At 38.0% G+C, this 440,000-nt stretch overlaps 24 protein-coding genes, 1 long non-coding RNA gene and 1 other non-coding gene across 37 annotated transcripts in view; 10 read left to right on the top strand and 16 right to left on the bottom strand.

The window, feature by feature from the left end:
- Window positions 1–3,101: 3,101 nt before the first annotated feature.
- trmt10a (tRNA methyltransferase 10A) lies at window positions 3,102–8,543 on the bottom strand. Of its 2 annotated transcripts, none has more exons than XM_060873445.1 (8): window positions 8,396–8,543; window positions 7,979–8,126; window positions 6,678–6,840; window positions 5,812–5,883; window positions 5,647–5,721; window positions 4,254–4,403; window positions 3,792–3,897; window positions 3,102–3,682 (listed from the first exon to the last, which is right to left on the bottom strand). In XM_060873445.1, the coding sequence occupies exons 2-8, from the start codon at window positions 8,119–8,121 to the stop codon at window positions 3,420–3,422; spliced, it is 972 nt and encodes a 323-aa protein (XP_060729428.1). In that variant the 5' UTR covers window positions 8,122–8,126; window positions 8,396–8,543; the 3' UTR covers window positions 3,102–3,419. The 2 variants fall into 2 exon arrangements, with proteins under 2 accessions (XP_060729428.1, XP_060729429.1); XM_060873446.1 differs by having other exon boundaries at window positions 8,376–8,449.
- Window positions 8,544–16,670: 8,127 nt separating this feature from the next.
- Window positions 16,671–27,078, bottom strand: c7h4orf54 (chromosome 7 C4orf54 homolog). Of its 2 annotated transcripts, none has more exons than XM_060874297.1 (2): window positions 22,509–27,078; window positions 16,671–20,298 (listed from the first exon to the last, which is right to left on the bottom strand). In XM_060874297.1, the coding sequence occupies exon 1, from the start codon at window positions 26,908–26,910 to the stop codon at window positions 22,528–22,530; it is 4,383 nt and encodes a 1,460-aa protein (XP_060730280.1). In that variant the 5' UTR covers window positions 26,911–27,078; the 3' UTR covers window positions 16,671–20,298; window positions 22,509–22,527. The 2 variants fall into 2 exon arrangements, with proteins under 2 accessions (XP_060730280.1, XP_060730281.1); XM_060874298.1 differs by having other exon boundaries at window positions 16,671–20,302.
- Window positions 27,079–46,748: 19,670 nt separating this feature from the next.
- mllt3 (MLLT3 super elongation complex subunit) lies at window positions 46,749–99,870 on the bottom strand. 3 transcript variants are annotated; one of them, XM_060874303.1, is made up of 13 exons: window positions 99,754–99,870; window positions 94,508–94,688; window positions 72,125–72,207; window positions 71,886–72,029; window positions 70,607–70,645; window positions 70,321–70,467; window positions 67,946–68,536; window positions 53,857–53,923; window positions 51,863–52,001; window positions 51,419–51,518; window positions 50,679–50,747; window positions 49,906–49,977; window positions 46,749–48,441 (listed from the first exon to the last, which is right to left on the bottom strand). In XM_060874303.1, the coding sequence occupies exons 2-13, from the start codon at window positions 94,602–94,604 to the stop codon at window positions 48,310–48,312; spliced, it is 1,680 nt and encodes a 559-aa protein (XP_060730286.1). In that variant the 5' UTR covers window positions 94,605–94,688; window positions 99,754–99,870; the 3' UTR covers window positions 46,749–48,309. The 3 variants fall into 3 exon arrangements, with proteins under 3 accessions (XP_060730286.1, XP_060730283.1, XP_060730285.1); XM_060874300.1 differs by lacking the exon at window positions 99,754–99,870 and adding an exon at window positions 95,095–95,281; XM_060874302.1 differs by lacking the exon at window positions 99,754–99,870 and adding an exon at window positions 95,095–95,281 and having other exon boundaries at window positions 46,750–48,441; window positions 70,321–70,449.
- Window positions 98,539–153,327, top strand: focad (focadhesin). The gene is made up of 44 exons (XM_060874299.1): window positions 98,539–98,583; window positions 101,013–101,097; window positions 102,197–102,271; window positions 102,613–102,767; window positions 109,407–109,505; window positions 113,170–113,271; window positions 113,625–113,835; window positions 114,584–114,790; window positions 116,474–116,561; window positions 117,267–117,457; window positions 117,610–117,870; window positions 122,503–122,607; window positions 123,376–123,477; window positions 125,301–125,431; window positions 127,827–127,953; window positions 129,771–129,905; window positions 130,024–130,074; window positions 130,200–130,283; window positions 130,376–130,508; window positions 135,032–135,220; window positions 135,459–135,580; window positions 137,106–137,198; window positions 138,009–138,097; window positions 139,058–139,099; window positions 139,434–139,542; window positions 139,764–139,880; window positions 141,372–141,610; window positions 142,293–142,382; window positions 142,847–142,994; window positions 143,108–143,227; window positions 143,372–143,494; window positions 144,362–144,439; window positions 145,780–145,851; window positions 145,984–146,086; window positions 147,129–147,209; window positions 147,303–147,431; window positions 147,732–147,847; window positions 148,025–148,285; window positions 148,408–148,497; window positions 148,758–148,935; window positions 150,627–150,724; window positions 151,107–151,358; window positions 152,511–152,574; window positions 152,772–153,327. Exons 2-44 carry the CDS (start codon window positions 101,038–101,040, stop codon window positions 152,843–152,845), a joined length of 5,394 nt encoding a protein of 1,797 aa, XP_060730282.1. The 5' UTR covers window positions 98,539–98,583; window positions 101,013–101,037; the 3' UTR covers window positions 152,846–153,327.
- Window positions 152,685–159,213, bottom strand: hacd4 (3-hydroxyacyl-CoA dehydratase 4). The gene is made up of 7 exons (XM_060874304.1): window positions 158,925–159,213; window positions 158,562–158,668; window positions 155,702–155,829; window positions 155,423–155,532; window positions 154,648–154,754; window positions 153,475–153,606; window positions 152,685–153,388 (listed from the first exon to the last, which is right to left on the bottom strand). The coding sequence occupies exons 1-7, from the start codon at window positions 158,927–158,929 to the stop codon at window positions 153,306–153,308; spliced, it is 672 nt and encodes a 223-aa protein (XP_060730287.1). The 5' UTR covers window positions 158,930–159,213; the 3' UTR covers window positions 152,685–153,305.
- A 3,616-nt stretch (window positions 159,214–162,829) lies between these two features.
- fcer1g (Fc epsilon receptor IgFc epsilon receptor Ig) lies at window positions 162,830–168,781 on the bottom strand. Its single transcript, XM_060874305.1, has 5 exons — window positions 168,620–168,781; window positions 165,344–165,435; window positions 165,114–165,152; window positions 164,287–164,313; window positions 162,830–164,133 (listed from the first exon to the last, which is right to left on the bottom strand). Exons 1-5 carry the CDS (start codon window positions 168,636–168,638, stop codon window positions 164,071–164,073), a joined length of 240 nt encoding a protein of 79 aa, XP_060730288.1. The 5' UTR covers window positions 168,639–168,781; the 3' UTR covers window positions 162,830–164,070.
- Window positions 168,782–172,235: 3,454 nt separating this feature from the next.
- ndufs2 (NADH:ubiquinone oxidoreductase core subunit S2) lies at window positions 172,236–180,305 on the top strand. Its single transcript, XM_060874306.1, has 14 exons — window positions 172,236–172,386; window positions 174,799–174,902; window positions 175,110–175,300; window positions 175,439–175,559; window positions 175,792–175,904; window positions 176,541–176,615; window positions 176,715–176,792; window positions 176,952–177,037; window positions 177,138–177,257; window positions 177,431–177,560; window positions 177,932–178,027; window positions 178,809–178,892; window positions 179,091–179,148; window positions 180,141–180,305. Exons 1-14 carry the CDS (start codon window positions 172,283–172,285, stop codon window positions 180,176–180,178), a joined length of 1,398 nt encoding a protein of 465 aa, XP_060730289.1. The 5' UTR covers window positions 172,236–172,282; the 3' UTR covers window positions 180,179–180,305.
- A 997-nt stretch (window positions 180,306–181,302) lies between these two features.
- On the bottom strand, window positions 181,303–210,438 carry kirrel1a (kirre like nephrin family adhesion molecule 1a). Of its 2 annotated transcripts, none has more exons than XM_060874307.1 (15): window positions 210,104–210,438; window positions 196,679–196,828; window positions 195,718–195,867; window positions 194,350–194,507; window positions 194,015–194,165; window positions 193,707–193,812; window positions 192,903–193,051; window positions 192,193–192,320; window positions 191,305–191,431; window positions 190,857–190,957; window positions 188,655–188,871; window positions 187,040–187,147; window positions 186,738–186,865; window positions 185,878–185,991; window positions 181,303–185,602 (listed from the first exon to the last, which is right to left on the bottom strand). In XM_060874307.1, exons 1-15 carry the CDS (start codon window positions 210,153–210,155, stop codon window positions 185,000–185,002), a joined length of 2,442 nt encoding a protein of 813 aa, XP_060730290.1. In that variant the 5' UTR covers window positions 210,156–210,438; the 3' UTR covers window positions 181,303–184,999. The 2 variants fall into 2 exon arrangements, with proteins under 2 accessions (XP_060730290.1, XP_060730291.1); XM_060874308.1 differs by having other exon boundaries at window positions 185,878–185,955; window positions 210,104–210,437.
- A 1,114-nt stretch (window positions 210,439–211,552) lies between these two features.
- trnar-ucu (transfer RNA arginine (anticodon UCU)) lies at window positions 211,553–211,626 on the bottom strand. Its single transcript has one exon. It is a non-coding gene; the product is annotated as a tRNA-Arg (tRNA).
- Window positions 211,627–212,168: 542 nt separating this feature from the next.
- On the bottom strand, window positions 212,169–218,237 carry LOC132848519 (uncharacterized). Of its 2 annotated transcripts, none has more exons than XM_060874310.1 (7): window positions 217,981–218,237; window positions 214,903–215,027; window positions 214,576–214,735; window positions 214,349–214,448; window positions 214,091–214,169; window positions 213,740–213,848; window positions 212,169–213,522 (listed from the first exon to the last, which is right to left on the bottom strand). In XM_060874310.1, exons 1-6 carry the CDS (start codon window positions 218,060–218,062, stop codon window positions 213,753–213,755), a joined length of 642 nt encoding a protein of 213 aa, XP_060730293.1. In that variant the 5' UTR covers window positions 218,063–218,237; the 3' UTR covers window positions 212,169–213,522; window positions 213,740–213,752. The 2 variants fall into 2 exon arrangements, with proteins under 2 accessions (XP_060730293.1, XP_060730292.1); XM_060874309.1 differs by having other exon boundaries at window positions 213,731–213,848; window positions 217,981–218,236.
- Window positions 218,238–224,961: 6,724 nt separating this feature from the next.
- Window positions 224,962–230,534, bottom strand: LOC132848522 (interleukin-13 receptor subunit alpha-1-like). Of its 2 annotated transcripts, none has more exons than XM_060874315.1 (10): window positions 230,214–230,534; window positions 229,075–229,208; window positions 228,778–228,949; window positions 228,463–228,562; window positions 228,121–228,302; window positions 227,783–227,916; window positions 226,269–226,416; window positions 226,016–226,115; window positions 225,695–225,782; window positions 224,962–225,609 (listed from the first exon to the last, which is right to left on the bottom strand). In XM_060874315.1, the coding sequence occupies exons 1-10, from the start codon at window positions 230,290–230,292 to the stop codon at window positions 225,502–225,504; spliced, it is 1,245 nt and encodes a 414-aa protein (XP_060730298.1). In that variant the 5' UTR covers window positions 230,293–230,534; the 3' UTR covers window positions 224,962–225,501. The 2 variants fall into 2 exon arrangements, with proteins under 2 accessions (XP_060730298.1, XP_060730296.1); XM_060874313.1 differs by having other exon boundaries at window positions 228,778–228,952.
- Window positions 230,535–232,753: 2,219 nt separating this feature from the next.
- dock11 (dedicator of cytokinesis 11) lies at window positions 232,754–299,866 on the bottom strand. 2 transcript variants are annotated; one of them, XM_060874311.1, is made up of 54 exons: window positions 299,643–299,866; window positions 295,414–295,530; window positions 294,888–294,977; window positions 294,644–294,726; window positions 292,350–292,410; window positions 287,776–287,871; window positions 287,540–287,674; window positions 287,158–287,332; window positions 283,144–283,223; window positions 282,839–282,922; window positions 282,580–282,720; window positions 279,987–280,214; window positions 278,110–278,232; window positions 276,224–276,306; window positions 275,759–275,881; window positions 275,492–275,568; window positions 274,852–275,036; window positions 274,643–274,708; window positions 274,213–274,305; window positions 273,491–273,614; window positions 273,303–273,412; window positions 271,761–271,841; window positions 271,542–271,631; window positions 270,388–270,509; window positions 270,208–270,277; window positions 269,858–269,983; window positions 268,643–268,714; window positions 267,692–267,838; window positions 266,439–266,522; window positions 262,846–262,957; window positions 262,172–262,210; window positions 260,252–260,433; window positions 258,072–258,185; window positions 257,351–257,420; window positions 257,128–257,216; window positions 255,801–255,915; window positions 255,499–255,565; window positions 253,039–253,086; window positions 252,803–252,945; window positions 252,405–252,520; window positions 252,177–252,314; window positions 251,826–252,008; window positions 251,171–251,284; window positions 250,273–250,488; window positions 247,347–247,404; window positions 246,916–247,022; window positions 246,598–246,720; window positions 241,134–241,247; window positions 238,739–238,885; window positions 238,136–238,346; window positions 236,999–237,189; window positions 236,501–236,598; window positions 236,037–236,175; window positions 232,754–233,238 (listed from the first exon to the last, which is right to left on the bottom strand). In XM_060874311.1, the coding sequence occupies exons 1-54, from the start codon at window positions 299,742–299,744 to the stop codon at window positions 233,149–233,151; spliced, it is 6,192 nt and encodes a 2,063-aa protein (XP_060730294.1). In that variant the 5' UTR covers window positions 299,745–299,866; the 3' UTR covers window positions 232,754–233,148. The 2 variants fall into 2 exon arrangements, with proteins under 2 accessions (XP_060730294.1, XP_060730295.1); XM_060874312.1 differs by lacking the exon at window positions 262,172–262,210.
- Window positions 299,867–305,468: 5,602 nt separating this feature from the next.
- ntn4 (netrin 4) lies at window positions 305,469–316,437 on the bottom strand. 2 transcript variants are annotated; one of them, XM_060874317.1, is made up of 10 exons: window positions 316,315–316,437; window positions 312,466–312,929; window positions 310,820–311,089; window positions 308,959–309,085; window positions 308,640–308,825; window positions 306,863–307,052; window positions 306,680–306,747; window positions 306,446–306,514; window positions 306,106–306,279; window positions 305,469–305,972 (listed from the first exon to the last, which is right to left on the bottom strand). In XM_060874317.1, exons 2-10 carry the CDS (start codon window positions 312,898–312,900, stop codon window positions 305,836–305,838), a joined length of 1,656 nt encoding a protein of 551 aa, XP_060730300.1. In that variant the 5' UTR covers window positions 312,901–312,929; window positions 316,315–316,437; the 3' UTR covers window positions 305,469–305,835. The 2 variants fall into 2 exon arrangements, with proteins under 2 accessions (XP_060730300.1, XP_060730299.1); XM_060874316.1 differs by lacking the exon at window positions 316,315–316,437 and adding an exon at window positions 314,705–315,146.
- A 4,160-nt stretch (window positions 316,438–320,597) lies between these two features.
- snrpf (small nuclear ribonucleoprotein polypeptide F) lies at window positions 320,598–324,395 on the top strand. Its single transcript, XM_060873447.1, has 4 exons — window positions 320,598–320,756; window positions 321,209–321,334; window positions 323,299–323,363; window positions 324,158–324,395. The coding sequence occupies exons 1-4, from the start codon at window positions 320,754–320,756 to the stop codon at window positions 324,222–324,224; spliced, it is 261 nt and encodes an 86-aa protein (XP_060729430.1). The 5' UTR covers window positions 320,598–320,753; the 3' UTR covers window positions 324,225–324,395.
- A 3,605-nt stretch (window positions 324,396–328,000) lies between these two features.
- On the top strand, window positions 328,001–331,988 carry amdhd1 (amidohydrolase domain containing 1). Its single transcript, XM_060874319.1, has 9 exons — window positions 328,001–328,580; window positions 328,717–328,823; window positions 329,176–329,240; window positions 329,371–329,648; window positions 329,908–330,133; window positions 331,006–331,130; window positions 331,232–331,325; window positions 331,411–331,571; window positions 331,850–331,988. The coding sequence occupies exons 1-9, from the start codon at window positions 328,444–328,446 to the stop codon at window positions 331,953–331,955; spliced, it is 1,299 nt and encodes a 432-aa protein (XP_060730302.1). The 5' UTR covers window positions 328,001–328,443; the 3' UTR covers window positions 331,956–331,988.
- On the bottom strand, window positions 331,957–343,099 carry si:ch73-71d17.2 (RPA-related protein RADX). The gene is made up of 15 exons (XM_060874318.1): window positions 342,471–343,099; window positions 340,195–340,346; window positions 339,931–340,102; window positions 339,567–339,675; window positions 338,851–338,942; window positions 338,616–338,741; window positions 338,430–338,537; window positions 338,112–338,285; window positions 335,669–335,790; window positions 335,498–335,571; window positions 335,345–335,422; window positions 334,965–335,014; window positions 334,153–334,449; window positions 333,886–334,038; window positions 331,957–332,784 (listed from the first exon to the last, which is right to left on the bottom strand). The coding sequence occupies exons 1-15, from the start codon at window positions 343,069–343,071 to the stop codon at window positions 332,660–332,662; spliced, it is 2,433 nt and encodes an 810-aa protein (XP_060730301.1). The 5' UTR covers window positions 343,072–343,099; the 3' UTR covers window positions 331,957–332,659.
- A 1,626-nt stretch (window positions 343,100–344,725) lies between these two features.
- Window positions 344,726–363,638, top strand: LOC132847944 (NACHT domain- and WD repeat-containing protein 1). The gene is made up of 30 exons (XM_060873448.1): window positions 344,726–344,846; window positions 345,089–345,148; window positions 345,619–345,696; window positions 345,806–345,913; window positions 345,991–346,291; window positions 346,904–347,103; window positions 347,211–347,608; window positions 349,496–349,650; window positions 349,741–349,949; window positions 350,495–350,634; window positions 350,717–350,827; window positions 350,957–351,121; window positions 351,231–351,354; window positions 352,491–352,697; window positions 352,884–353,755; window positions 353,875–354,014; window positions 354,105–354,233; window positions 354,571–354,914; window positions 355,038–355,171; window positions 355,890–356,018; window positions 356,236–356,483; window positions 356,851–357,016; window positions 357,731–357,932; window positions 358,325–358,455; window positions 359,802–359,938; window positions 360,181–360,335; window positions 360,472–360,678; window positions 361,107–361,201; window positions 361,824–361,948; window positions 362,865–363,638. Exons 1-30 carry the CDS (start codon window positions 344,811–344,813, stop codon window positions 363,104–363,106), a joined length of 5,748 nt encoding a protein of 1,915 aa, XP_060729431.1. The 5' UTR covers window positions 344,726–344,810; the 3' UTR covers window positions 363,107–363,638.
- Window positions 350,842–376,626, bottom strand: LOC132847946 (uncharacterized). Its single transcript, XR_009648681.1, has 3 exons — window positions 376,506–376,626; window positions 351,191–351,329; window positions 350,842–351,117 (listed from the first exon to the last, which is right to left on the bottom strand). It is a non-coding gene; the product is annotated as an uncharacterized LOC132847946 (long non-coding RNA).
- On the top strand, window positions 364,984–371,773 carry cd68 (CD68 molecule). Its single transcript, XM_060874320.1, has 6 exons — window positions 364,984–365,163; window positions 366,096–366,562; window positions 366,748–366,864; window positions 368,010–368,079; window positions 369,446–369,616; window positions 370,782–371,773. Exons 1-6 carry the CDS (start codon window positions 365,112–365,114, stop codon window positions 370,919–370,921), a joined length of 1,017 nt encoding a protein of 338 aa, XP_060730303.1. The 5' UTR covers window positions 364,984–365,111; the 3' UTR covers window positions 370,922–371,773.
- A 1,201-nt stretch (window positions 376,627–377,827) lies between the features above and the next one.
- On the bottom strand, window positions 377,828–382,440 carry LOC132848527 (uncharacterized). The gene is made up of 7 exons (XM_060874321.1): window positions 382,282–382,440; window positions 380,836–380,972; window positions 380,629–380,736; window positions 380,493–380,546; window positions 380,241–380,387; window positions 378,754–378,876; window positions 377,828–378,657 (listed from the first exon to the last, which is right to left on the bottom strand). The coding sequence occupies exons 1-7, from the start codon at window positions 382,286–382,288 to the stop codon at window positions 378,619–378,621; spliced, it is 615 nt and encodes a 204-aa protein (XP_060730304.1). The 5' UTR covers window positions 382,289–382,440; the 3' UTR covers window positions 377,828–378,618.
- Window positions 382,441–385,451: 3,011 nt separating this feature from the next.
- Window positions 385,452–389,120, top strand: LOC132848529 (uncharacterized). Its single transcript, XM_060874322.1, has 7 exons — window positions 385,452–385,909; window positions 387,656–387,792; window positions 387,868–387,966; window positions 388,048–388,101; window positions 388,208–388,390; window positions 388,710–388,832; window positions 388,929–389,120. Exons 1-7 carry the CDS (start codon window positions 385,903–385,905, stop codon window positions 388,989–388,991), a joined length of 666 nt encoding a protein of 221 aa, XP_060730305.1. The 5' UTR covers window positions 385,452–385,902; the 3' UTR covers window positions 388,992–389,120.
- A 2,438-nt stretch (window positions 389,121–391,558) lies between these two features.
- slx1b (SLX1 homolog B, structure-specific endonuclease subunit) lies at window positions 391,559–394,994 on the bottom strand. The gene is made up of 5 exons (XM_060874323.1): window positions 394,591–394,994; window positions 393,457–393,508; window positions 392,470–392,790; window positions 391,942–392,157; window positions 391,559–391,824 (listed from the first exon to the last, which is right to left on the bottom strand). The coding sequence occupies exons 1-5, from the start codon at window positions 394,761–394,763 to the stop codon at window positions 391,795–391,797; spliced, it is 792 nt and encodes a 263-aa protein (XP_060730306.1). The 5' UTR covers window positions 394,764–394,994; the 3' UTR covers window positions 391,559–391,794.
- Window positions 394,995–395,451: 457 nt separating this feature from the next.
- Window positions 395,452–396,916, top strand: zgc:112271 (uncharacterized protein LOC553698 homolog). The gene is made up of 3 exons (XM_060873450.1): window positions 395,452–395,628; window positions 395,765–395,862; window positions 396,640–396,916. Exons 1-3 carry the CDS (start codon window positions 395,566–395,568, stop codon window positions 396,737–396,739), a joined length of 261 nt encoding a protein of 86 aa, XP_060729433.1. The 5' UTR covers window positions 395,452–395,565; the 3' UTR covers window positions 396,740–396,916.
- A 7,183-nt stretch (window positions 396,917–404,099) lies between these two features.
- LOC132848531 (zinc finger protein 16-like) lies at window positions 404,100–408,611 on the bottom strand. Its single transcript, XM_060874324.1, has 3 exons — window positions 407,921–408,611; window positions 406,804–407,193; window positions 404,100–405,574 (listed from the first exon to the last, which is right to left on the bottom strand). Exons 1-3 carry the CDS (start codon window positions 408,420–408,422, stop codon window positions 404,991–404,993), a joined length of 1,476 nt encoding a protein of 491 aa, XP_060730307.1. The 5' UTR covers window positions 408,423–408,611; the 3' UTR covers window positions 404,100–404,990.
- A 2,014-nt stretch (window positions 408,612–410,625) lies between these two features.
- Window positions 410,626–425,340, top strand: zdhhc21 (zinc finger DHHC-type palmitoyltransferase 21). Of its 3 annotated transcripts, none has more exons than XM_060874328.1 (9): window positions 410,626–410,687; window positions 411,339–411,401; window positions 411,806–412,013; window positions 414,435–414,533; window positions 416,836–416,947; window positions 418,239–418,377; window positions 420,673–420,789; window positions 423,118–423,161; window positions 423,361–425,340. In XM_060874328.1, exons 3-9 carry the CDS (start codon window positions 411,860–411,862, stop codon window positions 423,485–423,487), a joined length of 792 nt encoding a protein of 263 aa, XP_060730311.1. In that variant the 5' UTR covers window positions 410,626–410,687; window positions 411,339–411,401; window positions 411,806–411,859; the 3' UTR covers window positions 423,488–425,340. The 3 variants fall into 3 exon arrangements, with proteins under 3 accessions (XP_060730311.1, XP_060730309.1, XP_060730310.1); XM_060874326.1 differs by having other exon boundaries at window positions 410,629–410,687; window positions 423,358–425,340; XM_060874327.1 differs by lacking the exon at window positions 411,339–411,401 and having other exon boundaries at window positions 410,667–410,687; window positions 423,358–425,340.
- An 11,735-nt stretch (window positions 425,341–437,075) lies between these two features.
- LOC132848533 (nuclear factor 1 B-type) overlaps window positions 437,076–440,000 on the top strand; it is a 90,602-nt gene continuing 87,677 nt past the window's right edge. Inside the window, exon 1 of the mRNA XM_060874334.1 lies at window positions 437,076–437,229. Within this exon, the coding sequence (XP_060730317.1) occupies window positions 437,134–437,229 (96 nt within the window). The 5' untranslated portion in view covers window positions 437,076–437,133. The remainder of the gene's footprint in view (window positions 437,230–440,000) is intronic.

The following is a 440,000-nucleotide window of genomic DNA, read 5'->3' on the forward strand; positions in this document are numbered from 1 at the left end:
TTCACCACTTTTGATGTCAATCGCATGAATGTCCTAGGAGGAGTATTTAAAAGTTCACCACAGGCACTTATAAAACAATCCAAAATGACAGACTTCCTGTTGGGCGGAGCTCATAGGTTTGATTGTGAAATTAGTTCGGGTCGATGAGATCTATATACTAGGGTGACCAGATTTGGGTGTGTGAAAAAGAGGACACTTCAGCGCGCGTGGGTGGGGCCTAACCCGAAAGTAGGCGGGGATTGTTTTGAAATGGGCGGGGCTTTAACCGGTATGTTAAATATAATTTAACCGGTCTGTCCTCCTCACGTGGGGCATATTTTTCAGAGGACTGAATCTTTCCCAACAGTCTACGATTACTCATTAAGTAAGAATTTTTGTTTTAATTCGTCAGTGAACTTACACTTGCGTTTCGGCATGGCTGAGGATGCCGGGTAGCCATGCGCTTTGCCAGCGGTAAACAAGGCGCTTGAGGTGACTGACCAATTAAATGTGTACAGAGAATACTATTGACCAATGACGGTAGCTCTACACCCTACACTTCCACTCAATGCAAAGCGAACTGTAGGGGGAGGGCGTGACTAGTATGTGAATGAAAGAGAGAGCAATGCAAATTCGCCGTAAACACGTTTGAGGCTAGAATAACAAAATCCCGGACGATTTAGAAATTCCGCCCGGACACATTTTTAGGTTTCAAAAAGAGGACATGTCCGGGCAAAAGAGGACGTCTGGTCACCCTACTATATACATACCAATTCTCGTACATGTGCGTACATGTTTGGCCGATCTGTGCACCAATATTTATTTTTCCAATTCAGGGGGCGCTACAGAGCCCTACTGCCACGCCTATGTTCCAGCCTTTGACCGGTCCTAATGGCAGACAACTTTGACGTCTGTGCCAAATTTCCAGTGTTTTTGAGCATTTTAAGGCACCCAAAGTGCATGCCAAGAGCTTAAATATGCCTGAAAAAGAAAGTAAAGTTTGACGCGTTGCCATGGGAACAGCGTTCGAGATCAAAAATCCCTTCGCAATTTAGCAAGTGCAATGTCTCGGCATCATGTTCACCACGTTTCATGTCAATCGCATGAATTCCCGAGTATTTAAAAGTTCACCGCATGCACTTATAAAACAATCCAAAATCGCCGACTTCCTGTTGGGCGGAGCTCATAGTTTAGAGGGCGAAAGTTGTTCGGGTCGATGAGATCTATATGCGTACCAACTCTCGTACATGTGCGTACATAATTGCCCGATCTGTGCACCAATGTTTGTTTTTGCATTACAGGGGGCGCTACAGAGCCCTACTGCCACGCCCGTATTCCAGCCTTTGCCCGAGCCTAGTGTCACATGACTCTGACGTGTGTGCCAAATTTCAAGAGTTTTCGAGCATGTTAAGGGACCCCAATTGGCCAATGTGTGCAAAAAAAATAAATAAAATAAAATACCGAGCAAAAACAATAGGGCTTCGCACCTTTCGGTGCTCAGGCCCTAATTAAAAAGATCCTGTGTGATTGGCATGCTAAGGGGTTAAAAAGGAGAATCTACATTAGGGGAAGGATAATTACTTATAGGGAGGATGTAAATTCAAATCCCAGGACCACCAAACTGCCGGATTGTATAAATGAGATAAATGTAAGTCACTCTGGATAAGGGTGTTTATCAAACTCCATAAATGTCTCTCTCTCTCTCTCTCTCTCTCTCTCTCTCTCTCTCGCACATTTAAGAATATTGGTTATATGGTAGGGTTTAGCAGGAAATCTGACCAAAAGAGTATGACTCATTCATTTGTTCATTAGAACACATCATCAACCACAAGATTTTCTGCAATGTCTGACTTCATACATTACTGAATTGACAAATGCTGACTTGAAATCAATGGCTCATACTTGTACTTTCAAGTTACAGGTCTGTTTTTTCTGTTTTGAACAATTTGCCTTCAGAGGAAGAGACGCAATAACTTTAAAACTTGTTCTTTACCAAAAGCAGTTATTGCCTGAGGCATGACTACAGCAGACAGCACCTGTACCATCCAGAAAGGATGAAAAACCTGTTGTGTCATGAGAATGGTTTGTCAGAGCAACGTGATGATGCCACCTGGTGTTAAAGTTAAGCAAATGTCAGGTATACAAACATACAGTATTCCCAGTCTCAACCCGAATACCCGACGTGGCTAAACCTTTACTTGAAGGATCTGACAGTACATTGGCGGCTGTGGCAATTTATTGACTCAAAGAAATATACCTCAAACATTTCGTACTAGGTTTAGTTGTATAACCAAACGGTTTTCTGAAATATCCTGTCAAGATAGCTTTGTGTTAGCCATTCACTTTGCATTAGCAGTCAACATTAAGAACATTTACCAACCAAATAGCTCTGTGATCATGTCATGTTAAGTTATGCTACATAACTGGCTAATTTTAGGTGACACATGCGCTCAGGAACCCTGCCACGTTCACCCATATTAGCTAGCAGACAACAGTGAAGATTATGAACATTTATGAATAGAACAAATTCTTTTTAGAAACCATTTTTCAGTAGTACATAGTAGCTAGTGGACCAACAACTAACAAGAATTATTCCCACAGGAATACACTGGCTATGGATTTGACTAAAATATTTGAATAATACTAAGATTATATTTACAACTTGAAGCACTGTCAAACACTATACTAACAACTAAAACCCTTACTTGTTTGTTGAACATAGCAGTTCTAGTTTTAGTTCCCCTTTACTCTTATTATAACCTCCTATGATTAGGGAAGGCTTTTCATTAAACCCTGGAGTGTGGCTGTGGAGATTTGCCCTTCCTGTGGCACTGATACATCGGTTATTTGAGGCCTGACACAGTTGGTTCTCAGTGTGGTGGAAGTCAGGGCTCTGTGTAGGACACTTAAGCTGTCCACAGCAAACTCAGCAAATCTTGTCTTGATGGAGCTCGCTTTGTAAACAGGGGCACAGTCATGCTGAAGCATATTTGCTACAATATACAAAGACATTTTAGACAATTGTGTCCCACCTTTGTTGTAACAGAAGGCCCACATATGAGTATGAGTGTCAGGTGTCCACAAACATTTCAGCCATACAGTACATAAACCCACTGTTTTATTAAATTGGAATTATTTGGTGCCAATGTTAAACTATGAACATATGAAGCCGTTTTTTTAATGCATTTTCTGATGTCAAATGAAAATAAGACAAACAAAGCAATGACATTCCTGGAAATAAACAGTACATTTGGCAGGAGATTAGATCTAAACTTTACTGGCAGATAAACATTCAGAATTTCAGGAGTATTGAAAAAAAAAACTATTATTAATAACTTAAAAATATTCTAAATAAAATCTGCCAACACAACACATTTCAGGTCTAGGCACAAAAAAGGGTTTGTTAAAATAAAAAAAAAAAAGTCACTTCTCCTTATACATCAGTCATCAGTCCGTTCACATGAATCTGACTGGTTTTGCTGAGTTTCATGTTCATCCTGTTTGCCATTTGTTTGGTCCTTTGTATTTTTGCTATTTTGTGTTCCTGTCTCACATGTATCTGAGTCCTCCTCATCCTGCTCCTCATCCTGATCCTGTTTGTTCTCTTGGCCCACAGGTACAGCTCCTTTCCGCTGGGGCAGGACGGTGAAGAAAGCCTCCTTCCAATCATGTTTGTCCAGATATGCTAACATAATCTCAAACACTAAGGCAGAATAAAACATGTCAGCATGTTTATAATGAGTTGTAATCAGTTTCAGCTTAATTTAACCTAAATTAACCTAAATTGTTTGTGTGTGTGTCTCCATCCTAACCGTGGTTGACGGCGAGCACTTTGCGGCTATTCATCTTGACGAAGCTGCCAAGTGGAAGTTGAGCGTGAGTGATTCCAAGCTCGTTAGCCCGTTTAAAAGATATTCCCTGAATCACATGACACAAGATGTTAAACATGCTGAGAAAAAAAAAGCCTGCATGAAATATATTAGAATGTCCTTCTGCTTGACATTAATGTGTGGAAATATTGCAAAAATATAGTAGAAACCCACATACAAGGTTTTGGTCCTTATTGATCCTGACATCAAAGTGAGTAATCTACCTGATTGAGTATTACCTGATCATGAGATTTCCATATTTTTATCTGGCTGACTTAAATGGTCAAATTCTTTCATCATTCAAATAATTTAAACCTGCCTCCAGTTTCCGTTGTCCCCCCAACCACATCCCTAATATACCTATATCTGTATATTACTGTTAATGCATAAACACTGGAACCTTACTTTATGGTGATTGTGATCCACCAGTCCTCCAATGACATAGGCTTTGGCCTCATCAAGCTCCTGGAGAACGTTGGGCGAATCTGAGGTGAGATACACCAGATCTTCTTTGCTTAAGATTTCCTGAAAAGGCTCTGACTTGATATGGATATCCTGTGAGTGTTTAAGAGAAGATGTGTATTCTCATTAGGACTGTCACAATCATTTTTGGCATGCGATTTAATTGTCAAACATAGCCGCAAGAAACTAAATATTTAAATAGATCACATTAAATATTTAAGAATTACAAATCAGCCTTAGGCTTTGTGGCTTGTGTTGTGACAATCTTTTCAAGACAAACTGCACAGGTTTCACATGCATGCTTCGACATAAACAATAATAATAGCCACGTGTCAATGTTCCACTTTAAAAGTGTCGATTTGTTGATGGGTTTTTTTGTGCTTTATCAGATATGGTCATTGGTTGTGGGAGCCACTTTAACATAGTGTAATATGTGGTGTGTGCTGTGACTACATTCTGTACACTAATGTTGTATAGAGTGCTGCTGGGATTACATAATTTAGTAGCCTAACACGAGAGTTAGTATCAGTTCCCTCAGTAAAAATCAAAAGGATTTTTCCATTATAAGCTTCAAATAAGCTCTGTGACCAGCATGGGGTTTTTTTTCCATCAAGAAAAACAACTTTTATGATTATTGAAGCCTAAATACAATCATCAGAAGCAAAAAAAAAAAAAAAAAAAAAAACCTCTGACGGTTCTTTCAGTCGTTATGTATAAAACATATTCCCTGATCTTCTCTACTGTGTGCTTTTTGTGGATGAATCTGAATGAATTAAGGGTTTGATTTTGAACAGTGTGCAAGACCATAAGTATAAATACATCAAGACTATAGTCATTTTCTGTAGTAGTAGTTTTGTGTGTTTTTCCTGTTCGGTGTGATGACATTTAATTCCCCAGACAACCTTCTGTAGTCCCGTTCAGCAGCACTCTGTGTGGATGTGAATAACTTTGTAGTGGTCTGTTAGCTTACATGACTCGTCATTTTCTTTTGACCTTCTTGTTTTTGTATTTCTGTACACGGGATTGCAGACTAAGAGTAGCTTTTTCTTTTCACAGTAAACCCTTAAAATGGTCAGGCTTTAAAAGCCCCGTACTGTGACTCAAAATGTGGTCACTAAGATCCCACATTTTGCTAGTTCCAAAACTCAACTGATCACTAAATAATGCTAAAAATGCTGCTTTGTCTTATTTATACCACACATACTACTGTACAGTCAAATATGTTTTGTTGATGTTTTATTTACAAGGTGTGGCATGAGTGTGGTGTGAGTTAATAAATTCACATTCACTGTGTTAGAAAGAAGTAAAATGATTATTGTAGCTATCAAGTCCTTACCTTCCAGTTGACCCAGCCTTTGTTAATTTCATCCATATTTTGTTTTAACTGCCCACCATGGCTTGTTATATAAAACTGTACAAGAAACAATTTAAAAGTCAAAACAACACACTTCTAATTACAATAAAGATATTTTAGAATTAATATTATGAGACAACCATTTACCTGGACTGGGTGTGCTGCTCGTCTGTTCTCTGCATAGCATCTCTGGATCTGCTTGTGAAGCTTCTTTACATCCTGAATATTAAATAGCTTTATTCAAATCATGGACTCATACATTTACAGTCCCAATTGAAGCTATTAAGGCAGCAAGGTCAAGTCATTTATTTGTGCTATACACCAAAGACATTTAAAACAAAAGATGGAGATGAGACAAAAGTCAAGGATTTACATCTAAATATGTTAAACAGCAGAAAAAATGTAACCTTTTGTACTATCCATTTTTTTCTGCGATGGCTCTGATTTCTCCGAGATATTTTCTCAATTTTCTCTCTTATGTCAGCTTCAAAATGGTTTTCTTTTCTCCCACAGATAGCTCCTGGTCTTCACTTTGGCTCTTCTTCTTTTTAACAAAAAATGTAGTCTTCACAGTTGAAAATCTAGGCTAATCCCATGAGTAGATGTTCAGAGCCATTTACTTTTTAAACAGTCAATCGAACAGGACACAGGTAACAAGAAACTCCTGACAGTCATGTTCTAAACGATTTGCTCACCTAACAACTGGAAAGAAAATGTGCTATGTTCTATGTGACTTAACACATCTACACATTTAAATAGGCAGGTAATAAAAGCTGAAATTCAAAACACTCTTCTCATATTGATTTTCTGATGTCAAACCCAAATGCCTTCATTCTACAGAATATAAAATGAACTGAAATGCTCTGGCCATTCCAGTTTTGGAAGGGATGTAATTTCAACACTGTTAAATATGACATGAGCCACTGCTGTTCCTTGACTAAAATTTACTTCAGAAATACTGGAATAACTGGAGCATGGATTAATGTTTGCTCTGTGAGTGGACCAGGTCCCACCTTGAGCATCATGAGGCTGTCAAAGCTGCAATCTATGACCAGACGGAGAGGGCTGGGCTCTGCCTCTTTACGAATGCGCTTCCTGTCAGGGCAGTCTGTTCTGTCCTCCACATGCGTCTGTCTTTCCAACTTCCTCTGCTGTTTCCGCTCCTTGCGCTTCTGCCTGTACAACCAAGGATGAGACACATAAGTAGAAGGTCAAAGTAGAAACACGACAGTTTATTAACTTCAAATCCTTGACCATTGTCCACTTCTGTAACCAAAGGTACATGAAAATCACAGATCCCTTGACTATGTTTCATGGACCTCATCTTGAGAACCAATGACCTAAATCATTTTGAGTAAGACAAAATAGCTGGATGTAGAATTATAACATTGTCCAATGTTATTCGCTTAAACAAGTGCAAAATGACAAAGAGAGATATAACAGACACAATGGCTCAAGTGTGTCCAACAGTGGAGTATGCTTTCAGAATTCCCATAGCTCAAGCTGTGTTTTTGTTCTAATTTACATTTTTGTTTGGCAGATGCTTCTATCCACATTGATGCATATTTATCTACATTTTAATACAACTAAGCGGTTGAGGGTTAGGGTCCTTGTTTAAGTGCCCAGCAACAGCAGCTTTCAACTCATACCATTCTGATCAGAGGTGAACTGTCTTCTCTGCTAAGATATCATTGCCCCACACTCAGAGTCTCCAAGAATATAGTGCCCCAAAATTCTTCAAGAACATTCTGAACATGTTAGTTTTTTCTGTCCGGAAAGATAAGGTTTAGATTTTACTGCACATCACGTTCATCACAGAATTTGTAAATAACTAGAAGCTTTGGAGAATGATTCAGAGGACACTGCCCTAATGATTGAGCAAATTCAAATAATGTCAAAGTCTCCTGAAAACATTTATCTAGTGTTCTGAAGACCATTGAAGTGTTTTATCTGTAGCTTAATTCATCAAAAGGCGAAAATTGGGTTTTCAAGCACAGCACTGATTTTTTTTTGTCCTCCAAAACAGAAAGAGGAAAGGGAAAGGGGACGTGGTAGCCTAATGGTTAAGGTGTTGGACTACTGACCAGAAGGTCATGGGTTCTAATCCCAGGTGCCACTGCTGGGGTCCCTGAGCAAGGACCTTAACCCTCAATTGTTCAGGGGCCCCAGCAGTGGCACCTGGGATTAGAACCCCTGACCAGAAGGTCAGCAAGGACTTTAACCCTCAATTGCTGAGGTGTACAAACTGAAATAAATTATTAGTCACTCTGGATAAGGGTGTCTTCTGCTAAATACCAGAAATATGAATGCTTACTTGCGTAAGTCTCTCTGTTCCTCCCATTGCTGTTGTTTAAGAAGTTTCTTTCTCTGTCTCTTTGACAATATTTCAGATCCTCCACCTTGGACCTCCTGCTCATTTCCTTCTGCTCTGGAATCACTGACCGCATCAGAAGACATGATGCCTAGTGAGAGAAAAGAACCTGAGTGCAAAAACACGACACAGCTTTTTACTGATCACTCATTAAACTGATGAATTGTTTATCAACATTCGGTGTTTCAGCCATTTTAAAAAAACACTGTTTCATGTTGTTCCCAACCAAAATAGAGACATAATCAAATTATAAATATTAGAAATACCACAAAATGTAACATAAATGAGAAACTACGATTCAACATTAAAAATAAATAAATAAATAAATAAAACTTCACACCAAACTCTAGCTAGCTTTACCTTATTACCAAGCAGGCTGCACGCTTCATGACCACGTCATTTAAAAACGCCGGCGGTTTTGAAAGAGCGTCATCAGCTCTCCGCCATGTTTGTGAGGGACTAGACCTCATTGTTTGATGCGCATGCGCTGTGGAGAAACATTAGTGCCACTACACTACACAACTGACTGCTTACCATTTAATGATCCAAATTATACTTAGTATTGGCCATACAGTGTATTTTACACCTTCCCAGAAGGTGTAATAGTAATAGTAATACTGTTACATACTGAAAACCATCAGTTGTCAATCAAATGTCATTTTTATAGAAATAATATTGACATATTAGCGTGACCCTAATGTGTCCCAAAGTCAATTTAATTGCTTTTCATGTTATTTTTTGATATTTTGTGAGTTTATAGCACACTTTAAGTCTAATGCTGTTATAAACTCAAAATAAAATCAGCTATAAACAAAATACTAATAATTAGGATATACTGCCCTGATTCCTCAGTGGCTGTTTACATGCAAATATATATTTTTTCAATCTGAATTAAATCATTTTTTAAATTTCGGACTGTGTGTATCCTAAACTGACAATGCTGAGGCAACTTGAGTGAGGTGATTTTGCAACCCATCCCATTACCCATCTAATCTCGCAATAATAATCTGTAACATAAGCTGATTTGTTTCTGTTTTTTTTTTTTAAGGAATCGATTGTGAAAGACATATCCAGAATGTACTCAGTTTCAGACAGTGAAAGTAATTATGCCTCTTTATTTTCAAATGAGATTATTAAAAATGTTTCCCAGCACATTTATTTGAATGAATAATCATTTAGTTCAGTGTACGTTCTTCCAGATGAGGTGTTCACATTTTTTTTTTACTTTTCGATTGAGCTATCAGTAAGATTATTATTTCAGTTATTTATTATTCATTATTTATTTATTATTCCATCCATCCATCCATCTTCTACCGCTTATCTGGGGCCGGGTCGCGGGGGCAGCAGTCTGAGCAGGGACACCCAGACTTCCTTCTCCCCAGACACTTCCTCCTCCGGGGGAATACCGAGGCGTTCCCAGGCCAGCCGAGAGACATAGTCCCTCCAGCGTGTCCTAGGTCTTCCCCGGGGCCGAGCCACCTCAGCTGACTCCTCTTGATGTGGAGGAGCAGCGGCTCTACTCTGAGCTCCTCCCGAGTGACCGAGCTCCTCACCCCATCTCTAAGGGAGCGCCCAGCCACCCTGCGGAGGAAACTCATTTCGGCCGCCTGTATCCGGGATCTTGTCCTTTCGGTCATGACCCAAAGCTCATGACCATAGGTGAGGGTAGGAACGTAGATCGACTGGTAAATAGAGAGCTTCGCCTTGCGGCTCAGCTCTTTCTTTACCACAACAGACCGGTATATCGACCGCATCACTGCAGAAGATACACCGAACCGCCTGTCGATTTCCCACTCCATCCTTCCCTCACTCGTGAACAAGACCCCAAGATATTTCCTCCACTTGAGGCAGGAGCTTTCCACCAACCTGAAGGGGGTAAGACACCCTTTTCCGGCTGAGAACCATGGCCTCGGACTTGGAGGTGCTGATTCTCATCCCCGCCGCTTCACACTCGGCTGCAAACCGCCCAAGTGCACGCTGAAGGTCTTGATTTGAAGAAGCCAACAGGACAACATCATCTGCAAAAAGCAGAGACGAAATCCCGTGGTCCCCAAACTGGACTCCCTCCGGCCCCCGACTGCGCCTAGAAATCCTGTCCATATAAATAATGAACAGGACCGGTGACAAAGGGCAGCCCTGCTGGAGTCCAACCTGCACCGGGAACAAGTCTGACTTACTGCCGGCAATGTGAACCAAACTCCTGCTCCGGTCATATAGGTCAGCCCGGTCAGCCCTTAGCAGAGGGCCCCAGACCCCATACTCCCAGAGCACCCCCCACAGATCACAATGAGGGACACAGTCGAATGCCTTCTCCAGATCCACAAAGCACATGTGGACTGGTTGGGCAAACTCCCATGAACCCTCCAGCAACCTGGTGAGGGTATAGAGATGGTCCAGTGTTCCATGACCAGGACGAAACCCGCATTGTTCCTCCTGAATCCGAGGTTCGACTATCGGCAGAATTCTCCTCTCCAGTACCCTGGCATAGACTTTTCCGGGGAGGCTGAGAAGTGTGATCCCCCTGTAGTTGGAACACACCCTCCGGTCCCCCTTCTTAAACAGAGGGACCACCACCCCAGTCTGCCAGTCCAGAGGCACTGTCCCCAGCCGCCATGCGATGTTGCAGAGGCGTGTCAACCAAGCCTCACAACATCCAGAGACTTGAGGTACTCAGGGCGGATCTCATCTACCCCCGGTGCCTTGCCACTGAGGAGCTTCTCAACCACCTCAGTGACCTCAGCTTGGGGGATCGACGAGTCCTCAACTGAGCCCTCTGCCTCTGCTTCCTCAGTGGAAGACATGTCGGTGGGGTTGAGGAGATCCTCGAAGTACTCCTTCCACCGTCCAAGAATGTCCCCAGTCGAAGTCAGCAGATTCCCACTCCCACTGTAAACAGTGTGAGCAGGGCACTGCTTCCCCCTCCTGAGGCGCCGGACGGTTTGCCAGAATTTCTTCGAGGCCAACCGATAGTCCTTCTCCATGGCCTCACTGAACTCCTCCCAGACCCGAGTTTTTGCCTCCGCAACCACCCGGGCTGAGGCTTACTTGGCCCTCCGGTACATATCAGCTGCCTCCGGAGTCCCCCGAGCCAACCAGGCTCGATAGGACTCCTTCTTCAGCTTGACGGCATCCCTTACTTCCGGGGTCCACCACCGGGTTCGGGGATTGCCGCCACGACAGGCACCGGAGACCTTACGGCCACAGCTCCGCGCGGCCGCGTGCCAGACGGTGGGGGTAGAGGTGGAGAACATGGTCCACTCAGACTCAATGTCTACAACCTCCCTCGGGATCTGGTTGAAGCTCTGCCGGAGGTGGGAGTTGAAGATCTCTCTGACCGGAGACTCTGCCAAACGTTCCCAGCGGACCCTCACAGTACGTTTGGGTCTGCCAAGTCTGTCCAACTTCCTCCCTGGCCATCGGATCCAACTCACCACAAGGTGGTGATCAGTTGACAGCTCTGCCCTTCTCTTTACCCGAGTGTCCAAGACATACGGCCGGAAGTCAGATGAAACAACCACAAAGTCGATCATCGACTTCCGACCTAGGGTGTCCTGATGCCATGTGTACTGATGGACACCCTTATGCTTGAACATGGTGTTCGTTATGGACAAACTGTGACTAGCACAGAAGTCCAATAACAGATCACCACTCGGGTTCAGGTCGGGGGGGCCGTTCCTCCCAATAACGCCCCTCCAGGTGTCACTGTCGCTGCCCACGTGGGCGTTGAAGTCCCCCAGTAGAACGACTGAGTCCCCAGTCGGAGCACTTTCCAGCACCCCTCCCGGAGACGCCAAGAAGGTCGGGTACTCTACACTGTCATTTGGCCCGTAAGCACAAATAACAGTGAGAGACCTCTCCCCGACCCAAAGGCGCAGGGAAACGACCCTCTCGTTCACCGGGGTAAACTCCAACACATGGCTGCTGAACTGGGGGGCTATGAGCAAGCCCACACCAGCCTGCCGCCTCTCATCGCGGGCAACTCCAGAGTAGTAGAGAGCCCAGCCTCTCTCGAGGAGTTGGGTTCCAGAGCCCAGGCTGTGCGTGGAGGCGAGCCCAACTATATCTAGTCGGTATCTCTCAACCTCCCGCACCAGCTCAGGTTCCTTCCCCCCCAGCCAGGTGACATTCCATGTCCCTAGAGCCAGATTCCATGTCCAGGGATTGGGTCGCCTAGGCTCCCGCCCTTGACTGCCACCCAATCCACATTGCACCAGCCCCTTACGGTTTCTCCTGCAGGTGGTGGGCCCACAGGAGATCGGCTCCACGTCGCTCCTTCGGGCTGAGCCCGGCCAGGCCCCGTGGGGTAAGACCCGGCCACCAAGCACTCGCATGCGATTGCGCCATACCGGTTGCGCCATACCGGGCAACGTCACGGACCTTGCTGTATCTTTCTTCATAAGGGGTACTGAACCGCTCTTTGTCTGGCCCGTCACCCAGGACCTGTTTGCCTTGGGAGACCCTACCAGGGGCAGAAAGCCCCAGACAACATAGCTCCTAGGATCATTCAGGCACGCAAACCCCTCCACCACAATAAGGTGGCGGTTCAAGGAGGGGTTATTTATTATTTAAATTAGTTATTTATTTATTATTTATTATTATTCACAGAATGAATGTGAATGTATAGTTTACAATATGTAATAAGCCAATTGCCTTGATTATGTGAGGATATATGTTTTAATCATTTAAGACCAATTTGGTGTGATTACTGCATTTACAGTCATATGCAAAAGTTTAGGAACCCCTGACATTTTCCATGATTTTCATTTATAAATATTTGGGTGTTTGAAACAGCAATTTCATTTTGATCTATCAAATAACTGAAGGTTACAGTAACATTTCAGTAGTGAAATGAGATTTATTGGATTAACAGAAAATGCTCAATATGCATCAAAACAAAATTAGACAGGTGCATAAATTTGGGCACCCCAACAGAAAAATCACATCAATATTTAGTAGAGCCTCCTTTAGCAGAAATAACAGCCTCTAGATGCTTCCTATAAACTTTAATGAGTGATGAGTGTCTTGATTCTGGATGAATGTATTTTGGACCATTCCTCCTTACAAAACATCTCCAGTTCAGTTAGGTTTGATGGTTTCTGAGCATGGACAGCCCGCTTCAAATCACTCCACAGATGTTCAATGATATTCAGGTCTAGGGACTTGGATGTCCATTCCAGAACATTGTACTTGTTCCTCTGCATACATGCCTGAGTAGATTTTGAGCAGTGTTTTGGGTTGTTGACTTGTTGAAATATCCAGCCCCGGCGTAACTTCAACGTTGTGACTGATTCCTTAACATTATTCTCAAGAATCTGCTGATATTGAGTGGAATCCATGCGACCCTCAACTTTAACGAGATTCCCAGTACCGGCACTGGCCACACAGCACAGCATGAAGGAACCCTCACCAAATTTTACTGTAGGTAGCAAGTGTTTTTCTTGGAATGCTGTGTTCTTTTGCCACCATGCGCAATGCCCCTTGTTATGACCAAATAACTCAATCTTTGTTTCATCACTCCACAGCACCTTATTCCAAAATGAAGCTGGCTTGTCCAAATGTGTGTTTGCATACCTCAAGTGACTCCGTATGTGGCATGTGTGCAGAAAAGGCTTCTTTCACATCACTCTCCCGTACAGCTTCACCTTGTGCAAAGTGTGCTGAATTGTTGAACAATGCACAGTGACACAATCTGCAGCAAGTTGATGTTGTAGGACTTTGGAGGTGGTCTGTGGGCTGTTTTTGACCTCTCACCATCCTTCGTCTCTCCAATATTTTACGTGGACTGCCACTTCTGGCCTTAACAAGAACTGTGCCTGTGGTCTTCCATTTCCTCACTATGTTCCTCACAGTGGACACTGACAGCTTATATCTCTGTGATAACTTTTAGGGGAAGGCTACAAAAAGTTATATGAAGTTCAAGGCTTAATGAGCTCACCAAACTAATTGTGTGTTCCAATTAATCAGTGCTAAGTAGTTACAGGTATTCAAATCAACAAAATGGCAAGGGTGCCCAAATTTATGCACCTATCTAATTTTGTTTTGATGCCAATTTTCTGTTTTCTGTTAATCCAATAAACTTCATTTCACTACTGAAATATTACTGTGTACTTCAGTTATTTGATAGATCAAAATGAAATTGCTGACCCAAATATTTATAAAAGAAAATCAAGGAAAATCATGGAAATTGTTCCTAAACGTTTGCATACGACTGTATATGTACATGTATCTATTTTAGTGGGTTACAATGATGTTGCCCTTGCTCTTTTTCCTTTATCTTAACCTCTGGGTTTATCTATATTGTGTTAAGTGTGTCCTTTGTGTAAAAAAACATCCATTTCTAACTTATGTTTAGATTAAACTGTGCACAGGATGTCTTTGTGCACACAAAAACTTTCATTATACATAGTCTTTGACTATTCCATGTCTCTTAAACTCTGATTCGTCAGTTGTCTAAAGTCGGGTAAAACTGCAGTGTTTCTGATTATCAAGAAAGATTTACAGCAGATTAATCAGCACTGTTCAGAAGTGTGCACCAGAGGTCTTCTACAAGTAGCTTGTTTTTTTATCCAGACTGAGTGAAATCCAGGAAAGTAAATCCAGGAATGCTTCCAGGAGCTTTATGTTTTGCAGGCAGAATCTGAACTCCTTTACACAAACCAAATAGCATCGACTGGCCCTTTGTTTTTATAGCATAATACAAAAATTCAAATCAGTCAAACCTTTGCGGCAGTTAAGATTATTTATTGACGCTATATTTTCCGATCGCTATATAAATCACCTGTGTGGTAAAAGAGGAAAGGAAGAGTTGTCTATTTGGACTGTTGGGAATGCACTAAGAATATTTTAGGGATTAGGTGGGTGCTGTCTGAATCAATTTGATCCCTCTTAAATCTTGTCACAACCTTCTGACCTGATTTGTGTGCTAAACACTTGTGCTTTACTTCTTCTTTTCTGCTCTCCCCTCTGTGTGTTACAGGATCCAGCTACACTCTGGGCAATCAGCCAGAAGTGACAATAATATATGGGTTGAGACAGCATAACATAGTTTATGATCAGCTGTACTGAGAGATATACACAAAAATGTCATCAATAATACATATTGAATTTGAGTTTATGTGAGAAATGTGCTTTTCTTTGGATAGAGACACTCATACAGTAGGAGATTACACATAAAAACCATGTACAATAGCATCTGCATTAGTTATCTATATGGGTTGTTCATACATTTACATATGCCTCGCATAACCCTAACCCTTATTTTTCAATTAGCTCAGCCATGAAAGAGTTATTCATTGTTTGTCCTGAGCAGTTAAACTGTCCACAGTTCTTTCCAAAATCCTCCAGGTCCTACACATTATTTGCTTTTTCAGCTTCTTCTGCTGTCTTCTGGGAAACATGTAAATATCTCATGTAGCTTCTGAAGAGCCGTACTAAAAAAAAAGAAAAAAAAAAAAAAAAAAAAAAGAACTTTAAACAAAATAACTAAATAACAATTTACTTACACCAATCATCCTGTTCAAATGTTTACAGCATAATTCCCTTAATGAATTGTGTTTCCTTCTTGGTCATCAGTGAATGTTTGCACCTTGTGTAATAGTAACATTTTTGTTTGTATCTTGTGGACTATATGTAAACATCTGTTATGTGAAATTGGTTATTCAAGGCAGAACTAACAAAAAAATGATTATGATTTGAATTTTTCAACATTTTGTTACCCTTTTGCAGATTCTACAGGGTGTAAAGCATAACCTAAACTTCTCAAATCTGTCTAAATGTAAAACTCTGTTGTGTTTTGGGTTGTTTTTATACTTAAGCCTTTAATGCATATTATTATACAGCATATCAATATTTTTAATTTATAATTTTCTATGTAAATATGGCATGCAAAGTGATATTTGTTAGATCTTTTTATGCATTAAATGTAGTTCAACATGTACATGTGTCCATCATTGTCTGTCATGATAAACTGGGAGGAACACTTAATGCAGTAAACCAAATCTTGCATTTCTTATACATCTTTAAATTAAGGGTCACCAAACATGAAAGGGTTAAGTGAATAAACTGAGATTAAGTTGCATGGAGCATATGAATACCAAAACATAAATAATTTGATTCAAGATATATTTCTACAGATATCTGAGGTTTGATGCAGGAGTGTCAAGTCCATTAATTATTCTTGTCTGCTATTGATACTCTGGATCACCGCCTGGACTTGAGTGGCACAGGCAGATGGTGAGATGAACAGCATTCTGTGCATTCTCAATTACAGAGCAGCCTGCAGAGTGAAAAGGCCACAGCTGAATATTCTACTACATTTGTTTGTTTTGGACACTGTATTGTTCCTCTCTTTGTTTTAGACTAGAAATGTCTGCCTATATGACACATGAATGGTAGGAAAGGTATGCTGATTTCAACTTTCATTTTCTGTTATCTTTGCATGATATTGAGGAGATGACTCATGATGAAAATATACACTATACATAAAATATACAGCAATACATGGGGCTGAGTAACAAACGTGTGTGTTTATTTCAAATTAGCACTTTATTACAAATTTGAATTCTGGCTCTCACATTTCTGCAGGCTTTAGTCTTCCTGAACACATGAGACCGTCTATCAGGAAATGAATGTTGGTTAAGGTCATACATTCTTGGGAAGGTGTAAAATACACTGTATGGCCAATAGTATGCGAACGCCTTCCCTAACATGTGCCATTAAGTTGTAAGCACACAATTGTCTAGAACATATTTGTAGGCTCTTCTTACAAGTTCCCTTCACTGGAAATGCACAAAGATCCCAATGATAAAATGGTTTACCAAAGTTTGTGTGTCCTGCACAGAGCCCCGACCTCATCCTCACTGAACATCTTTGGGATGAAAAGTCATCTAAAAAAAGTCATCATCTCTTCAAAAGTGACTAATCTTAATATTGCTCTTGTAGAATATATTGCTGCAATATTCCTGAATTGGAAATCCCCACAGCTATGCTCCAACATCTAGATGAAAGCTGTTTAGCAGGCACAGATGGGAATGATGGTCCACTGTCAACCGTCCACATACGTTTGGCTATAGAGTGTAGTTCATTACAATTTTTTTGTAGTTGCAGAATCACTTAATTAATGTGCAAAATAAATTGTAATTAATTTATTGACTGAGACAAATTTTGGAAAATTGCATTATTTTATTGAACAATTTACAGTATGTTCTTAAAAACAAGCAAATACTCCAAGGACAATTTAATATTTTTGCAACAATATAGACTTTTCTTGGAGCTTCCCTCCTTTTGCTTTCATTTCACTTGTAACACATTCATTATTGCCTTCTGATTACATTATTCATTAATCTATTTATCTGTTTCCCCACCTAACACGATTCCTCTTACCCTCTCAACATAACTTCACATTCAGTCTAACGTTCACTTGAAAAGAAATTGTGGCTCTAACTATTGATGAAAAACTCCCTATTGGATAGTGGTGTACTGAATTAGCAGCAGGTGCGTCATTTAAAAAATCTATTCTACGTGCTACTTTAAGGCTATTACTAAATTGAAACTAAAATAAAAGCTAAATTATAAACTAAATCCAAATATTCAGAGATATTTCAAACAAACGTTATTACAACACAGCGGACTGACCAGCAGCTCCGTGCAGATTTTAAAGAACTTTGTGTAATAATATGTGAATAAACTAGTTATAAATTTACTACAGCATCACAGGAAAGCAGATGGCCCAAGTATTTAATAAATACAAATTCTAAATTGGAATTTTGTTACCTGATAATTTAATCTATATTATATTACTAAAAGTAGCCTCACTAACAGTTGGGATTTTTGGGTCAGTACACTTTTTATGTATGAATATATGAATATTAAACTGTACCTCTTAATATTAATCACAGTGCATAAAATCATGGTAGGGTTGAAGAGTTTCAGTTAATGTTCTCAATAAACATCAGAATGAGAGGAATGTGATCTCAATAACGTCATGGCTAGGTTTTTGGTGCCAGAGGAGCTCGAACCAGCCCATTTGGTAAGAATAACTATGCCACAGTCACTCACAAGTTACTGAGCTCAATATGATTTTTTCCTCATTATGTTGTTTGATGTGAACATTGACTGAGTCTCTTGACCTGTATCTGTATGGTTTTATGCATTGGGCTGCTGCTACATATTTAGCTGAATGGATATTTGCATGAATGTGCAGGTGTACAGGTGCTCCTAATAAAGTGCCATTCAGTGTATTTGCTAATGTTGCTGATTTCTGTATTTGTCTATTTCTAATAGGGTCAGTTGAAAAACAAAATTCAATTTTCAAATATTTAAAATACTAACAAAAATGTAGTCGAGAGAAAACCGTACATATCTCCCTGTGAATTCTGGCATTTAGCAGGTTAGATAATAAACAATAAACTACCCTATGTCTCATTTCCTCATTAAAACCTATTTTATTGTTGTGCTTTTATCACCCTTTCCAGAGAGGCTGAGGCTAAAATGCTCAAGTTCACATAATTACCTACACTTACACAAACCACTTAATTGCATTGGCACAGTGATTAAGATCTATAGAGGAGGGATGTCCCCTAAAACATCTCATTCTCCACCATATAAATCAACACAAACCTCTGTATGTGTTTTGTGATGGAGCTCGCAGTACACTGAGCACCAGAACACAACATAACATACAGTGCCACATGGTACTGTAATCCAAAGGTCACTAAAAACTTACTAAAAACTCACTAAAAGCACCACTTAGAAAAGAGGAATAAAAGCCAAGCCATAAAACAGTTTAAGTCAAAGAATATGAGATATAAGGGGCAATTATTTTCCTTCCATTGTTTTTCCAGTCAACGTGTTCACAATACTGTGAGCTGTGAGCTGCCAGCTCATGACCCCAGTAATAATAACAATCTAATCACATAACATATAATATAAACATGTTTATACAACACTTAGTTTCAGTCCACTAATTTGATTGGTCGAACTGTGTTCCAAGACCAAGTGCCTTTATTTTTTTTCACTGTGTGTATCTTTCTGCCTGCTTATGTTTGCCATGTAAAATTCCAACACCAACTACAACAGCACTGGTAACAATCGTCAACAGACATGACATAAGTGCTTTTCAGAAATATAACTTTCAAATATGACAACCATTATAAAGAAAGGAAGATGGTGCCTGGTGCGCTATAGAGTTAGTGTGGCTTCTTCAGGATCGCTTTCTGTTAAGGGGCGAAAATCACCATTTGGTCAATATTGTGTACGAAATCTTTATGTCACTAATACTCAATATTAATTTCTTGTTTATAGAGCTGTTATAAAAGCAATATTACACTTACATTTGTTTATAATCGGTTATACTGAGTATTGGGGCTCATTCTGTGGGCTTGTGCCTGCATCGAATCACAGCCAAAAAAAAAAAAAATTCATTATAAACACATCCAAAGAAACATATTAAAGAAAACATACGAATTGTCAGCATTTACCTTTTTGTTTTCACAAGGTATGTAATTAATGACTGTTCATTTAAATATTCTTATTACATTTTATGTGACATGTGCAATATTTTTTTCATTCATGGATTTATCAGGAAGACCTGCACATCAGCCAGTTACGATTAATTATTTAACTATTCAAAAATTTGTAACAGCATCTTGCTTGAAGTAATGATCTAATGATTATTACTTCAAAACTACAACTCATTTATAAAACTACTACAAATGACACAGTTCAAAACCTCATATTGTCCTTTTACATATCCCACATACGTACTTGATTCTTACCATTAATTACCCGCAGTAAGCAATTACGATTTTTTGTGGTTCTTTTTATTGAAGCACTGTTATGCTTTATGAATTACTCTTAAACAGGGAAAAGTTTTTATATTAGACTAGTTTATATTAAATTGGTCATAAAGAAGAAAGGCCTTTCTATGTGATGCCGTAATCCTTATGACTTGACAATATTTATTATGTGACCCAATTCATTAGTTTTGCTTTAGCCTGAGATGATATAGCATTAAACCATCACTCTCATTTACATAAGCATATTTAACAGGTTTCTCAAAGGTGCAAAAGAGCTATACAGAGAAAAGGACATTGCATTGTTGCACTGCAAACAGGAGAGGAAAAAAGAATTACATTACATGATGAAGCAAGTGGTGAAAGATAGTGGTAGGGGTCTTCCTGTTAAAGGAAGCTATAGACAAACAATAAAATAAAATAGAGACATCAGATCTTGGAAGTGCTGACTGGATGTATTATAGGCAGCTCCTGTCTGAAACAAAATACAATATTAGATAGTGTGAAATATGACTTCATTCAATCCAGTCCATGCAGACGTTGTAATATATACCACAGACATGTAATATATATCACAGTAATCCATATAACACCTTGTGATTTAGTTGGTGCCAATGTTTAAACTAAACTTGAAACTTAAACTGGAAATCATAGTCTAGCAATCCATTTCTCACGATTAGCTCGGGTGATTATAGGACATTTAACATTTCAACTCTTATCACTTTACAGTTTCAAGTGACTGGATGTTTTTTTAAATCTAATTTCCCTGAGGCAGATGTGTTGTCTGGCCTGCCTTTCGGTTCTTTCCCTTTAGCATAAGGGTATCCTATAAAAAGTCTGTCCCCTCTTTCCCCCCTCCCAACCTTGATATCCTGTAGCAGCTGGTCCAGCTCTGTATCAGCATAAATTCTGACCTTTCACTGTCTATGCATACCACAACACTGTATAAAAACGATGGGTGTTTTAATATTTGTTTAAAAGTTTGCTTCATTGCTGGTTTCTCTGGAAGGCTATATGCACAAAAAATAATCATTTAAGCAGTTTTATTAATTTGCTCCTGACCTGCAAACACTATGTCAGTAAATAGGCAATAATCATCTTGGACCCACACTGCTGTTCCAAATAGTGGAGTAATGCAGTAATGTTAACAACCATGTTTTGATATTTGCTATGAACAGAGGTTAAAAGACAGCCTCAAAATAACAAGGGCTACATAAGCCATGGTTGAGTTACTCCACTATGAATAGGCACCTATTACAATTTGCAGCAGTGAATATAAACAGGCGCATAAGCATGGCACACTGTCCCAAACAATTTAACTTGAAAAAAGACTATATAATTATTCCATTATTATTAAATCTTAACATCATGGTTAACCAATCAATATTGTTTACAATGATTTTCTAGAATGATACTTTCATAAAAATGATTTGGAGAACCTGTAAAAAAAAACTGTATCTTTTCTCATAAATAAGGTGATACCCTCAAGGATTCACCTTTACATTTAAGTAGACATATATGACCTAAAATGTTACACTAGATCCACGTTTCAAATTTGAAGATACCAAAGTTACAAAAGATAATGGTATCACACCAAACCCAGGAAAATGATTAGTTTTGTACCCTATTTATTCTGAGAGTGCATCATTTATAACCACTCCATAGCTTTTTAAATTTTATTCTCTTACTGTAAACAGTGAGCTTTAAGAGTCAGTCCATTAAAGTGTCGATTTAAATTGAAATCGATATTTATAGTGTGGTATAACATTTTATGGAAAGTTTGTATCACAACACATTCACATTTCTGTGAAGAACAATCCCAGTGATTGCGCTCTGAACCTATTGGCCAAATTCTGTTTGTCTAAGTATTGTATATATTCCATTAACTCCCATGACATGTTTGTGGGTCAAGAATGGATTCATCTCTCTCTCTGTTAAGTCTATATATCTTTATACCTTTTATGTTCAGCTTCAGTGTAGTTTCTGTGGACAAATTGTAACATATTATTCAATTCAATGCTGATATTAATATTTAGCTTAGAATTATATTCAAACACCTTGTAGTGAAAAAATCATCAATACACTTGCCTTCGTATTTTTACAACGCAAAACACAAAACTGATCAGTGTTTTAATCAGTTATATTTTCCTTGTTAGTTGGCTCAGGCTTCAGAAGCTCAATTGGTCATGAAGCCATAAGGTTTATGTTCTATAAGGATCTCATATGAACTTATGGCAAGTAATATTTTAAAGTGCATTACAATATTTTTTTTTCCTTTAGATCAGGCAGAAAAATACAGGTGCATGTGTTTCATCAGATTTTTGAAAGTTAATACTGAATTATGTTTTTAACACTGGGACCATGTAATGACTAGTGAATGTAATTATTTACTTATTTCATTACAACTCACATACGTTGGTTTGGCCATCAGAATTGGGAAAAACAAAACTCTACCATACTCTTCAGTTTAGAAATGTTAAATATATTTTTCGTTTTCAGTTTTAGATCTCTCAATCTGCCATATTGAATGGTTATTGTATATAGTGAAGTGGGCACAAAGTAACACGGTTTTACACTCAGCACAAAGCAGAGGCCTTATACAAAGGAATAAAAAAACTCCTCAAAGAAAGTGCTAATGTAATACTATCTTACAGAAGATTAAATGTAATAATAACACTTACGTTGTAAGCATTCAGGCAGTCATCTGTGCTCCACCACAAAACTCATGGTGGTTCCATCAAAGGAGGGAGGTGCGATGATCCTGGGCCCCTGCTGGGAGGTGATGCTAATGACAGGTATCTTGCTGGTGGCCACCCTGCCAGTGGGTACATGATGAGCACCTGGAGTTAACTGCAGAGATTTCCCAGAAGGCATATAATAAGGACTTTCCATGTATGCCTCATCTCCCTGCTGCCCTGCATGGGATTTGTCTCCTGCTTCCTCCTCTGATTGTACAGAAAGCTGAGGCTGAATGGTCCGGGCAGGAATCACAGTGGAGGCCATGTATCCTGGGTAGAACATGTAGGTATGACCATAACCTCCAGGGCTAAGGGCAAGTGGGGAAACAGGCACAGGTACAGGGGTCATGGGAGGAGGTTGTGGCATTGGGACATCAACATACTGCCCTGTTTCTGGGTCATAAAGTCGTCTTGTGGCTGGTTGGACAGGAGTGTCAACCAAATAGTAGTTTCCAGTAGTGGGATCTAGGAGCATTTTTTTCTGTGTAGACTGAAAGTGGTCTGTGGGCACGGGAGATGGCTGCACTGTAGGAGAAAAACAAATTACCTGTGGCTGTGCTGCGTGCATCGTAATGGGCAGAGGGTGATGGTAGATCGTAGCAGTAGGGGTATCTGGGGAACGTGTCTCCATAACGGTACTTGAGTGTTTGTGGGGCTGATAACTGTCTCCTTGGCTTTTGGTGTTGCTACTGTGTTCCCTGTGAGACTGTTGGGCATTGGTAGCATACGGTTTTACAGGTATAGTTATGTAATTCTCAGAATCAACTGAAGACCTGAACTGAACTGGCACAAATCCTGCCTTATTGGATTTGCTTGCATTGCTACTTAGTTTTTCTCTCTTCTCTGTGACAGGCTGTGACTGGCTAATATTTAAAGACACTGGTTGCTTTGGTGACTTAAGGTTCTTCACAGCTATAGAACTAATAGATGCTGCAGATGAGCCATGCACCTGTGGGGCTTTTACTGAACTTGTTGTGACAGGGACAAAAGATTTCTGACTGTGGCTTAGGCTAGAAATGTTCTTATTAGGAGTTCCATCAAGGTGCATCAGAGTTTTGGTGTCCTTTTGTTTGTCATTGATAACGGGTGTCTGTGAAATTTTAAACGGTTCCTTTTCTTCTTTTCGTGTTGATTGCTGTCCAGCTGTTACCAGTTTATCTGGGTTTGAGACTGAGTCTTCCCTCATTGTGACAGATAAAGAACTAGTGTTCCCCTGGTCTTGCTCATTACATCCGTGATGCTCAGTACTCAGGAATGAAAGCACATGGCTGTCAGTTATTGGTTGTGGCTTAGATTTTCTCTTCCACTCATTTTTGTCAAATACATAAAGCTGTTCCATTGTCTTAACAGCAGCCTGAAGCTTCTCCAGAGCAATTATCTTGGGATCAGCCTTTTTCTCACCTGTGTCACACATTGTCTCTTGCCTCCTTGTGCTGTTTTTTGTCTCAGTTCTTAATTCAGGGATTCCCTCCTGCTTTATGTTTGTTAACTGCACTTGATCAGTTGGGTTACCTGTTTGTTCAGACCCCGTTGTGATACCATCTACAGACTCCTGAGAATGTGTCCCTTCAGCCTCTTGGATATCATCAACCAGTTTATGATTCGAGGAATCTGAGATTCTTTCTGATTCCTTTGCAATGCTATTTGTATTCACTGAATGACACTTAATCACGATAGGGGGAAGACTTGTCGGATTCTGATATCCCTTCTGTGAGGAGGTTTTGTGCTCCATGTCCGCGCTGTTGTTGTCCATAGATACAAAGTGATACGAGCTCTTAACCAGCTTGCGCACGTCTCTAACTTGGTGTATTGGCGCTTGCAACTTTGTCTTGTCTCGAACGTCTCTAACTGTGAAGTGTGGGATTCTATCAGACGAGTCACTCTTCACTGCAGCAGCGAGCGCTTGATATTTGGGCTCATCGTTTGTTTTTGTCAACCCGCCTGAACTGCAGCCTGTACTGGGAGCAAGGAGTTTAGCGATGCTGAACGGGTCGCTCCGGTCGTCTCTTAGGCTCCGTAAACTTATTTTAATTTCCGGCGACTTCGACGTTCCTGGTTTTTGTGCGACGCCTGATACATACAGAGTATTCATACTTCTCACTTCACGGTTATTATTCGCAATCGGCTTAGTCTTCTCGAGCTCCCTCTCAGCGGACACGAGTTGGATGCTTGGCACAAATAAGCGCGACATTTTTGTAAGCTTGCTGTTCGTCGAGTCTGTTTGCTTGCTTTTGCGCTCAGTTTGAGCCTCTAGCTCTTCGTCCCTCCAGCTTCTAAAAGCGCTATTTTGGCTCCGAATCAGTGCGCCTCTGGACGCGTCCGAAGCTCCTTTTATAGCGTCGAATGCCGCGCAGTTTTGCGACTCTAAATTGGTTTCTGATGCGAGAGCGATATGTTCTTCGAGGCGTTCGTTGTCCTTGGCGTCGCTGGACCCGCTGTCCACGAAGTCTCCAAGTTCATCCAGGCAAACGATACTGAAGTCGGATCCTGTCTCAGAGAGTTTGGAGCTTTGTCTGTGAAGTCCTGTGAGCGCAGTTTTGTCTCGGTGCGCTTCATGCTCGTGACTGCCCGGCTCGATGATCTCTCCCCGCTCCATCTTGCGCTCCTGCTCGAACTGCATTTTCTTCGAAATTACATTTTTTAGTATGCTCGAAGCAAATATGGATTTCTTGTGCACGTCCTCCATTGCTTCTTCTGAATTACACGGTGGATTGCTGTGCGCCTTTTGCCTAGGGTTTGTAACCTCATCTGCGGAACGTGATCCTCCCGTGGTTCGGGCTGATTTCACGCGCTGTTCGTTTGCAGGCGGACTCGCTTTAACATTGCAGCGAAAATTCAGCGTTTCACTGAGCCGTATTACACCACTCTGACCCTGTCCAATTGTGCCCATGAGCTCATTTCCTCTGGTTAACGATGCGTTTTTGGGGTTCACTAGATTGCCGTTCAGAGCAAATACCTCAACTGGGGGCGCTCTTCTACTGGTCAAAGTTAATCCCGTTATCCCATTACTCTCCCTCCTTTTTGCCAACGAAAAATTAGACGAGACATTTTGATGGGCCACTGCATTGTGACCGCCTCCTTTGGACACGTTCACTTTGCCATACTTTAGATCAACAAGTGCTGACCACCTGTTCAGCCCTTTGCTGCGCTCTGAAGCCGAGGACTCGCTGGAAGTGCTGAAATTGATGGCATCAAGATACGGATAGGCCAGACTTTTGAAAGCTCTGGCCGTGAGGTTGCGCACTTCCTTGTCGGCATCATCCAACTCGCTTACAGCGCTGGATGTGCCGCTGGAATACCCTGTGACATCTTTGCCTTTGAATTTGTTGCCAAAGTGCAAACGCCCGGGCAGAGCAATCAAACATTTTGCGCCATCGCATACGTTTACCCCCTTTGTGTCCTTTAAAACACAACGGCTCATGTCTTCAGTGTAAATGGCATAATGATGATGGCCTCCATCCTTTTCTTGGACGTTGCTAGGCTTGTTTATAGCTCTGGAAGTGGCTTTGATTGACAGGTGAATGTGGCCGGTGCGTTTGCTTTGGCACTCGGGCGCTTTCTCTTCTGAGGTGGCGCTCCTGTCGCCCGGATCACTTTCTGCTTGACTGCATGCCACTGCAGTGATCGTATGAGCCTCGTCCTCGATGTTTTCCACTTGTACTTCTTTCGGTTCATTGTTGTCGGCAGATGCGTAATCCACGAACGAATAGACCTGGTGGTCGTCATCGATATCCCAAGTGGACACTGTTTCCAAGTCACCGTCCACGTCGTGGTCAAGTTCGGAAAGCTGAATTTCGTGCGTAGTGATGTAGTGAGCTTCATCACCGGCCATTTCGTGCACGCAGTAATCCGCGATCACCGTACTCACTTCGTCGTCCGACTCGCTTTTCTCGCTGAAATACTCCATGCGCCGTAAATCACCATCGTCGAGTTCTTTGGTCTCTTTTTCCAAAATTTCCAGTGTTCTTTCCGATTCGCGCATTTCGAGCAACTCGGGACAGTCCATGAGGCTTTCATGACTAAGCTGTGGTCCTTCAGAAGAGCCAGCTGTTTTTGTTTCTGTTGCTCCTTTTGTTTTGCCATTCTCCCAGCATTCTAGATTAACACATTTACGCGTGAGTCTGGGCAGATGTTCCGCCGAAGGAAGCCGGACGCACTGGAGTGTGTCCTTCTGGCCGGTAAAACTTACTTGCACTGCTTTCGTCTCGCTCAGTTTCAGGTCTAGCAATTCGTTTAGATCTACATAATTCGAGTCCTTTGGAGCCGCCACGACGTGTAAAACTTTGCTGGACAGCGCGCAGTGTGTGTCCCCGTCGTAAATTAGTGCCTTCCCTAATGCTGCCATTACTTTGTGCTAAAGGACTTTCTTGATTAAAAGATTTTTGGTTTATGTGGGTAAATATTAAGAGACACTATTCCCCAGGAAACCCTACTGCTCGCCCCTGGTGCACAGTCCTAGCGGAGTTGTCACTATGCATAGATTTTTCTTCCCCACAGTTGTCAGCGTGGCGCTACAGACTCTCATTTCAGATGGTGACACGAGCAGAACAGACATTCCAGAGCCCAGCCTAAACTATACAAGTATGTTTTTACATTATGCTGGATATAATGTCATACACTAACTTAAAACCTTTATGTAAGCTGCCCTGGCGCTTCACTTCCATTACGTATTCTCTGCGCGCCCACCTGCCTTTAATACACATATCTACAAATATAGAGACGGTGACGAAATGTGAAAACAGCTATTTTAAACTACGATGTTGTGTTCGACGTGTTTGCTACATCCTGTGGACAAATCCGCATCCTCGACACAACAACAACAATATAATAATAATAATAATAATAATAATAATAATAATAATAATAACCAAAAAGTAAAACGCCTATAAAAAAAAAAACTGTAATCTGATGGAGAAATTAGTGACACTCTAAAGGGAGTGCATGGCAACATGTGAATATTTTTATTTAGTCAAACGTGCGTAGGATTTTTTTTAATGCATGTCTAGGAAACAGATCAGGATACCAAACTTGCGTGAATGCTTAAGTGATCTGCTGAAAATTATAAACTCAAACACAACTGAGCAATTGAGCGAATGTGTGTTACTTTTGTGAGATTAGTATAAATGTAAGTATACTGCACAGGCAAAAACACAATGGTTTCAAGTGAAACCCAACGATTTTTACCAGGAATTTCAGCACCACAAGCGTGAACAGCTCCTCAAACACATCTTATACCTAGAAATGTGCACAATTCCTTTGGTTCTTGACCTGTGAGTCTTATTATAGTCCTTGACGTTGTTGTTGTTAATAATAAATTATTTTTGAATGTGCACCAGAATAATGCAGCTGCAAATTTCTGTGACAGTTCATCTCCACTTCTCTTTGTTAAATTTAAAATCTTGCAACTGGATACATTTCATATACTGCTCAAATATGTTTACACATTTTATATATTAGTGAATATTGTTTAAGAAGTGAAAAATGCGAAGTGAAATTCTGGCTTCATGCAAATTGGTGCCTATGTCAAGCATACTTTTATTCATGTTATAAACTCTTGAACAGCAAAAAAAATTTAGGAGCTGTATATAATAAAGACCTTGGTCCTCAAAGCAATATAAATAAAGGCCAAGCATTTTAAAAGAGAATGTAGCCCAATTGTTCTTTTTGCCATCAGGTAAGCTTTGCAGTAGATTAGTGGGGTGCACAAAAGGCTGACAGTTCACAGTTTACATCCATTGCCACATTATTAACACTGCTCAATATTAAGCCAGTAATGTACAGTAACACAGTACGTCATCTTACATTACCAGTCACCATAAGTAGCAGCTGCTTTGTATTTACCATGGGATTAACAGTGTCACACAGACCTCTTCACTCAACCCTGGCTCTGTTTTATGAGAGAAATGATTTAGCTGTCTATCCCTTTATTGAAATATGAAAATATTAAATTGATCACATCAACAGAAAAATACAATACTTACAGAAAGATAGCCAACACATACACTAAATATCTGTCACTGCACTGTTCTAAAGCCTATATGTGTGTGTGTGTGTGTATATATATATATATATATATATATATAAAAAAATATATATATATATATATATATATATATATATATATATATATATACTGTATATATATATTTTAATCTTCATAACTACCAGGTTTTTAAGGTTCACTGTTTACTGGTTAACTGAGCGTATTACACAGTGCGTAATACAGTCTCTTTTTGTTTTAGCAAAGCAGTAGCTTAGCTACCGGATAATTGTATGTGACTGCTGTAACAGCGAAACAACAGGCCTGAGCAAACAGATGGTACTGTGAGTACTGTGGTACTGTAATTAGCAAGTAATATATTTACTGTAAAATGAGTTTAGGTTAAAGTTGGTTTAAAGTTTAGGTTCATAAACAATACTAGCCTGTGAAGTTTTGATTATTCCAGTTTGTTGTTATTGCTTTGTATATTGTATGTTAGGTTTGTATTTCAGAATTTGGAGCAGTTGGCCTACTGGAGACTTAAAATATGCAAGTGCTATTAGACTCTCATATCCCAACAGCAACAGCTGCAGATTTTTATAAATGTGAGATGCCCACTGGCAAGATTTGCTGGGTCTGAATTTTGGCTTGTATCCCCTTGTAATACCATAGAAATTCTACACTAGTGTTGGTATAATGCCATTTCTCAATTAGACTTAGACTAGTTATTTTTCCTTACAATTTCCCAACTGTTGTTTTTTCTCTCTGCATAATTATTGTTGTTGTTATTCTTTATTTTGCTTCCACATTTTAGGTTATTCATTTAAAGCATATTATTCAATACTTAACATGAATGATTCACTAACTATATTACAACCAATAGGAAATGTACAGTATGTTGTTTGTTAGCTATCATGATATTTTAAATACTGTAGATAACCGAAATGACTTGGTTGTTTCTTGGTGGTATTCGGGATTAGGGTTAATTGTGCCACTGCTATACTCATTGCTAATTGTAGCAGTTTTCAAATTGTGTAAGCTCTTGTTATTTCATTTTGTAATTTGAATTAGAATTTGTAATTTATTCCGGTTGTGTAATTTCATGTTTTTTCTTGGTGCATTCAAAAATGGTTGCTTCAGTAAGCACAATTCTATTCTTGAGTTCAATTTTAGGTGTATATTTAGCAATAAAAGAGTTAAAATTTATTAATTTATTCATTCATTCATTCATTTCTTCACCTGGTTAGGGTCACAGTGAATTAGCAACACTAGGTGCAAGATGGAAATACAAGAGTGTATCTAAAAATACATTTGCTGTTCTTACAGTAACATTGCTTCTAATAATTCATCATATACAATACTTTTTTGCACTTTTTTTATGAAATTGTGTACAGTGCGCTAACACAAATCCCCTGCTGCCTGTAAGTCACTGTAAATTTACACTGTTGTTTTTTACAATGTGTTAAAATCACCTAGTAAACCTGTCACCTGGTGAGCAGAGACATCTCTATAACATTTGCTGCACATTCACATTCTTCTTGATTGGTATTCAGCTTACTGAACATTTCCACTTTTCATTTAATTTTAATTTCTTTTACTTTATTCATTGGTTTATATTGATTATATTGACATCCTTTTATACCACCTACATTTTCTACAATATACTCATAAGGATATGAGACTTTCTTTACCATTTTCCTAAACATTAGCTGTTGGACTGAGATTGAGCCATGACAGGGGCTTTCCAGGCCTGAAAGGTGAGCCGAGCTCTGGTGTCAGTGAGGGGAGCTTAGCACAGGCGGACTGTCTGTGTGGATTCAGTTCAACCAAGTTCAAGCCAAGTGAGTTCAGATAATTCATTCACAGCATGTTTGGAGCTCTAAATCAGGTCATGTAAATGTAACGAATTTGATTGTTTGAATAACATTAAAAAACATTATTTCATATTGCCGTGTTATGTGTAGTCTTGAGACACAATACATTTAATTACATATGAAACACAAAAACATTTTTTGGAAAGGAGCTTTGACAGTTAGTATCAAATCATACCCACAATGTGCTCTATCTAATTTCTAACAATTTTGCTTTTCAATATCAACAGCAAAATTTTGACATCACTAACCAGATATGCTCTCTAAACAAGCTTAGTATTGCCAAAAAAAGAGACACTCGAGGGCTCTTTAATGGAACTTGTTCTCACAGTGTCATGATGGGGCCAAAATCCTGACTAATAGACCCATTAATCAGAGAGAATCTACCCTGGCAATATGTCAAGGCCGGAATGTACCAATAATTTGAGGAACTTAATTAAAACTGTTTTCGCAGAATCACAGCTCATGGTATACTGCATCTATATTAAGTGCATAGCTTTTTCTCCACCTGACATGCGTCATGTGTCTGGTATTTGATGGTAAAACAGAAATACAAGACAGGCAAGTAGTGTCAAGTTTAATAGCTGTATAGCAACTGTTAGACATAGTGTCTACTGTATCAGGAAGGCTTTGCAACAAATTTATAACACTATTAGGTTTATACGGTTAACAAGATTGTTAACAACAGTGATGCGGCCTATAAAATCACATGTTTAAGCATCATTACATTAATTCAGAAATGGATTGTGAAGTGAAATGATAATCTATGAAGACGTGATACATCACATGTAAAATTGACAATTAAAATTTCATGTTTTCACATGTTTTTTATGTTTCACTTGAAACAGTTAAAGTGTAAAAGTTTGTTGGTTCTTTTCATGAAATGAAGGTCTAACTCAGGGAGCACTACGTTTTCTGGGCCTCTCCGTTCAGTCATGGCTCAGGGTGCTCAGGGTAACTGGCATGGAACTCATGGCCTAGGTTAAGGAAGTCATGTGCAACACTGTTCCTAGAACCCAACCCATCCTACTGAAGGAGGCACTCTAACAGTCAATTGCTGAGTTTTGATTTTACTAGGTATGCAGTCTGTGGATGGGCAGGAGGGATGGCAGGCAGGATGTTAGTGGCAAAGGATCCTTGGATGACTGGTTTCAGCCAGGAGATGTGGATAAAGAGACTATGCAGCAATCACACAAAGTGAACTATGCATGTCTGAAGAGGAGATCAGTTGTGTTATAGGTGGCAGGAAGACCAGGCAGTGGGATGAGAAGCAGTGGCTTTGAGAGCTCATTGTCGATGATGGTGGTGTGCCCACAGAATTTCAGCAAGTCAGTGATGAAACTGACCATGATTTTGGACCAGGGTCACTGTGTTGTGTGCACCAGCAGGAGCTTGAATTGGAAACATTCAATTCAATTTCAGTTCAATTCAATTCAATTCAAGTTCATTTGTATAGCGCTTTTTACAATTGACATTGTCTCAAAGCAGCTTTACAGAACATAAACATAGAACAAAAGGTTAATATAAAGAATAATATAAAGATTAATAGAATACAAAATTCAAGATTAATATTAGATATATTTAAATGTGTATGTATTTATCCCCAATGAGCAAGTCTGAGGTAACTCAGGCAGCAGTGACAAGGAAAAACTCCCTTAGATGGTAAAGGAAGAAACCTTGAGAGGAACCAGACTCAATGGGGAACCCATCCTCATATGGTTGACACTGGAGGGTGTGATTATAAATATACAGTCTGACAAATGTTGTATTGATGCAAATGTTCACATGAAACATGCTGTTCGGGAAGAGACTGCATTTAGTACACCTACATGTCTGTTTGGTCCGCCGTATTTGTCCACAGAGGATGGTAGGTTTTTTGTGTACCTGGGCAGCCCATTTCCAATGAGCTTTGTTCCCAAGTTTGGCCCATAGCTTAGCCGAAACAAACAGTTATTTTCAGGTGGCATGAACAGAAAATTTTGTTACTGAGGTATGCAAGTGATAACCTGGTCTATTTCCCAAGCCTCGTCAGCCATAAAGCAGGAGGCAAGAAGGAGCTCCACACTGTCTTCTCCTAGACTGATGCACATGTAAAATAAAGAGTCCACTTTGGTGTTCTTGGAGGCAGGCTTAAAGAAAAAGGTGAACTGAAACCATAAAAAGAGTAGACACTAACAGTCTGAATAAGGTGCTGAATAAGGGTTAAGGTGCAGTCCTAATGCATTTAATGTTTTTTTGATCTGTTTGATCTGTTTTTTTGAACAGTTTAGTGCCTACCTCCAGCCAGTGGCACCTGATTCTATTTGAATTCTCAGATAGATAACTTCCTAGAGAAGAAAGGGTATGTAGCTTGGGCTTGTCCCTGAGATATGATGGCTCCAAATTTTGTCTCAGAAGCATCTACCTTAATGACAAAGGCCCTCGATGGATTGCGGATTAGGGAATTTTTTTGCAAATGGAACTCACACTACTTACCCTTGATGTATAACTGGTGCTACATAATGGGTTAGAGAAGCGAATGTTGTTTCACACACCCATAAAACATGGCTTTAAAGGCTTGGTTGCTCCATCAGCTGCTGGGTGTGTTTTCTTCAGTGTTGTCATAAGAGCCTGGATCACCTCAGTCAAAACATCCCAATCAAAACATCCAAATAGTGATAATAGCAAAGAGCAGGCTTGTTAATGTTAGATGCAAAAGACAAACTGAGCGTTACTTTGCAAATCGTCTAAAAAGATCTAAGAATCCTTTTTATATCATGCACGCATATGTGTGATTGAGAAGGGAGAAGCTGTTTGATGACTGGGAAGATGTTTGATGATTGGGAATGGGATCAGGTGACTTGAGAACTTGATCAGGTGACTAACTATTTAGAGTCAGTATTTCGTTACACCCTGGATATTGTAGCTCCACTTAAAAGAAAAGTAATTAAAGAAAAAATCTAGAACTAGGAATAAAAACACTGTTGAAAAGCACACACCATCTATTTGTAGCAGTAATGACTTCATGAATTATTTCAGTGGAACAATTGATAACATCAGGCAGAAAATTCAGACCATAATTTAATACCAAACAATTTGATTTAGAATGCTGTAGATAATATTTCTGTTCCAGATCAGAACTTAGACTGTTTTACTCCCCTTTGATAGTGCGACTTAATTTCACTGATTTCTTCTTCAATATGATGAACCTGCATACTGGATCCCTTACGCACATGTTTCCTTAGACAGATAGTACCAGTAGCTTCCCAATTCATTCTAAAGATAATAAATTCTTCCCTTAGCACTGACTATGTGCCGAAATCTTTTAAGCTAGCGGTTATCAAAAAACCTGACACTTCGACCAAAGCCAGCTGTCTAATTACAGGCTAATATCAAACCTCCCCTTTATCTACAATATCCAAAAAAAGATTGAAGCACAGCAATTATTCTCATACCTACATAGGAATAACATTCAAGAAATTTATCACATTTATCATTAAAGTTGTACTGTAAATGACCTGTTACTGCCTCTGATCAGGGTTGTGTCTCTTTGCTGAAACATGGCATTAGCTTTCACTGTTATGCTGATGAAACGCAGCTATATGTTTCAGATAAGTCAGATATGAGTCACCAGCTTAATAAGACTGAAGATTGTGTGAAGGACATCAGACAGTGGATGCTTACTAACTTCCTCCTGCTTAACTCTGACAAGACAGAAGTGCTTTTACTAGAACCACAGTAAGCATGTACAGTAAGTAAGTACATGACGTCACTACATAATGCAGAAACAGTAGTTCATGCATTTGTTACCACTAGGTTGGATTATTGTAATGCTTTACTGTCTGGATGTTCCAGTAGGAGCATAAACAAGCTCCAGTTAGTCCAGAACGCAACAGGTAGAGTCTTAACTAGAACCAGAAGATATGAACACATCACCCCATCTTATCCACACTGCATTGGCTCCCAGTCAAATTTCGCATTGATTCTAAAATACTATTACTAACCTATAAAGCACTTAATGGACTCTCGCTACAGTACCTGGTTGATCTTTTGTTTTTTTTTATGATCCGTCACACCTACATCGATCAAAAGGTACAAAAGGCTACTGCAGGGGGCAGATCTTTTTCTCACAGAGCCCCACAGTTATGGAACAGCCTTCCAATTTGTGTTTGGGACTCAGACACAGTCTCAGTGTTTAGGTCCAGGCTAAAAACACATTTGTTTAGTCTAGTTTTTTATGAATAGATTTTCTTAGGTAAAGGAGCACAACTGGAGGGTTTATGGGCTAGAGTGTTTTGGCGACTTTGGCAGGAAGGAATTAGAGTTGGGTCTGTGGTGAACTCAGTTTTATAACACAATTATAAACGGAGTTTAGAAAGGACAGTATTTACATTTACATTATTTAAAGTCCAGTGTCACCCAAATCAGGATGGGTTCCCTTCTGAGTCTGGTTCCTCTCAAGGTTTTTTCCTCATATCACCTCAGGGAGTTTTTCCTTGCCACCATCGCCTCCGGCTTGCTCATTACGGACAGGGATAGATGTAAGATATATAGTAAATGAATTTTAACTAACTTTATTTATTTATTTATTTATTTATTTATTTATTTATTTATTTATTTATTTATTTATTTATTTATTTATTATTTTTCTGTTTCTGTACTATGTATTCTGTAGAGCTGCTTTGAGACAATTGTTAAAAGTTCTATAAAAAAAACAGTTGAATTGAATTTAATTGAATAGTGAGAGTGGATTCTGGGGAGCGTAGTCCAGAGTTTCCATGTTTGTAGGTGGCAGTGAGTTCATGGTCTCCTAACAGCTGACCTGACAGCTCTTGCTGTTCTCACAATGGGTCTGCAAAGTTCGGCCTTTGAGAAGACCAGACTATGTCTGTAATAATAGCTAAATAGGTGTGTGCTTCTGTCTGAACAGAGGATATAGTGAACTGTCATCAAAATAGGCAGAAATGCCAGGCATGTCACTGTCATCCATTGTGAAGTTACAGTATTAACCCTTTACAGGGCATTTTGAATGGAACACACCCATGGCAGCCTTTCTTTTCCAACATTTACTTCCAGCATTTTCTTTAATGGGACACAGTGTCTCACATATAAACACACTTAATCATATTAAATTGGAACCAATATAAATAAAACGGCTGCAAGGAGTTTATCAGCACCTCTAGTAGATTGTGCATTTGTATTCATTTGGTTATGCAAATGGGAGCAAACAGCAACTTCTAAATCAAGCTGGTTGCAGCATGGGGAAGGTTGCACTCCTTGGTCCATAAATCACCCACTTTAGCTTTTTTTGGCTGTTCTTGTCATTTTTGTTGCTTGATTATTTGCATGTCCGTGCAAAGCCTAATAGAAAATCTGATTCAGAGTCATTTCTTATATTTTTGAATATACTTCTGAAAGACAATCACCACTGTTACTCTGTCACACTAAATTATTAGCTCATCTCATTTATTTATCTTAATACTAGTTTAAAAACAAACTCTGCTTAATTCTTCTGTGTCTAATTCATTATATAATATTATGTGAAACAATGTAATGATCCCTTGGCTTTCTATGAATGAAGAACTCTTTTTCTGAATTTGCCCAATGCTGCAACCTGCCATGGATATTTAGTAAGTAAGTAAGTTTATTTCTAAAGCACACTTAATTTCAGCTCTAGCTGACCAAAGTGCTGTACAGAATATATATATATATATATATATATATATATATATATATATATATATATATATATATATATATATTGATTGTTATATATATATTCTGTACAGCACTTTGGTCAGCTAGAGCAAATATATATATATATTTGTACTTGTATTGTTCAGGAAAAAGACTCAATCAGCAGATTCTTGTGCTTAAGTTCGCTATTATTTTTCAACTCCATATTGTTTATTACTGCCTTCTGAATCAGAACTGACTTCTGATTTATAGAACTGAGAGATAAAGGTCGACTTGGCCACTAGAGGGTAGACAAGTACCAATAGGTGTAAGAAACCTTACTTGTCAGCTAATGCCAACCAAAATGACTAAGCATCTTACAAATAGAAGACAAAAGGAAGTGTGGCTCTTGTATAGCACCATATTAAAACCTCTAAGCCTGATATTAAATGAAATTTGGAATTAAAATGAAAAATGATACATATGTTTGTATTTGTTAGAATAAAATCTAATTTGCCTTCAAATTGTTTTGTCTTCTGCCTCATAGGCTGATCTGTCAGGTATAAATGTACAGAATTCTCATACCCCCCACCCCCACCCCACCCCACCCCAGGATCACCTGCTTTTGAGAACTTCCACAGAGCCGTCTTCTGAATGGTCTTATTTTACACTGAGCTCTTTGAGGATTCTCTGAACTCCATCTGCACAGCCACCCAAGTAGACAAAACAGCTGTGTGTGCTGTGTTAACAAGAATCAGCGGAATTCACAGGGGGAAAACAGGCAAATCTCCTGGCTGACCTGTTCTCTCTGTGTGAGTGATGAGGGACAGATTGCCTCAGCACAGGTTGAGACAGTACTGGCACTGAATGAGTTGTCAGACCAGGTGTAGAGGACAGAGTCTGCAGGTCTTAGCTTGTTGACTTGTAATTTTAATGGTCTTCTTTCCAAGCTACCGGTTCTCTGTTCATGTGGCAGATGCCTTTATCAGGAAGTAATGCAGGAAAAAAAATACTCATTTGTAGCTCAACTATGCCCACCCTGAACCATCTTTAAAATTAAAATGCAACATTTGGTGGTGTCCAAAAATTATTTTACAGTAATATTTTTCAGACCTATAATCAGATAAAGGTTGGTTGTGGAGTCAGTGGGAATTGGCAATTGCTTCAGAGACTGATTTGTTTACTCTCTCCAGCCCTCCCAAGACCTTTTCTGTACACACTGCTCCAAAGTTTCATTCTAATACCACTGTTAGTGTCATTGTTTGTTTAATCTTGTAGGTTACTAACTATTAGTATAGTATTGCAAATAGTATCTCATTCTGGAAACTTGAGTTTAGTATTTGCTGTATCCAATACTTTGGCATTTATAAGAATTTCTTCTTAATACCTGGTTAAATATTTCTGGAAAATGGCAAATGAGAATTTGCTTTTGTTTTTTTCTTTTGTTTTTAGGAGCTAGCAGCAAAACCTGACCATTTCATTTCTTCTCATATCATTATAACCTCTCTAGCAGTGTCTCCCTGTAATGTCAGCATGGCAAACAATCATCAAGTCAACCTTAAGACAAATAACAAAAATACAGAACTAACCAGCATATTAGAACCAGACTCACTAAGCACATCACAAATAGTTATACTGTATATATTCATATAATATTCTAAAATGATATTCAAAATATTTATATTATATAAGTATGAGTATGCAATGTTTTATACTCAAAGATGCTTCAAAAGTCTGTGATCAGCACTTTGCCCTCCCTGAAGCACTTCCCATATGTACTTGCTACCAGTGCTGCCAAGCTGTCACACAAACACATGTAGCAGCCAGATCCACCTACATGAGAGCCATTATAGTTAGAGCCCTATATAACTCAAGAAAATGTCAAAGTCACAATTCACACACACACACACACACACACACGCACACACACACACACACACACACACACACACACACAAGTGATGAAATATTGGCACAGTGTGACAAGTGACATTTCCCGCAATGTGACTCAGCACTCTGTTGAGCTTAGAGCACTTAGAGAAAAGGAGGAGAAGGCAGATCAGTGAGCAGCAGGATCAAACGGCTGTCCAGTGAGCGGTGAGATCCGAACCAGTTTGGAATATAGTTATATTCAGACTGTTTAATTATTTTTTTTTAATCAAAAAGCCTTGTTTTTAAAAAAAATTTGTTTTTTTAAATCAAAAAGCTTTCTCAAATGCTGCTAAGCACCATAAATGCCAGCTTTCAAGCAAAATATACTCTGTAAAAAATAAATACCATTTTACATTTAGTAATTTATCAAATTCTAAACAGCTGAAAACATGCAAACAGCTGAAGATGCATTGATATAAAGCACTTGTTGAATCCTCAAGGATGCATAGCTGGGAACACAAAAGACAAATTCTGGTTTGTACAAGTGTTGGAGTAAACTAAATGGTACCTACCTAAATGGTACCTTCAATTTCAAACTTAAATACATAAACACTACAAAAGACTACCAAGAAATATAAGACACCATTTTAAACATAAGAATATAAAACCCAAGAGGTATTACAAAAAGCAAATGTTCTTTTTTCTAAATGTGTCGACTCAAAAGTTATATACTCTGAAAGCTGAAAAATACACATGGATTTAAACTGGAAGCTTTTATGTAATGGTAATACATAAAACCTCACTTACAGGATTTTTCCTGAAATTTCCTGTCCTGTTATAATTCCTATCACTTACAGTATCCTTGACTGAGTGAAATGGAGCCTGGAGACTAGCTCAGGGAACAAGAGGTGAGGTGCCAACTCATCACAGGATGCACACACACACACACACACACACACACACACACACACACACACACACACACACACACACACTATAAATAATTAAAAAATGCCAATCAGCTTATCACACATGTCTTTGGAAGGGGAAAGAAACTAGGGTACCCAGATATAACCAAAACACAGGGAGAACATGCAAACTCCACACACAGGCAGAGGTGAGATTGAATCCCTAACCACAGGCAAGGCAAACATGCTAAACACTAAGCCACTACATCCCTCAGCATTGTTATTCTTGTTAATAATAATAATAATGTTGTTAATAATACTAATAATGAAGGTGAATGAATGAGCAACAATCAAGTTTGAAACCATGATTTACTTGATTTACGATGTTAATGTAAGACGTTAAAATGTATCTGTATTTTTTTTTACGGTGTCAGCTCTCCACAGGTTTGCTCATTTATTTTTAAAAAGCAGTTTGCACTGTACATAAACAAGCTGACTCATGACTTGCCTTAATATAACATTATATTGATCTTCTGTGCACTTTCAAAAAAAAAAAGAAAAAGATCTGAATAGCCCGTTTCTATAGTGATCGGTTACTGAATTTTTCACAGTGGACCAAGCTTCTTCCCTTCTCTCCATTGTCCACACCTATAATTATTGGAATGCAGTTGCTTGAATTTACTGAATGCCCCATGAAAATCAAGTATGGCAACTCGTCTCAAATGGGAAAAAAATTACCAGCCCCTGATGGGTAATAACCTGAGTCTTGTGAGACAGTTGCTGTGAAAGGAGCTACAGACAGCGTGTCCAAACATATAAAGAGTGATGTGCACAGGCACTTAACTGGATAAATTAGTGTTGGAGTTTGCTTATTGATCAAAAGAAGCCCTTTCAGGATCCCAGCAGGGGAGAACAGATTGGCTAATTTTTGGCAGAGCTGCTAGACTTGGCAGAAATTGTAGCATTTGTCAACGATCTTGGGGCACAATGGATAATTATCTTTTTGTGCCAAGTCAGGGCGTATTCTCTGAACAAGGGTGCAGAAGAATTCCAGACAAGGGAGGCACTTCCTGCACTAGCTAGCAGATATAGTGGCATAGTGGAGCAGTGACCTCCAATCACATAGTCCAAATACAGTATTTACCAAGGTTCTGGTTGGCAGTTAAACCAAAATCCATAAAATTAAAGTAAAGCGTACACACTTTTTTTTACTGTTGAGCTATAGTCAAACATGTTGACCCTCAGAGTTCAAATAATTTCTTTAATCGAGTCCTGCTTCACTTTGTAAAATAAAACGAAACAATAAGGGGGGAGCTGGACACTTGTAGTAAAGAATGAATGAATAGAGTACAGTGATGTTTGCTGTGACTTATGGTCAGTGTCAAGTGAGCTTAACTGAAACATCTTCAGTCAGTTTTGCTCTAGTCAGGATTTCAAGCTTCCAGCAGCAGACAAAGAACATCACACATGTACACTATTGTACCTTCCAGCAAATTCCATGAAAAATGATTGCTCCACTTCTGCGGTGAGCCTTGGACTTTCATCTGATGCATCACCAGCTTGAGGCTCCAGATGTCCTCAATTCATTATGAGGCAAAGCGTCCCAGTTGTTGCCTGGCAGCAGTGAGCTTTTCCACATCAGCTCTTTTGCTGTGTGAAGGAGCAGATCAGACAAGGAAGTGAGCTGGAGGTCTGCTGTTTGTCATCCGGGGGTAAGGTGGGGGCAGCACTGGCTTTGATCCAAGTTGGCAAGAATGCCCTAATGCCCTTTTATCGTTTGCTGTTTTTCACCATATGTTTTTTAGACTTTATGTCTTGTCATATACTGTAAAATGTATATTCACTCATGTTCTGTGGATTTACTCATGTTCTCCATTTAGAATGATTTGCCATGAGCTGCTTGTGATTCTCACTGAACTCTAACCAATGTTTGAAACGGTTGCAGTGTTTTATTTACCAGCAGTGAATAATTGTGCATTGCTCAAACATATAAGTAATGAGATTTCTTTCAAGATTAGGCCAAACTACTGTTTAATATAGACCATGAAGGCCAGCACAGTCAGCTACAGCCCATTACACATAGTAACACACCATAGTAAGTCTATTTTCATTTGTTTTCAATTAGCTCAGAGGAAATCACACTGAGGCTCTAATAGTTACTGCCAACTGCTGAAGCAAAGCTTTACTGGCTTTTAAATTTACTCTAGATTTCACTTGCCTTCCCATTCATATGGTCTGTCACTAAGTTAAAACTGAAATAGAAAAATACACTACTCTTGAAATGAGTCAGCATTTCTTACTCTGGTATGAATTTTTATTTTTATTTATTCTCAAACTACATAAAAAGTACTTCTATCCCTCCGCTAGAAGTGACAAACCATTTAAGAAATCTCAGGCATTCAAATGTAACAAATAAGTGCCCTTATGTGGTTAATAAAGTTCTATTGTTTTGTTTGTTTTTAAAGGGTTTGATTTTGAAAGACTGGGCCATGCAGCTTCACCCAGCCTGTCTGTCTGAATGTGTTCTCTCTCTCTCTCTCTCTCTCTCTCTCTCTCTCTCTCTCTCTCTCTCTCTCTCTCACAGGCCCCCACCCTCCCTCCTTTGAGAAGGATTTAGCGACTGAAGCATTGTATGTGTGTGAGGGAGAGTGTCTGGGCACTCACACACTAACACAGACTGGTGGGTTGGTTGGGGGGTCACGGGTCACTGACCTGCCCAGCTCCGTGAGAGAGAACAAAGCTTCAGTCAGGCCAATCAAAGAGCAGGTTGGCTCCGGGCTTCACTCCAAGAGTCCCGGCCCACATTGAAGGTACCAGGGGTCCGGGCCCAAACATGTGAATAAGGCGGGCGCTCATAAGAAATAATCAAATCCCCAGCCGTCTGGAGAGCCAGTTATGTCAAAACCGTCTATCCTCCTCCATTCTGTTCTCTCCATGAAGCTGGAACGAAGATCTCCCTCCTTTTCGCCAACATCCCTCCCTTCAGCTTTGCTCATCACTTTGAAGTCTGCTTTCTTTTGTTCTATACATAACTCAAGCTGATGTTTTTGAAAAAGCTAATTTGTATGCATTTCCAGTGACATGGCTGCCACCCAGAATTCTTCACAAAGGTCTGGCAGAGAGGTGAACGTCTGAAGAATGGGCCCACAGACAACTCAGCAAAAACATGACGACGGACCTTTGAATTATTGTCACTGTGCAAATCGGAGAATAACAGATTAGGGATTTGAAGATGAAATCACTCAGAGAATAGGAAGTTTGGGGAGGATTTTCTAGCTTTCTCTGTCAATTACTTTCTCTTCTGAACCACTTATTCTCAAACATGATGCCCACATTTGAGGGAGATTAAAGGTGGACAAATATTTGAACTAGTTTTGTTAAAATTTAAATGAGGGGCTTTCAGTAAAGGAAAGTGATATTAGGGCCCTGTTGTTACATTCTTTTCAGCAGACTTGTTCATGCTATTCAGTGTGAAATACTTACCATTAAATGTTAAAATTGTTCTCAATTGTCAAATATTCTACAATTTAAAAAAATAATAAATAAATAAACATTCAGAATATATATATATATATATATATATATATATATATATATATATATATATATATATATATATATATATATTATTTTATAATTTTTTTTTTTTTATTATTATTTTTTTTTAAATGTTCAGAAATACAACTTTATGTTATGGGTCTTTTGAAATATATATTTTTTTCCTGAATAAATGCCATTCATGCACCTCAAAGCTACATTAATAAGAAGGAATAAAAAGAGCTCTCTTTTTGAAGGTAGCATTTTAAGCTTTTGTAGTCAGCACACTGTGACAGACTTTTTGAAAAGACTGCTGAGGACTTTTCACCAACCTTCAGCTTTAATGACATACTTTAGGTGCATTTTTTTCTGACTACCTCCCAAAGGCTCTCACAGACTCTTTCTCTTGGGCCTTGGCCTTGGGCCAGAATGATGATCAATGTCCTTGCTTCTCTTCTGTGTGAGCCCAGAGAGAAGGTCTCTCCTTTTTTTTGTATTAGAGGAAATGGCACTTGGAGGCTCAAACAGGATGTCCTGCTGTTGGCCCTGACTGTGAACCAGCAGTCCCCCACCCCCTTCTCTCCACCAGCACCCCAGCAATGTGAGCTGGCTTAAGTTAATCCAGGATCCCAAAACTAGTGGAGCCTTCTTTTTTTTCGTTCCTCTTGTTCTCGCTCATTTGAAGACCAGTGTGAAAGAAGTCTGGGACACAATGGCTTTGATATGGTGTGTCTCTCAGCACAGATAGACTGTCTCAGGGTTGAGCTGTCTGATGTTTTGACCATGAATTTGGGCTACTGTGTCTGTCTCTGCTCCATTAAGTATCTTCTCACAATGTTTTTGATTTTAAATATAAAATACACTGAGAAAGACAGATTAGAGGTTGTGTGTGTCAATAGATTCTTCGAGAACTTAATAACAAAATCCTTCATTGAGTATGTTTCCACAAAAACTCAAGCAGTTCAGTGAGGTTTGGCTTAGGAACATTTCAGTCCTTCCTTTTTCCGTTGTGTGAAAGTGTTTTTGGCTTTACTCCCTTCAACAAAAAAGCAGGGGTTTAACTTTCTGTGCCTCTCATAATTGGCTCTCAGTGCAGATTTATGATGTAATGAACAGGTGTTGGGTGGGTGGGACAGTGTGACAGGCACTATAAAGAACCAGACTCTCTCTCTCACACACACACACACACACACACACACACACACAGTGAGGACCTTCAATTGACAGAATTATTCTTGAAGGTATTTAATATTAAACCTAAACTAAACTTCAATCTTCAATAATATTTTATACATTACTTTTTTTCCCATATAAAAACCTGATTTTTTTTTTGCAAAGACAGTTTTGTGAGGACATGGTGACTGTGAGGTTATTTAGCATGATTTTACCACTCTGAGTATATTTATTAAATTTATTATTTAATAAAAATTGCTAAAAACATGATCACGTGTCTTATTGTCTTTGTGAGGATCTTCCTTTGACATAATTATGAAGGCAGCTACCTATATAAGTTATTCATACACTGAAATTTAATCCAAACATAAAATCTGTATGAAAAAGAAATCTATTTAATAAAAGCTGCAATTTTTTCTGTTTAAAAAGGAGGGTGTCCTTATGAGGTCAAAACTGTCCGATATTCCTGTTTGTGGGGACGTTCAGTTCCTGTCAAGATATAAAATATCACACACACACACACACACACACACACACACACACACACACACAGTATAGTCTCATGGTTAGTTTCACACTTGATATTTGTAGATAGGCTTAATAATCCAATTTGTCATGCAAGATTACAGCATTATATGTTTCACTAGTAAATGATATGTTTCACAGTTCTAGAATTCTGAACAGCATAAATCCCTAAAATGACCACTTTACTGCTTAATACAATTCGCAAGTGAAGAAATGTACAAAAGGTTGAAAGAATGACAGACCGATTTCAGAGCTTAAATATATAGTTACTATAACAAAGAAAAGAAAAAAGGGATTCTTAAAAGAGAAAATGGAAAGTCACACTTGATTCAGGGGTTAAATATATACTGCAAATAAGCAGTGAAAAAAGGTCTGGAACAGTTTGTTTTAACCCAAATGTTTTTCAGAAGCTGTAACTACACTTGGGAAACAGTTTCAGTGATAATCACAGCTCGTGAAAGGACTTCCTGAGTAGATTCAGTTTTTCATATCAATTACTGTTTTGTAATCAAGAACTGAGATACTAATCTGACTAGATTTGTTGGTGTTCTTTGTGTTTAGCATTGTTATCACATGCCAGTTGTCTGACATGATCTGAGTGTGAAAGTTCATGTGGCTACAGATGGGCAGCAGTCAGACACATGGCTCTGTGTTGACGTTCAGCTGCTCGTGGTCTTTATGGAATGGTGTTAAGCAAAAGGCTTAGAGAGACTGTTACAGATGCTCTCACGCTTCCTAACTGCCATTTGAAGGTTGTTATTAGACAAAAGACACTGAAGGAAAGCAAGAAACAAGGACCTAACTATTTAGTTTTGTGAAACAATGTGAGAAAATGAAAAAAACAATGACAACAGAAATACATAAAAAAAATCAACTTGCTCTCAAACATGCATCTCTAAAATAAAAATATCTGTTTTCTGATAACCATAGCCAGTGTATTACAGGAAAATAAATCTAACACCCTTAAGTACCATTATGTTGTGTTTAGTTTCAACCGAAGCCAAAGACGAAAGGTGTGGAATCCTCTAGGACTAATGAGCTGCCTGTATTGCATTATGACTGCTACCATCATCCCAGCTCCCAAGCCCTCGTCTGACTCTGTAATTTTATTTTAGTGTGTGTGTGTGTGTACAAACATTTATATGCCTAAAGAATTTGATCTCTTTCCACAAATAGCTTCAGATGACACCATGAACTGAGCATCTTAGAGAAAGACCTCAGAGCTCTATAGTTAGACCACCCACGCTGTAGCATAAAAAACACGTCCTGCAATTTCATGGAGAGTAGGAAGGTTGAGTGATTTAATAAACTGTGTTCATGAACTTTCACCTTTTCAGGGTTTCTTTTTATATAAGCACTCAGATTTAAAACAAGTAAAGTATGTCAGCATTTGAAATACTCTTAAGTGAGACATAAGTGATGCTTTCCATTAGAACAATGCTGCTAATGGACTGTTTAAGCTCCAATAACGACTTGAAAAAGACATGCGGGAGTCATACTTACAGAGTATGGAGCTTTGATCTTAGTGTTGACAAGATGAAAGACTCCATCAGCAGAAACCAGACTTTTTTTTAAAATTCAGATTGCTATTATATTAATTTTCAGGTTTCTCTATTTCCAGCAGATAGTTAGGGACCCAATCACCAATGATGTAGGGGCCCAATAGCGATTGTAGATTTTATCATTATACTACATGATATCGGAGTTTACGGCAACCCACAGAACCATCTGCAAGATTTTTTTACAAATTTGCCACTGATTCAGCATGGTCTTAAATGTCTTCTCATCAAATTTTATGGTTATGTCCTTTAATCCATTTACTGCCACTAATACAGCAAATATGGACACACATTTCCATCCCTAGTTTTAGATTGATATCCCTAACTCCAATTGCCTAAGATTATAACACACTAACTAAAGTCAGCCATATTCTTAACAGCCATTTAGTCAGATGATCCAAAGTGAACTGGTCACCAGTAATGCTATAACAAAGATCCCAGTAGATCACCAAACAGGAAGTTTGGATGGGTGTGGATTTTGGTTTGGATTTGATTATTATCTAAACACATGTTATTTTGATCCTGTTAATCCTGAGAGCAGCACGTATTATGATTTAAACATCAACTATACATTAAGTTGCAGAACTTGAATTTAAATAAAAATGGTTTTGTGACCCCTAGACACTTTTATCGACAAACTTGAGAATGGGATGAAGAAAGTCAAATAATTTGTAAAATATTTAGAACTGTTTGTCTTAAAAATGCCCAACAGGAAGTCAGCGTGCATCTCCAACAAACCTTTGTTTTACTGACACCCAACATGGTAGGCATGTTTTGACCACACCCTAAAGATCACCTGTGCTCCATCACATTATCACTAGGTGGCACTATAATAAAAAGCTGAACATTAGGATATATAAATTCATGAAATCATCTCCTTTACAAAGTTTGAATTTCAGTCAAGTTCTTCAAAAACAACCAAATCTGTTGGATCAAATCACCAAAAGGCCTCACAGAGTGCCTGGACCCCTTAATTGCTGCTTGCAGCTACATTTTATCACTCACCTCTCATTCAAGTTAATTTACATGCATGCTAAACTTGGTTCTTAAAGTCAAAATAATCATTCTGATCATACACACTTTCTAGTCAATAACCAGACACTGATGCAGACTGTTTGGATTTTATATAAGGATAAAAAAAAATGTTGAAATCAGGTCAGTACCTTCCAAGAAAGGAAAGATATTCAGATTTTTTTTGATCACATATAAAGTTTATACACACATATAAACATTATATAATGATAGCTAAACTAAAGGTTCTTTGGGTTGAGAAACTCAAATCAGGGAAATCCAGACAGAAAAAGTATACAAGGTTTGATTTCATTCAAAAACAAACACAATACAAAAATGCAGTTATGTAAAAATTCGTACACATTTAAGTTTTTTTTTTTTGTTTCTTTCTTTTTTTTTTTTTTTTTTTTTCTTTTTACACACAGTGCCAATAATTCAGTCCCCTCCCTGTCAGGTCATCGAAGTAATCTGTAGTTCATACACGTATTCATTAGATTTAAAATAACCCATCTAAACATACTGGTCTTGCCTTAAGGCACAACTCAACCATCAAAGCCTACAGCTCAACTGTACAACCAGCCCACACTGACATCTAGCAATCGATCAAGCTGTCTATAAAAGAACAGTTCAGAGGACCTGAAGAGTAAACTTTGAGGAAGAAAAAAAAAAAAAAACTTTGAAAAACTAAAAATTCCAAAAGACCCATAACCAGTTCCCACTGGGTTAGAGACAGCCAAGACAGAAGCAACGCGATTGTGGTCCCTATGAAATAAATAACAGCAACAGATTCAATAAGACAGCTTTCAACTGAGACATATTCTTACTATGTAAGCATATTTGGCCATAAAATCAATCATTTCAGCTCAGTACTGACCAGTACAAAAGGTGATGTTCCTCAGTCATTCCAATGTTGGTACTGCCTTCATGTGTAATCGCTTAAAAATAGTTTTTGACCCTCACTATGAATGTTTTGTCTCATGGCATTACTTTTTGTTGGAAACAGCAGTAAGACCTAGAATGGTCCTTTTCTTCTAAAACCACAATTTCTACAGTGCCTTTAAATGTCCAGTCTTGTAAATATGTCATGGATACGTTGTTCTTCCTTTTATGCTGGATGTAACTGTTAGATTGAGTGAGAAAATCCAACACTTCACCACCTTAAAACACCAATGACATGACTGTGCCCAAGTGCTTGCACGAGTTTAATATCATTTGCTCTTACACACATGCGCGCACACACACACACACACACACACCACACTCACGCACGCACAAGGACACGTGCACACACACTTGAAAATCATACTCAATAAATAGACAATGGTGTAAGGCAGTGTTGAGACATGCATTCATCACAAAGAACAGAACCAAACATCATTCGTACATCGTAACAATATGCACATTGTTTTTTTGGCGCATGAACTTATTATTCCCTTTTTGGCAATGTTGGACTTTTCAAGGCTTTTCAGGTGAAGTCCTGGTGGACAGGAAGAATCTCACATCCATCTCTGAGGCACACAGAGAGAAGAAAGAGCACCAGGAACTCTTGATGAAGCTGATTCCATAACATTGCCACAAGTTAATTGAGACAAAATCAGGAGGACAATCAGGAGGTCTGGTGTTCCTGCTCATGGCAGCCAGCTGCACACATTTTCAAGATGTTCCAGAAGTTTCCAGGTAGCTCTGCAGCTTTCGGACCGTAGTTTTGTCCAAGGAGCAAAGGTCAAAGTCAAAGGTTGTGTTTGTGATGTGAAAATGTCCAGTTTCTTCAATGAGGTTTACAATCTGGAAGCAAAAAGGACACCACATGATAGTCATCAATTCTGTAATGATGGTAATCAACACTAATATTAACTCACATTTTTATATTGTGGCTAAATAAAACCAGGTTTAAGGAAAGCTAGGCTTAACAAGTCTCTTTGCCTGAACAAGTCACTGAAAATGAGAAGCACTCAAAGTCCACATGATGTTGTGTATCTGAATGTAATTGGAGAGATGCTTGTCTAACACAAACTTATTGGTACCAGTCCTCTCTCTAGTTGGAGGGATCACGCTAGCAAATTAAGGGGACGGGAAAGGGACGGGGGTTACGGGGAAGGAGTTCAGCACAAATGAAATTGTTCAGTAATGGGACCCAAACCTGAACCTTTTCACACTACAAAGTCGGATTCTCATATGGAACGAATTTATTATCTCTATGCTGAACCAAGGCCAGGAACAGAGAGACTCAGGGGTCTGTTATTGACAACAGTAAAGAAAGACGTCAGCTGCTCGTGTGATCAAACTGCTGTCTAGATGGAGGATTTAGGCTGTTTCATTGCTAAAAGGTTTTATTTGACAGACCTGTGACTTTCAGATTTCAAGCCCTCATTAATTAAATTAATATATATTTCAAGCAATAACTAATTTTTGCGGGGGGCACGGTGGCTTAGTGGTTAGCACGTTCGCCTCACACCTCCACGGTTGGGGGTTCGATTCCCGCCTCTGCCTTGTGTGTGTGGAGTTTGCATGTTCTCCCCGTGCCTCGGGGGTTTCCTCCGGGTACTCCGGTTTCCTCCCCCGGTCCAAAGACATGCATGGTAGGTTGATTGGCATCTCTGGAAAATTGTCCGTAGTGTGTGATTGCGTGAGTGAATGAGAGTGTGTGTGTGTGTGCCCTGCGATGGGTTGGCACTCCGTCCAGGGTGTAACCTGCCTTGATGCCCGATGACGCCTGAGATAGGCACAGGCTCCCCGTGACCCGAGGTAGTTCGGATAAGCGGTAGAAAATGAGTGAGTGAGCAAAAAGTAAAGACAGTCAATTATTATTCTTTTTTTTAATCAGACAAAAAGTACAGTAGATTACTGCTATATTTTTTATGGCTAAGGAGGAAGAATAATTATTAAGGTTCCAAACAACTGGCTTGACTTTGCCATATGTTTCTGCTTCTAATATTTGTTTGGAAATCTCACAAGCATTTTCTATATTCCAGCAGAACCTGGTTGTCCACTGAGTCCTAACTACTAAGCCTGCCAACCTCAGGGAAAAGAAAACATTTACATAATATTATGTTTACATTAAACATAATAAAGCATTTTATTTTAAATGTTTTGGGGTAAATGTTTCGGTGCCCATTATCTGCTTTAAGGATGTTCCCTATATTTGAGATTCATTTCATCCTTATTGCACAATGAGCTTAGAAATTGAAACTGTTTTTGGAGATTTCTCTCCTTAGAAAATGTTTCTCTCTCATGATGTAAACACAGTACCTGCTGTAATATGTGTCTCTCTCTCAGTGCCATTAGTCTTCTATGGAGCTCCACCAGCTCATCCAAGTATGCCTAAAACAACACAACAGATGCCTTACAACTGAAAGGTATACTATCCAGACCCAGTAAACACATTAATAGTCTGACTTTTCAACTCCCACCTAACAACATACTAGAATCTTCTTCTTGTACAGAGGATACTTGATAAAGAATACGGTTAAGCCATCCTTAAGAATATTTTGGTTTGCCGTAACAGTAAAAAAAAAAAAAAAAAAAAAAAAAAAAAAAAAAAAAAGGGTCGGTAGGTAGGTCTATATATTTTTTTTTTCAAGTTTCAATGTAAAAAAAAAGTAAAATTTTGGTGACGGTGATTACGTAGGTATGACTTTAAACAAATTAGCAAATCGTGACGTCACTGACTCGGTCTTCAACCCGTGCCTTCGGGCGCATCATTGCAAACCTTATTTTGATGCTGGGCACAGTTTTTCCAGAACTTCGTGCCAAGTTAAAGCGGTGTTTTAATGAATTTTTTAGATGCATTATGGTGAACGAACCCGTTAATATTATTTTATTGCTTTTGTTTTAGTTGTTTGAAGAGTAAAAAAAAAATTTGTCGGTCTTAACGCAAATTTACAACCGGCAAGTCGGTCGGACTTAAAGCAAAAAAAATAAAAAATTGAGTCGGTCCTAAATTGACAGGGTCGGTCGGGTTACGGCAAACAAGAATATTTTTAAGGATGGCACTTATTGTTTTTTTTTTAATCAATAATCACCTTGTCACAGTCAATATTCTTGTTTTTATCCCCTTTTGTCTGCTTCATTGGACTCTTCATGTCTAGAATCTGTAAGACAACAGAATTATTCAATTTTTAACTCTCGCATGGGCTGGATTTATGCAGTACCAAATCATTTTACTAAAGCACAGGAAGGTTCAGGGATATAAATATAAAGGAACAGCAGTAGCGCAGTTAAGATTCTGAGCTAAATTCACTGTTGAGCTATTCTGTATTTGGACTGAATACATCAACTACTGCCAATGAATCAACCCATCCATGCAGTCCTCTAGATCCTCAGTCTTTACTAACTTGCTACACAAAAAAATACAGTAAATATGTTTTTGGCAGCAAAACTAATAATCCTAGATTTTTAGTATGTTAAAAAAATATATTTTCTAAATATTTTGTCTTCATTTTCTATTATTTCTGAAATCAATTTTATTAATTATCAATCTACTTACTTATATATATATATATATATATATATATATATATATATATATATATATATACATATAATATATAAACAAGTATCTGTCATGAATTAAATATAAATATAATATTTATAAATATTAATATTAATATATATAAATATTTTTTTTTTATAGAAAAACCGTTGTTATAAATTTTAAAAACAGTTCTGCAAAAAGCAAAAACTCTTTCATTATTATCCAGTTTAGATGAATTAATAGCAAAGCCATGAACTGTTGTCTAAACGCTAAATGTTCTGTTCTTACCTGATTATTGCTGGCCTTCAGAAGGGGTGGGGCCTCATTGTGTGGGAGTGGCGAGGAGGCGGAGCTATTCTCACTATCACTGCCGTCACTCAAACTCACCCTGTGACCAGAGCAGAGAAATTCACTGCAACAACGCGACAGCAGTGTGCAGGCTTTTGTAATTCTAGACATTTAACCTGGATTTAATTAGACTAACAAGGATTTTAGCACAACTGTTCATACTGCTAATAAAACTAATAAATGCTACTAGGAGACAATACGATACAAATCTGAACTGTGGCCAATGGGTAAACCAGCAGTAATAATATTTCATGCATTTATAATGAGTTGTCTTAAAGTAACCATGAAATTCAAATAAAATAGTGTTAGGCTACATTCTTGGGTAACAAAGCCACTCTATACCCCAAGACACTGAAACTAGTAGCAAATCTAAGAAATTTTCACCTGCGATGGCGATGCGTCATGTGTGTGTGTAAAGGACGCTCCATGTCCGAGTCCATGTCGTTGTCCTCTTCTTCCTCTGACTCATCTTCATTGTCATCTGAGTGCAAATCTGGAATTATCGTCTGTAACGGACCCAGCACTAAATGTGCACGACACAGAAAACACAACAACTAATGGACAAACTGAGATTGAAATCAAGATGTTACATAGTCAGCTCCAGAATTATTGGCAACCTTGAAAAAGGTAAATAAAATAGGATATGGCACATTTATTACTTACGCAATTTACAAACTAGCCTTTGATTAGAAAATTATTAGATTTCTTTCATTTTCTAAAATGTAACTGAACATGCTGCTGTATATCTTAACTTCTGTTACCCGTGCTTATCAAGGATGCCGAGAATTCTGGAGCTGACTGACTGGCAAAAAAAAGGAAGAATTCTACATAAATTGATCAGCCATAATAATAAAACCACCTGACTACTATCAGACCTAGTACGTTTCCATTGTGCCACCAAAACAGCTCTGATACATCAAGGCATAGTCTCCACAAGACCTCTAAAGGTGTGCTGTGGTATCTGGTGCCAAGCTTTTGGCAACAGCTTCTTCAGGATGCAAGGTGTAGTTCCATGGACCAGATAGGTCTGTCCAGTACATCCCACAGATGCTCATTCAGATTAAGATCTGGGGAATTTCGAGGCCAAATAAAACACCCTGACCTCTTTATCATGTTCCTGAACATCTGTCATCATTCCTGACCTGTTTTTGCACTGTGGCAGGATGCATTATCCTGTTAAAAGAAGCCACTGCCGTTAGAGAACACTGCTGGCATGAAGAGTTGTACTTGTCAAAGTAACAGCCACATGAACACCAGGACCCAAGTTTTCCATCAGAACATTACGCAGCGCATCACACTCCCTGCACATGGCTTGCCTTATTTTCATTGTGCATTCTGGTGCCATCTCTTCCCCAGGAAATCACTGAACATTCACATGATGTAAAAGAAAATATCCATCATCACCAAAAAGGAGTTTTTGGTGGTGGATAGGTATCAACATGGGCACTCTGACCACATGACTATGACCATTTGTGTACACTGCATGTTCTTCTTTCATAGCCAGAATTAACCTCGTCAGCAATTTGTGTTACAGTAGCTCTTCTGAGGAATCGGACTTTCGCTCCCAATGCACATCAGTGAGTCTTGGATGCTCATGACTCTGTTGCCAGTTCACCAGCTGTACTTGCGTGGGCTAGTCTGGTAGGTACTAACCTCTGCATACTGGTAACTCTTCACAAGAACAAGACCTTTGCACAGCCATCTAGCCGGTAGAACGTGGCCCTTGTCAAAGTCACTCGGATCCTTACACTTGCTCATTTTTCCTGCTTCCAACACATCAACTTCGAGAACTGACTGGTTTACTTGCTGTCCACTCCTTTAGAGCGGTCATTGTAAACAGGATAATTAATGCTATTCACTTCACCTGTCAGTGGTTTTTATGTTACGGCTGATATATACTCCCGAAACCCAAATGTAATTTATTCCAAAAAGTAAATGCAGATTTACAGGAAGTAGGATCCTAATTCACATTAAAATTTTGATATCCTGTCCCGTGTTTATGGGATAGACTTTGGAATCATGAAGCAAAGATCATAGCTGTGATAGATGGCTCAGAATTCCTACGTCCCTGTTATTCACAATATAAATGCACAGTACAGTAACTGCACTAAGACTGCTATACACGCCCCATGTAGTGCTAAACAAATCAAGCTCATCTGTTGGCCAATTGTTTCAAAGTTTCATCAGTATTTAAAAAAAGTTGTATTACAACAGTAGTAAAACTATTATAATGAGAATTTAAATGTCAGGAGTCTTAATAAAAGGGGTCTGGGTGTGTTAAGCATTAAAAACAACAAAAAAAACAATAAAATAACTATTCACTTTAAAGTGTGTTAAAAGCATGCTGAAAGAAACAAGGCAGGACAAGATGATGTTACCTTGTCGCTTGTGTGTAGGTCTGTATCCTGAACTCGAGCTGGAGCTGGAAGGACTGGGTTGTTCTGACTGCAGTATAGAGTAAGAAAATATAAAAGGTTAAGAGATTTTATACACACACTATATATATATATATATATATATATATATATATATATATATATATATATATATATATATATATATATATATATATATACACACACACACACACACACACACACACACATACATACATACACATACACATACACACACATAAAAACAGGGTTTCCTTCAAAGAAGAAAGAAGTACAGTCATCATTACAGACATCACATCGCCTCGCATCTTGCAAGAGGGCTTTAACAGCGCAAACCACCGTATAAGCTTCATTTTCCTCCCCACAGCGGAGGCTTTAATGAGTTCTAGTGGCACGTCCAGAGTAAATCAAGAACGTGCATTAAACCCTTCTTAACGAAAGCTGATTTACGAGTTCCCTCAAGCAGTGTATGCACCAGGCATTTACAGACACGTGCACACACACACACACACACGTTTGTCTTACTTACCACTGTCACAATTATTAATGCATGTAATTAATACTATGCAACTCCCAAATCCAAACCAGCCTTAACCTTAGAAACACAAAGGAAGTGTTTTTTTTTTAAATAAAGCTACAGTTTACCTCATGGGAACCAACCAAATCTTCCCACAGTCAAAACTGTCTATATTCTTATCCTCGAGTGAGACACTTCGCCAAGATAATTTTAGATATAGATAAATATGCAAGCACTCATACTCCACCACTGCAACCTTAACTTGCTAAATACATATTACAGGAACGCTTTAAATATATTTGTTTATATCAGTTCAACAGCTTGTTTATTTGCAAATTTGACAAGAACGCCTCAAGCACATTTAAGCTCTCCAGGTTTTCATAACCTGTGATCAAAGCAGTCAAAGGAACACGACCAGACCTGATCACACCGGGATGCAACAACAGAACTGAAGTACGAGAATTCAAATCCAACTAGGTACATGTTATAAAGGTCTGAATCGCTACTGCAGGGATCTGTATACAATAATTTATAAAGTAAGATGCAGAGATGTGTTTAAGACTTTGGACTGTGTGTGTGTGTGTGTGTGTATAACAAACTTCCCAATGTGGTCAAGATTAAAGACTCTGCATGCTGCTAAAGGGAGAAATGTGACAGTTTTACTGGACAGGCTCCCATGGATGGGTATTTATAACTCACACACACACACACACACACACACACACACACACACACACACACACACACACACACACACACCTCTATTTCTAACTGAGTGGAAGTGCTCATAAACAATTTCCCACTAACAAGGGACACAAAGTAAGACACATCTTTATTTGAAACACCCTTCTTGTGCTCATATTCCACAATTTCCAACAAATCAGGGTATAAAATAAAATAATTAACACCACACCAGCATTCAATGATTAACCTAGTACACTAGTTTCTTGCTTTTGAGCAATTCTCCGCAAAAGGTCAGCCAGAGTAATTTACGGAACAGGGAGGACTTCACCACATTTAAACCCAAGCTCTCTGATGTGTTTTTGTGCTGAAGCACTGAGGGCTTTGTGGAGAAAAATATTAAAGCAAGCTGCAGAGAACACTGACGCAAACGAGATACATAAACAGCAGTCCACAGAGCTTCTGCTATGAAACCACGCTATGCTGATGGCCAAGGCTTACTGTAACAAATCAACCACACATTAAAAGGAAGAAGCCCCCCAGGAGGGCTGGCCACACTTGTGGTCCAAACTCTCCACTTGGCCCGGTTTTGAGGGTTTTAAGTTTCACATTAAGTCCATCCTGCATTTCTTTGTGGCTTGTAACCCTCTGCTGAAAGGCCCCTCACAAAGCTCTGCTCTCATCCTGGAGCAGGAGGAGGAGGAGGAACATGCTTTTAATGGGGGCAGAAAGAGGGAGAGCCTGAAAGTTCAGTGCAATACTATTAACTTAATTCCTGTTGGAGAACAGCCCAAGAGGAACTCTAAAGACGCCATTAAAGTTAATCTCAATTAATTTGTTTACATTCTTTTCTGATGAGCCCTCTGTGAAACAAAATAGGGACTCTTGTCGAAAATGCAGTGCAGAATTCACTAGGCCCCTAAGCAGCAAACGAGTAACTGTCGAAAAGAAGCTTAACTCCTACAGCTCCAAAATCCTCAGGACAAAGCAGCAGGGTAAACCGCAATTAACACATCCTAATAGGGAGAAAATTATTAGACTTTAAAGAAGGATCACTTCCATACGAATACTTAAAATCTTTACGTTGTGCTTAGCGTCAGTAAATGGAACACGATCCTGTTTACCAAGATGCTTAACACTGCTTTTATAAGCATAAGTTTCTATGGGGATAGTTAAGGCACTGGGTTACTGATCACTGTGGGGTTCAAGCCTACAAGCTGCTAAGCTATCAACCTTGGATCCTTGAGCAAGGCCCTTAACCCCACCTGCTCCAGGGGCGCCGCACCATGGCTGACCCTGCGCTCTGACCCCTGCTTGATAATAAGCTGGGATGCACAAAAACCCAAGTTTGACAGTGGTGGCTCAAGGGGTTAAGGCTCTGGGTGGTTGATAGGAGGATCAGGGTTCAAGCCAAAACACTGCCAAGCTGCCACTGTTGGGCCCTTGAGCAAGGCCCTTAATATAGCTGCCCCTGCGCTCCAACCTCAGTTGGCAAAGAAAAGAATTCCTTTGAGATCCCTCGAGTTCCCTTTATCAATTGGGACGTTCTACCCCGGTTGGAGTCTCATCACCTGGTGGTCACCCAGCATTGAACCACAATGTTGCATCAGTCATCTGAATGGTCTGATCTTTATCAGCAATCATTTGAAGACTTTGAAAGGAAGGAATTAGTGTTAGTGTTTTACATTTACAGCACTTGGCAGACGCCCTTATCCAAAGCGACTTAAATTATCTCTTTCTTTGTACAACTGAGCAATTGAGGATTAAGGGCCTTGCTCAGGGGCCCAACAGTGGCAGCTTGGTGGACCTGGGATCGAACTCACATGCCCCAGGTCCATGGTGAACTCAGTTTGAGATGACCCATTAGTTCCTTGGGAGCTCTCGGTTGCATTATTATAAACTCTTGTAGAAATGACATTATTTACATTGGCATTATTTACTGTCCAGTGTCACCCAAATGAGGATGGGTTCCCTTCTGAGCCTGGTTCCTCTATAGGGTTTCGTCCTCATATCATCTCAGGGAGTTTTTCCTTGCCACCGTCGCCTCCGGCTTGCTCATTAGGGATAGGGATAGACAAAGTATTTTCAATTTTAAATAAATATTTTTAAATTAATTTTAAACTTTAAATAGTTGTATTCATTGAGTTTTTTAGGGCCTGAGCACCGAATGGTGCGAAGCCCTATTGTTTTTCCTCGGGAGTATTATTTATTTATTTATTTATTTTTCCCCCACACATTGGCCAATTGGGGTCCCTTAACATGCTCGAAAACTCTTGAAATTTGGCACACACACACGACACTAGGATTGGACAAAGGTTGGAATACGGGCGTGGCAGTAGGGCTCTGTAGCGCCCCCTGTAATGCAAAAACAAACATTGGTGCACAGATCGGGCAATTATGTACGCACATGTACGAGAGTTGGTACGCATATAGATCTCATCGACCCGAACAACTTTCGCGCTCTAAACTATGAGCTCAGCCCAACAGGAAGTCGGCCATTTTGGATTGTTTTATAAGTGCATGCGCTGAACTTTTAAATACTCCTCCTAGGGAATTCATGCGATTGACATCAAAACGTTGTGAACATGATGCCGAGACATTGCACTTGCTAAATTGCGAAGGGATTTTTGATATCTCGAACGGTGCTGTCATGGCGAGGCGACAAAGTTATGGCGAATTCAGAGAAACAGAAAGTGTCTAATATCTAAAGCAAAAAATGTCTTATTGTGATGACACGCGGTGTGTATGTTCGGCCAAGGATTCCGATCGCATCTATGTGCTTATTGTGAGTCCCGGGTATAGCGCCACCAACAGGCCCCAGGAAGTGTGTCAGTCACAAAGGTGGATTTTTTGACAGCTGCATGCAGTAAACTTTTAAATACTCCTCCTAGGGGATTCATGCAATTGAGACCAGACTTGGCCACCATGACGTAGAGATACTGGAGATGCGAAATTGTGAACGGATTTTTGATATCTCAAACACTGTTGCCATGGCATCGTGTCAAAGTTTACTTTTATTTCAGGCATATTTAAGGCTTTTGGCGTGCTTAGATTAACTTGAAATTTGACACATATCACATTTGTCGGCTGTTAAGTGTGGACAAAAAGGTCAGACAAAGGTGTGTCTCTTAAGTGGCTCACTAGCGCCCCCATTTGTCTAAAAATGGGGTTTCATTTACCTACAGTCCCCAAATGGGTCAGTAACAACATAAAATAGTCCACTGATATTTACCCACTTGATGCACTTGCCCACCGTGCATTGTTTTCTGGAAGGCACCGTATAGTGATGAACAAACGTGCGAAGGCCTGTCATCGCTGCTTGCAGCTGTATTTTTACTCTTATTTTTTCTTATTATTAAATATATTTGTTTCTTTTTTCTTTTTTTCCTTTTCCGTTTCTATACTTCCGTAAAGTTGCTTTGAGACAATGTGAATTGTTAAAAGCGCTATGCAAATAAATTGAATTTGAATCCCACTGTGATGTAATGTATACATGGTGATAATAAAGCCATCCATACCCCCCATTCGTTCATACAAATTGACAATATGCGCTGAGAATAGCAGTATAGTAAGAACCACAACTGGAATAGAGCCACAAGAGACAGAAATATCTTGAATATTGCACGATCCTTTGTGATGGATTAACCCCCAAATGTCTGAGCACATTTAGTTTGGATGATGCAATATCAGTACATTTACTCAGTGTATTTGATATTGCATTATATTTCCAGACCTTCCAAACTTCATATGAATTTGTCTAGGAGCTCCATAAACTAACATTTGAGACGTTTTTCTCCTCAAATAAAAACAGGAGATGAGCCAATCTACATAAATCTAAAATCTGTACAGGTGTTTTGAAATGTTCAATATTAACAGATACCACCTGAAGCCCTGCCTCCCCTCCCCTCCTCCCCTCCCTACTTCGTTCCTTTCTGTTAATGTTAATGTTAATTCATTCCTCGGAAATAAAAGGGACTTTTTGTTAATGTTTGACTGAGCCAACATTAGACATGTATATAGTTCATACAAGTTTAATATATTTATTAAATATAGCTCTGATATATATCAGAAAATGGTCCAAGAAAAGTGCTTATATTTTCTTCTTTTATATTCTCTTAAAGTGGAAAAGTCATAATTTGCCAAAAAATATTTCACTCTCCTCTAACACCACAAACACTTATAATGGTGTTAATGGCACTTATAATGAGAATGTGATTAAATAAGCTTTTTGATGAATCCTTTTACAGATTGTCTAATGTCCTTATGTCCCTATTTTTTAAATATATATAATAATTACTGCAGAATCACCTAAAAATTCAGTGCCTAGCTCTTGACTTAGAGCTGAAATAGTGAAAAAAAATGTTCTCATCTTTTTTAGGTTATTGGTTCATTTATTGCAACTTTTTTAAACAGAGAATTTAAACAAAATTCAGTATCAGACAAGCCTAGATCGGATGGTTATTCCTCTTAAAGGGACAACTGAAGGTTTCACATAGAAGCCTACAACAAATCAAGGGGTCACCTACCTGAACAAAAAAAATGAATGGGGTCTATTTCGCTATCCAAAGAGCCCTTGAGGGAGTTTTCTTAAGAGCTTATGGCCCCACTCACAGCTCCATAAAGCAAAAATCTTGCCACAATTCAGAGGGATTTCCCCAGTCATCTAAAAACAAACCTCTAGTAAACTACATTTTCGTCTGGAAGAAAAGAGTACAACATGAACACTGAATTCTTTTAAAGGCTGAATTCCCAAAACAACACTAAACCTGAGCTTTCATCGCCTCTAGTAGAGGTTCTGGCTCATGATTCACACTAAATCCAAAAAGATTTGAATGGGTTGGTAGGGGGGGATTGAAAGTGGCACTACTCAAAGCAAGCAGGGTGGTAAAGACACGTTTATACCCCTTGCAGAGCTGGAGGGACAGCAAAGCAGTTCTTTGAAGTATCTTTACTATCTTTCTCTTTGTTATCCCCCCACCCTTCCTTTCTCTCTTACCACCTCTTTGCATTTTACTGCCTGTTTGTCTGTCTAGAAGCCTCACTGACATCAAACGCATGGTCAGAGCACCAGACTGTAAATCACTGAGCCCTCGAGACCAACGGCCCCAATCTAGACACTAGTAAAAGCGCAGCCCCACACCCCTCCACCACTATAACCAACACCATTACTCATGTGGAAACTCTGGAAAATCTTGAAGGACCAGCATGGTTGAGAACGGAAGCTAGGGCATACGAGAACTCAAGCTGATACGACTCTACCCCATGATTCTCGCCTAGCCGTCACCCAAGCTTGAGTAACGGCTAAGCAGTCACTGAACTATAAAATGCTACATTACTTTTTTACAGCTAATGAAAAAGCAACTTCCATCAAAAGAAGCATACCCTGTGGCCTCATGTGAGCCACAGAAATAAAGTCCCGAACCAGTGAAGAGCTAAATAAATTGAACCCATTTGCTAAAGAGCTGTTGCGCTTCATTCCTTTGGTTGTGTGTTAAAATATTTTTTTTTTTTTTACTGGTAATAATGTGACTGCAGTTTTATGAGAGTATGAGTTTTCCTATGCCTACAACTTGTAAACGCCACCAAAAAAAAAAAACCAGCCCCTCTGGTCCAAAATACAAAACCACTAGTCAATTAAATACAGTTTGATTTGTATAGTGCTTTTAAAAATGTACATTGTCACAAAGCAGCTTTATAGGAACAGGAAAAAAAAAAATCAGTGTGAAAATGACAAATTTAAATTGATCACTAATGATTAAACCAGAGATAACAGTGGCCAAATAAATAAATAAATAAATAGGTAGGTAGATAAATAAATAGATAAATAAAATTGATATGAGGAAGAAATCTTGAAAGCAACCAGATACAAAAGGGAACACATCCTCATCTAGGGGACACCGAACAGAACAATTATAACTTAGTTCCCTTCTATGATTGCATTTGTGTAATCAGGAGATTTTGAGCAATTTATTATGGAGTATTCTTCTCATCTACAAGCTCCTTCCCTGATTACGGTATGATGTCAAATCAACATGGCGGCAAACACCGTGAATGAAATGACTCCTTCTATCTTTAGATTAGTCTAAAGCAGTATTGCCTATAGCTCACTTAATATACAGATACAGTACTTGATTAAAACTAAAACTCTTACCATACTAAACCTTAATCTTTGAGCTACTATGATTACTTGGATAGTTATTCACTATTGTCCACTGCACAGCAATTTCAGGGAGGATGTGGTAGCCTATTGGTTAAAGTTTTGGACTACAGAGCAAAAGGCTACAAGTTTGAATCCCAGTTCCACAGAGTTGCCAATGCTGGCCCCTGAGCAAGGACGTTAACCCTCAAATGCTCAGTTGTATGAAATGAGATAAAATGTAAGTCTCTCTGGATAAGGGCATGTGCCAAATAACAAACCTAAATGTAAGTTCATTATAGGAGAAAAGTATCAAGCCTGTAACTATAAAAGAACACCTAATGTAGCTTTTTATGAGCTGTACGTGCTCTGAAAGAGCACTTAAAAGACAGCTTTTGTGTAGGCGTCCATTTTGTTTTGTTTTTTATTTCCACTTAGCATGTACATACCAAGGCGGCAAATTATGTATTGCAACTTGAAAATTACCACTTACAAAGCACCAGGAATGCAACAGTATTTTGTTCTAGCTGTTCAGATATCAATATAGGCAAAATTACCTATTTTTTGTTTACACACACACACACACACACACACTTTCAGCTGAGCCCCTTTAATGACTGCTGATTGAAAACAACATGCCTTGACACTTTTCACTAGGCCACATACTACGACAGCTTGATTTGATCCATGGATTAACCCGATGAATAGAAATACACTATAGTATTATGGTAAATATCTGATTTGTACCAAAAATCTAGTGCACTCAAAGTTCGCCCATGAATAATAACCATGAACGAATTCAGTAACTGCCCAACATTTTCCAGTAAAATGGCCCTTTCCCAGCCAACTTTGGAAGTAACAGTTCTAATCCAAAAGAACATGGTGGCGTCAGCTTACTTCACACCAGCTGACAACAGGCAAGCTAGAGAAACTGTGAACAAAAGGTTCAATAACCATCACACTGCACAGACAACCAGAACCATGCAGCTGTGCTGGGGCTTTACGAGCATCGCCTCAACTGTGGTGCCATAAATCTGAAATTGCTTTAAAACTGATGACTGGACTGGTGCAGGGCCTTTGTCCCATTCACTTCCCAGCCACCAAAGAGACCCTATATAGGAACGTCATAAACAGATTTAAGGGTACGGTTAAAGCCTGGACCCCCCCCAAAATCAGCCTCTAATCACCATCCATCTGAGGATCTGACACAGCAGTCAGGCCAACGACTGGGCGCTTAACACAGAATAAATTTAAAGAGCAGGGTAAGAAACCTGTAGTGTCAAAGGGTGAAAAAATTTCTGCCATCATGAGCCAATAATTAATATATAGCAAAACGGTAAGGTTCATTCATTTGCATGAAGTGAACAGAAAAGGGGGAATTCATGATATTTAGACCAGCTGTTACATTTAGAAAGACGCATCTAATCTAGACAGTTAAGCTAAATAAAGCCTCAGTTTTCTTAGGCAGTGACAGACACATTTTCACTATGCAGAAAAAAAAAAGTGTTGACTCTTGAACATTTTACATATTGCTTAGTAATTTCCAAATAATTTCCATGACAATAAGATCCATGTTCTTTAAGGGGGAAAAAGATCAATCACAATTAAAAAAAAATAAAATAAAACAAGTGTTATTAATTTGTTACTTATTATTTATTTGTTTAATTGCAAAGCAAGTTAGTTGTCCTATAAACTGCAAGCCCACACCTTTTGACCAATAATATGTTTTGTTATTTTTTTTAGTCCCTACACCAGTTATATATCCGTTCATAAAGCAAAAGTTTTGTCTTGTCTTGTCCTTTGATGGTTAAATAACTAATGTATTTCTCTGCTAAACACTTTTAAAAACACTGACAGTTTTAACCAACACTAGGATAAGAAAAAAATCCTTATCTTTTCTGAGGATTTGACCCCCACAGCAGTCAGACACTTACAGAGTTAAGTTGGTATATGCATAGATAAAGATCCAGGCTTCCAGACCCACAGACATGGCAATATGGACAGACACCTGGGATTTGTTAATCGTCATAAACACAGCCATGTCTTTCTTCCTTTCACTCGTTTTTAAGGAGCGGGATTAAAGAACCTTAGCTATTCATTGCACCCTCCCTCTGTGCTCCATAGGTGCCATAAAACCATAAATTTCATCTCACCACTTGCTGTAAGGCTAATAAAACAGGCCTCCCTTTGAGAACCTTTTTCTTAAACAAGGTGCGAGGATATGGCACTTGTATGGCAGCTCCAGTGGTTTAGTAATCCCACTTCCTACACTGGAGAATTACTCAGATGTTTTAGGATGCAGATACAGGCCTTTGTTGGTCAGTGTAGAATTAGAAATTCTGTATTCTGTAGGTCAACTAGACAAGCTCTCTGGAGAGAGATCTGTGACTGTGGAATAAACGTAAGTTGATTTGCTGCCAAAAATGCTATTAACGCCCAACAATGTTTTTTGAAGATTATCATTTTTATGAAACAGTTAACTTGAAGTCCCTAATCAAACCCTGCTCTTTATCGCATTATTTTGGTGCCTCTAGCATAGTTTGACTTGACACTACATCCCTACAGGACGTTATGCATTAAGACTCTTCTCTGTGGAATCAAATGTCCTAGCTCTCTGAACTGCTGAATCACTAAAACAAAAACTGAAGACCTCAGGAAGACCAAAAAAAATGCACAAACAAATTACAAATGCTTAAACTAGACATGAGACAGAATTTCACGGTCTCTGGTATTGTGATACAAAATACTGGCAAGAGAAATATATTGCTTATAAAGTGCATTATGATTGTGTTTAATATTCATTAGAGATTCTACCGTACATCATCTTACACACAAGAGCACGGCACCACAGACCACTACAAGACCGTAGCTTTCAGAGCGAGTGACTCACAGCATGCTTAATTAAGAGTCCACAAAGTTAAGCTAATCAGAAAGATGCATTACAGCTCAAAATCTGCTCAAATACAAGCCCCACAGCCTCAATTGTTTGTCCCACTTGAGCTCAAAAACAATAAAATGAAACAGCTACTGCTCAACTGTTTCATACAATCCACACCACTCTGGCATGACCATCTGAAGGTAGTTGGTGTAAAATGCTCTCCAGTTTCTACAGTGACTAGCATGACCGAGGTTTGAATTGCGTCTTTAAATCACACACGTAGGAGGAGGTTCTGGCAGTGGGGTAAACAGTAATCAAATTAATTTTAGGGGCAAAAAGAAACATGAGAATTCAAATCATTATTGCTTTCCTAATTAGCAAAATGAAATCGGTTATTTAATAACGTAATAAATAAACTACCATCACAGAATCTCTACATATTAATGACATTGCCATTAAATACCTTTATGACTGTTACAATGAAGAGGGTTAAAATAATGTTCAGGGAAAACGGCACCTTATAAACCTTTTCAGATCCAGCAACTTCATCATCTCTCTCCCTCATATCTCTGTGAATACGGTATAGCTATCTGGCTAGCAGCTTTTAAACAGAAACAGGAAAAACACATCATCCCTCTTGGCTAATCCTGTTCCTTATTGCAGCAGCTGGTATTCAATAAAATGTGATTAAACCAAAGAACAAAACAATACATTCATTAAAAAAAAAAAAAACTTGGTATAATCAGTATTGTAGATGGTATTACATAATAGTACATACACGAATAGTTTCTGTTAGCTGTTCCCTTTTCCTAGAAACATCCTAGTCTATTTTTAGAGACTGTAAATTGCTATTGTTGGTCAATAAAATATGCAAAACATATGTCTCTTCATGCTCTTATTTATACATACATCATCTAATGCTTTGCTTTAAAATGTTCTCTTCAGGAGTCTAGAACTACACTACATGGCCAAATGTATGTGGACACCAAACACCAAACTGCTGCCACACATTTAGAAGCACACAATAATTTTTGTGGAAGAACTTTGTCCTGCATAAAGCCCTGACCCATTGAACACCTCTGGGATGAACTAGAATGCTGACTGTGTGTCTAGTCTTTTTCCACCTATCAAATGCCCTTTCTCACTTCCTAATGCCCTTGTGCCTGATTGGAGATCTTCCCAGAGCTAAATTTCCAAAAGCAAGTGGAAAGCCTTAACAGAATAATAGAAGCTGTTATAGCAGTGAAATGGGGAAACAACACATGGAAATATGATGGTTAAATGTCCACATAATTCTGCCCATATTGTGTTAAATGTTATGAAAATTTCTGTCCCAGTGGTCCGTCTTCATTAGGAGTGGATTGGACGCTAGTACATAAAATGTCAATGTGCCAAAATACAAAAGGGGAAAACAAAACACAACAGTAGAATATGAATATTTTACAGGCACTGCGACTTTTAGGAAGGAGGGACGAATTAAGTCCCATTGTTCAAAAGAACATCGGTCTAAAACAACAAGAATGACAACAACAAAAAGAGTAATAAGGAGTTGGAGAGTATGAGTATGTACATCCACCATAGACCTCAAAAGGAAGAAGATCCTACTCCAAGACAAGCATTAAAATGTCTAATGCACGTGATTACCAGGACAAATATCTTGCCTTTTGGAAGAAAACACTCTGGTCAAATGAAACAATGTATGGAGGAAAAAGGATCAGGCTCTTAAAACAAACATTATCCCAGCTGTGAAGCATGGAGGTGGTAGCATCATGCTATGGAGGTGTTTTGTTGGAAAAGGGACTGGTGCACTGAAAACTCAGAAAATAGATAGTACTGTATCATGAGCAAGAACGATTATCTAGAAATAACAAAGCAACACCTTATGTCAGAAAGCAGGCAAGACAACAGATAGAAAGTTAATACTTATACAATGATCCTAAGCACATCTCTAAGTTAGAACAATATTGTTTAAAGCTAAAGTAAAAAGTTTTGGAGCAACCATTACAACCAAAAATTCCTCATGAATCCCCAAACTGAAAAGCATGTCCGAGCAAGGAGGTGAGAAGCTTCTCAGAAGCTTGTAGGTGGTTACTGCAAGAGTTTGACTCAAAGAAAATGGCATCTAAATACTATCAAAGTGCCTGTAAACTTGTCACCCACCCAAAATCTGATAGAGTAAAGAAAAGCTGAAGTAAATCTCTCTTAGCTATTCATTTCAAACGGCCACATGTGGGAATAAAGTAGATGCCCTAACTGATGTTACACGGCTTGTATGTGAAGATGAACTGTGTTGGAAAAATTTCATTTGAATGTCTTGTATGTAAACATTCAGCTTCAACTGTACCACGTCATCTTTTTCCCCTGCAGCAACATGGACACGTTTTATGTATTATTGAAGTATTTAACACAACATTGATTTGCAGCGACAGAATCATGTGTCCATATAAATGTCAAACAAGAGTAAATCAATCCCTGCAAAACAAAAAACAAAGGCCCATTATAAAAGAGCTCATTAAAATCATCAAATGACTCTGTGCCATCATATTTTAATAGTTATTCTCAGTGAAGAGCTTTAAACAGGGTTTACTACTCAAGTACACACGTTTCTTTCTAGGCACGTGCTTGGTACAGTCAACACAAATATCCAAACACAGTGAAGACTGCATGGCTATCAGACACCAAAGGCAGAGCACAATTATATCCATCATTTCCTATCATATACAAGAAAATGTCAAATAAATACCTTCAATTTTTACTTCATTTATCGTATCGCTTTTTGTAAACACGTGTCTGAAGTGAATGTGGTTTAAGATGGCAGTAGAAATAGCTAGTGAAAACAACGTAGCGCACAATTTTTACAGTCGCAGCTACAAATTTTATAGTCTTTCTCGAATTTATGCTGCACTATCAAAGATTTTCATTTGACTCCTTTTGAATCCATACCATGTCGTCTGACAAGGACACATCCAATGTCCTGAGACCTTTCTAAGCACAGCCACATTAACTAAATCAGAATAATTTCACAGTTTCTTTTGTCTGGAACAGAATTCAAAGTACTAATAGTGACAAATAGTGACGTGACGTGACATACAGCTAAGTATGTTGACCCATACTCAGAATTCGTTCTCTGCATTTAACCCATCCAAAGTGCACACACAGACCGTGAACACACACCCGGAGCAGTGGGCAGCCATTTATGCTGCGGTGCCCTGGGGAAAACTAATAGTATTAAAGATATTAATAATAATATGGATTTGAGATAAAACGGACAAATTATAGCTTAAATAATATCTGATATTTTCCTACTGTGGTATGGTTGCAGTAGCAGTATTGTAGTAACTAATAAGTAAAAATTTGTATTTTGACACCATCTGTCTGGCATCTAACATCCGGCACTGATTCCCTTAAACCCACCCAGAACAACAAGGCCTCAGGGTGAGAACTCCCAGCAAGTTTATTAGCCCTCTTGACTGACCAGACCTGTGTTACTGGAATTCTCTTATTGCTTGTCATGACCTGTTCGTTTGGTCATTACACAGTTCCCGCATACTCAGGGAAAACTGTGTGTAAACAAGACATCCTAGCAATCAGGTGTCTGCTCACCACACACACACACACACACACACACACACACACACACACACACACACACACACACACACACACACACACACAAAACGTGTGTGTCTAAAAATGTTCAAAACACCAAACAAAGCGTGCAGCTATGTTTAGTAGACAATGCCAGGGGGTCATAAGATAAGAACTCATGGCAGAGTTATAGCTATAGCAAAAATCAGCAGAATAAATAACTAAACATCAAAAAAAAAAAACTGAAGCAGAAACACTACAATGCACTTACGTCGTATTTAGCAGAAATGTTGTCATCCATATCAGAGTCATTTGGGTCCACCACATCCTGAAAAGGAGGCAATGTAGACACTTTTCTTCTCTCAGACAGCTCATTATCCCTTAACTTGGCATGCCGGACCTGCGATTTTTCCTTTAGAGCCTTTTTATCCGAGTGGTGAAGCTGAACCAAGCTGGAACTGGACTGGAGTTTCTGTGATGAGTCTGAAAAACTTCCTTTCCGTTTTTTGGTAATGTGGGCTTCGTCGTCCATCGAGGGCCTTCGTTTATTTTGGCCCAAGCTCGAGAAGCTAACCTCAGTTGCTCGGTGTTCCTTAGAAATGGCCTTGGGCTCTTTAAATCCCATCTTAGGAATGGGTTGCTCATCACGCAGGGGTTGGTTCTCTTTGGGTTTCTTCAAGGAGTCTTTGGAGACTTTGCCTGAATCCCTGCTGAAGTCTCTGAAGGCACTTTTGGACTCTTTTGAGTCTTTGGAAGGCTTGTCCTTGTGCTCCTTGGATGGCTTGTGGAGCTTGAGTGAGCTGCTGCTGATGCTGTTATTGGTGGTGGTGATTGTGAGGGCACTACTGCTTTTGGACCCGTCCTGCAGACAAAATACAAAAGATTAAGGTTCGAGTGAAACCAGACAGATAAGCAGAGCAGCCAGTTAAAATAAACTAATTCAATTAGAGAAGAAAAATAACGTTTTTGTCTATGTGTGAGAGAATGTCTGAGAAGCATATATTGTGTGTTAACAGAACTCAAAAAAGAAGAATTTACATCCTGTCTAATTTTGGAGTGTGTATGTGTGTGTATATATATATATTATATACATACACACACACACACACACACACACACACACACACACATACACACATACACACACATAATGTATAGGAGAGACATGAGAGCTACAGTAGAGGTGGAAGTTGAAGCCCTCAGTTATAACCTAGACACGGAGGCTTTAATCCACTTCCTTGCCTAATGACTGGGTCGCTCTGTCCCAAGGTCAGGCGTTGTAGCCCCTGTCAATATTTCACTCGTGTTGTAAAGCCATTAGGAAGTCTAGACAGAGGTGGTGTTATGACCTGCCTAAACTACCTCTAAAGCTTTTTATTTTCTCTATCTGTTGTTGACCCTTGGATCATTAAACACAAAGAGGTTTCTTCATGGTGAGCCAAAGAATACAATTCGACCTGACAGAAAGCTTAGAGTGTTCATTTATATATGTTTTACAAGGCTGGAGCCACACCAGTAGCGGAAACCAAATTAAACAGAGAAGCCTTGCTTCTTATTATTTAAGTGAAGTCTGATTTAATTAGACTAATAGTATTGAAATACTATTAAATAATAAAATATAAGATAGAAAATGCTACTGGCAGCAACCTGAAGTATGACGGATGACATGTATGCAACTTTTACATTTTTCTAAACCTTAAAGAGGTTGTGTTTGTGCACATACGCAAAGATTCCACACACACACACACACACACACACACACACACACACACACAAACACACACAAACACACACAAACACACACAAACACACACAAACCAGAGCACATGGAAAAGATACCAGAACATGGACCGTCTTTTGCCCATTTGCTAAGAAAGCTGATGTAGTTGTGCAGCAGCCGGGCTACCGGTGACCCTTGATCTGTCAGTAATCCATCACGTGCGAGGGCCTGTTTAGTTTTGGAACCGTTTCCATGTGCGGTAGGGGAGTCCCATAACCTCTGCTTGCATGCAGCGCTTCAAGCTGGATCACAGTAAGTGATATGACACTGGAGACTAAAAATAAAACCTAACTGAAGAAATATGTAGGTGCCTGGTCCTGCACGATTTACTAGCGTAAAGAATAATGTGCTTCACTCGATACATGGAAAAAAGGGTTTTAACTTCTAAGCTCCCTGTGCAACACTGCTGGAAACTAATAACTGAGGTGAAGCCTTAAATAAAAATAAAAAAAAAAACTGAACCGTTTCTTAAATGGTTCTTTCAGACAGACTGTAGAAAAAAAAAAAAAAGAGAAAAAATGAAAATGTCTGATGGTCTATAAGTATTTCACAGTTAATTCAAAATGCCTCCTGAAACAGGACACCCTGCTGCTTAGTTTACGTCATCATAATGTAAGCACTTGCCTTTATCCCAGCCAAGAAATACCTGACTCAAGCCAATGTTTAACGTCTCTCGAAATCTCAGCTAAATGCCCTGAACATATCTGAACTTGCCAAATATGGAAGATTAAGAAAAGTTCTTTGAAGAGATAAAAATTCCTTGGGTGAGAGATTTGGCGTTTTTTGTTTTTGTTTTTTGGTGAGTGTCAGCTCTTTCGGTTTACTGTACAAGCCGTGAGGGAATAAACTTGGATATTTATACTAACCTTTGCTCCTGGAAAGGATTTGTTCTTTTTCCCATCAGAGAAGTTGAGTGTCAGTGAGCTGCTGGGTAAAGTGGGCAGCTTAAGGTGCTGACCGAACAGAGACGTCGAGCCTTCCTGCATGACCATGACCTGAGGATAACAAGAAACCTACTGAATTATGTGAGGAACTCTGATGACTAAAGCACAACGACTTAATTTCACAGCATAATAATAATAATAAAAATCCTAACGAAAACAATAGGTTTCCAGCGCTTCGTGCTTGAACCCCTAATAATAAAATCCTTACTTTAGAGTCTTCTGAACTTCTTTTGTGAGGATCTCGTTGCTATCAAAATAGAAAGCAAACAATTAGACAAGCCAGTGAGGGAGATATAAAAAAACAAAAAAACAAAAAAAAAACACATCCTTGACAAATGATACTATACTTTACTTATATGACATATGATGAAGGACAAAATCCTTCCCAGAGGCCAAAACCATCAGGTAAATTGAAGATAACCTCAAGTCCCTGCTGAGGTAGACTGATATTACAATTAAACAACGTCCTGGATAAACACTCGTTGTCAATCAACAGCACTGATTCGTGCTACACCACCCTGTTTGTAAAGTAGTACTGAGGGAAATTAGGTCACATCCCACGGACACACACATGGACACGGACACGGACGGACACGGACACACACGGACACGCACACGGACACGCACACATACACGGACACGGACACGGACACGGACACGGACACACACGGACACGGACACACACGGACACGGACACACACGGACACACACGGACACGGACACACGGACAGGCGTCCTCTGGCATGGTACCAAGTACAGTTTTTGTGTCTTGTAGTAATGGACGGTTCAGGTTGGAACTGGCCCACTTTTATTCATCCTACAAAAGTAACTCATCTTGACTAAGAAGAACAGTAATTCCATTAAGACCAACTTACTGACAGTGGGGTTTATCAGAATCATACAGCTTCATGGAGCAGCACTACACCCTCAGCTTGCTGTGGGGATTAGTGTGTGCATTTTTGTGTGTGAGTGTGTGTGCGTGCGTGTGTGTGTGTGTTTGTGTGTGTTCATGCCCACAGCTTTCAATGAAGACACCACCCACATCAACATACTGTAAAGCTGGTAGAGAGCCCGGATTCGGAAAACTTAAAATGAGAAACAGGCGGGCTTTCTGCGATAAAACGGAGATCAAAAAAAGATTAAAACGGATAAAAACAGAAGAGTAAGTGAGGATTTACTTCCAGCATCTTCAAGGACAGAATTTCAATGCTGCTATTTTTAGAACTGTTACTGATTACTTCTTAAAAAACAATTTAGTACCATAAACCACTAGAGGTTAATTCCAGTATATTTACCTAACTTCAATGATCATTTTTACTCTAGTGGGTCTATGTTCTCTTTATTGCTCCGGGTTAATGAATGTCCAGCAGAACATCTGCCTTCATGAGCCTTATTCCTTCTCAGCTCTGTTTAGTTTTCAGCCCATGAAATTCAGTGGCAGGAACGACACAAAGGAATACACCAAGCAGGCGTGTATGTGCATTTACCCCTCCGGCCTTTAGCAGCTTCCTTCGGAACTCCTCTGTCGGGTTGTTAAAGGTGAGCTTCTCACAGCGCAGATGATTGACAGGGGGATGACCCTCCAAGTGCAGGAACAGATCGTAGTCGAAGCGCACTTTTTTTGGCTCCTCCTGGCGAACAGGAAAGCGTAGGCTCGCGTTCAGCACGTTTATACGAAACTCTGAGGAAAGGGAATTTTTTATAAACACTTCAGTTTTATAAATACCTTATTTCGGAAGTACACTTCGATAGGCAGGATGAAGCCGGCGTATCCAGACTCTTCCACTTTATACGGTGGATCCTTGCACACTGTCGCAAAGAGGGGGAAGGGGGGACAAAAACAAACATTTAGTGATCAGTTAAGACATTTTTCTTTTGTCCTGGACATCATTTATCACAAGGTCAAATCTCTTATTAGACGTCCTTAGGTCAAAAGTCAAATATGACAAAACTATGTTACCTGAAGTGGCCTTTGATGAATTTTGTGTTCGTTTTTCCGTTTAAAAGTTCTATAGGAAATGCAAATTCAGCGCATTTTATCAGGCCGCCGATGTGTATAATGAATCAGTATAATGAATCAATATTGTACATTCATACGTCTACATTAGCTTATTCTGTTCTGACAAGATTTCCGCAACTGGAAATGTGAAAGTTTCCACTTGTAACAAACTATTCCAAAAACATTCAACGAAAAAGAACTAAAGTGTTTAATCAAAATTTGGGAAACTTCATTTTTGTCCTGAAGCTGTACATATTAAACCTTTTCAGGATGGTTAAAGCAAGCAGACATTTTTAGTTATTAGTTTGCTTGCTAACTTGATTCAGAGCAAAATTTATACTTTTGGCAAGTTTTGTATTTGGCCTGATCCGTTTCGACAGTTCATAAATTTAAGGGAACCAGAAAAACAATAAAACCTTTGCTAAGGGTCGTGTGGGAAGGAACGGAGCTGGAAACGTAATCAGAAAGTCTTTGGAAACTCCTTGGAAACTTTCGGCAATTGGGTCGTATCTGGGTTAAATCGTGTTCTCGGTACGACCAAACTGCACCTGAATCCTGAGTGCGACTGCCCCAGTTCTGCCCAAAATTGGTAGAGACAAGGTAAAAAAAATTCACCACATTTCAAATATACCGTATACTAAATAAACCAGCATGCCCTGGATAAACGGCTAGTATTGCATGATATGATTAAATAGTCATCTTCACTTAAAATCAAACTTTCAATGCATGGAATTCATTATTAGTGCCACAGTGCGGTCCAGCAATCCAACACATGTAGTGCTTTGCCAAAGAGCATTTTGTGAAAGGTCTATACATAGAAAAAGAAGAAGAAAAAAAAAAACTATGACAATAAATCAATATCTCAGTTCTGGCACAGCATCTGTGTGCTGTATCATAGTGCAGTCAGCCAAAGAACCAGAGCAGATCAGTGTGTATTATTTATTTGCCCTGACATGAGGTTAATAAAGCGAGAATCTCTGCCCTGTCTCACAGCTGTACTGTAACTGTACTGGGGATATAAAGTTAGGAAATGCAATACCGTAATTTCATGCTGCCTTTGACCTGCATAGAATCAAATCTATTCACATTTTCAATTTAAAAATGTATTACAGATTGACTCAGCTGTGAACTGGAGTATGTAATGGTATAGTATAATGCTAAGCTTGGATTACATTCTGTCTCACATATAAGTGGTTTGAAATCTTTTATTTTTTAGCTCGTAAAAACAGATGGAATCGCACATCTGACTCATTCACACTCTAACCTTGCTTCATCATACATATGTACACGTCTAAGTACACACACACACGAAAATGTGTGATGGTCCCAATTATGAATTTGAGAAGACAGACCCACGAGACACTTGTTTGTCTTGCTCTCGGTGTCCCACAGGGACTTACAACGGTACCAGCAATTAGTCACCATGCTCCATGCTCACTGAGAGTCGAGGACATCTGGAGACAAATTAGCTTCAAACAGAAACTGTCTTTCTAAAAGTCTACCAAATTTCCCCCCTAATGACAAACGGTACAAAAGAATGATTTTGTCTAACTGTAGCGTAGGTAAATTATATTCGTATGTGTTAGGGGCTTCCGATATTATTGAGCTTCGTCAACAATATCACATGTGACACAAGGTTTAATTCAAGCGGGATAAAAAAAACAACAACACTACAGCTCTACACAGTGAGCATCCCAGTCACAGCATGCACAGCATAAACACAAACTAACCAAACGTGTATTCGTTTAAAAGTCCTTACAATGCAGCTAACATTTCAATTACAAAAAGGGGACAAATTAGGACGAGTAAGAATCTAGACCCTGAAGCCATTTCCAAACCCTGAGCCACAGAAATACTCATTCTCAAATTACACTGAAACCAAGACTCGACCTCGACAAGCAGAGACTCGTCTCTCCTGACCAGACAGCTCATGACCCCACAGTCCTGAGGTCACGTCGCCCAGACACTGCACTGCTGCACAAATATTATGGGTTGCAATTAATTGCATGACTGGGTCAGGTTCAATTATAAACAGCTAAATGGGCCTATTCACTGCACTGTGTTTATTTTCTCTGATAAAGCCACTGTTGTGTATAGGCCATGAAGTGGAATTGTATCATTTGGATTTATCTTTAGTGTTTTTGAGAAAGGCTCATAGACCTGAGTAGGTTTCAGTTCAAAATCTGGAAAAGTAAAATGAGAAAGCACAAGAAAAAAATGGGACTGACTCAATTATTTAATTGCCAAAACCTCTACACTGAAATGAAGAAGAAAAAAAAACTCAGATTTTTATATTTATAGTAATTCTATTGTCAAGATTTTTGCCTTTGAGGTTGTTTTAGCTTCTAAACCCAGCAAAAAGAGACCAACAAAACTCAACAGAAGAAACAATATTTTCCAAGCACTTGGTGTACATGTTAAAGTCACGCATAAAAATGTATGAGGTCTAAGGAGGAAAAGAAGAGAATCACACATGTAAGCTGGAAAATGATCAGATTATTATTGGGGCTGTGAAACGTCTGCTTGAGTTGAAAAGGTCACTTTACATTTGGAAGTGGGAGTCTGGACAAGCAAAGTGTACAATACACTCATTGACCTGGAACAGGAAATTGGCCAGCAACTACACCGAGCCAGAGTGGAGAGCGCTTTGCCTTTTTTCCTTAATGGAAAGAGCCAAAAAGAACCCCTGCCTTCTATTACGTGCTCTTGAACACACACACACACACACACACACACACACACACACACACACACACACACACACACACAATGCCAATCACAGCACAATGTCAGTCAGAAAGCATTTGCCCTTTCTTCAAGACTGGGTCGTAATGAGGCAAAGCCGGAAAATCCTGAGACAAAACCGCAGGAGAAAAAAGAAAAAGAAAAAGAAGAAGAAGAAGAGAGAAAAAAAGATCATTGCACAGCTAAACTGTTAAAATGCACTATTAGATTCTATCAGCCTTTCTGTCCTCTGTGAAGAGCAGTTAATATACACAAAAATCCAACACCGTTTCAGATTACACTTCTTACTAAACGGCCAGGCTTAGCAACAATCTGGTCTAAGGGAAGTGAAATCGACTCTCCATTTAGTGTCCGATTACCATCTTATAACTGAAGCAAAGACTCCACAATGAGATATATCCACACACACACACACACACAAAACAATCTTCAGTACAACTGAACACCTGCATTCAGGTCAACTAAAGCTGAAATCGATTCGATACATGCTGTAAAGCCTTCTTTCTTTGGGTTCACAAATCTTCCAGTACTTTTACCAAATAAGTCAAAAAATCTTAAAGGAAAAACTGAATTAGAAATGCTTCAATGTTATTTTTTGGACAATGGACATAGTCACAAAGCAGATTTTATATAAAGTAATATAACAATTATCTCTAATGATTAAGCCAAACACAACTGTGGCAAGGAAAAACTCCCAGAGACCTTGAGAGGAATCAGACTCAAAAGAAAAGAAAACACATCCTATTCTGGGAGACACCGAAGAGTGTGATTATAAATCATTTTAATTCTAGAACTGTGTATTAAGTGTAATGTAAAGCAATTTAAATAATATAAATAAAGTCAAGTGCAATTGTGTAAGCAGTTATGTGAGTAACTTATGCGCATGAGCACCAGTGTCATTTCTGGATTCAGTATAGTTTTAACGTAATTATAGTAACTAATATCTCAGTATAGTTTTAACGTAATTATAGTAACTAATATCTCAGTATAGTTTTAACGTAATTATAGTAACTAATATCTCAGTATAGTTTTAACGTAATTATAGTAACTAATATCTCAGTATAGTTTTAACGTAATTATAGTAACTAATATCTCAGTATAGTTTTAACGTAATTATAGTAACTAATATCTCAGTATAGTTTTAACGTAATTATAGTAACTAATATCTCAGTATAGTTTTAACGTAATTATAGTAACTAATATCTCAGTATAGTTTTAACATAATTATAGTAACTAATATCTCAGTATAGTTTTAACGTAATTATAGTAACTAATATCTCAGTATAGTTTTAACGTAATTATAGTAACTAATATCTCAGTATAGTTTTAACGTAATTATAGTAACTAATATCTCAGTATAGTTTTAACGTAATTATAGTAACTAATATCTCAGTATAGTTTTAACATAATTATAGTAACTAATATTTCAGTCCCCTGGTGGTGTAGCGGAATGATCCTGCGCTCTCATTGCTACATCCCGGGTTCGATTCCCAGGCAGGGAACTAACCCAGACACTGAGGGGTCAACTCTCAGTGCCAGACCCAAACCCGGATAAGTCAGGAAAAGCATCCGGCGAAAAGCCTGTGCCAAACACAAATATGTGGACCAGATGATCAGCTGTGGCAGTTCCGAACAGTGAGCAGCCCGAAAGGACAACCACACTGGCAGGTAAATGATATTTCTAGACTATTTCATGCTGCACAGTGATATGGAACTTGTTAACAACAGGAAGGAACTCGACCCTTTGGTTTTAGGTCACCTGCTGTTTCACTGAGGAAGTTCCTTCACTCCCCAAACTAGCAATATTCATGCTAAAAATGGGATGCACAGTTAATTCTAACTAAAAATGAATGCAACAGAAGTTTTACAAATTTTCCTATGTGAGGTTGCACGTTACAGTTTTTGAAAATCCAAAACCAACACAAACTGTGACTTTCAAAGGATTTAAAGGGGATAAATTTCTTATGTTCCCCTCACTCAAATACATTATTCTAGGTCGATTTCATGTAAGAACATGTCTATCATTAGTATTGCATGTGCAGACCTACTTTAGCTAGTTAGCTGGAAATTCATTCATTCATTCATCTTCTACCGCTTATCCGAACTACCTCGGGTCACGGGGAGCCTGTGCCTATCTCAGGCGTCATCGGGCATCAAGGCAGGATACACCCTGGACGGAGTGCCAACCCATCGCAGGGCACACACACACACTCTCATTCACTCACGCAATCACACACTAGGGACAATTTTCCAGAGATGCCAATCAACCTACCATGCATGTCTTTGGACCGGGGGAGGAAACCGGAGTACCCGGAGGAAACCCCCGAGGCACGGGGAGAACATGCAAACTCCACACACACAAGGTGGAGGCGGGAATCGAACCCACAACCCTGGAGGTGTGAGGCAAACGTGCTAACCACTAAGCCACTGTGCCCCCACAGCTGGAAATTTATTTAGATTTAAAATCCAGTAAGCAAAAGTTTAGCTTGGTTAGTGGCATTTGTGTGTAAGGTTTTTGCACATTAAATTATTTGAGGTGGCTGACCATTAGCAAACATACACCTTGTTCATATTTTAATCACATATTCAACCAGGATGATTTGGCAAATTAATTACAAAGCCTCGGGTTAACTTCACGTTCATGTATCGCAAACAATTTCTAAGTCGGGACTTGCTGAACTGTGTGCTTGAAGTTAGCAACTAGCTGAAGTGGTCCATTCTCAGAAAGAAGGTGCTGGTGCATGGAGTGAATATAAAGAATCCGTGAGCGGGAATAGCCTGAAATAATAAACAATTAGTGCAACGAGGGAAAAACAATCCATAATTGGACCCAGGTTTGAACATCGGGAAGGATCCCACCTCTTTTCCCAGCCATAATGGTGACCAATGCTGCCGTTCCTTGGTCTAAAGTGAAAGCCTCGGCACATTATACATGCCACATGAAGGCACTGATTCTAATGCAATTTAAACTCTCAGAAAATTGCTCCTAAATAATTTAGTGTTTGCTGAATTTTCCAGGATCCAAAATATTCTTCAGATATATATACAGAAGCTCTTCAGGACAAAAGAGCCAACGTTCAGCCTACAACATAGTAGCTCTAGCAGAACTACCAGTAAGGACAGTAAGGCAACAGACTAAAAGAGACACAGCCAGCAAAAATCCTCTCAAGACTCAGGTGTGCTCTTTCTGTTGACTCTGCAACATCAGCCACATCACATGAAACTTTAATGTGGCTAGTAAACCTGTGCTCATGTTCACACTGATAAGGATGAAATAAAAATGTTACATTATTTTCTTCCATTTATAAAGAAACCTTCTCTTTCACCACTGAAAATGCTGTCTGATTATTTGAAGTGCAGTAGGACATACAGAATCAAACAAAGATGGATCAAATCACTGCTCTATTGTTCTGAGACAGTCCTCTGATTTGTCATGTAATCCAAACACAAAGCCCGGACAATGAACTAGTGTGTGTTGATTTGTTCGCTCTTCTCTAATTGAACAAAGATTTGTACAATACAGCATCACTCCTGAGTGCAAGTTTTCCTGTGTGATCACTGCAGTATGACCAGCCCCTGTGCTCTCAGTGCTTATACCAACCACATAAAGAGCCTTTGTTCTGCTTAACTTATCCATCTTTGCTGGTGACTGTCACACTAAACCACCTCAACTGCCTTAACTTTTTGGTTCCAAAGCACAGATCATGATATTTGAATACTATTATTATTACATAGAGACAGACATACAGATCTAGACAGACAGACAAACAAACCTAGACAGACAGACAGACAGACAGACAGTCTGACAACAAAGCCAGCAAAACAGCATTGGTGAGGGGAAAAAAACAAACAAACAAACAAATAAATAAATAAAAGTAAATCGGAATTCTATGATAAATTATTTATTTTGGTTGTCATTAAATATTAACACAGAAATGGGTAAATAAATTCCATAACAAGGATTCAGCAGAAATTAAAAATCAAAACAGTAGATAGTTGTAATATCTCAGAAAAGTGCACTGAGACATAATTTATCACAATATCTATATGTATAGCATTGCCCAGCTGCAGTAAACACAGTAACAGTGTATATTCAGCACAGATTTAGTAAGTTTTAAAAAAACATTTTAGATGTACTGAATTAAGTGTGGACCTGGCCTTTAGACAGCAGCAGACTGGCAGGTATTGCCCCACACAGACCAGACATCCATACAGGACTTTTCAGGCCATTATTTTTAGTCACACTACACTGGTTCAAGTAAACTACAAAGAATAGAAATATCTGTAGATAAGGCACTGCTCTTAGAGCTGAACATTTCCATAGACCTCAGTGAGGTACAAGGCTCTTAAGGCAGCTAAATCAGTGCTCTGGTATAGTGGCTACTGCTCACATCCAGTGAAAAATGCAAATTTCAGTAAGCTAAATCCATAAACAAGGGTTTCTCGATGATCATTCATAATTTTTCATCTTAAATGACAAGTGTCCTTAAGCATTCCAACTGTATTGGACATATTTTTGCATTTATTCTACCACCGATATGTCTTTTTAGGATATTTTGGGCACTGCTTTATGTTAAGTTTTTTAAGAAAATCACTTCATAATATGACAAAAAAAAGTGTCAGAACTTTGACCATATTTGTGTGTAAATAACTTTTCCAACAGTCTGTGCACTTAAATATATTTGCACCTATATTTTACGGTGGATATTGTCTGACTACTACAGAAGGATGTGAAGAAAAACCATCCAAATAAAAATATAAAGCTTGCTCAAGTTAAGCTGCAATTCCCATAGGGTAAACTCTTCACATACGGAGTTGACGCCATGGAACCAGGCATGTGGGAACACTGAGTCTGCTCACAAGTGGTGTAAACTGACACCTCAAACAGGGGAAACCATGGCAGCTGAAATGAAGCACTTTCTCACCAGGGACAATGTGGTCATGAGGGGTGTATACCTCCGTTTTCCCGGAAAACACACAGTACCTCAGAGCATTATCCTCTTTGGAGCCCAAAACAAAATAAATAAATAAATAAATACTAATCATAAAAATGCCAGCCTACAAATATACCAGTGCTGTGTAAATAAATCCCAGATCTCTGAATATTACAGTACACTTTATTCAGCTCTATAGCACTTGTTGCTCAGTGTTTCCAACCACAATATTGAAACCGGATAAGATTTCGGCTTCCCAACCGCACATCTCCAAATGTCAGCCTAGGGCGAGAACGTGTACCTGGAGCACTGCTGGCTTCAACACTAGTTTGTTTTCAAATCCAGCTCAACAGCACAGAGGCATTGTGGGTCAATGGAAACATCCGGGGTTGAAATTTAAACAGAACATGATGAGGCTCTTCTCAGCACAGCTCTACAAACAGTGCCGAGAGTCAGAGTTCCAATAAGGTTTGTCTTATTAAGATGAAGCTGAGACACCAGCCATTTGTCCCAAGTAGTAGCAGGGTTGTGGGACTAGGCAGTAAGGCTAATAACTTGTCTGGAGCAGGTAATGAGAAAACAGTCATGTGCCAAATCACACTAAATATGTAGCACCATGACTGGAATAGAAAAAAAAAAAAAAACATGACTGTCACATATTGTTAAGTACAAGGGAAACACTTCTTAACTCCTTTGTATTAATGTTATCTGCTTGCAAGTGGAAGCTCATGAAAAAGTTTCTCTCTGTGACTAAAAACAAATTATTGTATTAAATAAATAAAGAAACATGAATAAGCAAAGAATGCAGCAACTACCTTGAATATACTCTAAATCTACTCTAAATACTACCATTTTTTTCCCTTGCAAATACTTTGGCACATTTTCACAGCTGGGTATCTGTTGGTCATCTTAACGCCTTTGACCACAATCACACACACAAAAAAAAACAAAATGGTGCACAGCAATTGCAACCAACGCTATAACCAGAAACATGATTAGCTTCCATTTTATGTTTAGCCAAAATAAAATTCTGTTTTATGTACAGCCTTGTTTGTAGATACAGTAAGTATACAAACATACGTCAACATTTTGGATCTTCGCAGCATTCAGTTGCAAGCCCTGTTGTTTGACTTTAGCTTCCTCTTAGCTACCTAATATTAGCTAGCATAGAATCGCAGAAAGTAGATGTAAATATAATCATTAGCCACAGGGCTTTAAATTCATACATACAACTTACTGTTTTAACAGTGTTTACTTAAACATTACATATTAAAAATCATGTACCTAAAAGATAAGAAAAAAAGAGACTGAAAGCAATAGAAGATAATAATAATAATAAATAAATCTGGCCCTGACTGAACTCCCTTTCGTCTTTTCTATTAGATTCAACGCTCAGTAATTGACCGCTGACCAGGGAGGTAGCACACCATGAATTCTTCCCCATTTCCAGATGCCCTATAGGCATCAACTGGGAAAGATTTACAAGACCCAAAGCAGGGCACTCACATCCTTTAATTGGCACCATACTAAAGTGATCAGTGCCTGGATAAGATTTCATGATGCTTCTCATTAAAATTCCATTAATGCCAGCCGGTGCCTCTGACTGGTTCGCATGATTTAATTTCCGGTGTAGTACTGTTTTCAGCATATTGCCATATGACTAGAGGGGACTGAGTTCTGAAATAAGACTTTTTTTGTGTGTTTTTCTTTCTTCACCAAGCTGCAGTGCTTGTCATCAACCACTCATCAGAGGCGATCTTAAAGCCCAGCTCTGTGAGGCACTACAGCCTGCTCTCAATGTCACCTTATGTGGCGTGTTTAGGGAGCATTAATGTCCAAAACTTTCCCCTCCTCCCTATTAAATGATTAAAAGTTGGATGGAATCCATTCCGCACAAATTTTATGCAAGAGCACGAAGAAGACTTGCCGAGAGGAAGGGAAGTGAGGAAATGCCACCGTTAAGCACTTACTAGCCCAGTAACGATATCAACAAACCCAGGTACCTAAAATGCAACAAGCTGGACCACCACTGCTGTTTCACAATAACAATTAACCAACATAACACATCCAGATCAGGTTTGTTCAGTGAAAGTAACCTCGAAACATCATAATACGTCTTCATTTCATACTGTACACGTTTGCTTCACTTCACGCTCACCAATGCGACCGCTGATGATTTCTACATTCGTGTCTCATCATGGCTTCTTACCTCTGTACATTGCCAAATGGAATAAAAAAAAAAAAAAACCTAAAGAAAATAAAGCAATCTCACACATACAGCTGTTTACACACAAAAAACCTCCTTTAGGACAAAAGGTTTTGTATAATTGAATAGTAGTAAGCCCTAACTACATTAAATTGTGCTTTACAGTCCTTAATTAAAGACAGACACATTTGGATTCATTCATAAAATACAATACAAAGGCTGCACAAGGGATTCAAGAATTTTAAAAAGTTGCCTAAATAGAATGTGCAAGAATGAGTCAGAAAAACCCGGAAATTAGTTTAGATATTCGCGTTTCTGCGTCCATCTTCAAATCAATGGGTTTTTGATTAAATGTCTGAAACAGCTTTTGCGTTTAAGAACACAGAGGCTATTTTATTCTATGACTTAAAATATGACTAATTTTTTTTTTAAGTCTTACACGTCTTAAAAAAAAGCGATTGCTAACAAGTGACTACAGACGGGACAACAGAAGGTTGTCTGGGAAATTAAACATCATCACACCAGACAGGAAAACTCAGCTACTAAAGGCTTCCTAAAGGCAAACTATTCAAGATCAAAACCTTTCCTTCATTCAGATCCGTCCACAAAAAGAGCACAGTGGAGATTTATCAGGGAACATGTTTAATACGTAACGACTGACAGAAACATCAGACGATTTGTGGTGGCGACACTGTAGTCATGCGATCATGGTGTAGTTCAGACAGAACTTAACTTTAGCTTTTTTGCTCCTGCTGATTGTATTTAGGCATCAATATTCATACAGGCTTATTTGTGAAAATTCTCTTGAACAAACTTTATAAGAATCATAAACGTTTGTTGGTCAAAGCTGATTTTCTGCAATAACCCAAAAGCCAATGAAAAAAAAATCCTATTTGCTTTATGTCGAGGGGAATCGGAGTGATGCTAGGCAAAACTTCCCAGCTGGCCTATAAAAAGACATAATACATCATCAACATCCCTGCAGCACTCTACTGAATTAGATTTCTTAATAAAGTCAGTATTTCTGCATTCGAACAACCGTACTACAATTCTTCGTAACCCGAGAAGTTTACAAAAAATAGAAGAAAAATAAATGTTTTGAGCTGTGAGTGAATTTTGAAATGATTCAAACATCTACAGGAAGGTTATTAGCCTCAAACAAGTATACAATGTTATGTACAATATTATGCTCAACAGTCTGTCATACAGCATGTGGGCCTTTAATACCAAGCCTGATTTCAACAGACGAGGAAACAGTAGCAAAGACTAATGATTTAACTAGCTGTTAATAATGCTGCTTTCCTTTTATCCCCACAAGGATGCACACTGTGCACTTGGCAACCTAATCTGAATAAAAAGTTTTATAGTAAATAGCAGATATTTTTGTTGAGTCTTTAGGCTGGTGCAAGAAAAAAAAACAACAAAAAAAACAAAAAACGCTTGACATCAAAAACATAAATTTTATATATATAATAAATAAAAAAATATAAAAAAAAATTTTTATATATAAAAAAAAAACATACATTGGCTCTCATTTATAACGCAAGAATTTAAAGAATGTACATAAAATGTTCACACAAACACAAACCTCTGTATGGACCCCAGACATCGTCTTTGTGTCTTTTGTGTTTACATTCACAGCATTTTACTCAGAAAACCGTGTACTGGTCGACACTGCACTGTTCTTTGTGTATTATTGTACTGTGCTTGTGCACATGTACACTTTTTGTAGCATGTGTGTGTTGTCTCCTGAGGGCTGGGTTTTATGTAGCACCAGGATCCTGGAGGAACCTTGTTTCAGTTTACTGTGTACTGATGCAGCTGTTGTAATATACTGCCGTAATGACAATAAGAGCTTCTTGACTCGAACGTTTGTCAAAGAATCATAAGTTTGTGAAGCATGAGATCGATTCTAAGTCGAAATAAAGTGATGATTCCTACAGCATTGAGCGTTGAGGATCGTGCAGCCCGGATACATACTGTAGAATGTAGGTCCTGAAGGACTGTGATAGCGGTGATAAGCCATCCTGCGTGTCCCTTGCCCACTAAAACCCTGCTTATAGATGCAAGACAATCTCCTTATATCGACTTGGCCATCTCCCTCGGGTTCAAGGGCTTTCTTATTAAAATAGGCTCTGACAAGCCCTGTAAAGCAAAACAGCAGTGTGCCTGGTAACTTCAAGCACTAGGCCCGGTAATTTAACTCCCATTCCAACAAAAGACACAAAAAGGTATTCAGCAGCACTTTTTTTTTTTAAATCAAAGCCTCATTACAGTATTAGGCAGGATGCAAGAGTGCCAGAAATTCTTGAACTAATTGTACACGGACAGTATAAAAGCTGGTTTAATGCCGCTAAGGAATAAACAAGAATGTTTAAAAACTGATCATGAACAAAGCAGATGGGAAGCTCATAAAAAATAAAAGTAAATAAATAAATAAATAATAATACTAATAATGTATTCCACTAAAAAAAAAAAAAAAAAAAAAAAACCCGGCACCTCACACTGAGCCCTCGGTGTGTGGAATTTATGACAATTTTAAATAGCTTCTCTTTGCCAGCCAAGCAGACAATAGCCACGGCAGGATTCCCCCTCAATGAGAGAGCAGAGGCTCAGATTTCACCCTCGTACACTCACCACAACCACATCTATGCCAAACACTAAATGAATCTCTCCAGTTCCCTGGGAAAAAATGATTTTGGCCTTGCGACTCAAGCAGCATGTTTATTGTTTTTGGAGTCACATGACAGATGTGTGTATGCACGTATACTGATGAATCAGATTTTCTGCATTAAAAAAAATAAAAAACAAAAAATAAAATAAATAAATAGTAATGATGATTATTATTATTATTATTATTCTTCTTATTATTATTATTCTCAACCTGGGTAGTAATTGGCAATAACATTCAGACAAATCCAGATCCAGAAGTCAACCAAATCAGCCAAATTGTTTGTTCCTGTAAGTATGGAACCTACTAAAACTACTACAGCTTCTCTGATGGCTGATCACAAACAAAGTGCCTCAAAAGATAGACCTTCATTTCTGGAAACTAATTTCAAAAAATAAAAGTCCAAAGGTAATTTCTCATTTTCCCGATTAGTGCAGTGATGAAGAGAAAAATAGTCCTGCTTTTGGACAAAGGAGGAGGCAAATGTTTTACGACTCTTGCAAATGCATGGTGAAGGACTAAAAGACTTTGCTAGCAGACAGCCTTTATAAACCGCGCTTCAATAAACCACTTCCTCACAGCCCTTACCTCCTTTCACTCAAAGAGAGAAGGGTGTTGGGGGGAGAGAGAGAGAGAGAGAGAGAGAGAGAGAGAGAGTAAGTAAGCATTTATGGCCCAGTTCCTGTTTTGGACTCTTGCGCCTAAGTCACCCCCCCCTCCCTTTCCATTCCGTCTCTCCCTCCCTCCATCCCTTCCTCCATCCCTCCCTTTTCCGCTCCTTTCATTCCAGTGGAGGAGACAGCCTGCAGTTTCATGGCCTCAGCCCTTTGTGCACCACCAATACAAGTAGATCCGATTTTTGCCCGGTCGTAAAGCAATTACGGGCTTGTTCTCGCAGATGTTTAATCTTAGGCTCGACCACTGCCAGGAGACGAAAGCTGAGGGAGCTGAAAAACACGTTGGGTCACTGAGAAACTCTCCTTTCCCCCACCTCAAACACAGAAGACCTACAGAAGCTGTTAGAAGAGCCTTTCTAACTGTAATGCAGGGCAGGTTACCTTACTTACTACCTTACTCTTTTCTACAGTTTTCACGTAGAAGTTTCTGTTAAGAAGAAAATGCTTTCTGAGTCAAATAATCAAATGCTCTCAAAACATACAGAAATGTTATCACAGTGACAAGAAGGAAGTTAAAATCTAACTGCTTTAACTTGAAGTTAAAAGTCTGTAATAAATTTGAACATTTAACAATTTCAGATTCAAAGCAGCTGCTTCTAATGTAACGGCTCTAAACCTGCTTGAAAACAACAACAAAAAAAGATACTTTTGTGAGATGTAGTGCATCATGATAACTAATACTGTCATACCGCCTTCTCTTCTCGGATTGGACCAAAAGTCCAAAGGTGATTAGACATCCGTCGAATTGTGTTCGGTTTTCAGATCTAAACTGCGTACAGTCACTGTGTACTAGTGCACATGCAACTGCTGAGTCATTCCAAAACATCAACCAGAAATAAAACAAAAACAAAATAAATTTAAAAAAAATTACGATGACTCACGTTGTAAAGAAAAACAAATGTGACGTTTTTGTTTCAGGACAAATGTTTAGGACAAATCTTGAGACTTCCAGAATGAGAAATCTAGGACTTCCAGAATGAGAAGAGACATGAAGCAGTTCAGCAAGAAGCCTGACTATTTCAGCCGTATGAAGGAAAACCAGCACTGCATCAGTGCTTACTAAAGATACTAAGAACTTTTAAGAACATTATGATTTAAAGATGATCATAAAGAAGATTGTGATTATTAGACTTGGAGAATTGCTTCTATTAATTGGCAGTAAACAGGGAGAAAGAACACCATCATATTATCATTATAAGACTAGCTCTAGAGGTGTAATGAGGAAGAAATCCTGACTGAAAGTAATCTAATCCAGATGTATGATTAATCTTTGAAGTGCATATCCAAAAACAAACAAACATTTAATAAAAGAGTGCTAAATTTTCCTTTAGTAACATCATACAGGACTTACAGAGAGAGAGAGAGAGAGAGAATAAGAGAGAGAGAGAGAAGGAAAGAATATAACCATCAACAGCAGTTCGTCTCTATAAATTCACAGTTTATACACATTGAGAATAACACTGTCGCCACATGATTAACTAATATTCCACAACTTTCTTTTCTTCCTCTCTCAGTGTACTCCCTCCATCATCCCACTCTTCCCGGGTTCAGCTGCTCAGTAAGAATAGGTTGTTTCCTCTGAGCGAGTGAGAACGATCTCTGCCTTCCCGGCCCTCTTTCACCGTGGCTTTGCTAGACATCTCCGAATGACATTTAAGCCGTACTTTGCCTGAAGACAGCTGGAATTAAGGCCACATCAGGGTCTTAACTTATTGGACATGTGCTGCATACAATACCACAGATCAGTGACCAGCTAGAGCAACAGACAGATTTAAAAGGCATGTTATTCCCCCCCACGGGCAAACACGGCCATCTGATCATCAGCTGCCCGCAAAGAGGAACGCGGAGACGATTCTGGTGGTTACTGCATTAACATTCACCCTACTCCACATGGCCGTGTTTTATAAAACTTTCCCTGATTTGTAATTCTTAATTATTTCTCTTAATCAGCTTGGGCAATCTTCAACAGCTGATCATTTTTTTCAAAAACACAAACAAGTACTTTTCTCCTCTTCCAATTAAGTATTACAGTTCACGCTGGTCATGCGAAGCTGTCGTGATCGCTCTAATTGGAAAAATGTGTTTGCACAATCATGCTTTTACTTCATGCTCTCAGATTGTTTCCTCTTTGGTGTGATTTGCAGATACCACACACACAAAAAAAAAAAAAGCTGGCTGTCGTTACAGAGGATGCATCCTAGACTTAAAAAAAAAAAAACTACAAAGGCTGTTGCACCAAGCCAAATAACACCGCACAGCCTTGCAGCTTCTCAACATATTTATTTCATTAGAAAGAGATCAAATAAATTATATTATATTCCTGTAGAACTGCAGAGAAATAGTGCAAATGTAGAGCAGAAAATCTGCCCATTTCTTTAGCTACGTTCTCAGCTACTGAGGAGAGACTTAATACGGTTTTTCATTTGTATTTACTTGTTTATTACCTGCTGCTACTTTACATTTTTATATTCTTTATTATTTTATATATAAATAAAATACCTCATTGCTACTGGATGCCTGAATTTCCTGTGGGAGGGAGGGAGGGATGAAAGAAAAAAAAAGAAAAAAAGAAAGAAAGACAGAAAGAGACAAAAAAAAGAAAAAATCAAGAAAAAAATCAAGAAAGACAAATAGATAGAAAGAAAAAAAGAAAGAAAGACCAATGGAAAGAAAGACAGACAGAAAGAAATAAGAGATTACTTACTTTCTATCTGTCTGCTAGTCTGCCTTTCTATTTTTCTTTCTGTCTTTGTCTGTCTGCCTGCCTTTCTCTTTCTTTCTGTCTGTCTGCCTTTCTATTTTTCTCACTGCCTGCCTATGTCGGTCTGTCTTTCTATCTCTCGGTCTGAATTTCCATCTCTGCCTGTCTATCTGCCTTTCTATCTTTCTTTCTGTCTTTGTCTGTCTGTCTGCCTGCCTTTCTCTTTCTTCCTGTCTGTCTGTCTTTCCATCTCTGCCTGTCTATCTGGCGGTCTGAATTTCCATGTCTGCCTGTCTATCTGCCTTTCTATCTTTCTTTCTGTCTTTGTCTGCCTGCCTGTCTGTCTTTCTCTCTGCCTTTCTATCTTTATGTCTGCAGGTCTGCCTTTCTCTCTGTCTGCCGGTCTGCCTTTCTATCTGTCTATCTATCTCATCTGAAATGAACAGCATACAGAAGACTCTTGACATCTAAGATGAATGAACTTTCAGGTTCCACTTAGATATGGTACAGAAACAGAATGAAATCAGGTCATTCATTACTCTCACAAACCAGTAGTTAGTAGTATGTGGCTAAGAAACCATGACTGCACAAACTCAGCTAATTTAACTCATGCTGTAAAGGACATTGTATATTGACTACAATTACATAAAGGCTGAGAACTTTATTAGAACACCTACACACCTACTGATTCTTGCAATGATCTAATCAGCCAATCATAGCTTCAGTTGATGTTCACATCAAAAATCGGAACAGAAAAGAAAAACTTGATCTCTGTGACTAACTGTGACATGGCTGTTGATGCCAGAACAGCTGGTTTGAGTGTTTCAGAAACTGATCTCATGGGATTTTCATATCTCTAGAGACTCTAGGGTTTACACAGAATAGTACCAAAATATATCAAGCAAGTGACAGTTCTGTGGGTGGAAATGTCTTGTTGATAAGAGAGGTCAGGGGACAATGATTAGACTGGTTCAAACCACCCGGAAGGATACAGTCAGTCAATCAGTCTTCACAACTGTGGTGAGCAGAAAAGCATCTCCGAATACACAAAGCATGAAAGCTTTCAATGGATGAGCTCCAAATTCAGAAGACCACATCAGGCTCCTTTCCTGTCATCCAAGAACAGTAATCAGAGAGCTACAGACTCAAAACAGTCTGGATATTTTTCTATTCGTCACCTGTCCTGTTTTAGTGAGTCTGTGCCCATGATAGCTTCAGATTCCCGTTCTCGACAGAGCCTGATGCGGTCTTCTGCTGTCATAGCTTATTCTCCACAAGCTTTCAGTTTTTGTGTGTTCTGAGCCATTTTGTTCCCTCACCAAAGTTAGTGATGATTTCAGTTACTATAACCTTCCTGTTGGCTTGAACCAATCTGGCCATTTTTCAAGGCATTCAAGGCATTTTAACCAACAAAACTGTCACAAAATGGATGTTTTTAGTTTTTCCTCACCATTCTGAGTGCACTCTTATTGACCGATGTGTGTAAAGATCCGAGGAGATCAGCATATATAGTGCAGAAATACTCGAACCGACAATCAGACCTCAGTCAAAATCACCATGATGACGTTTCTCGCCATTCTGATGGTTAATGTGAACTGCTGGTGTGCAGCTTCATGAACGTATGCCTTGCACTGCTGCCACACGATTGGCTGATTGGCACTCGGTAAACAACACCAAACTCCGGAATAACTTAGCGGCTGAATGTTAGCGAATCTTATATGGAAGTGTAGCAAGCCAATCAGACTGCAGCCTTCAGTGTTCGGATTTTTGAGGGTAGATATTTAATTTACTTTAAAGACCATAAGACATTTAGCACGATTAGTTTATTATACAAAGATTAATATTATACAAAAGTTCAAGATAAATATTAGACTTATATTTAAATGTGTTTGTATTTATCCCTAATGAACGATGAGTGAGGAGACTGTAGCAAGAAAAAAACTCCCTTAGATGGAAGAGGAAGAAACCTTGAGAGGAACCAGACTCAAAAGGGAACCCGTCCTCATTTGGGTGAAACTGGAGGGTGTGATTATAAATTGTTATAAACATTGGAAAGTGTTATTATGAAGAACATCCTTTCTATAGTCATTTACAGTCTGATAATTGTGTATTGGTTAGGAGAGTGTTGTCCTCAAAGACCAACAGGATATGCATAGGTCTAGGGTCTGTCCTTAACTGAACTCATTCCTCTTTCCAGGACCTACAATTTCACAAGCCTTTCGTTACAAGATAATAAACATGGTCTAGAACAGCCTATTAGCAAAGGTAGAATTGTTTTGACAATTTGAGGAGTTAATAGAGGTCATTGACATTTTTTTTCCCCAATCATGGACCAGTGCAGAAGTGACTGAGAAGCTGAATGAAACTGATGCAATCTACACATTCACATGCTTCCAAATCTGTCCTATGGCAACATTTTAATTCATCATAAGCAGTCAAACATCCCTGATCATATAAGATGTATTTGTATATGGCCTGCCTTCCGATTACATGTCCTACTCGCACTCCTTAAATGAACATGCATGTTCTGTGCTGGCTTCACACTTCCTTCAATGGCTGGTTTATCTGGCTCACGCTCCCTCCATCTGTGGTTAGATATCGAAGTCTTTTGGATTAAGCTGTAACAGATGAGCTGCATAAGGGGCCGTGTTTAAACAATTTAGTGAAAGGCATTCAAAATGTAAATAGTTTAACATCTTTTTTTTTTTCCCCCACAAAATGTCGAACAAATGCACCATATCACCCCCTGTGATTTCTATAGACGTGTACACGACTTGTATACATAGTGTCCGTTTTGTCGGCAAACCACAAGTGTGAGATTTCGGTCTGTTTATAAAGCACAATATGAGCCGTTCGTTCTTTGTGTCAAGGGTTTTACTAGACTTTATAGGAATAAAACGTATACAGACAGTTTACCATGTGTCTGAACAAAACCGCAGGCACTGTGCAAAATTGAAGGTGACAGTCCCTAAAGCCTCTCTGTGATGACAAAGAGAACACTTTTTGCACTCGCTGCTAAATTATGGGAAGCCTTGTGACCACCCAAAAGCCACACAGCTATATTTTAGTGATTTTTTTTAAAGGCTGGCATCAATGGGCGCAGGTGAAATGTACAGCCGTGTTCCAGTCCATTTCTTTTGAGTTTACCCTGTACCCCTCCCTCGCCAAAAACACATACACTCCCCCAACAGGCTCCCGACACTAAATATCAGGTTTCCAAGGCTACACAGCATGGCCGCTAATCATAGCCTTTTTTTTTCTCTCTAGCCAAGCAGACTGGAGTCTGTTTAAAATGTGTCTAGCTGGCAATAATTCTTCCAAATTGATGGCATTTCTCGTCCATCCAGCAATACACTTCAACATGCTTGTAGATTTGTGTCATTTAAGGACACAAAGTTGAGCATGCACTCACAGAAAATGATGTGTGTGACAAAACACAACTGTCAAGTTTCCTTAGATGACTTCAGCTCACTTTATGAATGTGGAAAATTACAGAGAATGACCAATATAATAAACAAAAGCCTTCCCTTTTTACACGAATCACAGAGGTATTTTGTATAACATGGAACAGCTGTGCGATGGGTAATGTCGGATGGTGGCAAAGATTCAAATAAATAAATAAATAAATAAATAAATAAGAAAGAATGAAAGGAAGTGACTAAAGATATTTGGAAGATGAGAGGTTGGAAGAAGGGGAGGGAGAGCGAGAGAGGGAGAGGGAGGGAGATACTGCTGTTCTCTTATAGACGAGACTGTTGGTATTAAACTGTCAAACACATGCCCGTCTGTGCACGAGGTTTTTCCTCCAACTTCCCTCCCAGCTCCTCTCGACGCTGGCGAGCGTGATCAAAGCTACAAGTCGGGAGGCCATGATGGAGGGGGGACGACGGAGCCTCCCAGGACCCCAAATAATAAGGCTGATTGTTTACGTTACATGCACTCCATAAATTCTGTCCTGTCTAAGACAGCGGCTTATCTGAATTCAGTGGCCACAGAGAGCCCTGTTGTGAATTATTCAGGAAACATGGAAAAAAAATCAGTGACTCATGTCTGAAGCAGTTTAGAATTAGAAAGGTCACTTTTTTGCGGTTTGAGTACACACTAAACAAGACACTAGATATGAACGTCTGTGATCAATAAACAGCTGGTCGGTTTATCATCTGAAGCTCATGCTGATGTTCAATCTATATCAACTTCTTAGAAGTGACATACAGCCATGAAGCCTTGATGTGCCTCGATTCGTTCTGGATCGCAAACTTTGTCAAATCAATTATGAAATGATGTCTCGGTGCAACATGCAAGTAACCTCCGGAAGTACTTAGGCTTCTTAATTTGTCATGCCACAAAAACACATTAGGCTGCATACCATATAGTTCTAAAAGGGAGTTCCGAAGAATCACTAAGGCTGTGTCATAAGGCAGGATTTATTAGAGGTTAAGTATCCTCCTGCTGGTTTTGAACTTTTTCAGAAGGCCTCGCAACACATTTGTCAAGGAAGGGAGGGTTACAGCAGAGATGTTAAAGCAAACCTACAATTGGTACACCTCCTGTCATCAACAGCCGACAGTGCATGGTTCAAGCACTTTTCAAATTAGAACGTGGTGATTTACGGCCTTAATATTTCGACACAAGAAAATATGGCAAGGTAGATTTTCACCAGAGTGTCCACACACACACACACACACACACACACACACACACACACACACACACACACGGTACTTCAGAACTTCCTTTTAGAGCTAATGTAAACATGAAAAGTTAGGTTTTTCTATTCAATAAATCATGACCAGTGAGGTACACAGAGTGCAAAAACTGAGGAAATATCACCACACATTTACAAAGTCAGTCAAGGTGAACAGAAGCAAAACAGAACCTAAATTAGGCGTTTTATTTCCCAAACTTTGCGGCGAGATTCCCCACTGCACTACGCTAGTAAATCAAGTCCCCTTTGTGTCCTGGTAAAGTTTACTACCAGTATGCAGTTTGTCTTGCCGGTTTTCATGCCCAGACCGTGATAAGGAATATTACAAGTTTAGACCGCAACGAATAAACAAACAAACAATTCCATGCTTCTTTGTTTACACTAGTATTTGATGTTAATCTGTGAATCTATCCAACCCTTACTGGAATATTATGGAGGCATAATATGGTCCTATTATTGCATCATGTGTGTTTGCTATTCCTTCTACTCACATCCATGTTAGGGTGGCATGACATGTCAGACCTGTTTCAGTCGTATTGCTACATGTTGCAAAATTTCATGCAATGCATGAAGAAAAAAGAAATAAATATATATTAAAAAAATCATACTATGGTTAAAAAGCCTGGAGAGTTTAAACGTTTGGTCAGGATGCTTCAGGTTGCAAATGAACCGACTGCTGTAATGTAAACACCAGTGATGCTAGAATGATCAGTCAGATTGTAACAGTGCAGCCTCCTGCCTCAGTCTCAGGCTGCACACACACACACACACACACACACACACACACAATTCAACCGGCTCCAATTCACAAGTGCACAAAAATCCAGTGAAAACCTCCGCCTGCAGTGAGTCGTGTGTAATTAGGACAGATTCTGCTTGGCATTTCGCCCAGCACTTGTTTCCTCAGAACAAACTCAAAGCTTCAGAAACTGTGCTTCAAAGCAACAAACAGTTTAATTGATCCTTTTTTTCCTCCTGCAAAAGGGAACCGAATCTGCTTAAACCTACTGACTGAACCGATCCCTTCTTTATTCTGTCCTGTTTGTCTGGGACATTTATAACGAATATAAAGATCTGATGACGTTAGATGATAATAAACAGCCCTGGGGGACAGTAGGTGGCACAGACGGAGAAGTAGAACAGATTTCTTATTTACTTTAGAGCTTTTTTTTTTACAGAGATATTAATAAAAATTTAAAAAAGCTTGTTGATACGCATTTGATTAAGCAAAAGCTTGAACTGAAAACAAACTTCCACGCGCGTTAACAACACTGACATTAATCACAACACTAAGACTATGGATATAGAACAACAGCAAAACATCACCAAGTATGCATTAAGTTCACACACACACACACACACACACACACACACACACACACACACACACACACACACACGGAGCGCACAGCGATGCGCAAAGGTTACTCAGAAATCCATCCAAATATAAAACATCGGTTTCTTCACGCACCTCTTTTTGGTCTCGGGAAACTTTCATGCAGATGAAACACTACTTTCTCCACAAAGTGCTGGATGTTGGTGTGCTCCGGCCCGCGGACAAACACCATCCAGTCGTGTGTGAAGCCCTCAGCAGTGGGTTTCTTCCGGACCTGAGCGCGGTGCCCGAGCTCCAGCTTCACCTGAACAGCACCCTGTAAATAGCACCAAGAGAAAACAACTGTAGATCTAATAACCTACTGCGCCCATCCAAGCGCACGAGCGACAACGCGGAAGGCATGAATAGTTTTTAAATCTTCTCTCATTGCACTTTTTTTTCTGCATATGCAGGAGCGTTTTAATGCACACCGAAAGCTCCACAACCCGCTCCTCGCTACCGGCTTTACCGAAAGGCACCTCGTTTTATTTATAGACGTGTCCTTGCAGCATACAACTATTCCTAATATACTTTAGATATCATCTGCATGCAAATTCTAATATGCGTTGATTTAGCGCGTTCGCCCTCTTTTGCTACGGAGAAGAGCGAGAGATAGGAATAAAACAACAGCGCTAAGGCACGTGAAGGCGCGAGCACCGTTTCTGCAGGTAAATCCTACTCACCGAGCTGGCCATTCTCGAGGCCACGGGATAATGCTATTTCATGGAGAATTTTGTTTAAATAAGAATAACACGGACTGCGGACGGCCGATGGCGGACATGGTCTCTTAATTGAGCCCCAGCCCGAGTTTCAAGGAGTGAAGTGAAGTGAGACGCATGCGCCCTGGATGTACGTGGACGCGTAAAGGCGAGCGCGTGCGCGCAACACCCCAGTGAGAACGCGCCGATTGGCTACTTCCAAAGCCACATAGTACATAGTGCCAAAGCAGGACGCCAGTATAGATAGGTTTGTGTAGCTTGCTGTTTTTCCTGCTGTTTAGTACAGTAACACGCCGTAATAAACCTACTACTACGGTTGTATTTTTTATACGTTAAACTTAATTTGCGGTAAGTGTTACATGTACAGGGAATAAGAATATATATAGGTCCTTTTAAGACAACATGACAAGCACCACGTCTGAACCTTCACGCAATGTTGTATATTGTGTGTTGCTACACAAAATGGCCAGCTTATTATAATTATTATTTACAATGTCCTTTAAGTCAGATAGTGACCAACACCTGAAACCAGTGGTTCTCATAATAAACACCTCTATAAGTCTATGAAGCAAAGCCAGGGCAATCTTAATCTTTTATTTCTTTACAGTGGAGGATATCACAATAATAAGTTAATATATCTATTATTTGTTATTTATATCTATATATCTACAGTTCTCATCCTTTTAGTCTGGAAAAAAAATAACAAATAAGTTACAATCTAATTTTAATCTTATTAACCATGAATTTATTTTTCATAGGAATAAAATGTTGTCCAAAACCAAAAAAATAATTGCTCATTAATCATTCATCCTGTGAATGTGTCTGTTCCAGGAATACCATTAACCCATAACAGGGCACCATCCATGTGCACACTTACATACACACCTATGGGCAATTGTGAGTCATTATTCCACCTAGTAATATTTTTGAGTTGGGAGGAAGCTAGAAAGCCTGGAGGAAACCCACATGGACACAGGAATATGCACAGATACACCCCACAGACAGTAACCTAAGCTAAGGATGGAGCCTGGGAGTTGTGTAGCACCAATCCGACACACTGTGCCATCATCCAATACACGTTTAAATACTATTCCTAATATTTCAATAGTTGACTTATGTTCTTAATGAAACACTCACTCCATGTATTTTCATTCTTTAAGAGGTGTGTGTATGGTGACTTAGTGGTTAGCCTTAAATTTGTATTAAATTACCTACTAAATGGAAGGCTTGAATCCGCTAAGGTAATGATTAGTGAAGGTTCACATTGATCCACAGATTTGGAAAATACCCTCCTCTGTTATGGTAAATGCTGACAGGTGTTACTTCCTGTTCAGATGTTGATAAGCCATGTGATTGTGAGGTTAACTAGTGATGTGCAGTATCGACTTAAAGCAAAATTGGGAAAATAAAGCTTAATGCAATAGGAAAGTTTTAAACAGTGACAGCTTAGAATAAGAAATGATAGATGAAGCACTTATACATATCACTGAGAAATTTCATTTGGATGTCACTTTGGATGAAAGTCACCCAGTTTTTTAACACATTGCTTGCTAATTTGAAACTTTCAGTAATATCCGTCTGTCAGTCAGTGCTTTAAACCGTGCCGAGACCAGATGGTGTAACAAGCCATACAGTTGAGCTACACAACAATGAACAGGTTCATTTCTGTGTAATTAAGACATATCAGACATCAGATTCACTATATCTTCTTTTCTAAATAGTCGTCTGCTTTATGTACTTGACTTTTCAGAGCCACTATACATTTCATCACAATTACATTTCAGCAATCCAGCTGATTAGCCCATGAGCTGTCGATACTAGAAAGTGTTGTCAGAATGAATACTGTAACTGAAACACTGAAAAAAGCACATACAAACATAGTCTATCATTGTATTTTGTTATTAATATCCTATATTTCATCCTTCTTGCTAATAACACATTTAGTAAATTGGCTCTCATATTCAATGATGTATGCCAGATGTATGCACCAGATGTTACTATTGTCCCCTTCAGTTCAGCACACGAACGAAACATTTGCCTGGAATTACTGCAAAATCAGTAGTAGCTCACCAAATCACAGAGAAGCTGTCACAGAGAAATGTTCCAGAGCACCTTTTAAAATGACGTTAGTGATATCTTGCTAGCAAAGCGCATAGAGACACATGATGTGGTTGGACATCCTGTTCGTTCAATAAACTGTTTCTGATTCTACTTTAGTAAAATGGAAACCTTTATTTCACCTAACAATCTGATAAGATTAAATGGGTGATATAAAAAAAAAGATACCGTAAAATGAATTCTACAGACCACTTAAAATACATCTATACAAATATCAGGCACTTTTATTAAATGTGTGTTAAAGAAATTGTCTTGATTTTTATTGGAATGCTTCTCCCCAAAAATATGTTCTTGCTCTCACACCCTAGTAGTAGTAGGAGCAGTAAGAGTAATTGTAGTAGTCGGAGCATTAGGAGTAGTTGTAGTAGTAGTAGGAGTAGTTGTAGTAGTATGAGCAGTAAGAGTAGTTGTAGTAGTAGTAGGAGTAGGAGTAGGAGTAGTTGTAGTAGTAGGAGTAGTTGTAGTAGGAACAGTAGGAGTAGTTGTAGTAGGAGCAGTAGGAGTAGTTGTAGTAGTAGTAGGAGTAGTTGTAGTAGTATGAGCAGTAAGAGTAGTTGTAGTAGGAGTAGGAGTAGGAGTAGTTGTAGTAGTAAGAGTAGTTGTAGTAGTAGTAGTAGTAGGAGTAGGAGTAGTTGTAGTAGTAAGAGTAGTTGTAGTAGGAGCAGTAGGAGTAGTTGTAGTAGGAGTAGGAGTAGTTGTAGTAGTAAGAGTAGTTGTAGTAGGAACAGTAGGAGTAGTTGTAGTAGGAGCAGTAGGAGTAGTTGTAGTAGTAGTAGGAGTAGTTGTAGTAGTATGAGCAGTAAGAGTAGTTGTAGTAGGAGTAGGAGTAGGAGTAGTTGTAGTAGTAAGAGTAGTTGTAGTAGTTGTAGTAGTAGGAGTAGGAGTAGTTGTAGTAGTAAGAGTAGTTGTAGTAGGAGCAGTAGGAGTAGTTGTAGTAGGAGTAGGAGTAGTTGTAGTAGTAAGAGTAGTTGTAGTAGGAACAGTAGGAGTAGTTGTAGTAGTAGGAGTAGTTGTAGTAGTAGGAGTAGTTGTAGTAGGAACAGTAGGAGTAGTTGTAGTAGTATGAGCAGTAAGAGTAGTTGTAGTAGTAGGAGTAGTTGTAGTAGGAACAGTAGGAGTAGTTGTAGTAGTAGGAGTAGTTGTAGTAGTAGGAGTAGTTGTAGTAGGAACAGTAGGAGTAGATGTAGTAGTAGGAGTAGTTGTAGATGTAGGAGCAGTAGTAGTAATTTACAAATCGCTTTTGGCTATACATATGACCCTTCTCGCTCACCGTACTGACTGTGACGCGTTGTTGAACAACTGCTGAAAGTTAAAGCTGGCTAGCAGACAGCACTGGTAAGTTGTTTGAGCTTTTAGTAATTCAGTATTTACTTGTACATGAAGCATCACTCTCAGTGCAGCAGACTGTAAACACATGGCGCAACACGCATGCTATAACGTTACAGAGATATTAAAGTCTATTTATTCCTGAAAGCCAGTGTTGTCATTCATTGACAAACAAGTTACAAGATATCCGTCTAACTCGGAATGTGTGTTAACTCAGTAGTCCGGAAGATCCGATGTAGGAAATAGCTACATGTGTGTGATCAGTGTGTAACCGCAGTACAGACAATGTAGCATTATTGTGTTCACACACACACACACACACACACACACACACACACACAAGCAGTGCTGAGCAAAGCACTCCACATTGTACAGGGAAAAGTAACAGCAGGACGGAAATCTCTGGAATATTTACAGTCATGTGCCATGCTGACGACTGCTTTGTTTTTCAAGAACTACTTAGACACTCATTTTATTTTACACGCCTCCCTACTAAACAGAGGACCTTTTTAGCAGAGACCTTGCAATGTTAAGTTATTAGCAGGGTTGCCAGATAAGCGTGCAATCACCCTCTCCTCCTCATTTTATACACTAAACACTGGCATCAACGTGTCATGAAACGTTTTAACAATACAGTAAAAATAGAAGAAAAGACGAATATGTTTTGACCAAACTTGCAGTCTTAAATATATTGATAGATATAATCTCTAGCTGAATATGAGAATGATTAGATGACGTCATGACACACACTCATACACACATATACTGATGCACTAATACACACTGCTGATAGTGAGAATGGGAAAGAGAGGAAAGCATGAAGTATGAGACATATATTTTACTATGCTAGATAGAATTATTATATTGTGTGTGTAAACATATTTATAAACATTTTTACATTTATAAAAACAACGTTTTTATAAACACCTGTTTTAGAAAACCACTATAAAGGCTAATGTTTTCTGGACATCTGGGTTAAGGTGAGCTGCACAACTCAGCTATAATTGTGAACATTTTTTTTTTTTTTTAAATATCTTGATATTGTGATCACAATATTTGGAGAAAGCATTCACATTTTAATGATCTTTCTGCTAGGATCGTTATGATGCACTATGGTTAGGGACTTTAATCACACACCCCACCCCCCCCACCACATCCATCACACATACACATTCTTACCTGTTCTCCTCTGGTAAAAGCCACGTGTATTTCCTCTTGTTGCTTTCTGATATGCTGTCACACAACAGACAATGCAGCTTGTAGAACGCTGAGCTACTGTGCTGGTTTGTCACTTATCACTCGTTAGAGGGTGAGGCAGAGAATGCAGGGCCTCTGACGTCACTCCCATGTGCTCTGCGTTTGAATATCTGTTTTAATCTGCTGGTTCCAGAAGCCTGTGTCAATCTGACAACTCTTTGAAACCTCATGACTCTGCCAGAACCAGAAACATCAGCAGTTAGCAATTGTTGCTTTGTTCGCACGACACTAGTAACTCAGGCTTTCTGCTGATAAGATTACCATGGGCGCTTACCTTGTGCACCGGTCCGTTGTTTTAACTGCTAGCCTTTGGGTGGTTTCCCGGAGATATGTAAGCATGGTCTCGGTGTTCCTGTAGCTAAGCCAAAGCCAAACAGAACCCTCAGTATTGATATTCGTTGAGCTTTGCAAGATTGTAAGTGTGTATTGTTGTCTCTAAAGCCACCAGAGTGCTTCAGTGTCTTAATGGGATGAACATGTTCATATGCTATCACTAAAGGTACAGGGTCATTATGTTCAGGATAATAGATCTGTTATAGACCAGTTATTACATTGCCTAACGGTTTATAACACATCGCTGGTAAATTTTCAAATCTCATTGGTCAGAAAGTGTCGATATATTTTTGTATAACAGCAGCTGGGACAGTAATGTCAGTTCTTATTTAAATCACAGGGTTTATTGTAATGCTCTAATTTAAATCACTTCTATAACTCATTCAAAGATGCTTGTTTGGCAGAGCCTTCATTTAAAAAAAAAAAATTAACGTTTAATTGATATGATTAAGTGGGGGCACGGTGGCTTAGTGGTTAGCACGTTCGCTTCACACCTCCAGGGTTGTGGGTTCGATTCCCGCCTCCGCCTTGTGTGTGTGGAGTTTGCATGTTCTCCCCGTGCCTCGGGGGTTTCCCGTGACCCGAGGTAGTTTGGATAAAGCTTTAGAAAATGAATGAATGAATGATATGATTAAGCTTTCGGTAAGGACATGTTTGCTCATAGTTAACAGAGTCTCGGCTTGGTAACAGTCAATAAGTTTTCTGCCACAAGCGAGTATGCCAATACAGATGCTAATTTGCTGTGGTATAAGATTAATACAAGACCTTGGTACTTTTGGAGTGGTTAGTTCTGCAGCACTCGTATCAACATCAGTATCAACTCATATCAACTTTTCTCTTCTCTGCAGTGCGGACCAGCTACAATGATTCGAGATGACGAGTGAAAATTTAAAGAAGAGATTTGAGTTTCCCAGCTCCTTCATTCAGTCCCAGGTAAAAAAAAAAAAAAAAAAAAGAAAAGCATTTTCAATGTTTATAAACGAGTGTCTGCCAGCATTATTTTAGTTAAACCTACTTATATCATAGCACTTGTCAGTCAGGTAGTGCTGATCATTTTTCTAAATGCCGTGACCAACACAATAGTTCCGGTTGTTTGTATGTTTATAATTATTGCAGCTACACCAATCAGCCATAACACTAAAACCACTGACAGGGGAAGTGAATAACATTTATTATCTCGTTACAATGGCAGCTGTCAAGTGGTGGGTATATGTTAGACAGCAAATGTACAGTCTTGAAGTTAATGTACTGGAAGCAGGAAAAATGGGCAGGCGTAAAGATCTGAGCAACTCTGACCAGGACCAAACTGTGATCGCTAGAGTGCAGAAATTGTTCAGGAATGGTTTGAGGAACAAACAAAGAGTTGGCCTAAGGTGTTGGCCTAAGGTGTTGCCCAAATTCCCCAGACCTCAATCCGATCAAGAATCTGTGGGATATGCTGGACAAACAAGTCTGATCCATAAACGCTCCACCTCACAGCTTACAGGACTTAAAGGATCTGCTGCTAAAGTCTTGGTGCCAGATACTACAGCACACCTTCTGTGTGCTTGTCCTCCTGTGGTACTCATGCCATAAAGGGTCAGAGCTGTTCTGGTGGTACAAGAGAAACCTACAACAATATTAGGAGGTGGTTTCAATGCTATGGCTGATTGGTGTGTAATGTGAGTGATAATCGGAAATCATTTGTTTGTTGTGGTTTAATTAAAAAGAAGGAAGAGGAATAAACACTGAGGTGTGCTATTGCAAAGTTCAATCCCATCATGGCCCGTTATATTATTTCACTGTTTATGAACAACAATATTATAGTAGTAATTAAAATATTTAAGCATGTTACCTCACATCATTGTTTTGTGAATTTTATACTCACATTCTTTTGTGTATATAACTATTGTTCAATATACATCTCCTTACATCCAAATTCTGTGATAGCTCTTTTTTCATAAACAATGAGTAAAACTGAGTTTCTTGTAGAGAGAGGAGATTCTTACAGTATTTCTGGTTGATGTGTGTGTGTGTGTGTGTGTGTGTGTAGGCTGTGAGGAGTCTGGTTACTGCTGTACTGAAGGAGAAGGGCCAAAAGGACAAGATCTCAGAGTCCAATGCACAGGTAAAATTTACACTAACAACAATAATATAATATACAGTACTGTCAGGTTGTCTTAACTTTATTAAATGTTTTTATTATTATGATTATTATTATTAAGTCCTTAGGTGTACTAGTTGGTTTGTACAAACATGTCGGTGTAGCAGTTGTTTGAAAAACAAGCCTGAAATTAGGACCTAAAAAAAAACTCTTAGATAGAATTGTTTGGAGATGAGAACATATGATGCGGACTGAGAGTCAGATGCAGTAGAAATCGTTAGCTGCAGCCATTAGAGCTGCCATAATGTGGTTGTCATCTTTAAGGTGTATGTGTAAGGTGTGTGTGATTGTGTTTGTCATGGCAGAGCCCGGCTCTTGCGGTTCTGTGGGAGCAATGCAGCAGTGAGAGCGTGGTGGTGCGCTCGGCTTGCTGTGACGCCCTGGTGCTGCTGGTGGAGCAGGGCCATGCCGACCTGCACTACGTCCTCAACAGCATCCTCAACCTGCTGCCCTCAGCACGGTATGCCACCACATCACAGCTTCGGTCGATCACATATGTTCACTATCAGTGTAAAAATGGCTCCTTAATGTAACAGAGAATTCCAAAAAATGGATTTTGCACCTGTTTTATGGTGTCCATTTTCAGAACTGAATGTCACTGACATGTCCACATACTCCACATTGGTGGTTAATGGCTCATATGAAAGTAGATCAAGTCAAGTCAAGAAGCTTTTATTGTCATTTCAACCATATATAGCTGTTGCAGTACACAGTGAAATGAGACAAGGTTTCTCCAGGATTGTGGTGCTACTGTACATAAAACAAACACAGAGCTATAAGGACAGTAAGTAAGTCTTCGCCACATAAAGTGCAACTGTGCAACCTGGTGCAAACAGTGCAAGACAAGACAAACAAAACAGTCAAGACAGTGCAGGACAAAAGACAGTGCAGACAAAAAAGTTACAAGACAATACACAAAATACAAAAAGACAATACACAAAAGACAATACACAGAAACAGCACCGACCAGTGTAAATACTGTATGTTCAGACAATATTGCATGTGCAGTAATACTATAACGATCTCAGTTTCTTAGCAGCAGGTCCCTGAGATAATGTGTAGGATTGTGCAAAAACAGCAAACGACTAAAATATTGTACAGTATGTGCAAAGACATACTCAGGGCTTTAAGAATTTCTTTGGTATTTCTGATTTTTCCTGGCGTACTAGGGGCTGTATATCCATAAATTAATTCCAAAACAACAAAATCAGTTAGTTTTTCTTTTTTCCACACAATTGTTTGTGTGTGGTGTTTTTATTAAGCTTCAAAGTAAATTTGAAGGCATTATCTTTAACCAGTAAAATCTGTAGAGGTAAAACATCACAGTGAAATCCAACTGATTAAGTGTCCTGATTAAGTTTGCGCCAATAAAATAATTAATCTGTTTATACTTAATGAAACTATTGATTTCCGATCCATGGCAGTGTATTGGTAAAAATGTTTAGTATTTACAAAGTGTTTGACCGTTTTTTTTTTTTATATATCATTTCATTTGAAAAAATTTAATTATTTTATTATATTTAAAATAATTAAATATTCAGTTCTTTATTAGGAAATGTCAGCATGTCAATTTCTAATAATGCTTAAATTTTACCTGTGGATGAAAGTGATGTAATTGCATGTAAACACTATTCATTTATTAAACAAAATAAATCAACAAAAATGAGAATTTGATCTGAGGAAAAAGTTAGGACACCCTATGAGCTAATTGCTAGTCTACCAGTTTCTGGCATCGACTGGAAGAACATTTCCCTCCATTCCTCACTGCAGAATTCTTTCAGCTGTGTGATGTTTGAGGGGTTTCTTGCATGCACAGTTCGTTTCAAATCACCCCACAGGATCTTAATAGGATTTAGATCTGTGCTTTAACTTGGCCATCACAGAATTCTCTGTTTTGTACTTTTCAGCCAGTCCTTGGTGGATTAACTGGTATGTTTTGTATTATTGTCAGGTTTCGAGGTCCGGTTCCATTTCAGCTTCAATTTTTTGATGAGTCGAGCAGTGCTGGTAGCATTTTTTTAATGTACTTTGACATCAACTGTAGCAAGAGCTTCCTGTAGGTCCAGTGATGATATTTTGGGGTTTTTGGAGACTTCTTTAAGCACCTTGCGGTCTGCTCTTTAGGCGAATTTGCTTGGATGGCCTGACCTGGATAGTTGTTTTAAATGTTCTCTATTTGTAAATGATTTTGTGGACAGGGGAATGGCTCGTTACAAATTATTTTGAGGTATTTGTGAATTCTTTTACCAGACTTATAAGCATCGCCAATCTTCTTTCTGAAGGCCGCAGAGAGCGCTTTGGAGGTTATTATATCTCTGACTTCAACAATTAAGAACAAAGCAAATTAAATGTCTGGGGTTTAAATAGTCCTCAAAATGCCCTGTAATAATGTTTTAATCATTTGCTCCTGATGTGATCACCTTACATTTTCTTCACAAGAAATTTGATTTTTTTTTTAAAATAACATTTAATAGATCATTTGACAAAGACTTTGCTTTGGTTTTATTTGTTTGATTATTTTATTGAATCTTCCACTGTTGTTAAAATGAATATCAAATGCCCATATGTTTAACTATTTAAAAAAAAAAAAAAAGATATATATATATATAAAATAATTTTTTTATATGATTTTTTTTTATATGATATGAATAACCTGGACTGGATTTAGGCTTTCGGTTTAAAGCACTGAATTTCTTAAACATTTTTTTCACTATTGTAGATGTCGTGTTGAAGAATAATACTAATTAGTGAAAAATGTCACGTTTCTCACCCTGTGGAGCACTGATGGCATTTTGAACATGCTCCAGCTCCTATTTCTCCCAGCTGCTTGTCTGCTGCTCTGCCGCTTTATCAGGAAGTGAGCCAAACCAGGACACATAAAGTACTATTAAAGAAATCTGTACGCCTCCTCATACTTGGTCAAATAATGGCTCACAAAAAAGAGGTCACATGCAAATTAAGCAACATGCACAGTCTTAGTGTTTCATTTTCAAAAATCAGTGTAGAAAATGTTTTGGGGTTCACATTTTATACGGTTTATTCCATTTTAGTTTGCTTATGTATAAATTCTGAGCGTAATAAGATATGGCTCTCGATTCGGTATGCCTGTGTGTCGTACAATATATCTGACAATTCAATTCAAATGTATTTGTATAGTGCTTTTTACAATCGAGATTGTCACAAAGCAGCTTTATAGAACGTTTATAGAAAAGGTTTTTATAAAGAATAATATAAAGATTAATGTAATACAAAATTCAAGATAAATATTAGATATATTCAAAAGTGTTTGTCTGAGGTGACTCAGGCAGCAGTGGCAAGGAAAAACTCCCTTGAATGGAAGGAAGAAACCTTGAGAGGAACCAGACTCAAAGGGGAACCCATCCAAATATGGGTGACACTAAAGGGTGTGATTATAAATATAAATATAAATCTGACAAATGTTGTATTGATGCAAAAGACTACATGGAGTTGGCATCTTCTCTTTAGTATCACAGAGTCTAACTGGAGCTGGTAGATCTCTAGATGCCTCAGGATTCTCACAGAGTCGACTATGGGGTTATAAAGCACACTTCCCTCAAGTACACTTATTCTTTTATTTTTTTATTTTAATGAGCTAGTATGCTAACATAGCATGCAGCTAGCGAAAACCGGGATTACTCTTCCCTATACTTCTGGTGTAGAGGTGTATTTTGGCTCCCCACGAATGAAATACCACAAGTGGATAGAAACGTTACAGTTTGCCCATTGTGACAAACATTTACAAGTACAAAACACTGGTGCTCATGCAAATGGAACCAAAACAAACTTTTCTGTATTTGAATTTCAATATTTAAAATTCCTGTTATCACTACGAAAATGCACAGCCACATGCACCCACAACCAGCTTTCTGCTCAGGTGTAGCGTTTTTAAAGTATAACTGACCCGGTGTGCATAGATTGCAAGCTGTACTTGCTAATGCTTGCTAATATCAATGATTTACAACAAATGTTGGATTATGAATGACTTCACTGAGAACATGCCAATATAGACAGTGAGTCAGAAACAGAAATCCCCTCTTGCCTACCTGTGCTAAATACGTTCGAGTCTACTAGCGGTTTATTAGCTAGAATAGTTAAGCTAACCGGTGTTAGCGGCGAACAAACACTTGTGCTAAGGTATATATTGATAGGTGTGAGTGGTGTTAATTCTCTAAAAAGGTACCAATAGAAATTGAGATACTGAAATACTTTAAACTGTGTTGTTTGATATAAGTTGATATGTGTGTTATTAATTAGCTAGTTTGCTAAATATTTGGGATAACATTAGGGCATGCTTTTTGTGTGTGTGTGTTCAAATTTAATATTTGTTTATTGTCTGTTGAATATTTGAGTATTATTAATGACACTGAAGGTGTAAAGATCTTCCTAAGCCATTATAAATTTGTGGGACATAAAGAAATTTGTTATCCTACTTCGGTTTTTAGAGGTTTAAAAGTTTCAGGATGTAGAAACAGGTCATATAGCAGTGGTGAAGCAGGCAAGTGTGGAGTGTGTGGAGGTGTATAATAGACTTGTTCCCTTTTCTTACTGATTGAACCCAAGTAAAAAGAAAAAATCTCAGACATTGGGAAGGTTATATTCTGTAGAGAAGAAGACAAGATTCGAATACACATCTATCGGAATGGCAGAAAGACAAAATCGCTACGCTTTAGTCCCCCTCAGTCACAGCAGCAAAAGCTTAGTCATGCTTCCTTCTAATGCACTAAAGCTTTTGTTTTATTATACACCGATCAGCCTTGACATTAAATGTACCTGCCTAATATTGTGTAGGTTTCTGTTGTGTTGCCAAAACAGCTCTGACTCATCAAGGCTTGGACTTTACAAGACCTCTGGAGGTGTGCTGTGGTATCTGGCACGTTAACAACAGATCTTTTAAGTCCAGTAAGCTGAGAGGTGATGTGTTCCTGGATCAGATTTGTTTGTCTAGCACATCCCACAGATGCTTGATTGGATTAAGATCTGGAGAATTATGAAGAAAAACATTTTTGAACAATGTTGGCACTCTGACCCAGTTGTCTAACATTACAGATTGCCCCAAATCAAAGTCACTCAGATCCTTAAGCTTACCCATTTTTTCTGCTTCCAACACATCAACTTTGAGAATCGACACTTTCCTAATACCTAATAAATCCCACTAGTTTTAGGTGCCACTAAAACAAGGTACACAAGATTATTCACTTCACCTGTCAGTAGGGTAAATGTTATGGCTATTCTGTGTATGCTGTTAAGACTTTGAATGAAATCCCACAAACACTGGTGGTCTCAGATTTTATACTTTTCTATGCTTTTTTTAAAACTAAAACAAAGACACATTCAGGAATTCCTATTAAATGAGAGCTGCTATAGACTGTCGGAGCTCGTATATGAGACAAGAGAGACACAGTTTAAATGCAGCTTGTCATTCTTCATGTTTATTCAGTTCACATACACCCGAACAGCTCAAGCTGTCTCAGCCACCATAATAATGGAGGATCACAACCCACGCAGTACACATATCCTTCCTCCTCTGTGTGCCAGCAGCACGACCCAATAACTATGTGATGAAGTGTAATCTTGTTGCTTCATGTATGGAAAGCCTGAGCAGATGGCCATTTTTAAAGAAAACTGCACCAATATTTCAAAATTTTTGAAAGTTTTGCCTTTGCGGAGGTTCCTTGGGATTCAGTGAGATAAGTTCAGTTCCTGATTTTAAAAGCTGTACATTCCAAAGTGTGCTTTAGGAGTCATTTCATTCTTCTTTGCCTACATTTCAATGACTACATCCTACACATGCTTCCAGCATAATTTTCCCAAGAATCTACTTTCTTTGCATTTACTGACAACCTGTAAGTAGCACATGAAAGAAGTTTGAAGTTCCTGGCATGCACGGGCGCGAACCGAGACTTGCTTCTGTTCACCTGGAACACATGCGTGCAATAGCAAAGATGAAAGCAGACGTGCAGATGAATTTGCTGTCAGCGTGGAATTACGGCTTCCCTCTCGGTCAAACGCAGCATAATCAAACCCAGAGGAAGGAGGGATGCACAGGCCAGCGGAGAGATGAGTGCAGGATGAGGGATGAGGGAGGAGAGATGAAAGAAAGCACAGAGCTGCTGTCATAGCCCTGTGATTTATAATGTATGAGAAACCTACATCCTGCTTCACTGTCTTGAAACCACATCTCTGGCTTTCTCTCAGCACAATCCATCATCGGCAAATATTCAAGGATCAATACCTATGTAAAAGGCAGACGGAATAATGATAATAATAATAATAATAAGTCAAAAAGCTTTTATTGTCATTTCAACCATATATAGCTGATGCAGTACATAGTGAAAAGAAACAACGTTCTTTTAGGAACCTGGTGCTACATAGAACAACACAGAGCTAAGGACTAAAGAGTAAGTTAGCCTAGCCACATAAAGTGCATAGTGTGCAACATTATAGTACACAGTGCAGACATACAATATACTACAGGCCAGATAACAGTCTGTGTGGACCATAGTGCAAAAAAATAAATAAAAAGGATGTCTGTTTGTAACAATATATACACACATGGTAGCATCATGTGCAACAAAAAAAACAGCATTAAAAGTGTAATGTGCATAAAACATAACCAGTTTTGGCAGCACGAAATTAAATAGCCTGATAGTGTTAAATGCTTCCCGCCTCAGCCTTGTGTGTGTGGAGTTTGCATGTTCTCCCTTGTGCCTCGGGGGTTTCCTCCGGGTACTCCGGTTTCCTCCCCCGGTCCAAAGACATGCATGGTAGGTTGATTGGCATCTCTGGAAAATTGTCCATAGTGTGTGATTGCGTGAGTGAATGAGAGTGTGTGTGTGTCCTGTGATGGGTTGGCACTCCGTCCAGGGTGTATCCTGCCTTGATGCCCGATGACGCCTGAGATAGGCACAGGCTCCCCGTGACCCGAGGTAGTTCGGTTAAGCGGTAGAAGATGAGTGAGTGTTAAATGCTAGACGTAAAGCAGCTTAGGACATTGGTGTATCACACGTAGAACAAACATGCAATGCTAGTTATTTTGTGCTTGTACTGATGTTTTGATTCTGGTCTCTGTCTTAATTAGAAATGTTCAGGGGCTGATAAAAGTAGTCGGGAGGCTGCTCCAGATCCAAGCAAGTCAGAGGGACAGAAGCACATCTTTCTCTTGTCCGTACTCAATCAGGTGAGCATTTACTTTACTGCCAGTGTGAGGACTGATTTATACACCGACAATACAGCATGGTCTTCAATTGGACAGAGATCGCTACCAGTTCTTGAAAATGTTAACAATTCACAGGCATTTTAGCACTAAAGGCGGGTCTTAAACATGTAAAGTCTGTCTATTTTTAAGTCTTTTGGACAAGCAAATGTAATATAAATCACATTTACAAGTTTATGGTTTTTTTGGACAGCCTTTGTGTTTTCTTCTGCAGTGTGCAATGCAACAATGTGAAGTTTTCTCTGTTGAATGTGGAAGTGATACGTCATACACGGCTAGAGCAACACATCACCGGGACACCTAAATCAGTCCCTTCACAATTTTGCAATTTGCAGAAATGAATGCAAAATCAAGCAAAATCCTTGATATACTGTGAAGATTTGCAATATTCAAAATGACTATAAAATTTTCTGCAGATTTAGGCTAAGATGCGAGTGTCGTCATCACAACACAAATTCAAACAGAGACCTCTGATACAGTGTGAACATGAGTACCACTGTCATAGTAATTACATATGTGTCTACAGTGATCAGAGTTTAAAAGAGGAATTCTGTTTGCAATGTTAAATCTTTAAGTAGTTTTCTGCAGAAAAATATCAAGCATGAATAAGAACCTTGTAAATCAATACTCTAATAAAATGCATAATAAAATTCAAATCGTGTCATTAACATGTACATAAAGGCTGCACAAAATATATTTGCTATGAGCAGCTGATTTTCACGTATGAAATCTTTGATATGATTTCTATTTTTTTGTGTTGTTGTGGGCTGGGATTTTGTTTAGGAGTTTACCACATCAGCCATTACCACATGCTGCCTTCTGTAGTAACGGGGTGTAAAGTAGTGACAATGTTCCTCTCAGCAAATTTGTGAGTAGTTTTTAGCGATGAGATTCTTGATGAATATGGCCACAGAAAAAAAACAGCACTGATGATACTGTTATTGCCCGTCTTTAGTAAAGAAAATGACATGTTAGGACAAAGCTGTCAAACCCCCTGCTGCAACCAGAGGTCATATGTCTTCATGAGTTATTGCTCATAAATTGTCCCCCTAATATGATCAAGCCCTTGGGGACGGCTGTCTCATTAGTGGTGATAAACGTGTAATTTGATATCTTTTGCATAAATCAATCAGTAGTGATGCGTCTTAACAGTATTTACAGGCATTGCTGGTTAAACATGATTATTGCCTTCCATCCACACAAACTGTGGGATGTCCTGGGATTTGTGATCCAGGTTTCTGGGGTCATGAACATGTCAAGGTTGAAGCATTAATAGTAAGGTAGGGATGCTTTCTGTTCTTTAACGCTTAGTTTGAAGCTAATGCTTCCGGAGTGGTTCATTTTTCCCTGCTAATAAATCTAACAATGTCGTCGTTCATTTGGAAAAACCACGGTCCGGGTAAAACTAGAGAACAAAGAATGAAAACTGTCCACCAGGCATTAAGGCTTTGAGTCTCTTGAGTGCTGCATGGTAAGAAGATGAATAGCTGGAGCACTTATCTTTTTGTGAACTCGTCTGGGATTGCAGCTTGGCCATCAGAGAAGGTGCCAGGATTAATGGAAGTCGCTTGGTGATGCTCAGGCTGACCACTTGCCTGGTGCCACCTCCGCAATCTGTTGTAGGGTCACAAGGACATTTAGAAAATATGAGCACACCATCCAGATCATTTTGTCTGCTGCTAATGTTCTTTTAGTTAATGAGCTCCTTAATATTCTGAGTTAGTGCCAGAACAAGCTTAATTAGATGTGCAGAGATAAGAAAGAATACATATAACTATAGTATATTTGCTTTAAAATCGCTGACAGATGATTCCATAGTAAAATTAAAGAAGTATAGCATTAATATCTTTCTCAGTTAAAAAATAAAAAAACTATTTTAAATATTGCAAATATGGACAAGCGAAAGTGAAATGTTATAACAGATGATGTTCTACATCTGAATTTATTTTGTCACTTTGAATTGAATTCTAAATAAAATGTAAATAAAATGTGCATGAGCACAATGATCTTAGAGTAAAGCCCTGAATACAGGCTGAATGAGATTTTTTAACAAGTACTTTGACTTGGTTTAAAGGCCTCCTGGTGGTCTAGCGGCAGGATCATGCGCTCCCAGTGCCGTAGCACGGGTTCGATTCCCAGGCAGGAAGCTAACTCAGACATTGTTAACTCTCAGTGCCAGTCCAAAACCTGGATAAAATGGGACGGTTGCATCAGGAAGGGCATCTGGCATAAAACCTATGCTGCTGTAGGGACACCAAAAAGGGAGCACCTGAAAGAACGGAATGGAAGTAACTATGAATGCAATACTCAACAATGCAAATAAAGCATAAATATAAGAAAATAATACTGAAAATATAATTAAGTATAGAGAGTACATGCTGCTCAAGTGTTTGTTTTAATGGAATTTGAATCCTTGCTTGAATAGTTGTTAAAGTCATGTTACATGGTAAATAAGAGTAATGAAAGACAAAAATACTGGACCTTTGAATCGTGTTTACTCAAAAACCAGTTCAGCTGCTTCATGGGCAACCTAGACATGTCTTAAACTGCTGTGCTCATGACCCCAGGTTTGCTCTATGAACTTGCAGGTAAACTCAATGAAAAGAAAGTCAGTGTGTCTGGCAGCCACTGAATAGACACTGAAGACAAGTAATGTTGTGGCTGTCTGGTCAAACTGGAGCCTGATGGATGGGTTCAAGGGATGTGAATATTGCCCTAGTTGGATGGGGAACACCAGAAGATAGATAAGGAGATAAACGAGTTACAGGCCTGTCTGGGAGAATAATGGTAGGCTTCTGTTCAGTGTTAACCCACAGACTGAGGTGTCCCTGAGAGTCAGGGTCACAGAATAGAATGACAGAATGGAGAACTGACACTAGAGCAAGATGGAGCAGACGGGTATAAACATTGTGCTTTGAGTTATTCCACCACTTCTTTCTTTTTAAGCGTTTGAATCTTGCAGAGCTTAATAAATAAAACGGCTCATTTGCTCTGCATGTGTCAAGCTGCATTAACTGTTATCTTTGTGTGAAAGTTTTATGTCAAGACCCAGGCAGAGCTGGGAGTTTGTTTCTGTCATAAAGACACTGTGTGTAGACCTGGTGAGATGTGACCAGATTTGACAAAAATAAATCCAATCTTTAAGATAAGTCCAATTTTGTCACTTAAAAGTGGACAATATGTTTCCTCATGTTTTTGGATCTAAACAGAAGACTTTTTGTGAATAATACAAAATGTGCTTTGCTCAACCGAAAACTTTATTCTATATACTCTTTTACTCAATATATCTGCCCTCTTCCACATACTTGAGCTCAAAGACGCTAGTGATTTTGTCTAATGTCGCTCTGGTTTGCAGGGAGAAAAATTTTTGTCCTCTCTCCAGGTCATGACTGACCGTGTCATTGTCAGGATTCGACCTTGTGAACTCCTAGCAATATCATGACTTTCTAGCATTATCCTTAGTTTTTAGACCACACAATGTTCAACTTTGTTCACTGATGTCAGTATGTGTCTAGCAAAGGTGTTTATCGTCTTGCGTAATGCTAATCTGATCAGTGTAAATGATAATACACTTCTAATAAGTGTTAATCGAGGATTTACTGTGTATGTTTGTGTGCACGTGACCCAGGAGCTGCCCTCACCCGTACATCACGGTGCTGGAAAATCGGCCTGATTGCTGGGCCGCTCTCCTGCAGGAGATTGATGACTTCATCCAGCTGGCTGCTGACAAGTAAGAACTCCCCGTCAGACAAGAGGCCTTGAGCAAGAGATAAACACACATACCCAGTCTTGCTCATTTTCCTCTATCTAATAACCCGAGTAGTCTTTGGTGGCTTTACTTCTATCAGGTCAAGTGTTGCACTTAGGGAAGACCATGTTCACTATATTTCAGTGTTCTTTATTTAAAAGGTAATAAAAAAAGATTAGAAAAGTCTTTTAGGCAAAAGGTGTATGAACTGGATGGCCAATAAATCTTGCACAAGATCTTCCATTTTCCACGTGTTTTATTCAGTTCGATTCAGTATCATTTACAATTTACCTTTCAGATTCTAAGCGATGTATTTCTTTTTCTTTATGTGCCAGTGACGAGCCCCTATTTATCTCCATGTTGGCTCCCTTCCTGCGTTACCTTTACTGCGAGCCTCAGAGGCTGCCGGAGAACGCGCTGCTCAGACATGGACTGCTTCGAGTGCTGCTGCAGCACCGAGAGGTCACTCAGGGTCATGCTTCAGCCTGCACACGGGTCACTCACCAGATCCTACACTGCCTTTTCAATCTGTTCCCTCATATACTGGTAAGCAGCTTAAAATGTGTTATTTTATTGTCTTCTGGAAATATTAGAATGTTTTAGTTATAGGAGTTGTTTTTAAAGAAATATTGGTGAGATACAGTGGGCATGGTGGCTCAGTGGTTATCATGTTTGCCTCCCACCTCTGGGGTTGTGGGTTCCGTTCACACCATTACCTTCATTACCTTGTGTACCTTCGTCTCTCCATGCTTCAGCGGTTTCTTCCGGGTACTCTGGTTTTCCCATTGACGTCAAAGTCATTGTTGTCGGCTGATTGGTGTGTGTGTGTGTGTGTGTGTGTGTGTGTGTGAGAGCGGGCCGATTGAGGGTGGACAGGATGTGCCCATAGTCCCCTGGGATTGGCTCTGGGCTCCTCACAACCCTGTGTAGGATAAGTGACACAGAAAATGAATGACTGATGATCTGTATTCCGTTATGCACACAATGTTGTAAAATATGTAAAGCGAAGTACTATTGCAGTCACTTTCAAAAACATTCGCACCTTGTGCTAGCTATGAATTATTTGTGATGATGCTGAATGGAGTTCCGAATTCAGTGAATGCTAAATTTTCTTTCTGGTTTTCCTATGAGATCAAATCATAATATTCTGTTATGTGTTGTAAACTCTGTAGGAAAAAAAAGTCCATTAGAATATGCCATAGATTGAAAATTACTATACTCTTAAGACCTAATTGCAAATGGCTGATTTCTGCTAATGCATGGTGAATTGCCTCTGTCGCTGTAATGGATGTAGGTGGACAGCATCACAGCTGTGGTGGAGATCAGTTCCATGGCCGAGTCCCTAAGCTCTGCTCTGCTGGCCGAGCCGGAGCGCTGGAGGAATGAGTTAGCACAGCTAGCACTGCAGCTCATTTGTGTCTGTCACCTCAGTCTTCGACTGGGAGGAGAGCTGAGGTCTTTACTCCACACCCTGCACTGTCTCCTGCCTGTCTGTAAAGAGGTGAGACCTACTGATGGATCAGGTTGAGCTGATTTGGGACACACTCAACGTAGTACAGAGCTGTGGGAAAGTTATTCAGCATGTTTAGGATCTTTTTTTTTGCACACATCTCTTTGTTTCCTCTTTACCTTTTATATAAAAAATACACTTGTTAGTCTACTACTTTTTATATACCAATGCATGTCAAACTTAATGATTAGCAGTGCAAACCATATTTAAGTAGATATGTTAGCTGCGTCCTGTGTGTTCACAGGTCTTGAGTACAGATCACATATAGACCAGGCGTTTTTAACACTTACTGTATAGCACTTTCTTAGGCTTGGTTTGCAGTGGCAAGAGCTGGATGTTTGTAATAGATTTAGATCAATTTTACCAGTTTCAGCTATCTTATGTATGTATGAATCTATCTGTCTATCCATCCATCCATCTAGGCTTGTCAGCTACCTCAGCCACAGAGTAACACTGCATTTGTTGCTTGTAATTCCCCACCTCCAACCAGTAAAATAAAAAAAAAAAATACACCCCCTCAAGCCAAAACTGTCTACTTGTCAACTAATGGCATGCTTCTCAACTATGAGTTCCTTCCCTGTTTATGTAGTGACGTCAAATCAGTTTGGCTGTGTGCAGTATCTGACGTAAACATATCACTTCTTGCCTTTAAATGAGCTATACGCTAAATATACTGTCTATACAGTTCACTGTTTGAGGAAGAATATATCCACTACTAATCACAGTTAGCTGGCCAACATAATACAAACATGTAGGTTTTCTCCAGCTGATTGTGCTAAAGTGAAAAATGATGTTTTAAACAGCAGACGAACAAGTCGAATGCATCATGACCCGTCATCTGCCTTTTATAAGGCGCCATTTCTTTGATTTTAAATGAATTGCAAGTATTAATTGTCTCCGTTCATGAATTTCTCTTGCATGGCTTTCTTTAAGTTCAAGCCATTAATAAGGAAAAAATCTCATTCACCAATTTTTCATTCAGTTTAAATGAATAGGCTAATTAAACTTCTCAGCACAGTTTGTATGAAAGATGGCAGTAATGCAGGACACGTACAAGGTGAATCTTCATTAAATCAGTTTTTTTAGATGTAAATTTGCACAGATTCAGGAGCTTTTGTAAAATACAAATGTTTTTCCAAACTAACTGGATTTTCATGGACACTGCATTACTTGTGTAAATGCTCCTGGGTCTGATTTCAAATCCAGCTTGATGAATGAGAAGTGTTGTTTACCTTTGTAAAATTTTATAAGGGGACAGTTTGCACAAACGTAAGCAGGTTTGTGGAGCAGACTTTAAGTTCATTCTGTGTTCACTTTAGTCCACGTAAGGGTGCTTACTCTGCACTTATTAATAAAGAGGGAATTTATTTGTTCCGTTACTGTTTAACTGTCCCCAGACAACTCATAAACTGTTTATTCGCAAAGTCTCGGTGTGTTCCTCGGCTTCCAGGATTTGTTTTTGTTAGCTTGAGCGTGATGAAAAAGGCATGCTGGCTTCAAACAGGGTTAGCTGTGTGATGCTAAGCTTCTCAAAGCTGCCCCTCAAGTCTCTAAAGACCGGTGGTAGCTTTCACACTCAGCCTGGAGCTGTTTTCATCCTGCACTTAACAAAACCCCCCCGAAAGACGGCATCTGCGTCCCACTCTTCTCTCACTCGCCTCTTTCTCTCGGCAGGATCTCCCGTCTGAGCAAGTGATCATGGGGATCTCTCTGCTCCTCCTCAGAGCCTCGGCCTCGCAGCAGACTGCCCTCCTGGAGCTCGGTGAAGATTTACTCCTCACTTACTGATACTGATAGCTTTACTTCCACACAGGAGGTTGATACCTGCTGTTTTTAGCAGATGATTTGCTGTTTGGGGAATTGATGCTCACTGTTTAACTCAATCACACGTGATATAGTCTTGCCTGTATTTTTCTTCTAATTTTGGTTTTTATTTTTAAAACTTGTAATTAAAAATGTAAGTGCAATATTAAATGTAAAAATAAAGGTGTGAGCTTGCCTATCCTAAGTAAATGCTAAGAGTCAGTGTTTTGGCATTGTTCAGTCCAATTTAAGAATCCTCTTAAAAGGCATTTCTACACCTACGTGCCCACAGGATACATAAATATGTGTGGTGCTCACTAGACCCCAGACACATATAAAGGCGATAAAGAGCTAAACATAAAAGAGCATTTTCTTTTAAAGCTTCATGCTGCCTTTGGGTTTTCAGATTAATCCTTTTGAAAGAGAAGAGAAGTCAAATATTTTGGGGAGAATTAAATATTATTTGGTTAAAGAAATAGTTCGGTCAGAAATTGCTTGTTCTTGTAGAGACGATGTGTCTGAAGTTTACCTCTGTATAGTGAGGTAAACTATACTAACTTCTTTTTTAACCTTTATTGAGTTTGCTCAGTTTTAACTATACTGAATATATAAAATCTAATGTAACGGTCTTCGTATCGTTTACACGATGTTACTTTGTTCTCAGCTGTAAAGCTTGTTCCACCCGAAGAGAGACCTACGTGGGGCGCCACGTTGCTGGTTATGCCGCTGCTACAGGTGCTTTCCTGCTCCGCTCTTATGGAGGCACTAACCGACACTCAGACACAGGCAAAGAATCAAGGCCTGGCCACATCACTGCTGCAGACCATTGAGAGAGGGACAAGCAGTCCAGTTCAGGTACAGCCAGCCCTGATCTCAACCTTCCTGCTGGTTCAGGGCTGTCAATAATAATGACTAATACTTGTTTAAAACTGACATGCACTTTAAGAAATGCCCTGGATTATCCGTAACGGTGCCTAGTCATGTTTGTTTTCTCTTTACCTTTACAGAACAGCACACAGCTGATTCTTCCTCTTAGCACATGGTACAGTGAGTTGCAAGTGGCCACCAGTGTGTTACGTCAAGTCTCTGCAGACCCCACTGCCGCCACCGAATGGCTCTACTCCGTTCAGTCTGCTCTTCCTCTGTGCGAACGTGTTCCTGATGCAATTCCTCTTCTGGTTACACACCTGATTCTCAGCAGTGAGGGGGAGCTCTGCAGACTGGCACTGGACACGGCAGCAGGCATCGCCGAGGCTGATCCCGCTCAGGTAGATGCTTGTTAAAATCGCAATCCAAAATGATAATATTTGTTGTCGAGTTGCTGTATTATTAAACGTACAGCAGTGGCTCAACAGGTAAGGCTCTGGGATACTGAGGTGTAAGTTTCAGCACTACCATCTGACACTGTTGGACCTTTGAGCAAGTCCCTTAACCTCCTCTGCTCCAGGCTGTATCATGGCTGACCCTGAGCTCTGACTATATAAGAACCTGGGATATACGAAGGAAAGAATTTCACTGTACTGTCATGTGACTGCGACAAATAAAGGCTTCTTCTTATAACTAGAATTAGCCCATTTGTTCGGTTAGATTAAAGGAATGTTCTTCCAGTAAAAATTCCAGCAATAACAAGCGTTATGGTGCCAATAATTAGCCCGAATATTATCATACTCAATTAAATAACTTTTGATTTGCTGTTTAGGAATAAGCTTGTAAGATGAAATATCGGTGAAGTGTTGGTTAAGTCATATGTCTGTGACCCCACAAGGCTGAACCTAATTCTAATCACAGGGTTTAAGAATGAATAATATATTGACTTTTGTTGTACTATATTAATAATTGTCAGAACAATTTTGAATATTGTTTAAGTTTTCAGCATATTTACATTTCCAAAGTACAAAGCTCTACTTTCGATGTTTATCGCATCTGAAATATATTTTTTCCTGAATTGTTTGGTCCAATGCACCAAAATGCACTTTGAGACTTTATAAATTAGTAAAAAAAAAAAAAAGAAAAAAGAAGAAATATTGCATATAATTATATAACTATCGATTGTAACGCACTTAGTGGTTCAGACTTTTACTGTGTACATTTACATTTTATCTGGCATGTGCACTCTGCAAATCAAATGCAATTTGGGATTTGTGCTGGAGGAAGTAGACTTTCATTCAAGTGTCCAAAGTTTTATTTCAGATCAAAATCAACAGATCTCATCAACAACATAATAATATGAGAGTGTTAATATCATTAGCTTATTAAATCGTTCCTGGTTTAGGTGCAAGAATCATTTCCATGGTTTATATAATACAGACTCACATAATCTTTAGTCAGTCTGAAGCTGTAGAAATTTTTAACCTCATTAATATTCCAATGTGTTTGAATACTAATTATGTCAAGTACTTGCAAGCTGAATGCGGTTTGACATCCCCGTGGCATTACTAAAAAAATCTTACTGCTTAATTCTAAAGAAGGTGGCATATGAATTGAAATCATACCCAGAGACAGTACCCAGTCTTTTTATTTCTCCCCACTCTCCCATTATCCATTCTGATGCCAGAGTTGCTAAGCAACACGGTGGCGACTGAGGAATTGGAGCAGTTTGCAGTTACGGGAGAAGGAGAGATGGCATTGCAATGACACCTGCAGATTCCCCCGATGGTGAATTTAGCAATGCAAGCAATTTGTGTGAGAATTGAAGCTTCCGCTCGAACAAGCCTGAGTAGATTCGGCAGTGTTTATCATACACCTCATTTTTAGAGCAATAACATTAGGGAAGTTGGAACGGAATAACGACAGTCTGTTAGGATAGAGTCGGAAATTAGGAACATGTTTAACTGTGATGTGAGAGACTGTTTATTTGTCATGTTAAGGTTAGTGATTCGTTTGTAGTATGAAAGACAATAGGTACATGTGAGTTTAAGCTCCAGCAAACAGTCAGTTAGGTTAAGGAGTGAGAGAAACATCATGCAGTGTAAATGTTAGTCTTTCTAACATGGTTAGGCTTTGAATGTAGCTTTTACACATTTTGACCTCATGCGCTGGAGGTACAGAAGACACCGGAAAGCGACGCTTTTTCCTGTGTCCGAATGGGAATAAATATCGGCCTGCAGGAAAAACAAATATCATAGAAAGGGGAAATGTGTTGGATGTTTAAAAAAGTTTTTCATTCGTCTCTGTTAGCAGTTATATTCTCTTTATGTAAATTTTGATATTTAAACTGAATTCATGAGCCTCAAAATACAACAGAACAGGTCATGTAGTCTTCTTTGGTCAGTAATAAAGAAATGCTTCATATTCATGCCGCTTAATATTATGCAGCAGTTCCACTAGATATCTGACCTTCTGTTTTGTCTGCTGATGTATGCTAAAGTAACGTTCTTCTTAGTAATCCTCACACCTCTGAATTAGTATCTGTTTTTATGATGAAGTAGACTGTTGTAGGCTGTATGTATCTCGTAAGACATTATGATGATGATAAGTGGAATTTTTTTATTTTTTCACCACTTCTCCCGTTAGCTTAGCTGGCCTCATAAGGACTGTTAATTGGCTGTCTGCTGGGGTCAGAGGTCACGCTGTTCTCCGCAGGCTGTGTCGCTCCTCTAATTTCCTGCGGTGCAGTGTGTGTCACAGGAGCATCGTCGGGTTAATCCCTAATTCTGGGGTTAGAGCATCTAACTCTGTCTGCGCTAGCTGTTAGAGACGCTCTATGAGGAGGGAGTTTGTGCTCTGTGGTGTCACAGCGGTTAAGTGGTGATGATCGCTGGTTAGTTTTTTCAGCGATTATGTTCCTAATTAAAAAGCAGAGGCCTAATAAAAATTTTGTTTTAAACACAAGTTAGTTTTGCTGACATTATAACATCTCTATAATTATAACCGAATTAAACCAAAGGAATTAGTTCAACAGTTTGATTCTTAATACTGTGTGTTACCTGGATGATCAACAACTGTTTTATGTTGCATTTGAGGTGTTCATGAGTCCATCGTTTGTCCTGAGCACTTAAACTGCCCAGGAAATTCTTCAGAAAAATCCTCCAGGTCCTGCATGTTGTTTGCTTTTTCAGCATCTGCTGCATATTTGACTTCATCATTGAATCTATACACAGCACAACTTTTACAAAATGCAAATGCAGACTTATGCTCAGGAAGAGCCAGGGGGTGTGTAAACTCTTGTACTGGATGATCGGTGTAAATTGCTGTTATTATTTCATATGAGAAATATATAAATATCTCATGTCGATTCTGACAGTCAGGGCTGAATAAAAAAATAAGATCATTAGATAAAAATATTTGCAATTTACACTGATCATCCTGTTCAAAAGTTTACCCCCCCTCCCCCCAGGGTTTTAATGCATCCCGTTGCCTTGTTCAGCATCAGTGAATGTTTGCATTTTGTAATAGTTGTGTGTTGTCCTTCAGTTGTCCTTAGCATAGAAACATTGAGCAAAAAAAAAACATATTTAGGATCAAGCATATGTATTGTGTATCGTCTGTGTAAATTCAGTTATTACTGTGTGTGTAGACACTGTATAAACATCTCTTATGTGAAATAGTGTATTCAGGGCAGAACTAAAATCTAAAAAACCCCACAATTTTTATGATCTTATTAAACAAAAAAGATTCTGTATGATGTATGTAAATAATTGCTAGCATGTAGATGGGTAATCATTATACGGTGGTCTGTGGTATTTGCTCGGATTCTACATGGTTTGAAGATATTAGGCCGAATTCCCCAAATACTGAGCTATAAACATATTCTTAATTAGTTTTTTTCTTTCCTTTTCGTTTACCTGGAAATCGGTCTTCTTTTATCTTGCACTTGGCAGCTACCAGAGCTTAATAATATTTTGACGCTCATTTGGCTCCCTGAACATTTCCAGTTCTTCCCTCAGGCTTAAATCCTCACAGTTTTCTCAAGACTTAAAAGTCGGGTAAACACTGGCCATATGCCAACGGGTCGCATGATAAAAGCAGCTTTCATAATGTTTAAGGCATCGGAGCATCTTGAGAGAAGCAGTGAAAGCGAGAGAGAGAGAGTGAGAAAGAGATCCAGGGGGATTTTAGAGCTTCTGGACGGCACTTCAAAGCCGAGTGACTGTGTGACTCGTCTCTCTGTGTTTTCTCCACACACTGTGAGAGATGGATGGATTGTGACAGTCTCGCTCAGTGTAGCAGCAGTAATGATGAGGGGGAGAGAAGCGCTAGTCTTCCTGCTCCTCCTCCTCTTTCTCCTCCAGAGTGACTTCTGAGCAAACATGTCTTGCCACCAGTTGAGCTCTGTCCATCTTTCCTTCCGTTTAGCTGCGAGGGATTTGTTGTTCCCCAACTGCTCCACTTTATAAATGCCTATGTGCAGATTTCCCTCGCATTTCTCTCTCGTGTCATTCACTCGTTGCCACCGCGCATTCTGCTGAGAATGCATTTAATTCCTTTTTTCTCTTGACTGTCTCTCTAGCACACTCTCTATTGCTTTTCTTTTTCAGAATCCTCACATTTCTTTTTTTCCAATTCCATTCTGTCCAGTTCTTTGTAAATGTTCTTTCTTTTGTCCTTTCTTTGTTTTGCTTGTCTGCCCTTTTCTTTCTTTCTTTCTTTCTTTCTTTCTTTCTTTCTTTCTTTCTTTCTTTCTTTCTTTCTTTCTTTCTTTCTTTCTTTCCTTCTTTCTTCCCTCACCTCTCATTTTGCTCTCTCATTTTATTTTTGCTTCTTGTACTTTTTTGTAATTCCTTTGTTTTTTAGTTCCTTTTTCCTTTTCCTTTTGCTCTTGTTTGTGTTTTATTATTATTGTTTGTGTTTTATACCTTTTTTATGTTAATTCTCTCTCTCTCTCTCTCTCTCTCTCTCTCTCTCTCTCTCTCTCTCTCTCTCTCTCTCTCTCTCTCTCTCTCTCTCTCTCTCTCTCACAGGTCTCATGTTTGCTGCCAGTGTTGATGTATAAGCTGGGTCGAGGCTCTGACACGGCTCTGTCTCATGCTGTACTCTTCACCTTACCAAAGCTGGGAACCCACACGGTGCGTATTTTCATCCCACGTCTCTACTACAGACTTTCCAGCAACGTCAAATGTATCTTCAGTAGAAGTGTGTAATAAGCACAATAAGCACTTAACCCATAGCTAATACACAGCCAACATGTACATCCTATTGTCTTATTATTTACATGCATTCCTTCTTTTGAGGTGATCCTCTGTCAGTTTTTGGTACAGAAATAGACATGTCTGAAATGGTCTGCATTTGGGCCGTAATTATGCTTCTCTTGTTGTTATGGCAACAGCTCACCTGGTGCTGTGGGCACACGCATGAAACAGTCCACTGCTTCCCCTTGCTATTGTAATTCAGTGCTTTCTCCAGCCATGCACATTATTCATCACTGCCCTGTGTACACACATATGGAGCTGAGAGACACTGACATTGACTCATGATACATAAATATATGCGTGGAACATGCATAAAATAGCACGTTAATATATCATATCTTATCTGTATTTGATGGCAGTGACCTTTTTCCTATATTTATGGGTAAACAATGCTGTATTTTTTTTTTAAGTTCAGGTTTTATAAACTAGCACGATGTCTGTTCTCCCCTAATGAAATTCGGATGTTAAATGAGCAGTAAAGCACAGTCTTTGTGTTCCAACTCTCTGATACAGCGGATTTGTTGCCCCCACGCAAACTAAGCCTGGTTATTAAAGTGCTTTAAGGGGAATTATGGTGTTCTGGATTGCTCTAGATGGGCCTTCAGAGCTTCCTCATTATGCTGAAGCTTGTCTTTGTTCTCGCAGTTCTGTATACCACAGGTCCTGCATGTTCTCCAGATGCTGGCCAGCTGCTCCAAGTTGAGGGCTGTGACTCTGCGGCTGCTTACTGCACTGTGGCACAAACAGGTACAGACTGCTTATGTTAAGATCAGTTATCTGTCTCATCTTGATATTTTCATTAGTAATGATTGCTGAAGGTTTATTTAATAACATTTATCAATAACTTTATATAAGAATGATTTCATTTAAGAGCTTTATGTGTTGAGTTTACTGCACAAGCAGACATAAATTATATAAATGTGATATAAAGTGAATCAAAAGTCAAAGTCAGTCGAGTCACAAGACACGCCTCTTCCGTGACTTTATCCAAACGAGATAAAATGATTCTCAAGTACTCTGTGACGAGATCAAGCACAGTGAGTCACAGGCTGAAATCAGGACCTGCAGTCTAACAATACTAGATCTGTTTAGCAGTGTAAAATATAGACCAAAATCTCACATTATAAACTGTTGTAGAAATGACATTATTTACATTTACTGTAGAGTGTCACCCAAATGAGGATGGGTTCCCTTCTGAGCTTGGTTCCTCTCAAGGTTTCTTCCTCTTATCATCTCAGGGAGTTTTTCCTTGCTACCGTCGCCTCCGGCTTGCTCATTAGGGATAGGGATAGATATGAAGTATTTAAAATGTTAAGTTAATGTTTTTAAAATGAATTTTAAACTTTAATATATATTAGTATATATTCACTTATTTATTTTCCTTCTTATTTTTTCTTCTTATTATTATATATTTATTTCTTTCTCTCTCTCTCTTCTGTTTCCATACTTCTGTAAAGCTGCTTTGAGACAATGGGAAATTGTTCAAAGCGCTATACAAATAAATTGAATTGAATTGAATTGAATTGAATCATACTGTGCTTATATTCCCACATACCAGGACTATTCTATAGCCTGCAAAAGATTCCGCATAATTGCTTCAACATTCAACTTGTAGGTCAGCAACTTGTAGGTCGACTTTTCAGCTATGAGATGTGAGTTATGTTGTTGTGTCCTTGCATACGATATAAACATATGATGCGAGTCTGGCTAGCATCTTTATTCTTGCCTTGATAGGATCAGCTATGAGGTGAGTGTGTGGCATAAGCAGAAAAGTCACATGACGGTATTGAGATGAATATTATTTTGCTTGGTTTCATTCGGGATTCCTCTTGAATGAAAAGTTGCTCTGTTTTCCTTTCACGCTAATTAATCTGCTTAGTAAAAATAGTTGTGCTGTCCAAAGTATGAGTAAATTTCAGGTGATGTGTGTAATGCAGCACACACAGGTGGGGTTTGGGAGTCCATGCTACAGTGTGTACCAGATGACAACTACTTGTTTCGAAAAAGGATTTAACAAGGTTTTTTTCCGATTGTTACTAGTCCACCAGGATAGGCAGGAGATGAAATCTGATAGTCCCAAGTCTTCTGGCTAGTGATCTGATTTCCCCTGCATTCAGTATTGCAAAGGCCAGAATTGAGATATTGATTAACAAACAACATGATGGCTTTTTATTATTATTATTATTATTATTATTATTATTATTATTATTATTATTATTATTATTACTGATATTAATAGTAGTAGTAAATTGTTATTATTGTCATTTTTAGTAGTATTATTAGCATTCGTTTGTTATTATTAGTATTATCATTAATTCTCGGATTATTGTAGTCAGAGATTTAATATGTGAGCTGTTCTTATGATTTGTGTAATAAATCAGTTTCTCAAAAGCATAGATGCAAATGAAATGAAACTGATTTTATTTTTGTACCTTTAATCCCTTGAAACGATGACTGAATGATTAACACGGCTACAGAATCCTTTAAAATCTAACAGCTAAAAAAAGATAATTGGTAGTCTGTAATGGTCGTGTGTGTGTGTGTGGGTGTGTGTGTGTGTGCGCATTCAGGATCGTGTGTATCCAGACTTGCAGAAGCTAATGGCGCTGCTGGAGAAATCCTCAGTTGTGGTGGGGAAGGAGGTTCAATGGGAGCAGATTCTGGCCAGAGCTGCATGTGTGCGGGACATCTGCAGAGAGAGGTCCTTCATACACTTAACACACTAACCCACACTGCGCTCACATTTCGTCTCCATTTCATCAAACCACTAGTCTCCGTTTCCAGATGACTCTGAGAACAGTCACAGTTGGTTAAGTACTCCTATAGCAAGCAGGGAAGACGGTATTCCACATACACACTGTGGTACACGCTGTCGGATCACATAACCACATAATGGGCTGGAAGACATTATATGATTCTGCCGAACACAAGACGGGAATTAGCACTGTCAGTTGAGCGCTTTCCCAATGGGACACTTTCCCGGGTGTAGTCAGATTCCTCACCAATCAAATAACATGTGCAGCTTGCTGAGTTCCCAGGTGTTATTATATTTCTCCTGATTGTTTCCCAGAGTCAGCACTCTTCACTTTCTAATCTTTGTTCACCATCTGACTGTGATCACCATGAGACACCTGAGGTATTAAGCCTGGAAAGAGAATTGCAGGACAAAGTGAAATAAATGTATTTGATGTACTTTGTCTCACTGCCACGGGCCAACACCATTTAATCAAATCTGCTTGAATCCATATGTATTCATTTATGTTCAAGTCTTTGTGGCGCATTTAATATAATCAGTGTCTGCTGGATGACTGTTTAAGTAGATGTCTATTGCTTTGCAGTTCTTTTTTGATTGTAAAGTCAGTGGACTATAGTATTTAGGGCTGTTTCGTTCATCATATATTATGAATTATGAGTCAAGAGGGAAAAATATCTTTTGGCAAATCTGTAAATCACAGGTTGTGCTGGCGGTGTATATTGTATGTCAGCAGTGTATTGCTCTGTTTTTACATGATCACTAGGCTTGTTGTGTATGAGTCTTAGCCAAAACTTACTGATGCACTGTTGGCATCGTGGCACAGTTTGCAAATGCAAATGAAATGTTGGTGGTTGACTCATCGGACATTCAAGGGCAGATTCTTAAGACGTGAGAGAATAAGGCACATCTAATGAAATCTTTTTATTCTAATCTATGTAATGCTAAATCATTCTGTGGTAGTAACTGACTTATGAAATATGACTAATTAATGATTAGCTGTCTACAAATGTCTCCAGTTCCTGGAGTAGCGTTCAGATCGGTGTTGTTTTTATTCCGTAACACATCAGATTCTGTTGATAAAATGGTGTTAACTAGGTGATTATCTGAGTCTTGTGAACTTTCAGGACTTTATTTGATCACTTCATACCTCTGTACATTCCACAAACACAAGAAGATTTAAGGCGTATAATTAACTGTGCAAAAGACACAAATTCTTAATACACAACAAGGCCTTTGGATTTGTGCATTTGAGGTGTATCAAGGTTTTGGTGATGTGTGCAGTGCTTTTATTCCTTTAATCATAAAATTCGGCAAGTTCTCTTAAGTTACAACATAAAATACTTATATTTTATATTTTACCCATAATGCTTATTGGGTAATCATCCAGTAGGGTCATTTGGAAACCTGTAGTGGAAATGCTGTGGTCTTCTCATGCAGTGGTGTTCTTCATGATCAAGGTAAATAGGGATAAGATAACATTACTGATGCTGACTCTTAGATCTGGCAGGAAATCCTTTTAGAAAGAATAACACACATGGGCAGGTAGTTACTACTAGTCTGTTACTACTTGTACCCGTTAAGAAGCAGTTCCAGCCAATCAGGATGTCTGCTCGACTGCATCTGATAACACTTTATTGATTCCAAGAAATTTGAGCATTCCAGCAGCAACAGGACAAGAAGCAAAATAAAAGTAGTATGATGGAAAGAGATTGTCATCTCTAAATTGCTTGTGGTTTGTAAGTGTGATGTGAGTTGTGCTCTGTGGTGAGTTGCCACTTCACCTAGGGTGTGTCCCCCACCTTGTGCCCCAAGTCCCCCTGGATAGACTTCAGGCTCTGTATATGGTAGGCACTAAAGGAAATAAATGTAATAATCAGTAAACCTATACAGTATGAATAATATACCTCTATAGCTATGCTAAGGCGCAAGAAGAACATTGAGCTGTTATGTAGTTCTATATTATGTTATAGTTGTGTATACAGTATTATCCATAGATGAGATATTTATCCATAGATGATGGTAGTCGGTATGGTAATAAAGGGACCATATTCAGAATAGCAGCAGTCTGGATGACTCTAGCATGGCTCAGAGTAGAATAACGCTATAATGTTCCTCTTTACCATTAATGCATGTATAAAAACATCTGATGCTATAAGACATTATGATTTTTTCAACAGTGGACTGTAAATGAACAGTTGTCTTTATTTAACACACTGAAACTATAGTTTTTTGTTATGACTTGGGTAAAGATTAGAATGCAAATGTTTACAATGAACCTATAGACGTTGCTGTATATCTGTTACCTACACGTTGTATTTATTTTTTTTCTTTGTTCCATTAGACCATACCAACACGGAGGAGACATGTTGGCAGCCATCACAGACATGCTGACTCAGTGCTCCCTGAAGGACCAGGCCACTCCAGCAGCACTGGCGCTGCAGGGCCTCCACGAGCTGTGCAGAGCTGAGGTTGGAAATCCAGCTGCTATCCTACATAAGTTATACTTCTGGTTTAACAGCTAACCTTAGACAACTCGCATCAGGAGGCTTTGGTCAGCAAATACTGTCCAGAATAAGGGCTAAAACATGGTGAGGCAGCTTTCAGTTATTATGCTGAACTCAGCTGGAACAAAGTCCCAGAAGACATCTCTCACACACACACACACACACACACACACACACACACACACACACACACACACAAACACACAAACACAGCATTCTAAATTCTTTCAAGTATAAAGTTGTGCTATATAAATGAAGATCTTTGCTGCCCTTGAGTAAAACTGAACACAACTTTTAATGAGAAGTTCAGGGGTAAATTCAGCCAGTGAACCAGCCAGTGGTATAGGAATAAGACCAGTGTCGTCATCTTGGTTGCCTGGAAACCGATTAGGCTAAAAAGTGGTACCTGTAGTAATGTAACAAATAGTGATCTAGCTTGATGTAAAAGCAGTAAGTGCATTAATGAATATTTTACTCATCTTTGTACTTAATGAAGATCATCTCTTATAATATCACTTAATGTACTGTACTGATATCAGAATATCCTTGTACTGTAAGTCCATTACCTTCCATATGATGTTAATAACAGCCTTCCATATGCCTGTGCAAAAACAGCCTATAAACATAGATGTGTGTTGAAAACATCTGATGAAAAATAGCCTATAAACAGCATTGATATTAATGGTGCTGTAAACGTGTGTGTGTGTGTGTGTGTGTGTGTGTGTGTGTGTGTGTGTGTGTGAGTGATAGTTAGATTAGATAAATCTAGTTATGGGTGCTAAGGAGTCTGATGGCTTGAGCAAAGAAATTGTCACATAGTCTGCTTTTGAGAGCCCAAATGTTTCAGTAAAAATGGCCAGTTAATCATTTATACTAATTAATCTGATTAGTAAAAATACATCTGCTCAGCCACATGCTTCCTGAGATGATGTTTGTCAGTATTCAGAAGTTGTTGTTTTTTTTTATAGTTAAGGTGCAGTGCACCAGTGTGAAGTGCATTATTATACATACAAAATCGAAGTCGGAATATTTTTCTATTGAGAGAAAAAAATGCTCTGACACATAATCCGCTTATCATCACCTGGGATTGTGATTTGTCCACACATGCTGAAATGTTTTACTCTGCACTATATCTTGTAGTTAAAACTGCCATTTCCAGGAGAGGATTTATGCATTTATGTTCAAGGTCCTTTGTTGGGAGTGATTCTCTACTGCTACACTATATAGCTTAATGTTTATGGAAACCAGACCGTTACATTTATATGTGCTTGTTGATCTTCCACTTCCACTCCTCTGGGAAAGTTCAGTCAGTTTACAAGAGCATTAATGAGGTCAGGTTCTGATGTTGTGTGAGGAGGTCTGGCCTATGGTCAGTGTTCCACTCCATTCCAAACATGATCACTGGGGTTGAGGTCAGGGCTGTGTGCAGGACACTCGAGTTCTACCAAGGTTTATAAACAATAGAACACTACGTCTTCATGGAGCACATTGTGCACAGGGACATACTGGAACAGGTTTGGTCCTCTTAGTTCCACTGAAGGGAAGTCTTAATACCATAGCATACAAAGAAATTTAAGACAATTGTGTGCTTCCAACTTTATGGTAACAGTTTAGGGAAGAATCACTGTGATAATCAGGTGTCCACATACTTTTGGTCATATTGGAAATATTAATCACATATGTAACATGAAACGTTTAGGTGTGAAGTGTATTGTCTTTTACTGCATAAATTATACCCTTATTATTCACTGTGCTACTTCTGTTTTGGTGGCGTAATCCAGGTGGTTGATTTAGGCTCCACGTGGAAGGCGCTTTCTCCCAAACTGAGCTGTGAGACGAGGCCTCTGGTGTTAAAGGCCGTAGCTGAGCTTCTCTCACTGGTTCCCTCGCTGCACGTCAAAACAGAGCAATATGAGGTCAGGCTGCTTTTTTCTTACTTTAGCAATCTTTTAGATCCGTGTGTACTTTACTGTGTAATTCCGTGCTGCAGCACAGTGAAAATGGTCTCGATGTTTGTTCAATTGCGTTCTCTAGAATTTTAAAAAAGAAGTGGTCAGTGTTCTGTGGAGCTACACTCTGAGTCAGGTATGAGTCAGTATATTTCTGTTTTGTAGATATATAATAAAATAATTCTCTAGTATTCTTTAAAACATTAAATTAATTGTGTGGTGTTTAAAATAGCTACTGCTTGTATTGGGTACCTTTTTCAGGATGCAGAGGTTGCTAGCAGTGGCTACAGAGCCCTGTCTGAATTCCCAGAATCCTCTCATTCCATCTTACACCTTCCTGAGCAAGTACGTTCTTACTTACCAAATTTACAGCTTTAGGGCATTAGGGTAGTATAGGTTTTATACGTTCATCACGTTTTATTTGGTTAAACTCACAGGCCAGACCAGAAGAGAAGCAGCCATGTGATCAGGATGAAGTTGAGGAGGAGAATGAGAATGAAGAAGACCTCACAGTTCCAGGCTCTTCATACATTAAGCTTGTTGGTCTCACACTACGCCCAGTTTTACCAGGTATGATATCTTTTGCAAGCTCTGTAATCCAGATCGTACTGTATTATTACTTAAAGAAGTTCACAAGGTTGGTTTGAAGCATTTTCACACACAGTTTGTTTGCAGTAAAATCTGAGTTTGATTTTTCCATTTTTCACTCCAGGATAGGTCAGTAGTTCGGTAGCAATAGCAATACTGGACACTTCATATTGGTTCTCCTCAAGAATTTTAACTAATATTTAATATTAATCTTAATCTGTTTCAGTGGAGGGGGCACGGTGGCTTAGTGGTTAGCACGTTCGCCTCACACCTCCACGGTTGGGGGTTCGATTCCCGCCTCCGCCTTGTGTGTGTGGAGTTTGCATGTTCTCCCCATGCCTCGGGGGTTTCCTCTGGGTACTCCGGTTTCCTCCCCCGGTCCAAAGACATGCATGGTAGGTTGATTGGCATCTCTGGAAAATTGTCCCTAGTGTGTGATTGCGTGAGTGAATGAGAGTGTGTGTGCCGTGATGGGTTGGCACTCCGTCCAGGGTGTATCCTGCCTTGATGCCCTATGACGCCTGAGATAGTTCGGATAAGTGGTAGAAAATGCATGAATGAATGAATGAATGAATGTTTCAGTAGAGTAAGTATTAGGAATAACATGGCACTACTAGCATTATATTAACATGAAGTTTATATACAATTGTAATCAGTTGACATGATTTGAGTTTAACTTGAGGACACATCTTTTTACAAATGTTTGTGTGCATTATTTGACTCCCAAACGGCAAACAGATGCTCCACCAAGTACTGAGTTTGGGAGTCAAATAATGCACATAGACATTTGAAAAAAGATGTTCTTTGCCCATTCTTCTTGTTCAAAAGCTTAAAGATCATGAGGTTTTATGGCTTTAATGCTGCAAATGCTTTCTTTAAATCATACGAAAGAGCTTGATGAAAATTTGGGCTTTCCTTTATAGCCAGGCAGGTTTGCCACTTCAGTTCAGTGCTCCCATTGATTAGTCCTTATTTATTTGCCAAACCATTCAACTGATAAAGACTTAAAGCAAAACATAAATCTGCGGAAGCATGATAAATTCTTATACTGTTTTTGGGGTTTGAGTATTTGTGATTGACACTGCAACACACACAAGAATATATATATATATATTATAGATCATCATGGATACAATTTATGTAGCCATTTATGTTGCTCTTTGGAATTGGAAAGCTTTTACTCTCCACTTGTATACTTAAACCTACAGATTGCAGTTAAATACCAGTTCAGCCACTTTGCGTTATATAATTTATGCTGTTAGCTGGAGTAAACCCACACCGGCATACACTAGGGTTTATGTACATGTACATTTCTGCATTTCTCTCTCTCTCTCTCTCGCTCTCTCTATCTCTCTCTCTCTCTCTCTTTCTTCTTTCTCTCTCCACCTTTTTGATATTCTGTTGGCCATCTGCTTAAACAGTTTTGAAGCCATTTCTAGGAAAAGGACAGTGGCCACACCTTACTGTTTTGTATGGCCTAGAAATAAATGCATGTTGTTCCAGCAGAAGAGATTATCAACATGATATATTACATGACCATAAGTTTGCAGACAACAGATCCATCACACCCATATGATGTGTGCCTTCACCAAAGTTGTAAAGCACACAATTGTCAAGATTGTCTTTGCAAACTGTTACATTAAGATTTCTCTTCATTAGAACTAAGAGGTCCAGACGTGTTCTAGTATAATACAACAACATGAGTACCATTGAAAACATCATTTGCCAAAGTTGGTGTGGAATAATTTGGGTGTCCTGCACAAGTCCTGACCTCAACCCCACTGAATACTTTTTGGATGAATTGGAACATTGACTGCACCTCTGACCTCCTCAACCAAATTCTACAACCTGACTCACTAATACCTTTTGGCTGATTGAACATAAATCCTAACAACCATGCTCAAAAATCTGGTGGAAAGTCTTCCCAGAAGAATGGAGGTTAATTTAACAGCAAACACAAACACTTGGTCATATATATTGTGTATAAATGGTCCTAACTGAATTAAAAATAGGATATGTTAAAACCAACAACAGACATCGTAGGTGTGTGTGTGTGCTTTATTTAGGAAATAGCTTTGATGTTGTGTATTTTTAGATATCATTAGCATTTATAAACTTCTTAATCTGCAAAAAAACTCTCAGATTTTATTCCCCTTAATAAAAGCCCGGAGAAAAATCTCACATATCCTATATAAAGAGAAATAAAGCTTATGAGAGCATACAGGAGAGCTTGCAGGGCTACTGAAACAACAACAATCCGTCATCTCACTTTTTATCAGATGATAGGAAATACTCTGTGAACATATCAGTTGGCATATGTCTCTGAGGATAATTCTAACATCTATAGTCATAATATGGATATTGCAGAGCTTTGGTAACTACCTCATTCTATTGCTATGTTATTTTTCTTCTTAGCTGTACATATTCTTGCTATTTATTAAAATGTGACATATTGCATGTTTATGAAACACATTGCACCTTGCCTGAGATCTTGTCTCTCCCTGTATAGTTTGGTTATACACTAAAACTGACTAACAAACATCTGTTTCCTTAAAATGCTCAATGTTGATGAGGTATTTCTTTTATGTGGTAGTCAGAAATAGGAATAATTCAAGTAAAGTGAAACATAAAAGATTTGTCGCATTATATTACTTGAGGGTCAGCTGAAAATTCGTATTAATTCTGAATGAACACTTCATTTTGTAATCAAGCTGTGATTTATATTCGTTTGGCGTACCAATATTTGTCACATAACAAGTGCGGAGACCTGAATACACACTGGAACTAACGATTTCAAATCTTTATATAGCTGAAAAGGTGAAAATGTTTAATAGTTTAATGTGAAATAGTTTCATTAGAAAAAAGTAAATGTTTCACGTCTTTGCTATTGGTACAGTGTATATCCGCAATCTCCAAAAGATTTAAAAAAAAGTTAATGTGTTTTAATGTTAAATGTGTAGCATTCAAACAACTATATTGACTACATTTCTTTCGTATTAACTACATAGGACAGGACTACTTTACTAAGTAAGCTGGTCAAGCTGAAAATCCCTTTAGCTTGAATGGATAAGAAAGCCATGGTTAAGGTGGTTATGGTTCTGCTCTAGTGACCGGAACACTGTGAGACTGACAGAGGGTCAGTATTGGGGCCCATGAGCAAGACCCTTAACCATGAGTTGATCAGCTTGGATTGAATTCTGCCTCACTTGGCATAGGATGGGGGGATCTACCGTATAGGGAAATAAACATGGTGTGTTTTATTAAAAAATTTACTTGAATACATTAACACTTTTGACCAGTACACTGGTGTGCAAATTAACTTTTCAGTATAAACAAATTATATTTTTATTGCTGCAAGTCTTGTATAAAATAAATCAGGGCACTGATTATATGAATTTTATATCTAATGTTTTCACCTCTGTTGAGAACTTTACACAGAATTTTAGATATTTATGAACAAGCACTTGAGGCATCACAGCGACCAGAAATGAATTTGATATCAGCATTTACTTTGAAGATTTGTGTTTAAAGAAAAAAAAAAAAAAAACTAAACATTTTTGGAACTTTTTATGAATATATTGCCCATAGTAGGCTAAGTAAAAACAAGAAATATTTAAAAGTCTACAAATTCCTAAAGCCCTTGGTGGTTCCTTTTATATGAGTCATTAATCACCACTGTACAAAACAGGCCAAATTCTGTTTTTAGCTTCTGGTAAAAAGTCGAAACGTAGGCTAATGTTCCTGAATTCACCTGATAGTCCGATACTAAGGATCTTGAAAACATCCTAAACAATCAGTCCTTTTTAGACCCATTTAGAAGTGCATTCTACATGTCACCTGTGCTGACATGTTAATGATGATGCCTCGAAATTTTCTTTTATGCTACAATAAGATTTGTGGAATGATTGATTGCTGGAAAATACACTGACGCAATTTCATTTCCTGATTTAATGAATAGGTATGGTTTTAAATAAACCACTAACCTCTGTCACAATTTGTAATGTTTACTGAGTATTTAGAGGAGGGAAAAAAAAAACACTTTGCTTTTACTCTAAAAACCAGTGAAGAAAGTCTTCAGCGTTTACTCTCTCTCTGAAAAGAGTGTGATTGCTGTACGCCAGTGAGGTCACATTCCCCCTTGTCAGTGAGTAATTCCCTCTATACCACATGTTCATTCACCCAATAACAGTCTTTTTGTTTTCCACTTTAATTCCAAACATCTTATGGTGAGCTTAGGGTTCAGCGTCTGACACCACAGACATGCAAGAACAGGATAAGATCTGGCAGCAAAGAGACAGGAAAAATCTGATCATGTCCGGAGAGAGAGTGTGTGAGATATGTAAGAATGCACTGAGTAGACAAGAATGAAGAGAATTTTCAAACGACTTTGGATTATTTTTAATTTTAATCGGTTAGCCTGCTTTTTCTGCAACTATATATTTACTTATCTGTAAAATAAATACCACTTTTTATGAATATTAATTTAACAACTCCTACATCAACAGCGCTCGAGACCTTCCTAACAGCTCTCATAAGACAAGAAATGAGCCATATACCCCGCGGAGTGTACCATTTAGCCCTGAGAGGTGGAAACTTGCGCTCTGACCAAGGCAAAACTGTTGCTGGAGTCCCTGCCTTCATGCTGAAAACGTATGAGAAGAACAAGCAGCCAGGTCTGAAACCTGGTCTTGCAGGTACGGCTACTGATATTTGGATATATCATATCGTATATAAAAGAAAAGCTCACACTGATAATAGTGTGGGGGAAAAAAATCCCAAAAGTTGAAATAATAGTCATAGATATGTTCCTTGATCATTTACTAGCAGATCTAATCTCTAAACACAGTGGTCTTTAAATGAGATGTTACTATATCATGAGAACAACAGGCTTCCACAGACCATTAAGCAGTAATGACTATTTTTTTGTTTCAGCCGGTTTGCTGCTCTGTTACGACCTCCCTGTCCAAACTGACAGAGACGGACGACCAATTACCCGCTTTATGGTCAGCAGAGGGCGGGGCTTCCAGCAGATGTTAACTACCCTCATCCATGAGGTAGAACACCTGTTGCTTTATAAAATAAAAGATACACTGCAGATGTCAGACAATAATGAATACTGCAACATTTATGACATACGATATAACATAATATGAAAACTTTCTCAAGTCAAGAACCTTTTATTGTATTTTTAACCATATATAGCTGAAGCAGCACATGGTGAAATTAAACATTTCTCCAGGACCATGATGTTACATAGATCAACACAGAGCTACAGATTTAAAGTACATTGTCCTAGCCACATAAAGTGCATCGTGTGCAAGACAAAGGAAAACAATACAAAACATTACAGGACAAATACACAAAATAGCGCTGACCAGTGTACATACTGAATATTATACAGTACAATGTGCAAACATAGAGGATTCTAAACTAAGGGGGTTCTAGTAAAAATATATACACTTGTATAATAGCAGAAGTTGGATGAGGTTTTGAAATGTGGTGTGTGGTTCTGGTCCTGCATTTAGTACCATTTTACAGCAGTTTGTGACTTTCACTAGCTTAGATTCAATTCAATAAATATATAAATTGTACAAATCAAATGCTAAAAAAAATTGTTGTATTCCATATTTATTACACTTTTTATAATTCTGAAATCTAATTGGCCAGATGGTGTTGATTTAATTTTCTGTAACATGATTATAATAATAATAATAAACCTTCTTAATAATCCTTTTGCTTCTATAGGCTTCAGTGCTTCTTTTATTCAGGTTGAGTCACAGCAGCATCTTTTTTCTTGATGCTTCAGGGAGCTCCAACTCATCCAATAAAAGCTAAATTTCACATTATTGTTCAGGTTGAAATTTAAACTATCGTCTAATAAGAAAACTAAGAAAAGTAGAGAAACGGGTCTTTTTCCAGCCTTTACCTGCACAGTTTTGATGAACCTGTGCCCACTGTAGCCTCAAATTTCAGTTTCTTGGCAGGCGGGAGTGAAACTGGATGTGATCTTCTGTTGTACAGTAGCTCATCCAGCTTAACTGTTGGTATGATGCTTTACTGCATCCCTTGGTTATGAGTAATGAGTGGGTTATTTAAGTTACTGTAACCTTACTGTAAGTGCAAAACAGGCTGTTTCACTCAGATCTCTCTCTCTCTTTCTCTCTCATCAACATGATGTTCAAACTCTACCTGACAGGAGATCAGTAGTTTTTAAAGTACTCAAACCAGCCTGCCTGACACCAACAGCCATGCCACAGTCAACGTGACATCTGAAGCTATTGACCTGTATTGTTCTATAGCAACATGATTGGCTGACTGGATAATTGCATGTATGTGTAGGTGTTGAGGTGTTCCTATTAAAATGGCTGGTGAGCATATGTCACATGTTTATTTACTAATTTTACATTCCATTTACTCTATGAATAGAGTCAGTCCTATAAGCCGGTAACTTATTGAGCACTGTTTCCAAAATGTCTCAGGTGTACCTGGTAAATGTGAGCTCTGTAATATAAGGTAAAACTGTAATTTTATCCCATATCTCTTCATGTCAGTCATCTCCCTTCTTTCCGTCTCTTTTAGGTGAACATCCAGCCTTCAGAGTGGCACCGCTCCCTTCTCCTGCCTCAGGCATGGCGTGGCTTTATGAGCCGGGCATACCATGCTGTGCTACAGGTGTGTGTGTGTGTGTGTGTGTGTGGATTATATATATATATATATATATAAAATGGGAGAGAGAGAGAGATATTGTTTGTGTTGTGTTTGGACCTCTTTAAGTCGATCACTCAGTACCCCATCAATCACTTTCCTAAACACACATCAACTACAACATCAAAGAAGCAAACACAGCTGAAAGCTGAGCATACATCCAATTGCATTTAATTACTACTCAGTGTCATCAGGAAGAGGAAAGCTTTCAGTGCACCAGTGCAGACATGAAAAGCGTTTTCAATCGAAGTGAAATACCTACAGATCCTCTATTTTTAAACATTTGTTTTCAGACATGGGGTTGTCATGAAAGACCACAGTCATATACTAATACTGCAAATGTTACGGTAAAATTCACTTTTTCTTAGCAGCTTATCTCAGAAGGTTTTTAAACCTGGTGTATTAATTATTTTGAGAGTAGAAGCCCCAGGGTTTGGATTTACAAAGCATCTCAGATTAGCTATCTTGCTTGAGGATTTTTAAGCACACATAAGTGCTGCTGTCTTATGCACTTTTTAAAACCCCATCTGCTGCTTTATAGACTCTACTTGAGCTATAAGCTTTGTAGCTCATAATATTGTGCACCCATCTGCTTGCTGATTGCCAGCTAGACAAGGAGACAGGGCTTCTAATGGCTCACTCTGCAATGCTTGAGAAGCACTTATTCCATGTGTTAAGCTTGTAGTCAACATCTTACATCAGGGCAATTAATGAGTTTGTTGTTTGCAAAGGATTCAATGTTTGTTGTGGTGATTACTAAGATTGCTGCTCTCTTAGGGGCGTAAGGCCGAGCTGGAGATGCTGCAAAAGCAAGAGAAAGAGAGTCCAGAGGAGCTGCAGTATAAACAGCACTGTGCCTGGCTATGGTGAGTCTGTGATTGTGCAACACACACACACACACACACACACACAAATCATGAATGACTTACTTTCTCCATGCCAACTTCATTCATTACAATCCATTATTCCTAACATTAAGCCTTCTCATCCTTACCTCAATTATTCAGAGCTTTCTGGAACTTGTAAAAACATACAAGAATCTACAATGAATGATTGAGCTGTACCTGCTGTTGCCATGCTAAAAGCAATAATGAATGAATTCTTAATATTTTTTATTACAGTCATAATTGCTGATTTCTGTTACCTCTATTTAAGAGTTTACATTTTAAAGATGTTTTCACACATTTTAAAAAGCAAACTATATCAACCTAAAGAAGTCTATCCTACAAACACATAATATATTTGCTTTCTCTCCATGCTTATATCTCTTTGTGCTATCAGATGTCAACAATGTTCTTTCAGCCATGCAATCTGGCAAACAGTTTCAGATTGTTTCCTTCAGAACAAACCCCACTGGTTGGATACATGCATGTTATGGAAATTTGAAGAGAAAAAAAATCTAATCCAGCTAACCTAAAATCAGCTAACCTAAAATTAATCCATTGAAGGATGTGTTTCATAAATTGTTTATGACATTTAAGTTCACATAACATTGGAGATTTGTGGGTTCTTTAATTTTATTTATGTATAGCATTATGAATTTCTTTACTGTCTGTAGCTATTAGACAATATTAGGCTATTGGTCACTGGACTAGATCTGGCTCCAAAGACAGAGGTGCCTAATGAAGAATGGCTTAGGGTGTGGAGTAATGGGGATTTGTAGATAAGAAGGGTGGAGGAGGAGAAAATGTTAGTGGTGTATTGAAGTAGTGTGCAGTGGTGTGTTACCTTGACTCTTAAATCATTGCCTGTAGGGATGAAAGCTTGACCCGTGTGTCTACATTGTGCAGTGAATCAGCTCTCCTTTGCTCTCTCCCTCTCTTCAGGGTCAGGGACCAGCTGACTGATGTGGTGAAGGCTGCAGCCAAGTGAGTAACAGAGGCTAATGCTGTCCTTCCCCCTTTTATTAACTTCTCTCTCTAAGCCTCATTTGCTGCCTGTGTCTTAGTCCTAAGCTACCCCATGCACAAATGAAACCAACTTTTAGCCTAAGTAGGGATTTTAATATTGAATTCTCATTAGTGAGTCAGAAGAGTCAGTCTAAAATAAAAAAAAAACCTGCATGCTGTATAAGTAGCGAATGTGCACTGGCTCAGGAGAAAATTCAGTAGCAGAACAAAGGCAAATTGCTATATCCTTAGTGATTAGACATAAAGTCATAGTTAGTCAGGGACAGTAAACTACATTACTTATGTGTTTCAGGGACAGTCCAGTTGTCCAGGGCAACTGCATCCTTGCTTTAAGTGGTCTCGCTGTTGTTCTGAGCCGCCACGAAAGCAGCCTTCCTGCCCAGAGTGATGGACAAGTTAAGGTAAGGACACACTGTGAATACTGCTTCTTTCTTCGTTCATCAAGCAAGAGGTGGGATTACACATTGGATAGAACAGCAAGATAAACATTTTATTCCAACATCATTTACTCTATGATTTTTTATTTATTTCTGAGTTTGTTTATAAGGTTGTATGTTCATAAACCAGTCAAAAGAACTTATTTACTATTACATAGTGACGCTAGTGACTTTTGTTTCTGCAGGTTGGCCCAGAGATCCTACCCAGTGCCCACTGGCTGTCAATGGTGATTGACACTCTCCTTAGCATCGTGAGCAGCAGCAGTCGGCCCAAAGGACAAGTTTTCCCCTGGTTTGTTCATGTAAGTATTGCACCAATACTAAATATACCAATTAACCACTCGTCAACTTTCCCAAAAGGAAAACCATACTTTAATACGAATCAGCCCATTGTTGGTGTTTCTCTGCCCCACCTGTTTGTCATATGCACCAGAGATATAATGAATTCAGTTCTTTTTTCTTCTGTTCAGAAAAGGTTGTGTCTTTTATAGACTATAGTGTTGCTCAGGCTGAGAGCATGTTTTACAATCTGTATTCAGTTCAAGGTGATATCCGAGGAAACAAACAACGTGTACAACTAAGAGCTTTATCCAGATCAGGGACACAAAGAGCATATCTGGGGAAAACTGGGCATGATGTGTAAATAAAGACCCTGGATGGGATCACTGTCTACTGCAGTGCAGCTTACAAACGTATTCACACATATTGGGAATTATTTGTAGTCAGTCCACCTATCAGCTTCTTTTGGGAGGTGGAGGGGAAACTGGAAAACCCAGAGGAACACCACATGTGAAAGTCTATACTGACAGGATCAAATCAGGGACCCAGGATGGTGACGTGTTAACACTACTCCCTATTTAGAGAAAAACTACTATATGAATGATGTATCTTTTCACACTGTGCTTAACTACAGGTTATCACCCTTTTAAACCCTGTTCTGAAGCAGGGTTAGCAGCAGCACCAGTTTTTCAGTATTAATTCTGCATTGCAGTGCCAAACCTGTACAATGTAAAACAATGTGGTATTAGAATGTTAATAGAATAGCTGGATGCTTAGCAACAGACAACCAATCAGAAATTGAAGAGTGCGTGCTTAACATCACATGATTTATACAGACACAGAAACCACGAGTGATGTGTTTCAACAATAGTGGCAGCATTTGAGGTGGGAAAAATAAAGAAATAATGTCAATTGATGGTTGCACATCAATTAGAGTGAAGAGGAGACAGTTTACAGCTATGGTCAGAAGAGACTGTTTAGGACAAACTGGGTGACATGGTCAGAAATAAGTGATTATTTAAGAACTGACTGAAAATTTGTCACGTTATTCATAATTTGGGATGCAGCTACGGTCAGGTTGAGCTAAAGGTCATCGACGTGAACAAAAGACGTGCACTGTATTTATGCAATCGTAATTGACACCTCAAATAACAAACAGGGTATGGGTTAGAAATTAGGTTTTTAGGAGTGTAGAGTTTAAATCATCAGATTATGAATAGGCAGTGTGAAATGAGAAACAAGATAACACAGTATTCCAGTCACCTGAAGTTTACAGTGACCCAGACTTAAATATTTTAAGTGTGAAAATCTGTATAGAAAATTAGTACAGTTGTCAATATAGATTAGCAGTAAAGAGAATTTTTAGAAAATTCCAGCCCAGAAAAAAAAAACTCCTCTGATCTCAGTGGCAATTTACACCCAAACGCAGCCATCAGTGATGTCAGTCTGGTGGGTTTTACTGTTATTCCTGTTATACAGTATTAGTAACACTGGGTCTTTTTCTCTCACTGAAGCGTTCATACTCCGGCGAGAACACAGCCAGTTCCATCGCTCGCTCCTGTGCTGCATTGGGCTTGGCAATGCTCGTTCCTGTCCTGGTCACCTCCCACAGGGACGCAGTGCCCTCAGTACAGGCCACTTTACAAGCAGGCCTGCCAGGAGTGCCGACTGCAGACGACTCTCAAGCTGTGCAGTTCCACAGTGGCTTAGCATTAGGCATGCTGCTGGCCTGGCTTAACGAGGAGAAAGTCAGGTAGGTGGCACATTTCTTTCCAACAGATCTAGTGTCATGCTTGTGGGTTACAAATTGGCAAGAAGTTTGTGGACATCTGACCATCACTATAAAGTTGGAAGCAAATAGTTGTCTAGAATGTTTTGCTATAATAATGCTATAAAATTAAGATTTCCTCTTTAGTGAAACTAAGGGGCACATCACATTTCTGTCAGATTGTTGAACTTGATGCAGTCTGCACTCCTGTTTATTTACACCAGTTTTGTGTAGTGAAACAAACGTTTGAATATTGCGTCAATATATTCCAATATTTTGAATATTAGCATTTCCATGCAAGACATATTCACCAGAATGAAAATATTCATAATATAAAGTCTTTAAATGGTATTCCAGAGCTTTGTTTGAAGCAGTTACTGGTAATTTCTCTTTGTGTTTACTGACAGCTGTGGGAAAAGGTCTGTGGTTGGGCCACAGTAAGCCATCTAAGTCAATTAGCTTCTTTCTGTGTGCAGTATATACGTTTAAAATTATTGGTTACAGTTAATAATGAAACACAACAGACTAGTGAATGTGGCTTGCAAAACTAGCAAGAGACAATTAGTTGTAGTCATCACATCTTTTTTTATTTATTTAATCTAAAATGTAAAAGATGTATTACATACTGTGTGTGTGTGTTGTGTGTGTGTTGTGTGTGTGTTCACAGTGACATTGGTGGACAGAGCATGTGGGAACTGCTGCTGAGCTCATTGGAGCGTCTGGAATCATGCTGCTTTAACACCCAACTGGAATATAAGTATGTTCAAAATGTTTTTTTTCCACCTTTACACAGTTTTTCCCAACACATATGTAGCTAATCAGCCAAGTTATATTCGGAAGTTTTTTTGGTTTCTGAGGGTCCCATTTTCTGGTTTCTGAAGTTCCTATTTCTGTTTCCTCCATTTGTCCACATATGGAAAGAGTCGGTTTGATTTTATGTTCTGTGAGTTTGCTCAATGCTAAACTGAAGGCTATAAACCTCTCTTAATTTTTAACGGTATTTTGACTAATTATAATTGTAATTATAAAAATGGCATGAATTACGTTTTTAAACTTTTAATCTTTATGTTGAATCCCCAAGTATAAAGGTTTGATATCTGTAATTATCTGTCTCCTCTTTCCCTCTTTTCCTCATTCTAACCACCACAATCCTCTCTCTGGCTTCTTCTTCTTCCTCTTCCCCTCTCTCTCTCTCTCTCTCTCTCTCTCTCTCATACACAGTTCTGGCTGTGTTCTTGGTGTTGGGCTGCTACTCAGCTCCCTCTGTAGCAGTAGTGATGGAGAGCAGCGAATGCGTGTCTCTGTCTCTCTTGATAGGCTTCTTCTGAGCTTGCAGGACAGCGGGAGCATGGGACGCATGCAGCAGGAGGTCTTACTCACCAACCTAACACTAAATAAAAATGCTCATGCAGGACACAACTATCTGTGTATAGTCTAATAGAATTTTATTTATTTATTTTTTTAACTTGAATATGCCTGTAGGTTCTGGCATACTCTGTGGCATGTGGTGTAGTGTCAGCATTCAGTTGCGGTATTATTGATGCCAGTAAAGCTGAGGAAGTGATGAACACTCTGCGATCCATGACTGAGGAGAGTCAGCAGGTGAGGACAGACAAGCCCTGTTTCAATATCACACTCTAGTTCATCTAACTTTACTTGACATATCTAAATAAAGGGTCATTTGCTGTGTATTGTAAAGTTTAGGATGTCCATGATAATGCTTATTTGAGTGTTTGTTTTGTGCAGACTCCAGGCTTGGCCCTGGCTCTTGGCCTCGTTGTGCATGGTTTCTCGACCTGTGGTCATGGCAAAGCAGAGGCCCTCCACCCTCGCCTACTGTCTGCATGGACCAAAATCCTCCTGGCAGAGGTACTGTACTCACACATGCATTCACACAAAGGAATGACAGACAGGAAATAAATCTATCGCTAAAAAAAGAATGAAGTAAATTAATGAAGTCTTTCATGAATAAAGAATGAAACAATTAAATGAGGTCATAACTACAGAGGTACATTTCATGTATGGTCACACAATCATTCTGTCAATTATGAGGATGCCTTTATGTCCATTCTTTTGTTAACAAGCAGGTTAGTTAACTGATATTAGTGATTTATATTTATCATTTCACCTACTGTAATGAGTCTGTATGTTGCCTTGTTTCTGTCTGCCTGTCTGTTCAGCTGCATTTGTGTGTTGGACGATTAAAACTCTAAAATCTGCACTTGGATCCTCACTCGCCTTTGTCCTGCATCGTAACACCTACTGTTTATTAATTGAAGCGCAAATACTGGTGTATACAGAATAACTGGTGTAAAGGTAATAAGTGCTGCATTATTGCTGGCTCTATGAGCAGCCAGTCAGATATGACTTCAGTTGCCGAACTCAGGATTGAGGAAGGTTGTTTTCTGAGTTTGTTTTCATGGTCAGTGTCGATTGGTATCGTTTCATCCTGTCAGAGACAGGTGCTGAGTTTTCAGAGGAAAAATACTCATTACATAGTCGCATATTCTGTCTCATTTGTATGCCACTATAAGGATATGAATAAAAGTCTACCAGATGACTAAAAGTAAAACGAAATTGTGACTAAAAGTAAAACGAAATCACACAGATGATTTTCAGACAGGCAAATAAGCCCTTCTGTTTGGTGAAACGTGAGGATGATTTAATTTAATTAGATGAATCGGACGAATCGAGACTTCTAGCCATCTGAGTTTGCTCCTTATTTCTTTCTATCAGGGCTGTCCGACTATGCAGAGACTGGCGGCTCTGAATGGAGTGATCGCATTGGTGGGATCTGAGAGTGCTTTTCTTCAGGTACGTCCCCTCTGAACAACTCTGCTGTAGAAACCCATCCTATTATTCTGACTGTGACTGTAAAAGATCTCACAGATAATATATTTCATCTGTAGGCTTCTGTTTCGTGGTGTATATACAAGGAAAATCACGTACAATTCGTTCTTGCCTGCCCTGCTCCTAGTGTAGCTCTGAAGCATCCTGCTATTCTTCGATTACTTTTATTGATTATCCTAAAGCATTGGTTATAAATGAGCGGCTTTTAAAGCCAAGGCTGTAAATGCAGCACTAAACAGCGCTTTCTAAACATCACTTTACTACCTGCTCATTTTCTTTTTCAAACTCCAGGTCTATTATCACCGGCTTAGTTGGTGCCAGTCTGAAATGCCAGTCTCATACGGCTGCTGCCCTTTTTAAAACGCACACCTGTGCCAGCTTAGTCTTTGTGTGGCAAATTACACTCCTCAGTGCCCACCCACTTTACACACACACACACACACACACACACACACATACACACACACAAACACACACACACAGGCACACACACACCCAGAGCTGTCTCGCCATTTAAATGCAAATGCCACCATACTTGGATGGCAGCCAGGAAGTGTCTCCATAGTAACAGCAGAACTTGACAACGGGAGTGAGGGAAGGATTTTTCTCCCAGTGCCGACCAAAATCCTTGTGGATGTCTCTGATTACACAGCCCTCCCAAATGGTGAAAAGATGCACTTAAACGAGACCCTGAAGTACATCAGACATGAGTGTGTCTTCCAAATACATTTACAAAATATATTTCAGTTCATTCACAGTCTAACACCGGTGCTTATCGTTTGGGGTGACATTTGTAAAAGCTGTAAATGACCGATCGTTGTTTAGGTGAAATTACAGTTTTTGAGAGTGAGCTGTATCTCTCTCTCTATCTCTCTCTCTCTATCTCTCTCTCTCTGTCGCTGTCTCTTTGTATGGTTTGGCATAACCTAATGTTATCCAGCTGCCAGTTGGTCTCTTCAAATCCTGCCTTTATGAACAGTAAGCCTGTCAGACTGAAATGTTCAGAAACCAAGCAGCAGATTCTGTTGTCACAAAACAGTGCACCATAAAAGAAATGACTCTGGAGGAACATCTCTCTGAGACTTCTGGGAGACTGCTCTACTTACATATTAAAAGTCTTATGCGTTATGAGTGATAATGCTCTGTGCTTGCTATAGAGGCAAATACAATCGCTGACCACTCAGTACTTGGGTGCATGTAAAGAGAAATATCAGTTTAAGTGATACTCAAATATACTGTAGTAGTCTGTTATCTTGGAAGTTGATGCATTAGAATATTTTTCATTTTTTGTCCTTCTTTGTCAGCTCAAGAGTGAATCAGAACAATCTCCTCAGCAACAAAACCGACTAAATGAGGTCATAAGATCTATTACCCAGGTGAGGTGCTTTGTTGTTCTTGCATCCTGTCTTTTCATTTATTAACATCCTTGTTACACAAAACATACATGTTATTTGTTGTAAATAGTTTGTCTTGTCTTTTTTTCTCTTTGTCTTTCTCTTGTTGCCCAGATCATCTCTTTCTCAGGAACAATAGGTCTGCAGTCTAATGGAGCTTGTCTGGTTGCTCACCTGTATTTGGCTCACATGTCCAGCAACCACAGTAGAACTGCAGGTAAAAGAAGTCAGGGGTTTCTCCCATTTTTCATTCAGGGACCTTTTTAGGGGTGAAATAAATCCTGTGTATTCATTTAGCACAATTTAGACTTGTTTTACTAGCCTAATCCACATTCAACTATTCAGATATTAGACTTGATATTAAAATCTGTACACCAATATATGCTTATTTGTAGAGCTATCAAGCTTTTTGTTCCTGATTTTCTATCAAATAGTTTTTAGGTTTAAGTTAACCTTATTTGTGGGAAGTCATGGCCTAATGGTTAGAGAGTTTGACTCCTAACCCTAAGGTTGTGGGTTCGAGTCTCGGGCCCGCCATGACCGAGGTGCTCTTGAGCAAGGCACCGAACCCCCCCTAACTGATCACCGGGTGCCGCAGCATAAAAAAAAGGCTGCCCACTGCTCTGGGTGTGTGTTCACTGCTGTGTATGTGCACGTTGGATGGGTTAAATGCAGAGAACGAATTCTGAGTATGAGTCACCATACTTAACCGTATGTCACGTCACTTTCACTTTCACTATTTTATTTCTAGGCTGATTATTGTTACTGGAGATTAGACTTTTGACCAATGAAATAGAGTGATAACTGTAGACACTGATATAACTATTAATACCTAATACCTTTAATATTTGTGGGTTGTTATTACAACTACATAACTACAAAAAAATACATAAAATAATAGAAATGTAATTCATGCCTGTCAATCAGGACAACAACTTGCTCTCTGAGTGGGAGGGATATCATATTAGCATACTCTCTCTCCCCTGTCAGTCATAGTGGAATTAGCCAATCATGGGTGTCTGAGTGCTCATGTATGTAGAAGGTATAGATTGCACTTTCCTCCAAGTGTGTTCAATGGTGATGAGATGTCCCAAGACCAAATTAGCTAGATTCCTGTTATTGCTTTGAGAATATTGCAATATCAGCAAATACATACATAAACTACTAAATCTAACATCACAGGCAGACTATCCTATAATACCATTGTACTTAACACAAACATTACTTTTTGTCATTCTCTTGCTTTGTGTCTTACACAGTGCCTCAAGACTTCAGCTATCTCCCAGAAAAGAGTATCCTCAGAGCATCAGTGCTCTACATTACTGAAGCTGGACGGAAAGGTATCTTTTTTATCTATTTATACTATATTTACCTGTTAAGCATTTATTTATCTGTTAAGCAAACCTGTTTAACACTTTTTTCTTTCGTTGCAGGTCCTGAGGCTATTACTCCTGACCTGATAAAAGTTGTACTAGCTCCACTGGCCACAGTGGGCTCTAGCTTCCAATATCCACCTGTTAACTGGAGCGCCATCCTCTTGCCTCTAATGAGACTCAACTTTGGTAAACCTTCCAATTTCTTGCACTGGCCTTTCAATCCCTAAGCTTGGGAATGATTGCAATTTGCTTATCGGGTTCCTTGCTGTTTGTTTTATATTGTGTACAAGGAAAGAGTATAATGGGTTTAACAGTGGTATATCATATCATTATATATTATACCACTGCATATTTTGCTAGGACTGCTATTACTACTCCTAATAATAATAATAAGAAGAAGAAAAAGGAGAATACCTTTTAATTAATCCCATAGGTGTAATTGGTCAGATGCCTGAGTCTGTGCTTGTGCTCTTGTGCCCTCTGTAGGTGAAGAAGTGCAGCATCACTGCTTAGAGCTGGCTGCCAGTCAGGCACAAACTTCCTCTAGTGCCTCACTGTTTCTGGGTGTGTGGCTCGCACCTCCTCTGGTCCACAGCCTCAGTGTGAGTGGTCAATAGCACAGATGTGTTTACGCATATACTTTTACGAACTGTTTTCACTGAATATAAGCAGTGTTTCAGTGACAATACCATCACAAATATGTACATGCAGTAATGGTTTATGGACACTGTAATGTTTTTAATGACACAATAAATCACAGATATGTGTTCTGTGTTCAGCAACGCACGAGAGCTCTCCTCTATGAATGCTTGTGTTTCTGGATGAAGCACGTAGCAGAAGATAAACTGCAGGTGTATGTGGAGAGTTTGGCCATAAAGCAGTTTAATCCAGACCACCGATCTCAGCAACTTTCTCTCTGCCTCTCCATCCTGCATGGCCTTGCTAAGGCTATGGCCCTGCCAAACCCTCCCCAGAACTGCTGGGCTACCCTGTGTTCCACAACTGAGAAGATTTTTCACCTTCTACCTGATCGCATACAGGTATAACTACACAGTCACTAGCTGGAGGCATCTGTATTGAAAGTGTTGGCTTGACACTAAAGTTTATAAATGAGTACTTTTGGCTTGATTTTGATGATACTTTCTTGTTTAACATTTTATAGGCACATGAGGTGAATCTTTATGAAGGGATCTGTTCCTGTTTATCAGAAATGAACGACTCAGAGATAGACAGGATTGTCAAAGTCACTGAGGTACAGATTAAACCACATGTAGCATAAACAAATTTTAAACAAGCGCAAATGTAAATCTGTTATAGATTGAATGACTCTTGTGTCGATTGAAAGCATTGATTAGTTCATTCCACCATTTACACTCTTGTACATTTTGATATATTCCCTGCTTTAGTGCTTTAGTTGATTTTATAACTTTACTCTAACCAAGTATCAGTTGAATCAGGTGGTTGATATTGATGGGTGAAACTGCATTAATTGTGCTGTGCTGACCTCTACAGGCCAATGTGGAGAAGACCGCCTTTATTTTGTCCTATTTAAGCTCAAAAGGCAGAATTCCACTCCTGGGCCTCAATGACATCATCAGTACCATATTACAGAAGGGAAAACCAGAGCAAATCAGCTGGCTGCTAATGCAGTGCTTTTACCAGTCACGTCTGGCCTCTAACCCTAACACAGGCAAGTGAAATATTTCACTATAGTGTGCACAGATAGTCCATGTACATATTCTGAAGGTTTTCTGTTGAGAACATAGAAAAGCATTAGAATGTTTGCTGCTCAAGTAGAAAATTTAGCATTAGTATTTTCTGGAATTATTTCATAGAAACCTGGTAGCAGTAACCGGACTACAGTGATACCTCGAGAGATGAGTTTAATTCGTTCCGTGACTTTGCTCGTATCTCAAATTGCTCGTATCTCAAAGCAATTTTCCCCATTTAAATTAATTGAAATCCCATTAATCCGTTCCAGCTCGCAAAATTCCACTCCAGTTGTTTTGTTTGTGTTTTGAATATGAAAAATGTACAGTACCTGTATTTATAAATGACAAATATTGTATAAAAACATACAGTAATAAAAGAGAAAGTTAAAAAAAAACCTGGTTTTACTTTATAAAGTAAAAAGTAGGAAAGGAAAATAATAAATTAATAAGTAAATAATTAAATAATTAGAGGGGGAGAGAGAGAAAAATATGTGGAGATTTATGACGTAAACTGGTACAACGTACACAGGTTCCGGCATGGTGGAGTCGGGGTTGGAGGAGGGAGTTTAGATCACGGCAGCAGCGAAGCGCTAGAAAGCGGCTCAATGAATGGGAATATGGGATTGAATGGGAATGAACCGGATTGGTGCGCGTCGTGTACAGCTGATTAACAGCTGATGCACGCTTGACGACGTGGCCTGCCAGAACTAACGCGATGCTTGTTTTCTCTTAACTGAACTTAATTGCTACAATTTCTCTTTTCTTTACATTAATTTTGCTTCATTTTCTTGATCTTTTCTCTTCACTTGTTTTTGCCTTTTTTGTCACTCTTTCCTCACTAATATCTGCCGGTCGTTTTAATAAAAACCTGTCCGGTCGGCATATCGGATGCGGTGTAGTCGCACAAGTTACAATTTTTAACGGATCCGAAAATTACGGATCCGCAGATGGTCGGCACCTCACGCAGCGCCTTTGCGACTCTCCATAGGAAATGAATGACTTCCGGTTTATCTGCTGTCTTTGACGTGTACAGTGGAAAGGCGGCTTTAATCGAATGAGACTCGGGAAGCTGAGGCAGGGAAACAGAGCACACGTGGTTGTTGGGGATCTTTGTTTCGGCGGTGGCGGCTCGGGTGCTCGTATCTCAAAAATTTGCTCGTATCTCAAGCCAAAAATATGGTCGAATCACAGCTCGTATCTCAAAAAATTTGTATGTCAAAGCACTCGTATCTCGAGGTATCACTGTATTGTATTATTACAGAGCAAAAACGGTGTAACGATAAAGTAAGACATGTAAAACAAGTTGCAGAAGGCTGTGGAAAAATCTACAGGAATGTCTGTAGATTAGACTGGAAAACCATCTATGTAATTAGTGGAGAATCCCTGGACAATATTAGACAGTGAATACATGAAGAAACTCACCGAGAATTAATGGCTTTTTAAAAGATCAACTTTAAATGGAGTTGCTGGAACCTTTTGCAAAAAGGAGACCCTCTGTTCCAGGAATAGACAAAGAACATATTATCCTTTATATTTATTATTTTGTTAATCATTAAAAAAATGTTTGTAACTTCCTGACAAATAAACTAAAGATAACTAAAGGTAAGTTTGTCTTACACTGTGTTCTTGATCAATGTTATCTCATATTTCTAACCTTACTTGTCTTTAGGTGTAACCAAAAGAATGGAATGGCTTCTGGAGTTGATGGGGCACATCAGGAAAGTGCTATATGGAGCACCCACTGTACAAAGTGTTAATGCCAGAGAGGTAAATAATAAGAATAACTACAATGCAGTCTTGTCCACAAGCACAGTTAAAGCTCCTCTGCATTGGACCTCATATCCGTAGCTTAGACTAGTGCTTAAATATATTTTAGCTTAGACTAGTGCTTAAATATATAAGTGCTTAAATATATTTTACCGTTACCCAATATTGACCATAAAATCCACATCACAATGGTACATACTGTGCAAGCATTATTCACAATCCATGTAATTGTGATCTAATCTGGAGAATGAGTCAGATGTGTAGATAAAATCATATTTGACTGGTTTCAGAATTGTTCATGAATGAGAATATAGTACAGTTATGTACTTTAATATTTACTTATCAGTGAGGAATCTAAACAGAATCTTCTCCGCTGTCATAGGGCACCAGTTTGCTGATGGATGTTTTTGCAGCTGCAGTGGTGTCATGGGCAGACCACTCCATGCCTCTTCTCATCGGCATCCGAGCACAGTGGTTTCCTTGGCAAAAGTCATCTAAGCACTTGGACTTACCCCATGACCTCTATGTGAACACCACATCCACTGAGACATCGGTTAAACAATGTGTGCTGGCAATGTCATACAGCCTAATGCATCTGTTAGCAAAAGAGCCATGGAAAGCCCAGTCACAGAAGGTATGGTCTGTTGATATAGTGATTATTGAAAGTATATTATTCTTTACTAAAGATCAGAATTGCTAACTCAAGTCCTCAGCAATATTTTTAATTTATTAATAATTTGTAGTTACATTTAATGTTGAGGTCATTTGGGTTCCTATCATCACAGCAGCTGGAAACAGTTCCCTCACTATCCTGTTTTTTTTTTTTGTTGTTTTTGTTTCTTTTTGTTTGATGTTACTGGGAAACCAGAGAGTACAAAGTTATCTGTTCTGAAGAGTTTCTCTGTGGAACTTAAACTAAAGAAATAGCTTTACTTACTTAAGAAGTAACTGTCACAAAGCACTGTCCATGGAGACTCCTTCCATAAATATTAAAGAAATGTTTCTTCAAAAATATTCAAAGAAATCACAATTAGATGCTTTTTTAATACATTTATTTGGGTAGGGCGCTAACCCTAACACTGTTAACCCTAACTAGGGCGCTAACACTGTTAACTCTCAGTGCCGGTCCCAAGCCTGGATAAATACGGGAGGGTTGCATCAGGCATAAAACCCATGCTAAATCTAATATGCGGACCACATGCCCCGCTGTGGCGACCCCATACAGGGATCAGCCGAAAGAAGAAGAGGAAAAAAAAATGTGGAGCATCTCTCATTCAACTCCCTTAACATTGAAGCTGCAGTGGACACAGACTAACAGTTGAAGACTGGGAAAAAATAGGAATTTGTAGCAACCTGAAAAGTCAGCAGGAACTGTGTGATACAGTCATGTTTACATAGACCAGAATCTGAAAGGAATGTTTCCAAATCTTGTGTAAACCCTGCCAGGAGATGCTGAAGAGAGCAAAAGGAGGCCCTACCCAGTATTATGTAATATAGTGCTTTGTCTCTGATTTGCCTTGTACTCAGAATTACTGTAAGAGCTGCTGATGTAGACAGACAGTCAACACCTTCTGACCAATCAAAGCCAGGAATTTAACATCATTGTGGTTTAAAAAATAAGGGTAGTCAAGTCATTTAATTACATATGGACATTGTAAAGATTTTAGATGTGTATTTAGTGTGTTGTGTTTTTTACATTTTGTGTTGTGCTTCTATGGCAGTAAAGATTTGGATCTGTTAAGACTGTGGAATATAGAGATGATTTTTCTGTCCTCTGTTTTCTCAGTTCATTGACTGGCTCTTCAGCCTAACAGAAGCTCCTGAGGAATCTCTAACTCAGATAGCCAGAGGTGAGACATGGATGAACTTTTTCAAATCTTGTGCTTGTTGTCAGAACTCAAAGTCTCATAAGCTACTCCTTATTCAACATTTTTGCGCAGTATTCAAAACCATACAGTAGTTTAGAAAAAAAAAGAAACTTTATTTCATAATACATGGAAATCTCATAAATGTCACATGCTGAACCGGCTATATTTTGTCTTCTCAGCGGCCTTACTAGCATTGAAGTCTACCCCAGAGTTTAAGAAGAAAACAGTGTGGACGAGAGCATACGGCTGGTGATCTTCCACTGGAGTACTTTATAAACGTACATCACACAAGATATACAGGACATGCATGCAAGCTGTCCAGTAGAGGACTTACAGATAGATTTTACATGACACAACTGTCTACATGTCTGTTACTGGTGAATTAAAACAAAACTGTTAATGATCAAGATGGAAAACTGCACATCATGTCCTGTTTCGAATGTTAATGATAAAATGTTAGCATGTTTTTGGCATGACTCTGTTACAGCAGTTTGAATGTATTACTATAATACACCAGTGCCAAAGTGACATCAGTTATACTGTTACTATGAAAATATGCAGTATTCAGTCTTTTATTTTATCATTCCTTTCCATTTCAAGTGCCACATTATGGTAAATACTAGCTGTGTCACATCCTTTCGGTCTTAATTGGCAAAAAATATGTCATGTCCTTTTCACTTGTCATGTCCTTGGAGAAGGAAATAAATCTTCGCTTAGCAGTGCTTTGTCTTCCTATTCCAGCTGTCAAGAGCCTGACTCCTTTCTTTGAGTAACATTCGTACTGTTAAGCCAGAACCTTTCAAACACAAAGACAAAAGCATTTACTTAGCAGTTTTTAGTATTAGTCTTATTGATTAATGTGGTAATTGTATAGTTTCTCACCTGCTGCCAACACAGTGATGTAAGCTAATAGCAGGTATGGGAAATGTACATAGACAGAGACAGGTGTTTTCAGCTGGACAGAATATGTGCCTTGCGACTCGTAATATGGCAACACCTGTAAGATACTGAGTCCTTAAAAAAAGAAGGAGGAGGATCAGAAAGTGGTGCAAAAAAAGATACAGAAATTTGACTTCTTAAATGACAACAACAGAAACTACTAACAAATCCAAGAAAAGTAACTGAGTGCTTGTATGTGATACAGGAGTGCACACATTTCTTTTTAATGCCTTAGACATTTTCAAAATGTTAGTCACTTGGCTGTGTTGCAGTTGGAATGTTCTGTTATCAACATGTTTCCTGAAACCCACATGCACACACTTGCTGTCTCAGCCAAAGTTCTCCCTCAGGCTTATATGCCGTATGGTTTCCTGCTTGCTCAAATATCTGTTTCCTAACCATGTGCACTACGGGCAGCACTTAGCAGCTATTTAATTAAACAATGGCTTGGTTTGTGTTTATACTGTCCACATGGTCTCTAATCAGAACTTTGCAAGTGTTTACTCGTAAGTCCACATTACTTTATCATAAGATGTTGCTCTGACCACATTTTGTAATTCCAGCATAACGTCTAGTGATTCAGCTTAAAACGTTAACTTGTGGTGCTGTCAAAATGATGACATCCGTCAGCTCTCTGCTCCTCTTCCTGCTTTTAAATTAACTTGTGGGTGTCTACATTTTCCACAGATGCACAGAGTTGACATTTATCATTTGAATTGTAGTACAAAAGTAAACTTATTGACCTTTCCTTAAAACTGACAGTAAGAATGCCAGTTATAGACAGTTAGGCATGATGTTCTTACAAATAGATTATTGTCAAGCTTTCTTCTTAGTGCTAAGATCTTTAGAACTTCTTTGTAATGAGCCCGGGATACTTCAGGAATGAGCCCAGGATAGATTTCAGGAAATTTTGTTGACATGATTAAATGTTCCTTCTAGGTAACTCTGATCATCGAGAAATAATAAATATAAACTATGAATTAAAAAAATATTTTAATCTGTTAAACACAATTAGTATTATTACTATTTTAAACACAATTAGTATTATTAGTCTACCAACACAGACAAATTTCAGTCCCATTTACATTTAGTTTCTTATGTGTACTCATGATTTACCTTCTGTGATCACAGACAGTATGTAGACTGGGATGGTGATGGTGTAGCGTGCCCACAGCAAATTAAACGATGGTGTGCTAATGAGGCACAACAGTTGATATGGGTACCTGGAAGACAGAACAGTCTTGGACAAACTGGGTTTGATTCTGTGTGGTTCTTTTCACACTTAGAAATATTTCAATCTCGGTCACTTTAAACTCCGGGTTAAAAGAATCCTGGAGCCAGGATTAACAATTAATCCTGACTACTCACACTCTACATTCCTAAACCCCTGGTAAAATGTTCTTACTTGCGTATTTGTGTTGTCAACAACCTTGATTGTATAAATGCACCATGGGACCATAATTTGCTCGGTCTTTAAGAATCTGGACAAAATTCTCTCCCCTCAAATGCTACAACTACTGTTGAAAGCATCAAATATATGATCGAGTGTTGTAAATCATCCAGCTATATTATTCTAAAACACCCAACTGGTTTGACACTGTACATGTTTGGTAAAGCAATGCAGAGTTAACACAGTAAAAGCTTTGCTAACTCTGCAGCAGGGTTTCATTACAGATGTGAACCATTCCTCTACCAGGGTTAAAAGTAGAACAAAGTTATCCTGGGATGAAGCACAGCAGGAGAACATGTGAACTTTACATTTGCATGTAAACAGGCTCTAATAACTGGCTAGTATCATATTAAGTATGCAAATGTATTTATGCTTAATGGCCTTAGAATATCATTTATGACTGCTGTATGTCACTGATGTGTGTTAGTGTAAGATACACACCTGAGTAGGTGTAAAATATTCCACAGATAAAACAGCACACACACCACTGTTTTACTCTGAAACTCCTCTTGACTGATGATTAGGAATAAAAGGAAATTTCTCTCAACCACCTGAAGAATAAAGTGGGAAATGTGTGTGTGTGTATGTATGTATGTATGTATGTATGTATGTATATATATATATATATATATATATATATATATAAACAAAAGGCTTCTACTTCAATAGGGATGCTGGTCTCTCTATAATCAATAGGGTATCTATAGTAATCAGCGTTACCTGGACAAGTCGAGGAAGGAGCGGACATTCTTCTATTCCGTCTGCAATGTGGAAAAGCTCCAGCACTGACAAAAGCTGGCACATGCTCATCATCACTCCCACAAAATAAAACGTGCCAGCTAAAGCATCTAAATGAGTAATCATATGACAAATTTGTGCAGCAAGATTAGAGCACCAAACATTCTACATATTATTCTAAGGTTATATTAAAATCAAAATCTTCAAAAAAGATCTCTGAGGCTACACCATTTTAATCATCACATCCTGCAGATTTGTGGATATCTTGAGATATGTGGATATGAAAAAAGTATCCACATCCCTGTTAAAATAAGTTTCTTTTTTTTTTTGGACTAAAAAATGGAACAGAAGATCTTGTCAGATCTTTAAGTTGCAATCTACACTAAATCATGTTTAAGGAAAAAAATAAATAAAACAAACTTAAAGTATGCCAGGGTGTATCCTGCCTTGATGCCGATGACGCCTGAGATAGGCACCCCCCCGATGACCCGAGTTAGTTCGGATAAGCGGTAGAAAATGAGTGAGAGTGAGAACTTAAAGTAACCTGGTAGCATACAGTAAGTTTGTACTTCCTCTTATAATTGGGGTGTAGCTGTGTTCAGAATGAAACAATCCCATTCGGTCTCATGTTCAGAAGTAATTATTTATCAGTCATCAATACAGTGACTCTGTATTAAACCCAACTAAAAATCAACTACTTCTGTAGAACTGTCTTGGTTCCATCTGTCAGCTGCAATCATGGCCTACAAAGAGTTAAACAAAACAGGTTCTCATTGTTGAACTATAAAGATCAGGAGAGGGGAACAAAAGACTTTCCAAACCATAACATTTATCATATGGCAAAATATGTTACAGTCTGTTGAGACCAAGTTTGAAGTTTCTGGCTGTAATTCCACACACTTTAGCACACTGCTAAATGAACATTCCCTAGCCAGAACTGGGGCTTTACTCCAGGTGAACAGAGTCATGAATCAGTCCCAATATCATTCAATTTTGGTGCAAAACTTTCAGGTGTCTGCAAGTAAAGCTGAAGATGAAGAACAATTTCAACAATGACCCAAAGCATACACTGAAATCAACAAAGGAATGACTTAACGAAATAATTTTTGAATTATTTTTTTGTTTGCTTTTGTTTTTTTACATTAAATGTTTAAGTAATGACTGCATAATCTTGTTTCATTTCATGAGGACTTGTAGGAACTTGTACTCATTCAGCCTCAAGAGGATTGTTGAAGGGAAATAAAACATGTAGACACCTGACTATCACACCAATATGTGGGTTTCACAAAACTGTTATGGCAAAGTTGGAAGCACACAATTGTCTTGAATTTGTTTTAATAAAGAAATTCCAGATAACTGTGTGCTTCCAATATTGTGGTAACAGTTTGGTGAAGTACCACATGGATTTGAGGATCAGGTGTCCACATACGTTTGGCAATATACTGTAGTTTATATTGTCTGGTTGGCTCCATGAATAAATTTAACAATAAAACATTGATATAAAAAAAAACTAGTGTTGATTGATAGTCTTAGATCTCTATAACTACACATTCCTTCAGTTGTAATTATTAAAATACTTTAATAATTAAAAAAATGCATTGTGTGAAAATTATTGAAATAAAAATAAAAACTTAACTTTTAAACTTTACACATTCACCCTTGTGAAATATTCTGAACTGTTTAAACAGGATGTTGTGTCATTGGAATTTCCTGAAGATAAGAATGAGTAGTTGAATGTTTAAAGGATTCATATGAAAATTATTCCCTCATGTTTCAAATAATTTTGGCAAACAAATTAGTGACAAGAAGGACTAGATTTGTTCGTGGCAGACAAAACTGGTGGCCTCCAGCAAACTCTACTTCTTCTTCTACTTTTAGCTTTTCCCGTTAGGGGTCTTTACAGCAAATCATCAGTTTCCACCTAACTCTATCCTCGGGATCCTCTATTATCGCAGAATTAACTTCATGTCCTCATTTAACACATCCATATATCTGCTCTTTGGCCTTCATCTTGACCTCTTATCTGCCAGCTCCATCTCCAACATCCTTCTACCAATATAACCATCTCCCTCCTCTGTACATGTCCAAACCATCTCAATCCAGCCTCTCTGACCTTGTCCTCAAAACAGCCAACCTGAGCTGTCCCTCTGATGTGCTGGTTCCTAATCCTGTCCATCCTCGTCACTCCTAAAGAGAACCACAACATCCTCATACCTCCAACAACTTCACTGGCATCAAATTTGACTTGTTTCTTTATTTTCATTCATGACCCTGTCGCCAGTTCACCTGTTGTCCGTCATTGGACCATGTTGGTGTGTATTAACCGCTGCATACTGGGAACACCACCACAAGACCTGCTGTTTTGGACATGCTTTGACCCAGTCAACTAACCATTCTTGTCAAAGTCATTAAGATACTTCCCCATTTCTCCTGCTTACAACACATCAACTTTGACAACTGACTGTTAACTTCCTGTCTAATATATCCAGCTCCTTTAAGGTGCCACTGTAAGGAGACAATCAATATTATTCACTTCACCTCTCAGTGTTTTAATGTTTCAGCTGAAACTGTGTATATTATAAACCACTTGTTGGTACCCAGCATTGGTGGGATACATACTTTTGCATAGAAGCAGATAAGCGATGCAGCTTTGTACTGTTTCTACTTCCTTTTCCACAGGAAGTATTGCTGTGCAGTATTGAATCAAACCCTTGTTGTGGAAATGTAAGTTTACTCTATATGCAGTTCACAACTAAAGCATCCCCCTGTTAGCTACAGTAGACTCAAATCTAAACAAATCTCCTCCTTGTCTGTATTTATTTACCCCAAATCAAGAGCTTACCGAATCCAAACGAGAGAAATCTGGCGGTCATGTTGGAAAAGATCCATGTGTGTCCACAGAACTGGAGTAAATAGTAAGAGAACAGGTAGACGAAGCCGAGACTGCACCTGTACAGATAAAACACGTGTGGCTGAAGTAACGGAAAGTACTTAACTCTGACACGTCAGTTTTTATGTCAGTTATATCTAACACTTCCATTATACTGTACACATGCACACACACAGAAAAAAAAAACAACTTTAAGACTTCTCTATTAAAGTCCGTTTCGCTATGTTTTCGCCTCCACGACACATTGGCTTCCTGGAATGACACGTTTAACGTGTTTATTAACACATATGTAAGGTGGATAATCACAGTCCTCACCTCATTTCCTGCGCTGCTTCTCGCTCACTTTTGTGCTGAATGTTGAACTTCTTCCCACTTTCCTAAATGACGTAGACAGGGCAGGACTAGCCATGGGCTTCCCTTTACTTCTTCTACAGTACAGTGCACTGAGGGGCTGGAAGAAGCTCCAGTATCTTTCTAATCTGCTTGATCTCAAAGACACCCATGAGGCTTGCAGACGTGTTGGAACAAATATACAGACACCGTGCATGTGATGACGCTAGTCTGTTTTTCTCTGAATTCGGCTGTCACATCCTCCGTTAACCTAAGTAGCATTACTACTTACTTACAGGCAGCATTTCTGTCGAGTTACACCATATCTGACCGCATGCATATTAACAGAGCAACATGCATATCCGCTCTCCCTTTATGTCTACATACATACAGGGCTGTCAAGTGTCACGGATTGAGAGTAACAGTCATGCATTTGGGTCTTTTAAACTTACTATTGATCATATATTTAATATGCCGCAGCGCCCAAAACGTACCTGTCCGCACCGCTGTCTCTATGGAAATGTCACTCTTGCCTGTCTTCAAAACCTGAGAGCCCTGTACATATGTACTATAGTATATAGAGCATGTACACTGGTACACATGCACTATAGAATATAGAGTATGTACACTAGTTCACATGTACTATAGAATATAGAGTATGTACACACATGCACTATAGAATATAGAGTATGTACACACATGCACTATAGAATATAGAGTATGTACACACATGCACTATAGCATATAGAGCATGTACACTGGTACACATGCACTATAGAATATAGAGTATGTACACTAGTTCACATGTACTATAGAATATAGAGTATGTACACACATGCACTATAGAATATAGAGTATGTACACACATGCACTATAGAATATAGAGTATGTACACACATGCACTATAGCATATAGAGCATGTACACTAGTTCACATGTACTATAGAATATAGAGTATGTACACACATGTACTATAGAATATAGAGTATGTACACACAAGCACTATAGAATATAGATTATGTACACACATCCACTATAGAATATAGAGTATGTACACACATGCACTATAGAATATAGAGTATGTACACACATGCACTATAGCATATAGAGTATGTACACACATGCACTATAGCATATAGAGCATGTACACTAGTTCACATGTACTATAGAATATAGAGTATGTACACACATGCACTATAGAATATAGAGTATGTACACACATGCACTATAGCATATAGAGTATGTACACACATGCACTATAGCATATAGAGCATGTACACTAGTTCACATGTACTATAGAATATAGAGTATGTACACATGCACTATAGAATATAGAGTATGTACACATGCACTATAGAATATAGAGTATGTACACACATGCACTATAAAATAGAGTATGTACACACATGCACTATAGCATATAGAGCATGTACACTAGTTCACATGTACTATAGAATATAGAGTATGTACACATGCACTATAGAATATAGAGTATGTACACACATGCACTATAGAATAGAGTATGTACACACATGCACTATAGAATATAGAGTATGTACACACATGCAGTATACCATATAGAGCATGTACACTAGTTCACATGTACTATAGAATGTAGCCTATGTACACACATGCACTATAGAATATGGAGCATGTACACTGGTTCACATGTACTATAGAATATAGAGTATGTACTCTGGTACACAGTATGTACTCTGGTACACTGCACATGTACTATAGAATATGTACTCTGGTACACAGTATGTAAACTGCACATGCACTATAGAATATACAGAATGTACTATGGTCGGTGCTGCTTTTGTGTATTGTCTTGTAGTGTTTTCTATTGTTTGTTTGCAGTCTTTTGTCTTGCACTGTTTGCACTAGGTTGTACAGAGGCACTTTATGTGGCTTAGACTAACTTACTTAAAAAAAAAAACTTAACTCTGTGTTGTTTTATGTAGCTCTGTCTTTCTTCTATGTAGCACCATGGTCCTGGAGAAACGTTCTCTCATTTCACTATGTACTGCATCAATAAGTGATGTTGACTGCCAACATCCACCCAATCTGGACAAGAAGGAATTTCAAATTGTTGTCAGTCATATAGTCTGTCCATTTAAATGTTTTCCACCTATTGCATTTCTTTTTCTAGAATAATACTGCATTTACTTATAGACAGAAGAAAGAAAACTTCCCTGTAACTTGAAATTCCTATTCAGAGACTGTTCCAGGTTCCAGATTGTCTAATAAAAAACTCCAAATTCAGCAAATGATATCAAATCAACATGGATGCTCATAGCATGAACAATAAGCAAAGTAGTGCTTCTTAACTTTTAATGAGTTATGCTGTATATACAAGTATTTGCTTTGGATCCATCATCTTACTGTAAAGGGACCGGGGATAAAAACATACCCAAATGCAGGGATAACATAAAAAGGATTTATGAGGGAAAAAATAACAAAGGGCAAGAAACACTAGGAGACTGGAGGCACAAAACACAGGAACAACAAACAGAGACAGCAAACCAAAGACAAGGACTGAGCAAAAAACAGACGCAAGACAACCGGTATAAATAGGGGTTACAATAATTGGAACAGGTGTGCAGAAGCAGGGTAACTGTCAAGAAAAGGGCAGGGCTAACAAGTGATACAAAAATGGCACAGACACAAAAGCAACAATGTCCCCCTAGTGTCCAAACAGGAAAAAGTTAAGGCCAATTCCTGACACTCACAAACATTATTTTGTTAAATCTAACATTTACTAAACAGTTTGTTTAAAACATACATACGGTTAGCTAATTGACAAGAAAAGCCAAGCATGTGTAGTTAAAAATTAAATGAAGACTGAAAAGTTCCTATTGTCCACTTCTGACAACCTACAGCAAATAACTCAGAAGTCCCTTAGGTCAATCGGCCTGTCACAATCTGTGGCCACTCGATCTCTATTCTAACTCATGAATATTGGAATTTCAAAATACTGTGACACATATGAAAAGGAGCTATTTGTAGTCTGCAGTAGGTTTAATTTCTTCGTTCGTTTGATCATTCATTCATTCATTTATTTAATCGTCTTCAGGAATAGTCCTATCATGGGAGCATGGGACATACAGGAAAACATACTTATTTGCACACCAGGGGCAATTTACTTTAGCTAATCTACCTTCCAATATGTTCTCAGAGGTTAGAAAAAAAACAGAAACCAAAGAAAAACAGGGAAATCACACAAAAGAGTAGCTATAATTCAGGATCAAACCATGCAGAGAACACATATCTGTTGTATCACTGCAAATTCTTTACAGTTCCTTGTAGTTTCATTTCAAACAATCTTTTCAAACGTGAACTCATAAACTTGTGACTGGATTCATTAAAATGACAGCAGTGTTTGCCTTGAGTGGTGTCTTTCTGTAGCTTGTTTAGCAAGTCCAGTGACAAAAAAAAAAAAAATAACACATAGAGGAGACGGGTGTGAATACTGTAAGTGACATGAAGACATGTAGCAGCAAGTATATTCTCAATATTGGCATTTAGATAGCAAAGACTTTAAGTTTGGCGTTAGTGTTCACAAAAGAAACTGTCGTTCTCTGTTTCACTGTTTTGTACTATGAAAGATTCTCAATCTGTAGCATTGTGTTGTCTGGAGGCAAATTAATATTTCCTCTGATGAATTCCAACAGGTTGTGGCTTGTGGTAAACTACAATGCATTCTTTTTAGAGACAAGCCGAATACCATGATTCTAAAATGATTGTCAAAAGGCTTTTCACAATAATTCCCCTGGGGCTCAATATCTCTTGGATATTCAGGATCAGCTCAAATGTCAGTTTGAATCATTATTTAATACATATGAATAAAAGATTAGTAACAAGAAAGCAATTTCAGGCAATTTCAAGCAATTTTCATTGTTTGTTACTTTTGATTTTTATTGTCAGAACAAATATTCCAAAATCTGTGGACAGGTTCTATTTAAATAGCAGTACTAGTGCAAACAAGGTTAAGAGAATTACTTAAGGGCTCAGCATCAGCATCACCCACTACCTTCTGACCAAAAGCAGTAAGCTACCACCGTCCTAGCAGAATACAGCAATTGGTCATAATTGTGCCCACACTGAAGCTGATGCCTCACCTTGTGTTTCAGCAGAATTTAAAGCCAAATTGTTTGTAAATACACCAAAATTTGACACCAAAGGATAATGTAAATACTGCATTAAGTTTTATTCTATATAAAAATATAGGTGTGTCCGTTAATGGTTTCTGACAAACATACTCAGCAACCAGGATGCATATGTAATTAGTTTTACTGAAAGAAATTAATGAAGAAAAAAAAGGCCAAAATAGACAGGTTAACCAGAGAATTATACATAAAAAAGGAAATCATAAATACATTAGTTAGAGAAGTAAGCATGGTTTAGTAACAATCACAAATGACTTAAAATGAATAAATACACAGTGATGCAAAACTCAGTGGTGGAGACAAGTCCACAATTAAAAAATGGCCTAAAACCTGCTCTCTTGTGCCTGATAGTCAAAACTGCATTAGCATTAACACCATCTCACGAATACAAAAACCACTATGTATTTATACATCCAGTGATGTAGCTCTGTTACTTCATTTCTGTCAGACAACCAAAAAAAACCCCAAAAAAACAGGAAGACAGTTGTTGCTATAGCGACCGGAGACGTACGTCAACTTTTGAAAGAAACAGCATGTGTAGGCAAACGCATTAGCAATTTAGCAATTGTGCAAAATCAGCACACACATTTTTAAAAAGCATGTGTAATAATGTAAGATAAAAAGGAGAGAGTTAAGACTTTAATTACATACATTTACAATTATTCAGCATGAATAACTTTTTGTTTTTAATATGACTTTCTGTGATGCTATTTTTCTAATATTACGTTCCTCATCAAATTTCATAAAGATTAGTTTGCTTATACATTTATACTTCGCAAAATATATGAAGAAATTATTTACGGTTTTTATTAAGAGTTTTAGTAAAATTACTTTCAAGTCTGTTTCTAGCATTACAGTGCATATCTATTCAAAGAAATGTTTTAACATCAGAAATAAGACAAATAAATACTGCTACAAAAGAGAAATAAAGCATTCTGATACTTTTTCTTCGCTATGTCTGTCTTATGCCTTGGCGCTCTTCAATTGGATGGACTCATAGGTATCTTGAGTTTGATGTGAAAGTCCCTGAAAGAATTAGAGGATGATATTGAGTGAACCAGTTTTACAGATCTTACGAAACACTTTCTAAACATTGGAGCTCATTTGAGGCATGCTGGGAAAAAGAAAATTACAGAGTGTAAATGATCATTCCTGGCCGTAATGAGGGGAAGAACTTACTTCATAGACTCCCTCTGCTGCTTCCTTCTGCAAGATTGAGAAGAAAAATAATGAAAACTTAGTCTACTTAAAACAATTTTTTTAAATCAACACCCTTATAAACCCATAGAATTGTTGAAATGAAGCATAATAAGTCTCTCTGGACTTTAAAAGAGCTGCATGTATCATGTAAAAAGTGTTTGCACCATACATACTAAATATGAGGAAGTTAGTGTTAAATGAAGGAGAAGTAGACAGGATCAGTATTACTGAAAAAGATTGTAATAGATAGCAAAGCCATATTCAGCAAACTTCTGCACAAACCACAGTAAAGTTCTGCTTATAATTTTAGCTGTAGTACCTCATACTGGTTTACTCGAGAATGTTGAGCGTGCTAACGCTGTCCATCGGAAACCAGGGCTTCGTACAATGATGAAATAGTTTTCTTACAATAGACATCACAATGTTGTCTAGCACCCTTCATTCTATCTTGCAACCCTATCTAACCCTAACCCTAACCCGTAAAGAGTCCTTGTTAGTATCTATGTAGTTTGTAGTACAAAGTATTTCCCTAGCAGAATATGTTCTAACTGGAGATCGAAACCTTAATCTCCACCCAAATATCTCCACAGAGAGAATGCCATTATACATAAAGATTATTCTCAGTATTCTAAAGTTATAATCATTATATAGTTTGTATTGTTGGTTGTAATAATTGTGTATTTTTGTGATAGTGTAGATAAGGCATAAATTAGCTGCATTATTTATATGTCAGTGAAATTGTGTGTGTGTCCGTGTGTGCGTGTGTGTGTGTGCGTGTGTGTGTGTGTGTGCGTGTGTGTGTGTACCTTCCCAGAACCCTGATTTTTCCAACGATCCTGCTGTAGCTGTATGTGTGAAAACAACAACATTTGCATAAAGGGATGTCATTAGGGGTTTTTTCTTATACAGTATATGCCAACTTTTCTTGCCCCCTGCTACTATGTGTTAATTAAAAATAACATTAAATATGTAAAGTTCACATCAAAACCTAATCATAAGCAGTGATCCAAACCTCATCAATCAAAAAAGGGTGTACCTTCAATCTGCAGTAAAGGACAGTTAGTACAAGTCCGTAGATAAACAGAAAGGCATCCAAGATATAGCAGATGTTTATGTTATCCATAGCAGCTTTGAGAAAGAAAGAAGCAGATTTCAGTATTAAAGACCATCTCTTGCTTGTCAACTCCTACAGGAGAAGTTATTTTGATAACATAAGTTCATTTTTATTCTTCGTCAGTTATATTATATTATAAGCCATATATAGCTGTTGCAGAACACAGTGAAATGAGACAACGTATCTCCGGGACCATGGTGCTACATAGAACAAAGACAGATCTAAAGACTTAAGTAAGTTAGTCCTAGCCACATAAAGTGCATCTGTGCAACCTGGTGTAAACAGTGCGAGACAAAAGACAAATACAGTGCAAACAAACAATACAGGACAATACACAAAAGACAATACACAAAAGTTAGTGCCGACCAGTGTAAATACTGTATGTTCAATATTGCATGTGCAGAAATACTGGAATGAACATTTTATTTAGTAGCAGCAGTTATATAAGGTATTGTACTGTATTGTGTGAAACAGCAATGCATATGTAACCAAAAAAAAAAAGTGGGAAACAAGTCATTCACAATAGGAAATGAAAGTCAGTTTAAGACTAGCGGCATGTTTGGGTGTAACCTCTTCTTCCACAGCAATTCACCAACAGTGTGTCTTTTTTTATCCATTCTTAATTACATTAAATGCGGAATTTATATGAAAAACATAATCTGCTTATAATCTCCTACATTATAACACCTATACAGTTTTTTACTCAATAGTCTCTCTTTAATCTCTGTCTGGACATTAATAATATCTATCTATCTGTCTTTTATATCCTTTATATTATATTATTATATTATTCTATATTATTATTTTATATTATATTATTATATTATTAAGTGTTTCCTTTTCTACTTCTATGCAAGTAAATAATTTTTGTTTCTTATTCAAAATTAATGTTTTAATTTTACTGCATATTGTATGGTGCATGGTTTTGTTCGTGACCAATAAAGGTGAAATTAGATTTTTTTTTTTTAGATTATGTAGTTCCTGTGAAGTCTAGAAAAGTTAACTAAAGCAGTAAAAGTGACTATTTGAATTTCATCTTATGACAAATCTTTCAAGAATTTAAGTTATAAAGAAAATGATTGATCAGAAGATGTTAATTAATTGCACATTGCAAAGGTATCTGTAAGAGGAAAGTTATATATATGTCAACCAAATTAGTCTTGTGTCACCGTCAGAGAGTTTTTCACCACAGGAAAAGTCAATAGAGAAAATATCTTGTCTCAAAGGATGTATATGGATTATGTATATGGATATGGAGCTTGACGTGCTGTTTAATTAATAAATAAAAGATGATTTGAACAATTTGGGAGCTGCTGTTAGAGGAAAATAATCCAGAAACCATTCTATAGCATTGCAGATTATTTTACTATAACGGCAACACCCATATGTTTTAATTCCTTTTTTAACTGACATTCTGTAACTTATTGTCTTGTCTGTGTCACTGCTAGTTGTTAGATAAAGAAGTGTTAAAAACTTCTTAAACTAGTACTGAATCTTTTTTCATTGGTAGTTTATTTGCATCTGTGTTATTTTTGTCCTTAGAGGATTCATCATACTGTACCTTAAAACCAAAATCCCTTAAGGGAGGACAATGCACTAATAGCCTGGGAATAATTAATTAACTTCAGTGGGGCTACAGAACATCCTACATATTTACAATTCAGAAATTACAAGTAAGTATTAGAGGCTGCTATATAACCATTTTTTATACATTACAATATTCAGTTATTTTTTTTTCTTCCTGTAAAAAACCTTTTTATATTTTCTTTTCATTGTTTTAGACTAAACTACAGAGATATGAAAAGATAAAATCTGCATTAAAAGATAAAATTTATAATATTAATAATACACATGGATTTTAGATTTAAAATATATATAAAATTCACATACATTAAAAAAGGGTTTCAGCACTGCTCTGGCATTGCGTTCTCTTAGCCACAAAACCAAATAGTAATTTTTTTAATTGTTCGTGGCTGTGTGGAAATTTTTGACCTATTTAAACTGAGATCTAAAGTAATTGTAAATGTTTAAGGAAAATGTATATTTTCGTAAGATTTTTTTAGAGTATCTTTACTTAACCGGAGGTGCAGGCGATGATAATTTTGTATCAGGGTACAAATATAGTGTTTACAGCTTCAGATAAATCCTTTATCACATAATCTATGATTGTGTCTGTGAAGTCTGTGATTAAAAATAATCTTCAACAAGTACATGGTTTTGGTTTTAGGGAATTTTTTCAGACTAAAAAAAAGAAACCCAGATCTCAGATCATATGGTGTGAAGTAAAAAAAAAAAAACCCTTTGGTCACATCCACATTTCACATTCACATCCCTCACTGCAAGAAAATGTTAAGAAAAGAGAAAAGTTGAATTTCTATTTCGCTTGCAGAAAAAGATGTTAAAATCTCACAGTAAACGTTTTAATTAGTTATAGTTTGTATTCATTTGGACTGCTGTTATGCGCTTTGTCACTTTTTTTCTGAACAATTATTTGATTATAAATGCCTGTGGATGATCGATAAATTAGACAGATGGATGGGTAGAGAGATAGAAATCTAGATGAGCAATTAATATAAATGTGGGAAATTATGTAAATATCAGGAAGCATATCCATTTACACATCATTCCTTTAATGTTAATATCTTAGCCCATGCATTTGGGTATTATTTATTCCAATTAATGGCACATTTAAATAGCTTACGTGCCTCGATAGGATTACTAATAACAAACTTTCACCGTCCTGGAAACAATACTGCCTCATAAAGTTTTATAACAATTGAAATACATTTTAGAATAATGTGTTTGTTGTGAGTGTGCATTAAATATTCTAAAATCAATGCTGAGTTATTGTTTTCTATTTCTTTACATTTCTTCATGTGAAAATCCATGACTGTGATTGGAAATAAACTTTTTCCACAGGCCTCATGTCAACCTCGGCAACTCTCTGTTTACATAATCATTAGAAGACTGAACTGTCCAAATTTGCCACCCAAATGTAACTAATGTAAAAACATTTACTTCTTGCTGATTTACTACCGGATGACATAAATTCGTCATCATTTTTGCTATCCTTAGATACGAAGAGATATGTATATTAAGCAGCTTTAGGAAGTATGTGTTAACTGTTGTCTAGGTAAACTATAAATCTCGTGTCAAAATCTTACATTAGTCACATTAGATTAGAGTTATGTTACTTACCAGCTTGTCCAATGGTCATCAAAAGAGGAAGGAGACAAGCAGGGTGAATCCGGACTTTACTCCGGACGTAACTGAATCTGTGAGAAACTGAGTTTTACAAAGAAACAGAACCACACTGCATCGATGGACAGCTAGCTTTCAGGAAACTAACATGAGCAAAGTGAGAGAGGCATATGAGGGGAAGTTGTGGTATATGCGTGTCCGTTTTGAAGATTAAGACAACCCCACACCTCTCTGATGGGAGGTGAAGAAAAAAGCCTGTAAGGCGCAAAGGCCGCTGTTCTCTTAAATGCTAAAAGCTGTGACATACTCAGTGTCATGACACTATTATTTTTTAAACTGATGTAAATGTTTACCGTATGATATTAGTGTAGTATCCAGTTGTTTTGCAATAGAGCAAAGACATCAAATTTAGCACATTGCTGCTACTCATTCATCAATGTACTGAATCAAAGTGTCAGTAGAAACGATACCTTGTTTTTGACTTTCCATGCTTGACAAAACGAAGGTATAATATTACTGCCATGCTCATGTATTTCTATCAGTTAAAACATGTTACTGCATGGTCAGTTAGTCGCTGCCAGCTGTAAGTCAGCTGTGAGCTAGATTCAACCGAAATTTCAATGAGCATAATGTTTTTTCTAGACAATATAGTGATTAAATAAACTTGCACTCATTACTCACTGTCCGTATTTAGCAAAAAGTTAGAGCACCTTTTTTTTTTTGCTATTTACTTAAATATGTAGAATAAAGTGTGTAGGAAATATCTTGTCAAATATCTTGGAATAAAGTGTGTAGGAAATGTAGTTTATATTGTTTGTTTGTAAAATGCTATCATATTTTTTGTAGAGAATGATCATGTTATAGAAGGTGATTCTTATGGTCTTGTCCTGTCAGATGCATGTGGAACACGACATGCCTAAAAATGTTATTATATTTTATACCTACTGTATATTGTCATATATTATTCCTAAATAATTACTGACTGATTGAGCTCTGTAGTTGTTTCTACTCGTACGTGAAAAGGACAAATCAACTATATTAAAGGGTGAATTTGAAAAAATAAATGAAATTCTTTTGAGTGTGATCCACTTAGTTTGAATTAATATAAAACATTATTTTTAGGTTAAAGAGACACAAGCATTTCATCACCATTTTTTATAGCATATATTTTGTACGGAATTAGCATCAAGCGTCACGCCATAGTTTATAGTCATGAAGAGTTACATAAACATAATTATCTTAAAGATTATCTTAATGATCTAGTTACAAATCAGCTCTTTAAGGTATTTGTATATTTGTCAGTTAATCTGATAAAGCCTCTGAGGTTTGTCTGCTAGAAATGTGCCACACAAGTTGTTAGTGGTGATATTATGTGTATTTTGTGTACTATAAATATCAGGCTGAATTGAGAGCAGGTTGGACATGTGACAATGCACAACTCATTTACTGGCCTTAATGGATTTACCTAGAGCTTAATCAATAGAAGTACTATATTATAAAAGTTCAGTTTACAGAATGTTATTACAAGAGAACACAAGAGGTATATACTGCAGATCTTATCTGTAGAGTTGAGGTCTTATTTCTCAGAACAAGATGTGCAGTATTTGCTCGGCTCAGAATCTACAGTCATGTGATAAAGAAAATATACTCTCTTTCAATTCTTACAAAATTGTTTTCTGTATCATCAGTTTCTCACATTGTTTGGGATAAATCTGTAAGCTTTTTTTTTTTTTTTACAATATTCCATCAGTTTATTGATGCCTGAGAGCAATTGTTTATGTGCATCTCAATGGGGTTCAGGTCTTGACTTTGACCTGGCTGTTCCAGGACCTTGATTTTTTTCTTCATTAGACATTCAGACGTTGATTTGCTGGTGTGTTTGGAATCATTGTCCTGTTCCATGACCCAATTTTATCCCAGCTTCAGCCCAAATCATCACACATCAAATCAAACTCCAACACCATGGTTGACAGCTGAAATGGGGTGTTTGTTGTAAATGTGTTGTGGTAATAAGGTGTTGTGCATGATGATCAAATATGTCTGCCTTGGTCTAATCAGTCTAAAGGATATTATTCCAGAACATTTGCAGTTCGTTCACATGCACTTTTGCAAACTTGAATGTCATGCTGCCATATTATTTTTGTAGAGATGGAGCTTTTTCCAAACCACCATTTAATGAAAGCCATAATTGTATATACTTTTTCTGATGGTGCTGTCATGAACATAAATATTTAATGTGCTCACAGAGGCCTGTAGGTCACAAATAACAAACTGACAAAATGTTTGCTTTAGCAGAAGTAGTCACATTTTGTGTTCAAGAAATAATCTTGTGACAAAAAAAAGAGTGACAGTTATGATCTCATAAATAACTATGGAAATCTTCATGCAAAAATGAAAGAATGAAATACAACTTTGAATGAGATATGAACGTGCTTATTACTTTGGGTAATTTAACATCCTGTGTGACTAAATGGTCAGTAATTTAGCGAAAAACTAAACATAGCCATGCTTGCTTGTCAGGAAACTTCAGATTGTGGCTCAGAGCTGTCTAGCCAGAGCCCCTTAGTCTACAGTACTAGTTGATCATAAGCAGCTACGCCTGAGCAATCACAGCAAGAAGCCCAAAAAGCTGTCTGAGTTACTTCTTAGATGAATAATAGGAGAATAAATAACAGGAGAGCGGACATGGCTCAGCAGAGATCAGTGATGTTGTACCTGAGACAACTGCTTATATCTCAATGACCATACATCCTTCTCTGCACTTATGAGATGAGTTTGAGGATGCTATGTGAACAAAGGCTTCTGGAATGTTTTTCATTGAATATGATTTCCTGAATATGATTCAACAGTCCACCTGTTTACACCTAAGGGTAATTTGGACTAGCTAATACACCTTCTGGCATGTTTTTGGAAGTGTCTGGGTTCCTGGATCAGTCCTGAGCTTGTGATACATGCTCTCCTTATGTCCACTTGGGTTTCCTTTAGGTTCTCAATCCCCCCCCATGCCAGTAGACTCTATGTGCGAATGTGTGTGTGTCTGAGTGAGTGTATATATGTGTGTGTCTGTATCATTTGTCATTTAGCAGACATCCTTATCCAGAGTGACTTACAATTTTTACAACTGAGCAATTGAGGGTTAATGGCCTTGCTCAGGGACCCTGCAGTGGCAGCTTGGTGGACCTGGGATTTAAACTCATGACCTTCCGATCTGTAGTCCAACGCCTTAAACACTAGGCTACCACGTCCGACTGTGGTGTGTATGTGTGTGTGTGTGTCACTAGCAGTTGACCTCACTCACTCACTCATTTTCTACCGCTTATACGAACTACCTCGGGTCACGGGGAGCCTGTGCCTGTCTCAGGCGTCATCGGGCATCAAGGCAGGATACACCCTGGACGGAGTGCCAACCCATCGCAGGGCACACACACACACACTCATTCACTCACGCAATCACACACTACAGACAATTTTCCAGAGATGCCAATCAACCTATCCAGGACAAAACGGTTTACTGAATATAAAAGAATGAATACTGACCCCTGTCTTTTGGAGTAATAGAAGTCGGTCATTTATTCGCCAGCCGCTAGGCGGCAGTAGGTGTAGTTGATAAAGGCTCTGTGTGTCTGTGTGTAAACGGTGCCAGTCGGTCGGCCAGCAAAAATGGCTGCGACTATGCTGAGGTCGCTCAAACAACTCGGACGTCCTTCAGCAGCAATTTTAAACAAAAATGTTTTGACACCTGCATGCGCATTGCTTCAGAGAAGGTAAAGCCTTTGTGTAGATTACAAAATGAAATGAACCGCTGGATTTTAAAGGCTGTTTTCTTTAAGAATTGAGCGGTTGTATAAACAAAGTCAATCCCCCTTTAATGTGCATTTGGATGTACAGCTTTTATTTAGACTCGACAGAATTGTTTTGGTTTAACTGTATGTGTGTTATGGCGGTGTGAGGCGGTAAAATATACATCCCACAAAAATATTGTGTCATTCTTTACTCAGTGTTTTTAAATGTCCATTAGTTCATTAGATGTTTGGCTAACTGCTAGCTGCTAACCATAGATATCTATTGCTGCTAACTGCTAGCTGCTAACTTCTAGCTGCTAACTGCTAGCTGCTAGCTGCTAACCATAGATATCTATTGCTGCTAGCTGCTAACTGCTAGCTGCTAACCATAGATATCAATGGCTGCTAACTGCTAGCTGCTAACTGACAGCCTGCTCTCAAATAAGTGCCACACATCATTATCTCAGGTTTCAGTATTTATCATTCAGTAGATGGATTTTTTTTTGCAAAATGTAAACATTGGTAGTGGTTTATCGTGCCCCAAAACACAAACTTGCAGTATTTATATCTGCAATATAAATAGAGTTTTTTTTTTTTGTATAATCAGGTTTGAATTGTTTTCTTCATCAAGTGAGATGACACTCATCAGTAACTAATGAACATCAAACTAATGTAATTGCAGCTTTTCACAGAGAGATAGTTAGTAAATGGTTATATGTTTATGGGTTAATTATTGGTCAGAATATGGTAGTAATAATAATAATAATAATGCAACAGATCTATCTGTATAACCTCGGTCATTTTTGTAATGATACAAATTTTAAAAGCTATATTAGTGTCAGATATTTCATATAGCTGTTTATTATTGTGAAATGTTTGCATGTAATTATTAAAATTAATATAAAAAATATTTTTATTATTACACACACACAGACAGACAGACAGACAGACACACACACACACACGGTGGGTTGAGAAGGTATTCAGACTCCCTTCACTTTTTTTTCAGGTTTGTTTTGTTGCAGCCAGATTTATTTATTTTTTCCATTAATCTACACTCAGTACCCCATAAAGACAAAGCTCAGGTTCCTCCCATTTCTCTTGATCGTTGCTGAGACGTTTCTACACCTCGTTTGGAGTCCATCTGTGGGAGTTTGCCCAACCAGTCCACATGTGCTTTGTGGATCTGGAGAAGGCATTCGACTGTGTTCCTCGTGGTGATCTGTGGGGGGTGCTCTGGGAGTATGGGGTCCGGGGCCTTTTCTAAGGGCTGTCCGGTCCCTATATGACCGGAGCAGGAGTTTGGTTCGCATTGCCAGCAGTACGTCAGACTTGTTCCCGGTGCATGTTGGACTCCGGCAAGGCTGCCCTTTGTCACCGGTCCTGTTCATTATTTATATGGACAGGATCTCTAGGCGCAGTCGGGGGCCGGAGGGAGTCCGGTTTGGGGACCACGGGATTTCGTCTCTGCTTTTTGCAGTTGATGTTGTCCTGTTGGCTTCTTCAAATCAGGACCTTCAGCGTGCACTGGGACGGTTTGCAGCCGAGTGTGAAGCGGCGGGGATGAGAATCAGCACCTCCAAATCCGAGGCCGTATTACCCAGGTTGGTGGACAGCTCCTGCCTCAAGTGGAGGAGTTTAAGTATCTTGGGGTCTTGTTCACGAGTGAGGGAAGGATGGAGCGTGAGATCGACAGGCGGATCGGTGTATCTTCTGCAGTGATGCGGTCGATATACCGGTCTGTTGTGGTGAAGAAAGAGCTGAGCCGCAAGGCGAAGCTCTCTATTTACCAGTTGATCTATGTTCCTACCCTCACCTATGGTCATGAGCTTTGGGTCATGACCGAAAGGACAAGATCCCGGATACAGGCGACCGAAATGAGTTTCCTCCGCAGGGTGGCTGGGTGCTCCCTTAGAGATAGGGTGAGGAGCTCGGTCACTCAGGAGGAGCTCAGAGTAGAGCCGCTGCTCCTCCACATCGAGAGGAGTCAGCTGAGGTGGCTCGGGCATCTGTTCCGAATGCCTCCTGGACGCCTCCCTGGGGACAATGAATATCAGCAAAAAACAGAGCATATTTTAGAAAGTTTTCCTTATTTGAAAATTCCCATTTTTTAATATAAACTAAAGTTGTTTATTTCCCTTTTAGGGGAACAGCTACAACAGACTGAATCAAATATAGCACAAACTTTTCTTAATGCACAAAACCAAAACTCTGCTGATGTATTGCATGATTTAGTAGAAAGAATCTTTTTCTTAGCATTGGTACAGTTAGTGTGAGGTTTCTGATGTAATTATCCAATTGAAAGAATGACTGCATGTTTATATTCCAGTATTTATATCTGGGTTGTTAAAGCTTCACCATGGACACAGACAGATTTACGTTGGTTCTTTGTAGGCAGAAGCAATGGCAGCCAGATGTGGAGTGGGCTGAGCAGTATGCGGGTGCAGTTATGTTCCCCAGTGCTGTCACCAAGAATTGGGCTCCACCACCATGGAACGGTTTGTCCACTTTTCATTTCTGACTCTCACTTCATGGTAATGGTAAACATATTTGAGTGCCATGTTGTTAAACACTGGTGCTTTTTACCAAGCAAGGAACTATTTTAACTGATCTTGGGAATCTAAGTAGTACTTCTTAATGTTTGCCCACTAGTGGAAGAGGTCAGGTTTGTTTCAGGTAAACAAAGCGTCCGTATGTCTTCACAGACAAAGACCCTCCAGCTGAGAAGGATGTGTCAAACCTCACTATAAACTTCGGGCCTCAGCACCCTGCAGCCCATGGCGTGCTGCGTCTGGTGATGGAACTGAGCGGTGAGTCTGTGAAGAAGTGTGACCCTCATGTGGGTCTGCTGCATCGTGGCACAGAGAAGCTCATTGAGTACAAGACCTACCTGCAGGTACAGTAGCCTAGCTTTAAAGATAAGGATGTTTGTTTAATATGATCATCATCATCAGCATCATCATCATTATGAAACTGGGTGGTTGTGATGGTGATTTTCTTCATGGTGAGAGTTCTTATTCCGTTCCTTCTATAGGCCCTCCCATACTTTGACCGACTGGACTATGTGTCTATGATGTGCAATGAACAAGCCTATGCTTTGGCAGTGGAAAAGCTGCTGAATATCCAGGCTCCAATTCGTGCTCAGTGGATTAGAGGTAAGGGGCAACTTAATGCCCTAAATGCAATTTACCTAGATTATGAACCTACCAACATTTCATTACTGTAACCCACCTAAATGAGTCCACTTTACTTAGGCTTGTTTAATTTAGTGTATCATGTAATCTACTTCAGGGTTCCTAGATAGACAATATTACAATAAAGTACATTTCTTATGAACCATCTTGTGTGGATATTAGTATTTATTTACTAATTTCTCTCTGCCCACAGTGCTGTTCGGAGAGATGACTCGTATTTTGAATCACATCATGGGCATCACTACACACGCCTTGGATATTGGTGCCATGACCCCTTTCTTCTGGATGTTTGAAGAGAGAGAGAAGGTGAGAGGAATTGATGATTTGTTCATCAGGTCATGCAAGCAATTTTAGCATGGATCTGTGATTTTAGTTTTGGTTAAGAGAGATTTTTTATTTTTATTTTGTGGTTCACTGGTATAAATGAGACAGCAGTGATTTTACAACCAGTACAGATGTGTAACTAATGTTTTTAGGGAAAACCTACAAAGTGGCACTGATGTCTTTACCAAAAATGTTCAACATTGGTGTGCATGGTCCTTGTCTTATGATCATGTAGACTTCATGACTTAATGTGCACAACATGGTGACCATAAAACGTGCAGAGCCAAAGTGCGAAGAGACGTAAATTACAGCATCACATTTTGTGATTCAGAAAAGCTTAATTCACTAGACCGACTACATTAGAGTAGATATAGTACTTCCTTTATGAACGCTTAGCTGCACACTTGTCACTTGTGATGAACTTGTAAGAGTTATGAGCAGGTTGCATTTCCAAAATAAAAATGTTGTGGTTGTTTTGCATAGCTTGCCAGCAGCTTCAGTTCTGTGCATGTCTGACTTGTGGGTTGGGTTAAATAATGGATCGTTGGATTTTTATTGAAAACTGACCGCAGTTCTAGCATTTCCTGCCTGTTCCCATTGTTTCTGCCCTTCTTTCAGATGTTTGAGTTCTATGAGAGGGTGTCTGGAGCCAGAATGCATGCTGCTTATGTCAGACCTGGAGGAGTTCATCAGGTCAGTTGACTGGAATTGAAAAAACCTTTTAATTTCTTATTGAAAACCAAACTGAGTAGACAACTGGAAAGCTGAACTGAATCCAGGTGTATGTTGTAGGATTTGCCCCTGGGACTCATGGACGATATTTATGAATGGTGTAAGAACTTCTCAATACGCATTGATGAAGTAGAGGAGGTAAGAGTATGAACGAGCGTTACAGATAGTTGCTCTTTTAGTCGATTGGCTGTTGTCTTGTAGATTCAGATGTTGGTGGCTTGTAAATCTGTCTCACTCTGAAGACTTTTAGAGTTAAGTTTTTTGAGGATGATGTTAATATCAATGAAACATTTGTAGATGTTGACGAACAACCGCATCTGGAAGAACAGAACTGTTAATATTGGGGTCATTGGAGCAGAAGATGCACTCAACTATGGCTTCAGGTACCAAATACAGACAGTGTTTAGTTTTTGTATTTTTTAACTATACACTTATGGTTGATCATTATAGTTTATCATGTATATGTTCTTCTCCCTTTCTCAGCGGAGTGATGTTGAGGGGCTCTGGTATTATGTGGGATTTAAGGAAATCTCAGCCCTATGACAAATATGATGAGGTGGACTTTGATGTGCCTGTTGGAAGTAACGGGGACTGCTATGACAGGTAAACACTAAAAGCTCACATGTAAAATTAAGGCTGAGAATGTTTTAAATGTGAGAATGTTTTAAGTGCTAAATTGTTTTTAATTTGACTTTAAATGTGAAAGCCTTATCACACATACAGGGTAATTTCGTAACAGACGGGAATATGAACAGGATAATATTTGCTGCACACAGGTATCTATGTCGTGTGGAGGAAATGAGGCAATCTTTAAGGATCATGCATCAGTGTCTTAACAAGATGCCCGAGGGAGAGATCAAGGTGGATGATGCAAAAGTCGCACCACCAAAGAGATCCGAGATGAAGGTGGGATGTGTGTGTGTATTTGTGTAAAAATTTGTGTACTATATAGGGTTTATGCAATATACATAAGTATTAAATTAATATGAAGTACAGAAGTAATGTGAGGCATGTGCATTACATTTCTTATAAACAAGGGTCAGGTTACGTCAATAGATCTCCTGCCTGCTTTATTTACTCTTATACCTATACTCTAATAAATATACATATCTGAAGTAAATTCCTTCAAGCTGGTGGAAAATAATTTTTGTGCTTAAAAATCTAGTTCAAAATGTTGGCCAAGAGAGACTGTGGATTTAATCACATTTTGACCATATGTAAGTGTTAACTAAATTTCTGTAAATAGTTTTTAATTTCTCCGGCATATTTCTCTGTAGATGTCTATGGAATCCCTAATCCATCATTTCAAGCTGTACACAGAAGGCTACCAGGTTCCACCAGGAGCCACATATACAGCTGTTGAAGCACCAAAGGTAAATCCCTGTACTGTAAAATCCTTAGCTAGAAGCAAAGGCATCAAACCGGTGTGGAGAGGTGCACTATTAGTAAACATTGTACATACTTATAAATGAATCATTATATAGCATAATTAAGATCATATAATACAAGATCATCTTTCACAGCCTCAAGGATGGATTAAAGATAAAGTCTGTGCTTCACTGTAGGGAACAGGATAAAATGTAATGTATGGGTTTCGGGCTGGGGGGGGGGCTTAGATAAGCGAAGGCAAGAAGCAACATGACAAATGTATTTAACCACAAGTAAAGCACCCCAAAGGGTGTGGGGGTATTTGCGCGTCGTCTTAAAAAGATAATTGATCCTTATTACAATTGATCAAAATGCACATATATTTTCTTTCTTTCAGCTGTAATGTAGAGAGAAATGAAATGTATAATCAGTTCAAACTCCTATATACAGTATTTAAGCATGTTTAAATATGCATTTCATGCTTGAATTCATTTTTGAAATAATTACGTACATTTTAATGCTGCATCAGTGGCTTGCAGAACACACTTAAAAACCAAATGACTAATGATCATGATGATGGTAAGGATGATTAAAATTAATGAATGTATTTTTTCATATAAAAATTTGGGGTTCTAGTTTTAAAAATGTGCTACTAAACATTTATACTGTGTTTTTTTTAACAACATTTATCTTTGGAATCTTGTTATGGAGGTCCCTGTCTGTGTATTGAGAGACACAATATTTGGTATAACTGGTATAACTAAAGTTGTTGCTGTTTCTCCATAGGGAGAGTTTGGAGTTTATTTGGTTTCCGATGGCTCCAGCAGACCCTACCGCTGCAAGATCAAAGCTCCAGGCTTTGCTCACTTGGTAAACAGATTCTCTTATTCGAGACAGCAAACACTGATGCTCACTGTGTAAATGATAATTGATGATAAGAGCCAAAATATATAATTTACAATACGGCACATTTAGCATTAGGGTCCTAATATTGCTGTATTGCTTAGTCATGTTTATTCGACAGTATGCTTACTGTTCTTTAATGCCTGAACTTTCTTTTTATTACAGGCTGGTTTGGACAAAATGTCAAAAGGACACATGCTTGCTGATGTGGTGGCCATCATTGGTAAAATGATTTTTATATATATATAACTAAACTTTTTTTTTTTTTTTTTTTTTTTTTTTAAAACAACAAAACAGTGAATTGTTTGTGGAGTATTCACTAGTATTCATTAGTACTCACTGTTGATGATCTGAAGACCTTCTGACAGAAATCAGATCATTTAGAATTTGAGTGACCTTGGGACCACTATTCAGTTTATGCATTGATTCAGACTTGAAAGCCTTCTCTAAGTAGCTCTGGATAAAGGCATCTGGCAAATGCTGTAAATGTGTGTGTCTAGATTAGAGGCCCTCGAGCTCCCACTGTCGCCTAGTACAACATGCAGCTGAGTGTTAAGTTCTTCAAGGATTTTTATAGCTGTTTATTATTATGAAATATATACATGTGTATGTTATTCTTTTTTATTATTACACACACACACAGTGGGTTGAGAAGGTATTCAGACCCCCTGCACTTTTTTCAGGTTTGTTTTTTATGCAGCCAGATTTTTTTTTTTAAATTAATCTACACTCAGTACCCCATAAAGACAAAGTGAAAACAGAATTCTATAGAAATCTGTAAATTTATTATATATATATATATATATATATATATATATATATATATATATATATATATATATATATATATATATATATATATTAATTATTAAGTATTCAGATATATATTAAATAAGTATTCAAAGTATTAAGTATTCAAATATATATTAAGTATTCAGACCCTTTGCAACAACACTTGAAATTTAGCTCAGGTTCCTCCCATTTCTCTTCATCATTGCTGAGACGTTTCTACACCTCGATTGGAGTCTATCTGTGGTCAATGAAATTAATTGGACATGATTTGGAAAGACACACACCTCTCTATAGAAGGCTTCACTGCTGACAATGAATATCAGCAAAAAAGCAGAGCATATTTTAGGAAGTTTTCATTATTTAAAAATTCCAATTTTTTTAATACAACACTGGCTGAACTAAAGTTGTTTATTTCCCTTTTAGGAACTCAGGACATTGTGTTTGGTGAGGTGGACCGTTAAAGAAGAACAATGCCTGTTTTGTGTAAATCTGTTTTGTCTTCAAAATTCACTCTAGTGATGTTATGAGGGACAACTTCAATCAAACCTCTCCATGTATAAAAACCTAATAAACTGAATAAATATTTTATGTCTGTGCCTGGTGCTGTTTCTACTTCCTGTATAGTTGGGTCCTGAAGAGGACGGATGTGTTTTGCTGATGTGGGGATGTGGTTGATTGGTAGTACGATACTTCTAGTTCATATTCAGCTAATATTTTCCTTGCTTAAAAAAGTTTCAGATAAGCAAAGAAAGAAATCTGGCATGATTAAGTTACCTTATATCCATGTCGCTCACGGTCCTGTTACAATGGAGATATTTGAGGCAAGATCCAATAGCAAACACACTTGGGAAGGGTAATGTATAAAATGCGAGGCACAGGCAGTACTAACTTTCAATTTTTATGACAGTAAAAAACACGAACAGCAAAAACTTTATTTCAGTTCTGTCAGCAGGAGAAAAAATCTGAATGTGTCTGAAGTAAATATTATCCGTCAGTGCATTGCATTTCACTGTGCTGTTCTCTTTATGTGAAAGACTATACACAACCTATAATGCTTTTCTTTAGTGACCTACAGGAAAACTCTGCTCTTATGCCACTTTATAGCTTCAGTGACATCAGGAGGTGTAGTTAAGAACTACAAGTGAACTTTGCGATGGACTTTAATATAATTCCCCAGATGTTTGATCAGCCGTAAAGACCTACATGTGGGCTGTGGCTGTAATCACCAATCAATAATGAGGCTTGTTCCTTTATACTATTACAACAGCCGTTGGAGACGGTGTACACTCAAGATACTTGTGAAACGTGCAGTGTGTAGAAAGGCCTTGTTACAGCCACACTGCAGTAAAATTCATGACTGTGACGGCATTTCAGTGTATATTTAGGGGGCAAAATTTATGGCTTACAAAAGTTCCAAAATTTAACTTCACAATAGTTCTTTTATCACTAGTCTGCTGGAGTAAAAATAAATACTACTAATAAAAAGGTCAGTGGCAAAAAAAAAAAGAGTACACCATAAATATGCTCAATATATGGTGATCCAAGATCCTTTCAAAATTTGACCACAGATATAAAACAACATACGTTCTTATAAAAACAGTGCTTTTATTTGATATACTGTGAAAAAATAATTACATAACATTTTTAAAAAAATATTGGAAAAAAAGATAATGAAATAAAAAAATGAAAATTCATTAACTTCTGTTGTATATCTGTAGAATGCTTCAACTATGAAGAACAGTACAGTAAGGGCAACATTTGCTTTCTAAGACACAAGTATACAGGATACAGTCCTACCAGCAGAATAAAAGTATTGGAGCAGGAACTTTAGGGAAGTAAAGGATTACATAAAGATATTTGTACACAAAGAGATACACGCACACACACACGCACACACACACTCATTTCATTCTCCTCCAGCCTTAAATTGGCATATAAAGTGTTGGATTATAAAAATCATGTTTTCCTAAGGCCACTCTTTTTTTTTTTTTTAAATCAACACATATTCATATATTCCTCTTTTTGTCCTCATACGGCTTCAGTACTTCAGAGAAGGAAGTTGTAGGAAGGTCATGTCCTCAAATATAGTTTAGGCCACACCTCCCAGACACTTCTTTTTCTGTCAACCGCTCAAAGTAACCAAATATACCGTAAAGACATACTAATGGGCAACACAGGCAGGTATAAAGGTGCGATCAGTTGGTGATGAGCATCTCAGTCTGCTGAATGCTCTTTAGCACCACACTGGACTCCAGCCAAGTATAACCAACACAGCTCATTATTAAGTTTTTTTAGTTTGTGTGTTTTTGTAACAACAGGTCATAAAATCTTTAAAAATCCATTTTTGAACATTAGTCCTTCTGCCAATTTTCCCTTTGCACGGTTGAATGTATTAATACTGCATTTAAAGAGTGCATCACACTGAATGATATAAAATAATACTTGAAAGAGGAGTAACACGTGGGAAAGTATTTACAAGACTCCTTCCATCGAAAGGCATCGAAACTCAGATGACGACGACCCCAGACAGAACCTGTACCGCTGTTCCATGATGGAGAAGCATTACGAGACGGATTGTCTTCATCTTCACCCTTGACATGATCGTGATGATTTTATCCTTCAAAACCTGTATGGTTTATGGTTTCTTGTCCATAGTCCAATCCAGACTTTTTTTTTTACAGGTCGATAAAAAGGTTCCTCCAAAGTAGATGTCTGTGTTTGGCACAAGTAGCAGTGTGTCTTTGTTATATTGAGTGTGTGGGAACAGTCCCCAATGTATTAGATATTGATTAACTTATATATAAACATTCTGTTCTCCGTGACAGAAACTGTGAACCCAAAACCGTCGAGAAATCCGTCCAAGACCCGACAATGTTATCGTGCTCCACTCGGTTTGTTATGTCTTATAATAAGGTGACGGCATAGCAGCCTGATCTAAGATCAGTATGTGTACCAGTAAGGCTGGGTCATACATTTTATAATCTTTTGTAGTCCCAGATCCTTCAAAACACCCTTTTTTTTTGTCACCATTATTAAAGAGAGTCCAAAAACAACAAACACGGACAAATCTGCATATTTCCTTGTTTGTTGAGGTGAATATCACCTAAATAAAGAATGACACTCTTAACGATGAACCTTTGGTCCACAATTCTTTACAGAAATATGAGAGGCAAAAAATAATTCTGTATTTTGGGAATAGTCAAAACACTCTAGCCTAGTGTGCAAACGAGAGATTACAGGTAGATTATAAGGGGAATAATTCTATGCTAGAATACTGGAATGCAGTGCAAACAATGACCCCACTACAAAGCACCATGAAAACGAGTGAGGGATTCAGACATAAACGCAGCTATACTGTATGTGCTCCAAGATCAACGACTCACCATGTTAAAACACTTTGAAAAATATATATGGTTTACTATTTTGTCTCCATGCGCATCCCACTACATACTCCAAGGTCGGCTTGCCCCATTATGAAAAGGAAAGGAACGAGTGAGACAGAGAGAAAGAGAGAAAGAGAGAGAGAATGGGTAAAAGAAAGAAAAAAATGTCATCGGCCATGGCTGATGGCTTCCTGAACTGGTCTCTTTTCCTTCCTCATTAATCTATCTTCAGATCAACTACTATGTTCCAAAGTGCTTTACTTCAGTGACATGAGTTGAAACTTCGTTGATGAGAAAGAAAGCATTCTGCCAAAAAACAACTTAACTAAAATGTAATTGGACCATAGCTTGTTGTCTTTGTTCCTGTAACAGTTCTAAATGATAAGGTTTGTAGCCCACTTCATGAGGTAGCTTAGCAATCTAGAATACCGACTAGATACTAATTAACAGGTAAAGCAGGTAAGTGTAAAGACTTTTCATCACTTAGGTTCCAACTGATCTCGCTCACTTTGTAGGGGTGTAACGGCACGCGGAACTCAAATCTGATAGTTTTCGTTACGAAGGTGTCTCGGTGCAAAATGTCATCAATACAGCAAAAAGAAGCAAAGGCTGAATGTGTGTCTTAAGTTTGTGTTTTCCTTTGATTAAAACGCGACTGTTATAAAAAGTACAAAAACTCAAATGTGACAATGACGGTGTTCGTGTGATCCATTCAGACACTTAGCAGCATAGAACAAAACAAAAGCTGTGCCTGAGGAGGGAATGAATATAAAGTAGTAAATGTCTAATTATTACATTAGAATTCTAACATGAGCTCTGTGGCCAAATATTTGCTGCCATGATGCTTAAGGGTATTTCTCTGAAAGTGTTTTTATGTTTAATGTTTAAATTCTGCTGTTGGATAGTTACACACTGTGTCATGCTGATCTCTGTAGCGTGTAACCTGTTTTTGAATCCTGCCTTCTCCGTCTCCAAGCTATAACGAAACTAAATCAGACGTGAGAGACGTGTGTGGTGCTTTCAGAGTTTGAAATCACTGTAAATCTGTACACCTGAAATTGTAGGAATTTTCCAGTCCCTGTTTGTTAACACTAAAATGTTAGATCTTGGAAAAAAAAGCATGCTGATTTGAGATAAAGAGGAAGCTATTTTTTTTATTAATAAGGAGGTGTGTCGGACTAAATAAAATAAGCGTTATTTAATGATCAAATAGCATACTTCATGTTTCAGCCTGTTTGAATGAAAAGCTTCATATTGAATGTGATTTGCGTATCGTTACACCCCTAATGCTTTGGTAGCCAAGGATATATGGTCATATAGTGCTGTGCTTAGTTTGGTGCTTTGCTCATGGCTGGATGTGAGGAACTAATAAAAGTCTGCAAGGCTGTTTCAGGAATCATAATTGAACCACTGTGAGTCTACTGTAGATGTAATCTCTGTTATATTGCTTTCGTATATGATGCTTTGTAAAGGTGTGGAGACGAGTTGAAGAAGCCATTAACAACATTTCATATAAAAGTCTTCCATGACCAACAGTCCTACAGACAAACACAGAAGCTTCCTTCAGTTCTTTTGTGGTCGTGCTAACTCCAAGATATTCACACCTATACAAGTCAGTGTTTCGAAGAGTTTAGATCCTTCATGAATGCTACGTTTATCATTGATTGTGACTTTTGCCAACAGCTCCTTGAGCTGAGGAAATAAGCAGAAAAAAAGCTGAAAAGAGAATTCCCTCACCTCTCGATTTCCCTCCCACTCTTTCTACTGTGCTTTCTGATCTGATTCCCATCGCTCATTTTCACTTTCTTTACAACTTCCTCCTGTGTGTGTTTGTGTCTGTGGTCAAGTGTGTCTGATGAAGTGTAGAAGAGCAGCGCAGTGTGACATTTCGCTCCTCCTTCACACATGGGTCTGCATCCTCTGTGTGTGTCGGTGGGAATAGTCAGAATGCTGCGAGGTGTAGGAAAAGCGCGTGGAACTACCGTACTTCCCGAGTCCGCTGTCCGGGGTGGCGGCAGTGCCTCCAACACTTACGCTTGGTCCCACGCTATACATCTCGTACGCTGCTCCGCTTTCTAATGGAGCGAGGCTGGGAGGAGCAAAGCCGAGACGATATGTGGGGTAGTGCGATGGGTAGCTGTAGTTCTCATATGGTAACTGTGGAGAATCTAGGAGACTGCATTCAGCTGGAAAGTCGCCTGTCTGAGGCCCGGAGCTGGGCGGAGGCTGCTGAGACTGACTTGGTCTGCTGAAGGTGTTGAACTGGGCATAGCTGAGTCTGGAAGGAGGTCGAGGGTCGTAGCAGCCGGCTCGTGAGCCAGGAGCCAAGCTGCTTGGTGTTCCAGGACCCGCTGTAGCTCCCGTGCCCGAGCTACCACCAACAGCTGCAGAAGCGCCTGGTGCAGTAGAGGTCCGATAGTCAGAGTAGTGCATGGAGCGGGACGCAGGACGACCTTCATCATGGGTGGAGGCTCGCACGTTGTAATAGCCGTTTGTTGGGTCCTGTCAGGAAAAAAATAATCATTGAGTGTGCAGAGTAGTAACACAATTTTTGAGTGTACATACGCAAATCTTAAAAGTTAGCATCCCCAATCACTTTCGATGTCAACTTTTTTTTTGCTGCTCTTATTACTTATTTTGGGAACAGTGATGGTGCTCATACAACATCACTGATAAACATGAACATATGCTGCACTGAAGGAGTGTATGAGAGTGTGAGCTTGCCTTTGTGTGTGTGCATGTGAGTGTGTGTGTATGTGTGTGTGTGTCTCACTCACCTTGATGTCATAGTCCTGACGTGTGTCCAAGGTGTCGCTGCGTAGGTCTGGTTTGATATCAATGTCATCTTTAAAAGGCTGAGAGGAGGGAGAAAGGGTCACAGAGGGCAAAAACTAAACAATAAACGACAAACCAACCAAGAGGGGGGCAGAAGCAAAACAAAAAAAGTGGGTTAAGAAAAAGAGGAGGACGTAGATAAAACAGGAGGAGAGGGAGGTTGAGAAAGAAAAGAGGATTACATTCAGTTTTTGGAGTAATACTGCAGATAAAATACAGGGAGTAAAAGATGTTTTGACTGTTTAATGAGCGTGTGTGTGTGTGTGTGGGTGTGGGTGTGGGTGTGTGTGTGGGTGTGTGTGTATGTGTGTGTGAGGTTTCAAGATGACCTGTTAACTGTCAAAAACATAAATAACAGTTATGTGCATTGGCTGAGTTTTGAAGCAACATGATGGCCAAAGGTTTTATGGTACACTTAGTTAGTGCTTAGAAGCAGGAATGTTGAGCTGGTATTAAAAAAAGCACTGTGACCACAAATCACATTTACAATGCATAATTACAAGCCTGCCAGAGAAATCTAAAGAAACCAGAGAAGTTATACGAAAAGCAGAACGTCACAAATTCATCTTTTCATCTGGTAATATAGACAGTCTGTTAAATAGCTTTAACACTTGTAGCTGTTCCACAGTGCACCAACCATGCTGTGGGCAAAGCACTCATAACCTGAACATGCCACAAACCTCCTCGAAGATGGCTGCGTCAGGTAAAAAGCTTTCATGCTTGCTATTAAATAATACTCGAATGCAAATTTTCTATTTAAATACTAAAGACTGGCTTGCATGTTTAAAAAATAGCGACTCACCGAGTACATAGCCTTGACCATGCGGCTTGCTGTGGAGACGCTGGCTGAGTCTTCCTCTAAGCTGTGGGTTTCTTTGTTTATTGTCTCCACCTTGATGTCTGGCTTACCGAGCGTGACCCCTCGGCGACCTGGGAACAATAAAGATACACAATTTTGTACTTTTTTATAGCTGTCTTGAAGGTCAACATAATTGTGGATCTGCATTGCGACTGTCGTAGGAGAAATGGATAAGTGCACACTTTCTGTGCAGTGAATAATAATTTTATTATTGTGTGTGTACAACTGTGTGTGTGTTTTCTTACTTCCTTTGCGTTGACGATATAAGAAGAGGAATAACGCCAGCAGACAGAGCACTAGCAGAATGGAGCAGAGTACAGTGCTGCCAGCAATGATACCAACTGGAACAATTTCTATGTGAGAGAAATGAGAGGTTTAAGTTCAACAGCTACAAGAAACCAGGAACTGAATAAGTGTTTCATACTGCGCTACTGAACACAGAGGGTTTTATTTTAATATTTAAACAAAATATCCAACCATGATGCTATATTAAAGTTGGTAGAGCAACATTTGTCAAAATCAAAAATAGCCTTTGGTATTAATAATTCATTGATAATTAAGTATTTATTATAAATGATCATGGCATTGCCTCCACTGAAACAGTAACAGCATCACAGCTAAAGGCTGAAATATCAGTTTTTATAAATCAATGTCTGAACTTTTACTATACAATTCTAAACATTTCGATTCTAGTGGGCAGTTGGTGGCTCAAGTGGTTAAGGCTCGGGGTTGTTGATCGGAGGATCAGGGTTCAAGCCACCTCACTTCCATACTGCCACTGTTGGGCCCTCAAAGCAAGTCCCTTAACCCTCTCTGCTCCAGGGGAGCTGTATCATGGCTGACCCTGTTATCTGACCCCAACCTCCAAAGATGGGATATGTGAAGAAAGAATTTCACTGTGCTGTAATGTATATGTTATAAAAAATAAAGGTACTTCTGTCTGTACTTTGTTCCACTAGGTGGCACACTATATCTTACCTCAGAGAAGGAAGGTAAATCTAACAATGCCCTGCTAAGCACGCGGTCAGCGCTAAACAGTGTTACAGAATGTATTATTTAATTGTTAAAAACATAAAGTACGGCATGTAGTGAAATTATTTTAAGATTGTCTGCAGCATAAAAATACAATAAAACAGAATAAAAAAGAAAATGATAAAAGAATAAAAATAGAATAATATATAATTACAATAAAAAATAGAAATAAAATGATCTGGCTGAAGTGTCAGTGTTGCGTGGAGAAGTCCAGGAAAAATCCAAATCCGAGTTACCCGAAGTATTCTTAAACAATAAACAGACTGGTAGATATGACCAAAATTGTGTTTCTTTTTTATATACGATCTAGATTTATATTTAATTTAAATTGAAATCTCATGATTTCCACAACTTTTCCTTTATGACACTGTGTACACTTTACTGACAGAAAGTGAACTCTCTCTCCTCACTCACTCACTCATTTTCTACCGCTTATCCGAACTACCTCGGGTCACGGGGAGCCTGTGCCTATCTCAGGCGTCATCGGGCATCAAGGCAGGATACACCCTGGACGGAGTGCCAACCCATCACAGGGCACACACACTCTCATTCACTCACACACACACACACACACACTACAGACAATTTTCCAGAGATGCCAATCAACCTACCATGCATGTCTTTGGACCGGGGGAGGAAACCAGAGTACCCGGAGGAAACCCCCGAGGCACGGGGAGAACATGCAAACTCCACACACACAAGGTGGAGGCGGGAATCGAACCCCCAACCCTGGAGGTGTGAGGCGAACGTGCTAACCACTAAGCCACCGTGCCCCCCCAACTCTCTCTCCTGTGATTGTAAATGCTAATCACATGCACGTGAACTCACCGGTCTCTTCCAGAGTGATGATCATGGTTCCTGGGCCGAATGCGTTCCAGGCCGTGCAGTTGTAGGTGGACTGGAAGTCGGACTCCATGACATTGTTGATGGTGAGAGTAGACAGCACTGCACCTCCATCAGAAGATGGCTTACTTTGCTCCACCGTGTAGCGTTCTGGTAGAGTCCCTTTCTCTTTGTCCCACACGTTCTCCTTCCATGCCCACACCTGAAGCAAACAGAAAAGCAGTGTGAACATGTGTTACAAGTCAATAATCATATACAATGGATATAAAAAGTCTACACAGCCCTGTTCATGTGGCAGATTCTTTCGATGACAAAGAGAAAGAAATTACAACGCATATAAATTAAGTGAAATACAATCAGAAACTTCTGAGGAAAAAATGAGAACAAACTATACTAACAATAACCTGGTTGAACACACCCATAAAATAATCATTTCTCGAAGAACCTTTTGACTTTTGAAATATTTTCTCACTCTTTCAAAAACTTTCTAGCTCCATCAAGCTTATGACATATCCTGTGCACTGCCTGATTTGTTTAGCTCATTCAAAAACATGTATCTTCTTCTGGTTGAGTCATTACTGAGTTGAATTAGACGTATACTTTTGGTCACTGGAATCCTGAAAGGGCAAGTTGGCTGAAGTACAGTAAAGCAGCCCTAAAGCACGATGCCGCCACCACCATGCAGCACCGTATGTATGGGAAAGAAAAGATGTGGAAAAAAAAATCCATCAGAAGCAACTGATTTTTATTTAATGTTAATCAGAATAATGTCAATGTTGACAGCTGTATGATAATTACCTTCAAACGTGACAATGAATTGGATTGCTTCATTTTGAACACAGCCACATTCCCAATGATAAAAGAGTGTTCACACTTATGCTACCATTACTGTCATTTTTTAAACTAAAAATATTTCTAATTGCTTTTCACATTGAGGGCGAAATGGTTTGATATTTTTTACGTAACAAAAACCTGCCATTTTAACTGGAGTGTGTCTAGATTATACTGTCACGATGATCTCAGCAAAACCTGAAATGTATTGTTTACTGCAAACAAATCCCAGCTAAGTTGCAGCTTTCTCGTCTATGGTTGTTGTCAGATTTCTAAAACAATACTGAAGTATTATAGGACAATCTAAATCCAGAATATACAAAAATGTTCAAGAATAAACAGTACACATGAAATATCACAGTGAACAGAACAATGTGATTTTCTAGGTGGGTAATAAAGAGTGGATCGTGCATGTGGGAGTAATAATGGAAAATTTCAGTGTCTGATGAAATGTCTTATTTTAAAGCAAATAATAGATCATTTCAAGTTTATTCTATGATGTTCCATACTCAGTTTTTCTCTCATTTTAAGCATTCTAGTTTCCCTTTGTGATTGTAATTACCTTTAAACAATTACTGCATTCTAAGTAAGAACAATTTGCTTCTTTTCTAAATATTTCTGTATTTCTGCTACCAGCCTTTCACATTCACACACCTGTCCTTCACACACATGTGCATCAGTTACCTAGAGAGCTTTTCGATGCTGAAACAAGGCTTAGAAAATGGTGAGAAAGCATCACACTCCTTAAAGCTCCACTGTATTATTCATACTGAACTATGAACATGTCTAAAAAATGCATAACTCCACATGTTCACAATAAGGCTCCATTTACTGCAAAACCCAGCAGTACACGCAGGCCAGAAATGAGGGAACAAATGCTTTGCTGCTGTGTTTCATATTTCATAAATCTCTATTCGGAGCTGCATTAGGGCTTCGGCTGCCAGTCATTCTACATTACAGTCATTCAGACTGAAGAGAGCTCTAAATGGATAGTGCTGAGTTACAGTTAAGTCAACTATGTGGAGAGCAAAAGCTGGGTTTGCTTGTCGAGTTCTGACATTTGCTCATTATTAATGTTTCTTATATGGACTTTTTGAACTTTTAAAACTATTTGTTATAACTACACGATGTTATATAAGAAGAGGAAGAAGAAGAAGATGAAGAAGGAGAAGAACAGAAGGTGGAATTCCTGTAATTCTAATCCTTCAGGCCAAATGGGTTACGGAAAAAAGCAATATTCGTATTCGTTATTCCTAATAATCTGAAGGTTAGACACATGCACAACTTCAGAATCACAGCTTCCACAGTCTCCATTAGAGAACCATGAAAAAAGATATTTATACAGCAGACACTTACAATCTTGTCCGGTGGAGGAGTGCTGGCGATGTAACACTTCACTTCGCCTCTCTCTCCTCTGACTGCGTACTGGACTGGCTCACTGGATATAATGGGAGGACCTGCACAGAGACACACCTTATTTGTTTCTTGCTTTCTAGAGCAAAATGAATGACTTAATTACTATAATTCAGTGACTTAGCACCAAATTGTGGCTCTGTGAATTGGTATAAAGTAAAAGCAGTTCACAGAGTGGTGTAGTACAGAACAGTATCTCTAATGAGATGAGAAAAGATAACAGTACAAGCTTTATACTGCTTCTTACTGCTTATTCAATATTCATTTATTCTTTATTATTTATATGAGGCTTAGAGCCTATAATATCTGCTAACAAATTATTCATGCATGCTAAGAGGGTTTTGGTCTCCAGTTTAATTCTATTTTCATACTTAATGGGTCAGTTACTAACCATTGACAGTGAGAGTGACCTCTGTCTCTCCTACCCCGATCCTGGGCACTATGGCCTTGCACACATATTGGCCAGCATCAGCCTGGCTCACTGACTTCAAATACAGCTGGTTATTGTTACTCAGCACCTAGGAAGAGACAGAAGAAAGGGTTATATCTTGTAAAAATAAATTTCATTACAGTAAAAACAACTGCTGTAGAACCTTTACAACCGCAGCAATATGAAACTTCTGAGTGTGAAACAGACAAAAATAAAGAGCATGGACAGCACAGAGAGTGAGTGTGTACATTTATTTTGCACCACACCAGGAAGTGGCAATTCATGTCAGATGGATGAACCCACTCTCGAGAATCAACAAATACAATACGTTGAAGGCAGAGAGGCAGGAAGAGAGAAAAAAACACGGCAAACATGGCATCTTAACAAATAGAATGATCTTGATTATTGTAATTTTTTTTTTACTTATTTAAAAAACTAACACTTATTTTAGATTTTTACTCATATTAAAAGATGATCATGAATCATATATAAGATTATTTAACTTGACTTTTTTTTTTCATAACCTTGTTCAAAAATGTAAAGGCATTACCTTCGACCACTAAAATTCTGTGTAAGGTTATCGATAAAATGTAAAAATATCTTCCACTGAAGCCTACAGCGTCTTGACTCATTTTATATCAGATTTGTGGCTATAAAATCATACACAATTTTTTTCTTTATCTTTAAATATATATAAGATGTTTTCACTTGATAAGGAGGCAGTTTTACAGTGAAAAGAACTGAAAAGAAGTAATCTTGATTGTTTCTGTGTCATTTAGTGTGAGAATAAAAGCAAAGGGCAGATGCCAGAGAAAGACAGGCGGTAGAAGTCTGGGTCTGACTGCTTACCATGCTGGACCCCTTCTTTGTCCATGTGAGGGTGAGAGGGGGATTGCCTGCCCACTTACAGTTCAACGTGACATCAGAATCCATGTCCACTGTCACTGGCTTTGGCTCTACCACCAAGATAGGACCAACTTTATAGAAAAAAAAGAGAAAACTGTAGCAACTACTATAGGGTTTACAACACTGCCATTTACCATTTATGGACATTTATATAAAAAGGTTTCATACAATAGAAGTGGTTTATTCCTTTCAATTTTCTGCCATAGGAAGACAGAAAAACTTTTGCTTCTTGTTAACGTTAAAAAAAGATAAAATAAAAGGCTTGCAAGGAAATGACTGTCTATAGCCAATATAACTTTAGGAAAAACATGAGCTTCAATTGTTACATAAAATATAATGTACATTTATATAAATGTACATATATATAAAATATATATAAAATGTACATGTTATTGAATAAATAAGGAATGTAGTGGTCTGCAAATTGTTGTGGTACACAAGGAATAAAATAGCAATAAAATAAAAAGGATGTGTAACATGAAAATAATCAACGTTGGAATAGTAACACCATCACACATTCAAAAGCTGATTATCCTGTAACAGGAGCTCCTTGAGTGACCGCAGTCATTACAAACTAACTCATGATGGAAGGAATCGTTGTAAATATATTGTTGTAAATGAAATCAGAATTAGGTTTTCAGACTCGTCCTTACAGTGGACGTCCACCAGTATGCTGACGTTGGTGCTCCCCACAGCGTTGAACACTAGGCAAGAAACAGGCTCGGTGAAAAAAGAGTGGTCAGCTTTAGTGACAAACACACGCTCTCTCGCACCCTGGATGATCACGCCGCCCTTAGCCCATCTGGCAGAAAGAAAAGTGTGACAAGATGTAGTCAAACACTGGGAAACATAAATAAATGGAAGTCAGTGAATTAGACTGTTTTATGTTTTATTACCCAAAGAATTGTGTGATTCATGAGATCCTCAGATAAAGATATCAGCTCTACGCCAATAATGAACCTGGAATTTCAAATTTAGACTCTCCCCATATTCTATATCGCAACATGGACATGTTTCAACTGAACAGCTCAAAGTTTGGACACTGTATAATACACTGACTGCAGCTTGTGTAAACGTGCACAATTAATACAAACAATACAAAATTCAATTAGCTGATGAAGCACAAACACTGCAAAGCCAGGCGCCATGATCGTCTCAATTTAGATCAGGTACAAACCTGTGATTTGATATTAACAAGATGCGTTTCAAGAAAAAACCCAGAACGCAGTGCAAAATAAAAAAACAACAACAGCAATGGACCTATTTTTCTCTGGCATAAAAGACTTTTCCAAATGCCTTCTCCAAATGTCCTCCCTTCTTATTGCTTTTAAAGGTATGGAGACATTTTCCTTTGAATCCAGTACAATATTTCAAAATTATCAATATACATAACTGTACTTTGATATCTGTATGGTTATTAAAACACCAATATGGAGCAGAGATAGAGACACACATACTTGTAGCCCATAACAGGAGGGTTGGCAGTGGCCTGGCAGGTGAATGTCACTCTCTCTCCTTCCAGAACCGAACGTGGTTCAATGGATAACACCACCACAGGAGGATCTACTCACACATTATAATACAATCAAAAAGACACAATGCATTGTGACTTAATTCCGATACTAACACTATACTGTATCATTAATTGTAACAGCACAAAGAATGCATGATAAATATGAGGCTCGTTATTTGACATGGGCAGTTGTTCTTAGTAAAGCTCCATGTTGAAAAGCTACGTCGGAATGTTGAAGGTGTAGAAACTCACGGTGCACATTTAATGTGATAGTGGTGCGTTTGCCAAAGGGTACAGCCTGGTTGGTTGCCACACATGTGAAGTTCTTTCCTGTGTCAGTGTCCACGGGGACAACAGGCAGGAAACTGTGCGTGGTGACTCGCTTCCTATCAGGTAGCACCTCCTACACACACACAGAGAGAGAGAGAGAGAGAGAGAGAGAGAGAGAGAGAGAGAGAGAGAGAAATGAAGAGAAAAAAAATCATTGAAAAAAACAAGGAAAGATTTTCATGCACAGCTGATGCTTTGAGGAAGTCCAGGAACAAACATGTCTGAGTGAAGTGGGTTCAAATGTCCATATGTCCTACCGTTGTGCTGACTGCCCCCTCTACAGGCAGCCCGTCTTTTTGCCATTCTATAATTGCAGGGGGTTTGGCTCCACGTGACACACAGCTCAAGTTGTGGGAAACCCCTGCAATGAGAAGGATCTCTGGGGAACCCTCAATAACCGGCTCATCAGGGGGAACTGCACAAGCACACAGAGGAACCATGTAAAGAACACACACCCTACTTAGACTAGACCATACACTATACGTGTGAGATTTGTGCAGTTATTTTTTGTGCCAATGAGATGATATACAATACTGTACAAAAATTTGAGCTCACTTGGAAATTTCCATGTTTTTCTGGTTGGAATCATTGAAGAGAGTATGAGAGTAACTTATGATAACATAAGTTCTTGCCATGAAAAGAAACTAAGTTCTTTCTTTCTGGCCATCTTTAACCTGTGAACAAACCCACAACTCCTGATGCTCCAGATATTAACTAACCTAAAGAAGGCCGCCTTTTCAGCTGTGCTAGCATGATTGTAAAATGATTTTCTAATAATCTCTTAAGAGTCATAAAATTATTACCTTTATTATTATTTAGCCAACATAACATGAGATTGAAACAGAGGACTGAAGGTTGCTGATAATGGGCCTCTTTGTGACAATGTAGATTTTTCTTAATACTTTATCTGATTTATTAGATTTTTTTGAAATGGAAAAAAAATGTTTTTTTTTCTTCAGAAAACAGACGTCTCAAACTTTTGAACAGTAGTGTACACTGTTACGTATAAAATATGTACACTGTCATAACTGAGAGGGATTTAATGTACTGATTAGTCACCATAGAGTCAGGCAAACTGAAATATAGCTAGTGTAATCAAACCTACACAATCATTTTCATGGCACAAATCAACACAACCTGCTAAGAAATGACAGGTTTTTATTATTTGCTTTTAGACACAATGCCAAGAAACCATGAAGATCTCTAGTATGACAATATAAGAAATCCTGTTTTTTATGTATATTTATAATTATCTGATTATTTTTGATCAAGGGTCTTTTAAATTCTGCTTGCATTTTTAATGTGGAAAAAGTTTTGTAGTTCCAATTAAAATAGTTGTTTCATAAACCTTTACGATCTTGATTTGCATTGTATTATGTTGATAATATTTTGAAATAATCTGATTAGAATAGATCTATAAAGACTTTTATACATTACAAACAGCAGCTTTAAAAGTACATGGCAAAAGGCCTTGTTCTTCTGTATCTGTATGTTATTAGATATAAAGCCGGTGTAATATTTCCTCAGCAATATACCTAATGCAACATAATTTCTCTCTCTCTCTCTCTCTCTCTCTCTCTCTCTCTCTCACACACACACACACACACACACACATACACACTTACTGAGTACGGTGAGTTTGGCTCTGCGGGAGCGCAGGGCAGCTTCTGTAGCCTGGCACTCATAGAGAGAGTCATCTGAGAGTTCAGCTGATGAGATCTCCAAATTGTACTGCCCAACATCCACCAGACGCAGCACCCGGTACCTCGGCCAAGCTGAGACACACAACACACACCCATTATTCTCTTTATTTCTGCCAAATAAAATAAGCATTTTGTGTTTTTTGCAGACAACACATATTTTGGTTATACACATTGAGATGATGTAAATACATGACTATGCTCTGTGGATGCTCCATATAAACACACAGTGTTCAGTAGTGACACCAGGTCCACTTACTCCTGAGTGGCCTGAATTTCCACAGACTTTATCTCAGCACACAGATGCTACATGTGCACACACACACACACACACCCCGATCATGTATGACATGTTTCTGGTCACCACTAGGTGGCAGAAAAGTCTGGTATCTCAGGCAGTATAAAATATGCTAGTGTTTTGACAGGCATTTGTAGCCACTGCTGCAAAAGAAATGACAGAAATTCTGCTGTGGATTACATCATTCACTCCCCTTGATTCTCCAGAAACTGCTTGAGTTAGCTGATTTACTGTACCTTGGAGTATTTGTGCCTCTGTGATATGTGTGTATTGTGTCTGTTTTGTTCGATTTTTGTTATTGCCTGCATGCGAGATAATAGCTGCTCTGTGTGTGTGTGTGTGTGTGTGTGTGTGTGTGTGTGTGTGTGTGTGTGTGTGTGTGTGTGTGTGTAAATTTGCAAGTGAGGCACACAGAATGCAAAATACTGAAGCAACGTTGCAACCACAGCATGAGAGAGAGAGAGAGAGAGAGAGAGAGAGAGAGAGAGAGAGAGAGAGAGAGAGAGAGAGAGAGAGAGAGAGAGAAACCATTAGAAAAAACAAGGAAAGACAAAGGAAGAGAAAGAAATGTATGACTATGTGACCAACCTCTAAGGTCTTCTCCAATGCCTAAAGCCAGCCCATCCTTGGTCCACTGCACAATGCCTGAGTAATTGAAGACCACGCAGGACAGAACAACTCTTTGGCCCAGAACCACCGACTGATCTGCTGGCTCCTGAGAGAACCGGGCCGTCCACACTGCAACAGAGACTGGCATGTTAATACATCATCACCATAATTCTCTCACACATGCTTGTTTTTCTTGCTTGTTCTTTTGAGGATTTAAAATGGACATAAACATTAATTAAAGCTGTCCTACACCTAAATCTAACCGTAATCTTAACCTCAATAACTCAAATGAAATGTTTTGGCTTTTTTTGGTTGTTAAATAAAAGTGTCAGTGTAAAAACAGTCCAGCCAAATATTCCCACATGGTAAAAACACTCCAATTTCCAATCTTCCTTACATATACACACAAACACATACAAATAGTAAACAATTCTTGGCACACAGACATTTAAGCACAAGAATTCAACACCCACTATTATATGAACACATTTAATGGTGCCTTAAAGAACCTGGTGTGCCGCGCTAAGTAAGGAAGCTGCACTAGATATAACTTAAGAGATACAGACAGTCGATGAGACTTAGTGCCATAGTGAGATATATCAGTATCACATAATGGGAGTTTACCTAGACTACAGTACTAATGTATGAGATAAAGCTGATGCCAGGCAAGACTATAAAAGTTTATGAGGTAACTATTTGGGTCACAGACTGGAAGGTAATTGACGTATTTGGATATAATATGAGTGTTCCACATTCAAATGCCGCATCAGAGGAATTCACTGAAGTGGGATTTGCAATGTTATTTATTTCAAACTTATGTGAAGGTTTTTGTGACCTGGAAATAAGCTCTGCCCCAGATGCCCAGCCCTGCTCCCTGTCTGTAAACAGAAATTAACATAGCTTTAACAAAGTGAAATGGTTGATGGGAAACTGAAAGTCTTTCAGATGTATTTGTTGCGAGTGCAATTTGTCTTGCATACAGCAGATGGCTCTAAAAATTCCAAACTACCGCTTTAAGATATTACAGACCCAAATACAGATAAGGGCAGCACTTTAACATACCTCTGTTCAGTCTGTAATGCTACTTGGGTACATAGAAGTAACAGCTACTACTACTAAATTACAAACCTGATTACTGACCTGTCATAACTGAATCATATCTAAAAGCATTGGAGAGCGAATGTAGCTCAGTCATCTGAAGGGCTGGACTGACGAAATTGTCCCTCGATACCACATTCCATACACATTTACTAAACCACAGAACATGATATCCACCTTGGTTCCTCCCTCTTTACAACAAGCAACAAGATATTCGAGACTCCCAGAAAACTTCTGCCTGAGTTCGAAAGCATCCAGTCACAATGAGAGCTTTCTTTCAAACTCTGCATCTTTAATTGGCTCCATATCAAGAATGTAGCAAAAAGGACTCAGATTTTCCTGCCTGCATTTTCCCTTCTTGCAGACTCAGTGCCATTCTGACTCCTCATCCTTTCGTCCTTGCTTTCTTTCTGCCTTCCTTCCTTTTAGAGTAATCACTTTGAGGATTCCCTACTGTTATCTGCTATGTTGGAAAATTTGAGTTTTTTCTGAGGAAAACTTGGAAAGACATTAAAAAGAATAAAGACACGCTGTCTATCTTATCATGCGTTTTTTATCTGCATCACCCACAATCTTTTTTTTTCGTTTATTATTTTTCTAAACCCAGTGCTGCTTTCTATTTCCGTGCCTTGCTCTCTGGTCGGAGGGGGTTTAGAGACACGCTGTCACAACCCATTTATCACATTAAATAGCAAGCCTCTAGTCCGCTCTCTTCCTATTTTTTTCCTCATCCCTCCAGCATTCCACTGTAGGTCCCCATCTCTCTCACTTTCTTTACAACTGGCATATGCCCAACTGTCCCACATTGACCTCATTTGTCTCTCTCCATTTCTCTCTGTAGTGCTATAATTTTTTTGTTATGTGGAAAAATACACTATTAAAATGTCCCAAGCCACTACTCAGTATGGCCAGAAACTCTAGATTATTATCAGACCATATTTTACATATTTTCAAATCTGATCCATTGGAATATTTAAAGCTGTAAACATGCCATATGTCTTTTGCATGAATTCCGCCTTATACATGAATTCAGCATGAACTGAATGTCAAACATGCCTCTGAGCTTAGTGAAAATATGGTATTGTGTCATTAATAGAAAAAGTATGATCTGTGTATTTCTGATTGACGAATACACAGAATTTTCCTCAAGCAGGAAATAACATGTGAATAAATATCCTTTTATTAAAGGATGTGTAATAACAGTAGAGTGGAATGATCTTTGCATGTTGTACTGATGTTACCATGAATCATTTGTCATTAAATCTTACATAAGTACGCTAATTCACCTCAGAGAAAATGTGTTCATATGCCTGTATAAAATATATTTCACTACTAGAACAAATTTATCAGTCACAGCTACAGCATTTTTTATTAGTAATCTATTGATGTGAAACAATTAGCATATAAATGATTAAAGGGCTAAAATGCAGCGTATATAAAACAATGTTTTAATGATGTAAAATGTCGTTTCATTAACAATACATAAAGTACTAAATCACATAGACAATAATATTCATTAATATGAACAAGCCAAAATTATAGACTTACCATTAACAGCATCATAATAAACTAGGAATTTGCTACACTCACTTATTAAGCCGGTTTATTTGTATGTAATGCTTATGATATGTTTATGTACTGATCACTGATGTGTTTCTATTTGAAACAATATTTTATCTTTTAGGTATTACTCTTTGTAATGACTCTTTTAGCTATGACTCTTTCTGCCTGTGATATGTGATTTCTCCAGTGTTTTTGCTGAACTGGGCAAGGTTAGCTCTTGTGTTTTCGGTCACGCTTTTAGTGTTGTGAATTTGCATCAAAGCTCACTTGAACTTGGCACAAAATAACACGTAACCTTTTTTCTGCACTTGGTCTAACAGCTCCATTCGGCTACTTCTGCCTCACTGTTTTATCAGCTTTAATGTTTCTGGAATTGGTAAGTAAATAAAGCATTAAATATAACAATCCATTCTAAAAATCCAAATTTACTGCAAAAACATAACATTTTTCTCTTTTAATATTTTTTACACAACTTTTTGGGGTCATTTGCCAATTCCCACCCACAAGCTAGTTCTCCTATATGAGAAGACGGACACCAAACAGGGAGTATGAGGACAAATAGATGCTTCCTCCAAGTCATGTGAAGCCAGACACTGTGTCATATTAAAACAGAGCAGCTGATTACACTCAGAGAAAATTGCTAACTTCCATCTTCCATGATTTGCTAATATCGCTCTGATTGATGTGGGGAAAGTAATCCCACCCACCCAGACAGTAGGGCAGATTACTCTCTCTAGAACTCCTGACCACGGATGGCTATTCAAATTGTCTGGATTTAAACTCATGATTCGACTGACTGAGGCGCACACAAAAACATTCCAACGCCCATCATTTGTTTAAGACACTCAAATCAAATCAAGTGTGTAAATCACATGTCATTTACAATGCAATGTAGTATTGAGTAGGTTCTCATCACTAGTCCTTCCAAAGTTAATAATGTGTCCCAGTGCATGGACCAAGGGAAATAACCCAAATGCTGCTGTCACTTAACTGCTGTACTGAAACTGTATTCCTGAAAAGTTGTGTGACAGTGCATTATCCCTAACAGCGAATTCGGTTATTTCAGTTAATTAAGTAAGCTTGGAAAACTATGACGAATGAACAAGAGTAATGAATTGGCATATCAATAATGAATGAGTTGTGTATGGCACAAGCTCTGTGCTCTGTGCTTTTTCTTCAAACATTGCTGAAAGGCTTTGTGGGTGTGTTTTAATCTATGCATGAATTATTGATGAGACAGAGGTAACAGGGTGGTAAACAGTAAAAGATAAGAGGCATAAATTATATTTTAAAAACTATGGTAGACTTCATGTAAGCCGAGAGAGAGAGAGAGAGAGAGAGAGAGAGAGAGAGAGAGAGAGAGAGTGAAGGCTTGTACAGTTTTCATTATGTGGGTTATGCAGCAGTGACAAATTTAGAGTGTCCTGATTTCCTTGAGTCACTGATCCCTGGGTACCAGCAGTAGCCTGCGACACACTGCCAGTGCCCTGACCACACGAAATCTATGGTCGCAACACACTCCAACCTCAGTCACACAAACACCACTCTGACCACATTTACACACCACACCAGAGCTAAACACACATCACTTGACCAATCTGAGAAAACAACCTCTCATCTATGATCACAGAGGGTGGTCTTTATATATAATCCAGTTTACCAGAACTGCTGGTGTGAACCAGAGTCGTAAACTTTGGGCAAACTGGCGCGCACTATTTGCAACGACATGTACAGTACATCCACATTCACCTCAAAAACTCTTCAGAATGGGTAAATATGTTGGTTTATGGCTGATTATTAAATTTCACAAGGCTATATTCACATACACTATGTGACCCAGATGTTTGTGGACACCTGCAAATCACATCCATATGTCCTTTCTGAACATCCCATTCCAGATTTAATCATTTTTGGATGTTAGAATAACATTCACTCTTCTGGGAAGGCTTTAAACTAGATGTTGGCTGTGGTCCATTCCCTCACAAAGGCATTAGTGAGGTCAGACAGTGATGTTAGATGAGTAGGCCAAGCACGTACTCTGTGTTTCAGTCCATCCCAAAGGTGTTCAGTGGGCTTGAGGTCAGAGCTCTGTGCAGGACACCACAGAAAACTGTGACTTTATGGATTCTGAGGCACTGTCATGCAGAATCGTGTTTGGGCCTCAGTTATGGGAAAATTCACTGCTACAACATATAAAGATTTTATACACTTGTGTGCTTTCAGGTTTAATTGGTATAAGTAATAGGTATAATTGTCAGGTGTCAACATGCTTCTTACCTTTTAGGTTAAATGCAGATATTTTTTCAATGGCATGATTATGAGTACTGCTTACACATGTAGATAAATACAAATTGCTGCACTTGGTCTGATCCAAAATGGCAGTTCTGTATAGTCAAAGCAATGGATCCAGAAGCAGTATAATGTAGACAAAACGAAGTGAAATGAAATTGCAAACACATTATCAAATCATAAATAAATTACAGAGCACAAAGTAACAATCTGGTCAGCCGGCATGATAAGTGGAGCCTTAGCACATGCACAACACATGCAAAACCACAACAGGCATGCAAAGCTTGACGCTGTGGTGTTTTTCAAAAACATATGTTTTTCCTATCCACACAAAAACTGTCCAAACGGACGTTACTCCACTTTGAAATTAAATTTCAAATGAAATAAAATGAAAGGCCAAAACACAGAGGGGAAAAAATATCGATACATGTGGAGGAGGCCTTAGCACAACACGAATGAAATGATACGAGACATTAGTGGGCTTTTTTCTTGACAGAGTGCCGTTTCAGCAGTGTTGCTCCTCTAACCAAAATCTCAACAACGTTAACACGACCACACGAGCATAAGAGTCCAGATTTATTCAGTGCCCTGAAATGTTGACTTTAGGCTACATTACAGGCATTAATATCATTCATCCACCTTTCTTTTATTGAGGTAAATATGAGTATGACCAAAAAATGTCTCCCGTTCAGTTGAGTATTGTGAGCATTACATTTCACCCTGATTTTCTTTTCACGCAATTAGCTTTTAATTAATGGTTTGCTACAATTAACATGATGTGATCTAATACATTTTGACAGGACATGCACATTATCCTTGGTGTTGGGTTTCATCGCACTCGTGCTCTCCTCCTCTTGTCAGTTTGCCTCAGGAATATGACTGCCTAATTTAATCTAACACAGGGAGGAGAATTTGAAAAGTCACGCATTACCATAAAGCACGTCTCACGTTCCACACTGAACGTTTCTCTGAACTTTCCAACCTCAGACAACAGAGGTGTTGCCTCTCCTTTCTCAAGACTATCTGTAAAATTCCAGGACGCTCGTGTTTATTATAATTACACATCGGCGACAGTTGTAAAAAGATAAACGGTAGGTGTTTATAATAGTTTGTGGTTTCTTAAGTTCTCCAACAAAGCTCCATCTTTAGCCTTTGTATCTTTAACTGCTATATTGGAAAATCAATCTGTGGAAAACGTTCACGTCTGGCTGTCAGTAATCAGTCTCAGTACTCCGTCTCTACTTTACTCTGCTGCTATTAATCGTTGCGTACATTCAATCTGAAGCTGAATAATTCACCTGACCTCAACTATGCTCAGTATCATAAATTGGACTCATCAAACATTTAACAGCTTCTAATTACTCGAGAGAATTACAGCGGCTTCAAGGAATTTTTCGTACGTCTAGTGGTGTGTGGCACAGATCGCAACAGCCTCAACATTTTCCATGCCTAAAACTTTAAAGACAGAAATAAAATGAAGTGTGTTGTAATGATGGACCATGTGTAAATTTCCCAGATTTACACATCTCAGGATTGAAAGCATTTACTGGATAACTATGATTATGCCTCATGAATTTCTAGAAAAAAATTAAATGCTTTTTTTTCCCCAGTTATTGAAAATATTCACAATGAACAGAAAGGTTTTAAGACTAAATTCCATTTAGGACACATAATATTCTATTGTAAAGCTCGCTAATAAAATATCGATGTGATGCAGACAGGAAACGCTTGGAAAATATTCCTACCCTACCCTAGACTCCTCATACAGTATATCGTTCTCCTTTTTTTTTTTTTGCTAAATAATAAAGTTTGCTACATAAATATATTAAACATAAACTGTGGTATAGTAATAACTCACAGAACTTTTGCGAAGAATATTAACACATCTTAGTTGTGTACATCATACCTATACATCATTCATAACAGCTACAGGATCACGCTACGGTGCAGTCCTAAGTTTTATGCATTTCTAGAAACATACTGTGAAACCACAATGCCTTTGAAAATAATGTAATGACTATATAGTGCTGTGCACAGCAAAACAGCTAATAAAAGATTAAGTCCATTCATAATTTCTCTTAGGTACGCTAATAATCTCGGGGGTACGCTGTTGTTCAGTTTCCTAAAGAAACCTTGTAGAGCTACAGTGCTTCTGTATACGCAGCTAAAATCTTAGACTGTCTTAGACCTAGATTGTCATGGCCTTAAGGTTTTAATCAGTAAAGTGGTCTATTTCTTAACCAAATACAGAGACAACCTCTACAATTCCTTTTTTTTTCTATGGACACATTAACACAGCAGGCATCAGATTATATACTGTATATTGTGAATAGATAATAAAGGTTTTTTAGAGCTGTAATTTTGGAAACGTTCCAATGAATTTATCTCATTTGTAGTGTTTCTAGTTTGGCTTTGGCTTTATTCGATTCTTTGTGAAAGCGCTTTTACTTTTGTTCAAGTACGGTTCTTCAGACCTCCTTCCACTAATGTGTGCTGCTTTATGAATATGCATCGGAATGGCACAAAGAGCAAAAGCGATGATGTCATCCAAAAATAGCCCCTACCAAGGGAGGAGATAAAATTGACTCTGGAGCCGCTTATCATCAGAAAAGGGCACAGTTCTTTGTTTTAATGGTTTTTAAATAAAATTATTTAGAGAAAACGTGATTTAGTTCGCCGACCTTACGAGGAAAAACACTTGCATGCTTGTGATGTGAATAAACAGTTTTTCTGAAATGACTTCTTCACATTCACATTACGTACAACACACAAGCCGTCCGTGGTCTTAACGATAGATGACAATGTGAGCATCTAATGAAATGGACCCGTCGCTGGATGAGAATCCAGGCACTAAAATAAATGAATGCAAATGACTGCTGCAGCTCTGTTGTTACGCTGACTAATGAAGGAGTGTGCTAATTCCTCAACTGCCCTTTCTGGCCAATGTTCAAGATTAGACAGCTGTGTGACTTACACTAGCCACTCTCAGACAACAAAGGAGTGTCTGGTCAAGCAATACATCACCTGCTCGGGTCAAGACGCTACAGTGAGGACAAACTCACTACTTTATGTTCCATGTGGATGTGCAAACGTTTAAAGTCCGTCATTCTTTGTCTCTATCTGATACCTTAAACTTAATCACTAAGCACTAATAACACTGTATAACCATTTTGATGATCAGTTCATAATTATCCCTCAGTTCATTGTCTATCCCTCGCTCCTGCTCTTCACCAGCCAACAGAGAGTTTTCGCACCGTTCGCAGTGCTTCATCACCATAGCAACAGCTGACATAGGTGAAAAAGTACGAAAAAGTTTTTCTTTGCCCATGTAGAAGAGGGTGCATGTGGGGAGATATGCAACACTCTGTGTTTTTTTTTTTTTTTTTGCATTCTCTTCAAGGAAAAAAAAATTTTTTTTCAGCTCTCATTTTTTATTTTTCAGCTCTCCGTTTCCAGTAGCCTGACATCATAGGTCACCTCTGTCCGCTCTCTTGTATGTCCGCAACAAATCACGTTGGATTGCTGTATTTTCATGCAATAAAAGTCCAACCTTGGAGAGATTATAATGTTTGACCGTGAGAAAGGGACACTATAACTTGCCACTCTAACTGGTCGCTAAAATTAAATGGATTTTTTCCTTACGCTCTCTGCAACAATTTCCCTCCAGTTGTCTCCTTTTGTCTGCAGCTTTGACCATCGCCTTCCTCTATGACTTTCTCTCTCACTCTTTCCATCCCTCTTTAGACCCTCCCATCCCAGAAAAAATGAAAAAATAGACCTCAATTCCTATGTCCTTTCACCAATTTATTTCTACCTCACATTCGCATTCCCTCTTTCCTCCCTGTATTTCCAACACATACACACTCTCTCTTCTTTGTCCCCGTTCTTTCTCGATCCTGCCTTTTCTTCATCCCTTGCTTCTCTTTCTTTGTCCTTCTATCCATGCAGCCCAGCCGTTGCTATAGAAACAGATCTATTTGAAACAGGAGGGAACAAAAATTATTTCTTGTCAATTTCCCCGTTCCCCATTTTTCTGATCTTCACTGTTACAGCGTTCCTCTCCGATTCTCCCTCTCTCTCCTCCACGATTTTAATGTCGCCTATTCACGTGAACCACTGCAGAGGCTGTTGTTGCCATGGCCACTGCAGAAACCTTGACACAATAAACACACCGCGTGGCCATGGCAACTTCAAGGGTCAGCACGGGAAAACTAAACGTCCACACCAAATGGACCGAGACATAAAGTATTAGATAATAACTTACAGACATCCGCTCAGAGCGCTAAACAGCACGCGCTCCAAATAAATATCAAGAGGCCAAGACTGCCTATGTCAGTGTGTGCAAAACTGTTTCAAACACTAAACAGTCAGTCCTTCTTAAGAAAGAAATCCCCTAAACACATTTGTGTAGTTCACCTCCACATCAAAACTGTAGTGACTAAGAAGCTTTCTCATGAGTAACAAGCTGAAAGTCATTAATGTCTCGTTGAGCCAGACAACTTAATGTCTCCAGGCATCTCTACCATTATTGAGTGAGATTTTAAACTCAGTACAAACTGAGTAAAAATGTGCAATGTTCCATTAGCGGTTGATTGGTCAGCCATCTAACTGCCTGATATTTTGGCTCGCGGAAACCTCATTGGATCTGCAGTTACAATGCCTTTATTGTTGGCTGGATAGCTGGCTCCAGGACTGCGCAAGTTTTTCTGCCCCTGCAGGCTAGCTGATTGGACAATTTGGTCTAGCGACCCTCCCCGACATGAAAAGTTCAGAGAATGAGAAATGACATCACCATCATCAGCCACATTCCAGTGCGGCGGGGGCAGGGGGGCTACCAGTGGGAGAGGAGTCCAAAATTTTTAAAAAAGATCCCAACAGTATAACAGATATACTGTACATACACACAGAGAGAAACGTGCACGTATGTGTACACATGTCTGAGGAGACTCTCAGCAAAGTGTCAGCAGAACTGTGTCTCTTCATTAAGTGCTGCTCTCGTTTAATGCATATCTCTCTCCCGCTCTCGTTCCCCTCGCCCTCCATGCTTCTCTTTTCTCCCGTCTCCTCTTCAGTGACCCCTCCCCCTCAGCTCTGACTAAAGGAATGCAAGAAACACATCTGGAACTTATTAGAGACAAGCAAGGGGGAAAACGAACTGGGGGATGGAAAGAGGGAGAAGGGAAAAATGAGCGGACTGAGCAAGTGAGGAAGAGAGCAAGAATGAAAAGCAGAAGGGATGCCAGAATAAGATTTTTCTTTCCTAACTCTTTCTGGGGGGAAAAAGCTGAAGAAGAGGGAACAGAGAAAGTGATAAAAAGAGAAAGAAAAAGATAGACAAAGGATGATGAGGGACTGAATGACGGAACAGCGGTTTGTATGAAGTGGGCTTGGCATGTCCACAAAGTTCAAACCGATTTCCATGGCAGAAAAAGAACATGTCTGAAAAAAAGGGGGAAGGGGTTCAAAGATTCTCACTCAAGCTTATAGCCTTTGAACTTTTCTCCCCCTGACATTCATTGCAAAAGACAGACAGAGAAACACAGAGAAAGGGAGTAAAACCATCCCCCATGTGAGAGCAGTCAGGCATGAGTAATAATGCCTTTCTCCTCCTATGGCCTAAACCACTCCCCTTCTCTCCCTCACATGCTCCCACATTCTCTCTTTTCATTCCCATCCCCCGCTACCCCCAGAAAAAACCCTCATCTTTGTAAAATCGACCCCTCGACTCAGTCCACCTGTCTCCAGGGCCCCCTTTTCTTAGAGCGGTACCTTTCTATGCAGACAAACACGTGTGCACAGTCACACCTACTCACTGCTAGCGCCAGCACATCAATGACAATTTACTGCAAAATCACCAAATCTCCTAACTTTAAGGTGATAAACACAACACCATTTGCTAATTGTCACTGGAAATGTTCAGCCAAAAAGATGAAGGAAACGAGTTAGTCATTCAACACTTCCGTATTTATCATCAAAATCTGTGAGACGGACAAGTTTAGAATTGATTGACTTGGCCAAGGTTTAAACTTTGGAAAGGGGCGAAGGACGGATGACACTGTGCTCAATAATAGTTCCAAGGGACTATAAGGTAAGGAGTGTGTCTAATTTTCACGAGCAGCTGGAGATGATTATGCCCCATGAAATTAAAACTGGGAATGAATTCCATAATTTTCATTTCAATTTCTGGAATAAAGATTCCAGAAATTTAAATGAAAAGTATCACACAATTACACCAAAACAAACAGAAAAATGACAATTTATAACAGCTTGTAAGTGCCGGTTTATTTTTGGAACCATGGGAACTGATTTTGCATGTTTCCAAGTAGAAACAGGAATTAGTCATAACTGTCAAGTGTAATTATGAATAATTATAGTAATAATACAAATGTAGGATTCCGGGGAAAGTTTACTTGTTACTGTAAAATCAAGGTTTCAGAAAGGATTATTTCATAAGGTTCAAGAATTTTAGTTCAAATAATGGAAAAAATTTGTAACTGCCTTATTGGGACATTAATATTGGTTATAAATACTGCATCATAATCCTGATTTACTATCTATATGGGTTTCCATTGAGTTCACGGTTTTCCTCCTACTACCCAAAAACAAGCCAGAATGTGGACTGGAGATGCAAAACTGCTCATTGTTTATGTAGAAATTTGTGTGTGTGTTTGTGTGTGTGTGTGTGTGTGTGTGTGTGTGTGCATATTGTCATAAGATAACTTCCCATACAGGAAGTACTCCTGCCTTGTGCACCATGTACCTGAAATGGGATCTGGATCTACCAGAAGCTTGACTAAAAGAAAGCTCTTACTGAATGATGAAGATGATGAAGATGAATGAATAAATTAATGTTGTGTGTTATGACAAAATAGAATATTATACTCATAAAAGTTTACCAAAAAGTGATAAAAGCTTAGCACATTCTTATTATGCTTGTAAAATTACATCCTTAAGCTGCTTCATATATATATATATATATATATATATATATATAAAAGGATATTATTATACATAGTTGTGAAGTCAGAAAAACGGGGAACGTGTCGTCTTGAGCGTCTCTTTTACTGGAAATAATACAGAGGAAATTGTTTCTGAATGAATAGTTGGTAAAGCTTTATTGATTGGTTTGTGGTGAGCCTGATTCTGAGCTTTTAAGAGGATTTGACCTGGTTTTACTTAGAAGAATGGATTACATCATCTGCAATACCTTACAGGGACTAAGTAAAACACGCCCCTCACCTATGATGGAGTGTCCTGTTGTCCTGCTATCTCTCTCTCTCTCTGTCTACCTATCTCTCTATCTGTCTCTCTCTGTCTACCTATCCATCTATCTCTCTGTCTTTCTCTCTGTCTACCTATCTATTTCTCTCTCTCGCTCTGTCTCTCTCTCTACCTATCCATCTCTCTCTCTCTCTGTCTCTCTCTCGCTGACTCTCTCTCTACCTCTCTGTCTCTCTCTCTCTCTGTGTCTCCCTCTGACTTTCTCTCTCTCTCTCTCTCTCTCTCTCTCTCTCTCTCTCTCTCTCTCTCTCGGTACTAAAGTAGACTGTATCCCAAACCACTCTGGATAAACAGCCCAGTATGTAGAATATAAAAACCGTCCTGTTCACACGGTCATGTATGTTGTTCTGTAGGACGTAGAGAGTAGCTCGGGATTCTGCCCATGGACAGAACGCAAGTAGAGACACTGACACTCCACACTATACTAGCGTACTAACTAAATAGTAGGACACAATAGTACGCGTCCGTAGGTGTGTCAGTAGCAGAGATGTTATGCTACTATTTCAGCATACTGTGTAGTACAGTAGTATGCGGTTCCACTGCTGTGCTTGAACAGGTTATACATTCGAGCATTGTGATTTTCTTGGGGAAAAATATAAAAGTTATAATTTGGGACAAACCCACGTGTTCATCTGCCCCTCAGCGTGGCAGGTAGCCTTAACAAAGGTGGGCTAATTTAACTGCAGGGCAATGACATCACGCACGTGATCTCTCTCTCTCTCTCTCTCTCTCTCTCTCTCTCTCTCTCTCACACACACACACACACACACACACACACAATAAACCTCAGTCAATTAGTATGCGTGTGATGAAAGCATCATTTGAGGGAAAATCTATCCCATCTCCCAGCACCAGTCCCTGCGTCTCACCACATTTATTTCACACTGTTCACACATTTACACACTAAAGGTCATCCTATGTCTTTTGCAATACGACATAAACACGACACGAACAGCATTTAAATAACGAACGGTCCTCGTGCACGAAATCCGGGTCAGAAACGTTCAGAATCAGGTTTATTATTGAGTGTGTTGACTCTGAAAAGTACAGACAGAAATAAGACTATATTAGGTATACAATACAAGACAGACAACTTGTGCCTCCTCCACTTGAAGCATCCGCACACTAAATCTAAGCTCCTGCTGATACAGTAATCCGCGTTGGGTCTCTTACCGGTGTGAGAAGTGAGCACCAGATTCAGGACAAGCTGCAGCAGCCTCTGCATGGTTCATCCGAGCCGAGACGAAGACGCAACTCAAATCTCCGCATGGGGAGCGTCAGAAAATCCCCGCACGGCTCTGCCAATAGCGCCTAATAGCAATCCTTTCCATGCGCGTTTGCTGGGGCGTCGGTCTTTCTTTAGATTTCTCCACGCAAACTATTCTATTCCTTCTTTTTTTTCCTGGCTGCTCCTGCGTTGCGTTCAAGAAGCGCTCCGTTTTCTCATTATCACCACATTCCTCGCATCTCTCTCTCTCTCTCTCTCTCTCTCTCTCTCTCTCTCTCAGAAACGCCCCCCCACCCCTCCCCGATCTTTTCGTGTCTTTTACCCCGGTCCTCCCTCCATACCTTCGTCCCTCCCTCTCCGTCCCCAGCGCGAGCGCTAAAGTCAACGCTACTTTTTTTTGGCCTTTTGCGCATCTTTACGCACAATGATAACAAAGTAACGCAACAAAATGCGCAATAATAAACCCATTCAGTAAGGATGCTGTTTGAAACCTGTAAACTATTCACTGTAGAAAGGGAGTCAGACGTCGGCAGGTTTTAAATAATAAAGAATTGGAGCTAACAAGCTCTACAGTAAAGCTTTACTTTGTATTCAAAGACGCGCAGTCACAAATGGACACTAATGCATTAAGATCGTTTCTTATTCAGATCAGATGGAGAGCAAGTTTTACAGGATAAGTAGTTGCATTGCGTCCTCTGGTGGAAAAACGTACTACATCAGAGTAATATCAGGAAAAATTCCAGATTTTTTTCTACCAGTTCTACCAAATACCAGTTATTAGTGCATGTATTATTATTATTATTATTATTATTATTATTATTATTATTATTATTATTATTATTATTATTATTGTTGTTGGTGTTGGTGTTGATCATGATGCACAGAAACAGTACTTATTTATAAACAGTACTTTTCTGGTCACTGGGGATTTATCTTTTATAATATTTTTAATGTTTCTTTCACCTGAACCTGGAGGATGATTTAAGATAGACTATATAAATAGATTGTAATTAGTTTAAAGATGAAAGAATAAAAGATACAACACATGCAGGTTTATACGTGTAAGATACCTACTCAATGTACAAAATGATTAGGATTTAGGATACAACCCCAGCGACAAGGAGCAGTGTATTCTGGTGCCTTTTTCCTCACTGCATCCCTACACACTGTAAGAATAAAGAATAATTTATTGATAAATATTTTCATCTGTTCAGTGGATGCGACTCAAGTCACTCCTACATTAACAGACGAGTTTATCACTTCAGGTAACCTATATTGTGTTGTTCTCATCCGTTTCCTTTTTAACCATCTAAGAGGATGCTAATCAGTTTCTTCACCCTGTGCTAATGACGACCAAAAGAAAGCCGCACCCAGATGCAGCGTTTATACTGCTACATCTCTGCCGGGACTCGAACCCGGAGCCTCTGGATTAGAAGTCCAGCGCGCTATTCCATTGCGCCACAGAGACGAAGCCGACGAAAAGGCAGCAGACCCGCTTTAGATACACACAACCCCCTCTGTCTCCATCAGCATCCTGCAGCATCAGGACCGTACCGGAGGCGCACTGGCACACTGTGGCCAGCAGAGGGCGGTGCTGAGTCACCATATTGCTCTGTGCTTAAGTGGGTTACAGACAACCAAGAAACAGGAATTTTCTAACCACGAGCACGCGTCATGTGCTATTCAATTTTATTTGTAAAATCTTGTAGGTTTAGATCCTTACTAAAGCACCCTGGGATCACATGAAGAAAAAAACCTTCAGAGGAATCAGGCTCAAACAGGAGCATGTTGTCTTCTGGGTGACAGCAGATTGCACATCATTCCAGTATACAGGTGTAGAAGGCAAACAGTACTGTGAGTGTGCTGTTCTGATTTGTTTAGTATTTAATTCTGATGTATTGTTTAGCATTAGGATGTTTTGTCTTTACTAAACTCTTCAGTTAGTAATCATAAAGTACTTACAGACTCAGAACCCAAATAATGGACACAAAGGATGAATGTCAACGAATGTACTTATAAATAGTATTTATTTATGATTATAATGATTCCGATGATAAAAAACAAACACAGAAATGTAACGAAAAATAGATAATAAACAAACTGTAAACAAACTGGTTGCAAAAAGACTTGAGTAGCCCAAGCTACCTGATGCCTGAAGAAGAATGTCTCTAACATTTCTTTCTACATTCTCATCCACTTATTTATATAGATTAAATGGTAAAAGACATAAAGTGCTATATGGCAAAAGAAACACATTCAAATAGTAGAATAGCATTATCATATGACCTAGCTATCTAAACTGTAGCAACATCACCACCGCATTCATCTTTTCTTGTCTTAGAAAGCTAGAAATTCACTCAGGGGTTAAATGTGCAATGTGGGGATATTCCCCAGGAAGACGTCAGTTCAAGGGCAACACAAATAAATAGGAAAATTCATTGATATGAGCTTCTGCCATGACCCTCTCAGTCTCCAGACCTAATCCTAGTAATGCAGAGGATGACATTATTAACGAGGTCATAGCACATATAGTACAGTGGATTAAGAAGGTATTCAGAACCTGTTTACTTGTTTTATTCTTTGTTTTGTGGATTTAGGATGAAAAAATTAAAAAATGTCTTATTCACAAAAGCATTCCAACCCTTTGTGGTAGTACTACAAATCATGTTCAGGTGCATCCTGTTTGCTTAAATAAGAGCTAACACAATTAGAGTCCTTGCTGAAACCCTCTTTTCAGTAAAAGGCATAGGACAGCATAAAGGGCTCTGGCAATCTGAACTCTTTGGGCAGAACAACATGCACTATGTCTGGCCAAAAACAGGCACTGCACATCACTTGGCTAATACCATCCCTACAGTGAAGCATGGTGGTGACAGGGACTGATGAATTCAGCCTAATACAGCAACTTTCTTGTAAAAAAGTACAAAAACTTAGACCTTTCAACACAACAGTGTCCCTAAGCACACAGCTAAATCAACACTGAGGTGGTTTTAGAGCAAGTCTCTGAATTTCCACGAGTGAGGCCCAGACAAAAAAGACTTTAACCCCTTCAAACATCTGTTGAGAGACCTGAAGTTGGCAGTCCAGACTCTTATCGTCCAATCTGATTGAGCTTGAGAGGATCTGTCATGAAAAATCTAAAATAAAAACGGGATAAACTGCCCAAATCCATGTGTGTATCAAGTAACAGGATCTGAATGTTTTCTGAATTAACTGTAACTCATGAACTCTCACACTCAACAGTATATTTTGACTGCATTTGGGTTAGTGTTAGGATAACATTTCATTAAAATAACATTTTCAATGCTGCAGTCTATTCTTCCTTTGCTGAGGAGGTTTCTTCCTCATGTAGAATGTGTTCATCCTACAGTACAAATACACACAGATATCAATTTTAAAATGAATCAAAATAAATTGCCACACAACTCCACACAAAAAGCCCAAATAATTTATTCTAAAAGTAATACTTTTACACTATTTTTCTGTTGTTATTACTAATCATGGGATATCAGAGAACTTCACAAAATCTCCTACTATAAATTATCTTAAGGGTATGCAAATGATGCACTAACCTTTCTAACCTTGTTTTTCTGATTAGAATTCATGATGTAGGTGTGTAGTGTTTGGCTCCACATGGACCTCGTCCATCACCTCTTCATTAGGTACATAGAGTTCTGTGGTATATAGGTCCTGTTGAAAAAGGAGGGACACATATGTTCCAAAATCAGTTTTCTTCCTTAACCCAAAGGCTCAATGAATTATGATGAGCTTAATTAAAAGAGGTTTATAGGTTTACAGGAATCTAATCAATAAAATGTGTACTCTGCATGAAAGTCATTTGGATTTATAGCAGGTAAAGAAACGAACCATAATCAGTTCAATGATGCTATGAGGATGATCTATTTTTGAAAAAGGCAATTAAAGCAGATCACCTTTAATTTTTTAGTGTCATACATATCCTTGAAGAAATATGATGGATTGGGAATTTTGGGGAGAAATTTGTCCTTGTGCCTGTGGAGAAAGATAAGCGTTTTATTCTGAGAGTTAACATTAATCATAGGCATGCAAAGAAACACATGCTGCATGTTGGAACTTAAGGTTTTTAAATCATTTCCTTAGATATTTGAAAACCTCTAAAAATTGAGGTAAATATTTAAATGTAGTAAAAAGGACGAAGTAATGATCATTACCTCCTAAACAGCACTATAGCAATGATAAGACAAACGCACACTGTTACAGGGATGACACTCATCACCACTTTAAATGGCAAATTTGGATCACCATCCTGACCTACAAAAAGGGGATTCTTAATTTGAAGGTAAATCTAAAAAACATTACATGTAAATATTTTGGTAACTTTTACAGTAATAGAATTACAATGTCATGGTGAACAGCTTGGTGTTTTGAGAGATATTACCAAAATATACAGGACTGCTCATGTTACTGTCTTGTTCGCCTTCCCCACAGTAGGTTGTATCATATTTTGCCTGCACTTGAACTTTGTACTTGCAGGCGCCATCGTATCCCACATTGGCACTCCAGTTGTTTACTGTGGTTACTTTTATAATGTCTGGGTTCTATATAAACATAAGAGAATACAATATGTAGTGAGGAATTTTGGGGGGATGAAATGTATACAATTGTAAATATTTTAATATAATTATCATATACAGCTGGTATATTATTTATAATGGACTATAAGGAATAAAAGAATTAGGAATATAGAATATAGGAACATTCTCACCTCGTTGCATTTACTGTATGTAAACACATACTGCCAGCATTGAGGTGAAGATTTAGGGGGACTTGCAATAAAGTAGAGATCATTTCCTTTATTAGTGACATTAAGTGTGGGTGTTGGACTTCTCACTGAAAAAAAAAATTATATAGAAAAGACAAAATAAATTTTGACAGACCAAGACGGTAAACACAGATACCACGATGTCAGAGACATAAATATATATGTGGTGATTGTTATCTATTAAACTATTATTTAAATGTTGACCCCAGAAATATTAGCTTTTTTCAATGGAGATGTTTTACAATGGATATAAAACATCTACACACCCATGTTAAAAGAGCAGATGGCAGGCTTAAAAAAAGGAAACCAAAATAAATCTTTTAAACACTCCAAAAACCTTTTCAACCTTCAGTGTGAAATAATGTATAAAAATGAAAAGATTTTAGGGGAAAATATTACAATAACCTGGTTGCATAAGTATGCACACCCATTTTTAATTTGGGATGAGGCTATGAACCAATCACATTCAGTCTCATTGATTTAATTAATAAAAAGTAATTATATAAAGTAGGTAAATCTCATCAGTGACATTATACTTAGTAATGCCAAAAAATCTCAGTTGTTTTGGCTCCAAAATATTTCCTTAATTTCCTTAATATTTCAATTTTATGTTATGTTATTTTTCTTTATTTGCACAAATACAAATATACAATAAAAAACAAAAGTACAATCCATATATTGTGCAGGGAGAGGCAAAAAACCTGAAGTGCTTATTTAAAGCCTCCACCTAAACAACATCAACAAAACTAAACTAAATATAAAATTAAAAAAAGAAAGAAAGAAAGAAAATAAATAAATAAATAAATAAATAATAATAATAATATACTTCAAAACTATATAGAGTACATAAAATACATAAATCCTCAGTGAACAAAAGCACAATTACAAAGCAGCAATTAAATGATTCTTTATACATCTTTTATAACTTTTTAAAGAAGAACATTTTTCTGCTAAATGAGATAAACCATTCCATAATTTAATACCCCTAAATCGTATAGAGGTACTTCCAAGTTACCTCCAATGTCCTGCACATTTCAGTCATTTGCTGTTTTGCACAATTCATTACAATACCTCATATAAATGCTGCTATTATATTAAGTGTTCATTCCAGTATTTTTTGCAAACGTACTATAGAATATACAGTATGTACTCCGGTCGGCGTTGCTTTTGTGTTATGTCTTGTAGTGTTTTGTCTTGTGTTTTTTGTATTGCTCTGTTTAAACCAGGTTACACAAATGCACTTCATGTGACTATGACTAACTTACTTATGTCCTTAGCTCTGTGTTTGTTTTATCTAAGACCAGGGTACTGGAGAAATGTTGTCTCATTTCTCTGTGTACTGAAACAGCTATATATGGTTGAAATGACAATAAAAGGTTCTTGACTTGACTTGACTTGAAGTTCCAAGTAAAATCTCTTCCCTATTACACTGCTTATTGAAATGTTTCATAATAAAACAACTTAAGCTCCTAGAATTTACCAGTGCATCATATAACCATAGTTGTTGTGAGGTTCAAGCATCCTTTAAAGCGCCCATCATCATCTTCACTTTTCCATACTCCACTTATTGTAATATAAAGGTGTGGTATATCATGTACACAAGTTTGGCCATTGTTAATGAGCCAGACTCACTACACATTGGGACACTGATGACTCAGTTTGCACTGTTGTTCTGATTTTCTTATCAGTCATTCATTAATTCATTCATTCATCTTCTACCGCTTATCCGAACTACCTCGGGTCACGGGGAGCCTGTGCCTATCTCAGGCGTCATCGGGCATCAAGGCAGGATTCACCCTGGACGGAGTGCCAACCCATCGCAGGGCCTTATCAGTAATATAAATTTAAATTTAAAGGTCATATAAATTTGTTAGCTTAATGTGGAATGTCTGTCATGGTAACTCAAGCAGGGTCATAGGCTAGCTAGATTTAATAGCTAGATTTAATAACTGGATTTAATAAAACATTAAACACTTAAAAGTCAGACTCAAACAAATTATATATCAAATAAAAATTCCAACGATAACAAGCTACTGACATTTGATTAAATCGGCTGAGAGTTTGTTCGTCATTTTTTCGAGCTGAGTGGAATATGTTCTGATCTGTCATTTCCAGTAAGAGATTAGAATAAGCATTGATGCTTCCTGGTATCTGCAGTGCATTGTGGGCTTTTTTTTTAGGAAGTGAAGGTGCCAATGGAGTGGAAGGATTTTGAGAACGACCCCAAGACTGGCCTATTTTACCTGAACTGTGCTGTCCTACTCTTTTGTTTTGTTGGGACATCTAGAAAATGATGTAGTCCTTTTGTTACAGTAGAAAATATGTCTATGTGTTATAATATGAAATATTATAATCATAACAAATCTTATTTAAAATTTTTTTAAAATAAATAAATAAAACAGACAGATTATATTATTTCTCCAAACTCGAGGTTGCTTTATTGAGCTTCTTGTTGACAAGAATTTTGTGTTGTTTCTACCAAGCAGATCCCCAGTAAGGGCTTAATAATAAAGTTAATAATTAGTTTTAATGATCAGCCCTGAAAAGAAGTACTAAGTCTGTGTAATCTATCCCGGTTTACCAGGTGTATTTAAATCCACGCTACTTTTATTATCAGTGCTACTTTAATTTTGCATTAACTGAGTTTATAGGAACTTCCTTCCTAGGAAAATACATGTACAGTACAGGCGTCACGTGCTTTCAGGGACACGACAGGCTTCATCCTGGAGTCCAGACTGTACTATTGTGCCTCAGTATCGGTACTAAATGGGAATAAAGACTATGTATAAATAGCATTCGACGTGTCGTTTATACTGGTGTTATCTTGAGTTCCAACCACTGATGAAAATTCTTCCCTGCCAATTTTTATGACTTTAAACAGTCTCCTGAGTTCAGGCACTAAACTATACTGTTATAGTTTTTCTTTTCTGTTTTATTCCAAGGAAAGACGTTGAGTTAAAACACTATAGCAGAGATCAGGACAAATAACTTGTTAGCGAAAATAGTGAATGAAATGTTTACCTGATTCTGTCGACACTCCAGTCAGCAGGACGGAGAAACACATCAGGCGCAAGAAGGCAACGTTTCGGTATCCGCAAAACATCACGTTTCTTCTTAACGTCGCCTTTCGTTTAATAAATACTCATTCTTTAAAGATCCGAAACCTTCCCGAGTTTTCAGAAGAATCCGAACCGCATCATAACCGCATTCCGGAGAGTTCACGTTGGAATAAAGACTGTAGGGTTTGAAGAACTCGCTCAAAGTGAAAGTAGGCGAATTGTCATCATATGTGTGGGGGAGGAGTGAAGGGGTGTATTCAGTGGAATAACACTGCGTTAAGACTCTTGTCTAAAATATGTGTGTCTAAATTACATACTATTTATGTTAGATAGATAGATAGATAGATAGATAGATAGATAGATAGATAGATAGAAGAAGAATAGATAGATAGATAGATAGATAGATAGATAGATAGATAGATAGATAGATAGATAGATAGAAGAAGAATAGATAGATAGATAGATAGATAGATAGATAGATAGATAGATAGATAGATAGATAGATAGATAGAAGAAGAATAGATAGATAGATAGATAGATAGATAGATAGATAGATAGATAGATAGAAGAAGAAGAATAGATAGATAGATAGATAGATATATAGATACATATATAGATAGATAGATAGATAGATAGATAGATAGATAGATAGATAGATAGAAGAAGAATAGATAGATAGATAGATAGATAGATAGATAGATAGATAGATAGATAGATAGAAGAAGAATAGATAGATAGATAGATAGATAGATAGATAGATAGATAGATAGATAGATAGATAGATAGAAGAAGAAGAATAGATAGATAGATAGATAGATAGATAGATAGATACATAGATAGATAGATAGATAGATAGATAGATAGATAGATAGATAGATAGATAGATAGATAGAAGAAGAATAGATAGATAGATAGATAGATAGATAGATAGATAGATAGATAGATAGATAGATAGATAGATAGAAGAAGAATAGATAGATAGATAGATAGATAGATAGATAGATAGATAGATAGATAGATAGATAGATAGATAGAAGAATAAGAATAGATAGATAGATAGATAGATAGATAGATACATAGATAGATAGATAGATAGATAGATAGATAGATAGATAGATAGATAGATAGATAGATAGATAGAAGAAGAATAGATAGATAGATAGATAGATAGATAGATAGATAGAAGAAGAATAGATAGATAGATAGATAGATAGATAGATAGATAGATAGATAGATAGATAGATAGAAGAAGAATAGATAGATAGATAGATAGATAGATAGATAGATAGATAGATAGATAGATAGAAGAAGAATAGATAGATAGATAGATAGATAGATAGATAGATAGATAGATAGATAGATAGATAGATAGATAGAAGAAGAATAGATAGATAGATAGATAGATAGATAGATAGATAGATAGATAGATAGAAGAAGAATACATAGATAGATAGATACATAGATAGATACATATATAGATATATAGATACATAGATAGATATAAGAATAATACATAGATAGATAGATAGATAGATAGATAGATAGATAGATAGATAGATAGATAGAAGAAGAATAGATAGATAGATAGATAGATAGATAGATAGATAGATAGATAGATAGAAGAAGAATAGATAGATAGATAGATAGATAGATAGATAGATAGATAGATAGATAGATAGATAGATAGATAGAAGAAGAATACATAGATAGATAGATAGATAGATAGATAGATAGATAGATAGATAGAAGAAGAATACATAGATAGATAGATAGATAGATAGATAGATAGATAGATAGAAGAAGAATAGATAGATAGATAGATAGATAGATAGATAGATAGATAGATAGATAGATAGATAGAAGAAGAATAGATAGATAGATAGATAGATAGATAGATAGATAGATAGATAGAGTCGTATGCAAAAGTTTAGGAACTCCTGACAATTTCCATGATTTTCATTTATAAATATTTGGGTGTTTGGATCAGCAATTTCATTTTGATCTCTCAAATAACTGAAGTACACAGTAATATTTCAGTAGTGAAATGAGGTTTAATGGATTAACAGAAATTGTGCAATATGCATCAAAACAAAATTAGACAGGTGCATAAATTTGGGCACCCTTGACATTTTGTTGATTTGAATACCTGTAACTACTTAGCACTGATTATTTGCACCAATTGCAAGTTGTTGTTCTTTTTGACTCTCCTCTAAAGAGTGGCAACATGAAGGCCTCAAAACAACTCTCAAATGACCTGAAAACAAAGATTGTTCTACAGTATGGTTTAGGGGAAGGCTACAAAAAGTTATCACAGAGACATAAGCTGTCAGTGTCCACTGTGAGGAACATAGTGAGGAAATGGAAGACCACAGGCACAGTTCTTGTTAAGGCCAGAAGTGGCAGGCCACGTAAAATATTGGAGAGGCAAAGGCGAAGGATGGTGAGAGGTCAAAAACCTACAACATCAACTTGCTGCAGATGGTGTCACTGTGCATCGTTCAACAATTCAGCGCACTTTGCACAAGGTGAAGCTGTACAGGAAATGTTCTGGAATGGCCATCCAAGTCCCTAGACCTGAATATCATTGAACATTAAATCCATTAAACCTCATTTCACTACTGAAATATTACTGTGTACTTCAGTTATTTGATAGATCAAAATGAAATTGCTGATCCAAACAGCCAAATATTTATAAATGAAAATCATGGAAATTGTCAGGGGTTCCTAAACTTTTGCATATGACTATAGATAGATAGAGAGATAGGTAGAGAGATAGAGAGATAGGTAGTTGTAAATAGTTATCCAATATTTCTAAAAAGCATATAATTATGTATAGTGCAAATGTGTGCATTATGTGCATTGTATTGTATGTACAAGAGTAACCAAAGAAATATACAGAGTATGTACAGATTATATACATAAACAGATGTAAACTAGTAATTCTATTATTAGATTAACTTACAAAAGCATCCTATGAAATTGGGCTTCAAACTTGGGCTTCAAATTGGGCTTCAAACTATATGCAACAGTTTGGGGAAGTGTCGCATATAGGTGTATTTTAACTCTAAATATTCCAGTATTTTATGATAGTAGATGACAGTAGTTTATGATAATGTTAGTAGATGTGTATGTGTGCAATACCTCTGGGTAGACCATACAAATGGGTCACCATTTAATTACTTGTAATATGTATGATTTCTGTGTGAAATTTGAACCATTAAAATGTCAATCACCTTTAGTTCTTTTCAGAACGATAACAACTTTCAGGATGCTAAGTAGCTTAATGGTATATTCCTGGCAGTATGACATGAAAGTGATTCAGGTACATTATAAACCAAACATACATGGTATGACATGTAGTGAAATGTGCTTTATAAACAGTTCCTTATAGTGAGAAGTAAATACAAATAAAAAAATGTAAAAATGAAATAAGAAAGATAAATAAAGAGAAAAATAATCATAGATCTATGAATATAGATATAAAAGATACAATAAGGATAAAAAAAAAGTCAAAATAAAAACAAATCTGTACAATTTGCAATAAATGTGATGGAATGTGGACGATATGAATACGTTAGATCTGTGGCATATACATGATAAAAAATCTTGTACTGAATGCTTTGGAATGTTGTGTAATTACATTCTTCCTTCACTGTTAATGAAGGGCCCAAACATGTTCCAGCATTACAATGTTAGTTCATAACCTGCTAATTTTCTCCAGTCAAGTTAAAATGGTGTTAGTTACAGTTAACAGCTAGTATCTTTGTGCTAATAATGTAAGTGTTTGTTTCCTTTATACAGGTATTTCTTTCTTTCTTTCTTTCTTTCTTTCTTTCTTTCTTTCTTTCTTTCTTTCTTTCTTTCTTTCTTTCTTTCTTTCCTTCTTTCTTTCACCAGCAAACCTTGTGTATGCTCTTCTGTGTTTTTTTTACTTTGCTCTGTGTTGTTTCTGTGCTTTGCCAAGCCCTGATAACACTGTTAATTACCTATCTAGTGTGTGTTTTTAACCCTAACCTTTGACTTGGAAACTGTTTATCTTTCTTAATAAACCACCTTAACTGCACCTGTCCTTATCTGACAGACATTTGCTTGTTTAGAGGTTCAATTCCTTGTGTGAATAGTTATACTGTGTAAGATATGTTTTTTTTATCTCATGCAAGGTAATATTAATTCTGTGCTTTCCTGAATATTATTCTTATACATCATTGGCCTTGTTTCATATTACACCTTTTTCATATGAGGGTTGAACTTAAGTTTTTTAATCATTTTGGGGATCACTATGTCAAACTTATGTTAAACAGACTAGCAATTGCTCTGAGAAAGCATCTGTTAGACACATTTCCACTCTCTAAGTTGTCTAAGCCATTAATCATCCTGCTTTCTTTATTCTCAATATAGCAGCATTATCCAAACAGTGATATATTATCCTAATTACTTCTCATTTAAGAGAAACCGATCAGAACTCATATCATGTGTATGGGTGGAGTGACGTACTTTTGTACATTCTCAGAATCGCCCACAACCTTTTTGTTACCTAGTCAATTGGATGGTTCTCTTGTAACGATAAGAGGAAATAGAACTAGCAAACCTTCAGCTACAAACTTTTATTGGTAGACTTTATTTATTGTTATTTAAGATTTATATATTGCAAGGTACATTTACTTGGACTAATATTAGCTCACATTCAACTATATTTAAAAATATTTGCGAACATAGAGCTGAAATTAGATTTCAGTCATAATGTGGCAAGAAATATTCTAAACTGCACCTTCTGCTTTATGTGAGCTTCTTTAAAACTGTGGTTTATGTGGTTCTCTAGTGGAATGTGTCTGTAAAATTGATGCCATACATGTTTGTGCAATAGGGGGGCACGGTGGCTTAGTGGTTAGCACGTTCGCCTCACACCTCCAGGGTTGGGGGTTTGATTCCCGCCTCTGCCTTGTGTGTGGAGTTTGCATGTTCTCCCCGTGCCTCGGGGGTTTCCTCCGGGTACTCCGGTTTCCTCCCCCGGTCCAAAGACATGCATGGTAGGTTGATTGGCATCTCTGGAAAATTGTCCGTAGTGTGTGATTGCGTGAGTGAATGAGAGTGTGTGTGTGTGCCCTGCGATGGGTTGGCGCTCCGTCCAGGGTGTATCCTGCCTTGATGCCCGATGACACCTGAGATAGGCACAGGCTCCCCGTGACCCGAGGTAGTTCGGATAAGCGGTAGAAAATGAATGAATGAATGTTTGTGCAATAGCAGTCCACAAACTATAACCATGTTTAACATAAGGTTGATTTGAGGCTGAACTTAAAATACAGGCACTAAATAATAGAGTTTACATTGCAGGGTTGTCGGGATTGTCTCTCTTTAAACAAACTGACAAACAAGAGCAGAAACCACACCCTTGTAAAATCCATTTTCATTCCATTTTGGATTACTCCTATGTCAAAGTACAATGTCTGATATTTTTATTGTAGTCTATATTTTAGACTTAGACATCATAGGGTCATTTATATATCATTACATTTCAAACAATTTATGATGCCCTGTGCGCAACTGCTGTGCAGATGGGTATAAGTAAAGCATAGTTATGATCGCTTCAGGGTTAGCTTTTTGTCTCTCCAACCTCCCCATAATGCTCTCACTTCATTCATCACTCACAACAATTCTGTTGATTTTTATTTTAACAAGAGATGATATAAATACAGTGTACAACAGATTTCTGGCATCTACAAATGCTGAGAAACATAAAATGCAAAACAAAAAGAAGTGGTGCATTAAATTATGAGAACATAATCATTAAGTCAGGACAGCTAAGGAAATAGCCACTTTAGAGACTGATTACACATGTAATAGCTTCATTCAGGATGGAAAACATCCATTTCTTTGACCACAGAATGGATCTATCCCATGCATTGTATACGCCACACATTATCAGCTCATTAGAAGCTTGGAGATATTCTGAGATATGTTTCAGAAAATAAATTAGGCAGGAAGTTAAAACATAAAATGCAAACATGAAAGGTCTTGTTGGATGAAGCATTAGGTTTTACCTCCAGACTCGAGGAAGCTGACACTGAGATTTATCCTTCTTTTCAACATCCAAGTTCATATTTCATTATTCAAGAAATTCATGCAAAACTTTATGACATGACAATTACAATCTGTTATTAAAACAGAACTAGTGCATCTGTTGTTTAAAGAAGCTCATAAAACCTGATACTCTTTGGTAGGGGGATGTGGTAGCCTAGTGGCTAAGGTGTTGGACTACTGGTCAGAAGGTTGTGGGCTCCCAGGTCTACCAAACTGCCACACCTATGCAAGGCTCTTAACCCTCAACTGCTCAGTTGTATAAAATGAGATAAAATGTAAGTCACTCTGGATAAAGGTGTCTGCCAAATGCCATAAATGTTGTAACTCTATTTGCAGTGTCAGCCATTTCTGAAGGAAACCTATAACATGAGATTCTCCTCTGTTAACTATTGTTCCGTTTGACTAAAAAGTTAGAAGTAGGTATGACAGAAACATAATACCATTAGGTTTATTTGGGATGATCCACCATAGATTTCCAAACACTGAGTCTTATAAAATGATATAACCCAGAAAAATATACATAATGGCTGAATGATTGTAAATCAGTAAACCAACAGTAGCTTGGTATCATAGGGTTTCTATTCTATTGTCTAATGTAAACTCTCAAGGAGCTGTTTAGCTGCTGTGGGTATTATGAAACAGTCATATACCACTTGGAAATTGTCTACTTCCCCATGCCTTCACCACAAAGCCTTGGTCAGAATAACAGCCTTAACTCTTATTGATATTATTGTCACAGTTGTTAATAAAAGAAATAATTGTAGTTGTTGATTAATTTGCTTTATAATGAGTAACTGAATAATAGCCAAAAGCTTGTGGGCTAAAAAACATGGATGCTAATGTATAAAAAAACACAACAAACTCATCACCATAGTTAACTTTATTCTTTTTTTATATATACTGTACAGCAAACTATGTAGAAAACATTTCCGTATGTCAATATTTACAAATATCTCTATGAACACTATACATCTATATAATATTAGATTGAAATTGCATGTACGTATATACGAAAAAAATTCACACAATGAATGTTCAGCGTCCTTTTATTTAAGTTACCCGTTTATATTTCTATTACAACCCAAGTGGGGAAATATAACTATACTCCTGAGTAATGTTGACTGCAGGCAATCATCAGTGTCTATCTTTAGTCAATCGTTTCAGGACATTTTAGAACCCAGTGCCTGTTGTTGCTGAGTTTGTTAGATGTCATTCCTCATTCATGCATGGACTCAGTCATCTCCTGAATAAATCACAGTGTAGCATAAAGAACAAAGGCATGCACAGAAACTATATAGCTCTTAAAGGGCAACAACATTGCGTAGGTTTCAGACTAAGCTGCCAGAGCCAGAGTTGTTTGTCACATTTAGTCCATTACTGGCCATGTTCAGAGCCAGCATGTTATTTAGATGCAGGTATCATGGTTTTGGGGTAAAAGGATAGAATTTGGTTCCAGGCTCACGCCACTTGCCACAATGTCTTTATCAGGCACATAGAGTTTTTCATCAAGGCCCTGTGGAGCAAGAGAGACAAAGGCATATTATCATATCACGGCTTACTTACATGTTTACCTATCTGCATCACTTGAAGGGAGTAACCTTTGAAAATCCATCAGAAGTGCTGTTAAGCATATCCTTGAAAAACAGCGATGGTTCAGGAATCTTTGGGAGAATGATATCCTTGATTCTGTGGAAACATTGATACAATAATAAATGTTTGCAATAAACAATGAGAATCATTTGTATCAGACTCGTCTAGAAAACAAGTCATCAAAGCAGGAATATTGTCTCTTTTTGTGATGCCCACCGAAGTAACAGACAGAACAGTGAAGGACAGCAAAGGACTACTCATTTCAACTAATAATAATGCTGACTTAATGCACACATGTTTTCAGATGAAGTTTAAATAGTGATAATTACCTCCTAAACATGAGTAAGGCTGCAACAAGACAACAGCACACTATTAAAGGGGTGACAATCATGGCCAGTTTAAATGCCAAATTTGGGTCACCATCCTCACCTACAGAAAAAAGAGAAGTATGACATGTAGACATGTAGTATGATGTACAGATCATTATAGAAGCAGCGTTTTAAAGAGAAATTTAACTGTAGTCCAAATTTTTGTGATTCCATGATTTGATAAGTGTAGAAGTCTAGAAAGGAGATACAATACCATAATACCCAGGTTCGCTTGTGTCACTCTCTATGTCGTGGCCTTCCCCACAAAACATGCTAGAATATATGACCTGCACTCGAACTTTGTACATGCAGGCAGTGTCGTATTCCACATGTAAGGATGAGTTCTTCGTAATTTCTTCACTCTACACATAAATACACGAAAACTGTCATGCAAATAGCTGAAAAGGTTTGGTGTGTAGAATTTGTTCTTTCTTTTCTTTAGCAAAAACGTCACAGCTTCAGTAACTCAGTAACTACTAATAATTATTGAGTAGAACAATATCGAAAGGTACGAGGTTAGAATCATCCACTTAGGAACATATGCACACCTGAACATTCATGCATTTATCTACTGGCATTCATGTGTCAGGAGCACAGTGCAAAAGATCCTGCAGATACAGGTTAATAGCTTCAGGTCATGCTTGATTCAAACGTCAGGTTAAAAAGAACATGTGATCTCTGTTACTTTGACCGTTGCATGGTTGTTGCTAACAGACAGGCTGATTGGAATATTTCAGAAACTGCTGATCTGAACTTCTGTAGGTGAAATGGAAGAAAACAGCCAAACTGTTTCAACCTGCAAGGACTTAAAACTATGGTGAGCAGAAAAGCAATAATCATGCACAAAACATCAAACTCCATGGGGTGGGCTACAAGAGCAGGAGACCACAACCACATCAGGTTCCTCTTTTGTCGGCCAAGAACTTGAGGTTATTATACTGTAGGCACAAAACTCACCCAAACTGTACAGTTGAAGATAAAACTGTACATTTAGTATTTCATGGGCTTCAGCAGTCACTGTAGACCTCAAATTATGTTTCTTGTTTGACACGAGTGGAACCTGATGTGGTCTCCTGATGTTGTAGCCCATCTACCTTAAGGTTTGATATGTTCTGAGATGCTTTTCTACTCACCGCTGTTTGTAAAGAATCTGTCCGCCCACTGCAGACCTTCTGCTCTGATTTCTCTCCTCAACACAGTGTTTGTTTCAGCCTGCAGATCCTTTGGATGCTTTTCCCCAGTCTGTGCAAAGTCTAGACACTGTTGTTTGTGAAGATCAGCGGTTTGTAAAATACTCAACCAGCCAATCTGGCACCAACAACCATGCCTCAGATATAGTCACAAAATAATCACATTTTTCCCCATTCTTATATGTGATATGAACATTGACTGAAGCTCTTGATCTGCATCGGCATGACTTTATGTATTGTGCTGCTGCCACGTGATTGCTAAATGTGTTCCTATTAAAGTGGACAGTAAGTGTATGTCCATTACTGTATGTGCTTTTAAATTAAACATACACAAATTTGTAAATCTCAGAATCATTTAGGGTAAGGCAATTTCAAAGAAAACCCAGTGATAGGCCCCCAAGATATATTAGGTCACAAGTGTTCAATATGGCAGTGTGTTTCATGTATGCAGTAGTGAATAGGTTTGCTGGTTTTATTTAGGCTAATTATATTCCACATTATTATAAGCAGCATAGGACACACAACACCAATGCCTCACCTTTTCATTACATCTGGTGTACACAAACTTGTAGTTCAAACATTGTGGTGCTAGAAAATCATTTGGAATGACTGCTTGAAAACAGAGGTGTTCACCTTCCTTTGTGATGTGGACATTTGGCGTTGGTGGCTTAACTGTTATATAAGAGAGAGGCAGAATAGCCAGTTTTGTCCCTAATCTTTGAGGTTTAGAGTAATTTTCAGTATATAGGCATGTATCACTTACACAATAGTTTAAAAACTCTCACAAGGCAGGCATTTAGTTGAACAAACTAACAATATGAACTGACAAATTTGATTGTAAGGGGAAAAAATGCAGGAAAAAGGAAAAGACCCTACCTGAAACGTTTATGTCTATTTTAAACTTGTTATTCAGATGATTTTCTCCAGTTGTACTGATGACAAAGAAAACGTTTGCATTAGACGTTAGGTCTTTATCATGCAGGTGACAGCCTGTTTTAATGTGTCCAGAGCTGAGATATGACATACAGCTCTTTAGGGTCTTGTTTTGTTCACCTATCCTATAGAGAAATGTTCATTAGTGTTAAGGCAAAAAAATAGACATTTATACTGGTACAAATATAAAACAAAGCTCAAATAAAGAGAAACATAAAACCTAGAATAAGAATGATTAAGAATAAGAATAAAAGACACCACGCTATTACTTAAGCCAGATCTTACCTGTAAAACAACTGAAGGTCAGGGGTATTTTTAACTACAGTCCATGTGCAGTTCATCTTTTTAGTAGCATAATACACACATTTGAAGTTCTCCACTAATGCTAAAGTACAAAAAATGACAATTATGAGACCGAGTTATGCATCAGTAGGCTACGTTTAATAATGACATTTAGCGTTATTGGTTTTGGAAAAAGTGAAATAGAAAAGTATAAATTAGCAGAATATGCTATTAATAGATATCAATACATATGATATAATAATAAACGCATCTATGAGCATTAACCACTATGCGTGGTACACTCCGTTTGTTGGCTACCTAAAGGTGGAGGTAGGTATTTGTATACTTCTTTGCTGGCAATTTTGTTTTCACCGATTTCAAGGTTTGTTGTTATGCCAACACATATTCCCTCCTCTTTAGAAACGGGGTATGAAAGGCTCAACATCTTTGTTCGCAACAAACTTGAAGCATTATTTTTGGGAGGACAGTTCTGCTGAGGAAGATAAAACAGGTTTGGGGTTAAGTAACTGAACACATTTAAATTTGAGCATGGATCAGGAAATGAAACATTCATATTTTCTGTCATGGTAATGCAACAATGGAGTAATGACTCACCTCCTTATATATTGTTAAGATATAATTCACTTTACTTTTTGTGTCCAAACCTGCTGGTTCTCTCCAGTTTATATTCACATTTAAGCTGTTTTGGTCCCATGACAGGCTGAGGTTGACTGGTGGAGGCAAACTGCCTTCAATAAGAAAAAAAACAACTTATTAAAAAGTTAAATGAAGTATATATAGCTTTTAAAAAAAAGGTTTGCCAGGTAAATAAACATCATGAACAAACAATGGCATTATCAAATGACCAAATTCACGACGGGGAAACACACCTTCCTGCTTGTAATTAATGATTAATTTCATATAAAGTTTTAAAGAGTTTTTTAAAGAAAAAATATATAGAACAAGAAAAACCTGTGGATTAATATAAACCATACAAAACAGAAACTCTTCTGAGGTTGAGGTCAAATTTCTTTTTATTTCTCTCTCCTGTCTTATTTCAGTACAAACATTTTACTCATATACTTTATGGCCTTATCTAACGCTAGCAAATTTTCAAGCTCACAAACTTTCTTTCCTTTACTTCTGAATCTAGAGTTCAAGTTGACATTGCAATTTATGTAAATAATGTTCTTGAGATTTATTCTGTCAGGTTTATGTATACAGTCCCACGCCCTTAGGAGTGGGGGAAAAAGGTTCCTTGGTTGTTTAAAGACATTCCCTGTGGGACATTTTGGATTCACTGGTAGCAGTGTGTAGTTACATTATTACATTGATTGAATGATTCTGATTATTGACCTCGATTAATACATTAAAACTGATCTCAGAAAAAGTTCCCCAGAACAATGCAATATATATTTTACACACTCTCTCTAATATATATGTATATATACACATGTGTGTGTGTGTATATATATATATATATATATATATATATATATATATATATATATATATATATATATATATATATATATATACACATACATATATATATGTCATTTTGCAATGAAATCTGAGCGGATGCTGTATTAAGTAATTTTCGGGAATTCGACAGGATATGCAGATTTACACACACACACACACACACACACGCACACACACACACACACAGCTGCACTCCTCCCTTTTCGCGGAAAACCAAAACTCTCAACCTGACCGTAAATACAAGAGGCAAAGCGAGCTAAAGGAATTACCTAAAGAACTTTCAGCTCCAACGAGGGCGATAAAGAAGCAGATCCGCACCACAGAGTCCGGCCAGCCGGAGAGCAGCATATCGGCTCACTCAGACAAATCCACACTGATTTTTCCTTAAAAGTTCTTCATGGGTGCTAAAAAAAATATCCTGGACTCTTGTCCTAGGAAAGGACGTGTACTCTAAGGACCCACCTTAAATCCTGGTATGGACGCATTCAAAACAAGTCGAGATTACAGATAAAACCATTCTGATGTGAAAGCCATATCCACACAGTGTTGTGTTTGTAAATGAAAGCTGTTCTAATCTCATGCCAGTCTCTTGGCTTGTCAGGACAAGTGGGCGGGGCATCCTGCTGCTGTTCAGAAGTGTGTTACAGAGGTCTAAGGAGGTCCCATGTTCAATACATAAGAGGTGTATCACACTGGGAAATAGAACGAACTAGTTTCCTGTGACACGTTTAACGAAGCAGTTTATGTATTTATATTACTAAACATTCTCCTTAACTGAGGTCTTTATAGCTTCACTGGGATCTCATAATGCCCTTTTACTGTATATACGTAGTGCAGCACATGGGATACTTCTCATTTACTTCCCATTTTATCTTACAGATATGTTTCAGTTGGCATTTTGTGGGTTATAAAGCAGTACTGATGGAGGGAAGTGAGAATGTGTAGGCTGTATCAACTCCATGGCTTTACCACGATGTCGCACAACAAAACGGTATTGAGACTGCACATATAGCAATTTCTACATTTTCCTAAAATATACACACTTATTACGCATGCATACAGGGTTTCCTAATATATTCTGCATATTTTGTGTCTATATTGTATGTATGTACACAGTATATTTCACATTATGCACATTACAAATAAGCTTGAAACATGAAACCTGAACTTGAGCCACCTGAGGAACCAACAAAAAACACATTTGAAGAGGTTAAACAGAAAAACAACGGAATATAATTTTTTCTACATGTTAAAGGTTTCCTCTCAAGATTTCCTTTTATTCATACATCCCAACAACACAGCGAAACTTTCCCACTGTTTTTTAAAACACATTTTATTCTTTCCATAGCAAATAACACAGACAATTTGTTTACTCTTCAGCAAATACCAAAAACTCAACAAAACTATTAGCAGCTGTTCCTTTCTTCTCAATGAACAGGCTCATTAATACATACAGTCCTGGGGAATTATATACCAGCAGCACTTGGATAAATATCCCAGTATTTGAGAGGCTGTATTTCCTGAATAGAGTAAGTTGATGACAAAGTCCTGTTCAATCGAAACCTTCTACCAAGTTTAGCACGGGAAAAGCCACAACATTGCTGTTGGCCACACATCAAGAATGATTTCCAGCAAAGATAAGATCACTGGAAACAATCACTTCATTTGATCACCCTTTAACAATGCATTATGATTATATTATATAATACTGAATTATTACCAACAGGCAATAAATTATAAGTTTTCTTCCTCGGATGAAACATGAAACATACATTTAAATTAAAATCTTTTATCCTGATTTTTGTAAAGCTGCCTTGTGACAATGTGCATTGTTAAAAGAATTATAAAAATAAAACCGAATTGAACTGAATAACTTGAAAATACCTAAATTACTACTTTCCAGGCTGTGAAATTGAAAATTCAGTAGTCAAATTATTAGCATGTAATCATCCGTGCAGGACAATTAAAATTAAACCTCAGAAATTCGGAAATAACCACAGTTGTTGACTGGTTCAAAAAAAGGCTTCTGAATAACACATTTGCAGTATTGATTGTCAACTGTCAGTGAACACAAGCCATAGTGGTGCTCTCCTAAATAAGACTTTAATGCAAAGAGGAAACTATCAGTAAAGTGGAGAGGACTTGAAGGTGTAAAATGACAAAAACTCAATAAGGATTGTCAAGATGTATTATTCTGAGCTTCCAGGCACCACCACGCACAAGAATACTACTACTACTACTACTACTACTACTACTACTACTACTACTACTACTACTACTACTAATAATAATAATAATAATAATAATAATAATAATAATAATAATAATAATAATAATAATAATAATAATAGGGGGCACGGTGGCTTAGTGGTTAGCACGTTCGCCTCACACCTCCAGGGTCGGGGTTCGATTCCCGCCTCCACCTTGTGTGTGTGGAGTTTGCATGTTCTCCCCGTGCCTCGGGGGTTTCCTCCGGGTACTCCGGTTTCCTCCCCCGGTCCAAAGACATGCATGGAAGGTTGATTGGCATCTCTGGAAAATTGTCCCTAGTGTGTGAGTGCGTGAGTGAATGAGAGTGTGTGTGTGCCCTGCGATGGGTTGGCACTCCGTCCAGGGTGTATCCTGCCTTGATGCCCGATGACGCCTGAGATAGGCACAGGCTCCCCGTGACCCGAGGTAGTTCGGATAAGCGGTAGAAGATGAATGAATGAATGAATGAATAATAATAATAGTAATAATAGCAGTAATAATATACATTTTTAAATTAATTGAAATGGAGTTGAAATGAATATCAAGAAAGTCACAAAAGTAGCTTATTAAAATGAAGTTGTTTTATTATATTCTACAATATAGTTTAAAATCTCTTTCCTTTCCATTGACCAAATCCATCCATCCACCGTGTTTAATAATAATAATAATAATAATAATAATAATAAAAATGTACAAAATACTACTGACCATTTTCTTAAATATGAAATATTCAGGGACTTTCAGATGTTGGCTGCTGCTTCATGTGATATTGTTAAATATCTATTTATTTTGGGGGAACATGATAGACACATGGTGCAAAATGAAAGAGCAATATGCACTTGTAATAACATGGCACTTTCTTAGAGTCTGACAGAGCGTGCAACTAGACAATGAGAGTATAGATGTGCAGAGATTTGATTCTTAAAGTCTTAAACTTAAGAGATCTTCTTCATTTTAGCTGAAGCCTGTGGACGTTCCACTAATGGCACGGAACACGTGGAGTGAGTTCTGCAAAAGGGAACGCATCTCATCCTCCTCAAAGATCTACGGATTAAAAGACAGGATAAAGTAATTTAAAGAGTTAACAAGCTATTTAAAAACTAGAATGTGATACCATGCAAAGTATACACAAACACAAAGTCAATACAGGAGGTGTAAATGTACTATGAGATACAGTGTGTGTGTGTGTGTGTATATATATACATATATATATATATATATATATATATATATATATATATATATATATATATATATGACATACAAAACTGTTCTGCATGCTTCAAAGTATCAAATTACAATTTGTAGTTGAAACAAAGGTTACCTAGAACTCAATCTACAGAGCATGGCAGCACAGAAAGGGAAAGCAGAGATGTTAGAAAACAGCATAGGAGGAGAAAACATTTTTAAGGCAATTGATAAATACATCATAAACTTGCAGAGAATTTGTCAGATAATCAGATAGCTTTCTTTGTTGGAGAATTTAGACTGAGGTGCTACATCATACTGGTATGTTCTTGCCTTTGGAATATGTTTTGACAAGATCCTATCCTTCACACTTGCACACAAGGCTCTGAATATTTAGGCTAGCTGTAAATAGCTGTGGATTGGCAGTACATTGTCTCTTCTGTAACATTCAATTACTATGTACTATGTTTTAATTAGAGTCAAATTAGAAGTACTGATATTTTTTGCTTCTTTTTACGAGAAGTAAAAGGCTGTGCATGAGAATTCATCTCTGTTCAAATTTCTCATTTTGTAGTGTAAAGTGAAATGTATTTAATTAGAATGTCATGAATCTCCACAGAATAGCCCACAATATTCTGTGTGCATGTGTGTTTTCTCAAACAAATTTTTAAAAATGTAAAGATTTGTGATTGCATAAATATTCAGCCATGTTGCTGTGAAAGACCACATTAGTTCTGGTGCAACTGGCATCAGAATTCATATAATAAAGTTGAATAGAGACCTCATGTGTGCAATTAAAAGGTCACATTATCTTAATTAGAATACACATTTTCCTGGAAGGCCCAAGATTTTGTTCCAGATCATACCTAAATAGCATAATGAAGACAAAGTATGAAAGTAGTAGTATGAAGAATGAAAACAAGTCAATCATTATTAGGGGAGGAACCCACAGTTCAGGTAAGACAAGCAGTTGATAGAACACATCACAAAGATTGGCTTTATGCAAGAGTGGCAAAAAGAGAGATAAGGAACACTCTTTGAGTGATTTCCAGGAATTTGGAAAACTGAATTTGAGTTTGTCAAAAAGTATGTTGGAGAATTGTGTTAAAGGTTCACTGGTCTGGTCTGGAAGAGGTATGGGATGATTTTGAGGGTCACCTTCAAACAGGACAACAACCCTAAGTATTTTACCAGGCAAGTACAGTCAAAACCTAGAACCTGAATATGCCTGGCAAACTGAGGTAAAATTTAACCCTTATTCACTCCTGGTCTAAATACAATCTGACAGAGCTTGAGTAATTTTGCCAAGAAGAATGTGTATGAGAATGAGGAAAATCAGATTGAATGTGGTCGAGATTACACAATCCAAAGCATTATCTGTCATGGGATTAGTGTGACCTCAATGCTATTTCCTATCTTTTCAGGATAGTGGAGACATGTCTGTACAGTACTTGAGATATACAGGTAAATTCTTAATTCTCAAGAAAACTAACTGCCAGGTTTCTGAGTCACCGGTACATTTCACAAGAGATAACCTAAAAAATACCCTAAACAACTTTGTGATACTTCAGTAAGGTGAACCATTCTGGATTGCATAACTGCTGAATGTTTGCTTAACCGACATTACCCATCCTTATACTGTATCTGACAGTCATGCTTCTGGGCTTCCTTAAACAAAGTAGGCAAATCAAACATCTTAGCGCACATCCAGTTAATTATTAGTATACCTGTCTGCATTAGACACTTGGCTAAAGATTTTTTTTTTTGATGATCACTATACCAGACTAATAATAATACCAGAAAAAACATATCAATATCCCTGTCAACAAAGTGCAAATTATTTGATATGACTGAGCCCCTCCTTAACTCACCGGCATTATGCATTTTGTCTTCATATCAATTTTGTCAAAGCCTTAACAACAGACTAATTTATAGGACTAAAAGTGTTTAATAGGACTTATTCTTTATAACACCTACGTTTTATTAAGATGGTGCGTGTGAATCTGTTGTTATCAAGATTAAATAACAAGACATGAAAAAGCATGTGCAGTAAAGATCATCAACAATAACTTTCATGATTTCTCATAGATTCCCAAAAGGTTTGTTGTTCTGCTCCGGCCCAGCATTTAGCATAGCTCTATTAAGTGTTCTTGTGCTAGGGAGTGTTGGAAGCTGAAAAGCAAAGCTGTGGTCTATTCTGCTGTCCATCTGACTAGATTTGAATTTTCCTTTTCCCCTTTTGTAATACAGAGAATACAGTCTTGTAATAAAAACCTAGCTTATTTTTGATGCACATTTAATATTATATACATATGTTATATCAGGCTGAATATAGGTTTTTATCTAAATATAGGTTTTTATATAGGTTTAGTGCTAGCCTAGTGGTTTAGGCATTTGTATTAGTGAACAGAGGGTTGAGAGTTTGATTTCCAGGACCAACAAGCTGCCACTGCTGGGCCCTTGAGAAAGGACTTCAACCATCAATTACTCAGCTGTATAAATTAAATGAGATAAAAGTAAGTTGCTGTGGATAAGTTTATCTGCCAAATGCCAGAAATGTAAAATGTTATCACTGTCATCATTCCACAAATAATACACAATCATTATCAATGGTTCCTACCCCAGACAGAACAAATAATGCTGTAAGTTCTTACCTGTTCATGAATAATTTCAGACAGCTCCTTGACCATGCTTTTAAAGTTGCCCTTAAGCCCCTCGTGATACTCGTACTGGTCCTCTTTAATGATCCGCTCATTGATATCTAAAGCAATACTGCATGCTTGAACAAAGCTCCTGTAAGGAACACAACCACAATCAGGTCTAATATTAACAAATAACAAGCACAATAATATTGAGCTATAGCTGTTTGTCTATAATTATGTTTTTTTCTGAATGTTATCAAATGCAAAATCCAGGTATAGAATACAATCTGTCAGTTGTGAGATTAGGTTGTTACGATAGTCATACATTATAATGAATTTACAATGATAACAGATGCATTTAATGTGTAAGAGCTGCAAAAAGAGATGCATTTATTTTGGGTGAAATCACATTTATAATAATGCAACAATACACAATAATGAAAAGACACAGCTTGAAGAATCAACAGGTTACAGACCTGAATATATCTTTGAGCTCTTTGACTTTTTTATTGGACTGGCCAGACTTGGAATCATCCAGGAAGGCTCTAGCATATGCCATGGGGCCGGCATTGACCTACATCCAAAAAAATAAACCCACCGTAAATCATTTTGGCAATACTTCACTACATAATAGATTTCCAGGCAGCTGTAGCCCAACTCAGCATTACACAGTTTGACATAGAGTGGACGGCAGAAGGCTTACTCATTATGATTTATGAATCATGATAAACGACATTTATATTTACATCTCCTCAGACTTGCTCATCGGGGATAAATACAAACACATTTATATATATCTAATATTAATCTTGAATTTTGTATTACATTAATCTTTATATTATTCTTTATAATAACCTTTTGTTCTATGTTTATGTTCTGTAAAGCTGCTTTGAGACAGTGTCAATTGTAAAAAGCACTATACAAATAAATTTGAATTGAATTGAGTATAACATTTTATTGTGGGGCTTCAGGACCTGCACACTGACACAGCCCTGGAGTTTGAGCTGCAGCTGGATCATATCCACTTCCTGGTTGGAGCAGAGTTTGTTGAGCTCAGTGCTGCGATCCCGCATCTCATCTATAGCCACATCAATGGGCTTCAGGTCCAAATGCTTCTCCCCAACTACATCTATCCTTTTCTTCACATAGGGGAAAGTGTTTGATGCTGTGGATGTGTGCACAAAATTGATACCAGTCAGACATGAGTTATTAGAGGGAATTAAAAAAAAGCTACACCCCAGGTTGAACACCAACATTAATCCTATAATTTGACATCTGATAAACAAGCTGTAGTAAAAGTGACAGACAGCAGGCAAACACAGACCAAACAGAACATCAACACAGATGAGTCAGTTATAAAAAAAAAAAAAATTTTCTCCATACATCAAGGCATGCTGAACACCTGTTATTAATTCCATTTGTGAACGTCACTCATCCGCAACCGAAAGATAAAAACAAAAGCTACGTTCTAAATGACTTGACCCTGTGAATAAACGGCATGTAATTGTAACATAAAAGCAACAGTTTAGGTCAGTTTAAGTGTGTTTAGAAGTCATATAACTAAAGTCAAGAACATACAACTAAATATTTTCAACAATAACACAGTATAATCACTTATAGATGTACAATTTTTATCTAATTTTCCATAATATTGTGTTCCTGATATGATATTTAGCTTGATTTGACATTTCCTTAGATAACAGTTCCATGTAATCATTCCCAATGTTTTACTTCTGCAAGAACAACATACACATTTTGGCTATTATTTAGTGGTTAGACCTAGAAGGGTAGACATAATATAGAATAATGGTGCTGTAGTGCAATATTTAAATATTTAGGCTCATGTTTTTGGCAAATGTGTATAAAATGATGTAATTAGTATTATATGCAGCCTGATATAACCTTATTAAGTTTACAGTTCATCCACTGAACATCAATGACTGTAAACTGATAACATGATGTTTCAATGTCAGTTGATAGGCTGAATTATGAAAGGTGATTTATTTTTTACAGTCTCTGGCATGTATTTTGTGAATAATGCGTTCTTTCCTACATAAACCCTTATTCTGGGAAATCCCAGTGACGCAGCTGATAAAGGCTGCTGTACTCACTCGTAAGAATTGTTCTTCTTTTGCACTGCTCTTCAACCCCTCCGTGTTTCTTCCCTGTGATGGTGTAAGGTGTTTCAAAAACAAACCGGTTGATGTTATGACATTTCTCAAAATCTGTTGTTCTCTCAGCCAGATCTTTCTCATCAAAGTAGGGCTTGACAAATGTGACCTGTATATAAGCGAACTTTGGGTCCAGGTCTTTCTGATTGACCTGTTGAGTAAAGGTGAAGCGAATCTCAATTATATAAAATGTACAATATATAAACTTTGAACAACATTGTTCAACAGGCTTATGGTAACAAACAAGAACTGTTAAAAAAACTGTTAAATGAATTGTTAAATAAAAGTATGGAGGGTACTTCAGGTCTGTGGCCTAGTAAACCAGTGTGGATGTATTTATTTATAAACACTTCAGAAGCAGGATTTTTATTCTGTTATCCATCTTAAAGCAGTAACTACAATGAATTAGCAATTACTGTGAAAAAAAACTAAGCACACAAAATATAATAATTCTTTAGTCTTTTATGGTCTTGCACCGTAACATAGTTGAACAAGCACCAGTTTCCTGTATTGACCTTCTCAGGTCAATGCTGGCATAAGTACCTTATTGGAATCCTGGATGATTTTCACATTCTCTGCTCCAAACTTATCTCCATATAGGCTGAGCAAGCGTTGAGAAATTTCTGACAGGCCAGTGAGCTTTGGCTCTTTGTAAATGTACTCTTTCCCATCCTCCTCTTCAAAGAAGCCCTAACAGGGAAAAAAAAACAATTGCGTGTGAAAAATAACTGAATTTATATGGTAAGATTGGTCAGTGGTAGCTCAGTGGTTAAGATGTGGGTCCTTGAGCAAGGCTCGTCACCTCAACTGCTCAGATGTGTAAATGAGATAAATGTAAGTTGCTCTGGATGAGGGCGTCTGCCAAATGACATCTAGAACAGCAAACTACATAATTAATGGTACATGACAATGGTATATATCAGTGGCAATACTTAAGCAAAAGGGTTTACAATAGTAGTCCATTCAATATTTATGAAGCCAGAATGGAATGTCGTGCAAACGTTATATTATTATAGCTACAATTGTATTAATTACATGGATATTCTTCCACAAAGAGCCGTAAAAGAGCACTAAGCTTGACTGAATTGACTGAATGTATGCCACTGACTATATGCATCATTGGTACTGCACATACTACACAGTATGCTCCTGTTTGGTATTGTATTCAAAACAAACAAAAATGGCTTGTGCAGACAGACTGCTGCAGGGCTATGCAATCATTTGAAATCAGAAGGGAAGGGCAGAAAACATCCGTGGTATGAGACATAATGACTGCTGTGTCTGACCACATGATAAGCCTAAAAGATAAGCAACTTTTGTTTTGAACATTTGTAAAGAAACAAATAGACAGCAATATATCCTTCTGCTTTTACACACTTGTGTAACAGGGTATTGAAATAAACCTTACTACTGTATAAACAGTATGCAAATACAGTATGCATCTTTCACAAAATAACAAAACAGGAAGATATAGGATTCACTTTGCCAGGGGCTTTAAAAGTGCTTTAAAAAAACAACAGAAGGTAATACCAGATGATTAGCCAAACTTGGGGCTGGTGGGCATAGTGCAGTTATTTCCCCAGACCAAAACAAAGATGAGTGCAGAAAGCATGTCACCCAATTCCCAATGCTGTGCTTCTACAAGAAATCTACAAATCTGCAGTATCTAAAGTAATTCTGTGCCCATTTAAACTCATTTGAATCCTGGCTAGCCTTTGTGTGTGTGTGTGTGTGTGTGTGTGTGTGTGTGTGTGTGTGTATAAAAATATATTTAAAAAAAATAATAATAATAATAATTTTATATAGATAGATAGATAGATAGATAGATAGATAGATAGATAGATACTATATTTTGCTGTATTTTGTTAGAATTGTGGATAACTAAAGAAAGTCAGACTGAATGGAACATACTGTAATAATACAAAATTGTTTCATACATCCATATATGGTACATATTTACTATGAATACAGTGTCACTTGAAAGTTTGTAAACCCAAAAGCAGACAACGCAAACTAAATCAAACAAATCAAATAAATAGATTATACTTGATAATTTTTTTATATAAAATATGTTCCAAATAGGCACGGTGGCTTGGTGGTTAGCACGTTCGCCTCACACCTCCAGGGTCAGGGTTCGATTCCCGCCTCCGCCTTGTGTGTGTGGAGTTTGCATGTTCTCCCCGTGCCTCGGGGGTTTCCTCCGGGTACTCCGGTTTCCTCCCCCGGTCCAAAGACATGCATGGTAGGTTGATTGGCATCTCTGAAAAATTGTCCGTAGTGTGTGATTGCATGAGTGAATGAGTGTGTGTGTGTGTGTGCCTTGCGATGGGTTGGCACTCCGTCCAGGGTGTATCCTGCCTTGATGCCCGATGACGCCTGAGATAGGCACAGGCTCCCCGTGACCCGAGGTAGTTCGGATAAGCGGTAGAAAATGAATGAATGAATGAATGTTCCAAATATTATATCTTTGTGAGAGGCAAAATTATGTGAACCACTAGGATTTTTATTTAATTTCAAAGTCCAAAAATCTATAGTCAGGCAGATTCTGTACAAATGGAAGAAAGTTAAGACTCAGAAGTGATCTGTTGTGTCAAAAAGAAACCCAGGGTAACTTCTAAGCAACTAAAGGCTCCTATTACTTTGGCTAATGTTAATGTTCATGAGTCTGCCATCAGGTGTACACTGAACAACCTTGGTGTACAAGGCAGAGAAAGGAGAAAGCCAATACCATCCAAAATAAACATTGATGCCCATGAAGTTCACTAAAGTTCATGTAGACAAGCCACAGGACTATTGGAAAAATTATTTGTGGAAGAATGAGACCAAAATAAAACTGTTTTCTTATAGTACTTCTGATGATGTTTTGGGTCATATTTATGCAGAAATATAGGAATTGTTCACAAACTTTAAAGCAACACTGTATGTCCACTGTACCCACCTGCCCGTAGAAGGCCACTCTGAAGTAGGTCCCCAGCAGACGGCGACCTGTCTGCATAACTTCTAATATTTTAGAATATGCTCTCTGTAGGGTGTCATACAGCCGCCTGAGCTTCTACAAAATAGAAAATACAGGCAAATTATTGATGCAAGTGTATACAAAAAAGGAAATAACTTACTAGCAAATGGTCCAAGCAGTTAATATTTTGCACTGCAAAACTATATACACATGAACTATGTACAATTGGTAGGAAGAAATCAGAGAACCCCACACAAACATCTCGGCACAGTAAATCACTTGGGTAATTAGAGGGCCACACACAGACTTGCAACCAAAGAGATCTCTATCTCACTCCCTTGCAAATTGTACTATCCTCTTTACGATTTAAGGAAAAATACTGGTAGTCACATACCTATCATCCCCTGTTGCTGTGTTTACTACCTAAATTTGTTCATCTGGATATAGTACACAGAGAGTACTATAGTACTCCAGAGTCCCTGTTTTGACCTTGAGTTAAAGTTACGATCAGTGTGGGTGTGCTCTGGGTTCTACATTTTTCTCCCTGCACTAAATCACCCCATGTGGCATATGTGTGTGTGTGTGTCTGTGTGTGCGTGCATGTGCATGATGGCCTGCGACTCATCCAGGGTGTATTCCACTGCTATTGTTCTTGGGATAAGTTCAGGATACACCACAAACCTGACCAGGATAAATTGGTCAATTGCAATCATTATGTACTGAAAGTAACTTTCCCCCAATATGATTTTGTCTCAGGTCCGAAGCCAGCTACCTTACTGTCTGTATTTAAAGTTGATTGTGACTTAGCAATGTTACATACCTGCTGATGTTTAGTTCACCAAATGAATATTTATACTTTTGAAAGCATTCTTTCACATGCTTTATTTTATATTAAATCTATTCTTATATAATTTGTAAAGAAGAATGGATTATGAGGACATAGGTCATGCTGATATAAACATGCCACAGCTATATTTATGAGACCGTAGAAAGGATCCATATATAGAAATCTAGGCTTTGTTTACAACTGCTTTCTATAAACATATTAAGAGGCAGTGCTGGTTAGAGGTACAACAGGAATCATGAGAACATATTAGTTACTTAGTGGTTTCCTTTCTGATTTTGACAACCCAAATGAAGTCAATGGAGCTAACAGGGTCAGACTTCTATTTTAAAAAATGGCTAAGTCTCTTAACTTAAAATAATAAACTAAAAAATAAACTACTTGGAATGTGGCTGAATGTTATATATACGCAGCCACAACATAGGTTAGTCTAGGTCTATTTAGTATTGAAATGCTGTTATTTATATAGTAACATGCCGTCACACTCCATGGACCAATTCCTGTATTAAAGTATAACTTTTTTGCAATATAAAGGAAGAGATTTTAGCTTAGATTAAGCTTACACAATAACACATGGTGGACAATCAAAAGAGGCCACCGCCAAAGTTAAACAACCACATGCAAAACAAAAGGAACCCAAAATTTAAAGGCAGGCAAGACTTTAGACCAGGGGTCACCAACGCGGTGCCCGCGGGACACTTTCCCTTAAGGAACACTTTCCCTTAAGGAACACTTAAGGCGCCCGCGAGGCACGTTCTAAAATAGCACTGGTCAAAATATAGCTACGCCTAAAAAACTTTTCTTGCTGTAGTTTTTGAATAAAAAAACGCTTGCATTAACGTAGATTTTAAAATGACAATATTTAATTTCATTTTATTTAATTAAAAAAAATTAAAACAAAAATGTTTTATGTACATAATGAACTCTGGCCTTTTCTGAAGTCAAATGTCAATATTGCGCGCACATCACGTCCGACTCCTGACACATGGAAGTGGTGCAGCAACGGTGAGGAGTTAGTTGTGATTTACCCCCCAAAAAATGGCAGAAAAGCGACAGAAAACATACCATTTTCACAGTGTTTGGGAAGAAGAGTTCTTTTTACGTCAGTCAAAGAAAAGTGTGTGTGTCTCATTTGCGGGACGACTGTTGCGACAGCACAGCGGCACAATGTGGCGAGACACTTCAGTCTGCGTCACGAAAGTTTCAATGCTAACTACAAACCCGGCAGCGCATTAAGGACAGAAAAAGCCGTTACAAATCCTTTCATGCAAGTGGACATGACATGCACTGCTGAGCAACTAAGTGCTCTGTTCAAATTGGATGCAAGACAGGTAGAGATAGAAATCCTAACGTTGCAAAATGACCTCCACCTCAAAGCCCATCAGTCTGCATCAAACTTTTGGTGCATTGTGGACACAAAAGTACAGTGGTGTACAGTATGCACAGCAGCTATGAAAGTTGCCTGCCTTTTTGGTTCACCCTATCTCTGTGAATCAGCCTTTTCTAAAATTAACTTTATCAAGAACAAACACAGAACACGCCTTAACTGATGCACATTTACAAGACTCACTCTGACTTGCAGTGTCAAATTATTCACCAGATTACAGTACACTGGTGAGCAGAATGCAGTGCCAGGCTTCCCACTAACAGACATTTACAGACAAAGAAGAGATAACATGTGTTCATTGAAAACACCATAACATTAAACTAAAAATGGTGCACAGAAATGTGAACATTTTTGAAAAAGACTAAATTACTTGTGAATATTCCTTCCATCATTGTTGTATAAATCATTGTTAATAATTGTGGAGAATAATTAACATTGACATGTGAGCAGTCTCTTCACCATATTATTATTATTATTATTATTATTATTATTATTATTATTATTATTATTAAAAAGTGATCTGTGCAATTTTGCTCTTGAGGAAGTTTGTATCAAACCGGTAGCCCTTTCGTACTACTCATTTCCCTTGAAGTACAGTAGCCCTCAGTCTTAAAAAGGTTGGTGACCCCTGCTTTAGACGCTATTACAATACCTATGCAGAAACAATCTGGCTGCCATGGAGGTATAAACTATGCATGTGAGTTGTATAATCTGAATGGAGCACAGAAATTGGACTTTGGCAGCAGTATAACCTTAGTTTAAATATGTATTACATTAGTGGTATAAATAGTGATGTAACTTTTTTGGGCATAGGTCATATTCACTTTGAATACGACCAAATAAATTGTTAGACTAAGTAACGTGCACAACCATGACCTCAATTGATGTGGTGTTTATATACAAAGATCTGCAAAATGTGTGGAGAAATTTAAAACCAATTATAGCATTACAGTACTGTGTGCCTTTTAAATCATGACTAATTCATTGAATGTGCCATGAATGTACACAAGTAAAGGTAATTAATGCAAATATTACAGCCAACTGAGCTCCAGGGCCTTAGCCAAGGTTCTGACTACTTGTTGTAACTAACAAATTTTGCAATACCTAATGTATACTCTTTATTATACAAACTTAATAGGCTTTTCTATCATCAATTAAATTACAGTATTTATTTGTTTATTTTGTAATTGGTTTAGATCTGCTGAAGGTTTTCTAATTTTTATTAAAATGTTGTAAAAAATTGTTTTTTTTTTGAGGAAGCAAAAAGTGCTTCCTGTGTGTAATATGCTGCAAAAGCAGTATGTTGTAATGGCAACAGTGCTCACAGTTTTGCAACGCTGTAGGTGTAGTCTTGAGAAATGTGTTCATGCAACTGCAATAAAACTGAGAATTAAGTTAAATCTATGGTTCACATTAAAGTGGACATGGAGACAGCTGCTCATAAAGATACAAATGATACAAGCTGAATGATAAAGCTACAAATCTTCTAAATGTTCATGCAGTGTGTTTACATAAAAGCTGACCCAGCGGAGTTTCAATAGCTACGTTAGGCATTCTGATGTCTAGAAATTATTTCATGACATGCTGGCATAACTCTGTTCACTGATGCACATTTACAAGACTCACTCTGACTTGCAGTGTCAAATTATTCACCAGATTACAGTACACTGGTGAGCAGAATGCAGTGCCAGGCTTCCCACTAACAGACATTTACAGACAAAGAAGAGATAACATGTGTTCATTGAAAACACCATAACATTAAACTAAAAATGGTGCACAGAAATGTGAACATTTTTGAAAAAGACTAAATTACTTGTGAATATTCCTTCCATCATTGTTGTATAAATCATTGTTAATAATTGTGGAGAATAATTAACATTGACATGTGAGCAGTCTCTTCACCATATTATTATTATTATTATTATTATTATTATTATTATTATTATTATTATTAAAAAGTGATCTGTGCAATTTTGCTCTTGAGGAAGTTTGTATCAAACCGGTAGCCCTTTCGTACTACTCATTTCCCTTGAAGTACAGTAGCCCTCAGTCTTAAAAAGGTTGGTGACCCCTGCTTTAGACGCTATTACAATACCTATGCAGAAACAATCTGGCTGCCATGGAGGTATAAACTATGCATGTGAGTTGTATAATCTGAATGGAGCACAGAAATTGGACTTTGGCAGCAGTATAACCTTAGTTTAAATATGTATTACATTAGTGGTATAAATAGTGATGTAACTTTTTTGGGCATAGGTCATATTCACTTTGAATACGACCAAATAAATTGTTAGACTAAGTAACGTGCACAACCATGACCTCAATTGATGTGGTGTTTATATACAAAGATCTGCAAAATGTGTGGAGAAATTTAAAACCAATTATAGCATTACAGTACTGTGTGCCTTTTAAATCATGACTAATTCATTGAATGTGCCATGAATGTACACAAGTAAAGGTAATTAATGCAAATATTACAGCCAACTGAGCTCCAGGGCCTTAGCCAAGGTTCTGACTACTTGTTGTAACTAACAAATTTTGCAATACCTAATGTATACTCTTTATTATACAAACTTAATAGGCTTTTCTATCATCAATTAAATTACAGTATTTATTTGTTTATTTTGTAATTGGTTTAGATCTGCTGAAGGTTTTCTAATTTTTATTAAAATGTTGTAAAAAATGTTTTTTTTTTTGAGGAAGCAAAAAGTGCTTCCTGTGTGTAATATGCTGCAAAAGCAGTATGTTGTAATGGCAACAGTGCTCACAGTTTTGCAACGCTGTAGGTGTAGTCTTGAGAAATGTGTTCATGCAACTGCAATAAAACTGAGAATTAAGTTAAATCTATGGTTCACATTAAAGTGGACATGGAGACAGCTGCTCATAAAGATACAAATGATACAAGCTGAATGATAAAGCTACAAATCTTCTAAATGTTCATGCAGTGTGTTTACATAAAAGCTGACCCAGCGGAGTTTCAATAGCTACGTTAGGCATTCTGATGTCTAGAAATTATTTCATGACATGCTGGCATAACTCTGTTCTGCTCTAATGGTGTGTATATCTAACCACAAATAAACAATAGGGATAGCGCTATTGTGCTACAGTGTTAAGGATATTCTCCTTTAGACGCCAGCATATGTACAGTACAGGTGGCAGTTGGACCTACAGTAGAGTTACACTATAAGTAAACTTCTGTTTTTAATTTCTCTTACCTCAAACTCATGCCGCTTTTCATAGATTGGAATAATGAGCCGTGCAAGATGTGTGATAAGCTCAAACCTTTCAGCTTTCCAGAGGCCTTCTACGCATACCTCCAGCTGCTCTACCAGAACATCCTGTTACACACACACACACCAAATTAATTGTGCTATTATTCTTTAAAAATGTTTCTCAATAGCAACGAACAAAACCAAAACCTGTTCACCTTTGTCTAATACAACTTTCTCTTTCTTCAGAAACACACCAGACTGTAAACTATCTCCATTTCTGCATATTGCTTCGGATTTATATTGCCATTTAAGATATTTTACCTCACTGTAGTATACATCTTGCATGCCTGAGTCTTCTTTCATGGCAGCCTCCTCCTCTATGTTAAGAGTGATCTTTTTAAAAGCTGCCAGCCCACTCGGGAACAGCTCTAAGACCAGAAAGTGACAATATACTATAGTAAACAATGGTATAAATCATACCTCTGCAAAACCTGTGCCAGTAGGTACATCACTTTTGATTTGCATTCCATACTTTGCATACCATATATACCAATATAATGTGTATATTGTACTTCTAAACCACAAGACAGATCATTACGGTATTACATTTTGCATATTGAATTAAAAATTGCTAAATGACTAGGTATTGTATTTTGTTTCAGAACAATTGACCAGTGTTGCAAGTCTTTCTGTAAGAATTTGCATTCCTCCTGTCAGGTCGGAGAAGGACATGAATAGAAAAGAACACTTACTTTTTCTGAACAAATACTCTGCCACTAAAGCTGCAATGTGGACATAACACATAGCTGCCTGTGGACACAAAAGATTAAGCAACTGAAGTTAGAGTCTGTTTCAAAGAAGTCATGTGAACACATTCAGCAAAATAGCATAATTAATAACTTTAAATGTTGAAATGGGCTCATACACAAGTGTGTGTGTGTTACCAATTAAATGCAGGAAGACTTACAAGAAGTAACTTTCTCTTTGCCTTTCACCATATATTTTTGTTCAACATTAAAGTTTGCATATGCAAACAAACATTGTCTATAGGAAATACCCGTTTGTGTTACACAGATAAAGGTTTAGTTAATGAAATGAGCTCAGTATGATGGATTGCATGAAGAAGGCCATTAGACGCTGGGATGGGTTATTAGGTTGTCTCCAAACAATTTGAAATTCATTAGTTTACAGTGCAAATGACTGCCAACTGTCCACAAGGCTCTCATTTAAAAACAATCTTCCCATGAGTGGGCGTTCCCACTTAGTCCAGCAAACTCAGTCCAGGGTCAGAAGAAAAAAAGGCCAACATCATGTAACCTACAAGCTTCTGCAAGCACATTAAATATTTTTGATGACAGCATAATCAGAAAAAGACAATTTTGGCTTTTATTAAACTGTGTCTATGAAAAAGCCCTTTCACGCCAAAACAAATATTGTCGCATGGCTTAGGTTTGCAAAATTGCATGTTCTGGATTTATATAAAGTGGACTGCTAAGAACAAGGAGGAGATGTTTGGTCATCGTGCACAGCACTGTGTTTGTGATGATACGCTATGTTTTGTTTTCATCAAACACCTCACCAACTGTCTAGCATGATGGTGAAGGGCTGATGATCTGGATTTGTTTCCAAGCCACATAATCTGGGAAACATGCAATCATTAAGACTACAATAAACTCCACTTTATACCAGAATATTCTTGAGACTAATATAAGCTTGATTAAAATTGGGGTGTGTTACAGTACAATGATTCCAAACAAGGCAGGAGGTCCACATCTGAATTTGGTAAAGGAGACAAAATAAATGTACTGGAATGGCCATGTCAAAGTCCAGACCTGAACCCCAATGAGAGACTGGGGTTATGAGAGACTGTTAGGATCTACAGTATACACAGAGCTGTACATAAACAAATGTCCTCACACTTCAGTGAACTGAAGCAACGATTCAAGATGTGTGGGCCAGAATATTATTAAATACAAAGTCCTATAGAAAATGTTTACTTCATTTTGCTAAAGGTGGTTGTACATGTTACAGAATTATAGTGTTTTCTTATTTTTTCCCACCTGGTCTCAGAATGTTGGTTTACATTTTGTGAAAAAATGACTATATTGAAATCTGTTATTTGTTTTGTTATAATAGATATGCACTGCAACATATTTATAACACAAAACATAATAGCAATTAAACAGATCTACAAGAGAAGTACAGAACAGTTAGAAGGTTTTTTCCCTACTTCTATTGGCACATCACACCTGTTTGAACATGCCCTTTACGTGACTGGAATGCATCAAAATAATACAGTACATAATATAAGGATTGTGCAAAAGTCAAGAGACTTTTTTTTTTTAATTATATGGCAATTCAGTCTGTTTTGGTAATAATTATTTTCTGGGAAACAATATTGGAAAATATCCTACATTCATTCCATTTCAGTCACAGTGCCATGTAGGACTTAATTATGCAGGCCAACGTAAAATTTCAATATTACAAATATCTGTGTAAGTATTTTATGGCGTTGTAGGGCAATTTAAAATTTTCTCACCATTATTGCTTGTCATCATATTATTCATTTGTAATATAATTAATAACTAGATTTGTAAAGTTTGTCGTGACAAACATTGATGTTGGCTTTGATGATGCAAGTATTTGCAAAGGCCGGTGCTCTTTGGTGGCGAGTGGACATAAGGGTCAGTGTTACTTTTGGAAGCAAGTAAACAGAAAGCTAGGGTGCCAAAACATTTGGCGGTAAGTAGAGACGAGCATGTGACATCAATCAGAATACCCGTGAGGAAGTTCCCCTCATTGTTCTGAGTGTTTTGATATGTCACATGTCCATGTTGTAAAAAGTTTTTTGATTTTGCATATTTTGGGGGCGGGGCTGCAGCACAACCGGAAGGCCAGTCGGTACACCAATTTAAAACTTTGTTCAGAGTATCACTCTAAAGGAGCTGGCCAAGTTTGGTGTTGATAGTTCGAAAGCTTGTCGAGTTATAAACCTCCAAAGTTTATAATGGGAGTCTATGGGAAAAAAGGCCACTTTGAGACCCGGTACCGGAAGTACCGGTACTCGGTTCGCTTATAAAAGTAATAGCAACAGACTTCAGACCAGAGTCTACAACATATCCGAATTTGGTTCATGTGGCTCGAAAGCCCTAGGAGGAGTTACTCTTGATAAATTTTTGTTTAAGCTTAAATAGGAAAACAGAATTTTGGCTTCTACAAAGCCAACATACTGTAACTATTTGATTGAAAACAAAAGGGTCTTCTCTGATCTTTGGACAGTACATGGAGTGTAGTTAAAGTTTCAAGGTTTCCAGAGAAACAAGATATATAACATTTGACTGACTATAGTTAGAATGTCACTTTACTCTTACCAAGCTGTCAGCTCTCTGTGCTATAAACTGAGCAATGCTGCTCAATCAACTCAAGTTCTGTGATAGTGAGGAAAGGGTTGTTATGGCTAGCAGAGGAGATGGAATGCCTTACTGATAGACTGGCTTTTATAGGACAGGAGCCTGAAGACTGTAAGTAGCTTACCTTTGTGGTGTGCGCACTCGCAGTGATGTGTCATATACTGTAGCTACAAATCATGTTTGCAGGTTTTCATATGCAAATATGAACCCTGTGTTACTGTAGTGTATTGTTTTTTATTTACATACAGAACTTATACACTATACACACCTCTGAGCTGTCTCCATTTTTGAGATGAGCACGTGCCATGCTATCCAACCAGGTGCGTCTGAGTTCGGGTGTGCTGGCATAGGAGCGGGCCAGACTGTACTGCAGATCCAACAGCATTTCTGGGTCCTTCTCGTGCTCACGCATTTGAGCTGTGGCCATCAGCACGGTACGGATGCGCTTTGTAAGGCCCTTCACTTCTGATGGAAGTGATGTAGACTAAATTCGCAAGCAGATTAAAAAAATCATTAGATTTGAATATATGTGTATTAAAAATACTTTAATTTAGTAATGAATATCATACTTAGCAACAAGTTAGCCAATACTATCTGTAATCACATGTTAACTCAACAGCCTCTACTTTTAAGAAGAATGGCTAAGAAGAATCAAAGCTTGAAAAATTGCAAAGCAAACGGAAACTCTTTTGTCCTGTTATCTCTCTCATGGCAGAAAACCTGCTGACTTAAAAAGTGTAAAACTGGATCATCTTTCAATAAGAGTTAAATAAACATCCTCTTACAGAAAACTTTGCCATGTCAACAAAAACGTTTGATTTGTCAGGCGAATAACACCCTGCAAATGAGATGCAACTTTAGAGACATTAAAGTTGTTGCTACAGAAAATTGTATTAGATCAAGTGCATTAACATAAAGCTAAGTTGAATTACAGTTGGTAGAATTTCTTCATCACTGATTAAGTCAATATCTTCTGACCTAAACAGACTAGTAAATTCACCAGGGCTGTGGTACAAGATACAATTAAAATTCATTAAACAGTTGGGAGTCCTGCCTCATTCAACATTTGGCTGAACATGAAAGAGGATCATGAAGATGATATAAATTGAAGAGGAAGAGGAACTTGGTCAATACATGTTCTAGCTTGAATATTTCGTGATATATACCTTCATGGCCTTGTCACTGTTGGCAAAGTTGTTGATGATGGATAATGACTCCTGGAAGCGTGAACTTCCTGTCAGAGCTACATCTGCAATTAGCTGGCTCACAGCAATGATGATCTGGAAAAGAGGAAAAACCCAAACAATCAAACATAAAATGAAGTGAATACACTTACATAACTAACAAACTAAGGTTCTAAGGCAACCAATTATGGATATTTCTGAAAACTAAACACTTTACAGTGAAATGTCAGGATAGTGCTACAGCATACAAAGACATTCTAGACAATTTCATCCTTCCAACTTCGAGGCAACAGCTTGAGCCAATTTGGCTGTGAGGGCCATGTGTCCAAATACTTTTTGCAGTATAGTGTTAAACATGTGAAGTGAGCCTTTGATGGACATAGTGAATACAGTGCCTTGGTGAGAGGGATCTTAACATTCTACAAACATAACATTCTATCCTTTATAATCAGTGAAATATTTTTTTGGCTACCAATCTTCTATTTTCCTTTCACAACTGTTAAATTGTTTTTTAGAAGGCTGACAAAAACACTCAATGCTATGGTGGCCTGCTAAGCTGATTAACGTAAAAAGCCTTGTTGTTGTAGGAATGTGGAGAAACTTCACAGACAAAAAAAAACACTCCCTCCTACTGTACCTGTAAGTGCATGCGCAGAAAGCTCTTCCTCTTGGTGTAATCAAAGTTGTTCTTCATAAGGATGTAGAGCAGACCTGCTGCTTCCCAACGTACACTCCCCAGTTTGGACATGCAACACTTTAGCACCTCGTAACACAGCAAGCCACACAAGGTCACACGGCCCTTAAAGAGAGTCACCTGAAACTAAGACATGGCACCGTCCAAAAATGATTAAATCTCCATTTCACAAATAAATAACATAATTATTACTTCAGGTTTAAAAAAACAACAGAATAAACATATACATAGCTAAATGTAGACAAAATATGTTTAGTTCACTATACACTTCACTGGGTAAGTGTGTGTGTTCACCTTGGATATAAAGGCTCTCAGAGACGAAAAGACATGTTTGAGCGCCACTTCTGATTGTCCAACTTTTAGGAAGGTTAGATAAATGTCGAACACTTTCTTCATAAGATTGTTGTGGCCGTCACTCTCCAGGAGCTGGTTCTGTAGGCACCAGTTTGAAAACATAATAATTCACACAACCCAATAAGCAACAAAAACAAATCAACAGAAACTAGAGATTATTTGTGTTACCTTAAAGCTCTGAATGAAGAGAGAGAGAGTGTCAAGCACAATGAGGCAAGACTCTGTAGAGATGTTACCCTCTAACAAGGCCTGATGGTTCATTTCTGCTTCTGTGGAGCCGCCACCTAGAATATATCACTCAGTTGTATATGTAGTGTATTTGTTACGTGCTGAAGTTTTTTTTAATGGTAACAAAGGAAAAATAAAAATAAAACAAAGGAGATTAATGAGGAGATTATGACTTATGCCTAGATGAGTTATGCCTAGACAAGACTAGAACCAAATTTTTGGCAATAGCTATATTATATTATGATGTATATTATGTGCTTTCTTTTGTATAGAGCTTTATCACAGAGCCTTGAAGAATTCTTTTCCTGTTGTCTTGTGTCAGGAATGATGCTCAGTACCTGTGTTGAGTGTATGAGAGGCCTCCAGGGTGTTAAACTGCTGCAGGCTGGCCTGCATGAGGCTGGAGCGGCCCCGCATCACAGGCATCGTCTGAGACTTCCTGCCTGAGGAGAAGGCCCTTGACACCCAAGATTCCTGACACCTACACAGACACACACACACATACAATGTTATAGCTTGTATTTCTGAAAACTCATTTATCATTCCTTATTAAATGACAAACTAATATTCTTACCTATTTATGTACCTCTTACCAGCATAACGGAACTGAACCAGACAAATCCTGCCCAAAACATAACAGATAACATATAAATACAACATTTTGCATCAGAATTGCAATGAGCTCAGGTAGAAATTTGGTGGAAATAAAAAACAATTCTTCAGTTTATGAAGAAATGTCTTTGTGTTTAAATACCTAAATCTCATACTGAAAATAAATAAACTGAAGTCAATTTTTTATTCTAAGAAATAGAATAAGCATCGATCTGCAGAATGTATATGTCGAGATTTAAATTGCCGTAGTGTTGAGTTGGACAGAAGTGGAGTTTCATGCTGAATGCTGTACAGTATCAGTTAAAGGTTAAACTTTAGCATGCAGGGTGTTTATGAAATGTATGAGAGCTGCCCTAAGCTCCCCTGAGCTGGATCTTCATGTAGTCCCCTATTTGGATGAATAGCTGTGACTCACGCAAAGACTTTGTAAATAACAGAAATGAAACTGAACTTGTAGCCTACAAAATCCTTTAAAAAAAAAAAAACAACAAGATCTGACAATCATAACAATGTCCTCAAAACTGTGGTGATTACTGCAAGATTTTCAGGAAACAGTAATAGTAGTAATAGCAGGGTGGACCGACGTCTCAGTCGTAATATTTTACATCAACTGGAAAATCACAATCACAAGCAACATTGAGGTGGACAAACAAACTCTGGAAGTGGGTGGGTCATCAGAGACATCCTGTTTCTTGAAAGCTACCAGGGCTGATACAAACAGACAGCAGATGTGGTCTCTCACAGCAAGCCTATAACCGGAAACTGCCAATTCGAAACTATGCCGTTTCACATCATTTGAAACACCTACTGCAAAGGATAAGTTGATCTGTTTGCAAACAGGCAGAGGTCATCAACAGGTTACGGAGAGAAACAGGATGCGTTGACACACACTTGGTCAAATCGATCACCATATTCCTTCCCACCAGTGTTAGTGTTACAGATGACATTGCAGCTGTTGCTGCTAACAGACTGTCAGTGTTACTGATTTGGCGTATTCACCCACTGCTCCTCATACTAGACCTGTACTGGATTAACAAGCACAACATACCAAGTACACCTTGTACTAAAGTAGGCAAGTGAATATTCACAGTATGCACTAACGATGTGTCACAGCAATCAGCCAGGACTCGACAAGCTTGATATCAGTACATATCATGACAGCATTCTGATGTGGTAGCAGATCTTATATATAGCAGATACTGCATTCATTGTAATATCCGATTATATTAACAGATTAAATTTCTTTCTACAGATTTGCACAATAACGCACAATATATTTCGATAAACTATTCAGTACAAGGCAAGATAAGTCAAGATGCAGTTAAGCAGGTTCACTTGAACAACATCTGATATATACAGTATATCACATACACATCTTGAGTTCTTGAGTTTGCCCTTCATTTATATATACAGTTCAAATACAGTTAGAATTCACTTCACATTCAATTGATGATGTAGGCTGTCTACTTATTAATAGAACAGCTTTAATTTATTAATAAATAAAGAGCTTTCCCTGACTTTGTTATGCAGATAAAATATAAAATATAATAAAGATAGGATATAAAGGTACATAACATTTGTTGTAACTTATTAGGAAAGCTATTACATATAACCTTAGCATTGTTAGCAGCACAAGAGTTACAAACATTTCTATGAAGGCAGTTTATCTATAAATGTATCTACTTGATTGGTCTGATGAAGCTGGCACTCTTAAAAAATCATTACATTATAAATATAAATATTGCTCCTGGTAGGCTTGATAAACAGATAAATACTTATAAGAGACTACAAATTCCTAAATTCCTGAGTGATTACTTTCATACGAGTCATTAACTTCATATGAGACACTGTCGAGTGTGAAATGAAAAAAGACATTCGGTGCCGAACATGGACACATTCAAAAGAGGCGAAAATTCTAATTATTTAGAATTATTTTTATTTGAGTTAGCTTTCTGATTTAGCTACCGTTTTTCTTTCTGAACAGTCTGGCATGGGGCAGAGGGTAAGGATGCTGGGGGCAAGTCTACCATAGAGCCGAATGTGAACACAAACAATGATGCAGTTTGTCCATGGTTTAGACGGCTCAGCACAAGCGTCTACTATTTTTATCACATTCATGTATTTCCTGTTATTTGGACTAGTACGAAATACTACTGATGACTAATTCACCTTTAAATAACTAAATAAATACAGCATTGGTCATGGATATGGAAATGTTTTGAAGAGGTTGATTACACCCATGTAATTTCCAAAGAAACTGACTCAGTATCTGGGATTACCATAATGTACCATAATAGAAAATGTTCTTGAGGGTTTTTCCTGCACATTCATTCCTACCTGCAAGGTATGCCAGTTTATACATGGACTTTGCATACCTGTGAATGAGCAAACAAAAGAATATCTTTTTTTTTAAACAACTCACTCTAGGATACTGAGGAAATTCATGACGTCCTGCGGATTCACTTTGTTCCAGTAAGCCAGGAGAGTATCTGAGAGAAAAATACATTAAAAATTAACTCAAAGTTTAAGGTTTGTTAACATCTTGATAAATTGTGAATCTCAGAACTATATTTATCTCTGTTTTCCATAAACAGGCTATTGGACTATTACATAAAATACAGCTAAACAAAACATGATTAATAAACATTGTATATGAAATATATATGACAGGATTTGCACATGACAAATATTTGCCATTATACAAGCAAATACTGTAGAACTGACCCTCTGATACAGTCTTTACAATGTGCAGGAAACACAGCAGCAGTCCTCTGACCTCATAAGGGCCAAGGCGCCCTATAGACGGCACGGTGCTCATTGTGGAGCCACGTCTCTGTAACTGCAACAAAAACGCTGTTATACGTGGAGTTAAAACAGATCTGAGATATTTCTTAATTTGGATGTTACTGCTTGCATGATTCATCTGCATGAGCTGTATGTTATGCAGTAAATCACAGTTTCTCACATAATTCAGTCACATACTTTTCACAACCTGTCCATGACCTTTGAATTAAGAGCTCAAGGGTTATATTCCAGACCCACAGCTTACAGAGGACCCACTACTTATATAACTGTAACACTAGTCAAAATAACTCAGGACAGGAGTTTAGATAAAATAGGATGATTTTGAAAATAAATTTTGTTTGTAAACATTGTCTTAAATATGGCACTGTAGATAATCTGAATGTATGTGACATGGTCCTCTCAGGACGCTCTATTGTACGGGTCTTACATTGGTCTTTGACGGTTCTGATGTTTTCCAACATGGGTGTCTGGTAAATGGTTGATTTGAATTCGAGTTGAATTCATGACCTTGCTTGAGGATATGCAAAAATTGTAGACAGCTGTGCTGAGAAAATTCAGTGTCTCACCAGCAATCCTAAAAACAGAGCTGCTAAAATCATCAAGAACTCAATCCACCCCAATAACCATCTTTTCACTGCCATCTGGTAAGCGCTTCCGTAGCCTGATGGCAAAAACCGAGAGACTTAGGAGGAGTTTCTTCCCCCAGGCCATCAGGCTCCTAAACTCAAAACCAGCTTCTAAACATCTTCAAGTCTCCACTCAATACTCACTTTATCAGTGAGATTTTCATCATCCACTACCTCACATTGACATACTGAAAGTGTCAACCTGTTTGCACATTTGCCTCTTACACATTCCTGTGTATCTTAATATTTAATAATAATGCACATATGCACATTGCCTCTTGTGCATCCCTGTGTATCTTATATTTATAACTAGTTTACTTTCATGCACATTATTTTCCATTCTACAGTATACATATTTTTTATATTTTATTGTTATATTTTCATTGTTTACTTTTATCTCATTCTTATGTTTTTCTAATAAGTGCAATGTCCATGGAGCGGACCTGACTCACACTTCACTGCTGGTTATATATGCCCTATATAATTGTGTATGTGACAAATAAAAATCTTGAATCTTGATGGGGAACCCCACAGGTTTTCTCCCTGTTATTCTATTTCTTTCTGCATTCCAAGGTGATGGATTTCGTGCAACTTTCGAACTCTTGAAGACTCGTTCTAACCTCATTAATATCTGGCGTGCCAGGGTCTCCGTACATCGAGCTCCGTGAGTCTTCTTTCTTTAAATGTCCGTTCATCGCAACCTGTCCAGCTAGGAATCAAACACATCACATCCCCTCACTAGTCTGCTCACTGGGTTTGAGAAGTGTTATATGCTATATAAATTAAGCATGCTCATTTGTATAAATACAGAGAAAAATAAAAATAAAGTGAAGTTCTACTTACATGGTTCCTTGTCGATGGCTGTACTGACACGCCGAGGGTCTAAGCTAGTCATGGACACATCGTCTCTGCACTGGGGAGGAAATTAAAAATAATAAAAAATCCCTTTCATTTAAGTAAATAAATATGCAGCTTGAAATCTGCTCAACTCATGCAAAACAGCAAATATGTATCTTTTCATGTGTACCTCACACACCAAATAGATGTGGATTCAAGCAAAACAATCTTTTATTCACTAGTCAAGTCAATAAAGATTAATATAACTGATTGCTCACTCTCGCTAGTTCATTCATGTCTAGTTCATTTATGTCATTTATCAAACTGAAATGCATGCTCACTGATTCAGGTCAGGTAATTAATGTGTTGATTACAAAATATTCCACATCTTCCCTTGGGTTAATTTCAAAGTATGCTTTGGGTCAATAATCATCTGGACTGTGAAGTGGCATCTAATGTGTTTTTTTTGTCAGCACTATAATCTAAACAAATCATCCAGTGATACAAACACATTTCTTACAGTTAATTTAACTTTACTTTACTGCATATAACTTTCAAAATGCTCTTTCTGTCAGTCTGGGTTACTTTTTGTCATTCCTCACATTTTTATCAGAGCAACCCATCTTCTGTGGTGACAACCATGTGAATGACTTCTAGACATGAAGCAATAAACCTCAGTGAAGTTTGTTTGACTTTTTTTGTGACTATTTATACAGCAGATGCTTACCATAATGCCAAAGCCAGATCTTGATGGTTGCCTGTTGGCATTCAGCTGATTCAGGTTTTGGTAGAGCAGCTCAAAGAGAGGCAGGTAGAGCACACAAACACGGGCCTGGTGATTCTGTTTAAGCAAAATAAATACACAAATAAATAGAAACATTCGCTTGTCATAAATAAATTACAAGACTGAAATTCTTTCTTCACATATCCTAATTTTGGTGGTTGGGGTCAGAGCACAGATTCAGCCATGATACAGCTACCGTGGAGCAGAGAGGGTTAAGGGCTTTGCTCATGGGCCCAACAGTGGCAGCTTGGCAGTGCTGAGGCTTAGACCCTGATCCTCCGATCAACACCAGCACCTTAACCACTTGAGCCACCACTGCCCCATATACAAACATATGAATATATTTCTATAAATACAAAATATAAAATTCAAATATAAATATAAATAAGCTTTTTATAATAAAATATCTAACATAGCAACAGTAATTATTACAATAATAATTACTATTACCTATAATATCATAATTATTCATTTATTATATTAAAATTAATTAATAAAATAATAATGCAAAAAAAACAATAATTATAATAATGATGATGATCATAAAAATACACTGCTGACAAAAGGTAGAACATTATATTTATGAAGCACTTTAAGAGACTAGAGAACACCCACACAGAGATCACATGGAGCTCTGAGTCAAACCCTAGATCATGTAAAGCAGCGGCACTAACTGATGCAGACTCGCATGCAAATTAACGAAACGTTATACCTAAATGTTTGTTTAGTTTTGACAGTTATGTTCAACACAGACCCTTCTGTGGATCAGCAGTCAGTGCTGCACAGATGCTTCTCTGCTCTCAACAGAACACTTCTCTTATCTCAGAATCCATAAACTCTTTATGTTATTTCATCCAATTTCACCTAGTCCATGTTGAAAGAGTTGCTTATTAGTGTTTAAGACCATCTGGCTGTGGCTATGAAAGCTGTTTGTGCGCTATGATATATAATTTAGAAGTTCCTGATTGGCAGTTCATGTTTGTGCAGATTAATTTAAAGCTGACATTTACAGCAGGTGAATTAAGCTTATTGTTTGATCATCAGAACTATAAAATGTGCAAACAGGATGAATCTAACTGACGGTTTATGTCTCCAGTTCCTGAGCTTTACAATTTGATTTACAGAAAGAGACAGAATAAAATATTTGCATAACAGACAGAAGGTTGTTTATCAGTGTTCTGGTTAAGATTTAATTTCACAGTCATCTGCACAACGGCTATGTTGTCTGTAACACAATATCAAACAGCCTTAATAGATTAAGTTGACAGTTAAATACTTTTCTAAGTCTGGTAAATAAAAAAGAAAGAAAAAACAAACAGTAAATGCTGCATCAAAGCATCAGGGATGAACATGTCAATATTGACTGACAAAAATTCCCCACCCCTTCAATTACCCACATGCCCCCCCCTTCAAGTCCTGCTTTTGGCTGTTTTCTTAATTATGAAATCTGAAAAAGAAAAGATACTTTTCTTTTGATTACATGCTTAGCATTCATTAGCTTGTAGATATATTCTTCTACCATCATAAATTTGAATTTTTCATATTCAGACTGGATGCAAGATTTAAATATAAAATACTACGTGCTGACTTCCTTTCAGCATCATTTGATGAAGACTCATAAAAGGACCAGGTGCTCTGTTTAATACTACATAATTGTGACCTACAATAAAGCAGCGTGTGAGTGGCGAGTTTTTATTTTTTTGACTTTGACTGGGGTTTAGGTTAGAGATGGTTTATGCCCTGGTTTGGCCTAGGATTCTGCTGCCTGTTATCATGGTATCGCTTTCTTTGCGTCCTGTAATATCACACCAACAGCTGCATGTCACAGTGAGCTATTATTGCAAATATGAAAAGCGATATCATTGAACCATGATGGAAACAGATGACTGTGACCTCTTCATATGCATCATACGCCAAGTGTTTTAGTCAGAGTCGACTAATGAGGCTTTAATACTGAAACTGTACATATCAGTGTTCAAACATAAGACCTTTTCTCATAATACTGGCTTGAGCAAGGGAAAGTTTTAAGTCCAAACTGCTGGCTGAATCAAGAATCTCTGAATAAAGCACCAGCACTCTTTATTTCCAGAAGAAAACAGCTACAGCTTATGGTTATTACTTGCCTTGTACGACGTGTATCTGTCATCCATTGCGTGTTTAATGATCAAGTTCTTCAGAACAGCTACAGCCAGCTGCCTGATGTCCGGGTTTCCCTGCAAGCCCTCGGCTACCTCACGCAGTAGCAGACCCACAAGGAAATGGTTCCTGCAGTAATCCTCAGTGAGGCTGTACTCCAGATTCTGGTCTGCAAAGTGTTATTAGTTTTAATTGTATTATCAGTGTTACCAACAGTATTAACAACCAAATTCATTTCTTATTAACCCTTTTTACCAGTACACTTTTGTTCCATTCTGATGGTGAAATGGAAATCGACTTAGACATTTTCAATTAAATTATTTTTTCAGACATTTTTTTGCTCTGTAGGATAAACGTACGCAGACTTTTAGTTGTTGGAGATAACGCCTTCAGATTTTTAGATGTTTATGTACAAGAGCTTGGGGCATCATAAAGAGCGGAACTTACAGAAGTCTTAAGAGTCCATGCATTATTAAATAATTTTCTTGTTATCAAGACTTAATTTTCTCATGATCTCAACATAAGAACATGTTCTAGAGGCATCAAAAGCGCAGTAACGCAACATCATGGATGATCGCACTCTCTTTTACTTTGATCAGTGACTCCCTCAAACTGAAACAGCTCTCTGTCTGTCTGTGATTGACAACTTCCTCATAAGTGTCTGGACTTTCAGGTCTGCAACTTTATCGTCGAAGACAATATAGCGACCCAGGAAATGTAGCTTTCAGATGCTGACACACACACGATACAATTACGTTTTGAGAATATGTTTTTTTTTTTATGTCAAGACCACGAAAAAATTAAGTCGTGTTAACTAGAAAACAAAAAAGAAAAAAAAATAATAATGCATGGCCTCTTAGGACTTCCGTTAGCACTGGGTTTGAATCAGCAATTAGTTTGAAGATAGAAATGTGTGTGTAAACGTTTCTATAAAAATATTGTTACTCGTAGGTTAAGGGAAAACTAATACTTAATATAATTTACTGTGAGCCATTAAGCAGCACTCTAAACTGTAACATGACAAAGAACTTAACTGCTGAACATGAACACAACCAAAAAAATCTTTTTGCTTCTGGTAAAAAGAGTTAAAAAAAAAAAAAAAGACTAAGCCATTACTATAAAGCAGCACCGTTTAACTTGTTATATAAGCAGTAAGCATTCCAAGCCTTGTTTGTCTACACAGGAAAGATACATACAAATAAGAATAGCTCTTCCCTCAGTCACCAAGACACAGATGTGATCGTGATTGTGACATGTCTTTATGAAAACGTGGTGTTTCTAATCATAATAATAACACCGTTTCAAACGAAATAAATACTGATTCGTGTCTCTTTGGAAGATGATTCGACTGGTCACCATACTGCATTCTCCAACTCTCTACAACAACAAAACCATGAGTTTCAGAAAGAACTTGTGTTTTACGGAGCAGGATCTCTCTGAGCGCACAGCAGCCTTTCATCTATTACTACTATTTCTATGTCATTCCAGAGCTAGCTTTATATTTTGATCCTGCAGAACGGCACTAAGAGAAACCACTGATTCACACAAGGTCCTTCTGTGCTTTGAAAAAAACATTAGTCATACAGTGCAGAGGGCATGAAGGAGATAAGAGTGTGACAAAGGTAGGTTATGCCTACCTGCGAGGAAGTACTTTTACTGATGGCAATTACACACAAATGCACTTCAACACATTCATTTAAAAACCGTCCATTCAAAACTATTGGATTTCAGCAGAACAAAGCAGACGAAAAATAAAGCACGGGCCCAGGCCTGAAATGTCAGATGCAGTGACAGTTAGATGTACAAGCCTGATAATGGTTGCTGGCAGGAAAGTAGCTGGCTAGTTAGTGTGGTTATAAACGGCAGCCCGGATTTGTTTCGTATTGACGTATGCCGGCACCACCTACCTATGACGCCAAAACACTCCGCCGCGTATGAAATAAAATCTGATCATGAGCAAAAACAAACAGAAAAGAGAGAATGAAAAAACGAGGGCATCGTGCAGAGACGGAGGTGAACGTGTGGCCAAAAGTAACACTCATTTCATGCTTGACTAGCTGTTCTATAAAAACATTATTTGATCAGATCCTCCTAGTGCACAGAAGAAGAACATCACCTGCGCTGATGTCTACCTGTTCATATGTGAAAAGGTTTTTTAATGTATCAGTGCATCTAAAAAGCATCTGATAGATACAATCCTATTCTGTATTAGAAAAGTGCTTCAAAGACGCACAGCGGGATTTCTAGTAAGAATAAAAGTAAAAGTAGTTTTCAGGGCCACACGTAAAGGTTATGAATATAGATAATATTATCATGACCACAATGAGAAAGGGACATCATATCAATGTATCAAAATGAAGTTAAACAGACTGAACAGATTTCATGTAAAATTTACAGATATTACAGAGAGTTGTATACATTTTTATATGTGGGTATAAAGCTGTAGAGGTCAGTGTTTGTAGTTAGAGTGATGTCAATGTGTAAGACCGAGTGCAGGTAGGGTAGTGGAGGGAAAGGGAAGGTGGGACTGAAGTACAATAATAAAGGTATAAGAGAACTGTTAGAGAATCGCTAAACATACCCTGGACTCTCTGTAACTTGGTACGACCGAATGCCATGGGCAGGTTCAGTGGAATGTAGTGCTCATGATTACACACTGCCATGAGGAAGTAGAACTTCATTTCTGTCAGCACCTGCAGATACAAAAAGTAGATAAAGTAATATGTCATATGACCGCTCCTTCCTACTGCAAACACCACATGTCAGCTTTCAGCTTTACTCCACTAATAAATATGGATGAATACTTTCAGTTCTTGTCATAAAATGTTATGAATTGGTGTGTGGGTGTGTGTCCGTGACACGTCTTTTTTCTGACAAGACATGACTGACAAGTACAGATTTGGTCTTAAGGTGAAATAAGGGCATTTTCATCGTCCCCACAAGGAAAACCATAAATACGCCATCATGAGGAATACGTCCCACCATTAGATGGCACAACAAAAGATGGCACAACAAAGCTATGAGGCCATACTCATGAGTACATTCATTACATACTGTACCTATGAGGACATACTTCACCGTAAAATTGTGACATAATTGTGACCATTGTGATATAATTAACATGGATTATAACAGTGGAGTGGGGTCAATCAGACAATTCAACCAATCCTTGTTATGGTAAAAAATATTATTTGTTCTTTCGGTCATCTTTTTGGAGTGAAATTTTTTTTACATGCATAACCTACTAAAAATTTGGACACGTGAATTAGTATATTCTATAGTTTAAATATGCTAATAAATAGTTAATACAGATTTCTATCAGAGCCAGAAGTAATATCTGAATTTTATTTCATTTTGTTATAAAATAAGTAGTTTGTAATTTCTTTAATTTTATATATAAATTGAACTGCTTCCCTAAACAAGCAGATCAGGAGCTCGGATAATTTGGGAAGAAAAGCTGGGTGAGAAAAGTTCAACAGCTTTAATACTGTATATCATTTGTCACCGGGATGCTGCATAATTCCATATGCTGTCATTTCATAAATGAAATGTCTGTTATCATCATTATTGTAGTAAAATCAGGAAACCTCTACACTTCTTTAAGCAGCTGTCTGCAAAATGGTTGCTGGTGTACATATCGCTCTTCTCCGTCATACATGCTATAAGATATAACATTAAATATATCATATATAATATATCATTGTTATATATTTTAATATATCAATTTCATTAACGAAAAGTTTGCCAATGAAATGAAGATGGTTTAGATTGACCTGAGTGATTAGGTTTCTAATACAGTTTCAGTGGTAATGCTTTCTGCATGAAAATATAAAAACTCTATACAGTATGTTGTTGTCATGTTCAGAGTCGCCACAACGGATCTTCCGAGGCGCACGTTTGATTTCTGGAACAGGTTTTATGCTGTATGTCCTTCCTGACACAATTCCCCCATTTTATCCTGGCTTGGAATTGACACCGACAGTGAACCCTGGCCACAGTGATGAGAACATGATGGCACCAAGCAGTAAGACAGCAAATATGTGAAGTATGCATTTGAAGTTTGCTTGCCAGCATATGAGCGTGTGTATCATATAACACACAGCGATAAGGATGTATTTGTATTTGCAAGTCAAATACATCAAGAACAGTTTCAGTTTTAGAAGCGAGAAACTACCACACTACTAGGAGAGCAGGTAGTTACATCACACTACGTTGTGACTAAATCAGTTACTGACTGCTTAAAGATAGTTCAATAAAACTCTAAGACAATGAGTTTTACACAGAAGAAGACGCTTGCGTTAACATTCAACTTCACCAGAGCTGTAATTATGAAACTCCAACATAACACTTACTCAAAAGGCAAAGTGTCTCTTTATCAGTAATAATGATATTGTTGTAAACACATCTGCAGTAAATTGTAACTACAGTATACACTAGAACTCATAAGCATTAACATATACATTTTTATTCTGTAATTTCTACATTGTTAATCTGTAAAGTGGCATTTTGGTGATTTAAATGGAGACTGTGTGTAAAAGTACATTGGGTTCATTTCCTAACAGGACATGTGATTTGTGTCACATCCAACAAGTGAGATATCAGTTTCAAATACCTGAAATTAATGTTTCCAAACTAATAATTAGTGCTGGGTGATTTTCTGTTGATTTAGACTAATGTTCATGAGACTGAAAATATTAATTATATATTTATTTTTAATGAAAACATCCATAACTTTAATTGTATTTAAATGTTTACACCAATATGTAGAATAAACAGTCTTCTTAACTTGATAAAGACCTTCTAAATCCTGCACACGTAGATAAAAAAGATCAAATATCACTTCAGGCACATGGAATTGGTACATGATTGAAAGGTTTGATGAACAAGTTGTCAATTTCTGTACATTAAGATGCATTAAATCCTGAGTCTGGTAATTTACTGGTAAAGATGGTCATTTTAACACGTTTGACAGAGACAGTGGTAAAATGCACACCTCCAGGATTGTATTTTATTAGCAACAAGCTTGACAGCTAATGCTAATTTCGGTTCATGGAGGTCAGGCACTGTGTTTGGAGAGGTAGAAGCATATTTGCAATTTAACTTTAAAGCAAATAAATGCTTAACTAGGCACATAATTTTTTACTAGGCATAAATACACAAAGCTATTTAACACTGTAGAGCTGAGAGCTACTAGAAAGCATGTTTACGATATAATAATAATGCATACATTAATACACCTCAACAGAGTCGGCGGAGGAGTTGAGAAACTGGACGCACCCGTGTTTGTATTTTGTTAGCAACTGATTTGAAGGTAAGAAGTTTTGCTTTGTATATTTTTGTTTTGTTGATTTCATGTCACTACGTAAAATGAACTCGGATTTGAAAAGAAAACCTCTGGTTGACTTCTCACCTCTGCTGCATTTCATGTCACAAATGTTTCCGTTTACTCTGTAGCGCGATAAGTGATCACTAAGCTGTTTGGATACAGTAACAGCGCCATCTATACTACAATTTTATACTTTACAATTTTATTCTTTATTTAAAAGAACCATGGTTTGCATAATTTGTTAAAAATGGTGCTGTTAATAGTTTTGCTATGCAGTTTTAACATTCTATTTAATTTAAAAGTTTGCAATTTATTTAGAATTGTAAGGACAAGAAAATCTAAATCATAATCTTAAAGTTTTCATAAAGCTGAAAAATACTAAGAATTCTATAAGCATATTTTTTAAAATAGAATTATTATATACAGTAGGTCAAGGGAATTTAATTCAAATAAAATGTGATGGGTCTAAGCTACCTAAAATTCCTTGTATATTAGACCAGGCAATTTATGTGATTATGTTTTGCCTTATAATGGTGTTTCATGTGCAGACATTTGACTAATACTACAGACCCAACATAAGTTGAGACACTAAAGCAGAGATTAAATGCCTTTTCTTTACCTGATCACCTTAATAATGTTTTCCTTGTGGACACTTTTTCCCAGAGCCCTTGTCACTTAAATTGACCCGTGACCCTATAAATTGGTAATATAATGAAAAATCTGTAAAGGATGTGCTATAAATGAAGATGGATATTGTTTAGAAATCCACAGCCTACCATGACCTATGACTAACTTTTCTTTTAAAGTACTGCTCTTACCTTAAACCCAATACATATGATAAATCGTACCTTAGGATCTTTCTGGCTGAATCCACACATGTAGTCATTCACAAGACTAAATGCGTATCCTCTGTTCATGAAGGTTAGGCAGCGCTGTTTGGAGAAATAAAAGCATATTCATATTAATTTATTATTTCATTTATGTTTTAATTTAAAGGCTAATAAATATTTTGTTATTTTTATTAGCAATCACAGGGTAGCAGAGTCAAAAGTTTAGGCAAAGGGATTCAATACTTAGAAAAACAACAAAAAAACCAGATGAACAAATGGGCAGCAGGGTGGCATTGCTGCCGCTGCCTCTAAAGCTGTGTTCTATAGTTTTGTGACATTTAGACTGGTGTCAAAATTATCTGAGATTGTTTTTTGACAAAATCCAAAATGGTGGAAAATTTTAAAGTCTTGGATACATGGTTCAAAAGTTACAGCCAAAAATGTACTTTCAAATTAGGCCCAAAAAAGAAGCAAAGGTGACGCTATGGCACACTATGATGTTGGCAGCCTTTGGCCCAAATGTGGTCAAAATATTCCTCAGACCCTCCACAATCAATGTGCTAAATTTCACGATATTTTACCGGACAGTTGGGATGCCATAGACAACTTCTTGGCAGAAAAAAGAGTGGAATAACAAAGGGGTACTGACAATAATAATAATAATAATAATAATAATAATAATAATAATAATAATAATAATAATAATAATAATAAAATATTATTTGTGCTGAGTGGCCAGTGTAGAGAAATCCACCTTCTCGCTCTCTTCTAGTTTATGACAGGGGGAATGTCAAAAGTTTAATGCTCCAACATCTTTTCACCTTATGATTGACAATTCTACTTTGATATTACAAAAGAATATATTTCCCAAGGGCTTTGAATGAATTATAATTATGCATGAATTATAATTATGTATTATTATTTAGTCTCGCTCAAGACACAGAACACATAGTGACTTGCAAAATCTACACTAAAAAAGTGCACAAACTCTTATCACCGTCTCTGCATGGCTGTGTGTGTGTGCATGTGGGTTACATGTATATTTACATTTATGGCATTTGGCAGACTCCCTTATCTATAACAGCTTACATTTTAGCTTATTTTTTTTTACACAACTGAGGAATTGAAGTTAAAAGCCTTGCTCAGAAGGCCAGTAGTGGCAACTTGGTGGACCTGGGATTCAAACTCACAACCTTCTAATCAGTAGTTCAACACCTTAACCACTGAGCTATCACTCCTCCATATATGCCTGAGTAAGTACATACACATACCTTAATGAAGTTGGCCAGGCTGATGTTAACACACCGAGCCTCTTCAGGGATCTCCACATAGCGTATGGTGATGTGAGGCATGATGGAGAGCAGCAGAGACTGCAGTGCCTGCTGGAACGAATCTGGAAACCTTTGTGCTCTAGGCATCTATGAGAGGAATATGGACATTGTTTTGTTGTGTCCATATTCAGCATTGAATTTCTTTGTCATGTCACAATCCATTAGCAGTAGTTATTCGTTCATATGAAAGTACAAACTCAAGACTTTAAGATAGAAGTTTTTCATAAGTATTTCTGTTTTTATCTAGCTTACTTGGGGCAATAAATTCATAGTCCAAAAATAATTCTGACTAAAAATCTTTATACTGATAAAAAAATGTCCCATAAGCCGACTATCATTCTGCCTGCCAACTTTAAAGCAGTTCATGCAGTCATGTTATAGAAAATAGATTTGTTTAGTCATTTATACAATATAGCCAAATGAAATACTTAATAGCTGAGATACTTCACTAAACCCATGTAAAAACACCAGGATCTTTGAATATTCATTTTAAAAACATTTTAACGTGTTTTCCTGACATCTCAAATATATATCTGACTGGGCAAACATGATCTTTCAGCTTAACTGCTCATAACTAACAGCTTTAAAACTAAATGATTTAACTTATTTTAAAGACATTACATTTTGCATTGCCCCAAAAAGCACAATGAAGCTCCAAAAAGCACACAATGGTTAGATGCACACATACACAGAAGTGTGGAATGACAATCTTTTTGTAAACTTAATGACCCATGTAACGTTTACAAATGATATCAGATGCACAGGAGAAATACTGGAGCCTGAAACCTATATATCTGTAACTTTGTATCTTCTAAAGTTGTCATGCTCAGTAATTTCTATAACATTTTATAACTAAAAATCAAAGTTGTTAATGGGGTGAAAAGCACCAACCTTCATTCTGTTGCCTTCCAAGAGGTAATGTGCCATTGACTTAGCCATTGCTTCAAAGAAGAACCACGAGTACTGAAATAGAAGACAAATAATCACATGTTGACTAAAAACACTGAAGTAAATGAGCTGAATTTTTAAAAAGAAGTTATGCCTGATGCTACCTCCGCTTGTGTGGCGCTAGTCAGCGCTAAATAAAATCATGGCATAATTCTGTTTTGAGGCTGGCTGGTCTAATAAATTCAAATGCTGTAAAAAGAAAAGGTCTCAATACTCCCAGCTGTCCATAGAAAGTATTGCATATTTCATTCATTCATTTATCTTTAATAATTTGGTCGAGATTGGTGGATCCAGAGCCTATCCTGGGAGTACCGGGTGCAAGGACAGGACACATTGTATACATAACCCTTCTGGACACTTCAGGACGTTTTCATCCATTAGGTGGCATAGTTTCCTTATTTTCTGGCAATAGCTTTCTCTGTGTTTCAGCTAGACTGCTAGAAGAATGATTTTTTTAGGACAAACCTTTATATAACGTACTTTGGAAAGAGTATTTTGAATTTTTGACCAGGTTTATAATTTTCTGTATTAAAATTTTACACCTGTACGTGCACGTCACTAACTTCATATAAACAAATTTTAGATTTTTTTTTTCAAATTCTTTTGCATAAATCGATTAATCAACCTCAGTTCTAATCAAAACTAATAAATATTGAAAAAACAAAAAACAACATTTTTTTCAGTCCCTGGTGGATTAACTGGTATGTTTTTGTCATGTTTCATATATATATATATATATATATATATATATATATATATATATATATATATATATATATATATATATGTATGTGTGTGTATATACACATATATATATGTATATATATATATATATATGTGTATATATGTATACACACACACACTCACACACACTCGCACACACACGCACACACACGTACACACACGCACACACACGCGCACACACACACACACACACACACACGCACACACACGCACACACACGCACACACACGCTCCTAGGGGCTATTAACCATCACCAAGCCATCTACTGACATATTTTTGTGAGGAACCCAGAGAAAACCAGAGGAAAACCTACATGCACAGATCAAAAGTATGATGCATTACATGAAACATTAACAATAATAATAATAATAATAATAATAATAATAATAATAATAATAATAATAATAATAACACCTTCAGTAGCTTGTTACAGGTGTTGAAGTCTGCGGTCTGCTTGAGAATTGCAGTCACAGTTGTGGCTAAAACCTCATGTGTGGTCACTGAGTTTCCTGATGCAGCATTGTTTGTGAGAAATACATACTAAAAACAGATGAGACATTTTAATTAGATCCTATTCATACAAAACTATTTAGATTAAAATGTTATTTACAGTAATGGCAACTATTAACCAGCTCAGTAAATTAAACCTTTTATGTAACAAATATCAATAATGAGCATCACAGCCTCCAAAATGAATGAAAAGGTAGAACAACATGAGACAAGTAAATTATTTACCCAAGAGACATTAATAAATATATATATACCTTAAGAAAAGAGCGCAGGTAGTGCTCCAGGCCTTGTTCATGACACTGGGACACAATATGAATGATCACTCTGTGGGAAACATTACTAGATATTACTAATACTGGATTAAATAATAGCAGTCAACTGTGGGGATAAAGCAACATTAGTGTACAATTACTAAATCGGAGCAACCAGTTTACCGTGTCGCATTTACGGCAATCTCTTGAGTCTCTTTGCTTGTCATGATGAGGACCTTGAAGAGCTGCACAAGCACGGTGGGCAAGAATTTAATGATGACCTGAGTCTCCACCGCGTGCAGGCACTGACACAGGGCAAGAAAAAGGATAGCTGTTTTTATATATATATATTAAGATCACTATTTTTTACACAACCTCTTAGATACCACATGCTTCTCTAATGCTAACGTACAGCTGAGGCAAATGTTTGTACACCCTAAAGTCAAAGAGATTTTTTATACTAAGACATTTAAGGTGTATACAGAAATTCATCATAGTAATCACTGCACGTTGCTACTGGCAAAAGTGATTTAAAATACCAGCTTGTCATACCAAGTCCCTATGATTTATCTGTTATTATGTTAGACTGTGCACCTTTTATTTGAGACATATTACTTACTTTTCTGTGGCAGAAAACTTTACAGAAAGCTTCACTATTACATTCTTTTTTCTTGTGAAATTACAACAAGTTTTATCTTTTTTTAAATAAAATAGTTTAATAATAAAAAACTTATTTTAAAAAGAAAAAAATATTTTTTAGAAATATATTTTGAGTTTATAATCGATATTTAGATTATATAAATATTATATAATATAATTAAACCAGATAAAAGTATTTGAAGTTGTTACTATTGACATAATAATTACGACATTTTAAAATGTGTAAATATAAATATAAAATGTGTAAATATATAACTAATATATTTTTTATATGTTATATGTAACACATATAACATATTATAAATATGTTATATGTGTTACATAAGATTGACAGAACCTATTGACCAATCAGAAAGACCTGCATATATCCTTTATAACTAGTACCATACCCTCTTAACAGCTCTTGTATATTTATACATACTGTGTAAAAGCAGCTCTCTGGTCTGTGCACAGCTTTATTCGTGTTAATAAGATTTCTATTTGTCTCTTATGTTATTTACTATCTGGATTGTAAATAAACCAGTAGCCTTAACAGGCAGCTACTTAGACCCACTCCATATTCCTGAACATGGCCTACATTTGAGCTTATCTGCTGTTTGTATCTGTCTTTACATTCGTTTAGAACATATCACCAGTTTAACATCTTACTTTAGGGTTGACTCAGTGAACACTCTAACCTTTAAGTATTTAATGAGCTCTGTCAGGTTCCCATCAGATGTAGAACTCCTCATCTGACAATACTGGAAGAAATTGTGTAGGTGCAAGTCCTAGACGGAGCCAAACATAAGTATGTGCTAAGATATGCTGCATTAACATTTAGTATTTACACCTTTTTAACAGGCAGAAGTGATCAAATGAGTTTTTTTTTTTAACTTACTACGGTGAATAAAGCTCACCTGAGTGTAAATCGTTGATGCTGAATAGGCCTTCACTTTAAACAGGGGCTTAGCATTCTCCACCCATTTGATGTCTGGTGACTTGTAGAAGAAATGAAAAAAACTGATTGGCAACTGACCAAATTTAAACAGAATTCATTAGGAGTCTAATTAATAAGTTATGTGGTCACATTTAGAAAACTATTCACAACAAGCATTTGTTATATAAACTTAATCTGCTTATTCCTCAGCAGTACATATTCAACAGATTTAGCTAGTCAGGATCCTAATAAATGTACGATCATTCTTTTTAATTAGTTTACTGTGCTGTTCTCATATTTCAAAGGTGATATAAAGCTGATATTTAGATAATTAAATACCGTGGCCGAGAAGTGCAAAACACATTAACAAAAATGAACAAATCCCAAAACACATTAACAAATCTGAAAACAAATTAATAAATCCGAAAACAAATTAACAAATCCGAAAACACATTAACAAGTCAGACAACCCGGAAGAGGTTGGTATAGTTTGTAAATGGAAACTTACCATCATCGGACGAGACACCTTTCATTCACCTGTATGTCTTTAATGACAGGTGTCTTGTCCAATGATCGGTAAGTATCCATTCACAAACTATACCTACCTCTTCCGGGTTGTCTGAATCGGTGCACGAAAGACATTAACAAATCAGAAAACACATTAACAAATCAGAAAACACCACGACATTTCAGACAACCCGGAAGAGGTTGGTATAGTTTGTGATTGGACAAGACACCTGTCACTCAAAGTATACATGAAGTTCAACAGTCTGCCGAAGGGAAAAGTTGGAATGGATGGATGGAATGGGTTACTGTGGATTAATTCTGTTATTTTCTTATATTTAAACGGAGAACTTTACACATTACACATAAGATTCCATACCTGTATATCTTGAGTGACAGGTGTCTTGTCCAATGATCGGTAAGTTTCCATTCAAAAACGATACACTACCGTTTCCGGGTTGTCTGATTTGTCGTTGTGTTTTCAGATTTGTTAATGTGTTTTCAGATTTGTTAATGTGTTTTCAGATTTGTTAATGTGTTTTGCACTTCTCGGCCACCGTAATTAAATGCTGAATTTCAAATAAATAATTTCTTAAATATTTCGTAAAGAAAAGAATGTACCACATTGTTGAGGTACATCGCTAACCCTTCACAAATGCCTATAAATATACAGTGAATTAACAACTTTGTGTCCTCCTGCTAGCTGTAATATCTATCCATCTAGTAAACTGCTAATAGACTAGCTCACATTTATCACAAGGAGACACAGGTATGCGAATTTCTGTATTCAAGTCTGAATTTACACCTTATATATATATTCCCCTTAATCATTCACGATAAAAGATTTTGACCAATCAGGAGTTATATCATCTATCAAGTGGTGCTGGACCAAGGCCAGAAAGATAGTGGAAGACATCAGCCATCTAAACAATGGACTCTTCTCTCTGTAGTGGTCAAGGAAAGGTTAAAAACTGAGAGAATGAGGAGGAACTTCCTCCCACAGAGAAGATAAACTTACCTTCTTGGAGTCACAAAGGTAACCAGGTGGTAAATTAGCAGAAACAGGAAGCTGGAGCTCTGAAGATTGTATCCTCCCATCCTTTAACAGTGGTGCCCAGGCATATCCCACTGCAATGCAATATTAAACATTTAATGGACTACTTTAATAATGAAGGTTGATATGTACACACACGCACACACTCTTACCCAGTGTCTCTACTCCTTCTCTCTTCTTGGAGCTGGCTTTGTTACTGACCTCACAGCTGATGTGATAGAAGGTGAAGAGAATGTGATGCTTCTCATGAACATGGATTGGCAGCTCAATCTTGATCTACACAAAATTAAGAGTCGTAAGAATTTTACATTTACACTGTAATCAGGGGGGGGAAGTTCCTTAAGAGATCATCATTAACTCAGACAGTACAAAATCTCTTTCTTGCCACAAGGTGGCAGTCACAAAACATCCAGTATAAGTACGAGTGCATGTGATTGGGGTGTGACACCACTTCCTGATGGCATTTATAATAGTAGTTCTGTTTCTAAAAATCATGCCATCTTTTTAAAATGGGTGTCTCATGTCTTGTAACCAGAATAAACAAAAACAATCTTTGTATTTATTCACTGTACTATTTATTCACAATCGTAAGAAATCTGATTTTATATGCTGGTAAAACGTCTCAGTGCTTCCTTATTTCCTGAAGATGAAATATTGTTCAACATTTCAACACTGTTGTGTAATGCTAAGAGGAACCTGGTTTTAGCAAAAAGGAAGAATAAAGAGAAAGTCTGACATCAGTTCATCTATTTCACATGTGATCAAACTTCACGTACACAAAGCAGTGATTAAACTTTTATACACAGTTTTCATTTTCTCAGTGACACTTTTTTATTTGCTTTGACACTATTGATACTATAATAATGAAGATTACCTCGTTGTAAAAGTCTGGGCTTTGGTTGTGATGCAGCACAGCAGCAAAAGCACTCGTGGTGAACAGTGGCTCCCCTGGCTTGCCGTAGATACACTGGAATAAGTTGATTAACATTAAGCTACATGGCTCAACATGAACTCTTTCCTTATTCTCTCCAGCTAAACAGAATATTTCTCAAACTGGTCAATATACTCTCAAATGATCAAATTCAACCCTCAGGAATGGAGCTTTCCATTAAACAATAACTTCAATAATTCATTGAGATTTTAAATCATATTTCTCTCTGGAGTAGATTACCAATAATGTTACGTGACACACAACTGGATAAGGAAACAAAAGTAAACAGCTAGCTAATTGAATGACTCAGAAAAGTTATCAACTTCTGTTACTGAATGTCATTTGCAGAGCAAGATATCCGCTTGGACATTACCTTAAGTGGACCTGCCCCCTCTTCATCTGAATCTTTAAACTGAATGGACACAGCGATGTTCCTCGCCTATAGGACACACATGAATAACATTTGGACCAAAATCTCAGTTTCATTCATTTTTTTTTCTTTAGTATTAATAATTCTGCTACTTGGGTTTTAAGCGTCACTAGTCACTAAAAGCCACATGCTTTTAGTCTACAGCTCTTTACCTTTGCAAAGGTCTTTTGGCTTTCATATTTCAGCTGCTGAGGATAGATATAGAGATGATTCTTATAGATGGTGAAAGGGTGATTGTACTTGGCTTCTTCAGAGACAAACTCTTCTACTTCCACGCAGACGTTCTCACACCGCTCATCGAACGGCTTCACTGGACAGTAAGAGGAGGTCACTGAATCTAAACAGGAAAGAATTAGAGAAATATTTTTGTTATGCTGGCTTCATTTCATAATTTTTTAGCTTCATCCTTACTTTCCTACTAAATATAAATGCATTACGTACATACTTGTTTGCAAGCAATTTGGAATTCAGCCAGATGTAGATAACTTCCAGGAATGTAACCTCATCGTGTGCTGCTTTACAACTACAACTTTGTACTTCTTTACACACAATTTGTACTACTTTATATCACAGTTTTGCCACTTTACTAATGTATAATACGGGCTAAAATACTGTATGAGGCATCTCCAAGATCAGGATTACAAGTTCATATGTGTTCAACATTTTTATATTTATTATGAACAAATACATTTTTTTTTAAACACATATTGAACCTAAAAAGGTTTAACAAACAAAAAAAGAAGAAGAAAAAGACTAAGATATTTTCCTTGCTTTCCTTTCACACAGTCTTACTTGGCAAGTCTGGAGGCACACATTCGATGGCGACATTCAAATGTCCTGGGATGATTTGCAGCTTACTTTTTTCTGGTCTACAAGAAAAAAAAAACTTCTGGAAACATTGTTCAAAATATTGAACAAACACAAGAGAACAACACCTCTAGTGCAAAAAAAAAAAAAAAAACACACACATACACATATATATATATATATATATATATATATATATATATATATATATATATATATATATATATATATATATAAAAAACACCCACTTACTTTCTGATGTCTATCAGTAGTTTGATAAGATCTTCTGTAGAGATTTTACTGCTGTCCTGGCGATACAGAGGTGAGAACTTCCCTTGTGTGTCCAAACTACCCTGTGCATCTTTAAACACCTGCCTGGAACAGCGTCATGTTATTGTCAAGAGGAAACAGTTGAATTTCAGAAGTTTTAAACACAAACAACAAGAAGCGATAAAGAAACAGGTAATCATATACTACTGGGAAATAAATAACATCTGTGGAGCAACAATTCATCATGAATTGATTACTTGAAAAATATATGATACAAACACAGAAATGTGTTGACCACATGTCAAATATATCAAAAATACATGTCAAAAATATTATCATTAGTTTCCTGAGGAGGAATGAAACGGCTTCTGCTTTTTTCCATGTGACATGAATCATTGTTTTCTTCCTCAGTTCGTTCTTTTAGATAACATTTAATAGTTGTCTTACTTGGCAGCCCAGGCAAATGGCATCCTGTACTGACCAAGCCTCTGGCACGTCTGCTTGGCTGTCTTCAGCACTTTCTGAACTGTCTGCATGAAAAAAGCAAGAAAAAACCCCAAAAAACGATAAGAGTGTACACACATAGAAAGATAGATACAATTATATACAGTTGTGCTCAAAAGATTGCATAAGTTGGGAGAATTTGCAAGATGTGTACCATTTTTAAAGAAAACATGAGTGAGTCGAAAAACAAATTTATTTTATTTCTTATAGGACTCAAGTTAATATGTAAGGCATAACAATCAAAACATAAAAAAGAAAATAAGGAAATAATCCCTGGTCAAAAGTTTGCATATCTTAATATCGTGTATTACCCCCTTAGCATCAATGATGGCACACAGTCTTTTGTAATAATTTTGCATGAGCTCCTTAATTCTCTCAGGTGCTATAGCTGCACATTCTTCTTGGGAAAATGCCTTCAGTTCCCGAACATTTTTTGGTTGTCTTGCACAAACTGCACGTTTGGAGATCTCCCCAAAGTAGCTCAAAGATATTGAGGTCAGGAGACAGTGATGGCCTCCAGAACCTTCACCTTTTCTGCTGTAGCCATTGGAGGGTCAACCTTGCCTTGTGCTTTGGATCAATATTGTGTTGGAACATCCAAGAGTGTTCCATGTGCAGCTTTCATGTTGAAGAATGCAAATTATCTTCCAGTAATTTCTGATAACATTCATCTTGCCATCAATTTTTACTAACTACCCTGTGCCACTGGAGCTCACACAGCCCCAAAACATAAGAGATCCACCACCATGCTTTAGAGTGGGGATGGTGTAGGCCTTGTTGACTACTGTCCAAACTTAGCGTTGTGAATAAAAAGTTAAATTTTGGTCTCATCACTCCAAATTGCTGCTCCAGAAGCTATGAGGCTTGTCTAGGTTCTCTCTGGCGTACTGAAGGCGGGCCTTTTTGTGGCATGGTAATGACTTTCTCGACCATGCAGGTCATCTGTGTTCAAATACCTCCTTATTGTGCTCCTTGAAACACCACCACTTTATTCCAGAGCAGCCTGTATTTCTCTCTAAGTTGTTTGTGGGTTTTTCTTTGCGTCCCAGACAATTCTTCTGGCAGTAGTTTGTAAAATATTTCTTGGTCTATCTGACTGTGGCTTAATATCAACAGAACCTGTTATTTTCCACCTCTTTATTTGAACAAAAAAAGATTGAACAGCACTGACTGGCATTTTTAAGTGTTGAGATCTTTTTATATCCTTTTCCTTCTTTCTAAGGTCAACAACCTTATTATGCAGGTCCATCGGCAGTTCTTTTGTCTTCCCCATGGTGCAGTATCCAGCCAAGTCAGTGCATCACCTCATGAACTGAGAAACTCACTGAAATGTGTGGAAACTTCCTTTAATAGCCATTTAAACCCTTGTGTCTCAACCTGTGTGTTTATAATGTGGACAAAAATTCAAGGATAACTTTTGATCATGGTTGTTCTGGTGATTTCATTTATCATTAGGTTTTAATAAGGAGCCAAATAACTATGTGATCATTTATGACTTCACATGACCACTATCCATAAATCAGAACAAATTCTTTTGCATTATCAGTCATATTTTCCAAAATAAATGGCACTGTTTAACCATTTTTTTCAGGGTATGCAAACCTTTGGATGCAACTGTAATAAAGCAAAGCAATGTGTATTTTACAGATCATGACAAAGACGAATACGTTCATATTCGGAATAACGGTCATCAAAAGGACAGATAACAGAAGATCAATTCTAATCAAATGAAACCACAGGCGTTAGGAATCACCATAAAGCATTTATCCCTCCATTATCCCTCATCACTGTGTCAATTTATTCATTTATTACAAGCGGAGCAGTCGCACCTTGCTCATGTCAGAAGTCTTAATGTAGGGTTCAGCGCAGTGAGTGATCCCATTCTGCAGGACCTTCTCCACCCGAGCCACCAGGAAGACATCTGCATGAGGGTTGGTCACAGAGAAGATGCCCTGGAGAATACAAAGACATTCATCATGCCATGCTGCTCCTTTGATAATACAGTTCAAATACAGATTAAAATAGACGATGACGACAAAGAGGGAGTGAAATTTGCACTATTAGAACTTACACGATCAAATTACAATTATGAGATCTCACATAGTTCACTGGACACAGAAAGCAGGTTAGTGAAAGGTTTCTGCTAACTATTTTACAGTGTGAATAAAATCTACATATTAGAAGTGGAAATATTGAGATCTTAGCTGTTGTACATGAATAGGGTTTTTTTTATTATACACGAGTCAGTATTTTAGGTTAATACTGATAGTAAATGATATCAATAATAAAAAAAAAAAATCAAGATCAAAATCATCATAAATAAATGTTGCAGAAATTAAACATTCTATTCTATATGTCTCATATCACAGATGCTATTCTCTGTTCTGCTGAGAGATTCTCTGGCTTGTGTCAGTTCCAGTAAGCCACGTCATAGTTCCCACCCTGGCAGTGAAAGCACATGGCGGTCTGGGCACAGGCTATGATTTACTATGCAGCACCAGCACTGTTGAAGAAATGGCTCTAATGGATCAAGGATCAAAAACAGCATCACTGGGTTTTATGAATGCAATACGCAAAGACCTTTCTGATTGTAGGCAAACTTCAGAAGTAAATAAGTGAACCTTTTTTACTTATATATTTAATGCTAACTGAAACATTATTGAATATTTACAACTTATAGATTGTACAAGAAAGAGGCCACAGGTCCAGGCAAAATCAACCAGATTCATCAATGATTCTAGATCATTTCATTTCACTTAATTTCATACTTCTGCCCTATTACAGTTACTAATAATGCTTATAAAGTTTCTATTTTATTAGATTCTAGTAGTTCTATTTCAGAGTCTAATGAGAGGAAAGACAATAAATTTGTCTTCGCTTGAACCTGGCTTGTATTGCCATTAAATTGACGCACAGATAAAAGTTTATGTAACAAATATCTATCAACTAATTCCACCAATCTGGTAAGAAAAAAACATCCATGTTACTGAATACTCTAATCTGATTGGTCAGAAGGTGTTGGTTCTGACAGTAATGCCAGCTGCAAAGCAAATTTATTTAAAGGTGTTGTTTCCATAGTAACAGCTAACTCACACGCACATTTATGGCTGCAGAGTCATGCGATCTAAGACAATTTGTAGGCTACATTTCCCCATCCTGGCTAGCAGAGGTCATGCATGTTGTAGTGTGTGTTGGCTGACATACTGTAACGTAACCAAGCTTGTATACACTATATGAACAATAACAATATGTAATGAGTCATTTTACCACTTTCAGACACCCTTTCGATCATCCAGCTCATGCATAGTTCTGTGGTTTTTATGATATATATTTCCTGCACTCATATATTAAGCCTGACTTCCTTCCTTTTTTCCATCACATGCTAACACGGCAAATTAACAAGTGTATTTTAAACACTTGACTTAGACTTTCTGTATGTTCATTTACGAATTGCTAGAGTATAAAAATTAATTCAACACTTTAGGTTGTGTTATGGCAACTATTGTTGTGTTGTTATGGCAACTATTATTGTGTTGTTATGGCAACTATTGTTGTGTTGTTATGGGAACTATTGTTGTGTTGTTATGGGAACTATATGTTAAGGGAATATATTCAACTATGGAACAATTTACACTTAAAATCTCTTGTAAACAATATTCTATCCTACTAAAAATCATTCCTAACTTAAATAAAGTTCACCTCCTACCTGAGTGGGAAAGCATAGAAGAGACTCGGACACTCTCTGAATAACAGGTAAGGCATTGACTCTGACTGCATCTGCCACATCTTTTCCTTCTGTCTCAGAGGGTGTGCGAGGGGCCTCAGACAGCATCTCTCTCACACATGCTGGGTTCAGATCCACATGGAAATCTTCTGAGATCTTACAGCCTATGGCTACATCAAATAAGGCTAAAGTGATGAAGAACGGCTCCAGCTGGAGTAAGAAGAAAGAGATAGAATCACAAATAATCACAGCCGCAAAATGAAAAGTTTAAGAATCAAATTTGACAAAACTATAGGTATGATTTGTCCAGTTCTAATAAGAGAATATAGTTTAGTTTTATTTCTAAAGTACATTTACACAACCGAAGTTGACCAAAGTGCTGTACATCCAGACAAAAAAAGCTAAAACATCACAAAGAAAAAGACAACACACACACATCAAAACTGTGTTAAATGACAAAGAGTAAAAATATTTTTCAAGAAAAGATTTAAAGACAATGGCAATGAATTCCAGCGCTTAGGAGCAGCAACTGCAAATGTTCGATCGCTCCTTCATCTTTGCTCTAGGGACAAACAAGAGCAAGTCATCTGCAGACCTAAGGGACCTTGATGGAACATACAGTTTAATAAGGTCAAACACTAAAACCTTACAATTAATCCTAAAATGCACTGGAAGCCAATGAAGAGAGACTAGTATAGGAGAAATATGATCGAGCTTACGCATTACTTTCAACAGAGATGAAAACATACATAACCCTTTCAAAGTCTTTGAATGATAAGAAAGGTTTAACCCTAGATAAAAGCCTTAACTGATAAAAAACTGGCCTTAAAAACAGAATTGACCTGTTTGTCAAATTTAATACCCAGTAATGTATTAAACTGTATTTGAAGGGTGGAATGCCTACACTGGGCCTTTATAACACATTCATAACTGTTGCATGGTAATGCTTGAGGACTCATATAATAATACTTGTATAAATACTTACGTGAACAGGAAAAGTATACTGTTAGACCTTTTACTTAATTACTATGTTGGAAGTTAGCAGTATTTTCTTCACTAGGAATGTTAATGAATGTGGTCCATTTCCATTGAAAGCTATTATAAAGCATTATTTCATTTCCAGCTTCATTTAATCAAGAAAGCCACACATTAACTGAATTAATGACTGCATTGCCTTAAACTAAATTAGTAATCAATTTTGTATTTAGAACAGTGTTGTGATCTGTGGCTTTTCTTATTTTAGCCGAATAAACGGAAAAATCCACTTTTTTTTACTGTATTAATAAAAACAAACAAAAAGCTAATGAGTTGAATTTAATTTAACTGATCACTAAAGCTGTTTATTCACATTGATGCACACAGGAATGTACATATAACATGGCTACATCATGGAATGGTGTTTTTTAATGATTTTTATCTAAAATGTCATAATGATAGCAACTTGAATGATCAAATAATATAATTTCCATCTGGGGCTGCCTAAGATAAAAACACCAGCAATATGCATGACAGGATAGTCTACTTATAACTATTTCTAAAACTCTCATGCTTACTATTGAGAGGAGTGCCACAGTTTTTCCAACCACACTAGTGTCTGTCAGCATTCTTGCCCATATGCCATCCAGTGTGCTCTGCTTAGGATTATGTTCATTACTGTGGTTTATAGCCCTGTCTGTGCAAAAGCACTTGTGCTTGTGCCAAAATATGAGCCTTCCTTATTCAAGTTTCATTCAGACTGACCTGCCTGGTGCCTTTTCTTACTGATTTCAGAGGACTGAGTTATTGCAAATGTATAAATTTCAGAATATATACAGACTAAAAGTGCATGCTCATTATATGAAAATCAGATCTGTCAAATGCAGATAAGCTAAAGAACTATTTCAGACATCAAAACCATGACAATAGCCCTTAGTGGTGTTTTTTTGGTGTATTTGGTAAAATCTTTGATGGATGAAATGGTTCTTTAGCTTACAGAAGTTGGCTTGTTGCATAAAAATAATGTTTACATTTACTGCATTTGGCAGACGCTTTTATCCAGAGCGACTTACATTTATCACATTTATACACCTGAGCAATTGAGGGTTAAGGGCCTTGCTCAGGGGCCCAGGAGAGGCAGCTCGTTGGCAATGGGTCCAACGGTCAGTGGTCCAACACTTTAACCACTGAGCTACCACATCCCCCACATTTTAGTTTAGTATAAACTGACAAAGCTGTGCAACACAAATTCTTAAAAGAGACAAGTGTAGCTCTGTTGTTTGGGAATTTTGTTGCCATAGTTTGTGTCTAATTGTCTACTGAAATTATACTAATGATTACACTTATCCTACGATGTGGGTGTGGTTGCTGTGCCCATTCACTAGAGTTTATAGTATACATCATCAATCATATGCTGTGACCTTAGCAGTCACTACAAATCAATTCAGCTGAACACAGGAATGATTATTAATTAGTGTATTAGACAACCATAATCAAAATATCAAGTAAAGGAATATCTATGTTATACTACTAAGACACTGTGCTGATTTTTCCTTTTATTTGTCACCCGGGTGTATGTGTAGAATGACAGATTTCCTACGTTGGTTGGAACGCCGTCGTTTTTCTCGCTGACGGAACCCTGCAGGCTAAAAGTCAGGTCATGGCAATTGACCATAATACGACGACCAAAGCGTTCTTCAAATGGCTTCACATCTGGCTCAATGCCTGAGAAATCCAGTCTCTGTGAAGAGAATAAAACCATCTCAATTAGACTCAGTCATTAGACTACAGACACAGGAAGAGCATAAGACAGAAAGTGCTACACCAATAAAATTTAGTAGGGTATAATGGCTACCAACCTGTGTCTCTGGATCCAGGAAAAGGATTTTCTGCCTAGATTCATTCCTGTTGATTTTATTGAGCTGGTCTGTTTCTCTGGCATACTGGAGATTAATGTTAGATATTTATTATAAAGACATTGAGGTTGGCGAGAGAGAGAGAGAGAGAGAGAGAGAGAGAGAGAGAGAGAGAGAGAGAGAGAGAGTGAGTTAATAACTGAAAAGCATTTAAGAACTGAATCTGAATGTGTAGTATACAGTTTGGTAATAAATTAGAGTAACTCAGAATATAATAAGTGGAGTGAGTTATTTTTTATTTGTTTTACCTTCATAAGCTCTGGATGAAGACTCCTTCCAAAGCCCTCAGTGATGCTCTCTGTCTTCCCTTGGCTGCTGGTTTCTTCATCTGAGTAAAGGAGGCATATATACATATTTGTGATATAGTAAAATAGAGCTAATAGAGCCAGGGTAAAGGCTCATTTTGCCCTTATGTGGGACTGCTGATATTTAGGACAATAAAACAGACATAAAAGCTACACAAACTAAAAAATGATCTGTCCCATGTTGGCTAAGCTGGTGAGACTGCCCAACAGCCTCTGTCACTAAATCATCTATAGAGTCTGCCCCGTTGACTGAGCTTGTGAGGCTGCCATCTGTCTGTATATGATCTGGATAGTAGAGGACGCTCCATGGGCCTCTGATGTAGGTTGTGTTGTGAAGGCCACCCTGCATGTTTGTGGTGCGAGCCACAAACTTCGGCAGACTAGGCTCAGCCGATGGATAGGTTTAAGCCCTCCCCAAATTTTGCAATTCATCTTGATCCAGGTGCCATTGGTTCTCCTGGATCTGCTTTGTTTGTTCTGACATAAACTTTATAAACTCTGTTGCACCTAGCATTCGGTCATGGATGGGTTGGAGACGTAAACAAGCGCAGACTATTTTATCCGATCTAAAACGAATCAGCATATAACAAAATATTCCGTCCTGTTTACTTCACACCAAAAGGTTTTTAGCTAGACCTAAAATATAATCGACTTTGGATTAGTTTGAAGATGAACCAGACTGAGCCAAGGACTACAACACCACTCCAACAGCCAGCGTGATAGTGACATTGTGATAGTGCTTTTAACATTCTCTGGGATGCTCCGCATTGAGAATTCTGTGTTCTTAACATAACTTAAGCACAGTCATTTATAACTACTTTTATTGCTGCAGTAAATTGATGTAGCAAATAATGAAACAACATTATAGGCTTCCCAAAATTTAGTTACTTACTATATACTTAGCAGTGTTAAGTCATATATAAAATGCATATAAGTAGGTGATCACTACAAAACTAAAATGTGGCCCCAGTAAAACACCAACACACACACACACAATCAAAAGAAAACAGAACACGGACACAAAGATGACATACAGCTACATGTGGGATATGCCGAAACTGTTGCGTGTTATTTTGTGGTCATCTAATAATTATTGAACCCATTTATAATAATTACCATGGTTCACATTTATCACTATATACATCATTGGCTACTAAACAATGTTTAAAACAGACCCATACAATGATCTATGAATCATTTAACTACAAAAGAAACAAAACCTTGTCATTTCTCTCAGTACATGTCAAGCTTCCAACTGTCTGAGCTTGTGCTCTGTCCAACAAAACTCCCACAGGACAGCAGAATTCAGTCATGGCCCAGAGCCAGTTTGCCAACGCAAGGAAAAATATTTACGCACAGTGCAGAAGAGTGGGATGAGCTCTGCTCTAATGAAAGACATCAAACACTCAAATGCACAGCAACACACATACACAAGCAGGCTGCACGTGTAGCACAGGCACTCCAAGATCCCCTTTTTCTGACAGCCAGGAAACTCTGAAAGCAAAATACTCAAATACTTAAACAACTTCCTCAGTAAAAAAAAAGGTATGAAACTTTGGAAAAGGGAAGTAACAGAGACACAGCGGTGAACAACAAACTAAACTAAACCTAAACCACTTAAAGGGTGGACAGAGTGTAATTTGAAACTTTTTTAATGTTGTGCTTTACATAAGTTATTTGTATGTGTGATTATTTATGGGTTGTGGGTGAGCCGGTCAGAGTAGAATCACTATACTACATTACAGATTATAGAATCTAAAATATATAGAGTAGTGTGGTCGAATTCTCAGTAATTTGGTTGCAAGGTTTATTGTAATGTACTTGTTTCCATTAATGCACAGATATGGTTCTTGTTTTCATAGTAACAACTTACACAATCATTTGTATGGTGGAGGTTTCAGGTACACAGGATTTTGATATAATGAACAAGACCTTTATTTTGCATTGTTTCTAGTTTCAGTGCTTTCACAGCTGCTATTAAGCAAATGGTAAAAAGAACTTGCTTAATAGATGTTCCACAACAGTAAATTCATTTTCAAAATATATTTTGCTCAATATTACTGAAAACACATACACAATCCTAATTTCATTCATTCATTCATTTTCTACCGCTTATCCGAACTACCTCGGGTCACGGGGAGCCTGTGCCAATCTCAGGCGTCATTGGGCATCAAGGCAGGATACACCCTGGACGGAGTGCCAACCCATCGCAAGGCACACACACACTCTCATTCACTCACGCAATCACACACTACGGACAATTTTCCAGAGATACCAATCAACCTACCATGCATGTCTTTGGACCGGGGGAGGAAACCGGAGTACCCGGAGGAACCCCCGAGGCACGGGGAGAACATGCAAACTCCACACACACAAGGCGGAGGCGGGAATCGAACCCCCAACCCTGAAGGTGTGAGGCAAACGTGCTAACCACTAAGCCACCGTGCCCCCACAACAGTAAATGTAACTGTAAATTGATAAAAATGTATAAATTGGTGTTTCATAAATGCCCTTCAATAAATAAAAAAAATCAATTGAAAGACTGCTGTGGTAAAAATGAAATAAAACATATTGGGACCTGGCCCATGGTGGTTTATTCCTAAAATATAATAGTAAAACACAAGAAAGATGCAAAGTGCATATCAATACCATCAGCAGATATGATCTGAGGTGTGCTCTTTATTGCATGTGAGCTCTGTGCAACTGTGGCATTAATGTTTGTATCAGCTGGCAGTATGAGAATAAATGACTGCCAGCACCATAGCACAGCCTATGTACTAAATGTCTATGTGAGAAAGGCAGACATGCCGGATGTTTCAGCCACGACCATACCACAGCCCAAGAACATACACAGTAAGATCATCTCAACCCCAACAGAGAATGTGAAAAAGATGTAGCTGCAGAAAATTCTGGCAGCTGCTGACTAATACCAAATAAAAAGACAAAATCCTACCAGTTATCTTGTAGTGGCACAGCATTTCTCACTAGACAAATTCAAATCTAATACTTGATACATGATAGTCAAAGGTAAATGAAGTCAAAGCCAAATTTATCAATCCGTCAGTGACTTTTTATAACTTTTAGTCTAATGCACTATTTAATGCAGTCATTGTTCAATGCATCACAAGTGACACTAGCTTGATATGTTATAAATGGAGAATTGAAACAAAGTTGGGACAAAATCTAAAACAAAGAGATGATGCAAAGTGGAAAGTGAAAAGGCGAAATGAGGGCCAAAATTTTTGAAGGGTAGTGTGTGAACAAGTACGCTATATGTACGTCAAAAGTATGTGACTGACAATCACAGTCAGATAAACATGCTGAACATCCGTTTTCAAAACAATAGGCATTAATACAGCTTTGGTCCCCTGTTATTAATAGCCTCCACAAACTGTCATCAATGAGGTCAGGCAAGTAGCCAGCGTTCCAGATCATCCAAAATGTGTTCAGCAGGGTTGAGGTCAGGCCTCTGTGCATTTCCTTTAAGCTCTTCCACGCCAAACTTGGAAAACCATGTCTTCAAGGACTACGTTTTATGCACAGGGGCATGGTCATGCTGAAGGTGTAATAGAAGAATAAGTCTTTATTTCTCATTACATAACAGCAGAGTGAAATATTTTTTTGGATATCCCAGCTTAGGAAGATGGAGTCAGGGCACAGGGTCAGCCATGATGCAACACTCATTGAGCCTAAAGGGTTAAGGGCCAGACTCATCTGTTAGAGCCACCATTGCCCCCCATTCCCCACCCCCACCTGCTGACCAGGTGTCCACATACTTTTGGCCATAGTGGAAATATTATGAAAAAAATAAATAAATAAAATAAAGGGAATTAAAGAAATAAATGAAATCTAAACCACAGCTGAGCCTGTCAAATATGTGAGAAACAGAAAATCAATGTGACTAGCCAGTGAAATTCTGAGACAGAGACAGAGGGAGTAAAAGACAGATAAACACACCTAAGGCACAGTCTGAGGAGTCTGTTCCATTCCTCCGGTCCTCTGAAGAACTCTGAAGAGCGAGTTTCAGTGTGTTCACCCAGTCCTCCATCTCAGCTTCACTGTCTGCTGCCAAATAGTGACTGTAGCGCTCTTGCATCTTCAGCTCAAAGCCGTTCCGACGCATCTTAGGACACTATGAAGCACACACAGATCATTTACGCTATGTTTCTCAGTAAGCATTTCCAGTCGAGTGCTTAGCCTTTGAGCTCCTACAACTGCTTCAAATAAAAGGTCTCCAATGTGCTAAGTGCAAACTTTTTTATTAAAAGCCTGGCCACTATCCTAATCTCAAACCTAAGCTTTCAAATTTTCCATGGTTGAGTGTACTAAGAAGGAGTACCGTCACCACGTCGATACAAGAGTCCAAGTAGATGGAGCCTTTGGTCTCTTTACAGTTCTTCTCATCTTTGTAGGAGTTGAGAATGTAGGAACCATCAGGGAGCTGAGACAGGTAGAAATACCGCCTCTTGAACACCTAGGGTTAGAAAACCACGATTAAGTAAATGAGGTTGACATTTAAATGAAGGACTCAAGGTGAAGATGAAATACAGACAACATGAGTTCAGATTAATTTACCTTCATTGATACAGAAAGGCTGCTGTTGATATTGGCTTTATGGAGCCATCCCTGTTTCATCACACCTCCTTTCTGAGAGCACAGCGATAAGGAGTCCTGATATTCACACACACACACACACACACACACACACACACACACACACAGAAATTAATTATGTTGATTTTGAAACAGATATGTTCTGCTGGGAATCTGTGACCTTCCATGGGACAGTTATATGTATTTCACGCTAAAGCTGCATTCATTCAAATTAATGCTGACTCAGGAGTGCTGTCCCTCACTGATACACCCTCCCCCACCCTTCCATATTAAAACACCGTCTACAACGTGCACACACACACACACACACAAACCTAACTAGAATTTAAACAAACAGACTGGTAAAGCACTGGTAAAATTGCAGGTTCTTGAGTAATAATGTGAAAAAGTCTTGGCACTCTAGGTTTATTTTTAAGAAAAGATATTTTGATAATGCAATGATGTGAACGTGTATTTTAAAACTAAAATTAATTTAAAAGGTTTTTTTTTAAATATCATTGGAAGACAGTAACATACTATTTAATAATACACCACATCACCCAGGATGTCTGTGTAAGGACTCTGCCCAGACTCTGGCCACGTGCGTTTGTTTACGTTTCTCGTCACGTGTCTGCCCCGCCTTTGTCTGTTCCTCCCTGTCATCACACCTGATCCTTATTGTCATCATTGTCTTTTTGTATTTAACTGTGCCGCGTTGCCTCGTGCAGCGCGGCATCTACTGTGGTTATGTCCTGTCTTTTGTCTGCGTGATGTTTCGTGTTTTCTGTTATTAAACCCTGTTTATTTATGCTATCCTGCGTTTGGGTCCGCTCTGTTCCGTGATCATTACAGTCTGGGATTTTTGTCTGCAAAAACTAAAGCAACTGAGACACAGAGAAATTATTGCCGGTTCTCCAGGGTATTTGAAACAATGTGTATACTATATATTATGTTTGTATGTATACTACACACCGTGTTCCAAATTATTATGTCCATGCCATTTTCCATTGTCCAAAATCAGTCAGTATGATTAAGGATTAATTTTATCCTCAACTATTATTTTACAATGAGAATGTTATTACATGTGAAATAACTGATAATGCCAACAGTTTTATTGATATTTTGAAGAAAAAAGAAAAAAACCAAAACACAAAACATGTTGTTCCACATAATTATGCAGAATGAGCATCATTCAATGGGTTAAAATGAACTCAAAACAGAACTCGTATGTGCTGCATGGACAGATCATTTTTTCAAAAATAAACAAAATTTAAAACAAAAATCCTATTTAAAGTTCAAGTTACATATTAATATATGCACCTTTATTGGAGATAACTTTAACAATTCTTTCATCCATTGAACTTGTAAGTCCATGTACAGTTTCTTGCAGTATTTCATTTGAAGATGCCAGTATTGCCTCCCAGAGTTGTTGTTTGGAGGTATACTGCCACCCACCCTCATAGAGCTTCATTTTAAGGATGCTCCAGAGGTTCTCAATAGGATTGAGGTTAGCGGGTGATGGTGGCCACACCATGATTTTTATGCCCATAGCAATTAAGCATACGATGGTGTTTCTTTGCGGCATGGGATGGTGCGTTATCCAGCATGGAAATTATTCTGATTATTCTGATGATTATTCTTCTTTCTATACCATAGCTGAAAATGGTTTGTTAGGAACTCCACATTACTGCAGAAGTCATTTTGACACGGTCAGGGACCCTAAAGGGACCTATCAAATCACTTCCCAATATTCCAGCCCAGATCATCACTCCACCACCGCCTTGCTGACGTCTAAGTCTTGGTGGAACAGGGTGCCAATTCAGCACCCATCCAGAACTCCTCCCATCTGGACCTTCAAGTGTAGCAAGGCATTCGTCAGTGAATAGAACTGTTTGAAAATTAGTCTTCATGTAATTTTGATCCCATTGCACACGTTTCTCTTTGTGAGTGTTGGCTAGAGGATGGTCGAAATTCAGCTTTATGCACAACTGCCAGCCTCTGAAGGATCCTGCATCAAGAGGTCCCTGGGACTCCAGAGACGCCAGCAGCTTCAAATACCTGTTTGCTACTCAACAGCGGCTTTTTATAGCTGCCCTTTCAATAACATTAATCTGTCTGACAGAAAACCTTCCTAATAAACCTTTATCTGATCTAATTCTTCTCGGCTGTCATCTTTTGACAGTTCGATAATCTCTTTTCAGTTTTTGATGTCTTTTCTTAGTTTAACTTGTTGGCTATTTGGCTAGTAGTTTCTGTAACATGTATCACAATTGCATATCATATTCTTTTGCCTGTTTCTATTTCTATTCATTATGTTGGCTTTGTAGAAGCCAACATTCTGTTTTCCTATTTAAGCTTAGACAAAAATTTATCAAGAATAACTCCTCCTAGGGCTTTCGAGCCACATGCACCAAATTCGGATATGTTGTAGACCCTGGTCTGAAGTTTGTTGCTATTACTTTTCTTAGCGATCCGAGTACCGGTACTTCCGATACCGGGTCTCAAAATGGCCTTTTTTCCCCATAGACTCCCATTATAAACTTTGGAGGTTTATAACTCGGCAAGCTTTCGAACTATCTACACCAAACTTGGCCTGCTCCTTTAGGGTGATACTCTGAACAAACTTTAAATTGGTGTACCGACTGGCCTTTCGGTTGTGCCGCAGCCCCGCCCCCAAATATGCAAAATCAAAAAACTTTTTACAACATGGACATGTGACATATCAAAACACTGAGAACAATGAGGGGAACTTCCTCACGGGTATTCTGATGATGTCACGTGACGTTATGTAATGTCACGTGAAAATTGAAAATTAGCACAACATGGACTTGTGACCTATCAATACACTCAGCACAATGAGGAGAACTTCTGTATTCGGTATTCGGATGACATCACATGCTCGTCTCCACTTACCTCCAAATGTTTTTTGTCACCCCAAATGTTTTTTGCCAAAGGTCACCCTAGCTTTCTGTCTACTTGCTTCCAAAAGTAACACTGACCCTTATGTCCACTCGCCTCAAAAAAGCACCGGCCTTTGCGAATACTTGCATCGTCAAAGCCAACATCATGCCTTTCTACAGGGCATGAACTCCAGTTAACATTGATATGAGATTTGTTATGATTTACCAGCTATATTTAACTATATTTGCCTGTTTTCTTTGCTAATGCCAGATAGCAGCAATTCCAGCAGCTAATGTAATTGGCTAGGCAACTAATCAGATTCTAGCTAATTAGTTCAACTTCTGTCTTGATTATTTAAAAAGTAGGATAGCAAATGTTCACTGGTTTATGCCTAACGTGTGCATATCTTCATTTTTTTATTGGGTACACATTAGTTATTTATACCTACAGCATTGCTCAATTATATCGCCATCAATCCTAATTGTTGTTTTCTGGCAAAACAGCACAGTTACTCAAAAGATCATCAATCATCTCCTAACCGTCTTAGATATATAATAAAATTCGCTTTCTCATAAAAACTTGACCTTACTTACTTTAATCAGTTATAAACATTATTTTTGAATACTTAAAAAGTAGCACATTTTCTGCCTTTATGTGAATAAGTAAAGCAGGATATTGTTAAAAAAAAAGACTCATTCTTTCATCTCACCGTCATGTAAACAGACTCGTAAGCATTCTTCTGGTCACATGTTTTGGATGGATTCTAAATTCAAATGATATTTACAGCATCAATGCTGTTTCTGTGTGTGTGTGTGTTTGTGTGTGTGTGTGTGTACGCATATATCTCTCTAACGTAATTGAAGTGGCCTGGCGCCCTATATCAATGCGCTTTTCTCTAGCTCTCTACTGTAATGTGATTGTCCAAGTGCACTCCCTCCTCCCTCAACATTTCTCATTCCTTCCCCCCTTTCTCTCTCGTTTTCTTTCCCTCTCACTCTCACTGCTCCTCTGAGACTAAAGAATCGATCATTCTCCCGCTTCCCCTCTTATCCGGACCGCTGTATGAATTAAAAGCTTTTATTTTCCATCATTCATTTCAAGAGGCATCCACAGGGTCATGCAAATATAAGGAAGCAGTATTGGAAATTAGTTGTGAGGTTTTAAGATCTCTGGATCATGAACATGATATCATAATCTCAACAACCCTACAGAGAAAGGTACGAAGCTGTTTAAAATTAGACCGGCCTCTAAATGGTATTCACGCATTACGGACACACAAAACACGAGGAAAGGCAATAGTTTCTCCTTTAATAGTCACTCGTCCTCTGCATCTCGTATCATCCAGATCGACTGGATATTTAATCTGGGGCTATTTATAGTGTGAGAGCCCAGGCCACTGAAAAGACCTCTGTACTGACTCTAGACATGTGACTCGGATTTTCCACTTAATCAAATCATGACTTTAAAAAAGATGGCAACAATTTTTAACATTTATTAGATTATTAGCTTTGTGGCACCTGCGCATCTGAATCAGTGTCTCAAGGACCCTGTAACACATATGGTCAAAATTCACACTGCAGTTTCACTGATTCCTGCTAGACAGCACACTGGTCAGGAATTTCGAATCACAGACACACACACTGAAGTCCTCTTACCTCCTCTCCCTCATCAGTCTCAAACACGTGGTATGGGAGTTTCTCAGTCTTAGTCCCTTTACTGGAACAGAAAGCAGAGAAAATGCTAGAATGTGAACAGATCAGTGGAACAACTGGGTAAAATCAAATTTGATCAACCGTACATTAAAAGAACACAATAAAACTAATATCACACAGAATGCGTAGGCCATATATTCAGAGTTTAATCGACCGGACGTAATTGGACACACTGGTTGACATAAATACAGACTTAACCAGTGCTAAGACAATTATGTAGGAGTTGCACACAAACAGTGTCTCAGTTGCTCACAGTTCTACATTCCTAACAGACAATTCCACAGAAACGTGCCAGCTATCATTCCATGAAATAAAACTTAACAAAAGTTGAGTCTCAGAGCAAGACCATGAACCCAATCAGGAATTCTGAGTTAAAATGGCCAAATATGCTCTACCATTTCCAATGTGGAAAACACACACACACACACACACACACACACACACACACATAGAAAACAGTCAATATGGTATATATATGTAGCAAAGCTGAAGAGCTGGATATGTTTAAATCTGTTGTTTGAGTGAAGACTATTTTATGATGAAATCTGTTATATGTATTTATACAGACAAATTAGTAGTATTGGTATACAGATAAGTTCAAGGCAAAAATAGTGGATCTATTATGCTGTGGGGGGAATTTTGCTGGCATGGTTTGGCTCTACTAGCATGTCATCCAGCTACAGGGTATGACTGCTCAATGAATGGTTTGATGATTATGATGTAATTCATGTGCTATGGCGTTTTTCCAGTCACCAGATCTCAACCCAGTGGAACACATATGTCATATGTGGACAAATAGCTCTAGTACAGTGACATAGATCTGCAGAATCTATGCCAATGCACTGAAGCTGTTCTGGTGGCTCATGGTGGACGAACAACATACAGTACACTTTAGTTCTCTTTGATTTGTCCCCTGTCCTTATGTCAAGCCATGCTTGGTGCCCATCATCTCTGTGTTAGTGCAATTTCCATGTAAAAGAAGATAATCAAACATATTCTGATTATATCTAAAAATAAATAAATAAATAAATAAATAAAAAACTCTAATGCTGTCATTTTTTGGTGGTGTGGTTTTGCAGCAGGTAGGATACTTGGTTAACTCTTTTTCCCAGAGACCAAAAAGTAGAATTTCTCCCTGTGTTAGAATGGATTTCTTTATGTCACACTATATTTGGCGTATAAAACATCTCAGACTGAAAGCCAACAGTATCCTGACAAATTTTCTATAAGACTCATGGTGATAAAATAATTCATTTGTTTAAACTGATTGAAAATGTACGATAAGTCAATTTCCAATCTGCTGGGACATCTGCACAATTATGCCATTATCAGCCAATCATATAATAATACAAAAAAGTGGTTAATAAAAGAGAGCCTCAGTTAAAGCTCACAACAAAATCAGAAATTTGGCATTGGTTTATGGTTTCAGAATGTAGCATTACAGAAAGTGCTGAAATCTTGAAACTTGAGCTGCTGAAACAACCAACAGCCAGCACTTCTGTTGACAGAACTGTCTTGTTGATGAAACTGGCCAGAGGAGAAAGCAGGGCCTGATATGAGCTGACAGGAAGGCTATGGTAAATTAAATCACCACTCTGTCCGCATTGAGCAGAAAATAATCTCAGGATGACAAACATGGCAAACTTTGAAGAGGATGGGCAACAACACTAGTAAACCACACCAGGTTCCACTCCAGTCAGATAAGAACAGGAATTTAAGACAAAACAGGTGGAGACTCGTAAAAATTGGATGGTTCAATATGCGAAAACGTTGCCTGGTCTCACCATTTTTACTGCGACATGCAGATGCCGGGGTTTTAATTTAGTGCCAACAGCATGAATTCATGGACCCAACCTGCCTCATGATAACACTTCAGGCTGGTTGTGATGGTCTGGGTAAAGGGCGCTCCAACCCTGTATTAGAGCAATGTTTCTTATAACATTGCCAATTAGTGTCATTTTACACACTTTGTAATACTGGGATCTTTTATGACTGAGAATAATATTACAATAAGATTTATGTATAAATTCAGAAAATTAATTAAGGATTCTCTAACTGTCTAGTGCCATATAGTTATATTCAAGGTTAAAGCTTTAGGTATAGTATTTCTAAGCTGATAGATTAATAGTTTTGTGAGTTCTTTACATAACTGTGAAACATTTCAAAGACTGAAGATTTCGTACATCAGTAAAAAATAATCATCATCATAACAATAATAATAAAAACCAGGAACCTACCTTGGAAGAGTGCGGAAACATCCAGAATAAGCCTCATAATTGTAACTGATCATGTACCAGTCCGTGTTGTACATTTTGATGCACTGCCAAAAGAACACTCACTAGTTACTACCTCAAAGCACCAGATGGACTCATAAAAACATGAGTAAGGTAGGAAAGTGTGACAAAACAGCTGTGTTTCTTCCAGGTTTTTATATTAGTCAAGCTTTTTTTTTTAATCAGAATCAGATTTTCCACAAAGTACCTCTGTTGCAAACAGGCTTTTAGCTTCTTGCTCAGCATTCTGAGGTACAGATGAGACAGTCGTTCTTCTCTGGCGATCGATTCGTAACACCTGAATAAAGCAAATGTAAAGAAATTTAAAATACAGCAACCACTGACTGGCTTTTTAAAAAGCATCCTGTATGACAGCCCTTATTTTAGAAGCTTATCCAATAACCAAGAAACATCCAATAACCAACTAGATCCTAATCAATAAACAGAAACACCAACAAATAAATGAGCACACAGCAAAGATTCCGATATAAAATTACAGATATCTGTTGACTGAGCTTCATCTATTGGATAGTTGATTTTAAATCTTGTTCATTATACTACAGAAACTAATGTACAACTGCTTTGTTTACTTTACGTTGAGTCAAATCTTTGGTTAAAAGTACTCCTTGTGGTGTTGGGTTAAATATACAATAATCCACCATGGCAGTGTGCCCTTAAAGCCGCTTGCACTTAGTTCAAACATATCGTAATCAAAGTTTTTTTGGTGAACTTACCGAGACATCATCAGCTGGCCAGAGCAGCAAATCTCTCTGAGGATCGCTGTGGATCTGCGCTTTCCTTTGGAACACCACATTTTCATAGTCTAGAGGCTCGATAATCTTTGCTTGTTCCTGCATACAGACACAGAACCACACACATAAAGAGAGAGAAAGAGAGAGAAAGAAATAAGACCTTGTATTAATAAGATGACTGAAGATTTCTGACCACAGTGTATCTTAACATATCTCTGCTCTACTCAACCAAAATGAAAGCAAAGTTCAATTTCTTCAATATCTTAATTAGTACATGTGTACTGTATGATTCGATTAAGTGATTACGATTGTGCCATGTGCTGCAGCATGCATAAAAAAATTTAAAGCTGAAAAGGTTCAGTTTTGGATGAAACTTTGAAAGATTTTATTAAACTTTATTAAACTTTTATAAACTTTATTAAGATTTTAAGGTTTATTATTGGAGCAGGTGCTTCGGTAGTAAACACAGCTCGACTGGCTGTGACTAAAGTGACATCTGTATTTAGATCTATGGGGAAAATGTCAGTAAATGTGGTTGGAAATTCAATGATGGTGATGCTTGTACATTAGTATGATGTCTGAAGTAAAAACAAAAGCACAACCTTCTCAGGTGACTGAGAATGTCAATACATAACCTCCCTAGACTGTCAGCAAAAACTACATAAAGAGGAATGTTGTAGTATGCTTATACATAATCCCATAATTACATCTCTGAATTCACATTTGAGAGCTGCAGAAGATTTGCCACTAGTCATCATAAATGATGACAATATAGATAAACCTTTTAAGATATTGTCGACAAGTAGGTGTACACCAAAACATACCAGGTCTGAATGCTTAATTCCTACCGTGAAAAGGCCAGGTGGGTTTGTTATGCATACAGGGAAATTTTGACACCGTGGTTTGTCCTCATTTGTCTTCTTTGAATGAAGTGTCACTGAAATTCATTCTGGCTGGGCACCTTTATCCCATGATGAAACACTGACAGTGTATCAAGGTTCACTGGTCAAGATAATGGTGGCTTACAATAGACAATTCACCACCACACTTGTTTTTATGAGGTGGAATTAAATCAAAGATCCTGGAGGAGATTCATGATGACATGGCAAGAACATGCCAAACTCCACATAGACAGTAATCTGAGCTCAGGAGACACGGGAGCAGTTATGTGGCAACACTTCCGTACCACCCACACAACCAATGTCAACACAAAACACTGTCTCTCAGGTGTCCTTACAAACAAAGAAACTTCTCTTTAAGTCTGAAGATTAATAAATGGGAAAAAGCATTTATATTCAGTTCTTTAAGTAATCAAACAAAATCAATTCATGACCTTGGCCAGTATAAAATCCTGCCTAACCCACTGCTTCACGGCAGTTTTACTTTTGATTTTCTTTTTATTACAAGGACATGGACTTTATAAAGTTTAGCTGTAAGAATATGTTCTGCTCTAAGCCATTTATAATGTTTCTAGTTTATACACTTTCCCATCATTATAATTTGGAATACATGACAATTATCATACTGGTGTTATTAGAAGTAAAATTTTACATTTAAGTTTTCCCTACAATTTCCATTTTTCCCCTACGTTGAACAAAACTATTTAAAGAAACATGTTAGTTATCTTTAAGTTAATTAATCCTTTAAAAGAACTGCTTTATTTATGGAACTTCCTTTTATCTATGGATATGTGACTGTGAATCAAAATACCAATGAATATTATGCAATGCTTAGAACATAGAGAGCCTCTTTAAATGTCATTGTCATAACCTCACAAATTACTTATCAGCTGAGGTCATCTGGCATTTATTAATTTTTATTAATAACAACCTAATATACTTCTATGAAAAACAACTTGACAAACTTGTTATAAGATAAAAGACTCATAAATCTTAATGTAACTCAAATGTAAATCCACTCACTTTTTGGGGGGGGGCTTAAATTATGCAGGAAGTGAGAAATTAAGGACTAAGAAGTTAGTAAGAGATGTTCCGCTTTTGCTGGAATTTTAGCCAAAAAAAAAAAACTGTTCGAGAGCTGAGCACAAATGATAAGAAGCACCAAGTTCAGCACTGTCTTTTACAATCTGCTCATTGTTTTCTGCACCAGAGTTTCAGAGTTTCTGCAGAGTTTCAACAGGATTTGCAACTCGTAAGAAGTGCTGTAAAAACTTCATTAAAACTACATTAAAGATATATATCATACCTGTGAATGCTTGTTATGTTAATCGTGTAATAATATAAAAGGAACTGCATGCCACTCAAAAGCAACGAAACAAATTTATATCCACTTTATAACATCTGCATACCCGCAAGCTTAACAGCTTCCTGTCAGGCGTCAAGGCATGTGCACAGGGGATTCAGAAACCAGAGTACAGGCTTCCAACAGTGGTCGAATTACAGTGTCTTACTGCCTTCTGCCTGCACTGTTGAACCCTCTCAGCTCTACCCCAAAACAAACTTCTGTTCCATAATAAACTGTACACTCATACTTTATAGAAGAAATCAGTAGTCGGGCCTGAGATTAGCTAAAGTGCAACACCCTTCACCACCAAACAACATGCTTCACTCTGCACTGCTACTATATAATATAAAGAGGCACAAAGTATAACAGACGAATTACAGATCGTCAAACCACAAGCAAGAGGGAAAAGGAAGTGATAGCTAGCAGCAGACCACTTTGTATTTGCAGGGCGTTGGCGTATGGCTTAGCTATGATGAAGTTCTTACTTCCGTATCCACAAAAAGACGCAAAGTTTCTAAACAACATTTACGACGAAATCTCAGTTGCAGAAAGTGTGACATGCACAAACCGAGGTCTGCCTCAACGTTCTAAAGGACTTATTTGACTTAGATGAACATAAATGTAAATGGCAGCTATTGGCCTCTGTGTATAAACACAATACATTAAATTCTTCATGGCATTTTTCTGAACCTAATATATGTGTGCAACCTTCTGTAGACCTAGACAACTGCCAGGGATAATCACAGAGTAGAACTATAGCAAGTTAAGGTAGCTGGTTAATATCATTTGTAAATATTAACCATGTTCATTTGAACAAAATGATCAAAGTCTGGTAAGATGTTGAGCTCAAGACGTCTGAGTCATTTGACACCAGGTATAGACACAACATACCCAAGCTTTTGTAATCTCAAGACGCTTCATGACAACCTGGCTTACTGTAGGATCAAAGTAAAGTCACAGTACAATGATGGTGACGAAAAAGTAGCAGGCTTCAATAGCATTTAGAATCAAAGCAAGAAGGTGCAGAAAGCACACGTGAAAACCTTGAAGCGATTCCCAAAGCATCAGTACAGCCTCACATTACAGCATTTATCCAGAGTGACTTACATTTTTATTTCAATATATACAACTAAGCAACTGAGCGTTAAGGTCCTTGCTCAGGGGCTCAGCAGTGGCAGCTTTGTGGACCTGGGATTCGAACCCATGACCTTCTGGTCAGTAATCCAGCGCCTTAACCACTAGGCCTCCATAACGGTTTGTCCCCTAACAGGACACAACAATAGACCGAAATCATCACACAGTCCATGAAGAACTTATCAGCCTCAACATACAGACTGCAGCCATTTTCTGCAGCATCATCAGCCAACATCTTATTACATGCACAGATAATAATACACCTCCCTGCTTCTGCCTGTGTATCCATTCATCCTTTCTGAACAAGGACACAGCTTACATTCACTACACAAGCAATAGTCTCACGAATACGCACGTGATCTCAAACCAAATATACACGTATACACATAAAGTAAGAAAGTGATGAGATGAGATGAGATGAGATGGAACAGAATGAGCACATGGGCCGCTTTCTGTGAACACAAAGGAGAGAGACTACAAACAGTCCATGTGGTCTGGACACCATGCGCATCAAGCCAGTGGTACATTAGTGTCCATAATCAGGGGAACGGGACAGTACATGTAAACATGATCCCATAAATATCCTTAGCTTTTAATCAGATAAATGTTGACTAAGTAACAGCTTTTGCTCTTAGTGATTGTTACAGCAGCAGCAGCTCAGTAGACCTGCAGGATGGTAAACGGGAAACTGTGGCTGAAACGCGAGATCTGAGCTTGTATATGAGGAAACAAGCGCTCAAGTGCTGTCCATTTCTATACCCATGAGACACAAGAAGAGACACGTCTCCATGAACAGGACACGGTCTCTTTAGAGTAAACTAGAGCTTACTAACCACAGCAATAGATGTCCTGACAGCTTCCGACACGCTTTGCCTGAGTTCCGCTGCTGTCCCGGGTTTACTCAGCCTTTTGGTGAATTTCCGCACTTCAGACATGCTTTGGACTTTATACGTTTAACAGTTCCATCAACTTGTCCTCTGAAATCCGAGACATTACATTAAATCCAGGTGACAGAGACAGACAGATGTAGCGCGAAGAAAACGCAAAGCTGTTTAGCGGCGCTGCACCGCCCACACCAGGGTTGCCAGATAGACAACAAAATACCAAAATAGAAAATAATAAATAAAAATAGGGAAAAAACAGTGAACTGGATGGTCAAAAAAGAAATAAAAATAAAAATTTTATAAATATTAACCAAAGGAAAATAACAGTAATAATGTTGACACCGTTGTATATATTGTTTATTTTATGCTGTATTAATAATATTTGAAGACTAACAAGAACCATCCAAAGTCTAAATTGTAGTGTGCAAACGGGCATTGAGGAAAAATAATTTTATTTATTTATTTATCTATTTATTTATTTATTTATTGGTTTTCTCAATACCCATATATATATGGTAAGTAATAAAGTGAGTATATGTCTTATGCACAAAATATTTATTTATTATGCACACCAATAATGAATTAATCAAATTGTAATTGGTATATTGTGAGAGTAAAGTGATGCATTTTAAGTAAATGTGAACATGTTATTATTACATGCAATATTGTGGAAATAACTGCAGGAAATGATGCAGGTTTGGAAGCATAGATGTGTAATAGAGTGGCTGAGATGAACAAACTGAGACACAGTGCAATAATATGATGAGTAGCATTAGTGCAGTATGCAGAATGATCTGCAGTTCAACGCAGTACAAAAATATAACATGTCTAATAAGTTTATTCTAGATACAGGATATAATGCACAACAAGAAGATAAGAACGACCTGCTGTACTGTTATAGAGCAAGTGTTTGTTATTTCATAATGGAAAACATCATACTAAGTGGAATACTTAGCCATTAGACCCTTGTGTATGCAGAATAGATTTGCAAAGTGAAACAGAGCTCGAGCAGGGATTAGAGGATTTGATTTTTCCCCTGATTGTAAAGCGACATCTTGGGGTAAGTATTTGTTAGTGCAAGAGTTTTTATGTTTGTTGTTCACAATGTCCATCCAACATGGGAACAGGTGGAGAAATCTCTTGGGGTTCTCTTTTAAACATAAGTTTAGACAGTGTGTAACTAGTAAACAAAAGGACTAGTAGAATGAATAACAAGGTAGTTTTGAATAATTAGTAACAATACTCACATTTGTGCATGCTGGAAGTTCAGGTTGTGAAATTTAATAAGAATTTATAAAAGAGGAAAAAATGAAAGTTTTATTTCAGCATTAAGCAGACAAACCACAGCAGCTTTTTTTTTTTTTTTAAATCCTGGCTATCATCAATCCTTTTTTACGTTACAACAAGAAAGAATATTTCCAGATTATCCAAAAGAACAACAACCACATCATTAAAACACTGGGGTCCAAGGTGCATTAGTGGTCTCCATAGTTGATGGTTTGTTCACTGCCTCTGCTGTGTGTTTGCATGCTCTCCCCTTGCTTCAGGGGTTTTCTCCCCCATACTAAGAATTTGTTCTCTGCATTTAACCCTTTCAAAGTGCACACACACAGCAGTGAACACACACACCATGAACACACACCCGGAGCAGTGGGCAGCCATTTATGCTGGGAGCAGTTGGGGGGTTTGGTGCCTGATTCGAACCCACAACCTTAGGGTTAGGATTCAAACTCTCTAACCATTAGGCCACAACTTTAACAGGGATGTCAACTGTCACGCATTGAGAGTGACAGTCACGCATTTCGGTCTTTTGTCATGCTCATCCGCAACACATTGTATTTCACACGCAGAAAAACTTTGACTAGTTATCATATATTTAATATGCCACAGCGCCCAAAATGTATTTGTCCGCACCGCTGTCTCTATGGAACCGGGCAGGAATCAAGCGTGTCTCCCCTGGAGTTCTTAGTCGAGCCTGACACTTATCAGCCAATCAAAAAAAGAGGCTACACAATAGACAATCAGGAAATAGCACTATTGTATATGGGTAAGATTCAACGCACCAATGAAACCAATGGAAATATTCATATATTCCATATTCCATATTCATTAGCTAGGGTATTTTCGATGGTCAGTTTGAAAAAACCTCAACACGAAACAGCTTGTCTCTGGACGGGTGTTGTGGAAGTTCCAAGGTTAGAGAGATTTAAAGAATAAAGTACAACACTGGTAGACACGAGCAAGAGTAAAAAGGTTACACAATTTATTGTGCTCAGCTGCGCAGCAGGACCCAACACTCCACATGTAGCATGAGGGATGAAGGGCCAAGATCATTGATTACGTCAAGGTTTTATAGACAGAACTCAAGAAAACCGAAGATATGTAATAGCAAAACATCATCAATCATTGGCTCAAAATTACCTCATGCATCTCCTGACCAAGCTAATCTGACCAGGCCAAGGTCTTCTAGAGGACGTATTGGACATTGTTTATGGACAACTCGTCCCCAGTTCCTTGTCATAATCTTAACAAAACCTACTGATGATGATGTCAGTCTCTGGTCATGACGCACACAGGGTACAAGCATAGAAGGACAAAGTCTTATGAACATCTTAAGATTAGAAATTTCCACCACACGGGAGATTGTCCTCAATCATGACCCTAAAAATGGCTGGGCTTGAGCCGAACTGTTTTAAATGGGAGCAACATTACAAATGATAAAGTAGTCCAAAAAGGCAACAAACACAATAAACAACACCAGTCATAATCTCTCTCTCTCTCTCTCTCTCACACACAAATTAATAAATGAAAATTGAACAAATACTTTGATCACTTAATACAGTTTTAATTTAATACAGACTTAATACAGCTCACATTAGGTGAAATTTGTTAGTTTAAGTATAACTCAGTTTCTACTCACTGGATTCAAACTCAGTGAAATTTTTCATGATGTTTTATCTGCCAAACGTCTAACCACTTTTAACCATGAAGAAGAGCTGGCTATAGGACAGGGTATTTGCACAAATCATTCATGGTTCTTTAAAACATAATTAAAACATTTTCAAATAAAAATTATTTTTATCACAGAACTTTATGTAAGAAAATAAAGATGAATCACAGCAGACTTTTTATAGTTTTACTTTGTTTATTGTGATTTCATTTGCTGGAGAGGAATAAGATCGTCCTGTTCTGTTTAGTCCCATCCTGTGACATCCCAAAGTGTGGAATCTTTCGTGTAGTACACCAGTTTTATACCTTTGGCTCATACCTCCTATTCATCATAACAGCTGTCAATGTCTCCCATTAAAAAGGTTTTTTTTTTCCTGTCATCACTAGTCATCTTTGAGGTATTCATATTATATACAGTTGCTAATATATACTTTTCCCTGAGAATACAAAGTTTTGACCTTGTCTCCTCTTTCTGTTACTTGCTGGGTAGAACTGTGTGCTGAAGTAGCTCAAATATCTCAGTGTTTTCATCACGCACAGGTGGAATGTACCCTGTGGGTAAAAAAGGCCCTCTTCTTCATTGTTACTGTAAGGTATGTTATTTCTTGCCTTTCTAGAGACTACAAACAGAATGTGGGAATTTTATTTTGCTGGCTTGAGCATTTAGTGACATATTGCATAACTATAAGCAATGCATATCAGACTTTATCTTGACTTGAGTTTATATACAAGATGACTAACAAAATATAGGTTAAAATAATCCATTGTATTTATATTATCTTGGTCTTTAGCATGTTTTATTATGTATTAGGACCTTGTTAAATGGCAGTATTTCTGAATGCACCATAAATTACAGCTGGTTACTGGTTAAACAAAGGGCAAGGTTGAGCCCCAAGAGAGAAAGCTTACATAATGTTGTGGGAAGGAAAGATCAGTGGGACCAAATACTTGGGCTACAGACATGCAGATACACAAAAAGATATTTCAGATACTAATAATTCTAATAGCAACAATTTAAACTGGTTTTACAGCTATTAAATAAAATACAAGAATAGAATTTGAGTGATCTCTAGTCCAGGTTTACAAGAGGCAGATTTTTCTTTTCTTTAATTACTTGCTATATGACCACAGAAAAAAATATGTAGAATAGAATGGCATAGTTTTTGTCTGAAAAAGCAAGTGCCTCCACAGAGCAAAATTAAACCCATACGCAGGGATAGCGACAAATCAGGGGATTTTATTAAAATTCACGTGATACAGACATGGAACAGCTAACAGGAAACAATACCGAGAGGCAAAGTAAGGCAACGACGACGACAAGGACTCAGCAAACATGTAGACAAGATAACAGGTATAAATAGGGGAAATAATCAAAGGAACATGAGGAACAGGTGTGTGGAGGTGGGAACGGAATCAGGATCAGGTGGGAGACAAAACATAAAAAAAAAAAACATATAGAAAGATATAACACAAACATATAGAAAGATATAACAAACCCCCTGTCGGAAAAAAAACCTATCTCTTGAGTGCCCCTTTGATTTCTCCTACACTTCTGTAATGTTATGTGTATCTTTTAATTTCATCTTTTATGTCAAGCACTTTGAGAAGTTACTTTTAAAGGGGCTATACAAAATAAAGTTTACTATCATTATTATTATTATTATTATTATTATTATTATTATTAGCTGATTTATTTAGTTTATACTAGAACCAATGTGACATTAAGAATTTTATACACATTTTATACACATGCTAAATAGTATGCCAAAATATTAGGCCTACCCAAGTGGCACCGGCAACAGTATTTAGTAGTTAATGTGCTTTTTAGTTTGAATATAAATATGCTTGTAATGATACTGTATATCCAAGTGGGTTAAAATTGTTCATTTCATTAATTGATTTATTTTTCAGGTAATGTAGGATTTAAGATTAATGATAACTTCTCTAAATATAGCCAAAAGTTTGAATCATAGATCATGGGCATTCATAAAGTAGGTCAGATTTGCACATGTCCAGTGCTCGCTCAGTTGAAGGAAGAAAGTGAGTTAATTCAATATGGATTTTACAGACACTACCAGAATAATTGGCACCCTTGGTAACAATGGGTGAAAAAAGCTTATGGAAAACGTCTTGGCAGCTAATTAGTCTCACAATGAAATTTTTAGAGAAATCTAACCTTTTCTTTTAGTATTTTTTCTACATAATCTATAATGATATTGTTTTGAATAAAATTTCATCATTTTTCATCATTGTTTAACAAAACAGTAAAAGGCTAAATATGCAGACATCGTGTGGGGGTTGGATCACCATTCTGAATAGCATTGTGGTTGGGGTGTATTGTTTGATTGCATGTATTCTCATAAGTTGTGATGTTTTTGTTGCTTTTTAAGTTTGGGTTGTAAAATAAGAGGGATAATGTGTCATAACCCATTTTTTCATAATAATGATCGTTATGCTATAAAATTTTTGAAAGAAAGATCAAATTAATTTGCTCCTTATAATTTCAACAACCTCAGTTATTACATAATTGAAAACTACTTTTGGTTATTGTTACAGGATAATAGTTGTACTGATGATCGTTATGCAGGAGTGTAATTTAAATTCAGTAAATGCCCACAGACTTCCACTAAATGTGCTTTAAGTAAAGAGGCTTTCAGGTTTTTTCCCCCTAAGTATGAGATAGCATGTTAAAATGAGACGTAATCACATTGTATGCTGCAAGCTGCAGTGGATTGATAGAATAAAAATGGAGCACTCATTTAATAAGACTTGTCTTTTCTACATAAGTAGATAATAAGGGCATGAATAGAAACATACACCCAAATATCCAACTGAAGCAATTTATTTAAAGAATATTCTGCCAGTAGTTTCATCAAAGTTGGTATTTTCCATAAAACATGGTCTTAGAAGATATAATTCCAAAAAGTGTCAGTCCTTTGTCTGTCCTAAGGCATTTTCTATTGCATTTATTGAGAATATTCTCATCGTACATTATATACAAATGGCATTTTATGTACATACTCCAAAAGATACAAAATTTCATACATTATATTATGTACATTTAAAGAATACACATTCTGTACAACAGACATTCATAACCGACCTCATCTCTCACACACAAGTGACACACAACGTCTCTCCTCCCTTGTCTCTTTTTCTGTTTCTTTTTCCTTGTCCACACTAGTTATCTGACTCAGGTGCATTTAGTTTTAAGGAGTTGTAGCACTCGACGACTGTGATTGGCTCTCCATGGCTTCACTAAACTCTTCATGTTGACTAGAAGTTGACCTTTCTTCACATCGTGGTGCCCAGCAACTAGATATTCCTTCCCTAGAGGAAGACAGAGATTAGAGCATTCTACAATTCTTATTTCACTACATGATTAGTGAATCAGATTATAACAATTTGTAGTGTTGTAGTGTTTTGTGCACGTGAGTGCATGCGTCTGTGTAGTTACACTCACCTGGGTACAGTACAGGGCAGGTACAGCCACGAATGGTCCAGGATTCTGGATAGAGAGTGACAGTACCTTGCATGTACCTGAGGGTGGAGCTGCTCCACAGCACCTTCAGAACTTTAACATCCACCTCAGCATGAGAGCCTTTATCATGTGCTGCCAACACTCTTACCTTTAAAGCTACACACACACACACACAATATGCTGGTGTGAAAATATGAGAACCTCGCTTATATAAAAGCCTCACACAATGATGTAATCGGCTACTCAGGAATATCCTTAGGCCTACACATGATAAGCAGACGTGTGTGTTTATGTATGTGTGTCTGAAAATGCTGATACATACCATAGGTATATTTCATAATGCAGAAGATTTTCTTGTTCCTAAGAGACTGTTGCTTACAGTCACATTTCTCTGCACAGAAGAAACAACACCCTTTATAATATTGCCTGTCAGTTTATATCTGTTGTCAAGGCAATATAAAAAAAAACACACATGACTTTCAAGTGACACATATCTTATCCAAGCCAACAGAGAGAATTCTAGGGCCACAGGCTAGCATTGTTAACAGACTTATACCTTGGAAGTTCATAGCAGAAAAAAGTTCCTCCAGTCGAAATAAGGTGTTGTTGTGAACATGATCTGACCTGTGCATGTACACACACACACACACACACACAGACAGAGACACTTTAGGTTATATAACACTTTTAGTATTCTATGGATTTCCATTCACAAATACACTCAAGTGCACAGACTAACCCCGTCATGCAGTCTCCAGTGTATGGATCACAGTCACCTGCACAGTGGCAAGGTCTGCAGCCATACTCACTGAAACCCCAGTATCCCAGCATGCACTTGTCACACAGCGGACTGGCCACACCAGGCTTGCAGGTACAGTCCCCATTAGCAGGGTTACAACTCTCAGTTCCAACATGATCGCACAAACAAGCTGCGGTTGCACAAACAAGAGAAAAATATATTCACACACACGGCCTTTCACGTAATCTGTCATAATTAAAGTTTATTTGTAAGGACATACGATAAACAATGGCTACAAGAGTGCAGTCTCAATATTTTAGGTAGTCCAATAAAAGGTGCAATACAGCATATGGGAGAATATATTAAAGAATGTTCAGCAAATTATTAATCCAATTTACAGTACAGTGCTGGAGAGTGAACAGTTTACAATCCGACTCCCTGCACCCGTTTCATTTACATAGGATGGAATTTGAACCCCATTGTTCTTGACACTGTGATCTAATAGGAATATGTAAAGAAAACAGATCAAGAGCAGATCAAGCACATATTCTTGTGGAGCATCGTTTATTTCTTTCATTAAGAATTAAATCTACAAATTAAACAGCACTTACAAAATGACATCACAGCTCAGTTAATACAGGTTTCAATACAACACATTATTCTAAAATGTAAATATTCAGAGTCAGACTTTCAAAAAAAAATGAAACTAGTCCAATATGAAAATGAATTCTTTTAGGTGGGTAAATACTGAATTAATATTTAACCTATTTAGAAAGTATTTGCTATTTTCTTAAGAAGTTTAATCTTAATTGACTGAATCAATTTTGCTATTTTTCCCCCTTTAAACAGATATCATACTGCATTTCATACCCTGGTGAATGAAGAACTGTGTTTGTTACCCAGACACATTTAAGTGTGTCTACTAAATGATTGAACGTTGATATCATATATCGTCTGTAGATATGGAGTTATTATAGATAGTATATTTCTTTCACCATGATCATTCTTTCAGAAATTACAAGCAAAAAGATTCTGAGCCCAAACATTACAAAAGAAATAGAGGAAGAATGAAATAAAAAAGGTCTAAGAAATTTAAATACTCATAACAGGAAGTCTGGATCCATATGTGTGTGGAAGAGGCTGCTACATGAACACACCCAAAAAGAAATGATACTGATGTCTTGGCTATGAGGTATCGCAACATTGGTGTGTCAGTGTACGTGATGATTAATCTGTCTGCTGCACACACACACACACACACACACACACACACACATTAACAGCTAAAACCCCTCCATGTTCTTGTTATTCTGCATGTCTCAGCTCGTTAGAAGAGCCATCAGCATTCCGAGCTGGAATAGTGCTCTATGCCAAACAGCCCCTGTGTGTTTGCGTGTATGTCTGTGCGCGCAGGCACATGTGTGAATTAATGTATTTTCAAAAGTACAGAGTTCCTGAACTCTGACATGCTCCTGGCTAAGCTTCATGAATAAATATTTGAACACAAAATGTACCCACATACAGAGTCAGCATAGCATGAAAAAATGAAAAAGGACATAATGTGTAGAGAAGAAAAAAATCAGATTTCCCTTAAATCATTTAACTGGCTTGACTACGTCTGAGCTCAACACCCTCCAGCATCACATACTGTATTTATTAACTAAAAGAACCTTTTCTGTAATGTTCTCCACACCTTGACAGCCATTGTGTCTATAAATCACATTTAAGTCAACGACTTAAGAAAGTGTGTTTGTGGTGAGGTGAGGCAATGTTTTACCTGTACAGGTGTTGACAGCGGTCAGTTGTCTCTCTGGATGTCTGTAAAAGCCTAACTGGCACTGCTGACAGTGTCGACCTGTTGTGTTGTGCAAGCAGTGACACACACCTCCACTTTTCTGACCAGAAAGCAACCACAAGCTTCGGTCAAAGTGGCAGCTCTCTGCATGTCCATTACACTTGCACTCTTGAAGCATACACACACACACGTTAGCACTGCTGACATGTACAAAATGATGCTAATTTAGAGAGAGAGAGAGACAGAGAGAGAGAGAGAGAGAGAGAGGACAGACATGCAGACAGACAGAAAGAACACTCACTGGCACACTGGTGAGCTTCTCCATTTAGGCCACTTGCTGGTCTCCAAGGTTGGTCATTATAGAGACGATCACATCTCTCACAGTGATCTCCTGCTGTGTGATGCCGACACACACACTTGCCATGCACCTGAAGAGGTGAGGCATAACAAATTTATCAATTTATACTCTATTAGCTCTCTATTTTGAGAGGAGAAAATGTGTCTCTGATATTTCAAATAATCACCGTGAGATGAAGCAAATAACCAAAATGGTGATTTATTTATTAATTTATATTCTCTACTTTCTAAAACGTTCTTTGAATTTAGCCATTACCATTTCCTACCCATTATCAAACAGCTAACCAACCTGGGAGGGTGATGGCATTTAACTACGTGCTAAATGAACAACTGTATATATTGAAACAGACCATGTGTTTATCTCAGGGCCAAAAATGCACTCTTATCTACTTTTCCAGCTGAGACTGTGATGCAGCACGATATGGTAACAAAACTGTGATCCCACATTTTGTTGGTCTTTCCACTGCCAAGTGACTCATGTTGTCAAGGCCTCAGTTTCAGGTGTGCTTCCATACTTTTCTTAACACAAGATGCCGAAACTTGCAAGGCTTACTACTGCTGTGCACAGGCTTACCCAAGAAAAGAAACATTTTCAACATTGGGACACAACAGATTTTCAGACGATATACTCAACGGATTGAAATCAACTCCCCTCAACCAGAGTGAAAACGCCTCGTCTTTCTCTCATCTCAAACAGCCATGTAAGTGCTTGTAAATGTTCCACATGATGCCACATACAAAACCGTGAGCTGCGCGCTCCCTTACACTCTCAACCTTATGCTCACTGCGTTACAGTATGTTGCTTTAAGCCTTTGTGTTGTCTAGCCATCACCTGTGGGAGAGAGCCTGGTATCTCCACTGCCCTGTACCCAAACAGATGCCAGCAAGAACAAAACAAAATAGGCTAGAGAATAAAAAAAAAAAAAGGCATGAGAGAAGCTGGACAGCTAATAATATAATAATAACTGACGTGTTATAAAATGCTGATGTCACGTGTTATAAAATGCTGATAAACAAGCGGTGCATGCATCTACGCTTGTATATCGTCAACATGAATGAATGCATTCCTTTGTGTTGGTCTGGAGAGTGCGTGTATTTGTTTGGTCTGCACTGTTAGATCAAAGTCTGACCCTCCCTGGGTACGGTGTTTGTGTCAGTATTTGTCGTTACTGTCTGATTAGAAAAGGCAAACAATACAAAATGAATTAGAGAAAGTGGAACGTAATGTTTCCCTTCTCTCTACATGTTTTTCTTTGTGCATCACTTCCGTTGTTCCTTCCTGTCTTTTTTTATCTCTTTTCAGATCTTGGCCCTGCTATAAAGAGTTTAGATTTTCAGTACCAGTACCACAGAATAGGACAATACTTCGTAACAAATAAGGAGGAAAAAATAAAACTAAAATAGTGTATTAGGTTACGCAAGCAGTCGTTTACATAACCATGAGAAATGCCTGTCATAATAGCAAATATACCTACTTTTTATTAACGGGTTAATCATTCCTGAGCACACACTTACACTTTACTCATACAATGCTCAATTGTATTTGGCATTGCTGACCTGCTGGAGTTGGCTTACCTTGCAATGGTAAAAGATCTTCTCATGCCTGACCTTTGTAGGGAAGAATATCTACACTGTACATGCCTAAAATCAGGTCAGGGCAATAATTCTTACAGTTAAAAATTTAACAAGTCTATCTGTGTCTGTCTGAGGCTTAACTATTGAGTCTTAATAATTTACTAAGTGCCACTTAACATGACAATACAACATCAAGTAAACATACACTTTCCACTTGGGTCTCCACTCACCACATTGTGGCCACGATTGGGTGTGGCCTGGTAGCCGCTGGCTGGCACACACTGATCAGAATGGCCATGGCACAAGCAGGCTCCCTTCAGGATGAAGTCAGAGATGGCATAGGGAACAGTACTGAAGCCGGTATTGCTCTCTTTGAGTTGGCATGGGCATGGCTGGGGCTGCAACAAGCGGACACGGAGATTGGTGATGCCAAGCTGGGCACGAGCCTCTGTGCTGTAGGGGTTTAATTTGCCCCAGGGAGACAGAACACGATATATAACCTGGAAAGACACATATACACACAGAGCTAGTTAAGATTTACCAGTTGGTGTGCAAAAATGTAAATACAACTCCTAGTCCTTTCAGTCTGCACCATTATTACGCCTGCTCTAAATAATAGGCAGCATTTTTACCTATGGGATATTAGACTTGTCCAAATTAAACAAATGTTCAAAAAGGAAACTACCCTTATATATAGAAACAATGCAAATACTATGGATAGTAACAAATAACTAGTTACAAATATAGCTATATAACTGGTGAAATATTAATCCTGAATAACTGCCATATGAAATGAGAATCACCTGGATACCGTCTTGTGCATATGTAGGTTGAGATATTATAGGAAATAAATGCACGTAAGACAGGCCTATTGCCCGAGTATGTAATTCTCCTGGTGATGTTTCAGAACACATAAGAACTGGGAAAGATAGGCAGGTTGCCCTCAAGTCCAAATGGTTGATGTTTTCTGATCTTAGCCTGGGAAGTCACATGTCTTCTGCGCACCTTATTTGCCATAGGCAAATAAACCATTTCTTTGGTCTTGTAAACCTAGGAGAATTACTGCTGTCCTAGCACATGTTAGGTTGACAGGGAAGTGAACATCCTCAGTAAATATAATGTGTGTAGCCTGTTTTGGTGTTATGGGAGATGCAGAATGCATGAAAGGTGGGCTACTCCTTCATGAGGCACATAGGTGCCAGTCATCAAGTATGGCAGTATCCTGTTGCCACTGGCCATTAAACACCCCATAGCACTCAGATGGCATAGGAAGGTATTTGACCTAGAAAGGCATCAGTGGTCTAGAGCACTGGGAACAACCGTGTCAAATGAAAAGAGAGGGTCTAAAAGAACCAGTCTAACCCTTATAAGTCTATAACTGGACAAAAAACATCCTTCTTTTGTACAAGGGTCTTGTATGAGTAGAACTTGCTCCTTGTTTTGAAATACACTGAAAGTTACCTTTCGATTGCTCCTCTGTCCAAGTTAAAACACCAACTTTGACTGAGATCAAGCAGCAGAACTGACATTTGCATCCCTGCAACAATGGCCAATGTTTCTGTTCGTAAATCTTATTGTTGGCTCCCGTGTGTGTGACACAATCATCAGTGAGTTGCAAACATTATATATTTTATACTCTCCCTCTGATATTATACTCTCATCAAATTTGCCAACTTAACAGATTTAGCATATCTAAATGTATTAACGCATAACAACACAATAGTATTTCCTATAACTTTTGCTGATGTTGTTTAAGTCCTGGGTAGAATGTTTCACTTCAAAAACATCCCTGTTTAAGAGGTGTGTCAAGTTCTGTATGCATTCTCACCTTTTAGCTGTTGGATAGAAAATCTTTTGTATCTTTACACACACTCACCTCCCCACCACTACATGGCCTTGGTGATGAGTATTTTTCAGTGCAGCTAAAGCCATCCTTGAGTCCAAACCAGGAGCTGCAGTTGTGGGCGTATAAGTGCAGGGTGCGCCATGTATGCCCAAAATCCTGTGAACCTTCCACAGTCATGGCTGCAGGACGTGGTGAGTGAAAGATCACAATCAAGTGTGTAAAGTAAAATTCCACCTCTAGGTCCAACTGCAATGTTTCAGTGATAGCATCTCCGGCTGATTGCCACCATGTACGTGGCTGTGTGAAGGATGAGTCGGTCATGAAGGTGGGTGGATGAGCATGACGGTGGCACACTTCACACCGTGGTACACAGCTGCCAACATCATAGTTACATAAGTACTCTGGTGTAGCGGAGCCGCACTGTGTGTCTGTAAGCATGGGACGCCCCGTGGCCAGGTTGCCCATACGAGGATTACATACATGGTTCTCACATCCTAACACACAAATGCACAGAAATTACTTATTTTTATATTGATATGTGATATCAAATAAAATCAGGAATTAAATCAAGAGGAATGCTTTCGGTTGTGTGAAGAACACAATTTTGTTGATTTTGCCTCTGTACAGCACCACAATGGATTTGAAACGAGGCATTCAAAATGTCATTAAAGAGCAGACTTTCACCTTCAATTCAAGGAATTTAAAAAATACTGCTTTAACTGATTGGGCAATATAGCCATTTTTAATAGTCCCTCCATTTCCGCAGGCTCAAAAATAATTGGAGAAAGTGACAATTAAGTACAAGGATTATTTTAAATACATGGATGCAAATCATTTGCAGTCAATGACTGCAGACTAGAACCTGCTGACATCTCCAAGTGATGAATTTCCTCCCTTGAAATGCTTTGACAGGCAGTTGTTTATGGTTGCTGCTTGTTTGTGGATCTTTCTTGTACTTTCTTCATCTTCATTAAGTAAAAAGCAGGCATAGGTTGAGGTCAGGTGAATGACATTACACTGCCTTCACCAGATTGCATCATCTGTCTCACCATATTAGACAGATGATGCAATATACATTGGCTCATGAGCCCTTCCTTTCCTCCTCATACGCTTCTTCCCCCGGCATTCTGCTACAAGTAAATCTCGGCTTCATCTGTCAAAATAAGTTTTTAGAGTTTCTCCGGCAAGTCTAGTTCTAGAGGTTCTAGTAGGTCTAGTAGGAGGCCTTTATTTTCTTGAGTGTTACCAGTGGTTTGCATCTTGTGTTAAACCCTCTGTATTTACATTTGTCACAGCGTCTCTATAATGTAGACTTTAACAATGACACGCCTGTCTCCTTGAAAGTCTTCTTTACATGGCTAGATGCTGTGAACAGGTTTCTCTTCACAATCCACTTTAGTTGAATTCTGTGGCCTTCCAGACCTTTCGGTGTCGCTGAGCTTGCCAATGCATTCCTTCTTTTTAAGAACGGTCCTAAATTTTGTGTTATGTCTGGTAGATCTGGTTGTTTTTTCAACCTAAAGGTCTCCTTCACTTCGACTGCATCTTTGGGCTGCATGCTGAGAGTTCCACTAAACAGCTAATGAATACAATTTCAACAGTATGGAATCAACAACAGAACTTTTATCTCCAAATGTTGTCATTAAACAACAAAGAAGAAGGTTACACCTGGCCATGAAAAAGATTATCAGTTAAATGACTAAAGTTATTGTCCAATTGCTTGTGAGTCTGTGTAATGGAGGTACAATGTAATCATTTCAGCTTTCCAAATACTAATGGACATGACTACACACCATAGCATACTAGATTTATACAATTTTAAACTGCTTTTATAAAGATATTGCTTTATTTTCCAAAAATGTATCTAGCTATAATCACGATCATTGATAACTGCTTTTTATATACAGTTGCATCCCCTATAGCTTCTGGATAAAGGATTGGAATGAGGTGTGTGACATCAAAATAAAGACTGAGGATATTGTAATTATTTGAAATAACCTTTTATTACACATTTAGATGGGAATATGCCAACTTTAGTACTAACACCATTTTACATTTTAAACATTTATATTACTTTGTGACAATAGTGTCTTATTAGTTTGTCCCTAAAGACAGAAACTGAAATAAAAATCTGGTGTGTGTGTGTATATGAGAGAGAGAGAGAGAGAGAGAGAGAGAGAGAGAGTGTGTGTGTGTGTATGTGTATGTATATGTGTATGTATATGTGTGTGTGTGTGTGTTGTTATGATGGCACCTGCAGTGCACTGACCTGAACGCACAGAGTGAGCAGCGCTGCACGCCAGCACGAGAAACAACACCCACCTCTCCATCGGTGCCCCGTCAAAATGTCCCAAACAAACAAAAAACGTCTCCAATATCTTAAAACGTATCGAATAGCGCTGGGGTGAATTCTCCTGTCCCAAAACAAGAGCAAGGATCCGCAAGTAGCGCCAGCGTTTCTCAAGCGGCGAGTAGCAGCATGACTGCGTGCGCGTGGCTCGTCCAGGTGCGCGAGCGCCTCTGAGCTGCACTTATTTGTCTCCGTGTTGAACACAAAGCGCGCACCTGAGCAGCGCCACGAAGCTCACCAGACGCCGCCATCTGTTCACCAGGAAACTCGTGAGTTCGGCTTTCCACACGCGATATGATCAAGGCTTTATCATTCACACGCATCTCATCTCGCGCTCATGCTGCTGGATCCTTGAGTTGAATATTCTCTGGAATATTGCTGAGTGACAGGAGCGTGAACTTTAGCTCCGCCCCCTTTCCCAACATTTTGACTAAAATTTAAAGGAGAATTCCCTGCAAATCCTCACTCACACACACTCACGCACACACACTCTTACACTCACACACACACACACACACACACACACACACACACACTCTCTCTTACACTCTCTCAACACACTCTCACAATCTCACACACAAACACACACACTCTTACACTCACACACACATACAGACACACACACACACACACTCTTACACTCTCAAACACACACACTCTCACACACAAACACACACACTCTTTCTCACACACACACACACTCTTACACACACTCACACACACGCTCTTACACACACTCACACACACACTCTTACACTCACACACACCAGTCGGAAGGTTGTGGGTTCGAATCCCAGATCCACCAAACTGCCACTGTTGGGCCCCTGAGCAAGTCTCTTAACCCTCAGTTGTATAAAAAAAACATGAGATAATGTAAGTCGCTCTGGATAAGGGTGTTTGCTAAATGCTCACTCACTCTCACTCACTCATCTTCTACCGCTTATCCGAACTACCTCGGGTCACAGGGAGCCTGTGCCTATCTCAGGCGTCATTGGGCATCAAGGCAGGATACACCCTGGACGGAGTGCCAACCCATCGCAGGTCACACACACTCTCATTCACTCACGCAATCACACAATACGGACAATTTTCCAGAGATGCCAATCAACCTACCATGCATGTCTTTGGACCGGGGGAGGAAACCGGAGTACCCGGAGGAAACCCCTGAGGCACGTGAAGAACATGCAAACTCCATCCACACAAGGCGGAGGCGGGAATCAAACCCCCAACCGTGAAGGTGTGAGGCGAACGTGCTAACCACTAAGCCACCGTGCCCCCCCTGCTAAATGCTGGAAATGTATATATGCAGATGAAATGATTTTGTTTATTTATTTTATTTGCCATTGTTCTCTAGAAATAAAGAAAGAAAGAAAGAAAGAAAGAAAGGTCACATTCATTTAGGCCAATCTTTAACCATGATATCAAAAAACATTTTGTCTTAATAAAGGGTATTGGGAGGCAAATCACAATTGTTTTGTGTAGCAGTATAATCACAGTATGCTAATTTCTCCCATATTGTGCAGACTTACCGTACTTCTAACCTACATAATTCCAAATCTAATCATGTGCGGTGGTTTAGTTTTAGAAGTGGTTTGATTGGTGTCAGATTAAAGGCTGGAGGGAGGCAGAAAGCGGAAAACAGGGAAAGCAGTTGAGTGGGAAATGCTGGTGGATCAAAGCCATGCCGTTCACTGCCCCTTTCCTGATTGGCCGTCTGGAATGCGGACTGGCTGAAAGGCTTTCCGTTCATAATCCGTTCATGTGGATTTGCAAATGTTGTCCTGTTTCTTAATTTAATCATGAGCTGTTTTCCTCAAGTTTTAACAAGAGTTCAGTGCTCTACCTCTTTCATCAGTTATAAAGACTGTACTGAAGAGGAGATACTGTGGTTATCTGATACAGGGTTTTGTCTGCAATGGACAGAACACTGTTTTGTTTTAACTTGTCCTACTGATACAGCTTTTGGGTGTCGGTTGAAGCACCAGCCCTTGATTTGGATTACCTTTGATTACGGTCAAGCTGATATTGACATGCCTGTCTATTTCTTGTAAGGTCAAGTGCTTGGGTAAACTGAATCTAACCTATATTCTTTATGAACTTTTAATGATTTCACATGACAACATTCATCTTCATTTTATCAAACAACACTATTCATTCAGAAAAGATACTTGTCAGTATGTTTATACAAATTAAGTCACATTCAGACTCTGGAGGAAATATAATTAGTACACATACTGTATTTTTTTATCATCTTTGGCCACTTGTATTAGCAGCTGCCGTATGTGATTAAAAAGCTCAACATGTTTAAGAGAGCATTCCTGTCTTGAATACTAGCAGGTTGATCATTGTTAGTCATTATTTCAGGTAGGGAAGGGTAGATCGATACTTAAAATAATTGCTTATATAGGGACATTGTAATGTGGGACTCCCAGTTGATGCAACAAAACAGTGTCTACCCTAAAGAGTGCAAGTTTGAATCCTGACAAATCTGTTTGTTGAGCTAAACAGTCTGTGATTTCTCTCATCTGTTATTTGCCACCTAATAATCACAGCAGTATCTGTGAAATCATGTACATGGAAATAAGGTGACACAGCATGAGCAGCAGTTTGAAAAGTGGCTAGCTTCACAAGTCTCAGAGCCTTCACAGCCAGTAGAATTTGTATGACTGGAATTTTGACAAGACTATATTAGGGAGAAAAATGTGTGGAGGGAAAAAAGAATAGCGCATATAGCACATAATATTGATGCAGGATAGGAACTAATGCTGCTTCCTTAATCTCAGTGACTTTTACTGTGGTCGGGTTGACAGTCCCAGACAAGCTGGTCTGAGCATTTCAGAAGCTGATTATCTCTTGGGATTTTCATGCATTTCCAAGCTTCTAGTGAGCAGCATTTCTGAGGGTGGAAGCATGCTGTTGATGAGTCCTGTCAAACAAGAACAGAAATCTGGGACTACACTGGTTACAGACTTAACCAAACTGATAATTGGGAAAATCTAGCCAGGTCTGATGAATCTTGATTTCCATGACATGCAAATGTAAGGGTCAGGGTTTAGTGTCAGGATCATGAATCCATGAACCCAGCCTGTCTCATGTCAGCAGTTCAGGCTGGTAGTGTAATGCGTGGGGAATGTTTTCTTGGCACACATTGGGCCCCTTCAATCAAGCATTGTTGGAATACCAGAGGATGAGTGTCGTTGCTGACCATGTACATCCCTTTAGCAACTATGCATCTATCTTATTATAGATACTTCCGGACAGATAATGTGCCATGTCACAAAGCAAAAGTCTCAAGTCAGTCAGTCTCTTCAATGGCCTGAGCATCTTTGGGATGTGGTAGAATAGAAGATTCACAGCAACTAAATGTGCAACACACTGACATGGAAAGAACATGCAAATCTCCACACAGATGTTGGGTCAGGACCCAATTGTGGCACTTGGAGCTTTGAGGCAGCAAATCTACCTCCCAAAAGCAGTGCAATTATAAATAAAATTAGCTGCAAAACCAGACCACTAAGTGAAAATAAATGAGCCTATACACTGTAGGGCTTTTACATTTCAGCATCTGTATTATTGCTTAATGCACGGTCAGACGTCTTTATCCGGAGCGATGTACAAAAGTGCTTTTAAGTTTCTATCAATGAATACATTAACATCATAACTATAATCTTTAGTATTATATGGTATAGGATGGGTATTGGATCTGCTTGCTGAACATCCCATTCCAGATTTAGTTCCCCATTTGCTGTTACATTAATCTCCACTCTTCTGGGAAGGCTTTCCAAAACATTTTTAAATGTGGTCATTGAAATATGTGTTCATCCATCAAACTGTTTACATGCTGTTTTGCACACTGTTTTTTGCTCTTTGCACATGTGTCAACAACAACCTGACCCTCAACGCCACAAAGACCAAAGAGCTCATTGTGGACTTTCGGAAATCCAACAGCAGGAGACATCTACCAGTCAACATCAACGGAACTGAGGTAGAGCGAGTCTCCAGCTTTAAGTTCCTGGGAGTTCACATCTCTGAGGATCTGTCCTGGCAGCAGAACACTTCAGCTCTGGTTAAAAAAGCACAACAACGCCTGTACTTCTTGAGAAGTCTCAAGAAATCTCATCTGTCTCTGGGGATTTTAACGAGTTTCTACTGCTGCACCATCGAAAGCATCCTGACCAACTCCATCACCATATGGTACGGAGGCTCCACTGTGTGTGAACGAAAAGCCCTGCAAAGGGTGGTCAAAACCGCCCAACACATCACTGGCACCCAACTACCTGCCATTGAACACATTCACCACAGCAGATGCCTGCTTAGAGCTCACAACATTATCAAGGACTCTTCACATACCAGTCATAAACTGTTTAACCTCCTTCCATCAAGAAGGAGATACAGGAGCTTACGTACCAGAACCAGCAGGTTCAGGGACAGCTTTTTTTCCATCCACCATCACACTACTGAACTCTACACTACACCGCTAGATCACTACAAAACAAACACAAAACAAAACACTGTATATAACCTCTGTACAATACATGTACATATTACATAGTTTATCTTTTTTAACATGTGTGTGTGTATATATATATATATATATATATATATAGTAGACTGTTTATTCAGCTTGCTAACTCCTTAAATGCCATAATCTTGTATTCTTGTAACCTTTCACTCTGCACATTCCTCTTCAATTCCTCACACATCTCTGCACTGTTCTAGCCTTTATATTTATTCACTGTATATGCTTTCATATATACCACTTGCTGTAAATATGCTAGATATTTATCTGCACTTTTGCACGACTGCTACATTTTACACTTCTGGTAGATGCCAAACTGCATTTCGTTGCTGTTTACCTGTACAATGCAATGACAATAAAGTTGTATCTATCTATCTATCTATCTATCTATCTATCTATCTATCTATCTATCTATCTATCTATCTATCTATCTATCTATCTATCTATCTATCTAGTCTCACATTTCAGTTGATTGCAATTTTGCACAATACTTTACAATACCTCATGTAACTGCTTCCATAATACTAAGGTGTTCATTCCAGTATTTCTGCACATGCAATATTGATTGAACATACAATATTTACACTGGTCTGTGCTGTTTTTTTTTTATATATACTGTTTTTGTTTATTGTCTTTTGTGTATTGTCTTGTATTTTTTGTTTTCACAGTTGCATTTTATGTGGCTAGGACTACTTGCTAAGTCTTTAGCTCTGTCTTTGTTTTATGTAGCACCAGGGTCCTGGAGAAACGTTGTCTAATTTCACTGTGTACTGCAACAGCAATATATGGTTGAAATGACAATAAAAGCTTCTTGTCTTGACTGTAAACGAGCGAGCCAGAGATGACGGTGGTGTTCATTCAGCTACGACATTAATGAGAACAAGCACTGATGAGTGAGGAGGCCTGGGGTGCAGTCAGTGCTCCAGTTTATACTAAAGGTGTTCTGTGGGGTTAAGGTCAGGGAAGTTCACTCCAGCCTTCACCAATCATGTCTTCATGGAGCTCATTCACAGCGGCATCGTCATGCGTAAACTTGTTCGGGCTGTTAGTCCCAGTGAAGGGACCTTGTAATGTTAAACACAGCACAACATTTATAGATAATTGTGTTCTTCAAATTTTGTAGCAAAAGTCGGAAGAAGACTCACATAGCCAAGTGTCCATATACTTTAACCTATGTAAAGTCGGTCGAGTTTTCTTGTAACCTGGCGCCCCCTGTCGATCGCATAATGACATAGAACAAAAAGCTGCAGTACGATGCAGAGTTAATTATTGGACACTCCTGGACGAGGGAGGTCGCTGTTGTTTACTTTCTCTTCACTTCCGGTCCAAAGGTCACTCGTTGTCCTTCCCTTTCCTGGCGGCAAGGCATGCGAGTGCGCTTCTGAAGCAGATTCTTTTTGAATAAAAATTATTTTTTGGGGTGTCGAAACCTAATTTATCTTTCTAAACATGGTAAGCCATCCCAGCTTCATTCCTTAAGTAAATGTGAAGAGGTTTTTTTTTTATTGCTATCTGATTAGCCAAGTAGCTTCGGCTCATAACGTAAGCTTTTCGTTACTATCGGCCAGCTTTATTTGTCATCAAAACTTAGCGCTAACTATACAAATACACAGTATTCTCCGCACTTCAGTCGTGTATTACTGCAGGTGTTTGTATGATGTGTGTTTTCTTTTCTTAAATACATTTGTAAATAGAGACACCGGCTATATTCGTTAATGTGGTGGGTTTTTTCCTCCCACCCGTATTCGGTTAAGCTCCGCCCCCTGCGTTAAGATTGGCTAATGAGTCTTAGATCATGCTCTTGACCAATCAGAGCGAAGAACACTTTCATAGTGGAAAGACTAGTTCTGTTTGATTACCAGTCATTTTAATGTTAGTTTGCTTTTATGGTTTTTCCTTTTCAGAGTTTGCCACTGAATCCGAAGCCTTTCCTGAACGGCCTGACAGGGAAACCGGTGATGGTGAAGCTGAAATGGGGGATGGAGTACAAAGGTTACCTGGTATCTGTGGACGGATACATGAACATGCAGGTACAGAATCTGTGTACAAACCTGTTAACTCCACATGACGTGAGGGACATGACATGTAACAACAGTGTTCAAGCAGATAAACCACTGAACACACACTCGCCGCGCACACACACTTGCCGCGCACTCTCGCACACACACACTCGCCACGCACTCTCGCACACACACTCGCCGCGCACTCTCGCACACACACTCGCCGCGCACTCTCACACACACACACTCGCCGTGCTCTCACACACACACTCGCCGCGCTCTCTCACACACACACACACACACACTCGCCGCGCTCTCTCACACACACACACACACACACTCGCCGCGCTCTCACACACACACACACACACACACACACACTCGCCGCGCTCTCTCACACACACACACACACTCGCCGCGCTCTCTCACACACACACACACTCGCCGCGCTCTCTCACACACACACTCGCCGCGCTCTCTCACACACACACACACTCGCCGCGCTCTCTCACACACACACACACTCGCCGCGCTCTCTCACACACACACACACTCGCCGCGCTCTCTCACACACACACACACACACACTCGCCGCGCTCTCTCACACACACACACACACACACTCGCCGCGCTCTCTCACACACACACACACACTCGCCGCGCTCTCTCACACACACACACACACACTCGCCGCGCTCTCTCACACACACACACACACTCGCCGCGCTCTCTCACACACACACACACACACTCGCCGCGCTCTCTCACACACACACACACACACTCGCCGCGCTCTCTCACACACACACACACTCGCCGCGCTCTCTCACACACACACACACACACACTCGCCGCGCTCTCTCACACACACACACTCTCACTCGCCGCGCTCTCTCACACACACACACTCTCACTCGCCGCGCTCTCTCACACACACACACACTCGCCGCGCTCTCACTCACACACACACACACACTCGCCGCGCTCTCACTCACACACACACACACACACTCGCCGCGCTCTCACACACACACACACTCTCGCCGCGCTCTCACACACACACACTTGCCGCGCTCTCACTCACACACACACACACTTGCCGCGCTCTCACTCACACACACACACACTTGCCGCGCTCTCACTCACACACACACACTCGCAGCGCTCTCTCTCACACACACACACTCGCACACACTGCACACATACCGCACTCACACTGTGTTTATAGTACAAGTATAAGTCAGTTCTCTTTTCTAATTGTATTCTATAGAGTCTGAGTCCTGGAAAGAGCTTACAGTTTCATTCATTAGGTTTGCTACACTGCTCTATAGTATCCAGCTGAAGTTATTCACAGCATAATGACCGAGAATTAAGCAAAGTTCACCAGTGTGAAAATAGGTGTGTCCCAATAACAGTGATGCTCATCAAAGCATTATAACAAGTGCTGCTTTAATAAATGCTGATTTTAAAAGAGCCGCAATCGCTTCGAGCCGACATATATTATGGGGTTATTAAAACTTTATAATAATACAGCTTTAGTGTATGGTTATAATGACATGGCATTGTATCTCTTCACTGCTACGGTAAAAAGTTTCTCATTGATAATCAGGAAATTCTACATTCATAAGGCCTGATTTTTGGTTCTCTCTTCTGTCTTTCAGTTATATGAGCATGCTTATGTCGGACCAGCACAAAATACCATTTTAAAATTTTGACAACTCCAAGCAGAAGCAGTAACCCAAGTCCAAATAAAAACAAGCAGTAATAATCAGAGATCTATATTAACTGTCATATGGTTATTATATTAACTATATTAACTATAATATAATCTTGTAATATATTTAATATAGTACTGTAATATTATATTTATTATATACTTCTAATGGCTAAAGTGTACACTACCCTGCCTGCTGGATACTACATATTTATTAGAACTTCCTTAATCCTGTGAAGTATAATTCTTGTGACTGTTTTCTCCCTTGTTTAATGTTCAGTTGGCGAACACAGAAGAGTATGTGGATGGAGCTTTGGCAGGTCACCTTGGGGAGGTGTTAATCAGGTAACAGCACGTTTCTGTATATTGTTGTCCCTTTATTAAACAGTGCACAGGATTTCAGTTTATGAGAATTTTTGTTTAGTAGCACCCAACTGGCTCAGACTTGCTAGTTAGTGATCTGTGAGAGATTTAAGCATGACAGCGCTGACAAAAGCATGAAAAGCTTAAATTGCTGCAGCACTGGTGCCTTACTCATATTTATTTTTTATTTATTTATTTTTTTAATCAAATGACATCAAACACATGCAATGTGACGCTGCTAGCTTTAGCAGAATACAGTGGATTTTTGCAAATGTTGAACAATAAATCTTATGATATGAGCTAATTTTAAAGACATTTGTAAGATGATCTTGACTTACCAGAGTGTAGTATTTATTTATTCATTCATTTATTTATTCATTCATTCATTCTATTGATGGTGACATGGTGTACTGTTGCTTAGAACTCAGTACACCATGTTTTTATTTCCCAGTTTATTGATGCTATAGCTGACTTTGATGCAAGTGTCATATTTTCACAATAAAAAAAAATCACTTTTGTACAAACACCTGTATTTGGGGTAATGGAGGATTTTCATGAGGTAACTGTGGGAGCGAACATGGAGTCCCAGGAAGCTTCTCACTCAGTTTTTCATACACAGTTCTGTCTGCTTGTTAAATCCTGTGCAGTTCGTTAAAATAAAAAAAGAATCCAAAGCACCAATTGTTCTTGTATACTATTTCTATTGATTTTCTTTGCAATACACAACAAATATAATTCTTCCAAATGGTCACCTAATCATGTCATCTGTTTCCCAGGTGTAACAATGTGCTGTATATACGAGGAGTAGAAGAAGAGGAAGAGGACGGAGAGATGCGGGAGTAATGAGGGGGTTATGGATTTGGAGTTAAAGATGTATGGTTTATTTTGTCTTAGTTGTATTTGAAGTTTTTGTTTCTTTTCTTTGTTTTGTGAATGAATGTGTTGGTTTTTTTACATTTGTAAAAGCATAATTTCCAGATGCAGAGTGATGCAAATAAAATTATGCATTTTGTATCTTTCTTGTTTTCTTGAACGGATTGGGAAAACTGATGACATTAACATTTGAATTTGGCCAAAATGTTTTTATTTGTTTATAAAAGACATTTAATGATTCTGGAATGTTCACACTGATGGTTTAATATGAGGCTACATCTGTCATAGGGCTGGGCGATATGGCCGAAAACTGTATCACGATATCAGTGTTTCATATCGGTCGATATCCATAATTATTGAACTTTTTTATGGCCCATTTAAAATAAGGACCAGGAGAAAAATATATTACATTTAAACATTTTTATTTTAAACTAAACCTTCCTCTCATCGCAATCCCTTCAGTTATTAAGACCAAAATGTCAACAACCAGGAAAACTCAAATAATTATAATGTAAACATAATTCTAAAGTCAAAATGAACACTTAACATCTATCCCTTAACATTTAAGGTGCAAAATGAAAGAAAATGTAAGAAATGCTTAATAAAGTAATAAAATAGTGCAAAGTGTTAAATATAAACATAGAGAAACCTGAGAATTTAGTGCAAGTTTAGTGCTAGGAAGTTCACTAGCTGTTCACCTTCTGGTGAATAAAGTGTTTTGTAAACATAAATAAAACTGAGGTAGACTGAGATACATCTGTAATATAAAAAACAAACCTGATACAGTACAGTAACGTTGTTTGAAATATAAAACCTGCAGAAATATGAAAACTTAACTCAAGTTCTTCTTACTCTAATCATACTTGAAGTTAAACTATTCAAGTATATTTTCGTAGACTTATAATTAGGGCTGCAGCTATTGAATATTTTAGTAATAGTGTATTCTGCCAAAATTTCATCAATTAATAGAGTAATCTGATAAAATGTATTTTTGCTTAATTAAAGAGCAATATTAAATATACAAGAGAAAATAAGACAGGTCTCTTAAAATGAACAACTAATTGGTTTCCTTTTTTTTTTAGAAAAATGTTGTCACACACACACACACACACACACACACACACACACACACACAGTCACAAAATAATTTGCACAAGAACGTGACGTGAGCTTTAAAATGAATTAAAAGAAGCTTCGCCGGTTACTGAAGAGGAATCCAGCACGAGACAACGATATGGCGCAACCAAACTGATACTGTTACATGATTGGCTGTTAGAGTGTCACTCCCCAAGTTGCTAGGTTACCAGAGAGCGAGTGCCTTTGTTAATGCAACCAAACTTGCTTCGCAACCTCTGTTTTCTTCCGACGAAGAATAAAAAATATCGAACGTCGTATCGAGCACATTTTATATCGCTATCGACAGAGCCGATCGGCCCTATACGCTCACTACGCAAGTTGCGTAAGGCCCCGCCTCCCCCTGCCTCATTTTACAGCGCGTGTTAATGTTTACTGTGTAGATGACAATATGAAGCGGAGCTATCCATCTGGCCATGAAAAGAGAAAAAAGAAACAAAATGAGAGTGAAATGCGAGAACAGCAATCAGGCAATCAGCAAGAGCAAATAACAGTAAAGTTAAGTTGATTCTGTCTCTAGTCTCTATCTGACTAGATAAATTAGCTGTGCACTGCTGCCAGTGCATCTCTTGGCCTGTCTGTCTATCACACAACAATTTATTGCGTGAACATTCGCGTGAATAAACGCCCAAGGGCAACGGTGTTTATAAACGGCAGCTCGATAACCGCGTGTGAACATGCGTTCATATGCGCGTGCAATCGTGCACGAAATGACACGCGCGCTTTACAGCAGCATCAGTGTGGGGACCAGTAAAAAAAGTAGCGTGATAGCGCTCCTAAATGACAATGTTTATAGTCTCTCAATCAAGGTTATAACAACGTTAATGCAATATGGTAACCAGTGGATTTACATTGGAATGGGCATAATGCCAGGTCAATATGAATGCACATCCCTCAGTAAATAATAACCATCAGGGATTAAGTATTGCTCTAATGCATAATATAAAACACAGTGATACGGTATGGCAAGCCATTTCAGCTTTTATACATTCACATGATGTGGATTTTTGATATCAAGAATTCAGTTTTCAATACTTAAAATGTAAATATTAAGAGTGTGATTTCTAGTAGTAACCATATTTTTGATATCAGGAATTACATTTAAATTCAATTGCTAATATTCAACTCAAAATTCTATTTAAAATATTCCATTCAATAAAGATTTGTTTATACCTCATTTAATTCTGTATTGTTTTACTCTTTGACCGAGAGATGGAGCAAACTTTTTTAAAAGGAGGGAGGTTTGTAGTGGGAGCAGTGGGGTGTCAAGTGTGAATGTGTGGCAAATGGTTTACATGGCTCACGGGTCAGGTAGGAGGGCCCCTTAGCAGAATTTTGCTTAGGGCCCCAGGGAGGTCAGGATCGGCTCTGGCTATCGATCACGTGTCTATCGCGATACATATCGTTATCGTTTTATCGCCCAGCCCTAATCTGTCATAGGATTTATTTTGTAGAGTTTATGCAAACCATGCAGTCCTGTTTAAAGCATGTCAGACAGATCAGTGGACTGCGAGATCCACCTCAATGCAGTCTTCAGGAATATTTCCCAAAGTACAATTTTAAAAGTCTAGATGAAGCATTTCATTCTGAGATTCCTTACACTATTCTCAAACAGGTTACACTGATGGTAACGTTACTGTCCTCTGTCATGAGCATTGTATTGTATATGACATGCAAATGTACCTGACACATAGGCGTAGATTTAATTTACAAGAGCAGTACATTTGTAAGAAATAGAAAAAAAAAATGGATATGTTAGCTTGTCATACCTATCATTCAGTACTGCCTTTTATTTATATGTGTGTGTATATATATATATATATATATATATATATATATATATATATATATATATATATATATATATATATATATATATAGTTTGTACTTTGTAGTCATACGAGATAAGATGAACAAACACAGACATTATTGGCAGATTTTGGGAACTTGTGGCATACTTGGACAATTTATGTGGATGTGTCATCATATCCAGACAGACCGAAACAAACCAAAGGCAGGCTGCTAAGATTATTCACTGCAGATGAATTTCTTAAGGATTCTTATATCACAGTTGGTGCTGCCGGTTGTGTTTCCTGTGGCACCGAACTACTTTTTTTTTTTTTTTGGAAAAATTGATTATAGAACAACATGCAGAAGTTTTTTGCTCAGTTGTATGAATATGTGTAAATCGCTCTGGATAAGGACAGTGGCACATTTTGAAGATGGACCTAATCCAGCTCATGTAAGCCAAATCTAAACCCACTATATCACTAAATAACATCCACATATATTTAGCCTGAAACAGTTGTCTCTCTGTACAGGTAGGAGGAGCTAGATTAGGTCTGACTCCAACCCCTGGACTGTTAGTTCTGCAGCCAAGGGAAGTAAGATTATTATATGATATTTTTTTTAAGTGTGAACTCATTTACGTATTCAATGATGCTTTGATTTAATGTTTTTAAAAACATCATGCTCTCATCTGAGAAAAAAAAAATTAGGATTTAATATTCAATCACTTTTCTGTGAGTAAAATTGTCTAATTGTATAACATTAGTATTATATATCATCTAACCTAATTGAGAACTGCTATCATTAATTTATTTATTTATGTTTGTTCAATCACCTAAGTAAGATGACTTTCAAAAGGCAAATAGTCTAGGCATAGTGTAACATGCATGTCAGCCAAGATTAAGGCAGAAATGGATTAAATTAGTTATTGAACCTTGTGTGTTTCTTTAACTTGGCAATCCTTCCCATAAATCTAACATATGTATAAAAAGCAGACCATCTGCGCCGTCTCGTGGATTTTGAAAGATCATTCGTGTCACAGATCAAGTGTGTTGATTTTGACATTTTTTCACTATCAGCCAGCCCCCACCCCACAGCACCAACCATTTATTTTGCATCTCACTGCTCCTCCCCACAGCAGACCTTTGCCCTGGCTTGCCTCATTTTACACTTTGCTAAATATTTACCTGCCTCTTCATGTGTCTGATGTAAATGTGAACTCAGCTCTGATAAAGTGCTTGTGTTCAAGAGGATAAGCTGCTACAAAATGTCTGACAGTTTTCGGCTTTTAGTGAAAAATGCCAAACAGGTGGTTATGGTGTGTAAAAATGGTGAAAAGTTTCTGACCAAAGATGGAATGCAGAATTTGGCGGTTCTTGAGAATGCAAGTGTGGTCATTGGACAGTGAGTCATTTCTGAAAGCATGTTCTGAGTTGTATATTTATGTGACTGGACTTATGTACACTTGACTGGAATGAAAGCATATGCTTTGTTATGTTTGTGCACATGAATTGCTTGTATCTATTTCTGTCTGTTCTAGTAATGGACTTATTGAAGCTGTGGGACCAGCAGTCTACATCAAATCCCACTACAGAGAAGCTGTGTTTGACAAAGTTTTAGACGCTACTGGCATGTGTGTTCTCCCTGGCAAGTACTTCTTCTGCAGCCATTTATTTTGTATAATTCAATTGATCACAACTCTACCGTGTGTGTGTGTGTGTGTGTGTGTGTGTGGAGTTTGCAAGTTACATGCTTTTGATGTTTCCTCCCCAACTCTGAAGACACTCTAAAAGTGTATTGTATGCTGATTGTTATCTGTAAATTACATGTAGTGTGTGAATGGGTATGTGATTGTGCCCTGCATTTCGTCGGCCCCCATTCTAGGGTATCCGCTACCTTCTGCCCCAAATCCTTTGGGATAGACTCCAGGCTTCCTGTGGCCCTGTTTAGGATAAGTGATATAGTTAGATAATATTAAGTCACCTATTTTTTTTTTCAGGTTTGGTTGATGCACACACTCATCCAGTTTGGGCTGGTGACAGAGTGCACGAGTTTGCAATGAAGGTACACTAAAAAATAAAGTTACCCATTTTGTTTATTTAAGAATTCATTGAAATTCATTGAAACTCTTACATTTGGGTCCTGCCATGCATACTGATATATTGTGTGTGTGTGTGTGTGTGTGTGTGTGTAGTTAGCTGGAGCCACATACATGCAGGTGCATGAGGCCGGTGGGGGCATTCACTTCACAGTGACACACACACGTGCAACAGATAAAGAAACACTGCTGCAGGGGTTGAAGGGCCGCCTGGAACGCATGCTAAGAGCTGGAACTACACTGGTGGAGTGTAAGACTGGTTATGGACTGGAGCTCAATACTGAGCTAAAAATGTTGAACGTTATAGATGCAGCCAGGAAGACCATGACTATCGGAATATCTTCAACATACTGCGGTGCACATGCAGTGGCCAGGTGAAAAAGTTACTATTCATATACTGGCTCATGTTGTATACAAAGCAGAAGCAGGTCAATGTGTTGGAACACAGAAGTACATATCTTTTCATCCTGTTCTTTTTTTTTGTATTTTATTTTCTATTTAATCATTTGAATTGTGTTTCATGTGTTCAGCTAGAAGTGGATTAAGAACTGCAATTGTAATACATAAAACCCACATATTTTCTCTGTCACTTTCATAATCTCACACACTCTCTTGACTTCTCCTAACATTTAGAGGTAAGACTATGGAGGAGGCAACTGAGGACATTCTCTCAGTGCAGCTGCCTGCAATAGAAAAGCAGATTTCAGCAGGTAATCTGCAGGTGGACAACATCGACGTGTTCTGTGAGAAAGGCGTTTTTGATCTGAATTCCACTCGGCAAATTCTCCAGGCTGGGAAAGACATTGGCCTCAACATCAACTTTCATGGAGATGAACTGCATCCTATGAACTCTGCACAGGTGTGTAAGCACTTTGAGGGTTCTCCGATGCTTTTCTGCTCACCAAGGTCGTAAAGACTGATCATTTGAGTTACTTTCAACTTCCTGTTTCCAGCCTACAGACCCTCTGCTTACAGGAAGATTTTTTTGTTCTTTGCATTATTCTGTGTAAACGCTAGAGACTGTTGTGAGTTAAAATCACAGGAAATCTGCAGTTATATAATACAAAATACAAAAAAAAACAGCCCATCTGGCACTAACAACCATGTCACAGTTAAAGTCTCAGAAAAAGATAGATCACAGTCTGATGGTTAAACATTAAATTAAGATTTTGACCTGTATCTGAAAGATTTTATGCAACCTTTCCCCAGAAATCCTTGTGATTTCATAGCAGACGGAGTTGCTTGTAGGTATTAGCCAGAGCATTAAAATACTTACTTCATAATGTATCATATCTTCAAACTGGTCTTTATGTCACAAACTACTACATGACTAAGGAAATTGCTTCATGTACTGTATGTCATCCTGAAGTCAAGAGCAATCTTATTTAAACATCCACTTCTTGTTGCCCCCTAATGCACTTATTTGCAGGTTATGTATGTCTTATGCATTTCCATATTACGAAGGGGAAGTCGATAAGGCCAATTTAAACACAAGAATCGTCCTTGGAGTTCCTGAGAATAACTCATATTTTTCACAGGTATCATTATTCAGAAGGAAACTGACAAAGGGTATGAATAGTCCTGGATTGATATTATTAACCATATAGTGCTGTCTCGCACTGTCCTGTTGTAAAAGGCAAATAAGAGACATATAGAGAAATAAGGCTTAAATCCAACACTAATATAACACATTATAACACATTACCTTTCTGTGATTACTCCTGATGTTAGCTTGGGGCGGAGCTTGGTGCTTTAGCTATAAGCCACCTAGAGGAAGTGACCGATCAGGGCATTGCTGCCATGGCGAGGGCAAAAACGTGTGCTGTCCTGCTGCCCACCACTGCCTACATTCTCAGGTAGATCTTTAAAGTAAAAACAATAGAACTATACTAATAAGGCTCTAAACTTCAAACCACGAATGAGCTGAAATCAATATTTTTATCATCCCTCAAACCAGGCTTCCATGTCCTCGGGCCAGAGATATGCTTGATGCTGGAGTTATTGTATCACTTGGGAGTGACTTTAATCCCAATGCTTACTGCTGCTCCATGGTAGCTGAACCATACACGTTTTAATGTTCTGTATTTTACATACAGTGTATTATTTGTATGTGTGTAACATTCTAATTTTTCCTAGCCAATGGTGATGCACTTGGCCTGCGTGATGTTGAAAATGTCAATGACTGAAGCTCTGGCAGCTGCCACAATAAACGCAGCCTACGCGTTAAATCACTCACAGACACATGGATCTCTGGAGCCTGGCAAACAAGGAGATCTTCTCATCATTAATGCCCCACGGTACACACAAACAGCCCACAAAATGTTTGGATTTTATAAACTTTTGAGACTATTAAACAAGCAGGATTTGAGATAGTTAGGTTTGCGAACTTCATGCACTGTATATTACCTCCTTGGGTGCTGCGACCTAGCATGTAAGAAGAGGTAGAGCAATAACGAATTAACATTAATGAATGTTAAATGGAACCTCAGAGAAGCAAAATTCAAGATTTTGCATTACGATTTTTGTATTACGATAGAGAAGTAGAGAAACAACCATTTCTTCTTATTTTGTGCAGATGGGAGCATCTTATCTACCAGTTTGGAAGCCATCAGGAGCTGGTGAGATTTGTCATCATCAAAGGCAACATTGTTTATGAAAATGACAAGGTCTTGAGCCTCTAAATGTAAAAAATATTGATTTATTCAAAGAGCTTAAAGATTTATTAAACAGTCTGCAGGAATAAACTGACTGCTGTTTATTAAGGTGCTATGAAGTCAAACTTTAGCTCCCTGAACAAAAAATCTAGTCACATCCATCAATATCTGCACCTTACACTACAATGTCTATACGTTGCATGTTATTAATTGGCAAGACTCTGAGGTTGCTTTTTGTGCTTGATATCCAAAGCACAACACAATACCAACTGCTCTGGAGTAATTGACTGGCCTGGTTAATACACAACCTTTAGTGAAGATATATATAATTCCATAAAAAAGGAGAAACTTGTTTTAGAAATTGTTAATGACCATTTCGGTCATTATTTAGTGCAAGCTGTGTGAAAACGTGGCAGATTAATACTTATCATTTATTAATACTTATTTATTAATACTTATCATTTATTAATACTTATCCTGAAACAGAAAACAGAATCAAGAAATCATTTTATCTACATTTATATATAAATACTTAGAATGAACCTGCTGGATTTGAGGATATTCAACACCTTTATGTGTGAAAAGGGTCTTGTTCAAGAATAAAAAAATGTCCAATACAAAACAAAAAATCTGAATTGTGAGTGTGAGACATTGCCTCTGTGCTTAAATTCTACAAAAGCAGACCTTTAGCTTGTGTGGAAAAGAGATCTCAGCTTTGTATTTATGTACAGTCAGCTCCTTAGAGGAAAAGCACAGTTTAGGATGAGCTCTACTTTGTCTCCACCTAGCGCACACGCCTCTAGCACACACACCATCCTCTGATTCGTCAGCTGTGCTGCAGTGGCAATCAGATCAGCTGTGGGTGGAAAATTAAAGAATCTTTGTGATTGTAATTCATGTTTACTTTACAAGGATATCCGTCAATCTCAATGAATTAATTTCCGCCCTCATTTCAATCCTCTAAACTCAGAACATATTTGTAATTTGCATGTTACATCTAAGCTGAGTAAAACATGCTCCTGTGAAAAACAACAAAGAAATATGAATGCAAGCTGTGCGAAAAGGCTCCTAACTCTTACGCAACAGAATAGATACATGAAGTACAATAAGCCTACAGTACATTATGGGGGGAAACATTCACCTCATTTACAAATGAGTAATCCTTGTACATAAAACGAACCACATGTAACATAAGGCCATTACAGCCAAATTTTATGACAGTAACAGACAACTAATATTTGTTTTTTAAATAATGTATGGAATAATGAAAGTTATGACTAGTCACATTTATAATTTTCTGCTATAAAAAGGATCTCTAATGCCCCCTTTTCCACCAGAAAGTACCGGGTGCTGTTTCAGAGTGCTGGTTCGAAGTTGGTTCCACTGGTGAGCTTTTTAAGAACCTGTTTGCCTTTCCATGGGCTAGAGAGCCATCACAGAGCCAAGTCTTACATCACTGTACGTTATACAGTGACGTCAGCGCAGCAGCGGCAAACACAAAAACACATCAACAACGGGGGATGTTGCTTTACTGTTCATGCTCATGGCTTTGCGAACCTTCATTGGCATCCAAATGCGGCGAATCCTGATTTAAAATGATTTAAAAATGCCGCTAACGACGTTCTCTTTTGTCTTGTTTGTCACAGTAACCCCACCCCCAGCCCCTGACGCAAGCGGTTCTTAAGTCTAGACCAGCAACGTTTTGGTGCTACTTAAGAACCACTTTTCCTGGTTCAGAGCCGGTGCTTTGGCTGTCGAAAAAGAAAGAACTGATTTTAAATTAGGCTCTGGCTCTGAACCAGCACTCAAACTGCCTTGGTGGAAAAGGGGCATAACAGGGGTTCAGGTTCATTCTTTTATTAGTAGTTGATCCATTTGCTCTAGCATGAGGATATGTTTTGAACGAACAATATAAAGCACTTCCATAAGTTGCTCTGGAAAAGAGGTTATTGTTTACCCGGGCTTGGGGGTGGAGCATGTGAAGAGAAGCCACCATGTGAAAGGACAGACTCCCATGTGTTGTCATGTGTCAATGGGAGGGGCTTCCAGTGCAAGTTCCCAGGAGTGGCAGGGAAGAAGATGACATCCAGCAACACTCCATCTGACAGAACTGCATATATACATAAAAGCACAGACACAATCAAATATATAACGTTGGGTGATTTGGGTGCGTGGAACTCAACAACTGTCTGCAAACACATCTGTTTACTTCTGTCAATCCAACCTTTCATTGTTAAGGTGAAGTAACCAGTGTAACACTGGGCGGGGCTAAAAGATTCCAGCTCTCTGTGTGGGAGGACTTTGTGGAAACTGTTGGTCTGCAACCCCACAGCCGCTGCTTGGACGTGCCGTCGTTCATAACAGAAGCGCCTTGGTATCGTCTCAGCGGCAACATGAACCGTACCAAGGTGGGACCGGATGGGGCTACTGGGTGGTGTGGAGAAATCTTCATCGTCTTCTTCCTCATCCTCATTGTTGTCTCCAACCAGAAATTCCATAGCACCATCAAACAGAGAGAAGTCTGCAGAAGGAAATATAAGACATTCCAAAACTTTAGCTGTCCCAAACCAACTGCATTACTCTTTAATACAAACAAGTTATTTCATATTTTGATATCCAGCAAACATTTACATTAAGCTTGTGAAAAGTTTAGATCAATTCATTTTAAATTTAAAACCATGTGATTTTAGACCTGCAATAATCAGAGACCATTGTGCTTCAGCAGATCTCAGGTTTCTTTTTTACATATTTCCCCTCAGACAGAATATGGCTGTTCAGCTCTGACCAATTTCCTTAAAAATCATCCCAGGAGGCATGCGTAGTTTCAAAAGAGCGTACTGCATTAAGTGGGAAGAAGAGAAGGGCTTGTCTGTGTTTTTATTGTAATTGCTGTGAATCCCTTGGGAAGCAGAGGGCTCTAATATCAGAAGTTACTACTTTAAAGCATGTTATAAGGATTTCTTGAACTGCATTACAGCATTTGGTATGCTGCTAACAACAGTAAGACCTTAATGGAAGTGTTCATAGTTTTCTCACCATTCTCTGCATCTTCTTCTGTTGATGATTGTTGAAAAGGTGGTGCCAACCTGACAACATTTGAAAAGAAAAAGAAAACCCCAGAGTGAGCTTGCTTGCTTTCTCTCTCTCTCTCGCTCTCAGTCTCACTCTCAGTCTCCCTCTCAGTCTCACTCTCAGTCTCACTCTCAGTCGCACTCTCAGTCTCACTCTCAGTCGCACTCTCAGTCTCACTCTCAGTCTCACTCTCAGTCTCACTCTCAGTCTCACTCTCAGTCGCACTCTCAGTCTCACTCTCAGTCTCACTCTCAGTCTCACTCTCAGTCGCACTCTCAGTCGCACTCTCAGTCTCACTCTCAGTCTCACTCTCAGTCTCACTCTCAGTCTCAGTCACTCAATACCTCTTTCTGGGTGTGCTGCTGGAAGCCCCACTGGAAAATAGCAATTTCCTCTTTGTTGGAGTTTTAAAAGGGTCAGACCTGCAATATAAATAGTGCTGCCATCACATGGCTCATACAAGACACATTATACATGAAAGAAAAACAAACACAAACCCTTCTCTTTGTCTTGGCACTCTAGGACTAAGTTGAGCTGTCAGTGTGTCTAAATTCTGCGTCCTCCCCATATCCTGAAAGAGAGATACAGGAAGAAATTAGCATAAAACTTTTAAGTGATATCATGATAAATTCCTGATGCTGTGTGTGTGTGTGTGTGTGTGGGTGTACCTGTCTGCTATGGTAGCAGGCTGAAGTGATTGTGCACTGTACAATGAAGCGTTGTGTCTCTCTGTAGTGTAGCCTGTCACAACGGAGCCTCATTTCACCTCCACTGATCAGACCTGCCTCATCTGAACAAAACAAACACACAGTGATTAACAAGTGCTGCCAGTGTACTGCATTTTTATATTCCAATGATGGATACACTTTTATAGATTTGCTTAGAAATAGTTTTTATATTTTGGAACATTCTGTAAGGAGGTTTTTGTTGGGATTGTTACCATTGTTCTTTCTCTCTTTTACACATACACACTGTGTACAGGGAGTGCAGAATTATTAGGCAAATGAGTATTTTGACCACATCATCCTCTTTATGCATGTTGTCTTACTCCAAGCTGTATAGGCTCGAAAGCCTACAACCAATTAAGCATATTAGGTGATGTGCATCTCTGTAATGAGAAGGGGTGTGGTCTAATGACATCTACACCCTATATCAGGTGTGCATAATTATTAGGCAACTTCCTTTCCTTTGGCAAAATGGGTCAAAAGAAGGACTTGACAGGCTCCGAAAAGTCAAAAATAGTGAGATATCTTGCAGAGGGATGCAGCACTCTTAAAATTGCCAAGCTTCTGAAGCGTGATCATCGAACAATCAAGCGTTTCATTCAAAATAGTCAACAGGGTCGCAAGAAGCGTGTGGAAAAACCAAGGCGCAAAATAACTGCCCATGAACTGAGAAAAGTCAAGCGTGCAGCTGCCAAGATGCCACTTGCCACCAGTTTTGCCATATTTCAGAGCTGCAACATCACTGGAGTGCCCAAAAGCACAAGGTGTGCAATACTCAGAGACATGGCCAAGGTAAGAAAGGCTGAAAAACGACCACCACTGAACAAGACACACAAGCTGAAACGTCAAGACTGGGCCAAGAAATATCTGAAGACTGATTTTTCTAAGGTTTTATGGACTGATGAAATGAGAGTGAGTCTTGATGGGCCAGATGGATGGGCTCGTGGCTGGATCGGTAAAGGGCAGAGAGCTCCAGTCCGACTGAGACGCCAGCAAGGTGGAGGTGGAGTACTGGTTTGGGCTGGTGTCATCAAAGATGAGCTTGTGGGGCCTTTTCGGGTTGAGGATGGGGTCAAGCTCAACTCCCAGTCCTACTGCCAGTTTCTGGAAGACACCTTCTTCAAGCAGTGGTACAGGAAGAAGTCTGCATCCTTCAAGAAAAACATGATTTTCATGCAGGACAATGCTCCATCACACGCGTCCAAGTACTCCACAGCGTGGCTGGCAAGAAAGGGTCTAAAAGAAGAAAAACTAATGACATGGCCTCCTTGTTCACCTGATCTGAACCCCATAGAGAACCTGTGGTCCATCATCAAATGTGAGATTTACAAGGAGGGAAAACAGTACACCTCTCTGAAGAGTGTCTGGGAGGCTGTGGTTGCTGCTGCACGCAATGTTGACGGTGAACAGATCAAAACACTGACAGAATCCATGGATGGCAGGCTTTTGAGTGTCCTTGCAAAGAAAGGTGGCTATATTGGTCACTGATTTGTTTTTGTTTTGTTTTTGAATGTCAGAAATGTATATTTGTGAATGTTGAGATGTAATATTGGTTTCACTGGTGAAAAATAATTGAAATGGGTATATATTTGTTTTTTGTTAAGTTGCCTAATAATTATGCACAGTAATAGTCACCTGCACACACAGATATCCTCCTAAAATAGCTAAAACTACAAACAAACTAAAAACTACTTCCAAAAATATTCAGCTTTGCTATTAATGAGTTTTTTGGGTTCATTGAGAACATGGTTGTTGTTCAATAATAAAATTAATCCTCAAAAATACAACTTCCCTAATAATTCTGCACTCCCTGTATTCTTAAACTGCTTTCTATCTTTGGCATGGAATAACTAATAAGACAATGAGGAAAAACACTATTACCTTAGAAATAACTTCCAGTGAAAACTTTAAAATGTCTTTCTCCGACTGCATTAAAAGGAAACATTGCTGTTTTACATAAATCTTGACCTGAGGTGAAATGTGTTATGGATATGGCTGCTAGGGCCTCTATGTCTCCCCCTTCACCTCATTATCCTGTGTTGTATATAATTTAAGGTTAGAGCTCAGTGGTACCTTCCTGGTTAAATAAGGAATAAATAATATATCTGACCCCATGTTCTCTAGGGACATGTGCTCTTAATAAATATCAAATATCAAATGAATCTGCACGGAGCATCATAAAATGTAATTGTCTCAAACAAAGCAGAGGTAATCCGCAGACAGCAAAGTTAAAGACTTATTATTAGTATTCTAATTCTGAAAGACTGGACTGTGAGTTTCTGTAATGTAGCTAATATTAAGCCAGTAATCTAGCCTGCAAATTTGCTCTCAATTTAAAGTGAAGCAAGCAGCCCACCTTGCACTAGTTAATCATTTCTTTCTTTACCTTGTCTGTTTTCCATAAAGCTTTGTAGAGAAACAGGCAGGGGAGGATAACTGAAGTATCCTCCGATCACAGCCCTGTCCAGCATGTTGGCCTCATCCACTTGTTTCAACCACTGCAGGAACTGTCGCACTGGACGAATACCTCTGTATGGCATGGCAGAGTGGGAGCTAGTGCCTTTGTGCAATCAGACAATCAGACCTCAGATAAGTGAAACCATGTGCATTTTGCTTTGAAAGCTAGTTGGTTGAATATTGAGAGAGAGAGGAAGAGAGGAGAGAGGAAGAGAAGAGTGAGAGTGAGAGTGAGAGAGAGAGATACCTGTGCAGTACACCTGGGTAAATAATGTGTTGCTCAGATAGCCAAAGGTTGTAGCACTGCCAACTTTATTCCTTATTAGCTTGAGCCTAGTACAAACAATCAGTACCACTGAGAACGAAAAGAGGAAAAGATTAGAAAGATATTAGTTTTGGATTATGTTAAAAATGTGGCTAGAACAATTGTTACTTGGTTGGATTCGGCTTTGGATGTCTGGCTGTGATGTTGAAAAAAGCTTGATGGTGATTAGTTGATCTGTGGTCCCATCTGTCAACTGGAGCCAGCGGTACTCTTCAAATTCTGACCTTCGTCCATCTTAAAACAAAAAAGAGGATTTTTTGTGACACTGTACTACAATACCTCAACAGAAACACTGCTAATTATTTTCACTTAGTTGAGTGATGTGTGTGTAGTGCTGTCTCACCCTTACTCCTGATACGTTCTTGCCGGCCCACAAAAACAACCACGCCGATAACATCACAGATAGTGCTATGAGGAGAATTTTGTAGCTCATTTCTGCAGAAGACATGATGCACCAACAGTTTGGTGAGGGCTCATACATGGGTGATAAGGTGGTAAGGTGTCCCACAAACTTTAGCTTAAATAGCAAATCATCTTTAGAAGACTAAATATAACAGAGCTGAAAAAGTCAAATACTGAGTGGTCAAACAGCAGCTGGGTGGATCAGTAACTATAAAAATATTTAAATTTGCATCAAAAAAGAGAACAGAGATAGCATGTTCAATACGGCAGGTACTGCTCGACTGCTCCCACCGGCTTTCAGCTTCGAGGACGGTACGCATCAAGACTCTTCTCTAGATGACTGAACAACTAAATCACTGGATGTCTTCAAAGGCTTCAGTTTATCTGTGTGATTTTCTTACTATATTACCTCACAACAGTGTATTCGGACTGATAATAGTCTTAGTCTATGACCTAGCAAACCAGTAATAGGATGTATTACTTAAAAGTACTTCTCTTAGTCACTCTAGATAAGGTTTTCTGCCAAATGGCACAAAAATAAACGTAATTTGAATTGAAAAATTATACATTGTACAAACCTTCACTCACCATAACAGACAGTCAGACAGACAGACAGACAGACAGACAGACAGACAGACACTGTTTTTGTGTGTTTACCCGCTGAGGAAGTTATGTGGCAGGTCTGGTAAATCCCACTCAGGTAAAACTTGCTGCTTTGGGATGATGGCAACTTTAGCAGTAGGATTTCTGGAGTTTAGACTGATCTCTGATGGAGAAAGTGGAAACAAATTGGGCAAAAATGCTAGAGAAGCCAAATACTGAAAAGTACTAAACAGTGTGCTAGAACTGGATTTTTACACTTCCATTAATGATACTGGGGTTGGCGGAAAACAATTTTAGAGAAGAGGCTTGAAAAGCAGAGCACTGGTCTCTGGTACGGTGCACACAAGTGATGGAACTGTATCTATGACATACACTGATGAGAACAGTAGCAGGGCTTATGTGGGATGTTTCTCTGTACCAATGTTTGGTTCTGCGTCTTCTCGGCTGTGGTTGCTGTAGCTGTCCTTCACTCTGTACCGACTCAGTCTTAAAACTTGGCCAGGCTGCAGACATCGGTACCAGTCTAAGCACACACTGTTCCATAGCACCACGCGCACACTAATGGAGCCGTCAGCAACCTGTAGCTCGGCCTGTCAGAGACAGAGGAAGTAAACTATGAGTTAGGAGAATGACAGGGTAAATTTGATATGTTTCATGTTAACTCATAATCATAACCTCTAACCTTGTATGGGCATTCACAACTCTGATCCGCTTTCCCATAATACATCAGTCTGGATTTGTGCATAATCCGCACACACAGAGCTCCTCTGCGCCGTAGTGATCCACTCAGAAAGCGACGACGGAGCTCTGCTAATGACACAACCGGCTGTGCATCTGTTCAAAGGCAAATTAATAGTTAATTGAAAATTAACAACATTAATAACTTTGCAACACAACAAAACAATGTTAGACCCTAACTCAATTACACTCCTTTTCAATTCCTTTCAGCTGAATACCAAATCGCTTTTATAACACAACACGATTACTGACATCTGTCCTTATAATACCTATGATTGGAAAGTAAACACCACTAACCAGATACGTGAATGATAGACCGGTGTACGCACAGCAGTGACATTGCAGTGTGTGTTGTGTTAAAGTAAAAAAATTACAGAATTTATTACTCAAGTCAAATTTAGGTAAGTCATCTAAATCAATTTTCTTGTAAATAATAAGTATGAAAATTAAGTACATCTTAAAATTTCACACAGAAACCCACATGCTAGAACACACAACTCTTTTAAAACGCCTGGAGGATGAAGTAGGTATCAAGAGGACTGCTTTAAAGTGGTTTAAGTCATATTTGCATGAAAGAACTTTCTTTGTGAATTTTGCAAATAACTCTTCTTCGCTGGCATCTTTAAAATACGGTCTTCCTCAGGGTTCTATTTTGGGGCCCATTTTATTTTCTTTGTACATGAGCCCACTTGGCTCAATTTGTCGTTGTCACGACATCTCTTATCACTTGTATGCTGACGACACTCAATTATATTTGCCTTTTAAAGGTGGAAATTTGAACTCGCTACAGAATTTAGTACTCTGCCTGGATGAAGTCAAACTCTGGTTATTGCACAATTTTCTTCAATTAAATGAGAAAAAATCTGAGATAATTATATTTGGTCCATCAGAACTTAAGGAAGCTATGTCTAGTGCTATTTCCCCACTGGACATACCTATAAAAATTACTCTTAGGAATCTTGGTATTATTGACTCTTCCCTCAGCTTTGACAACCAGATTAAGTCAGTAGTAAAGAGTAGTTTTTATCAACTTAGACTGATCTCCAGGCTGAAACCCATCCTTAATACTAAAGACCTACAGGTCATAGACTCATAGTTCATGCTTTTATCACCTCAAGACTGGACTATTGCAACTCTCTGTATATTGGGATAAGCAAGCACAATCTATCTCGTCTGCAATTAGTGCAGAATGCGGCAGCTAGGTTTCTAACTGTCACAAAAATTAGAGAACCCATAACTCCAGTATTATCTACTCTTCACTGGCTTCCAGTCCAGTATAGAATTGATTTCAAAATTTTATTGGTGGTTTTTAAAGCATTTCACAACATCGCTCCAAGCTATATCACCAGCCTCTTAAAGGACCATACTCCAGTCAGGTCGCTGAGATCAGGAGATAAACTTCTACTGGCAGTTCCCCGTTCCTCAAAAAAATTTAGGGGCTTCTAGCTTCTATCTATAGAGCTTTCATGGTCATCGCCCCAAAACTGTGGAACATGTCCCTTTGCACATTCAGCAGGCCTCAACTTTAGAAGGTTTTAAGTCTCAGTTAAAAACTTATCTTTTTAATTTAGCGTTCGTTGAGAATAGACCTTGTGTAGAGATAGTTTCTTGATACTTTTATATATTTTATTTCATTTTATCTTTTATCTATTCATTTTATCTTTATATTTATCTATCTATTATCTATCTTTTATGTATTTTATTTTTCATCTGTTTTAATTTTCTTTGTTATAATCGGTCTGATATATATTGCTTTATGCTTTTTGTAATATTGTGCAGCACTTTGGGCAATTGAAATTGCAGTAAAATGTGCTATATAAATGAATAAAGTTGAAGTTGAAAGTCGAGTGTGCCTTAACTTACAGTTATTCATTTAGCAGATGTACTTAGCCTGTACTTGGTAACATCACTTTTACACCTCTGCAGGTTGAGTAATGGTTCAGTTATTGTTTTTAAACATGACAGTAGTTGTCATGTCAGTAGTAGTAGCTCATGAAGTAAACATCCAGTGTGTGTGTGTGTGTGTGTGTGTGTGTGTGTGTGTGTGTGTGTGTGTGTGTGTGTGGGTGGGGGGTCGTCAGTGAAATTGAGCCTCTGCTCTGTAAATGTAGCTTCAAAATGGTGAATGTATCCATAGTAACATGGCCATTGAGTGCTATTTTAGGGGAAATTAAGCGTTGTTTGAAAAGGTGATACGGCGTGTCAGTACAGGTTAGTTACCTTCCACCACATACTCTTCCTCAGAGTCTTCCTCACCGGTCTGAGAGGGAGGCGTGTGCCGCCAGGCTTCCCCAATGAAATCGTGATTATTCCACAAGGGCAGGTAAGTGCTCCTGCGAGCCCTGAGCGGGATGAGGCTCGGCTCGTCGCCCATCACCCACGGCAGTGAGTCCACATTAACAGAGAACAGGGACAGGAGAGCCGCGTCGCTCGCGCCTGAACTGTCCACATCCAGGCTACGGATGTGAAAAGTCCTGCTGTTCCCTTCGCCTTCGTTAGTAGCCGAGAACACAACATTTCTCACCACACAGCCGCAGCGGAGCTTATTTCTGTGAATCAGTCTGTTCAGGCTGGGGTCCAGAGACACTCTCACTTTGCAGTGTCCGTCAGTAACAGTAGCATCATACAGACTGTCTGACATACAAATACTGTCTGGGAAATACACGACGAAATTCGGGTCTCTTCCGTAGCGCTCAAGAGAAATGATATATAACGCTTCTGCTTGGGTTTTGACTCTGGGAGACGCAGATGGAATCGTCAGGAGTTTATTTAGGCTTCTTTGAAGCGCACAGTCTCCAGAACAGCCTGACGTGGCGGCCATTTTACTTACACAAGAATAATAATAATGCAAAGCATGATGGGAAATGGAGTCAGGAGTCTGCACGCGCTTATAATAGTGATGGGAAGTTCGGTTCTTTCGGACAGTTCGATTTAATGAACCAGTTCAAAAATCCAGTTCACCAGTTCTTTTACGTCCTGACGTAATGACGTCATCCCGCTGCCGGCAGATATGAATACGATCAATTAAACACATTCGAAAAGTTCTTTGTAAGCATAACTTTAGTTGAATACGTTTCTTACATTTAAGTTTTGCAACTAAAACACCCAGTACAGGCATTGATGTGCAAACGTGGATGTTTTTCGTGTCTTAAAGATATAAAGTTAATAAACTAATCTTCATCAACTTACAAAAAGCGGCATATAAAAATACAGACTAACCTGCACAACAGTCAATAGTAAAATTAACTGACATATATTGAGTGAACAGTTGTATGATTTTTTTTTATAATGTTTAATAGCCTATGACTAGTTACTATGCATATCCCAATATGTATAATTTGCTCTGAAGGTTCACGCATGCGCAGTATCAACAGCTAATCGGTTCTCAGTATGTCGGACGCGTCCGAAAGAAACAGTTCTCAGTTCAGTGTACTGATGGTTCGCTGTATCAGTTCAGTGATTCAAGCATGCGAAGTATAAACAGCTCATCGGTTCTCGGACGCGTCCGAAACAAGCAGTTCTCAGTTCTGTACTGATGATTCGCTGTATCGGTTCAGTAATTCACGCATGCGCAGTATCAACAGCTCGAGCTCAGTTCTTTCAGCACATGTATCAGTTCAGTGTACAGGAGTTACATATACTCCGGGATATTAGTTTATTTAGAGTCGGACCGACTGTCAGGCATGACCGAAAGTGAGTAACTTTAGTAACTTGTGCATCAGTGCTGACTCAAGACGCGAACTGTTTAGAACGAATCAGTCCGATTTGGTGAACCGGTTCATCCAGTTCACTAAAAAGAACTGGTTCAAAAGAACGATTCGTTCACGAACTGGCCATCACTAGCTTATAATCACAACGTGCCTTAGATAATAGAAGATGCACACAACGTTTTCTCTTCCTCCTCCTCATCTTCATCTTCTTCCACCTATTAAATATCTGATAAATTATTATCAATCTTGACTATTAATTACGCATCATTATACCGTACTGATTAACACTGATTAAGGGCAAGCCGTGGATTAATGGTTAGAGAGTCTGACTCCTCGGGCCGGCCACGACTGAGGTGCCCTTGAGCAAGGCACCGACCCCCCAACTGCTCCCCGGGCGACGCAGCTTAAATGGCTGCCCACTGCTCCGGGTGTGTGTTCACGGTGTGTGTGTTCACTGCTGTGTGTGCTTTGGATGGGTTAAATGCAGAGAACGAATTCTGAGTATGGGTCACCATACTTAGCCGTATGTCACTTCACTTTCAATTTCAAGTAATCCACTTACCTTATGCTTGGCATGTCTCATATCTTTTCACATCTCAGTGGCATTTATCAGAACTGCATTAAGCTAAAAAGGCCGCAGTTGTGCGGGTTCCCACAGTAATTAAGTGTAATGAATACGGGTGTGTTTGCTGTAACTATGGATGTCCTCTGGTGTGGAGACAGGACACAGAAACAGGACAACGCTGTGTTAATAAGAATGTCACTGACTAGTTACTGTTTCAAGAAATATATATATATATATATTTATAGCCTATAATCAGAAGGACACCCAGAAGACTAAAATTCAACAATGCGGGCAATTAAAAGAACTGGAAAAAACAAAACAGTAAGCTTCTCTGTTTTATTACCTATTTCCCAAATCAGTAAAATATGTAGCCTAAGTTTGTTATTTTGTATATAGCATAAGCCACACACACACACACACACACACACACACACACACACACACATATATATATATATATATATATATATATATATATATATATATATATATATACCTATATATAAACATGTAATTTTTGTGTGTACACAGATATTTGTGTGTATTTATTTTACTACATACAGGATCATGAAGCTGTATATTTTCCACCCATTTCCAAACATCCTGTTAAGTCACAACCACAAGTGAGTTCTTTCTTACTTGATTTTCTTTCTTTCTTTCTTTCTTTCTTTCTTTCTTTCTTTCTTTCTTTCTTTCTTTCTTTCTCATGCTTCCATTTCTAGAGTAGCTTAACCCTAAATCACTACATTGTGTCTTTTCTACTGTAATAATCATGATCTTAATAATCTTATTTTCATAATTTTAATTTATCACTCTTTGTTGAACTACTTGAAAATCCTCCATGAAAAAGGGGTAACTTGTACAGTATTGTAGAAGGCTAACTGTTTCTAAGATTTTCTTCTCCCACAGTTGGCATTATTATGAACTTTATATGATTATGACCTTTATAGGACAAACAAGAACAAGATAAAGGACTAGAAACAGCTGATTTACCAAGACTCAGATAAATGTTTTTGAACAGGATTTGTTCATAGGTGACGGTAGGCTAGATGTTGTAGTACATTTTGTTTATATGAATGTCTTGTATAAACAGAAAATCTCAAAGTATCACGTTGCTCCTTATTCCAAATTGAGTCTGGAGTTTGATCTGCAAGTCACTGCTCACCTCAAAGTATGTACATCTTTTAAAAAATTGAACACTTTATTATTTGTTGATACACCAATGATAAGTATGGACTATCAATAGTTGATGGATTTTGAAAACATTTACCATTCCTCAGTACCAATTACAACAACAACATTTGAAGACTTCCGGCCATTATTTAACTCCTGGAGAGAAGAGAACTGAAGATGTGACCTTTGTGACCACTAAAAGATTTTTGTTGAAGGTGAGGCACTAATCGTCTTTTAGAAATATGGAGTTTTATAAAGAAGGTTTCTCTAATCAGTGGTGTTTCAATTTGAGGACAAGGCATTGAAGACCTCATTTCAAGTCAGTGGCATTGCAGGCACATTGCCACAGTTTCTGCCAGGCTTAATCAGGGAGCAGAAATTGGACAAAGAAGCTTTGCCATATTGTTCATTCAAAGCATCATACCTGGGCTCTACTCAGGGAACATGTGGAGGCTGTCCAGAGAAGAGAGAGAGTTCATGTTCTAAGAAATTGGATGAGAAAGATCATCATGTGCCGGATTGTATGAGAACAAATTCCCTGCAGTGTCATGTCAAGAGGAGGATTATGATTTATTTGTGTGGAGGATATAAAGGTAAGACTGAAAATGAAATGTATACATATAAAATGTACATATAAACTTTGTACATTCTACACAACTCTACATAGGTTCCAGAAAGAAACATCCAAAGAACCTGAGAGGAACCATTTCATCTACACCCTAAGACATGGCATCTGTTGGCCACCATTAAAATTGAATGAAACATTGACACCATCTATTCATGGTGGTCAATGTACTGAGAAATCATAATTAAGTGAAAATCAGATGTTTCAGTACTTTGTGTTAAATTCCAAAAATGCTAAATTGAGCCAATTTGACTGATACATATTGTACAGAAAACCAAAAACTGACATTTGTAACAAAATACATACATTTACTCAGATATTGTTCACCCCTGCATCTGTATGCAAAATTGTAATTTCAAAACACTGTCTGCAAGAAACACCAAAGAATTACACCAAAGTTTCATGTTGGTCCAGCGTTGTTTGTTAACTTTGAATAATTAACACTTTTGTGCCAAAAAGAACCTTGTCCTATTTTTTGCCCCAAAGGGTAAGAGAGCAGTTCCATTGTCTTTATGAAATGTAAATAGATCTACATGTTTTTGAATTGAGGTTGAGTGTGTCTTTTTTTTAACCTGTGCAGATACAGTTGTAGAGCGTACTGCACTGATGGAGAGAGTGTATCCTCAGCTGTACATTTTCTGTAAGCAGAGAGCATATGATTTCAGGATGATTGACCTGCGCAGAGGTGTGGAAGACCCTGTTACTGACCACCATGATTCAGTAGAGTTACATTTAGAGATACTTAAGAAGTGTCAAGAGACAGAGGGGCCAAACTTTTTTGTGAGTCTCTCTAAGTTCTTTACTTTATGAAGATAATAACATATCTTTTTTATGTACAGTGGCTTTTCTCTTTTTATCCCCTTTCTTCCTTTGCTGTATTTCCACAGCTGTTCACAGGTCAGAAGCATGAGTTCCAGTCATTACCAACCACCATCTCCCAAAAAGACTTTGAGGCAATTTTGAATAGTGTTATCAGAGACAGGGAAAGACTTTCAAAGAGGAAGTCAGACTTGGAAGAATCAACCACAGAAATTCAATCCAGCATTACCATTACCAATAGCAAGGATAATAGTTTCATACCAGATCCAGGGAGGTGTGAAAAGGAGAGGAGTACAGGAAGCGCTGCTTTAATGAGTGAAAACACCAATTCCAATGAAGAAGATGGAGAACGGGCTTGCTTAGCGAGATGTTGGGCAGACTTTGATCGGGATTTGGCACTATTGCTGAAATGGTACCGACTAGATGAGAACACAGTTCCACCTGTGTACCGCCTGCTGCCTGTCAGGTAAACAGGAAGAAATTCCTTCAGTTCATCCTCTCTCTTTTGAGTAGTTAGAGCTATAATATTGGTCATATTAATCTAAGTTTATGCTGAGTGCAATGCTGGGTGCAGTGTGTATGAAAGCATGTTTAATAGATTTAACAGGTTTAAAAGGCTTACATGGGAATTGAGATAAATACAAAAACATTGCTACACTAACATTCCTAATATTACAGAAAGTGTCATTGAAACTATAGTGAGCTACAATGTACACAGATATTGACTGTGTACTTCATTTTTATTGGTCTGTGATGATTGTCACATAAGTTATATACTTATTATAATACTAATATGCAAAGTCTATAACATAAGAAAAACGTCATGTGCATGACAATGACTGGATCAATAATTCAATTCAATTCAAGTTTATTTGTATAGCGCTTTTTACAATGGACATTGTCACAAAGCAGCTTTACAGAACATAAACATAAAACAAAAGATAAACATAATATAGCATATTATATTATAATATAATATAACATAATATAACATACAATATAATATACATAATATAATATAACATATAACAACATAATATAACATACAATATAACATAGACCATGCAATATTTGATATAAATGGTACGTTTCTGAGCCATAATGATATTATTTTTGGGCACATAAATACAGTGAAACTGTAAAGCACAAGTATGTTTATGAGATCACTGTAATCAGGACTCAGGATCAGGGTTTAACAAGTGAAATTATATTAAATGATGTCTATATGTCATCATATGTGAAAAACTTAAGACTCTGAAAAAAGTAAGACCTGCAAATAAATTAGTTAAGGGAAAAAAATCATGTGAAAATAGAAAAACATTTACTGTATGTGAAACTGTGACACATGACATATAATGTGTCTAAATTTGTACTTTTTTGGTGATTTTATTTACTTGTAATGTTTGGACAAGTTTATGTTGTGTTCAGTGTTGTTAAACTTGTTATCTGGTAATAGCTGTTTTATTAATGCTTGAAACTTTGGTAGAGAAAATGCTGGACAATTTGTTGAGCTGGTACAGATATGAGAAGCTAAAATGTATTTTTGTGGTGTAGCATCGGGCAGATAAAGGACAGTCTTTAGGTTTCCATGTTGTGGGAGTGGTAATGGGTTTATGGTGTTTAGTGGCCATCGGATGAGCACTTAGAACATGTCATGAAACTGTCAGTTCAAGATTTCTTTGTTTCTTCTAGTCTTAATTCTCATTGTGTTTCATTAAACATTTACAGTATATGCTGCCAATGTTTTATTTATTTAGAAAAGTTAAAAGCAGTTGTATGTATTAGTAAGACAGTATCCCTGTACTGGAACTAAGATACCGAAACAAGTTCCACCATGACAGTTCCCCTGTGCACAATTTGAGGTCTACGCAGACATGGTTTACCAAGGTTGGAGTGGAAAAACCTGATCTTTACCCCATTGAACACCTTTGTGATAAACTGTAATAGCTTCCTCACCTGACATCATCTCTTGACCACACTAATGCTCTTGCAAATGAATGATCACAAATCCCCACACAGATGAGTAGAGGATCAGCAAATTGGATATTCAATAATCTCTATATAGTTATAATTGGTCAGGTGTCTACATACATTGGTCATATTGCCCCCACCAACAGTTTTTAGACCGATAGTGTTCTATAGTGAATGAGTATTAAGATGCATTTATTATTAGAGCACTTCAAGCACTTATGTAAGTGGCTGTGGACTTTTGAAAAGATGTCTGCCATATGCCATAAATGTAAATGTACTTTTGACAAATATAGTGTATGTGCTTGTTTGTATATCACTGTATTGTTTTTAACCGATTTTTCCATATTTCCCAAAATCGCTGACTGTGTTTTAACAACATCAGTACACACCACCCTGAATTTCTGAGCCGTGATGGGGAGCGTAGGAAAGCAGCAAAGAAAGCATGGTATTTGACCTGTAAGCAAATGTGTCGGGTGCTGCAGAGTAATGGACCAGAAGCCATTGGAGAGAGAGAAACATTGTTTCTGCTTAGGACAGGTATGTGCTTCACATTCGTGCAATGTGAAGTTGACCTGGTGGACATTATTTTTTTTGAATAAATGTACATTCGATCCTTTTGCATTTCAGTACTGGACTGGGAGGTAGAACAGGGTCTTGGAGCAAAGCTCCCTACTGAGAAGTACAGTCACTGTTATAAGCGCAAAATCACTGACCTGATGTATAACCTGAAGAGTGAATATGCCTCACAGTTCATTGACCTGCAGAAAGGCAGAGCAGAGCTCAACCACACCATGTATCAAGCACAGCAATGCTTCATCCACAACATCCACAGGAAGGTAATGTAGAGCATCTGCTTAACAGTGATAATAGGAGATTGTTAGGACTCAGCCCGGACTTTGGCCATGTTTACGTTCTTTGTCACGTGTCTGCCCTGCCCTTGTCTGCTCCTCCCTGTCTACACACCTGTTGCCTATTGTGATTACCCTGTGTATTTAACTGTGACGCGTTGCCTTGTGCAGCGCGGAATCTACTGTTGTCCTGTCCTGTCTTTAGTCCGTGTATTGTTTAGTGTTTCCTTTGTTATTAAAACCCCGTTTGTTTTGCTATCCTGCATTTGGGCCCGTTTCTGTCCCGTGCATGACAGAGATAGATAAGCATTACATTTTGTTTAGATCAAAATGACATCTAGAAGTATTTCAGTAAGGGGTTAGGCCTCCATGAGCCACCAGAAGTCTGTCTTCAATGTGTCTTGCCATACTGTAGGTTCTACACATCTCTATGCCATTCTATCATGAGATCACAACAAGTGATCCCTCGACTGGTTGATGCAGTTGTGTATGTTTTATATAAACTTGTCTTTATGTGTTCTTTCATCCTGAAGCTTCGGCACACTAATATCTATGAGATTAACGTGAGCTGGGGTAAGAAAGGTCTCAGTCCCAAACATAACAGATCACATCAGTTCTACACAGAACATCTCTGTTCTCATTTCCTACGCACAGTCATGGCAGACATCAACAGGTATAGATGTACAAAGATGAGATTTTACATTATTTTCCAGAATATATATGCAGCAGGTTAAATATGTTCACTTTTGTCACAGAGTGATGCATGTAAGACCAATCAAAAGCTCTTTTGATATCATGAGAAAAGAAGCTTTACAAGCTCAAATTCAGGAGGAGATTCATCTTCACATTAAACATGGAAAAACACTGTGAGTTTGAAACTATTTGTATGTTTTTTATTGCTTAATTTGAATGAACACATGCTGTTATTTTCTCATAACATTGTAATAATATAATCTCCCAACTGATTGAATTGGTTCATTTATTCTTTTTTGCAGGGCACAGAACTTTGAGCTTAGGCAGAACTTCCTACTGGAAGTCAAGGATGCCCTGCAAAAGTCAACCTCCTCCCAGAATGCTTTGGTACTGTTAGGAGAGCCAGGTTCAGGAAAAAGCACCATTCTGGCCAAGATAACACAGCTTTTACCGACTTGGATACCTGGGTATGCAAAAAATTACGGGCATTACTGAGATAATCAAAAGTTAATGTTTAGGTGAATGTGGTCTCTTACTTGGATTTAGGAATGTAACATTTAGTCCTGTTATACTCAGAGATGTGACGGTGTTGGTGCGTTTTGTTGGTCTGACATCGGACAGCAGAAATGTGCGTCTTCTTCTGCAGTCGCTTTGTACACAGATAGCGGAAATCTACTGCAAAAGCACAGAGATATCAGAGGTAAATGATCCCTTCAGTTTTCCTAGCATTGTTTTTTTATTTGTATTGTCTTTGAATTGGCCCAGTGAGGCACTTCTCTATTACTATAAGCTTTCTAAGGCACTCTCTCTTTAATAATCCACTTGTGCTTGCAATGGCTTGTGACCACTGATTTTCTGACATGATTTATTTAAGAATTGTCCCCTAATAGGCAGAAAACAATCTACTAACTAATTTATTTAAAAGTATTTAGAGGTACCTTTGTCCAACTATGTCCAATACAGCATGTGTGCTTCTCACTGCTATTATTTTATGTAAATTGCAAAGAGATATATTAAAAAACACATCTACACACATTTTGCACCTACTGTACCTGTTACTAACATATTTAAAACCACACAAAGGACCAGTAACTATACCAAAACAATCTGACACTGAACAGGAAAACACATTTTTCCTGTTTCTAAGCCTTTACATGTCAAACAGGGTCACAATGGTGCACATACATTTCTGATATTTAGAGACATTTCTCACTGTATATTCCCCTTTATCCTCTCCAAATGTTTGCAATATACAGTATATTACAATAGAAAGGGTTCTGTACAGCCTGGACACACTGTTTGCTCTTACACTTAGTCTGTGTGGGCAGAAATATGTTTTATTGTTTAATTCAGATATCATGCTAGAAAACAAGACCTTGATATCTTTAGAGGATTTTAAAGCTAAGTGAACTTGTAAAAATATGGACCCTGCTAAGTATGTTATTAACTGTCCTAATAGGTGATTGTCCTCTACTGAAAATGTTCATACAGTGAGTGTGGAGCAGCCTGATTCCTGCCCCAGTGGCCCTTTGTTATTATATAAATTGATTACTGTATGGAACTTCTGTCATTTTCCTCTGGAAGTGAGAATGAAAATATGTACAACATAAGAAAGGCAACCAAATCAAATAACCATCAGCTTATATCTGTCAAATAGAAATGTTTCTTTTTAACATAAACTTAATAGGTATGGAGTTGTGAACGAGCACTTAAAAATGATCCATTGTTTGTTATTTGTTGAATGGCTGATATAATCGCTGAGGCTCTGTCACGACTGCACTACAGTTGGCATCTTTAGAGTGGAGTGTCTCTGAAGTTCTGCTTCTCACCCCACAGTCCTTGGCACATCTGTGCAATGAGCTGCATTCTTTGCTGATGTTGGTGAATGAGAACAGGCCTCTGGCTCTGGTGCTTGATGGTCTGGATGAGCTGAGTGAAGAACATGAAGCAGATTTTTCCTGGCTCTACCTATCTCCTCTTCCTCGACATGTCTACACTATCCTGTCTGCCGACACAGAATCCACTTCTTCCCACTCGCTACAGGTGCGCCTTCTTTCCACTATTAAGTATAGCATGGGAAAATGGATATTATTATTATTATTATTCCATACTGTCTTCATCTGTTCACCTATTCACCTGTTCACCTTTCTTTCTTTCTTTCTTTCTTTCTTTCTTTCTTTCTTTCTTTCTTTCTTTCTTTCTTTCTTTCTTTCTTTCTTTCTTTCTCAGAGCCTTGCTAAGGTCTCAGTTCTTGCCATTCCTCCTCTGAGTAGTGAGGAAATCAAAGCCACTCTGACCGCTAAGCTTGTCTCTGATTCTAATCAGCTTCAAGGGGACCAGTGGAACCTCTTACTGCGCTCGTGTTGCTTCTGTCCTTTTCCTATGTATCTTAGATTTGCCTACAATGAAGGCAGAAAGTGGACCTCCTTCTCGTCACCAGAACAGCTCTCCCTTCCTGGGGATGTCAAAAGTCTTTTCCTGACCCTCTTGGCACGTTTAGAGCGTGAGTTTGGTGAGAATTTGGTGCGCCGTACTACTTCTCTGATCTCGCTATCACATGATGGAGTGACAGAAGAGGAACTTCTGAAACTGTTAGGACATGACAGGCAAGTTGCTCAGGAGCTTACACAGTTATACAATCACACTCCAACCACCTCAGGATTTCCAAGTGTACCTTATGGTATTTTGGCCCGGCTGAGGTGGGAACTCAGGCATCACATTATGGAGGTAGAAAGTGATGGGACATGGGTATTATGCTTTACCCACACCGAATTTAGGCATATCATCACCAAGCGCTATTTAAAAACAGAAGACTCAAAGAGAGCTATCCATGCCGACTTTGCAGATTATTTTAGCTGCAGTGCTTCTGATAGTCACATTTTCCAGCCACTCGCATGGAATAGAGACGAAGATGGCAGGAAAAGTTATGTGTTTAATTTGCGTAAGCTTCATGGACTACCCTATCATCTCATACATTCAGGCCAGATTCTGTCTCTGCTCAGCAAGTGCCTGTTTAACTACGAGTTCCTGCTGCATAAAGTCTGGGGTCTGTCCATCAGCCATGTAGAAGAGGATCTGAAAGCTGGTGTCATGCCAGATAAGTAAGATACTTAGATATGGGTCTAGTAGAATTATACTGAGTTGGGTTTAAAGATGTAGTAAAGTGTAATCGGTGTGTATGCGCATTTTTGTATTTGTACTTTTGGTGTTTGGTCTACAGAGAGTTGCCTGATATGGATGTTCTGGCCCAGGCTCTCTCTCTCTCACACCCTGTGTTGTTAAAGGACCCATGCCAACTGGCATCTCAGTTACTGGGGCGTCTCCTTCACATCGCTGCCCAGGATAAGCCTGTGGCTCCAGGTACTGTGAAAAGGCACATGAAACATGTTGCAGTCAGTGTTTGTTTTCTCTGCATTGACATTTCTCAATTTCACTCGCATGCCACTACAGGTGACCCTAAGCGCTTCTCTTTCTTGCATGAGCTATTGAAACAGTGCCAGTACTCATCAGTGCCTGTCCTGGTGCCATCTTACAGCTGCCTCCTGCCACCAGGAGGAATAACACACACACTACTTGCAGGTAAAACTATGCAGACAACATGGTTTATGCTCTTAATTAAGCTTAAGCAAATGATTCTTGCATGTGCATGTTACATGTACAGAAAACCAGATCAACTACAAAAAGAAATCAGTGAACATTGATATTACAATGTGTAAAGTCACAGAGCGTATACTTCATAGTGTGGACTGAAATTCCTTATAGACTTTACACTGTGAAAAGTAATTGATTCATGGAATTTTATTTTTTTGTACTTGTAATGTAATTAGGTATCTTGTACTGCAAAATTGTGGACAACAGTTTTGTTGTTTCAAAATGATGCCCTTTAGATATGATAGTCACCATAACCTGCCTACAGGTCATATGTGTCCTGTAAAAGCACTGGCCCTGGGTCATTATCATGTAGTATCATGCTCTGTGGATGGAACCCTTAATGTCTGGAAGATGGAGGATTCAGTAACCCTTGTTAAAACCACACCTAGTTCAGTGGGCTGTAATCCATACGGTGCTCCTGATGCACTTGCACTCTGTCTGGAGGACACTGTGTTGGTATTAAGGATGGGACACATACTTCAAGTGCAAGAGGCGCACTCTGGAAAGGTGCTTTACACAGATGCAGTGTCAATGGATGTTCCTGTATTCACATCTACCTGTGATGGACAACTGTTGGTGGTCTTTTTTGATGGCAGTCACATAGTCAAGGTTAGACGCCTTCATTGTCCTAGCTGTTTTAAATGTGATATATAAGGAAAGTAATTATTGGAGAACTCTGCCTTGAACTCTTGTAGGTATAATTTTCTTGTGCTGTTTATTATGTTCTGTTAGGTGTTTGATTTAGCCGAGTCCTGCTCACTGCTTCACTGTGTGAACCTCACTCTTGGTTGTGACCCCATTCACAAAGACAACTCTATTCTGGTCTCCCACAACTCTCTTAAAGATTATGTTCTCTTTGGATATAGGTTAGTATCTATAGAGCATTAAACCACACCATCTATTTAATATGAACCTTGGTTTAATTTTGTGAAAGCACAACCAATAATATTCTGAAAATAAAATCTATTTTTTTTATTTTTTGCATACTTATATACTGTATATAACCACAATGTCTTCACTTTTTTATTTTAGTTTCGCTATTACTTATTTGATCCATATATCAAGCAGGTGATGCAGTTTTGAAACTGATTTGAATTGCCTGGTCAATCATTCATTTTCATCCTTCCCAAGTGTTTGTTTGTGTCATCACTTCAAATAGGTATCAGTCATATCCATAGTAACAGTGTACAGAGCTGTAGAATGACTGATAGGATTAAACGAACGTATGGATGATTAAGCTTTAACATTAGCTCTGTTATTATAACATGACTAATGATTTTTTTAATCGAACTATTGTATCCAAAATTATATTAATAACTGAAACCAGTTTGGAAGCATTATGTTATTGTGAATGCACTGAGATTTGTTTTGGAAAGGCTACATTTGTGAAGTCAATGGGGAACTATATAGGCCACATTAACAAGCTATATAAAGAATTTAGCTTTGTTAGTGCTCATGCAGCAGAGTCATTGTGATGATCTCTTTTATGGACTCCACTGACACCACCAGACCTGTCATTGCCATGTATTTGTCTGTTTTTCACATTTATAGTCATTGTCTTTTCCTTCTCTCTGTTTTTCTCAGAAGTGGCAGAGAAGCAGCTGTTTTCAGTGCTAGAGCAGGGTCAGTATTGGTTACTTTAAAAGCTCAGCATCAAGCTGCCTCCATACAGGCAGTGGAAATGAACTCTCAGTACTTCCTGCTCTTCTGCAGGTAACAGGATGCTTTTAATATTGTTAATCCTTTATATTGCATTTTTAATGAAAAATGTTGTTAACCAATTTTGTTACTGTAAACTGTATAGTTTTTTTAAACCTTGGTTAAATGCATGAGTGTAAATAATTTACATTTCTCAAATACCCATTTGCACACAGTGTCTTTTCTACCCTTTTGTTGAAAATGTGTCCTTTTCTTTTTTCTAATCTATTAGGTATCCCTATAAGAGTCATAGTGAAATAATACACATAGAGCTCTTCAGCACTGCTTCTTTCCAGTATCTGCGCTCTATTATGGGCTGCAGTCAGGATTATATTTCCCATGTTACTATCAATAAGGGTGAAACACATATAGTGGCCTTTTGCCCTTCACCACATTACGGAACCACAGAAATCATCACCTGGAATCTAGAGACTGAAGATCATAAACATATGACACGTTTTCCTGGACATCTGACTGCAGGTTTGTCAGTACACAGTATAATGTATACAGAGACATAGACATTTTCTTACACTGTATAAATATTTCTGACTTCTAATAAAGTGTGTGTAATTTATTTCTCATTACCTTAAGGAATTCCACAAGGTACATTTATAGGAACATAATTTGATATATACAGTATATATATATATATATATATATATATATATATATATATATATATATATATATATATATATATTACTAATCATTTTTATTGACAGATCTAATGCTAAAATAGCAGTTATAGATTGACATAATAAAAAAAGATAAAAAAAAACAATTATTTACTATAAGCAACAGTAGCTGTAGCTTAGTATGATCATTTGTTGTTATTTTATACGTGCAGGCATATGTTCTGACCTGCGTTTCTGTGTGGGTTTCTGTATGGGAGAGCGACATCTGCGCTTGTGGAATCTGGCTTCCAGAATCTATGACCAGTCTCTCACATACAACATCCACAAAGTACAGACTGAAGGCATTCAGGAGATTATAGCTATGGAGAAATATCCCAGGTAGATATACATTCATCCATTTTTATACATCACAGGGAACCTGGAGTCTATCCTAGTAGATTTGGAGCAGAAGGCAGGGTACATCCTGGACAGGATGCTAGTCTATCGCAAGCCACAATTCCACAAATACCCACACACCCATTCACACAATTACAGACAATTTAGAGAAGCCAGTCAGCCTACAGTTCATGTCTTTGGACTGGAGGAATAAACCATAGTACCCAGAGGAAACCTGTGAGGCATAGGGAGAGCATGCACATACTGTAGTAATATAACTATAATATTTTCTAACATACCTTAATGATATGCCATAACTGCAAAAAAATCAAGCACTTATTATATAATATCATATATTTCAGGCACAGTTGCTAAGTGGTTAGCATGTTTGCCACATGCCTCTGGGGCTGGGGGTTTGATTCACACCTTTGCGCTGTATGCATGGAGTTTTGCCCTGTGTTTTCGGAGTTTCCCCAGATACATGTCCAAAGACTTGTTGTAGACAGATTGGCATCTCTAATTTGTCTGTATGTGAGATTGTGTGCTGTGATGGGTGTGCACCCTGTCCATGGTGTCCCTCACCTTGAGTCCCCTTGACTAGTTGCCATGTTCCCTGCAACCCTGTGTAGGATAAGCCTATTACATAATATAATATAATATAATATAATATAATATAATATAATTTAGTAAAAGTGTGGTTGAAAATTTTGTATACAGTTATGTAGTTTGTCTCAGCACACGACCTGGTACAGTGAGTGTGTGGAACATAAGGCGAGCACGGTTCAGAGCTCGGCCTGTCCATGTGGAACACAGCTTATTCAGCAGTGCTGATATTGCCTTGGTGCGAGACCTCAAACTTTACATCTTGACTGACCGTGGCACTGCCACCTTCACTGATACACCCACACCAGTTTACCAGGTATAGTACGACTGAAGAACGCAGATCTCTGTCTGTGACAATATATTATATTTTGCAGAATGTAATTAGATTCTGTAACTGAGCAGTAAACCTTTCAACATTTTGCTTATAAGAGTAACTACCTTACATCAAAAAAAGTCTGCTTAGTTGCTATACAGAACCTTAATGTGCGTTCTTTATGGACCATTAAATATACTTGTATGGATATAAAGCAAAAAAACACAAGCATCTCTACACACTCACTATCTATACCTTGTATATAAACAGTGTATATAATGCTACATATAAAAAAGTATTTGGATCGATCGTGTCAATCAAAGCCATACATTTGGAGCTCTTGGTAATATTGAATCTTGAAGTATTTTTTAGTACTTTTTTCTGGGCCCATGTAGACCCTTCTGGTGTATGATCTTCTAACAAAAAGCTGCATTAAGAAGCAGTCTGGCCTTTTCATTGTACCCTGCCCTGAACCGGACTACCGACTTATGAAGGGGGAGCTACTGCTTGGATTGTCAGAGGCTCGGTTAGTATTCTAGTCAGTAAAGAAAATTAAGGGTAAATATTTTTATATGTATAAAGAAACCACAGTTTAGACTTTGATTAAAATTAAAGTTTTTGAGTGACAAACATAGATGAAAGAATTGGCAATTTTTGTGTATGCATTGTTATATTGTGTATACATTGTATGCTTACATATAAACATATATTTTGGATACAAAAAACATAAAATATAATCTGCACACCCATATTAGAATGAAAGATGAAAGTGATGTCAGATATATTTCACACTTTATTGTGATGCAACAACCAACACAAATCAAGTGAATAAAACAATTTAAACATTTTAGGGGGAAAAAAATTACACACTTGTGCAACATTATGCAGGTTTATAGTGGGGCATGTGGCTGTGTGAATGAACAAATCACATTCAAACTTGTTCAAAAGTAATTATTATCCACCTGTCATCAATGACATGACTGCAGATAAAGATCAACTGTTTATGCAGAACCTTCTTGCCAATTGTCAAAGCCATGGTCTGTACAGAGCTTTCAAAATATGTATGAGATCTCATTTTAAAAATTTAACAAGCAGGAGAGAGGTATAAAACAGATGGAATACCATGGAACACCATGAACGCCATTACCAGCAAGTGCAGATTATGGGGCACCAAAGTGACCACCAAAAACAGAATGTATTTCCAAGATTCATAAAAAAGACAAGGTGAAAACTGCAGGCACCTGTTAGCTTAACAGAGAAGGCTCAGTTACAGCCCAGATATAAATTATTTAAAAAAAACTGTGGAATGAGGGGAAAAGGACTGCGCACAGGACACTCCTTGGAAATATGTTAGATCTGGAGCATTTCTACAAGGAAAAGTGAAATACAGTTACAAAATGAAGGTGTGCTAAGTTGGTAGATTTTTATATATTACATTAGAGGTTTACTAATGTATCAGATAATATGTGTGCACCATGTTTTTTCTTTATCCTTTTTGCTAGTGTTTTTATTTGATTTTTTTTTTGTTGTTATATCACATTATAGGTGTAGAAAAACCTGACATGATTTATCTTGGTTTTTACTAATACTTGCAATTTTAAAATGGGTGTGTAGGTTTTTTGTATCCACTGTAGGATATAAAATGTGCAACTATTTAAATGTTTACTGTATGTATGTATGTATGTAGGTAGGTAGGTAGGTAGGTAGGTAGGTACCAAGAGCACCTTAAAAACCACAACAAATTCCTTGTGTGTCTGGGCACACTTGGCGAATAAAGCTGATTCTGATTCTGAAATTACAATTATGGAATAATATGGCAGTTTTCTGTAAAAGGAATCAGACTTCATTGAGTTTTTGCATGTTTTACCTTAGTGACCACCTGATAATGTGGGACCTGGACTCTGGCTACATTAGAGGCCGCATTAAAATGAACCATAAGGATTCTTTGCTATCCAGCTCCTTGGTTGATGACAGTCAGCCCCTGAACATGTCTGTTGGAGAGAGATCAGGTGTGTGGTATTCTGATTGGAAATACAGTAAACCTGTTCACTCTATGATATGAATTTCTTTTAGATACATTACAATTGTAAAGAATACTATTCAGATTATACATGCTATTGGATTTAGTATCTAGTTAAAATAAAGTGCTAAAGTGCTGCAGAACACACATCAACCGTGATGACTGATGTTTATGGTCAGATTTGTTTATTCAAAATTATTCAAAAACAGCTATTGTTGTGTGCTTCTACAGAGCTGGTGATGCCGTGGGATCGGCGCACAGAGAGCAAATCTGCCAGAAAGAGGAGAGAGGAAACTGAGCTACAAAGGGAGAAAAGAGTGCAACATTGCCTAGAGAGGGAGAAATACAACTCCATAGACCAGTACCTCCTCAGTGGAGATGAAAAGGTAATGTTAGAAGAGAAATTTCTGTCTGAAACTACTGATTTTTGTAAAGGTGTAGCCATGTGCACCTCTCCTTAATTACACACTCGTGATCACAGAAAGTTCTGTTTATTTCCACTCTATTTTTTCTCTTGTTCAGGTGGTAATATGTTCCTACTTCGCCCACCACCTGAATGTGTTCAATGTCGTGTCCCAGGAGCACCTGCAGACACTGGAAGATTGTTGGTCCCTTCTGGATCTCCGTACTGCGGCACTCACACACTCAGGAAAACACTTGATCATCTCTAACTATAGTGAAAGCCAGCGATCTCCTTATCTTACTCTTTGGGACACACAGAATGGCAGGGTATGTTGGACTCAGTAACTTTTCAAATAATGTCTACAAATATTTAAAATAGCCTATAATATTTTACTTTATTAGTTCTTCAGAGAGGTGCTTCTGGAATTTTAAGGCACTTAAAAAGTTGGTTCAATAACCTTTAACTATTAAAAAATAAAATTTCTGTATAACAAGAATAAAAATTTAGGACTTGATAATATTAGAAAGAAATTAAAAAAAAACTCTGCTGTTGATAATCTCCATAAAATAGCACATACTGTCCTATTTTATACCATATATAATATACCAATCATAATTTACATAAAATCATTTTTGTAAAACATGATACAGTGTGATATGTTTGAAATGAAAAATTATTCACAAAGTAACCTCTTGGTATTAAGAATCATTTTGTGATTGTTTTAAGATTTTTTTGTATTGTTTTGTATATCCAGGTGCAAAAGAGATTAAAAAACGAACCTGGAATTTGTTGTGTGGCCATCACAGACGACGCCAGCAGAATTGCTTTTGGCATTGCAAATTCTAACAAGTATGTGGTAGCTAGCCTCCTAGACCCAAGCAAGCACAGTCAGTCAGGTTTCATATGGGATTCATTGCTATATGAACATTTGCACTTACATTCACAACATTTAGCACATATCCTTATCTAAAGTGACTTAAAGTGTTTTGTAGTCTGTACCAAAAACATTTTTGTTCTACTGAAAAACAACATCACAGCATGAGGATAAGTGCTGACACCCCTGTTTCAGTATTAGCCACAAATATAAACATTTGAAGATTGTTCATATTTATCAACTAAACAAGATACTTGCCAACACTAAGAGTAAGTATTTCTCCCACAGTACATACAGACCTGTTCCTGAAAGACCCCAGAATAGTTAGTGGACATATCTAGACAAACATTGAAAAGTGTATTAGAGTTTGGGGCCTTCCAGGAATGAATACTGAGACCACATGATTAAATATAGGTGGATGCTAGTAAAACTAAATATGTGATGCCACCACTGGTGGCACCACTAATTTATGTGTTTCATAGGAGTGTGGGTAAATCGGAATAACCCCAACTTCAGATTTAGGGTATAAGTCCATTTCAATTCCAGTTTGAAAAGTGTAGGTTTGGTATAACTATACAATATTATTTGTTTTCTTAGATTAAAAGTGTGGGAGCCTTTTAGGAGAAAGCACAAGGCCATCTTAGGATATGGGAGCTTGAAGCTGAGTGTGTCCAGCAGACTTTACATCACAAAGGGAGGAACCAAAGCCATTTTGCTATCAGGTAATATCAAGCACTAACATGTGTTACAGTGGCCTTTGGAGCAGTCTTTCTAAGATTAAGTGCTTTATCTCGAATACCAATACAGGCATACACATTTATAAATTTGTCTCTGCAGTTTAACACAGATGTTAATTAGTATTTAATAAATCAATTTATAGATTTTACCTTGGGATTTTATCTGAGGTTTTATGTTCATTTCAACTTGCTGGCAATGACTCAAACATTAAAAATGCCACTTTTACAATGGAAGGTAACAAGACAAATTAAGGTTTAAACATTCCTTGTAGTTGTGATTAAGCCAAAATGTGATTTCAGTCTCGTATTACTCACACTATGGCCATTACACAGAGAGATGACATGTGATGATGTTCTGTAAGACATTTTCCATAAATTACTTCTATTAACAGAGTACACTGTACAGAACATAATGGTTATAACTGCGTAACTACATGGATGTTTAAGTTCCCAGTCCAAAGCATGTCCCTCATTTTGCTGCTGTTACAGCCTCCACTCATTTATGAATGCTTTCCAGAAGATGTTGAAATACAGCTGTTGGAAGCCACAGACACAAGAGCATTAGTGAGGTTAGACACTGATGTTGAAATAAGGTGTGGCATGCAGTTAGGGTTCATCTCAAATATGTTCAACTGGGCTGAGGTCAGAAACCATGTGTTCACTGAGCTTGCTTTGTGCTTAGGGAAATTGTAATGGTGCGTCATATTTGGACCTCTTTAGTTCCTGTGACAGGAACCCTTAATATTATAGCCTAGAAAGACAACCTTTACAATTGTGTGTTTCCAAATTCGTGGTCACATACAGATGTGATGGTTAGGAGTTAACCTACTTTTGTTCATGTAATTCATCTGTACTAAAATGTTGACATGAGCAAACTAATAAACTCTTAGTCTTCTTGCAGATGAGGTGAGTGTGTGGGACCTTGAAGCTGGAACAGTGTTGTCTGTCTTCACTCCAGACTCCAGAATTCAGTGTATATCTGTTGTGGATGACGAGAAGTGTACTGTTCTATTAGGTTTCAGTGACATTTCCACTCTTATCTGCATGACCCTTACCAAACAGGGGGTCACCACAGCAGATAAAATTGCTGGCCATGACCAACTTTTCGAGGAGTCCAGCAGCAGCGAGGAGGAGGAGGGCTGAGAGACCATAGGCCAAGTTAAATATATATTTGCGGGTTAAAAGTGTATAATGGAATACTACTACATGCATACACTATATGGTAGTAACGAGAAACAATGTAAGAAAAACTACTCATCCGCAACGAATCCGTCATCTTTTGTTCCTTTATTAGTCACAAGGCTTTGAGGTCATAACAAAACTACAGATCTCAGCTATACAGAGTGTCTGAAGCAAAAGTCAGTTTCAGATTTATTGTCAGTAATTTTGAATTCATAATGTCTTGTGACTGTAGAAAAGGATGACTTAATTTAGATAAGATGTATTTACTAGGTTTTAGTTTATTACGACATTTGGGAACTTGCTTTTTAGTCATGCTTACATGATTGTGTGTCTCCTGATTTGTGTTTTTGACTCTGTTGGCTATTACTATGCACAATTTGCAACTTGGCTTTCCTGTTTCTTGTCACATGAACATCATGAAAGAGAATTGCCATTAAAACAGCTTCCTCCTGTGTGCTTCAGCTTTACAACAATAACAATACAACCAATTCCTATACCCTCTGTTTTTATATATATTTTTAAAGTATAATTAGTGTGATATTTGTGTGATATATATTTGCTTGACTTTAGTATGCTTTATAAAAAAAAAAAACAATATGAAAATTAAAGTCAGTTAATGATTTAAATGGCAAGTTTCTGGACCAATACTTGAAAATCAAAAACCTGGACAATTGAAATAAATCCAAAAGGTATTAATATAAAACCTACTATGTTTTGATTAATATAATACCTACTCTATAATACCTATACTGTTCTATAATCTACAACTAAAAGAAAGGAGCCAAAATAACCAAAAGCCAAGAGCTAGCATTATCAAAAAAGAGCTAAGCTTAGATTGACAGTAAGCAGTGCTATAAATGTGTCTAATGGAAAAAAGGCTGTTGCACAAGCAAAACATCCATATCTGCTCTTTTCACTTCTCTACAAACAACAAAATATTAAAAATTTCGGGGAAAAAACAAAGCAGACGTGAGGCATTTTACGGCTTTCTGTTATCATTTGTGTTATTTGATACACTGTAATGTACCTTATCTCTTCTGGTGAACTTTAGCCAGGCCTGCCTGTTATCTTTAGCTATGTTATGTTTTTATGGAGCTAGCAGTAGGCAATGCTAAATAGAAGAAGAAGGTTTTCTTTACAGTAAAGTAAAATACTTACTTCTTCTATACCGGCTTGTTAGGAAGTTTGCATCAGAACGTAAAAAGCCATGACAAAGGGAATGATCTACGTAGATATACTTCAATTAACTATAAATCTTTGTTATATTGGTATATATATATTTTCATCATACTTACACAAAGCGTAGTAAAAAGCTTACAATAAAAAGCATGGATATTTTTTACTATAGGGCATATTTGTCAGGAACTGTTTTGCCTTGAATGGAGATAACAGTTGTTTGGGAAGTTTTAATGAACGGCTAAGATTGCTTACAGCAGCTTTAGGAAAATGGGCTCTCAGTGTTATTTGGTTCAGTTATTTCAAACCCATATGTTGTTTTTTCACCTCAGTTTGATGTGTTTGAGCAGGTGAAGAAAAACTCAAATGTGGACCAGATTGACTTTTATTGTGTCTACAGAGACACAAGATGTGATTTTGACAAACAGTACAAAATAATATATAATAACAGATAGTAGTTTAGTAGTTTGATGAACAACTGAACTAAAAGATTAACTAAACAGTAAATATCATTCCTAATGAAAAAAAAAATATCTCTTGAAATCTGTAAGTCTAAGTGTGTAGATCTAAACAAACTAATAACTTTCGTTTTACCCATTAAACCACGGGTTCAACTCGGATTGCACAATTCCGGTTAGGTAACGTGATCTTAGTTCCTCACTTCTTCTAGTTTCGTTTCATGACAGTTTCGCCCAGGACACAAAGGAGGGTCGGAGAACCGCATCTGTAAAATAAAACGAGGAGTTTCTGGAAACCCAGTAGCACTTTAACCCAAGAAACATCTGTAAAAATGAGACACGGATCTGCGCGCTTGATAGTGGCTGTCTTCACGCTGGCGACAGGTACATAATGATCATTAATTAATACCTGAAGGAAATCACTCCTAATATCTCCGTCATGATTAAGTCTGTAAAATATCCAGTTTCTATATTTTTCCTCTGTTAAGCTTTTCCAAAAGTACTTAAATAAGGAGGCTTAAATAAAAACAGATTTTTGGGCACGTTTATGCGCTCTGGCATAGAGGAGGTGAAGGTGCGGCGTTAATGTGTCCAAACCTGCCTTGTTCTTTATGGTCGAATAAACCGGAAAATCTGGTTTAATTCAGCATCAGAAAGCCTTCTCGGTCGTTTTTAATCTCATATCTAACATACGTTTGAGCATTAGACGGAATTAAATCTATTCAGAGTTACTTTTATCCTTAGTTCATTTTTACTACAACTTCAAAACCGTGTTTGTTTCCTTCTTCAAGGACGCCATATTAAACGTTTTAATGCAGAATGACGACACATATAATTTTACAACAGCCATAAAGTGTGAAAGGTTTTTTTTTTTTTTTACATTTTAGATTCTGTACAAACCGTTTTAGACAATATCTCTATCTATCTATCTATCTATCTATCTATCTATCTATCTATCTATCTATCTATCTATCTATCTATCTATCTATAATTATAAACATTAGTAAATGTAGTATTAGTGTTATGCACAGAAATCTCTGTCATGAAAGTTTCAGTAGGTCATGTGTTACATCCTCACGTGATAAAGTTTCGACATGAGAAGCTGCAGGCCTACATGTTATTCGTCGATTTGATATAGTCGACTGGTGTTAAAGATTTATACACACTTCACTAACTAGGCGAATCGTTCGCATGTGACTATTTTGGTGCCTCATGATGTGTTTGTGTATGTCACTGTTAAACGTAGAGATGTTTTAGTTGCATTTTTACTTTATATACACGCAAAGATGGTAACTCGTTCTTTTCACTTTTCTCAGCTCTCACTTTAGCTGAGGAAGATGCTGGCTACCGTAAGCCACCTGCCAGCATGATACCTCCTGCTCCATTTGTCCCCACTCAAACTTCCACCACAATGACAACTGCCCATACCAATATAACTACTACTCCAACTTCCCAGAATACTACAGCCACCACCGTAACAACCGCTGCAACAACTTCCCACAATACTACAACTGCCAATGTAACAACCCCTGCACCAACTACCCACAATTCTACAACCGCCAATGTAACAACCCCTGCAACAACTCCCCACCACAATACTACAACCGCCAATGTAACAACTGCTGCTCCAATCACTAATGCTACTATAACTCCCACCCCAAAACCTGAACCAACGGCAACAACCAACATCACTGTGGGCAACTACACTGTGCAGGTTGGGAAACAGCTGTGCGTTATGGTCCAGGCGGCCATTCAGGTTCGCGTCAACAGCAGTAAACAACATGTAAGGAAATTTATATTGGTGAAAATCAAATGTGTCACTAATTGCCTTTTGTGATTTTTGTTACTCTCTTGAATATCAATGCTTCATCAATAATGAAGTGGCAAAAATGTTGCCTCTGTATTTTTAAGGGATGTTTTATTTATTTATTTGTTTTAAATTAACCTATTTATTAATACATTTTGTAGATGGAAGGCACCTATATTGTTCCAGGAGATGCTACCAGTAATGGCGAGTGTGAACGCAATAATGCCAGTCTCAGGATTAACTTAAAAGAAGGGTACATCTCTATGACCTTCACCAAGGTATGTCAAATAGTAATTTGTCATATTTAAAAACATGTAAGCTGACTGTGGTGTTCTATATTTTCTTCACAAAGCAATTCTGTTTTAATATTTTGATTTTGTTTAAACAGGACTGCTTTGTTTAAATTGTCTTTGTCTTAATAGCTTTGAAATGTTGTCAATTTTATAAGCAAACAATAAATTAAACTGTTGTTTATTTATTAAATGATTAATCAAATAATTCAGAAAAAAAAGTCAGAACTCAATTCACATGTTGGCCACTGTGTAAGGAATGTATTGTGGTACAGTATAAAAAGGAAGTTAAACTAGAAGAGGAAGTAGGCTGATAGTGCTATTTATTCATTTGTCTTAAGCAACCTAGTAACTGCTCAGAAACCAGCTGATGAACAAATATGGCAGGTGGCTTACACCATTGTGCTTTAGATACTACATCCTGACGAGAGCCTGGAGTTAAAGTAATAATGCATGTTATGAAATTAGGGGGGGCACGGTGGCTTAGTGGTTAGCACGTTCGCCTCACACCTCCAGGGTCGGGGTTCGATTCCCGCCTCCGCCTTGTGTGTGTGGAGTTTGCATGTTCTCCCCGTGCCTCGGGGGTTTCCTCCGGGTACTCCGGTTTCCTCCCCCGGTCCAAAGACATGCATGGTAGGTTGATTGGCATCTCTGGAAAATTGTCCCTAGTGTGTGATTGCGTGAGTGAATGAGAGTGTGTGTGTGCCCTGCGATGGGTTGGCACTCCGTCCAGGGTGTATCCTGCCTTAATGCCCGATGACGCCTGAGATAGGCACAGGCTCCCCGTGACCCGAGGTAGTTGGGATAAGCAGTAGAAGATGAATGAATGAATGAAATTAGGATTGTGTATGTGTTTTCAGTAATATTCAGCAAAATATATTTTCTTGGGTTTTACTGTCATACTCATTAGATTGATATAAAATTTGCTGTTAAAGCATCACCTTATAGTTTGCCTTATAGATGAGTGATGTTTTAGATGAACAAGGCAGAGTCACATGCAGTATGAAGTACTTTTCTGGTGTGAATCATCATCTGAATCATCATCTGATTCACAAAACTGTGAGCTTTTTGTGTGTGCAAGCATATATGCATATATTTCTTGGTCTCTCATATTGCTCCTTTTTTTTTAAAAGAATGACTCTGCAAATGTGGTGTTTGTCAGTGCTGTGACTGTTAGCCTGGCCTATGCCTTCAAGTCTGGAGGTAGGTGGAACACCCTTTCCATTCTAACAAGTGACAAGTGATTCTAACCTGCAGCTGCTGATCAGCTTTGTACACTTTTCATGGTTACTTGAGGTTTTGAATTTTAAATCATAAATTTTCTTCTAGTACACATTTTGGACAATGTACCTCAAAACATGTTCCCATATATATTTACCACAGTATTTCAGGCATTTGATCATATCTTTACATTTACAGCATTTGGCAGTCCTCCTTATCCAGAGCGACATACAAAAGTGTTTTAAAGTCTCTATCAATAAATACATTAACACTGGTTCACTAGGTTACAGACTTAGGATGCCATCAACTTAAATCTCTGTGCAGGTTTTATTATTATTATTATTATTATTATTATTATTATTATTATTATTATTATGTACATATAAAACAAACAGGGAAAATAAGAGCTAGTTTAAGTGTTTCAGGAAGAGGTAGGTCTTCACCCGTCATTTGAAGATAGACAGTGACTCAGCTGTTCTGACATCTAGCTGTAGTTCATTCCACCAGCACGGTGCTGTTACCTACATCTTACCCGGAGAGATGATGGAACCAGTGGATATGTGTTCCTTGTTGTAGTATGATTTGCTAACTACTCATGGTGTACATCATTCTGGTTAAATGATGCCAAGTAAAATACCTCAGCTTGCTTTTTTCTAATACATGAACTTTGCTTCCAAGAAAGAGATAAGCAGAGTAAACACTAAATATAAGCCGATTTATTAGACCTGTCTCACTAAATTTCATTGTCTTGTATGTCCGGTTAATGTGTAACTGAGTTTGTTGCATTTTTTGACTTAATACTTAATTTTTAAAACTTTTTTTTGGGTGCTTGGAAGAGTAGCATAAAACAATACATAATGACATTTAAGCAATAAAAAAAAGATGTAGTGTGAACTAAACTTGAAGACCTATATTTTTGTTTAGTATCATAGTAAAAATGTTGCAGGATATTCTAGGATAGTTCTTTTGCATTTACATGTATGAGTGATTGAATAGAATTGTCTGAATAATAAGTGCTGTGTTGTTTAACCAGTTTGTCTACACTTATAAATGGCATCAAGGTTGTAGAGTCACAGTGTCATGATTTCAGTAACACAACAACATGTATCTGTATTTGAAGTACACAGCACTATAAAACAGCTTGGATGCTTTAATGTTATTAATTTATAGTAGAAACGATTATGTGAAATTAAGTGTGTTTTTTGCATTGTTCAAAAAAAATGTTTGTGAGCTGAAGTTTCTTTAACGTTAGGGAAAAATGACAAAAAAAAAAAAAGAATCTGTGATATATACTTAAATCTAGTGCACTCTAGTCATTTGACTGTATTCTGTTCTTGTTTTCATTCAGAATTGTCACATTTGGAGAGGAAGATTGAACAGGTGCAACTCTTCAGCACAGCAATAGGTCACTCCTATTCCTGCAAGTCAGAGTCAATCTTACTGGGTAATGACACCTATCTGGAATTCAGTCACGAGAGGATGCAGGCCTTCAACTTTACCAACAACCAGTTTGGTTCCAGTAAGTAGAGTTTCATTAATTTCATTTAATAATCCTGATTGAATTGGATATACAGTTTAAGAAAGACTGTGTACAGAAGACCTTATAGAATGTTTATAAGACTTGAGTACAGTAGTGTGTGGTAAGTCTTCCAAAGATGCTTTTGTGCTTTTCACCCTATTATATTCTTGAGTATTTGGATTAGGTAAGTTGATCATCTGCTTTAAACTACGAAATATATATTGCATTTCATCTTGTGAATATATTCCAGGCTTTATACTATTTTCCACAAAATGCTTTGTTTTCTTTCATTTTTTTTTATTTCCTTGCCTTCAACTACAGTAGTTCATTGTATGGATTATTTGCAAAACTAGTTAAAATTAGTAATGCCTAATTTGTATTTTGGGTTCATTAACAGCTCATGCTGTGTTCCACTTAACTCTTTTAAGTAACTCTAAAATGTTTCACATTTCCAAATAAAATAAAGGTTCTTAGGAATCAGGATGTTTTGGACAGAAACAACAGATGTGGAGATGATTGAGGACTTCCTTACACACTTCCTTTCACATTTCCTTACAGACTCATCTATCTATACACATCCATGTCCACAGCACCACCCATACAGTATAAAACTGTTTTGCACACTGTTTTTGCTCTTTGCACATGCTGTCTTGCACATTTCAGTCTATTGCTGTTTTACATAACTCATTACAATACCTCATATAACTGCTGCTATTAAGTGTTTATTTCCAGTATTTTTTGCACATGTACCGTAGAATATACAGTATGTACTCTGGTCACCGCTTCTTTTGTGTAATGTCTTGTAGTGTTTTATATTGTTTTTTTGCACTGTATTTTGTCTTGCACTGTTTACACCAGGTTGCACAGATGCACTTTATGTGGCTAAGACTAACTTACTTAATTCCTTAGCTCTGTCTTTGTTCTAAGTAGCACCATGGTCCTGGAGAAACGTCTCATTTCACTGTGTACTCAGCTATATATGGTTGAAATTACCATAAAAGCTTCTTGACTTCTTGACTTTACTTCATAAAATTTTCTGTTCATTTCTAATTAAAATGAACAAGCTGTACCAGTTTGAAAGCTTTTTTCTGAATTTTTAGAGAGAGTATTTTGTTTTGTACTTTTGGATTTCAATAACCAGGCGTCTCTTTGTCTGTTACTGTAGTTGACCTGTGCAAAGCTGACAAGCCGGACTACCGAGTGGCCATTGGTGTAGGTATAGTGCTGCTCATCCTCATCATCATCGTAGTCGTGGCTTATCTCATCAGTAGGAGAAAGAGAACAGATGGATATCAGACTCTCTGATGTGAAGAATCCTAGCATGATACACAGATCCACTGAAGCAGACATTTGTTTTGAGTTTGTTTGCTTGAGGTTTGCTCCATTAAAAAAACAACTGACATTTATTCCAAACGTCAGCTACTGCTCCTTTTGTAAGGTGCATGATAGAACAACTAAAGGTCTGATATCAGAAATTTACAACTTTAAAGTTCAAACTGTCTGTGCTTTCTTTGCAGTGCTCTAATGTCTTAAATCAGATCTATGTCCAGACTTTAATCCAGTAGTTATGATTTCAATTTTGTTCTGCCTGTGGAGTAATACAACTGATTTTAAACTGAAGTTAAACCCTTCTCCTTGCCCAAATAAGATTCATTCTAGTTTAATGGCTTATTCTGTGAGGATTTCAGATGAAAATGACTTTTTGAATAATCTTTTATCATTTTAAAATGAGAATGCTCAGGAATATAGATTCTTTTTTGCAGGTTTCTAAAATGTAAGAATTTAAGGGAAAATTTTCGTGTTTGTATATACACTGAAAATAATATTTGCTCTCTTGATCTTATGTTCAGAATAATGATAAAGAAGATATTATTGGAGCAAAATTGACAGCACATTTTTAAATGTTAAATATAGATAGATGATTTCTAGTTCTGTTTATTATGTTCAAAATTAGCTTGAATATTTTGTGCTTGTATCTTGTGCATGTAGAGCTGTTTCGATAAAATTGACCGCAGTGTTTGGCTATGTATCTGTGTTTTATCTGAAACAGCTGATCAAAATGTATAAATGGAATATTTGTGATCTCTCTGTGTGTATATAACCTAAATATTGTCCTTAGACCAAACATGTCCTTTATTAAAATTATTTTCTAAGATAGTTTAGATTTTACAAAATAATTATTCCATAGAAAGCTATTAGAGGTTGCTAATGAATTTACATACAATTCTTCAACAACCTGGTACCTTTTTCAAATCTTCCATCATGAGTGTTTCACAATTACAATTGCACTATTTTCTTTCAATGATAGACTAATTTACACTTATTAACATTTATAGCATAAACCACCTGCGAAACTAAATATTGCCAAAAACATAGGGGACCTTACTGTATATTATTCATATGGAAGATGACTTTAACCAACGGCAAACACAACCCAAACATGTGACCGGCAGCCTTGTGTTTTGATTTTAAAACCTTAAAATTACCACCCCTAAAATTACCCCTAATTTACAATTCCACAATTAATTTTGTTTCATTTATTCAAGTATCAACTTATAGCGACATAATTGTGTCTGAACCCTGAACACATTTCACATCTCACATTTCACTCAACATGTGTTCTTGGGTCTAACTTCTCCAAAATACTCCAAAATAATACAATCCAAAACAATATAATGAAAGAATTCCAATTACAAGAAATACTACTTCTTCTATACAAATGTTGTGGAAGTTTTGAAGTTTGAGAGATTTAAAGTATAAAGTATCACACTGGAAGGCACGGGCAAGAGTAAAAAAGGTTCCAACAGTTTATTGTGTTCAGCTGTGAAGCAGAACCCCACACTCCTCGTGTAGCCTGAGAGAGGAAGGGCCCTTTTATTGATTTTATAGACAGAATTCAAACAAAGAAGACATGTAAAAGCAAAACATCAATCCTTGGCTCAAAATCACCGCCTGCTCAGCTACTGATCAAGCAGATCTGGACCTGGCCAAAGTCTGCTAGAAGGCCTACTAGAAGGTTTACCGGAAGCTGTTTATGCCTAATTCCCGACAACTCGCCTCCAGTCCTCGCTGCCATTGTCATAACCTAAGAAAACAACCACTGGCAATGACAGTTTCTAGCCAAAACAGCTACAAGGGAAAAGCATAGAAGGACAAGGCCTTACAAACATCTTAGAAATTTCCACCACAATTCTCTCCTTTTGTCCCACACAACATTTTACTAATCATTAATTTGTAACCAAATCTAAACTCTAAATGATATATACCAGTATTATTAATCAACTACTTGATTCACAGTATTATTAATCAATTGCTTAATTAGTATCAATTAATCAGTTATGAATATATTCCTGTATGCTTTAAGCTAAGCTTAATCATGTACAATCTCACATCAGCGTATCATTTCCCCTGTAGGGTTTTCATGAATGCTTCATAAAATACATGATCTTCAGTGGACAACATGCTGTTTTTGTGGGGAAAGAAACAGGACATGAAAAAAAAGCAAATAAAGGCAAAGCATTAAACATCAATCTCATTGTAACTTTTCTACAAGTCACAAGTCTCTACTGTCCATATTCACCTTTGTCTGTTTCTGGATCAGTCTGTGCAAATTCAGTGAAATAGTCATTGTCGAATGGAGAAGTCCATTCCGTATCGTTGTCAACATCGTTCAGTTTCACAAGTTGTTTGGTCGTTAGTTTGGACATTATGATATAATGAACACATTTATATGCACAAGGGCCAAACAAACATAATAAGATAAATTCCACACTCACTGGAATTATCACTGATAGATAGGGAGTCTACATGATATGCAGTGCATCAGAGATAGACCCATGGTAGTCATCATTAGAGGGAATGAAGGTGCAACATTGATTTCCTATCATGGCACATATTTGGCAGGAATGGTTTGTCATCGGGGCCATACCAAACCCCATCTCTTACCACACCTTCTGCTTTCCTCCATGTGATTGTGACTGAAGATCTTTGAGATCATCTGTGGGAGTACATATTTTCAACATACACAAAGTTTCGTCATCCACAGAAATTTTCTGCACGGCTGATTTTGCTGCTGCATCTTCTTGGGCATTACCCTGTAAAATAGGATCAGTTTTCCCAGTGTGCGCTTCACACTTACATATGGCAATGGATTCTGGTAGTAGGATTGCATCCAGGAGCTCAGAAATCAGGCCATTGTGCGTGATCGCTTTACCTGAAGAAGTCAGGAAACCTCTGTATTTCCACAAAGTACCAAAATCATGAAATACTCCGAATGCATATCTATTGTCAGTATAAATGGTGACAGTTTTGTCTTTTGCTAACCTGTATGCTGCTGTTAAAGCAACCAATTCGGCTGCCTGTGCAGAGAGATGCTCTGGTAAGGATTCTGCTGCATACCTGCATACCCTACGCAGTTGGGGCCTGTTTTCTGATCTCTGAAGGCTGATCCATCCACAAATAACTCGAGATCTGGATTCTGCAACGGCGTCTCCTGCAAATCAGATCTAGGACTGCAAATTTCATTTACAACCGCAACGCGGGTCAGGCAAAATAGTGTGATATCTCAGCCATCGTGCTGCAGACATATGGTCTGATTTTTCTTCCAGGACAAGAAGAGACACTGCATGTGGGACCAAAAGAGTTAGTTCACTGTATCCCACAATATCCCTGGATGCATTAATTGCTTTTTCAGCTGCTGATACTGCTCTTAAACACATAGGCAGGCCCGCTGTTACTGGATCCAGTTTAGCTGAGAAGTAGGCTACTGGTCTCAATTTCCCCCATGATTTTGTAGTAGCACTGACGTCATACATCCATTTTTCTCATCAACTGTTTGCACAAATGGCTTAACCCGGATCTGGAATCCCTAATGTTGGGGTGGTTTCTAAAGCTATTTTTAAATCTACAAAGGCTTTTAATGCCTCTGGAGTCCAAGTCAGTGCACTGTGAGCCTGTAGGCCTTTCCCATGAGCGATTGCGCTCAAGATTGCGCTAAAAATGACCTCAATTGTTTTTTGTGTTAGACTTTGGGATGTTTTGTATTGCTACAACTCTGTTCAGCTCAATAGTCTTGCCTTGTTCTGATATCAGATGTCAAGAATTTCACTTGTTGTTGTTCAAACTGCAGCTTTGATAAGCTCGCCTTGTGACCTTCCTTCGCTAGATGACAAAGTAATGCAAGTGTCTTTTTCACATTGGTCTTTAGATGGCTCTGCAATCATGCAGTCGTCCATATATTGAAGAATTGCTGACCCTGGGGTTAGCGTCAGAGATTCTAGACTGTTCTTAAGAGCTTCATTGTAAATAGTTGGAGATTCACAATATCCCTGACACAATCTGGTAAAAGTGTACGGTTTTCCATTGAAGGAAAATGCAAACCAAAACCGGCTGTCTGGATGAACTGGTACACTGAAAAAAGCATTAGCTAGGTCTACTACAGAAAACAACTTGCTTTCTGGTGGAATCTGGGACAAGATTGTGCAAGGGTTTGGCACATTCGGAGCTCTTGTAATTACTGCATCATTCACTACTTGCAAATCCTGGACAAAGCGCCACTCCTTTTGTTCACCCAGAGGCCTAAATTTTTTCACAGGAAAAATAGGTGTTTTCACAGGAGAGGTTTCACATAGCACGATCACACTAGCCTCATGCAGTGAATTAAATACTGGCATGATACCCTTAATAGCCTCTTGCTTTAAGGGGTACTGTGTTTTGCAAGGTCTGTAATCTGATTTAGGTGTTATCTGCACCGGTGCACAATTTTTGATCAGACCTACATCATATTTCCCTGTTGCCCAAAGTTCTCTAGGAACTGCTTTTAATCGGGGGTCTTCCCCAGAAATGTGTCATCTGCCACATTGTTTTCAATACATCTGTGTCTGCCTGTGGCATTATCTCAACTGTTCTGTTAGCCAAAGCTATCCAGTTCAAGGACATACGATAAGCTTTAGTTTTCTCACTGTACAACACTGTGTGATCTGAACTGGGTTTCCAATCACCATCTTCAACACACTTCAATGTCCATTTTCCTAAATATTCCCACTTCTCTGTTTCACTTTTAGATAGAGACACATGTGGGGGTGAATTCTCTATAGTGAACGGATGGGCCTTCCCCGGCTTTACATGTATTCTAGACAGACTTACTTCTGCAGTACATCTGTGATCATCCCAATACAAATTCTTCAACAACAACACATCAGCTTCTTTCCGCTTTTCAAACCACTCTTGTTCATAAGATACATCTTGTCCTGTGTGTGTGCGTGTGTGTGCTGTGCAGTTCAGATCATGTGTGTCCATGTATTGTGTGCGTGTAGTGTTAGTAACAGCATGGGCCTTATCTGTGAGTGCTTGATTCACTGAATTCACAGCAGAGGTGCTGACTTCCCACTCAAACACATACAAAAGAGGTTTGGGCTCCCACTTAACGCCCTGAAATTTATTCCCAATTTGCAAATCAAATCCCTGCCCATCAGATTAATTGGGCAGCACTCAGATAGCAGAAATGAAAATTTGAATGGCTGTTGGTTATTTCCAACACACCTTAAGGGTGCCGTAAATTTTTCTTTCACAACAATCCCAGACGCTCCTACTGAATTCAGGGATCTACCACTCATTTTTGGCATCTCACTCATTTATTTTGATCACAGAGTTTCCTGCACCAGAATCTACTAAAAAAGTATTTCCCTTCTACATTTAATGTGTGTATTGTCATGTGCTTATAAGCATCTAAACTGTACTTTGCATATGTGCCTTGTGGAGTATGTTTCTTTTCAAGAAAATCAATAGCATTCAAAACTTTAGCATTTAAGTCGGAATCTGTAGTTAGCTGAAGCGTTTCTTCATTGCAAAGCATCAAAGATTTTGACTAACCCATCCCTTCAGGACTGACCTCCTCGACCCCGACATGACCAAGATGCTGATGGTCATGCAGTTTTCCTCGTCACGTTTCTTAGGGCATCCCTTTGCCCAGTGATCTTGTCCTCCACAAATAAAACATCCACTCTCTCCCGTTCTCTCTCTTCGGCCTCTTGCATCATTGTCAGTTGAACTTTGTATGTTTTTTTTCCTGCCCCTGTTTGTTTTGCGCGAGCAACTTTTCCGCATGCAGAACATGTTGTTCGAGAAGACTCAGCGTTCCAGTGTCCTAGGTGATGCATAGGTTTTTCACCTTGTCAGATATTGTGTAAATAATCTCTTTGGGGTAGATTGTGCTTTTCTCAACCTTTTCTCTTCCTCTGATCTGCACATGTGAAAAGCTGTCCAGTTTACTTCTTTTTCAATTTGGGTCAGGTTACCTTTCAGCAAGTCTGTTTCAGGCTAAAACTGCCGCCGTCTGGGAATCTACAATCTGCCACCCACCACATTAGTTTTGACACAGAATCAGGACCATAATTAGTTCTCATATAATTCACATTAGGTCCAGTGACACATACTGTGTTTTTACTGAGTTTGCATTTTTATTTACTGTTGCCCATGACTATCTTAGTTTAATGTTGACAGTCTCAGAAAGCCTGTTTTGTCTTAATCTCTTAGGCTCTTAGTTTCTGGAAGCTGTTTATGACTAATTCCCGACAACTCATCTCCAGTCCCCTCTGCTCTTGTCATAATCTAAGAAAACAACCGCTGGCAATGATTCTAGCCACAACAGCTACAAAGGAAAACAAACATATTTAGATCAGAAATTTCCACCACACAAACTATATATACCACACCACACAAACTTCTCTATACAATTTTCTCTAGACAGCAATCTTTATACAACAGTCTTGAAGGTAACAGTCTTCTTCATACAACATTCATCTCTATACAATATTTTCTTTATAAAACATTTTTCCTCTTCGTCTTCTCTATAGCATTTTACTATAGACAGCAGTCTTCACTATACAACATTCATTTTCTAATAGCACTTCTACCTGAGCATTGTGCTCCTGGCTTCTATTTTGTGTCACTGATATTAGGTTTTACAGGACAAAGTGAGATCTGTACAAAAGACTGTTTTCCAAAGTACCCTCCACACAAGGAGTGAAACAGGAACTCTAGCATTTCTGGAAGGTTTCTGGAAAAAACCCTTTCAAACCCAAAAGTACCTTGAAGCAGAACCAAAGCCTTAGGCATGTGTTGATAAAACAAAATCCTTCTTATCACTTTAAACAATTATTTCTCATCATTTTTGACTAGACTGTTTCTTTGCAAAAATAAAAGATTCAAGTCTGTTGTTAACAGGTAGTACATATTTATTTTGTGTGCCAGAGGTATAAATTGGAGAAATTATTCCCAAACCTCAGTCGTCATATTTTCTTCAGCAGTACGTTTTTCATACTGCAGAACATAATAGCTGGTAGTGTTGCTATAACAGCTCTGAATCTTCACCTTCCTGCAGTAAGAAAAACAAATCCCTGATTTTCTTCTGGCATACACATTCACATATTACAATTACGAGTAAGAGTATGAGTATTGAGTATATGAGTATAATTACGAGTACGAGTATGAGTATGATTATGAGTGTGTGAGAGACCAAGTAAATTTTGAACCCATTGAATAATTATTAAACATTTATCAAATCATACACCAATGCTTAATACTTACATTTACAAATATGTAATCTCAGAACAATAATAATAATAGAAATAATAGAATTTGTCCAAATAATAGAATTTGTCTGGTTTACAATGGGGTATACATCAGTTAGTAATAAAGCAGCCAACATTACATTAGTGGACGTCCCCTATTCCCCACACCCAATGCTCAAGACATGGTAATCTTACTCAAGCAAATCTGTATATTTATAACCATAGTTTATATCTGGTTTTGAAAATGGAGAAATTATACAAATTAAGCACGAATGAGCCTATTTTAACATATTCTATCATTCTAACTCAGGGTGCTCTGTGTATATTAGGCTGTCTACATGTAACCATACGTAAATATTAGTACATTTAAGTACATTTATAATGTATGTGTGTAAAAACAAAGCTGTAGTTAAATGGGTTGTGACTCTGCCTTCACTGTGGACCCGGGGGTGTGTTCACCACAATAACAGGCTGAAAGAAGAAAACGCAGCAGAAGTAAAGTTAACACACTGATATTGAGCTCTAATGAAGTTTGCAGTAAAAGGTTTTGCCATTCTGAGTTCTTACCACATTGTTCTTTGGTGAGCAGCACTGAATTACTTTGCAGCAGAAGGCAGCCAAGGTGGCAGAGAGAGCAATCTGAGTCGCCTGCACAAGCATCTCTATTCCTGAGATATGCTCATAGATAGACTGTGAGGAAGCAGAATAAATTACAAATATGAACCTGAACAATGACTTTATATATATATATGATATATATATATATATATATATATATATATATATATATATGAGATTGCATATAATGTATAATACTACCTAATCAAATGTAGTCTAACAGGAATCGAGTGTAAACGTCTAGTCTTGTGAATCGGATAGACTATGTTAAGACAGTTTAAAGTCAATTTGTAATCTGATAAATATTGACATTTTTCAGTTCTTAACTAGATTCAGAAACAAAGTAAAGTATCTGGTGTTCATGGACTTCATTTGTGCACAGAAATAATTTGTCCATAGAGATTAAACAAACATTGTTTACGATTTAACAATTTTTACCAGAGGCCAAAAAATGGAATTTGCACCTGTTTTGGTTGTGCACATGTTTAGCACTGAATTTCTTTGTCATAGCACACTCCACAGTGGTGGTTAATATGAAAGTCGACACACTTTGTAGGTTCTTATGGCTTTGTAGGTTTTCATACCTATTTCTGGTTTTACCTAGCCAACAAGGGGCAATATATTCATAGAAACGATCCAAATAAAAAACATTTCCCAAAAATGTTTAAAGTAAATGATTAAATTAAACCCACTCTGAGATGCCCCAATTGCTTGTGCATAAGGATCCAAAAACATCATCATATTCAACCACTAATATTCTTTGTTAGGTTATTCCAAGCGAGGTAAATACTCTCACGTGAAGCCAACAGTGTCCTGAGTGTCCTAATTTTATATCAGACTTAAAATAATAGTGATAAAATTTATAAAATAATTCATTTGTTTATACTGTTCTACCAGCACCATGGAATACCAGTGAACTGGTAAAAGTGCTGAACAATTCATTATGATGGTAAAGTAAAAAAAAAAACTTTTGAAAGCATCACAATCGCATGGGATGTTGCTTGGAATGCTGTCTGTGTGAATTTAGAACTTTCTCTCAAAATTTTGGGTCAGTTTCATCCAGAAGTACATTAGGTTTCCCCTGGGTGTGAAGGTGTGTTTGCATGGTGACCTGCAATGGAATGGCTTCCCATAAAAGGTGTATTCGCTAGTCATTGTTTCCAGATAAATCATGACTAGGATATAGCAGTTAATGTAGACGAGTAAATTAATTAATTCAGACTTTTGTAGAATCCTAACTCTACATAGTTGTGGTAACGTTTGGTAACGATTCTTTCTTTTTTTTTGTCATCCTATTTCTCCAAAAAAAAAAAACAACAACAACTATAAATTATACAGGTACATCATTAAGCAATCTTAAAAAACAACAACAACACATGCTTGTTATACATAATATACTGTATATGTATAGACCTGGACTATAAAAGCTGTCTTACCAACAGTCTTTCACACCTTGTGCCGTTGTGGTACTCCTCATAACAAAAATGAGCCATGGAATTATCTAACATTAGCCCCCAAGAGATGAGAAAGCAGAACACTGAAAACACACATGCCACAACCTGCATCCCCAAGCAGGCCTTCAGCTGTCAGAGAGCAAGAGAAAAATTAATTATGTAAAAGAACTTTTTTTTAAAGTTATTCTAATATGTAAGCATGTATGCCTTCTGAATATGTGGGTTTTTTCTTACTGTAGGAAGGTGAAGATTCTGTGCCGCTATCGCCACACTACCAGCTATTATGCTCTGCATTTTAAAAAGCAAATGCATACCATCAAACATTGTATTTAGAATTAAAATGTCAAACATGTAATGGCTTAATGCTTACAGGTGAAGAAAAGCTAGCACTGATGATGGCTGGAGTGTAGAAGTAATGAAAATTCCAATTCAAATATATGGCACACAAGAAAAAGAGACTCAGCATAATCTGTGTTACCTGTGAAAAACAGAATCACAGAAATAGCTGTTTCAGAATGTGGCGAGAAATATTTGTGGGACTAAAGTGATGAAAATGTCCATAGTTTTATCCACACACCCCTAAGGCTTTTGGTTCTGCTTCCAGGTACTTCTTGGCTTGACTGGGGTTTTTCTGAAAGTTCAGCTCCACTAGATTTCCTGTTTCACCCTCTGGTTTAAGGTCACCAGCCACAAATCCCACCATCTCACTTTCTTCTGTGAAAGATGACAGCAATAACAATAAGTAGAAGTCAGCAGCAAAGTGTTCAGGGAGAAGTATTGTTAGAAGTATTGTTTTGAGGTAATCTGTTGAGGTAAAAGCAACCATTGTTCACATTTACACTTCCGTAATTATCCTGTAACCAAAGTTATGGGGTAAAAGCATCACAGTGTCGTCGACGCTAACCAGGAGGATCATGTGTTAAACACAAGATGACAAGATGCTTTAGACCTCCCATGCATTCTTCTCGACAGACACAGTTGTTACTGAGAGATGTATCATGCATTTTATGTTTAAATATTATTATTTACAGTTAAGCCATTGAGCTCCTACTTACATTTCCAGCATCTGGCAGATTCCCTTATACAGAGAACTTACATTTAATCTAATGTTAATCACCTGAGTAGTTGAAGGTTAAGGGCTTGCTCAGGGGCCCAGCAGTGGCCTTGGGATTTGAACCTCAGCCACTAATCTACCACATCCCACATGGAATGTTGTGAGTTCAAATCCCTCTAGTGTCATTCCACTACCACTGGGCCCTTGAGCAGAAATCCCTCAACTGCACAGTTATGTATATGAAATATATCTTCTAACACTTTAGATAAGGAAATCTGTTATGAATCAAGGAAAAGCCCTTTCCTTGTTGTATTATTGAAGAACATGGTATCATTTAAATTTGGGGGATTTTGTAGATAAACAAACGTTTGCTCTCGACAGACAGACAAAAAGTGTTTTCTTTAACAGCTCAGATCCCCATTATTGAACAAATTAAAATGTTAATGTAAATGTAACTCACTGTCAAATCTTATACCCATAAATCTACCCTAAATCTGTAAAATAATTTTCATCCAAGTTACAGCCTTACTGCCAATACAGCCAAGTATTAATATAGTCATTACTGTGAAAATAGGTTTGATCAGGACAGCAAACATACATTTTGAAATGTACTGTATATACAAACATCAATACCATTTATAGGTTTCATTAACTTGACAAAAGTGACTGTTTATTAATGCAGATGCTCTGTAAGTGATTTAAAATACCTTTTCTTAAAGAAATTAAACGAACTGTAAGGTAATAACTTATAAAACCTATTTGAACAATTGGGTGTGGGGAATGGGGGACGTTTACTAATGTAATTAATGTAGCTGCAAATCGGGAAATAGCCTCAGCAACTGCGACTGCGTTACTTATTACAAAATGGCCTTTTTACACAATCAGTGTGCGTCGCTTAACGGTCCAGATTCAACACACTGCGTTACACTTCAGCGGAAAAAAGTTCTGCCTGGAAGTTTAAGAACTTACCCGCCATATTTGCTTATCCTGTATTAAATGAAGTGTACAGAGAAGACACTTGTAAATAGATGAATATTGTAGAGACTGTTGTGTATCCTTATAGCGGATCTCTGCTTGCTGTTGGATTCGCTGTTAGTTCCGCCCCGAGCTGAGAAATTTGACCCCGAAAAACATCTGGAGTGAGAGCACAGCTGCATGGTTTATACACTGATCAGTTGCTATACATTCCGATGTAAATACAGTGAACTTTTGTAACTGGAAGGTTTTAAGATCAAATCCTAGTCTGGAACTCATTAGGCCACGACTTGTGTTGTGTTGTGTTTGTTTTGTGTTGTGTTTGTGTTGTGTTGTGCTGGTTTGTGTTGTGTTTGTGTTTGTGTTGTGTTTGTGTTGTGTTTGTGTTTTTTTGTGTTTGTGTTGTGTCATGTTTGTGTTGTGTTTGTGTTTGTGTTTGTGTTGTGTTTGTGTTGTGTTTGTGTTGTGTTTGTGTTTTTTTGTGTTTGTGTTGTGTCATGTTTGTGTTGTGTTTGTGTTGTATTTGTGTCGTGTTCGTGTTGTACTGTGTTGTGTTGTGATGGTTTGTGTTGTGTTTGTGTTGTGTCATGTTTATGTTGTGTTGTGTTTGTGTGGAAAACAATAATAGTACAAGGAATGATCATAGAACAAAAGTCAAAATATTCACAAGTGCAGTTCAAATTATTTAACCTCTTGAGCATTAAGCCTATTTTCCTGACTGTTTTTCAAAAATTGACATGCACTTTAAATAAGTATATCTCAAAAACTACAAAATGTATTTGAATAATTATTTAACAGATGGTAGATTTATAGGTATAAGATCTGTAAGAGCTGTTAATATTTTACAATTTTGCAGCAATCTCACAAGTGTTGCCTTTATTTTGCTAACAGAATTATTCAAATACACTTTGTAGTTTTTTAGATATACTCATTTAAAGAGGATGTAATTTTCAAAAAACAGTCAGGAAAATAGGCCTAGGTCTCAAGAGGTTAACCTCTTTTAAGGTAACACTTGTGATGTTGCTGCATAAGTGTTAAAATAAGTATATCTATTACCAGCTCATAATAGAAGCTGGATCACAGAAAAAAGTTTAAAAAAGTTCCATCTGACAAAGATTTTCAATTCACAGGAGAATAACCCCATCTAAACCTTCATATCGAAGCCTACATACTCCGGAAATCTGTTTTATAACTTATTACCATTCACTGTTTAAAGCCTGATTTATCAATTGTGTATCAGAGATATTATAGAGAGGTTTTTGTAGAAGGATGTCCAGGTGGACTTTCCATGATGGCATCATACTGCAATATCTGAGGTTTCTCAGGGTGCATTCCAATACTTCTGGAGTAATACTACATAATCCAAGTACTAGAATTAATTTCAGCAAACAGACTGCTGTTATGAATAGCAAATACAAACAACTTTATAAAGAAAAAAGGCCTAATTAAAATAAAGAACACTTTTAGTCTATGTACAAGATTCAAATTATATAAAAATACAAAGTGGTTCATAAGTTTTAGTTTTTAGAAAAGGATGATAAACAAAGAGGGGGCACGGTGGCTTAGTGGTTAGCACGTTCGCCTCACACCTCCAGGGTTGTGGGTTCGATTCCTGCCTCCGCCTTGTGTGTGTGGAGTTTGCATGTTCTCCCCGTGCCTCGGGGGTTTCCTCCGGGTACTCCGGTTTCCTCCCCCGGTCCAAAGACATGCATGGTAGGTTGATTGGCATCTCTGGAAAAATTGTCCGTAGTGTGTGAGTGAATGAGAGTGTGTGTGTGCCCTGTGATGGGTTGGCACTCCGTCCAGGGTGTATCCTGCCTTGATGCCCCATGACGACTGAGATAGGCACAGGCTCCCCGTGACCTGAGGTAGTTCGGATAAGCGGTAGAAGATGAATGAATGAATGATAAACAAAGATACGTCGCCATCTGCTGGAAAAGACTCATTCAGCTTGATATGCACAAGATACACACATAATATTCTTAATACTAAATTATTAAAACATTTGCACTTAAGGAAAAAAAAGAGTGTAAAATTGTAAAAATAATGTGGTGACATTTTGCTGAATTTTATTCCTAACAGCTCTCTGTCAAATCTTATACCTATAAATCTACCCTAAATCTGTAAAATAATTTTCATCCAATTTACAGCCTTACATAGAGTCATTACTGTGAAAATAGGTTTGATCAGGACAGCAAACATAAATTTTGAAATGTACTGTATATACAAACATCAGTACCATCCATAGGTTTCATTAACATGACAAAAGGGACTATATATTCCTGCAGATGCTCTGTATGTGATTTAAAATCCATTTTCTTAAAGAAATTAAACTAACTGTAAGATAATAACTTATAAAACCTATTTGAACAGTTTATTAGATTATCGTGTAGCTCACGTTACCACGAACATTGGGTGTGGGGAATATTGGACGTCCACTAATGTAATGTTGTCTGCTTTATTACTAACTGATGTGTACCCCATTGTAAACAAGACAAATTCTATTATTTGGATAATTCAGACATGTTTTGAGATTACATATTTCATTCATTCATTCATTCATTCATTCATTCATTCATTCATTCATCTTCTACCGCTTATCCGAACTACCTCGGGTCACAGGGCGTCATCGGGCATCAAGGCAGGATACACCCTGGACGGAGTGCCAACCCATCGCAGGGCACACACACACACACACTCATTCACTCACGCAATCACACACTACGGCCAATTTTCCAGAAATGCCGATCAACCTACCATGCATGTCTTTGGACCGGGAGAGGAAACCGGAGTACCCGGAGGAAACCTGTGTGTGACATAAAAATAAAATTTACATAAACCTGAATTTGTTTGAATAGATGTAGAAAAAGGGAAAATATAAAAATGTAATATAAAGGATATAAAAGAATATTATGCAATATTATGGACTAATAAATTGGAGATATGTGCAGTGCTGTGCAGCATCAGCCTGAGGTCATTTTTTTTTCTTCCCTTGACTGCTCCCTGTTTGGCGTCGCCACAGCGGATCACACGGTCCACGTATTTGATTTGGCACGTTTTACGCAGGATGTCCTTCCTGATGCATCCATTCCATATTTACCTGGGCTCGGGCCCACACTGAGAGTTAACTCTTCAGTGGCTGGGTTAGAACCTTGCCCCTGAATCGAACCCGGGCCTCTGCAATGAGAGAGCGAAACAGAATCTGAACAGGAATATAGGTGGTATAAAATTTTATTACGAACAGCTAAGTCACTGAGCTCCTACTTACTTAATTTCCAGCATTTGGCAGATTCCCTTATCAAGAGATCTTACATCTGATCTAATGTTAATCCGACCATGCAGCAACTGACTAGGATTTGATCTTAAAACCTTCCAGTTACAAAAGTTCACTGTATTTACATCGGAATGTATAGCAACTGATCAGTGTATAAACCATGCAGCTGTGCTCTCACTCCAGATGTTTTTCGGGGTCAGATTTCTCAGCTCGGGGCGGAACTAACAGCGAATCCAACAGCAAGCAGAGATCCGCTATAAGGATACACAACAGTCTCTACAATATTAATCTATTTACAAGTGTCTTCTCTGTACACTTCATTTAATACAGGATAAGCAAATATGGCGGGTAAGTTCTTAAACTTCTGCTGAAGTGTAACGCAGTGTGTTGAATCTGGACCGTTAAGCGACGCACACTGATTGTGTAAAAAGGCCATTTTGTAACGCAGTTACTGAAGCTATTTCCCGATTTGCAGTTACATTAACATTTTAATTTGTTCAGTAATGGGGATCTGAGCTGTTAAAGAAAACACTTTTTGTCTGTCTGTCGAGAGCAAACGTTTGTTTATCTACAAAATCCCCCAAACTTAAAGAAGATGTATTTCATATACATAACTGTGCAGTTGAGGGATTTGTGGAATGACACTAGAGGGATTTGAACTCACAACATTCCATGTGGGATGTGGTAGATTAGTGGCTGAGGCTTTGACTGCTGATCGGAAGGTTGTGAGTATATATATATATATATATATATAAAAAGCACTGGCCTTACTTGCGTCGTCAAAGCCAACATAGCAACATTTTACAAAGCTAGTTTAATGATGTATTCAATGTAATGATTTCAAAAGAAAATTATTTTTTAAAAAAGTAAAATTAGTTTATCTTTTTTGTGAGTAAAGAATAAGTCATTGTAAATTGATCTGAATTGATTTGATAAACTAACAATTTGAAATGTAAATTTAATAATGGATTAATTATTATTTATTAATTATAATGGATAAATTATTATCTATCTATCTATCTATCTATCTATCTATCTATCTATCTAATGCATCCATGTGTTTTAGGAATAAACCTAAATACATCATTCCACATACTGTAAAGTATTCAGACTCTTTCACATTTTGCACACTTTACTGCGTTAAGGGTTTGATTTTTAATGTATATAAATGCCATTTTTCCCATCAATGGACACATAAATAGTTGTCCATAATAATAAAGTGAACATTTACAGATTTTTAAAAATTATTGAAAAATTTGAAATTTTGCTATACCAAGCAGCCAACACACATTCATCCACATTCATTTATTCAGTTACTTGAAGGTGTGAGCTGGACCCTTGCCTGCTGTTCCACCCCATATTATTGTTCACTCTGATAATTGAGAAACTATGATAACTGATAATTAACTAATCTGTGAAATGTAACAGTCTAATTTGGCTATTGATTAATATTCTGTGCTTTGACCATGGCATAGTTGTTGGTGGCAGATTTGGCTGGTTTGAGTACCGACAATGGCTAATCCCTTCTGATTTACAAACACAACAATCTCTAGAGTTTTGGCAGAATGGTGGCAAAACACCTCCAAAAAATCCAGAGAGAGGCTGTTTTCCATGTTGAAACTACTTGTTGATGAGGGATGTCAGAGTTTTCGGAATCTCATGTAATCATTCCTTACTACAATGCTACGCAGAAAAGCAGGTCAGAATACACTAAATAATGAGCCAAACCCAAATCCAAAAGATCCCACCGGCTGTCAGTCATGTACAGGACCATTTCACACAAACTTACCAAAACCAAAGGTTGGCCAAGCATCTTTTTCAAGTTACCTGCCCAGATTCTGAGCAAGAGTAAGAGCTTGTTCCACCTTCTATGACTTCTGAAGGATAACAATTAGTTTAAAATGTTCTTCGATGCTTTCTGCTTGCACTCTGGTGATTTCAGCATTACACTTTTCAAGTTTTGAAACTGTTGGCCAAGAAAATTCACCATTAAAATACAGTTATTAAACCTAAACAGCTTTTTCCCTTATAATACTTCTGTCTGTGTGCTGTGCCACTAACTAATACTTAGTGTTATTGATTTTTGTTTCACAGAAGAAAGTGAGATAGAAAGTATTGTCCCTAGTGCCCTCAACACAGGGACTGAACCAGGACCCCTAGTGGAGGTGAAGTTTCAGAAAAACACCTATCAAACCCAGAAGTACCTGGAGGCAGAACCAAAAGCTTTAGGGGTGTGTAGATATTTTCATCATTTTAAACCCACAAAGACTGCAATGTTACAGTGATTTACTTTTTGTTTTTTACAGGTAACACAGATTATGCTGGGTCTCTTTATCATGAGTATCATGTTATTTATCACTGATTATTTTGACGGCAAGATCATCCATGCTGTCTCTTCCTCGGCTGTAAGCATAAAGCCTTTACATTTTTATCGTTTGCTATTTAATACTATGTTTGATGGTACGCATTTACTTTTCATACTGCAGAACATAATAGCTGGTAGTGTGGCAGTAGCAGCAAGGAATCTTCACCTTCCTAGAGTAAGAAAATCAAATCCCTGATTTTTAACTACAGGACAGTTTTATTTTCATTGCAATCTATACAGGTACTTCATACCAACAAAAGTGTCCTCTTGTTCTCTGGCAGCTGAAAGCCTGCTTGGGGCTGCAGGTTGTGGTGTGTGTGGCATCATTGGTCAGCATCCTACACAACTTGGGTGAAATGGGACATTATCCTGTTATTAACTTCTGCTGGCAGGAAGAGCTGAATAGCACAGACACAGACAAAAACACAGACACACAAACAATGGACATGTGTGACAGGCTTTGGGTAAGGTCATTTTTACAGCTTTGCTCAATAACAGACATCTGAAGGCACAGCATCACATGTTCAATAATCATCACAGCATCACAGCAATAATTGGAAGAACTTGAATTGACTTACCTGTTTCTGATCTTCAGTTGTCGTATTTTGGTAAACCTGTGCTGCTGGAGTCTTATATCCCTTGACAGGAATGAATGCCATTCCCAAGAAGAACTGATGCTATACTGACCAAAAAAAGGAGGTCCAATACCATACTGTATGTAAGACTGCAAGAGAGTAGACAATGATCAGACTCATATCTTGAATTTATTCTTTTTCCACACAGTTCATTGCTGAGGATATCAGAGGAATAGAGATGCTTGTGCAGCTGACTCAGATTGCTCTCTCTGCCACCTTGGCTGCCTTCTGCTGCAAAGTAATTCAGTGCTGCTCACCAAGGAATAATGTGGTAAGAACTCAGAATGGCAAAACCTGTTAGTGCAAACTTCATTAGAGCTCAATATCAGTGTGTTAACTTTACTTCGGCTGCGTTTTCTACTTTCAGCCTGTTATTGTGGTGAACACAATCCCCGGGTCCACAGTGAAGGCAGAGTCACAACCCATTTAACTACAGCTTTATTTTTACACACATACTTTATAAATGTACTTACATTTACTAATACTGGCATATGGTTACATGTATACAGTCTTAAAAGCAACATCCTTAGCTATAAAATAGTATGTTATATAAAAACAAAAGTTTGAAATAAATAAAAACTTTTATTAGATAAAAACTTTTTTTTAGATAAAAATTTTTTCTTTGATCAATGTTTTAAACTCATGGTATCTTAAGTATGTAACCTAGTGAACCAGTATTAATGTATTCGATGACAGCGATTTAAGCACTTATGTGCATCGCTCTGGATAAGGGCGTCTGCCAAATGCTGTAAATGTAAATGTTAAATGTGGTAAAGGGTTTAAAATACATTAACATGCAATGCAATACTGTGATGCTAATTATGTATTCCTAGAGGTTTTAGCAGATTATCGGTTTATTTAACACAAAGTCACGTTCTGTTATAGTGCTTGTATGTAATAAGTGGTTAAAGCACTGGGATGTAGATTGGAGAGGATTGCGGATCAAACTCTTAACCCTGAGCCCTTAACCATCTCTGCTTCAGGGGAGCTGTATCATGGCTGACCCTTTGCTCTGACCCCAACCTCCAAAGTTGGGATATGCAAAGAAAGAATTTTACTGTAATGTCAGGAATATATGACAAAATAAAGGCTTCTATTCTATCTATCTAGGTATTTACAAACTCAAAACAATCAGTTAAATAACACCTGAATGGAGAGGGCAAACCAGGAGAGGGCTTTTCCCTCTAATTACATGGCAATGACTATTTACTATTTTAGATTATGAAAAATATTTCCCCATTAATGATTTTGTTTTCAGTATAAACATTTTCTAAGATGCCGATATGATATCTACCTCTCCAGTTGGACTCTGTGATACTAAGAGGAGATCTGAACTCCATGTGATCCTTACATCAGTACAGCATTTGTTTGACTGTATATTTGTAATCACACCCTCTAGTGTCACCCATATGAGGATGGGTTCCCCTTTGAGTCTGGTTCCTCTCAAGGTTTCTTCCTTACCAATTTAAGGGAGTTTTTCCTTGCCACTGCTGCCTGAGTCACCTCAGACTTGCTCATTGGGGATAAATACATACATACATACATACATACATACATACATACATGCATACATACTGTGAACTATATATATTTTGAATTTTTATTATATTAATTCTTTATATTACTCCTTATGTTTACCTTCTGTTCTATGTTTATGTTCTGTAAAGCTGCTTTGAGACAATGTCCATTGTAAAAAGCGCTATACAAATAAACTTGAATTGAATTGAATTGATATAATGTGTCTAAAACCAATGCATGGATTTTACAATACAGAAAAGCATGACAAACAATGTGACAAAACTAATGTCTGAGCCACACAGTTAAAATGAACCTTTCAAATCTTCGCATGGTTTAGTTACACATGACCTAAATGTGTGGCTGTGACAATAAACCCAAATAAATATTTACACCAGCATTTATACTCACATATATTACTTTAAAGACAAGTAGTAACCACATAAGATTTATTTGTCCAATACATATAATCTGATTAAAAAAATGTACAAAATTATGTCCAAACTGATTCCTTAGAAACAATAATGAAAATAATAAAATTATTAACAAGATTGTGAATTTATTTATTTAGCAGCACAAATAATCTGCATACTAAAAAGGAGATTTCTAAGAGAACACATGCACAATGTGTACAATGGAATTGTAGCACAATGGAATGAAAATAAATGAAAGAAATAAAAATGTATGAGGCAGGAGATCCTATTTGAGAGCTGCATGCGTGATGAGGACACACACCTACCCTTAGGGCAGCAATATCAGATGGAAAGCCATGGATGATAAGCACCATCTTCCTGCAGTCGTTCACAAAACAACAGCATTTCAGTACATCGCCAACTCTCCAGCAGTTTATTATATACATCCAGCTTATACCCACATTCAATGGTCATTTTATCAGGTACAACATATTGGTATAATTTGTAAATATATATAATTACATACAATTTCCAGCCAAATTAGATCTGGTCAGTGCTTCCATTTGAACTGATGAGCAGTGTACAGTAGAGGAATTTCTTGAGATTGTTCTTCAAGTATAAATGTACAGTTAAAACACTCTTACACAATCAGGAATAATGTGAAATGCCTGGAAATTAATTTATTCTGAATGAGATAGCAAGACTACTTGATTCCTGACAGTGTCCAGTTGTAGAAAACGAATGGAACACTGTGTCCATGGGACAGTATAATAGACTGTATTATGTGACTGGACTGAGGATAATAACCTCATTCAATGCAGCTACTATACTATTGAATGTCACATATCCTACCAGACCATATGGTATATGGTTAATCATATACCGACTCTTTAAACTTTATTCTCACTGCAGCGAAATATGACTGACTTTTATTTACCAGTTCTTAAGTGTAAGGCACTAGTGAATAATAAGAGATACAACATGACAATGCTAAATATAAATTCATTGCTTTATTGCTTAATAAATATTTTCACAGTACAATATCTGTATTTGTTTAAAAACCATTCTCAAAAAAAGTTGTTCACATCAAGATCCATTATTTTCTGGTTAAAAAAGTCTTTAATATTCATTAAGTCTTTATGAATATAGTCTTTATATTCAATAAAAAGGAAAAACCTAATCGTGATATTCTGCATTTTCAATAAACATCATTTCAGAACATGATACATTCAGATAGGACTCATGATGGAAGGTCCTTTCATTGATTCCATCAGTGCTGGAAGTTGAGGTCACCATCAGTTTTGTTCATATTTGCAACTCATCTGCCCAATGACTCTGTATGAATGAAATGGAGATTAGAGATTTCACATGGTTATGCTACATCAGGCTATAACAGATTAAGCAAACAAACAAAAACAAATAGCAATGCTTTTATAGCTAGTGGATATTTACCTGAGAAGAATTTGAAGCATACTCTTCAAGGTCGCCATAGCAGCCGTTTTTGTGTCGAATCAAGTTTCCCCACAGCACTGAGTGATGGCAGCCAGGACACTCGGCCTCTACGGGGAGAAGGTGAGCCGGGTCTGACTTCAAGAAATGTTTTGCCAAGCAAATCAGATGACAGACCATCTTACAGGAAGGATGGAAGCAAGACAGTCTCTCCGAAGTCTGGGAGAAAAACAATAAACATCCAATGCAAGACATTCTGATAAGAAAGTTTGGAGTTCATACACAAAATTCATACTGTGAGAATTCTGGAAGTGTGAAATCATTTATTATTTATTATTTTATTACACCATGATCCTAAAGAAATAATGTATAGGAGTTATACGCAGGACAAGCACCTCTTTCCAACTGCTTCCAACAGACCTGACTCAACTAAGCAAATATTTAACAAACCTTCCTTAGTTGAGGACAAGGAGTACTTTAGGACCAGGGTTGGGTAAGTAGTAGTTTTAGGGGTTCAGGGTGCCAACATACCTGCACAATCCCTCTACACAGTAGACACCGGTCCAGCCGGTTCTCCTCTTGCTCCTGGTCTTCATGCTGTTGTTTCTTCTTAGCACGAACACAGCCGAAAGCAAGAGGGACATGCAGAGGCGGCTGCAGCTGTGGCTCAAACTCCATATGGTATTCCTGCCTCAGCCAGCGCACAGTGAGGGGGAGACGACTCCACGGCGCCACCCGCAACATGTTGGATAGAACGCGCCAATGAAACTGCAGGCTGGACTCTTTACGTGTACGCCTGGTCACATGGGAAAGCCTGCGAGAGATGTGTGGGTGCTGCCATGCCCACTCAAACTGCAGCAAATAAAAAAGGATTTACTTGATGTTGTTGGGCTGATGATGTTCGACAACATTTGCACAAAGGTGATAATTAATGCTACTTTGCTTTCTACCAAGACTAATGTATATTAGACCGTAGTTACTACATTACCACCAGAGCATGTATGATAAAATATAAAAACAGCAAAGCCCTGCTTTAATGTACAAGCACTAATAAGAAACCTCCATACAACAAGCAATGGGTGATTTCATACTGTTTTAGTAATGGTTTTAATCCTTCATTCGTCCCTTCATGCAGCCTAGCAAATGCATACAAGCACAAAATATCTTGAGAAGCTGATTCCTCAAAGTATTACTTTAAAGACAAGTAGTAACCACAAAAGATTTATTTGTCCAATACATATAATCTGATTTAAAAAATAAATGTACAAAATTACAAACTGATTCCTAAGAAACAGTAATGAAAATAATACAATTATTAATAAGATTGTGAAGAGTTTATTTATTTAGCAGCACAAACAATCTGCATACTAAAAGGATATTTCTAAGAGAACACATGCATAATAATTCCTTCGTAGCACAATGGAATTAAAATAAATGAAAAGAAATGAAAGAAATAAAAATGTATGAGGCAGGAGATCCTATTTGAGAGCTGCATGCGTGATGAGGACACACACCTACCCTTAGAGCAGCAATATCAGATGGAAAGCCATGGATGATAAGCACCATCTCCCTGCAGTCGTTCACAAAACAACAGCATTTCAGTACATCGCCAACTCTCCAGCAGTTTATTATATACATCCAGCTTATACCCACATTCAATGGTCATTTTATCAGGTACAACATATTGGTATAATTTGCAAATATATATGATTACATACAATTTCCAGCCAAATTAGATCTGGTCAGTGCTTCCATTTGAACTGATGAGCAGTGTACAGTAGAGGAAGCTGATAAACTGTACACAAGCAACTGGGTGGCTGCAGTAAAGTATACAGACTTTAACATGATCATACATGAATCCCTTGTTATTTTAATCTTGTTAGATGAAGCATTTGATGTTAAGTCAGTATAGTAAAGTGTTGTTCGTGTTATGTGTTCATGTCATGCATTAGATCCAGTTATCTCCCTCTGATTTTCCTGCATATTTCATTTCCTGCCTTATCATCAGTATTATTGCCAGTTTAGCAATAATATAAGTATTGTATTATTGACAACAGCAAGCTTAAATAGCAGGGCAGTAATTTGTAAATACATAAACAGCTACTTTGTGGTTCCATGAACAAAGTCCTTTATGCTAATAAAAATAGGACTAGCTATTTTTTTCTAGTCTGATCAACATGTTTCTGTTTATGAAACATTTTTTTTTTAGCACTGGACAGGATTAGGAACGAGTACATCAGAGGGACAGCTCATGTTGGACGTTTGGGGGACAAAGTTAGGGAGGCCAGATTAAGATGGTTTGGACATGTTCAGAGGAGGGAGAGTGAGTATATTGGTAGGAGAATGTTGGACATGGAGCTGCCAGGCAGGAGGCAAAGAGGAGGTATATGGATGTAATTAATGAGGATATGAAGCTAGTGGGTGCAAGTGTTGAGGATGCAGAAGATAGGGAAAGGTGAAGAGAGATGATTCACTGTGGCGACCCCTGAAGGGAAAAGCCGAAAGAAGAAGAAGAAGGAGTCACTTAGTGAGTTAATTAGTAATAAAACAGGTTAAATAGTTTAGAGGATATTTCTAGTCAAGCTTCTTCCTCGCTGAAATGACAGTAAACGCCTTGGATAAGTACAGGATGTGATATTTGTTGTTATTTACCAAGGTCCTCTCCCGCTGGTCCTCTTGGCTCCTCCTTTGTGTCTCCCTGCGTTGTGCTGCTCGATTCTCCGCTCGGGGTTCACAGTGAATCCGATGTAAATGCGCCCCTTAAATTTGGGGTTTTTACAGTACAACATATAAACCCCATAAAAACTCTCCACCTCCACAACCATTATAGTGCAAAAACCTCCACAAACCTCTCAAGTCCAGCGGTCTGCAATATATATTAATATATATATATATATACAACTAGTGATATTTTAATTAGTTTCCATAGCAACACTGAGGTACATCTACACTAAATAACGGTGAAAGAGAAAGAATTTCAGGGACTCTATATATTAACTTTAGTGATCTCTGCCTACCCGAGACTTTGTATCGCTTGAAACTGACTTTTAATTTGAAAACAATCCTCAATCCTTCAACAATCCTTGAAAACGTATTTACAGTTTATCAGTACTCCTCAGATATCGCCTAAAAATTTTATATAAAAAAATTTATTCGACATTTATAAGAATATAAATGACAATATTTAAATTCACATCGATTACAAATGTATTCCTTTCTATTGATTCGTCTAAAACTAACGTGTTTCGTTTTTATTTACTTTGGGGCCATTTTTTTTTTTTTACATCGGCAGCTAAGTAAGAGCCTATACCTTTAAGGGACCCCGGTTTTCTTGGTGTGGAGATGAAGGGATCTGATTGGCCTGTGAGAAGATGAATCGGCGGTGTTCAAATCACAAAAAGAGAGTCAGTGTGGCGCGCGACACATAGCATAGAAAGTATTGCCTCGTGCCCTATCTAGTGCACCTACATAGGGATCAGGACGTGGTTTAGGATGCGGTTACTTTTGTATACTCTTGTATACTTCTGCGTTTATTCCTGCCCCTTTAACTCAAACCGGTAGTGAAGCGAAACGCGTGTTATATTTCCTACATTCCTGATTTAATTTCATTTAGTATTTCAATAAGAAATGGCAATTACCATGGATCACATTCGGGAAAAACTGATAGCAGAAATTGGTGCAATACACGTGGTATGTTGTGATGACTGAAACTGATGTATTGATATGGTGCCGTGACCCAAAGTCACCTCCTAAAATCCTCATCACTGCATCACTGATGTAACACTAAGCTTTGGTGTGTATTTACAAAACCTGGGTTCTGTTTCAGGACGTAGAAGACACATCTCCCAACAGATGTGATACAAGCTTTAAGGTGCTTGTGGTGTCACCTCAGTTTGAAGGAAAGCCACTGTTACAGAGACACAGGTAAAGGCTTAATGATGATGGGAACTCAACCATTTCCAGATGTTTACTTCTGTATAATAACAGGATGAACTGTAGCTGTGTGTGTGTGTACACAAGGCATTTAAAAAAAAAATGGACAGAATTGTAATAAATTAACCTCATAAAAAGACAAAGATTCATTAGCATTTTGTTTGTGAACAATAGAAATGATGGCATGGCAAAGCATTGTTACAGAAGCCTAGGGGCTTATGGGAAGGAAAAGGGTGAGATGAAGAAATCCTGACAGGAACCAGACAAAAAGGAACATCTTTTGGGAGACGATAGATTATAGGGGTTATAAATCATTACACCTCCATAATTATAAACAATGATATATTTCTATTTAAGTCAGACAGTACTAAGTAGTTTGAAAGGAAGTGCAGTCTGAGTATTGTAGTCTTTATGATTACAGCTGTAGTTCTTTAGTTTTAGTTTGTAATATATAGGTGAGATCTACTGAAGCAGGTGTGTGAGACTTGGGCATAAAGTGTTCATTAATATGGTGATACATGTAGTTATTTATATGGGCATGTGGTAGTTTAGTGGTTAAGGTGTTGGGCTACCAATCGAAAGGTTGTGAGTTTGATTCCCAAGTCCACCAGTCTGCCACTGCTGGACCCCTCTGAGCAAGACTCTTAACTATCAATTGCTCAGTTGTATAAACTGAGATCATGTTAGTTGCTCTGGATAAATGCTGTAAATGTAATTTATGGAAGATGATTATATTAAATAACCCTGTGTTTTACTTTTCTTTTCCAGAATGGTGAACACTTGTTTGGCTACTGAGCTGAAAGAGATACATGCCTTTGAGCAGAAGACCTTAACACCAGAGCAGTGGGAAAAGCAGAAACTGCAGTGACATAGACACATAGTGTTTTAATTTCCCCATACTTATGTTTGTTTGACCTTCATTTTCAATTACATTGCACAAAACATTAGTTCATTCAAACACACTTTCCTTTTTTTCTCATCAATATGAGCTACAATACAATTAGTGACAACAAATAAATGTTTCATGTCATTTGTCAGCCTGGGACAGATGTGATGGTGTGACTTTTATTTTCACTTTAGCCTCTTTGATCTCTGAGGATCTGTGCTGATCATTAACCATGTGTGATCCATTTAAATCGGATACATTAAAAAATTCATTCATTAATCTTCTGTAACCACTTTATCCTGGTGGATCTGGAACCTATCCCAGGATCCCAATCTGGGTCGCTAGTTCATTGCAGGCACCACACACACACACACACCATACTCACACAAATTTGCGCATTTATTCACAACTAGGGGCAGTTTAGAGTCACCAGTTGACCTGCTAGCATGTTGTTGGAAGATAGAAGGAAACTTGGATCTGTTCTATGTAGGTAAACACTACCCATTAACACCCACTGAACATACTTAGATTTGGTATGATAGATTTGAGCTAAAGGATAAATTGTTAATTAATTTAGTTACATTGAACTTAAACTTTATGGACACAATAAAAAACAAATACGCAATGCCAATGACAGAAAACCTCTGGGGTTGGGGGTTTGACTGTTAACCTTGCACCTCTGGGGTTGGGGGTTTGACTGGGGTTGTGTGTACAATTTGCATGTTCTTCCAGTGCTTTGAGGGGTTTCTTCTCCTTTTTCAAAGACTTGCACTGTAGGCTTATTGACATCTTTAAATTGTCTGTAGTCTGTGAGTGTTAATTGCAGTTGTTGGCACTCTGTCCAGGGTGTCAAGTCAACTCCAGAAGCTTTTATTGTCATTTCAACCATATATAGCTGTTGCAGTACGCAGTGAAATGAGACAAGGTTTCTCCAGGATCATGGTGCTACATAAAACAAAGACAGAGCTATAAGGACTTAAGTTAGTCCTAGATACATAAAGTGCATCTGTGCAACCTGGTGTAAACAGTGCGAGACAAGACAAGACAAAAAAAAAACAAGACACCAAACAAAAGACAATAAACAAAAACAGCGCCGATCAGTGTAAATACTGTACATTCAATCGATATCGCGTGTGCAGAAATACTGGAATGAACACAGTGTTATAGCAGCAGCTGTATGAGGTATTGTAAAGTATTGTGCAAAACAGCATCAACTGAAATGTGAGACAGCATGTGCAAAGAGCAAAAAACTGCAAAAACAGCATATAAACAGTTTGATGGATGTATAATGGAATAGTGTGTATTTAGTGTAGGTCTGTGCAGTACATACAATTGACGTGTATGTGTGTGTTGTTCTCAGTACAGTTCTGTTCAGTTATTAAGGAGTCTGATGGCTTTGTGTCCCCCACCTTGTGGCCCAAGTCCCCTGGGATAGACTCCAGATTCCTTGTGATTGTGTAGTGATTGTGAAGCTCTACACAAAATGGTTGGATGTTTTTTAATGCGCCTAATGTGTGGTATCAAAGTCAAATCTATTGGTCTATGGGAGTTACATCCACTCTTGTCATCTTAAAAAGCAATCACCTTCTGATTACACTCAAGAGATAAAGTAAAGTGCGAGGCATGTACTGAAGGTTCTGCTTTACACTGTGCAAAGTTTTTCATATGTAACTAACAAAACATTTCCAGCATTTGGCAGACACCCTTATACACATTTTATACAACTGAGGGTTAAGGGCCTTGCTCAGGGGACCAGCAGTGGCAGCTTGGTGGACCTGAGATCCAACTCACAGCCTTCAGTAATCCAACACCTTAATCATACCACATCCCTACAAAAAAAAAAATCAGATTATTTTATTTCAAATAAATGGAATGGAACAGTGAATTGCAGTGGCTTGTATTGCTTTTTATGGTGGATAATATTCACTGCTGACACACATTCAGCATTTAATTCTTAATAAGCAAACCCCTGCTGAGTAATTTGCACTGACTATATGACAAAAATGATGCAAGAGCGTCGCAACGAAGGCTTTGTTTTAGGTGTGGAGCATTGTCGTCAATGTCAAAAATGAAATGCAAAGCATGGGTGATATTGCATTTCGTATGTTACACGAGGACACTCCGTTATTGCGTGAAGTGTTATTGCTTTTCGATCTGGCACAGAATCTGATGCATGCAAGCCAAATTGCGACTACGTTAAACACATTTATAAGTCTTCCCTTCACATCAAAAACCACTGCTTCTATGGAAACTACAACACATGCATGCCTCATTAGGTAAATCTGTTCAGGGTGAAATGAAGAAAGAAGCCAGATCCGTAGCATAGTATCTTAAAATGTTACGGCACATAATGAACCTGTATAATCAAAACAATTTTTTAGGATGGTGGCACGTCCAGATGCCCTGCACTCCTCATAATGATTCTATTTTTCATTAATTACTCAGGCAGCTTCTGCAACAGCAGCTTTTACGTTTACCTGACACAAAGCATTGTGATTAGGAAGTAATTCATTGTATTGTTACAATGACAAACGTTGCATCCTATTCCATTTCAATATATTAAACCTGATGTTCTCATCACATGAAGTCGCATTTTTATGAAATAGGTATAAGCAAATCTTTTGTGCTTTCATAGAAATGTTCATTTTGAACCAGTGTGTAAACAGATTTTATTGGGGAAGTGTCACAATGAGTCAAATGCATCTTAATGAACTCACAGAATGAGTGAAAAGGAGAGTGGGGACATTTGCAGAGAGTGTGTACTCAAGACTACATGTCATCTGAAAACACTTTAATGAGTCATGAGCTCTGTTCAAGTGGAAAATGACAAAAATCTCTAAAAATAGGTATATTGCATTTTTGGAAGAAATCCATTTATATTTGCTTAATGTTTATCTTGCCCTCAAGCTTGATCATTAAAAAGACATAAAAGCATGGTAGTGAGCCACAGAGTACTTATCATTTATATCCCATTAACACAACCCTCGGCAGTGTTGCCTCATTCACACATCACACATTGTTAACAGCGAACCGTCGATCACACACACACACATTTTCAGATAATTTTTTTTGCCTGTTCTGCCATTACATGCATAAAAAGGTATGGCTTCTACTTTTAATGTTACAAGTATAATAAATTGGTATCCCAAATCGTCCTTCATCGTGATGTGTCACTGGAGCTCATCTAGTTTATCCACTTGCTAGTCTGCTCACATACTACCACACTTTGGTGATGTTACAAATCCCCAGAGCACCAGTCACTTAAGAAAATGTGATACACAGGGGTGTACAAAAACATCACAATAACCTCAAACACTTTCAATAAACATATACGTCCTTACAGCTAAACTATCTTCATATGTGAATTTTACACCTGTGGTTTTTAGACACCTCATACATCACGCATGTCTCTTGTTTTACCTGCACTGTATGCAGATATAAAATTCCATCTAAACATTTTTTACACAATATTAATTTGTTTTGATATGATCCTCCACACCAATGATTTTGTGGGCTGGAAGTTGGCTCATGTCACCCGGACTTCTTTTTTGTTAGGTTGAAACATTTCATCCGAACAGCTACTTCAGTCTGAGGGACGTATTCCACAGGATTCAATACATTTGTATCCGACAGGGTGAAGGATCCTCCCCTCCATGGATAGCCTCGTTAAGGGAACAATGAGAAGGTGAGAGTGGGGTGAATTGTTAGGATGTAACACACTCAAACACTCATTCAGTATACACCCAAGTCTACAGCACCACCCGTATTAAACATTCTGTCTTGCACATTCACTCAACTACTGTTTTGCACAACACATTTTAAAACCCCATCCAACTTCTGCTATTACACAAGTGTATATATGTTTACTAGAACCCTCTTTGTTCAGAATCCTCTATTTTTGCCCATTGTACTGTATAATATTCTGTATGCACGCTGGTCCGAGCTATTTTGTGTATTGTCTTGTAGTGTTTGCACTAGGCTGCACACGATGTACTTTATGTGGCTAAGACTAACCTACTTTAAGTCTTTAGCTCTGTTTTGTTCTGTATAACACTATGGTCCTTGAGAAACGTTGTCTCATTTCACTATGTACTGCGGCGGCTATATATGGTTGAAACGACAATAAAAGCTTCTTGACTTCACTTGACTTGAGAAGACAGATAGGCGAACAAGAAAGAAATCCAGTTCACATGACTGAACTTCCAGATAACTGCACCTTGATGACTGCGAATCTTCAGACATATGACTTTATTTTCAGACAATTTTCTCACATGAATTCAATTTCACATGCAATTATATAGTGCAGATTAAAGATATGTTTTTTTTATCAGTGTTTACAGTCATTTATGAATGATGAACGGTAGCCCAGACCTTAACTTTGCTATGTTCTTATACTCAGAGCTGAGGTTCATGTGAAAATAAACGATACAGAGTAAGTCAAGATCAATCTGATTATTTAAAAATGGCATCACATATGATTTAGAATTTTTGAATCAGCTGTAGAGTTAAATATTATCTAGGTCTGGTAGTTTGAATTTCCTGTAAACAAAGTCTTTCATTAATGACTAATTTCATAACATATTATGAACGCGAGTATTCGTAGTGCAGTCGCTGGACAAGGCAAGTCGAAGCTGCGCTGATCATCTGAAGAAGCATCTGGAACAGACCTAAAACACTCCAGTTTATGCTTGAAATGTTTATTTTCTTGCCCATCTGAAGAAACCTTTAAAGCTCTTATGTCAGACAGTTCCAGGTAAAAATCTTTACCTATCCAAAGAAGCCATGATGTGATCCTATAGCTGTTGCATGTACTGTGCACTTGTATGTAGTAGCTCATGTCTGAATAAATTACATGTGCTACATTGCATCAATCATTCCTGAATTATTCATGATTTTCACACAGTAGAACCTCAGAGATGGTGATGAGTGCTGTGTGAAGAGATGTGTGCACAGAAATGTGTGTGTGTGTGTTGGGGTGTCATTTGCTATTAAACCTTCATGCTCAGTACCTGCTGTTCTTGTGTCTACATCAGCAGGGGTCAGTTTCTCACTTTAATGCTACACAAAGCCGACAGAAATGTTTCTGTAGCTCTGTGTCTGTTTATTGGAAGAAAAGATAATATATAAAGATTTCGATGCGCTTTATGTGTAATATACAGTAATGTGTGAACTTTAAAGTTTGACACCACTGCATACATTTGTCATGTTCTCTAAACACGTATCCAGTCTACAGTTTAAATCCGAAAACACCAGGGCGTCATTTTGAATTCAAAGAACATTCATTTTAAACACGAACCCAGTGCTGAAGTGGACAAAATCTAACAGATCTCTTCACAGTTCCTCATAATTAACAGCTTAGATAAGAGAAGGTCTTTCCTTGCCTGAGACACTGCTTTTGGCCACAGCCAGGGAGTGACACCACAAGAACATCTGCACAAGCAAGATTACTCATTTAGCATCCAGTTATTAGCCTTTGAGACAGAAGTTTAGTCATTTTTTAATTTAGCCGAGCAACTGACTTTATCTTTGTGTGTCTTTTTTCACAATTGACTGAATTTATTTCAAAGAATTATGAATCGTAAGCTACTATTTACATACCGGATTTGTTTAATTGCTTTCTAGCTCGCTATCGTGTGAGAATAATCCAGCAAACACATTTATGTAGGGCTCCAACAAAAGACAGATCACAAAACATGACGTGATTCGGTACGCTTATGACATGACCTGGAGATGAAAAAAATACACAAAACGACATTATTCGTTCATCAAACCTGCAAATCTGAGAACGATGTTTAAAAAAATGTAAGGTTATGATACAATCTGAGTAAATATGAATATATATGACATATATAACAATTTCTGTTATTAGATTTACGTTTTTTTTTACTGATGAAAAGCCTCGGTTGCTTGTTTCAATTGATATAAAATCCTATAGAGTAAGAAAACAGTATTTCAGTTACACTGTGGTCATTTAGAGGCCTGCTGTGAAAAAGGCACAGGTTTGTCTCAGCGGTTTTCTGAAAATAATCTAGTGGTTGTTCTTGAACTTCAGTCATATCTAAACTAAGACTAACCGATGATGATGTCACTAGAGGAAGTTCTAGCTCCAGGATCATCTGATGTCTGTGCAGATATCTGAACTTTACAAAAGGCTTTTACATACTACAGGCATTTTGTTAAACTTCAAACTAACTTATTCCAAGCAGCTTAGCAAGTAAGCGGAGCTAGAACAACCTACAGTTTTATTTTTCTTCTGCATTATTGTTTTAGTTAACAAACGTCCCTGGTTATATGAAGCATACATTTAATATAGAAGTGTGAGACACCGAAACAAAAGGAAATGTCGCAGTCCTTGTAATTTACATTCACACATCTACAAGATCTACTTTTTTCTTTATGAACATACCAATAATTGGTTAAACAAATTCTGGTGATATTTAGCACTATTTTTGCACTATTTGTCTCTCAAAATGATCCTAAACTGCAGTTTTGAATGAATGCATCGTGGTGAAAACATCCACTTGGATATCTGACCATCACACCCTTTTATGTGGGTCTGTTACCACAAAATTTGAAGCACACGACTGCATAGAATTGTATAGATAACATCTGAACAGAGATGTTCATCAAACTCCATTTACACCGTTCAGGCCTAACATTATGACCACCTTCCTAATATTGTGTTGGTCCCGTTTTTGCAGACAAAACATCCCTGATCCATCGAGTCATGGACCCCTGAAGGTGTGCTTTGGTATCTGGAACCATGATGTTAGCAGCAGATCCTTTAAGTCCTGTAAGTTGCAAGCTGGGGCCTCTATGGATCAGGGTTATTTGTTCAGCACATCCCACAGATGCTCGACTGGAGAATTTAAGGCCAAGTCAACACCTCAAACTTCTTGTTGTGCTCCTAAAACCATTCCTGACCCATTTTTACCTTGGTTCAGGGTGCACTGTCCTGCTGAAAGAGACCAAAGCCATCAGGGAATACCGTTTACGGTCTGCTACAATGCTTAGGTAGGAGATACGTGTCAAAGTATCATCCACATGGATGGCAGGACCCAAGGCTTCCTGCAGATCATTGCTCAAAGCAATGCCGCCTTCATAATATGGTCATAACGTTATGCCTGATCGCTGTACACACACATATATATATATATAAAAAATGATTTTAAATAAAATGCCAGAATATGACTCCACATGAAAATGCTGAAGTACCTAAGATCACATGTCCTTCAGTCCCTCTGAATAAACCTTCATCTATGGAAAACCCAAACTATATTCTCAGAAATATTTCAAGCGTTCTTTTTAAATTTATTGAACAGAGTTCGTGTTGATATCCATGCCCTGTTTGCACATTTTATTGTCGTCAACTATAGTGCACCCAGGCTCCTTATGTAAAAAAGAAGAAAAGAAAAATCAGAAAAAAAAATATACTATGGCAGGGGAGCAAAGTAAAAGCTTATAAATGTGTATGCTTAAAAGAGAAAATTAAAACAATTCCTGGAGATTTCTATCAAATTATATGCACATTTTCCAAACATACCAACTATTTGTTGGTATGAGTACATACAGTTTTACATAAGGCATGAACATAAACTGGTCTTTTGTCTCAAAAACATTAAGTTACTGGGTTTTACCTCATGTTTTTTTTTTTTTTTTTGAAGCATACCTACAAAACCCAGTAAAATCCAGCCTTCAAACATGAACAGTCATATAATCACTAAACACTGCAATGTTAGCGATTTGGGTTTAAATACATACTAGAGGACAAAGTGTCCGATGTAAACTGTTTGAAGAACAACAATTCAGCCAGCAAAGCGAACAAGAGTGACTCATTCATTTAAAACACATACATGTTGTACAATATGACACAGCCGTTTCTACCACGCATTTGTTAACGCTCTCGATATGAATAGACTTCACACAAACGCCATTACACCCTACAGATCCCACAGCTAAAACAGAACAAATCCTTGTTTGAACTCTTCACAAAAAGCCCTCACAATTTTGCAGTTTTAATACTTCAACACCTTTCTGTGAATCTTTAATGTAAGATGACCTACTTAAAAAAAAAAAACTGACATTTTGAACGTGTTTTTTTAAAAAAATCCTGTTTTTTTATATAGTCATCGAGGTAATGGTTGAAAATGATTAAGATGCTGATTTTGAGGTCATACTGGCCAGCCCTAAATCTTACAACTATACAAATCACACCAAACACAATCCAGCTTCTTCAAACACAATTCAAAACCATGTGTCTATCTGTAGTGTGGGATTTCTGGTGGAAGCGCAGGCCGCCGCAGTTCCGGAAACGTTTCCCGCACTGCCCGCAAACGTACGGCTTTTCACCCGTGTGGATACGGAAGTGGCGTGTGAGTGCCCCTGAGTGCCGGAACCGCACCCCGCATACAGAACATGAGTACGGACGTTCTCCGGTGTGTATGCGCAAGTGCGTCTTTAAGTTTTCCATGCGGTTGAAGTCCCGGCCACATTCGTTGCAGTGATATGGGCTACAGCCTGGAGGAAACAGCTGCTGTTTGACGGGTCTCCCCGCACTTCCTGTTTTACCCGGGTTAGCTGCCCTCACTCTGTGCCGGTGACTATGATGTCTGCGAAGATCACTTGCACGACTAAACGAGTGGCCGCAGATTTTGCACTGGTGAACCCTGGTTGGGACGTTTGTCCTCATCTGGACATCGTCGTTTGGAGGAGCAGTATGGACAAGGTGAGTTCTGGCTACTGATTGGTAGAGAGCATCGAAGGAGGCCGAAAAGCCGGGATTACCACCGACAGGGGCGGAGATCATGCCTGGAGCATCTATAGATGAGAAAACACAATTCTGGTTCAGATATCATATCTTATCATAACCTTAGTACCCTTTTTTATCCTAAAACAACATAATACACACTGTCCAGTACAGTAAGAGAATTTACAAACTTGAACCCTGCTGAAATCAATCTACGTGAAGGAACAGAGTACAACAATTTACATATTCTGTCTAGAGAAGATAAAGATATTTAAGATATCCAGTCTAGAGAAGATGAAGATATTGCTAAAATAACCACCTAATACAAAACACTTCTTCAATTAAAAAGACTGTTCATATGGTACTACCTAATTCAAGACGTCTAAAAATGGGTATAACTCATTTGCAGCTTTCCCCATAATAAAGGCCAAGCTATAAGTTACTCTGTAAAAGTGTCACCAAGAGATAGAAACTTGGCTCCAACCAACAAACAGGAAACACTACCTCTGCTAGTAATAAACTCTGCTACTAGCTCAATACAAATCTTTATAAAAGCTACTTAAATAAAAAGGAGCAATGCTTTCACTTTGTTATAAGAATTGAAGATAAACTGACTGAATAGATGACTCACTAACACAACATGTGCTCAAAACTGCTGTTTAGGACATAAACTAAAAGGAAAGTCAGTTTCTGCTTCTTCATGTGTCACTTCTAGCCACCTGATGACATCAGCCTGTAGGTTTTATTTGCAGAAAGTGATATTACCAAACATCCCCCGGACGTCCAAACCCCCGTATCTGAACAAGTCCTGCAACAAAACCCATCATCTGCATGTGATGTCCTACTGACATATTTAGCTTGCAACAATTCACACATCCAGACCACAGTATCATCAAGCTCAAGTCTTCATTTCAAAAGTGTGAAAGCATACATTATATTAATAGCAGCGATTTCCACTATTCAGTAGAACAACTGGAGCTGCTCAGATAAGTAGCAATAAGAGCCAAGATGTGAAGCTGTTCTTTTAAAAGCTTTTCTTAAATTATACATCCCTGAAGGTTTGTTAATATAATCTACTCTCAATACAACGTTGATGAAATGATATCTTTGAAAACTCTTGCTCAGACATTAGACACTGAACATAATATTACGACAACTGTTTGCTTTTCATGTTCTAAATGTTCTAGAGCTATTATTGACCTTTCATGTGGAGATATTGTACGACAAAAGCTCTTAAAAAACACAGCAGTCCAAACCGAAGCAGTGTGAAATGAACTAAGACAGGATAAAGTCTTCTTACCAAGACTACGGCTGGGTCCAGCATTTACATTCTCTTTCTGATTGCTCTGTGGTGCCTCTGGGTCAGGTCTCCAGTCCTCCAACAGTTTAGACTGAACCAGAGAAAGTCTGTCTGGCTCAAACTCTTCATCATGCTCCGAGTTAAAGCTACAGCTTGGTCTAATGTCATCGTCATCGTCATCTTCGTCGTCATCATCGTCGTCATCTTCGTCCGGATGACTCTCATTGTTCCCATCATCTTCACCAGAAACATCACCCAGCTGTGGTTCTAGGTTCTCCTCTTTCTTGCAGACTGGCTGCTCAACAGATGGTGGATTCTGATCACTGTGTATATCTTGGCTGTGTTGGGCCATCTGTTGATTCTCTGCTATAAGAGATTCATGTGTTGGATCTGTAAACGCAACATGATGACAGGCTTGATTATCATTCAAATCATTATAACAACACAAACAGTCAGTACACCGTTCCTCACAACATAAACACGGATATTTCAAGGTCAGACCTAACATTCTCATACATTCCGAATCAATTACAAACAGCAAACATGACATTTCTCACTGCAGACTGAAAACTAAAGACCAAGCGTGTACTAGCGTGTTAAAGCTTCTATAAATTCACCAGACACAGTGGCACGGTGTTGTGTGGCAAAAAAAGCCACACAAGCGAGCATCCTCACATACTCACGTCGTTAAGCTTGCATTTGCAGAATATCAGATTTCTCATTGGTGCAAAACAAAAGGCGCATAATTACATTCACAGCATTTAGCATATGCCCTTGACATAATGACTTACATTACTTATTTTATATAAATGAGCAATTGAGGGTTAAAGCCCTCGCTCGTGTGCTCAGCAGCAGCAGCTTGATGGACCCGAGATTTGAAGCATCAACCATGCGAGCACTAGTTCAACACCTTAACCTGTAACCCTGACCTGCTCAGTGGTTCCTAATACTTCAAGGAATGAAGCAAAACACCTGTAACACTAATAATGAGCAGGATAGGATTTTTTTTTAAAGATTTGATGCTTTAGAATTGAAGCAGCAAAGCCTTGTCTAAGGGTTATGGACCGTGGTGTCATGATCACTGATTGATTGATTGATTGATTGATTGATTGATTACCTGACTTCTGATCACAGCACTGCACTGATGAGGATGCTGAGCCCAAGTCACGTGAGCGAACACTTCCATCCTCGCGGATTTCACAGAAAGACTCGTCCTGTCGCTCAGAGCCGCTGTCATACCTGCACATCTTCTCAGCCTCCTGAGCTGTCGGACTGTTGGTCGCTTTCAGCGTGGATCTGCTCTCACACTTGGTCTGGGGACAGGAGGCGCTTTGAGGCTGATCATCATCGCTTTTGCTCTTTCTGCCTTTCCTCACGGTGTCCAGCTCGAGCTCAGCGGACTGCAGGCGCGTTTTGAGGAACGTGTTTTCCCTCAATGTCTCCTGCATCTGATCCCGCACATCGCCCAGTGCCTGGCTCACTAACTTACTGACCTCCACCACCGCGATCTCCACTGCCACCTCGAAGGCTCTATGAATGGTGGCAGCGAGCTCGTCCTGGAAAGAAAGCGACACCTCGCCGCTAACCGCCAGCGCCGACAAGCAGCGACGCGTCTGCATCGTCCGGTCCACACACAGCCTTCTCCAGCTACAGGAACACGCTACAGTTTGTCCGACACGCTGCGTCTCAACACTGTGGCCTCGATAAACTTCCCTTAGTGCCTCTGACGCCTTGTTCCGGGATGAAAAGCCACGGACAGCTAGACAACACTCATCCCGTCAGTGTAAATAGTGTGAAGTCAGTCAGACACTGGATTAGAAATACACCAAGGAGACTTGCATTTCAAAATAAAAGTCCAGCGTGCGTTTAAATAATACCCAAGTAACCCAGACCAACAAATTACTCTTTTGAGAAAACTCTTATTCATTCATTCATTCATTCATTCATTCATTCATTCCTTTATTTATTTATTTGTTTGTTTGTTTGTTTGTTTGTTTGTTTACTTACCCATTCATTCATTCATTCATTCATTCATTTATCTATCTATCCATCCATTCATTCGTTTATTTATTTATTTATTTAACCATCCATTCATTCATTCATTTATCCATCCATCAATTCATCCATCCATCCATTCATTCATTCATTCATTCATTCATTCATTCATTTATCCATCCATCAATTCATCCATCCATCCATCCATCCATTCATTCATTCATTCATTCATTTATCCATCAGGGTCATGGTAGATCCACAGCATATAAGGTGAGATATAGGGCATGATGGGACACCAGTTTAATGCAGGCCACAAATCACATACATTCACTCTGTTATAAAGGGCAGAGGAGAGAGAGCTCATCTTTTGTCATCTTTTTTCACGTTAGATGAGAAATTAATCTTCTTAGTCTTATATTAGCTGGTTAACCCATTGACTCTTACTACATTTTTTTCAGTACATCACAGAGCCAGCATGTCCCTTTCACATTATATACATTTTACTAGTTATGTTCAGAGCTACAAACTTAAAGGAAGACACACACACACACACACACACACACACACACACACACACACACACACACACACACACACACACAAATCAAATTTTTATTGCCTTAAATGGCAATGTAAGATCTCATTAAAAAAATAAAAGATAATAAATTAATTATGTTCATTAGAATAATGCTGCCATTGCTGCTACACGTAGTACTTTCATACACCAACCATGGACATTCCATCCACTAATATTCTGCACTGATTATCCTACACAGGGTCATGGGATACCTGGAGCCTTTCCTAGGGGACTCAGGGCACACAAATGGGATAATCTAGACCATTCTTATGCACACTCTCACACTATAATTCATACTAAGGACAAATCAGAGATGCTTATTAGATTTCCACACATTATTTTTGGACCGGAGGTGGAAACCCTTAAAACACAGGGAGAGGATCCAATCCCCCTACCTCCAGCAAACCCCTAACCTCAGAGGTGTGAGGCAAGCGTCATACCCACAATATATACTATATATTATATACATTATTTTTCCAATGATTAGGGCTGAGGCACCAATGTGTGCCCAATGTGTGATCTGTTCATTTTACAAGACTTACAAGTAAAAGTAAATTTAATTTTCATTTACTTTTGTTGCCGGATTATTAAATGCTCACAGCACCAATCACAAACGGGACCAACTGTTAAGGCCTACAGGGTAGGTGTTCTTGTCATCAGAGACAATCAGAGCAATTTACCGTCTCTGACTGCAGGCTGGTACACTCACATAGTGGAAACTGTCCAAGCTTTTTGCATATAGAAACAGTCTCACACACAATAAATGAATGCTGCAGAGGCCAATGCAAATTCACTAAGCCATAAAGAAAATACATAACCACTAAACAAGTGACAGGGACAGATGAAGTTATATGTTGTATTAAACTTCAGATCAGCAAAGACTGGATTAAAAACCAAACTTTTCAAACTATTCTGTCATTGCATGAAATTGTGAACAATTGTCAAAATAGTCTTATTACTTTATTAAGCTCATATAAATGTCTGTTTGAGTTTGCAAGACTTTTTAATTTCAGGATACAGTTTGCAATTACATTATCCACAAATGATCAAAACAAATGTGAATAGGAGGAAATTCTATTACTAAAAACCCAAACCTACTCACTTCCTTTACAATCACATTTTCCCTTCTATTTATGAAGGAGGAGATCTGAAACCACTTATAATTAGCTTCTTAAAATAGATTACGTAGGATCTGATTGGATTATTTTCCTGCTTCGCCTTTCCAAACCTTCGCGGCCACCGTAGACTCTAGAAACCAGCTCTAAACACTGCCTTTGATTTCTGAGGTAATTTAGCAAGAACCTGTCAACCGGTAAGTATCACTTCTTCCTCCTAATTGTTAAAAAAAAAGCTTTCCTGTGGCTTTAAAACGCCCAATTCCACGCTGTATTCCGTTTCTACACCCTGCTTATGAATATGCGATATTATTATTACACATAATTCACAATAATAGATAGTGTATCGTTAGCTAATCAACACCGCACGCGCAGCTAGCATTGAATAGCATTGAGGTGAACCTGCTTCCGGAAGTGTTGTTGTATATAAAAGGAAATATCTGTTATTAAATGTTCCCTTATTAAACCAGAAATGAACCTTTTTAGTCTTATATTAGCTGCGTATCTATGTATTAGGGTTTGAAGGATGCTCTCGTCCTTGGTGGTGGTTTATTAGGATGTCAGAAATGATTGAAATGTCTTGTTTAAGATAAGATAAGATAATATATACCTTTATTTGTCCCACAATGGGGAAATTTCTCTGCTACAGCAGCAAAAATATATAAAAAAGAATAAAGACATAATATATTATACAGTATATACAAAAACAAAAATGTATAAAAAGAGTAGTGGTTACACTGAAGACATATTGGTTTATTAACCTACTGAAAAATTAATTCCCTGTTTTACTTTTGTAGCTTTAAAGTGACTTGTGATATGTTACATGTTCAATATGCTTTTCCTTTTAGTTGTCTATGGCTGGGAGGGGTGTGCTGCTGCTTCTCTCTTCACAATAACACACACAAAACGAGGTACTTATGAGGCTAATCATTTACAAAACCCTACAGTTTATTGCTCACCTCCTACTAAAGGTGATTTTTGACATACTGTGCCTCTGTCTTAAGTGCTTTTACGTATACGATTGATAGGAAGGAGAGGCTGCATGGTTCTAAGTCTTCGAGACGTGTTTGAGCAGTCTTTGACTTCTGCGTTTCTTTTCCTCGATTAATACAGATAAACCCTATGTTCCAGAAATTCGTTCGTGCTGGAGCAATTAGACTTCAACTTCATATGCCTCTATGCTTCTGTTTATTACTCCAACCTCTAACTACCGTTAGGACTCCGATAAAGATTTCTCTGTGTTTAGATGATGTGTTCTTTTATATACAGCTTCACCCTGAATCGATATTTAAGGTCTGTTTAAATCGTACTCTAGCGTGGGAGTCGGAGATTCTCGTATTTCCCTGGGCCTGTCGTGTTATGAAGAAGGATGAAGCTGCGTCTGCACTTCGTGGTGGACCCCATGGGCTGGTTCTGCATCAGCACGGTGCTGTTCATCTGGTTCTACAACACCGTCCTCATCCCCAAGCTGGTGCTGCTGCCACACTATGCTGAAGGACATATACCTGGAGCAGTAGTTGTCTGTGAGTTGCAGTGATTAATATGGCTTGCATTTAGAATCTGATGTTAACATTGGTAATATGACACTGCTGCCTGGAAGTAATGGCAATGGCAGAAAACAATGAATATGAATGATCAATTTAGGTGGTGGGTCATATGATTCATTGACTTCTCATACATACAGCTTCTTCTGCTTTTTATCGGACTAAATTTTTTTTTTTTTGACTGACTGAAGTTATTTGGGTTTGAGCTTAAAAGATGAACAATGAAATGAGGATTAGCTAGATCAGTTTTTCTCCTGGTATTTGCATCTCTCGCTCTCTAACAGGGGTCTCCAATCTTATCCGCAAAGGGCCGGTGTGGGTGCAGGTTTTCATTCCAACCAAGCAGAAGCCACACCTGATTCCACATGTTTAATCAGCTGTTCTTGGCATTTAGTAGACTCTGGTGTGGCTTCTGCTTGGTTGGAATGAAAACCTTCACCAACCTTCATTGGTTTTCACCAATGAAAACCACACCAGCCCTTTCCGAATAAGATTGGAGACCCCTGCTCTATAACAATGGCTCAGATTGAATGTTCATTCTTTTCTCAGCTTCCAAATGGCTTGCTTTTCTCCTAAATACAGCTCTACGATCTTTATGCTGGCTTATCCTTCTTGTCCTCATGGGTAAAATCACGGGCTCAAGGCCAAGACTAGATTTTCAAAGCTACTGAATGTTAACAAGGGGGCACGGTGGCTTAGTGGTTAGCACGTTCGCCTCACACCTCCAGGGTTGGGGGTTCGATTCCCGCCTCCATCTTGTGTGTGTGGAGCTTGCATGTTCTCCCCGTGCCTCGGGGGTTTCCTCCGGGTACTCCGGTTTCCTCCCCCGGTCCAAAGACATACATGGTAGGTTGATTGGCATCTCTGGAAAATTGTCCCTAGTGTGTGAATGAGTGTGTGTGTGTGCCCTGCAATGGGTTGGCACTCCGTCCAGGGTGTATCCTGCCTTGATGCCCGATGACGCCTGAGATAGTGACCCGAGGTAGTTCGGATAAGCGGTAGAAGATGAATGAATGAATGAATGTTAACAATAAGTCTAACAGTGTTACACAGTGTAACAGTCTAACAGTGTTAAACATGAACATGACAGCTTTTATTTTAACTCCTGTCATGTTCATGTTTAACACACACAGATGTAAATATCAATTTTAGGCTGATATGATACCAAACTGATGTGAAGTTTTAGTCAGTCGGTTGATATGTCATCAATAAAGAGAGTCAGATCCACTTGCAGCCATTCATCCTCTTGTCACTGTTTCTGCGGTGCTTTGCACCATAAGAAGGTCCTTTATTTTTTACATCGTGCTGCATCTACATCCTTATACGTACTCAAAGAATTCAGCTGGTTTTTATAAAATGGTCTTTTCTGTCTGGCTTATTGGTGATTTCTGTCCTGTAGTAAATGCTGAGATCCTGTTGACATATTTGTCTGCTTGTGGTTTCTGACTAATTCTTACCATCATGTATGGTGCAACAAAGCTTGCATCAGAAACAACTTATCAACCAATTGTTCAGTTGCTTCAGGTCCAAAACATAGCTTATGGCTGCTGACGGCATGCTGGTAATATTTCTTTCCCTCATATTCTAGCAGGTGTAATTAAATACATAATTGGCTATGCCAGGCTTTATAACCCAGAGACAAATCAAATCAAGTGGATCTAACAGATTAGAGTATGAAAACCTCTTTTCTTTTCATCTACTGACGTTCAGGTGTTTTAGCCTAGGCAGCGAGTGAATGTATTTACCGCCTGGATGCTAAAGATCGGCTCCAAAACTGCTAGATGAAGCTATTTTCCACCAAAGTCACTGATTATACCTTTAAACCTCAGCCATTGTTTCCGTCTCAAATCCAGTTTGCTGCCACTTATATGTGAATTTAACCAGATACCATGATAGGAATCATGAGGTATACTAGCATATGATATTATATAGTGATGTGTTCACTGCTTACAGAAGAGAAGTGTGGCTTCATTTGTTCGACTTTTCATTCAGAGTTGAAAGATTTCAGTTCCAGAGGTGAACAAAACCTGTTCCTAGATACGTGACACAAAACACACTCTTTTTGTTGGATCCAGCCATACCAAGGACAGAAAATGAGACATGGTGTCTTTGATCTTATCAGACCGTTATCAGACAGGTTTTTCAGGCGTTTTTTGTTTTTTTGCAACTATGCAAAGCTTTTAGCTTACCTGGTATTTTTGCACATGTATTGACCTGGTAGGTGACAGAACTGCAGAGATGTTTATCCTGATATTCCACACCCAAGCATATCTTATGAAAGGCTTGGAAATTAGCTGAGTTTTGTCTATGCACACTGAATGTGTTCCATATGTAATAGCATTTTCTGTATTACATGTTAGCTGCCAAAAGTAATCTTTCTCTCCCTGTATCTGTTCAAAGGTTACTACCTAGCATCACTCTTATGTGTGACTGCATTGTTAAGGGCATCCACCGCTGATCCAGGACGACTCGATCAAAACCCCAAAATCCCCTTAACAGGTAATTAACTAACTAACGGCATCATAAAATGTTCTTTTAAATATTTTTTTGTCAAATTAAACATCAAAATGTATATATCTGTTATATATTATACAGTTGTGTTATACAATTTTTACAAATGTATTAATAAACGTATGACACGAGTCTCATTTATAGTGACTTGTACAGTTGTGGATGTCAACAAGACAATGTAGTTTGTGGCATCAATTGGATTATTGAAGTCATTATCTCAAGTGGCCTCTGTTTTATTATTTTTTTCTCTCTCCTCACATTATTGTGTAACTTTAGACAAAAGCAAAGTCATCTGTCTTGAAGACTTTCCAGTGGCTGAACACATATTAAAAGTGTCGAGACGTTTCATAAATGTTTTTTTTTCCTTTGTTAAATAACAACGAGCTTTTAAGCCATTTATGACTAGCCTTACATCACCAGCAGTAGCCATAGTATTCATCTAAAGGTAATGATTAGGAGGTAACAACAGTCTATGCTTATTAGATCAATTAGAAGAATCTGCATTTGAAAAGGCAGCAGGGAAAAATGGTGGTCGACTTTGTGGGATTTGGCCAATAATGTTACAAGAAATGGTGAGATGTGAAGTTTTTGAGCACCTTATGCTTACTGAACAAATAAGACAATCATGTTTGTGCTCCAAAGGCATTGTCTGTTAATTCATTTATTGTCAGTTAGTCAATGTTTTATTGAACCCCAAACCAGTAACAAAATGCTCTTTTGATAACACACCTAAAACACACTGTTTTCTGTCTGTCTGTCTCTCTGTCTGTGTCAGTCTTTAAGTAATTTTTAAACACTATTGTCATTGAATATTTTTGTTTGTATTTATTTCTGTTTGTAATTTCCTTTTGATTAATTTTGTTTGTTATTGAATTGTCACACTTCTGTAAATATCCACATTGCAAAAAGAGTCAAGTTTAAACATATTAGAAACACAGCATGCAGGTTAATTATGTACCACTCACTTCATCAGATCATCCTCTACTTGAGTTGAAGTTTTTTCTTTTCATTTCATTCACATTACTAATATCTAAAGCAGATTACGCATTTGTGTTTTATTGCACTTTCTTTTTGATTTTTATAAGGATGAAGAGACATAGACATGTTTTTATTCGGCCATTTATGGAATATTACTTGCACACCAGCAGAGGTCGCTGCTTCTCTGTTTTTTTTACCTCATAAAGACTTGACCAGCTGTCATAACACTTTGACCGGTGTAGTGACATAAAGGCCGTCTTTACTTTCAAACCGCACTCTGCACTTGGAGACATAAAGATTTCCATGCTAACTTGCATATCAGTACAAAGGAAACTTTTCCAGATTTTACAGCTATATAAAACATCCTACTGTTACGAGGATAATGCACTACGGGTTGCCAGATTGCTTCAGGGAGAAGATTTGTGAGGGCTGTAATAGTATCACAGAGGAGATCATCACCTTATCTGCAGAGTGCTAAGCTAATTCAGCCTCAGTCAGCCTTTTGGCTAAAGTGAATGTATTTGATAGTAGCACATGGCTTCTGGTTGTAATGGCAAACAAGCTGACCGGATAAGGTCATGTTAGGTTATAGGTAATAACTAGATCAATAAAATTTGGTAGTTTTGAAAATGGCACTGCATTGATCATGTTTGCCTCACACCTCTGGGTTGGGGGTTTGATTTCCACTGTGTGTGTGGAGTTTGTATGTTGTCTCTGTGCATCGGGGCTTCCTCTGTGTACTCAGGTTTCCACTCCCAGTCCAGATGCATTGTAGGCTGATTGGATCTCTGAATTGTCTGTAGTGTGTGAATGGTTGTGTGTGTGTGTGTGTGATGGGTTGGCACCCTGTCCAGGGTGTGCCCCAAGTCCCTAGGGATAGACTACAGGATGTATGGATGAATAAATTTGTTAGATGAATGCAGGTTGATGCACAGTGTAAGAATATGTGTTCATTGTGCACAGCACTGATTAGAGGTCCATCACTGTTAGACATCAGTCGTATGCATATTGCTGAAAGATTTGTCTATACACATGTCTGGCTCCAATCAGAAGTAGAATGAGGTTGTGTGTGCATTTTCTCTTTTTTTGAACTATCCATAATTATTTGGACTGATTAAATATTTACACAGAAGCTGAAGAGGAAATGCTTAATGATTTTCTCTGATTTCTTTCTTTCTTTTTTTGGAGGGTGTAATACAGTACTTTACTAATTGGTACTACATTAAAAAGCATTTGCTTTAACTCCGTTATCTTTATTAATAAATGTCTCGGATGGAATATTTGTGAGGTTTCTCTTGGTGATTTGTTGTAGAACGTGAACAATGGGAGTTGTGCAATAAATGCAACCTTATGAGGCCAAAGAGGTCGCACCACTGCAGCCGCTGTGGACACTGCGTTCGCCGCATGGACCACCATTGTCCTTGGTAAGAACACGTCTTTCTGTCTTAGTGAAAGGCATAAAATGTGTATATATTATAATATATACTTAGTTCTCCAATTGCAGGTGAATTTTCTGAGCAAAATAAAATGTGTTTCTTTCTATGTGGCTTTTTATTCTTTTTATAACACCATTTTCTGACTCTGAAGCCCTTTATAATCAGCCAGTAAGTGGATCAGATGTTCTATTGGGTGGAGCGCTAAACTTTGCAGGAACACACACATGATTTAGAGATTTTGGATTCTGGGTTATTTGTGAAATACAAGTTGGTTTATGTTCTGTTAGAGAAGTTAGTCATAACAGAGCATCTGTTCACAGGCAGTTTAACCTGTGAAAAACAATCCTTACCCTGATTCATTGATTACTCCAAAAATGAACTTGCACGTAATGTTTAAGCTTAACAATTAAACAAAGAATGTAGATGTTTTGGTAATCAAGCTAATGACCTCCATGTAGTACTGAGGTGAATAAACCTGGGCTTGATTGGACAAGAGAAAGGTGCTCTTAAATGCTTTGCCCCACCTTGTCAGCTTAATCTGATGGCTGAGTAAGATTTGCACCGAGAGCAAAAAAAAGATATTTCTTAAACATGGACTTCTACAACATGACCACCACTTCTATATTTCTAATATAACCACCTCACCTTCCTTTCTAAAAACATTTTAATACAACATGACCTTTACTGTGTCTATGAATCAGTAACTTTAATGACCTGAAGTAGATATGGGAGACAGAATAAGCATGTAAAGCTCAATACAGTAAGAAATAATGGTCTTCTGAATTTGACCCTTTGCCCTAGACTGAGTGTGTTACCTTAAAAGACCTTGTGTTCCTGGTAGACCGTGTGGGTGTGTGTGTATAAAGTTAATAAGGCTTCTATAGAAAGGTAAAATGAAGGGAAGGAGATATCGGATGACCAGGGGAGCGTGTGACTGCTAGCCCAGAGCAGAGTGGTACAGTACATATGAAGAAGGCCTCAGTCTGTCTGGATTCAGCAAATCGTGACTTGCTGTCATCGCCTGTAATGGCCCAGAGAGAGAAAGGGCAGAAAAAAGTGCCCATATCTTTTTACCACTATCTGAATTAAGCTTCTACTTGGCTTCTCTATCCAGAGTTGTTTTTTTCCCTCTCTTTCCATTCTTTTCCATGCTTGCTGTATCTCTCCTTCTTTAGAATATTTTATTTGACTCTTGGCGTGTGTTTTGCGTGTGAAGATTATAATGTAATACCTTATGTCTTTTGTACCTGTCTGTCTGTCTGTCTGTCTGTCTTTGCAGGATTAATAACTGTGTTGGGGAAGATAACCACTGGCTCTTTCTACAGCTGTGTTTCTACACTCAGGTCCTGAGTCTCTACACACTCGTATTGGACTTCTGCCAGTACTACTACTTCCAGCCTTTAGTCTCAGTGGACAAGGTACGAGCAGGCTTCAGATCAAATTTCATTTATTGTCAGGGCATTGTCCGGATGGAACCTCACATTCGAACATTCTGGTCGATGTTCTACTCAGCATACAGGACATGTTGGGATGTAAACATACAGTATCAGCAGCATCAGCATGATGTTGCGTTTTCAGACCAAAAAATTCTGCCGTAAGGATCTGAACTTTTATAAGTGGAATTGTATGTAATTTCCGTAACATCTTAAAATAAGTTGTAACATTTAAATAAAAAAAATTTTATTTCATTTTTATTTTATCAAGGTATGACTACTTCTCACTTTTAGCTATGGGCAAACACTCCGAAATGGATAAACCAATCAGACAAAACAAAGAACAGGTGAAGTAAATTACATTGACTATGTTGTTGCAAGTAGCATCTTTAATAGGGTGGGATATATTAGACCGCAGTTAAACACCTAACAGTTAAGCAGTTGATGGGATGGATGCAAGAAAAATGGACAAGCGTAAGGATCTGAGTGACTTTGACAAGGGTCAAATTATGATAGCTAGACAACTTGGTTAGGGCATCTCCAAAACAGCAGGGCTTGTGGAGTGTTGATGGTATACAGTAGTTAGTGGTCCATGGGCAGCAAGGCATGTTGATGCACGTGGGAAGCGAAGACTACTCTGTCCAGCCTGATTTCTCAGAAGAGTTACTGTAACACATTGCTGAAAAAGTTAATGCTGGATATGATGGAAATATGACAGAACACACAGTGCATCACAGCTTGCTTTGTCTGGGGCTGCGTAGCTGTAGGCCAGTCTGCATGCTCATCACGGGTTAGTCCTCCTACAATGGGCATGTGAACTTCAAAAAATGTCCATAGAACAGTGGAAAAAGTTGGACTTCTCAGATGAATCATGTTTTTTTTTTCTTTCTTTCTCATCTAGAAATTAAGTTATGGTGTATAAGAAATGTAAATGAACAGTAATTATTTTTTGTTCGCTTTGGTTCTAATGTTGCACAAACATGTGGGTTTAATCCACAGTGATCTAAGGCATATAAACTCTGTATACAGGGTGCATATTAGATGTTATTTGGCTCTTTATATTTTTAGGATAGATAAGGGCACTTGTTAGTATAATATAAACTATAATAATAGAATAAAGTGGTAAGTGTGCTACTACTGTATACTCTGCTCTTGTGGTGTCACTCGAGTGGGAATCTTATGCTCTCTGTGCCTCCTATAAGTCAGTGTGTTTTTGACGGAGTGTAGCAGTGCAGTTTTTAAAACGATTCTCAATTTTATAAACCTTGACTTGTTTTTCTCCCCTGATTAAAAAGCTGTACTTGTTTGAGTGTTTTGTAAAGCCTGTTTTTCTTCCAGCTTCAAATGGAAATGTGCATTGAGGTTTCACCTTTAATTTATAAAATCAGTATGCGCAGTCACTTTCCCCATTATAGTCTTGGCCAGGTCCTACACATCAGTTAGGTCTTCACTATTGTACAACAGCTATAACTGAGCTCACACACGCTCAAATATTACCCCAGCCCCAGATGGCAGCGGTATTGTCTGGATTTGAACTTTTGGTCATAAACATGCAGTACATGTTGGGACGTAAACATATCGTATCAGCATGATGTTGCAATTTCAGACAGATCACCTTGAGAATGTCTACAGGAAAAGCTGCGTAATCAAACGAGCTTAACTTGTATGTAAATTTCGTCTAATCTTAAATATAATACGTAACAAAGTGCCTGGAATGATCTAATGCCATTTCTGTCTTTAGTGGTCACTCTGCATAAACAGTTAGTTCAATGAATTTCCACTCATTCTCACTGAGATTAATCAATGCATGCACAATGACAGCTGAAACAACCGAGCCATCTCCTTGGCAGCAGTTGCTGGCCTGTATCTCATTTCCTGTTTTTGTTTTGCCACATTGTGTGTAGGTAAACGAACCCAGCTGAGAAGTGTGAGGCGGGGTGTATGCACACAGAGGGGCCTGTGCAGGAGAGATAGAGGCATTATCTCTGGGAAAGCTGGACTTTTTTGGTGCTGTGTGGAATATGCTGAATATGGGATGCGTGTTTGGAGTGATACAGGAACAGAGAGCCTCAAGCCAGTCAAATGAACATGAAGCATTGAATCACTGTTAGGAACAGCAGCTGCTCCTAATGAGCCCTGTGGAAATGCCATTTTTGTTTAAGTCTATGTGTGTGAATTGACGTGTCGGAAAAGAAATTAGGGATGGTTGCATGTGTGTGATATTTTGTTCATGCTGATACATCTTTCTTTCTTTCTTTCTTTCTTTCTTTTTTTTCTCAGGAGTTATTTATGGTGCGTCATGAGCTGGCGCTCATTCGTGTGTCCTGCTTCATGGGATTGATTATGTTCGGAGGAATGAGCAGTCTATTCTACTCACAGATCACAGGAATCCTTTCTGTGAGTCAGTCTTGATTTACTTTCTCTTTTCCCATGTACAATCAACTTTAAAAAAAAAAAAAAAATATATATATATATATATATAAATATTACATTTTTAAAAAATTATTAAATACTACTTTTATTATTATTTTATTTGCACCGTCTGTCAGTGACCGTAATGATTGTTACTTGACTTTGTCATTCAGTCATTCATTCATCAATTTCAGTGAACACTTTATCCTGGTCAGGGTCATGGCGAATCCTGGGACCCAGGACCACTGTGCACAAGGCAGGATTACACCCTGAATGGGATGCCAGTCCATTGTAGGGCACCGTGCTCACACACATTCACAGCTACACTGCCTACGGTTGCCAGAATTGCACACGTCCTAACGGCTCTGGCTGGCTGTGAAGATTCTCGCCCACAAATTTACTCAAAGTTGGCTTAGAAGAGCTTTTAAAAAGCATGCATAAAAATCTGTGCCTTCTCAGTTGATTGAACAAGGATTGAGAAGTGCGATGGGGCAGAATGCTAATCACATTCGACCGTGATCCTTTGATTGACAGCTTCATGTGAGAAAAGAGGATTAGGGTGTGACCTGGTTAAATTCAGAAGAAAAGACCATGTACTTTGACAAAGAGTACTGATTATCTAGCTTTGTCTAGTTTAGCATTACTTCCACTTCAGTCTGGAGCTTTACCACTTGTTCTTTTTTATCAGTTTATCGTAGCTCTTGACAAACACTTGAACTCTTGAACGGCATTAGGACGACATTCCTAAATTTTTATATTCCCATTTTTTTTTTTTTTTTTTTTTACGGGTACAGATAAAAATATTTTGATCTTAGTGATGCTGCTTGGAGAGGAGAAGCAATGATCTTTTGAGAAAATTGATATACAACATGAAGATGCTGGAACGGAGTAGTTAAAATCTTTATTTTTTTAGTACAGAAAACAACGAACTACAAACACATATTTACAGTTACAGACACAATTATGCCTGATTCTTAGTGTAGATACATTTATAAGAATACTATCCATGAAAGGAAAAGTATTTGAACTTCAGCAGCTCCTAATTTACCGTGTGATTTCTAAAAAAAGGAAGCTTTGAAATTCTAAAGGATCCAGACAATTAAGCAGAGAAGAGGCTGTGCCTAAAGCTTTGCACGCTTCCTGGTGCAGAATTGTTAAAAGACATTCATATGGGGCTTTTTTCTTTACTGGTGTGTCATTTGTTTTGATTAGAAACATTACAGGTCCTGCTTTCCTAATGCTACACCTCTAACCATCCATATGATCCGCCTCACGGAGCGTTACATGTTTGTGGTCAGGATGGATTCAGAACGAAACCTGATGAGATTCGAGCAGGGCCTCCAGGAGAAGTAGCTGTTTCACACTGTTATTATCACATTAACACGTCAAATAGTTTCCTACTTCTCCGGATATCCTTGAGTACACTTGTTGGCAGCAGATGAGCGGTCTTTAGCTTGATTCGGATTTTCTAATCTCGTGAGTGTTTTCTACAAAGGCATGCTATAACAGTGAACTCCTCATGAAGATAGGCACACGCCAACAACAAATGGGTGCCACCCTCTGACCCCAACATTGTCTAATAAGGAGTATTATTAGACTTGGCTTGTGCCATTGATTACACTTTTGACTGCTGATCCCTAGTTAGAGCTTTTCACCAACACACAGAGGTCATAATTGGATACCATTTGTTAGTGCTGAGTTAACATCTTGTCCAAGGATTTAACCCAGACCTGTATGCATGACGTTTTTTAGAATTGATGTTTGTAGCCATGTTAATGTTAAAAAGCGTATTTTTGATTATGAATGTATGGATCGATGTGAATTCAATTTTTTTTTCTGGATTAGCTATCAGTCACACTTCAGTAAATAGGTCCCTCAGTGGTAGAGCTCGGCGCACCTCATTTACATAATCGGCTGCAGCGTCTTTTTTTTTTTTTTTTTTGTCCCTTATTCGGGTCGTCTCGCCCCCTCACCTGGTGTGCAGGGGGTGAGTTTAGTAAGCTGACGCATGCAGCGTATTGTCCACATGCAGATGCCCCTCTTGGCCCTGCCAACTTGGCAAGGTGAAGAGGGCACCAGGGGCTTCTCATTGCTGACAGCTTCACTGTCTCTCTTTTGTCTTTGTGCACGCTGTAGAGTCTTTCATTCTTAGCGTGGGAACGACGCGAAAGAGGTCTGCGACATAAACTTGCATCTCGTTCTAGAAACTTCTCCAAATTGATGATTTCACAATATCCGCTCTCGTTTATATGTCCGAGGGATTAAATTGCTGTGTAATATTTATGTCCATCCTCTTCTTTTTTCTTGTTTCAGGATACAACCACTATAGAGAAAATGTCTCACTCCTCAGAACAGATGTAAGTGATCCAGTTTTTAACTTCTCAAGGTGTTATTCGGAAAATGATAAACAAATCAGAGCAAATCATGCTGATCATTATAGGGCCGGATTTTGGGGGATAAATACTCATCAGCTCTCATTGCAATACTGTATTAAAAGATATTCTAGTTTGAGATATTCCTCTTTAATGAAGTGCATTTACGCCTGGCTCGCAGCAGTGCTCATCGGTCATGGCAGCAGTCGTTGGCTGAGGTGTTTGGCACGCGCTGGAAGCTCCTGTGGTTCCTGCCGTTCCGAAGCAGACGGCCACTATACCCACATTCCTCCTCCCACTTTCATGTGTAGCAAAGCAGAGGCTGGAGTTGAGGACGTGAGCCTTTCTACTTTACACTCCTACTCTTCTCCACTCTGTCGCTTCACTGTGGCCTAACACTTCCCAGGTACCAAAACTGCAGTCTTCTTCAGGTTTTGCTCTGTTAATGAACTTGACCACATGTGGATACGATTCCACTTTATTCCACGGCCAAGCTCTTGTCACAAGGTATTATTAGAGTACACATTTTATTTTGGTAGTGTGGAGACTTTTTTTTTTTTTTCCCCCCGTTCTTATCTTTATCTTTTTTTTTATGGCATGTGAATGTGTGTTTTTACAATGTTAGGGAACATCAGGGTACGACCGAATTAAAAGGGTTTGTTGTTTCCAGGGAAACACTCCGTGACTCATTGATTGGCAGGGTGCAGCTTAGTCTGAGAGGTTTTTATCTCTGGCTTATTGGGGTGGGTGGCTGATGGCTCTAGAGGTGAGCCATGACCTCTGGCAAGAGCTGAAGACAACCTCAACACTAACTCTGCTCACAAACACTTAGCCATGCTTTATGTACCACATCACTGAATCCTCAACTTGAATACTGATCAGGTGGCAGCACAAAGATGCGTTCCGTTCTGTCACAGGTTTGCCTCGTACTTATTTTATCACATGATTTGTGCCTTTTGGAATATGTCAGAGAATTTATGTCATTTGTATATATTTTGCCAAATTATATAAAATCGTACATGGTTTGTATGGGAATGAGTTATCCTAATCATTTTTAAAGAATGTTGCGCTTTTATTATTTGTGTTTTGTTTATTTTATTTATTTTATTTTTTTATTACATTTTTTTTTTCCATATTAAGCCTGTGACCAAATCTGACCAAGGTTTGAACAAATGCACCGTTGCTTTGTAGTAACACTACTATATAAATCTATATTACAGGTATATACACACTCCACATGTACAGCTTTAAGAAGGGAACGTTTGTACTAGAAAGTATGTATATGTATGTGTAAAATATATATATATATATATATATATATATATATATATATATATATATATATATATATATATATATATATTTTTTTTTTTGCTGTTATTTGTTTTTTGAATTGTCTTATGTGAAGTGCCTCCTTATGTCTGCTTGTTTTCATTCCATTGTGCCAAGATTCTCCATTTTTTTATGAAGGCTGGTACGGAAAAACGGCTAACTGCATATTTTGATGAAAATCGATGCAATCAGCTCCACATTTATTGAACATTCCCTCAAGATAATTGGCAAACAATATTGTATAGAATAAACTTTATGCACAAATTAAATAAAATGAAAGTGCTTGCTTTTCCTCTAAGGGCAAAAAAAAAAAATCCACATTAATTATGCATTGTAAAATTTATTCACCTTGGTAATCTACTTCGGTCATTTCTCGTTTCTCTGGAGAATAAAAGGTTTTGGGAAATCTAAGAACATTTAACACAAGAGACAAAAAATGGATGAGTTAGGGTTAGTTAGTTAGGAGGAATGTCCAGCATCCCTCTGCGTGTCCCCGTTCTAGCCGATCATTAGAGGAGATTTCACCAGATAACAATTTTTTAGGAGTGATCTTATTTTATATAAGGGTTCCAATAATTATGGAGCTGACGGTAGTCTTACCTATTGTGGGAATTTGAATGGAAGTTTTCATTTCATAGTTCTCAATTATTTATCTCTAAATTATTTCAGCACTGAAATTGGATTGTAAACTCTGTGATTTTGCTAGTTTCTCTACAAATGAAAAGGTCAATACAAATGGTCTAATTGGAAGCTCTCCATCATAGGATGATGTTCTCACTTTTAAATGGTACCTTTGCCTTATGTCTAAATAAATGTCTTAATTGATTTTGAATATGGTCTAAAAATTGAAAGCACAGTTGATGGTCAGCACTGAACAGAGCACACAAGCATGTACATGCTTACAGCTACGCTCATGTTTGGAATAGATCAACAACATGGGTATCACCGCTAAGCGCTTCAGATAAGTATAAAGCTCTGTTCACACATACGGTGATGATATCTGGATGGAGAGATCATTTCTGTACAAAATTCACCAGTGTGTATATGCGTCATATACGAGATGAAGGAGAAGCAGTGTGTGATCTCCACTGATCACGTTCTCTCTATTGTCTTCACTCACATAGGTATTTAATGCACCAAGTTGCCTCATATTTGCATAAAGTTCACCATTTCTCAATTTCATTAATGGCCACATTTACATCTAGTACCCAGCGATCGCATGCGGCCGGACATCTGCAGCTGTCGTTGAAAACGAACGATCGCCATGCCATTCACTTTGTCTCTGCAAGTCGCTGTATGTGTGAACGTAGCATAACGGTTAACAACCCGACACATTTGTAACGACGGAACAGGTCACAAATAGATTTAATGTAATAGAAATAATGCAGCCAGAACCAGAATCTCTCTTCAGAACTGTAATAATGCTATATGCTTATCGTACATCTCTTAATGTAGTGTGTGTGTGTGTATGTGTGTGTGTGAGTGGGTGTGTGCGAATCATATTTATTTTGTTTACCCACTGTGGCTTCATGAAAACACAAGGAGGGATCTCATGGCTAACGCTTTTAATACGATTAATTTGAGTAGTAATTGTTTACCTCATACTTTTAGAATGGTTCTTTACTGACAAATTCATCACCTTCATGATGTTAGTTATTGTGCTGAAAGATGTATGAAAATGTGGCAAGTTGAACAAACCAGATAGAAGTCAGTTCCTAAATTGTCCTGACTAAGCACTAATTGTTTTTGTTTGTTTTTTAATTCTAATGTACTGCACTACCATTTATCATTTTATGTTAAGTTTACAATAACTTTTCTCAAAACTTTGATGTGACAATGAGCTTTTATTCCCCTCCACTGTTGACATTCTTCATTTGAGTAATTATTTGAGTTCAGTTGAGTTGCTGTATCTCTTCAGACTATGTTCACATGCACAGCATACTCTGCTTTTTCAGTCATGACAGCATTGGGAAAAGACCGTTTGATGGTTTGCATCAGGGCCTGGACACAACTCCGTCACAGCGAAGGTCAAGGGTCAAGAAATGGCCACTTACATTACCACATGGATTCATCCAACTTCAGTAACTGCTATGTACACTGGCTAACATGATACATTTGTTTTATAAATGCTTATGAGCAGGGATAAACAAAAATTGTCCTGTGCACACCTCTAGCTGAAATCAAGCCACAATGTGGTAATCAGCACTGTTTAACATTACAGCATGTTATGTCTCATTATATTGTGTGAAGTATTTAGTCGACGACAAACAGCTAAACTCTGCTTAAATTTACTTAAAGTGCTTCTATCATCTTATAGGTATTAGCCTGTACCCTAGAAAGCAATAAGCCCTGCTCATGTCTTCACTGTGCTATCTCATATATATACAAATATATACTTACGACACACATGCTGACATTGTAATGAAGAGAGTTAGCCATGTGCAGATAGTACTGTCTGTGCTGTTCGGTTTATGTCTACTGTCATTATCAGTAGAAACTGTACAGGAAACCTACACTTCTCTCTGCACTATCCTGAGCTTCTAATTCAGGTCTAGGAGTAAATAATCCTACTTGGGCTCTTTCATTGATTCTTTGATCATTTTCATTCATGTAGTGTGAATCAAATAATTAATTTGCCTTTATTTTGTGATGGAGACTACACAGTATATAATATGTGAATTGTTATTTATTAGGGTTTTTTTAGTTTTTTTTTTATAATAAATAGTTGAAATCCAAAATATTGGCTCATTTATTGGTTTGTGAATTTACTGTATGCACACAGCTTGCTCGTTGGTTTTAAACACGTTCTTGTGCCGTCATCTGTCTCGCGTTGCCTTCCTGGTTCTCCCAGTTGTCCCAGGATATAGGTGCAAAGGTCCTCTCTCCATTTGTTTCTCTTTAATAGAGTTTCCCCATGACCTCAATGCAGACCATCTGCGAGGGGAATCTCAGCCGTCAATCAACGCACGCAGGTTATTTTTCTAATCTTACACAAATAAAGCTCAGCTCTTTGCTTCAGGCTGAGGCTCCCTTCATTCCCATCTGTGTTGCTCTAAGAACCTATACGATCCTCTCGGCTCACTATCCATCTCATCTCTCTGTTCTTTCTTACACTCGTTCACTTTCCCCATCTGCTATCTGGTTATAAAGGATGTCCCATTCTGTTGTTTTTTTCCCCCCTCAATGTACCCACAGCTAATTCAACTACACACAGTCAATTAACTACAGTTAGAGTGAATTGTTCCATTTTCCTGGGGAAAAAAAAAGTAAAATTTCTTTGAACACACGAACCGAGGTGTCTACATGGTTCACTTTATATGCCACATGACTTGTCGTTGTTCAGCTGAGTGTTGGTAATAGCAACACTAACCACCTTAATGACAAAATAACATGCATTAACTAGAAATGACTATCAATCAGACTTTCTCCTATATGGCCTGGTAAGTAGAAAGAGCTTTTAATGAAGGTCTAAATTCCAACAACTGGGCAAAGTAGCTCATCATTACTGCTTCATACAATATTGTTTACTGTGGTTCCTGACCAGGGTGTATTCCTGCCTTGTGCTCAGTCTTCAAGGCAAAAGGAGACACAACACTTAGATGTAACTCGATAGATGCAAAACTCCACTAGTGAACAAATGACGCAGACCTTCAACAAGAAGCCTACATTTTAAAACTAGAATGAATTTCTGGTTACATAATTTCACATTTTGTCCATATAGTACACTGTTATAGAAGGGAAATGACTTATAATCACACTATCAGGTGTCACCCAGATAAGGATAGGTTCCCTTTTGGGTCTGGTTCCTCTCTAAATTTCTTCCTCATGTCATCTCTCAGGGTTTTTCTCGCCACTTTCACCTCTAGCTTGCACACTGGGAATACACTGAAAAATGTATCACTAAAATGTATATTCTGAACGTATATATTTCTCTATAGCTGCTTTGTTCCATTGTTGAAAGCTATATCTAAAGAAAATGTAATTAAATTGTTTTAATAAAGTGGCAACTTGTTTGTTTATATTTTTTCTATAAAATGTATAATTTGTACTGCATATTTTTTTAATATTAGGAATTGTTTTTTTACACATTTGATTAACATCAACTCTGTGCAACGACATGATATAAATTCACACACACCTATGTGTTTGGATAATAAAATGCACAGTTTGTGGCATATATTGTATGAAGCATGTATCTAGCATCACACTAATACACATTTTCTGTATCTGTTTGTCTGAAATGCTGGCTTGTTTCCAACCTAAGCATAAGTCATACATCTGCAATTTTTCTGTGTTTACATGAACTCAATATGCACAGCCATGCATTGTTTCCTGCACTCCAGAAATGTTAAAGCTCTCCCAACTGGATTTCAAATTGTTTGATTTTTGTAATTTATGCCAGATGTAACCTTTTATTTGGACGTGTGAGGATTTGGCGTGGAGTGTTTTTGGGGAGTGTTGTGTCTCTCGATGGCTCTGGCCCGATGCCCCACGCCTGCTCTGTCTGGCTCTCTCAGGCTCATGCCCTGCTGTTTGCCACCGTCTCTCTGGTGATGGGCACCATGCCACACATGGCTGATGTGACAGTTAAGTGCTGCACTGAGTTGCCAGTTGGAGTCCCTGGCATCTCCAATGCCCTGATGCCTTATATCTGTTTATTCAGTGCTCAAAAAAACACACGAGACCTATTGGTATGTCCCCAGGACCGTAAACATGTAGGCCATGACCATGGCTTTGGCTTTTGGCACCTGTCATTGTGCACTTGTGTGGAGTTTTGTAGACAAGTTTCATCTTCTCCCTTTAAGTCTCAGGGAAACAAAATTTTGCTAACAGGTTAGTCCGTATAACTTTAGCTCCTACTATAAGCATTGTGGAAGGACTTTAATATTAGAAACACATCTTTCATCGTCTTAGACCTTTTTAGTATATCTGATTATTCACTTAATACACAGAAAATGTGAATCTCCTGATGAACCAACAGTGTCCTTTGTCTTGTGTTTCTGAAGCAACGTAGAACAGCTGTAGAACGAGCTGGGGACAATATCTATGAGGCAAATAGGAATGTCTCTCCTCCCAGTACAAACTATCACCCTTAAAATGATCTAGTACAAGTCAGTACAATTTACGAAAATTTCACTAAAAGCCTGCCAGCTGCTTTAAGGTGTCCTGTAAAGGTGTCTCAAACTGAAGCCATATACTGCATTACTTTCCTTACTCAGCTCATTGTTATACAGGAAGTTCTGCTACCTGAGTCCTGAACTGAATGACTCCTAGTCTCAGAGTGCTCTCTGAGGACCACCTGAGAGCCGGGGACTCAGAATCAAGTTGCCTGGCTTTAATCCTGCAAAGAATGTGCCTATGATTTCCTCACTAGTGGCACTGACTGAAACTGAAAAAAACCCCTCTTGAATAGATTTTATGGTTCTCCAATGGACAAACCTGTTTATCTAAAAAGTGTCTGCTCTGTCATGAAAATTTAAACCATAGTTGATCATAGTTGACATAGTTGATGTAATGCTGTACTGGGATCTTCATTAATCTGCTAAATTTTCCTTGAGAGCAGTGAAGTATGACGCGTTTCTCATCACTGGATCTAAATGGCTTCAAGTGATGGACATTTTGATAAGTGAAAGTGCTCTACGACTGAAGCCATCCCTTTGTCGGCTGAGCAGAAAGGGGAGACTTCGGGGAGGATAAACTTTGCTTAGATGAGAGGAAAGGCAAGCCTTTTATCTTGGGCAGGCACTGTATTCTACACAATGTCTCTCCAGTACAGCCTAACAAAGAGCTCCTTATGTACTTCCTCTGGGCTGGCAGGCCTAATACCGCAGTGCTGGGGATGGTTGCGAGGAGACGTCTTTTAGATACTGAGCTTTGGATGGTGTGGTGGATAAAGAACAATTCACTATTTCGGTAAAGTGTGTGTGTGTGCGCGCGGGTGGATGTTCGTTGTGCCCTGCTGAAAGGTGGTGGCTAAACCCCAAATGAGTTAGCTCCACTCTGAAACCTATCTCTGCCCCATGTCTACCTTATTTGAACTTCCTTGCTGGGCTTGTTCACTATTCACATCCTTTATCCTAAAAAGGGTCATTTGGAATGTCATGTAGCTTTTTACTGAATGCGGGCATCTAGCTAGCTGCCTACTATGGGAATGTGATACGTAAATTGTAGGCACTGCATACATTTGCGGTTGTCCTTGAAATGTAGTGTGGAATTAGACTCTGTGTTGCATTCCCTACATGATCCAAACCCTGAATTTGAAAATCTATATCTCTACCTCGGAGAAGTCTGTCTTGTCATTAACTCTTGCTGAACCCTCAAAAGCCCCAAAAGCCACCCGCCCTCCATCGTCATGGTTGGATGCCTCCCGTCCTGATGCTGTCTGTCCTCAGCAGGGTTTCTGTTGATTGGCTCGGTGTGTGTCCTCCTCAGTGCCGTGGTGTGAATGACGGCCCCTGTCAGTGCTGACGGGCTTCCCCGCTGCTGCATATTCTTCCTCTGACTGACAGTTGCTCGTACCTCCTCTGAGCCACCCCAAAGGATTGCCTGTGTCATGGCAGGGCCACCTCGCCCTCTAAAGGAGAAAAAAAAAAGACTCTTGGCAGAAAGTCTTTAATGTTGCTCCCAGGACACTGAGAGTGTGAGTGCTGACCTCGAAACAAACACAAGACTCTCTCACTCTCCTCAGACAGACTTCATTGAAAAGGTTGGATCGCCATGGGTTACACCAGTGCAAGTGAACAGAGATGGGTTCTTTTAATTATTTATTCCCACTACATTGTCTTCATGAGGCAATAATCAAATGAACAAACATTATTTCGTTTTAACATGACCCGAAGGACGTTGTTCTTATTATATACATAATTGATATTAGAAATAATGCTGATGATAATTAAACCTTTAGGAATAATTGAAATTAATTATCAAGCTTAATACTAAAATAATGAGCAGTGGGTATTTGTACGGCAACTGATCCTGTTCTACTATTCAGTGTCACCGGCTTCAGAGACGATCTGTTAATATAAACTGTGCCTTATCTTTTGGTGGTTTGTTAAATTTTCATTTAGTTTTATTTTAGTTTAATTTAGTCTGTGGTTATTCATGTATGATTTGTGTGGTCTTGTTCTTTTCTCTGATTGACTAACCATGTTCCTGGGACATACAAACACGTATGTTATGACTGGAGTCAATTAACTCCTATTGTCCCCCTCTTATTGTCCTAAAGCAGATGTCTTCTTTTTCTGTGGAGTGACAGGTGGTCATTTGCATTGGCCTATAGGAACAGTATGTATAGTAGAAAAAACTTTTTTATTGCACTTATGTTTATTCTGGAATATATTGACTTTCCTCCATCGTAAATGTTTGTGTGAATATTAAACTTTTATGTCGCAACTTGTCATTTTTAACGTTAACATTTTAGAAGCATAGTTTAAAAACTTGTATTCAGACCAACTTCCTCTGATACCTTTCTAACTTAACAAAATTTAAAATGAGTAAAATCAGTATGAACATTAATTTACTTTCATAGGATTTTATCTATGGTGATAAAAAGTGGATACAAGTGAGGATTAAGGGCTTTAATCAAGTCCTATTAGTGGATAATAGGCTGTTTTGAGATTCAAACTGATCTACTACTGATCTACCACTGCTCCAAAAATACACACAACACATATCATGCTTAATTCTGTGGGTCATACATTAAGAGAAAAAAACTAATGACTTGATTATCTTATGGGAGAAGTTATTGCCTTGGATGTTATTGGATCATCAAAACACCAATTGGAAGGAAGGTGTTCATGCTGCTTATATAGCACAGACCACTGAGATGTTCTGGTGGCTCTTAGAGGCCTAACACCATACTCAAACACTTTCACACCATGTCAACTGTTCAATGTCAATTAATCTTATAATATGTTTGAAAGAAAAAATCTAGCACATGATACCTGGTTTGATTCTAATCTTGGGTTTCTGTTTGTGTGGAGTTTTGCATGTTGTCTCTGTGGATTTACTCCAGGTTCTCCAGGTTTGTCTTACCTCCACAATTCACCACATGCTGGTATGTTTTGATAAGTAACTAGTATCGTGAGTGACTGGTATCCCTTCCTGGGTGTTGTCTCACCTCACATCCTAGTCTCCAGATCCACCATCGCTCTGAACAGGACAAAGCAGTTACTAAAGATTAATGAAGAGATGAAGATTGATATATGGCAGACTCTCTTCTCTTAGAAAATGTATAAGAAAGCATATAAACCATATAAAAATATATAAAACAACAGGGAAAGATCATTGGGTACTGTTATAGAGAGCCTTAAAGTGTTAAAGAAATAGGGAAAAAAATCATAATCATAGAATAGTCAAAAATAGATTTATAAAATCATATTTTGAGGATTATAATCCAACTATTTAAACACCAAGCACACCATCTTAACTAAGATTATATCTGAAAATCTTTTTATTTTTTGGAAACCTGACTGTTATGTATGTGTTATTTATAATTAGAGAAGTTAAAAATTAAACATTTATTATGTCCTTTGATCTTATTGAGGGTCAAAATGTGATTCAGTATTATATTAATATATTAGAGTCAAGAGTATATTATTTCTGAGCTTACACAAAATTTCTACCAGTCATTACGTTTTAATATGTAGTGTTGAAATATTTTACCTAAATTTGTGAATTATAAATGATACATTTATTAAAAAGTGATTTTTAGATTATATTAAAAACAGAATTTTAGATTAGAAAATATAAAAATTATAAAAACTAGTATGACCTACATCCATAATAACTATATCATCTTTAACACCTTGGTAGTTGTAGATTGTGGGAAAAAAAATTAATTATGACAATAAATGAAAAATGAGCCATCTAACCAAAGTTTAATAATTTACACTGAATATGTGAACATACTGTCAGAATTTATTTACCTACATTAAACCTGACTGACTTTGGCATAATTATCAAATTGCCACCTGTTGTTGACATCTGCTTACACAAAGTAGTCGAATTATAGGAATAAAACACAAACCAGCACTCTCTTTTCTTAGAATTGCCAGACAGCCTGTCCCATGTGGGCCTAAATTCTGTTATTATGGAATAAATACAAACACGGAATTAAGCCCATATATTACAAACCCAGATGTCTTTAAAAAAAATCGAAATGTGTTCTGTTTATTAGATAAAATCTTTAAATATTGCCTTCTGCTATCCATAACGTCTACAGCTAATGGTTATGTAGGATTGTAGATTTTCCCGTCTTTGAATTAACTACTTCCATTCTTATAAAGTTTATAATCTTTATTCAGTGGACCCCTGGAAATACACCCTAACAATTATTAATTTGGCATGCTCTACCATTAATTTAGTAGCAAATGAATATCGTTGTTGTAACATATGACACTTAAACTATAGGCTTTGATGAATCGTCTCGCCATTTGGGCCGCTACAGAAATGTGGGAAAGGTTACAGACATAAAGAACACCACTGCACTGAGGGGGTAGGCAGGGGTTATTCTTCAAGGCCGTGCTGCTTTGTGAAATGCCTCCTCGACCCTCGGATGCCAGTCGCACTGCGCCCCTGACTTAAAGGCACGGTCTCACACAAACCAACAATTCACTCAGAGGGAAGCAGCCACTGGCGGGAACATTCTGCGAGGAGGCGGAGGTTGGGAATTTGCAGCCGAGGGAAAAAGGTCTGGATAGGTTACAAAGAGAGTCCCAAACATGGCACAAAGCTGGCATTCACTCCCCAAAGCCCACCACGCATGCTTAGGAGGCAGGTTGACGCTCACTCGAAATGTCAAAAGTGAGAATGTCGTTCATTTGCTAGCGTGTCTGAGAATCAAAAGCAATGTAGCACGAGTGGGATGAAAAGCACATGTTCAGATTCAGATCTACATGTCATGAGGGCAACTCTCAGAAGACAAGCTTTTGCATGTTGGTATAACCTGACTGCTGCCATTTGAGGGAAAGCCAGTGGTTAAATAAATATAGGAAAAGGAGGAAAAATGCTACTTTGAATTACTGTAAGCAAGTTTATGAATGCTGCTATTAACAAAAGTCACCTGTAATAGTCTGAATGTTTGGACACTCAGGAGAAAGAGTAACATGACGTATATATGATCATGTTATTAGATGTGCCCTTGGGTGGTTAGGATGTGTGTCCGTGTGTGTTTTATTTGAGTTTGTCAGAATTTTTTCAACGAAAGCTTAAACAAACAGGATGTTGCCATCAGAAATAAAACACAACTGGCTGAGCTGTTATAGGAAAATAGTCAATACCGGGCAATGCTCTTACCGCCACGAAGCTGAATATTTTCCTAAATGGCATATAAAAAGGTTTATTCTCTTTATACTACATCAATATTGCAATGATTATAAAATTATTCATTGATGAACAGCACATCACGATTGACTATAGTTTAGACATTTAATAAGACAAAAAGTCTTATAAGCACAAAGTCCTTTTCCATGGAGTTTAACCTTCCAGTGTTTTCATACTGGAAGCTCCTTCCATAAATGTTCCATAAACATCTCCTCAGACATCTATAACCTTTCAGCAGTTGTACATATTTTCCCATTGTTATATAACAGTAATTTAATCCTGCCGACTAATTTGTCATTCATTATATATGAGAAAATATACGTGTAAAAAAAACCAAACAAGCAGAAAAATCCTTTTTAAAATAGAAAATTCTTTTTTATAAAGGAGGTTATACAACTTGTTGATCCCTTTGTTTAATTAGCTGCAAAAAACAACAACAAAAAAACAAAATGCTTCATGTGACCGCCTCATCAATGTGGATTAAAATGTGCTGTGCTCCCTTCACTGGTTGAATTTATGGCACTGGTAAATAACTTTGAGTATAGCCATGCTTGAAGTTGTGTCTGTAATATTTGATCTTATAATGTATGTAATTTTCTTTTCTTTAATATGGTAAATTGTTGTGTCTTTTGCTGCCTTCTTGGCCAGGCCACTTTTGTAAAAAAATAAAATAAACTAAAATATTATTTATTCTTAATGAGTTTTTTTTTTGTACTTATTAACTAACTAACTTAATCCACTTATAGTTAATATTAAAATATGTAGCATCTTTGCCATCTAAGTCCTTGTGAATGAGCAGTTTGTGTAGACATTATAGCATATAATGATGCCTAATTGCTAAATAATAAGCATCCATATGTACAAAAGCTTTCCCTTTATCAAAGCTTAAACTAAATATAAATAAGTTTAAGAAAAGAAATGACAAAAAGAAAAAAGAAAAAAACAAATAAAAAAAATTCCCTGTTAAGACTGATGTCTCTGAGGTTAATAACTTCCAAACATTCTCACAAACATTACTTCATTTAGTGTTTAACAACCAGCTACAGTGACAGTATTGAAATATAGATTTCAAATATATTTTTACACACTTAATTTACTTGGTGTTATTTTCATGTCCATGTAGTATGTGTAAGCAATATGAGAATAGATGTTTTTTTAATATACTTTTTAATATAGATGCAAACAAATAAGATTTATAATTACTTTGACAATTTAATAACATATCACTTTATCATCATAGTTTTCTCATTTTTAAAATATTTCAAATACTTATTAGAATGAACTTTACTTACTTACTAAACACTGTAATTTAAATAAATGGGGGAAAAAAAATAGAAATTCAAGCAACATGCTACCACATACATCAGAAATGTGCAGTGCTCATCTTTTCTCCATGTGGGATACTGATGCTGCTTCACATGGCCATTTGTGGTTTCATATTTAAATAACATTCAAGTATCACAAATTCAATAACATATGTCAGGTATTACAAATGTGAGACTTTCCTTGTGAATAAAAATAATATAGAAAAACCCTGCTTGTAAAAGGAAATATTGAGAATAATATATCGCAGTCTGTATCTGTCTTCTCAGTATCTCTGTGCCTCGTGTAAGCGGTGTGTGATATCTGAACCGTGCCTCGCTCGCATGTCTATGAAACTCGCCGCTTTTGTATAGGGAAATTAATTCCTATTTGGGCCTCCCCTCATTGACTAGAAGGGTGTCAGGGGATGGGGGCTAAAGTGCGAGTGTTTGTGTGTATGGCTGTGGGTGTGTGTGTGTGTGTGTGGAGAAGATATGGGGAGGGCTGTCCTAACTACAAGTCAAACAATATAGAATAGACAAGAATGCAAATAAAGTTTATATCGCGTTTTCCCACAAAAGCCCCTTACTGGTGTCCCACTTGCCGCACTCCTCAGGAAGCCACAAAAGACTCATGTTCCTAATGTACACTGCTTAAAAAATTAAAGCCCTGCCTGAAGAGCTTGTGTGTGTGTGCTTGTATGAGAGAGAGTGAGAGAGAGAGTGAGAGAGAGAGAGAGAGAGAGAGAGAGAGAGAGGATTCCAGATCCTGATCCTGTCATTATAGGCAGCTGCGGAGGCTGGAGTCATTGCTTATGCACAGGGCCGTGTGTGTATGTGTGTGCGTGTGTGTGTGTGTGTCTGCGTGCATGTGTGTGTGTGTGCGTGTGCCTGCATTTTCCCATAATGCAGTGTGATAAGGATTGGCCTACATGAGGCTGAGTGTGTGGCATCCGATGAAGGCTTGATTAGGTGTGTTATCTGCTGCTGAGCTGCTCCTGATGAAAGCTCCTGAAAAGGCGATGGCTGGGAAAACAGCAGACGGCTCCATCAAATGGCAGTTATGCTATGACATGACAGCCAGGACCTGGTGGATGGTGAGTTTGGTTCTTTTTTTTCTCCCTACATATTTTCTTCCATACCTAATGACTAAGACGTATGACCAGGTAACTCCTCCTTCAGAGCTCTTTGCTGCATTGCTGATGAGGTTTGCAAATATTTCAAAAGCTTTTCAGGCAACACTCAAAAACCATATTGTCTTTTGAGTAGCACAAATGAAATATACGTATTATAAATGTCATCCTACATTTAAAACTTGCACGGGCTTTTGGTGAATATTTGGCTGAACTTATACTTGACATGAAGTTGCTCTCACCTCTCATTGCGACCCCTCTTCAGATGTTTGGCATGTGTGTTGTTCAGCGAAGTGTGTGCAGGGGCCACGCGTGTGTCGTCAGGGTCAAGTAGGTTGAGCGGGTTGCATAACCCTGCGCTTGGCTTGATGTCAGAGGGTTAAGGCTGTGTTGGGGAGTCCACTCTCTTCTCGTCAGGGGGAAAAGCGGTCTGTCACGCTGTGATAGGTTACAGATCATATCGTAATAGCCGTGTGTTGTTGTAGTCCATGTTGGATCCAGTTTTGCGATGTGATGAAATCAGCAAGTGGTAACTCTGAGTTGTAGCAGTTGGCTCATGAGTTCTCCATTTCGGAATTGGAAAAGAAGTGAAATCCAAGTCTTCACCTTATTTCTGTGTCAGCCTTCGTTCAACACCGATTTGCGGCCGAAATGATTTTGATGGAATTTTCCTGCTGCAGCCACTGCTTCAAAAGTTGGGTCTTGTTTCAGGTTTTTATGAACACAGCGGTGTTTAAGATATGGTCGTGCCCTGCACTTGCTGACATTTTTCTCTCTGTTTGTTCATTTTGCACTGCTGGTGAACAATGGACTTTTGTCCTGCCTCTGCACTAAATGAAACCACTGCTGGATATCTTAGTCTACTAGGAATATTAATTCCTTCTCAATGTTCAGGGTTAAATTTTTCACTTTTCCACTCTCTGTTAACTTGTCATCTTATGTGTGCCATTATACAAGTGCATGTTCTGGAGTAAAATTTGAACTTCATTTTAATTACTTTTATTTTCAGGCTTTGATTAAATCTGCTGTTTGGTTCATTTTGATTTTTTAGGAATTATGGAAATTATTTTTCAGTCTGCAAATTTTTTTCCAACAAAGAGGTGGAAAGAATTCTTTCTTTCTTTCTTTCTTTCTTTCTTTCTTTCTTTCTTTCTTTCTTTCGCATTTGGACCTAAAGTACTGTTATTAATATCCACAATATTAAACTTATTTGTTATATGAATTGTAAGAAAATGAAATATTTCGTATTTTAATATAATGTAGATTTCTAGAGAGCAGTCTTTAATTAAAACTCATATTTAATTAACTCATTAATTCAGACACATTTGATCTAAAACCCATGTATATATACTGTATGTAAATATAAGGTTGTGCAATAACTTGAAAATCTTATTGTCAGAATATTTATCAAACCTTAAACTAGTTTGATACACAAGAAAAAGTTGATGTCTTTACTTTTTCATTGCATTATGTTAGTAGTTTAATGGAATTTGTTATACATAATTTATTTTCCATGTTTTAGACATTTATATTTCTCAGTACCTCAATTATTTATGGCAACCTAATTACTGCATGTACTGTGTAAAGCTTGGTGAAACTTGTCAGTTTGTGGTTTGGATATACACTAAAGGGACAAGAGAGAGCTATCAGGTCACATGAGGACTCACCTGCTGAATGCTGAACTGCATTTAAACTTACAGGTTCATTTACAGGTGACAAAGGCTATGGCTGTGGCTCCTAAAGAAGGTCTATAAGCATAGCCATGTGATTTTTATTTAAAATGAATTCAAAGTCATTACATTTTTATTGTGTTCTTATAGTAGTTAACTGATCTGACTGGTCCTTTGAAGTGAATTAAATTAAGTTATATGTTAGAACTGCAAAAAGACGTACAGCTTTAAATAACGGCAACTATAAATGTATTGTGCAGGTGGAATAATCTGGAACTTTGTATCGACTACATGGACAAAATATTCTTGTACACATTTAAATTATGCTTGTGAAATAAATCTGCACTGCAATGGCATATGCAGGATTTGTTTTAAATGTAAAAAACTTCCTGTATATAAAAAAGGTTTGCTGACTTAAGGGTAGAAAGAGTAACTAAGACATACAGGAAGTGGAAAGAGCAGATGCTGGGGTGGTTTGTGCAGAGTGGAAACCTGCATTTATCACTAATCCTTGTTGCCAACAGTCGTTCATTAAGGTAAACGATTATGACCCCTCCCCCCATTTTCTTTGACGATTTTCTCACCGTTATTTCTCAGGAAGCTCCTGGCTGGCTCGCTCTGTACAGCTGGGAGACTGATGTCAGTTTGTGTGCAGGCTCCGAGCAATCTGGCCTTCAGACGATGCTCCTGCTTTCTCGGCCGAATGTGGGTCAGAGATTAGCATAATACCAACTAATCATGAATAACATTAGCATTTACTAAGGCAGTAATTAAAAGGATTAGTAGAAGGGTAGAAATAAATGAGGAATCTCTCCAGTGGCTGTGTTTATGATATGCTCTGAAGGCTACTGGGCTGTAATGCTCAGGAACATGGTGTCTTACGCACACAGGTGTCTTGGTATACTTTTATCATTTCTTTTATGTATTGAAGAGGTGACCATGCACCACTCTGTTTTAGAATTTTAAATGCAAAATGCAAAACTGGCAAATTTGAGCAAAATGACCAGCCAAGGGGGATTTTAATCAGAACCCACAGTCAATTAAAAATTTGGGAACGCATGCCAG

The sequence above is a fragment of the Tachysurus vachellii genome, chromosome 7 (genome assembly GCF_030014155.1).
Source record: "Tachysurus vachellii isolate PV-2020 chromosome 7, HZAU_Pvac_v1, whole genome shotgun sequence".
NCBI lineage: Eukaryota > Metazoa > Chordata > Actinopteri > Siluriformes > Bagridae > Tachysurus > Tachysurus vachellii.

Bases quoted from the DNA above. Each gene is read 5' to 3' on its own strand.
- trmt10a (XM_060873445.1), bottom strand. From the start codon at position 8,121: ATGTCTTCTGATGCGGTCAGTGATTCCAGAGCAGAAGGAAATGAGCAG. The intron at 5,884-6,677 runs GTGGGACCTGGT...TTTAATATTCAG, and splicing joins ACAGCCTCATGATGCTCAAG to GATGTAAAGAAGCTTCACAA. The intron at 4,404-5,646 runs GTAAGGACTTGA...AAACACTCACAG, and splicing joins AAGGCTGGGTCAACTGGAAG to GATATCCATATCAAGTCAGA.
- c7h4orf54 (XM_060874297.1), bottom strand. From the start codon at position 26,910: ATGGCAGCATTAGGGAAGGCACTAATTTACGACGGGGACACACACTGC.
- mllt3 (XM_060874300.1), bottom strand. The intron at 68,537-70,320 runs GTTAGTATAAAT...TTTTGTCTGCAG, and splicing joins AATCCTTTCCAGGAGCAAAG to GACGGGTCCAAAAGCAGTAG. The intron at 50,748-51,418 runs GTAAGAACAGAA...GTTGTCTTACAG, and splicing joins TGAAGGCCAGCAATAATCAG to ATTCTAGACATGAAGAGTCC.
- focad (XM_060874299.1), top strand. From the start codon at position 101,038: ATGACGAGTGAAAATTTAAAGAAGAGATTTGAGTTTCCCAGCTCCTTC. The intron at 113,272-113,624 runs GTAAGAACTCCC...TTTATGTGCCAG, and splicing joins ATCCAGCTGGCTGCTGACAA to TGACGAGCCCCTATTTATCT. The intron at 141,611-142,292 runs GTAGGTGGCACA...GTGTGTTCACAG, and splicing joins CTTAACGAGGAGAAAGTCAG to TGACATTGGTGGACAGAGCA.
- hacd4 (XM_060874304.1), bottom strand. The intron at 155,533-155,701 runs GTAACGCTGATT...TTTATTCTTCAG, and splicing joins TCCTTCCTCGACTTGTCCAG to GTGGTTGAGAGAAATTTCCT. The intron at 153,607-154,647 runs GTAAATCATGAG...TCTTTTTTTAAG, and splicing joins ACTGTCTGTGATCACAGAAG to GACTCAGTATCTTACAGGTG.
- fcer1g (XM_060874305.1), bottom strand. The intron at 164,314-165,113 runs GTACACACACAC...TCAATCTTGCAG, and splicing joins AAAATCAGGGTTCTGGGAAG to AAGGAAGCAGCAGAGGGAGT. The intron at 164,134-164,286 runs GTAAGTTCTTCC...TAATTCTTTCAG, and splicing joins CAGCAGAGGGAGTCTATGAA to GGACTTTCACATCAAACTCA.
- ndufs2 (XM_060874306.1), top strand. From the start codon at position 172,283: ATGGCTGCGACTATGCTGAGGTCGCTCAAACAACTCGGACGTCCTTCA. The intron at 174,903-175,109 runs GTTTGTCCACTT...ATGTCTTCACAG, and splicing joins GGCTCCACCACCATGGAACG to ACAAAGACCCTCCAGCTGAG. The intron at 178,028-178,808 runs GTAAATCCCTGT...GTTTCTCCATAG, and splicing joins CAGCTGTTGAAGCACCAAAG to GGAGAGTTTGGAGTTTATTT.
- kirrel1a (XM_060874307.1), bottom strand. From the start codon at position 210,155: ATGCAGAGGCTGCTGCAGCTTGTCCTGAATCTGGTGCTCACTTCTCAC. The intron at 194,508-195,717 runs GTAAGTGTGTAT...GTGCTTGTGCAG, and splicing joins AGCCAAACTCACCGTACTCA to TTCCCCCTGATGAGCCGGTT. The intron at 190,958-191,304 runs GTTAGTAACTGA...GTCTCTGTGCAG, and splicing joins GGTCACTCTCACTGTCAATG to GTCCTCCCATTATATCCAGT.
- LOC132848519 (XM_060874310.1), bottom strand. From the start codon at position 218,062: ATGTTTTGCGGATACCGAAACGTTGCCTTCTTGCGCCTGATGTGTTTC. The intron at 215,028-217,980 runs GTAAACATTTCA...TTTTTTTTTCAG, and splicing joins TGGAGTGTCGACAGAATCAG to TGAGAAGTCCAACACCCACA. The intron at 213,849-214,090 runs GTGATCTGCTTT...CTTTTTCAACAG, and splicing joins ATGACACTAAAAAATTAAAG to GACCTATATACCACAGAACT.
- LOC132848522 (XM_060874313.1), bottom strand. From the start codon at position 230,292: ATGCTGCTCTCCGGCTGGCCGGACTCTGTGGTGCGGATCTGCTTCTTT. The intron at 226,116-226,268 runs GTATTGTATCTC...TTTTTTCTGTAG, and splicing joins AAGCGAACCTGGGTATTATG to GTGAGGATGGTGACCCAAAT. The intron at 225,783-226,015 runs GTAATTATCACT...ATGTTTCCACAG, and splicing joins GCCTTACTCATGTTTAGGAG to AATCAAGGATATCATTCTCC.
- dock11 (XM_060874311.1), bottom strand. From the start codon at position 299,744: ATGTCTGAAGTGCGGAAATTCACCAAAAGGCTGAGTAAACCCGGGACA. The intron at 250,489-251,170 runs GTATATATCACG...TTGCGAATTTAG, and splicing joins ACAGTGACAAGGCCATGAAG to TCTACATCACTTCCATCAGA. The intron at 241,248-246,597 runs GTAAGAGAAATT...TCTATTTTGTAG, and splicing joins AAAAGCGGCATGAGTTTGAG to AAGCTCAGGCGGCTGTATGA.
- ntn4 (XM_060874316.1), bottom strand. From the start codon at position 314,765: ATGGAGAGGTGGGTGTTGTTTCTCGTGCTGGCGTGCAGCGCTGCTCAC. The intron at 312,930-314,704 runs GTCAGTGCACTG...TTTGTGTGTTAG, and splicing joins TGCTCACTCTGTGCGTTCAG to GATGTGAGAACCATGTATGT. The intron at 305,973-306,105 runs GTGAGTGTAACT...GTCTTCCTCTAG, and splicing joins CTGCCCTGTACTGTACCCAG to GGAAGGAATATCTAGTTGCT.
- snrpf (XM_060873447.1), top strand. The intron at 321,335-323,298 runs GTACAGAATCTG...TTTAATGTTCAG, and splicing joins ACGGATACATGAACATGCAG to TTGGCGAACACAGAAGAGTA. The intron at 323,364-324,157 runs GTAACAGCACGT...TCTGTTTCCCAG, and splicing joins CTTGGGGAGGTGTTAATCAG to GTGTAACAATGTGCTGTATA.
- amdhd1 (XM_060874319.1), top strand. From the start codon at position 328,444: ATGTCTGACAGTTTTCGGCTTTTAGTGAAAAATGCCAAACAGGTGGTT. The intron at 329,649-329,907 runs GTGAAAAAGTTA...CCTAACATTTAG, and splicing joins GGTGCACATGCAGTGGCCAG to AGGTAAGACTATGGAGGAGG. The intron at 331,326-331,410 runs GTAGCTGAACCA...AATTTTTCCTAG, and splicing joins ATGCTTACTGCTGCTCCATG to CCAATGGTGATGCACTTGGC.
- si:ch73-71d17.2 (XM_060874318.1), bottom strand. From the start codon at position 343,071: ATGGCCGCCACGTCAGGCTGTTCTGGAGACTGTGCGCTTCAAAGAAGC. The intron at 338,943-339,566 runs GTAAACACACAA...TGTCTTCTGCAG, and splicing joins CCACATAACTTCCTCAGCGG to AAATGAGCTACAAAATTCTC. The intron at 335,423-335,497 runs GTTTGTGTTTGT...TTTATATTGCAG, and splicing joins GTGCCAAGACAAAGAGAAGG to GTCTGACCCTTTTAAAACTC.
- LOC132847944 (XM_060873448.1), top strand. From the start codon at position 344,811: ATGCGGGCAATTAAAAGAACTGGAAAAAACAAAACA. The intron at 350,635-350,716 runs GTATAGATGTAC...CTTTTGTCACAG, and splicing joins GTCATGGCAGACATCAACAG to AGTGATGCATGTAAGACCAA. The intron at 360,336-360,471 runs GTAATGTTAGAA...TCTCTTGTTCAG, and splicing joins TCCTCAGTGGAGATGAAAAG to GTGGTAATATGTTCCTACTT.
- cd68 (XM_060874320.1), top strand. From the start codon at position 365,112: ATGAGACACGGATCTGCGCGCTTGATAGTGGCTGTCTTCACGCTGGCG. The intron at 366,865-368,009 runs GTATGTCAAATA...TTTTTTTAAAAG, and splicing joins TCTCTATGACCTTCACCAAG to AATGACTCTGCAAATGTGGT. The intron at 368,080-369,445 runs GTAGGTGGAACA...GTTTTCATTCAG, and splicing joins CTATGCCTTCAAGTCTGGAG to AATTGTCACATTTGGAGAGG.
- LOC132848527 (XM_060874321.1), bottom strand. The intron at 380,737-380,835 runs GTGTGTGGATAA...TGTTTTTCACAG, and splicing joins CAGAACCAAAAGCCTTAGGG to GTAACACAGATTATGCTGAG. The intron at 378,877-380,240 runs GTAAGACAGCTT...GCTTCCTCACAG, and splicing joins CAAGGTGTGAAAGACTGTTG to TCTATCTATGAGCATATCTC.
- LOC132848529 (XM_060874322.1), top strand. The intron at 387,793-387,867 runs GTGTGTAGATAT...TGTTTTTTACAG, and splicing joins CAGAACCAAAAGCTTTAGGG to GTAACACAGATTATGCTGGG. The intron at 388,833-388,928 runs GTAAGAACTCAG...TTCTACTTTCAG, and splicing joins GCTCACCAAGGAATAATGTG to CCTGTTATTGTGGTGAACAC.
- slx1b (XM_060874323.1), bottom strand. From the start codon at position 394,763: ATGGTTGTGGAGGTGGAGAGTTTTTATGGGGTTTATATGTTGTACTGT. The intron at 393,509-394,590 runs GTAAATAACAAC...GAACGACTGCAG, and splicing joins ACCAGCGGGAGAGGACCTTG to GGAGATGGTGCTTATCATCC. The intron at 391,825-391,941 runs GTAAATATCCAC...TCATTCATACAG, and splicing joins ATGCTTCAAATTCTTCTCAG to AGTCATTGGGCAGATGAGTT.
- zgc:112271 (XM_060873450.1), top strand. From the start codon at position 395,566: ATGGCAATTACCATGGATCACATTCGGGAAAAACTGATAGCAGAAATT. The intron at 395,629-395,764 runs GTATGTTGTGAT...GTTCTGTTTCAG, and splicing joins AAATTGGTGCAATACACGTG to GACGTAGAAGACACATCTCC. The intron at 395,863-396,639 runs GTAAAGGCTTAA...TTTCTTTTCCAG, and splicing joins CCACTGTTACAGAGACACAG to AATGGTGAACACTTGTTTGG.
- LOC132848531 (XM_060874324.1), bottom strand. From the start codon at position 408,422: ATGCAGACGCGTCGCTGCTTGTCGGCGCTGGCGGTTAGCGGCGAGGTG. The intron at 407,194-407,920 runs GTAATCAATCAA...TTGCGTTTACAG, and splicing joins GTGCTGTGATCAGAAGTCAG to ATCCAACACATGAATCTCTT. The intron at 405,575-406,803 runs GTAAGAAGACTT...TCTCATCTATAG, and splicing joins TGGACCCAGCCGTAGTCTTG to ATGCTCCAGGCATGATCTCC.
- zdhhc21 (XM_060874326.1), top strand. From the start codon at position 411,860: ATGAAGCTGCGTCTGCACTTCGTGGTGGACCCCATGGGCTGGTTCTGC. The intron at 414,534-416,835 runs GTAATTAACTAA...GATTTGTTGTAG, and splicing joins CCCCAAAATCCCCTTAACAG to AACGTGAACAATGGGAGTTG. The intron at 416,948-418,238 runs GTAAGAACACGT...CTGTCTTTGCAG, and splicing joins ATGGACCACCATTGTCCTTG to GATTAATAACTGTGTTGGGG.